Source organism: Mytilus californianus, unplaced genomic scaffold, assembly GCF_021869535.1.
Source record: "Mytilus californianus isolate M0D057914Y unplaced genomic scaffold, xbMytCali1.0.p SCAF_3, whole genome shotgun sequence".
NCBI lineage: Eukaryota > Metazoa > Mollusca > Bivalvia > Mytilida > Mytilidae > Mytilus > Mytilus californianus.
In genome coordinates this window covers 71,578,161-72,123,348 of record NW_026262679.1, presented here as the reverse complement: position 1 = coordinate 72,123,348, position 545,188 = coordinate 71,578,161, and the positions used below count along the sequence as shown (strand labels likewise).

At 33.6% G+C, this 545,188-nt stretch overlaps 9 protein-coding genes and 3 long non-coding RNA genes across 15 annotated transcripts; 3 read left to right on the top strand and 9 right to left on the bottom strand.

The window, feature by feature from the left end:
* Positions 1 to 9,028: 9,028 nt before the first annotated feature.
* Positions 9,029 to 11,829, bottom strand: LOC127733579 (uncharacterized). Its single transcript, XR_007997124.1, has 3 exons — positions 11,754 to 11,829; positions 10,014 to 10,103; positions 9,029 to 9,174 (listed from the first exon to the last, which is right to left on the bottom strand). It is a non-coding gene; the product is annotated as an uncharacterized LOC127733579 (long non-coding RNA).
* A 31,624-nt stretch (positions 11,830 to 43,453) lies between these two features.
* On the bottom strand, positions 43,454 to 49,053 carry LOC127735022 (tyrosinase-like protein). 2 transcript variants are annotated; one of them, XM_052245087.1, is made up of 3 exons: positions 48,610 to 49,053; positions 45,902 to 46,014; positions 43,454 to 44,688 (listed from the first exon to the last, which is right to left on the bottom strand). In XM_052245087.1, exons 1-3 carry the CDS (start codon positions 48,925 to 48,927, stop codon positions 43,764 to 43,766), a joined length of 1,356 nt encoding a protein of 451 aa, XP_052101047.1. In that variant the 5' UTR covers positions 48,928 to 49,053; the 3' UTR covers positions 43,454 to 43,763. The 2 variants fall into 2 exon arrangements, with proteins under 2 accessions (XP_052101047.1, XP_052101048.1); XM_052245088.1 differs by lacking the exon at positions 48,610 to 49,053 and having other exon boundaries at positions 45,902 to 48,304.
* Positions 49,054 to 97,031: 47,978 nt separating this feature from the next.
* On the top strand, positions 97,032 to 98,820 carry LOC127733578 (neuropeptide Y receptor type 2-like). The gene has a single exon (XM_052242917.1). The coding sequence runs from the start codon at positions 97,051 to 97,053 to the stop codon at positions 98,020 to 98,022; it is 972 nt and encodes a 323-aa protein (XP_052098877.1). The 5' UTR covers positions 97,032 to 97,050; the 3' UTR covers positions 98,023 to 98,820.
* A 6,887-nt stretch (positions 98,821 to 105,707) lies between these two features.
* LOC127735021 (E3 ubiquitin-protein ligase RNF4-like) lies at positions 105,708 to 123,102 on the bottom strand. Its single transcript, XM_052245086.1, has 7 exons — positions 123,070 to 123,102; positions 117,651 to 117,807; positions 115,160 to 115,272; positions 114,379 to 114,400; positions 113,474 to 113,558; positions 111,014 to 111,122; positions 105,708 to 108,550 (listed from the first exon to the last, which is right to left on the bottom strand). The coding sequence occupies exons 1-7, from the start codon at positions 123,073 to 123,075 to the stop codon at positions 108,401 to 108,403; spliced, it is 642 nt and encodes a 213-aa protein (XP_052101046.1). The 5' UTR covers positions 123,076 to 123,102; the 3' UTR covers positions 105,708 to 108,400.
* A 48-nt stretch (positions 123,103 to 123,150) lies between these two features.
* LOC127735017 (phosphatidylinositide phosphatase SAC2-like) lies at positions 123,151 to 372,791 on the top strand. The gene is made up of 20 exons (XM_052245083.1): positions 123,151 to 123,358; positions 131,201 to 131,281; positions 134,522 to 134,655; positions 135,614 to 135,745; positions 136,347 to 136,391; positions 137,810 to 138,001; positions 138,622 to 138,817; positions 141,835 to 141,902; positions 152,537 to 152,648; positions 356,298 to 356,490; positions 358,089 to 358,166; positions 359,300 to 359,420; positions 359,887 to 360,015; positions 360,612 to 360,682; positions 362,315 to 362,545; positions 363,962 to 364,033; positions 365,070 to 365,143; positions 365,532 to 365,687; positions 366,554 to 366,647; positions 367,276 to 372,791. The coding sequence occupies exons 1-20, from the start codon at positions 123,259 to 123,261 to the stop codon at positions 368,075 to 368,077; spliced, it is 3,081 nt and encodes a 1,026-aa protein (XP_052101043.1). The 5' UTR covers positions 123,151 to 123,258; the 3' UTR covers positions 368,078 to 372,791.
* On the bottom strand, positions 123,927 to 126,347 carry LOC127735020 (uncharacterized). Its single transcript, XR_007997924.1, has 3 exons — positions 126,016 to 126,347; positions 125,557 to 125,634; positions 123,927 to 124,028 (listed from the first exon to the last, which is right to left on the bottom strand). It is a non-coding gene; the product is annotated as an uncharacterized LOC127735020 (long non-coding RNA).
* On the bottom strand, positions 205,966 to 209,680 carry LOC127735018 (octopamine receptor 2-like). The gene has a single exon (XM_052245084.1). The coding sequence runs from the start codon at positions 208,333 to 208,335 to the stop codon at positions 206,644 to 206,646; it is 1,692 nt and encodes a 563-aa protein (XP_052101044.1). The 5' UTR covers positions 208,336 to 209,680; the 3' UTR covers positions 205,966 to 206,643.
* On the bottom strand, positions 337,879 to 352,555 carry LOC127735019 (carbonic anhydrase 14-like). Its single transcript, XM_052245085.1, has 8 exons — positions 352,445 to 352,555; positions 347,953 to 347,985; positions 344,220 to 344,393; positions 342,642 to 342,787; positions 342,000 to 342,095; positions 340,084 to 340,150; positions 339,233 to 339,396; positions 337,879 to 338,969 (listed from the first exon to the last, which is right to left on the bottom strand). The coding sequence occupies exons 1-8, from the start codon at positions 352,497 to 352,499 to the stop codon at positions 338,385 to 338,387; spliced, it is 1,320 nt and encodes a 439-aa protein (XP_052101045.1). The 5' UTR covers positions 352,500 to 352,555; the 3' UTR covers positions 337,879 to 338,384.
* A 3,338-nt stretch (positions 372,792 to 376,129) lies between the features above and the next one.
* Positions 376,130 to 390,322, bottom strand: LOC127735016 (uncharacterized). The gene is made up of 5 exons (XM_052245081.1): positions 390,129 to 390,322; positions 388,961 to 389,085; positions 387,790 to 387,967; positions 384,249 to 384,434; positions 376,130 to 381,353 (listed from the first exon to the last, which is right to left on the bottom strand). Exons 2-5 carry the CDS (start codon positions 389,078 to 389,080, stop codon positions 380,497 to 380,499), a joined length of 1,341 nt encoding a protein of 446 aa, XP_052101041.1. The 5' UTR covers positions 389,081 to 389,085; positions 390,129 to 390,322; the 3' UTR covers positions 376,130 to 380,496.
* A 48-nt stretch (positions 390,323 to 390,370) lies between these two features.
* Positions 390,371 to 401,008, top strand: LOC127735015 (uncharacterized). The gene is made up of 4 exons (XR_007997923.1): positions 390,371 to 390,492; positions 395,270 to 395,347; positions 396,490 to 396,591; positions 397,116 to 401,008. It is a non-coding gene; the product is annotated as an uncharacterized LOC127735015 (long non-coding RNA).
* Positions 401,009 to 442,450: 41,442 nt separating this feature from the next.
* On the bottom strand, positions 442,451 to 460,505 carry LOC127735008 (forkhead box protein P1-like). 3 transcript variants are annotated; one of them, XM_052245077.1, is made up of 8 exons: positions 460,190 to 460,505; positions 459,318 to 459,401; positions 457,211 to 457,281; positions 448,863 to 448,967; positions 447,393 to 447,523; positions 446,737 to 446,776; positions 445,437 to 445,687; positions 442,451 to 442,544 (listed from the first exon to the last, which is right to left on the bottom strand). In XM_052245077.1, the coding sequence occupies exons 3-8, from the start codon at positions 457,277 to 457,279 to the stop codon at positions 442,532 to 442,534; spliced, it is 609 nt and encodes a 202-aa protein (XP_052101037.1). In that variant the 5' UTR covers positions 457,280 to 457,281; positions 459,318 to 459,401; positions 460,190 to 460,505; the 3' UTR covers positions 442,451 to 442,531. The 3 variants fall into 3 exon arrangements, with proteins under 3 accessions (XP_052101037.1, XP_052101039.1, XP_052101038.1); XM_052245079.1 differs by having other exon boundaries at positions 446,737 to 446,773; XM_052245078.1 differs by lacking the exon at positions 460,190 to 460,505 and adding an exon at positions 460,072 to 460,108.
* A 470-nt stretch (positions 460,506 to 460,975) lies between these two features.
* Positions 460,976 to 475,411, bottom strand: LOC127735009 (putative methyltransferase C9orf114 homolog). Its single transcript, XM_052245080.1, has 6 exons — positions 475,283 to 475,411; positions 474,265 to 474,337; positions 473,752 to 473,846; positions 471,588 to 471,735; positions 468,857 to 469,120; positions 460,976 to 461,093 (listed from the first exon to the last, which is right to left on the bottom strand). Exons 1-4 carry the CDS (start codon positions 475,379 to 475,381, stop codon positions 471,706 to 471,708), a joined length of 297 nt encoding a protein of 98 aa, XP_052101040.1. The 5' UTR covers positions 475,382 to 475,411; the 3' UTR covers positions 460,976 to 461,093; positions 468,857 to 469,120; positions 471,588 to 471,705.
* Between the last annotated feature and the right edge of the window lie 69,777 nt (positions 475,412 to 545,188).

Sequence of the window (545,188 nt, the reverse complement as noted above, 5' to 3'; positions counted from 1 at the left end):
AATTATTATATGGAAAATTGCATTGTAAGTGCTCGCATGCCTACATTTCTCTAAGAAATTTATATTTAATCTTTTATAGAACTTTGGACAAATAAAATATGTGCAATGCGGAGGGAATCTCAGTCCAATTGGGGGAATCTGAACTTTAATCTTTTATTATAACTTATTATTACTATATTTACAGGCACGTTTTTTGTTTTTTGTTGTGAAATTGTATAATCAAAAACAGATATTCCTTACGCAGAATGCTTCAAACTTTACAGAGTTCTATTTGGAAGGCAGATAATTTTTTACCAATTTTCCCACTGTCTATAAAAGAGTCCAAGGAATTAACTCAAATAAATCACTCTCTTCAAGTTCAAACATTGGTGCTTAAAGACATACCAAAATAACGTTCTTCTCAAAACAATGACATTAATGTTTCATTTTAGCTGTCAAAAAGTCTATTAGAATAAAAAAAAAATGGGTGCTTCATGTGTTCAAGTTAACCATTATTACCATGTAACTAGAAACATGTGTCCATCCTGTACAATGAAGCCAGCATCACACACACAGTCATGTAAGCAGTAAAGCCTCACTAGAGCCTTGCCTTTCTTAATTCTCTGTTTCGGGAGAGATACACATGTAAGTAATTCGACAAAACTTAGTTTGACAAAATGTTCACTATAGTTAAGAAATTGATATTGCTTTTTTAGTTACGCAAAACATGAGGTACTCGTCTCTATCATTCGATATTTTATTTGGGTGAATATATGGTACTATTTTAACTAATACATGTCAACCTGAACCATCCTACCTCGATAACTTGCAGTTACTGTTCTTGATCAGTCGATGGACAAGGCCTTCTGTTCTAAACGCAGTGTTAGTATTAAATGATACTAACTTTTGTTCAATTATTCAATGTCGGACTATTGGGGCGTCGGATCAATAAGGTGTCGGGCTGATGGGACACCGGACAATTGGGGTGTCGGACAAATGAGGTATCGGACTAATGGGGTGTCGGAATATCGGGCTGCCCCCTTCTGGTTTGCAGATTGTGTCATTACTGCTAATGTTAAAAAAAAGAGATAAGATAACAACGGGGATAATCAAGAACCCAAAGTTCAAAAAAGGCAGACACCACCATGACCATAAGAAAGAAGACGAACAGACACACAACACATAAACTAAAGATTGGGCAACACCAACCCCGACAAAAACCAAGGATGACCTCAGTTGGTCCAAAATGGTCAGCAGTTCTAGCTCCACTAGGGACGATGAAAAATATAATCCCTAGTGCAGACAGTGTCCTATATGCAAATATTTTTTCATACACATTCCTAATTTATTTCTTCATGTTTTATGACTCAAATAGCAAGAAGCGGGTGAAAAGAGAAGGTTCAGTATTGGGTTATTTTGGCCTAAAATTTGAAGTACATCTGATGAAAGATTTTTAACATTTTTTAAACACTTGAGTGTCTTTTTCAGTCGATTCAATTAGTTTATGTAAAAGATTTGAATTAATTTGGTCATTAGAGACGCCTTAATTCAAGCTTAAATATGAAATTCTATCAAATTTGCCAAAAAACGTCACTTTTCAGATGGTTTTTGTCTAGAATGGAAGTTGCCGCATTCGTGTTTAATCTCAACCTTTATATATGTTATGTATCACCATCAAATATAACATATTTAAATATTAAGACTGAACACAAGTGCGGCCACTTCCATTTTAGACAAAAAAACGTACGTCATGCATGTGCAGTGTAAAGTCAAAACAAGCCCATATTTACTTACTATGTAATGTTATAAGAATGAGCCGCGAGCCGCTGGAATATGTCGCCTTTTCCAGATATCTGAACCTAATCAGATGTTATGAAAACTACAATCATAATTTCTTTAATCCGAAGTCAAGAAAATAGAATTTTCCAGTGAAATTATTAGTCCAGATACTAGTTATAAAATATTGACTGCTGATAGAATTCTTCTAATTTGATTTTTATAAATCCTTTATTGACACATTAGTGAAGTATAGATTTTATACACTCGGTCTTAGTTGATCATTTTTTTCCCACTTCCTACTTTTTTCCTTCTTTTTCCCAGATCCCACTTTTTTGCCCCCTTAATTCCCACATCTCAAAACCGTGTCATCGTAGTAAGTTTACGCTTTCGCAACATTTAGTACGGCAATAACACACTAATACTTACTTTAAAGGCAATGTTTCTGTGCAATGCCTTTCAAATCAAACCCGTGTTTTATGCCTATTCATTAAGAATTCAATAGTGCACAGATAAGTCAGAAAAAAAATATTTGTAGCGCAAAATGGTCTAAGGCATGTTCACCTAACTATGATGAAATAAACTAAACCAGCTGTCACAGTTTGTAATTCTAGGTTACTGTTGTTGAAATAACAAAAATATACTATTTCATTTACAAAACATCGATAGCTTCTGTGTAGTCCAGACCCCTGCCTCGGTAAAAAAACCAATTCAAGCTACTCCTATGTTCGCTATGAACTTCTGTTTAATAGTTAGCCATGCAGTGTTGAGAATACTTGAGCAAAAATGTTCATTTCATTTAAACATACTTTATTTGCTATTAATATTAAAATCATAATAACAAAATTTGAAAAAGGATCATAAATAAGTTATGACATCTTATTCAGTACTCTAATAAATATAATAAGTTATAATTTATAAAGATAAAGACATGTACATGCAACAACAACATTAAATAATTATACATGGATTATCGACGCCTGCTTAATCCGGAATTTTGTCATCCTCTTCCAACCTAAAGCATGGAAATTATCAACGGCTGTACACGGCATGGGGTTGGGTACCATGTCTATGATAAGCATCTATAGTGAACATAAACGTGGACAGAATAGTTGTGTCAACGAGGAAAAGCAAAATAGTCATCAACATTCACAGAATTTGTACTTATTTACAAGTCATGAGCAAAAAGGTATCCACCCCAAGGGCTGCCACTAATGGGAGAGATGCTGCTTGTTTATTACTTCTGCGGGTCTTATTACCTTTTTACCACCCAAGAGCACTTGGGTTCACTTCCAGTCTTCACTAAAGTTGTTGCTGTTCATTATTAAGCGTTCTATGTCATGTTTTATGGACCATTGTTTGTCTGTTTCTATGTCATGTTTTATGGACCATTGTTTGTCTGTTTCTATGTCATGTTTTATGGACCATTGTTTGTCTGTTTTTATGTCATGTTTTATGGACCATTGTTTGTCTGTTTATATGTCATGTTTTATGGACCATTGTTTGTCTGTTTCTATGTAATGTTTTATGGACCATTGTTTGTCTGTTTCTATGTCATGTTTTATGGACCATTGTTTGTCTGTTTTCTATGTCATGTTTTATGGGCAATTGTTTGTCTGTTTCTATGTCATGTTTTATGGACCATTGTTTGTCTGTTTCTATGTAATGTTTTATGGACCATTGTTTGTCTGTTTCTATGTCATGTTTTTTAATGGACCATTGTTTGTCTGTTTCTATGTCATGTTTTATGGACCATTGTTTGTTTGTTTCTATGTAATGTTTTATGGACCATTGTTTGTCGGTTTCTATGTTATGTTTTATGGACCATTGTTTGTCTGTTTCTATGTCATGTTTTATGGACCATTGTTTGTCTGTTTCTATGTAGTGTTTTATAGACCATTGTTTGTCTGTTTCTATGTTATGTTTTATGGACCATTGTTTTTCTGTTTCTATGTAATGTTTTATGGACCATTGTTTGTCTGTTTCTATGTAATTTTTTATGGACCATTGTTTGTCTGTTTCTATGTAATGTTTTATGGACCATTGTTTGTCTGTTTCTATGTCATGTTTTATGGACCATTGTTTGTCTGTTTCTATGTAATGTTTTATGAACCATTGTTTGTCTGTTTCTATGTTATGTTTTATGAACCATTGTTTGTCTGTTTCTACGTAATGTTTTATGGACCATTGTTTGTCTGTTTCTATGTAATGTTTTATGAACCATTGTTTGGCTATTTGCCGTTTTGTTTTTGATCATAGCGTTGTATGCCCTTTTTGATTATAAACTACTCTTTATTACCACGTTGGTATCTTCATACTTTGTTAAGTTTCTTATACAATGTATGTATAAGTTTACTTATCTCAATTTTATACTAGAAGTTTTTGTTTTTATATATAAAGCCAACCTGTCGAAAACGAACATATTTTGGACTTCCGTTTAACAGTCCCGATTCCAAAATTGTAAAATTGAACAATATGAAAAACACTATCACTTTATATAAATAATCAAAACATAAATAAGAGGAGAAAAAATCTATTTAAAAATAATTTAATTTTGGATGTAACACGTCTTCTGATTGGCTGAAAGTGTTTTGTCTATCAGCTCATAGACATAATTTTGTCATGTGACCGTGACGTCACCAACGTTTTTTTCAAAATTTATTCCTTAAAAATGGAATTTAGAATTAAATTATAAGGAATGACTGTAATATTTTTTCTGTCTATTCGAAATAACCTAAAAAATGTGGTGCACCCTTTTAAATAACCCGCTACGCGGGTTATTCAGTGTGCACCACATTTTTGATGTTATTTCTTCATAGACAGAAAAAATGTTACAGTCATTCCTTAAATAAAATGACAAAACTGAACTTAATGGTGTTATTGGTAAACTCATGCTTTATGAAAATGTTCCACTATAAAGTTAAATTCTCTGTGGTATCTTATGTATAGGTTATGTTTTCATTCTGGCATGATGTAAAGTATATAAAATATAATCAAAACCTGATAAAAAATTCACTGAAATAATTTGCTGAAAAATGTGTGGTTGGTTGTGCGATAGATACTAGCAGAAGTCCATTACTAGGACTTCTAATACTAGTAACAGTTTGACATGCCTTCAAAAAATGATGAATTATCATGCAGCGGCATGTCGACGTACTCTAAATATGCTTATTCTGGTACTATCATACTAATATATTATGCCCCAGCCTTATTGTAATATATTGTAATATAAGTCTTTCTTCGAAAAAAACAAAATTTCAAATGATTTCGTAAAAATATTATAAAGGATCAGTGCACTGTGTGTGAAAATGAAGTGAGATATTGGACTACGTATTTTCACGTCAGATAAACTTCTTTGTGCATGTACTTCATATTCGATTAAGTATTTTCAAAAGAGAGTGGAATGTCCATCGATAAATAAAGGGGGACAGGAATAAAATGGTAAAATAAGTCCATTACATAATGCGATCTCGGATGCAATTATTTGTCTCTATATATGATCACGATATTTAAGATATATGTAAATGAGGCAGTAGAACATCAATACAAATAAAAAAAAGACTAGTTAATGAATTATAACACAATTTTCATTTAAAATGTAATCAAAGTTTCCAGAAAATACATGATAAATGAAGAAAAGAAAAATTGAAAGTTTCAATCTTAAATTCTCTATGACTTCAATGTGAAAATAAAACAACGATTAGAAAAATTACCGCTTGTACAAAATAGCTTGCGCTGAAGAAAAAAAAAAGGTCAAAGTGGGTTTTTTTTTCAGTTTCTTGGAAATCTGTTTTTTTTTCTTTCTTTCGACTTGAAAGTTAAAAGATTATGTTATGCCCGGGGTTATGAAAATTTTCAAATCTTGAAATTTGATTAATTTAAAAAAAAGATGTTCTATGGACGACAGAAAGAAGTACGATCAAGCGAATCCTTGGTTTTTCTTTCTGAAGACAATTTCGATAAGAACGAATTACTTTATTTAGCAGTAAAAAAACCTAATCAAAGTACAGACCCTCATCTTCATTCTTCTTGGAATCGAAAGAAAATAGGCATGTCTAACTGGCTAAATTAATAAATAATATATGGCCAAATCTGCTCCCACGGCACATGAATTATTCGATATAAAACAAAACGAAAAAACTTACATTTACATGTATCTTATTCCTCAAATCTGAATAATTATCGACTGGAAAAGAAGGAGCATGGGTATAAATAATTTATCTACAACACAAAATCCCTACATGCAATAGGCCACACCAAAGGCAAAGGAACAATGATTTTTATTGCTGTTCTTTATCTGAAAAACACACTTTGAGGCCTTGCATAATTTGTATTTCCAACTTTTTTCAATTTTTACGCAAAAAATGAGCCTCAAAGTCAATAGCTAAAATTATATATGAAGTTTTGGTTCTTGAAAAGTCTGTAGTTTTTGACATTCGGAAATTGAAATTTTACTTTGCTTTTCGAATTACAAGTATTAATTCAATTATACTCTGAATAGAATTATTCTAAGTCTTAAGTTAACCACAACTTTTAGATATAAATCAGAATTAGATAAAATTAAGCCTTATAAAAAACAAAATGTTAACATTTTGAAATTCTTTTTTGTTTTCTTCCATTTTCGACCATTCTAAAGCTCATGTATAAACGTATATGTTAAATGAATATTGTGCAGTGTTTTAAGGGAATGACACTTGTTGAAAGTCACAAATGATGGCCAAAATAAATCATGAAAAAATTACCATATTTCACTTTACTTCTCTGATCGGTGTGTCATTAAATAATGTATTATAATTTTTAACAAAGACGTAAATCGGGGAAAAAATGTCTAAATGACAAGTGTTACATTGCATTTAAAAAATCCATTGCAAGAGTATTATATGATTAGAAAGCATCGCTCGATGTTGGAAGTTCAGTTTCGACACTTTTCGTTTACCTCATAAAATCAAATGACGGACATATTTAGTTAGTTGATGAATAGGCAAAATCATTGCTATTTGTCATGTCAATGATTAGCTTTTTGTATGCTTTACTGTGACGTATTTACAGAGGCGGATCCGAGGGGGGATTAGGATTGCACATTATATTTGCAGGAAAATATAAAGATAATTTGTAATTATTATGTCGATAGTTAATAATTTTGAACATATTTATCATTTTGAAATATATATTTTTCATGATGAATTCTAAAAGAAATATTAAGTGATTATGAGAAATCCGATAATCGCTCTATCAGACATACATGTAACTTAATTGCCAATATTGCAGAGTGAATAGCATTTTGTTTCCAAACTAAGAAGGCTTGATACACCAGCAGTTGCACGTGGAAGTAAAAAAAGAGAAAACAGAGTGTGTGATTAAACTATTCCGAGAATATCAGAATGGAGAAAATGACCAAATTTAATCTCTTTAAGCAATGGGCTTCAAATATTCAGCTAGTACCGACATGTAAAATCGGTACTTTTACTCTTCAGATTTGTTTTGTCTTTTCATCTTTATCTTTATTTCCAGGGCTTAGTGCTTGTGTATAGTAGACAGCAATTATCCTGGTCGAAACCCACTTCCACCTCATCATAGGTGAGCAGTGAACTCAGACTAACGGAAGGGTTACTTGTAAATTGTTCCAAAAAATAATTTAATAAGGGAAATATACCATTGTTAACCTAAATTTACCTGTTAAAAGAATGCGCGCAAATGTAATCAAAAGCTGCGCGCAAACGTAATGATTTTACGCGGAAATGTAATGGTAATGCGCCCTGATGTAATGCGCCGATCCAGGGGATGTCACCGGGTGATCATTATAAAAAATACAAATTATAGTTTTGATTAATTAACGAATTAGTCTATCGCTGGTTATACAGTAGTCATTGTTTTCCAATACAATAGATTTGACATGTATGTAATCATCGATAGTTAATTACTACTTCGATTCTTTTGATGGGGAGGTGTGAAAAAGAAGAAACAATTATCAATTTTAGACTAAGAATCGGTAATTGATATTTCTTTTTTTTTTGGATTAAGTTTAGTTATATTTTAAAGTTTACACTTCATTGCTAACCGCTTTCACCGACAATTAAAACATGTGAAATTTGCTACCAATAGATTGTGCATTCGTTCTGATTATTATAACATTTTAAAAGTCTATAACCACCCCATATTAACTTCTTTTATGTTGAAATTTTTACCCCCGTTTCTTCAGGAAACACCACAAATCAACCCCATCTGAAGAAGTACCAACAACCCTAAATATATCACGGCTCTTGGTTTGACTCCGGATGTGCTCAGTCATGGTTGAATTTCTGTTAAAATAAAAATGAAACACTGCCAAAGTCACCAAAAAGGTTGGCTGGGGTATAGAAATATGATCATCCCTGGGACTTTTCCTGTTCCAGCAGTAAAATCCTTGCTAAAGTTGTGCGTCCGTTTGGCTGTGAGGTATGTAAAATATGTACACAACAGCCACGTCCGGTCGGAGTCAGGACTTTAAATCCAACGTATCGTGAAGAGAGAGTGTCACGTTCTCTGCACGTAAGAGAACCTTTATAACAAGTCTCTAAGGGGTCGCTAAATGGCTTGTTGCCATCCAACATACCTACATTTTCCAGTTGCAGTCCTAATTTCCCGTTTTTTTCCCCATCCCAGTCGACATTCATTGCATGACCTATCTATTGTATCAATTGTTACTTTGTTATCGTCCTGAACATGCATGAAATATTTGCCACTGGACATAAAGCAAAAAATAAACAAAACAAAACAATCAACCAATCACTGCCAAAGTCAGCAGTTATAAGTACAAAATAATACAACAGACTTGACCACCTAAAAATCTTTGTCATTCTCCAATTAGCCTTCACAATCCGTATAAACTGCAGCGAATGTAAACGTTCAAACAGCATGAACAGAGATAATGATACAATATATTACTTCAAATCTCTGATTCAAATAATGAGCACACATTTGTGAAATGTTTTACGTGCAGCAAAGGGTCAGAAAAGACTCAATAGATAAGCACGTGCATTATGGTTTATACTTAAATCATATTGACAATTTCGCTCGAAGACATTCAAGAAAAATGAAATCGGCATTTTGAAAATATGTGTAACTATATGTTTTGTAGCTACCTTTTTATAAAGATAAGGAGATGTGGTATGATTGCCAATGAGACAACTATCCACCTCAAATAAAATGAAGTGGATGTAAGCATCTTGACCTTATTATAAAAAAAAATGAACGTTTTGAAATGACACCCCATTTTTTTTTTATCCGCACCTGATTTAAGTCTTCATGGTTGAAAGTAATCACAATTGAGACCTCAAATACATTGATTACCTTTCTCTGCTATACGTTCATCAGAAACTCGTCTTATTTCAGCAGTTATACTGGCGTTCATATTCTTTACAACATTATCAATGTTTTGCACTGGAAAATATAAGAAATTCAGTTATTATAAATCAAACCCATTATTATGAAATATGGTCACATGTTAAGTTAGTGATCCTGCATGTTAAATCAACTTTTTAGCGGAGAACTTCAATTTGAATCAAATAACAGCCCTCTAATTGTAAAAGTATTGTATTTCAACCTTTGTTTGTAATACAAACAGGTAAATCTTTTCTTGAAGTTTCAATATTTATATTATTTTGAATTGAAATAAATGAAAGTTGTATATTGATAATTTAGCTTTTGGTCAAATTATTTTGTGATTTGTCACGTTTTATTAGTTTCTAATTGTAGTATTTTATGATTTTGGTAATTGGAAAAAAATTGTATCAAACTGTAAAGGACTCAATAAAAAGTCACTGATGCATCATGGTTTATATTTAGATCGTGTTGATAATGTTGGCGTATCGAGAATGGCCGAGTAGTTACGATTGGTTCAGAAAGATTTTGAAAGCAAAGAAAAATGTATACCTTATAATCAGCATGACTTTATCAGATGACAATACGAATACTAAAAATCCTGGCTAAAAATAAGGCGTAGGTACTTAGTTCAGTCACGGACCCGCGATGTCGCTAGTTTATATACGTATAAGGAGATGTGGTATAAACGGATTGCCAATGAGACAACTATCCACCTAAAATAAAATGAAGTGGATGTAAGCAAGCTACATGTACCCTCTTGACCTAAATATTAAAAAAAAAATAAATGTTTTGAAATTTTGAACGCCCCTCCCCCTGAAAAATTTCTAGATCCGCCCCTGATTTAAGTCTTCATAGTTGAAAGTAATCACAATTGAGACCTCAAATACATTGATTACCTTTCTCTGCTATACTTTCATCAGAAACTCGTCTTATTTCATCAGTTATACCGACGGCTAGTTTCTTTACTACATTATCAATGTATTGCCCTGAAAACATGAGAAATTTAATTATCAGAAGTAATGCCTTTCATTATCATTATGAATATAAGTCACAGGGGCTATTGGAAATCATTGATGTTAAATCATTTTTTAGCTGGAAAATTCCATTAGCGTCAAATTACAACCCTCCAATGGTAAACATATGTTAACTAAGAAATAATAAACGTATTTACACTTTTGGTATTTAGCTACATTTTGCCTCCGAATGACCTTAGATCTACTCCGAATCACCTTTTGACGTCAGGCAATACTCACTTTTTAATTGTGACGTCAAATGTTTTGAATTATGATGTCAAAGTTTACGGGAACCTGTGTGATTTAAGGTAATGGCGAACAAATTTGCATACAAGTGTAAATACGTCTTATTTCGATTCTAATAGGACAAATATGGTAATTAAAAAACTGAAGCGAAGGTAAGATTGCCGTATGTATGGCTGTTCTATTTTACCCCCGGTAAGATAAGAGCTACAGATTTCAAATAAATATAAGTCTTACATGGATTATTTCTTAAATAACTACTAGAAAAAAATGTGTCCAATTCTCACAATTCTTAACCCAAGCATTTTTTGTTTCGTTGGCTACTATACACCTTATCGCTATTTGTCCGCCGACCGTTACTGGACATCACGCAAGTTCCCGTAAAATTTTGACGTCATAATAGAAAATATCTGACGCCACAATGGAAGAGTGATTGTTGTGTGACGTCAAAAGTTCGAGCGGGACAGATTCTCGGGTCAAGCGGGAATAGCGATAAGGTGTATTTACTTCAAATCCAGAGTTGACATGTCGTATCTAAGGAGTGAGCCGCCATGTTGACTTGCTGAAATCCACAAATGTGCGAAAAATGCAATAGAACAGAAAATGAAACACCACCTACCTCAAAACTCCATTTTAATGCAATATTATCCGAACTTAGGGCGTATACGTAACGGAAAACCTTCAGCTTTGAGAGTTTTCATTCGTATGACGTCATGTTATGACATCGGACGTTAATGCGCCAAGATCATTCACGAAATTTCGCGGAATTTTATTTTATTTTGATTTTATACAATTTTGAAGCTCTTGTGCATTAATTCTTTTTGTTATGCATTAGAATAGGAATAACGGTTCTGTAGTTTCTTTATCAATTTCAATTTGAACATAACGAAATCGGCATAGTTTTTGCACATAGGTTACGATACATGAGGATTTACGTGGGAGGTAAATAATAACAACCACCAATATGCACATCTCTGAGTCTGCTCTAAGTATAGATATATCGAGAATTTTATCACGGTGTTGTTTACAAAGCGAAAGAAGCACGTCATATTAGAATTCAGCCTTTTTTTATTGTCATAAATTATTCATACAATTTCAACCATTTGAGCAATTTGCAAGATATAGGAATTTATCCATGCGATAACTGAGAAGTAAAGTTTATTCCCCAATTTCCCCTTTTCAAACTAAAAAAAGGGGGAATATATTTTCTATTTGGACCACTGTATCAAATGAATATTTTATGATTACAAAGTTGATAAATAGGTAAGATCATTGTTATTTTTTATGTCAAGGATTAGATTTTTGATGGTTTTTAACTTATTTTAGACTTTATAATCATTAGCAATCACAATTGATATCTCAAATACAATGGACGGTTACCTTCCTTTAGTTCATCAGAAATTCGTCTTATTTCAGCAGCCAGATTCTCTTTTCTTTAACATCAATGTTTTTCTCTAGAAAACATGAGAAATTCAAATATTAGAAGTTACACCTATTATTATGAAAGTTGGTCACATATTATGTTAGTGATCATGCATGATAAATCAATTTTTTTCTGAAAAATTCCATTTGTGTCAAATATTAGATCTCCAATTGTAACAATATGGCATTTCAGTCTTTGATTCTCATGCATCATGCAGAATCAAAGACTGAAATGCCATATTGTTACAACTTTTCGAAAAGAATATTTCGATCTTAATGTTCTTCTGCATTTGATTTGGCCTTCCCTCTATTTTGATTCCAGCGCCTCAAATTACAAGCCTGGTATCTTATGTGAGGTTTTACAACCCCCCATCTTCGCTAGCCAAGGGTTACGATCCAGTCCTTTCCTCTCGACTGGATCGTAAACCTTGGCACGCGAAGATGTACAACCCCTGGGTCGATGCCATTGATGATGGATGTTTCGTCGCCGAGGCCGATATCACCAGCCCAGTAGTCAGCACTTTTTGTGTTGACATATAATTAATTTGTCCATTTTTTGTAAATTCACGGTTTATACAATGTTTAATTATTCGAAACACTAAGTTTTTTTTCTACTTATGCATAGATTGTATTACCTGTATTTTACGCAACTTTTCGGAATTACCCCTTTATAAATATCTTGCGCTGGAAGCGCTTTTCTGGATGAAAGAGATTCAAAAAGAATAGCTCAATTCATCAAAGGTCAATTTTGCCTGAGGGAATCAGAGCCTTTGTTATAAATCATTTCATGAGCTGATGACATCATTGGAAACTAACAGTCCACCAACAGTGGTGTGAGATATATTAATTTATCCGTGTGATACCACAGAAGAATAGTTTATTCCTAAAATTCCTTTTTCAACTAGCAGAAAGAGGGGATGGGGCAATAGTTTTAGCATATAGTCTGTTTGTACTACTATTCGATGAACACTTTCTAATAAAAAGTTGATAAATAGGTAAGATCATTGATATATATAATGAGTAGAAACTAACAAATTAGATGCGGTATTTTCTGAAAATTTCATATTTCTTACTAGTTATGTCGATGCACAGTTTTCTTTGTATTACCCATATGTTACTTCCAGCACAGTTTCATTTCAGTAAATTTGTATTTCGACTAAAGCTTTGTTTGTTTGTTTATTCTTTGCTAGAACTAGATCATAAAATGAAATCAGGAAAAGAAGTCAATACATTAAGTTTGATTGTGTTATAGGTACAGAACCACTACCTTATTCGGGCCCGGACAGGAAGAACACACCGAAGCACTAATTCTGGCTTGGTATGGAAGAACACATATAAGTTCTTCCTGACCGGCCCCGAATTAGTGATTCTATACCCTTAAACCTTCCTCTAAATGCAATGATGAAAGACCCTACTCTAACTGCATTTTAACCAGATTCACATTTGTGTCGCCGTTGTCTCGCTATCATATTCTTTAACACGCTTATTGATATTTGACATTTTGAAAACGGTTGTAAAGATGACCCAATCGGTGACGGCTAAACAACGTGCGGGAAACCGAGATCAATGGACTATTGAATTTACTTTACCTAATCAGTTTCGGTTTCGATTATATTTGATTTTGTGTACTATATCTCCTGTACCGCAAAAATACATGCGACTGAGTTATGAATAGAGTTCTAAAGTTCTTCAGACACATAAAAGGTGGCCATCAGTTGCAGATTTTGACCAAGTAATGGCACGGTCGCCTATACAAACACTAGCATTTAATGTAGGACTAAGATTAAGATCTTTCAGATGATATTTGATGTAAGAGAATGATATATAGTTAATATCAATACACTTTTTTAAAGTAGACGGATAGATTGCAAAGTATTATTTTAAACTAATAACACCAAACCATTGTGTGGTATAGAATAAAAGAGGATGAATTTCAAAGACAGTGATTCAATTAGTTCAAATTTCAGACGATTATTTGATTATATTAAATTTGTTTAATTAATTTTACTGTGAACTGGAATATACTTTTAAAGTAAAAGTGTTTGCAAATTCAGAATGGACTAAAAAGATTCATGTTTGTTAGTCATTGGAATAAGTTTAACATAATACATTGTTTGGTCTCGAACTATTTTACTTCTTGTTACCTGTTCGATCATGATTTTCCTGAAATCTTCTTTCATTTACGATTACGTATACAGCCATCAGTGCAACAACAATAGAATTGATGAATACAAAAAGTTTGCTCATGTCGTATAAGTGTTTTCTTCTATAAAGTGATAATGTTCTTGAAATATAAACCATGCAGCACAGCTATTGAAATTGTCGTGAATAACACAGAGCAAAGGGGAATAAGTCATATTTGATAAATAAGTAGTCGTGTATGACGGTTAACATTCATGCTATAATTATTTAAATAAGCGTGTACATACGACAGATTAAGGACATTTAACATTATTGTCGGAAAACAGAAAATTTGTTTGTACGAGGTTTAGAAACAGGACGAACAGCAAGGCTTGTCGAGCTTTTCTCCTGATTCGTAGCAAGTAAATCAAAAAAATATATAAAATTATATATTAATTGTATTATTTTATATTAATATAATTATAAATTCTATATTTTTCTCTTGCAATTTACCCTTGGAACTTTGACGTTTAGCTTTTTAATTCCAAATCGTTGTATCATCATTTTATAATAATATTACTACCTATCACCTTTAACATGAAAATTACAATTATGCAATTATTATTCAGAGAACAATTGAAGGTCTTTCCACTTCTAAACATTTATTTTGATATGAAAATATTAAAATTCGGTTTAAAATGTCATTACCAGTGTCAAATGATAGCTTATTGTTTGCTTGACCTTGACCTTTGGCCTTGACCTCAAATTTAATTTTATGGACCCAGGACCTCAAATACACGTACCTTGGGTCTGTATTACTTACCATTCGTGTGATACATTGCCATATCACTTATGTCAAATTCAAAAGGGGAAATAACTGTCATATAGAGTCTACGAATTGATTCGGTTAAATTTGACAAATCATCTTTAGGATATAACGAGCAATTTAGTTCAATAAATTTGTCGCTTTCTTTTACGGTTACGGAGGAGATATCGGAACAATGAAAAGTCAAAATTTAGAACACGACCTTGACCTTTGACCTTGACCTCCAATTTATTTTAATGAACCCAAGACCTCAAATACACGTATCTTAGGTCTGTATTACTTACCATTCATGTGATACATTGACATATCACTTATGTCAAATTCAAAATGGGAAATAACTGTCATAGTCTACGAATTGATTCGGTTAAAATTTGACAAATCATTCTGAGGATATAACGAGCAATTTAGTAAAATAAATTTGTCGCTTTCTTTTACGGTTACGGAGGAGATCTCACCACAAAGAAAACAGTGTTACTCTTACAATTAAAAGTCTTCGACTAAACAGGGTCAGTCTGAAAAGCACAATAACTTTCAAATGTAAAAAATCTAAGCGACATCTTGCGAAACCACAAAACAAGTTTTGAAATTTGGCGGAAGAAGAAAAAAATCATCAGAACAAATACAATAGGTCTTTCCACAAAATAGTGGAAAGACCTAATTAAATTTGCATAGAAATTGTTAGGCTGATTTTTCTTAAAATCAATGAAGTGGATTTGATGTCTTTTAGGATTGTACGTATGCTTTATTTTATCACCTTGCACATTCGCCACTTGACTGTGTTTTTCTACAGCAATTTGTTAAAATTTCTGACCAGTTTAACAGTTTGGTTTGATAACACAAATTGTAATTTGGTCAGATTTTTACATAAACTGAAATAGGTGAGAGCAACACTAACATTCAAGTCACAGTAAATAAATTTGTATCTATGTTGTAGATTGTAAACTAAACATACATAATACTTCCACAACCTTATTTTGACAATGAACAAACATTTAGGAACTCGTTTTTATCGTATAAAGTCTCATAAAACGCTCCGAATGTTAAATGCACCTTAAGTTTTCTTATCTTCTTAAATCTTAATGGGTAAATAATCAAGTCAGTGATTTCGTTACCACACATTACTTGAAACCTTTACTAAAGTTTTTAGTAGATACCTAAATTAAGTTTGGAATGTACCTGTTGATACCTTATTACAAACGGAAAATCACATCTTGATTTTTACGTTGATGTTATTTATAGACCCCGCAAATTTGGATACGATCAATTCAAACTTACTGATCCTTTGAATAAACGTTTTCTTCAAAGTAATCCGTTAAACATTGCAGTAAGATCTTTGATTGTTGTCTTAGTTAGAACTCGCATTGATTTGTTTTTGATAGATTAGAGCATAATATATTGTTAAACGGCTATGAACACTAATAGTCCTACATCCTGTCGATACTTCTATTTTGGCATTGCACAAGGTTATGAAAATGTCAAAATGTACTGATTAATATTTAAGCCTTGGAAAACATCGTTTATTTACTAGTTGAAAGTGCATGTAAACTAGTTTTCGTTTTCAATTTTTGGGGCTTGAGCATTCCTGGTGAAGGTAAAATTCTGAAAAGCGCATCGGACGCATGGCATTTATAAAGTGTTATGTAAACAATGTATTTTCAACAACCGCGAGTAATCTTTAATCGGAATTTGTGATTTTGTCTTGTTAGGGTTTTTATTGTGCTTCGTTCAAATCTGACGAGTCAAGTCCTTTCCAACTACTTTTTACAGATTGTTCTCATGTTGTAGTGTTATATCACTATCTCAGTTTAGGGGTAGTTTGATCGCTAACCATCATGTTTAACCCAGCTACATTATTTGCGTTCCTGTCAGGAATCTGTTGTTCAATGTCTGTCGTTGGTTGTTGTCTGCCAGATTTGTTTCTCTTTCTATGTTTTTATGTCAAGAACGACACTGTTTAAACAACAAATACACTGACAAATTTTGAGCTTTTTGAGCGACAAAATGTTTGTGGATTTTGATGAACTGATATTTCAACATACCTTTGTTATTCTAATGTGTACAAATTGTGCAACCCCGATCGACTTGCTTTTTGTATTCATTTGAAGCAGATAACAAAAAAGCAGATAAATTCGTATATTCATCTTGTATTGCTGATTATTTTTCTGTCTACTATTTCTTTCTATCTTCTTTAGTTTTTTGTCCAAAGCACAAAAAAGGGTACACAAATTAAGGGCAATAACTCCTATAAAGAGTATACTAACGATTACGAACAAAATGACATGTTTATAGATCATGTCTTTTTTTTCTCCCCTATTTAAAGTGTCTATCCGTCTATTATAATTCTCAACATAATAGGTAAAACACTAACAATTGGTAAACATCGTCATTACAGACGATAACTACAATAAGGATTCGACTGACGATTTCAGCCATTAGTCTTATTTGTAGATTTTGTCTGATCATTTTTGTATTTTAAGTTTCTATCCATCTATTACAGTTTTTAAGATATAAGCCACAAAAATGCCCACGATTGATAAAAATCGTCATTTAAGGACAATAACTCCAATAAGGAGCCGTCCTGTGATTTCGGCTATGCTTACTTATTTGTACATTCTCTTTATCTTTTATAGTTTTCAAGATAATGCGCAAAATAAAAAAAAACGGTCATCAAAGAACAATAACTCCAATAAAGAGTCGACTTATTTGTAGATCTGGTCTTGCTGATCTTTTTTTGCTATTTAAAGTGTATATATATCTTTTAATGTTTCAAGATAATAGGCAAAAATGAAAAAAATGGTAAAATTCGTCATTTAAGGACAATAACTCAATTGGAAGTCGTCTGACAGTTTTGATATAGATGTACAGTAGGTAGCCCTCAATATTTAAAACATTTCTTGTCCAGTCAGATTTTCTCTATTTATAGTAGTTTTCAAGATAATAGACAAAACTTGCATTTTACCCTCATATTTTCTATTTTTAGCCATGTCGGCCATGTTGGTTGGTTGGCAGGCGGGGTCATCCGACACATTTAAAAAAAAATAGATATTCAAAATGATGATTGTGTGGCTAATTTAAAGTTTTGTTAGTTTGGCCCAGTAGTTTCAGAGAAGATTTTTATAAAAGAAAACGGACGAGACGACGAGGACGACGGAATATTAATGCCAAATGATGAGAAAAGACGTATTCGGCATTCATATTTAAACTCGCTGTGCTCCTTTCACCGACTTGTTCCTTTATTAATATAAGGCAAGAGCATATCAGGGAAAATAAAAACAAACTATTTAACTACACATTCCGTTAGATAGTTGATATCTGCTCACTAAATGATTAAAAAAATTGGTGGCTAAGCTATCAGTAAAGGATACCACAGATGCAGATTAATATGTCTCATATCTTTACTTTGATCTATAGAAACTGACAATGAGGACAACATTTTACGACAAACGAGATGAATTGAACATTCGATTTCTTTGTAGACTGTTGTTTGTTTTTTCGTCGTATTTCGTTTTTTGCTATGATGTTGTCGGTCTCTCTTCGACTAATGAGATTATTCCTTTAGTATCCGCTTTTTGTTGTATTCACAAGAGGTTTTACAAAAACCAGCGCACATAACCACGAATAAACTGCTGACTATAATGATGTTACCTGTTTTCCGTTTTTCTTCCGTTTTACTTCTAGTTTATATTTTTTATATTATTATTAATTTTCTCTTTCTTCCGATAGTTTGACGATTTACATACTGGCCTCTCATAAATGGGTCATTATAAAAAAACATGCAAATTTCGATGAGGGAATATTTGGAAAAATGATGTCATTGTTTAAAACATTTAAATGTGTCCCTCTATTCTATAGTATGGTAGCAACTATATTCAGAAATATGCAATGGGAAAAATGAAGAGTTCCTTCAATTTTAACAATTTTAGGTCATCCTTTGATAGAATAGTGTCAATGGTGTTACCAATTTAAAACATGCATTTAGGTACTAAACATTATTGTTAAATATCAAACAACTGTTCCAATTTGTTGTTAAGGTTTAAATAACTACTTATTGACATTATTCCTATAGCTATGCATTCTATTTACACATAAATTTCAGAATAAATTGTTGTATAAAAGTTAGCTGTCCTAATTATTGCCGTTTTTTATATTAAAAATACCCTAAAAACTGAATATATGTAAAATGGTGAAGGGTGAATGATTAGATAATGCCTATCCTCCGTATACAACCTGAAAACACTTTTATTTGTAAATAAAAAATAAAAAATATTGCATTTTTATATAGTAACACCACTGACCCTAGTAACTCCAATGACACAAAAGTATCATAACTGACAACAAATTTCAAATTTTGCTTTTATTAAGTACTGAACACAAAACAAAGAACACCGAGCAAAAGAAAAAGAAAAAAAAATAATTCTTAGGCTAGAAAATCTCAAATTATATAACATAACATCAATAACTAAAAATGTCAATAGTGTTACCATGGAAGTAATATTGAATTAAATATTACTTCCATGGTGTTACTAAATAGTTTCATTGGTGTTACCAGCATACACCAGTTTGTGAAAACTTTGTATATGTAATACATGATAGTATTAAAACATTGTTAAATAAGTATTGTTTTTCATAAATAATATGATGTTTCGCTTGTTAAACATGAAAGAAACACAAAAAAATGCTGATTGTCATAAAATATTCAGGGGTGTTACTAAACTGGTCATTGGTGTTATTTTATCAAAGTGATCTCGCCATTGATAGTAACACCAATGATTTACAGATGTGTTTTTAGATTTAGTTACAAAATAAGTGCTCCATTCCCCTATTTTATATGTTGTTCCTGCTGCATGTTTCTACAATCAATATCTTTTCATAATTCAAAGTTCAGGAAATTTTTCATAAAATGATTTTTATAAGGGTACACCATGGGCACTATTTTCATTTACGTTATAGCTTTTACTTACTTTTAAGATTTTTACTAAATTTTCAACATAGATTTTTGTTTTCTTTTGCATAACATGCTTACAGGTCACATTGCTAAGGGAGAAACTATTGTAAATGTTGAAATCTTGAGAAAGATAACTCTTACCCTACCAATTTGTCTTTTGGTTACACCATTGACTTAAAAAATGAGACTTTTCCTTTTGGTGAAAATTTTTATCATAAAACCAACATACACCTCCCAAATCATTAAAAAATGTTTGTATGTATCAAAATGCAATAAATAGTGATAAATTCTCATAACAAATGATATGAATAATAGTCCTATTTCAGGTCTGAAAGGATTTATAGTAAAAAATAACAGTTAATTCAGGCTATATCCAAGGGTTTAAGAAAACATTAAGGATGTTTTATAACATTTCATACTGTAAACTGTATATACAAAACATTCATATCTAACATATGCAAGTATTATTTTGATATGTTTTCATGTATGTGACTTAAAAAGACCAAATAACATAGTTTTGCATGTTTTTTTGATAATGACCCATATACGTGTCTGCTGATCTCAAGTAAATTTTATAATAAGACTCCATTACACTTGTATTGTGCAGGTTTGTTATTGTGTGTTTCAGTTTTTCGAAATATTGTCATCTAGCTAGGCAAACGGTTTGTGCGCACGTAGAACTGGTTTAATCTCAGCCGTTTTAAGATTGTACCAAGTCGAGCTATCTGGACTATGTGTTGTTCGCCTTCTTGATATATTGCTTGCCTCAACAATATGATAGGACAAACCAAAGACGTAAAACTGTTATATGTGCTGCTTCGCCGCAAAGCAAATCGCATTTAGAAGTAGATGGTACGACAGATGGGTAAGAATGTAGATGATTTATTTTTATTAAGGGGAAAACTGTTACATTTACTACAGATCAGTTTCAAATTGTTTAACATGTTATAGTTCTAATTATGCAATTATTACCTATATAAATCATAACATGTACATGTATCAGGTTATGAAAAAGTTAAACAGTTTTAAGCCCTTAAAATGAATAATTTTAAAAAAACGTTCAAGCATTATCTTATTTTGGGCCCCTCAGAGAGTTGTTGCATGACTTCCTTAACGAGCATAGAGCGTGGTTGTCTTACAACACTCCAGCATTTGTTCAACGTCCCCGTTAAAATTTTGTGTTGGTTTCAGATATTAAACCATGTCTTTTGATATTAGCGAATCTTTTGTAGACTTGGAACGACTTTCAGCTTAGGCAGTCAAATGATTCATATATAGCTATGTATGTTCTTGAATTAAGAAAGTGCATTAATTTTATTATGCACAGACAAGTTTGCTTATTATAGATTTATAAAATTATTGCATATATAAAAGTCAAAGTCGTGTTGGTCTTGAATTGCACATTCTGGATCATACATTTCAAGGGTCATCTCTGCATGGAGAAATAATACATTAAATACGAAAAAAAAAGAACTATGGAAAACAAAATTATGTTAAGTTCGTGGGAAACTCAAAATAAAAAGTTGAAATGCGGTGGTATTACTATCCTTTTATACTTGATGTGAAATGTATGACATTCTTTTCATTGGTTATATACCAAGAATATCATGAACTTTCTAATGTTCTTACCAGCATTCTTTCTACAATAGAAGATAGCATTTAAAAATATTGTAATGAGATATATTCAAGCAGCGGTGTCAATCTGATGTGGATTCTTAACAGTTCTAAAGATCAAGTCCGAAGTCTTCAATCGCATTCTTTAAAAGGGCCTATGGATAGCAACACTTCAGGGATCTTCAAGATATTCATTGTTTACAATAATTCAGCTGACAGCGGTAAATAACACTTTTTAAACCCATGTATACAAATAAGTAATAATGCAAACACTCAAAATGAGTAGTTAATGTTAAACAATTCAAATGGGGAAACTAACAGCCTAATTTATGTACAAAACAATAAAGGAAAAACAAATAATATGATATACAGCAACAAATGACAATCACTGAATTATAGGCTCCTGGCTTGGGATGTTGCAGGGGTAAACAGGTTTCCCATCAGATCGATACAAAGCACACAGGTTTAGTCATGTATTTTTCATTTGGTGGAACAGGAACTAATCATACATCTCACATAATTTTGATTGGGTTTGTGTTTACTCCTATTAGGAATTATAACAGTTTTTACTAATTTAGGCGTTTTCGTTATTATCTGAAGAATTATAATAGATAGAGAAATATTTGCAAGATAAGATAAGATATGAAAATAAATCAACTTAACACAAATTGTCGTTTGGCTTCTTATAGGAGTTTTTGTCCCTTAAATGACGATTTTTTACCATAAAGAAACTATATTAGAAGTTAAAAAAAAATGTAAGAAGCAAAATGTTATTTGACCCTTATAACATTGAAGAGCATTAATTTCATACTGAGACACTATAAAAGCCAAAATTGACCAGAAAGACCATACCGACAAGGAAATCAAGAGATGGGATTTTTAGTTGACTCTATCTAGATTTTATTGTCCTTAAATAAGAACAATTTACAAAATATTCCCCGTATGATCTAGATGAATTATGGTCACAATCTTACTTAGTGTGTGAAAGATGTCCGTCACTGTTGCTTAGGATTAACATATTCCATATTTTTGCAAGCTGAGCGATTTCGACTCATGTGAGCGCCCCCCTTTTTTTTTTAAATCATCGAGTTTTTTGTCTTTCTACGTTTTTTTATTGTCGTCTTTGGATCGGTATCTTTTTAGTTCCATCCTGCATGTATACAATGTAGTACGTCATTCTTAAAAACTAACAATGCACCATCAAGAAACCAGCCACTGCATGCAGCATGAAACATTTTAATAATCAACAACCACATAATTTGTTGACATCATTTATTAGTATAATAAACAGGTTCAGTAGGATTACAAATCATCTATATAAAAGTTTAAAGAAGTAAGGATGCACTGAAAATGATACGTTGGTAGAGAGCTCGGTTAACGATGTTATCTTGTTTAATACCAAACATTTGTGTGGTAATAAAAACCCGACATTTCTAAGGGACAACATATGGTATGGTGAAACGGATACCTTAGATCCAGTAATTCGACTAAAACAACTATACAAAGTGCTATTCATTTCAAATTTTATTGAATTACTACAACATACTAATTTTAGTCTCAAATAGCGTATAGTCTTTTAAAAATAAATAACACTAAACCATCAGTTCATTTTCTTTTTTTTTTTTTTTTAACAATAATTTGATACTAGTGGTAAAATTAACAACAGAATGAGTAATTTGCCCTCAACATTCTTTTATAACATCCGGTGTTTGAGGGTTGAAAGGAATGTTTAACACAATCTTACGTCTTAAAAGCATGAATCGGGAAGTTCTCGCTTTTATCAATTTAAATCTTCGCCTAAAATAAATTTGTATCCATATGGTACGACGAAAGCAAATCTTATATATATACTTCTACAACCTTATTTTGACAACGAAGAACAATTAAGTAAACTGTTATCGTGCGAATTATCATAAAAAGCGGCCCAAATGCACCACTCTAGCAGGTCTCGAAGGGGGAAATATTCCAGAAATCTGCCAAAACAAACCACGGCAGTTAGTATATTTACTTATGGTATACCACTGAGCGAACCACTAGACTAAGTGGACTGTTAGCCCAAGATGGTATCATTTGACAACTAATCAATGTTTCATATTGGTCCAAATTTATAACACACATACTGATAGATAAACAACAATATTCAACCCTTATAGTTTTACAAGTACAACCTGTCTAAAAGGGTATGAATGCTTCACAGTAGCATTATTTTTTGTCAGTTTTTTTTTTTTATTAGCAATCAATCACTCTATAAACGCAGATGAATAATTTCGAAATGGATGTTTAATTAGAAGCAGCTCATCGGGAATTTATTCATGATGATTGTTTTTAGCCATTCTGTGGAATTGATAACTTCATGTTGCTTAAATTGCGACTGCCGTCCAATTTTTTACAGCTTGGAGAAACACTGTATCATAAATTAAAACAACACGTTTAAAGTCATATCAACAAAGAAGAATACAAAACATATCAAGGTTTAGAGGAAATGTAGAACTTTATTGAACGAAAGAAAAAGACATTTGAATTAAAATGTTCACAGGCTTCTCCATTTCGTTTGTTACTTCTCAAGTCCAAAATCTACGTATTGATACGCTTGTAATCCTCGATGTTGCATAGGACCAAGGTATCAGGGGAACTAGCTGTCTGATGACGTATACTTTTCTATTTTACATTTCTCTCTTACATTGTTGGGTTGTTGACGACGATGTTTGCCAAGATTTTATATCACATCTTATGTGTCCCAAGAATAACTGAGTCTATTGTAAAGTTACATTTTTAATTCCATTTCAATATAGTAAAATATCTTTATAATCTATTAATACGTGTGTACAGTTTCAGCTCAGATTATCAACTGACCTAGCATAAATATATCTTTCTGAATTCCCACGATCGCAACTTTAAACCTTTCAACTTTAACATGTGTTTTTAATCATTTCTCACTCCTATTTAGATCTTACCAACTTTACTCTAAAGTGCACTCGCCACATCACTCCCCTCTATACAAAATTCGTTTCCACTCGAATTATCTATTTATGTAACGAAATTAATTATAGAACGAAAAATACAAAAATAGAAATTACAAATCAAGGAAGGAATGCACTTGAACTACATGTACTATATATAATGAAATTTCAAAATTAACCTTAATTAATTATTTTTATAACTAAATCCTAATGCTATATAATCTACGTGCGCAAAAAATAAAATAAACAGTACTTATCAAATTAATCAAAGAACATACATAAACCACAGTACACCTATGTTTAAACACAATAAACGTATAACATGTGGGCAAAAGAAATATGTCTAGATTAATAATTTTGATGTTGTTGTACAAAAAATTATTTAAAATAAACGAAATGCGCAAAATATTATTTACACAAAAATAAGACAAAATTATGAAAAATACACATTTTCTTTAAGATTTGTTAACAGGCTCTCAATCTGGGAAGGTAATTATCCTTAATCTTATCTTTAACCGCAATGCCCAGAGTCAATAAACAGGTTAGCAAATTATTAAGCGTCCCTAATATCATTACAATAAATTTCCCATCAGCCGATTTACTTGACTAATTAATTCTCAATAAAATTCCTTCACAACTTCTATACAGTATAACATTTTATTATCAACACGTGCGCACTACTAAAAATAGTTCAATCATTGAACTCTCGTTTTGACCTCTGTAAACATGTTCTCTATAGGAAAAACAGTAAATTGATATAGGAGCTTTTTTATCAGAAATATGTGTTAAAAATATAATTATGATCAAAATAAAACTAAAAAAAATACAAGCCATATAAAATGAAACAAACAAGAAAAAAATATATACATTTTACGGAATTTAGCGTCTGACAGATGGAATCTTATTGTGCATGTCTGTAACGTAATTTTGACATTCTAAATTCAAATCTTCAAAGTCTACCCACGAATTGTCCTTTGAATCGAAACCAACCCATTTCACACGGTATTTCCATTTTCCCTTGATCCTCTTCTTTCGTAATATTTTTTCGACGGAAAATACAGTATTGTCGCTATTGTTATTTTGTGTAGCATTGTCTTGTGATTGGTAAAGATTCGGCTGGACTTCCTCAGAAATAGAGTCTGCTGGTGTTTCGTCAACAGAAATTATGGCAGGTTCCACGGCATCTTCGTTCAATGGTGGTGTAATATCGTAAGGTTCATTCGTCCATACGTAACCACGTTTAAGTCTATTTATATGAACTCTATTCTTCAGTAGTTTCCCGTCAGATTTTCGTCTCAACTTAACGTGTATTTCGGAAAGTTTTTGCGAAATATAATACGGACCAATCCAAGGTCTATTCAATTTTCGTCCAATACCTGCAACAAGAACAGGTTTGTATAAATATACAATGTCACCTACATTGAAATTAGGGTTATCTCTGTTTTTATTTGCCTTTTTTAACATCTCAGCTTTACGGATTTCAATTAATTCTTTCGCAATTTTCCTAGCTATTTCAAGTTCTTCAAGTAAGGTGGTAACGTATTCCTGAGCCGTTTTGTTGACATCTAAGTTTGGTAAGTTAGAATCGATCGGATTTTTCGGATGTCGGCCGTACACCAAGAAGAATGGCGAATAGTCTGTTGTATCCACAGACGGCGCTGTGTTATATGCGAATTGAATAAAAGGCAGAAAGTTATGCCAGTTCTTATTATCATCTAAATATTTTGATAACATGTCTTTTACGGATCGCATCATTCTTTCACTTTGACCATTGCACTGTGGGTGGTAACTCGTCGTATGAGTTTTTGTAATTTCAAATAGTTTGCAAGTTTCTTTAACAATGTTCGATAAATAATTGGATCCTCTGTCGGAGTGTAAAAACCTTGGTGAACCATGACGACACAGTACATTCTCTATAAACGCTTTAGCTACTGTTGATGCTCTTATATCTGATAAAGGTATAAATTCAACGTACTTTGTAAAATAGCAAATAAATACAAGCACATATTGATATTTGGACGGTCCACTAACGGGTAACGGTCCCATAATGTCTGTACTGACTCTTTCAAAAGGCATTGATGCTATAGGCATGCTAGATAGCTGAGCTCGGACAGGATTTGGAGGTTGTTTACGTTCCGAACAAAGTTCACACGACTTTATCCAGTTTTCAATGTCGCTATTCATTAATGGCCAAAAATAAAGACGTTGAGTCCTACGGATAGTTCTACTTATTCCTAAGTGACCAGAAAATAAACTATTGTGGGTTTCTGCTAAAATTGTTGGAACCATTTTTCGTGGAATTGCTAACTGAATATTTGCATTTAAGTCTCTTTGTCCACGTTTTGATCGTTTATCAACGTGATATAAAATGTCATCATGTAAGAAATAAAATGGCTGCAGCACTAATACTTTTCTGTGCTTGTCCTTATCTTTAGGTAATCTACCGGTCTCTAAGTAGTCTATGATATATTTATAGTTGGTATCTGCACGTTGTTCAGATTTTATTTCAGTCGTTGAGAATAAATTATCAGCATTAGCATGAATGGCTCTGCACTGTTTCGCTGATTGACAGGCAATTTTACGAACAGGTGGTGAAAATATCGGATTTGATGATTCTTTTGTATTTAATTGTTGAGTCTCGTGTATTTGATATGATGGTAATATATTCAAAAGACTTTCGTTGTCGACGAGGTCATCATCCGGTGAATCAACATATGTACGCCTGCTTACTCCATCAGCGTTGCCATGTGAAGATCCAGGTCTATACACGATTTCAAAGTTATATGATTGTATGAGTGCTACCCATCGAGCAAATTTGCCTGTTGGTTCTTTAAGCGAAAGTAGCCATTTCAGAGCGGCATGATCCACGTAAGCCGTAAAACTTGTAAATCGGAGATAACAGTCAAATTTCTTTATAGCAAAAACTAGAGCTAGACATTCCAGTTCGGTAATTCCATAGTTTTGTTCCTGTTTACTCAATGCACGACCAGCATAGCAAATTACTCTCTCTTGACCACTTTGTTCTTGACAGAGAACGGCACCTAACGCAAAAGAGCTAGCATCAGTGTAAACACGAAAAGGTCTATCATAGTCTGGATACGCCAAAATCGGTGGTGACGTCAATGCGGATTTTAAGTGTTCAAATGCACTGTCACATTCTTTTGACCATACAAAATCACAGTTTTTCTTAGTCAGTGCATAAAGCGGAGCTGCAATCTTTGCATAATTTTGAACAAATTTCCTATAATATCCTGATAAACCTAAAAAGGCACGTAGATCTTTAAGTTTACGTGGAACGGGATACTTAGTGATTGCGTCGATTTTTGACTTATCTGGCGCAATACCCTCGTTGCTAACTTTGTGTCCTAAATAATTTATCTCCCTTTGTGCAAATGAACATTTTTGGGGATGCAGTTTAAGTCCAGCATCTCGTAGTTTAACAAAAACGTCTCTCAAGTGTTCTATATGTTCATTAAAAGTTTTTGAAAACACTATTATGTCATCTAAATAGATCAAACAAAATTTGAATGTCATTCCTCGTAATACGGTTTCCATTAATCTTTGAAACATTTGAGGGCTATTTTTTAGTCCCATGGGAAGACGTTTAAATTGAAAAAGTCCTAAATGGCATCTCCACGCTGTATATGGGCGAGATTTAGGACTGATCTGAGTCTGATAAAATCCACTACGAAGGTCCAAACAACTAAAGTATGAGGGTTGGGTGGCCCCCAAGCTTTCTAATGCATCGTCAGTAGTTAAAAGAGGATGGGCATCCTGTTCTGTTATAGAATTAATTTTTCTATAATCAACCACGAATCTATACTCGGTATTGTTTTTCTTAGCAACAAGTAAACATGGCGCTGCCCAAGGACTAGTACTTGGTTCTATAATATCTTGTTTTAACATATCCTCTATCATGTTTTCTAATATTTGTTTTTGTTTATTACCAATCTTATACGGTCGTTGTCTAATCGGTTTTTGATCGCATGGCATGCTAATTTCATGTTGTAAAATATCGCAATTTCCTAACTTTCCACCGTTTACAAAAACATTAGAGTAATTTTCTAGTAAATTGACCAGCTGATCTCTCTCTTTATCGTTTAGGTCACGACCTATGTGTGAAAGTATTTCATTCATTACAGCGCCATCATCTTCGATGGGCGTATTTTGCACAGACGCAGACGTCTTTGATTCATTAACAATAAACACCTTATCTTTGTCCGATAAGCACACAAATTTCCCTACATTAGAATTCTTCTTAATTGTAATAGGCTTATCTGTTAAATTGCATAAACCATGTGCTACTGTCCCGTTTCTAACCTCAGAAAGTGATTTCGCAGCTAATAAGCTATGAGAAGCCAAAACAGGGGACTCTGTAGAAATACCTAAAATGAAATCAGGCAGAGGTGTGCCTTTAATTTTTGCAACAATTAACTTCTCTGACCTGGGAGGTACAGTAACATCAGTTTGTGCAACTAACTGACGCCTAGGATCAAAAGTAACCTTTCTATTTACAAAATCAATCACTGCTCCTTTACTCTTAAGAAAATCAATACCTAAAATAATGTTAGGTTCTAGACCAGGTACTAAATAAAATCTAACATGTGCATTCTCCTTCCCAACTATAATATTTACACTAATTACACCAATAATTTTAACCTTTTCATTATTGGCTATCAAAATAGACTCTTTATCAGATCTATCAATCTTTACTCTTACACCAATATTTCTCAATTTGCTAATTAAAGAAGGATTTGCAACAGAAATATCTGCACCTGTATCTATCAAAGCAAATGTCTCATATCTATCAATAGAAATCTTAATATAATTGTTTATCAAAGAAGCAGCGTTTACTGTACACAAACTGTCACTTACTGTTGGGCTTGGCGGGTCAATAAGTCCTTCCGGCCTAACAAGTCGCCCCGAACTGTTAGGCTTTTTTAGTTTCCCATAAAATATTCTCGACACTCTCTTGCGTAATGTCCACGCTTGTGACAATTATAGCACTCGATGTCCCTCTTTTTATTAAAACCAGATTTTTCTTGTATACTGTAACTTCGACAGTCTTTGGCAGAATGTCCGGTTTTCGTACAGAGTTGACACTCTACTTTGTACTCACTTTTGTTTATTCTAGGGGGAGAAATCTGCATAGCGGATATAGTGTCTTTCAAATCTTTGATTGCCTTCTCCTGGTCAGAAAGTTTATTCAACACTGAGTTTGAAGCTCCATATTCGAAGGTGCTTGTGAGTCCGGCCATCGATTCTTGTGCCAATCTTGCAGACTGTACGGCATCTTTGAAGTATTTTGGGTCCCTTTGAATCACAAACACACGTAACGATCCAGGTAGTCCTCTGATGAATGCGGTTGTAGTCTCCCTGTCTGTTTTGCACAAACGGCTACACCGTTTCTCAATGTCACTAATGTAGACTTCGAGTGATTCCGATGGAAGCATACATCGTTCATATAAATGTTGTTCAAGCATCCATGTCGGGTGAAGTCCACTAAAATGTTCTTTGAATTTTGTAAATAATATATCACTGTTTCGTTTTACACTATTGGACAGACCATTAAACCACGATAGCGCACCTCCTTCCAGTTTGAGACGCATAGCACTTGCAATTTTTTCATTTTCCTTGTTCCATCCATGGAACGCAATCCATGCATCGAATTTATCGAGCCATAGGTTGGCATCTTCGGTTGGTAACCCGGCAAAACTATCTATAGAAAATCCCGGTGTAGATGATTTTGATCCATGTTGGAATGTTTTAGCCATTTGACTGATGTTGCTCATTAATGCTTCGAAATGTTCACTGTTCACTGTGGCTTGTGTTGGTGTTGGCGGACTAGATTTTTCGGCTGAACTTTCTTCCGGTTCAGGCTGATTTTGAATAGTCACTTCACTTTCGGAATCGCTCATTTTTGAATGATCAATGGTTCTGTTTCTCAACTGGTATGACATAACAAGTCCATTTTAAACAACAACCGGGACCTCCACCATATGATACGCTTGTAATCCTCGATGTTGCATAGGACCAAGGTATCAGGGGAACTAGCTGTCTGATGACGTATACTTTTCTATTTTACATTTCTCTCTTACATTGTTGGGTTGTTGACGACGATGTTTGCCAAGATTTTATATCACATCTTATGTGTCCCAAGAATAACTGAGTCTATTGTAAAGTTACATTTTTAATTCCATTTCAATATAGTAAAATATCTTTATAATCTATTAATACGTGTGTACAGTTTCAGCTCAGATTATCAACTGACCTAGCATAAATATATCTTTCTGAATTCCCACGATCGCAACTTTAAACCTTTCAACTTTAACATGTGTTTTTAATCATTTCTCACTCCTATTTAGATCTTACCAACTTTACTCTAAAGTGCACTCGCCACATCATTTCACTTCACCCGCCGGTCGTGTAAGTGGTCACAGCTTTTTTAGATATTTAAAAAAAAATTCAAACGAAATTTCCATCACATATTTAAATTGTCGTTAAGATCAATTATGTTTTGAACATAAATATTATTTTTTCAAATAGTTAATACTAATCAATGTACACAGAATTATTATATCTAAAATTGTCAAAATTCTGATGTATGAAAAATAAACCAAAGATTGTTTTTTTTTTTAAATGAAACACAATTTTGAAATGAAGTCATTTTGTGTCATGTATGGAAACCCCGTGTCCTTTCTTTTCGATTATATCCTAAAATATTCAACATATTGAATATCAGGGTTGGCCATTAGATACACCATATTTGGTAATATCTCAAAACACAGAATTTGTTAAGGCGTTTTTCAAGGAATAGTACCTGGGCATTATGGGAAAATTATATACGAGTGAATCTTTGAAGATATACAATTGGTTAACGTCCAATTTAAAAATGTTATAAATTGTACCACCAGTATAAAAAGACATACAAGCAATAGTTTTAATCGGTTTTATTTTATCCTGTCAGAATGATATTAGTATTGTCTTCTGTGGTTCTTTTCTTACTTAATGTATTAATTAGTCCGATCAGAAATTACTCCTGATGGATTTGATCCAGAATGTACAATTCAAGACGAACCTGAATTTAATTTCAGTAATTGCCATGAAACTCTTGCAAACGAGTATTTTTGCACATTATCTCAAGAACAAAAAGACTGGCTGACATCTCTTTGGCAAGAGGCATTACAGTATCGTTCCAATCCTCCCAGAAAACGGCGAGAAATTCGGGTATTAAGCGAGACGGAAAAGTCAAATTATTTCCAAGCAATCAATGATTTAAAAGACGACAAGGTATGTACGCTAGTACTATAAAATATCACTTTTATTCAATTCTACTATATCTTTAAATAACTGACTGGTCTTGTTTTTCGTAAATGGTTTCATTCAATTAATATTTATTTTGAACAAGATTATCCGTTCATATAATTGTGATAATTTAAACACGCCCATTATATATATGAATCGCTTAATGGTCTAAGCTGTAGTCTGTTACTAAACGCCAATTTCAAAACAGAAAAAAATATGTTGACACGGCAAGATACGGCGCTTTAACCATTTGATGAATAATCGCAGCTCAACCAATCTCAGTCAATCGACGAACTAAATATTCCGTTAAGTTAAAAAGACGCAACATATATTAACCCGAAAAAGCGCTTAGTTCAGTTATATATAGGTACCAATAACAATATATAAAAATAAAGAGTCCAAAGTGTATGACTCATTAAAATGATATTGTGTTACACATCTGTTTCGCAACAAAATAATTTCAAATTTTCGGATCCAAAACTTTTTCTCAGAAAATGGGAGGGCCTGGGCCCCCTGGAAAACCCTCTTAATCCGCTTCTGAGTTTGTAGGTAAAAGTGGTATATTTGGTTTCTTTGCTTGCTATCTTAACCTGCAAATCATTATATAATAACCATGCAAGTGAGAAAGAGCAAATTACCATTTAATCTCCAATAACACATTCATAGTACTGTAATAGTATGTTTATTATTTATATGCATAGTACATTCAAAGCTTTACTAAGCATTACTTCCAACTATGTGAATGAACAACTTTACTTTCAAAAAGAATGTCCTCAAATAAAAAAAAAATCTTTTGATTACAATGGGGGGGGAAGAGGACAGGGACAATACATAAAGTATCTTTATGTATTACCAATCAAACTAACATTCAGACCTCTGAATTCGTTATGCTCATAGAGCTTCGACGAGTACACGACTGAGTTTCGATGAATCTGAATTTTAATCGGATTGATGTATTCTCCACACATAAAAAATGATTCGTTTTGTATGTCTGTCCATCATATTTGTGGAATGTTGTTAAAATAAAATCTTTTACATTCTGTCACACGAAACAAAAAATATTTTATGAGCATATTTTTCAGTAATTTTTTTATTATTTATCAAAACTATTTATAGATTTAGCATAGGTCACTGACGCTTATAATAAATCGGAAGATATAGGAAAAGACATAGGAAAAATGCAGTAAGCTAACATATTTATCCCCGCCACATTCTGTATGTATGTGCCTGTCCCAAGTCAGGAGCATGTAATTCAGTGGTTGTTGTTTGTTGCTGTGTTATATATTTGTTTTTCGTTCATTTTTGTACATTAATTAGGCTGTTAGTTTTCTCGTTTGAATTTTTTTACATTTGTGATTTCGGGGCCTTTTATAGCTGACTTTGCGGTATGGGCTTTGCTCATTGTTGAAAGCCGTACGGTGACCTATAGCTGTTAATTTCTGTGTCATTTGGTCTCTTGTGAAGAGTTGTCTCATTGGCAATCATACCACATCTTCTTTTTTATATTGAAGCAGATATAGAAATCTTTTAACGGTTTCATATAAATTTACCAAGTTGGTAAAAATATGAAAGTTGCATTCATTTTGTTTTAGAAAAACTTTTTTCCAAGATTTTGAAGTGCAAATTTTCCTGCGCCGCAGAAGATCGTAAAATAAAAATTTGAATTTTGTTTGATACTGTTCACTAAAATACACTGCTTAAATCACCTATGTTCGTGCAGTTATGTAGTGTCGTACAAATCAGAATCAAAACAATACAATACTATTGTAACATAGCATGACGAGAGGAACATCTCAAAGATTTTACTCGGCAACTAAAGTTTGGTTTGGGGGAAAATAGATTAAATCATTGTAAACTACAGCTTACACTACAGCAATGCACAGGTAAATAATATATGTATAAATTACCACAAGTAAATGACAGTGAAGAAATGGAAAAATGAAGCACATCTACAGTATTTTTTTAATAGGCATATAATTGACGCTAGATTTTAAATTTAGATTTAAAATTTATCTTTAAACTGACTTGTAAAATGGCTTATGAGTTTAGATTGTCTCTTCTTTGTGATTGGTTCTCTACCTAACTATTGCTCCGCCCAAAGGAAGCAGGTAGTACCTTAGCTTATAATGATTTCATGGTTCAGTCAATAAGCAAGGTAACGAAACGTATGTCAACACTTTAGTCTGAGCAGTGTAAAAATCATTCAGTTAAAGGGCTTTCAATTAAATAAAATTGTTAAACATTGACATGATATTTCTTTAAGATTTGTATGTGAATAATAAAAAAAACAGGGATTATTATTATCATTAGGAGGAAATAGCTAATCCACAAAACGTTGTCCATGTTGTACATAAATTTTGTCCTTATAATAGTAAGGACAGTATATAGGTGCCTTAAGTTGGCCTTTGGATAGTACTAAAACTTAGGATGTCATTATCCGAAATAACAATTACAAATCTTAGTAAAATTCCTTTATGTAGACTTCAGCAAGCAGAGTTTGAATTTGTGTTACTCGTTGAATGATACTTCCCTGATACATGTATACAGTAAATTTATGATAAATTTACCTTATATATTCATTTATTAGCATAAAATGGTCTTCGGATGGTCTTGAACTATCCAGGATAGGACTTAAGAATGTCTGAGCAAGGTAATCAGACAATTATAAACAAATTCCAAAGACGCTCAATATTTACTTTGTTTCAGTTTACTTTTTTGTTTGTTTACCTAAATGTTGACATTAGCACAGAGGAAACGTTTATTAACTGACATTTTGACATATTAGTTATTTAATACTATTCCTTTTTCATGTTAGTTAAACTTAACCAACCGATACAAAAATATATAAATATGTAAAAATTATGTTTTTAAACAAATAATATAAAAAATTGAGCATATCATATTGGAATCAATAATAAATGGGTTGATATTTTCAAACTCAAAATTTCTCCCTTCGTATATGATTACATTTAATGCTTTTGATCAATGTCATTTAATATTTCTTTACAGACGATAGCACCAAATAAATACGATACGTTGACATTGATTCACATAAATCGTACCCTGTGTTCTGCACATCGGGGATCAAATTTCCTTGGATGGCATAGGGTCTATCTTCTTTTGTAAGTATTAATATGCACACAATGAATAATAAGAGGTGAAGAGAATTATTCAAAGAAAAGAAAAAAATATGTCTAAAGGTCGTCTACAACTGAAAAAAGTCTGGGTTTTGTCTCAAAAAGTTCTTCGGAAAGACCTCAAAGATAAATATTCAGTGTATGCATCACAGTTATAGATTCAAGATGCTGAAATTGTGTATCTTTTTATTTACTTTACAGTCCTTTTATTTGTTTTCGTTCTACAATATTTTTTTTAGGTCGTATGACTTTTAACGTGACTCGGTATTTATGTCTCCCGCTATCGGGGTTTTGACTTTGGGCGACCCTGGTGCAGATGGGATTCGGATGCAAGAGGTTTTTACCGTGTTGTTTCCATTTGTTTACCCTTGTATTTATATTTTACTTAATTTATACCTTATCGAGAAAGCTAAGTGTATACTATATACGGCATCTTCTATCTACTACAAATTTTTTTATTATTTGTGTCTCTGCCAATTTACTATCAACTACAACAACTTTTTTGTTGGCGTCTTTGTTCAATTTATTATAGGCACGTTTGTTTGAATTATTTGGTCAGTTGTGTTGTATGTTTGTAATGTATGTTTATACAGTTTTGTCCGCAGAATCCCAATTATTGTCAAATTAACCTTTTATGTCTGTTTGGATTGCTCACCCGATTTTATCAATATAACGGAACTGTACACAACTGTCATACAAGTTTTGTTTTGTTTTGTTTTGTTTTGTTTTTTTTTTTTGGGAGGGGGGGGGGGGGGTTAGCTAGCTATAAAACCAGGCTTAACTCACAAGTTCCTTCATAAAATCCCTGAACCAAGTCACGAGTAGGACAGTTGTTTTCATCTCGTTCTGTTGGTTGATAACGTTTGATTTGGTCCGCTTTAATGGACTTCCCATTTTTGAATTTACCTTGGAGTTCGGTATTTTTGTTACACTTTTTTATAACAGGTTAAGAATCCAGAAATTTGCATTGCTCCAAGCAATTACAAGTAACAAGAAACAATTTTTTTTACGGCACTCTACGTATTATTTGCTATAAAAAAAATAATAATATAGCTTTTTTTATTTTTTATTTGATTTACACACTTTCCACAAAGAAGTCATGGATGGCATTATTGTGTTGATGGGAAGCTGTCTCTTTGACGAATACACAACATCTCCTTTTATTCATATGAGTAAACATTTACTGACCCAGGTATAAAAAGTTAAATCGGTATAAAGAACATAATTTATGAACTGCAGAAGATTAAAAAAATGTATAAAGGGGTGGAAACTCACTGTGGAGGTCAATCAAAGGAACAATCACAAAAGCTAAAGCAATAAATTGTTTATAGCAAATAATACGTAGGGTGCTGTAAAAAATGTTTCAAAGGGTTAAACATTTCTATAAGACTTACCCCAGCATTTATGCCTGTACCAAGTCAGGAATATGATAGTTGTTTTCCATTCGTTTGATGTGTTAGAGGTTTTACTTTTTCTATTTGATAAGGGACTTTCCGTTTTTAATTTTCCTTGGAGTTCAGTCTCTTTGTTATTTTACCTTTTATTGTTTCCCTAATGAAATGTTCTTTTCATACAGATATGAAACTAGACAGATATTGTTGCACCATGCAATATTGTTTTCTTACAGGTTTGAGACTGCTCTGAGACAGAAAGATAAATCTATCGTTTTACCTTACTGGAACTCTGTGCTAGACAATCATAACATAACTGACCCAAAACAAACGGTCTTGTTTACGAAAGTTTTCCTTGGTAATGGAAACGGAGATGTCATTGACGGCCCTTTCAAACACTGGCGCGATATGTACAATTGTCGAATAAACAGAAACATTAGCCAAGCCGATTTGAAGCTTCTGTCACCAGAAATAGTTGAAATGATTGAAAACGATAATACAGTTTTTCTTGTTGAAGATGTAATAGATCATTTGGGAGATACCGAGCGTGATAAAACCATAGAGGTTCAGCATAATCTTGGTCATGAATGGATTGGTGGGATGATGGATATACTAAGTTCCTCGCCAAAAGACCCTGCTTTCTTTTTACATCATACATACATTGACTATATATGGGAAAAGTTTAGACAAAAACAAATCAGACTTGGAGAAGACCCTGAATATTGTCCAGGTTTAGGAAAAATAAAATGGAATGATGATAACACCGAGGTAAAGTACAACTTGACACTTTTCAACAATCCGCATCGTCAGATGGACTGTTTCCATTGGATGAATAGCACTGATGGATATTCGAAAAACTATACACAATACTTGTATACCTATGAAGATTCTCCGACAAGCCCTAACTGTAGTAATTCTAAATATCTCACATGGAGCACTGTGCTAAACAGATGCATAGGAATAAATCCCGTCACTGAATTAAACACTGGGTCATCAACAGCTCCACAGAGTGTCAAGCGTTTGATTATGCTTCTTATTTTTGTTTACTTTTGTAAATTCTTTTAAAGTATAATTTGATATTGTTTTTGGACTCTCCTGAACAAAAATATTTCTTATAATTTCTTACGATAGACAGAAATAGTTATTGAAATGGTTAAAATCAAATATCTAATACTTGTAAATTAATAAAGAAGGATGTGCATCGATCTTAATAATGAAATGTTTATTGACACTTTTATATAACTTTTCATTACCCTTTATTTCTTTTTCGCATTAACGGTTTACATTTTTTCCAAATACAACATCTTCTTTATTCACATTTAGAAAGTAGCACAATTCCGTTTATTTGTACCAGTTCGATACAGGGGATGGGAGAGGGTCTTTGAAGCGGACAGACATCTTGTTATCGTTATGCAACAAGTAAATGCAAAGTATGTTTACTAGTGCTAGTCTTAACATACTTTTCAGTTAAATGAAGATCATAATTACAAAAGTTTTCGTTGAATAGATACACCAAACTAGCAATTAATATTTCGTTTGTGTACATTTTAGATCATTTCAGGGTATACAAATGCCAGTGACGTAACCCATTAATATGCTTGAAGCGCGGAAACGTCGCTTCCATCATTTTTCTGCATATGTGGCACGTGACTGGCTTTCTTGTCAAGTAATTTTTCAGTTTGCATGCAGGGTAGAAGCAATTCTAGCTTAAAAGGTGATCATCATTTCAATTTTGCTTTTATTTTGTTTAAATTTTCAAAATTCACAGCATTCATTACTTATATTAACAGATCTTCGAAATAAGAAATATGTATGTTATCAACATTTTGAATCTGTGACACAATTTAAAACATCGACAGAAATTGTTAAAGTGAAATAAAAGCAGTATTATTCCAAGTGAAATCAACTATACGCCTGGAATTTTTATAATGAAATTGTCGATTTCAAATTAGATAGTTCGTAAAATATTTATATAATTTCAATTTCTTTCATACATGTAAATCACAGGAAAATAATTTGTTGTAACATATTTATCAATTATAAAAAAATTACACTATATACTGAACTAACCACAACAAATAACAAACTGTTTACAATGTGTGCTTTGAAGTTATGCATGTTTTCATACGATATGAAGTTTGTAACAGCTCGACGTGGGAAATGTACATACTGTAAATATTTATAAGCGATTCAAAACCTGAATTGAAATTATAAGGTGTAACTTTACATACTTTTCTAAATGAGTTATTTTCCATCCTTTCAAGGTAGTGGAGTTGTTCCTATACCGTTATCGTGTAAAACTTTAAGACATATTTTATTGTATATTGTTTTAACTCTATGACTAAATAAAAATTATGGAATGATTTTTTTTTCATGTTGACATAATAATAAAATTATAATAATACATTGTAGTTAAATAAACAACCAAGAAATGTTTCTAGTCGTCGACATTTGTCAACAAAGAATTTTCACTCAATGAGTAATTTTGTTTCGTTTGAATCGTCTAAACTAATGAAAAGACTCTCTGTCAATGAAGTAAGAGGTAATTCGTCATAAAGTCGTTTGTAACCAGCCAGTATTCCGAGAAAAGTGTCTTTACCAAGTCTGGTTGAATACGTTTTTTTCAAATTGTTCTATGATCTTTTTATTTTTTTATATGTTTTTTGAAAGGAAACATATTCGTTTAAATTATAATAGAATTGTATGCCACTGTCATACAAGTTAGAGGTTTAGCTAGCTATAAAACCAGGTTTAATCAGCCATTTTCTACATAAGAAAATACCTACTAGGACACCAAGTCAGTTGTTATCCATTCGTTTGATGTGTTTGAGCTTTTGATTTAGCCATTTGCTTTGGGACTTTCCGTTTAGAATTTTTTCTCGGAGTTCGGTATGTTTGTTATTTTACTTTTTGTTGTATTAGAAAAGCATTTAGGAAAATTTTTCCGAATATCAACAAGTTGATATATAACCTTGAAAATTTAGGACAGAAAGGTCACTTTTAGGGGTACTATGGCGTCATAAACAGCTCGAAATTGACTAATTTGACCTTAAAAGAGAGACTGAAGATACCAAAGGGATATTTAAAATCATGAGTCGAAAAATGGAAAATGCTATTGCCAAAAGACATAAATGGCATTTTATACATAGTTTTTTGACAAATTAAATACTTGCCAATGCTGTTCACAGAAGTTAAGAGATTTGAATAAAATATTTCTTGTAGAAAATCATTTTGGCGAACATCTTGATTCCTATCTATATATGTGTCTCAAGATCTCAAAATGATACTCTTTTAGCAATATTTGCAGTTTGCCAACAAAGGCGTGACATTTGATGCTCTAATCCTGCTGCTTAATGGAGAAAAAAAACCCGAACACTTGATACAATTTATATTAATGCGCCCGAATCGATTTTTAAATACCATTAGCGTCCGTTCAAAATTTTATGAGCCCTTCAAGCAAATCTTTAACATTTTGATATGCTGTTACCGATGACAAAATGGAGGTCAATTTCGATATTGATTATCTCAAATTTTACCATTCAGGAGAAATTGCCCTTGATATATTGGAAAATAACCCTTTCTATCGTTTCATGTGTTATAACTTATGAACCGTTCAAACATGCTGTTCAAATTTTGATATGTTGTTGCTTATGAAAAAAAACGGAGGTCTAGTTTGATATTGACGATTTTCACTTTTTACCGTTCAGGAGTTATGTATGATCCTTGATACATAGGGGAAAAAAGGGACATACCTTGGCAGGTGAAACACGCCCATTTTGCTGTCAATAAGACATCTCTTTTGTTGTCAGGATTTACCTTCACCAGGAACGCTCAAACCTAAACACATGGAAACCAGGAAAGTATAAATACGTAGCAAAGTAAGAAGTTACAAACGATTTTAATTTTCTGACACAATTAAAGTAGCGAGAACTCCAGAGCGTAAACCCTCTGAATATTTGCTGTTGCGTACGCATGATTGACATGTTAATCTATACAAATAAGAATAAAATAAATGAAGTGATTGTATATATAGATTGTGATTAAAACCTGATAACTTTTATGTACATATTTGGTTTGAATGTGGTTACTTGAAACTTGAGAAAACAGTTTTAGCTAGCTGATCTCCAAAAACAATATAAAACAGCCTTTTATAAATTTCCTGCGTCCGAATCGCTTTTCTGGATTTACTTTCAACAGAACCGCTCAAAGCCGAATATTTGAAAGCCAAGGATATATAACAACCGGATCCACTTTTTTGACGATCAATGCTTTTGAATGGGGACATATGGTTTGAACCCCCCCTCTTTAACCTGGGTTGGAAAATGGCAAGATCCGCCCCTGCTAAGTGAACTTTGACGGAGAGAGTTGAAAGCTTATTATTCCTCAATAATTCTTAAATTTATAAACGGACAATTAAAAGCTGTAAACAGAAGTGGTTCCAATAATGGTCTTAGAGTGAAAATGCCAGTGTATGATTGTGCAAGGGAAGTAAGACCATTTGGAAGTGTCCTTGGAAGTTTACATAAGTCTGTATGTTTGTAAATGGATTTATCTTTTTCTATTGTCGGTTTGCTCAAGAACATACGTTGGAAGGGCTATAAGCAGTGGATCTCTTTATAAAATAATGTCTAGTGTTTAGTCGTCCCTCATTTGGTGATTGCCATTTTAGCTTGTTTATCGTGTTAATGACACTGTTCGTGTAATCGTAGTTGTTGTGTGGGTAGTAAGTTGCAGGAATCTACCTTTTCAAATTTTAGTTGTTGGTCTTCCTTATGCAGGATATATCATAAATATGCAGCCACGTTGGTTGGAATAGAGACTTTAAATCTGGTGCCCAGTAAAGAGAGAATACCACGTTCTCTGCAAGATAAAAACCACTTGCAACTACTATACTTGTTACAAGGAAAAATTTCTGCAAGTATTCAAACTATCATATATTTCTAGTGGCAGTCAATATTCTGAGCTGAATATTCTCGCCATTTATTATAGTTGATTGATATTGAGGAACCTACCTATTGTGTGTATTGTATAGATTATCAATAATTTGCATGACACATTTGTCACTGAACGTTAAGTAAACAACAATCTATCAATCAAATCATTCATCAAGTTTCGTGTTTTCCCGCACAATGAATTTGTTTGCCTAATGTACGTGATGTAGACAAGATTATAGTCACCATCTTTCACTTCCAACAGAGCAACTTTTTTTTTCTTTTTTGGACGGTAAATACGAACGAGTAGCAGTAATAGTTGTGTAGTATTTGTAGGGTTATTTAAAGTCCTACACGCTCTTCGACTAATGGTTTTTGATTGCCACTATGGTATTTTCTGCATCTTTTAAGTATGTAAAAATTCTCAAAATGTATTTAAACATAATTAGCCAATTTAGATAAAGCTTCATTCAGTTTATTACGGAAGTCTTCAATCAATTCAACACAAGAAGTCAAAAAGCACGCGTGTTGGGCAAGGCAACAAATATGTGTGCCAGGAAACCCCGGTGTTAGCCAAAGCGGTTTTTTCGTATGTTTGTGACTTCTAAGACATAACGTGAAAACCACTGTGTTAAGAATGATTTTGCCTCAAAATTGAAAAAGGTTCAATAAATGAAACAATAAAATGAAAATTTCGAAATAATGAATTTATACATTATATCAAAATTATTATAAATATTTATTAAGCACAAATTACACCCATAAGAGGATCAAAGGCATAATAACAATTACACGTATAAACAACAATTATAGTCACTTATTGCTATATTGATTTAGTTTTTGTCTCGCCTGCGACGAAGGTCGCAGAATGCCAGACATAGGTATTACAATCCGGCAAAGGCGGCGGCGACGGCGTAAACTATTTGTATAAAGCTATATATTTCAGAAGCTAGAAGACACGGATGCTTCAAACCTTTAATTTTATGCAGATATCTTATGTTACGAAGTTTCCGTCTGTCATATGTCCATTGTCTTTGGCCTAATTTTTATGGTTCGGTGACTTAAAAGAATGCTGTTTTTTTTAAGTGAAATACTGTCTTATTATGAGTAATAGGATATATATTGGTACATGGGTTCCTTGCAAGGTCTACACGTCTATCAGGTAGGACTCACCTGACCTCGACCTCATTTCTTGGATCAGTGATCAAGCTTAACGTTACGTGATCAAGTCCGTATCTCAGATACTATAAGCAGTGGGTCATTTATATTTAGTGTATGGAATGATTGTAAGGTGTACATGTCCGACTGGCAAGTTTTATCTGGCCTTGACCTAAATTTCATGGTTCATTGGACAATAGTTAGTTTTTGTGGTTTGGTCTATTTCTCAGATATTATAAGCAATAGGATCTTTATATTTTGTATATGGGATGGTTATAAGGTATACATGTCTGACTGGCAGGTTTCATCTGACCTTGACCTCATTTCCATGGTTCATTGGACAATGTTTAGTTTTAGTGGTATGGGTCTATTTCTCAGATACTATAAGCAATAGGTTAAGTATATTTGATGTACGGAATATGTAAGGTGTACATGTCTGCCTGGTAGGTTTCATATAACCTTGACCAGATTTTCATGGTTCATTGGTCTGATAGGTTTGTGTGGATCATCAGTTAATAAGTTACTATAAATAATAGGTCATTTATATTTGGTGTATGGAATGATTGTAAGGTGTACATGTCCGACTTGCAAGTTTTATCTGGCCTTGACCTCAATTTCATAGTTCATTGGACAATATTTAGTTTTTGTGGTTTGGTCTATTTCTTAGATATCATAAGCAATATGATCTTTATATTTTGTGTATGGGATGTTTATAATGGGTACATGTCTGACTGGCAGGTTTCATCTGACCTTGACCTCATTTTCATGGTTCATTGGACAATGTTTAGTTTTCTAGTAGTGGTATTGTCTAGTTCTCAGATACTATAAACAATAGGTTAAGTATATTTGGTGTACGGAATATGTAAGGTGTACATGTCTGTCTGGTATGACCTTGACCTCATTTTCATGGTGCATTGGTCAATGATAGGTTTTTGTGGATCATCATTTTATCAGTTACTATAAATAATCGGTCAACTATATTTGGTGTATAGAATGATTGTAAAGGGTTCATACTAAGATTCATTGGTAAATGTTAGGAATTTTGTGGTTTGATCTGTTTCTCAGGTACTATATATTAGCGACAGAACCACAATACTTGGTGTAGGAAATGATTGTAAGGTGCACATATCTGTCTATCATGATTCATTTGACCGTGACTTCATTTTTATGGATCATTGAATGTTAAGTTTATGTTATACTTGTAGTAAAACCGTCATATTACAAACTTTCAAAATAAATTCAATCATTAGTAAAACAGCCGACACATTTCAGCATGTGAACTCTTGTTTACTGTTAATATAAGAAACGAAAAGCAGCTCTATAAACTATATTAACATATAATGTTTTTTACCAACGCTAAATAATATTCAGTTGTCTGTGCCTTTATTTGTTTAAATTAGAAAGCTGCCAATAAATAAATAAAATTGTTGGCAATTTTTAGAAAGTGAAATAAGAAGAATTGAAGATTTAAAAAAAAATAATTGCTACAAGTTTGAAGGTAATGAAAAGGTATGTCAGAGTATTGATTATCTTTTCATTATATTGATCGATGTGATACTTTGTTTTATAATTTGAAAGTATCAGATATTTGAAATTGACCTTCTATATAACGGTTTTAGTTCCTCGTTAGAGACCGTAAAAATTGTTACTCTCTTGATTTTTCTAAGAGTCAGAAAAACCGAGAAAGAAATTATGAATAACAAAATGAAGGAAACAGATATAATTATAATCAAGTGGACGTAGTAAGGTTTTATGCTCTGTGGAACTGCTGATGACACGGGGTTTATTCCAATGCATCTATTTAGCAGAGTGTTCCAATTGAGATATTTAGTGTTACCACAGTCAGGATATGTAGGAGAATCTTCATACACATATAAGTTCTCTGTAAAGTTATTTGAATATCCGTCAATGTTTTTCATCCATTGGAAACAGTCCATGTTACGATGAGGGTTGTGGAAAAGTGTCAAGTTATAGTTTTGGGACTCACTTATCCATTCTGATACACCTAAACCGGTATAATATTCAGGGTCTTTTCCAAGTCTTAGTTGTTTTTGTCTAAACTTCTCCCATATATAGTCTATGTAAGCATGGTGTAAAAAGAAAGCAGGATCTTTCGGTGAGGAACTTAGTATACCCATCATCCCTCCTACCCAACCATGAGGAAGATTGTGCTGACCCTCTATTGTTTTAATTCTCTCTGCACTCCCCAAATGATCTATAATATCTTCAACAAGAAAAACTGAATTATCATTTTCAATCCATTCTACTATTTCTGGTGACAGAAGCTCCGATCCAGGTCGACTTATGTTCCTGTTTAATGGGCAATTGTAAATATCTCGCCAGTACTTGAATGGGCCGTCAGTGACATTTCCGTTTCCATTGCCGAGAAAATCTTTCGTAAACAAGACTGTTTGTTTTGGGTCAGTTATGTTTTGATTGTCAAGCACAGAGTTCCAGTAAGGTAAAACAACGGATTTATCTTTCTGTCTGAGAGCAGTTTCATACCTGTAAAAAAACAACATTTAATGGTAGTAAGTACGATTGATTATTCTTACATGTTTAAACTTGTTGAAACAAAATATTGTAACATCAACCTTAGTATTGTTTGGTATAGAGAATTTTACACTTTTTTTCTTCTAATCCAGATCTAGAGTTGCTAAATCTACGTCAGCTGTCTCATTGGAAATTATCATATCCCTTTTCCTTATTTCATAACCATGACTGTTCTGTAGAAAGGATATTTGTTTACCAAATGACAGTAAACGCATTTGTTTTTGTTTTGTACGACAGAATTAAGCTTCATCTGGTGCCTTCTGTGCCGAAAGTTTTTGCAAAAACGTCAAATCAGACAGCAGCCGTACGACACAATACACCATAAGCCATCTAGTGATCAACATACTGTCTCAAAATATATCTATGCTGAGTCAATACCGCTGCTGGTGAAATGTTATTCCTTGAGGTATCATCAGCTCAATACAATTGTTACCGTTTAGTATGATTAAAAAACTAACTAAGGTTCCAACTCCCTCAAGCAAAGTTGACCTAAGATGAATTTGGCTATTCTTTGTTGGCTTATTTTGATCATAATGCTATTCAGGTATCTATAAATCCTCGGTTTTCAAATTTTTGGATTTGAGTGTTCCTGATGTAGGTAAAATCTAGACAAGCTCTTCGGACAAAAAAAAATTTAAAGTGATATTTTCATTTTCTATGCACAGTGTTAATCTTCCGGCCCAGTCTAGAAACGTGACGAATATTAACCAAATACTCAAATATCTGCAATCAGCCAAAAAATCAATAGGGGACAAACTACTTTAAGATATATCAAAAGAAAAGAGGTCGACAGGTACATGAATATGTTTGCAGTTTAGCTAGGTTTGTTTCAGATCTTAATAAACTTTAATGTCGATCAAACGCATTGCACATTTACAATTCGCAAACGCTAACAATACTAATCAACTTAGTCACCATAGGGACTGTCGAAAAAATAACATGCAAATATTTGTTCAAAATGAAACATGGTTTTAAAAATATACGTAGTGATTCCATTTTCTAAAAGCGATACAATTTTGAGCATTGTATACAGTCCAGACACTTGATTTGATAGTATGTCGACCCTGTGATATCTTTTACAGCGTTTTGTTTTGTTTTTTCTAGCTTTGTCATTGGCATATACTCCAGATCGCTTTTTATTAACAATATGCTTATATGTACTTACAATAGAAGATAGACTCTATGCCATCCAAGAAAATTTGATCCCTGATGTGCAGAACACATAGTGCGACTTGTGTGAACCATTGCTAAAGTATCGTATTTATTTGGTGCTATCGTCTGTAGAGACATTAATGACATGAATAAAAATTAATGTAATGTGCATTTTTTATAACTGTAAATACTGCAAAAGTTACTTGATTACACTCAAGAATATAAACTTTTCTTAGAAAATCTTATATATGATATGAGCTAAGACGAGTTTCGATTAACAGATTTACTGGAAAAAACTAATTGGGGTTTTGCGCAGAAAAATGAGAAGTGGACATAATGTTTTTCTATTCAGTTAAGACTGATGGTGTGTTGGCAAAAATTGTCTCAAAGTCTCACATAGTGAAAATGAATTAACACTGAAAACAAAGACAAAACACTCTCCCGCTTACATTTGTGTAACCAATGAAATATCAAGTGCCACAGAAGAATAAGAATTATATTCCCTAATCGTCAAAGTCAGTGTTGAGTAAAATATAGTACATCTCCTTTTACGGCTTACTGTTTATTAGCTCACTATAACCACTTCAAATAGATAAATATAGAATCTTTATTGAGAATTATAGTATTCAGAAATGTCACAAGTCAATAAACGTTAGTGACCAGAATAATGTCTATTTTAAATTATCCAAGTATGCATTTATGTAAACAAATACAAAGGAAACTGAAACACAGAACACATTATTCGTCGGACATATGACATATCATATTAAACAGGGTTTGTTCTGTATGTTCCTGGGTAATTTATAATTATATGGATGTTTATCACCTAGAGTTATATTCTTACAAAAATCCTTCAATTATTCCTTCCTTTTTAATGAAGTATTTGTCAAAAAATATTCAAACTTACTAGGTTTTCCCGCCTGATTTCTGCTATACATAATAACAGTGGATCCCCGATGACCGACTGGTCTAAGTAATCCATCTTCTGTAATCCTTAGCCTGTCAACACTGACGTTGTGAGTTCTTACCCCGCTTGTGACAAGGTGCCTTCGACTTCGATCTTAATTGCCTAGGCTTGTTAGTTTTGACGTGACGGTCGATGGTTCTCTCCGGGTACTCCGGCTTCCTCCACCAATAAAAACCAGCCCCCATAACGTAGCCAATTGTGCTGAATGTGGCATTAAACGCCAACAATCAAACTATTCTTTAAAAATGCCAAGTTACATGTACCAAAACAGTATGACGCGTCTTTGAGAAATAAACTGTTTGAAAATAACAAATTCAATAACTTTTCTATTTTGTGTTATATTGACATAGCGCGGATTTTGGTGACATATCTTCTTTATAAATATCCGGCTTAGCGCATCGAATTGCTACAGATCAGAAAAAAACATGGTGTCTTGAATATATATGCATGCTATATTTGCTGCTGTACGTTAAGCAGCCACCAATAAGTTAAAAAATATGAACTTATGCTGGAGATAAAATGTAAAATTGAATATTGCACAACGAAACTATTTTGTGGAATACCTATTTCCGCATACTGGCAAATCATAGAAGTATCTGGTGATGTCAAACGTTTAACAATTAAAAACTTCTTAGAATGAATGATTTTTAAGAAACGTTGACGCATTAACATTTTAAAGGTTTATTGAGGTTTCGTTTCGTCCTTCCGTGTGACTTTTTTTTTTATGAATTTGAAACATACGATGTCAAAATAAAAATCAAAGATTATTACTGTTCTCAAAATTTGATATACCATCCGCTTATCTAATCCGGGTGACAAACGCTCTTTAGATTACATCAATAGAAATTGTATTTTTAGTACACGTCAAGTGGAAAGTATCACATGAATATCGGGACGAGAAACTGATCAATATGAATAGTCCGTAGAAAAAAATGCCATCCTGCCTGAACACATTAGTTTGACTCCGAGCTGACCAGTATTCGCTCTTACTCCTTTTTAATCCTAAATAAGCAGCGGAGAAACAGCAAATATCAATTAGTTTTGACCCGGATGAGAATCGAACCGACTACTCTCACACACAAGGCAAGCACGCCACCACGAGACCACCGAGGCAGTTTCTAAAAATTGATAATTGATTTGTCCTTATAAAATATTTTATTCGTTCATCTTCTTTGGATCATTTACTTAGAAAACCTAATGGTGTGGAACTGTATGCTACGCATATGATTTATTGTCGTTTTGAAATTTTATTTTGAATACCCATATAACGTTATTATTTTTTTTCTGATTTATCTTCATTGCACGTTTATTTTTCATTCACTGACCGAGATGAGACGGTGAGCTTTCAGCATCTATGTCCAACACTCAGTGCGTTGATGTAATGATTCTTTAACGTGCAGAGAGCGTGTTTTATTTCCGCTCTCCATACACACAGGGGACGTCGGAGTCACGCTCTCATTCCTGAAGACGTTAGAATTCGGTATTGATTTCATATATTTAGCCTTGTCTATTGATATTAGTGACAACTTTTCTAGAATAGGGCCGATTTTTTCCTAAGACAGTTAAATGATTCATATATAACTATATGTGTGATTGAATTTAAAAAGTGTATTGATTTGATCGTATGAATGAATATACTTGCTCATAATACATTAATGAAATCTTCTAATGTGAATAACCAAGCACTGTCTATAGAGTCAGTGATCATACGAAAAAGTACGAATTAAAATAAAGCAAGACAAAACTATACATACCGTATCGGTTTTCAACCGATTTATAGCTCTGAAGTAAGTTAACCTTTCCGTCTCGCTTAATACACGAATTTCTCGCCGCTTTCGAGGTTTATTGGAACGGTCCTTTATTGCCTCTTGCCAGAGCGATTTTAGCCAATTGTGTTGCTCCAATGATAATGAACAATAGTACTTGCTGGAAAAAGTTGCATTGCATTCATAGAAGTCAAACTCGTCTTCATCTTGAATTGTACATTCTGGATCATATCCCTCAAGGGTAATTTCTGAATGGACTAATACATTGTGTAAGGAAAGAACTACGGAAGACAAAAGTAATATCATTTTGACTCTAACGGCATAAAATGAAGCCGTGGCTACCCCAAAATACACAGTCAAAATGCGGTTTAACTTCTATCTCTTTAAACTAGCTCTGTCATTCATGACTATTTTCCTTTGTCATCCTTTTTTAGATGCTGTCGATAGAGTAACCAGGATATAATTTCTGGGAAATGCCTATTGACAAATTTGTTTGTTACCTTATATAAAACAACAATGAAATGACATAGGAGGAGGATCTATATGTTTCAGTTCATTAGAACTACTCAATTTAAGAAAAATGTTTCGACGTAAGGAAATACATTCATATGTTGTTACGATCAGACATTCGTAGTAAAATACGAAATGAGGAAAAAAAGGGCTTATTAAAATTTGAACTAAATTTGATTTCTGTTTTAACTTCCCTTCCATATATATTTTCCTTGAAAATTTTACTGTCTTTATTATGTTTAGAATATTTTAAACCTTATACCTTGAATGATGTAAGACTTCCGTGTGATTTAATTTATGATATGGGTATGTTTATGCCCCCGTCGTCCGTCCCATTTTCGTTTCCGCACTCTAACTTCCGTTTTCCTCATGCAAATTTTATGAAACTCATACACAATGATTAAAAACTAGAACGCGCAGACAGAGTTTGAATTTGGGCAGTGAGTCACTTACCGTTCTAGAGTTGTGCCCCTTTATAACTTGGAAATTTGCAATATATTCGTTTATGCACTCTTACTTAAGTTTTCCTCATCTTACTGTATGAAACTCATACACAATGCTAAGAACCAAAACCTACAGACAAGAGATCGAATTTTAGCAGTGAGTAACTTACCGTTCTAGAGTTATGTCCCTTTATAAATTGGAAAATTGCCAATTTTTCAGCTTCCGCACTCCAACTTAAGTGTGTCTCATTCAAATTTTATGAAGCCTATACACACTGCTAATAACTACAACACAAAGACAGAGTTCGAATTGGGGCACCGTTCTAGAGTTATGGCCCTTTATAACTTGAAAAATTGCAAAGCTTAAGCGGGGGGCATTCGTGTCCTCAGACACATTCTTCTTTTATTAAAGAAATTATGGTCAAGAGGCAACACAACACTCTAATGAAAATAACACGTTAAAAAATTCTTAACATATAAAAAAAATCCTTTTGTGTAGTGTATTGTGAACCTTTGTCTTTTCGTCGTTTTTGCATTTAAACCATAGGTCTGTTTTCTCTTCAATATGAGCTTTGATTGTCCCATTGGTTCCACTCAATTAAACATTATCTCCCAAACAGTAAATATGCATCAAGCACAAGGTAACTAAATAAGTAAATACCCCCAAGGGTGACTTGGGAATAGAAATATGGTCACTATTTGTCTTCTTCCTCCGACCGGCAGTAAAACCCTCGCCAATTAAAGTGGGAAGTCCGTTTGGCTGTGCATTTAGATTCCCTTAATACAAATTAAAGTTTTCATAACGAGTGAAGATTGGATATACAATAATTAATATTTTTTTTACTATAAGAATTGAACATTTCACTGCTATGAATAAATTATGGATTAATTAATGTTTTTTGTTCTTTATGTCTTTTGCTTTTATGTTAGTTTTTTTTTTGTGCTTTGAACCGATGTATTGAGTGAAGCCATTTGCAACTGTTCTTATGTTGTGCTGTTACACCACTATCGCAGGTTAGGGGAGGGATGAGCGCTCACAACTTTGTTTAACCCCGCCACATGAAGAAGAAATAAGCAATTAGTATAGGTCACCGTACGGCCGTCAATAAGAGAAAGACTATAAAAGGCAATGACATAAAAGATGTGTAACAATTCAAACGAAAAAACTAACGACATAACTTATAACAATATTGCTTTCGAAAAAAAATATGGCAGACATGAACCAACGACAAGCACTGAATGACAGGTTCCTGACTTGGGGTGTCACATAAATACCATAATCATGTGTAATAAAAATATATACTTTATTGTACAAAAAAAATGATGTGTAGGTTTCAAAGTAAATTAAAAAATAAAATGTTATCGTACTATGAATTGTATACTACACTAGGACCACGATCCCGCTACGACCTCAGAAATTATGAAAAATTTTGGAAGTCGTAGTAAGATCGATCGTGGTGGTCGTGGTAAGGTCGTAGTAGGAAGTGCCAAGGTCTTCGTGGTCGTGGAGGTCCACGACCAACTTTGAACATCCTCAAAACATTCGTAGTGCAGTCGTGGCCAAAAACTGGTCTTAGTAGACGTGTAGGTAGGACGTAGTAAAGACGTAGTAAGATCGGGATTGGCGTTGGAAGCATTGTATTGGAGATTGTGGTGAAATCGGGAAGACAAAAGAAAAGATTTCGCTGCGACCTTACTACGATTTCACTGTAACTATCCCGATTTCACTACGTCTTTATTACGCTTCTGTTACGATATTGATACGATTATACTACGACGAGGAAGACAATAGTACGCTGCTTCTACGCGCTTGCCGTCCTTAGTACGACCTAACTACGGTACTACTACGTCCTAGACACGATAATAACATGACCTCATTCTGTTGATATAAAAAACGGATGCAATAGCTTCTACCTGTAGTTCAACCATGGACACACATGAGCAAAACTTACTTCTGCAATCTTTAATTCAGCTGCCCTGTATCGATTTGACTGATCAGGCTACTCTTTAGTTATATGAAGGAGAAGACATACTAGACAGCGTTGGTTCTGTTGGGTACACCCTTGACTTTCTGTTGAAATAAGACTCCAGTTTGGGCATTACGACCGACTTATGAAAGAATTAAGGATTGAGGATCAACAGTCATTCTTAAGTCTTTTAAGGATGTCTCCAGAAATATTTGATGTTTGCCAGGCAATTGTACAGGAATATAAAAATGAAGTCATATCCTGTCCAACAGAACCAAATGAATGGCGAGCTATTGCCAAAGAATTTCAGAGAAGATGAAACGTGCCACACGCTTGTGGCGCACTAGATGGAAAGCATGTAGATGTTAGAAGCCGCCGTGTCTAAAAGTGGATATTTTTTTCATAACTATAAAGGTTTTTTATCATTAGATAAGACTTTTGCATTTCCAGTCAGATCCCTTACCTAATGACGACCTGAACATGCCATACTTCATCTTGGGTGACGACGCATTTTGGGTTGAGAACTTATTTGATGAAGCCATATTCTAGAGCGCAGTGACAACGCAGTGGAAACGTAGTGAAGTCATGGTTCGATCGTAGTAAATTCATATTGAGATTGTAATGCGATCGGGAAGGTCGTGGTAAGGTCTTATTAGACGTAGTAAGAGGGTGACGACAAGATCGTAACTACAATGTGTTACTATCGTAGCGCAATCGTAGCAGGATCTTATCAGGATCATAGCAAGGTCGTTGTATGAACTTGAAAACTATGAAATAATGAATATTCAAGTCGACCATACCACGGTCTCACCGCGATCTTATTTTTTTATAGATCGTCGTGATCTTCTTGGTCTTAGTCAGTGTGACGGGGGCTTACGTACAAATTTTAAAAAAAAAGAACTATAGGAACGAATCATCATCACACTCGTCAGTCATTTTTATTAAACACAAAATCCAAGCAACGATTTTCATATATGTGTTTTATCGACAAAGAAGGTTTTTCCCTTAAATACCCTAAAGAAATACACTCAAAGCATATTGATAATGTTTATCGCATTTCAACTTTACAATTGATTTGACATTTCAAATGATTCGAGCGCTATTGATTAAACTTATGTTGACGAAATGGCTTTTAGCTGTACTTAATTACAAGCCTGGTATCTTTGATGAATTTTACGTTCATATTGATAATCAAACAAAACAAATATTTCATAACAACAAATGATCAATCTACCATGTTACCACATATAGAATAATAGCAAAGAGCATGGATCTACATGTTTATATCATATGACATCCAAACACCAATTACTTACATGTACATAATAACCACTTGAAAAGATTTTCTACAAAGGATCCATTATATGTGGCCATATATGTTTTTTATATATATCTTGACGTTCAGTATACTAGTCATTCCATAGTTTTATCCCCCCTTTTTTCTTACCTTATACTGACTTGTCCATGGTAAGAATGGTCTTCATTCTATATTTCCACGAGATTGGTTTTTGTGTGAAAACTCATTGAACTGTCATAAAATGATATTTCCCAGGGCATAAAAATAAGGAATTAGAGTTAGGTTAATAGAATAAAAAAGATGAGAATGCAATTTAAAAAACACAATCACTTATCTCGAACTTTTTATTTTTCCAAACCATATCAAAAGCTACTACGTATTTATAAGTAACTGTTTGAAATATATGATATGCTGTGATAAAATAATTTAAAGATCACTTACGTCTCAAATGATGATTTTATAACACTTTTATTAGCCAGCGAATAAAGAGATGCTACTCGTGTCGACTCAAAAGAATAAAGTAAAATAACAAAAATACCGAACTCCAAGGTAAATTCAAAATGGAAAGTACCTTAATCTATCGATGTAATATTTTGATCACATCTGAAGAAATTTGTGTCCAATTTTTTTTTACATAATTTTCAATTTTAGAGTTTTTCAAAATCGTAATTTTTCAATAAAAATCATTTTATTTACTTTTTTGTCCCATTTTCCAATCCATGTACCGAACATTACCAAATTTAGTGGAAGAGATTGTGATCCTTTCTTCAGGATACCCAGTTTTGGTTTGGGGAACTATTCAACGTAATTCAATGGGAATGACTCAAAAAGGGTTAAAAAAGAAAAAAAGAATCGCATAAAATCAAGCTCTTAAAAATTACAACTGGAAATATCACATATATACAAAATATTGCAATTTATTGCTTTACTTAAACTATATATCTATAATGATACTCACGTCAAGTGAAGTATCTTTTAATCGAATAAGAAACCAATATTTTCTTTTTGATAAGGACATCTTTCGCCTTTCTTTTAAAGTAAACCATTAAAAAATTAAGAAAGAGGTGAAACAGATGAAACAAATGCAGAAAGACTGTCAAATTCCTGACATAATATAAATACAGGCACATTCACCAAACAAATGATGGCTCATTTCAGGTTATATGGTGCACCAAGTCATTCTTCGATCCAAATCATCAACGATATCGAAGCAGAAGTTCAAAACACGCCCTGGAGGGCGAAATGTACATTTTTTACGTATCCTTACAAATACAATAGAGAATGGACACAAGAAATTTGTCGAAGAGACAACAACCCGACCAAAGAGCAGAAAACAGCAAAAGGCCACTAATGAGTCTTCAACGCAGCGAGATAATCCCGGAGGCGGGCGAAATGAAACTCAAAAACCTACAACAGAACCAAAACATGTTTTGTGAGATCTTTTAATGATTATAGTTCTTTTCTGTTGAATGATTATTATTTAAAAAAAACAACCGTTATTAGACAAATAAGGCATACTCCGTATAGATATCTCACTAAAATTCTTCGACTGAATATATTTTAAACTACACTTTGGTTTTTCGTTATCAATGAATAATATTTATTAAAATCGATTTCAAAGTGCAAACTGCAAAAATATCAGTCTAGAGGTAAAATACAGACATTCGGGTGGATATTTGAAAGAGAAGTTAATCAGAATAAAACAAAATGGTTTCCATAAAATAAACTTATGCTATTAAAATTCCTTTTGTCAGAGAAAACAATATCAAGGAATACGGTTAATGTTGAAAGAAATTTATTAATTTTTTAGTATGAATACAACACGGATAGTATTATCCTATTATCCACTTCAGGCCATATCATTTAGCATTATTGCACTCCGCTTACTTTAATGGCCTATCACCATTACCCCCTTTATTCCTCCTTCTTGGCTTCTCTTTCCGCTTTTTTAGCTGCTTTCTTTTCTTCTCTTTCTCTCTTTTTTGCTTTTTTTTTTGCTATTCTCTCGGCTTTTTTTGCTTCTCTTTCCTCCTTTTTGTTCGATGATTTTTTATTTCCTTTACCTGCTTCTTTTTTTTTCCCTTTCTCTCTCTTTTGCTTCTTTTTTTGCTTTTCTCTCTGCCTTTTTTGCTTCTCTTTCCTCCTTTTTGTCCGATGATTTTTTATTTCCTTTACCTGATTTCTTTTCTTCTCTTTCTCTCTTTTTGGCTTCTTGTTTTGCTTTTCTCTCGGCCTTTTTTGCTTCTCTTTCCTCCTTCTGGTCCGATGATTTTTTATTTCCTTTACCTGGTCTGCAATTTTCTAAAAATAAGCGAGGAAATAAATGCGAATAACACTTTATACAAAATAACAGTTTTAACTACGAACTACAAGATATCAATTTATACATAATTTGGAAATTTAAATCTCGTCAGCGATAGAAATCTGAAAGTATCAAGTGTAAAAACATAATCAATCTTAAATCCACTCAATGGGATGCACCTGTGAAAAGACAGAAATCCAAACAAATTTTTTGTCTTTAAATCAAATGAAATATCGGAAGTAGTAAATATTAGATTAATATCATGCAGGTTTAAGTCTGTCAGCAAATTTGTTTAACTTTTGTATTTATCTATCTGTCGATCTATTTTTTGCTACCTGGATCAAAGTACTCACTACCCATCCCCCGCCCGTCAGAATGTTCAGCCCTTACGGTTTTTTTTCTTTAATTTGTCGGATAAACTTTAGGAATTTGTGTCCATGAAACAAAAAGTATATTTTCCATTATATCGTTGATCACATTATATATTGGTTTCAACTGAGAGGTAGGTTCTTTAAAAAGTCGTACATATGTTATTACGTTAATAAACTACTAGTAATAGAATATGCAAATAGCAGTTTACTTGCAGGTTTTGATACAGAGGTCTTGCTTACCGAAAAACAATTCTTCGGAATTAGAATTTTCGGTGAAAATTCAATATATCCAATTTCTAGGATTTTGCACAAACTTGTTGTCGGGTTGTTGTCTCTTTGACACATTCCCCGTTTCTATTCTCAATTTTATTGTTGTTGGAATAAACAAACGAGTTGACATATATTTTAACTTTAGGGAATCTTTGATAGAGTTTATGAATTGAAATAACTTCACTTTAAATTGATTTTAAGGTTTTGTTAATGCAACATTGTTGTTGTTTTCGTGATGCATTTTTTTTATATAGTATTGAACAGTTAGATGTACGTGAATGGAAATAATGAATTTTTATACATTAATGCAAACTTACTTTTACAATGTACATTACATTCTTTCCTGGATTCAAAATTATTATTATTTCCACCACAGCCTTCAAATCCGAACTTCTTACATCTTCCTTTCTCCGAATCGTAGTAATATCTTTTAACTTTCGAGCATTTATCTGAGGGATCATTTTCACAACAATACCCCTGGTCTTTACCCATTTCACACTCTTCAAAAATTCAGAGATAAGATTTTGTATATAAACTATTTCATAATTATATTTGGCATTAGGTTTAAGCGCCAAAGGAGTAATTTCATGATTATATTGAGTTTTCAAAAGGGACAAAAAAGAAGAACATAAAATCTAGTTTTGAAACACGTACAAAAAAAATTGAACAGAAGAGGAAAAGCAGAAAAATATAAAAGAATATTTGGTAACATTTATAATTGTGTAGACTCAGGGTCCTTTGAAAACCTTTAAAACCCCACAAAACTCTTTAAAAATGGTAAAAACAAAGTTCTTTATCAAAGACGTGACCTTAATCTTTTTCCTTATGACCTGTATCAAGGTCAGTGGCCACTAAAGACATTGCAAAAGACTCCTTGAGTATAAGACATTTTGTTTGAGAGTTATAGCTAATAACGAATGTTGTCGATTAAGGCACCATCACATCTGTCCGGTTAAATATTACAAAGTTTCTCCTTAATGACCCAAACAGTTTTCACTATTCATGACTTCAGTAACTATCATGGTTTCTGAGATTATCCATTAACAAGGTCTAAAGCCAAAGGTCAATGTCAACCTTAAAATTTGACTATGAGGCATTTACAATGTCAATTGAATTGATGATCATTGGTTGAAATCCCAGGTGTGTACGACTTACGGTTTCTGGGTTTTAGTGTCCAACCGACATCAGTCACTTTTCAGAGCATAACCTTACCAAGGAGTTTTGAATCTTTTTGGTTTAAATGTAACGAAGTACCAGGGTCAGTGTCTGATCATCTCCACTCTTCGGTTTTTGTCTACCTATAACTGTTACGGTGTTTGGCGCCTGTAGTTCAGTGGTTGTCGTTGGTTCATGTCTGTCATATTTGTTTTTCGTAAATTGTTTTGTTACACATTAGGCCGATAGTTTTCGCAATTGGATTGTTTCATGTTGTGCCATTTATAGTCGACTATACAGTATGTGTTTTTCCTCATTGTTGAAAGCCGTACTATGGCCTATGATTTCTTACATCCTCTTCATTTGAACTTTGGTGGATAGTTGTAACATTGGTAATCGTACCACATTTCCTTATTTCTATATTTATTCACTAACAAGTTTTTTTTTCTGTTTTGGGCAGACTTCTTCGTACCGATAAAGATTTACGACTCAAAGTGTGAGTAGATAGATATTTATGACATGGATACAAAGTGACAACCTGAGTGCGACATTTTAAAGGGATACGGAGGCAAATTTTGTCAACGTTTGGCGGAAAAAGTATAATAACAATTAAATGAAATACAGAAAGGTCTTTCCCTTTGGAAAAAAAAATACCTTAATTCCAAAACAATAAGTACACGATCTTCAAAAAAAATGCACTTTCCCGGAAAAATACGACGCCACAAAGCTAATATCTTCACGTCACAATGTCCGATCACGCGTTTTCCGCTAATGCCCCAGCCTACCGGGGAAGTCCATTTATATTGGGATTTTTTTCTTTCAGTCTTTACTTTTGAGATTTTCTGTTTGCAGTGTTTATTTTCATACATCTATACGTATTGTGCAAATTGTGAATAAAAAAAAAAACTTCTGATCTCACGTTTCGTCTCGATCTATCAATACCATTTTCCGTTTATGTAGGTTTGAAATTTGTATCATATGATTGGAAAATCGTCTATAACTAAATTTATCAACATCAGTGATTCTGCTTATCATACATCCACACAAAATAATCATATCGTCATATCATAAAACATATTTACATTACGTTATCATGAGGATAACAAATATAAGACACTATAAGAAAAATCTTTATAGAAGAAAATGGTGTTACTTACAAATTCTCTTATTGCATACACAACATGGACGGGGGACGATAACAATGGCTTTTAAATAAAACTGATATCAACATATGATACAAATTTATAACCTACATAAACGGAAAATGGTATTGATAGTTCGAGACGAAACGTGAGATCAGAAGTATTATTTTTTTTTAGATTCACACTTTGCACAATACATATCGATGTATGAAAGTAAACACTGCAAACAGAAAATCCCAAAAGTAAAGACCGAAAGAAAAAAAATCCCAATATCGTTAAAATAGCCATCATAAAATAAAGAGAGGCTGGATTATCGTTTACCGTAATTGAAGGTTGAACCCATTTTTACCTTCATTATTCCTCTTTTTTAGGACAGCTTTGGATTGAATATGAAACTGGATATAATGTAGGTCAATAGATACTAGTTCATTCCCAGAATCCGAAGATTTGGTAAATAAATTTTCCTTATTACTTCCTAATGTTTACTCCTAATTGCCTCGATTATTATCACTTGACATGACTGTAAAAACAAGCAGTTTAGTGCGCCGTTAAAGCTTATTTACCTCCATTCAAAAGTTCGTATACCAAGCTAAGGGTATGACAAACAGTCACCAATTATACTAATGAGAATCGTTAGAAGATTGATTGTAAAGATGTAGAAATTAAAAAGCAATGAAAAATTAATCTTATTAGCTTTAACAAGTACATTTTTGGCAAAGGAATGAATATTAGAACACGTAGAAAAAACGGATATAGACATGTCACAGATAATATAAAAGCTATAATAACATCTTGTAAATGATTATAGAAAGACCAAAAACAAGAACATAAGGCAAGAAACAACATTTAAAACTTATAAATTGGATAAAAAAATTAGTGTAAGACAAATAAATCAGGTCTAAACATATCAAGGAACCAAACAATAGATTACTATTTCAGCTAAATATAAAAATTAAAGCCATCTGCAAAAGTGTTTAAAACTGAAAGACTTACCATTTGGACATTGAGATGGTTCATCATCAAGGCTCCAGCACAACGGCAGTAATAAGAGACATAAAGAAACCGTTAACTTCATGTTGAAATATAAGACGAATATGATGTATAAGAATGTTTCTTTTTCTTTTTATATAACTTTTAAACTGACCAAAAAGCAAAAATGAAATTGTCGCAGATGTTGAAAAATGAAAAAAAAAAAAAATAAAAAGGTTAAAAGTTAAAAGTCAAACAAGAATAAATATATTCTAATAAGGTCGCCACCTTTTTTTTTTTTTTTTTTTTTTTTAATTTAGATATGTTTTATTAACAAAGACTGGAAGCATCAGTTACATATATAATATTATAGATGTACTTCTAAAATTGTACATTAGTTAATATGTATTTTTTATGTAAATCGTTTATCATAACCACACAAAAAAGAGAGACGGAAGATACCAAAGACATATGAATTCTCATAAGTCAATAACAAACTGAGAAAGCCATAAAAAAAACGAAAAACGACCAAAAGACAAATAGCAGTATACAAAACACCACATAGAAAACTAAATACAGCGCAAAACAAACCACACCTAACACTGGGGTGATCTGAGGTATTCCGGATGGCTAAGCAGATCTTGTATCACATGTGGCTCCGTTGTGTTGCTCATGTTAGAACAATCTAAGTCGGTGATGTCAAATTCGAGGAAAGAGGACGGGGTTGTGGTTATACAAATGGAACATATCTGTCTTCCACTGTGAAACAGATATTGCACAAGGGTAAGCCAAATCGTGATGGCGTCAGTGAAATTTCTGAAGGGATGACTCCAACTTCACCTCTTGGAAAACTTGGTTTAACAGCTTCCTTGTTAGCAGCAATCTAAGAAATCGTGACAAAAATGCAGGCTCTAGAATATCTTATCAACTGGTTGGTATATACACAATATTTAGGGATTACATTCATCGTAAACTGTTTTGTAGACGTTCTATTTAGATATATTTACACCTCTAAATATTAACTCTAAGTATGGCAATAAATACAGTTATCATAATTATTACAATTGCTTATTTTTTATAATGTATATTGATAATTCTAAATTTTATCAAATCTTCATTCGGTGCAAACAACTAAATGAATACAAAACAACTAAACTGTTTCGACAGTTGAGAAGAGCAATAAGCCATTTGACGGCCAAACAACACAACAGTTGTCAGTTTATTAAGTGCTTCTATTTTTTTTCTGCATAAATATAATTGAAAGTTGTTTAGCTTTTAATTAACTTCTGCTCGTAAAAAAAAATAAAATCGATTAAAAATTAAACACATAACGAAACGAAAAAAGCAAAAGTTTGCTTTTGGACAACAAAAAAATAAGTTTAGAGGCAAAAATTTGATCAAATGTCAAGGTAAAAAGACGCATCGTTGTTCTGCAAATTATTTTTTAGCAGTCAAATAGGACCACACGTTAAAGCCTGTCTTTAAAAAAATCACAGTATTTTATTATTTGAATAGTTTCACGACATTTATCAAGATCTTGTATATTTTTAAGCCCTTAACTACGTCAACTTAGATTTCCCGGCAGAACAATAGACCCACAACAACTGTTAGCAAGGTCGATCAGAAGTCAACTAAAAACACTGCCGAAACGTTGTTCCGTTCCAAACCTACTACGCATTCAAATAAAATTCATATCAAATGTAACAGTGCATCTTTTAATCACTCTTATGAGTTTTCAGAATTAAAATTGTTGACTCTGTTACATTTGATCGACCTTGCTAACGGTTGTTGTGGGTCTATTGTTCTGCCGGGAAATCTAAGTTGACGTAGAGTGATTTCCTTATAATGACGATTTTTTTGCGTTTTTTGCCTTATTTCTTAAAAACTATATTAGATAGGTAGGAACTTTAAATAGCAAAAATGATAAGCACGACAAGATCTGCAACTAAATTAAATGACCGAAATTGTTAATCGAATCCTTATTGAAATTATTGCCCTTTAATGACGATTTTCCCCATTGTTGCCTATTATCTTGAAAACTGTAATAGATAGATAGAAACTTTGAATAGCACAAATGATCAGCAAGACAAGATCCACAAATAAGCCACAACGGCCGAAATCTTCAGTAGACTCATTATAGGAGTTTTTGCCCTTTAATGATAATTTAAACGTGTTTTGCCTATTATCTTGAAAACTATAAAGATATAAAATAGGAAAAATTATCAGCAGGATAAGATCTACAAATATGCAAACATGACTGAAATTGTCAGTTAACTCTTAATAGAGTTGTTCCCCTTTAATGATGCTTTTTACAAAAAAAGTGGTCATTGTTGAAGATGCAGGTGAGCGACACAGGCTCTTTAGAATCTGTAGTTTAAGGATTCGCTAATTCAGTGACCAAGACAAAGCATTTTTCGAAGTAGTGCAGGCAGCCATGTAAGATTTCAACAATCTAAACCTCAGTTTAGACCACCATTTCAAAGACTTATTAATAACAGCTCAATGCCAGTCTTCGCTCAATCAGAACAAAGAAGTGATTATTTAGCAGAACATTTTGTGTCGTCACGAGGATCCATGCTAAATTTTAACAATTTAGTTTTGTATGCACTGTTCCTATTTTAATTTTGGTATATGATGTGTCTATACTACTTTCCGAAGTGCTGCTTTACCAAATGGATAAAAGGTGACTTCCAATAAACACAATTTGAATTACAAAAAGTATTTTAGGGATTATGCAAATAAGGGCAAACAGGAAAACAAAAAACGGTTGCTGCTTTATTTCCTGTTATCAAAAATCGCGATTTTAATAGTAAGAATATCTATCTTTATTCATTGTGCTGCCATCAACAATTCATTTGGTTCTGCTGAAGCGGTGTTACCATTTCTAAACAAAATTTCTTTTGTACAGGGAACTGAACAGTGGACCGTATGGAGTTTGTCACTTGTGTCAGTTTCTGATGTTGTTTTAGATACAACAGAGCTAAGCATTGAATATTATGCTTTTAAAGGGTTAAACATCGTTGCTCAAAGCCCACAATGAAAAAAACAGAGATTTGGATTTGTTTGTCTCGAAGATTTTTTTTTATCCTTTTGTGCACGCTAGTATAATGATACCAAATATTCGGCTAAATCCTTTTTTTTCCGTTTGTTTATCTGTGTTTTACTTCTGTATATACATATACTCATCTGTTTTTGATCATGACAAAATATGATGACCAGAAATTATATCATATATTTAGTTAACAAGCTCATTTTTGTAAGAAAAAAATCATACTGTTAAGTTATTGTTTTGAAAAAAAGACTTTAATTTCGCAACCGGAAAGTTTCAAGGCTGATTGCGATAGTTAATGTGTTGACAGGTAAGGCCTTTCAATACTTTTTTTTTTGGGGGGGGGGGGGGGGGGCAGTTAGCTTCATTTTTGGAGAGAGGGGATAGTAAGACCTTGTTAAGGGGGTAGCTAAGCTTTTGGATCGAGATGGAATGAAGGCCATTACTCATTAATTTTTCTTCTGGTGCAATCAGTTCTACTGATGACAGCTTTACAACAAAGTTACTACCATTGTGTTTTTCTGTTTTTAAAACAACTTTTCTCGGTGATAAATATATATAATATAAAAAGCTCTCGTGAACAGAATAAGAAATTCACGAAAAATATTAGGAAAAAAATGAACGATTTTTTCTTTAGCACTTTCATTCTTCTGTAGGGATTTTTTTTGAGATTATGTTTTATGGTTTACAGATACGTAGCCATAGAGTGGTTTAAGGCATAACGTTAAATACATATAAATTATAAAAAAACAATATAAATCTATAAGTGGTCTAATACATCAGATCTGCGTGGTACTATATATCATGTCACACAACATTATGCACTGTGTTGCAACCTTAGTTAAAACCGACGAAGAAAAACATTACTGGAACCTCGTAAAATGTATCTTCATATAATTCAGTTGGCCGATTTGTCTGAAAGAGAGGCGAAAGATACCAAGGGAGTAATCACAATCATAAATCGAAAACCAAAGATGGAGCAACACGAACCCCACCAAAAACCGGGGATGATCTCAGGTGCTTCGGAAGTGTAAGCTGATAATGCTCTACGCGTGACACCTGTCTAAGAATATATATATATATCGTGTTAGTGCTTTTTTCTTAACTGATTTTTATTTTCCATTTTTGCATATTTTCCTATTTCATTTGTTATTGCTACCTGAAAAAAATCATGAACTGATACAAATATAAGACGATGTGGTGTAAATACCAATGAGACAACTTTCAACCAGAGGCCAAATGATGTTAAAGTAAGTAACTTATAGGTCGCCGTTCTACCTTTAACAACGAGCTTATCCCACACCGCATAGACAGTGATAAAAGGCCACGGCATGATTAATGTAAAACAATTCAAACGAGAAAACTAAAAGCCTAATTTATTTACAAAACAATAAACATAAAACAAATATGTATACAGTCACAACGACAACCACTGAATTAGGGGCTCCTGACTTTGGAAAAAGCGCATACTGAATGTGGCGGGGTTGAAGCAACATCCGGAAAAGTGATCATTAAAGGATGGTTATAACTATTTTAGTGAGAGGTTTAGCTAGCTATAAAACCAGGTTTAATCCACCATTTTCTACATAAGGAAATGCATGTACCAAGTCCGGAATATGACAGTTGTTTTCCATTCGTTTGATGTGTTTGAGCTTTTGATTTTGCCATTTGATAATGGACTTTCCGTTTTGAATTTTCCTTGGAGTTCGGTATTTTTGTTATTTTACTTTTCATTCAATCACATATTGTTAAAAACATTACTCACGACATCTATTATCGCGGATTTGGCAAAAAACCAACAATACGTACCTTGACTGCAAATTTAGGGTTATGACTATTAATTTAGCTTTCTCAATGAGCATGTTATAACATTAGACAGAATGTCGTCAATAACAAAAAGATATTTTAATACTTGATATGGATTGTAAATGATTCGGTCAGTTTGAGACTTTAAAACATAACTTTTTGTATATTTCCTTTGCGAAGATTGGTAATCAATGTTTTCATGAATAACAAATTATCGAGACTGCATTAATAAGATGAACTAATAAAAAGGTCAATATGATTGAATATATATATTACAGTGAATTTAAAAAATCATGGAGAATGTAGAATCACTGGCTTTTTTTTGCATAATCACTAAAGTCATTAATGTTTATATATAATCCTTGAAAATGACCAGTGAATTTACATAAAATTATTTTACAAATTCCCTGATATTAATTCAGGAATTATCAATAATACAATCCTTTGTTTGATAAAAATTAATCAAATATCGACAATTTCTTATAAAAAAGGCGATGGTGGTATGATTGCCAATGAGACAACTATCCACCAAATTTCAAATGATGTGGATGTTAACAATTATAGGCAACCGTTCGGCCTTCAACAAGGAGAAAACCCATACCGTATAGTCGGCTATAAAAGGCCCCCAAAATGAAAAATATGAATCAATTTAATTTAAAAAAAAACTAATGGTCTATTTTAAAAGAAAACAACTTCGGCAAATTTTACTGAATTATTTCATATAGTTTAATCATTTTCCATGTTTAGTTTAAATATCTTAAATTGCCATTATTTGATGATCTCTCCGGTAGCAGTGGGGATAAGGTTCTCGCTCACAATGCAAGATAGCAATGCGGTGAAAGGGGGTAACGGTTCGAATCCCGTGCATGCGGACGGTTGATTTCAAAAACACAAGATGACATAATTTTTGCATTTTTCCTTACGTTTAAATGTTGTCTTCCTATCTTTAAACATAGGTAGAGATGATGAAAATTGTTGACCTTTTGTCTCTATAGTGTCGTAAATGGTTCTGTTCAGTATAGCATTGTTCCGAGAAACAAATGATTTTACGCTTGCTTAAGTACAAACATTCAGATATTTCTACGTCTTTCTCGGTGTTAATTGACAATTTTATGAATGTTTACATTAATATATTTTTTTTCTGATAAAAATCGTTTTTCAAAAATATTTTAACGAACGTGTCCTGTACAGTTTATAAAAAGAACTTTTTGTACCTTTTCGCATGGGCTTGCTCATATCATTTTCAACTCAAGTTGAGTGACAAAAAAAAAAAAAAAAAAAAAATTGCCGAAAAGATAGGAAATAGAAAATACTCATAATACCTCATATCGACCGTTATGATTTTATGCGAATTTTGAAAAAAAAAGCAATTATCCATAGCAACTAAAATACTACCCTTAACAACCACACACCAATCAGCAAAAAGTCCCTATTTCCAATGATCTAGCAATAATTTGAAGCTGTTTCCAATGGATTTGGCATCTATCAAAACATATAGTTTGCAAAAAACACATCTAAGATATATTGAGTTCAATTAAAAGTTATGGCAAAATCACTTATTTAACTTAATTGGTACTGACTTTCGACGATATCACCTATATGAGCCAGTCCATGCAAAAAGGTACAACAACGAAAAAATTACCAAATTCTAAAGTGTGCATAATTATTGGTAGCAGACTTGTGATCTATAAAACTCAGTTACTTTTCCCAATTCCCTTAAGCTGTAAGTTATACACATCTGCATGTGCTGACCCCCCTTATTTTATTCAAATTTTACTGAATTATTTCATATAGTTTAATCATTTTCCATGTTTAGTTTAAATATCTTAAATTGCCATTATTTGATGATCTCTCCGGTAGCAGTGGGGATAAGGTTCTCGCTCACAATGCAGATAGCAATGCGGTGAAAGGGGGTAACGGTTCGAATCCCGTGCAAGCGGACGGTTGATTTCAAAAACACAAGAAGACATAATTTTTGCATTTTTCCTTACGTTTTAATGTTGTCTTCCTATCTTTAAACATAGGTAGAGATGATGAAAATTGTTGACCTTTTGTCTCTATAGTGTCGTAAATGGTTCTGTTCAGTATAGCATTGTTCCGAGAAACAAATGATTTTACGCTTGCTTAAGTACAAACATTCAGATATTTCTACGTCTTTCTCGGTGTTAATTGACAATTTTATGAATGTTTACATTAATATATTTTTTTTCTGATAAAAATCGTTTTTCAAAAATATTTTAACGAACGTGTCCTGTAAAGTTTATAAAAAGAACTTTTTGTACCTTTTCGCATGGGCTTGCTCATATCATTTTCAACTCAAGTTGAGTGACAAAAAAAAAAAAAAAAAAAAAAATTGCCGAAAAGATAGGAAATAGAAAATACTCATAATACCTCATATCGACCGTTATGATTTTATGCGAATTTTGAAAAAAAAAAGCAATTATCCATAGCAACTAAAATACTACCCTTAACAACCACACACCAATCAGCAAAAAGTCCCTATTTCCAATGATCTAGCAATAATTTGAAGCTGTTTCCAATGGATTTGGCATCTATCAAAACATATAGTTTGCAAAAAACACATCTAAGATATATTGAGTTCAATTAAAAGTTATGGCAAAATCACTTATTTAACTTAATTGGTACCTGACTTTCGACGATATCACCTATATGAGCCAGTCCATGCAAAAAGGTACAACAACGAAAAAATTACCAAATTCTAAAGTGTGCATAATTATTGGTAGCAGACTTGTGATCTATAAAACTCAGTTACTTTTCCCAATTCCCTTAAGCTGTAAGTTATACACATCTGCATGTACTGACCCCCCTTATTTTATTCAAATTTTACTGAATTATTTCATATAGTTTAATCATTTTCCATGTTTAGTTTAAATATCTTAAATTGCCATTATTTGATGATCTCTCCGGTAGCAGTGGGGATAAGGTTCTCGCTCACAATGCAGATAGCAATGCGGTGAAAGGGGGTAACGGTTCGAATCCCGTGCAAGCGGACGGTTGATTTCAAAAACACAAGAAGACATAATTTTTGCATTTTTCCTTACGTTTTAATGTTGTCTTCCTATCTTTAAACATAGGTAGAGATGATGAAAATTGTTGACCTTTTGTCTCCATAGTGTCGTAAATGGTTCTGTTCAGTATAGCATTGTTCCGAGAAACAAATGATTTTACGCTTGCTTAAGTACAAACATTCAGATATTTCTACGTCTTTCTCGGTGTTAATTGACAATTTTATGAATGTTTACATTAATATATTTTTTTTCTGATAAAAATCGTTTTTCAAAAATATTTTAACGAACGTGTCCTGTAAAGTTTATAAAAAAAACTTTTTGTACCTTTTCGCATGGGCTTGCTCATATCATTTTCAACTCAAGTTGAGTGACAAAAAAAAAAAAAAAAAAAAAAATTGCCGAAAAGATAGGAAATAGAAAATACTCATAATACCTCATATCGACCGTTATGATTTTATGCGAATTTTGAAAAAAAAAGCAATTATCCATAGCAACTAAAATACTACCCTTAACAACCACACACCAATCAGCAAAAAGTCCCTATTTCCAATGATCTAGCAATAATTTGAAGCTGTTTCCAATGGATTTGGCATCTATCAAAACATATAGTTTGCAAAAAACACATCTAAGATATATTGAGTTCAATTAAAAGTTATGGCAAAATCACTTATTTAACTTAATTGGTACTGACTTTCGACGATATCACCTATATGAGCCAGTCCATGCAAAAAGGTACAACAACGAAAAAATTACCAAATTCTAAAGTGTGCATAATTATTGGTAGCAGACTTGTGATCTATAAAACTCAGTTACTTTTCCCAATTCCCTTAAGCTGTAAGTTATACACATCTGCATGTGCTGACCCCCCTTATTTTATTCAAATTTTACTGAATTATTTCATATAGTTTAATCATTTTCCATGTTTAGTTTAAATATCTTAAATTGCCATTATTTGATGATCTCTCCGGTAGCAGTGGGGATAAGGTTCTCGCTCACAATGCAGATAGCAATGCGGTGAAAGGGGGTAACGGTTCGAATCCCGTGCAAGCGGACGGTTGATTTCAAAAAACACAAGAAGACATAATTTTTGCATTTTTCCTTACGTTTTAATGTTGTCTTCCTATCTTTAAACATAGGTAGAGATGATGAAAATTGTTGACCTTTTGTCTCTATAGTGTCGTAAATGGTTCTGTTCAGTATAGCATTGTTCCGAGAAACAAATGATTTTACGCTTGCTTAAGTACAAACATTCAGATATTTCTACGTCTTTCTCGGTGTTAATTGACAATTTTATGAATGTTTACATTAATATATTTTTTTTCTGATAAAAATCGTTTTTCAAAAATATTTTAACGAACGTGTCCTGTAAAGTTTATAAAAAGAACTTTTTGTACCTTTTCGCATGGGCTTGCTCATATCATTTTCAACTCAAGTTGAGTGACAAAAAAAAAAAAAAAAAAAAAAATTGCCGAAAAGATAGGAAATAGAAAATACTCATAATACCTCATATCGACCGTTATGATTTTATGCGAATTTTGAAAAAAAAAAGCAATTATCCATAGCAACTAAAATACTACCCTTAACAACCACACACCAATCAGCAAAAAGTCCCTATTTCCAATGATCTAGCAATAATTTGAAGCTGTTTCCAATGGATTTGGCATCTATCAAAACATATAGTTTGCAAAAAACACATCTAAGATATATTGAGTTCAATTAAAAGTTATGGCAAAATCACTTATTTAACTTAATTGGTACCTGACTTTCGACGATATCACCTATATGAGCCAGTCCATGCAAAAAGGTACAACAACGAAAAAATTACCAAATTCTAAAGTGTGCATAATTATTGGTAGCAGACTTGTGATCTATAAAACTCAGTTACTTTTCCCAATTCCCTTAAGCTGTAAGTTATACACATCTGCATGTACTGACCCCCCTTATTTTATTCAAATTTTACTGAATTATTTCATATAGTTTAATCATTTTCCATGTTTAGTTTAAATATCTTAAATTGCCATTATTTGATGATCTCTCCGGTAGCAGTGGGGATAAGGTTCTCGCTCACAATGCAGATAGCAATGCGGTGAAAGGGGGTAACGGTTCGAATCCCGTGCAAGCGGACGGTTGATTTCAAAAACACAAGAAGACATAATTTTTGCATTTTTCCTTACGTTTTAATGTTGTCTTCCTATCTTTAAACATAGGTAGAGATGATGAAAATTGTTGACCTTTTGTCTCCATAGTGTCGTAAATGGTTCTGTTCAGTATAGCATTGTTCCGAGAAACAAATGATTTTACGCTTGCTTAAGTACAAACATTCAGATATTTCTACGTCTTTCTCGGTGTTAATTGACAATTTTATGAATGTTTACATTAATATATTTTTTTTCTGATAAAAATCGTTTTTCAAAAATATTTTAACGAACGTGTCCTGTAAAGTTTATAAAAAGAACTTTTTGTACCTTTTCGCATGGGCTTGCTCATATCATTTTCAACTCAAGTTGAGTGACAAAAAAAAAAAAAAAAAAAAAAAATTGCCGAAAAGATAGGAAATAGAAAATACTCATAATACCTCATATCGACCGTTATGATTTTATGCGAATTTTGAAAAAAAAAGCAATTATCCATAGCAACTAAAATACTACCCTTAACAACCACACACCAATCAGCAAAAAGTCCCTATTTCCAATGATCTAGCAATAATTTGAAGCTGTTTCCAATGGATTTGGCATCTATCAAAACATATAGTTTGCAAAAAACACATCTAAGATATATTGAGTTCAATTAAAAGTTATGGCAAAATCACTTATTTAACTTAATTGGTACTGACTTTCGACGATATCACCTATATGAGCCAGTCCATGCAAAAAGGTACAACAACGAAAAAATTACCAAATTCTAAAGTGTGCATAATTATTGGTAGCAGACTTGTGATCTATAAAACTCAGTTACTTTTCCCAATTCCCTTAAGCTGTAAGTTATACACATCTGCATGTGCTGACCCCCCTTATTTTATTCAAATTTTACTGAATTATTTCATATAGTTTAATCATTTTCCATGTTTAGTTTAAATATCTTAAATTGCCATTATTTGATGATCTCTCCGGTAGCAGTGGGGATAAGGTTCTCGCTCACAATGCAGATAGCAATGCGGTGAAAGGGGGTAACGGTTCGAATCCCGTGCAAGCGGACGGTTGATTTCAAAAACACAAGAAGACATAATTTTTGCATTTTTCCTTACGTTTTAATGTTGTCTTCCTATCTTTAAACATAGGTAGAGATGATGAAAATTGTTGACCTTTTGTCTCCATAGTGTCGTAAATGGTTCTGTTCAGTATAGCATTGTTCCGAGAAACAAATGATTTTACGCTTGCTTAAGTACAAACATTCAGATATTTCTACGTCTTTCTCGGTGTTAATTGACAATTTTATGAATGTTTACATTAATATATTTTTTTTCTGATAAAAATCGTTTTTCAAAAATATTTTAACGAACGTGTCCTGTAAAGTTTATAAAAAAAACTTTTTGTACCTTTTCGCATGGGCTTGCTCATATCATTTTCAACTCAAGTTGAGTGACAAAAAAAAAAAAAAAAAAAAAAAATTGCCGAAAAGATAGGAAATAGAAAATACTCATAATACCTCATATCGACCGTTATGATTTTATGCGAATTTTGAAAAAAAAAGCAATTATCCATAGCAACTAAAATACTACCCTTAACAACCACACACCAATCAGCAAAAAGTCCCTATTTCCAATGATCTAGCAATAATTTGAAGCTGTTTCCAATGGATTTGGCATCTATCAAAACATATAGTTTGCAAAAAACACATCTAAGATATATTGAGTTCAATTAAAAGTTATGGCAAAATCACTTATTTAACTTAATTGGTACTGACTTTCGACGATATCACCTATATGAGCCAGTCCATGCAAAAAGGTACAACAACGAAAAAATTACCAAATTCTAAAGTGTGCATAATTATTGGTAGCAGACTTGTGATCTATAAAACTCAGTTACTTTTCCCAATTCCCTTAAGCTGTAAGTTATACACATCTGCATGTGCTGACCCCCCTTATTTTATTCAAATTTTACTGAATTATTTCATATAGTTTAATCATTTTCCATGTTTAGTTTAAATATCTTAAATTGCCATTATTTGATGATCTCTCCGGTAGCAGTGGGGATAAGGTTCTCGCTCACAATGCAGATAGCAATGCGGTGAAAGGGGGTAACGGTTCGAATCCCGTGCAAGCGGACGGTTGATTTCAAAAACACAAGAAGACATAATTTTTGCATTTTTCCTTACGTTTTAATGTTGTCTTCCTATCTTTAAACATAGGTAGAGATGATGAAAATTGTTGACCTTTTGTCTCCATAGTGTCGTAAATGGTTCTGTTCAGTATAGCATTGTTCCGAGAAACAAATGATTTTACGCTTGCTTAAGTACAAACATTCAGATATTTCTACGTCTTTCTCGGTGTTAATTGACAATTTTATGAATGTTTACATTAATATATTTTTTTTCTGATAAAAATCGTTTTTCAAAAATATTTTAACGAACGTGTCCTGTAAAGTTTATAAAAAAAACTTTTTGTACCTTTTCGCATGGGCTTGCTCATATCATTTTCAACTCAAGTTGAGTGACAAAAAAAAAAAAAAAAAAAAAAAATTGCCGAAAAGATAGGAAATAGAAAATACTCATAATACCTCATATCGACCGTTATGATTTTATGCGAATTTTGAAAAAAAAAGCAATTATCCATAGCAACTAAAATACTACCCTTAACAACCACACACCAATCAGCAAAAAGTCCCTATTTCCAATGATCTAGCAATAATTTGAAGCTGTTTCCAATGGATTTGGCATCTATCAAAACATATAGTTTGCAAAAAACACATCTAAGATATATTGAGTTCAATTAAAAGTTATGGCAAAATCACTTATTTAACTTAATTGGTACTGACTTTCGACGATATCACCTATATGAGCCAGTCCATGCAAAAAGGTACAACAACGAAAAAATTACCAAATTCTAAAGTGTGCATAATTATTGGTAGCAGACTTGTGATCTATAAAACTCAGTTACTTTTCCCAATTCCCTTAAACTGTAAGTTATACACATCTGCATGTGCTGACCCCCCTTATTTTATTCAAATTTTACTGAATTATTTCATATAGTTTAATCATTTTCCATGTTTAGTTTAAATATCTTAAATTGCCATTATTTGATGATCTCTCCGGTAGCAGTGGGGATAAGGTTCTCGCTCACAATGCAGATAGCAATGCGGTGAAAGGGGGTAACGGTTCGAATCCCGTGCAAGCGGACGGTTGATTTCAAAAACACAAGAAGACATAATTTTTGCATTTTTCCTTACGTTTTAATGTTGTCTTCCTATCTTTAAACATAGGTAGAGATGATGAAAATTGTTGACCTTTTGTCTCTATAGTGTCGTAAATGGTTCTGTTCAGTATAGCATTGTTCCGAGAAACAAATGATTTTACGCTTGCTTAAGTACAAACATTCAGATATTTCTACGTCTTTCTCGGTGTTAATTGACAATTTTATGAATGTTTACATTAATATATTTTTTTTCTGATAAAAATCGTTTTTCAAAAATATTTTAACGAACGTGTCCTGTAAAGTTTATAAAAAGAACTTTTTGTACCTTTTCGCATGGGCTTGCTCATATCATTTTCAACTCAAGTTGAGTGACAAAAAAAAAAAAAAAAAAAAAAAATTGCCGAAAAGATAGGAAATAGAAAATACTCATAATACCTCATATCGACCGTTATGATTTTATGCGAATTTTGAAAAAAAAAAGCAATTATCCATAGCAACTAAAATACTACCCTTAACAACCACACACCAATCAGCAAAAAGTCCCTATTTCCAATGATCTAGCAATAATTTGAAGCTGTTTCCAATGGATTTGGCATCTATCAAAACATATAGTTTGCAAAAAACACATCTAAGATATATTGAGTTCAATTAAAAGTTATGGCAAAATCACTTATTTAACTTAATTGGTACCTGACTTTCGACGATATCACCTATATGAGCCAGTCCATGCAAAAAGGTACAACAACGAAAAAATTACCAAATTCTAAAGTGTGCATAATTATTGGTAGCAGACTTGTGATCTATAAAACTCAGTTACTTTTCCCAATTCCCTTAAGCTGTAAGTTATACACATCTGCATGTACTGACCCCCCTTATTTTATTCAAATTTTACTGAATTATTTCATATAGTTTAATCATTTTCCATGTTTAGTTTAAATATCTTAAATTGCCATTATTTGATGATCTCTCCGGTAGCAGTGGGGATAAGGTTCTCGCTCACAATGCAGATAGCAATGCGGTGAAAGGGGGTAACGGTTCGAATCCCGTGCAAGCGGACGGTTGATTTCAAAAACACAAGAAGACATAATTTTTGCATTTTTCCTTACGTTTTAATGTTGTCTTCCTATCTTTAAACATAGGTAGAGATGATGAAAACTGTTGACCTTTTGTCTCCATAGTGTCGTAAATGGTTCTGTTCAGTATAGCATTGTTCCGAGAAACAAATGATTTTACGCTTGCTTAAGTACAAACATTCAGATATTTCTACGTCTTTCTCGGTGTTAATTGACAATTTTATGAATGTTTACATTAATATATTTTTTTTCTGATAAAAATCGTTTTTCAAAAATATTTTAACGAACGTGTCCTGTAAAGTTTATAAAAAAAACTTTTTGTACCTTTTCGCATGGGCTTGCTCATATCATTTTCAACTCAAGTTGAGTGACAAAAAAAAAAAAAAAAAAAAAAATTGCCGAAAAGATAGGAAATAGAAAATACTCATAATACCTCATATCGACCGTTATGATTTTATGCGAATTTTGAAAAAAAAAGCAATTATCCATAGCAACTAAAATACTACCCTTAACAACCACACACCAATCAGCAAAAAGTCCCTATTTCCAATGATCTAGCAATAATTTGAAGCTGTTTCCAATGGATTTGGCATCTATCAAAACATATAGTTTGCAAAAAACACATCTAAGATATATTGAGTTCAATTAAAAGTTATGGCAAAATCACTTATTTAACTTAATTGGTACTGACTTTCGACGATATCACCTATATGAGCCAGTCCATGCAAAAAGGTACAACAACGAAAAAATTACCAAATTCTAAAGTGTGCATAATTATTGGTAGCAGACTTGTGATCTATAAAACTCAGTTACTTTTCCCAATTCCCTTAAGCTGTAAGTTATACACATCTGCATGTGCTGACCACCCTTATTTTATTCAAATTTTACTGAATTATTTCATATAGTTTAATCATTTTCCATGTTTAGTTTAAATATCTTAAATTGCCATTATTTGATGATCTCTCCGGTAGCAGTGGGGATAAGGTTCTCGCTCACAATGCAGATAGCAATGCGGTGAAAGGGGGTAACGGTTCGAATCCCGTGCAAGCGGACGGTTGATTTCAAAAACACAAGAAGACATAATTTTTGCATTTTTCCTTACGTTTTAATGTTGTCTTCCTATCTTTAAACATAGGTAGAGATGATGAAAATTGTTGACCTTTTGTCTCCATAGTGTCGTAAATGGTTCTGTTCAGTATAGCATTGTTCCGAGAAACAAATGATTTTACGCTTGCTTAAGTACAAACATTCAGATATTTCTACGTCTTTCTCGGTGTTAATTGACAATTTTATGAATGTTTACATTAATATATTTTTTTTCTGATAAAAATCGTTTTTCAAAAATATTTTAACGAACGTGTCCTGTAAAGTTTATAAAAAAAACTTTTTGTACCTTTTCGCATGGGCTTGCTCATATCATTTTCAACTCAAGTTGAGTGACAAAAAAAAAAAAAAAAAAAAAAATTGCCGAAAAGATAGGAAATAGAAAATACTCATAATACCTCATATCGACCGTTATGATTTTATGCGAATTTTGAAAAAAAAAAGCAATTATCCATAGCAACTAAAATACTACCCTTAACAACCACACACCAATCAGCAAAAAGTCCCTATTTCCAATGATCTAGCAATAATTTGAAGCTGTTTCCAATGGATTTGGCATCTATCAAAACATATAGTTTGCAAAAAACACATCTAAGATATATTGAGTTCAATTAAAAGTTATGGCAAAATCACTTATTTAACTTAATTGGTACTGACTTTCGACGATATCACCTATATGAGCCAGTCCATGCAAAAAGGTACAACAACGAAAAAATTACCAAATTCTAAAGTGTGCATAATTATTGGTAGCAGACTTGTGATCTATAAAACTCAGTTACTTTTCCCAATTCCCTTAAGCTGTAAGTTATACACATCTGCATGTGCTGACCACCCTTATTTTATTCAAATTTTACTGAATTATTTCATATAGTTTAATCATTTTCCATGTTTAGTTTAAATATCTTAAATTGCCATTATTTGATGATCTCTCCGGTAGCAGTGGGGATAAGGTTCTCGCTCACAATGCAGATAGCAATGCGGTGAAAGGGGGTAACGGTTCGAATCCCGTGCAAGCGGACGGTTGATTTCAAAAACACAAGAAGACATAATTTTTGCATTTTTCCTTACGTTTTAATGTTGTCTTCCTATCTTTAAACATAGGTAGAGATGATGAAAATTGTTGACCTTTTGTCTCCATAGTGTCGTAAATGGTTCTGTTCAGTATAGCATTGTTCCGAGAAACAAATGATTTTACGCTTGCTTAAGTACAAACATTCAGATATTTCTACGTCTTTCTCGGTGTTAATTGACAATTTTATGAATGTTTACATTAATATATTTTTTTTCTGATAAAAATCGTTTTTCAAAAATATTTTAACGAACGTGTCCTGTAAAGTTTATAAAAAAAACTTTTTGTACCTTTTCGCATGGGCTTGCTCATATCATTTTCAACTCAAGTTGAGTGACAAAAAAAAAAAAAAAAAAAAAAATTGCCGAAAAGATAGGAAATAGAAAATACTCATAATACCTCATATCGACCGTTATGATTTTATGCGAATTTTGAAAAAAAAAGCAATTATCCATAGCAACTAAAATACTACCCTTAACAACCACACACCAATCAGCAAAAAGTCCCTATTTCCAATGATCTAGCAATAATTTGAAGCTGTTTCCAATGGATTTGGCATCTATCAAAACATATAGTTTGCAAAAAACACATCTAAGATATATTGAGTTCAATTAAAAGTTATGGCAAAATCACTTATTTAACTTAATTGGTACTGACTTTCGACGATATCACCTATATGAGCCAGTCCATGCAAAAAGGTACAACAACGAAAAAATTACCAAATTCTAAAGTGTGCATAATTATTGGTAGCAGACTTGTGATCTATAAAACTCAGTTACTTTTCCCAATTCCCTTAAGCTGTAAGTTATACACATCTGCATGTGCTGACCCCCCTTATTTTATTCAAATTTTACTGAATTATTTCATATAGTTTAATCATTTTCCATGTTTAGTTTAAATATCTTAAATTGCCATTATTTGATGATCTCTCCGGTAGCAGTGGGGATAAGGTTCTCGCTCACAATGCAGATAGCAATGCGGTGAAAGGGGGTAACGGTTCGAATCCCGTGCAAGCGGACGGTTGATTTCAAAAACACAAGAAGACATAATTTTTGCATTTTTCCTTACGTTTTAATGTTGTCTTCCTATCTTTAAACATAGGTAGAGATGATGAAAATTGTTGACCTTTTGTCTCCATAGTGTCGTAAATGGTTCTGTTCAGTATAGCATTGTTCCGAGAAACAAATGATTTTACGCTTGCTTAAGTACAAACATTCAGATATTTCTACGTCTTTCTCGGTGTTAATTGACAATTTTATGAATGTTTACATTAATATATTTTTTTTCTGATAAAAATCGTTTTTCAAAAATATTTTAACGAACGTGTCCTGTAAAGTTTATAAAAAAAACTTTTTGTACCTTTTCGCATGGGCTTGCTCATATCATTTTCAACTCAAGTTGAGTGACAAAAAAAAAAAAAAAAAAAAAATTGCCGAAAAGATAGGAAATAGAAAATACTCATAATACCTCATATCGACCGTTATGATTTTATGCGAATTTTGAAAAAAAAAGCAATTATCCATAGCAACTAAAATACTACCCTTAACAACCACACACCAATCAGCAAAAAGTCCCTATTTCCAATGATCTAGCAATAATTTGAAGCTGTTTCCAATGGATTTGGCATCTATCAAAACATATAGTTTGCAAAAAACACATCTAAGATATATTGAGTTCAATTAAAAGTTATGGCAAAATCACTTATTTAACTTAATTGGTACTGACTTTCGACGATATCACCTATATGAGCCAGTCCATGCAAAAAGGTACAACAACGAAAAAATTACCAAATTCTAAAGTGTGCATAATTATTGGTAGCAGACTTGTGATCTATAAAACTCAGTTACTTTTCCCAATTCCCTTAAACTGTAAGTTATACACATCTGCATGTGCTGACCCCCCTTATTTTATTCAAATTTTACTGAATTATTTCATATAGTTTAATCATTTTCCATGTTTAGTTTAAATATCTTAAATTGCCATTATTTGATGATCTCTCCGGTAGCAGTGGGGATAAGGTTCTCGCTCACAATGCAGATAGCAATGCGGTGAAAGGGGGTAACGGTTCGAATCCCGTGCAAGCGGACGGTTGATTTCAAAAACACAAGAAGACATAATTTTTGCATTTTTCCTTACGTTTTAATGTTGTCTTCCTATCTTTAAACATAGGTAGAGATGATGAAAATTGTTGACCTTTTGTCTCTATAGTGTCGTAAATGGTTCTGTTCAGTATAGCATTGTTCCGAGAAACAAATGATTTTACGCTTGCTTAAGTACAAACATTCAGATATTTCTACGTCTTTCTCGGTGTTAATTGACAATTTTATGAATGTTTACATTAATATATTTTTTTTCTGATAAAAATCGTTTTTCAAAAATATTTTAACGAACGTGTCCTGTAAAGTTTATAAAAAGAACTTTTTGTACCTTTTCGCATGGGCTTGCTCATATCATTTTCAACTCAAGTTGAGTGACAAAAAAAAAAAAAAAAAAAAAAATTGCCGAAAAGATAGGAAATAGAAAATACTCATAATACCTCATATCGACCGTTATGATTTTATGCGAATTTTGAAAAAAAAAAGCAATTATCCATAGCAACTAAAATACTACCCTTAACAACCACACACCAATCAGCAAAAAGTCCCTATTTCCAATGATCTAGCAATAATTTGAAGCTGTTTCCAATGGATTTGGCATCTATCAAAACATATAGTTTGCAAAAAACACATCTAAGATATATTGAGTTCAATTAAAAGTTATGGCAAAATCACTTATTTAACTTAATTGGTACCTGACTTTCGACGATATCACCTATATGAGCCAGTCCATGCAAAAAGGTACAACAACGAAAAAATTACCAAATTCTAAAGTGTGCATAATTATTGGTAGCAGACTTGTGATCTATAAAACTCAGTTACTTTTCCCAATTCCCTTAAGCTGTAAGTTATACACATCTGCATGTACTGACCCCCCTTATTTTATTCAAATTTTACTGAATTATTTCATATAGTTTAATCATTTTCCATGTTTAGTTTAAATATCTTAAATTGCCATTATTTGATGATCTCTCCGGTAGCAGTGGGGATAAGGTTCTCGCTCACAATGCAGATAGCAATGCGGTGAAAGGGGGTAACGGTTCGAATCCCGTGCAAGCGGACGGTTGATTTCAAAAACACAAGAAGACATAATTTTTGCATTTTTCCTTACGTTTTAATGTTGTCTTCCTATCTTTAAACATAGGTAGAGATGATGAAAATTGTTGACCTTTTGTCTCCATAGTGTCGTAAATGGTTCTGTTCAGTATAGCATTGTTCCGAGAAACAAATGATTTTACGCTTGCTTAAGTACAAACATTCAGATATTTCTACGTCTTTCTCGGTGTTAATTGACAATTTTATGAATGTTTACATTAATATATTTTTTTTCTGATAAAAATCGTTTTTCAAAAATATTTTAACGAACGTGTCCTGTAAAGTTTATAAAAAAAACTTTTTGTACCTTTTCGCATGGGCTTGCTCATATCATTTTCAACTCAAGTTGAGTGACAAAAAAAAAAAAAAAAAAAAAAATTGCCGAAAAGATAGGAAATAGAAAATACTCATAATACCTCATATCGACCGTTATGATTTTATGCGAATTTTGAAAAAAAAAGCAATTATCCATAGCAACTAAAATACTACCCTTAACAACCACACACCAATCAGCAAAAAGTCCCTATTTCCAATGATCTAGCAATAATTTGAAGCTGTTTCCAATGGATTTGGCATCTATCAAAACATATAGTTTGCAAAAAACACATCTAAGATATATTGAGTTCAATTAAAAGTTATGGCAAAATCACTTATTTAACTTAATTGGTACTGACTTTCGACGATATCACCTATATGAGCCAGTCCATGCAAAAAGGTACAACAACGAAAAAATTACCAAATTCTAAAGTGTGCATAATTATTGGTAGCAGACTTGTGATCTATAAAACTCAGTTACTTTTCCCAATTCCCTTAAGCTGTAAGTTATACACATCTGCATGTGCTGACCCCCCTTATTTTATTCAAATTTTACTGAATTATTTCATATAGTTTAATCATTTTCCATGTTTAGTTTAAATATCTTAAATTGCCATTATTTGATGATATCTCCGGTAGCAGTGGGGATAAGGTTCTCGCTCACAATGCAGATAGCAATGCGGTGAAAGGGGGTAACGGTTCGAATCCCGTGCAAGCGGACGGTTGATTTCAAAAACACAAGAAGACATAATTTTTGCATTTTTCCTTACGTTTTAATGTTGTCTTCCTATCTTTAAACATAGGTAGAGATGATGAAAATTGTTGACCTTTTGTCTCCATAGTGTCGTAAATGGTTCTGTTCAGTATAGCATTGTTCCGAGAAACAAATGATTTTACGCTTGCTTAAGTACAAACATTCAGATATTTCTACGTCTTTCTCGGTGTTAATTGACAATTTTATGAATGTTTACATTAATATATTTTTTTTCTGATAAAAATCGTTTTTCAAAAATATTTTAACGAACGTGTCCTGTAAAGTTTATAAAAAAAACTTTTTGTACCTTTTCGCATGGGCTTGCTCATATCATTTTCAACTCAAGTTGAGTGACAAAAAAAAAAAAAAAAAAAAAATTGCCGAAAAGATAGGAAATAGAAAATACTCATAATACCTCATATCGACCGTTATGATTTTATGCGAATTTTGAAAAAAAAAGCAATTATCCATAGCAACTAAAATACTACCCTTAACAACCACACACCAATCAGCAAAAAGTCCCTATTTCCAATGATCTAGCAATAATTTGAAGCTGTTTCCAATGGATTTGGCATCTATCAAAACATATAGTTTGCAAAAAACACATCTAAGATATATTGAGTTCAATTAAAAGTTATGGCAAAATCACTTATTTAACTTAATTGGTACTGACTTTCGACGATATCACCTATATGAGCCAGTCCATGCAAAAAGGTACAACAACGAAAAAATTACCAAATTCTAAAGTGTGCATAATTATTGGTAGCAGACTTGTGATCTATAAAACTCAGTTACTTTTCCCAATTCCCTTAAACTGTAAGTTATACACATCTGCATGTGCTGACCCCCCTTATTTTATTCAAATTTTACTGAATTATTTCATATAGTTTAATCATTTTCCATGTTTAGTTTAAATATCTTAAATTGCCATTATTTGATGATCTCTCCGGTAGCAGTGGGGATAAGGTTCTCGCTCACAATGCAGATAGCAATGCGGTGAAAGGGGGTAACGGTTCGAATCCCGTGCAAGCGGACGGTTGATTTCAAAAACACAAGAAGACATAATTTTTGCATTTTTCCTTACGTTTTAATGTTGTCTTCCTATCTTTAAACATAGGTAGAGATGATGAAAATTGTTGACCTTTTGTCTCCATAGTGTCGTAAATGGTTCTGTTCAGTATAGCATTGTTCCGAGAAACAAATGATTTTACGCTTGCTTAAGTACAAACATTCAGATATTTCTACGTCTTTCTCGGTGTTAATTGACAATTTTATGAATGTTTACATTAATATATTTTTTTTCTGATAAAAATCGTTTTTCAAAAATATTTTAACGAACGTGTCCTGTAAAGTTTATAAAAAAAACTTTTTGTACCTTTTCGCATGGGCTTGCTCATATCATTTTCAACTCAAGTTGAGTGACAAAAAAAAAAAAAAAAAAAAAAATTGCCGAAAAGATAGGAAATAGAAAATACTCATAATACCTCATATCGACCGTTATGATTTTATGCGAATTTTGAAAAAAAAAGCAATTATCCATAGCAACTAAAATACTACCCTTAACAACCACACACCAATCAGCAAAAAGTCCCTATTTCCAATGATCTAGCAATAATTTGAAGCTGTTTCCAATGGATTTGGCATCTATCAAAACATATAGTTTGCAAAAAACACATCTAAGATATATTGAGTTCAATTAAAAGTTATGGCAAAATCACTTATTTAACTTAATTGGTACTGACTTTCGACGATATCACCTATATGAGCCAGTCCATGCAAAAAGGTACAACAACGAAAAAATTACCAAATTCTAAAGTGTGCATAATTATTGGTAGCAGACTTGTGATCTATAAAACTCAGTTACTTTTCCCAATTCCCTTAAGCTGTAAGTTATACACATCTGCATGTGCTGACCCCCCTTATTTTATTCAAATTTTACTGAATTATTTCATATAGTTTAATCATTTTCCATGTTTAGTTTAAATATCTTAAATTGCCATTATTTGATGATATCTCCGGTAGCAGTGGGGATAAGGTTCTCGCTCACAATGCAGATAGCAATGCGGTGAAAGGGGGTAACGGTTCGAATCCCGTGCAAGCGGACGGTTGATTTCAAAAACACAAGAAGACATAATTTTTGCATTTTTCCTTACGTTTTAATGTTGTCTTCCTATCTTTAAACATAGGTAGAGATGATGAAAATTGTTGACCTTTTGTCTCCATAGTGTCGTAAATGGTTCTGTTCAGTATAGCATTGTTCCGAGAAACAAATGATTTTACGCTTGCTTAAGTACAAACATTCAGATATTTCTACGTCTTTCTCGGTGTTAATTGACAATTTTATGAATGTTTACATTAATATATTTTTTTTCTGATAAAAATCGTTTTTCAAAAATATTTTAACGAACGTGTCCTGTAAAGTTTATAAAAAAAACTTTTTGTACCTTTTCGCATGGGCTTGCTCATATCATTTTCAACTCAAGTTGAGTGACAAAAAAAAAAAAAAAAAAAAAATTGCCGAAAAGATAGGAAATAGAAAATACTCATAATACCTCATATCGACCGTTATGATTTTATGCGAATTTTGAAAAAAAAAGCAATTATCCATAGCAACTAAAATACTACCCTTAACAACCACACACCAATCAGCAAAAAGTCCCTATTTCCAATGATCTAGCAATAATTTGAAGCTGTTTCCAATGGATTTGGCATCTATCAAAACATATAGTTTGCAAAAAACACATCTAAGATATATTGAGTTCAATTAAAAGTTATGGCAAAATCACTTATTTAACTTAATTGGTACTGACTTTCGACGATATCACCTATATGAGCCAGTCCATGCAAAAAGGTACAACAACGAAAAAATTACCAAATTCTAAAGTGTGCATAATTATTGGTAGCAGACTTGTGATCTATAAAACTCAGTTACTTTTCCCAATTCCCTTAAACTGTAAGTTATACACATCTGCATGTGCTGACCCCCCTTATTTTATTCAAATTTTACTGAATTATTTCATATAGTTTAATCATTTTCCATGTTTAGTTTAAATATCTTAAATTGCCATTATTTGATGATCTCTCCGGTAGCAGTGGGGATAAGGTTCTCGCTCACAATGCAGATAGCAATGCGGTGAAAGGGGGTAACGGTTCGAATCCCGTGCAAGCGGACGGTTGATTTCAAAAACACAAGAAGACATAATTTTTGCATTTTTCCTTACGTTTTAATGTTGTCTTCCTATCTTTAAACATAGGTAGAGATGATGAAAATTGTTGACCTTTTGTCTCTATAGTGTCGTAAATGGTTCTGTTCAGTATAGCATTGTTCCGAGAAACAAATGATTTTACGCTTGCTTAAGTACAAACATTCAGATATTTCTACGTCTTTCTCGGTGTTAATTGACAATTTTATGAATGTTTACATTAATATATTTTTTTTCTGATAAAAATCGTTTTTCAAAAATATTTTAACGAACGTGTCCTGTAAAGTTTATAAAAAGAACTTTTTGTACCTTTTCGCATGGGCTTGCTCATATCATTTTCAACTCAAGTTGAGTGACAAAAAAAAAAAAAAAAAAAAAAAATTGCCGAAAAGATAGGAAATAGAAAATACTCATAATACCTCATATCGACCGTTATGATTTTATGCGAATTTTGAAAAAAAAAAGCAATTATCCATAGCAACTAAAATACTACCCTTAACAACCACACACCAATCAGCAAAAAGTCCCTATTTCCAATGATCTAGCAATAATTTGAAGCTGTTTCCAATGGATTTAGTATCTATCAAAACATATAGTTTGCAAAAAACACATCTAAGATATATTGAGTTCAATTAAAAGTTATGGCAAAATCACTTATTTAACTTAATTGGTACCTGACTTTCGACGATATCACCTATATGAGCCAGTCCATGCAAAAAGGTACAACAACGAAAAAATTACCAAATTCTAAAGTGTGCATAATTATTGGTAGCAGACTTGTGATCTATAAAACTCAGTTACTTTTCCCAATTCCCTTAAGCTGTAAGTTATACACATCTGCATGTACTGACCCCCCTTATTTTATTCAAATTTTACTGAATTATTTCATATAGTTTAATCATTTTCCATGTTTAGTTTAAATATCTTAAATTGCCATTATTTGATGATCTCTCCGGTAGCAGTGGGGATAAGGTTCTCGCTCACAATGCAGATAGCAATGCGGTGAAAGGGGGTAACGGTTCGAATCCCGTGCAAGCGGACGGTTGATTTCAAAAACACAAGAAGACATAATTTTTGCATTTTTCCTTACGTTTTAATGTTGTCTTCCTATCTTTAAACATAGGTAGAGATGATGAAAATTGTTGACCTTTTGTCTCCATAGTGTCGTAAATGGTTCTGTTCAGTATAGCATTGTTCCGAGAAACAAATGATTTTACGCTTGCTTAAGTACAAACATTCAGATATTTCTACGTCTTTCTCGGTGTTAATTGACAATTTTATGAATGTTTACATTAATATATTTTTTTTCTGATAAAAATCGTTTTTCAAAAATATTTTAACGAACGTGTCCTGTAAAGTTTATAAAAAAAACTTTTTGTACCTTTTCGCATGGGCTTGCTCATATCATTTTCAACTCAAGTTGAGTGACAAAAAAAAAAAAAAAAAAAAAAATTGCCGAAAAGATAGGAAATAGAAAATACTCATAATACCTCATATCGACCGTTATGATTTTATGCGAATTTTGAAAAAAAAAGCAATTATCCATAGCAACTAAAATACTACCCTTAACAACCACACACCAATCAGCAAAAAGTCCCTATTTCCAATGATCTAGCAATAATTTGAAGCTGTTTCCAATGGATTTGGCATCTATCAAAACATATAGTTTGCAAAAAACACATCTAAGATATATTGAGTTCAATTAAAAGTTATGGCAAAATCACTTATTTAACTTAATTGGTACTGACTTTCGACGATATCACCTATATGAGCCAGTCCATGCAAAAAGGTACAACAACGAAAAAATTACCAAATTCTAAAGTGTGCATAATTATTGGTAGCAGACTTGTGATCTATAAAACTCAGTTACTTTTCCCAATTCCCTTAAGCTGTAAGTTATACACATCTGCATGTGCTGACCCCCCTTATTTTATTCAAATTTTACTGAATTATTTCATATAGTTTAATCATTTTCCATGTTTAGTTTAAATATCTTAAATTGCCATTATTTGATGATCTCTCCGGTAGCAGTGGGGATAAGGTTCTCGCTCACAATGCAGATAGCAATGCGGTGAAAGGGGGTAACGGTTCGAATCCCGTGCAAGCGGACGGTTGATTTCAAAAACACAAGAAGACATAATTTTTGCATTTTTCCTTACGTTTTAATGTTGTCTTCCTATCTTTAAACATAGGTAGAGATGATGAAAATTGTTGACCTTTTGTCTCCATAGTGTCGTAAATGGTTCTGTTCAGTATAGCATTGTTCCGAGAAACAAATGATTTTACGCTTGCTTAAGTACAAACATTCAGATATTTCTACGTCTTTCTCGGTGTTAATTGACAATTTTATGAATGTTTACATTAATATATTTTTTTTCTGATAAAAATCGTTTTTCAAAAATATTTTAACGAACGTGTCCTGTAAAGTTTATAAAAAAAACTTTTTGTACCTTTTCGCATGGGCTTGCTCATATCATTTTCAACTCAAGTTGAGTGACAAAAAAAAAAAAAAAAAAAAAAAAATTGCCGAAAAGATAGGAAATAGAAAATACTCATAATACCTCATATCGACCGTTATGATTTTATGCGAATTTTGAAAAAAAAAGCAATTATCCATAGCAACTAAAATACTACCCTTAACAACCACACACCAATCAGCAAAAAGTCCCTATTTCCAATGATCTAGCAATAATTTGAAGCTGTTTCCAATGGATTTGGCATCTATCAAAACATATAGTTTGCAAAAAACACATCTAAGATATATTGAGTTCAATTAAAAGTTATGGCAAAATCACTTATTTAACTTAATTGGTACTGACTTTCGACGATATCACCTATATGAGCCAGTCCATGCAAAAAGGTACAACAACGAAAAAATTACCAAATTCTAAAGTGTGCATAATTATTGGTAGCAGACTTGTGATCTATAAAACTCAGTTACTTTTCCCAATTCCCTTAAACTGTAAGTTATACACATCTGCATGTGCTGACCCCCCTTATTTTATTCAAATTTTACTGAATTATTTCATATAGTTTAATCATTTTCCATGTTTAGTTTAAATATCTTAAATTGCCATTATTTGATGATCTCTCCGGTAGCAGTGGGGATAAGGTTCTCGCTCACAATGCAGATAGCAATGCGGTGAAAGGGGGTAACGGTTCGAATCCCGTGCAAGCGGACGGTTGATTTCAAAAACACAAGAAGACATAATTTTTGCATTTTTCCTTACGTTTTAATGTTGTCTTCCTATCTTTAAACATAGGTAGAGATGATGAAAATTGTTGACCTTTTGTCTCTATAGTGTCGTAAATGGTTCTGTTCAGTATAGCATTGTTCCGAGAAACAAATGATTTTACGCTTGCTTAAGTACAAACATTCAGATATTTCTACGTCTTTCTCGGTGTTAATTGACAATTTTATGAATGTTTACATTAATATATTTTTTTTCTGATAAAAATCGTTTTTCAAAAATATTTTAACGAACGTGTCCTGTAAAGTTTATAAAAAAAACTTTTTGTACCTTTTCGCATGGGCTTGCTCATATCATTTTCAACTCAAGTTGAGTGACAAAAAAAAAAAAAAAAAAAAAAAAATTGCCGAAAAGATAGGAAATAGAAAATACTCATAATACCTCATATCGACCGTTATGATTTTATGCGAATTTTGAAAAAAAAAGCAATTATCCATAGCAACTAAAATACTACCCTTAACAACCACACACCAATCAGCAAAAAGTCCCTATTTCCAATGATCTAGCAATAATTTGAAGCTGTTTCCAATGGATTTGGCATCTATCAAAACATATAGTTTGCAAAAAACACATCTAAGATATATTGAGTTCAATTAAAAGTTATGGCAAAATCACTTATTTAACTTAATTGGTACTGACTTTCGACGATATCACCTATATGAGCCAGTCCATGCAAAAAGGTACAACAACGAAAAAATTACCAAATTCTAAAGTGTGCATAATTATTGGTAGCAGACTTGTGATCTATAAAACTCAGTTACTTTTCCCAATTCCCTTAAGCTGTAAGTTATACACATCTGCATGTGCTGACCCCCCTTATTTTATTCAAATTTTACTGAATTATTTCATATAGTTTAATCATTTTCCATGTTTAGTTTAAATATCTTAAATTGCCATTATTGGATGATCTCTCCGGTAGCAGTGGGGATAAGGTTCTCGCTCACAATGCAGATAGCAATGCGGTGAAAGGGGGTAACGGTTCGAATCCCGTGCAAGCGGACGGTTGATTTCAAAAACACAAGATGACATAATTTTTGCATTTTTCCTTACGTTTAAATGTTGTCTTCCTATCTTTAAACATAGGTAGAGATGATGAAAATTGTTGACCTTTTGTCTCTATAGTGTCGTAAATGGTTCTGTTCAGTATAGCATTGTTCCGAGAAACAAATGATTTTACGCTTGCTTAAGTACAAACATTCAGATATTTCTACGTCTTTCTCGGTGTTAATTGACAATTTTATGAATGTTTACATTAATATATTTTTTTTCTGATAAAAATCGTTTTTTTCAAAAATATTTTAACGAACGTGTCCTGTAAAGTTTATAAAAAGAACTTTTTGTACCTTTTCGCATGGGCTTGCTCATATCATTTTCAACTCAAGTTGAGTGACAAAAAAAAAAAAAAAAAAAAAAAATTGCCGAAAAGATAGGAAATAGAATATACTCATAATACCTCATATCGACCGTTATGATTTTATGCGAATTTTGAAAAAAAAAGCAATTATCCATAGCAACTAAAATTCTACCCTTAACAACCACACACCAATCAGCACTGCAGTTTATAAAAAAAAATATGACAGACCTGAACCAACGACAACCATTGAACTACTGTAACAGGCTCCTGACTTGGGACAGGCACATAAAGAATATGACGGGATTAGACATGTTTGAAGGCGCCAACCTTCCCTCTAACCTAGTTCTAATGAACGCTTTTTTCTCTTCAATGTGCGGTAAAATCAGTTTTAGTATGTGACGGACAAGTTTGTTTTCTCAAGTGGATGTTGTTAAAAATTGAAAAGCTGAGCACGAAAATGATTGATTGGTAAAAGTGCAATGAAAGATGTTATACAAATTTACAATGCAATTTGTAAAAATAAATAATTTTTATTAAAGTATTGTGCTTAACATTTTAATATTTATGTTTCTAAAGATGTTTGAATATGATCTTGTATAATAAATTATTCAAATTTTATGCATTGTCTCTTCATTCCAGTTATTATGTACAATTCCTGACATTTTTTCTAGTGATTCCTGCATAATTCCTGAAAATTTCAGTGATTATATATAATACCTAAAATTTTCAGGGATTATACATAATCCCTAATTATACACATTTACTGTAACATATACAAATATCCCCAAAGTTATTTCAACACTACAAACATACCACATAATTTCATTATGAGCAAACAGATAAAGTTTGATGTTAATAGACAGAACGTAAATCTAATCATTCTGAACATTTTTGTCCCGTCAGAATTCGTTAATCTTTTGAGCATGGATTTCAGCGATATTTTGATATCAATGATGAATTTTCTTCTTTGAAAATCGTTAGACGACGGGTGCCACATGTGAACCAAGAACTGCATACCCTTCCACTGGAACACTTGAGTTCAGACCTGGAAGATGGTTTTTTTTACTCCATCTTAAGTAGTCTGTATGATTGGTTTTTATTATTGTTTGTCTTTTCGTCGTTTTTCTGTTTGATCAAAGTGCTGAACGTCCTAGTTGGAGTTATAAATTTTGATTTCTCTACTTGTATATTCTCGCTTTTTGTATAGAGTCAGGCATACACTTAATAGGAATGCAGCATTATTTATGTTTACCTCTTCTCCAAGACAAAAGAGATACTCGTTTACTATTAATGCTTCTGGTGAAAAGAGTAAAACAACAAAAATACCGAACTCCAAGGAAAATCCAAAACGGAAAGTCCCTCAACAACTGACAAAATCAAAAGCTCAAACACACAAAACGAATGGAAAACAACTGTCACATTCCTGACTTGGTACAGTGGATTTTCCCATGTACATGGCATTTCGCACAGTGTCTCATCAAATCATTTTTGATTAGATCAGTAAGTCTGCTAGTGGAATCACCTCATCAAAGATACAAGGCTGATAATAATGTTTCGTCTACAAGGTTTTGCCAAATACAGCTACGGTAATCTTTTCCTGGGGTAGACAATCCTTAGTTTTTATAAAAGGTTAGTTTATAAATATGACCATATCAATGATATTTCATGTCAACGCAACAGTGCTGTCCCTTGGGCTGGTGTTACTTTCGGAAAGAGGGATGGGGTCTCCAACAGCAGAGACATCGAAATAAGGCCACTAAGAAATAACGGAGTTTGGCATTACTTTGTCTAACAGAGAGGCGAAGGATACCAAAAGGACATAAGTCGAAAAATAAACTGACAACGCAATGGCTAAAAAAAAGACAGAGACAAACAACAGTACACAAAACAACATAGAAAACCAAAGACTGAGCAACACGAACCCCACCAAAAATGGGGGGGGGGGGGGGGGGGGGGGGGGGGGGGTTCTCAGGTGCTCTGAAAGGGTAAGCATAACCTGCTCCTCATGTGGCACCCATCGTGTTGCTCATGTAAGTAAAAACCCGGTGATATGTCGTCATCATTCTGTGAAAGAGATATTCCATAACGATCAATCAACGTGATGGCGTCCGTAAAATTTACGAAGGGATGATTTCAACTTCACAACTTGGAACTCTTGGTTTAATGGCTTTCTTGTGAGCAGCAATCCTCTATCAAGGAAATCATGATAGGAAACACAAGCCCTGGAATATCGTATCAACTGGGAGATATATACTCCGTTTGCATGCGCTGCTGGAATTTTGCCACATAAAAATGGAAAGTTCACAATTGGGAAGCTGAAATCATCTCTTTTTTCGTTAAGTTTTGTTTTCAATCGACTCTCATTGTCAATTTCTAGATTTGAGGCAAACTTAACTGTATCTGTTGTATCCTTTATCTCAAGTTCGATGGGATTAGATGCGTTCAACATAGTCACCAAATTTTGAATTATTTAGTGAGAGAACATTTAAGGACAGTTTAAAAACTACAGACTTTAGACTTTAATACTACGGTAGGAAGGTTGGTCCCTGACTCTTTTCTTTTGTGGTTTAAGCTAATTACTGAACATTCTTAATACAAACAAATTCAAATGCAATGCTTTAATACCGTTCATGTATTTCAATTTCCGTGTCCTCACTCTAAACTGACGTTACACAATGAAACATGTTATGAATCTTCTATCGCCTAAAGTTCAACAAAAGTACATCATCTACCTTTATTCTAGGTTTAATTGCATATCTGAGGGATAATGGTTTCAGGGGTCTGACATGAACACATCATCTTTCTACAGATGAAGACAGTTCTTGTGCAGAATCGCCCCAAACTTCTCTGATTGATACTCCTGTAGTTCTGGCAATTGACAACAGCACAGTTGAGACTTATCTGAAGAATCAGGGAGGAACTCATTGTTAACTTCATCATCTCATAGCGCGAGAGATGTTTTTCTTTTAGTTTCAAATTCGACTTTATCTGGTGGTGAGAAACATTTAAGGCGATCACAAAGTGTTAAAATCAGTATATTTTCGTTGCGGTTATCGTAAAATTGTATTTTTTTAGACCAACTGCCAACTCTCTTGTCTCCTACTTTGGATCTAAAGGTCATTCATTGTAGGAGCAACTATAAGCATATATATTGAAGTGGATATGCATACTTATACATTCCTTCCTTTTAAGTTTCACGCTTTTGGTCTTCAGACAGAAGCTGGAAAGAACTGGAAGATCACATTTACATTTCGATCAGATGTCGAAAATAATGTTGAAATTTAATTACCGATTAATTTTTCTTGTCTGAATAACCCTAATCTAGACCAGTGTTGTAAATACGGTAATCACTAAGTCAAAATGTCATAATCTGGAATCAGTCAAAGTCGGTAACTTAACAGGTCAGACGGCTATTCTTGTATCTAAGACCTTGAAACAATGTCTCTAGTGAGTATCGACGCTTACAAGTGTCGATTTAAGTCATTCTTTTTAACTATTTTGGAGTAGTTTTTGTGTGTCAGGCGAACGCCCTAGCGAATGAAATTCGTTTATTGTAATATTCATGAGCGTAACGTATTAATTGAGATATGTACACGCCATGCGATAGTGCAGGGGTATTTAACTGGTATGAAATTAGAGTTGACAATTAGAAAGTTGAAATCATTACATTCGTCAAATATTTTAGTTAGAAGTCGTCCATATGTGTCAGTATTAATGAAACGATCAAGATATAAAGCAGAAATGCAGGTTTCAGTGTTTTCTTAATTTCAAATTAACAGGTACATATTCAATCCCTAAATGACATGTGGTTGATTGAATAACAGGACACCATGATTGCATAAATATATTAAAGTAAAATTTAAGATTTCTGCCGGGTGCTTTTTTATTTTGTCTTTCAGATTGTTTTGTGTGAATTCTGCTTCATTATATTACACAACCAAGTTGGCAAGTCGTGGTACACAATTAGTACACATTGATATGCTGAATGTCGGTTCAAGTATGAATGCACTCAATTCAACAAATATGTTGAAGATAATAAGTCCAGCAATCGAATGATATCATCGTCAATGTATTGTTGGAATCATTGTGGTTCTTCGCAAAGTTCGATATGTTTTCCCTTAATTAAGGCATCAGTAGTTTAACGATATTTAACTGCATAAATCGATTCAGAATAAAAATCGTGATAACAAACAAAAACTGAGGGAATTGTATGAGCGCCTAAACGTTCGAGACCGGTTGCGTTCACAGCGTAGGAGACGCTATGCATGCCTTAGCCGTTGTGCGAATCCACGTTCAGTCATAATATCACATTCGGGATGATAGGACATGATCAGTAAAATAACTGCGAAAGATCAGATGGCTTTTCTGTTATCAAAAAGATCTTAGACTGCGAGAACGTGTCGCATTTTATTTGTGTAGAAAGCAAACCCCTGCGAATGAAGTTCATTTGGTGCGAAAATGCACGAGCGTTACGTATCAATTGCTTAACGTTTTCTGTGCCACGGGCCGATTTTAGGCCGATTTGTAAATACTACGTTGACTGCCACGGGCCGATTTTCGGCCGATGTTTTTTTTCCTTACGTCGGACAATAGGCTTCAGTGACGTTGCCTCTTTTGTGTACTATGGGAGTGGCTACACAGACGAAGAACTGTGCCGTAACAAAACGTGTTATGCATGCAAAGTGCTTTCAAATTTTCATTTTAGTTGCGTCGGCCATACTTTTATAGAGTATATATATAAATTATTTCAATTTGTTTTCATTTTGTGGACTTTCTGCTGATTTTTCTGTTTTGTTTTATATAAAAAAAATCATATTAAAGAAATGGAGAAGTTTCACTCATTAATGATAGCAGTAGAAATGTTTAATTACTGAAACCAATTTTGTTGCACTGTATGTGCACGTTTCATCAAATAATGAATCTTCAGTAGTGGTCCAGATCCGAATTATGGAATTATCAAACAAACAAGAAGCCTAGAACGTGCGAAGAGCGATTTCAAATACCAGAATGACCGAAAAATCAATTAAAAATACCATCTAGGGAAAAGTAAAGTTGGGTAATTAAAGTGCTTGTCGTGATCCTACAGAGCCATCTTTATGTGAAGGGATGGGGATTTGGTGCATTATCAATCATTTATTCATGTAGGTGTGGTGGGTTGTCTTATGTTATCACTTCTCCATTTTAGAACAATACCTGGTATTACAATAAAAACGTTTTTTTATCAGAAACAAATAATATCTTTTAAATAAAAGATTCAACACACTAATGATTATCTTTACAATCCCGGTGCACCCCCTTACTGCATACTCGACACACTGTCCTACTCCTCCTTCGACCCCCGTAACCATTCCTGTCTGAAAATACATCATAGTCTTTCTCTCGATGACCGGGCAACTCCTTATTCCATTTTTATTCATATATTGCCTAAATTGTCTTGATTTTCGTTTCTTTGCATCATGTGGTCTTTGGCGAGATCCTCAATAAGCTGTTGCGTGAAAGCTAGTCTAGACAGTTTAAGGTTATCCGATGTATTTTATTGGTATAATGTGTATGCATTGATAGCCATACGGTGCATAAGATTAAAAAACTACATTTTTCCATACTTTTAAAGTTTTTCGTCCATCACTATAACTCTCTGTCATCATATCCATAGGTAATTTTTTTTTGGCCCTCTCCCTTTTTTCCAAAATCCAGTATTTTATCGTTTTCTATTAATTTCAATTATTTTCGCAATAGGATAGAGGGCATGTTACTGCTGATAAATAGCATTTTTTCTCGACATACCGAATAACAGCCGTGTTCCATAATTCCTCTACGAAATTAGTTTTAAAATATTCATGTATCATTCATTCCAAGCCATTAAGGAATTGGAATGTATCGTTTTTATCACAGCTCCTCGTAGATTTTTTTATTTTGAAAGAAAATTAAAACGCATATTTTTAACAACAAGCGTAGCATGAACATCATCTTGGTGAAAAGAAAAATTACGAAAAAAAAACAATGTAAACAATGACTAAAATCCGGTGATTAATCATTGCCAAAAATCTTAAACGGGTCTCAGAGGCAGGGATTGTAAACCCTATTAACAGATCGGATTTCAACACTAGAAATCATTGCTTTGGTACTTAGAACTCTGTATCAATACCATCACGATAGTTAAAAGGCTCTGAGATATAGTATAAAATGGGAGTGGTATATTTCATATACAGGTGTTGCAATATATAAAGAAAATGTTGAATAGTGTTCTAAAATCCAACTCTCATTAACTATTTCAAGCCGTGATAACACTGATAAAGGATTTTAAAATGAATTCTGCACAGTAAAGATGTTGTAAATCGTAAATGGAAGACATCTTCTTTTCGTAAAAAGCTCTTAAAGATCCTCAATATAGGGGCAGAGGTCAAAGTTTTGGAGAAATCAAAGCTAACTGATCTTTAATTCCAGGTAAAACGGGATCAGTATGATTTAGATAGTCACCAAATTTGTTAATAATTTAGTAAAAGTCGCAGAATGTGTCTCAAGGCACAATTATCTGGTAAAAAGGGAAAGCTATTGGTCAAATTGAGAGTACTTTCCTTTGACTATATCCCAAAACGTTGCTTGTCATTTTGCACTGGTAATGTTAGATGTTTAATAGATTGTTGATCGACAAGTAGTTTAATATAAATTAACAGAAATATGAAAATAAGGAGATGAGGTATGATTGCCAATGAGACAACTATCCACCAAAGTTCAAATAAAGTGGATGTAAGCAATTATAGATAACCGTACGGCCGTCATCTCTTATAACAGTTACATTGTAATTATGTTTGATCGTAACATGTGTCGATAGTAAGTTATATGTTTATGTCATTTGGCATTGCATATATTACTATTATATGTATTTATTCCTGGTATTTAATACACGTGCCTATATCACCTTATCCACGTGTACTTGTTTATTTATTTTAATAAACATTGATCATTGGTCCGAATGGGCCCTTAACTTATGTTATATTTTGAGTTTAAAGTTGCAACTTATGTTGCACGAATTTCAAAAGCGGGAATTGTTTTCTCTGTTTATTAAACTACAGTTTATAATCATTTGAAGCTCAGTTTTCAGTGTAGCTAACACACCCTCCCACCCACAACTATTTATATGGAGAATGCATATCTTTTTTCGTTTATTTGTATACTGACTGTTTTGTTTTATTGTCTTTGTAGATATTTCAACATGGCAGCAGTCAGTGCAGATATCATATGTTACAGACTTTTTTTTTTACATATTTACTTGTTTGATAATAAACTTATCTACAAAACTGGCGAGCTGATCCGATAATAATATGATGTTTTTATTTTATGTACTAGCTTTAGTGTTGTGGTTTTACGATTAAATACTTTATGTTCGGTTGAGGAATGAATGAGAACATAATTGCTTGAAATGGTGGTGAACAGAAATCGCAGTTTACTTGCACATCATAATGTAGCTATGAGCAATATGGGTAAGACATTATTTTTCTCCAGTTGAAATGCAAAGAATATTGTGCAATGTGATAAACTCTTGTAAAATCAAAAAGTCACCATTATCGTCTGCCAGACGCACGCCTCATAGACTCATTAGAAGCTAGGTGTAGTTTAAACTTTGGTACGTCAAGGTGTGGACACAAGATTTAATAATATGGAACTGGGCTCAGCATTCATAACTTCACAATTAAAGACAGCAGACAATGCAAACAGACCTCGCAGTGAACATGCATTATAGATCCCTTTACGTGGTAAGTCATTGATAGCGACATCAAATTAAACATATTTCTACTGAATAATAAATTATTTAATCTTTAACTTGCCATATAAATCCATTGAGATTCGAGTTTCCCGGAATTGATTTCAATAATGACTGTCAACATGATTAAAATCAAGGTGATAAAACCAAAATAATAGAATACTCAACTATTTCTATATTATTATCTGGATTCACTACGAGAAAACAGATAAAACAATTGTTGTTTTAATTAATGTAGAGTTTTAGATACTGATACCTTTGTACACTATATGTTCCATCTGTAGATGTCAACCAAAAGAACAGAAGAAGACGTGGTGTACTCGATAACCTCCGACTTGTTACTTTCTGCTGATAGTATCATAAAAGTATCCGCCTACATGTAATACCTACTAATTGAAATTGGTACAGCTACCTCATGTTACAAGCGCGAATAAAGACTCAAGATCGTCAAGCATTTAACTGTAAGTTTTTGCTTATTTCAATGACAGGAAACAGAAAATTTAAATATTTCAACTGTAATATTATATAGATGTTTACTGATATACAATAGAATATATCGGGTTTGATCGGAATATGTAGAGAGGTTTAAGCAATTCCATTTTGTTAAAGTTGTGTGGTTTGTTTTTATGTGAATTGCGACATAGGTTTCTGAAATGTGTCAACCTGATACATAAGCAACAAGAAACCTCTTATTTGATTAAATACCTTGTTTCTAGTTGCATCTGTTTATAATAAGTAATGTTAGTACCGTACTATCGATAACTAGTTACCGACAGTGTTTAATAATGGATGGATTACGTAAATACAGCATTCTGCTAGTGTCACATAGGTTTTTTCCGTTTTAAGTAAAAAACTCAGTATTTCTGTTTTCTATAAAAACGTAAAGAAATGACGAGTATTCTGGTTTTGATCGTGTCAAAGGACAAAACGTAATCGTTGTACTTTCTGACAAAGCAATGAATTAGTTTGTTTTTATAATTCTTATTTCCTATTCAAGAATGAAAATAGATTATTTCCCTTAAAAATACCCTAAATACTGTTGATGTTACAAGACATACAATCCGCATAGAATTGAAATTCAGATAAGCTCGGTAACATAATTTTTTGAAATCACAGATAGAAAAACAATGCCTTGCAATCATTATGCACAAACATAGTACAATGCGCCGTTAAAGTTTCGTATTTAATGAATTTACTTTTAAAATTTGCAGAGTAGTAACTTTTGTTTGTTGAAAAATTAAAGATATTTAAACCGAATCAGATGGTTTCAAAATGGGATTTCGATTGTTATATTACTAAAAGCGACTTATCACCGGAATTATTTTTTGTTGTTGTTTTTTTTGTTTTTTTGCTTGGTGTCGTCTGTTTATATTGCCCTCTTGCTAGATACCTATATAAATTAGTACTTTAAAACAAACATTCTGTTGAAAATTAGTAGAATAAATATCAAGTAATGGATTTATCTGTTTTTGTTAGTAAAACGTGTATGACAATTTACGAAGTAAAGTACTTTTGCATCGATTATGATGCTGTTAGATAGTTTGAAAATTGACCAATGATATTTCATACTATGAAACAATAATTCTTTGTAATTATTTCGTTTCAGCTGTTGAAGTGTGTGGGGAACTACATTTTATTTAATATATAATCTTAATTAATTCTGAAGATAGCAATACGCTCTTATACTTTACCGATGGAAAATATTACAAATATCACCACTAACAACGTCATAAAACGATATGTCAATGATTCCAGTTCAGAGCAAGTAATGGAGAACACCGTTTTAATGGCAACATATATAGTACTTTACTGTGTTATATTTATATTAGGTGTGAGTGGAAACTGCCTGGTTGTATTTGTTGTTGTGCGTAAAAAGGAAATGAGGACCGTTATCAACATCTTTATTACAAATCTGGCTGTTTCAGATATTCTTTTGTGTTTACTAGCTGTACCGTTTACTCCAATATCATATTACTTGCAATCCTGGGTATTTGGAGAGTTCTTTTGTCATTTAGTATCAATGACCTTGGCAATTTGTGTGTACGTATCAACTCTAACATCTACCACTATTGCAGTTATTCGGTATAGGGCAATTGTATATCCTTTAACACCGCCGATACAGATTTCCAATTGTTATCGGATTATTGTAATCATTTGGCTTATATCTATTTCGATATCAGTTCCTCTTGGAGTTTACACGAGAATTACTCAAAGTAGAGACGGATCTATCGATTGTGTGGAAAGATGGCCAACCGATCAATCGTCACAAATATTCAGCATAACTAGTCTTCTGCTTCAATATATTGTGCCTTGCTTTATAATTATGTATTGTTATACAAGCGTTTTTTTAGTTTTGAAAAGGCGTATACAGTCTGGTTCTTTAAATCAATCAAAGACTAAAAAGCAAGAAGAGATAGATATGAAAAGAAAACAGCATACGAACAAGATGTTGGTCACTATGGTTACTATTTTTGTTTGTTGTTGGCTGCCTCTAAATATAACAATATCCTTAGCTGAATATATATCGACTTTCTCAAACTGGCACTACTTCACATTATGTTTCTTTAGTGCTCACATAGTAGCTATGAGTTCTGTGATTTACAATCCATTTCTTTACGGCTGTATGAGTGACAATTTCAAAAATGAATTTAAGTCACTATTTTAAAGACACAGGGATGGTAAATGAGTGAATCTTTAAAATCATTAATATGTCATGTAACAATATCTGAACATGATTGTTAAAGACACTAATCATCAGAGTACATGCATAAGATAAACGTTACCAGACTAAATGCATGATAAGTTGTTCGCTGTCAGTTAGGTTATTGTCGATAGCATTTACTTCAAAATAAGATAGAAAAATACTAGAAACAAAAATATCGTTGATCCCTGTTACATTCATCTGGTATGTCTAGTGTCATAGATTGAAGGCCTAGTATATTTGTGGATTTTGCAGATCCCCCTTTTTAGGCATTTTGATTAAAAATTAAAAATCAGACATCTGTGGTAATTTTATGACAGAAGGCAAGTTTTGTAAACATCCTCTTTCTCTGTCGCCATAACGGTCATAGTTCAAATCAATTATCGTGTTCCCTCGAGCTTTTTTGTATGTGATGTGTAACATATCGTGTAGATTCACTTGGCGATTATTAAAAAATCCATAAATCATAAATGGTTTAAAAGCTTTAGCTTGAAATTTTCGTATGTTATTCCCTGTTGTGAAAAATTACCAACAGCACAGAAGTTTGATAGTGTTGTCGTTCACCATAGTGGGTATCGAAAGGCTCTTACTGAGTGTTGTGCAATAATGATTGTAATATCTTTTCAGTATTTAGGGTTTGAACTATGCTTTCAATCTGTGACGTAAAAACTGAAAATCCATGTACGTACTGTTTATTGGATAATCCCGAGTTTATTATATTAGATATGCTAATCCAAAAGAACTTCTGATCAATAAAGCTAATAATAACAGTCAATATTGTTCATTTTTAGATAGGTAAAATAAAGACAAAAGAGACGTAGCTATAGAAAATGATCAAAACCAACAAAAAAAATTAAGTATTCAGTCATGTATAAGACAAATTGAAGGATAAAATCTGGCTCTCAAGTATCAGGAACAGCACATTGAAAACTTACAATAAAAAAAATCGTATATGCCGAATTCGAATTACTTGTCAACATTAATTATCTATGATACCTTCTCTCCTATAACAACATTTTAGCAGTTAAACAACGGGTGTCACTACTTCCCTTCCAGACCACAGGAGTTTACTCCCATTTTTTTTTACTGAAGAGTTACAGCAAGCAAGTTGAATAGTTCTTCAAAAAGAGTTTTTCCCTGATTATCAGGATTGTTGACTGATCAACAGTAGATGAAATCAAATTTATTACTGAATCGAAAGAATCTATTTAAATTGCTGAACTTTAGATAGTTTTACAACACATGATATAAACATCATCCAGTTAAACATTGTTCAGCTCGCAAAGTGTCAACAAAATTTTGATACATGAATATCGCTGAAATGAAAAAGAACCTGAGATAGACAATGGACATGTGACAGTCGGAAACTTTATAACATAAGATATCTGCATACAAGGTATAAAGCATCAACGTCTTATGCCCTTTACATTACTTAACACCGTCGCCGCTACACATTGTAATCCCTACTAAAAAATAATGAAACAAAGAAAGATATTTTGGGCAATTTTCCTTTCATAAAACTTTTCAGTAAAAGTAAGATCACAATATATACACCGACTTGCTTTCCCAATTAAAAATGCAGTTGCAATGAAATACAAAACGCCGAAAGGATCACAATCCCAAAGGGTTGACTAGAGGTATAAAAATATTGTCATCCCTGGAATACTACCGTTTGGCTTCTAGTAAAACCCTTGGTTAAGGGAGGCGTACGTTTGGCTGTGCGGAATGCATAAATACTCAGCCATGTCCGATCCAACACTAAAATAGATGCTTAATGTAGGGAGAATACCACGATCTCTAAAAGTTAAAGAAATCAACCTTGTAACAACTCTATTAGGGGGTATTAGTTCTGCCCCTATCCAATATAGTCTCATTTTCTAGTGTCAAGACAGATTTCAAGACCCCGGTCGTCTTACCTTACAGAACTTCTTGTATATATTATAAAAAAGAAGATGTGGTATGATTGCCAATGAGACAACTCTTCAAAAGAGACCAAATGACACAGAAATTAACAACTATAGGTCACCGTACGGCCTTCAATAATGAGCAAAGCCCATACCGCATAGCCTTCTATAAACAGCCCCGAGATGACAAATGTAAAAAACAATTCAAACGAGAAAACTAACGGCCTAATTAATGTACAAAAAAATGAACGAAAAACAAATATGTAACACAGCAACAAAGGACAACCACTGAATTACAGGCTCCTGACTTGGGACAGGTACATACATACAGAATGTGGCGGGGTTAAACTTGTTAGCGGGATCCCTCCCCCCTAACCTGGGACAGTGGTGTAACAGTACCACATAAGGACGAACTATAAAAATCAGTTGAAAAAGGCTTAACTCATCAGATAGATACAAATAGAAATACATCTAACAAAAACAAAGAGTGGACGTTGCCGGGTACTTGTACATCCCAACAACAAAACGACACTAAGTGCAGATCTGAGGGTACTTGTTTATTTGGTTCTTGACAAAAAATATAATTGAAATTCTTGCCACTGGAATTAAACATGGTACATACAATCAATCAACCAAAAAGATCACGGATAAAGAAGCGAGTAGATAGAAAAATAGATTATTTTTCGATCATTTACAAGTCACATCTCTATCCTTGCTGCATTACTGTTTTGTTATTAGCAGTTTAAAAACATATTGATTTAAACTATGATTTTTTATATATTTATTTATGAATATAGTTTATGTCTCAATAAAACTATGATTTTTTATATATTTATTTATGAATATAGTTTATGTCTCAATAAAAACTCCTTTTTAATGCACCAGACAACATACCTGTTTTCAGTTTTATTTGTTATTGGATAACTATCAAGCTACGCAACTCAAAACAATAAAAGATAGATTGAATCTGTTAACAACAACATTGATAAAAAAGCATATTCGAATTTGGAATGGGGCGGCAATGTCTTGGTGATTTTACAGATGACAACAAATATGTTTCAATTGTCGTAACTACAAACCCGTCCTCTTTTTCCCGAATGTGACCTACCGAATTAGACTTATCACCGGTTTGTACTAACACGAGCAACACAACGGGTACCTTTCAGGAGGACCTGAGATCACCCCCAGTTTTGGTGGGGTTCGTGTTGCTCAGTCTTTAGTTTTCTATGTTGTGTATTGTGTACTGTTGTTTGTCTGTTTTTTCAGCCATGGCGTTGTCAGTTTATTTTCGACTTATGAGGGTGTGGATGGGGATTTGAAGAATAGGGAATAATGGGCAAAACATATAAAGAATAGAGAAAAATGGACAAAAAAATAAAGAATAGAGAATAATGAGGTGCTAAAATATAAAGAATAGAGAATGACGGGCAAAAAATATAAAGAATAGTGAAAAATGGCCTTAAAAATTAAAGAATACAGAAATGAAAGACCCCCCATCCAGACTCTCACTTATGAGTTTGAATGTCCCTTTGGTATCCTTCGCCTCTCTTTTTAAGTTATATTAATATGGCATTTTTTTCTGATGATCAATTCATGCTCCTGAATGCCACCAGTTGAACTTAAAAGCACACTTTCTTACCATTAAAGGACGTTTGGATAGAAAGCCTGTTGGGTATGAAAACTTAAATCATTAAGGGATTTTAATTTTCCTGACATGAACAGCTCTTGTATATAAAGTAGCTTGTGCATCTCAATATATCGGTAGTCATGTTATTCGCAAAGATTCTCTAAAACTATTTTTTCAAGATTACTTTTTTCAACATTTTAAGTTGAAACCAGACATTTAAGTGATTGAAGAGTGGTATATTTTAAAAATCTATACAACTGTTGAATGATCCAGTAGTGCTGTGATAGTGCTGTACATTACAGATCCTTATCCGCAATTTGTATATTTTCCCTTTCATCTTACTGCCATATATTTTTCTATATCATGGACATGAAGACCTAATACTCGAAAAATATTAGGCAATGACGTCACGTAACAGTGCAGCAACGTCACACGTTCATGTCCATAAGCACCAATTTATTGATAGAATGCACACGACTTCATACATACAACCAAATAACTATCACAACATTTTCTACGCGTAAAACTTATTTTACTTACTATTCATTTTATTTCATATTCTCAAACAACAAGCATATTAAGACAAAATTGCTAAAAAAAAGAATAATGGCATTTTATTTTTAGATACTGACTTTATCAGCAAGAATATCAAATGAGCCCCCAATAACAAAAATGCCATTATTCTATGTACAACAGCCCAGGGAGAACACAAAATTTACCAAATATCAGTCTAAGGGCAAATACTAGATCACCAAAACACTAAATTAAAAAAAAAATTATTTCGAGCTCACAAACTAATAACTTTGCTCCCTGATAATTAATATTATGACAAAGTCCATTATGGTTTGCTGTGTGAAAAAAATATAAACTAACAATAAGGGTTGAAAAACAGATTATATTAAAGAAGAATTCTACGATAGTTTTGTTCTGAAATAAGTTGTCTACCCTTTTTGTAGTTATAGCAAATTTAATTTTGCTGTGGGAAACACCAATAAAATGCTTCGCTGGGCGCAGCTTGATACGACCGCAGAGGTCGAACCCTGAACAGTTGGGGCAAGTATGGACACAACATTCAAGCTTGATACAGCTCTGAATTTGGATTGTGATTAAATATTTGACACAGCATAGGTTTCTGACACAGAAAGAATGTGGTCTAAGAACTTGATTTTTTTTAATTTACCTATTATGGTCCAATGTCCAAAATCAAAATACATGGTTAGATTCAGCATATCAAAGAACCCCATTTTTCAATTTTTGTTGAAATCAAACAAAGTTTAATTTTGGACCCCAATTTGGACCAACTTGAAAACTGGGCCAAAAATCTAAAATCTAAATACATGTTTAGATTCAGCATATCAAAGAACCCCAAGAATTCAATTTTTGTTAAAATCAAACTAAGTTTAATTTTGGACCCTTTGGACCTTAATGTAGACCAATTTAAAAAACAGGACCCAAAATTAAAAATCTAAATTCACGGTTAGATTTGGCATATCAAAGAACCCCAATAATTCAATTTTTGATGAAATCAAACGAAGTTTAATTTTGGACCCTTTTGACCTCAATATGAACCAATTTGATAGCGGGGTCCACAAATAAAAAATCTAAATACATGGTTAGATTCAGCATATCAAAGAACCCCATATATTCAATTTTTGTTGAAATCAAACAAAGTTAAATTTTGGACCCCAATTTGGACCAACTTGAAAACTGGGCCAAAAATCTAAAATCTAAATACATGTTTAGATTCAGCATATCAAAGAACCCCATATATTCAATTTTTGTTGAAATAAAAAAAAGTTTAATTTTAGACCCCAACTTGGACCAACTTGAAAACTGGGCCCATAATCAAAAATCTAAACACATGTTTAGATTCAGCATATCAAAGAACCCCAAGAATTCAATTTTTGTTAAAATCAAACTAAGTTTAATTTTGGACCCTTTGGACCTTAATGTAGACCAATTTAAAAAACAGGACCCAAAATTAAAAATCTAAATACACGGTTAGATTTGGCATATCAAAGAACCCCAATAATTCAATTTTTGATGAAATCAAACGAAGTTTAATTTTGGACCCTTTTAACCTCAATATGAACCAATTTGATAGCGGGGTCCACAAATAAAAAATCTAAATACATGGTTAGATTCATTATATCAAAGAACCCCATATATTCAATTTTTGTTGAAATCAAACAAAGTTGAAAACTGGGCCAAAAATCAAAAATCTAAATACATGTTTAGTTTCAGCATATCAAAGAACCCCATATATTAAATTTTTGTTAAAATCATACAAAATTAATTTTGGACCCTTTGGACCTTAATGTAGACCAATTTGAAAACTGGACCCAAAATTAAAAATCTAAATACACGGTAAGATTCGGCATAACAAATAAATAAATGTGGTCAAAGATTTTACAAATCTAATGCGCCATACTGTGCAATTAAAGATTACTTCTTGAAATTTTTCAATATTTGAAATTTGAAAAAAAAAAAATATTTGAAGAATAATTCTTTTTAATTTCTGAAATCTGAAATGAGAAAAAATTGACCCCCCACAATTTCTTTTTACCCCCCCCCCCCCCCTTTTTTCCCCCAAAAAATTCTTTCCCTCAAGATATGGTCATAATCTCAATTCAAATTTCCAATGGAGTTTGCAACCATAATTACCCATTTAAATTTACCATAGTGCTATTTTATAATAGAATTTAAAATATAGTGTCAAATCTTTCATATGGATTTTTTTGTAAAAAAAAAAGATGCAACATTTGCAGATATTTTTTCTGGTCTTCCTTTATAAATATGCATTTCTTTAAACATAATTTAAAAGCAGTGTAAGGGAAGTAACCAAAACGTTGTATTTGGATTACCTCCCTTACACTGTTTTAAATTATCTTAATTGTTCATTAATCATTACTTTATACATAATTTAAAAGCAGTGTAAGGGAGATAATTTCAATGATGTATTTGATTTATCTCCCTTACACTGCTTTAAATTATGTTTTGTACTAAAGTATTTGTCCATTAACCAGGACAACCTTGTTTTTCCCCCTTTTTTGCCCCTAATTCCTAAACAGTTTGAGCCATAACCCCCAAAAGCAAATCCTAACCATCCCTTTGTGGTATGGAAACTTGTAGTATAATTTCAGAGAGATCCATACACCGTTTCACAGTTATTGTCTGGAAACTAGAAAATGCTTATTTTTTGCCCCTTTTTGGCCCCTAATTCCTTAACTGTTGGTACCATAACCCCCAAAATCAATCCCCACCTTCCTTTTGTGGTATTGAACCTTATGGTAAAATTTCAAAGAGATCCATTCACTTAAACTAAAGTTAGAGTGCGAAAACCAATGTGTCTTCGGACGACGATGACGCCAACGTCATACCAATATACGACCGCAAACATTTTTTGCGGTCGTATAAAAATCATCTTGATGAAATCATAATAACAAGTAGATGTGCACAATACCATTAAATATGATTGTTGCTGTTCATCATATCTATATTTCGTTCATTGGTTTTTACATAAATCAGGCCATTAGTTTTCTTGTTTGAATTGTTTTACATTTGTCATTTCAGGGCCTCTTATAGCCGACTATGCTGTATGGGTTTTGCTTATTGCTGAAGACCGTACCGTGACCTATTGTTGTTAACTTCAGTTGTTAACTTCAATTTCATCTGGTCTCTGGTGGAGAGTTGTCTCATTGGCAATTATACCACATCTTCTTATTTTTATAAGTAGTGTGAATTTTTCATTGAAATAAAGTTTGTTTTAGGAAGAGAAGTGGATACAAAGTTCACACAAACAAATGACTGAATTTGTTAACGGAAACAAGACCAATGTGTTTGGACCCGTGTTGGTGCATGCAATTGATTGAGGTGACATGTAAACTGAAGCATAACTAATCATTACCAAAAGTTATTGAATCCAAGTTTGATGAAAATTTTCAAGTACAATGAGTTTTTTAAAATTTCAAACTATCAGCAAACAGAAAGTGACTGCACTGTAGATGTAAAAATTGTTTACACACTATAACTCAACATCTTCAGAACTACATGAAATGCGGCAACAATGATATAAAGGGGACAAACAAAATCAGTTGAAAAATCAAGAAAAAGATATATTCACAATCAAACATAATTTTATTATCTGCATTGCATTCCAGTTTATATTAACAATAAAGAGACACACTTTCTCATAATTCCAATAAACATACATTGCATTCAAGTTTATATCAACAATAAAGAGACATACTTTCTCATAATTCCAATAAACAAATATTAATCAAATTGCAAATTTTGCATAACAAAAAAATCCTTCATTCATCTTATTTATGCTAAACATGGCTCCTAACATAACATACAAAGTAGGAGAAAGAGGGATTGAATCTCTCTAAGCAAAGAATAACGTAGAAAAATCTCTGGTTATTTGAAGCACGTTTATTAGGGCTATTGAACAAAACAAATTTGGATACCCATTGAAATATTTTATATTATTTAATTGAAAATTTGACTGACTTTGAGAAAACAAATATGATTATCTTATTTGATTATGTGCATTGTAAACAAACTAATTATTTTAAATCTTCTCCCAATTACTTTAAATAATGTATAATTTTGTGTTACTTTAAGTCAAAGTTTAACATGCCAAAGTTGTAAAACTATTATAAAAATATGTGACATTACCATCCACTATTTAGAAAAAAAAATTAATATTATTTTTTGTCTCAAAAGTCCTATTTTTAAGAGTATTATCTCTCTGAAAGTATAAAATATGGTTAGCACTGCAATATATACATCATAAAGATCTAAAACCACAAACACATACAAATTTACAATCACTTATAAATCCATGTTCCTACATGTAGTTGTAAGTCTTATCTCAACTATAGTGAAAATACTATTCACTTTGCTGAGAACTGATTCTATAACATCACAAACCTGTGTTATGGATGACTTTTTTGTTTAATGCACAATTATAATTAGTAGCACTATAAAATGGTAAATATCCCATACTTTTTTATATGCATGGTCATGTTTATTAGCAAAATATAAAATGTTGCAAAATAAAGAATTTTTCACTTTTTCATCAATGTAATATATATACTGTGAAATCTAAGTTTCTATAATTCCAGAAAATAAAATGTAGTATCAATAAACTGTTGACACAGATTTGTCTAGCTTGTCGACAGAAAATTCAGAAAAAGACAATCTGATAGACAGCGATATTGCTAATTAATTAATTCAAATTCACTGCACCAAGACAAGGGGGAAGGGCCTCGAAATGGTCAACAAACTTAGATGTACTGATAGTAAAGCAACTTTATAGAAAATATCATTGATCTATTACAAGCAGTTCCTATCAAACTAACTTAAGCCGAATTGAAAATTGCTTATTAATTGAAAGTCGCTGGACCATGACCAAGGGGGGCAGGGCCTTCAAATAGTTGTCAAACTGACATGTTCTGAAGTAATGCAACTTTATAGAAAATATAATTGATCTATCACAAGCAGTTTTTATCAAAAACTGACTGAAGCAGAAAACTTAACTACTGTAAATTCAGATATTATTGCATGCATTTATTATTGCGATTTTGTCATTTTAGACTAAAATGCGATTTTAATTTTTGAGATATTGATAAATATCCTGTTTAATTCATATGAAAAATTTCAAAATGCGAGTTTAAATTATTGCGATCATTACCCTGTCGCATTTTTCGCAATAATAAAAACATCGCAATAATTTCTGAATTTACAGTATTGTTGATGACGCTGGAAAAGCGCCACTTACTTTTCGTCTTCTGTGACTTTCATCACGGGCCAGATAAAAATTCCAATTGTACACACACTGTGTAATTCAGTGAAAAGGCACTCTAGCCAGTGATGAGGGAATCACTATGAATCAGGAATATTCCTGGTGATAGAAGGTAGTAGTATTTAGAATAAGCCCCTAACATATTGTAAAGTCGAAATTTTCCGCATGGAGGTTATTTCGCAAGATAAAATCATTAAAATATTACATGGTGTAAATTAAAAAAAATAACAAAAAAATTGATCATTGCAAACAGGTTAAGCTTTAGATATTGCAAAATTAAATCTCTTTTCAGCACTTAAGATAGAATCTATTTCAATGTCAATCACTCTTGGCTATAAAATACCCTCACCAAGAGTGATTTTTCACAGATAAAAGTAGCATGCACTGTACTATATCTCACCACATCAATGTAATACATATTACACATAGTATTGAGGCATTGGCTTAGGTCCCTTAAGAAAAATTATCTTTGGTAATCTAAGGCGATCACACACCGACTTCTATAAATGGTGGGTCTAGAACATATTTTAACACTATGGTAAAAAAATTTCATGAATCATGAGGGACTGAAGAAAAAAGCCTTTATAGTCACCAGTGTAATTTGATTTAATTGCTCAGGTTGAATGGTCTGTATTTTTGCTAACAAATTAACACACATCTAGAAGTGATAAATCAGTTATTGAACACGAACACTTCAAGTTCTTCACAATTTTGTACAAACACATAATAAAATACTAAACATTTTAAAGAACCTGTATTGATCACCTCACAGCTATCCATCATGCTAACCGAGTCAGTTAAAAAAACAAAAACAGGACTTCTGCAGAACTGCCACACATATACTTTGGTACATTAGGTTAAGTAATGAAATGGAGGACATGTTAGTTTATCAGTGAAAAAAATAATAGGTACCAAAAAATACTTTAAAAGTTTACGGATGATGACAGATAACAGACTTCAAGTGAAGCTGATATTATACCTTCAGGTCATACAAGTTAAATATTACAAGAAAATTGGATGAATTTGTTTTTCTGTCAATCTTCTTCGACAAGTTGGACACTGACGATGCGTTCTCACTGATATCTGTATACATGGTTTACAAAATAAATGTCCGCACACTGTTGACATCAACTGTACTTTATTTTGTTGCAGCTGAAAAGGACAAGAAGATAAATTCTGATAATTTTTCTGAAATGATGTATACATATTAACAAGAGTGCACATGCTGAAAAATCTCACCTGCTTTACCGATGAAATTTTATGTTGAAAGCTAGTCTTTAAAATATAGATTTTTCTACAGGTATCACAAAACTGAAAGAATCCTGAAAATGGGGTCAAGATCAGATGAATCCTGAAGACAGACATGTACATCTTGCAATCATTCAATGCACCAAATAGTTGACCTATTGGTCATAGTATCTGAGAACCTAACCACCAAAACTTAATGTTGACCACCAAACCATGAATATGAGGTCAAACCTTGATCTCATTTTCATGGATCATTGGCGGTGGTCAAATGAATCTTACCAAATTGACATGTACACCTTAAGATCATTTAATACACCAAATATACTTGACCTAGCACACATTAAAATCCACAAAATATACTTATACTATGGAGAAATAAACTAAACATAAAAAAAAATTAACCCTTGATCACTCATCAATGAAATGAAGGCTGTCATGGTGAGGTAAACCCTGTCTGACAAATATGATGACCTTGCAATTATTCTACACACCATATATATATATAGTTATCCCTTTACTCATAAGTGAGAAAATCACATGATGAACAAAACTATTTTATTTTTATTATCTATTTTTTTTAAGTAGCCACTTAATAATGAAAATGAGATCAAGAACAATGGACATGTGCCAGACAAAACATTCTGAACATAAGACACCTGATTCAAGTAAAGAAGCACCCAAGTCATTTATCATCTGAAATATAAAGCTTTTAAATTATACATACATGTATACAATATTAGGTCAATGTCAGGAAAATATAAACTTTTTTGTATGAGGCTGAGAAACTGGGGACAGGAGAGGTTTTACTGAGCCCTTCCACAGTTTTGTGCCGAATACAAAAAAGTTTATATTTTTCTGACATTGACCTAATATTGTTTTTATACTGCAACTTAAATTAATACATTGATAGCTATTAAAATAGTAACACAAGTTTCAAACTTATTTTCCCCCCTCAATGAACCCCTGATTGTTGAAGAAGCGATCCATGATAAAATTGACATTGCACAAAATATAGCTTTGTTACTATATTTAGGAAATCAACACAACTAGTTGCAGTATAAAAACATTTATTGGCACCCCTATGTCTTGCGTTCTGCTACTTTTCAAAAGGTTACTGATGAAATAAGTATGGTAAACGGATAATTACATATTATATCTGTGTTAATTTTAAAGTCATCTCTTGACCTAATGTTAGGACCTTAGTTTATGGATTAAATAAGTCTTAATTCTTTAAAACTTTTTATACAAACTGCAGATGTGCAATATAGTGAAAAAATATATGTATGCAAAGCCACAGAACATTGAACCAGAGATTCCTAGTTATTTGGAACTGATTTGGTTGTCATACAGGTGGGAGGTATTGAAGGTGCATGTTCTGAGTCCAAAGATTGAAAGATATATATAAAAATAAATGTGGATAGTGTCCATATGTGGACACAGATGATGCCCCCGCTTGCATATCATATAGTTATAAAGGGACATAACTGAAGAACGGTTAAAGTGACACTACCCAAATTCAACTTGATCTGTGTTTTATCAGTGGAAGTCAAAATTAAACATTGCATTGTATAAAGCATTGATTGTAGTTGATTCAGCTATAATCATGGACAAAGGAAGTTAACTCCAACTTTAAAAATTACTTTATATTTAGAAGAAAATAAAAATTTTGCAATTTTTCCATTTCTAAAGGGGCATAACTCTAGAGGAACAGTTAAAGTGACGCCACCAAAATTCAACCTTGATCTGCGTTTTGTGGTATTAACCATTGTATATAAGTTTCATAACATTTGGTTGAGGCAAACTAAAGTTAGAGAACGGAAACGAAAAATTCAGCAATTTTTCCATTTGTAAAGGAGCATAACTCTAGAACCGTTAAAGTGACGCCACCAAAATTCAAACTTGATCTGTGTTTTGTGGTAATAGGCATTGTGTATAAGTTTCATAACATTTGGATGAGGCAAACTAAAGTTAGAGAACGGAAACGAAAAATTCAGCAATTTTTCCATTTGTAAAGGGGCATAACTCTAGAAAGGTAAAAGTGACGCCACCAAAATTCAAACTTGATCTGTGGTAATAAGTATTGTGTATAAGTTTCATAACATTTGGTTGAGGCAAAAGTTAGAGAACAGAAACCAATTTTGGGACGTACGTACGTACGTTCGTTTGTACGTACGTACGTATGTACGGACGTATGTTCGTTTGTACGTTCGTATGTACGTACGGACAAGGGTAAAACTTAATGCCCCCTCCGCTACGGCGGGTGCATAAAAAGAAGACTAGACTCAATATTGTACTCGATAAGATGAAAACAGCAAAAACTAGGAAAATTTCTATTCTTGTTATGAATCTTGCTTGATCTTGACCTACCTCTTTGTAATCGTCCATGCAAATGGGACAGGTGATTCTTCTTATACCAGGAGAGTTTACTGTTCCTCGATTTGGTGAACCTAGCCCTGAAGTACTTGGTCTTTCAGAACTGCAATAAATGAAGATGCAAATTGATAAAGTTGAGAAAAAAATTTTCCATAACAATTCCAATAAAATGTCTGAAGATAGGGCAATCAAAAAATTTAATGATGGATATCAAATCGTATTGAATTTGACCTACATACAAATAATTTTTGTCATATGTGACCAGCCATGAGATTTTCAGGCTAATGCAGGTACCAGGGTCAAAATGAGTTTTTTGCATTTTTATGAAGTACACATAGATTCAAAACACCCTGACAAGTTATTTTGTTAGATTCTTTAAGTTAACAGAATTATGGTAATTTTTGTTAGTTTCGATTTTATTAAAAATTTCATTTTTCTTTTTCAATTTTTTAACATGTATGTTCATCTATAATAGTTTTTTTTGTTTGTTTTTTTTTTTTGGGGGGGGGGGGGGGGGGGGAGGTGGCAAGTCTTTTTTAGTTAATCAAAATGTAACTGTAGCTTTAATAACTAAATAACTGAAGAATTTCAAATTTGTTGCCATAGCAACAATGTACCGGAATCTGCAATCAAAATAATAATGACTTAAACTTTTTCTTTCTTTCGTGAGGAAAACTACACCAACGCCAAGAAAGTGTATTATTTAATATGCTCTCTTATGTTCGTCTTTTATCTTATTGGTGAATACATTTTGTACATGTATCCTGACAAAGTGATTAAATCAAAGATCTGTCAATGCAGAGTAAGATAAAAAATCAAACAGCATAATCAATAAATTAGGGCATGTAGGTGAAAGGGTTGTAAGAAAACTTTCAACAACACATACATCTTGTTTATGTAGTTCTAAGGCAGTCATAGATAAAAACAAACAAACTAGCTATGAATTAGAATGGGATGAGACTTTATATAGACCTTTTCCCATAATGACATATAAAGCCATAAGCCTGGAAATTTCATGGCTGGTCACATATAGGGAACCTGGTGTTGATGGGAGATCTAGACATTTAATCAAGAGCCTGACATATTTTATCAACACTTGTCTATTGTTGAAGACCCTTTGTTAACTTTTATTAATATTTGCCTTAAAATTATTAGTAGATTCTGTAGTTTGTTCAACATGTCAACAATTGCATAAATTGAAAGGTGACAGCACCTTGTTACTGACAATACATGTAACTGGTTCTTTACCTGTAAGGAATAGCCCCATGCTCTCATCAGCAACACATAACAATGCTGTGGTCAATTCACTAAAGTTATCTCATTTTATTATAATTCTTATTCATTAAATAGAATAAAACTCAACAGATTTTAATATATCACCTACTGTGTGGTGTAAACAATGTAAAAACACAGAAGTTTTTTGCCAATAAAAATGTCAATATACTGTGAATTCATTATTATTCGTTGGTTACCAATTTTCATGTATAAAGATAAACCACAAATTAAAATGTTCAAGGAATTAAAATTTTCTATATGCTTGAATGAAAACTTTGGCAAAATCACAAAATCAAATATCTACGAAAACACACTTTTTCCTCAATACAAGAAAATTGATATCCATAAAAATAAATGAATCTACAGTAAATATCATTTCATTCAAATGTTGTCTATAAGAGAAATCATATATAAGTGAAGAAAAGACCAATCATTAGAAGTTAATTAATACAAACAAATTGTTTGTGTAATACAATCAATGGCAATCATTCTGAATCAGCCATCTGTGATGATATCAATATCAGTCACAGTTGCAACGGCAATATCAAACTCTGTTTTTCGTCAGTCGTAAAACATTTATTTCAGGTATGTAACAAGAATGAAATGTGTTGTTTTGCTAAGCATACCCCCACTCTTAATTTAAAGTATCAAGAAACATGCATGGAGCAGGTGTCCTACAGATCCAAAAGGCTGATGGGCTGCTGATCAATTTTTAAATCATTTTGTCCAGCAGTTATTGAGAAAAGTGTGACTAAAAAGTTCATGTTCATTCAACATACTGAAAAATTCAAAGTATAGGCAAACAAGAATGTGGATTCCAACAGATCCGAAATGTGCGCACACGTTACAACTCATTACTTTCAAGGTGCTAATCAAAAATAGAGGCATTCTGTAATATAGTACTGGACAAAAGTGTTACAGGAGTATTTGTTGGACAAACACACGGAAAGACATCAGACTGACAGACAAGGTGAATGCAATGTTATCCCATCTTTTAGAGTGTGGTATAAATAAGTGCATATAATATGGATTTTTTTCAATATCACACACCACATCAACCCTCAACCAAAATGATCCATCCAGCAGATCTAAGTGCTCTAAGGATTATGTTGGTGTCTCAGGTTGATATTGGTGTTATATTAAATAAGCCATACAATTTTCTCTATATATCTAACTTACATTTCTATATCTAAATCTAAACATTCTATCTCGTTTTCTATATCAGGTGATCTTAGGGGTCTCCTTCTTCCTCTTGGTGGAGTGACTGGAAAAAATGTAAATCAGAAAAACCTAGCAGTGTGCTTAATCAATTTTCACCCAAAGTAACTTTTCACTGAATACTTTTTTCAGGTGCTATTAGTGTAGCAGGAAATGCTGACCTTTCTGGATCACCTTTTCCATGTCATTTGTGTTGCTGAATGTTAAGTTTTCTGTGTATTAATTGGTAGGTCTGGCAGTCATCCAGAACCATTTAGAGATAATGTAAAATAAAAATAACTATCAATAAAATGTTTTGAAGTAAGAATTCTTTTGATTTTCTTAAAAAGAACTGTTTTTTATATAACTTCTGAGCTTCTATCAAACTAATATAGCTGATTTTAAGGACCATACACATTTTATTGCAATCCTTGAACTGTGGTTCTTTCAGTCATCAACATGTGTTATTAGAGTGCATCCATTTTACTAAAATCTTCTTCAATTCATATATGTGAAAGATTTGTTTTCAATAGTGAAATATTAAATGTGTCCATATATTCAATTATATTATGTGAGCTGCCTCTTATAGAAATTGACCTTATGTCTAATACTTCGATTGATTTTGGAACTTTCAAATACGAAATAAAAGATGAATGTTGGTCTGTTTTGTAGGGTTCTTATTACAACTCAATTTTCAAACAGCTACAGACTTTGCATAGAGATTTTTTTTAAAACCTGAAATAGGTTAACAGATGTATTGATATTCATTTGCATAAGGTATATTTCTATCCAATGCAGCTCATATATAATATCTTGTTGTGTGATCAAATATAACCTTACCAAATTTCTGAAAAATATATCGAGCTACATGTAAGTGTTTAACTCACCTATATCTCTGCCTGTTACAATCTGAAATATACAATTTAATAAATTAATGAATAATTAAAAATACCTACATTTTTTTTTTGCAGTCCTAAGAGCTTTAGTATAGACCACCATTAGCTCCCAAAGGCTGGAAATTTGTTTAATTATCTTAAAATATAAATATAAATATCTAGCATATTTATTTTAATGAGTGTAAAAATGAAGTAAAAACCTGTTTTTGAATATAAATAATTACATTACATGCACATGTATGTTTTATAAGAATCTGTAATTTTTAATTGGCAGACAACAATCATGAGGCATTCCAAAATTAGTTACCCAATAAAATTCAACATTCATGACAGCTCATGTTCTCATGACAACTTCACACCCATCAATAGGATAACAAATGAAAAGCTTGATGTAAATCATAATATCAAGGTCATAGCCTTGATATGTAATTCTAAGAATTGAATTCTTCTCTTTGTAATTTTCTAGGGTTGTAAAACAGTAAAAGCTTTGAAGGTGCACATATTTTTAGTATGAAGCACTTCCGTTTTTAATTTTTTTAAAGTTTAATCATAAATCAGGCAGTTGATTTTCTTTTGAATAGTTTTACATTTTGTTATTTTAAGGCCTTTTATAGTTTACTATCGGTTTTAGCTTTGTTTAAGGCCTTGCATTGCCCTTTAGTTGTTAACATCCCTACCTCTGCTGTCTTTGGTCTCTGGTGATTATTTGTCTCATTGGCAATTATACCATCAAATACAAAAACATATATATATATATGTCAGAACCACTTACAATAACAGGCGAGTCATTCACTGCTACTTGAGCTCGTGTCTGTGTAGGACTTGTCAAATCTATAAAATCATCATTGCCATGTTCACTGGTCAGATCTATACATTCAGAATGTGCTACAATATACAGAATTTATGATGTTTGTGTACAATAACATTTACTATGCTCAGAACTAAAACCAGATCAATAATTGCAAAAATAACCATTGAGTAACAGAGAAAATATGCTATTATTCTAAGTAAGAAGTTATAGGGAAATTATCAGGAGAGATATCTTAAATAGGCAATTTTTCTTTCTTTCAATCAATCATTTAAGTTATGCTTTGATCAGAATAATTGAAATTCTAAATTATCTCCACTTTAAATAGCAACGAGTAGTAAAATTAAGGAAAATAATTTCATTTTGTTTTATTAATTCAATATTATCTACAAGCTTTATCTTAATGTTGTAAACTGGTATAAACAAAATGAAGTATACTTTAAACTCTTTATAATAGAAAAAAAGGATATGGTGTATCAATTCATGACATAAAATCACTTTGCATGTGCATGATCAAAGGCACAGTGCATTTATTGCTGTTCTTCACCTGACTCCTTTGGATTCATTTATTTTCGTGGGTACCAACTTTCGTGGATTAAGGAAAACTTACATATTCGTGGATATTTGATTTCATGGTTTTGCCGAAGTTTGCATACAAGTCTATAGAAAAATTTGTCAATCGTTAGACATTTAATTTCGTGGTTCACCTGTACCACGAAATCCACGAAAATTGGTATCCAATGAATAATAATGAATCCACAGTATATGTGTAGTCAAGAACAATCAAGGTAGTCTCTTTAAACAGTCAGAGCTCAGACTTAAATAAGCATATTCCTGTTTTGACTTGTGTAAGTCAAAAAATGTGTTAATGTGATGAAATCAATAGTCTTTTTGCCAATTCTTGTAACTGACCCTGTAATTAGAGATCCATTTTTTAGTTTTCTCCCTTAGGAGGGACATAAAGTTTCATTGACAATGTAGAGCTAGCGGAGAGAGCAAATTTATCTGTGCGTAATGTGTGTAACCTTTAAGTTTTTCAAATTTTTTAATTACATTTAATATTTTGTTAAGCTAAAAACTTTTATAGCAGTAGTTATTTTTCACTAAAAATCTGATCTCTAATTGCAGGGTAACAATTTTTGTTAAAAGTATATATTAACAGAATCAAATCGGTAATTGACAAATGGACTATTCCTGATATGTTTAGGATGATTTCTGCTTTCATCTAGTTTATAATCATAGAGAGTTTTTTTTTCAATTTGCTGTAATAAATTTTTAAGGGTAACATCAGTGTTTTTTTTTTATGCACAACATATACTTCATTCAACAATTGCAGATTTATTATCAGTTTTTTTAAGGTTGATATTTTTATTTTTTACAGATGAAGATGTTCTTTTTGCATTCTCATCTGCGTGCTTTACATATATTTTTTGGTATGTGTCGCCTGTGAAATGACCCACTTGACAATTTTCAATTTGTATAGCTCAATAAATGTTATTTATTAGTTTATGCATGTTTTTAGATGTTCCATGATTCTTTTAAATTTTTTGTTCTTGATGTTGATACATTTTACTGATTAAGGAGTTTTTAGTGCACATTATTTTTTCAGTCTTTTTTGGTTGCTTGACTTAAAAATTGTGTTCATGGTATTTGAAACAACCCCCTTTTTGACAATTTTTTACTTGTATAGGTCAGTAAATGTTACCACAATTATGAATGGGGTTTGACTGCTCGTTTTGAGTCAAATTGATGCTAATGAAAAGAAAGATAACTCTTGTGTTAAACAAATTCAGACTTCTGAAAACTTAAACAAGTTTTGAATTTTTGTGTCTGGGCTCTGGCTGATCAAATTTAATCAAAACTGGTTCGACTCCAAACTAGCTAGGACCTATCTGGAGTTTAATATACAGTAAATTCAGAAATTATTGTGAGGTTTTTATAATTGCGAATAATGCGACTGGGTGAGAATCGCAATAATAACAACTTGCATTCTTATATCTGACAGATATATCTGTATGCAGCTTTTCCACAAATCGCAATAATTAATCTTGCATTTTTGTCCATTCTGCAAAATTCGCAATAATAAATGCATGCAATCATTTCTGAATTTACAGTATGTGCTGCTGACATTTGTTAATGGTCTCAAAACGGTATTGAATGTTCACTGAGATGTTTTTCGTGGTTAACTGTATAGATAAGTTAAGCATATTTACACATATACTCCACATGTTCTTTTATTCATGTATTTAAACTGAGATCATATCATTATTGGGTATATTTCAATGCAACAGCAACAAAAAGCTTGTTGATACTTGCTAACTACTGTAGTCCCTACTCCCTTCAAACATTTGTCAAATAAAAAAATTAAAATAAAAGCTCAATTGTATATTTCTTCACTTGACTTTCACGAAGTTTCAGTCATGTCTGTATTTTATTTAAGGGGGACAAATTATACCTTCAACATCAACTACTTCATGATTTCTTTCCCTTAAAGGATTACTTCTTCGTCTTGCTCTATGTGTTGGTACAACTAATGGTATCCTTTGACCTGATGAACTTCTAGATGTCAACCTTCTGTTTCTCCTTTGAACATGTCTCTGCATTCTAGGAAGCTGCAAATTTTAATAATATACATTACATATTATTAAGAAAAGATGCTTAAAGACACTTCAAGAATCAGATTCTAATATCATACAAACAGTACCACAAAACTGGAAATGTGCCATTTACAATTTGTCAATACCAAAATGACAAGATTTAACACTTTTTTTGATAAATTCTGTTGAATATTTAAATGAAATGAGTTAGCTGTTAAAACAACCAACATCTTGGTGAAAAGTTTTTGAAGAAATTCTCATAAACATGATAAATACTTTTGAGTTGGTGCTCAAAATTAGGGTCTATTTGGGTCTTTACAACATGTACAATATGCAGCTATATGCCATGTATGCTATGGCCCAGAAAAATCTTATGAAAAACATCATTATATGGCTACTATAACACTTTTTTCTGATTTAGTTCTTTTCAGGATATTTGTATAAAATTATAAAAGAGTATAAAACTTGCTAGTGCAGATAATCTGATGTCTGCTGAGATTTTTTTGGAATTTGATTTTTACAGATCCCTCAAATGACACATGAAGACATCAAGGCAAAAATTCAAATAACCTTCCAAAACGTCAAGATTTATTATTTGAAAAAATCAATTTCCTGCAAATTTTTATCTGAGGATCAGGAGCATCCAATTTCCTGCAAAATTACTGTCATGACTGTATTTACATCCAATTTTCTGATCCTTACAGTCATGACAGTAATTTTGCAGGAAATTGGATGCTCCTGATCCTCAGATAAAAATTTGCAGGATTTGATTTTTTAAAGAATGATGTTAAAACCAAATCACCTTGGTGAGTTCATCAGGCATGTCAGGTAGAACATGCCTCCAATCCTTTTTGTGATTCTGAGTCTGGAGGGAATTTCGTACTAGGCGGCCAAATAAGTAAATTCCATTCCGACTCAGAATATTACAAAACACCGGATACATTTTAGTAATTCAGTTACCGGTAATTCAGCATTTATTCAAGATTCAACTAGTACTCCTACCATCATGACCATTGGCATGTTTTCAGGGCTCTCAAAAGAGAAAGCAGGAATTGATGGATTGTGCTGGGATAATCATATTTTATTTCATGTTTGAACTGGTGCAAATCTTTTAATTCAATTTGAATTTTACAAAGAAATGTGTACACCTTAATGCTATTTGTCCTCCATTTATACTGGCACCAAAACATTTCAACACCTTGTTCCAAAGACAATTTGGCACCGTTTTGGAAGTTTCATACCAAGACAAATCAGCACCTTGTTGTTTATCTTTATATTTTCCTGGTACAACAATGTATCATTCAAAGTTAAGAAAAAAATTAAAAATTAAGAGCGCTTTAGCAATACTGTACAACAAAAATTTTGAAAGTGATATTAAAATCCTTACATAAAATATGCAATACAAAATTTGATTGTGTTTGAATAAACATAATCATTTAATCAAATCATAATTGATTGTACATTGTAGTTATGCTTTATTCAATATTTTATGTAAGTTCATAATGAGCATTAATAAGTTTTTATAATTTCTCAATGAAGATCAAAAGCATACAGCTTTGGTTATCCTTGATTCCCACAATTCTAAAGACATACATGATAAAATACCTGAAAACTATACTATATTCTATCGCTTTAACATTACAAGCCATCACTTACAAAATGTAAAGCGCTTGAAACTAAAGCCATATTGAGTAAAAGCCCAGAACATCATAAAATTGTCAACACTTTTGCTTCTACTGACCCTAGGAATAGTATACTGTCAATATATTATGTCCCAGACTAACCCAAATAATTAAACAAAATTTCCAAACAGAAGAAATTTAAATCTAAGAAAAGCTTAATCATTTTCAGGCCACTGTGGTCAAGTATAAGTTGTAAATAGTAATGTCTGAAAGCTTGACAGTGGAATATAAACTTAGAAGCTTTATGAGGTGATGATTTGTCTAGGTACCACTGTCTTTCATTGATGCCAATTATCCTGGTGCCATTTGCCTCGGTGCCGTAGTGACTAGAATTCACTGGACATCACAAAGGTCCCCTAAAATTTTGACATCACAATAGAAAATGCCTGATGCCACAAAGGAAAAGTGATTGTTGTATGACCTCAATAGTGCAAGTGGCACAGATTCCAATGTCAAGTGTCGCTGATCTCAAAATAGTGATAAGTTCTATTGCAACCAAATTTAAAAATAATTGTGGTCAGAGGCCATTAGTGATGATCTTTTTGATAATTTAAAACTGAGACTACTATAACACAGAGATTGGTCACTTCTTGTACTGACAAGTCAAATGTAAATAAAACTGTGCCTATGATCATGATGATCGTGTGACTCGGCACGTGACGCGAAAAGATTGGCAAGAAGGCATTGATCGGCCATTGTTGATTACTGAAGAGAAAATAATAACTAATTTTATAACCAATGTGGCTGATTGAAGAGTGCTACATGTTATGATGTACATTTCAGAAAATGTGGAAATAGGATTTGAAATGTTAATAAATGTTTGTTTTTAAACACTTTAAATAAAACTAGTGTATTTATAGGCTTTAAATTTACTCATCATTGCTCATCAAACCTGAAAATAACATTGAGTTAGTACTAGTAGTCTGTTAGACTTGGTCAATTTGTATTGCTAATGGGTTAAATTCAGATGAACAATTTGTTTTCCGGATACTATTACTGCATTCTTTAGTATTAATACTACATGTATGCAGTGATGTAACATTTGTAATTATATGAAACACCATTTTGTCTACATTTAGAGTTCCCCTGAAATAGACGTACATGTACACCGGTCAAGGTGCATATTACAGAACATGAGGTCTTACAGGTCAATTTGTATTGTTAATGGGAAAAATTAAGACTAATATTTGGTTTTTCCTGGATAATATCTATGCAGTCTATAATGATAATCTTGCGGTGATGTAAAATTTGTAACCATGTGAAATACCAATTTGTCGTTTAAAAGGGAATTTTGTTTTAATTCACGTTTCATTTGTGACTCATTTCTGGCTTGAAATTGAAAATTTGATATTTCTTTACCAACAAACTTTTTAATTGAATAAATTGAAACAGTGGTTCACAAAATAGATTTCCTCATTTGATTATTTCTTTAGAAAAGAATTTGATTAGGGAAAAACCCTCCCCTTTTAATTAATGGAATTTGCATTGACTGAAATAAAAGAGGAAAAAAGGGGGTCAAAGTCAAACGGAAGCTCAGAAAGAATTGGTTAACAAATAAAAATCATATTGGGAAAACTTTGGATTTAATTTTTGTCACATTTCTATAACTTTGAGATACCAAATTTTATACATTACAAATATTTCTTTTTGGGATAGGTAATAAACATTAAAAAATAAAACGAAATCAGCAATTACTGCATGATCAAACCTTTTTTTCATTTTTGTGAAAAGATCTGTTTAAATTGAAACAATCATTGATTAAATGTAAAAAAAAAACCAGAAAATTTTCAGATGATGACAATAATCAGCAAGTGTGTGTATCTTAATCATATTCACAGCAGTTCCACAAGTGCACCGACAATATTTGACAAGATTTTTTACAATAAACAGAGCCTTCGTATATCCTGGGCACCCAGCTGTGAAATCAAAATCCATCTTGCATGCTTTTGAAACTAACTGTTTTACAGGTATGAAATAAAGGAGGGTCTGGACGGGGTCCTTCATTTCTTTATTCTTTAATTTTTAGGCCATTTTTCTCTATTCTTTATCATGTTTATACTTTTAGTCCATTATTCTCTATTCTTTATATTTAAGTACCTCATTATTCTCTATTCTTTATTTTTTTGGTCTTATTTTCTGTATTCTTTATATTTTTTGCCAATTATTCTCTATTTTGTAAAACCCCATCCACATCCTGATAAGGTTTACTACAATAAACAGAGCCTTCATGTATCTTGGGCACCTAGCTGTGGAATCTAAATTCATCTCCCATGGTTTTGAAATTACCTGTCTTCACAGGTTAAATATTTGTATATTAGATACAATTAACGGACCAGTTTCACCCAATTGTAAAATTTCAATTGTCAGTGAAACATAATTATCCAAGATTAATGAGATTAATCTATACACATTCAGATTCATTCACATTTTCGAGAGTTGCATAACGGAAAAACTAATAATGATTTAAAAAAAAACATTTTGAAATGAATAGTGATAACTGCAATTGATAGATAAAAATTATTTTGCTTTGTTTTATTTCATTTTTTAAACATGTTTAAAAAGAGAATAATATCCGATACTGATTATGTGAAAGCGGGAACAGTGGTTATGTGTTGTCTGCTACGGTTAGATACGAAACTGAAGTATCTAGCTGTTCATACGAAACTTTTGTTAACTTTACCAGAAGTCACGGTTTTATTGCGAAATCGTGAGTGACCAATCTCTGTGACAGTCTGTTATAGTAATCTCAGTTTAAATTATTAATTAAAATTTGATTGTACATAACTGGTTATTGTTGAACTCACATCTAACATGTTCAACATGGTCAAATAGGTGCCACAATATTAACAAAATTAATTTATACACAATGGGAAAAAGAAAATATTTTTAAATTAAAGAAAATTATGACTGTACAGTTTTTAATTCTAAAAACGCACAATTATATGCGAAATTCGTTTCTTTCAACATTTCGTAATTCTGTAATAACAATAGTACAACAAAATGTATCTGTTCAGTGAGTACTTTTAAGGTATTTTGTATTCATTATTAGATATATTTTCGATAAGTTAAGTTGGAAAATAGTTAGAAAGATTTTTAGTTGGAAAATAGTTAGAGAATGGCAGAAAGTTTACGCGAACTGCAATCCTGTAAAGGCATTAACTACAAGTCGTTAAATGAATATGGACTGCCAGCGTTGAATATAACAGATCCTTTGAAGATATCTACACCAAGGAAAAAGTTAGAACTCACCACAGCAAGGATCTTAGACAATTTTGTATACCCTATTTCTTGTATATGTATAAATTATTTGTTAAATGAACTTGTACAATAATTTTCAGGCAAAAATAAAAGTATTATTTATCTTGTTTTCTATTCTGAGCCAGAGCAGGAACATATATATTGACATTAGATATACTGTTCCCAGGCCAGAGATAATTGTATTTTCAGTTTCTTTTGACACACACCATTTTTGTTTTTAAACTTCTAGAAAAAGTCTAGTCACACAATAAGAATCAAAAAGTGAATATTTTGTAAAATAATCGTGTAAAAGTAAGCAAAATGGTAATGTAATCGTCCAACGTCCAAACAGACTTACACTCATATTTCTGGGATTTCTGATTTTTACCGGAAGTTTTGCTCTCAAAATTGAAGGTAAATAAAGTGTTCATTTCCTGCAACTGACATTTAGCTCGATTTTTCATCTCGTAAAGTATTTTTTGCCCAAAATGTGGAAAATGAAATGAAACTTGTGGAGATAAGGTTCTTGGAATAAAGAATTGATAAAATGATACAAGTTTTTCATACCGAAGACCATTATATATTACAGGATGGCGATTTTACGCTGTGGTGTAGTAGAACGACAGGAGCTCTTGAACCAAAAAAAGGTGATTGTTAATGATTATCTGTATATGTATTGGGTAAAAACATCCAAACACATGATGATAGAATACGTCAGACATGCCCGATTTTTTTTTGCCACTAGACTTGCGTATAAAAAAGAAATTAAGCTTCTAAGAACATACCAAAGGGCAATAAAAAATCATAGGTCCTGAATAGACCAATTTTGAGTCCTTTTTTATGAATAAGAACATGTAACACTAGTTGACCCAAGATCAATCTGTATACATGACATCATTGACGCAGAACGAGAACGTTTTACATTTTAAGAGAGCGTACTGGTTCAACTTGACAGGATTAAACAGACTTCTTCTCTTCTATTGTGATGTAATAATTAAGGAATAACAGTACTGTAGTTGAAGAGATGCTGCCATCAATTGGCAATTTGATAGTCGCAATATCAGTTTTACAGGTGACACTTAACTGAATATTTGTGACCGTCAAATCCACATTTATTAATATTATGATCAATGTTATATTCTAATTCGTTACCTCAAATGAATATAAAGTATTTATAAAATAAAAACAAACACTTGTTTCATAGGAATAGCTTGCCAGCATGTGCAGCTTACTGTGATAATTTTATTAAAACAAAATTAAATTTGAGTCCCGATGTCATCATGATAACGGCAACACCGCTGCGTAGTACACGACAGCCTACAAAATAGAAAATAAAAATGAGAAATCATATATACATATATAGGTCTTAATGATCAACCAAACAATGTCATACTGGTAGTATAAATATCTACTATGCGTAAAAACATTTAAAAAATACAAGCATTCAATCGGGGGGAGAAGGGGGGGGGGGGGGGGGGGGTCTTTACCTAAACTAAACTGCACTGTACTGTACGGTATAAGAGCTTCAAATGACAATATATCTTAACTTACTTTAACAAGAAAACTATTTGCGCTTTAAAAATCCTGTGCTATTTACATATCAAATATCATACTCAATATATTTACGCAATGCAACAAATATTGACCAATCCGAAATACACATATGTATCATATATTTAAAAACACAAACCTGTTTATTTAATATAAACACCAATAGATGACCACTATGCGGACACACACTCACGTGTATGCTCAACTTTAATCAATACATTTATTCTTGAAATATCATCAGTTGTTTAAATTTCACTCCCCAAAAAAAAGGGGAAAAAAAAGTAAAATTTTATTTTGAATTTACAGTACATATGTAGTTATTTCTGGTAGCTATAGTTATTAATTAATGGTATCAATTTTATTGCACCAGATGCACATTTTGACAGTTAATAATTAACAATGAATAATATCTCTTCAATGATGCACATACATGTATGTGCAAAGCTTATTCTTTTAAAATACAAAACCTAATACAAATTATTAAAGATTATTACAAGTTGAGATGACCAATGATAATCTGTTTATCGCTATTTTACCTATGACGACGTTGTCAATTTCATGTCAATTTCATTAGCAACGGCACGTGCCCCCTTAGTTTCTAGTGATAATTTTCATATCACTCGACTCTGCTGAGAAAGGAAATTATCAGTCAGTAAGATCAAAGGAAATTTTCGTAAAATAGCGATAATATAAATTATAAAGAAACTAACATTTTTTTTAAACATGATCATTACAATTATAATAGTCTTGTTTTACGGGGGTTCCATAAACGACAAGTCTAGGGTTCTTTGACATCACTTTATTTTACAAGTAAACGTAGGGAAAATAACCCTGCAATAACAATAGCATATAATTATCACATTTATCAATATCACAGTCTTATTAAAGTCTTATACTAGAATCATACAAATATTATACTGGTGTAAATAACAATGTTACAAGATCGTATGAAATATTCTATTCCATATACAATAAACTATACTGAGTATCAAGAATGCAGCGACATTCATAATATGCGACAAACTTGCAATTATATTTCTAAATACAAATACATGTATCTGATAAGTCGTATCAAATAGCATATCATTATAATCAACCAAGCGTATTATAAACAAGTTGAATGTATCATACTTCATAAACGAGTGTCATTCATAAAACCTTTACCATACAAAGGTTATTAACTGTTCACTATAGTATTCTAGCTATTAACTTCGTATGCACTACTGTAATGTTTAATATCTATTATTGAACTCAAGTTAACTGACATATAGGTACAATATAGTATGACCCTTACCAATCTGTGGAACTAGGTTATATATCTAACATCTACAGTACAACCAGTATGTTACAGGAACATCATAATCTATGTGTCCTGAAAATAATACACAATAATAAATAATAGGATCTAGGAAAATAATGATCCCTTATACAAAATACAAAATATTAAAGACTGATATAATAAAATCTAGCTATTACACAAAATAACCATATATGGCAATATTAAAGCAAATGTCAATGTGACGTCATAGATCCATAACTGAAAGGTCAAGGTCACTTTCAAAAATCATTCGTAAATCTCCCTGTCTACAACCAAACTACAGATTCAAATCATATATTCTCAGATTAATACATAAACTATCTTACTCCTATCATATCTAAGTCTATGGGCATACTTACCAATAAACGGGCAGAATTGTATAGCATGCACTGCATACGCCTTTCATACACCACAAAGAACATAAAATCTACTTACCAGATATAAAGAATGTAATTTCCAATACTACAGTGATTCCAAAGTATGGAAATTCAGTGAGTAATAACGAGCACCAAATAGAATGTCTCTATATAAGTTTCATCACTATATACGGTTTAAATAAGAAGTAAATATTAAATATGTATGTCTCCAATTTTCAAGAATTAACCACCATTACTTCTTTTCCAAAATCTGAGGTGTGTCCAGAATGACCAATAAGAACTGACCATAAAGGTGAACAAGGTGTGACAATTAATTTACTAATGAGTTGGACAGGTAGATACAATTACAACTTTACTCAATGAAGTATGACTGATTAGAACTTTCATACAATTTAAAGTGTGAAGAGATAATAAACTATAAATCAAAAGATCAAATAATCAAAATGAATGAATAAAGTCTAATATCTGGCATGTAATGAAATGTAAAATACTAATAAATGAAATATTTAAAAATATACTCTGTCACACAATAGTTCAAAAAAATTTGCAAAATCCATTGGTAAAGACAATCTCATTTGTCTAATATTATAAATAAACATGCAAGTTTTTTTGCTCAGTGTTGAAGGCCTCATTGTGACTTTGAGATGAAGAACAACAATAAAAGCACTGTTCCTTTGCTTTTTGTGTTTCTTTGCTGTGCACATAATTGATTTTGTGTCATGGATAGATACTCCCATATCCTTGTCAACGTATATTTGTTCCGCCTAACAGAAGTTCCACTGGAAACTTTGTTATAAACAATGTCATAATATCTATTCCTGTTGGAACAAATATTCTATACCATTTATTCCGTTAGGAACATATACTGTAATATTCATTCCTGTGGAAATAATATTCCAGAACATTTTTTCCTTTTGGAACTTATATTATAAAGGAACTTCTATTCCGTGACAACCTTTCTTTTCTATTATGAATAGGATTTAAAAATGAATTGGTTTGTGATGCAAGCACTTATTTATTTATCTCGTACAGTATATGACATATGTTTTACATTATTTGTTTTATCCAAATGAAAATGTTGAACCAACATTTGAGAAGACAGTATTCATTTGATTTAAAAGTTTTTAAGATTGAAAAACAATTACTCAAATTGAAATGGCAGAGATATCTATCTTGAATAAATAACCATAAAAGCCTTTTCTAGTTAATTTACTTTTTAAGGTGTTCTTTTGTACTTTAACAGTGTTCATAACAATGTATGGATACAATTTCTATTGATATAAAAATTAGGAGATGTAGTATGATTGCCAATAAGACAACTACAATATGTAACCACTGGAGTCCAAATGACGTGGATGTAAGCAACAGTAGGTCAGTCTGTACAGTCTTCAACTATGTACAAAACCCAAGCTGTATAGTCAGCTATAAAAGGTCCCAACATGACAAAATGTGAAACAATTCAAACAAGAAAAAACCAATGCTCTGATTTTACCTAAAATTTAATGTATAGACGACATTCACATTCATGCACTTTTCCGTAAATTTACTACATATTTATGTCACAATGCTTATGTTATTACATCACAGTGAGACTGATTGTTTGATTACTTCAACCTGGTGTCAACCAGTGTAACTCATTCATAAAAAACAACTCCAGATTGATGTATACTATCCACTAAAAAGTTGCTTAAAAAAATTTAATTAAAAAAATGTTGTAAAGATTATCTGCCTTGATTGATTATCTATCTTTCAAGCTAGACTATGCTAATAGTTGATAATGTTTGGAATGACCAGGACATGCAGGATGTCGATTATCAAAAATTTATTAGATAAAGCTTAAAGGAAGGTCATAAGAGTACACTTTGTATTAAAGGTAAGATGGTTTTTGGTTTAAGAGTTTGACTACTTTGAAGGTATGATAGACTCAATATATACTGGTATGTCATATAAAAACAAAGCAGATGTGATATGATTGTCAGTGAGACAATTATCCACCAGAGAGCAAATGACTTGGATGTATAATATTCAAATAATTGCACTTCTTGTATAATTTACCTTTGCAACCCTGGCCAGGCTGCTAATTTTGTGGCTCCTTTTCAACAGTTAAGTCAGAGGTCTCTACCCAGATCTGTCTTGATCTGAGGAAACCATAAGTGCTTCCATACATAACGCAATATGAGTAATGCGTTCTCTCCATTTGGTGCATCCTCTTTTGTTACATAAAGCACAATTTTTGTCTCATTTCTCTAACCATCTAACTTTTGATCATGATATTTACTGGAGATAGTTCTTAGTATGGTAATCCCCCTATAAGTATTGACTATAAAGGGTTTTTTGTTTGTTAAATGAACAGCATTAAAAGAAATATAGAAATATGCATAAACAGTTGACACTCAAACATTTGGTTTTATACATAAATTATATATACATGTAAATAATGTAAAACAATAAGCTGTCACAAATATTAATAAGAAGAACAAATATTTACATCAATTATGTAATCTTATAGCCAGAGTTTTATCATCAACTAAAATATGTATGAGACATCACTTATTTAACCAGATCAATGATTTATTGTAAAAAACACTCATCATGATTAGCCTCAAATGATGTAGCATCAAGCTCTACTGTCATATTACTGCAATGAATATTTGTATGTCTTTAGTTATTCTACTTAACAGAAATTATTGTGTGAATTTATTATTGCGATTAATTTGAAGCATGGACAAAAATGTGAGATCAATTATTGGGATTTCAGGAAAATAATTTTAATTTAAACCTCTGACTGGGTTTCATATTGGTACATGTATATATAATATATGTCTTTGATATATACCATTATGAAAACAGTGAGAAAAACCCATACTGTAAAATTGGCTATAAAAGGCCTCAACATAAAAATATTAAACAATTCATTTGAGAAAACTAACTGCCTGATTATAACAAAACAATTTACAAAAAACCAACATGACAGACATAAACCAATGACAACAACTGAACTACAGGCTGCTGACTTAGGAAAGGCAGATATAGAATGTGGTGGGGTTAAACATCTTTGAATGTGCCAACCGTCCTCTAACCTGGGACAGTGGCCATGGTGTAACATTAGAACATAAGAACAATAATTTTAACAATACTGTATTGGTTTCTACATGTATATATACATGTATATTTGTCCATCTGTTTGTCCCTTAAAATGTTGGTTGCATCTGAATATATTTTTCCTCCGGAACTATAAATCAGTGCTTCCTGAAATTTGGTATCATTGATACTATCAAGCTAATCTTTTGAGCATGCTTTACCTTGTGATTCATTTTCATTATATTCTTACACAAAATGGCCATGTAAGAAAAATTTGTTTGCATTTCTTAGGAACCAAATATCAAGGTTTTCTGAAATTTTTGAGTCAAGCTTCATGTGTTCATGCTATACTGTGTGATATGTTTTCACATTCATTACCCATCAACTACATGTACCTGTTAACCAAATACTTACAGAGGGCCTGGGTGACATTACTAAACTTTAGCTCTGTAGCTGAACTTGTTTAAAAAAAAGTGATCATAACCATCTTAAAAGACAAATGGGAGGTTAATATATTGTGCTTACTAATAGAATGATAAATCATTAATATATTTTTACATAACAATTGTTAACAACAGGGTCATTTCACTATAATACTATAGTTATAATGAAACATTGATGGTAGAATATAGTGTTTGTATAATGATCTTTTCTTATATTCCATATAAGAAATTCCATATTTGTAAAGATCATTGCTTGTATTCCATCGATATAAGAAATTCCAGATGTGCAATGGTGCTACTAGTTAGTTCTCATTTGTTAATGGACTTCTATCACATTTGATTTAACCTACAATCTTATTTTAATCTATGTATATAAATCAGAAAAAAAAAGCATTTCCAAAGAATCAATGTTTAAGATAGTATTTTGTCATTATGGTCTGGCTTTTAAACAATTTAATAATAGCTTTTCTGTCTTAATTATGATGTACCAAAGAGCAGTCAGACTAATACACTGGTTCATCACTGACAGTTGGGGCCATTAGTGTTTAAATATATATATTTATTATAATAAGAAGTGAACCAGTTTCCAAGAAAGTATTTATTATCTAACCTGATCAAATAATATTGATTCCTCAATCATCAGTCATTAAAGATTATCGTAATTTTCAAAAAAGTATTTATTCCATGTTTTTGATTTTGAAAAAAAAACTTTCTTTATACTTGTTAAATGACAATTTCAGTTTAAACGAAAACTCTCTCTACATGCTCTAGTTTTTCTGTAAATTATGTATTTATAAGAATTTATCTATGGAATAATAGGACTATGACATTAACAGAATTATAAAGAATGTAATTAAAAACTAATGTGTAATTTTGTTTTAATTTTTTTATACTTCTTTTATTATTTTAATATGTAGCTCTTATCCAGCAGATGAATTTTGAAAAATATAACAGTTTTGACACATTATGTGAACCCTATTGATCTAACAGTTTGCATATAAATCAAAAACTGTTTTTTACCCTGACAATGCCTGAAGTTCCTCACTTTATTTGTACGGGAAATTACTGCAAGTCAAGTTATTAACTTAAATATGTGATTAAGATAGGCTCTATTAAGCTGCATCATACTATAAATTCAAAATTTAAAGTCAGTGTTGTGAAAAAAATAAGTTGCAATATGTAGGTAATAATTGAAAATATAATAGGTTATCTAACATATCTGTAAGAAATCAATGTAGTTAAATCTAAATTAGCTCAAAGCATACTGAACCTTCTAGCAGTGTCATACCTTCATGAGCTTTTCATGTGGATGCATCTGTCATAGATATAAGAAGATGTGGTATGAGTGCCAATGAGACAACTCTCCATCCAAGTCAAAATTTATAAAAGTAAACCATTATAGGTCAAAGTACGGTCTTCAACACGGAGCCTTGGCTCACACCGAACAGGCATGTTTCCTGTTTTGATCTGTATGACGTTGACCTTTCACATCAAGTTCAGTTTTTACAACAACAACAAAATTACATTCCACTTTCCAATGTCAGAACTATTATGATTTACTTTTAATGCAGGATGTAGTGAAGGAACTTGCTGGACAAACATGAGGACATAACATTGTGTCTTGCAGACGTATCATCTTACACATGTCATTTGAGACAGCAATCCAACAATAGTCTTTTCCATCATGTATGATATTTGTTTGATATTTTATTCTTATAGGTATAGACTTATGTTCAGCATGGAATCCTGTTTGTATTGGAATGGTCTATGGGGTTATTGGAAAGGTCAAAGTTCACCCAGGTAAGATTGATAACTTAATTTACCCTTCATGGAAATACAGTGCTAAAGGGATAAAGGATTTATGTAGATCTGTACTATGGCAAACTTACAAACTACTGGGTAGGATCTTCTGCTGAAATCACATGATCACTACAGAATATACATTTATGATAAAAAGGTTATCTAGAAGGGAGTTTGTTGACGTTTAAACTCAGCCGACTTACTCACAAACTGAATAATTCATGCAGGAAAAAGAGAAGCGAAAGATACCAAAGAAACTTTCAAAATTCATTTTTAGATTGTGAGTGAAAGGTCAACCTTACACTCATCAATAAACTCTGTAAAGATAACCTATATAGTTTCAATAAAATGCACAGCAAATTATGTAAAAATAAAAAAGTTCATCAACACTTGCAGAACTACTTGGTCTGTATTTGTATTTATACTCATGGCATGAAGAAGGTTTATACATATGTAAGCTGAATGTTGCAATGACCCTCACCAATGAAATAAGACTTAGCATACAACTTTGTAATTTTTAAAGCTGTGAACTATCGAAAATAAAGGATCAAATGACCTAGGATTCATTGATAAAAGATGATGAAGTGATTTGTAAAAGTTCGTGCTGAAATAGATTGTTAACAGATAAGACATTTTGATGTGCCTGTCCCAAGCGAGTAGCTTTGTAATTAGTTGTTCTGTGTTATACTGTAATGCTTTTCTTTATTTTGGAAAACTAGGTGTAATTGACAGATATTTGATAATTTCTATTAAATGTATTCACAATTAGTTAGAGTTACAGTACTACTTGTGACTTACTCTGAAAAATTATGGCCATAAAATGTATGATAATTTATAGCTTGACATATTGTGTAGACACCTGTCTTGTTGAAGATTGTATGTTGCTCTAAGGGTGTCTTTTGGTATTTTTCTTTTGTTGGTTTGCTGTCTCATTGGTGTATGTGTCACATGTCCTTTTATTCATATGATATTTCAGAGTAAATAACCACATAACACATTCAGATCTGATATATACAAAATATAGATAAAGTAGTGAATCATTTCATTATTTTTTTTTTTTATTAAGTTTTAAGTTTAAAATTACTTAAATGTGAAGCAGACACAATATCCTATGCAATTTCACTTATTGAAAGTTGTTTTTTAAGTCAGATTATTTATTCTTTATAAAATCTCCCAAAAGCCCAAGATTGCGACCTTTTGGTTAACCAGGTTTGGAAAATATACGACAATTATTTGCAGATTTATAAGTGCAATAATATCAAATCAATAATGACATACACTATAATACTGGATGATTATGCAATTCTCTAAAGATTATAAGAATGGACTTTACTAATGTGTCTGGCTCCTTTTAACCATTTTCATATATCATGACCTATAGGTCCAAATTTATATCATTTATAAGCCAGATTTATGTCCCTTTGACATGCCACAAATTAGACACTATGTCATTTAGTCACCAACAGTGAACAGAAACCATCCATAATCTCAGAATTATTTCTCCTTAAATATTTGTCAAATAAGCTGGTGTCATTTAATTCTGGTTTTGACAAATAGTTTGTGAATTTGTTTTGACTTTTATAAAGCGTTATAAGACATTCCTATAACATCTTTCATGTATTTTGAATATTCAGAATTCAGAGATTGATATTTTGATAAATAAATGAAGCAATGTTGAAAAATCAAATGGCTTTTAATAAGTGAACTAATTTGTCTGAAATTTTCACAAATTTCACTTTTAAAACCAAGGCTTCAAATGCTATTATATAAGTAGAGGAATTTCTGATATTATATAAAATATTATAAATTATACAAATTTTACCTTCTGTTATTTTCAAAAAAGGGAGAGAAGAAATCATTTCTTTAATTTCATGTAGATTCATATTTCTACAGATAGAATTTCACTGAAAAGAAATCCAGAAAATTAAGATTGATTTACAGGAATTCGAAAATGCTGAATATTTTTCATTAAGATGAAAACTTAGTCAAAATCATGCAATTGAAAGAAAAATGTTTCTCACTGTATTTTTTGTTTCCTTCAATAGCATATTGATTTAAACATTTTGAATTTCAACTTTTTATTGGTAGTTTTATTGGTAGTGGAACTAGAAACTGAGTTTTCACTGAACAAGTGTCTTTGGTACTAGAGGCTGAGTTTTCACTGAACAAGTGTCGTTGATACTAGAGACTGAGTTTTCACTGAACAAGTGTCTTTGATACTAGAGACTGAGTTTTCACTAAACAAGTGTCTTTAGGTTACAGTCTCTCGTCGATGTATATGTTTAACCCAACAACTTCTTTTGTTCATAACTTCTTTATTTGAAATCAAAAGTGACATTTTTCATTTTGATTAGTCTTATTATGCTAATGCACTTGGATAATAGTAACAAGGGACAATATTTGATGTTCCTGAAAAAGGAGTAGGCTCGGTAAGACCCCTTTTTTGCCCCAAAATATTGTATTTTTACAAATTTGTTAAGAATGTAAACTTTTAGCTATTTATTGGAAAGTAGAATACTTTTGTTACATAAATATGGGCAGGTTTTTGACAATACAATGCAACATGCATTAGGTACTAGCATCATTAATTCATGCAAAATTACTGAAATCTTCACAATTTTAGCATTTGAGCTAACATTTAGACTGTTTTTGTCTAAAATGGAAGTGGCACACTTGTGTTCAGTCTTAATATTAAAATATATGTTGTATTTGATGATAATACATAATGTATATAAAGGCTGAGACTGAACATGTATGCAGCCACTTAAATTTTAAACAAAAACCATCTGAAAAGTGACATTTTATGGCATATTTGATAGATTTTTCATATTAAAGCTTGAATCGAGTATCTTTAATGACCATATCAGTTCAAATCTTTTACATAAACTAATTGAAACGACTGAAGTAGACACTTAAGTGTTTAAATAATGTCAAAAATCTTTCATCAGATGTACTTCAAATTTTAGACCAAAATTAGCCCTTACCAGACCTTCTGCTTTAAGTATGTAATATGGACAAATGAGAATAAATGCATGTACAGGGAAACCTTTTTTTAGAGACCACTTAAGGGAGAGCAAAAAATGGTCTCATAAGAGGAACCTAAAGTTAATGGTCTTATAACACAGGTTTTTGCTTAATACATGGGGACTCGTAAGCAAGCTTAAATATTTCTAAGTGACATTTTCAGTCACAAGGATTTCTCTCTAGATTAAGTATGCTATAATTGAGTTATATTTCCAGAATCAGAATGGAGTTTGTTATTAATTAAACAGCGAGCTCATGTTGGAAGAATAGACAGACATGATATTTATAAGATCCACAAGATTGCTGTGATACCACTTTCTGGTAATGAACCAGGGGAATTGGACTTAGAGGTACAGATATATGAATCTCATTAAGATTACTGTTCTTATATAGCACTGGGAATAGTATGGTTGATTAAAAATTGTCAAGCCATTAGCTGTAGGTTTAAGTTATTATCAAAAAGAGGATAAGTTTTTGGAAATGGTTGACAAGTGCTAGATATGCTTTACAGTTCCTTTTGTACTTATCATATAGTATTAAAGAGCAGCCTCATTATTTAATGTAAAAACACTGTTATTACAGACACTACAGAAGCTTAGTTGAATGACTTCTGTACATGTTCATGTAGCAGATAAAAATAGTTCATTCCAAATACATAGTCTAATATTTATTTTCTTTCATACACGTAACTTATGTATAATTATTCCATGTTTTCAAATAAAACCATGGTAAAGTAAAGTAATTATAATACTCACTGTATCAGAGCTTTTGTCAGGACAAATAAGATTACTTCAAAAAAACTACACCAAGAAGTTGTCAGAGTTCCAAGTATGATTAACTTAACAATATCCTTACGGTTTTCTTCTTTAAATTCATCATAAATAAAGTTAGTTTGGTTAAACCTGAGTAACAATTTTCCCTTTGTAGAACTTTCACATAAAGATTCTGAATTCTTTTTAAACTTTATAAACCATGAGAACTTCTACAAGAGATCCTCTGCAAAGATGACCTATTTAGGTCTGTTATTCTGGAAATAGAAATGGCAGCAGTGATTCCACATAGATTCCCATTGGATCTTAAAGAAGATCAAGTTTCATCCTTTTTCTTAAAGTATAGTTATTCGTTAACATATGACCACCTCACAAGGAAAATCTAAAAATCTGAAAATTCTCTTCAGGGCAAATTTATTCTTTTTATGGAGGCTAGATAGATTTGGTTTGAGAGCCATTCATGCCGTTGCACATAGATGAATCATGTGAAGAATGCTAGTATATTGTTTTTTTTTCAATTTTTATTTTGTACATATAGTTGTGTAGAATGCATCATTTTGGGATAAAGAAAGCATCATTGGCTGGACATGATGGTAGCACAGGGAAACAGATACAGAAAAAACTCAAGTCAATCAAAATTGCTGCTTCAGAAAATATTAAACCAAAGAACGTAAGATTTATGTCAAACTAAAAGCTAATAACGGAACAAAAACCTTTTTGAAAAGGGTTCTATCTGTAAGTGTCTACACTGAAGGTTCATTGTACTCTTCTCCTTGAAATAAGCTTTGAAAACTGTTCAAACTCTGATATCACAAGTTCATTTGAAAGAAAACTATAAATGTATTTGATAAAGCAATGTATGTGAAACATAAGATTGATTTATTGATTGATTTATTTATTGATTGATTGTATTTTAATTTGCAATCAATCTGCAGCATATAGAAACTTTATTGTTGTGTTATACAGGTCTAGGAAAAATTGTCAGGTAAACACTTATTCTCAAAAGAGAAGAAATTTAATTATGAGAAGGTGTTCTCCTACATTGTATTTTACAGAAGAATTTCATGTACACTCAAAGCTGTATTGATATGCAAACTTTCATAAGATTGGATACTTTTTTACACCAAAATCATTTTTTTTTGGGGTGATGTTATGTTCTACAGGCTAGAATTTCTCAATAAATCAGACAATATTTTTTTACCTATTGAGAAGGTGTATTCATACCCTTTCAAAGTGCATACTTTTATGATTTAATTATTTGTCTTTTACAGAAAGAATCCAAAGATAAGGACAAGTTTATCAAAAGAATAATGGAGGTATGCTTGTATCATTAGAGAAAATTAATCCTATTTTCTATTTTTACCATTGGCCCTGTTCTTGATCATTTCTCTCTATAAAACTTATTGCAAATTAAATGCTCAATTTGCTCCCTGTTAAAAATAAAAGGTTATTCAACCCGATGTGAAATCAGACATATGGTCCCTAAAATACTTAAATCAGATAAACAACCACCAGTATCTGAAATTTATTTTTCAATGAACAGACATGCAGTTGAAAGTTAGCATTAGATTAATGAAATTAACATTTTCCAACAAATGCATCTTCCTAACACTTCACAGCAACCTTATGTAATTTGAAATAGTACCTTTGTTTGGAGCCAAGCCAGTAAAATTGTACAGAATAGTAAGTCCATCAAGTGTAATATAAATTTGGATAAAAGATAAATTCAATGCAAACTGTACACAGCCTTACAATGACTGATTATATATTTAGTTATATTATGCATGGGGACAAATGTTCATTCTTCCTATAAATATTGTTTACTAAATAAAAGATTATGATAGAATAATTTCATCTAACATTTGGATTTTTATGATAAACACATTTTTATATAAAGATTGTTTTTTAAGTTAACTTTCATACAAATTTTGACTTTCTATTTGTAATTACTCACCGACTAGTAACATCATGATGTGTAAATGTCACTTAAGCATGATTTTTTTTGTATTGTTTTCATCCTGATGACTGTGCCCCTAGGCAACCAAACTTGAAAATCTAATTGAATTATTGTAGCAATCCCTTAAGTATTGATGTTAAAAGAGTTTTTATGTGTCTTTATCATAACAAATTAACCCTGCATACCCAAGGTATCTACTTTAGGGATTCTATTATATTGAATATTTACTAGGGGTTGGTTCACTCTTGTCTATAAATTATGAAAAAGTTTAGGTCTTAATTAAAAGTTTCCATTCATTTAAATCAAACTACTTTCAAGATTTCTAAGGAAAATTATATTTTAGTAGTCCCAAAAGACCAATATTTGACTCAAAATGGTCACTATTAATGGACAGCTTTGTAAATGATATTTACAAAATGAAAAACTTACATAAGCAGTGGCATTTCAGAAAAAGGGGGTGTAGAGGGCTTATGGCACCTCTTTGATATATTTTTTTCGCCAGTATATTTCCCATTTTCTCAAATGACCCTCCCCCACCTTTCAAAAATCCTGGATCCGCTCCTGATGTGTAATTTTCAAAAGTGCCTCATTTTCAACACAAAATTGAGAATGGAAACGGGGAATGTGTCAAAGAGACAACAACTTTACCAAAGAGCAGAAAACAGCTCAAGGCCACCAATGAGTCTTCAACACAGCAAGGAAATAAATGTAAAAGTAATTTTGAAACGGTTTGTTTAAGTAATGCTCCTTACTGATGAGCCTTGTTTTGTTTTTCAGGAATTAGTGAAGATGTTCAATGAATCAGACTCATTCTACTTCAGTGAAACGTTTGATTTGACAAACAGTATACATAAACAATACTCATCAAGTTATAGTCAAAAGAAATTCCTGTGGGAAAGGGTTGACAAAAGGTTCTTTTGGAATTATCATATGACAAAAGAAATTAGAGAAATGTATTTAGAAAACGAGGTAATAGTCTAATAATCAGTTATTTGAATTCAAAGGATTAATGTAAAAAAGACAGCAACCTAACACAATGAAACACACAAAACACACAGTACTCTGTGGTAGAGTATACAGTTGTCAAGCTTCAAGGCATCCTAGTCCTGACAGAATTAAACATAAACAACTAAAGACCTGTAATTAGTCACATAAAGAAAGAGAGAGAAGATACAAAGGGAACACATTTCTAATGGACAAAAACATTAAGAGAAAGTAATGAGCAATTTGAAACAGAAACATTTACATATGCATTATTTAGATTCTAAAACCACTATTTCAATAAAGACAAATCAATGTTTTTCATGTTCATTAAATGCTAAAATTGGAATGCTCAATTCTTGCACCTCTTGAAGTTGGTAGGGGTTAAAGCTGCTGTTGAAACACAATATTTCCCCTTTTAAATGAATCTTTCAAGTTAAGTGAATGTATCTGAATTTTTAATGTTCTATTTAAAATGTAGGCATATGCTTGAAAGGCACACAACATAAAATATACATTGACACAGTCATTTAAGGTTTTTTTTTTTTTATCAAAATGAAGTTCTTAGAGCTACTAATCTTGATGTAAATTAATTGTCTTTCCTATAGGACCCAGAGTTATGGTCCCATTGGATATTGCCTGTAATTCAGGGGTATGTCCAAATAGAACATTGCATTATGGACTTTAAGGGAGACAAAGGTTTGAGTGATTCTACCTATACACCAGAGTTTGGTAACACTAAATATACAGCACCATTAGAGTATGATATTGGTATTATTTCAAGGAGGAATAGGAATAGAGCAGGTTAGTATACCAGATAAATATGAACAAATCAGCCCTAATATGGTTGAATCAGCATGTGCAATGATAATAGCATGTTCCAGCTGACAAAGTGGTTCTTGTGGCCATTTTGAGCATGAGGTTAGAATTTTTGTTCCAAGCTGAAGACAGCGATGTGACTTTCAGACAAGATCAGCAATAAAAGGACTGTGTCTTTGCTTTTAGTGCTTTGTCTAGTGCATGTAATGATTTTGTGTCTCTATTATCTTTTCTTTTCCTTTTTCATGATATTAAGACAGCTTTTCAGCCCATGGGATAATTCAAAAAGCTGTATTGAATTGGTCTGTCAAAGGATGAATCGTTACAATTTGAACCATAAATTTTCCACAGCCTTTTGCTCTGACATTTTAATGTCATTTCTGTCCTCCAACAAACTGCAAAACACAGACATTAAGAAAAAGAATGGTTAAATATCTGATTTATTCTTCTTAGGTACTTTTTTATCTGCTAGATAAAATAAATTCAATTAGCATATATTAAGTACTTGGACAGGAAATCAGAAATCTCTTCAACTGACAAAAAATGCATTGCGAGAAAAGATAAGTTCATATCTGTGTAATGGTAAGTTTCTTACTTTTTCTTGCAGACCTAGAACCATTTAACTTGGGTGTTATGAACTGGCTGCTTCTGTATCAGCCCTTGTATAGATTCTAGATCAGCTGTTTTTGCTTTGGAGTCTTTGGATCTTGGGGACAACTTGTAATTTATAGAAAACATCCAGCTAATAACACTTTAATAAAATATGTCATATTTATTGAATGAATTATCATTGTGTTTATGTAAAGTAAATTATGCCAATTATTCAGCAATCAGTATCCTATGCATTTCCCTTTGTGCTAGCTAATTCATATCCTTCCATGATATTTTTTATTGTAAAATAGTTAAGCCCGTTATCCAAATTTTTTGACATTAGAAAAAAATTCAGGATCATTAAACACATAAAAATGAGATATGGGGTATATGTCAAAGAGGCAGCAAGTCAAATACACAAAAAACATATAGGCATTCAGATGTGAACAAATGGGCTTCAACAGTGGGCATCTATGCAAGTTTTGGCTAAATTCACAGAGAATGACTGCCAAATACCTACCTAAAAAATGCTAGACAGCTAATTCTGAAATCATGTTAAAAATAGTAAACATGTTAAAACATTTCTATAATATATATGATTGCCATTTTATTAGATTTCAGTTAACATTAACTTTGGCAACACATTAATCATGCCCATGATCAGGGGCATATCCAGGGTTCAAGGAAAGGGCAATGTAATATGTTTGGTTCATATCATTTCCGTTCAAAGAAAAACTCGCTGATTTCTGACGTCATTAATATATTTAATTCGCAAATTGGATACCTGCATCCTTGAACTTACAAAGTCAATATTTATGCTTTATGTTTTCCAAGCACCCTTGTGTACATTATGAAACCATTCCTACAGAAAAATATTAATTCTATCATTTATCACATTTATCAAAGCTGCGATATGGAAATTATCCCAATTAAGATATTCATCTCTTTGCTCATTTATATACTGACATATATTTTATGCCAACAAACGCACTATAATGTCTTCTGAAATCAAATACTTTGACAAAAAGATAATGATTAGAATCAAGTGTATTGTCCATAATGGTAAAAAAAAAGAGGGAGATTAACCAGGCAAATTTTTTGAATGATTTTCCAAAACAGATTTTTTTTCAATCAAAAGGCAGGGGAGAATGCTCTATCCATCACAATGTAAATATCCAACTGCTATTTTTTTTTTTTTATTGTGTTGCAGACAGAATAATGTTTGACGGTTATAAGAATGATGATTAAAAACAAATTTATTTTGTAATTCAGTTATACAGTGGTGTATAAATTTCTTTATTATATCTACGCTCCAAAGGAGAGGGTATACTGATTCACCTCTTTCACCATCGGTTTATGTATTTGTACATCTGTCTTTCTGTCAACTGTCTGTCTGTAATACATGTATGTCAGATTTTTCTAAATAACTACAAGTCATAGGTTCTGGATTTATAACGTTATTCTAAGCTTCATATTGTAATGCCATACCATGTGACATGGTTGATTTCTTGTTTGTCCAAACCTATATCTGTAAAAGTCATGTACAAAATGTTCTTCACATTGCTTTATGTGCAGGGGTATAATTAGTGACCAACAGCTTACATTACATCTTGCTATTCCTTTCACATTTACTTCTGTTGTTGATTTTAACAAATTGTCAACAGGTTAAACCACTACGATTTGACTTATGCCTACCTGTTACCACTCATAGGTTTACCATCAAACTTACAATTGCTTATGAAAAGGTCAAAAACTTTTAAAGATTTGATGTACGACCAACATGAGATCTAAGATAGTTGTACGATTTTTTGTGAAACGATAGCCTGATCTTCAAATTTTCTTAGCCAAAGTGGCCAATTTCAAATAAATAAAGAATTTGCTTATTTATTTTTCAAGTACATTAAAATTTATGAGTGTTATTATTTATGCCATGTTACTATGTCTCACTGTATAGACGTAATGTACAGTTAGGAACTTTTTGTTTTAAAATTACTTAAATGTACTTGTGCACATCCAAATGTGACAGAATAGTCAACCTGATGCATTGTATATAAGCACAAATGCAATATTAATTATTCAAAAAAGCTAAAGCTGACTTTTCTTGACAGCGATTTTTGATATCAAATTTACAAAACTGTATGCTCCCTTCTGAAAAAAAAGTATTAAGATTAATAGTTAAATTTAATTTTTCATGGTAAATGTATTGGTTTATAGAAAATTGAATATGATTTAAAGCAGTTCAATAATAACATTCAAAAGATACTAAGTTGTTTATGGTCTTGTCTTTTGATCTTTGTTGGATAGTTGTCTTGTTGGCAATTTTACCACATTTCCTGATTTTTTTATAATAAAATATTTTTTTCTGCTTTATTTTGAAGAGGAATAATCTCTATCATAATGTATCATTATAGGTACAAGATCAAAGAAACGAGGTTTAGAAGAAACTGGAGCTTGTGCTAATTATGTAGAAACAGAACAGGTCAGTTTGTATAATTTGTATTACTCCCCTTCTTACACAGAAGACACATTTATCAGGAAAAATTGCTCATGATTCAGTTTAAAAGAATGGATGATGGGATAGATTTTCAATACAGAATATAATAATAAGGTATCATTTGTGATTAGGAATAAAATCCCTAAATCATAGCCCAATTGCTTTCTATGTTAAATTCTGCATTTTCAATAATTCATAGCTTTTTTGTCTTAACTAGAAATAAAGTGTCAGTCATTTCATGTCAAAACTATACCTTATCCTGACTTGTGCTCAAAATTTCAAAATACCTTTAATTGCAAATTAGAGTGCACTGGTTCCCAGAAGTTTGGTAGTACAAAACAGGTGCTTCTGATCTAAGCAACAGGGCAAATATGCCCTCCTATTCAAATTTCATATTTTTCTTTATTAATCAAAAGAATTTGATACCAAAATTGCCCAAATATTTTACTTATATATTGACAAAGTAACAGCTGTGCGTAGGAACTATTTTGTTTAAAATATGCACTACTTTCTTGTATGTTCTCTCTGACCGGGCCAAATAAGTTTATTCTATACCATTACAATAAAATTTGTTTAATAAATAGTTTCTAGTGTTATTCATAATACTACTTGATTTATTCCAATGATTCTGTTAACAATGTAAACAAGCAAACCCTTTTTCAAGTTTTATGCAAAGTTTTCCTCATACTCAACTATGGTTTTATCCAAATTTAATACTTGATAAATTTGTACAGTTCTATGCTTGTTTTATCTGAAGAAATCTTCACAGACCGGAAACAAGGAATTAATAAAAACTGGAATAATTTTGAATTCGAGAAAATTGATACGAAATGTATGATGAAAACTAACAGAATTTAGGAGTTTGTTAATTTGTTAATGCATTTTTCCTAGAAATAGTTATGGAAAAAAGATATAACATCTTATTAATTACCTGTACATCATTTTTTGTATTATTTTCAAAATATCATATTTTCTAATGTAATAACTGCACTTTATCCTATTTAAATTTCAATGATTATTGTTAACCTTGTCAATTTGTTTTAGCATATCATGGTGTTTTTTGTCAATCCTTTTGAATAATTTGGTGTTTATTGCAGAACTTTGCTAGTCTCTTAAATTTGTTCACTACTTTTAAACTTCATAGTTAGTTTAGTTTCCTGTCTGTTATGATTCCATCACAACTGGTTAGTTGTGCAGACAAACCACCCATCTAATGATTAAATTATCAAACTTATATCTGATAAACATTTTTTTTAGACATAACATATCATTATGATGCAGACATAAATGTATTGTTAAAGACCTTATAAATGTTGACTTTTAGATGTGTTTTGTTGTGTTTTTATGCTTCTACAATAGTAAAGACATAATGTTTCCAGTCTGTGCATCCTTTAGTCTGTCTTTCTTTAATTCAGTTTGTCTTTCCATACAGTAATATGATGTTGAATTTTTAAGATATATGCCAAATTTGGGTTAGAATCAGATTTCATATTTAATTGAACATGGTCGTTGTTGTTGGTTCATGTCTGTCATATTTGTTTTTCGTAAATTGTTTTGTTATAAATTAGGCCATTAGTTTTCTCAATTGAATTGTTTCATACTTTTCATGTCGGGCCTTTTATAGCCCACTATACGGTATGGGTTTTCTCATTGTTTAAGGCCGTACAGTTGCCTATAATTGCTTACATCCACTTCATTTGAACTTTGATGAATAGTTGTCTCATTAGCAATCATACCACATCTCCTTATTTTTATATGGTAATGTGATAGTGCGAGCTATGTCTCATGTTGTATGGATACATATTTTTGTTTTTTTTGTGTGCTATTCAGTTACCGTGTACATCCAAATCTCTTTTTGTTGGCCTGCAACAAAAGTCGTTGAATTTACACAAGTGACCCTCCGTTCTGATGGCAATAAGTTCAGTCTGTGTTTAAAGTTTTTTTTTAGATATTAGTAACTTTGTCAAATCTTCATGGATTCCTATGTAATAGATTTGACTGAAGCTTTTTCATGATCAAAAAGATATTATGCCGATCAAATGAGAATTTTTGTTTGTTTTTATTATTTTTTATTTTAAAGATAGATGTACTTTTTTCTTGCAGTTAACATACAGTCTGGGGTTAAAATTCTTTAAGACATCTATAACTTTGTCAAGCCATCAAAAACTTATATTTAACTTTGACAGTAGCTTTTTTATGATGAAGAAATAACACCAGAAGCTAAATTTTGAAAATATTTTTTTTTCCCATTTGATTATTTTACTTTAAATTAATTGCAGTTAACATTTAGATTTTGGTGTTGAATTTTTAGACATCAATAACTTAGTTAAACCTTGTGGAATGTTACAAAAGTTGGATAGAAGCTACTTCATGATTGAAAAAATAGCATCTGAAGACAATTTTTGAATTTGTTTTTCATATTTTACTAATAAATGGACTTTATGTTCTTGGCAGTAAACATTACACTTGTATACTGACAGCAGCAATTGCATGTTTCAACTTTTTTCCCCATATGATTGAGTTCTTTATGTTTTGGCAGTATTGGCATATTGCTATAAACCTTTGATAGTTTTTACCTTCATTATATAGAGAGAGTTCCCAAGGTTTTATCAGTGTTACTTTTAAGATTTAACTATGACAGGTAATATTACCTGTTTTGATATGATACAAGTTTATATGGCTTCCATATTGTAATGATTTTTAAAATTTAGAAAAACTTTAAGAATAATGTTATTATTAGGATAAGGGTATATATATATAACTCTATGAAATAGTTTGAAGGAGGAAATGGATGATTGTACAGTATCTTTTAATGGAGTCTTTTCTATTTTTTCTGTACATAATTTTTGTGATATAGTTCATCTAACATACTTTTCCCATTTTTTCCAATGATAGTAATAAATATTCTTATATCAAATAATTTTTGCTTTTTCAAGAAGGAATCATGTAGTACATACTTATTTCAAAATGGTATGGAAAGCTTAAAAACAGGAGTAAATTTTCCTTGGAGTTCAGAATTTTTGTTATTTTACTTTTTTCAAGATGGAACAGCAATGCCGCTATCATGTCTACAAAAACAAACAAAACACTGTAAAGATTTTGGCAAATTGCATAACTACCTAAACCTGAGTCTTACAAGATGCTTTTGAAAGTAAAGCGTATTGTGCTCTGCGTGAGACATTAATCCTGATTGTTTGAATGGTTCATAAAATGTAATTCCATGTGACACAAGACAAATACAAATGATCAATAAATAAATCCTGCTTTATGAAATATTCATGTTTTTTGTCGCAGATGGCGGTTATGATTAAAATATTAGCAAAAATTGACGTAGTAATTAGTAATTGCATAGTTGCCCTGTATCTTCCTTGTCAAATTACGATGGATGAAAACAGAAAAAAAAATGGGACTGTCTGTACTATTGTTAGATATATTCTTGATGTTTGATTTAAACTGTCATGTTTGTTTCAAGACAAATTTATTAAGAAGTGTTGAAGGAGTAGGTTTGATAAGGCCCTAAAATGGCCCCTATATCTAGCTACATTTTCAAATAAGGATTTATTGACTAATATTACAATGAAGCATAACTTATACAATAACTAGATAGTAAATATGTGCTTTTGTTAAAAATTTATGCACTTTCGTTCTACTGATGACGTCTCAAATAGCACTCATTTTGATTATCCACAAAATTCAAAGAAAACGGGTAAATTTCCATTGATTCTTTTTACAAGAAACATAGAGCACATGTGTCGGTAAAAAAGATCTTTTAACATAATGTTTGTTATAACATTTTACATATTTGACTTGAATATTTAGTTTGTCGACGCCTGCGCTCTTTGTTTCAGAGGCCTTAAACTGGTTGAAATCTAGACGATTTCCTCAAATTTCCCCAAAATCTCTATTTTAGGCCTATTTGGGATGTAAAAATGAACCCTTTTAAATAAACTTCGCCAGAAACAGGTCTACCTTACTATCTCACATGTATTTTCATCAATTTAAAACATTTTTTATCTTGAAACATAGATCTTAATAATCACGGCCATATATGGCCCTTACTGAACTTACTCCTGTCAAAAAGTGCCCATCGAAAAGAAATTTTAATACAAAAAGTTGCTTAAGTATAGAAATAGGTCTACCTAGTACCTAGATAATGACCATCTAGTACTTGGACACATGTTCAGCTGGTATTTTTCTGGTTGTATCAATTTCTTATAAAATTTTATAGAGATTTATTATTGGTTTGGAGAGTTTGTACAATCATGTCTGTACAATAATGAATTAGTTTACAGTATTTTTTTTATTGTCCTTATTGTTAATATTCTTGGGTCAAAACGGTTTAGGCTATGCAAAATGTCCTTTAGTTGACTTTGCAATAAAACATTTTCGATTTTGTTTTCTTCCAATTAACCAAATTTCTAGGCTGTACCAATTGATTTATTGGTTGCCTGCAAGAATGTCAATAAAGGTGATACAAATGTATATTAGTTCAGGTAGAAGCATGGAAACAGTGTAAATAGTTTGTTTGAAGGAAGGTAGAAGAGCTTGATGATTCATATATTTTTGTTAAAGTATTTTATGGTCTTTTGTTTCTGTTTGGCATTTGTCTGATGTATGTAACCTCATTTTCATAGTTCAATGACTGAATAAAGTTACTGTGCAGTTTTCATTGTTCTTTGGTTATAGGTTATAACTGAACTATGATTAAGGTGGCTGGGGTGTCTTCCTCCATCTTGGATTTTGAATAGCAGATAACAATCGGTTTAGATCTTTAATGAAATGTGCAAATTTCGAGAGTAGTATGTAATTCATGTGTAAGACTTTTCATGTTAATATAGAAAGTTATGTGTTTTATCATATTTTACAGCTATATTTTACAAAAAACAGAATATTTTTGTTTGATTCAATTTTTTTCAACTGTGCCACTTAAGGGGAGATAACTCAGATAAAGTAACTTCTATAAAAGAATGTGTTATGAATTTAACTATTCTATGATGTAACAAGAAAATGAGTTCGGTGACCCCATTTTTTCTTTTTCTTATCTGAAAGCATATTATTAGAGCTATCTTCTCATATTTTATCTTAAAATTCTATGGTTTAATTTTCTTTTTATCTAAAAAAATTGGGTTTCCATGCATAATCTATGCAAAATCTGACAATTTTGCACAACCTGTATAGTTCGAAAAAAAAGCTGGCCCATACTTTTATTATATTTTTGAAAAAAGCATGAAATAAACTAATATTTGACAAATTATTAAAAAATTCTATGGATTTTAATTTAGACACTCCACCTCACTGTTAGTAATAAATAAACTATATTTGATCTTTAGAATCACTGAAATATATGTACATGTGTGTCCTACTGGCTTCTCCTGATATTGACCTCATGTTCAGTTCCTTGATCAGTGTTCAGTTTTATGTTAGTCCTCAGTAATGTGATGATACATGTATTTTATTGTTTTAAGTCTGACAGATTTTGTTTCTCTGCCTTGATCTTGATTTCTTGGTTCATTGAAAAAAGTATTCATGATAAGATTCAGAGGATCTTTTTAGTTTCTAAAAGTTTGATAACTTTTTTCACCATGATTAAATTTTGAGTGTTTAGGATCATAGTTCTTGTTACATATTGTAAAGGTCAACTTAATTTGATTTATAGTATCATTGTTAGGTGTAAATATCCATCTGACCTTTTCATTGTTTTAATAATTCTTCAAGTTCAATTTATATTAAGTTTAGTGACTAGGTCAGATTAGAAAAAGCTGTCCATAGAATTGCCCCTTGTAAACTATATATCTATAATTAAACCTTGTTCCTATATTTCAACATATTATTTATTATTTAGTCATAAATAAATAAGTAAGTAAGACACATTGCCATTGATTTGCATTTTCACGAAGTACATAAAGCTCTGTGAATTGCATTTAATGTAGAAATGTCCTGATAGTATAACGATTTTTAAAGTATAAAAAAATGTTATTTTTCTTTAAATATTCCATCTGTTTGATGTCCTGATTCATTCATGTGTTTCAAGATTGAGATAACAAGAATATTGGACATTTCACACAGATAATCAATGAGACATTTTGATAAATGTCAAAGGCCAATGACCAGTGCCTTTAAAATTTATTATTTTCAAGGTGTCTCCTCACAAACTAAGAGGATCAGTATGATTTCATCTATTTAAAATTATTATTTTTACATATTTAATTTATAATCTTTCACATCAAAACTTTCTAACTCTCCAAGTTTAAGCTTTGGGCTTTAGCAGTACTAGTATACTTTAAAAAAAAAGGCAAAAAATGTTTTCCTGCAAATAAAAGTTTCTTTATGTTTGTTACTGATGAGCTTAAAGTTTCAAAATATATCTGTCATGCTGTATTTGTATATAGATGATAACAAAAGTAATGATGACCTTAATGTTGGGTCTGAATATGACATTTGAAGGGATAACAATCTTGGGCCTGACTATGACATTGGAAGGGATAACAATCTTGGGTCTGACTATGACATTGGAAGGGATAACAATCTTAAGTCTGAATATGACATTGGAAGGGATAACAATCTTGGGTCTGACTATGACATTGGAAGGGATAACAATCTTGGGTCTGACTATGACATTGGAAGGGATAACAATCTTGGGTCTGACTATGACATTGGAAGGGATAACAGGAATTGCAAAAAATATCACACAGACCAACATTTCTTTTCAACCTTTCTACAGCGGACTTCTTCAGAAAAAAAAACAGATTGAAGCAAAGACTAACAACAACAAACAACACATGTTTAGATGAGGCTACACTGCACTGTCAGCAAACTTTTTTCTACTTTTTTTTTGTTAAAATGAAAATGTATATGGTATATGTAATTAGCAAATATAACTTCTTGACGTTTAGTGTGCATAATTATCTGCCTTTCAAGATTCAATAAAAATTTTAATTATAAAATGCATTTTACTTGATGTTTTTTAACATGTTTGAAACTTGTTAATTGGCTATAGTATTTTCATGCTTTTGGAAAATCATCCATTAATTGACAGGTTTATTATTATGTGCAACATTAGGTAAACTAATGTTTCCAACTTAACAACAAACTGCAATTAGCTCTCATTTTATTTATTGAAATTAGGTTCTATTATACATATATTTACTCATTTTGAATATTATACTGGCATTTCAAGTGTCAGATGTCCATTGAAGACAAAATATTCTTCCTGTTCTGATTTTTACAGAACATAACACTTCTGTTCTAGAGAGGTGTAATGTAATATGGAAGTACATTCAGTACAGTTGTACAAAAATTTCAATTTCTCAATTTGATAACAATATTGGAGTAGGATTATGAGATTATTTTCAGGTTTCAGGAGATAAATAATGATGTTAACACAATGCCAGGCATCATTATAATGTTTTGGTTGATCTATCATTTTAGTGCTAAACAGGCATTTTATCCCATGCTCATTGAAGGGGTTCTAGTATAGTGATTATTGTGTCAGTTTGTTGATCAATTTCTTTCCATCTTCTGTTTGTTTGCTTTTCCATTACAAATTTCAAACTTTAAAACTAGTGAATTGATTTCAGTAAAACTGTAGATGATATTAAGTATGAAAATTGCTTTTGCTATTCCTGTTTTAATTATTTTATCTAAAAAAAAATTGACCATTTTGTATTTCTTCATAAGGTTAAAAGTATCTTGCAACTCCTTCATGAACTCTTACTGTATATCAATATGTAATATGTTCGGAATGAATGTCCTTACTATTTTTAGATGGCTTTTACACTGGGGTGTTAAGTATGTATAACACAACCCTTTGAAATCAATTAAGCACTTTTAAAGTAATTATATAAATTTTTTTGGGAAACTAAGGTCCTGACTTCCTCAGGCAAAGTTGACCTTAGGTGTATTTTGGCTATTTGTTTTAGGTTGCTTTTGGTCATGAAGCTTTTTATATATTCAATTATTGGTACATCCTTGGTATTCAAATATTTTTGTTTGAGTCTTCATCTAAAAATTGCATAGGATGCACCAAATTTATAAAGTGTTTATTTTATATAGATATAAGAAGATGTGGTATGAGTGCCAATGAGACAACTCTCCATCCAAGTCACAATTTCCAAAAGCAAACCATTATAGGTCAAAGTACAGCCTTCAACACGGAGCCTTGGCTCACACTGAACAGCAAGCTATAAAGGGCCCCAAAAATGACTAGTGTAAAACCATTCAAACAGGAAAACCAACGGTCTAATCTATATAAAAAACAAGAAACAAGAAACACTTATGAACGACATCAACAAACGACAACCACTGAACATCAGGTTCCTGACTTAGGACAAGTGCAAACAAATGCAGCGGGTTTAAACATTTTAATAGGTGCCAACCTTCACCCTACCTGAAACAACTATTAAAGTTTTTTGTTAAAATATGCTCCAAATAGAACTGGATACACTACTGTTTTAATTTGATCAATAGATTTACATGGCATGCAGAAAAATAAGTACAATATAATCAGTACTGGAAAAACACCTTAACTCTTATATAACGGCATACATAATAAAAACAAAAAATAATCAGTTTTTCCAATAAAACTCAGAGCAGCTAAGTATAATTTTGTATAACTCTGATAAAGCATTTTAAAAGTACAAGGAAATGAAAATTGTACTTTTCCTCTATTATTCCAGTTTATTTTCTTATAATGCACTCTGCTCTATAATTTCCAGTAAAACCAAATTTATATTTAAACACTTCCTTGGGTTTTATACTATCCAGAAAAATGACACAAATTGCAATAAACTTGTGTAACTTTTTATTACAAAATCATGGATGAAAAGTATGGAAGTAGCAGTCTATAGCTGTCACATTGGATGCTGAGTTTTCTGAAAGTAATTTCTGATTTCCAATTTATCACAAAATTTTAATTATTTTAAGACGCAGTTTGTTGTCAAATCTAGTAATTTATCAAAGATGTTCAATTTTTCATTTTAAAAGAAATGGTAAAAGTTTTTTTCAAGTATAGATTTTTTTGTGTTCAATGATTTTTTTTCCTGAATATGTCTACATTATACATATAACCAAATACTGCAACTTCATTGATGATTTTTCTTAAAGATTGACTTCTACTGTAAGTGAATTTTCTTAGCTCTGTTCTTGATTTCCCACAGTCTGGGCTCTGTTTTACAGACATTTTAGGTCTTTATATTTGTAAAATATACCCTGATCATGTAAAGTTTAGAGGAAGCAAAGCTTTACATTATCTATGCCACTGTTAATGATTTATTTCCAAAAGGACACACTCCTATTCATGATCATTGTATGTCAGCTTAGAGTAAGTCTTTGATAAAAAAAGAATGTGGCTCATAATTATGAATTAACTGTTTACAAAAAATTGAAAGTTTCGAAACACTAAGGATTTTCTACCCCAGGAATAGATTACGGTAGCTGTCTTGGCAAAACCTTTCAGAATTTTGGGTACTCAATGCTCTTCAACTTCGTACTTTATTTTGCCTTTCAGATTTTTTTACTCAAGCAAATCTGATGAGTCTTTTGTATAGGTGTAATACCGCCATTGATTTTCTCATATTAGTCTTTGTTAAATTTGCACTTTTAAAAAAATTGTGCAGAATTTATCTTTGCTTCAAATAAAGAAATACTTGGCATGAGTAAAGTTTTATCCTGTCCAGTACTGTAGACAAAATTTCACATAACATTTCATTGCATATAAGAAAATAACCACCACTGGAAGTTAACCAATCAAGTTTTCACCCCTTTTCTTCCTGTGTACAAGCTTTAGTAACCATGTAACCTCAAGTTTCCAAAATATTTTATAGAAACACCAAATAAAAAAATAATGGTTTTTTGAAACACCCAAGATATATGTTTATGACTCAGAATTTTTTTTACTGCAATGAAATGTAGGATTAATTTCCTACAACTGTCAAATTCAAGGGAACATTTTTTTCAACCGTTTTTTGTATGCAACCGGATGTGACGTACTATGATTTGGTGGTATTACACCTGAACGAAACAAGATGCTGGCAGACAATATTTTAAGCCTGGTATCTATAGTGAGATTATTGGACGATATTACAAGATATTTTAGATATACGTACATGTGTATCAGGAAACAATGACTATCATTTATAAGGATGTTCTGGATGAAAACAAACCTTGTAATGATTATACGAAAAGCCAATTTAAAAAAAAACAACTTTTTATGGATATGATATTTGGTATAAGGAGAAAAATAAAAATATAATTTAAACCATTCAGGTGTCCTTATTTCCAGTTTTTTTAGGACTAGGACAATAGCACTAAATGTTAAGTTGAAGTATATAAATTTGAATTTATGACATTAAGCTGATAAATTATAGAAGATAAACTTTTATCACCTGGTGCAAAAAGGTGTGTGTCAAAAAATTTATAAGTTGTACAAAATCACTGTACAAATTATAACTTGTACAAACTTGCATCTTGTACACAACATATATAAACCCATGCAGTCCAAGCTGTCTATAAAGTTCATTCAAATGAACTATGATTTAGTTCTCTTAATAGACATGTTCCTATTTTTCTGAAGTTTATATGGAAATTAAACATATCTTTGTGATCTTGTTCTTTCATTACAGTTTTTGGAATTCAAGCCGCATATTGTGTCATTTGTACAAGTACGAGGGTCTATTCCAGTTTACTGGAGTCAATCTGGATACAAGTACAGACCCCCTCCACGACTAGACAAAGGTAGGAATTGATGTACTTTTAGATGATACTGTAGAGATAAATCATAAATCAGTCTGAAAGATCCTTTGCAGGTGTATAGTTGATTATCTAATTTTTGACATACAACAAGCTAAGATTAGAAATATGCAGATAATATTTAATGAATTTATAGAATATAAATAATATAAACAATATGACAGAAATTTACAAAAATATTAGACTTCAAAGAAAACTGTACAAATAAACAAGTTACCTAGTCAGTTGAAAATGCAAGTGGAGGAAGCATTTTAGTGATTTATATCTTTTTATAACATGAAACAGTGTAAATAATGCTTTGTAATTCTATTAACACTACAGTATCATTTACTTCTAGCAAGTTTGAAGAATTTCTTTGTTGTAAAGTAATGTAACACAAGAAAATATATTGTATTTGTTCAATCATAAAAGAAGCAAATTTGATATATAATGATTACTCATATTTGATATAATGATACCCTCTGAAAAGATTTGATTTTATTCAAAGAAATACACTTTGACAACTTCTGCATATAATGTTCACAAAGAAATTCTTCACTTTTATATAACTTTATATGTTTTATTTGTATGAATTTCTTGCACTCCCTTTTAATAACAATTGATACATTGCAGCATAAGAGTTATGTTATAAACGTTTTTCTTTGATGTGGTGACTTCAGTTGAGATTCCACCAAAAATGATAACTATTGAAATCAAATTGCTCAAGAAAATGTGTGTTTTCTTATCAAGGTTTTAAGTGAACTTAAGCTATATTCAGGCTATTTTGTCTTAGACTTACCTGAACAATTCTGATTTCAACAGTTAACATTCAAAAGGTTTTGTTACATTTAAGAAGAATGTAGTTTCACATAGAAAAATGAAAGATGGTGATCAGAAATACAAAAGCTATTACCAAAATTTGGAGTATTATGTATTTAGAGTATGTTATTAAATTGATATGACAAGATGTTTTTAATGTAATTTTTACATATGCACGGTGTGTTGCTTTATTGAATTTAACTCGTATTTGAGTGTCAGAATTTCCTTATTCATTTGATATAGGAAGTTCAGTTTTAAAGGAAATTGGATTTAATGATATATTAAACTAAATATTGACAAGATTGTGTCTACAGTAGGCTGTAATGTAAGCATCATTACCATTTCCATTATATTTTCAAAATGCCATGTAGAGCTGACAAAACTCAAATTTTATTATAATGCACTTCATAGTTATGTTTCCTTTGTTACTTTTGTGCACTAGATTATGTCCTTTGTTAAATTTGTGCACCAGATTATGTAACCACGTTACACAATATATGTTTTGAACTTCCTATAGCTACTAGTACTACACCTGCAACTGGCATTTTGATCTTTCATTCCTTGGGACAACATTGCCTAACATTTTGCAGCTGCCATATCTCCTGATGAAACAATCTATATTTGTTTATGAATGTATTAAAGATATAAGTGTAGGTTGAGTTGTTAGAGACTTACAAAAAACAAACAAAAAATCTGGAGGTGAGGAATTATACCTAAATTGTTTTGTAAATTTATAATGCTCATATTAATTTTGTACGAGTAGGTGTGTGTCTTGTACTCCAGCAGTTGTTATGTTTTAACTGTTCTATTTTTATATTTACATTGTGATTTAACTTTCAATTGAAAGTAAATGCCACAAAGGAATTCAAGAAGCTAGACTGGAAGAGAATGAAGCTTTGGCTAAAAGCTACCACTATACAGAATATGTGTTTTGTACATTGCTATAGTCATTCGATTGTTTGATGCTTTTTGTGAATTCTTTTAAAATTCTATTCATTATGCAATCTTTTTTAGCCAAGTTACTGTGCAGACTGTTTAATTGTCATTATGAACATACTTCAGTATTTTGTTTAAAACTTTTTAAATGTGCAAATGCACCCCTACATAAAATGTTTTTTTCAAACTAATGTATATTTTCATGAAATTGCATATATCAATTAACATTTCAACTTCTTATTTATCCGTTATAATGGAAAGAGTTGGTAAAATGGGGAATGATTTCAAAAGATGTCAGAAGGTCTTACACATCCACACTTAATTCCATTATGCATTCAAAAATTGAGACAGTGACTATGTCTCTGATGGGATTTCTACTTTTTTTTATAACTAAATCATCCCACTGAATACAAAGTTATGCAAAATTTAGACATCGAGAGTTTTCCATGTTCGTTTTTTTAATTTTGTCCAACATTCGAGATTTCTAAAATTACAAGCTGTATAATTCAACATTCTTTGAAACTGAAACATAATTTGACTTATCAAAGTCTTGAGAAAGTCAAACTGTCTGCATTTATAAATCGTTCTGTTTATTCTAATTTTCATTAGAAAAAAAACAATTAAGCTAAAGTAGTACATGTGTAACTATAACCTCTGTAGAGTTTGCTTTTTTTTTAATTAAAAAAGAGAAAAAAATGCATATGGGATGGTAGTCTAATAAAATGCTAAATAGCAGAATGGTAATATTTATTATTGTTGCCTTGAGGCAAATTTAATTATAATTTTGAAAACAATAAAGCCAAAATATTTTGGTCACATTTTTAGATGTTATACAGCATCTTACCATGATTAGTTTGAAGGTTGAAGTCAGAAATTGAAAAATTGCTTTCATATTTTTAATTTCCAAAACTTCCTTAAAATATTGCCGGAAAAGAAATTTTTCATTAGCAGTCTTAATTGCCTAATATTTTTCTTGCTAAATACAAATGAATTTATGTTCATGACGTTCAAAAATGTCAGTGCAGTGAAACAAAATGCCACTTTTGTAAATGAAGTGATTTAATGTAAAAATTCAATCATTTATGATTGATGACTGGAGGAGATTTATCATGCAATGCATGAGTTCTTTATACTGAAAATAATTACTAATTGCTTTTTAATGAGTGCAGATCTAACCCTGTGTTGAGAAAAATGATCTTATTCACTGTGCACTTCTTATTCATCTCCAAGAACTTGACAAGCTTGAAAAGTTGAAGTTTGCAAGCTAGATTAGTAAGATACAATACAATGCTATACTACCTGAGCCTTGCATTGATTTTGCCCTGTGTTGAAGAAGATTTGTGTCCAAATTTTTCCAAAACTTGTATACCACTATGAAAAAAGTAGGGATGACTATCTTTTTAATTTCTCAGTTTATACTGTATAACAAAAAATGTTGGAATCAAAAACTAATATATTTTCAAATGTGTTTTCACAGATTATTTTTTTTCAGAAAAAATTAGATAAAAAAAAATTAATGTAAGATTTAGGAATGGTCATGAAAATTATACAAATAAAAAAACTAAAAGAAAATAAATAACAGTTCCAATTATTATTTTCAAATTTCCTGGTATCTTGAGCTCTCTTAAGTTGATGTTAAAAGTGTCAGTATAAAACAGAAACTTCTGTAAATAATTAACTTGCTTTCTCAATCCTGTTGCTTCTCCAGATTGAAGAAAAATGAAGATGGGTTTTGTTCATGTCAGATGTGATTTTAATTTTATAGTTTATTATTAATGATGACTCCTCTTCCTGGGTTTTGTCATTGAAAAATTATTGTGAAGTTGAACATGCAACAAGTGTACTTTACAGTAAAAAATAATGAATGGAAAAATTTGTTGTTCAATGCAAGTGGATCAATAAATAATATAACCCACAACATACAAGTCCAGGGGGATGTAAGTTTATGCAATAAATATGCAATAGTAGTTACATTTTCTTTATGATATCAGCCTGTATAATTTTTAGCACATACGAATATACATGTATAATAGCCTAATCTGCACAGTTTCACATATTCTAAACAATCTGGTACATATTAAATATGCTGGTTGGTCTTTTTTTCAATTTTATATGAGTACATATATATATATGTAAGTGTATCAATCTTTGTACTGATAAATCCACACTTAATTAGAATAAAATCGTGTTGACAAATATTTCGTCTGAAAAAATAGCCTTTGTTGGCATCAATAATTTCTACCAGATGTAAAACAATACTAATTGTTTTGTTTCAAAAAACATTTTAGTAACCCATGTAAATCTTGAATCTCATAAAGCATATCTATACATCTAAAACAGATACACAGCCACGTTCATACAGTATTGAGTTTTGAGTTGCTGCTGATAATCCTGAAAACTATATAATACATTAGATAAAGGGAAACTTAATTACCTGATAGAGTTATTGTCCTGAAATGAAAAAACATAAATACCAAGAGGGCAACCATAAACTATATTTAGCCATTATTTTTGTTAGGTTTCACAGATCTTTTCCTCTGAAACTGCAAAATCAATATAATATAGAATAATTGGAATACAATTTTTAACAATTCTGAATTGCTGGTGACATTATCATTTCTATTAGTAAATATAAATATCTGTACACTAGAGATAGCTTAATTGAACAAATTATGCTTTACTTCAAATTATAAAAAACATAATAACAATGTCAGATCTGTGAATGGCACTGCACTATTATTCACTACAGTCAATTTGAAAGTCACCATTTCACATTTAATGGTTACCAAAGATGGTTCAGTTGTATATTTTTATGCAGTTTCTCAACTTATTGTAGTTATTAATGACTTTACTGAATGGCAATCCAACTCTAATTATCCATTGCTATTGGAATCAGCATGGAACTGAGATTAATTTGTAATCTTACTCTTTGATCTGTAATTGACACTTAAATTTTATTAGAGATACCATAATTATAAGCTGTGTTTTGGACTTTGACTTGCCATAGCACTTTTGCCTATACCCGAAGCAGTTAATGACAAACTTAATAGCTCATCTTCCTGACTTGTAATTACATGCTCATAGATTTTTGCTTTATAAGTTTTATTTGTAGAACATTCATATCATAAAAACACCTTAGGTAGAAGGTAAAAAATGAAAAAAATACTTGAATTTATTTATTTGGTCTTTGATATAATGTTTTGTTTGAAATTTTAAGGGACAAAAATTATAAAATCAATTACTTGTGCAGTTTAATACCTTGAAGAGACAATTAATGATTAAAAATAAAGGTTAGAAGATATTTTAGATCTTAAAGAACATTAGCTAAATGTTTTCTAAGTAGACTGCAGCTTGTTATATATAAGGAACTATTTAGATGTATTTTAAAGGATAACATGATCTTCAGTTTAAAAATAATAGCGCTGAATAAGCTGTTGGTAATTGATTTATAGACGATAACATTTATTTATGTAATTTGTATTATCAGAGGTAAAATATATATTTAAATTCGAATTAAAAAAGATATTGATTCCTGGAAGATATAGGTTCTAAATTATATTTGTTCATTCCAAGATTTCAGTTTTAGGAATTCATTCCATGTGTGAAAAGGCAAAAATAATTGAAAGTTATTTATACACATCTTGTAGAAAATCCTGTTGATTAAACACTTACACGAAAGTAGAAACAGAAGGTACAATTCTTGTGTTCTTGATATTGCACAAAATGGTACCAACTCTATTGAAATGGGTAGTTCAAATAATATCAGTTGATTGGTTATTTTGTTGACGTTATAAGTAGACCTTTAATACAGAATTATTTAAATTTTGAGTTTATTGAAAGTTATAGAACAAGTTAAAAGATTATTATGAAATCATAACATCACATACTATGGATGTTTTAACCAATTTACAAAGTGAAGATTTCTACTGGAGATTGATACAAAAGAGATATACAAAATTGTAAACTGTAGATTTGTCTTTTCCTAATTGATTTACAAGATTTGAACATCAGTAAACTGTTGTCGCCTTAATTAATCAAAATCATACAAAGGAACTAAGTAATTCTAAGATGAAGATACCTGAATTGAACTCTTTATTTTGAACACTTATGATTTCATATTTTACAATTTCTACAGCTTTATCTTCTTAATAGGTTTATTGCACTTAAAGCAATATCATCAGAAATCTATATGGCACTGGCCTGTTGTAAGCAATTTTAATAATTTTAAAAGCACTGACCACCTAAGCATGGTAACATATGTTTGGTTTATGAGTATGATGTGATCATTCACCTCCTTTATGGATCATACATATAATTATTACATAAGTCTAGAAAAAGTCTTCAAGTTTAGTCTAATAAAACAAGATAAAATTTCTGTATTTTCTTATAAAGATGAATAAAATTATGTCATTTTAATATTTTTTTATCAACATGTTCCTTTTTGAAGATATGCAGCTTTTGGATCTGAAAAAAATGTCCAAACATATTTTAATTGTTTACTCTTTCAGTGATTTCATATACTTTAGATTGCAAATGGCTCAAAATCAACAAGTGTTTAGTTTAGATAATGCTGCATTTAAATCAAGCTATTAATTGAAAATCAAAATGAGATACTAGTAGTGATTAATTTTCTCAATTTAATTGTTTCATATTTTTCATGTAGGGGCCTTTTATAGCCGACTATATGGTAAGGGTTTTTCTCAAAGTCAAAGGCTGTAGGGTTGCCTATAATTGCTTACATCCACTTCATTTGAATTTTGGTGAATAGTTGTCTCATTGGCAATTATACCACATCTCCTTATTTTTTTAAGTAAAATAAAGTATTTTTGATAATATGGTGTATGTCATTGTCATTCATAATGCTCTTTAGCAATAGCATTTTACAGTACATTTTTATTCAAAGGACAATTTGATATTTATTTGACCTTTTTTTAATGCTTCAAATTGATAATATATGGAGACTCTATTTACATTGGCATTTTGTTTTGAATATTTTTATGAAAACTGCAAATTTGTTGACCAATTCCATTATAATGATATACATAATTTCTGACATTCATTGAGTACCAGGACATTTTGAAAATATTGATGGACGCAGTTCTCTTGTTTTATAGCTTGGTTTATTGGTTTTACCCTGCAAAATAACATAGGTTCCGAAGAATGCACCATTATTGAATTATCATCTGTCTAGATAAGGCCTCGTCACAGTAGTTTTCTTAACAAAAATGGTCAGTACATCTAAACATAGTTTTACATAGTGCATCTTGTAAATAGAACAGATAGATAAAACATCTTTATTGTTTTTTCTGCAATTTCAGGACTTAGTTGGAACAAATGATAGTGTATTGGTTCTGTGATGACTCCCTTTCAAATTACATCAGATGCCCTCTACCATACAACCTTGATTGGATTGTTACTTTACACGAAAAGAGCACTACAAGAACGTATTTTAAACATTATGATGTGTGAAATATTTAGACCAATATAGGCAGGATTGCTTCTGATATAATGAACCTTAAAAATGAAAAATTAATATTGTCTTCTCACCTGAAGTGAGCTGCTAATTAGGAACATGTTGAAATAAGACCATTAAAATAAATATATCAAAATGCCCCCTCCCTCGATAACAATGGGAAAGTTTCAATATGGTGACTAATAGATGCTTACTTCTACGTCATTTAGTCTCTTGTGGTGAGATAATTATTTGCAATCATACCACATCTTATTATTTTAGTGGAGAAATCACAAATGAGACGCAATTGCCAACTTGACAATTACCGAGTAAAGACCATAAAATCCTAGAAAAATTACTATTTTTACATCTAACGTCACGATATGGGTTCCAACAATAGACAGAGGCCCAAAGTATAATGTAATGTTTTAAGGCACAGGATAACTTAATAAGGAAAATTCAAGAGACAACTGACATTTTAATTTAAACCAATAACATAAAGAAAGCTTCATTTGAAAAAAGTTAAATAACCAAGGAAAATTCAAAACGGAAAGTCCTTGATCAAATGGCAAAATCAAAAGCTCAAACACATCAAACGAATGGAAAACAACGGTCATAATCCTATCTGAGTACAGGCATTTCCTTATGTAGAAAATGGTGGATTAAACCTGAAAGCAGCTTCTTTTTGACTTTGTGTGATATCGCATGACGGGTGATGCATGTATAGCAGGAGACGCTTACGTTGTCGAGGTACCCGTTCGCGATTAGTACAAAACAAGGTTCACACTCTTATATCATTAACATGGTTTCCTGATATTTATGTAATCTTTGCAGCTGGCAATTAATCACTTATCCATTATCATCATCATTTTGTTTTTCTTAAAGGCGCACATTTTTTTTTTTATCAATTTCAGTCATTTCATGACATGATTTAGTTCAGTGACATCATTTTATAGTACGACATTTCGACGTGACCATGTTATTCCGCATTATGGATTTATGTCAATGGTCAATATTCCTCGCTATACTTATCTCTGTCATGTTAAAGCACATCATGTAATCAAGCAGAAAAATACGCTAAACACCTCACAAATTGAAAGAAATCCTAACACAGACAGACAATATCATTCACTCGAGGTGAAGTACCCTGTATTGCATATTCAATTATTACTTGGTTGGTATTTGGTTTATGTGTGACGGAAGTCTCTTGTGTCTTACTAAATAATGAAATAGATAAAGTATAAAGTATTATATCTGGATACATGTCCTTGATTAATAAATTCGAAAATATACTGTGACCTATAATGGTTTACTTTTATAAATTTTGACTTGGATGGAGAGTTGTCTCATTGGCACTCATACCACATCTTCTTATATCTAAGTACGAATAAATTGGGATGCAGGGCACACATCAATGAGACCAACGTACAATTTCAACTAAAATACGGAATTTGATAAGACTGTCGTACAAGTGAGAGGTTTGGCGCTATAAAACCAGGTTCAATCCACCATTTTCTACATTTGAAAATGCCTGTACCAAGTCAGGAATATGACAGTTGTTGTCCATTCGTTTGATGTGTTTTGTCATTTGATTTTGCCATGTGATTAGGGACTTTCCGATTGAATTTTCCTCGGAGTTCAGTATTTTTGTGATTTTACTTTATACTGACTCAATATGAGGTCTAGTCTTCTCGACTTTCCTCAGAGGCGAAAGAAAAAGGAGATATGAGATATAATGTAATTGTGAAAAAAAGTTTCTATACAATATATAGATATAAGAAGATGTGGTATGAGTGCCAATGAGACAACTCTCCATCCAAGTCACAATTTGTAAATGCACATCTTCTTATATCCATTATAGGTCAAAGTACGGCCTTCAACACGAAACCTTGCCTCAGACCGAACAGCAAGCTATAAAGGGCCCCAAAAATGACTAGTGTAAAACCATTCAAACAGGAAAACCAACGGTCTAATCTATATAAAAAAACGAGAAACGAGAAACACTTACACTTATGAACCACATCAACAAACGACAACCACTGAACATCAGGTTCCTGACTTAGGACAGGTGCAAACAAATGCAGCGGGTTTAAACGTTTTAATAGGCGCCAACCTTCAACCTACCTGAAACAATAGTGTAACATCATTACATAGAAAGACACACTATAAAATATCAATTGAAATGGCTTAACTCAATCAAAAGACATATTAACAAAAACAAGTGAACATACACTGAACGAATAAATTTGATCTGTGACACAATGTAAATACAAAATTAATAAAACAAGGTGGTTAGATGTAAAACACTATCAGAAAGACAACCATAACAATGGACAATGGTATCCATTGAGTACGGAAATAATTTTTACAAAATAAATAATTTTGTTATTCCTAGTATGAGAACAAAAGTGAAAATTTATCGTCATACTAAACACTTATCAAAGGTGGTATATATTAAAAATAGTGAAACTAGATATAACACTGAATAAGTCAAAAAAACATTACAAATTGTATCAACAGGTCAAATTAACACGAAAGTACGATTTGAGAGTACTCGCAGTTACTGAAAGCTAGTTGAAAGCCAAAAAGAATTAATAATAAAAAATCATGCATCAGAGACTAAAATCAACTAAAACACATCCCAGGGATTTAGTGATTTAACGCCATGGACAGTCAAAGAATACTTGACTTGTGCAATGACAAAATAAAAGTATGGACAGGCAGTAGGATAGTTAGGAGTTAACATGTTAATAAATATGTATAATATGTCCATCTCAAAATCGCCTAAGTATAAAAAAATTCTGTATTAAATAAAATATTAAAGATCTGTCATCAGCATCACCAAATTATTATTTTTCGATGAACTGGCATTGTCATGTTTATATATTAACTGGAAAAGAATGTCACATTGCAGTTTTTAAAGAACCCTTCGTGACCGCAGAAAATTTGGTTTATGTTTGACTTTGATTACATGGATGTCTCAAATTGCGTATTAGAAGAGGAAGCAAATGTAACTGATGCTATTTGTGATTGACAATACCAAGTTTCGTTTAAACATCACCGACTTTTTTTGCTCAGCTTTATTCAATCATCTAAACGTTTTATTGTGTTGTTTATTTGATCTTTCAAACTTGCAGAAGCTGAAAATTTCAACATTGACAGCAGTACATACAAACAAACCTGCTTGCAATAATGAAAAGCTTATTTGTGTATTCAAATGGTTGATCTTTATTTGTTAAAACTATAATTAATCTGCCATCACAAAAATCAGTGGAAAATCAAATAAATATCGTAGGTCTCTATTCTCTTTAATTTTGAAATTAATCACACCTACAAACTGATTTAAACTTTGATATTATATTTTTGGAGCAGATGTTTGTATAGATACCTGGATACAGTACGATTCAATTATATTAAGATTTGTTGCATACAGCAAATGTTAACAGGTTGAATAATGCAACGTGCACAATCTCGATAGTTATCTTTTGTCGCGTTTCTGATGTATAGGAAGGACAACATTCGGACTTGATTGCTGCAACTGATCACGAGTGACAATCAGTCAAATTTGAGCCTTAATAAAATTCAATAATACTTTTTTCTCGATATAATGTGGGTCATTGAATAAAATGATAATAGCTTTACCAGTTTAACTTATATACCAATCAAAATTCCTTCAACAAGATATTAAGTTTTAGTCGTTTGTGACTGTCTCTCGTTTTTCGTTTATTGCTTAAGCATAAATCTGCCCGTTGGTTTTCTCTTTTCAATTGTTTATGTTATGTTGGGGCCTTTATGAGCTTGTTATGCGGCATGGGTTTCACTCATCGTTGAACCCCGTACGGGCGACCTATAGTGGTTATCATCTACGTCCTTTGGTCTCTGGTGGTTAGATGTATCATTTGCAAATATATCAAATCTTCTTTTCAAGTCTCCCAATTGATGTTTTTATTTTATTCTTATGTTTAAACAATAATAACTTGAGACCAGTAAGTGATGGACACACGAGACATTTATGACCTTGATCTTTGCCCTTGGGCAAATTTTTCAATTTACACAAAAACCGGAAAAAGTTATGGAGAATCTAAAGGATGGAAAATGTTCTACATGACAAATGAAAAGAAATGAAACATAAGGTTATTACTCCGGGGTCATCTTCACATCTGCCATTTTAAAATGTTCCAATATCTTATAAATGGTTTAAGCGTTTAGGTCATCACCTCTTAACAATATATTTTCTTGTTTGAATTGTCAAGATGCATTGAATGATATATCGAATCATATAAGAGCAAGTCTTTAAGGATTATCCCTACCTCCTGTTCAAATAGCTTGTCAAGTGACCAGATCACCACCCTTAAACCATGTATTTTCTTGTTTGTCATGTCAACATAATTTGAATGATATATAATGTGAGTCTCCAGGAGTCATCCCCCCTTTGCAACTTCAGGATGTTCAGATATTTAAAAAACGGTCGAGATTCCTACTCCTTTACCATATATATATATTTTCTTGTATGTCATGTCATGATGAATCGAATTATATATACGGCAAGTTCCTATTGGCCATCCACGCTCTTACTATTTGTGAATGTTTAAATATCTTGTTTATGGTTGAGATTCCCAAAACTAAATCAATCAATAAAAAGTAAAATAGCAAAAAATTCTAAACGGAAAGCCCCTTAGCCAATGGCAAAATCAAAAGCTCAAACACATCAAACGAATGAATAACAACTGTAATACATATATATAAAGATATAAGCAAATCAAAATTATGCACAGGAAGCTATCTCTTGATTAAACACGTACATTTTAATTCGAAAGTGCCTGTACGAAGTCTGGACTAGGAACGTCAATCGCTATATTGTTCTTCACACAGTTTCGATAATATTACTTAAAGTAACTCTTCGTTTTGATTTTTATAAATGAATTGCCATGGTTTCTGATTCGAGCGTCGCTGACGAGTATTTTTAGACTAAACGCGCGTCTGGTTCTTAAAGTATGACCCTGTTTTTTATGATGAGTTTATTAATGCCTCCGCCGTAGGCAACGGGGCATTAAGTGTTACTCTTGACCGTCCGTCCGTCCGACCCATTTTCGTTTCCGCACTCTAACTTAATTTGGCCTAATGCAAATTTTATGAAACTCATGCACAATGTTAAGAACCACGACACGCAGAGTTCGAATTTAGGTTGTGAGTCATTTACCTTTCTAGAGTTATGCCCCTTTTAACCATTGAAAATTGAAAAGCTTGAGTGGGGGCATTCGTGTCCTCAGACACATTCTTGTATTGATATTAATATAATCTACTCTGCAGTGTCTGTAATTAGTGTCTATTTTTGTTTTTGTACCCCACAATGCTGCCCATCGAATACTATTTCTTCATTCGCCGCATTTACCAAGAAATATACTTTAAATGTTCTTAAGTTTAAGTATGTTTTCTTCGATGTTATGAAAAGTTGAAATAAAAAGATTAATCTAATCCATTATGTGAATTTATCACAGCATATAACTGTAGATGTTATTTAAGTCATAATTCCAATGTGCTATATGACGCGTTATATCCGTTAATAACGCGTTCTTATGTTTACCTCTTCCAAATGAAACTCAATCAATGGTGACAAGAGATGTCAGACACATGTCTAGAAGTATAGCGAGGAAGTAAAAACAATAGTCCCAGTGGGACATTGACAGTTCTGTTAAAGACGCTTTATTGATGGAATGTCACATTTGGAAGCTAGTTTTCTTTCATTATTATTTCTTAAAGCCACATATTCCTAGTTCAATGCCCAAGACTACAGGGGCCATGTTTTTCATTTGTATTGTTGCTAAATATAGTAGCTTTTAAGTAAAAAAGGAAATTTGCTATATCAGTAACGTATAGCTCACTATCTTTGAATGAATGGAAAATGCACACTTGCACTGCACAAACAAGTGCATTTTGCAAGTATAGAACGAATAATAAGAAATTTGCTGATAAATCTCATTATGTTTATCATAAGCGTTTGGATTAGTGTTTGATGTTCATTTGTATTATTGGATTGCATTATGTGCTTGAGCTTTTGAATTTGCCATTTGATAAGGGACTTTCCGTTTTGAATTTACCTTGGAGTTCGGTATTTTTGTTATTTACTTTTTTTATAGCCAAACATTTGAAAGCCACTGATGTGTAACTACCGAAACACGTAAATAGCTGAATGTCCTACAAATTATAGCATAATCCATTTAAGGTCAACTTTGCCTGAGGGAATTGGAATCTTAGTTTCTTAATAGTTTCGAAATTAATAAAGGGACAATTTTAGATAGGAATGTTTTAAATCATTTCAGTACCGAACCTCTGACTACTGGCTGATGAAACCTTCTTAAAAGCGCTTTACGCTTAACGCTTAACGTTATCAAGCCAAATATGTATTAATACACCGAATCTTTATAACAAGGACATCCCCCAAATAAAAAATGAAAAAGAGTTGATTATAATTAAGTAAACCAGACACACATTTCGTTTACGTAAATCTCATCAGTGGCTCTGGTTTTTTTTTAAAACAGTGTGAAAACCAAATAAGTTGCTAAGTTGAAAAGCATTATCATATATTTTGGCATTTTTATACGACCGCAAAAAAATTTTTGTGGTCGTATATTGGTATGACGTTGGCGTCGTCGTCGTCGTCGTCGTCGTCGTCCGGCGTCGTCCTGCGTCGTCCGAAGACACATTGGTTTTCGCACTCTAACTTTAGTTTAAGTGAATGGATCTTTATGAAATTTTACCACAAGGTTCAATACCACAAAAGGAAGGTTGGGATTGATTTTGGGGGTTATGGTAATAACAGTAAAGCAATTAGGGGCCAAAAAGGGGCCAAAAATAAGCATTTTTGTAACTTCCAGATCTCTCTGACATTGTACCACAAGGTTCCATATCACTAAAGGAATGCTGGGATTGATTTTGGGGGTAATTGCCTCCAAATTTTAGGAATTAGGGGCCAAAAAAGGGGCAAAAAACAAGCATTTTTCTAGTTTCATGACAATAACTTGTGTGTAAGTGTATGGATCTTTCTGAAATTGTACTACAAGGTTCCATATCACAAAGGGAAAGCTGGGTTTGAGTTTGGGGGTAATTGCCCTAAACGTTTAGGAATTTGGGGCCAAAATGGGTCAAAAAACACATTTTTTTCTAGTTTTAAGACAATAACTTGTGTTCAAGTGTATGGATCTCTCTGAAATTGTACTGCAAGGTACCATACCACAAAGGGAAGGCTGGGATTGAGTTTGGGGGTGATGAATCATAATGGGGGTTCAAAAAATTTTGGGGGGGGATTTATTTTTTTTTCATTTTTTTTCTTTTTTTCCTTTTTTGTTTCTTTTAAAATTTTCCATTTTAAGTTGGTTATTTCTGATTTATATTTAAAATCAAATAATAATGATATGGTAGGAGATACACACCAAACAGGATGTGTAAATTATTATATAATAAGTATTGTGCAATAGCAAGAAATTTTCAATTGCACAGTATTGCACAATAGCAAGAAATCTTCAATTGCACAGTATTGCGCAATAGCAAGAAATCTTCAATTGCACAGTATTGCGCAATAGCAAGAAATATCCAATAGCACAATATTGCGCAAAAGCAAGAAATTGTCAATTGTACAGTATTGCGCAATAGCAAGAAATATTTAATAGCACAGGATTGTGCAAAAGAAGATACTTCCTATAAATTGCTTATTTCTTGACCAATTTCAATGGGGTTTTATTCTTGATTTCATGGGGTTCTTTAATATGCTGAATCTAACCGTGTATTTAGTTTTTGGATTTTGGGCCCCGTTTTTGAATTGGTCCACATTGAGGTCCAAAGGGTCCAAAATTAAACTTTGTTTGATTTCATCAAAAATTGAATTATTGGGGTTCTTTGATATGCCGAATCTAACTGTGTATTTAGATTCTTAAATTTTGGTTCCGTTTTCAAATTGGTCTACATTAAGGTCCAAAGGGTCCAAAATTAAACTTAGTTTGATTTTAACAAAAATTGAATTCTTAGGGTTCTTTGATATGCTGAATCTAAACATGTATCTAGATTTTTGATTATGGGCCCAGTTTTCAAGTTGGTCCAAATCGGGGTCCAAAATTAAACTTTGTTTGATTTCAACAAAAATTGAATATATGGGGTTCTTTGATATGCTGAATCTAACCATGTATTTAGATTTTTGATTTTTGGGCCCCGTTATCAACTTTGTCCACATTGAGGTCAAAAGGGTCCAAAATTAAACTTTGTTTGATTTCATCAAAAAATGAATTATTGGGGTTCTTTGATATGCCGAATCTAACCGTGTATTTAGATTTTTAATTTTTGGTTCCGTTTTCAAATTGGTCTACATTAAGGTCCAAAGGGTCCAAAATAAAACTTAGTTTGATTTTAACAAAAATTGAATTCTTAGGGTTCTTTGATATGCTGAATCTAAACATGTATTTAGATTTTTGATTATGGGCCCAGTTTTCAAGTTGGTCCAAATCGGGGTCCAAAATTAAACTTTGTTTGATTTCAACAAAAATTGAATATATGGGGTTCTTTGATATGCTGAATCTAACCATGTATTTAGATTTTTGATTTTTGGGCCCCGTTATCAACTTTGTCCACATTGAGGTCAAAAGGGTCCAAAATTAAACTTTGTTTGATTTCATCAAAAATTGAATTATTGGGGTTCTTTGATATGCCGAATCTAACCGTGTATTTAGATTCTTAATTTTTGGTTCCGTTTTCAAATTGGTCTACATTAAGGTCCAAAGGGTCCAAAATAAAACTTAGTTTGATTTTAACAAAAATTGAATTCTTAGGGTTCTTTGATATGCTGAATCTAAACATGTATTTAGATTTTTGATTATGGACCCAGTTTTCAAGTTGGTCCAAATCGGGGTCCAAAATTAAACTTTGTTTGATTTCAACAAAAATTGAATATATGGGGTTCTTTGATATGCTGAATCTAACCATGTATTTAGATTTTTGATTTTTGGGCCCCGTTATCAACTTTGTCCACATTGAGGTCAAAAGGGTCCAAAATTAAACTTTGTTTGATTTCATCAAAAATTGAATTCTTGGGGTTCTTTGATATGCTGAATCTAACCATGTATTTAGATTTTGGATATTGGACCATAATAGGTGAATGTCCAATTTAAAATTTTTAAGTTCTTAGACCACATTCAATCTGTGTTAGAAACCTATGCTGTGTCAAATATTTAATCACAATCCAAATCCAAAGCTGTATCAAGCTTGAATGTTGTGTCCATACTTCCCCCAACTGTTCAGGGTTCGACCTCTGCGGTCGTATCAAGCTGCGCCCTGCGGAGCATTTTATTTCGTCTTCAGGCACTTTTGTTAAGATTTTTACGGCTCTTGTATCCATTCAGTCTTTTCTTGGTATGTCATCTAGTTTTTATTTTTGAGGGAATTTGTTTTTCCTAAAAGTACAAAGATATAATTATTTCAATATCTCATGCTGTTTTATGATTAAATTTACTAAGCAATTTAATTGAAACCAACCCATAGATCAGAGGGGAATGTTCTATAAAAGTTAATAGATGTAAAAAAGAATATTGAACAACAAGGTAAATATCACTATGATGAAGGCAGATTGACATATAATAAAATTAACATCGAATGAAGTCTTTGATATCTGATGCTGTGGATGTTATTATCAGGTGAATATAGAATTATAGGTCGATTTATTGCGGAAATAGAATGACTATCGTGTCAGACGACATACGAAATGCTTTCTTGGGTGGGGTACATTGGTTAAGTAACATTATTTTTTTTTATCTTAATACGTGTTTAAAATATTCAGTATTATTAGCTTGATCAATTAATTTTACTTCATTGATCATCATTATGCATCGATATAGGTCTTAACTTTTAACATTAAATTGGAAAATAATTGGTATTCCTTTATTGGGTGACTTTTATTGGTGCATGTATTATATGTTAATTGCATACTATTGCATCTAGTCTTTATTGATATCCCAAGAAGAGAATATTAGAAAACGAAAGTTTAAAAAGAAAATTCAATAAGACTGTTCTTCGATATATCTCTGGGCTAGTTATTAAGGACAAGTGCGGAAATTGATTATATATACGATGAGCAGGATCTGCTTACACTTTCTGGAGTACATGAGATCACCTCTAGTTTGTTTTTAAGTGGTTCGTGTTAACTTTGCTTTAGTTTGGAGTATTTCATTTTGTCGTATTTTAAAATTTCTGTGTTATTTCTATCGGTAAAAGTCTAGTTTGCATTTCAAAATTTAACATTTGGCCAAGTTTAAAATTTTCGTATGCTGATGGTTTATGAATTGGTGATATTTTAGAGTAAGACAAGGTACATTTACCAAAGTGATATCATATGATTCATAATCACCTGATATGACTTCTAAACGTTTTTTTCACAGAGGATTTCTCTGGCCGAGCAGCGTCTGATAAGATCACCCCGGTAATTGGCGGGTCCCTGTTTACTTAGTCTTTCGTTTTCTGTGTAGTGTTTTGTAAACTATTGTTTGGCATTTTGTCGGTTTTTGTTTTGGTCAAGGTATTGTCTGTTTTTCTTCGAATTATGATTTTTGATTGCTCCCATGGTGTCATTTGCGACGCTTTATTTAATTTTTATATATCTATGTTTTTTACACATCATTGAAAAACAAATCATCAAGAAACAAAACATTAAATGCATGCAATTGTTTCACAACATAATGCCACGTTAGTGGTAATTCTTGGCAAAGGAGTAGGACACAATGATACAAATTTGGAACAAAAATTAAAACGTATGTCATTACCAATTTTAAAATTAATAAGAACTTTCTGTCAATACAGTTAAGATGACCTTTAGATGCTTACGTCATTTGTACACTGGTAGATAGCTGTTTAACTGTCTCAATTGTGACTTATGCATTCAAATGACGCTTACTCTGTCAGACGCTTACTCAGAAGACCTTACACAATTTGTTTCATTTGCATTTCACTCGATTCCCTCAGGAATTTTGTCTCATAGCTTGTATATTTAAATTGGATTTACGAATTTTGAACAGGGTAAACGTCTATTAACTCTTATCTATGTAACACCTTTCAGAGAACATAATCACTCAAGTAGCATATTTTTCTTATAAGTTCATCGGGTTTCTAATTAGTTCAGACAATCAAATTCCTAGGTTGGATTAGAAAATTATACAAGGCAGGTGAATATATAATTAGTAGCAATGTATTTAGTGCATTCATATTGATATTATTATATTAAACAAGAATGTACTGATGTAAACGTTATTAACGTTTTATAGCCATGTTAAATATATATCATGTTTCTAGCATAAATGGCGGTCGAACAACGTGCCACGTTTACATGTCTGTTCACCGGGTTGGAAAACAAAGGTTAATCTCTTGGAAATTTTTGATGTTTTTCCAAATTAATTATGCAAAATTTTTCTACCTTGTTTCTGTGAGAAAAGAACATATGAAATTTAATATTCTATGGTGATATTGACATTTAGAATATTTTAGAAATTATAGTTAAGACTGTTTATATGTATCTAAACTGCTAGATCGACTGACTGTAATGGTTTCTTATTAAAAGTATGCTCAAGTGTTCATTTCTTTTTCTCATCATTTAAGAACAAGTTAATAAAACAGTCAGTCTCGTAGAAGTGATGTAGAATTGGAATATATCACTGTTTGTACATACTGAAAGGTTAAAATAAGTTCAAATATGGTTGCTAGAAGCAAAACAGAATGGTTTGGGCCATTACGTATCGGAAATTAACAGATTAAACTTTCAGATCAAGTTTACTGCACTAATAACCCAGTTGTCATGACTCTTTAAATGAACCTTTGATAGAATCATATCTTCACTTTCTGTCAGAGTGAGCAATCTTTGACAAACCGTGTTTTCTTGAGGACTGAAAAGGTTAACGACTTAATCTATTAATTACAGAAAACATGTTGAGCATCCTTAGACTTACAGATCTTGTACTTCAGCTTTCCTTATATCAATTTTTTTTCCATTAAAATTTATTTTTTCATCCTATTTTGTTTTACATAAACAAATATTCAGAAATAGAGGAAAACTAAAGTTCTGAACACTATCTGTCTCACCAGTTAAGATTGAAGTTGTTCCTTGAATGATAAGTTACTCATATGCGATTTATTGTTTGCTATATAAAATTGAGAATGGAAATGGGGAATGTGTCAAAGAGACAACAACCCGACCATAGAGCAGACAACAGCTGAAGGCCACCAATGGGTCTTCAATGCAGCGAGAAACTCCCGCACCCGGAGGCGTCCTTCAGCTGGCCCCTAAACAAATATGTATACTAGTGCTATATGCTGGCATACTGTGTTCTTGTAAAAAACGAATTGAATTATGAAATAATAAGACAATACAAACTACACTTAGGTTGTTAGAAACAACGGCTATTCTCGCACACTACACATTTGTTACCTTGTATCTTTAACTTTTCATTTCTGAATCTTAAGTTTTGGAAGTTACAATTATATTTGAAAAACTACAATTTTATAGATTGTTATACATCATTGGCTTTAAAATTTTCGCCTTTGAGTGTTCCTATGAGTTAAATCTAGAAGAGCGCTTCTGACGCAAGAAATTTATAAAGTGTTATTTTCATTTTTTAAAGATATCTGAACATTTTTAAATTATTAACACTAGAGATAAATGATATCAACATTAACGGTAGCAATAATATTGCACCAGCTGCGCATTTCGACATTTAATGTCTACGAATAACAGAATATTCTTATTTGTTATATTGTATTATATTAATTGTCATTATGAGCATCTTATTTAATTAGACTCCTCTTCGAACAAAAAAAAAAAACAAAAACAAAAAAAATAAGCGGCATGGGAATCAAAGAAAAAGGACAATTTCTCAGTAGAATCAGGAAAACTAAGAAACATCTGTGAATCCTGAATAGTATTTTCAAATAACAAGAATTGCACTGAAAAAGTACAGTCATCGCTTCAAATTGTATTGGTCACCTACTACATAATTGTTGTTGCCGCCAACTTCTCTACTTCTGAGCCAACAATTTGAAAAGTAAAGTGCATGCACTTTTTATAACTATCATTTTTAAGTGAACTATAAAAGAGCAAAAAAAAAAAAAAAAACACTAAAAAATCAATGTTCCTTGAAATCCAAGTGTTTATTTGTTTACATCAGTATCCTATCTTTAATTTAGGAGGCAGTGCAAATTTATTTTATATAAGGAGATAATTCTTAATTTCCTCGTGGTTAGGCTTGTTTATATCAAGATTACATTCAAATTGAATTGTGACTGATATGTTTCCCGAGAAACATCACTGAGGCCTTGAGTAAACCAGATATCGTTTGTCTCTTTGCATATTGATTTTCGTATATAAGAAGGCTCACTGTGGTCATTGTTGACGTAATCAACACTGCTTCAAAATCGATTTTTTTTTACTGCTCTCATTTTTAATTCCTTGTAATTATTTATTTGCAATTTTGTCTTTCCATTTATGCAATCTATTTTTTTGCATTTTTACTCACTGAGCACCATACTTTGCTCAAAGCATGGATTTTCATAGTAGTATACAACTAAATTGCCCAACATTATAGCATAGTAATATTTTCAAAGTTAAATATGAAATCTGTCTACGAATGCCTGTGGAAAATCGTAATTTTGAAGTTATTACGGGTATGAGGAACGTATTTAGTCTCTCTGCAAAAAATATTGTTAACATTTCCATCACAACCTAATCATTAAGATTACATAATTAACTTTACTATACGGAAACAAATAAATATAATATCTGAATAATTTACTTTATGTAGTTGATATGTATGTTGCTGCTTTTGAGAATATAAATAGCCAAAACACATGTTTGCAAGATTCATATTTTAAATGACAGTGTTATAGCTTATCTATTAAGATTTGAATGAGAGTCGTATTTTGCATTACTTAGTTATCTATATGAAAGAATACACAGCAAAAGAGCCTTGTCGTCTTATTGATATAATGGAATCTAAGCTAATGGTTTTGGAGTGTGAATATTCCTTTGGTATCTTGCGCCTTGTTTTTTTTTTTACCAAAGACCTAGGGTACTTCTGGTCTTATGCAAGTTATTAGATGGGGATATATAAGAGTCTGGTAGAATTTTCTTAAATACCAATCGGTCTTCCTTACTTTTTTTCTCCTTTCAGGGAAGGCTTCAACATATCTTTAGTCACTAGTCTTCCCTGTCAAAAACTGTGAATCCTTTGTTTCAAAAGTATATTTTAGTAATACCGGTTGAATAATTCTGAAAAAGTGCGGCACTATCTAATGTACTAGAGTAGCGCAACCAACCAGTAGGCTATAAATACAATAAAATAAATATATTAAGAGTATTTATTTAGTAGTACTAAATGTCGTATATACTACCTCACTCAAATAACTAAATAATAACTGAACAACATATTACTAAGACAATTATATAAGACAAGTTTTGTTTATATAGAGTAAAGTACAGAAAACTGATAAGTATGAATCAAGACTTTGTTTAGTGAAAAAGAAAAGGTAGTAGAAGAGAGGTGGAAGATCTCAAAGAGATATTTAAACTCAAAAGTTGGAAACGAACTGACAATGCCATGACAAAATACGAAAAGGACCAAAATACAAACATTAGTCTACAAAAACACAGCATAGAAACCAAAGACTGAGCAACACGAACCCCGCCAAAAACCGGGGGTGATTTAGCAGATGCTGTGAATATCGATAAATTCGAAAGTCAGAAAATATGAATAGTGTTTTATTAAATGATATTAAGAAAAAAAAAGTGTGCATTATAAAGTTATTTGTTTCGAAACGAAGTTTTTGTGCATTATGAAATCATATATGTTTAATCTACTGCTGACTTATTCATTCTGTATTTTGGCAAAACTTTGATGTTTAGATAAAACAAAACTTAGATCTTGAAAATTTTGATTTATAACAATCATTTGTGGTAATTGTTTTCAGTAAATACTATTTATACACAAATATTATTTTTTGTGGATGTGGTAGAAAAAAATCAAACTTTATGGTAATGGTATTATTGACGTGGGAAGTAGTTTGCATGTGTTTTATATATTTTGTCATGGAATGCTTTTGTGATAAATAAGATCAATTTTCAACAAAAATAAAATCGATGATTTAAAATGAAGAGAGAATAAAATCTTAACTTGTATGCAAATATCATTTATCAGAATAAGATAAACGGTACAAATATTACTGTACCAGATGTGTATTTCAGTTGTTATCGAGGACGAAATATTTGAAAATCCAAAACCTAATACAAACGTTGAGGAGCTGATAAACCTTAAGGGGACCAAAAATGATGTCAAACCTGGACAAGGAAACCCAGTTATGCAAGACGGTTATACAATCCTTGATATAAATTGATTTCCATAATTTATAACAACAGAATTAATAATTTATTGATTCCTTTGAAAAATATTGAATATAAGGATATTTTTTGCAAGTTGTTTGAGTATTAAAGTATAAATTGAAACTAAAAAGGGGATGGGTTCACACTCCCCAGGTTGATGTCATCCATAAATGCACAGTCTGATTATGCAAATTAAAATGAAAAGGTTTCAAACATGCTGTGCAAAAAAACTTAAAATCGAACAAAAATGTTTCTTAAAATATTTATGTGTTAAATTATTTTCCTCCCTAAAGTCTGTTTGCCCAGAAAGGTCTAATTTTTAACTTGCTTAGTAATTCATCAACTTTTCATATGAATAATTGAAATATGAAGTAAGTCTGGAAAAATATCGTTTTCAATCAAACGATTTTTGATAAAAGCATATTTAATTTGATAGTTACTACAACGAACAAATAACCAGTTTTAATACATGACTAGAGATACATGAATTGTTTGAAGCATTGAAATTATTCGTGGAATGCTGAATCTGTCTATGTATCAATGCGAGTACTATCAAATAGTTATAACACGTACATATCACGGAATTTTAAGTCGCAACGATAAATTTAACTTAACTTCATATTTAATTTTTTTTTATCAAAGTCGTATGCAACTTCAAATTTAAAAAAAAAGTTGAATATATTTTATATACTTGAATGGCTAAGTTTTACTATAAAACAAGTTTACGTGAACTTTCTTGTAAAAGGAAATCCTTTAAAAAACCAGGTTTATTCCACCATTTTCAACATAAGGAAATGCCTGTGCCAAGTCAGGAATATGAAAGTTGTTTTCCATTCGTTTGATGTGTTTGAGCTTTTGATTTTGCCATTTGATAAGGGACTTTCCGATTTGAATTTTTCACGGAGCTCGGTATTTTAGTTATTTTACTTTTTATATTATCAAAATCTTCATAAATGTACTGCTATTGAATTATTGTCTTCCCGTACACTAATTCGCCGATATTATCCTATATGCAGTGATCTTAACTACGAGACTTCTCGTTAGAACTTTGGCCACCGCACAGCACAAGTGTGAGGGGGGAAACCTTGATAAAAGAATGTAAACAAACGTGCACTTGAAGGCAAATATTAATTACTGATTCTAAAAAAAAAACAAATCTAATACAAAAAATCATTTAAAAATGTTAAGGATCAGTTTAATTAACAATTGGGTACGCATGAAAAATATGAAAAAAAATATCATGGCTCTCAATTCACTTATTTGTCACGTGCTCCGTGTTGATTTTTTATCAATTTCACGATCCAGTAAACTTCGGCAACATTCTCGAAAGTTGATTAGCTTGCGATCAACAATCACTGAATGAAGTATTATTCGTCTTAATTGCTCTATAGATTTGTCAAATATATTTAAAAAATCGTGCATACAGGTTGTATTTTAGTATATATGTATGCATTAGTTCAATAATTTCGATAATTTTAATATAACAAGAAACTCTTTTCATATGGATTAAGGAATATGTATCACAATTGATTAAATTATCTCTAAAAAGACAAGGATGTAAGTACAAAGGTTCTAGCAAGACTTTGATATATTCCGGATGTCCTCGACAAACTTCAGTACATAGTGATTAAATAAGATATTATTATTACCTCTGTTTAAAACTTCCAAAAAAATAGTGTGGTAAATTTTTTCTTTTTTTCACTCTTCTGAGAGTCAATTAGTAAAAGTCTGTCTCTGTGATATCATACTGTTTAATGACAAAGAAAGTCACGATGTATTTATTACGGAATCGATCTTACAACCTTTTAATTGTTAAAGAAAAAGGAAATTTAAAAATGTGAATGTGAATGTAAAAAGAGGTTCTCCTTCAGACAATAATGTTTATGTTTGATTTTACCTTAAAGTTTAAAAAAAAAGTGTTACATAGTTGTATGTCAAAAAGAAAGTAAATTGTCATTATATTTTATTATGTATTGTTTAAACCTACAAACCTGACATAATTTTTTGTCTTAAATGTTTTCCTCTTATAGTTGATGTGTTTCCCTCGGTTTCGGTTTGTGACCGGATTTGTTTTCGCTTAATCGATTTATGACTATTGAACAGCGGTATACTACTGTTGCCTTTATTTTGGCTATATTTTTTATGTCCCGCCTACGATAGTAGTAGGGGCATTATGTTTTCTGGTCTGTGCGTCCGTTCGTTCGTTCGTTTGCTCGTCCGTTCGTTCGTCCGTCCATTCGTCCGTCTGTCCCGTGTTTTTTGGTCAAGGTAGTTTATGATGAAGTTATAGTTGCATCCACTTGTAACTTTGCATACATAGTCATTATGATTGGGACTTTCTAAAAAGTATGGCAAATTTTGGTTTTGGTCCAAATTTTACGGTTCATTGAATATGAAAATGGGATTGTGTGAAACAGCTTTCTTTGTTGAAGTTGAAGTCCAATCAACTTGAAACTTAGTACACATGTTCCCTATGATATGATCTTTCTAATTTTAATGCCAAATTAGAGTTTTGACCCCAATGTCACGGTCCACTGAACATAGAAAATGATAGTGCGAGTGGGGCATCCGTGTACTATGGACACATTCTTGTTTTACCTAATTTTGTTTTGGTGATCCTCAAATTTAATGAAAAAAAAATGTGCCTTGGGCTAAGCTGATGAAGGCCATTACCGATACGTTGATAGTACATTACGTTTCGATAATAATAAGAAGTGGTCGTTTTCCAAAAGCAGCGTAGACGGAAATGTTTATACTCTCAATTGGAATATCATTTTTTTCTTAACAAAATATAAGTACACTCAATGGGTCTGTCTTGAATTAATATTGAAGACTCACAAATTGATTTCACAAGTACGGTGTGATTTCATCTTATTGTATTGACGGTTGTAGTTTTTCGCTCATTTTCAGTCGCATTAGTAAGTTATTTTAGAAGAGTAACTGATCGTGTAAGTAGACTGTTTGTCCAAACATTGTAATTTCTTCGACACTTTACAGAATAAGAACCTGTTATTGTTAAGTGACAAATATGTACTTGACACTCTTATAGTAGGTGGGCATTTAGTATTGTGATATTAGATGATGCTTGAGTTAAGGCATTTGACTTATTTTACTATTATAAATGAGTTGTTGTGTCGTTTTAAAAATCACGAGTGCAGTTATTAAAAACCTTTAAGATGTATTGGATTAATACAGTAATTGTTGACATGAAATATCATTGATTTGTTCGTTTTTCTGTAAATTTACTGTAAATTTACTGTATATGAAATGTTAAATTATTGAAAACACTAAAACTTTTCTACCCTTATCAATGATTGCTTTAGCCGTGTTTAGTACACTTTTTCGATTTGTTTTTTAACTTCGAGTTTGATTTTTTTCGCCTTCCAACTGTATTGTTTTGAGAGCCACTGGCGAGTCTGGTATTGACGAAACATGCGTCTAGAATACCGAATTATAAGCCTTGTATCTAAGTTTTTATAACAACTTGGTCGATGTAACTGCTGGTGACCTAGTAGTCAGCACTTTTGGGTTGACGTGAAATATCATTGATTTGTTCATTTTATGTATATTTACTTGTTATGACACGTCAAAGTATTCGAAACGCGCGTCTGGGGTACCAAATTTTAAGCATGGTAACTTTGTTGAGTTTTTAAAGTGCAAATATGCAGAAAAATTAAGAAAGATAGAATAATGAACAAACAAAAAAAACAAGAAGAAAGATTTCGTTTGATGGGCTTAAAGTGTTGAGTTTTCGACTAATTTAGAATCAAAAGTGAGATACTTGTAAATGTATAAGTTCAGCTCAGAAAAATGTTTTTTTCAATATTAAATATTTTCATTGCATTGTTTTCTATACATTGTAATTACCGGTATATTTTATTACAAGGAACTTTTACTTAAATTTGCATCCGTTTTGTTTTTGTTGTTCACTTTGTGATACTCTTTTTTTGTACCCTAATCTAATTACTGCTTGTTCCCTCTCTGATACCCATAAATACACTACAAGGAATACCTTATGATAGATGGTTAACAAAGACAGAAAAGATAATATGTTTTTGTAGTCACTGGTATTGTAATATCAATCTAAGGCTAATTGTCTTGTCTTTGACTTATTTATGGTTTCCTTGGGCGACTTTTGTCTCTAGATTGGTGACACACTTTTGTATTATCGTTCTTTGCTGTTATATTTGCAATTCGTGATTAGAACATATGTTGCTGTGATTGGTTCATTTCTGTTCCAAAGTATCCATCATTTGCACTGAAAGCTCGTTTTGGGCCGCTGGACGTTATGCAGCCATCCATCATCATCATCGGTTTTGGAAATATGAAAAGATACATTCATGATTGTGTTTGATGGCGTTGCAGATGGAGTGAAGTCGATAAAATTTTATTTATTTCATTGTACTATTTACATATAATTGAAGCAATATCAATAATGCATCAAATCAGAACTTCAAATGCTGAACTCGAAAAATACGTTGCACAGTACTAGTCTTAGCGTCCTCGTAAATAATGTCTGAACAAATCAGAACGTCGAAATGTTTAAAGATCCTTAATATAACATCAAGCTGAAATAGGCCTTTCAATTAGTTTATTTTAAGAAGAATGTCTATATATTGGCATCTGTTTCATCATGCTATATGCTCCATTGTACATCTTATAAATCTAAAATTAACACAATTTTCAATAAAGTACAAATACCTTAAGCAAAATCATTTCAAAACAACATGCCTTATTGTATATATTTATGCAAGTCCAAGATCAACACATGTTTATATATGTAAATACTAGTACCTGCAGAATTTTTCAAATGGATTACGAAAGCTCTATTAATTTTCCCTTAAGGTTTTGTTATTTGTCATGTTAACTGAATGTCACGTTGCCAAGGTAAAATTACCTCAACCATGCATAATTGGTCTATTACTGTATTTTACGTTCATGTATTACTAAATTTTGAATTCTTAGAACCGTAAATACATTATAGTTAAAGTTTTTCTAACTGAAGCAGAAAACCCCTCTGACAATGAGATTATAAGAGGAAGTCACGCTTCGACATGTAAATATCGAAATGATTTAGGGAGAAGACTTACTTAAAGGTATATAGCGATTATGGGGATATTTGTTACATGTCATAAATAGGAAGGATTAAGATCTAATAAAAAAAAATAGTTGCTCCGTTGGACACAAATTTAGTGCAAATTTCAAATTTTGTCATATGTGTAGCAGGATCTGCTAAAAGATTGTCGAAAGATACCAAAGGGACATTGAAACTAAGCCTTCCGGAGCACCTGAGATCACCCCCGGTTTTTGGTGGGGTTCGTGTTTTCCAGTATTTAGTTTTCTATGTTGTGTTTTGTGTACTGGTTTTTGTCTTTTGTATTTTGTCATTTTCGTCATTTTACCAATGAGACAGCATGACACAGAAATTGACAACTTTAGGTCACCGTACGGCCTTTAACAATGAGCAAATCCCATACCGCATAATCAGCTATAAAAGGCCCCGAAATGACAAATGTAAAACAATTCAAACGAGAAAACTATGAGTTTGAATATCCCTTTGGTATCTTTCGCTTCTCATTTACCACTCATGATCTGAAATTTGTCTTTATAAAACTTAGGCAAAATTTTAACCTTTCCAATATATAAAAATGATTTCACATTTGATGTTACCATAGCACCAAAGTATGACGAAAAAAGTATATTTTGTAGAATTTCTTTATTTTGCTTGATTTGTATTAACTGTTGGTATATTTTGAATGGGAAAAAAATTTGATGGCATCTGGTTAATGGACATCTGTTTCATTGTTTTGGAACTTTTCTTGTGTTTTGTCACAAAACGTTCCGGCCAGGATCCCATTTCTAGAATTAATGTCTCTTCAGTGATGCTAGAGGCCAAAATATATGAAAATCTGAAACTTAATACAAAGTTTGAAGACCTGATAAACCCTAAAGGACCAAAAAATTTAACCAACTGCTGATTGGATTATTCAAGAGAACTTTCACGGTAATTTCAATTCATTATTTGAGAACAAATTCGGTTTATACGGTCCATTTTCACAGATTCTGAAGGAGAATTTTTTTTGGTCTAAAATCATGTTTTTGTTAAGAGATATGATTGACTATATTGAATTGTTAAGTGCATTATATTAAGGCATTATATCACCATACAACTGGCTACATTACCGTCATTATAGTGAACACGAACAGATATTACTAAGAAAATTAGATAATTAGTATATTTTTCAAAAAGGACCTGTCAGAGATTATGATTTCCTTTTTTTTCATTACAATGATATAATGATAGATAAAAACTACATACGAATAAGTTAAGCACAACACAAGCAGGCAAGGAAACAATACTGCCTACGAAACTTTCTGATACGAGCTTGTATAAAGCCTTTTGAAATAAGAAATTTCGTTTGGCAGTAGTAATTAAAAGATACACTAAGAATATGCCAAATGAAATGTTTGCAATCATGAATTTTCAGGAATTGTACTTTTAAATTTAAGTTCCGTCGTTAAAACAATTATGCAAGGAGGGAGGAGAATTTCTGGTATGATGATAAATGATACCATTCTGTACTTTTAAATCATTCATTGGAAATTTGTATTCATTACTCCTTGTTTTAATGCAGATTCTTTTGATTACATGGATTGCAGGCTCAAGATTATGCAAGAGAACTGTTAATTTGGTTTACACAGACACCATTTTCACAGATTTTGAAGGACATTCTGTTTTTTCTTGTCAAAAATCTTATTTGTGTTGAGAGATGTGATTGACTATATTGAATTGACAACTTAGCCGGTTGTTGAATGTAACTTGTGGCTTGAAGATGTTTTACGTTATTTTGCAAATTACGCCATGGAATAATAACAGCAGATTGACAGACAATCTGTCTTAATCTATTTTACCATTTTTATTTCATTGCAGATATTCCGTATCAAAACATAAAACATTGCATTATTTCAATCTTTAACTACAAAACAAATTACTGATTTTCAATTTATTATTGGATAGGTGAACAAAGCGAAAACAAATGAATAACGGTATGAATAAGTATTTTACCGATATTTAGATTCATAAATCCGGGTGATTGAATGGCTTAAACGGAAATAACCTGTAAATTTCACATTCAAATATTTTCATCCGTTGACCATAGAAAATTTTAACATGGAGAAAGTTATCGACAATTGAAATGAATAATCCAGTAGTATTTATCACATGTTTTCAATTTCCGTATGCATGAAATGCCTTCATATATTAACCGTTGTCAGATAGTTCCAGACAATTTTTTTTTGGAAAGCCGTAAACATTTGAGAGTAAAGAAACTACAACAGGACCTAAAAAGAACAGCCAAACTCGTCAAAGGTCTTAGGGAGTTATCTTTTTGACATGTGAATAAAGTACAAAAGCCTCTTTTTTTTTATACAGCTTTTATAAAGACTTTTTACTTTATATTGAAATAAATGTTATGGTACCATGGGATCATCTTTTCGTGCTTCCTGTAACGTTGAATTTCCTACTTGGTAAAGGTAACAAATGCATGTCAACCAGTAGTATAAAGTATGGAAATCAGCATTATCGAAATTTTACCAAGTTTTATGACTAACAGTTCAAATACATGGTTAAGAAATGTAAAGTCATTTTAAAGGAAAGATTATTGTTAGTTGTATCATGAGAGAGAATGAAAACTGAAAAAATCTTGGCCATCAAAACACATACAAACATTAATCGATCAAATTAGAGCCCCGGAAACCGTATATTTGGTAGCACGAAAACCACTAACAATTATATACTTAAGAAGGGTAAGCAGATACACACTGTTGCCCTTAATTGAGGAATTTTAACATTTTTTTTTTCATTATTGCGTATTATCTTGAAAAATATAATAAATAGAGAGAAACTTTTATTGCAAAAAATGATCTGCAAGACAAAATCTACAAATTACGAAGCATTGCCAAAATCGTCCGAAAACTTTTTGGAGTTATAGCCCTTTAATGACGATTTTTACCAATTGCCCATTATCTTGAAAACTAGAATAGATAGAGGCACTTTAAATAACAAAAATGATTAGCAAGATAAGTTAATGACCGAAATCGTCAAATGATTCCTTATTTCAGTTCTTGCTCTCTAAGGACAATTGTTTACCCTTTTTGGCAAAAACTAGAGAAGATAGAGAGAAACTGTTACAATAAACATGAAAAATTATCAGCAATACAAGGTCAATAGAAATAGATTTTCGCCTTGAATCCCATTTTAGTCCAAAATCTTGGAGCATGTCCATTGTTAAAAATGCAAGGAGAGACCCTAGGTTAGAGACACAGGTTCTTTAGAGCTTCTAGTTTCTTTTGAAAAGAATACTTTTCACCCTTAAATGTAGTGAGTTCAAGATGTTAATGTTAATGTAGATATTAACATAAGAAAATAAACTATAAAACATCTTAAATGGTATATATCCATTGAAGCTAAACCATTACGTGGTTACCCATTAAATGGATCACATGATTTGTTGATTGTAAACTATAAACCAGACATACCGGTTAACATCCGGAACTTTGAATTTGAGCTTAAAATAATCAAGTATGATAAAAAGAAGTAAAAGGTATTTAGGCAAATAAACTAAGATATAGATTAAGAAGTCGGACGTTTCCAGTTTGACGTAATCGCGGACCAAAGAATCAATTCCGTGTTTTTTTTTACATACACACATATATATATATATATGTCATTGCTTTTAGCAGCATGCGAAGTCTAGTTACTATTTTTTTTCAATTCTCTCTTTTTCTGTAAAGTCTTTGAAAATATAGAAATTCAGAAATTTGGTCAACACCTATCTTTTTTTTTAGATCGCTAGAATTGAGCCGCTACGTTTGTCCTTTTGTCTAGTATTTCAGTAATACATCCGATTAGTTAATAATAGATTTGATACATTTATTTTCCTGCTTTGCTTCACGGAATTGTAACATTAGCATTTTCTGTTCCCTGCTGAACAACTCCGTAGACATTGATATGGCAGACACATCGTATGTGATTAGATGTTTTATGAATAAAAAAAACTGTTATTTTTGTAACCTAGATGGGTAATTGACCTCATATTAAAAGCCAATTGTAGTTCTTTTTCTGCCAATTGACATGTTGAATTAGAAAACTACATGGTTAAAACCTATCCTTTCATCAAGAGTTTTTTTAAAGGAAGATGTAACTGATAAAAATTCAATTCAATTTTGAATGACACACTGTAATAAAAAAAAATCCTCTTGGGAAACATGGCAATAATCAGCTAAATCGTAGCAGTTTGTTACGATGAAGTGTTCATTATTTTGGCTGACTTCAGTAGACATATTGTCCATGTGCTAAGACATGGCTTGTTCACTGGGGGAAACAGCGTCATCTTGAATCATACAATCAGTTTTTATTTGTTTCACTTAGATTGACGTCTTTACATTGCATTAAAAACTACGTATAAAAAGATTATGTTGTAAGTTTTGGAATACAGCAATTTATGTTTCGATAATACATGTTTCAAAAATACATGCAATCTAAAGGCAATATCTCGATGTATGTTAAAAGATAACATCTTCAGGAACTCTTATATACTGCGAAGGAAAAAAATGGCTAGAACTCGAAACGGAATGTGACCATGTTGTAGGTTTAGTGTCTTTATCATTTGACTGGTATTAGCCAGTCTTAAACTACTTCAGAACAAGTTCGTCATAAATATGTAAACTTGATTGGCCGAATAACTCGAATAATGCGATTAGATTAGCAGGAAAAATTCTTTTGTTTGTTTGTTTGTTTTTAATACCTGTTAAGTTTATCACTTTAAAGGTTTATTTGATTTTTAAGTGACATAAATGCATCATGCAGAAGTGGATTAGGAGTTCAAACGGGGAGAGGGGGTTGTGACGTCACTCGCTTCATAAAAGTTTTCCCGGTTTTTGCCTGAAATGGTCAACCCCAACATTTACCCCAGATCACACTAAGTTCTATATTTATACTCCGCTCCGACAGAGGGGTAATTGCTTTACCTCTGTCTGTCCATGTGTCCTTCCGTCCCATGAAATTCTGTCGCATTTTTCTAAGGAGCTACAAATCAGAGCTTCATGAAATTTGTTATTCGTCTTCATGTGATCATGCTATATCGTGTGATGTGGTTTTAGATTCTACAAGAAGCACAAAAGACTAGCAAGATAAGATTAACAAATCAATCAAAATGACCCAAATCGTCAATTTACTTTCGTGTAGGAGGTTTTACTTATACATAACAATCAATTAACCTATTTTTGCATTTTTTTAAAAATATTTTCTTGAAAACTATGATAGAGAAAACAGCAAATATCAAATGATAAGATCTACAGATCAGCAAACATAACTGATTGCAATATAAATGAAACTGAATATCAAAATAACGTATGTTTTGCCATGCAGATTCAGGCTCTTAGGAACCACTTGTTATTGTAGTTATCAATAATGATTCTTACAGTTGCATTTTTTTATTGTTATTATTAATATTCAATCATACGCAACAGAAGGATACTTTTAGCTATCTTGGTATAAACATTGGAATACGGATTTGTCAACACCGATGTAAAATTCCGCACAGTCTGGATTAAACCAAGATAATTAATTTATTTCCTTTGTAGCGTTCCTTTTCTCTTTTTTGTGTCGTCATCTTAGCAAATAGTTTAGCTGGGGTGAGATAAATTACACCCGGGTAAATAGCAAACCAGATTTCAAGATTCTTGCATCATCAGACACAGTACATAATAAATTCGGATATTTGAAACTACATGCATTATGACGTTTCTACAATTGTGGATATAAGATAGCAGTATGCAACTGAATTAATTTATTTGTACGTCTTTTACTTGTTTACCATAATAAATTCAAAAACAAGTGATCCTTCTTGTAACGTTAAGCTGTTATTTTCGTTTATTCTTATATATATCAAAGTGTTTTGATACTCAGCTTAATTAAACGTGGTATATTAGCACGCTTTAACATTGTTTTTGCTATAGCATCTACCAAAGCTACACAAATGTAATTATAATTAAATCAGTTGACATTTGCAAAATTTGCGATTACAGATAAACTGATATCTAGCATGCAATTTAAAAATGCATTTGGACCATTTAGGCGTTAGCTTCAAAGTGAAATTGGTATATTATAAAGATGCTCATTATTTAAAATACACATTACGCAAATCCATGATAAATCTGCTTCTAATGGTCTGCTATTTTTGCATTGTTTAATACAGAAGCTTTATAATTGAATGCTGTTTTATATTCCTAACCTGCAAATTACTCAGTATTTTATGGGCTATTAATTTACACGATATTTAAATTTTGATCACACGGAATTTTACAATGATGTATGTTCCAGACTATAACTTTAGGTTTCATATTATTTCATATCGATATATTTTGAATATTTGCAGCTTTTCAATAATAAACTCATCCTAGATACATATAAACTCATCATAGATATCAGGATTGAAATTTTGTATTTGCGCCAGACGCGCGTTTCGTCTACAAAAGACCCATTAGTGACGCTCGAATCAAAAAAAATTAAAAAGGCCAAATAAAGTACGAAGTTGAAGAGCATTGAGGACCAAAACTTCCTAAATGTTTTATTATTCTTTAATTATTTATCTATTCATGCTTCTTTCCCTATTTTTAATCATCTTTCGTCAATGGTAATGCTCCTATGCGATGGCTCATTCTCAGTTAGTTAGATTTGCATGTGTTTACAGTACCGTTTTCAAATGTAATTAGATAATACAATATGGAAACATATATCGTTAATTGGTAAATCTTTTTTAAAGAACTTCTTATATTGTGAAGAACCACACTGATTCCAAAAACAAATACACCAAAGATGAAGTATTCAATATACTGGACTTTTTGATCTACAACATATTTTTTGAGTTTGGTTGATTAATATTTAAACAGACAGTCGGTATTCCAAGAGGTACTAATTGTACACCCCTACTGGCAGACTTGTACCCACTTTTAAGCTGAATTTATAAAAAGAAAAGGACAAAAGATCTTGCAAAGTTCTTTAATTTCACTTTTAAATAATTATATTGATGGTGTCCTGTCACCCAATAACTTACGTCTCATTTAGTGCTTGCATCTGATATATCCCAGTAAACCTGAGATTGTGGATACTACCGAAAGTAGAAGGTCTGCTTCTTATCTCGATATTTCCCACAATATTGACACAGATGGACGACTTCAGCTTACATGTATAATATATGACAAACGTGATTATCTAAATTTTCAAATCGTCAAAACTTCCCATTCCTAATCAGTAACATTTACCCTTCGTATGTTCACACTTTACGGACTTCACTGGCAATGGTATGCGTCTTACTCTAAAACTGTTCCAAGAGAGTTATAAGGAAGAACGACCGAAATCGACACTGCATAAGTTTTACAGTCACCATCCCGAATTGGTTAATCGATACTTAATGTCTGTGTCACAACTCACTCGCGACATGTTTTCAAAGTCTTCAATCTTTAGATACCAGAATAGCCCAATCTGTAATTTAACCGATTGTGACATGTTGACTAAATGTGGATTGCATGGCTGATAATCCATGCATGGCATGAGACGTTACCGCTACCGACGAACACGGTTTCGATTCTTTTGGAATTCATTCGATTCTCTCGGGAGTGTGTTTAACTTTGATTTATCTTCTTAATTTATTTATGAGATTTGAACTGTCACTGAATAGAAGTTCCTTCATAATATAAGTTCCAAATGGAAACAATATTCTGGAATATTATTTCCACTGGAATAAATATTACAGTAAATGTTCCTAACGGAATAAATGGTATAGAATATTTGTTCCAACAGGAACAAATATTATGACATTGTTTATAACAAAGTTTCCAGTGGAACTTCTGTTAGGCGGAACAAATATACGTTGACAGAACATCAGTTTATTATTGTTGCCTTTATTTACAAATACAAATATAAATATATATTGATGAGAAATAGTATTAATTTATAGTGTTTAATGGTTATATTTTTTAAAGCAAACGAGTAGAAGCTCCCTGATGACTAAATCATGTAAATTGACTGCTGTAAAATCTCTCGTGTTTTTTTTTTTCGTGTGGGATATTCGTTTATTTATAGTTTGAAGCACGACTAACTGGTTTGTTTAGCATAAATATCTGCTTTATTTTGACTCATTTTTAATTCGGTTCGCTTTCTCCCAATGCACATATCAATGCTGTTAAAATCATATTGAAAAAAAGAAGACAATCAAGATGTAAGAAAGCATGATTTTTATTGTTGTAGTTATAGGGCAAAATGCTTTTAATGAACAAATTTTGATTGCATGTTCACCTATGTTTATTTTGCTATTCAACAGATATAGGATCTAAAAAGTAGGACTTAGCGTAAAATAAAAGAAGGTTAACCCTTAAACCTCTCTCCAAAATTTTCTTGGTTCTTTTATAGTCTGTGTGAAATTTATTACATAATATTAAGACGCATTTCTGTTGCAATTAATCAGTTTTTTACAGCTTTTCTGTGTGATTTTGGATTTTGCATGGCTGATTGTCGTAATCCCAACTGAACATGAGAAGTTCGTTTGGTTTTTTTTTCCGTTTTCGTTATTTGGCGTGTGAAATGGATGTGGTTTTTTTCTTCTTTTTTTAGACACATGATTTTTTATTTTGATTTTCTTCCTTTTACGCCAATCTAGATAAAAATGTTATGATCTTACTAATAAAATTGAGAATGGAAATGGGGAATGTGTCAAAGAGACAACAACCCGACCAAAGAGCAGAAAACAGCTGACCGCATTTGAAATGAACTATGTCTCAATTGTAAATAAAAATAAAAAAAAAAACGTTATAAAGATGATATCGACGCATGGGATCACCTTCCACGATACTAGATTTAACGACAATTGATAATTTTACGACTTACAATAAATTCTTTCGCACTTTAGGAGTTCGATATTTTCTCTTGTGATGTTGAAACGTCTATACGCTAGTTATGACAAACAAATAGCGATAATATGCATCGTATATACTACCCGTGTAAAATTGTATCCATCCGATTTCAAATATTTGAAAAATTATGTTCGGGATAAACGTCAATGAGAAAGCAAACCCAACACCACAAAAACTTCAAAATCATGGAGAGGTCAAAATACGATATGAATGAGGCTGAATATCTACATTATACTTTGATTATGAATTGTACGACTTCTATGTACCTTATTTTCCTTTTCAACTATACTATATCATTCCAATTTAATTTTTATATTTCATTGATTTAATAATATGAACCAATTTGTCGTTTTAAAAATTGCGTTATTGTGTTGATCATTGTCTGGGTATTGTATTGATCATCGTCTGGGTATTGTATTGATCATCGTCTGGGTATTGTATTGCATTTTCTCGTAGTATATTTTCGTCATCTTCCTTTTCAAGAGTGAAAGATATGGCAGTCAGTTTCCTTACTAACAGTGTGAAACATTTAATACGAAGTCATTATCTTAAAAAAATTTGCAAAATTTGTAACAAACTTTTATAAATTTGTGAATGGATTTGACTCTACTGACAGGTTAAAACAGCAGTTAATTTTTCACATCACGTTCACTATCCTACTCTTCACTTAAAGGCAAATAGAAACTGTTGCCGTAACGTGGGATGGACATTTTCATATAATTGTTAGATAAGAAAACATTAAAAGGTTTGTTATACTCAAGATGTTAAAGACAGTTGAAAAAGCAGTATTTTAACTAGAATATGGGGTTTGAGTTGAGGTCCAAAAAAGGGAAGGGAGTTTTTTGCGCCGTTTTCATTTTCTCATGATGTAAGATATCTGTGATTTTCATAGCAGAACCGTGTTTCACAACCCTAGGCTGGTACACATATCCCTTTCCAATTTTAATACACTAGTTAATTTAGGAAAGATCAAGTGTGATAGTTGTCAGTCTTTCATCTGATATCTCTATATATCACAACTGTTGTTTATGGAAGTGCGCATAGCTCTAGCGTTTTCCGAATTGCAAACATAAGCCGATAAAAAATCCCCTGTCAACAATGGACTAAATGATCATTACGTACCAATCAGTTCAAGAGAAAGAGAAGAAGAAGAGAGCCGAAGGATACCAAAGGGACATTCAAACTCATAAGTCGAAACAAAAACTGACAATGCAATGGCTAAAATAGAAAAGACAAACAACAGTACACAAAACAACATAGAAAACCAAAGACATGTTGAAATATCTCTTTTAATGCCACTCTTTCTCCTTCCTTTTTCAAGTTTCTTCCGTCTTTCCAAAATCTCAATAAAGGTTGTTGCTGTATTGTATTGTTTTTCTTTTAAATCAGTTTCAGTATATTAGGATGGTTTAAGCAACGATAAACGTAAAAATAAAAGTGCTATCTTAGACATTTTTTATTTCATAAAAACATCTTTCTTTGTAAAAATATTGTTGACAACTTTTTAAAACCGTCATAAAAGCATGAATCCCTATATTTTGTTTTCAATATTGTCTGCTGTTCAGGCATGTTAATTATGATTAATTGTGCTGTTGTTTTATGTTTCAGTCTTGTATTGTCATTTGTCTAATCGAAATTTTATTTTACTCGTAAAGCTACTTGAATTATTCATTTCAGTTGCAGTGAAACTCTAAATACACAACTATTATCGTGCTGAATTGTAAACTCAACTGCATCTCATCTTACAGGGTAATTTTTTTTGAAAAACGGGATCGTAGATACAAATTGCTTGTGTCAGTGACGAAAGTCTTGCAACAAGTCAAAATGTAAACTTTTCTTACTCGGTGTACTTTATCAAAAAGTGTATAAGATATACTGTTGATATAAAATTATAACAGTTACTTCAGAAACTGTACATTTCAATTTCTGGGATAATTTCAGTAACTTTTCTTTTGAATTTTTCTTTCAAATTTCGTTAGGAAATCATTGCTTTATGAAATTTTTTTTTTTATTATTGATACATCTAAAAAAAATGTGTTGCATATGCTCAGTTTAAAGAAGAATATGAACCTCCGATCCAATTGTCAACATTAATATGACATTATAGAAGTACTTTGAATAGATCATTGATGTTCGGTTTACCATGCTTTTTTGTCCATCAACTTGCAACTTATTACACTTGTCATTATGTTGCAAACAACATTTTTACAGGTATATGCCAAATTCGAATTTTCATCAACATTTCGTGGTTCACTGAACATTGAAATGTAACATTGCGATTTGGGCATTGTGTACTATGGACACGAATTATTGTTTTGCCATGTTTTACTGAAATATTCGTGTAAAGTGTGCTGATCAAGTAAAGCGTGAAATGACTTACAAGGATTTTCATTCAATGTTCATGCGATTATATTGTAGTTTATCAAATTATTGCATGAATTTGCTGCAAAAACAGGCAAGAAACGTTTCTGTGTGAACATTTTCATTAATTTAGATCGTATCCTTTTGACTGATCCTTAGTATCCGTACATTACTTTGTGAAATTTATATTTTTATGCAATATGAAACCTGTCAGAGTTAACAAGCTTACGATATAGCATTTAACAAAGAAAAGTCATAGACAGTTCAGAGATGACTGAGATCAAAATCCTGTTTCAGTTGCAAAATCGGTTATATGTGAAAATATTTCTTTCAATGACATTCTTTCTCCTTCATTTTTAAGTTTCTTCCGTCTCTCCAAAATCTCAATAATGGTTTTTGCTGTATTGTATTGTTTTTCATTTAAAAAATCAGTTTCAATATATTAGAACGCTTTAAGTAACGATAGACGTAAAAATAAAAGTGATATCTTAGACATTTTGTACTTCATAAATACATCTTTATTTGTAAAAATCTTGTTGTTGACAATTTTGCAACTTAAAATAAATACGCATTGCTTTAATTGTTCGATACCATTTTTTACAGGATTCTTGAAATTGAATTCATTTATATTGTAATTGAAAAGCTTATCGAGAATTGACTCTTTTAATGTATAATGATCTCTATTACCACAATTGAACTTCCAAATTTTTATAGAAATTTAAGAGGTTTAACAAGTGTACTGTTAGAGCAACTCCCGGAAATTCTGTTGTTGTCTAGAGCTTTCTGATTTTTAGTAATTTGCTCTTATTATCCTTTGATGGATTCTGTTGAAGAGGTAAACAAAAATCGAACGTCAATTAAACTTTGAGCGCAAACAAAATTCGAAAGGGCAAAGTCAAACGACAAACTTATCTAGGATAACATGCGAATTTGAAAATAAGATAAACCAAACTCACATACGATGTGGACAGGGAAAATTGAACCCTGAATTCAAATTATGTATTTTAATTTTTGCAATTTACAAAACAAAACATAGTATGGCTTATGCATTTTCGTATAACACATTTTTGTTTGAGTTTTACATCCTTGATAAGACTGTAAACAGTAAAATGACAAAACGAGACAAAATATTCCACAGCCAAGACATAAGTGACCTTTTTTTGCACGAATACATAATCAAGCCCAATTTTGCACTGACTTCAAGTTACATAATAGAAACTGAAATAACTGTCACAGAACACTTTCTTTTGTAAATCAAATCTTATAAAATCTATAAAAAAAATATTTTATAAAGGTTTAAAGTTATTATTTAGTATCCAAATTTAAATTAATGATTAAAATACTGTACCAGTAATGAATAGATAATCTTCATTGGAGTATAAAACACTATATACACGGGCATAAAAACGCTTTGGGAAAAAATACACACTGGAAAAAAATAAACACCACAAATGCAAATTAACAATAGGGAACGAAAAATCGGCTTTTTTGTTGTAAATATTAATAAATAAAGTTTTCTGTTTGAAAACTAAAATATCCAAAATGAAGAAAAGGACAAGTATTGCTGTGTGTATTAGATAAACTAAATAGTCTGTTCCATTGGGTACATTTCCGCAGTATAGTTTGATACTTTTTGATTGTCTAAAGTAAAAATATCTTCAAAGTTACGTTAAGTGTCATTACATTTTTCTATGAAAATGAACTTAAGAGGGAAGACCTGGAATATATGAGACAACTCTTACAAATGTATTGGTAGTCAATTGTGCGTTTTAATCTAACATTGACCAAGCGTGTATGTTGTTTACATCTATCTTTAAGAATGATGCAGCACCATCTATCAAAAAAGTGGCACAACTTTGACTCTACCAAGCATTAAATAAAGAAATTATTTCGTTTTTGAATATTCAAAAATCAAAAGCTGAAAAGGTAGAAAATTAACTTTCATTACATGAGAGGCTTCAAAAATAAAAAACTATATACTGAGGAGTTTTGGGTAAATCACACTTGACATTGTTTAGATAAAATCCTGGAAGGTTTGGGAAAATTTAACTGAAACAAAATGGATTGAATGATGAAGAATAATGCAAAGTGTTCATCGGTAGGCTGTACTTTACTACTTAACTGTATTTCTTTGGTTTTTAAAAACAAACGGCAATATTCTAGAAGGTATGATCGGAACAACCATCCTAGTACAAGCTTTTGCCATAATTTAACCTACATTAGTACAAAGATAGAACTTAGATGATGACAGACTGTCTGCATTGAATTTAGCGTCTGTTGCTAGAGGGATTTTGTAGTCTTTGGGAAGGAAACCAGCATTACGTAATATAATGTTGAAATATCAATTCGTCCCAAGGTTAATCGTCCCATATTGTATAAAGCTAATTTTCCTTATAAACTTAACAGCTATTATTGAAACAATTTTCACATAAGCACACAAAAAAGGTGCAACGAGAGACTGAAAAAAGGTTTTTTTAGGTAAAAACATGAATTTTGTCCAAAATGTTTTTTTCTTATGACTGTAGACAAAATTGATTGAAGATTGTGTAAATTTCAGAGGGTCAAATTCCATAAAAAATTATGATTTTCAAGGTTTATTAACAGTATTTGTTTCAGCAACTTTTCGCAGGAATTAAAGGATAACTTTTTTCTGGCAAAGTTCGAAAAATTAAATGTGTTATCTGAGAGTGTCAGAAATTTCAACCATTTTATAGGGTACCTCAAAAACTAGTCATACTAAATATACTCTAAACATAAAATGCAACGGTGAATTTAAAAAAAAATTGGCAGATGATGCATAGAACCATAACCTTTCAATTGTATAAATATTAAGAAAATTAAGCGAGAGAATTTTTTTGGAGTTAACAAGGCCCATCCCTTAAGACGGTTCTTTACTGAGTTTGGCCATAAATTGTGCTTCATAACCAAACTAGAACAAGTCTTTTATTAAAGGGGAGCAATTGGTGCTCATATGAATACCTACGTACATAGATATTGTCAAGGAAAAAATTGATGGTCTATCATTTCTTCACAGATCTAGTAAGTGTATTAAGCATATTAACCTTTTTCATTACAGACTAAGGTTTTATATGAGCTGAAGCACGTGGCTGTTGCACCGTTCGAATCCAATCTTAAATGGCTAGGATAGTCAGTTTTCCTCCCGAAGGTAGTTAGTTCTCTCGGGCAATCCGACTTCTTCCACCAATAAAACTTCCCGCCACGATAGAGCCAATGATGCTGAAAGTGGCATTTAACACCAAGAATTAATCAATCAGTCATGAACTGAACTGAAGGAAGTAGATTTGCAATCATATTTTTCAAAGGACCATTTGATTTGGTAGGAAAAGTTCTGTTTGCGAAGATTGTGTGGGCGTGTAGTGTGGAGAAAAACTTGTTTTTTAACGTTGTATACCAATAGCAGATGTATGATACGGTAGTAAACAACATTCAAATTTATTGATCACAAGTTTTGCGTCTAATTGATATTCCCATCTGCATAATGACTCTCTGATTTGTATTCTGGTGATAGCCCTTGAATTAAAATTTTCCATGTTCAAAAGAAAAAAAATATTTCATTGCAGATTTTGAACAGAAATTCATCAATTGATACACAGAAAAAAAGTTATTAAACTGTTCGGTTCATTTATACGATAAAGATTAATGTGGACATTATGTAACGTGATGAATAGATTCTAATGAGGTGCATTAAACAGCGTTGAAGTCGATACAGGGTCCTAGAGGAATGAATAGTTTATGAAATTATGTTACGTGATCAATTTATTGTAATCACATCATATAGCTTCATTTGCTTAAGATTTTGAAATTTAAGATATTTACTTCCTAGAAGCTTTTTTCCTTGAATCTAGGAATTATGTACATGCTGCATATGGTAAAAGTTGGGAATCTTTAAAAAGAAAAATAAACCTCATAAAACTTCAAACTCAAGATATGTCTTGAGAGTATGGTTATTGACGCAGTAAATTTGTGTTATGGATGCTAGATAGAAAATAATCAACGATATAAGATTTTTTAAATACAGTGTTCATATTGCTTTCGGCAAAATTATAACAAAACTATAACAAAATTATTAAATCATCTACAAGCTGTCATTCAAAATATTGCAATTGTCCTTTTATTTATTTTTACAGCTTCAATTTTTGTTAAATTTCTTTACATTATTTTGTACTTTACCAAGTCACTACTTTATTTAAAAACGTTTGAATTTCTAATGTGCACTTTCATCTCGTCTAACTATTTTATATATAAAACACGAAAAATAAGAAGATGTATGTTATTAAAATATAGAAAGTCATACACTTTTCAAAGTAGAGCTAAGCTTACATCTGTTGACATAAAATATCAAAAATCAATAATGGTTTTTCGGACAACTTGGATATTTATTACGTATCATTAGCATTGAGCTGACTGCAACAATTCATGTTAATTTGTTCAATACGTGATTGTAAGTAATTTTTTTGTTATAGTAACATGTGTAAATATGTTCAAATTATAAAGATATAATATTTGAGAAATTTAAATAAACCCGGCCTAATGGACCTATAAATCACCTTAAATAATATAAAGCATGATTTGTTTCGTAATCGCGTTTTGTTTGTAAATATGGTAAGTTGTAGTTTTGTGCGAACAATCATCTCTACATTCTGTGTCTGAACTAAATCAGGTTTTCTTGACTATGTGTTGTTCGTTGGTGTTTGTGTTTGTTTGTGTTTCCATTTTATTTTTCCGGATGAGTCGTGGATCGGTGGTTGGTGTGATTTGTTGTACTGTTACATATGTCCTTATTTCTGTTATCCTGATTATATTTTATGCCTCTCAGTAATCATCGCCATTGAAGACCATTCCATTTTTCCAAACTTTCTATAAGTCTCATTAGGCATTTTTCATGAAAATTAACGTTGAAACGTGTTTCTTTTGTGCAATTTTCAATAGCGCTCATGAAAATGCTATTCATAAAATATTATGTATTATTATTATTATTATTTTATATTTATTCATACGAATGATAAAAAAAATTAAGCAGTTAAATTTGATATTACATAGTGAATTAAGTTAAACGTTTATCATAAAAAATATATACTTACGGTTAAATATTCTATTTGGTATTTATGATTCCAGCGCTGATTTCTTATATATGAACTTCCTTTTTTATACCCCCGCTTTAAAAAAAGTGGGAGTATACTGTTTTACCTCTGTCCGTCCGTCCGTCCGTCCCATGAATATTTTTCGTCGCATTTTTCTCAGGAACTACATAAGGATTTCTGAAATTTGGTTTCAGGGTTTATATAAGTCAGCTATACCGTGTGATGCGTTTTCAGATTCATCACTCAACAACTTCCTGTTTACCGTTAAGTATTTGGGCGGAGGTATCATCAGTGAGCAGTAGCTCGCAGTTTCACTTGTTTTTCCTTTGTATCTCACCTTTCACATTCGCACGAAGCTTTATTCACTACCCCTTTCAAAACTGCATTATCTGTACAACTTATGTTTGGAAACAACTGTTACAAACCCCAATTCAAACCAAAACAAACTTACAGCTATCATCATGGATATTGCCAGTCACAGACTTTTCAAACCAGTTTGCACTGGAAAAGATGAAATGAATAAAAGTTCCTTTTAAAAATTTTCCTTTGCCAACAAAGGTCTCGATGCCATCAACGTAGGCAATATCCTTCATCATTAATTAGTTCAACCGAAAAAAGACTCCCTATTTTGAGGATCAGTCTGTAACTAGCATTTCTCATACATATGCAACTAAAATTTTCAATTACAAAAACGTAATGAAGGATCTCAATATAGACGACTACAAGTCTAAACCTCCTGATTGCACATGTGCTAGTTCCCTATTCATATATAATACGAAAGGCCGTAAATATCGTGAATCTTAATCCATTATTAGAAACACAACTTCAAAATTCTGATGGATTGAGTCGGGGATTATGCCAGGAAATGGGTTTAACGCGAGAAAGAAGACGTATATACTCTTTCCGAACGAATTAAGGGTGTGAGGTCGTTCATACAATTCAGAATTGAAAAACTATGAAAACACATGCTACATCAGTCTTTAAAGACCCACATGTTGCAAAAGCACCTGTCTTACCTGTCACCTCACCTCAATGACAAATATGTTGTTGTCCCCGCAGAGAAAGCCCCAAACAACATATTTTTGTGTGTAAATCACATTACATAAACTGCTTGATAAATGAATAAGGTATTGAAAATTCACTTTAATAACACCCAAGGAAGAAATCCTGGATAAATTAATCATAGTTCTGTTCTGTGTTCCTTTGAAATTTTCATGCAAAAATGAAGAATTTGGTCTTCCTTTACTGTACTGGAAACCTATATTACATAAGTTTCCTTACAAACAACGTTATATTGCTGGGTCTTCCAATTGCTCCACGAAACCTCTTTCCAAATAAGTTACATCAATTTTATCAGCTATCAAAGCGGGGCTTCAAAGTTATTGTGAAACTACTTATTCTAAAGGCCAGTGGCGTGAATCAGATGTGGATACTAAAAAAATCCAAAGATCTGTTAGAGTACATACTTTCTAAGACTCTTTTATCTTGCAATAGTATTAAAACATTTGACTTTTCTACAATTTACACAAGTATTCTTAATTCCAAAACAAAGACAATTTGAAAGAGTTGGTCCTGCTTTGTGACATAAAATAGAATGGCCAACGTTGAAACAAGTTACTTATCTTAGGTAGGGTTAAATCGTAATTTGTATAAAATCACTCTGATTCCAAAAAAATTCTCTGAAACTGACATTATCAAGATGCTTGATATCTCGATTGATAACATATTTGTTACGTTTGGAGGACGTGTTGTTCAACAAACTATCGACATTCCCATGGGAAGCAACTGTTTTTTGGTGACTTGTTCCTTTTTTCATATGAGGCTGACTTCACACAGGAGCTTCTTAAGTAGAATGAGAAGAAGCTAGCATTATCCTTCAACTTAACTTTCCGCTATCTATATAAATGATGTCTTATTACTGAATAATACAAAGTTTGGTGACTATGTTGAACGCATCTATCCCAACTAATTTGAAATAAAGGATACAACAGGTACAATTGAGTCTGCCTCATATCTTAACGTTCATATAGAAATTGACAATGAGGGTCGGTTGAGAACGAAACTTTACGAAAAAAAGAAGATTTTAGCTTCTTAATGCGCCTACATATGGAGTATATATCTCCCAGTTGATACGATGTTCAGGGCTTGCGTTTCCGATCCTTGATAGAGGTTTGCTGCTCACAGGGAAGCTTTTAAACCAAGATTTCCAAGTGGTGACAACACGATGGTTGCCACATGTGGAGCAGGATCTTCTGAGGGTAAACAGTTGTCTTCCTTTCTTGAGCTTATGATGTTTTAATGCCCCTTGTTATTTATATTTTGCCGAAAGAATTATATTCACAGACTAGCCGCACAATTTTAGATAATATTGTTTTTAAGGTGGGATAGGATTTCGTTATGTGTTCATTTTATTTGAAAAAAAAATCATACTGTCGCAAATGATATGTAATTTTATTTTTAAAATTGTTTTATTGGGTAACATCTGCCTTTTCATTCTCGAAGAGTAACAACAATAATAGGGGGAAAGGGAACGTGTTTCGATCTCTATCAACATTAACTTTTAAAATTGTTTAGGTACAGCTGCAGTACAAATTTGCGTTTTGTAGATCTCATTTGCATCCTAATATGACTTTAGTATTCATCAAATTAAGACCACGTGTTTGTTGACATCAATTTATTAATACATATTTGTTACTTTTTATCATTTTTTTTTTTTTATATAAAACTCAGTTCCTTAAGATTTTAATCATCATGATTTACATTTAATATAAAGAAATAAGGGATGTGGTGTGGTTATACATGTATCACTGCACATAAAGCATTCAACCACAATTTCGGCTTACCTTTTTAATTTAATTAAAATTTAAGTGGTAGCTTTATCATATTATTTTATTAGTTGTAATTTCTACTTACAATGCTCTTCCCTTTTAGTAATATAAAGATAGAGTCGAATGTTTCCCCCGTATTCACCAAGCGAAACTGGCACATTAGCATGAAGTAATAATGATATCATTCATTGTGGTGGGATACTCGTTCACTGACTTTAAGTCTTTATTTTTTGCTTTTAGTATTTCAATATTAATCCAATTGCTAAATTAATTAATCATTTTTTAATTTAACATTAAAGACATAAATGTTATCAACCAATCATCTTTATTATAGATATTTGGTAATAACATTTCAGTGTCAAGTCAAGTTCATATTGACATACGGCAGTTACTGCCAAATAACAAATGAATATGCATCTCACCTTCTCTAAATAGTGTTTAATTTTATATAATTAAAGGCCATTTATATTTCAAATTACAAAGTTTTGAAATAAAAAAGGACTGCCAAAATTGTATTGACTTCATGGAAATATGCTTTTATCATATATTTTTATTTATTTATTGACAGTGATACAACGAAATTTTGTAGTTAAACATAATTATTTGAAGTGATTGCCGTGATAAGAATCTATGGTATAAGTCTCCATGGAGTTATAGTTTGATACCTTAACTGTTGATTGTATTAGTGATACTCTGTTCTCAAACGTCCACAATACTGCTAACAATTCTATTTTATTTACAACGATAGTTTAGTTTATTGCTGGATTGACCTACAGTTCGCATTTCTTTATAAGATTAGATACGTTTACCATTTTCGTAAATCTATGTTCTAGTGTAAGCTATAGAACTACATAGATATAGATAAAAGTAATAAATAAGATACTATGGACGAAATTATAACCCAATTTCTATTATAATGGTTCACAAGAGACTTTTATACCTATATATCATGCTTATTGTTTTGTTTTATCTGTTGGAGGAAAAACTCGTGAGTATAGAAAATATACAGAATGAATGAAATGCGAGCTGCTTTAACTAATGATAGAGTAATTGTAGAACATCTCCTCTGATAATGTCATAATCACCAACTGTGTGCATGTAAGCATTAAACAACGCGATTAACATGAGAGATATTTTAAAGATATAGAGCTTAAATGACGTTGAAGCATGATTTATATTGTAGTGAACGTTGTAACCTTCGAAAATCCAATCTATAACTTCCTTCGAAAACACTTTTGTGCCTTGCATTGTCAGTCACAACCAAGGTTCAGTAAAAATATATTAGATTTACCATTATCATGATTATGTGATACTATTTATTGCTAGTTGTTTTTTCTTTCGAGACGCCGTCACTCAAATCATAGTTGTTTTATTTTTATGAATGACTTAAAGAATTAGGGTGTATAAGTTCATAAAACAACTTTTCAACACCATTAAACCAAAATAAATACATCTACTGTTTTCGAGAGTCATTCTATTAAATGACCTGTTTTCAAGTGCTAGACCATGCATTACTTAAAATTCTTAAACTTAGGTTTTACAATTTAGTTTTTGATTTCTTTCCTATTTTATGGATATCAGAAAGTTTGTCAATATTATTTTATATACTAAAGGGAGATAACTCGTAAAGTTTTATTCTCTGAAATTGCGTAAAAAAACCTTATGTTAAATGATTGCTTGAAGCTTAAACCTGAAGCAAACTCTCTTACAACACACTTTTGAAGATTTAGACGTGGCGAAAGCAGTTATCATTATTTTTGTAAGTTTTGAGAAGGTTTTTATCGTTCTATTCGGAAGTGTTTATTTAAAGTAATGTTTGGAGTCTTGAAATAAAACGTGAAGAAGGATTGTAAAATTGTAATTATCATTAGTCGACTTGAATAATTGACAATTTGAAATTCCGACATATCGGATGTCAAAACTTTTCTATGGTTGCTTAAACAGATTTTTTTATGCCCCCGCCGTAGGGATTGGGGCATTAAGTGTTACCATTGACCGTCCTTCCGTCCGTCTTTCTGTCCCATCTTCGTTTCCACGCTCTAACTTAAGTTTTCTTATCCGAATTTTATGAAACTCATACACAATGTTTACTTATTTTGTGTTATATCTCGTCTCACAATTTTTATTATGTACCACCTTTGATAAGTATTTTGCGATAAATTTTCACTTTGGACGTTGTTTTTTAACGCCATTTTGTCCCAGGTAAGAGTTGTCTTATTTACACTCTGCCTACATCATTTTTATTACTACCTGTAACGTCTATGTTATATAGGCACCTCCGTTTTAATATTGTATTTATATTGTGTCATAGATTAAACTTATTCGTTCAGTGTATGCTTACTTGTTTTTGTTTAAATGTCTTTTTGATCGAGTTAAAGCCATTTCAATTGATATTTTATAGTGTGTCTTTTTATGTTGTAATGTTACGCTACTGTCTCAGGTTCAGGTGAAGGTTGGCGCCCGTTAAAACGTTTAAACCCGCTGCATTTTTATGCACCTGTCCTAAGTCAGGAGCCTGTTGTTCAGTGGTTGTCATTTGATGGTGTGGTTCATAGGTGTTTCTCGTTTTTTATATAGATTAGACCGTTGGTTTTCCTGTTTGAATTGTTTTACACTAGTAATTTTGGGGCCCTTAATAGCTTGCTGTTCGGTGTGAGCCAAGGTTCCGTGTTGAAGGCCGTTCTTTGACCTATAATTGTTAACTTTTCATACATTGTGACTTGGATGGAGAGTTGTCTCATTGGCACTCATACCACATCTTATTTATATAGTTCGAATTTTGGTAGTGAGTCACTGACCGTTCCAGAGTTATGATCTTTATAACTTGGAAAATTGCAAATTGTTTCAATTCCGCACTTTAAAATTAGTTTTCCTCATCCAAATTTTATGAAACTTATTCTCAATGCTAAGAACCAAAACTTGCAGACAGAGTTGGGTAGTAAGTCATTTGCCGTTCGATAGTTATGCCCCTTTTGAACTTGCAAAATTTCGAACCTTGAAAGGGGGTATTCGTGTCCTTTAGACACATTCTTCTTATATTATATTGATTTTTGTCAATTTTGGCTTCGGTAGTATCCGATTTTGATTTTTTTTATTTCCCTCTTAGTATCTTCTCAAATTTTTTTAACAAAATGTAACAAGTCAAAAATGTGTTTTTCCCATATTTAAATTGCTTTCATTCTTAACATGTTAAAATCAATGACGGTTTTTCTTGTTAGCTTTCTATCCAATAGATTTATGAAACGCACACAAGTCTTACATTCTGTTTTGTAGTTAACTTTGCGTCATTTAGGTAATTGGAAATCAATTGAACTGGTCGTACCAAAATTAAACAATATTAGCACGAGCAACGTTATTTTTGAAATCTGCTTACTTTTGATTATAAGTATTACAGCTATTAATGTAAAGGTTTCTTAATTTGACATTGGATCATGTACTTCGTGTTTACTCATTAATCTCAGATGTCGTTCATTAGTATTTGTATTTAACACTGATCGTAAAGCAAACAACAATCTATCAGTTAGAAATGTTGGTATATTGAATTTCATTTTTTAGTATTTTGGAAGATTTATCTTTTTTTTAAATTGGGATGAATATACCAAGGGATAGTCGTCGTTGAATAAGAGGTAAACCATGACCAAAAGAAAAATGACGAGAAAACAAAACAACAGTCCACAAGCACTATAAAACTAAAGTTTGGAGGACAAAGTTAAACTCACACAAAATATATTTTAAAAGAGTAATGCTACACGATATTAACATTTGTATTGATGTTGTTTCATTGGATATATATATATGAAATGTCGCACGGAAGGTGATTTTACCCGACACTGACGCAAAACTTCCCATCAGAATTGGAACAGTAAACAACTCCTCTGATTGTTTCCTATATATTGTGTTAATTTTAGTACATAGCAAATGTCTTCTACGCGATGGTCGATTGCTGCATCAGAAAAAAAAACAAATTATAGTGTCGTTTTAAAGTACTTTCATCAAAACTGACAAGCAATAGATAAGTTCAAAGTAACAAGAAACAAGTCTGTCCATGAAGGCGGTTATGCATGTTAAAAACGGGAATATTATCGAGTAATTATCTTTCAAAGAAACATTATTTTTTCAGCAAGTATACTTTCTCCTATGAAATAAAGATTGAAATATAAAGATAAACTTAACGATAAATTTAACGATATTCTTTAAAGCAATTTGAAAGAAACCAAAACAACTGTTAAATGATATTCCTCAAGTTAAAGTGCTGAATGTTTTTGACCTATGGCACTGACAGTATACTGTTACAGTACTCAAAAAGAATACAACACAATTTTTTTAGTCTGTTGGAAACATTTACCTTTATTTATGTTTGTGAACCATTATTTTTATTTATGTTTGAGTTACTATAGAGCCATAGCACAAATCTTTAACATTTGGATCATCATTGTCAATTTAATACTCTTGGTTAGTTCATCTTCAGATTTGAAAGTGTTTTACATAGTCTTTAAGGCAGACCACCCAGGTCTTACAGACACTTTTGTCTTATTCCATTTACCATTGCTTTAGTAATATTCCAACGATACAAGTCTACTGCATTCATTCTTTAGCTGATCGTATGAGAGTTTTAAATCTGGATAATGTGATATTTTTGCATATTTTATACATGTATAGACGTTTTAGTACATGCTTTGCAGGCTTTTAATGCTTTCATTTTGACATTTTGATTAACTTTTGCATCAGTAAAATTGCCATGTATGATTAAATACTACCGAGTAGTAAAGCATTGGTTAAGCATTGAAATGTAAATTTGTTTTGTCATAATGTTGAGCACTAAAACCACAGGTTCAAACGTAACAGAAAATGAAAAGTTATCTTTCTATATTGGCGCTATGACTTTTGTATGTAATATACATTTGTTTGTTGTTTATGTTAATCTTTAACGTTTACGCAAGGGTAATTTTCATTCTGACGAATCTTTATGAGATGAGAAATAGAGAAAATGCACTGCACTGGGGTGTTTTTTTTTTTTTGTGAAAGCTTTTGTTGGCAGTGTTTATTTCATTTTGATGTTTATATTTCGACATACATTTCCCAACGCATTCGGTATTCATGAGCTTGCAGATGCTACTCAGACTTTGTAAAACGTCACCACTGACTGAGCAGAAAGTTGATGAACGAGGGTTATGTCAAAGAACGTCTCGTCCTTTTTCTAAAAAAAAAAAAAATCTTGGAAGATACCAAGACTTTGTTGATAAATATTCCGTTTCAACTTCACAAATAATACATGATGGTCTTGAAGTATAGATTCTAGGTACTGGCGTCATTTGTCATCTAAATTACGTGGTATAGTGTTCTTTTTGTTGGCTTTGTATATTTTAACCTTTACTGTTTAGTCAATTTTTGGTAATATCCTTTTGACGTGTCTCGGTATTTATACATCCCGCAATTGTGTTATTGTGCTATAATCGTTTTTGTATTCTTGTCTTTCATTTTTTCTTATGTGTTTTGTCTATAGAGTGCCTATATGCCATTTTGTTTTCTTTGTTGACATAGTTGTTTGTTTTTATACCGATTAAGGTTATAACACAATGTTGACTACTGTACCCCTATCGTGTCTGTTTGGTTTGCTCACACATTGTTGTCAATATAATGGAATTTTATGCGACTGTCGTACAAGTGAGAGGTTTATTTAGCTATAAAACCAGGTATAATCCACTGTTTTGTATAAAATGCCTGTATCAAGTCAGGAATATGATAGTTTTTTCCATTCGTTTGATGTGTTTGAGCTTTTGATTTTGCCATTTGTTAAGGGACTTTCCGTTTTGAATTTTTCTTGGAGTTCGGTATTTTTGTTATTTTACTTTTCAATGAATAAATGTATCTTACTGTCTTCATTCTTACACTATAATTTGTATGTCATTGCAATGCTAAGTTGCTGTAAAGTCGTTTTTTATTAACTTCACATTTTTGTGTGTGTCAGTATGAAGATTAGTTGGTGGTTATTTGTTAAGTGGCAAATATTTGTGAATATACCCGACAAGGACAAATTAAACCAGGAAGCAAATCTGGTAGGTTCTTGATAGAAGGTAGATTATGAAAAACTTGGTGTGCCACTAGAATTTTCAGGGTATGATTATTAGGGGCAGTAATCAAGCCTTGTAGTTTGTTAATTCTGTTGAAATCCTCCCCAAAGGAGCTAGGGATGTCAATCTTTAAGAAAATAGCACATGATTATCATTCTTTTGAGACAATACTAATTTCCGTTCAACATAATTAACTGCGATACTTTAATCAGAAAATAATTTACAAATTATGAAGAATAGTGAATGATACAAAATCAGAGAGACGGTACTATATTTATATTTGGAGAAATGATACATCTGTGATCCTACAGTTTACGCCCTAGTTTGACGTCCAAAATGGCCGTTAATGTTACTAAAATGAATAATTACCAACAGTTTCAGAATGTCTTTTTAACAACAAATTGTTACAATATCTGAGAATAGATAATAGACCGTCCTGTTGAGAAGGGATGGAGTACGGGAGCAACTTAAAACCACAGGTCAAATTAGAAAAAAGAAAATACCATGGCCAAAAAGAAAAATGACGAAAAGACAATCAGGTCCAAAAAACAAGTACACAGAAAATTTAAGATTGACGAGCTCTGCATAAACCCGGGGATGAAATTAGTTCCTGCTCCACTATTATCATCTGCCGTGTTACCCCTGTTTAAATAAGTCTTATCCGATAATTAATAGTTGATTTGTAAAGGTCTCCTGGTTTTACAATGAGACATCACCAAATTCATAACCATCGTTAAAGTAAATTCTCTTACACCAAAATTTGACCAATGTGAAAGTTTGAAAAATGAAAACAAGTCATTCAAGGACAAAACAAATAAATGTTACAATTAAATATGAATGCTGTCGTTAATAACCGGAACTACTATAAACAAAATTGGCTGCTGCTGAGGGTAGAAAGTTCACAAAAATAAAAACCAGGCTCAGATTCCATAGTTTTAGTAGTTAATGTACGCATTTTTTGCATGTCATATTGGTTGTGTTATCAAATGAAAAATATAAAACATTTCATTTCCTTACCTATATATTTAAACAAAAGAATATTTTACTATAACCATACTTATTTTCTAATGTCTCCGTTTCTTATGTTTTGATCGTCTAATTCCAAGAATTATCTCAAAGGCTCTGCGGAAGTCATCATTGAATAGAGTATATAAAATAGGATTTATACCGGAGTTGGCATATCCTAGCCAGATAATGGCAGCCTGTATATGAATGTCAAGTTCACAATTATCACAGAAGCTTCGAATTAAATACATAAATAGGAAAGGGATCCAACAAAAACAGAAACATGCCATTACTATTGCCATTCTTTTAGTTGCTCTCTGTTCTCTTAGTTCATATTTACTCTTTATACCAGTCATACTTTTATTTCGTAGTTGTATTGCACGTTTCTTCAAGGAACTGCCTTTTTTAATTTTTAAAGATTTATGACCTTCGCTGTCACGTCTCTGATTATTGTTGTTTTTATTAGAACGTTTGATAATCAAACAATTGAACATAGGAGAACATGACTTGCATGCACATCCACTGCAGCATATATTTTCTTCCTTATAACTGACAGTGTCACCGGAACTGTCGTCCATTACTATCCCGTTCTCATCGTTATCGTCAGTTGAACGACTAGGTTCAATGTGCTTTTTCTTCCCGTTCATTGCAGACACGGGTTGTTTTGTTTTAGGACCAGCTTGTGTTTGCTGTTCAGCTGACCCTTTCACATCGTTGCTTACTGTAAGCAACATTGTTGAACTGTTAGTTTTAAGATCTTTTTCGTTATTAAGATTATTTCCTTTTAACTTGGGGTCTTCTGTAGATTTCCGTAAAGGCCTTTTAGGAAGCGGACTAATTTGTGTGGATTTGTCTTTCATGATAATAGGAGGTTGTAAGTCTATTTGAGTTGTGCATGTTGCAGCTGGATGCGGATTAATACAACTTGTTTCATTGTCATTATCAATGTTACAATGTTTCTTTTTATGGCGAGGTTTCAAAATTCTTGTTCTTTTCTTTAATACTATGAATATTCTTACATATAAAAATGTCATTAGAAAAATTGGTATGACAAATGAGCCCATAGCAGAATAAACTACATACCCTCCTGTCTGAAAAAGTACGCATTCATACCGGTTTATACTTGGATTATACCGATACAAGTTCTGAATCATATCTCGCCATCCTATGAATGGTGCAAATGATACTATTAAAGAAAATAACCACACAAAGATAATATAAATTAAGGCTCTGACGGGAGAACGTCGTTCAAAATACCACACCGGGTATATAGTAGCAGTGTAGCGGTCCACAGCTATTGTACATAATCCCCAAATTGATGCTGTACAGTTTAAAACGTCGATGCATAACCATAATGTACACATTGTCTCGCCGAAAACCCAAAAACCTAGTAAATCGTGAACTGTGGAAAGCGGAAGAACAGTAATGGCTAAGAGTAAATCGCTGACAGCTAGGTTTCCGATCAGACAGTTTGAAATTGCACGAAGATTTGGAAATTTGTAGAGTGCACATAACACAAGTATGTTTCCAAAAATTGTCCAAAGGGTTATCACAGCTAGGAGCAAGGCAACGATGACCAGTAACGGAAAGGATGAATGATTAATAGAACAGACAGGGTCTGCCAGTTTCCATCTGGTGCTGTTGGAATCGCATACGTTTTTAAACGTCTCGTTTATAGTTTCTAAACTGTTATTCATATTATAAAATCCTGAAGTATTAAATTGTATGTTATTATAGACGTGTCCTTCCATTTTTGGTACTTTACCTAAAGAACGTTTGAAATACTTTCAACATCCATTGAAAAAACTTCTATCTAAGTATAAAATTCTCACCACAATGCATTTTGACTTTCGTGTTGTACATTGTCGTTAAGTAAGTCTATGCATCACTGTATATCGTATGTGTCTGATTGAAACCACGCATGGAAAATTAACCGCTAAGTTGTAAATCCATTTTTATCCTTTGAACATATTTATCCGATATGGCACTTCTTTATTATGTGTAGTACTACCGACTTGTCAATATCCTTCTCAGAATTCTATCACGTTGTTCATTGGCGATAAAATACAATATTGTAAACAAATCTTATTCGCATAATAAAGAAATCAAAATTGATCAAAAGACAAGATTTTTATTCTTATGAAGGGCTATTTTATCAGATAAAATTCACCTCTCAAGAAATATCCTCAGTTGTTTTTGGAATCCTTTTTGGATTTGACGATGAGAAATATTCATACGATTCTTTTCAATTTCATGTGTCACCAATTCGGTCGGAACAAAAGTATTTCACAATTTAATTTGTTTTTCCGCTAAGCATTCCAACATTTTTCAATACACTAATAAGAAATCCTTTGAGCAGATAAATTAAATCAGAGAAGGTGCTTGTCTTCTAAATGTGCTATATAACATAGTCCAGCCGCTGATTTGCCAGGAAGTTTATGGTAGCAGTGAATTGTATATGCTGATGAAATTGACAATGTCGATTCGTAGTAGACACCAATCTAATTTGATTTTTTATCAAAGTTCGTACTGTTTTCCTTTCAAAAGACTGAGACAGTCTAGATACCTTGCACAAGAAAAAAATGTGAAATGTGAATCTCGTCACATTTGGATTTGTGTGGTTTGATTACATTCATTCCTTATATTTTGACGACTTTATTTTGATTGTCGGCTATATATACACAAGTACTAAAGATGATGATATCAAGCATGTATCCAATCAGATTGTTGATTTATTTTTTTTATCAAGATTTGTTTTCGTACATAGAATAATTCTTTCAGTTCCCAACAGACAGACGAACAGATTTCTTCATAAGCTATTTAGTTAATTTCTTTCCGAACACGGACAGTTTAACATTTATATCCATAAGCTGTATAGAGTATTCTTGATTATTCCAGTTTGTTTCAAATAATCTTCTACACAAACATTTTAAATAAGTTTTTTTTTTTACTTTATTATTGCCTTCTTTGTTATATTTGAGGAATCCCGAAAGTTTCAGTATTTGTTTTACACATATGACAGTTTAATGACCCGGTTGATTCGTGTAAGTATAGTAAATCGGCATACATTGTTTCCATAGGTGATTTATCTTCATTGATCTCTGCAAATAGAAACAAAAATCATGACAACGGTACATCAATCATTTAACATTTCCCATGGATAAGGTTTCTTAGAAATGTGTAAGTTGTCTTAATGGACGGGTTGTGTCAGACACTTTTTACTACTTTGGGTTGTGTCAAATGTTGCGTTGATTAATTTATGGTCGACATGTACTAATGGCGCCTTTTGGTAAAATTTTTATTTTTATGCTTGTCGGAAATTGCACAATTATTCAAAATAATGACCCAAATGGTTTGTTTGGTGGAAGTCTAAATGGTGCTTTCTAGTCTCTCATTTCAGAATAATTGCAATTTTTGATAAATACATTTATGGCTTTTCATATATGTAAACATTTGTGTCAAGGGTTTCTCATAAACGAAGTAAGTTTTGTTTTGTTTTTTTTTTTATCTCAAAGGACATAAAAACCATACAATGCAATCGACGAGTCTGTAATTCAGTATATTTCGTTACTCCCTCCGAAATCCTATCTTAAAAGAGAGGCGAAAGATACCAAAGGGACATTCAAACTCATAAGTCGAAAATAAACTGACAACACCATGGCTAAAAAAGAAAAAGAAAAACAGACAAACAGACAAACAACAATACACAAAACACAACATAGAAAACTTAAGACTGAGCAACACGAACCCCACCAAAACTTAATAGTGAAAAAGATGATGATTTCGGAAATACTAGGTTAGCCAAACCACGAGACGTTATGTGGAATATAAGAACTATTTGACAACTTTCATAACTTTCATATTACATCTGTTCAAAGAAATGGGCTGATTTTATTAATCTTATATAATCGGAATTGACAGTACTCAGTTTGGCATCATTGTGTTTAAGAATTGAAAACAAATATACGCTTTCATTTGCTCTCCACTCACTACGTGATCAGAATTATAAAGGTTACATAAAAGAGAATTAGTTGGTGCCTTTAATGGAATTAGTTATTAAAAATCATCTCGAGTTTGCATATTGCATTTCAAGATAACTCTATTCTCAATCAAAACTATCAGTTTTAATTTGATTTTAATTTATCAACTCAAATCAAATACAATTAAATATTGATATTGCAATATCTATTTTTTTTACATAATGATAGTCAAGAGATACATCTCAATGTAAAAAGCGGGGGAAAGGAGGGGGAGCGCAATATCCAAACTGAAACCAATTTTGCTGTATTCTAATGCAAACTCTTTCATGAGGCTTCCAGATGATTTGTTGTAACTAACAATATACTCTGAAATTTTATGGAATGTGTAATGAATATCCATTCGTACATGGACAGGCAATTTGCTGCCGATTGTCTAAGAGTTAAACGGTATTAAAGAGAAAGAAACTGTTTTGTAGCATTCCTGTAAACGAAATGTTCACCTTTGTCCCAGATATTGTACTTTCCTTCGTTTTGAAAAGCATTGACATTGATACAACAAAGTAATGCTGTAATTCACTTATCTTATACCCAGTAAATGTTTTAATTGAAAACAAGCAGATATGATTAATATCCTTGGACTGATCATGTTCTGTTCATGTGTATTGGTTGCTTACGATTATTAGGCGTTAATTGACGTTTCTGCTCTTTTTCTCTCTTGTTTAATGTATTGTATGATAGTCTGAGCAGCATTACTAGATTTAGGGCTAGGTTTTATTTACAAGTTGATAGAAATCTTCTATTAAGCGATATTGGTCTGACGAAATCAGACAGAAAATGTGTTGTTAATTGCAGTTTTACACCATTTTGTAGGGAAAAAATGGTTGGTTATTGTTCCGTTAAATATAGATAATGGGCTTGTAGTTTTTATTACAATGGTGGTCTATAAATGACTTTGAAATAAATTTTAGAGACATAGGTTTTTGAAAAAAAAGTTGTATAAGTAAGCGACTTGTTAAAGTGCATTGGTATTGTCATCAGTCACCATAAGAGGTGGTATGGATCGATTTGATCGAAATTATTTTCCTTGCACGAGATACAAATACTTTTTCCGATGATACACAAATTAACATTTTATTTGAATTTAAGAGGTCACAATTCTTCAATTAAGAAATCAATTGCTGGATGAAATTGCTCTGAAAATGTGTCACTATTGTGATTAGTAGTAATTCAAACAACCTCATAACGGCATGTCACGAAAAATTTGCCGGTATATGTATCATATTTGGCGATAGCTCAGGAAAACATAACAATAAAAGATCTATTGCCATTTCATGCTCGAACATCAAAAAGTCAAATTCCCGTTTTATGATTGCTGAGTCTAACCTTTAAGTACTATTTTGTTGTCCTTCGTGATATGTTGCCCTTTCATGATATGATACATTTGTTTCGAGAATTGAGCAAACAATGCTGGTGTACTGTTTTTATTCTTTATTAAATAGATACAATTGCACATGTGAAACTTATTCAATGTTTTACTTTATTGAAAGTAATTATAACGTGAAAATCATTAGAAATTCTGTAAATCAAGATTCAGTTCGCAATTATTTTTCAGCTGAAAAAAAAAGCTTTGCAACTGCCACAAAGTCTGCATTGAAAAATTATTGTCAAATAAAACTGAGAAAAAAACGGTTCGAAGAACTTTCCTAAGTGTATTTCATCTGATGCAAAATTCAAAAAAAATGTGAGTTTGGGTGAAAGATTGGTTAAATAAGATTCAAAATATTTGTATAATAATAAATGAATGAGATTACTAGTGTGATTTACGCGTTCACAAGAATATGATCATTGTTTTACAATCTATTACTTAAAATAGTTTCTAGTTAACTACTTTCAGTTTATCTTTTACGTAAGCCATGTTGAAACATTCCATGACATTTTCACACTTAATGCAAGATCAGATAATTCATATCTATATCGATCAGGAATCAAACGTTGAAACATGAATTTATTTGTTTTCAATCTAACATTGAAAGAAAAGGATGAATTAATTTTAAAAAAATGACAGATTGGTTTGTAATTTTTCATTATTCTATTGCGGAAAGTGATTCAATTAGTTACAAACAAGACAAGGGTTGCTAGATCATGGAGATAGTGTGCTACTTTGTGATTTTTGATAAATGATTTTCTAATTGATGAAGGAATTTTGTTTCACTCTGTGTATTTCCTTAATGACTTTTGAATGGAGCTTTGTAATCTATACTTAAGACTTTTTAAAGTTATTTATAAGTCGTTGCTTTTATTCCTAAAATCAAATGATCGCAGATTGGAAAACATTTAATAATAACGAACTGTACGAAAAGTACTAATTGTTGCAGGTTTTATATCTTTACTGTTTTATAAGAAACTTTTGCTCTAAATGTGTGGTGAAAACAAAACGTCATTTTTTTATGGCGCAATAATGATCAATGTGTTAAACTCAAGATTCGTTTAATTTACACATATGTACATCTCATCAGCAGTTGCTATAAACGTTTTGCAGTACTTGCATGAATAATTTGAAATTGTAATTACAAGGTTATACAATAAGCAAAAGGCGTTACAAATTTACATCCTTAAAAAACTGAAAACAACATGTTATAAATTTCATGCGTCTGATTATTCGAGAACACTTATAGTCGCTTTAATATTTTGGTCATCGGATGATATCACATTGGTTTTGAGATCCTAAAGAATCAAAGGTAAATCGTTATCAACATAATGTTTGATACATCCTGCAATTATATTGACATAAGTCATTTATTTGAATCTATCAAAAAGTAAAATAACAAATATACCGAACTCCTAGAAACATTCAAAACGGAAAGTCCCTTATCAAATGGCAAAATCAAAAGCTCAAACACATCAGACGAATGGAAAACAACTGTCATATTCCTGACTTGGCACAGACATTTCCGTATGTATAAAATGGTGGATTAAACCTGGTTTTATAGCTAGCTAAACCTCTCACTTGTATGACAGTAATATAGAATTCCATTATATTGACAACAATGTGTGAACAAAACAAACAGACATAATAAGTAAAAATGTCAAAAATTGGGGTACAGCAGTCAACATTGTGTTATAATCTTAATCACTAAAAAACAACATGGAATATAGACAAAGCACATAAGCAAAAAATGAAAGACAAGAATACAAAAAATGACCATAGCACAATAACACAATGTTGGGATGTATAAATACCGAGCCACGCCAAGAGAATATTACCAAAAATGGACTAAACTGTAAAAGTTAATATTATACAAAGACAGGTAAAAGAACACTACATGTATAACACGTAATTAAGATGATAAACAACGTCAGTGCCTAGAATCTATACTTCAAGACCATCATGTATTATTTGTGAAGTTGATACGGAATATTTATCAACAAGTTCTTGATATCTTCCGATGAACTTTTTTAGAAAAAGGACGAGACGTTCTTTGACATAACCCTGGTTCACCATCTTTCTGCTCAGACACTGGTGACGTTTTACCTGATCATAGACTGTCTTAAAATGATTATGAAACATTACCACGGATCGAAGATAACCAGTATTGTGACTTTTCTAACACTTCATATATTGTTACGTTTATGTTTTCATTGTTTAAAACAAAACCATGAAAGATACCAGGCTTATAACTTGGTTCGTCAGACGCAAAGGCAAATCAAATATTGCGAAGTCAAAAGAGCAGTGATAACCGAACATTCCAAAAAATATTGTCCCAAATACGGCTAAGGCAATCTATACATTGGGATAGAAAAGCCTTATCATTTTGAGTATTTCGACATGTTATAAAAACTTGTACAAGTAGATGAGATTGGTCTCCCGTAACATCATACACATATTTATATTTGTTCTTGATGAATTTTTAATGACTGACTAAAAGTGCGCAGATTTCAAAACTCAATGCGAAAAGAAAACAATTGGCAAACAAAATCATCAAAGATACCCAGCGATACAGTTAAGTACGCAAGACACGCGGTTTTTGTCTTTTCAAAACTTAATCAGTGGAGATTTAAAATACTTGAAAAGTAAAATAAATTAAGAAGTAAAATTGTATTTTAACCAAAAGAGTTATGAAAAATCTGGATAAAGCCATGTATGCCTAGGGTTTCGAAAAGATAACATAAAACGATGGGAAAAAAATAGACAGAAATAAAAAAGTTTCAAAACGATCTTGCTCTGAATTGTTTACTTTTCGCTAATGAAACAGTTTAGTGCTTTACTATGAACAAACCAAGCACATCAGTTTAATCTAACAACAAGTTGATTATATTTGTCTATAATAAAAATGACTTACGGAGAAAATATCTTTCTACTGTACGTAATGCAATACTTTCACTTGCAAATTAGAGGCATATAAGCATATCTTGCTGTTGAATAGTTAGTAACATTAATCATGACATAAAAATAAAATTTTTACTTATATACAGTAAAACAGCGAAACGAAAATATTTTTGATTCCCCTTTGATATGTTTAACGTAGTAAGAAAAATGAATTATTTTATCTTATAGATTTTATAGTTTCAAGTTCATTCAACTTTTATATCTTAGGATGATTTCATGTATTTAAAAAAATCTGTGTCACTGTTCAAGGATGTTAAAATAATCTAAATTTGACGTAAATGTGAAGCATGTTCTTCCCTAAATACTATGTTTGCAACATTTTGTCTCTTTCATATCCTTTTGTCTGAAAATTCATTATTTGCTCTTCCGTATTACTTACACTATTGTTCAGCACGGCATGAGATAATTCATTTGACTTTTTTTATTAAATAGAAAGAGGTTTTCTTGTGGTATTGTCATGTTTATTTTTCGTGAAACTAAAATGGATAAAATAAAACAAATGAACAACGTTAAGTTTCAAGAGGTCTTTTAAGTTCGTTACATGGTTACGGTTGCTGTCCAAATTGCATATGTACAGTAGTTCTAAAAATTTCCTGTTATAAGTACAAAACAAGGCGGAAGATATTAAAAGGAAGGATCAACTAATAAACAAAAATATAAATAAGATACCAGGGCGGAAACAACAAAATCAGAGGTCAAGGAAAGTCGAAGTAGTATCATAGCCAAAAGGCGAATAGACAAACCACTAGCATGGCAAAAAGTAAAAGAACAAAAATACCGAACTCCAAGTAAAGTTCAAAACGGAAAGTCCCTTATCAAATGGCAGAATCAGAAGCTCAAACACATCAAACGAATGGAAAACAACTGTCATATTCCTGACTTGATACAGGCATTTCTTATGTAGAAAATGGTGGATTAAACCTGGTTTTATAGCTAACTAAACCTCTCATTTGTATGACAGTCGCACAGAATTAAAACAGCATTAAACATTATTAAATAACACGAAAGCCACTAAAACCGTAGATGAACTTTGCAATTCATTTCTTATCGTATCTTATGCTAATTTTGAGAATCACACAAAGAAAGAATGTTGCTGTTCAAGACTCATTTCCTAGAAAACGATAAACATTTTATTTGAAGGTGTCTGACAGATACATTACTTATTTGGGCAAGTTTAAATTCACCGTAACTAAGTTGTCTGATGAAATCTTTTCCTTGAGATCTCATGATAATTGCTTTTGCTAGAAATGAGACAATATGACAAAAATAGCATTATCATTTTGTAATAAATTAATTAAGTTCTATTAATAAATATCATCATCTGTACTTTAACATCCCTTTTTGAAACGCGACGTGATCAGCGTGTTATTATGTCATCGTATTAGAACTATCAGTTGCTTGTATAAGGTCACCAGTAAACAGATTTTATGATTACATAACATAAATGAATAAGCATATATTGTCAATCACGTTCATTCATGCTACTATAACAAGACAGGTCAATTAGGTTTAAATGTTCAGAGTTTTAGAACTGGGTTCAAATTCCCGAAATGATTGGACAAGTTCGTATAAAGATTGTAATATTAATAAAGAGACAATTTTTCAGCAGTAACATACCCTCTGCTCCGTCGTATGGTGTTTACATATCTCAGTTGATACGTTATGTTCGTGCATGTTCACACTATACTAGACTTCATATACAGGAGTGTGCTCCTTACACAGAAACTGCTCCAACAGAGTTATGAGGAGGAAAGATTAAAAATGACACTCCGTAAATGTTATGGACACCATCACGAATTGGTTGATCTATACGATGTGTCTATGTCTAAACTAACTAATGACATTTTTATCACGTCTTAGATTGTGGTTTAAAATCTATGTCGTCTGTCTTCTAAGTACCGAACGTGACCTATTCCCGAATATAACTGTTTTGCCGAGTATGAATTTACATTGCTATACGACGTGTCTCGGTATTTATACATTCAACATTCGTGTATTTATTTATGATGTTTCTGTTGTGGTTTCGGTTTGATATTGTGTTATGTCTTATCGTTTGTGGTATGAATTTTGTATTTTCGGTACATTTCACATATGTCTTATTTGTCAGTATAGTCAAGTTAATTTCCATTTTCCATGGATAAAGTATTGTGTTAGTCCAAAAAAATATTACGTCGTCACAGCATTTATTTAATAGCTTTTCAATACCTTCATAATCATGATAATTGTTTGGACTAGTATTGTGAAAATAATTGTATGAATTTCATGATTATATATTCGTTACAAAAATACGTCACTCTTTGTGATGTCCTGTACTGTCGTTAATGGAAGATTTCGTTGTTATTCTGCGGTTTACATGTTGTAACGACTATTATATTATTTATTTGTGCGTTTATCTGTGTAGAGTGTTCTTGCGTTTGTTTGTGCTGCATGTCTGTCAGGTAGTGTTTGTCATTTTAGCGATATTTTGTAACATTGCCATATAAGCGGGAGTTTTAGCTAGCCATAAAACCAGGTTCAACCCACCATTTCAAGTCAGGAATATGGCAGTTGTTATCATATAATTCGTTTCTATGTATGTTGGCGTTTGTTTTTGTTGCACTTCAGTGTTTCAGTTGTTCCGTTGTTTTCCTCTTATAGTTGATGTGTTTCCCTCGGTTTTAGTTTGTGACCCGGATTAGTTTTCTCTCAATCGATTTACGACTTTTGAACAGCAGTAAACTACTGTTGCCTTTATTGAAGAAGAAAAAAAATAAACACTATATATACTAGATTGTTATCGTCTTTGTCAAATTAACTATCAACTGAAACAGTTGTTTTCCATTCGTCTGATGTGTTTGAGCTTTTGATTTTTCCATTTGATAAGGGACGATCCGTTTTGAATTTTGCGTGTATGTGATGTATGTTTACACAATTTTGGCTGATGGATCCCAATTGTTGTCACATTAACCTGTTATGCCGGTCTTAGGTTGATCGCCCAATTTTGTCAATGTAATGGAACTATAAAAAAAAACATAACTTTCATACAAGTGGGGGTGAAGCTGGCTATAACACCAGGTTTAACCCACCATTTTCTTCGGAAAATGCATGTACTAAGTCAGGTATGACAGTTGTTCGATTTTGTCGGTTTTCCCTTTTTTGAATTAACTTTGGAGTTCGGTATTTTTGTTATACTTTTGTACTGTTATGGCTCAGGATAGTATTGGTACGAGAACAAACTACATTTATTGGAAAACAAATGATATAATATGCCTGTATCCAGTCAGGAATATGATAGTTGTTGTCCATTCGTTTGATGTGTTTGAGCTTTTGATTTTGCCATTTGATAAGGGACTTTCCGTTTTGAGTTTTCCTCGGAGTTCAGTATTTTTGTGTTTTTACTTTTTGTGTGGCAAGAAAAGATCAATCACTTTAACCAACTTAACATGTTGTTAGTCTATCTGTAAATTTTAAAGGTTTTAAGAGGAAGTGCAATAAGATTTATTTCGTTTGAAATCAACTTTTTGCACTGTACAATTGAGGAGCGCCAAATTGATATTAATACTGATAAATATTTAAATTATTCTTTGGAAAGAAATTATTATTCTACGACTGGCTTAGAAACTGCGTTTTTTATACGACCGCAAACAATTTTGCGGTCGTATATTGGTATCACGTCGTCGTAGTCGTCGTCCGAAGACATTTTGTTTCCGGACAATAACTTTAGTATAAGTAAATAGAAATCTATGAAATTTAAACATAATGAAGGTTGGGATTGATTTTGGGGGTTATGGTCCTAACAGTTTAGGAATTAGGGGCCAAAAAGGGGCCCAAATAAGCATTTTTCTAGTTTCATGACAATAACTTGTGGAACAGTGTATGGATCTCTTTGAAATTATACCACAAGTTTCCATACCACAAAGGGATGGTTAGGATTGGCTTTGGGGGGTTATGGCTCAAACCGTTTAGGAATTAGGGGAAAAAAAATGAGAAAAAACAAGGGTGTCCTGGTTAATGGACAATAACTTAAGTACAAATTACAGTGTAAGGGAGGTAATTCAAACACAACTTTGAATTACCTCCCTTACACTGCTTTTAAATTATGTATAAAGAATTTTTGTATTGTCTTGAGGTGATTAGCTGTCAATTCATTTTTAGAAGTTACTATTTTAATAATTTTAAAAATGCTGATTAAGGTAAATTAATTTTAGCTATGATAATGTATTTTCATTTTCTATTTTAAGACTTTTATGATGTATTTAAATGGGTTATTATGGTTGCAAACTCCATTGGAAATTTGAATTGAAATTATGACCATGACTGATGAAAAACTATTTTTTTTGGAAAAAGGGCGGGGGGTCAAAAAAATTGGGGGGGGGGGGGGGTAAAAAAAAATTGATGGTGGGGGGTGGGAGGGGGACAATTTTTAATCCTCAAGATTTCAGAAATCAAAAAGAAAATCCTTCAATTTTTTTTATTTTGAAAAAAAGGGGGGGAGGTCAATTCGCAACAGCATAGTGTATTGCACAAAAGCAAAAAAATTGAATATAAATTCAAATCATATAACCAATTCTAAGTTCTTTGACTACAGTTATTCTGTGTCAGAAACCTATTATGTGTCAAATATTGAAATACAATCCAAATTCAGACCTGTATCAAGCGCGAATATTGTGTCCATTTTTGCCCCAACTGTTCAGGGTTGGACCTCTGCGGTCGTATCCAGCTGCGCTCGGCGAAGCAATTTATTCAAAATGTTTCAAACAAAAATGTGTGAACCAAGTGTGTCAGACAGCGATGACGTCATATCCCAACACATGCCACGACGCGTTTAAAAAACCAAAAACTCCATATTTATCCGTCCAAATCGTCCTAAGTAAATGGGGTTTTACGTAAATAAGATTATCATGATATCGACGTTATGTCATATTTTGCTACTCTAGTGTTAATGCTAAAAATGCTAGTTGATGATAACGATTCCCTCACGGTAATGTGATCCTTGGACAGTAGCACTTATATTGTAATAATAGTAGACACCAAACGGACTATTTTAACCTAAAATAAACAACTTTACCAATAGGAGTTTCAAATAATTAAAAACGTCAGAATTGATTTCACTCGAAGTATTTTAAAAATACGAAATTTAAAGTCGATTCACAAGCAGAAACGATTTAATTTTTTTTTTCATTTCCGTTATATAACAACTCCCTAAAGTTGCGCTTATTATTTTTAAAGTTAACACAAGCTTGAAATGCAGCACTTCAAATAATTAATTTCACTTTTACTTCAGTTTGGCAGTTGACAGACAGCCATGTACAAAATAAACCAATTTAAAATAAAATTTATTTCTGAGAGAATTGAAATCAGATGTTCAATCTATTTCTTTTTGCAGCAGTTAATGCAGCTGTACTTAAAAAGGATACACGTTGAATTTGATCTTTTTGTTTAATTGGACTATAAGGAATCTGATTTGATCTTTTATTGTTTTTCAATTAAATGTCATCATTCCGTTCTTTCCAATGAATATTATTTGTATGAACTGACTATCGGTAACGAGAAATTATTGTTACATTTCAAAATATATGTTTTAGTAGCTTAAAATGTATTTATTTACAAGTTCTGTTTTAAAGGTTTTTAGCCTTTTAATCGATGACACTGCTGTTGGACATGAAAGGGTATCACCAGCTATTAAGTTAAACTGGTCCGTCATTTCATCTATAAGCAACGATCCGAAGTTAGTGTAGCGAAAAGCGAACACAACAGGTCGCCAGTTTACCCAGTAGTCGGTGCTCTTTTCCAGGCAAAAAATATTATTGATTGATATACAAATCAGAAGATGTGGTATGATTACCGATTAGACAACTCTCCACCTGTAACCAAATGACGTCGAAAGTCGGGTTTTTGTCAATCTACTTTTCATAAATATTTCAAATAATTTAAAACAGTAAGGTTTCTCTACCTCTAGTCATATATTACCTTGACCAGAATTGGCACAACTTGTTTGGGCTATTTCTTTGGAATGATTTACACTTCCAACTTTTAATTCCAGTGCCATACTTGGATCATATGTAGACAAAATTCGCTGATTGCGTACTGAATTATAATAAGTCTGTTACTTTGATGAGGTTTTTTTTACCAATTTGATTTTTTTTTGTCAATTTGATATAATTTTACGATTACGTACTTAAAGTCTATTTTACAAATCATGTTTTTTTTGCTAATAGCTTTTTGAGTTTTGAAAGCTGCTTTATCCGAGAGATAAACTAGAATCTGCTATGTACACACGAGTTCAAAACACATCAATTTTGTTAATTTACTTTTTATCTAATCGTTTTACTTTTTTTTCGTAACCTCCTCTGTAGTGCATGATTTCCATATCCTTGCTTACTTGATATTTGCCACAATAATGCAGATGTTTTATGTTCAAAACGGACTAAACCGCCGTTATGTTTCAAGCTTTTAATCAGACAACAGTAGATTAGAATGATCTGTCTAATATGAATTATTGTGTTAGACCTCTTTTCGCCACCAGACATTTCTTAATTGTACATTGCTGGTATTATAATGCAATGTTTTAGGTTTAATGCCTCTTTTAATTAATGACATTGTCCTTAGGAATACATTTTTCATGTACATTAATATCAAATGACTTGGGGTGTTTTTTCTTGATTAAAATGCTGTTAAATTTATTATGAGAAGGTGTTGAAATAGCATTTAAATCTCCTCAGAGAATTTTGTTGTTTTTGTCTTAGTTATGCTCGTTGCTACATTTTGCTACTAACGTTGCTTTCGTTCAATTAAACAGGAGTGAACAAAATCTAATTATATTAGTAAGCTAATTCTATGAAAAAAGTAAATTATCAAAAATACCGAACTCCAAGGTAAATCCAAAAAGGAAAGTCCCTTATCAAATGACAAAATTAAAAGCTGAAACACATCAAACCAATGGAAAGCAACTATCATATTCCTGACTTGGTACAGGTATTTCCTTATGTAAAGCATGGTGGATTAAACCTGGTTCTGTAGCTAGCTAAACCCCTCACTTGTATCACAGTAATATAGAATTCCATTATATTGACAACAATGTTTGAGCAAAACAAACAGACATGATAGGTAAAAATGTCAAAATTTGGGGCACAGCAGTCAATATTGTGTATACTCTTTAGTTTTAGAAATCACCCAGACTTGAATAAAATGGTCAAGATCCTTTTTCTTAAGTTAATTTACTTGTTTGATTAGCGATATAATACATTAATGTGCTAACGATGATAATTTAAATGACAACATCACTTCATGTGTCTTTGAAGATATTTTTTTCGCGAAGTCCTTCATGCCCCAATTTGCATTATAATTTCGCCTTTATTTAGAAACTATTCGGGCAATGAATAATAGTTTTCAAAAAGTATTCAGACTATAATAGAAATAATGAAAGATTTGATATATAATTCTTATTTGATGGATTTTGGATTTTGCATTAAAAATATCGGTTTGCAAAATGTTTTGTAACAATCTTCGCTTTTAACACATTAATGAATCATAAATGTCCTGAAATATTTTTTTTCCTTTGAGATTTTTTTTTTTGTGATATAAAAGTCGCTTCAGTACTCTTGTCTTTACGTTACAAGGAAACGCAAATTGCTAAAAATATACAAAACAATATAAGACCTATACACTTCCGAACATACAACGAAAAGCACATACTTCGTCATAAAGATGTACACATACTTAAAAAAAGAAAAACAAAGATAAAATAAGAACAGATATATATAAATGTTGTCCTCAAAACAATTCTTGTTATATAACAAAACACTCCCACCAACAATGTCCTTACATAATGAACAATAATATGTATGTCTTAGTATCGACCGTTAGATCTCTTCATATAGTCTAACATTGCGTTGATAATTAGTAAGATGTTTCTATCATCGGAAACTCAGCATGTCCATCCCGATTTAAGTCAGTATATTATTGTCAATATTTGTAATCTGAATTAAAGACGATTAAGAGGATGAGTAGTAAAGATCGATTTTTTTGTCGATATTCCATGTGATTTTCAACAGACATAGATATAAAGTCTTCAAATTAAATCAAATTTACTTTCAAGTTAAGGTTTAAATTATAGTTTGCAATTTTTTTATGTTAGATCGTGTAATTCAATTTCTATTGAGCTTGTGGTTAATTTTATTCTGGTAGATAACACGTAAAATTTACTTCGAAACCAGCCAGCTTTTTGTGAAAATTGAGGAATAAAAGTATCGTTTGTTTACCTTGCAAAAGATGTAGCCTTACGAAAACTGTTGTCATTCGGGAAATCTAAAGGTGGAATTACGTTGTATCAGATTAACAAAATAAAACACGCAAAATAATAAATTCTTTGTTTGATATGGTAATTAAGGAACAGTGGTGTCCGTTACCTTATGAAATAAGACCTTTGTTTAAAAAAATCAAGATTTTAATCATGAAGATATGCACTTCAATTTCAAAAATAAAAAATGGCATGCAAGTCATATTTAAGACCTCGGGTATAAACATTTTGTTTCGGAATTCTTTTATTTGATTTATGGAAAGTTGGAAGAAGTCAAGTATGTTTCGAATGAGTTGGAAGCCGATATGTATGCGACATTTTACAAACATGTCACAAACAGGAACTACAAACATAAATGTTAACCCTGCTTTTTAAAAGGAATCTTTATTTGGTATTTTATTTTTATTGTTTGAAAAAAATGTTAACTGAACACTTTTAACTGAGAAAGTGATTTGATAATATATAGAATTGAAAGAACAAAGAAATATATATGTCCATTTAGTGACCTACTGATATTGGCACATATGTAGCCTATTTCATTTACTGAAAAAATGCATATCTTTCTAAATATAAATCCTATATAAGACATGTTAATGAATGTAGACATTATTTGTTTTTAATTCTATTTGCCACTTTCTAAAAGTTTGACCACACAGATGAATATATCAGTAGCCAAATTGTTCTTTGAATTTTTCGAAATACTAAGGATTTTCTGCCCCCTCAAGGAATAGATATTCTAAGCTTTGTTTGGCATAAACTTTTGGAATTTCTTGTCCTCAATGCTCTTCAACTTTGTACTTTATTTGGCTTTTTCACTTTTTTATTCGAGCGTCACTGGTGAGTCTTCTTTAGACGAAACGCGCGTATGGCGTACAAAATATTAAGTCTGGTATACATGATGAGTTTATTGTTGTATAATAATCTGATTTATTATACACAGACATGTAAGGCAGTTAAATGATTAATGACATTTTTTTTATTGTTTATCTTAAATTTACAACTTTATAGACTCGAGACGACTGAGAACTTGATATATCATATGGACACCTGTCTTAAGTGGAGATTGGTTCTTGCCTTTAAATGCCTTGGTCATTTTTGCCGTTGAGGTGCTTTCTCGTTGACGTATATCCCATCTCTCATTTTCTGTCTATAAACCTTTACAGGTTCTTGATAGTTCTATGATAAATTTTCTATAGAATAATACTTGCCTTCAGCAGGCTTAAAATCCAGCGAATCATTTCACACAAAATCTTCAAAAAGTCAAAAGTGAATTGAACATTTCAGTATAACTAAAATTTGTGTGACAAGAGCTCCAGAGTCTTAGCATGCTGTCCATGTAAAGATAGAAAAAAAAAGTGTTTGTGTTCTAAAGTTTTGTCTTAACACTACCATCCAAGAATAACATGATGGATTATAAAGCATAGTTATTCAAAGTTACTGTAGTGGATTTATCTCATCACTAAAAATGAGAGATAGGATGTCAAGTTTTGTATTTTCTTAATGCATTTGCTATCGTCTAATATAAGATAGCAAAAAAAGGAATTAACATGAACTATTTTTTTCTTACAAACACTAGGGGAAGGGGGGAAAAATTTAAACATGTCCATACATATTTTTTAATGAAAGATAACATAAAGAAATTTTAAAATGAAGGATAGATTTAGAAAATATATTCCTTTTTATGTACAAGAACTTTCCAAGGTAACAATTTTGTAGAACCAAATTTTATGAAGTCAAACTTAATCATTTCATGACAGTCAATTCACACGTTTGAAACACAATAGCACACACACACATACATAAAAAGGAATAGAGCTCACAACGTAGATGTGTAATCCGATATCAAATAAGCATTTATGTAAATGTATACATGGGATATTATATATTCTAACCATTATTTCTGTTCACTTAAAATAGACATGATAGAAAAAGTATTACCTACGAAAGTTAGTTAACTGTTACCGAAGAATCTTGATAAAACTGATAATTGAATAGTGTGTTGTGATGGTATGTTATAATGTCTAATTGTGTAGAGGCGGAAATTATAAAAAAAACAAACATTTTTGTTTTGAATAAAATTGCAAATATATCGCACTAAGCACTTAGCGAGGGAGGAAAATTAGAAGCGGAAATGCATTTTTCATGATTACAATGAGAGGGTGCCAAATTAGAGTAGAATAACAGCAGGTTTTTATAATCATTGTGCAAGGGATAGGGTGAAATTAAGAGAGAACGGCAGTTTTATGTAGGTCTCATTCAACGTACTTTGCTTTAGTTATATTCATGCCCTATGATAGCTATTTATGGATTGAGATACTACCATAAATTGCTACTGCATATTGTTCTTAATATAAAATTTTCTTTCCGTATTTGAGTATTAAAAGTTGCCTTTTTGGAGATAATGACTTTAAATTAATCATCACGTCGGAAAGTAATCGTCGTGTACGTGGTTCTCTTTTTAGTCACATTTTAATACAGATCTATTTCCATGTTTTTAGTTTTTCAATATTATAAACTGAGAGCATCGGGTTAAGTTTTTGCTTCATCACTAGGGATGATATTTTGGATAAAAGACAGTATCAAAACTTTGTACAGTTGAATTCGAAATGTAAGATATGAAAGCAATGTTATAGTTTGTTGTTTTTAATTCAACACAACAAGTGTTCAAAATCAGTGTAAGTTGGGATCTGGTTTCATAAAAGTGTTTAAAGGAATGATTAATAAATTTCTGTTTCAACAAAAACATATGAGAAAATCCATCATCATTTTGATGACACAAATTTTTTAATTAACAGTAAAAGATTATGGAAGAATGCAGTAGAATTCTCCAAGGAAATTTAGCTGACAATTTAATTTCTTTTAAAATTTGTCAACCATTTAAACTACAAATCAAAATGTAGTCAACGTAATACCGTAATAATTCTTAGAAGACTTTAATCAATTTAGAAAACAATTGTTCTGTTTTCTTTTTATGGTTTTATATTGTAATAATGCTTTAGAAATAAAACCAAAAGACTGCACTTAAGTAATAGGTTCGTGACAATCATTGATTTCTTAATTTACTACATGGAATAAATTTCTCATAAACAAATAAATAGTGCTATAGAAATAATACAAAAAAAAACAAAATTAGCAAATTCAAGACAAAATACCGGTAAAAGATGACGAATGAAATATGTTGAAGGGATAAAAAGTCTAATTTTGGAAGACTACACGAATGAGACAAATCAAATGCAGCGAAAGAGACGTATTGACCCATCAAAAGTATTGAGAGAGACGTACTAACCCGTCAAAGCAGATTGTTACTCCGAGAAAAAAATATCAACCGAGACGAAGAAGGTTGACAATGTTTTCTGAGGGGTAGCAATCTACTCTATCACCCACTCAGCTATGTGTTATTTATATTTTTTACACAACAATTATACGTGGTGTTTCCTATGTTTCAAAAAGCAAACTCAAAGCAAAAATGAACAGTTTAATCCCAGCATGTAAATAAATTGGCCATTTCTATAGATTGACATTGAATGATGAGGAAATCATACTTACTTCTTATGAAAATATCTATTAAACAGTGGAAATCTTTTATCTCAAAATACGATTTCAACCCATCCTTTTTTATCCTTTTCTGTAATTCACAGTGGTACCACAAATCTCGTCTTATAGTAGATGGTATCTGGACAGTATTAATAAATCAAGGATTGTATACGTAAAATCATTACATAAAGGGAACTGACCTAGTAATCAAATTTCTGTTTTACTGTGAAGAATTTCAACGAAATGGCAAGCATTGAACACGTTACATGAAATGAAGTGCATAAAAGTGGAAACTTTCCTTTGTGAGAAGGTTGTGTGGTGTATGTTCTATAGAACAGTGAACCTGTTACTCATGGTTTGGTTGGATCGATGGTACTTTTTTATGGAATGTTTGTTTTCAAGTTATCACAATCTCAGTTGTTGAGAGCTTGCAGAGAGATTTAGTTGTACTTGGTTCGAATCTTTAGGTTATTAAGGATAATCTTTATATATAATGTTTTACAATATGTGTTTGGAAAGTATGGTTCTTTTCGAGTAGCTGATAAAAAAAATCCGGAAGTCCAAATTAAACGAATGTAATACTAATTTATTATAAATCAGGGTCCGGGTCTAATAAGGCTTCATATCTAAATCACGTAAATAGGGGTATCAAAAGTTATTCGGAGTCTTTTTTCTTCTTTTATATCATCAAATTCCTGTTTTCAAACTTTAGAAAAGTGGTAAATTGATAGTATTAAAAATAATAAGACAATGCCTTTGAAATAAGAAATTTCAACTTTACTTCATTTAGAAATGCTGCTATTCGATATGTATTTAGATGGGAAATCTCACATGTTGAGTTCTTTTATCTCAGAACATAATTATTTCTTGTAAATAAAGAGCGTATTGTAGTATTCTACAATTTCTTTCTTTAAATGGAAATTCAGAATCTTATTAAATCCGTCTAGGGTGGAAGTTGAATATACTTAATCATAAGTTCCTAATGCGAAAACATTTATGTTTCATCCAATAGTTTATTATTTAAAAAAAAAAACACGCTGCTGTAGATTTTCCTTCTAGATGAAGAATTAGTCTTGGTGTGAATGTTCTATCGGCTCAGAACTCTGGAGTATTCGATTCAGTCTGTAATAGGATTATTTCAAAGAATGCAGTTAAGTTAGTTAGTATTTAAACAAATGTGTAGTAACAACCAGGTCTATATCACTGTTTGCATATATTTCATGAGCATATAGTACATTTATAAAGATAATGTAAAAAGAAATGTTTCATCTTTAAACAAGTAAAGGGTTGTGTGGTAGTTAAAAGTCAATGAGACAGCCATAGAACAATCAGATAAGCCTGATCCGACTGTAGACATACGACAAATAAGTTTATATAGACTACAGACGATCTGCCACAAACACCAAATTCCTTAAAAGGCAAAATCATTAAATACATAAAACCAAAGATAACATTGAATGAGGTTGCTAACTTTTCACGGGTTCATTTTAATTCTTATTCATGACAATAAAACCCCTTTTCGTGCAATTGATAATCAAATGCAAAAAACATGGTTGTTTTGTCTGTTCATTTATTGTCTGTTTCTCAAAATCTCAGCAAGGTCTTCAGTACAGAAGAAAAATCACATGTCGGCTACTAGTGACGTTTAAAGTGGAATTCATTGCTGCATGCGAGGAACTATACATCTAAATTAATCCTCACATAACCTGGACTAAAATATCGTTGGCATAACTTGCCTAACACATCGCATTACAAAATTCAGATACAATGCAAACATTAAAAGGGGGGGGGGGTGGAGCGAAAAACTACCAAGAGGTACCCTCTTCTTTCTTTCTTTTTTTTTTTTTTTTTGCATTCAGCCGTTTTTTGAAAGAGGAGAAAAAAAGAATAGCACATGGATGGTTTTGCAATTTAAACATTGAGGCAGTCAGCGCTTTGTTTATAATATTATTTATAATAATGTACATTAGAATTGTTTACTGTTTAATTTTAAATACTGTGAAATTGTTATTAACCTTTGCCTCAATAAAACTTTCTCATTTTTTTGTTGTTTTTTAGCAAAATTTACCAATGTGAAATTTTGCAAATTGAAACCAAGGAGTTGAAATTTATATGGATGATATCTAACACTAGTAAACCCAATTTTGAACTGAGACGGTCATTTGAACTGAACAAGTGTAAAAAGTCTGAATAATAAATTATTAAGTCATATCAGTCTTTCGGTAAATTTTCAGATATATCCATAGTGGTAAATTCAGTTAAGACAATTCCCTTGCAGTCAATTAAAATGTGTTAATCTATGTTCAAACTGTTCAGTAATTATTATTTACCTGTACAAAACAATCACATACTGAATTGTCTTAAAATCTACTGAACAGTACGGGATTGACTACAAGCCAGCTATCTGAACGCTACGAAAAATATCTGAAAAATAGCTTAACTCTTCATAAGACTTATTTGATTAAAGTTAAAAAATTTCAGATGTTGTAGATATAGATATCAAAATGACAATTTGAGACTACAATTCATATACAAGTGTAATTTGGAGGTACGCAGATAAATTTATGTAAAGCCTGAACCGGTTGCCTTTTTTCGTGTCCCTATATATTTGATTTCATATCATTATTTGAAAATCATTCTAGGTTGAACTTTGTATATACAGCTGTTTCACAAACCACGCTTCTTTTGGGGAGATATATAGTATTCATAGTTATTTTGTTTTCTTTACGTACTGCTTCCCGGATATAATCTCTATGTTTCATCTTATAGAGACCTAACTTGGAAATGTTACCAGTATAAATACACATGGATAGCGGACTCATTGAATTCTGAGGACGACCCAAAGTGAAGGGAGAGGTAGTACAGAATTTTAGTAAAAGTAAACTCTTAGAAGTTCGGGGCATATAAATGTTGAAAATATGACACACAGCCCTATGTTTTTACCTTTGAAAAAAATAGAAGTGCATATGAACTTTCCATTCTAGGATATAATTTTTTACGGAACTTCTTAGTAAAAGTAACACAGTTTTAGTCGCAAAAGGAGTTCCTGTGGGAAATTGCATTGTCTATATTTACAGAACTGTAACCTCTAAGAAAAAACATGATAAAACTATTTCAGTTGCTATGTATTTTGCGTGAGTTCTCAGACCAAGATGTAATTAAAAATCAATTGGCTTGTGATGTTGCTTAACGAAGCACAATGTCTACAGCTTTCTGTAACATTGACCAAGGTTGTTATAATCAGCTGATGATTAACGTGTTGGTTTTATTTATTTGACTGATATAAAGAATGTCAATGGTATTAGACATACTTCATTTAACATAAATCATTTCTCCATTAAGATGAATGTCATTCCGGATAGTTAAAATAAACAAACATTGTCTCCCTTGTTATATTTCCGGAATATAAAAGGGGATATTAATGAAAAGCTTAAGGTTTTTAGATTTACCAAATTCAAATAAAATAAACAGATTTCGAAAACATTTGCTTCAGATATTTGTTTTTCGTATGATATTACATCTCCCTTACGACAAATGGAGGAACAATAAATCTTTTTAAAAATATGAGTGGATATTATTGTTCGCTGAAATACTTATTAGTTTGACTATAGCTATATAAGAAAAAATCGGGGGGAAATCCAGTATATTTTCGGCATTTAGGCTTCATTCATAGTGAAAATCGTACAAAGGAAGTCGTTTATGCACACTTTCGAAAACAGAGAGATGTTCACATGTATGGTGTGCCAATGGGAACGTAGGTTATTAAACTGATATTTGTCATTTTTTATTATACTTCACGTTAAAGTGCGAGATTTGAATTGGTTAATACGAGGAAGACATTATACTCTATCCCATGGCTTAAAGTCTGTTGCCCTTCATGGAGGCGCTTGGTCATTTGTACGGTTTACTGAATACAGATGGTTGTTATGTACATGACGCCATAGCGTATTTAATTCAATTCGAAATTTCAAAGACAAAATAATGACAGAAAATTCAGTATAATAAATTAAGTAACACTAGCTTAGAGGATGATAGAGCAGATTGTGTGTTACCCCTCGAAAAAAACTTAATCAACCTTGGCTTCGCCTCGGTTAACAATTTTGTCTCGTGTGATCATCTGTTCTATCAACTTCTTAGCTATGTGCTTTTTACATGTTAAACATTGAACGCTTTTTGTTATTGATTCATTGTAGTGATTATCAATCTCTAAATCGGCCCTAGTCTGAAAATCTGTAAATAGCAGACTATTTTTCTCATCCTCCAATCGCTGATATGGCTATGATTTATTTTTTATCATATCCATTTGACACAAATTATCGGTTTACTCCAAGAAGTGTATTCTGAGTGCAGACATACCTGCTCAACTAGGAAAAAAAACTTTAAGATCTTGCGTCATGCATGACGTCATATATAAAAATTAAGGATTTTAAGCTTCATTTTTTTTATAACCGAGATGATAATCGAATACCTGAATTTTGTTTGAAACTGTCCACTCTGTTAAACTATTTGAATCCCCTATTGCTGTGTAGCTGATTATTTTTAATATCATTCAAAACAATACAATTTTCACCTGGAGGATATCTCAAAGAATTCACCGAACTTGGTATGTATTTGAAGTTTTGTGACGAACTAATAAAACATACGAGGATTCATTTCACTTGGACAGTCCATAAAGCTATTTGTTTAATGATAAAAAAATTCTTAAAAGCAGGATGTTTCTCGTTGGTATTAAATTGATTTGACGACACATATTCAAAATAGTTTTTCTGCATTTAGTTACTATGTCTTAGATAATCATAATATTGTTAAAGTTCTCAAACCTAAGTATTTTACGGGCAAAATTTATCCAACATTGCATAATGTAAAGTAAATTCTAACAACCACCATTCCGACATATCTTGCATTAAACAATACAAATGCAATAACTTTATAAGCATTATTGTTATATAATTATATCAGCGTATGTCAGTTTGTTTTCGATCTATGAGTTTGATTGTCCCTCTGGTATCTTTCGTCCCTCTTTTGTAGAAAAGGAGTTATTTAAAGATATTATTTTTATTAAACCATTTTTTTTTACCGAAATCAGTTATGCACAGTATATGCATATGGTTTTGCTTATTAAAAAATACCTGTTGTTTACTGAGAATATGTGCCATTATAGCATACGATGCAATTTGCATAGATAAACATTGGTTTGTTTAGGAAACAACAAAAGAATTCTGAAATCTTTGACTTTCTATAAGGTCGATATTTTTTATTACAATAAGGTTAATCTTGGTAACATTGCTGTTCTTTTCTATTACAAATTTGTCTGTTCGCTTTTGGTGATAATTTTGATCACACTAAAAGTTGTCGAACTTTGTTGTTTTAAATGTATTGCAGTTAGGGGATCTACAATGAATCTATATGTTCAGATAGATGTGTAATGAAATATGCACACCAGAAACGTTATATATATAAAAATGATAATTCGAAAAGGAAAATATAAAAAATCTGTCACGAATCACTAATGATTATTTTGTCCTTCTTAAACAATGATTTTTTTTTTTGTTTTTTTTTTTTTTTTGTCACTTGCCAATTTTAATTAAGGTCATGAAACGTATTTTTCTGAGAATTAGCCCTTTGCATCTTCAAATACTAAAAATGGATCTTAGCATTAATTCAGCTATGCAATTTTAGGTAATGATTGTTATGACATTTTTGTGCGAGAAACTGCACTTCAAACAAGACAATAAATGGAAAATTATACCAGCACTATTATTCCAATCTGCGATTTTCATTAGTACATAACAATCAGACTCTTCCCACTTTCATTATTATGTCTCAGTGTTTATTTAGAAACATACAAGCACTGCATAGACTTATATAATGATATACAATTGAGTTTTTGTACTTTCAATCTAATTCATTTGTTAGAAATGACTTATGAACATAATGGGTCAATTTTTTCGAAACACATAACATTTAGAACAAAGCTATAAACAACTCACTATGCAATAACTTTAACACCCAGTATGTATTTTTCCCCATTTTTATTTTGCATGTTTGACACAACATAATTAATAAAATTAATGTGATTCTATAGTTCATGACTTAATCATTATGCCACCTAGGGTTGCTTCAAAAATAGATGTGTATGGAATCTCTCTCCCAGCAATAAATCCAATGCTAAAGATTTGCGTCCAGTTGTCGATGTTTGATGAACTAACTAAGTAATTCTGGTGCATATTTAATGGCTAGGTGTGAAATAAAGGCAACAGTAGTATACCCTGTTCAATAGTCATAAATCAATTAAGCGAAAACAAATCCGGGTCACTAACCAAAACCGAGGGAAACACATCAACTATTAGAGGAAAACAATTGGAACAACAGAAACACTGAACTGCTACAAAAACAAACGCCAACATACATAGAAACGGACTATTTGATAACAACTGCTAAGCGAAAACAAATCGTCTTTAAATTATTTATAACACTTTACACTGGAAATAGTTCTTTAAATTTTTGCTCTCTTTTTAATAAACTTTTAACCATCTTGATATTCTATTCAAACAATACCTAGCGATATGTTTGGGAAGATGCCTGTTTTTATTTCTTTTCCATAGTTATGAAACATTTGATAGAAGAATATGAATAGAAAGTATTCTTTACCTTTACTTTTCTATTTATTTTGATTTGGATATGGAATTGCATGAAGGGTGGTGCATGATGCATAACATGAGGCTCATCCTGTCAATGCACCCGGTTTTACCACGATTTGATCGTTCCATTGGATTCCCTCAGTTTTGTTTTTGTTTTATTGATTTGTATATCGAAAATGGATTTTAAATCAACATCGGTTCTCATGTCAAACTATGTATTAAACACTAAAAAAACGAGTAAAACAACACAGTATTTCCAAACTTTTAACGATCATATTGTTATCTTTCCTTTGAAATGAATAGAATGTTATTTATTATTTCCATTCCAAAGAGATTTTTGCGAACGAGATATAATAAAGGAAAACTGAAATTTGAAAAAAAACAAGTAATAGATATCAAAGTTGCTGGCTCCTATTATGCATATACCAATAGAAAATGAGTAATTTAAACTACATTCTTTTGCTGTTTGTTGTGGAAAACTTAACTTAATTGAACACTTAACATAGAACTTATAACAAGAAAGGTTTAATAATAGAATTCGATCTAAGTGTTTTAGCAATATATAATGAATGATGACACACTTTACTTTTGTACATCAATTTGCAATAGAAAAGAAGTTCCATATTGCAAAACACAAAACTGTGTCATGTGATCAAAGAATGTGAAGTATTTTAGCACTATTTTGTAATGCTTTAACTGTGCAAAATAATCTGCGTCTTCGTCCTTTGGGCTCTGGTATATAGTTGTTTCATTGGCAATCATACTACATCTCCTTATTTTTTTTCATTCTTAAAATTGTAGACAATTTTTTATATTGTTTTTTCATGTTAACTTTATGTAAAAGTATTAAGAATACAAATAGAGAAGATTAAATTGGTGAATTTAGAAACGTATTGTACCAAGTCAGGAATATGACAGTTGTTTTCGAGTTGGTTGATAAAGTCGAGCTTTTTGGTTTTGTCAGATTTGATGGACTTCCCCTTTTTGAATATATCTTGGAGTTCGGTATGTTGCGTACTACATGTTTGTCGAACAAATGAATGCACTTATTGTACAAATGGATGTACTTAGCATTGGGTTTTTGTTGTGTTTCACGAATCATGTTCTCAAATAGACAAGAAGATGGTATCTTTAGTGGCAATCGTCAAACTCGTTCTTCATAATTAAGTAGATGATTTGTTAATGAAGTAATGTTTCATCGAGCACCGTTAAATTAGTTTCTAAATCAGAACTGTGATAACATACATAAACAGTTTGATTTAATCATTTATCTCTTCTAATGTAAGCGGTTGTTCTTTCATCCAATTACTATTCGAGCTTATTTGATATTGCGAAAGAATTAAAATATAACAGGGGGCAATCAGAATCATATTCAAAGAACGACAGAAACTTGCATTGCAAATATATTTAAAATATAGCAACAGTCCATTGAACACTACACTGGAGACAGAAAATTTTGCAAAACCAAGAACAATAAAAACGTGTTTTTTTCTGTATAACATGTTGTGTTTGTCCTTCGATTTATCAGTTTAATTTAACCCCATACCCTCTATAATTTTTTCTTTATTAATTCCTCTCAAGAGTCAACAATTTCAATCCTGTGAAAATTTCATCGTCGGCCACTGCAAAATAAATGTACTCAGTTTAACTAGATGCTTATAGCTTTGTGCTGACAGAGAATGTTGAATTCCAAGCTATAAATAATCCTTTATCTCATTTACAATTATAATATTTCTATCCTTTAGGATTTACAGTAGGTGCACAAGATAATATTTCTCTTTGTTATTATATTTTATAAACGAAATTTGATGTATTATGTGACTTTTACGTTACTTTTTCAGATGAATTAATCTCTTATCTTGCACAGTGTCGCCAAGTCTGACGCCTTGTTACAACATTTTTGATTAATATGCCTGTATATGGACAAAATAAGCACATAAATAATGAAGATTTGATACAAATATTGTTCTTTTTGTTTTTTGTGTCGTAATTTGTGTTGTAAATTTGAAGATAATTTCGAAATATCTTGTACAATTTAGTTGGAGGTTAACAAAACTATACATTTCCACATTCAAAACGCTGAATCCAAATAAAGGCAATGGAAAAAAACGTCATAATAACATTTTACAAAGCACATTTTTTACAGAATTTTCCTAACTGCAAATTACATAAGACAAATTACACAGCTAAGGAGAAATGATGATTAGATTATATATTTGATTTTGATTTACATAGTTTTTTTTTTTGGTAAGGTTATTGAAGTAAATAGTTGTGATCGGAAGGAGATTTTCCTATTCTAGAAAGATCAGTTACTATATTTAACTGTGTCCAGAATATTGTGTTTACAATATTTCTGTGACTGCATCTTACGATCCTCTACGATAGATAATATAGCTAATCTGCAATCAATTCCATCTTCATGCCTAATATATCATGTACTGTGTTACAGCTCTAGATTCTACTGACGAGGAAAGGTAACACTAGGCCACCGAAAGCTGAGTTCAGTCTAGGTGGCCGAGTGGTCTAGAGCGCTGGACACAGTGCAGGCGATGTTGTCTCGATATCTCAATAGCATGAGTTCGAATCCTGGCGAGGGAAGAACAAAAATTTGCTTCCGCAAATTAGCAGATTTAACATTGTTGTGCTGATATTTAGAGTAATTGTGAATATAATATGCGTTTTCAACCGTGTATCACCTTCACTGGTGATCCAATGCATAGCTCTGTCTTAGAGTTGTCACTTGTTTAGACGTACTTATATATATATATATATATATATATATATATATAATATATAGATTTTTTTTGTGATTACAATCTTTCAGTTATATTATATGATAAATTAATATTACTGTGAATTTTTTTATATTTTATTATACGATAAAATATTCAGCCACTGTAAATTTTACGTGCATCATTAAGATTCGTGAAAACCATTAAATGGAGAACACCCTCGATTTTTTTTTAACTTTATAATTCAATAATTCAAGAAAAAATTAATTAAAAATCATTTCAAAAATAACTTCTTTCAAAGTCGAAACATATTTAGTATATATAACGTATAGATATACATCTCAAATACTTGTGTAAAACCGGTTAATTGATATACAAATTTATAAATAGGTATCGTCCGCATTGCTTTTCTGGATTCATCTTCAGAAACGCTCAAACCAAAAATTTGAAAGCCAAGAATGTTTGAGTACTTTTACACGTGAGGAGCTATACGACAAATAAGGACAAAAAACAAATAGCCAAGTCCATCGATCATCTTTGTCTGGTGGATTTAAACCTTAGTTTTTTACTATAATCTTAACTTATGAACGGATAATTGAAAAAAGGTATGGTATAAATTATGTCAATACCGAAACACTGGCTACTGAGCTGATAATACCCTCGGGTCTGAAAACTACAAAATTCATGCTTGTCTTCTAATCACAGAGTATAACATAAGTAATTTACAGTTTCATCAGATATTGTACGCTTTGGCATAAGTTCAAAAAATCATTATAAAAAGATATCAGTGTCTGTCTTCCTCATCACCACTCTTTATAATTGACCCAACCTTTGAAACGCTTTTGTTTTGTTCTTATTTTATGACATTTGTACTTTTCATTATGTGTTGCGTCCAGTTTCTGTGTTCACGTTATTTAAATGATTGCACATTACAACATTTCACAAACATTGGAAAGAAAAGGAAAAAAACACATATACCACCACAAAAAACTGCTGGTATGTGCAAGGTAACAAGACATTTCGGCACACAGACAAATCGGCACCCAAGTCTGAAGACATTTCGGCATCCATTTTGGACATTTCGGGATCCGGACATTTTGGGACCAAGACAATTCAGCACCTCATTTTTTAAATGCTACATGTGTTTTATTGATTTAGAATACTATCGGAATAGAACTATGCATTACATTAAAACTAGTACATGAATGGTGAAATATATAAAATAAATGTTCATGTATCAGGAAAAAGAATACACACAAATAAGACAGCTATCCAAATGACTATTAGTAAGCTGCAATACAGTCTTCACAAATAAGCAACAAAAAGAATAAACAACTTCATAAGATACTTCTTCGAAGATATCATATACAATATTGACAATAATGTCATAAATAGTGCAGGAATTAAATTGGTAATTTGTAAAAACAGTCGAACATAATCGCTATATTAACACTAAACTTGTAAATTGAGTTCATACCCACATACATATATCAGTGCCAGGTAACTTTAATGTTTGGTTCACTATATTTTGATCAAGGATAAAATAATTGATTTTTTGTCCGGATGCCGATTTGTCTGGGTACCGAACTGTCTAGAATTCGCCATGGAAGGGGTAGGCAGTTTCTGTTCCACTAAAAGCCAATATTCTTCATGTGTTCATATTCATTCAGTGCTGTCAAAATAATTACATTTGAAAGGTAAAGAGAACGGGATTGTGGCTTAGAAATTTGGTGCATTTCGTTTCATTTGTGGCACAGGTCTTCAACAACAGTCGACCAAATCATGATTGACTGAGTTCTCATAATCTTTGAAAAGATTCCTTCAACTTTACTTTTAGGAACCATAGGTTATGTCTTTGTGAAAGTGGGAATCATCTCATGTTGCAAAAATTAGTTCTGTATTGCCTCTCAATGTCATTTTCGAGATTAAAGTAAAAATATGACGCAAACCTAACTGTAGTATCATTTACTTCAAGTTCAATAAAAATTCATTAAAGATACTGGGATAGATGCGATCAACATGGGCACTCATCTTCGAATTATTCAGTAAGAAAAAAAAGCATCTTGATAGCAGACCTTAAAGGAAAATTTTGCTGAATTACATTTTAATACTTTGCTTGAAATTTTGCGTAAGGCATATGTGCATATAGTGATTAAGCTTTCAATGTTGACTGCTGTACCCCATTTTTTTACATTTAAACCTAGTATGTCTGTTTGTTTTGCTCGCACAGTGTTGTCAATATAATGGAATGTATGCGACTGTAATACAAGTGAGAGGTTTTGCTAGCTAAACCAGGTTTAATCCACCATCTTCTACACAAGGAAATGCCTGTACCAAGTCAGGAATATGACAGTTGTTTTCCATTCGTTTGATGTGTTTGAGCTTTTGATTTTGCCATTTAATAATAGACTTTCAGTTTTGAATTTTCCTTGGAGTTCGGTATTTTTGTTATTTTACTTTTTACCAACGATTCCGTAACATCTACTGTATAATAATAATATCCTTTAAATTTTGGGTTTTAATTTCCCTAGCGCTTCATTCTATTATTTTATTTTATAAGTTTAATTTGAAGTCTCATTTTTATGAAACATGCAACCGTATAAGACTTTCAGCTCCATTGTCGTATTTCACGAATTTTCGATTTTCTACGCGCTACTTCATTTTTTCAACTGTTTTACCGTATTAATGTATGAAAGTTTATTTGATTTTATTTGCACTATTTACGATCAATACCTTTCCTATGATATTTTCTAACACTCAACAATTTCTGATTTTGATTAATGTGCATGTTTTGTAGGAGAAAAGTCTGAGAATTCATCAACAATAAATCCGGTTTAAATGTTGAAGACAGATTAATACGTCTTCGAGCATCGCCGACAAATTTAAAAGTGAAAACTGTAAAATTGCATTTGAAATTCTTCAAATTAAACAAGAAATTGTAAGCAACATAACAAAATACTTGATTTTATTTCGCTTGAGTTTATCTGTAATTCCAACAAATTATATCGCTTGAGTAAGAAAACAGTGGATAATATAACCTTCATACACCAATACATCGCGAGTGCAGGTTTTTAAGTTTAGATTTGCTACCTGTTGTAGGTTGTACATTGTTCTAAAGTCGAAGGGCATTATCAAGTGATAGAAAGGTCATTAGGGTTGAATTGAATATCATTTGTATCTTAGTTGCGGTCATAAAACATAATGGTCTTGAATCAAAGGACATAAATACTCATGTTATGATGTTAGATATAAAACAACTTTTTAAAAGCAATTATCATAGCCAAAATTTATGTACACTAATGTTTGCTAATGTTCGTTTGCTTTATACTAAGAACAGCTGACTCCATCTAATACATATACAAAATATGGTTTTGACTTATTATTTTACAGTAGTAAATTTATCACTAGAAATAATGTTGGCATATATCTTTTGAAACAAATTGGACGTGTTAGATCAAAGTAAAAACATATCCACTTTTCTGCATTGGATTTGCATTTTTCAAATTGTTTCATTAAGAATATTTTAAAAGTTAACGATGTATACGTTATAACCAAAAGGGCTTTAAAGAACAGCATAACCCATGTAGAGTCAACTAAGCATAAACCCGTTGTAACCTTAACTTTTTAAAAATAGCAATATTTATAAGCTGATAATGGAGGTCTTTCCCATTTAAAACAAATGACAAGGTAATAACAGGTTATGAATTTAATAAATACAACATCACTAGTGATAACCAGCAGCTATTTCCTATTGATCTCAACGATTTCTTTTAATTTGGATGATTAAAATGTTTTAGATTGGAAAAGATGACTGAAGCATTTGTTTTTAATTTGAATAGTTGAATTTTGTGAATATTTTTTTTTCTTTTTTAATGACACTCAATAATTCTGATTGCCATCATCTTCATTTTTTAAACAGAATTTTCATGATTACATCTCGAAAACGATGTAATACGGATTTGTATCACAGTAAAGGACATTTTTACTCTGAAACTGACATATTTTAGATGATTGCTTTTTTTTTTATTGACAATGCATGTGTTTTGTTCGGAGGACGTGTTCTTCAACATACAATCGGCATTCTTACGAGAACAAAATCTGCTTCTCTTCTTGTTCACTTGTTTCTTCATTCCTAATATGCAGACTTCTTAACTGAGCTTACTTCGAAGAAGCTGACATTAACCTTTAACTTTACGTTCCGCCATATATGCGTGTGTCCTTTTACTGAATAATTCAAAGTTTGATGACTATGTTCACCGCATCTATCCCAACGAACGTGAAATAAAGGTTACCACAGATACAGTAATGCTGCTTCATATCTTGACCTACATTTTGAAATTGACATAGAGTGTTGGTTGATAACAGTATCGCACGACAAAGCAAATTATTGCAATTTTCCCATAATAAACTTATCATTAATTTTCCTAACATGCTTTATTTGATAGAGGGTTGCTGCTTACATGAAAGCAGTTGAACAATGGTGGTACCAGTGTTAAAGTTGTAGACATCTTGATACGGTTGACCGTTATTGAATATCTGATCGATAGATACGTTCAATTCCCGGTCAAGATCCTGTTTTTTTCCGATTTTGATATCACTGAATGCGATTTATCATTGTTTTTTACATGCAATGAGGAATTCCAGCCCAACTTTTTGTTTCTAATGTCCTTTTGTATTTTCCCTATTTGGTACTTAATAAAAATGTATATTGGCTACTCTAACTTTAGTAGGGAAAATACTTACTGAAGTACACAGGAAAAATAAGGAATTGAATAATAGGTCATATTCGTAGAATGTGCCAATAATTGGACTCCGTGTTTTAACGCACTTATCGTCCTTTTTTTTATTGGATCGTAAATTCAGACAATTTGATAGTTTCATTCATTTATCAATATTTAGTAAGAAATAATTGTAATAGAAATGTTTTATTTTCTTATTTAAATATTTCGTTCTTTTCTTTTCATATTTTTTTTCAGCCACATGAATAGAATTTTAAATATCATAGTCGTTTACTAGAATCATAAAATATTGAATTGACAACAGAACAAAATGATTCAGGAGGCTGTTTTTGGAATATTTTCCCATTATAAACTTATCATTCATTTTCCTAACATACTTAATTTGATAGAGAGTTGCTGCTTACATGGAAGCAGTTGAACAATGGTGATTCCAGTGTTTAAGTTGTAGACATCTTGATTCGGTTGACCGTTATTGAATATCTGGTCGATAGATATGTTCAATTTCCGGTCACGATCATGTTTTTTCTATTGTGTATCACTGAATGCGACTTATCATTGTATATTTACGTGCAACGAGTAACACGACGGCTGCAAATAGTGGGACAGGAACTCCAGCTCAACTTTTTGTTTCTAGTGTCCTTTTGTATTTTCCCTTTTTGGTAGTAAATAAAAATGTATATTGGCTACTCTAACCTTAGTAGGAAAAATACTTACTGAAGCACACAGGAAAAATGAGGAATTGAATAATAGGTCATAGGCGTAGAATGTGCGAATAATTGGGACTTCGTACTTTATTTATTGGATCTTAAATTCAGACAATTTGATAGTTTCCTTCATTTATTAATATTTAGTGAGAAATAATCGTAATGGGATTGTTATTTTTCTTATTTAAATATTTCGTTATTTTCTTTTCATCTTTTTCAGTCACATACATATCATTTTAAATATCATATTCGTTTGCTCGAATCATAAAATATTGAGTTGACAACAGAACAAAATGATTAAGGAGACTATTTTTGGAATATGTATCAATCCCATTATGTGACTATACCGGTAGTTACAGACTAAAGTCTGTATAGGTTGTCTTAATGATGTAGTTATCAGCTTTTCTAGCGACAATGTTATATTATACAAAGTCATCTGCCTCATTTAAAGTCATGCAAAGAATCTAAAATGACACTGATTTTGTTTACGTAAATTTCATGACGATTCTACTATATGCAATTCTGTTCAGAGGTTGATACGGTACAAAGAAATGGTTTTCAGTTGAAACTACCTTTAGAAATATTATAACCATGTAAAGTTTTAAAAGCCAACAAGTGGAATAAATGTTTAAACGTTATTTAAAGTTTCTATATTTCAATGTCTTGGTATTATATAATATATTCGCGTTAAATTTAACTACAAGTGGGGGACTTGAAATCTATATATTTCTTTATATTAAGAATTTTTAATAGTAACTCCTGCACACACCTATATGTTAAGGATATTGAGATGTTCAATGAAACTCGCGTCACGAGAGGCATATTTTCCTGATTTGTGTAATCTTCGGATATTAAGTTACCGATTTCGAACACGGAACAATGCGATCGGATTCGCATGCACATTATAATATATTAAGTATTCAGTGTTTTTACATGCTTTTTGTCGAGCCTGCGACATTTATGTCGCGAAAGCGAGACATCGCGATCCTAGATCCAGTCGGCGGCTTCGGCAGCGTCAACATTTAGGCTCAGTCTGTGGTTAAAGTTTTTTTAGACATCAGTAAGTTTGTCAAACCTTCATGGAATCTTATGAAATTAGGACAGAATCTTGTTTATGACTAAAATACAGTATCCAGAGCAAACTTTTGAAAATATTTATTTTCATTTTTCCGTATTTTACTGATAAATGGACTTAGTTTTTTACAGTTAATAAGTAGATACAGTCTAGGGTTAAAGTTTGTAACGCATCAATTACTTTTTCAAACCTTCATAGAATTTTATGAAACTTTTGCAGAAGCAGATAATGTCTAAAGCAAATATTTGGAAATATTTTTTCATTTTCAGTATTTTTCTGATAGAAGGACTTAGTTTTTTACAGTTAACATTTACAGACAGTCTTGGATTAATTTTTTTACATGATAAATTTGTAAACCTTCATGGATTGTTATGAAACTTGGACAGAAGCTTATCTTCAAGACTAAGAAAAAGCATCTAAAGGAAAAGTTTAAATTTTATTCAATTCTGTATTTTATATAGTAATAAATGAACTCAATTTTTAAGTCAACATTACACTTTTACACTGACAGCAGCAATCGTAGGCGAGACACAATGTTCCGTGGAACCCCTCACGAATTTGTATGTGTTAGTCTTTGTCGTCTCGTCTCGGCATTAATTGTCTTTCATATTTTGAACAATTCTATTTTATTTTTCTTTCGATACACTCGCTCTGGTCCTTTTGTTGTCAATTTTTTCCATGCTACCATTAGTAATAGCATTAGTGTGCGTGGATATTTCGTGATTATTTTATGAATAACCCGTTCTTCAATTTGAAAAAATGCTTTTAGAATCTGATCACAACACCAAAATATAAGACTCTACAACGTTTGTTTGATGTTTTAAAGTTGAAACCATTTTATGACAGAAACATCTGTCCGTTTGTCATGTAACGGCTTTTTACTAATTACTGCTGAACGTGCACCGGAATGTTCTCTGTGATTTAATCTAAATAGTACTAAAACGAAAAAATCGAATTAAACCAGATGAAAAACATCGGTTTTTGTTTTAAGCTAGTTGATTTATAGAAATCGAATTTGTATCAAAATATTTAAGTGCTTTTATCTAATTTCATTTGCCTTTGAATTCAATTTTACTGTGTAATAATTCATTGTTAGAATTTCCTCAAACTTTGAATCATGTCATAGTTAAACGACTACCAGGGATTAATCTTCTGATGTGCACATAAGCACATGAGTGATATATTTTCTTCAAATTTTCGAGAGAAATTCATATTTTGCTACAAAACTTCCTGTCCGTATAGAAAGCTTGCTATGACGATGTTAATTTGATGTGATTTCATGTTTATTCGGTCACGGCACCAAAAAGTACAAATACCCAATATCTATTTCTTTATTCGCATAAAGCTATAATGCATAACATCGGTACAGAGATAACAACAACAGCAATTTACAATATATAAAAAAAATCAAGCCTGAGAGGTTGTAAAGTCACTAGCCAGCAGGACATAATCAAGTATTGACTATTAGCCATTGCACGTGAATAGATCTGGAATAATAGTTATAATTCATTTGTACAAAGGGGAATACAAAGGTGAATACATTAACACATTTACATCAGATGGAATTGATAATTCACCATGCTGTATATTTTCCTTTCATGGTTTTCGTCTTGTAGACCGACATTCTAACACTTTTCTAGTCCTTCAGTACTAACATGATTTAACGATATATGTTGTAGATTAATTTCTTATGCATGAACTCAAACTAAGGTTACAACCCAGCCTTCAGACAAAGTGGACCTTACTGGATGGTTTGACTGTTCAATGTAGATTATTTTGGGTTTTTTAATGGTCTCAAACATTCAAGTTTTTGGCTTTCAAATCTTTTGGACTTTTCCGTGCCTGATGACAGTTATTCTTGAAACACGTGTTATCCGCACAGATGTAAATGTTCTGTGTTTTCTTTGTTTTTGTTATTTGCTATAACTGATTAGTACCGCTGCTGGTCAGTTTTGGAGGGTTACATCTGCCCAGTAGCCAGTCTCCGTCCTGGCTTGGTTTAAATGATACATTTTTGTACTAATTCCATGCAGTACATAAATTATTGTATTAAACCCTTGGTAGCATCTGTCTCATGAAAAAGTTGATCTTAGACGGTTTTTTGCTGTTCTGTTTATGTTCTTTTGGGACTTTATGCTGTAAAGCCTTAAGTATTTTTGGCTATCTAATACTTTTAGTCTCGTGACTTCTCGCTCCCATTCCCTCAGCCCTGTTTTTTATAGTAAGGCAGTGATTTATATATAGCATGATCCTATACAGATGAATTATCTATACAATTTTTCAGATATTCAACGACAGCAACTGAAATTTAATTCTGTTTTATTGTACCTAGTGAGAGGAAATGTCACACTTTCACTAATGATATTTATTTAGACGTATTAAGCTGCACCGCACGAAAATCGAATCTCTTTACAGCATATGAATTGTATTTTATCGGAATGCAATCTAATTGTGGGCAAAAGTAGTATGGAATCATCATCAAGTGCAACTGATAGTAAAATTGCTGACAACATCATCATGAATTCCATTGTACAAACAAGGTTTCATTAAGGGGTCTTCCAGCAATTGATCTCATAAAAAGTTAAATGTTTTATTTGCGAATAATTCCCGTTGTCATTTAATGCAAATTCTATATAAATGAAATATTTCTAAAAATGTTCATTTTATTGTATTTTGTATAAGGGACATTTCCGTTGGTGGACCTCTTCAAAGTCATTTCTTCGAAATGTAGTAATTCCCTCAATCCATAAATGACGTTAGATGGTATTATCCTTTGTTTGAATGACAATGACATTCTTTTATCTACATTTATTACAAAGTTGATTACTTTTAGTTCTTATAATGTAATGACTCTATTTTAGTGCTATTTTCTGTGTATTGGCTTAGCATGACAGAAAGAGCGAATCATTTGAACCATTACATAGGATTAATCTCGTTAGCGTTAATTTCTATGGAAGGTACCAATTTAGCACTGGGTTAGTGGTTCGAGTTAAAAGGATTAAAACTTGACAAGTGAAAGTGTATTGTTTTTGGAAATATTTTCCATCTAACGCAATTTAATTGTTAAAATTTATTCCTACACTCTAAAGATTATACTTTTTAGATTTTGACATCCGATTTCATTATAATGCAAATTTAAAGCATCACCGTGCTGACATTGTTTGTAATACAGATCAGCGGTAATAAAGTTCTGATATTCTCTCAGTGTTCTTAAGAAAACAGTATGTATTCCAGCTGAAGAAATTTCAAGTACAGAGCAATGTTCCGCACGCAATTTTATATTTGTTTTAGTAGCACAGTTGCAACCTATCCCAACTCAGCTTATCCTGATTATTATGAACAACGCGCGATCGTTCCGATGCCAACCGTTTGGTTTCATGACATGTTTAAATCTTAAACCAAAACTAACCTTTAGGTATTTGTTTACGATGCATCTTTGAGAATGGAAGATTTAGAAGATTTTGATGTCACTACGTTACAGCAATTATAAATTTTGAAATGTTAAGACAATTTTTGGTATTTTTATATCTTTTCAATCATATTTCTTTTTTTTAAAGCAAACATGGATTGACAATATCCGTTTTATGGTTATATTGTCAACTGTCAACTGTGATGCAGCTATGAGTGGAGTAGATTCAAATTATTTTATGTACCAACCCTTGACGGGTAAATCATCTTGATAGAAAGTATCCTATTGTTGTCGTGTCAAATGTCAAGGTCTCAGTATAGATATGTTTTAAAACTTTGTTCATTTTACATTCTTTTAAAAGATGTAATTATAGGCAATACACAATTTGCAGTCTATCATCATTCCAGAAATGTATCACTTTCATACCTCATCTTTTTTTTCACAAAGGTTCATTGCGGGAACATAAAAACTTTTTCAAGTTCAAAAAACGGGCGAGGATATTGCATCCACCCCATAATAATCACTATTTGTACATCTGTGTACATTTTTATCGGTGTTTACTCAAAGTAATCGGTATAATGAGGAGCGTATTACATGTTTACATTAGAAAAATGTTTTGAAGATAAGTAATTAGTCACAATTCATTACAATTTACAATCATTTCCAGAAGAAAAAAACATCGAATTATTGCCAATCATAATGTATTCTCTGAGACTGACAATGGCATCTTTGAGATGTAGATAGGTTGTAAGTGTTACATTAAGATGGCAATCGTCAATAGTCAAAATTAATTATAAATTGTTTACACGGAAAGATACAATATAACGCTTTAACTTATTAAAAAGAACATGATATAAAGCATTTGAACTTTTCGATGTAAAAACCTTTTGGATAGTGACTGCACTGTGTTTCATGTCTAAACTGAAGATTTTTGTATTGCTTATTTTATTCTTCTGCCATACTAGGTCTTATACGGGAAGTATTATATTACTTCCAAAGAGTTAAGGAATATAAACTCCCTTGGAGACTTAACTTAATATGAACAAGATATTCTGAGTGACAATACCATATGTGCAACTCTAATCAAGTCTAAACAAACTGAATTTTAACGAGTAATGTCAGATTTCTACCTTTAATTCGGATAGGCATATTCAAATATAGCAGGGTTGTTTTCTTTCTTTTTTTTCCTAAATGAAATGACAAAAGCTACAGATAAGAAAGTAGAAAAAAATATAGACTCTTCAGCAACAACGCCCCAAACCCTATAATGTCGGTATTACAGACGACAAGGACACTGGTAAATGATGTTAAAGGAAGAAAATGATGCGTTATAAAAAAATGCTCGTAGTTCCTGAAAGAAAGCTCAACGTACTTAATATGCTCCCAAATATATAACAGTTCATTCAAACTCTCTCTTCTTTTTCGGATGCCTTTTTAGAAGAACACTCTACATAACATGTATGCCTGCGATACTAAATATTCTTTTGTTAACAGTTTTCATCCGTTTCTTTTTTTCTCTCTTTTTTTAAATGCATTATTGTTGATTCTAAATTGATATCACTAACAGTTCTGGACTTAAATTTCTTCTTGTTGGAAAAGGAGTGCATATCTTGATGTAGGATTTGATATTTAAACTCAAAATTACTTTTTTTTACCTTTTTGTATCAGAATATTTAGTTATTAATACAGAATTTTACATATTTCCTACTGGTGAAAATAAACTACCACATAAAAAATCCTTTTAACGCATAATGTTACGCATAATTATATTAATTTTAGTTGCAGCTAAAAAGTCTTTGGGAAATATTTCATATTGGGTTTCTTATACAACAACCCAAATCAACCCTTAACCAATATCACTAATGCAAATATCTCGTTTTTTTTATATTTACAACACAAAAAAAAACAACCTATATAAAATATATTTCATTAAATATCTAATGAATTGAGGCATTTTCTTTCAAATTCGCTGTACTTTATTTCATTTAAATCGTATAAAACGTAACTTTTCGGACCGATGTTGAACCAGCATATACCGATGTGTTTTACAATTTTCATAATACTTCAATTTAACCCATTCCATCTATAGTTATTTTTTTTTTATATTGTGTACTACCAAGAAATAGTGACTCTTACAATGCATTACCTACCACATTATTTGTATCAAATGTTTAAAAGTGCTTTCCAGTTTACCATATGTTGCAGGGTCATCCGTTATAATAGTTTTACCGTATGCGATGTCATAGTACTTGTCAATCAATAGCTGTTAATTCAACTAGTGTGCAACAAATCCTATCCGGATTCATATGTAATACCAATGGTCGAAGTCGATTATGAATTCAATGCAGTGAGATTCAAAATCGTTTAAATAAATACAATGTGGGTGATATAAGTGAGTTTAGCTTACTGAAAAGAGGACAATTTCAACAGATGTTGCTAAAAATTCTCGAAATACAGTCAAAGCTGCAACTTGTGCTGCTTCTTTCTAGTAATGAACAATATACTGTTTCTAAGTGGAAGTTAAAATCTATGTGCTAATCTTTTTTAATATTAACCCGTTTCCTTGAAAAAGTGACATTTTAGAAGTTTGAATGTATTTGTCATACAGATAGGTAATGAATGACCTTGGTCACTATTTAAATCGATAAGAATATGTTGCATGCAGTTCACGATAAGGTCTTGTGGGCAAAATACTGTTTGCATGAAACATGCAAGGAATTCTTTTGAAGGCTGTAATAACACAACATTATATTGGATAAGCAGTCGTTACGGATAAATAAAAACAATATTAATTGGTTGTTAACTTGTCTTACTATCAATGAAATTGTATTTTTCGTGCATTAAGACATTAGGATGGTAAATTTTATTGCTGATTCGAGATGATACGATTTATATATGCACAACTCGACATTAATATATTCCATATTTAGTAAAATGTAGTGATGTTTATGGTGCTTAAGATTTTTACATAATCCACGTTTTCCATTAAATAAAACATAAACATTTCGTAATCACACTATGAAGGAGTAGAAGATAAGGCGGGGAAAATAGTTTTACAGTTTATAGCTCATAAAGGGCTGTTTGGGATGAAAGTCAATCATTGATATTTTTTTCAATTCTCAAAATTGGCGAAAATAATGTACCTGGAACAAAAATTGTTAATAAATTAAAAATCTTTGCACCAAATATTGAGAATATAGTTATGTTACTTTTTATAACAAAACCGTTCTTGGTCTGCTTGTACATTTACTGGATCACTAGCTAATTTGCTCTTCATCCATAATCGCATATAAGTGTTCAACAATTTTCTTGAAAGTGGTCAATGTTAATTTTATTTTGTGAAGAGCTGTTTAAACAAATATCAGCTGTTGAATCTACAATAGCCGATGTGAAACTAAGGTAGGGTTACCTGAAGCAAGCTGTTTCTTCTTAGCAATTTCAATAGCTGACAAATGCTTAAATAGCTCTAGATAAGATACAAATTGAACTATTATAACCAGTTGCAAGGCAATTTTTAATTGTTGTAGGAGTTTAGGCTTAAATATTTTATTTTTCCATTTCTATTTTATACTTTTAATAGTACTGGTAAATACTTTTATATCAAATACTTGTTATGTAATTTAAAACTGTCAAACGTGTTTGATACCGAATCCACACCGCGTCACACGTCTTTATGCAATATTTATGTATATAAAATGTTTTTAGGCATCAAGAACAGCCTACTTCAAGGGGTTACAACCTTCGATTAAATACAATGACATTATTTATTTTGAATTATAAATTAAGTCAAACTATATCTTTTAAATCTTGTCAACACCACCAGAAACTGGCTATTGGTACCCAAAGGAGTAACATTCAGCTAGCAGCGATACCGATCTAGTGCTAGAAATACTAAATTTATTTAAAAGTATAGCGTTTCTGGAATAACTTCTTTAAGTATGCTCACGATTGTGATATTTTGTAGTTCTTATCTAAAAAAAAAATACTACATACAATAGAAAAACAGGAATTACCAAAAACATCGGATAGTAAAACAGACAACACTAAAATAGGATGTACTAATATTTATAAGTTTCTTTGACATTTTAATCATTATCATGATTATAGATTGCAAACACACAAGTAGCTTAACACCACAAAGCGTAAGCCTTATTCAAGCAAACGAATTGTCTACTATATATGTTACATAGATTCACATTCGCTTATACACGATGGCTGATTAGAAATGGTGTCATGTCAAATTGTTTTGTGTTCAATTTATTCAATTACGTAAAATAAAGGACAGTTTAATACAATTTGTATAAAAAATAAAACCAATCGATTTAAAATGCAAGTTTAGCATTATTGTATTTGCTGAATCTGCCATCCTAAGCGAGCTTTACAAATTTCCTTCAATCAGTTCTGGAATTCTGTCATGTCCGTTTATCATTTGGGTTAGCTATGACGTCAGATTTCCGGGACTCACAGACAGAACAGATTTTGCAAGAGAATTTATGAGAAGGAAGTTTCAATGTCCATCTCTATCTGTTGAAAGAGTTACAAAATAGTTGCCATTTATGAGTAGTAGCTTTTATCGGTTTACAACGGTCTAATGATAAAACTTGATGACATTTAGGTAGTAAATCATTCATATTAAAGACTTTTGACTTTTTTCAACGGAAGAAAAAGATCAGTTCTTGTAGATAGTTGTACAATATTGAAAAATCAATATAGATGAAATAGACTTTACAGATTAATGGGGTTATACACCGTGGTTAGTGTGAACAAATCGCGAAATTTTATGGAGCCGAAATTTGCTAATGCATTATTAAGAGTACATTTCAACTTAAATCATCGTAAGTGTTTTTAAAGATATACGAGTACATCTGATTTCAAATGAAGTTAAACAAATGGAGACAGCTTAAACAAACGAACACACAAAAAAATCATAAAACCCTAAGGAAGAATTATCTGCTCTCGTGACGATCGTCCCTTTTTTTTCTATTACCCCCAAAAATGTGTCAAAATTAAAAATCATTGGCTAAATCTTCAATAACAGAACTAAATAAAGGCAACAGTAGTATACCGCTGTTCGAAATTCATAAATCGATTGAGAAAAAAACAAATCCGGGTTACAAACTAAAACTGAGGGAAACAAGTCAAATATAAGAGGAGAACTACGACACAACAGAAACACAACATTAAAATGTAACACACACAGAAACGAACTATAATATAACAATGGCCATTTTCCTGACTTGGTACAGGACATTTTAAGAAAAAATGGTGGGTTGAACCTGGTTTTGTGGCTAACCAATTTAATGAAACATTGGTTTAACAAAATTATTTGATAAAATTAAACGCTTTGAACTTCATCAAATTACCGATACAGATAAGATGAAACAACAGCTTTCAAAAAATATACAAATAGAACATTCAACATCATGCGCATATTGTATATTTTATTACCGACCGTGCGAGACCCTCACGGGTAGTAAAAGGTCGTTAAACACCCCCGTAGTAGTAGTTGAATATTTTCAATCGGTATGTCTTTTTCAGGACAATTAACATAATGAAAAGCACTTTTATTATTCAATTGTGAAATAAAAAGAAAATTGATTGAACTGTATGATACATCTTTGAACATATCGGGGATAATTGAAAATATTCTTAATAAAGACTTGAGAAATATATATTTTGATGAAGAACAACAAAAAAAGTGCTATAATATTGGATAATTTTTTGTATGTCATAGGATTGTTGTCTCGCATGCATGCGCCCCCACATCGTGTTCTTCTGTGGTTCTTTGAGAAAAAAAACAATTGAAAGGAAAGCATGAATAAGTATAAATATAAAAGTATAAATTTAAGTGCATTTTGAAAATAAAAACCTTTATTAACAAACGCTTGGATTTATTAGAGTCTTTACTAATGATTTCGGGAAATTCAGGAAACAGAGAACAATTTATTGTCAATTTCAGTTTTAATAAGCTTGATATGCTGGCCTCAGTGAATATCAGTTTTTCAAGTCAATAAAACCACATATTTACCGAAACAAAAGACAGTAATTGTTTTATTCCATATTCCGAGAGAGTACCAAGAGAAATGTATATAATGACAATTATTTACCAAAACCAATTGTACATCAAACGATTTTAACATAACGTAAAAACACGCGACGTTTTGCGCGGTGAATATACTTTTTCCGCTGGTGAATATGCTTATTTATTCAAAATCCAATTCATATAGAAAAACCTACTAAGGTTCTATCAATATGGAATAAATAACGTTATTTCCTTCTGTAAAAACCAGTTACAAATTATTAATAATTTATTTGTACTTACTTTTGTAAAATACTAGATTCTAATTATGATTTTCTTCCTCTGGCAAATTTGCCCTATTCCTCTTCAAATCTTACGATAATTATAGTAGTAAGAGATATGTATAATTGTCCTCAGATAAGTGCTGCAGTGATTGTAGTGCTGAAATGAACAAGATTATCATCAAGATCAATACAACTATCCATAATTATGAAATCTACACCCATTTACTATGAAATTGATTCTCCACCAATCAGGTGTTTTAACATGGTCATTTTAGTAAACATCTGGTTAATTGATACTTTATTTTTCAAATGTATATTGATAAACTTACACTTTAATTATCTTTTACGCCTTGATTTATTTTACAGAAAACGAAATTTTTATAACAACAGCTTGATAGTTGTTTGTCATTTTTTGTTCGAATCAAACAACATGTTTGATAATATAATCGGTTTTATATTGATCAAAGTATAGTATGATTGAACATAAAATACACGTTTTATAACTGTCAAAACAGTATATTATATATTTCAGTTTTCATTTATTTGTTTGTTTGAAATGGAATCCGTTTTACTTTCCGGGAATCATGACGAATTAATGAATTATCCTACAGATGACAAATAAAATATTTGTTATATGAGATTTTTAACTTCGAAATCATTTGAAATAAATGTAATTTCACTTGACAGAACAACATTAATTTTTAACCGGGTTCTCCGATGGTAAATAAGTTATTGGTTTAGGGCTGTACGGCGAGTGGGCAGTGTCTAGTTCGATGTTGAAGATTTTCACTTTTGTCGTTTAGGAGTTATGGTCCTTGCTTTATTCGAAAATGGCACTTGATGTCGTCTCCGAGCCATAACTTTAGAAATGTTCAACGATGCGTTTCAAATTTATTCAAATGCTATTGAAGTAACCACACATTTTTGTGTTTATTTATCATGATAATGGTACTAGTATATAAGCTTCCATAAAATGAATTCTTGTAGTTTTTCAGCCATTAGCATACACCAATTTCATTTCACACTATCTGCCCTCTTATTGAATTCTTTCAGATTTTTGACAGTCTGATAAATTTATTCACAACTTTCCAAAACTCTGGACTATTTAAGGCCTGATATATCGTATAAACACTTTACTTTTTGTTAAAGGCTGCATATTGACCTTCAATTTTTTTTTTTTTTTTTTTTTTGTTGCTTTTTTGTGTCGTTTGCATTTGTCTCATTGACGCATGCCTTAAATATGTTTTTATTTTGCATTTGATAATGCCATGATGGTGAAGATTTGCTTCTTCCGATACTGTTTTGCATGGAATAGAAAAACGTATGCATAAGTCTATGAAATTTGTTTCTATAGAGAATTCGAGACATGTTTTTTATGATCGTGTTATTGTCTTCTTTCTTCGACTTATGATTTCATGATTTATTCTTTTGGTATCATCTAACATTTTTAAACGAACGTGTTATTCTTTAAATAGATTCAATTTTTCACGTTTTGACAATAGTACATCAAATAGATAACATGAATTACCAAAAATATTACACAGCAAAACAGACTACACCAGTCAACAACACCAGTCAACAACACCAGTCAACAACACCCGACTTTTCCGAAAATTATACGCACAAACAAAAATAAACAACAACGACAACTCATGATCCAGATAATCTGACTTGGTAACCGCAAGCACATAGAGTATACTTCCGTTCATTTCCTGCAAACATCGTATTTAAAAAAAAAATCCGGAAACATCTTTATCATCTTTCACTGGGTAAATATCAGATTGTTCTTCCAAGATCTCAGGGCTTCGGCAAGATAAGGTTACGTACGGTTTGTATACAGTTTATTAAGCCTTGGCTAAGCTCCCTCAATATAAATTGATACTAGTAGTACACAAATTAGGTTGCTGTTGTGATACCTTTTTCTCTGAAAATGGTTAAGTTGTACTCGCACCTTTTTAAAAAAATAGATCTCGAATGAGCTTGGAGACAACAACAAAAAACGACAAAATGACAAACGCCAATCCATAAAGTAGTCCACAGAAAATACGGACCATCTGGTGATTAGCCGCATTGTGTGATGTCAAATCATAGAAAAGAGGATAGGATTGTGACTACGATAAATGGAACATATCTGTGGTCTGTAAAAATTTTGAAGGGACCATTTCAATTATACCATTAAAATCCTTTGATCTAATGGGACAACACCTGTATAGCGGAAACGCAAGGTTAAAAGTTGAGCATTCTTTTTATAAAAGCTAGCCTAACTCTTTCAATATGCCTTTAAGTTTAAATTGATGATCCTTGTGTAAAGGGTAAATATTATTTGTTTGATATTATTGCACAATGAGAAGTTATTTTGATGATTTGAAAATTTACGGTTTATATACTTAGTTTTTGTCTCGCCTTGACGGAGTCAAAAAGCGAGACATAAGTATGCTGTTTCCGGCGTCGACGGCGGCGTCAATAATGTATTAGTTTGTGATTAGGTCTAGTTTATGGTGAACCACTAGTGTTAGGTCAATGATATTTGGTATGCAGTTGTATTAGCATTGATACATCTCATTACTATGCAGATTATTTGGCCCTGCCCCCTCAGTCATGGTCTATTGACTTCTAAACTTTGCTTAGTTTACATGTACTAGTTTGTGATTAGGTCAGTTTATGGGGAACCTCTAGTGGTATGTCAGTGATATTTTGTATGCAGTTGTATAAGCATTGGCATATCTCATTTCCATGGAGATTATTTGGCCCCGCCCCTCAGTCATGGTTTATTGACTTTGAAACTTTTGCTTAGTTTTAATGTATTAGTTTGTGATTAGGTCAGTTTAAGGGGGACCGTTAGTGGTAGGCCAATGTTAATTGGTATGCAGTTGTATTAGCATTAGCACATCTTATTTCCATGGAGAATATTTGTCCCCGCCCCCCTCAGTCATGTACTATTGACTTTGAAACTTTTGCTTAGTTTATATATGTATTAGTTTGTGATTAGGTCCGTTTAAGATGAACCACTAATGTTAAGTTAATGATGTTCTGTATGCAAATGTATTGGCATTTGCAATTTTCATTTCCATGGAGATTATATAACCCCACCCCCTCATAATGTTTCATTGACTTTGAAACTTTTACATAGTTTACAAGTTAATGTTTGTGTTTAGGTTTGTTTAAAGGGAACGACTTATGAAAAGTCAATGGTATTTAGTATGCAGTTGTATCAGCATTGGCACATCTCATTTCCATGGAGATTGTTTAGCCCTGTACCGTCAGTCATGGTTCATTGACTTTGAATATTTGCATAACTTACATGTTAAAGTATTGCTATTTTAATTTCAACATTTGCATTATCAAAATAACAAATAGGCGAGACATATCTCTGTGATAACAGTTTATTTTTTAAACATATGCTAAGCTCCTTCAATTAAAATTGACAGAACTCAGATTAGGTTTTTGGTTCTGAAATTGCGATTTAATGGTCCACTTATTTTTTATATTAGTTCGATGTAAACAGTAAAATCGTTGAAAACATGCTTACTTGAGTAAAAAAAAACCGAATCCCTACTAATAGGTCTAGCTTTTTGAAAATTGAAAAATTGGATTGTTGATATGTTTTTGTGTTTCTTACGAATTTCCCTGTTATTGAACACTATTATGGGTTATTTAGCTTTATGATTGTTTAAATGTTCTGAATTAGTACATTGTAAACATGTCTGTCTGAAATGGATTTCCTAATTTTGCATTAGATGATTAATTAAAATTGATCTTGAAAAATGCTTTTAGCTGCTCAGCTGTTTTAGTAAACAAGTTGGTTTGGATAGAAGTTCTTTTTACAAACTTTGCCATTGAAACTATAAATCAAGAAAATACATTGATTTAAAAGACTCATCTTCATGTCATTAAAGACCTGTATCAAACTGGATTATATGAATCAGGGAGTTAACTCTAAAGGTTATTCAAAATTAAAATTACCTTGCAACGATTCTGAATCACTATAAAAGCATTATTTTGCTCATGATTTCACGGGCTGCGATATCTACGAATATCGGAAGTTGGTTTTTATTGCTTGATTTGTTATATCAGAACTGTAATTTGATTTCTATGGCAAAATCTTTACAACCTGTCTTTAATGAATTTTACATGTAAACGGTTTTAACTTAAATATTCTTAAATTAATTCCGAAAGTGTTCTTATAAAGCTTTTGTACTTGGTTTTCTGATCAAAGAGATATATTAATGTGCATCGATGATTTACAAAATGTTATAACTTAGACAAAATCATTTCTTGTTTAAATGTCTGTCATACTTTACAAGAAAATAAAAAATCAAATAGTAGTCTTCATAATATTTTTAAAAGAAATTTGTGTTCTGTTTAACATCTGAAAGCAAATGTTCGGTGTACACTCTCATGGGAGTTTTTCCATGTGCTCGACCTATAAGCGATAATTTTGGTTAATCTTCTGCTAATCATAATCCGTTGGAATAAGAGTAAAGTTATATATACAAGCCCTCTGAAAAATTCAATGCTCATCTAAACAGTTTACTTTTTCAGCAACATGGCGAAACGTCTGTCTCAATATGAAACGTAATTCATTGTTAAAATCATTCATTTATGAGATACGTTGAAAATGTATTGGTTACTATGTAAAAAAAAAAGGCGTTACACTTTGTGTCAATCAAATTCTTGTCTCATTAAAATTTCTGCTGGCACTTGCATTGCATAAAAAAGTATTAATAGCTCCTTTATCCTAAATATGCAAGTTAATTGCAAACAGATATAACCTATGAACATTCATGAATTAAAATGCTTCGAAATAAGATATTTGTGAATGTTGAGGAGTATATTAACAAAAAAGTTTAAATCTCTATTTAAATGTATTGCTCATAATCATAATATATCTTTGAAAAAACAAAAACAAATGTTCTTTTTTTCCAAAATTTATAAAGTTCTTCCACATGCCTTGGTACAGTCACCCTGCTTATTCAGTTGGTTTTTGTTTCTTTGTTTTTGGTTGTTTTTTTTTGTATTCTTTGCTTGGCTGTAATTTTTTGTTTAGGGGTATGTATGTCATGCGTTACTGTATTTGGAAATATACATTATATTTATTGTTTTATTTATATTTTGTTAGTTACAGATAGATGGTGAAAAAACAAAAAAACAAGAGTGTCGACATGCTGTATTGATTAAAAACCTGTCCGAACGGAATAACTCGTTAAGTTACTTAGTTTGAATTAACATTAAGATAAATGGTTGCAGTAAATACAATGTATACATATTGATGTACAATTTGTCTAGGATAGAACTTGACATATGATCAAAACCGGTGCTTTGCTTGTGCGTCAATTGGCATTTGATTTGCGCCAAAAATATTCTTTCATGTGTGCCAAAATAAAGCATTTCATGTGCGCCATTAATACAGGTAACTAATATAAACAATCGATCTAAATTGAAAAGAGAATTATAATAATAATGCCACAACAAAGTTTTGATAGCATAATATATCATACATCACATTCATTAATAATCCAAAATGCAAATCATTAAACACTGATTAGTTTTTTTAAATACGGAGATTGTACTTTTTGCTGGTCTAACCCGTTGTTGACTGTGTTATTTCAATATATGTTATAATCGTTTTTGCTGTTCACATATGTTGTGAATTATGGCTTTGCAACATTTTGGGAACATCTATGCGAATGGTCTCCTAAATGTGAGGTCTTAAAGAAATACCGACATATTTCCTCCTCTATTCGTCTCCGAATGAATTATGTCCATCTTGTCATCTCGAACAAGTGAACACTGCACCATGTATACAATTTTATACTGTTAAGTGACTCAGTTTTTTAATGAAAAATGAGTATAAACTCACTTACTTACCCAGGGGGATACTCTACAAAATTTCTTAAACGAGACTCCTATTCAGGATGCAACTTATATTAAAACGTTTCCGTCATATGCTACCTGTAAATTGATGCAAAAGTTATTTTTTATTTTTGACGCAAATGAAATACTGCATTTTTCAAAAAAAAACTAGCGTTAATACAATGCGCCCATTAAAACATTTTTGTATTATTGACGGCCGAGGTTGTGCTTGTGTATGTTTCATTAACGTATACCTTACATCAGCTTTTATTTTCATACATGTAGATTTGCACTGACTAGCATAAAGCCTTGCCTCTTAGCGGTGTTCTACTTATATTGTCATACCGCTAACACATGTAAAATCCTCCAATTAAACCGTTCCACAAACCCCATCGGCATGTTAAAGACGCCAATTACATCATTAACGTGCAGTTCTGACGGCGACAGATTAGATTTAATAATGTCCATACAATGACATCGCAGTAATGGCTTTGTAACCAGACTGCTAAAAGACTATGTTTCACGTAATTATGAAGAATTAACAGAGGCGCCCTCGGGACCTTCATGTCCTGTTTGTTTTCGATTGTAAGTGTTTCATTCTTTTTTTCTGGAAGTACTTCCGTCGATTTCCTGATAAATGCATTTAAGACTATTGCATCTAGTTAGTTTTTCCTTTTTTATCTGGAAGTATTTCTTTCGATTTCTTGAAGATTGCGTTAAAAGACTATTGCACCTAAACATATTATTTAAGTCTCGAACTGCATGTTAATGATTAATTATCATATTATGCATGGGACAGTATGAATAAGATTGTAACCATGCTATGTGGTTGTCTTTATAAAATGTTATAGAGCTGCTTAACCTTCTGGAGCACCTGCGTTTACCCCCACCGACGTTTTTTTCATTGGCTTTGGGTTGCTGTGTATTGAATTTGGACTGGTTTATTTGTCTTTTCGTCAGGTTTTTTTGTCATGGTATTTTCTGTTTTTCTTCGAAGTGTTGTTTTGATTGTCTTCTTGGTATATTCGCCTTGTAAGGTTTTTTTCTGCTGAATACCGGTATGACATCTCTGGTGAAACACTGTTTCATGTTGCCGAAAGCACAGAAAAGTGTAATTGCTTTCATAAGAGAGCACACCGTTTTATAAGAATGACATAAAGTACAAATTAACAGAAAATCAATTCACATGATAAAAAGAGACATCATATACGTAACAGGCTTAAAATTAAATATGCCAATTGCGCACGTTCCGTCTACACAAAAACTCTTAGTGACGCTCGAATCATAACAGTTGGAACAAAATTTAATTGCGAAATGAAAGACCATTGAAAACCAGAAATTTAAAAAAAGACCGTTTTTAATCTTAGGCTATCTATGGCTACCTTAGTGTAACGAATGAGTTAACTATTTATGAACAGTAAATTTACAGAAAATGACAACATCAATGATATTTCATGCTGTGGCATCAACCCAGTGGTTATACAATAAAGCATATATGTGAGTAGTGTTGTTTAGATTCTCTTTTTTGTAACAATGATTACGCATATGATTAGCTTTGTTTCAATGTATTTGGAAATTGTGTGTAGGAAGCCATGATGAAAAACGTTTTTAGTTCTCGGATCGTCTTTCAATGTTTATGCCTGATTAATTAGAGATTAGTAGATATATACAATGATTGGAAACGTGCCTTACATACCAAGTGGAAAAGTTTGTAACAAATTCCAAGGAATTGGCTTTGTTATTGGCAGCTTCTAAGGACGTATCTAGGTTTATAATTAAGAAGGTTGCGATTACTTTTAGAGAGGGAAAATATATCTTTGCCTGAACATGTACTTTTATTAGATACACCGTATTGGCATGCAATGTTATACATTAAATGCATTAATCGAGTTTTGTTTACTAGTATCATTCATTATTTTTCTAATTTTAGGCAAGGCATAGATGTTCTCAAAGAGTTAAGTCTATATAACGTACGAAATTGATAGTGACTGATAAAATATTAAATGTCAATGTGTAAAAATTGTACATTTACATCTGAATTTACGTACCTTATTTGACATATGTTGCATCCTTGCATGTTCAGAACAAAACACTTGCACATTTTTATACATGTGCCACAGCTGGGTAAAGTGGGGTACTTAAGTATCTTACGAGTCGGTTCTCTGTCAACTTTTATTTTTTAATCGAATGTCGTGTATAATCAAATACAAGATACAAGCTAATTTTGAGTTTTGGTCGATTAGACAGTTCAGGAGTATTTCTCTTCATTAAATAAAACTGGTTTTTTTTATGTTTCCTCTTGATAACAGTTGCGTTCTTGACCAAGTCTTTGTAAAGTTGACACAATGTGAAGGGGTATAGAATATAAATGGGATAAGATTTGTAGAATGTGACATCTATTGTTAAGCGTTGTGATTTTTTTATTTCATGTGGTGGGGGATGATAAGTTTCGCGTTGAAAGCTATAGTAAGTAACCGCTTTACTAGACCAAACAGTTTCATGCTAGATTCGGAGTAAAATCTCGAATGGCATTCGAAAAATTAAAATGTTTGGATTTTGTTTCAATAATGTTTTTAAAAAATGACAAGCATTTGTTTTCAAAAATTTCCATTTTAAATCTGTGACATTTTATCGTTTGATATTCAGAGATCGCCTTGCTTATTTCCTCATCAAATTTTAAATGTAAAATAATAATATAGAAAGTAATAAAGTTGCATAACTTGAGTAAGTGAGGAAATTAGTTCGCATGAGGAAAATATTACAATATAATCAAAATGCAACAACTGAAATCCCTTTGGAAGTTAAACATTAATCGCGTTAGATTAAAGAGATTGTTGAGTCAGAATGTATTATCATGCCATACTGAGTGCAGTAAATGCATTGGTGTCATCGTCTTTCAAATATTCACAGTTATAGCATGTAATGCAATGAAGGGAATTATTTGACCGACTTATGTTTTGAGGGTTCAGTTTAGTTAAATGGGATGAATAAACTCTTTAATGAATCAGAAAGGCAGAAAGAACGTTCAGAATGAAAAAGGAAACAATAATTTTCTGAAAGCAGATAATTGGGTAACGCAATCCGCATTGAAAACGTAGATAATGTCACGTGGTCCGAAAATAGAAGTGTTCTTGTTTTACACATATTCCATGTAATTATACCCCCGCTTTAAAAAGGTGGGGATATACTGTTTTACCTCTGTCTGTCCATCCGTCCGTCAGTCCATCCGTCAGTCCATCCGTCCGTCAGTCCATCCGTCAGTCCATCCATCCGTCAGTCCGTCCTTCCGTCCCATAAATATTTTTCGTCGCATCTTTCTCCGGAACTACAATACAAGGATTTCTGAAATTTGGTTTCAGGGTTTATATAAGTCAGCTATACCGTTTGATGCGTTTTCAGATTCATCACTCAACAACGTCCTGTTTACCGAACACTTGTATCATTTTACACATGATAGCCAAGTTGAAAATTTTCGTCACATTTTTCTCAGGAACTACAATATAAGGATTTCTGAAATTTGGTTTCAGGGTTTATATAAGTCAGCTAAACCGTGTGATGCGTTTTCAGATTCATCACTCAACAACTTCCTGTTTACCGAACACTTGTATCATTTTACACATGATAGCCAAGTTGAAAATTTTCGTCACATTTTTCTCAGGAACTACAATACAAGGATTCTGAAATTTGGTATCAGGGTTTATATAAGTCAGCTATACCGTGTGATGAGTTTTCAGATTCATCACTCAACAACTTCCTGTTTACCGAAACATTTGGGCGGGGGTATCATCAGTGAGCAGAAGCTCGCAGTTTCACTTGTTGTTTTTGCAAAATTTGTAAATTAGAAGTTAATAGTAAATTATTGATTTGTTGATGATTTTACATATCTAAGAATATGTTTTGCTTCAAATGGTATATTCTGTAAAAATAAAGAAAGATTAGTTTGTCAAGGTAAAAAGGCTTAGTATTATGAAAAAGTCGAAACTTTGATTTGCCTTTTCATATGCAGCTTGAGCTGTTTGTGCAATGGTTTTACCTATTTTAATGTTTGGTTTTGAAGGAATGAATGACTTTATTTTTTATAAAACTACAATTACATAGTTAAAGAGAACAAATATAAATATATAACTATAAGGTACAATTATCACATGCATGTGTGAACATTTTGAGATTTGGGGTTTTATCTATAACAGTATAGTCGAATCATTAAGTCTGTAAATAAATATACATTTCAAGGTACTGGCTGTCACATAGTATACCGAATCATGTTAATGTATCATATCTAGTCAAACAATGTCATTGTAGTCAGTTTAGGCAAACATGAGTTACTACTGTTTATGAGTTAACTTTAATAGTGTTTAAGCTATAGAATTTTTAAAACAGTTCATAAAAAGTTGTAAAAGTTATATTGTTAATCTACCATGTGATCTCCGAAGGTCATATTGTAATTTTAGGTGAATGAATCATAAACTGCCAATAGAACAAGGTGGTTTTGGGGTGTCGAACTTGGTGATCGCATCTGTTATTTATGCAATTTATATGAAATTGGTGATGAATTTCACTTTCTGTTTAAATGTACTTATTTCTCAAATGATAGGAAAAGGCCTTTGCCCTGTAATATGTATAAAAACCTAATACTATTAGGTATTGTAAACTATTTTGTTACTTGACCAACTTGCTAAGTTTTGTAAAATTGTTTTTGTGCTTAAGATTAGATTTGCCCTCCACTGTAAATTCCATAGTACATGTATGTACTTTATACCATTGCATATGTAACCATTTCATTCCATTGTTTTGTTTCTGTGTTATTAGGTCTTTCCACTATTTTGTGGAAAGACCTATTGTATTTGTTCTGATTATTTTTTTTCTTCTTCTGCCAAATTTCAAAACTTGTTTTGTGGTTTCGCAAGATGTCGCTTAGATTTTTTGCATATGATATCGAAGTTATTGCGCTTATGAGACTGACCCTGTTTAGTCGAAGACTTTTTATTGTAAGAGTTATCTCCCCAAACACTGTTTTCTTTGTGGTGAGATCTCCTTCGTTACCGTAAAAGAAAGCGAAAGATTTATTTTACTAAATTGCTCGTTATATCCTCAGGGTGATTTGTCAAATTTGAACCGAATCAACTCGTAGACTCCATATGACAGTTATTTCCCCTTTCGAATTTGACATAAGTGATATGTCAATGTATCACATGAATGGTAAGTAATAATAAGGTACGTGTATTTGAGGTCCTGGGTTCATAAAAATAAATTTGAGGTCTAGATCAAAGGTCAAGGTCATGTTAAAAATTTTGACTTTTCATTGTTCCGATATCTCCTCCGTAACCGTAAAAGAAACGACAAATTTATTTTACTAATTTGCTCTTTATATCCTGAAGATGATTTGTCAAATTTAACCGAATCAATTTGTAGACTCTATATGACAGTTATTTCCCCTTTTGAATTTGACATACGTGATATGTCAATGTATCACATGAATGGTAAGTAATACAGACCTAAGGTACGTGTATTTGAGGTCCTGGGTTCATAAAAATAAATTTTGAGGTCTAGGTCAAGGGTCAAGGTAATGATCTAAATTTTGACTTTTCATTGTTCCAAGATCTCCTACGTAACCATAAAAGAAAGCGACAAATTTATTTTACCAAATTGCTCGTTACATCGTCAGGATAAGAATGACCATTTGGTCCGAAGCTATCCGGAGACTACATATGAGAGTTATTTCCCCTTATGCATTTGATATAAATGATATGCATTTCTAACTGGTAAACCATAAGTGATAGTGGTCCAAAAAAAATAGGTCAAGGTCAAAGGTCAAGGTCATATTCTAAATTTTGATTTTGGCTTATTTTCACTTCTTTTCAAAAACCATGTAAGATATCGACAACATATTTTTACTTAATTGTTAGTTGCGACATGTCGTAACATACATTTTGGTTGAAAGGGTACGCTGACATTAAATGAGAGTTTTCTCCCCTATTATATTTAAAATTGACGTTCTAGGTTTTGACCTTTGCTTTAAATTCATATTTATACATCATAAAGTCATAGGACTTTGTGCATTAGGTTACAAGCCATATGACTTTCAAAAGCAAACATAAGTGACCTTGTGTAAACCGGAAGTGGCTATTTTTTGTACTTATTTCATGTAAAAGTATATAGAACAATATATTTTTGAAATCAGTTTCAAATAAACTATCAAATAATACCGGAAATGACATTTTTCAGACCGGAAGTATCAAATTACCTCCGTTAATTCAAACAAAATTGTATAGAACCCATATATTTTTGGAATCAGCAAACAATAAGCTATCATTTGACACTGGTAATGACATTTAAAACATAATTTTAATATTTTCATATCAAAATAAATCTTTAGAAGTGGAAAGAACTTATTACTGTTAATATTCAGATACCCCTGATAAAGGCTTGAGCAATAAAAGTTTCAAGTTTCTATGTTCCATTTTATTTATATATAATCGTGTCATATAGAATGTTGAAAAGAATATATATATATACATTTGCATATGAAAAATTAAATCATCTGAAGACAAAAGTCTGATTCTGTTTAATATTCATCTAAGCTTTCACAGTTTATTTTGATGCAGTTTTTGTAAGTTATGCATCTGTATAAAATGACTAGATGTATATTGTAAATGGCATGCTTTAATCTGATTTTCGAATTTAATCGGTTTTATAATCTTCCCGTTGCATGCTTTGAAAACCAAGAAAGGAGAAAAGGCCTTCGTTGATGTATTTGGGTTAAGTATTTATGAACTTCTCATTAAGGTCAGGGTCCTTCGTTACGAAATAAAATTGAGAATGGAAATGGGGAATGTGTCAAAGAGTTATATGTTGATAAGCAAAGCGGAAGGTGGTAAAAGGTTGTTACCAAATAGATTGTAAAACACGTTACAGACAAGGAAAATAACAAATCTACTGGTAGATTTGATAAAATACTTAAAAGAAAAAATATTTCATCGCGTATGGAATCTGAATACCAACTAGAACAAATTGAACTCATTATAAACAAAAGGGTCTTTACCAAACCTTAATGTTACTGTTTACGTAATATTAGACACATCATTTTGTTCAAATATTTTAAGCTATATGCAAAGAGAAAGAATTATATTTAGCTGACTTTGTAGCTAGTTCCATAATCATCTTTCATAATATTGGTTTTGACATAGTTAGGTATGATCCTTGAAATTTTCAAACATACAATTTTTGCATTAGAAATACTAGTTTAACACTTTTATTGTCCCCCGCGCAACGCGTTGCGGGGGAAATAGAAATACCCGTGCGTCCATCCGTCCGTGCGTCTGTCCGTCAAATCTTGTTAGCGCTCTTCCGTTTTCAGTTCTTGTCAGATTTTTATAACACTTATAGCATAGATTTAAATAAGCATTATCTCGGACAAGTTCAAAAAGCAGTGCCGATCATCAATTTTTAAAAGAGTTATGCCCCTTGGAAATATTAATGATATGGAAATTTCATTGTTAGCGCTCTCGTGTGTACAATTCTTGCCAGATGTTTATCAAATTTTTATCAAAGTTTTATATCAGCAATGTCTTGGACAATTTCGAAAATCAGTTACGAGTCTTCATTTCTCACAGATATTTATAAAAAATCTAAAGAACAAAAAAAAATTGTTTTTTATATATTTCCCTTGGACAGATAAAATATGTGCAACGCGGGGGACATTGGAACTCTGTCCTTTTTTCTTTTTCTACTTCAAAGTTATTTCATGCCAGTAAAGCACGCCAATGATAAACTAAACACTATTGAATAAAAGAATGATCAAAGAACTTGACCTGCTGATAAAAAAACATGCCGCCCAACACTCTAAAATCTTCTGTGACTATATTTCGGAGTCGATTCCATACAGCAACGTCATAAAAGTACGTAAAGACACGATCATGTGCACTGCTCAGAGTAAATCTACAATGAATTTAAATACAGACATTTGATTGTTTTTTTCAAACTAAAAAATAGTAAACTGCTGCCTATCCTCAGAAATACCAGACGCAATGATTGAAAATAAACATTATAATTATATTTTTTGTCAATAAGTATATTAAGCTAAAACAAAAGAATTTGAAGTTAATGGAAATTTGTTTTATAATAATGATTAGATAAAACGATGGAGTACATGGTATGATAATTTGTCAAATTCATTTTTTTACAGCATACAAAAAGCAATTTGCTGACATGAAATAATAAGTGGTGTGAACAAGGTCATGGCTTTTGAATTTTTTACTAAATTGAGATCAAAATAGCATTTTAACCTTAAAACACTGACGTTAATCAATCAGTCAACAAAGGTTAAATAAATGCATAAAAGTCTCAGATGAAAAGAAATAAATGCATTAAAGTCTCAGTTGAAAAGTAATTTAATGTGGTAATTACTGAGTCTTTATTTCTATTTCAGAATTGAACATAGAAATTATGAAAAGTCTGTCATGTGATATTTCAAGATACAGTTAAATTCAGAATAATAATTTGAAATTTTATTAACTTGACTGTTATTATTGCAAAACGTCTGTTATGCCAAAAAAAAAAGTATCTTTAACTTGCTTAGATCTATTGTAACAGAAAAAATGAACATTGAAATTTTATTTGTTGGTTAAGACATAACAGGTCATACACGAATAACAAACTGTCGCGATTGTTCTTAAATATATATCAGGATGTTGGTCCGGTAGATTTCTTACAAATCATCCGATAGTTAAAGCAAAAGATGTCGTCACCTTTCTAAAATTAAGTAAGTGTTATTCCAATACTGTTTCATTGTTGTATTTGTATACCCCTGTCGAAGATCATGGTATACCAATTTCCATCCGTCCATCCGCCAACACTTCGTACGATAACTCAAATTCGCTTTCACCAATTCTCATGTAATTTTAACAAAACAGTAGGATTGACAAATGAAAGCTTCCTTTCAATTGAAAAAAAAATGTCGTTCCAGAGTTACGGGACTTTAACCATTTGACTCAAGACAATTGTTCACATATCGCGCACTAACTAATTAATTTTCTCAAAACTTTAAGGGACTTCAATCGTCATATTTAAGTTAATATTTCACGTGTTCTACTATAATAACTTGAGTTTGCTTAGATTGATTTATTGGAAACTTATTATAATTGTTGGAATTGGGAATATACCAAATAGTTTGATTTTTCTTTTAAATCTAATATGTCATACCAGAGTTATGGGACTTTGACAGTCAGATAGTGTCATGCACTAGCTGTACAGTCCTACATTTATCCCCAAGAAATCGCATCAAAGTAATATTAGATTGAAAATCAGTTTATCAGCCACACCATTAAGAAAAAAAAATCAAATAGATTTGACATTTCAATTTTAAGTTTGTTAGTTGATGAATACCACATGTTTTGTTTTCTTGATAATAAGTGGTAATTGTTGCATGAATGAATTAAAAGTAAATACACAACACTTATCCATATTTATAAATGTGAAAATTTAGTTAATTACAAATGCAAATATGCAATACAAATTGTCTGTAGTTTTAATAGGAAAAAAATAAAATAAATCTATTTTTTTAATGTGTAGGAAAATAATACATCACTAACTTTCCTTCGTTCATTTTAATATTTAATTTCCATGATTACATGTAGCTATGAAAATGTTAAAATAAACAAACTTTCAATTAACTTTATTGTTCCTGTCCTGGAATGGTAATATCAGAAACTGAAAACAATCATCTCTACTTGTTAACAAACTCAGTTTTTTTGTTTGTTCTAAACATCTGTTTGTTAAGTAATATTACAGTGTATCTGTCCTTTTATCTGCATGAGATGACAGATTTACAGCTCTACTTAGCCATTCTATAAATGAGAGAAGATATGAAATTTTCACTCTGAAGGGTTTTAGATGTAAGACAGTGTAGTATGCTTGGATCAAATTTTGACAAACTCAACAATGTTGTTTGGATTGGTTAATATAGACTCGCTTTTGATTTTGAAAATTTTCTGGTGTGTCATTCCATGGTTATAACTTTTAACAGCTATGTTTGACACAATATTTATACGTCTAAGAGTATCATCATGCATTTTTGTCTTCAGAGCCAGCCATTTTATTTTTTGCAACAATTTCAATATGCACATTAAGGGCGTATCATGCCCTGTTGGCGCAGCTGTTTATTTACTAAATTAAGCCCTGTGCTACGTCGTTAATGAAGCATGTTTTATGGGGACAATAAACACTGTGGCCAAAAAAAAACCAATGACGAACAGAAACAAACAACAGTTTGCAAAACAACTGAAGACTGATAACACAACACTGAACAAAAAACGTGAATGGACACCAGGTGCTCTGATACAGCAAGGTAGTCATGTTCAAATAGGGACATACGAGTAGGTTGGTTGGTTCTTCACCCTGAATGTACTTGATATACATATATCATGAACCTGACCTTATGTAAACTGCATAGTCTTACATCCTGCACGGCAAAATGGGTAACATTTGTGTAAGAGTTTATAACACTTCAGAAAGTCAATCGGTAAAACATAAATACGCATTACTGGCGATCCAGACCTCCAGACAAGTGCATTAACCCAAAACTTCAGCTGTCATTAGAGACTGAATTCTTGGAGTCGCATTAGGTGCATGTATAATGTAGTTAAATTACTGTAAAATCTTGATGTGAATGTTTGGTAGTGAATTTGTCATTACACATTGCATTCAAACAGCGAATATATTTTTATTGTATTTAAAATAGTAAGAACTGTTGTGATTATGCATTAATTTACCAGACTAATCAATCCTAGAAACAGTTTTATAGTTGATTGATATTCTTGAATTATGTCTTATATGGTTGTTAAAATATATGTAGACTTTGAAAATGTCAGACGAAAATTGAATTATCTGTACAATTCTTACATTTGTTTCAATTTTGATATGTCTGTGCAGAAAAGTTAATTATTTTACACTTACACTGTGTTACTGAGTTCTAAAATATATTTTTGTTCGTGCTTGTGAATAGTTCACTGTCTGGATATTGTTATATATAGATCCCAAAATCTCAAGACAGGTAATAGTTAACCCCATATCGAGTTAAATCCAGTTTTGGAAGAAAAATACATGTATGACACAATCATGTTGTATTTTAAATTCGATGACATAATGTAGATTTGAGAATTTAAACGGGGAATGTGTCAAAGAGACAACAACTCGACCAAAAAGCAGAAAACAGCTCAAGGCCACCAATGGGTCTTCAATATATGTATCTTGGATAGATTGGATATAAAACTCTATAGTTTTATATTATACTCCCTCTACACAACATACTTTATATAATACTCCCTCTATAGGTTTTGTATCCAATCTATACAACATACTTTATATGATACTCCCTCTATAGGTTGTGTACCCAATCTATACAACTTTCTTTATAGGATACTCCCTTTATAGCTTTGACAAACTGACGTTTGCTCGTGATTGAACATATGGGTATGCATAAATGAACACATATTGACCAACTTTGTCACTACTTTTTTGTACCCAATCTATACAACATACATAAAAATGGATAATTAACAATACGTTTTGTACCCAATCTATACAGCATACATAAAAATGGATAATTAACAATAGGTTATTTGAAACGTCATTTCCGGAAATACTTTGCACAGCACATAATTATACAGTCGACGTGACGAAGTTGGTCAATATGTGTTCATTTATACATACCCATATGTTCAATCACGGGCAAACGTCAGTTTGTCAAAACTATAGAGGGAGTTTTGTACCCAATCTATACAACATACATAAATCAACTTATTAGCTCATCTGTAGTATAAAATACAATGTTAGTCTAAACTTGCTGATAGAAGCATCCTTCCAATTCATTTACAATCTAATTAAGATTTAGATCTCTGATTTCGTTATCCTCATATATTATAATACGAGCATGCGAGCTATGATAGATCTGAATTTTAATCAGATTGATTCATTTAAACCCATACCTGTCATATGTTAACTACTTATTTGTTAATGGTAACAGCATTGCTGATGTATTTGGTGATTATTCGATAATACATTACCAGATCAGACTAATAGTTCGGAAAGCCAAAATAACATGAGGGAGATGAAAGCTTAATGCAAGCACAATACATAAATATATGAAAGACTAATTTACGAACAATATGTATATTTGAAATCATGTTAGTTCGGAACTGAAGCACTGGCCACCGGACAGATAGTATCCTTGGTGGCTGATAGTCAAAACCCTAAACAAACATGTGCAGAATTTCAAAGTAGAAACTCAACAACAGTGAAGCGTCTTTATAACGTCAAACTGTAAACATACACATCAAATATTTCTTGCACGTAAATCAACCATAACCAAAAAAAATGAAGATATATATAACAAAGGTAAACCACAACGACTTGGACTTGGAACAGGCACATAATCATTGGCAGAGTTAATCAATTTATTTTATCTCAACATTCCCGCTTTTAATCTCGACAAGGGACCATTTATCATTAAAGAACGTACAATGAAATTAAGTATACAGGAAAAAGCACTTAACTATAAAACAAAACCACAAGTACAATGAAACCAATTATATAATGTTTTAACAATGAATAAAAACAATCATACTAAATTTCTTGTTGTGGCCTCTTTCCTCGGTCTCTTCATATATGACATATTTATAGACATCCCCATGTGGTTAAAAATGGAACTAAAGTTGCCCTTTACTTTGACGAAAAGGCCGACTATAGCATAATTTGAACTGAATGACATTGTGATATAATTCTGAATTACCATAATAAGACATTCAAGTAATACTTTCTACACTCAAGAGAACAATTCCTATTCATTGAAATTTAGAGTGCAATCTCAGATTACAGCATATATTATTGAATTCAATGACAATGTTTTTAAAATTTAATCCATGATATTATTTAATTTGCACTAATGTAATTTGTATCCTGGATTGAAAATTGATGTTATTGGAGTATTTTCAAATCTTCTCTGTTAAAAATGCATATCATTTATAATGTGATGAAACGGTAGGCAATAACATATCTGAATTATAAATGGACAGAAAAATCCAGGGCAATTTATGCAAGAGAGCAACAGTATCCCTACAAAGAAACTTTTAATGAACTTTGATGAGTCAAGCCTATTCAAAATGATGTTCAAAGTTTAACTTATGTTGTGCTGTTAAATCACTTTACCAGTTTTGGTAAGCTTTGAACATTCACAATTATGCTTACCCACCTCTTTCTTTATGTACCTGTCCCAAGTAATAAACCTATTGTTCAGTGGTTGTTGTTGGTTGCTAACTGTCTTATTTGATTCTCGTTGTTGTTCATAGCATAACGTATCGTAGCTGTTGGTTTTTGCTTTTGAATTTAGTAATGCTGGTGTCTTTTGTATCTTGCGATACGGTATGGGTTTTGCTCACTGTTGAAGGCCGTACAGTGCACTATATAGTTGTTTACATCCTCTTTATTTTGTTTCTGATGGATAGTTATTTGTCTCATAGACAATTATACCACATTTCCTTATTTTATTATACTTTTGTTATCTGGAAGATGCAGATTTTTAAGGTATGTTTTACTCTCGGTACATATGATCTAGATAGGCGCATAAGATTTGGATGTATGTGGCCAGGTAAAAGTGGTTTTACCCAACCACCTGTAGCACGAAGTCAAGTTATCTGGGCCATGTGTTGTTCGTTGCTGTCTTTGTTTGTATTTTGTCGGAGGAGTCAGGTGTTGGTGGTTTGTTTGGACTGCCCAACGTTTTGTTATTCCCGTTACTCTATTATGTATTATAATTGTGAGCAGGATATGTTAATCTTCTAGAATACCTATTTTTCAGGAAGATTTTTTTTTTTTGGGGGGGGGGGAGGGGGGTCGTCCTTTTCGGTGATTTTGGCTGAATAAGATTTGTTTGTTTTCCGTTCGTATTGTTCTAGACATTATTATACCTTCAGAATTTTGGGGAAGTGTTACCTGTTTGTTAAAGATGTGAATCAGACAGCGAATATGTGCTTTATACAACGGGGAACATACCAACACGACAATCAAAACCCATAATAACAATTAAAGATTAGACAAAACAAACCCCACTAAAAACTCTTGTACTCATGTTGCTCGTTCTAAGTAAATGTCCAGTGATATATGTCAAAGGGACAACAACCCGACCAAAGAGCAGAAAACAGCCGAAGGCCACCGATGGGTCTTCAACACAGCGAGAAAATTCCGCACCTGGAGGCGGGCTTCAGCTGGCCCCTAAATAAAAATGTTTACTAGTTCATTGAAAATGGATGTCATACTAAACTCCAAAACATATAAATGTAATAAAATTAAAAAAACATACAAGACAAACAAAGGCCAGAGGCTCCTGACTTGGGACAGGCGCAAAAATGCGGCGGGGTTAAACATGTTTAGTGAGATCTCAACCCTCTCCTATACCTCTACCCAATGTAGAATAAACAAACACACAGCAATACGCACAGTAAAACTCAGTTTATATAAAAGAAGTCCGAGTCCGATGTCAGAATAGGTAACAAAAGAAACTAAGCAAAATGACAATGATACATAAATTAACAAAGGACTACTAGCAGTTACTGACATGCCAGCTCCAGACTTCAATTAAACTGATTGAAAGATTATGTCTTCATCATATGAAAATCAAGCACAATCCCTCCCGTAAGGGGTTTAGTATCATACCATCATAAAATATATGAGAACATAACCCGTATCATGCCAACAACTGGTTTTAGAAGAAATGTGTTTATTTCAGATGCAATGACGAGTGAATCAATATTAATACCAAAATAATTTAATAATGCTACAAAAGTGTGAATATAAATATTTTATGGTTGTGATTTTTCTGTCATGAACGTGTTTTCAAAAATGTTATTTATTTTTCATCAGAATTTTATGGTGGTAACATGAAAGGATATTTTATCTGTCACATTATGACACAATAGCATTTTTAGCAACAATGAATAAACATGCTTTATTATATGTTCATGTGAGAACTTTTATTTTCTTATCATCTCTCAATAAACTATTCTTACGAATGAAAACGTTATATTTGAATTTGAAAGTTATAGCTAGCTATCATGCTATTTCATGTATGCTATAGACAATCATTGCATATTTAATTGCATCCTTGATAAGCTGTCTGGGCTCGAAATGTTGCAATCATTTAAAGATACATGTAGTGAAGCGATTTTATTTAGGAAAACAATGAATTGTTCCAATTCGTCATGTTATACAGTTTGTACTTTCTATCGTCAAATCTAAAGAAATGCATGAATGTTCTTTTAATGGTAAGGTATATTTCAAGCAAATTAAAATCACCACAGATTGCAACATTCTACAATCTTCCATTTATAGAATAACAAAATAAAACGAAACCAAAAACAAACGAAAAGTAATATAAAATCTTACATTTTGTCTTTCTCTAATGTTGAATTTCGTTTTGATGTAACTAATAAATAATTAAGCCAAGGTTTAAAGAAAACTGCAATGTTTAATCTAAACCACCTTCATATTACTTAAAATGATCGTAACCGTTAATACTATACATTTTCGACCGCGACATAGAGTATATTGAAACTTAAATGCTTTTGACTGTGACTTGATAGTTACAAACAATTAGCTTGTGATAATTTTTATATTGTATCCCAGAAAATATACTATTGAGAAAGTAACAGTCCTGGATTTGTAATCCCACAAACCAGTTTAAGACTGTAACAATCACTTTGACCTGATTACTGTAACATACTGAAACTTCTTAATAAAGTGTCAGAATGGGACAAAAAAAGCATTTGTCGAAAAGAAAAACAGACAATACCCTGGGCAAAAATTCAAATTATGAAGAGACAAACACAATTCTCAGAAAAGAGTGAGCAAAATGGCCACGACAATTGGAACATACCCTTTTTCATCTGTGACATATATCTTTCATAACGATGAACCAACTAACAATGGCGTCCGTAAAACTTTTGAAGGGATGACTTAAACTTTATATCAACAGGAATCCATGTTTTAATCACTCCCTTGTAAGAAGTTACCCTCTATGAAGTAAATCATGATCTAGTGCCCAAGCTCTGCTATTTTGTTTTTTATTGGAGGTATATATGCTCCATATGCAGGCGCTGTTGGAGTTTTGCTACATAGAAATAGAAACTTCACGTGTGAAAGTATGACTATACGGGATTTCTAAGTATAGTGTACTGTGTTATCCGTAGTATGATAAAACTTAACAGTTCTAAATTCTCACTTAAATTTTAACATGCTAACAATAAGCAAAGTTAACCTTATATATTTATACAGCTATGTTTTTATATGTTTTCGGCTTCGATATTTTTTACACTGGCATTCCTGTTGACGATTATTAAAACAAATGCGTCGAAAGCAGTATATGTGTGCAATGTGATTTTTCATTTTAAACGTTTCATATACTGAAATTTATTTACTTGATTTTACTTAATTGGACATTTTACTTCCAAATTGTAAAGTTAGAACATTGTATTTATGCTAGTTATTGTGGGTGTACAATTAAAATGTAATGAAAGGTTGTACTTATTCTTCAATTGCCGGTTGCTTTTTCAATTTTAGGTTTTGGATGCAGTTCCTATAACGAGGATTCAGTATTATATAATTTGATAGTAAATTACACGAAATTACAAGTGATAGATTGCTATGGTATTATACATCATATTTATCATTTGTCAATTAAAATTGTAAATTGAGGGTTAATTTAGTGATATAACATTGTGAAGAGAGTTAATTATTTATAAGCGATGATAGCACACAATAATAAGGCATTTTGACTACATCTGATGGTGAGCAAAATTTATTAATCCTATTATATTTTTCGACCAACTGGGAGTGGAAACATGTTATCGGATAAAGAAAATATCTGTTCTTGTTAAACCATTATTTTGTTTCTAGTATGATGGATATTGTTTATGATCATCATGCTTTTTGTAAAGATGTTATGTAATGTTACTGCAGAATTCATTTTGGTATAATTACATTTCATGTATGGTTCGTTAGAATCTCTATTTTTGATTGGCTGAAAGCAATCGCGAGGCATTCCAATATCAAATTGTATTTCTCAATTAAGTTCAACTTTCATGACCGCACGTACTTCCCAGATAATGTCACTACAATACACAGGAAAACTAACTAAAACTTGATATAACTCGTATTTTCATTACTATCCTCAATCCGGAATTTAAATAAATGATACATTTAGAAAAAAATATGCATGAAAGTATTATTTTTTCCCAATTATATCAAAAAAAGAGTTTTCTCATTTTTCAGAAAATTACTAAGTTGTAAGCTAATAACCAGATACAGATACCGAGGACAGACATTTACAATATTTACATACATTTATTAACGTCTGCTTATGTTTTTGATTTGCTTCCAAAACCTTTTAAAGATTGTTATTTTTCGAATTTAGGTAGGATAAGTAAATTTGCCTCGTGTTATATCAACTTCACTCTTTCATATTGCTCTTCTGAAAGTCATGGTTTAAAACGTTTGCGTGATTCCGCATTGATTATTATTTCAACAACGTAATGCTTAGACTTTTAATCTGTCATTTCAATCTGAAAGAATTGTAAAATCTCAGAGAAAGACAAGTTAGGGGTTAATTTTCCCACTGGACCAAAGACAGTTCTATTCAAAGCAATTATTGCTGTCATTGTGAATGTTTAGCAGGAAACGTTTATTTCCTTGAAATTGTCGGTACAGCAAGTTCTTATGTAACTTTGAAGGGTCAAAGTGACAGATAAAAACTGAAATTGCTTCTTTGATTTATTTTTCAAAAATAATTACACATTTAAGCTGTTAAATTAACATGGAGTATAGTGTATCTGAAGGTTTTAAGGGTGAAAATGAAACAGGTTTCTTATGCGCTTTTATTATGAAAAGTCAACCTGTTCTAGCTGTATCATAAAGTTTGAAAGCAGAAATCTTGACGGATCGATAGTGAACCGTATCAATTTTGATCATATTTAAATGTTACTGAAAACAATGTCATAATATTCCTTCTGTAAGCTTTTTTGTAATAGTTTATACTTTTGAAATATCATTTAAAATTCCCCTTTCTATATTTCCGAAGAAACAGTCAAAGTCAAAACATGCAAAATCCGAACAATATAAAAAATGTTTGAAGCAAGAAATACCTAAAACTTTACTTCAATAGAATGTGCCGAAGAAAGAAAAATCTTCGTTTTACTTTAATTTCATTTATATGCGAACATATAAGTTGTATCAAAATTCATCATGATAAAATATGTACCCTAAAGTAAACTAAAAAAATAAACGTTTTTTTAATCAATTAATGTACTGACTTTTCAATTATACAGCGACGGTCTATATCAATAATGCCACTATATAGTTAAATGAGATGTCTACTTGTAACAGTATTGCTTTTACTGTTTAATCTGGATAATTTTATGAAACCTTTTGTAACAACTTGTTGACTAAGTAACACTTTTCAGAATTCCTATGAATGGTCACTTGAGACGCACTGTTTTCACTGTTATGGCAGATGTAAAGTGTCTGAAGTTTATAAAACCAAATCATTGCTAATAGACTTGTTTGAGTTAATGGTTTAAGTTGTCTCAAGCCAATGCCATAAAAGAGATCTGGGAAATGTGAATACAAATAAATCATTTGATTTTTGCGCCTTTCAAGGTTAAGCGGCAAACAGAATATTATTAGCTATCAAATAAATCTGTACGAAAATAAATAACTTAATAAATCTTGTCTTAGTAAATGAATAATAGATGTGGTATGATTGCCAATGAGACAACTATCTATTCAAGACAAAAGGAAATTTGGTGGTGTTAAAATGATTGTGAGCGTTCAACCCTCCCCTAACTATGGACAGTGGTGTAAAATCACAACATAAGAACAAACTGTAAACATTAGTTGGAAAGGGTTTGATTCATCGACACGGCGCGCAACACAAAAACAGTAAAATAGGAATAAAAGTACCGATCGGAAAGTTTCTCAGTATCTGAAAACTATTTCAATGCCAATTTCAGTCAACAAATATAAAAAAAAAACATATTTTCCCATACTGAAATATCCATCAATAAACATCCACCGGAATTAGGGAAATTCCTAACCTTGTGTAATTCCAAAATATCAGTATCTACATGATGTAGACACGTTTAAATTTTGATCAAACTCAATCCACCATTTCAAATAGTAGTATGAACAATATCCGCGAGGCCGTAATCCCTCAAATGGCATTTGTAATTTTATTTTTCAAATTGTACATATCCTGCCAACCAAGGGTAGACAGGTTGATCAAGGAACGACGTGATTTTGGCTGTAGATATACAGGTTTTCTCTTTTTAAATGTCTGAAGTGAAGTGAAACTTTAATTCTGAAATGAGTTTAAAACTGTGTAGATTTTTGGATAAGTACCAATATTTGTCGACTGGTTTCATAAATAAAAACTATATAACAATTGCATAATCCGGTTTTATTTTCATGTAGTATTCCTTTGATTTTACACAACCAAACAAAAGATTTCATAGCATACAATATCAGAAATGCTGTTGAAGGGCGTACTATTTGTCGTGCTTTTGACGTTCGTGGTAGTGTAAAGAAAAATAGATTAGATTTTGGAAACAGAACGTGTATCAGGTATTATCGTATACAGCGATGACAATGAACAAGAAAATCAAATGACAGTATTGGACACTTTTCTTTTATCATTACCGGACGTTCTAGATAGATATTTCCTTCCTATAATTCGTTGCTTTACAAACATAATTCAATCTTACTACTTTGATGTGTTTTGTTATTGACACCTTGACGCCTACATTTCCTTTGAATCATATTGGCTACTTTGATGTCATCTGTATCTTACTTTGTTGCCTTGTCCTTGAAAAGACGTTTTGAATATAATCCATTCTGTACCCGTGACTATAAGGAATACTTTTTACATCGCGATGACCGTGAGGGCATTCCGATGTATTGTTGCCACAGAGATTTCTACTTACGTAACTTTCGTTTTTGACTGGTAACCGATCTATAAATACGCGGACATTATCGAATGCAAAATAACATTCCTTATCGCTTGTTATAAATTCATTTCTTCAATGAATACTCATAAATATATATTTTTTAGAACATAAATTAATAATATGAAAATGTATTGTCGTTAGAAATATATAGGTAAAAAATCATTAATATCTATGCACACGTACAGAAAAATTGTGTTAACGCATGCGGAAGAATATCACACGAACGTTTTGCGGGAAAATATGAATGCCTACTCCAATCCAATCTATTTGAAAAATCGAATTATTACAGAAGAGTGTCCACCATGCACTTGCACTGCACTATTATTAGAATAGTAGAATATAATTATATACAAATGGATGAAAATTATATATACATGTAACTGTTATATACAAATATAAATATAATATATAACAACAAACCAAAGTATACTGATTTGTATCACTAAAATATAATAGTTATTACGGTGAGGTTGAATTCCCTGTCATTTATTCATCATCCACGCACGAACTTGTCTCAGAAAAAAATATATCTCTGTACATTAACTTCACTTTCAGGTATAGAGATGTGATTTCTTTTTCTGAGAAAAGTGCTTGTGACCATCCACAAGAACTTGCGGTCATCCGATGTTCAGTACTTCAGTAATTTGATTATACTTTCGAAGTCACCATTTTTTATCGAATTGGATAGGATAAAAATGCTCTAGTAATTTTGAAAAACGATTTTTAGTTCTCAACATATTACATTTGTTGATTGTCGAAGGTATCCCCATACATAAGCTTCGGCTGCTAAGGCTAAGGCTTGTGTTTGTTTTGAATCTTATAACAATTTCTCATCGGGAATGCAGTCATATATTAAATGGGTTTCTCTTGTACATGCAACTTGGACAGTAACAATAAAATCATGATCAACACAAAATATTGCATTAGTTGACAATGAAAAATATTGCATTAGTTGACAATGAAAAATATTGCATTAGTTGACAATGAAAAATATTGCATTCGTTGACAATGAAACGCATGATATAACATACAGAACTGATAGCCATAGCAAGTGAGTGCTTAATGTCGGTGGAAAAAATATTCTTTTTAAAGATTTTTCGATTTATTTAAATTTTTCATAGTATGTATTATTTTTACTTCTCTGCATAATATGCAACTGGGGGTCATAGTCCAGATCAGACCATCCTACAAAAGTTCAGAAACTGTAAATAAATGTATATTCACGTGTAAAGCATACTTTATTGTGTGTGTGATTGCACCGTAGTTGTGAGTTGGAACCCCGCTTGTTGCAAGATGCGATGGACTCCGATATTAAACCCTAGGATTGCCAATTTTCCTGCCAAAGATGGTGGTTCTCTTCGGGTACTCTGGCTATCTCCACCAATCAAAATGACCACCATGACATAGCCAAGAGTGTTAAAAGTGGGGTTTAGCACCATCAATCAATAGAAGCATGTGTTATATCATCTAACATACAACCTTCACTAGTAGTTCACCATTCTATGATATAGTAAGCTTATCATAAATTGCCCTTTTTCTTTGAAAAAAAAGAAGGTTCCTTTAATCATTGCGAACATGTATCGGAACTTTATAACGGAATTTCAATATACCGGAAAAAATTAAAATGTATTGAAAACTTAATTGAATTTGAAAATTGATTTAATTATAGTCTTATTGGTTAAGATTTCATTTTAATTCACGATTTCTCTGCAGCAGTTTACGAACAAATTTATTTTTTAAACTTTCAAGTACCACTTGATTTGCTTAATTGTCTCATTCCTCGAGCCCCTGGCAATAAATTGAATTCAAAATTCGGTCAATGGTACTTGAGGCAGATACTAGAATAATAGAGAAACAAATCAACTTCGATCAAATACAAGGCGAAATGCGTTAATTGTGTTAGCACTTTATAGAGAGAAAATATGTCAGTTACTTTATCATTCCAAGGAAACAAAACCACTTTATATTTTTAATGAAAAGACAGCTTTTTCTTTACTTTACTTTCGAGAGATCTAGCAAATAGTCATTTTACGAAGGAAATAAGACTGTTAACTTTGATAAAGCAGGTAGACAATAAATATCACAGTCAAAGAAAACAGACTATGCTAGAAAATATTTGAGATGTGCAGCAATACAAGTGCCCTTAATACCAAAGTTAATGGCTAATACCATTGTTTTCTGTAATTTCTTAATTGTAAAATTAGTAAAGGTTGAAGTGGAAATCAAATGAGATAAACTGTTTGAATGGTATTTTGTTTTAAGGTCGATATTTTATATTGATTAGTTGATCGATTGACTGTTTGTTACTGAACAATCAGTGACAGATATGTCATACTTATCGACCACAAAGTTTTGTAATTTTATTTTATATTTTTAAGCGGTCATTTAAAGATTCAGTAAGCGTATGAATACATATGTGTTTCATCCAAAGTTTGTATATGATGTTGGTCTATTCTATGAGAATTTGATTTTCATGAACTAATGTTTTGATTGGAATTTGATTTTCATGAATGCTGTTTTGATTGGAATTTGATTTTCATGAAATATTGTTTTGATTGGTGATTTCAAATTGTATCAAAGACATATATAAGATATTGAAGATACATACCAAAAGGACCAATCCAAATGACATATATCATCTTTTGCACTTTTAAATTATAGCTATTTATTTAATCATAGTACGTCTTGTTTGTTATAAATCTGTTTTATGACTAATCTTTATTAATAAAGGTCCAATGTTGGACAGTTTAAAGATGCCAAATTGTTTCAAATTGTGTTACAGGGAGTAAACAATTAGAAGAATAAATCTGCATTGCTTCTGTGTGTTTCCATGCAGGATGAGCTGTTATTATTATTTTGTTATTTTGTCTCTGGTCTTTCTCTTTGTGACAATATTTCGTTATATTAGACATAATCATCTAAAAATAAATCGAGATTACATGCTTCAAGCCAAAACACAAAGTTTGTTATTTAAACATTGCAGTTCTGGTCTTCAAAATTTATATGATCATCAGATCATGAATAGCAATTTTATAATTGTTGCCATAATAACGTTCTTTGGATTGTTAGGCAAGGCTGACGTTAGGTTGGTTTGGCCATGTTTTGTAGGTCGCTTTTGATCGTATAGCTTCTCAAGTGTTAAAGCATGTTTGAATTTCAGTTTTTTTTTTATGGAGCCTTCCTGATAAAGATAAATCCAGAAAAGCGCTTCGGACACATCAATATTATAAACGGAACTGCTGACCACAAAATATTAGTATTTAGACAAGAACGTATATTTTGTTGATATACGTCCTTGTATTTCGATAAGAACTAAAATGTCAAAGAGAAACGATGATCGAATTTCAGTCCTGTGTTCCTAAAGTTCAAATATATTAAACCATCGTCCGATAAAATTCGGTGTAAGCGGTGGCAACTAAAAATAATACCATTGGTACATTAAAGTCAATAGACACATTTAAAGACGAATTTCTCTAGATTTAATAACGCCTCTCAAACAGGAATATGTGAAAAGTATTGTCAAGTTCTTTTTAGATCGATGTGTCTATATTTTGGGGTTTATCGGACAATGAGTCTAGCAAGATTCTCCTTAATGCAAATGACCATTGAATTATATTGATACAGAATTGACCTACACTGTACGTCCACTCGGTAAGATAACTGTTCAATATCTGATCTTGACGCAAATCTACGCTAGGAAATTGCATACGAAAATTCTTTAAATACCGTAGATCTATACTCAACAATAACCTTTGTATAGCTTCTCATTTATTATCATAGGAATGGCATTTCCAGATTCCGGAATTACCATTATCAACGTCATTTGTTTTATCTATTATAATCGGCTTGATACGAACACTGCAGTTCAAAGTTTTAGATTCAAGAGTATATATTACTTCCATATGTCAAATCTATATAGGAAATTTGTAAATTAAAAAGAATAAAGAATATTCCTGTAGATATTTTGTTCTTTTCATATCAAATCTAGAAAATACACATCTGATTGAATTTACATAAAGTTCTAATGATCTTCTTGCAGTGATAAACATATGGTACTTTTGAAACTTAAAAAAGGGAGAGAAGATATCAAGAGGATAAAAAAAATATATATAATGGGCTTTGCTCATTGTTGAAGGCCGTACGGTGACCTATAGTTGTCAATTTCTGTGTCATTTGGTCTCTTGTGGAGAGTTGTCTCATTGTCAGTCATACCACATCTTCTTTTTATATATAAGTCAAAGTCAAACAGACAATACCATTACAAAAAAAAATAAGACTATCAAATATATAACAGTCAACAAAACACTCATAGTATAGAAAATTAATGATTGAGCATCACAAATCCCATTAAAAAACGGAAGGAACTTAAGTTATCCATAAGGATGAGCAATGTCTGCTCGATGTTGCTGACGCAAGTAAAGCATCTGTGATAAGTCGCTTAAGAGAGAACCAAAAGATACCAAGGGCACATTCAAACTCATAAGTCGAAAAAAAAAACGCCATGGCAAAAAAAGAAAAAGATCAAAAGACAAACAACAATATACAAAACACAACATAGGAAACTAAAGACTGAGCAACACGAACCCCACCAAAAACTGGGAGTGATCTCAGGTGTTCTGGAAGGGTAAGCAGATGTCGCAATCTAGGAAGAGAGGACGAAATTGTGGAAACAGCAAGTTGAGTGAACATATTGATTGTAATTTGTGACTTACATTATTAATGAAGGTAAAAACTTTCGAAGGTTCCTTCCGTTTTTAATGGGAGATGTATTCAACTTTACCATTAAGATTTCTTGTTTCATTTATTCTTTTGTACGCAGATGCCGTCTATTAAAGAAAGTATTATAAGAAATGATCAAATTCAGCCTTTTTATTAAATTTCGTTTCGTTGGAAACGTTTACTGCTTCTTACTTTTTATTTTATTTTAAATGTTTTTCATTCACTTTTCAAATGGACGATAGATACCAACTAAATTAAACAAATCATTTGCATAAGTAATATATACATTGCAGAACCGGTTGTTGATTTAAAGGCAGCAAGGGCTGCGTGAATCCCAGATGCGGCAAAACAATATATGCAAAATAACATTGCATTGATATCTTCAAAATATGTCAAATTTGCCTAATACATATACTTTCAAAATGATAATACACATTTTTCTGAACATATTATATTTCATTCAAATACTAATAGTTTCACCGCGGTCCGGAAATCAATGTACTCTTACTTCTATCATTTCCCTGTTTCTCCGTTCCAAAGTCCTCTTTGATTATTCTAATGTCTTGTCTGTCATATATGGTTTCATAACAATATCTTCAAACAAAAAAATCTATTTTAATTGAATATGGTAATTAATTCAGTTACGACGCACATTTCCCTGATCTATCACTCTCTGCATTCATCTTCTAAGGTTTCTCTTATTATGCTTTGTGTTTTAATTAGATTATGCAGAGCTCAGTCTAATTGGTATGATCAAACAAGATGAAAATATTTAGTGCAACAGTGAACAAAATCAGAAATAATGTTTCATTATGAAAACATCACATTTGTTTGGCCCAATGGACGTAATAAACAAGGACGGAAGTTGAACCACTTAGTCAAATACATATGTAATTGTATGCTAGTTTTTATTTTCTGAGAGACATTGGAATACTTATCCGATTGCATCGGCGTTAGCTCTTTGCATAAAGTTTTATATCTTAGAATGTAGAAGACCTGGATATTTAATATGATTTCAATTTTACGTTTTAGTGGTTAGGTTCGTGTCTCAGATGCTATAAGCAATATGCCAACTATAGTTGGTGTATGGAATGATTGTAAAATGTACATGTCCGTCTGGCAGGGTTCATCTGACCACGACCTCATTTACATGGATCATTGAAAATGCAATGTTTATGAAAGCTTGTAGTATAACCTCTATTTCACAGAATTTCTATATGCAGTCAATCATAATCAGTTAAACAGTCGGGACATTTCAGTGTGTGCACTAATACAGTTGTTGATAGCAGATCTTCAATAGTCTTGTTAATAAACATAGCTTTTGTAAACTGGGGTTGGTTCATTTGATATATTGTATATACGCTAGAAATGTTGCTGAAGACCTTACGTTGAACTCTAGATGTTCTTTCAGGGTTTGGTGAAGTTGAGTGTGTCTTAGGCGTATACTAAACTTTTCCTTTTATATATGTGTATAAATATCTTACTGCATTGATTTAATGTAAAAGATAGGATCCATGACACAAAATCAGTACACACACAGGACATTCTGCACTGATTTATATTTATATATTAATGCATTGATATTAACATTAGTTTATTAATCATCTATATTCTTAAAATCGTATCAAACTGGTCATTTTTCTTAAATAAAACGTATATACGTTAATGTGTTTAATATCTTTTCCGTAAAAATCTTTTGACAACTTTGTTTTGATTACCAAGACAGAAGACTTGAATTAATGTTTATTTCGTACGAATGGCAATCGACGAATATAAAAAAAAATCGTTTGTCTGGCACATTGTTTATGTTCCATCAGATACCAGAACGACGTCGTTTAATCTGTACAACTATTATTTTTAAAACATGACACTTTTCAAAGGGAACCTTGTTATCTAGAAATGGAATTGTCTATTTGATCGTTGTAATATTGGCTATTTGTCTGGGAAATAAATCTAAAAGATCACAATCTTTTAAATGTCCTAATTTTTCAAAACAAAATATTGTATCGAAAGGTTTTGATTTGTTGTTTATTTTAGAATAAATAGTCAATTTCGGATAAATGATGAACGAAAAATCAAGTTCTTTTTTAGTACAGACTTGAAATTAACACAACAAAAACCGACAAGAAGACGGTTATCGTTGCTTAGAAATAAATTCTAAAAAGCGCAACATTTATAGGTTATGTACAATGATTTGTTGATACAGGTAAAATTCAAGTGTATACCAGTTCTTAGACCACCTACATGTATTGAGTCGAAATATCTTATTCCCTTTTTAATATTGGTAGTCTTGTTTTTTTTTGTTTTTTTTTTTTACTTTAACGCTATCTTTTTTGTGGAATAATTTGACGAGTTATAATGTTGAAAAACATTTTTTTTATATATGACATACTTGAGCAAATGAGGTCTAAATCGTTTCAGAAAGCTGCATTGAGATGTAACGTGTCTAAACTTTTGTCATTACTCTATAAAACAAGCAAAGCAATCTTTGGCCTAAGACAAATAATAATAACAGGGGCTTATACAGGTTTATACTTTATATGAACCACAACTTCCAGCACTTGAGTCAAGGTTATTTTGAATATTTTGAGTTATTTTTGGAACACCAATGACTGAGATCGAAACGAACAATAACACATATCTGAGAGGGTGACAGAGCAGATTGTTACCCCGAGAAAACATTGTCAACTGAGGCGAAGCCAAGGTTGACAATGTTCTTTCGAGGGGTACCAATCTGCTCTATCACCCTCTCAGCTATGTGTTATTTAATTTATTATACTGAATGTCCTATCATTATTGTCTTTTTCCGTTGAATATTAAATTTAAAGTACTTTACTATGACGTCACATACATAACAACGGTACAGGTATTAGAATTTTTTTATTTTTTTTTATTTTGACGGTCTATGAAAAAGTTCTGAGCCAAAACGTAGAAATTGAGTATTGTCTTTAATTGTTTGATATAAATTCAATTCATTGTCCTTTAAATAATCGATTTTTGATTGGTCTGCATGAGAGGGTGACATTAAAAAAATTTGTCTCCCGCTCAGCCATGGGATAGAGTAAATTATGTCCCTCGTATCAGCCAATCAAAATCTGGCATTTTAACGTGAAGTATAATAAACTTATATATAATAGTCGTTTGACATCAACATGTTCTCTTGAAGATAAGCTTTCATACTAGTATACCATCAATATGCATAAAATACTTGTCTTTGGATGTTGAGCAACCAACAAGTAATCGATCAATATATCAATCCATCCAGAAATCCGTAGGTGTGAATCTACATGCAGTACTGATTGTATATTCAAATGAGAGTAACATTTGCAAACAAACTTATTCGTTATTGGTTTTGCTAATTGACAAACTTACTCGTTATGGGTTTTGCTTATTGTTGAAAGCCAATGTGTACACTATAATTGCTTCAATCAACCGGTCAGTTGGGCTCTGTTGGATAGTTGTCTCACTGGCAATCATACCACATCTCCTTATTTTATATAAGGAATGAATTTACTTCAGTTTATTCATAATGTAAACAGGCGGATTTAGAAGGAATACCTAATAGTACTCATAGAATCTTGTTTTCTTCTTTTTCTTGTCAACTGATAATTAAATTTCATGCATTTCAAATGGCGAAACCTTGTTAAAAAACCTGATCTCTCACTAACTCTCATTATGTGACAGTCATAAGTCATTTTGAAAAATAAAATGAAATGGGATTATCCATAAAATCAAACAAATCTACTCATGTCTAATGAATGTACTTTTGTTTAGTGCGTTTCGTGCATTTCCTATTGAATTTGTTTTTTGACAAGAAAAGGCAAATTTTATTAACAACTACTGTAAACACATCGGTACAAAGAATTTAATACATATATAAGTCATCATAATAAATAACAAAAGTGCGACAAACAAGAAGAATTATGTTTAACCAACCAGGAGGACCAATCTATGCATTTACATACACCTGATATTGTTCAGTTGAGCTTTTAAAAAACATGATACTTCTGTGTCAACAAATAAATTCTTAGTTTTTGAAAAACTTTGTATTGAAAAATATAGTGAAATGCATCGTAAAGCTCTTGGCAGAAGTTAACACAAAAGCTCTGGGCAGAAGTTAATAGAAAAGCTCTCGGCAGATGTTAACAGAAAAGCTCTTGGCAGAAGTAAACAGAAAAGCTCTTACCAACAGAGGTCAATCCACCTTTCAATATCAATGAATAGCTTTTGATTATTTGTTACAAAATAGAACTTTTGTAACCTTTATGTAATTTTACGAAACTAAGACAGAAGCTATTTCATGATTTCAAGACAGAATTCAGTGTTGAATTTTGAAAATTTTTAGTCGTTTTATTATATGTATTTCTGATAGATAGACTTAGTTTTTTGCCGTTAACAATTAGATACAGTTTAGGGTTACACTTACTAATACGGGACAATACGAATACTTTATTAAATCCAATTAAAGGGCACGTTTCCGAGCATATACATATATAGTATCAATTATATAGTAATTTTTAAGATATATTACATTGAAAATAAATAAATGAATAAATAACTATCCTCCATACAAGATAGTATTTAATAATAAATAGTAGAATATAGAATATTAACCTTTGTAATACCTAAACCATAAACTACATCACTACTACATGTATATTTAGACGCTGGAATGCCAATTTTCTCTTATTTCAAAACAAACATTTTAAAATAAATATTGACACTGTTATATGAACATTTTCAGTCTCACTGGATATCAACAAAATAAACTGTTCGTACTTTTAAATATAAGGGAAGTTTTTACATTAAATACATGCTTCCTGAAGAATGAAATTACTTTCCTTTTCATATGCAGTGAATAACTGTTTCAAACTTTTATGTAATTATAAAAACTTGGACAGAAGCATCTTCATAATCAAGAAATCGCTTCTGAAGAAAAATTTTGATTTGAAATCTTTTCGTATTTGACTGATTAATTGACTCAGTTTTTTGGCAGAAAACATTACACTTTTACACTGACATCAGCAATCGCAGGTGAGACACGTGATTCCATGGAACCCGTAAGAATTATTTTAAATTCAATGAAACTATAATTTACAAAATTTCAGATGTACATTTTTAATCATATCGATATTACCAAAATCTCCATATTTCGGAGCCTTGAAAACAGTATGTGTTTTACATCCATATTGACATTTTATAGTAAGATTTTGCGCTCTCTTGGTTTTTTTTTAATACTTTTTAATTGCTTTGTGGGCTACTATATTTTTGTGTTTGATAAATTAATAATGAGATCTTAAAAATTGATGTTAAAATGAATACCTAATTAGTTAAAATGATTTACATTTTTTATTGTTTTACCATTCAAAAAGAATTTCAAATTGTGTGATAGAAGTCCATGGCCGAAAGCCTCACTTTTAAATGTATGTCAATGTCAGATTTTACATTGAAGATCTTCGGTTTGATTCTTGCGCGTTTATGTTATAAACCCAGCCGTACTTTAGCCAGTTCTCGTTCTAATAACTTGATTGAATTACTAGGTTGTTCCTTGTCCGCCGGCTGATTCCAAATTCAGTGTTTTAGTTTTGAAACAATACGTTGGTTTTCATTCATATATTCATTTGTTCTTTAATTGGTTTAACCCACTGAATATATAGATTGCACGTTTTATAAATAATTTCGTTCACTAAGATAATTCAATTACGAGAAACTCTGTGTGATTCTGAATTGTTCGTGCTGTCAAGTCGATTTTGCATTTTTGCTTTTTGTTTTGTAATCATGTTGTACTTTAATCTGCTTTATCAAGTGTTATCTTAAAAATCACTATATCAATCTTCATTTTTTAATCTCTTTGCAATTTGTACAGGAGCATGCTGGTTATAAAGTAAGAGTGCAAATCAGTAAATTATAAATGTTACACCCACCTTCATCACAATTATTTTGTTTTTCAAATTTGAATTGGCTTTTTAATGATTTTATCATAGTAAAAATACTGAAATTTACAGTATAACAGCATTGGGTGTGTATTCTGAGATTTAACACGGCGTATTTCTAAACAGGTTACCACATTATTAATGCATTAAGTTGTTTCAAAACTGCAATTTGAATTAATTATAAAGCATTATTCACAAAATTGACAAAAACGTACACTGTAAACATTAGCAAATGGATATCTGAGATAAAACTGTGTATTATCTTTCAGAAACGAATCAAATCATTTTGATTAATTGTTTATTAATTTGGGTTCAAATTTTTACTAATGCATGTATTCAATTAAAGTTGTCTTTAATAGCAATGTCTGACGCTGAAAAAAAAAAATACACAAACTTTTTTTTATTTTATGGATAAATAAAAAAAGTAACGATAAGAAAAATCGTAAGTATATTCTTTAGACTCTTAAATATTTAAAATTTGTCATCATTTTTTTTTAATCGTGAGAATGAAACTACAGGAGAAAAAGCTATGCCTCTTTTTTCTATTCTATTCACCACGTCCGTGGTCACGTAGCAGCGTGAGCGTGCTCGCCTCGAGTGTAGGAGGTCGTGGATTCAATCCTTTACCAAGTCAAACCAAAGACTTGAAAATTGATATTTGCTGCTTCTTCGCTAAGCACATGGCATTTCGGAGTGAGACTAAGACTGGTCGGCTCAAAGTCAGTATAGTGGGTCCTGGTATGGTGACATGTCTTCCTGTGGTCGGTTACCCTGTGAACTAGCATGTTAAAAATCAGTCTCAGCGCGTCGGTCTAGTAAAAAGCATGGTACAGATACATATCACATTAATATTTTCCTATCCTGAATATGTATTTAATTTGCAACTGAGCGTTTAACAGCCATCCATTATTGTTTTTTCTTCTTTTCCATCTACATGTCTTGCCCTTCTTCTCTACTCAAATTATGTTGCATCGTGTATGGATGTGTTTTGTTCTGTACAGGCAATTTCAAACAACATTTTCAACTTTGCTTTCCTACAAAAAAAAAACACACCGAACTGGTCGTTTTAATCTGCAACTATTATTTCAGTTTGATTAACTGAAATTTCAAGGCTAATATTAAAGTAAAACACATGCTTGTAGTTTTTTCTTACAGAAATCACGACTTCTTTAAAAAAAAACCATTCTAAATGAAACCGATAATCCAATGAAGCACAGTTGCTCAATGAGTATAAAACTATAGCGATTATTTTCAAGAATTTGTTTTTCTGTGGATATATATATATACCAGATGAGAACAATGGTTGTGTTTTGTTCATTTGTAAACCTTATACGATAATGATGATTTTACCATATTTAAAAGGTTGTGGAAATGAAACTAAAACAAGATCGTCATATAATAGAAAAAATTGTATTCTCATCCGACTGTAGTTAATTGTTTTTCCAAAGTTTTTTTTTTTATAATATATAGTTTATTTTATTTTGTTTTATTTCATTTGGTGTTGGAGGAAGATTTTTTTTTTTGTATTTTCATGAAAAAAAACCACATCTTATCTAGACTAGACTAAAGGCGATAGACAGCTTGACATAGTGTATTATGAACACCGTCCTGTTTAATTATTTTAAATTTGTATTTTTACCTTATTGGATCTTTAGATAATATTTTGATGTCGTTGGGTTGTTAAATCTATGACGTACTAGTTAGTATACCCCAAAATCCTTTCTATTCGTATTATTTTAAATTTTTAGCTGACAAATTTTGGTGATATTGGATATAAGCCAGTGATTCGACAACCAAACAACACTAAATATCAAAAAAAAAATCTAGAGTTAACATAAGACTCAATGGTCATATTCTAAAAAGGGATATCGGTCAATAATAATAATGGATTTAGTAAGTTGATAAATTTCATCTGTATATATTTAGATCGGGATGTGACATTTCTCATTTTAAACAGAAAGATTACCAGACGGAAAATGAAAATGAAAAATGTTTTGTCTACATGCAAAGTAAAATATTACTCAAGTTATAAATGGTTGAAACTGCAAGGCAGCGGCCAGCAAGAAAATTTTGATTTTTTTTCATCTGGCATACAAGTGCATTCATTGATTCAAGATTAGTTATGCGTTGTCAGCGTATGGCTACAACAGTCATTTAATCATAATAGCACGAAATGTGATGACAGTATCATCCAGACGACTTTTTATATCGTCTGCTGCGAAATTAATAACCCTCAGAATTAATTTTCGTGTGTTGCAATAGTGAATAAAAACAATTTCTTAATCGAATGATCAGAACAATGATGAAATATGTCGAACCTAATGTTTACAAGAAAGTAAAACAAACGAGTATGCATTATTTTTAATGGAGTTGTCGTTTCCAACAACAAAAAAGACTTTACGATAGAAAATCACTTGTTACTCATAAATTTGTTTTGGTCCTAAGATCTGTCTTGTAATAAAAGTTATAGTAGATTCCAAACCCCCAAAAAACGTTATAAATGGTAAGATTTTGTAAATAGCTACGATAAAGCTTCTCTATTTTTTTTATTTTTTTTTGCTGCGCACAATGTTTCCAGAAAAAAAATATGGATGGACAACTGCATGCATCCAGCATTTGCTTTTCTTCTTTTTTCTGAAAAGGCACATATCAAGACGTGATTTTGATGTCTTGATATTATTTCCATACATTATATGCAAATTTATAATAGTTCTCAAAAACTTCATTTTTGGGGAGGAAAAAAACGGGCCTTTATGCTCCTACTCCATTGTTTGAAATAAAAACACGACTTTCCCCTTAAAGACCTTATGCAATAAAGCGATTTTTTCATTGAAACCTGCAAAATACGATACTGTTTGTATTTATCCAAAACGATTCCACTGTCGCGTAAAAGTAACAATATCGTAGAAAATAAGATCAACAAATGAAAGACTGTATTTGCATTTAAACTGTTTTCAAGATCCTACATGTAAACTTGAGTATAGTTCCGTAGAACTAAACTGACGTCTGACCAGTACAAACTACATAAAAAGCAGCACAGTCAAAAATATAAACAAACAAATTGATTCCACAGCAGAAGATTTCAATTACATATATGCGTTTTGCATATAATTTCGTGTAACCCTGAGTATAGAAATGACTTTTTTCACATAAAAAAACTTTGCTGATACAAAATGTTTAATATCATACTTGAAAATATTATCAGCAGCACAACGGTACACTTTCAAAATCTATTCTGAAGGAGCTGTAATGTTTATTTTATAAAGTTGAACCTATAAAATGAAATGATTGTTACTGACAATAAAAAAAGCGGAGCCATACCAAGGGGACATTCAAAACTCTTAAGTCGAAGAGAAACTTACAAGGCCATGGCAAAAATAAAAAAAAAAACGGCGAAAAGTCAAACAAATATACAAACTACTTCATAGAATACTAGACACTGAGCAACACGAGCCCCACCAAAAATCCAGAGTGGATCTAAGGTGCTCCGAACGGATAAGCAGATCCTGCTCCATATGTGTCATTCGTCAAGTAACTATCTATATGACATCATCTGCATTAAGGATGGTAGTTAGGTGAAATTAAAAAAATCTAGAATTTAGAATTAATACTATAAGCCAGAACAGCATTCATTAGTTAAGGGAAAAAATAAACAAAAAATATTGATAGGTTATGGAACTCCTTTAGGCTTGCACAGCATAGGCCATATGACAATTAAGTTAAGGCTAGAACAAATATTCTTTTTTTCTATATTTGATTTTTTTTTTAAATGGCGGGAAAAGGCTGACTCGGACTTTTATCTTATATTTAGCATTGACATTATTTGGGTCTCAAATCGTAAGAAAAAATCTAGAACCTGCTTAGATTTTGGTAATGACCTTTTTATGAGCCATTGAAGCCTTCTATGAAAAGAAAATTGGGTGATATGGGGCCAAATATTTTACCTTGTATCGTTGGAAAAAACCCAAGTAGTCCGAACGTCTGTCAAAAATTTCTAAATCTGACATGACTACATCCTTAAGTAATATTTATTCTAGCCTTAACTTAATTGTCATATGGCCTATGCTATGCAAGCCTAAAATCTTGGGTTACTGCTGCTTGTCGATGTGAATAAAAATTCGACAGGTACTCTCTACAACGCTCTACAAAATGTATCAAACAACATGATGGTAACTTCTTTAACGCAACAAATAGCTTTCAAAGACATGTATTTTCAATGTCAAATCAAAAACAACTTCAGCGGAAAAATAATTTGTGCGTCCTTCAAAAAGTGCTTCTTTAAATCTATTCAATTAAGTTTTAGATATCCCCAATAACAATATGAAATTAATTTCAGTGTTTGAAATGGATTTTGTACTGTTGAGTAAAAGTACTATCCTATTACTTATTATTAAAGCAGAACTGATTCAGATTGGATTATTTTAAACTGATTTTTATGAAACTGTTTTCTCTTAATAAAGAAACTAAATCTTAATTAACTATAATTTCATTATTTTGATGCAGCAGTCGATCATTGTTGATTTGTTAGTAGAAAGAAAACGCAATATTTAATATCGTTTTAATATAGATACAATAAAAAAGAAGATTAATAATAGTTTCAAGTTAATAAATGAAAGTATGTTTAGGCGTTATATTGATTGCAGTCATCAAAATAGGGTCTCCAGTGTGCCATATGTTAGCTGACCAGTAAAAGTACATTTTAAAACGTTTCCCAGACATTTACAGTGAACTCGTTCTCAAAGGAGATTGATTGGATTAACTGTTACCTTTGATATTTCTCAACATAAGGTACAAGTCGCGTCAGTACTTTACAATACACTTGATTATTTTCCTTAATAGATTCAAGATTTTCTCCATTGTGAATATATTTTGGTCTTTGAAAAAGTATATATAAGTTTAAAGTTATTGTCGTTATATCATAATGTATTCTTCAAATTATTATGTGTTATTTTATGTTGACTGAAACGCACTGTCTTATATGATTTTGAACATTTATTCATAAATAGTTTAGATCTCACTTGTGAAGGTCACTGTTTGGTATTTAAGTAACTATTGACACTGTGTTATAGTTGCAGATCACGAATTTCAAACCCTTAGGCTCGCAAGCTGTCAATAATAAATATGAAATAAGGAGCTGTGGTATGATTGCCAATGAGAAAACTATCCATTATAGAAAAAATGACGTAGATTTGTTATAAGCCTATTTTTAATCAAGACGAGATATATTCCATCAGCCCCCACTTAATTAGAAACTCCTATTTATAAGTTACTGTAATTCTTGAGAAGTGAAAATAAAAATAAGTTTTAGAAAAAGGATTTTTTTAATTAAATGTTAAAACGTGTAATGAGCGTACCTTTTATTTTAAAAATCTAATCACAATTTCCACATGAAAATGACATGATATATGTTTATGAAGACGTGTGTATTATTCGGGGAAAATTGAACCATTTTCGACTCTGAAAAAGTTAAATCAAAGTACTGAAGTACTGAACATCGGATGACCGCAAGTTCTTGTGGATGGTCAAAAGCACTTGTCTCAGAAAAAAATCACATCTCTAAACCTGAAACTGAGGTTAATGTACAGAGATATATTTTTTTCTGAGACAAGTTCGTGCGTGGATGAAGGATAAATGACAGGAAATTCAACCTCACCGTAATAACTATTATATTGTAGTGATACAAATCAGTATACACTGGTTTGTTGTTATATACTAGTATTATATTAATATAACAGTTACATGTAGATATAATTTTCATCCATTTGTATATCATTCTATTCTACTGTTCTAATAATAGTGCAGTACAAGTGCATGGTGGACACTCTTCTGTAAAAACTCGATTTTTCTGAAAGATTGGATATGAGAAGGCATTCATATTTTCCCGCAAAAACAATCTCTCATGTAGAGTTACCGGTCCTTGCGGGGATTGCCGAGAAATTCTTCCGCATGCGTTAACACAATTTTTCGGTACGTGTGCATAGATATTATCAATGATCTTTTACTTATATATATATATATCTAACGACAAAACACTTTCATATTATTAATTGATGTTCTAAACAAAAATATTTTATCAGTATTCATTGAAGAGACGTATTCAGTTTATTACAAACAATTGCACTCGTTAATGTGCGCGTATTTATCATGTTTATAGATCGGTTACAAACCCAAAACGAAAGTTACGTAATGGAAATCTAGGCGATAGCAATACATCGGAATGCCCTCACGGTCATCGCGATGTAAAAAGGTCGGTGAAAGTAGTCATCCAATTATATATAGCGCGAGATTTTCTTTTTAGATCAATTACTTATTTCCACTCTCTTCAAACTCTTGAGACAAATAAATTTCATTAGCTTAGAGTAGTACCATGAAGCATCCGTGCCAATCAAGGTTTTAAACGTTATTTGAAATTTAAAACATTCCCTCAACAGCTTTTTGATAATACTTCTTAGATATTAAATTGTTGAAATGCAATATGTTTTCTAATTATAGAAAAATACGATGATATATTTGAATGTTTATGTCCTTACAAGTTGTTCAAATAAGAAATTGACCCTAACGACAGACAAGCATTTCTATTTATTGACCATAGAAATGAACTTTGTCCATCAGTAGATTACATCACTGATGGACAAATATATGATTTTCGCCCTTGTGAATAGATTTTGGTCTTTGATCAAGTATACATAAGTAAGATTATTGTTTCAAATTATCATGTGTTATTTTATATGAAAATAAGAAGATGTGGCATGATTGCCAATGTGACACCTCTCCACCAGAGACTAAATGATGTAGAAGTTGACAACTTATGTTGACTAAAATGCACTGTCGTGTATGATTTTGACCATTTATTCATAAATGATTTAGATCTCACGTCTGAAGGTTACTGTTTGGTAATTTAGTAATTATTGACATTGTATTACAGTTCCAAACCCTTAGGCTCGCACACCGTCTAAAATAAATATGAAATAATGAAATGTGGTATGATTGCCAATGAGACAACTATCCACCAGAGAACAAATGACGTATAATTGTTATAAGCCTATTTCTAATCAAGTTGAGATATATTCTATCAGTCCCCTCTTAATCAGAATCCCTTATCTATAAGTTATTATAATTCGTGAAAGAGAAAATTAAAAAGTTAAAAAGAGAGATTTTTTATCAATTATTAAGTGTTAAAACCTGTAATGGGCGTTCTTTCGACTTAAAAGTGACATAATGTATGTTTTTATTATACTTTATGTCAAAATGCCAGATTTTGATTGGTTAATACGAGGGAGAAAATTTACTCTATCCTATGGTAAATACTCTATTACCCTTCACGGAGACGCTTGATCAAGTGTGCGCTTTATTAAATACGGATGGTTGTTATGTACAAGACGTCATAGCTTATTACTTTGAATTTGAAATTTGATAGACAGTAATAACAGAACATTCAGTATAATAAATTAAATAACACATATCTGAGAGGGTGATAGAGCAGATTGTTACCCCTCGAAAAGACACTGTCAACCTTAGCTTCGCCTCAGTTGACAATGTTTTCTCGGGGTAACAATCTGCTCTATCACCCTCTCAGCTATGTGTTATTTATATAATGAAGACATATGTATTATTTAGGAAAAATTGACCTACGACTTACAGAGTATTTTAATCATTTTCGCCTCTGAAGAAGTAAAAAAAGTCAGTGAAAATTAGTCATCCAATAATAGGGCGAGATTTTTTTCAAAGCAATTACTTATTTCCACTCTCTTCAGACTCTTGAGACAAATAAATTTCATTAGCCTAGAGTAGCACCATGAAGCATCCGTGCCAATCAAGATTTTAAAGGTTATTTGAAATTTGAAACATTTCCCTCAACAGCTTTTTGATAATACTTCATTGATATTAAATTATTGAAATGCAATATGTTTTTCTATTTATAGAAAAATACGATGATATATTTGAATGTTTATGTCATTATGACTTGTTAAAAAACGAAATTGACTCTAACGACAGACAAACATATCGTTTTATTGGTCATAGAAATGAACTTTGTCCATCAGTAGATTACATCACGTGACAAACGCATATAATTTTCTAATACCAATACGAGATTAAATGAAAAGATTGACTAAGGGTTCCAAGCTTCAGACAAAATTAAATTAGTGTCTACATATCGTTACGTTTCAACGAGCTCCTTCGAAACCAGGCACCATTTTCATTAACCCAAGTAAACTGACAGAATGAGTTTCAAAACAGGAAGTTATGCACTTTTAGAAGACTCGAAGACATCCATAGATTATTATCCCCATGTGCAGGCTTTTCTTATCTTGTTTTAGTGTCCGATTTATGTACTATTTGTTTATTTCTCTTTACAGTTAGTTACTTTTGGATTTTAAATATTCGAACACTTTGAAGAGAAAATTTGGAATCCATACATGGTACAAATCAGAGAATTTATATCATACTGCGGTCATTTTCAAAAAGTCCGTCAATCTTTATTTATTTGTTTTCATAATACCACTGCTTTAAAATATGTACTTGGAGATTGTAACAACATTCTGTCGTATGAACATGTAGCGAAATTGCAAATACTTAGAAATGACTCAAAACTTTGAAAGATTTGGACCAGTTTTGAGTACAAAAATGAATACACAAAACCAAAACTATATAGGGAGTAAAGCTATGTATTTTCGTTAAGATAAACACTCATTAATTTTGGGTATGTATGTCCTTCGATGCACAATTTTACAAAAACATGAAGTGATATTTAAAATCCAAAAAAACACGTTGAAAAGCTGACAAACCTAAAGAGGCCCGAAAGTATAGCCACACCCATATAGGGAATAAGAGCTGTGCATGAGGGGGATACAATCCTTAATTTGAAATGAGTCGCAATTTCAATAGCTTCAAATTCTATAAAACAGTATCCGTATTTCAAAGAAGTATTGGCTAGTTGGCTGGTAATATCCTCGGAGAGGAGCAATCCATCAACAGATGTATTGATCATGTGGTAGTAATAAAATAGACGGTACCTATACAAATTTATCCTCAACGGCTATACTGACACAATTTCAACAATCTGTACTTTGTTGCCAACTTTTCTATTTTTCCCTGGTGCTTGTTCCTAATATTTCATAAACATCCCTTTGGTATGAACTGAAGAATATAATTCTGTTTTGTTCAGTGAATGACCTATACTTTTGCCCTTCCAACCAGTAAATTATTTTCCGTCCGATATATTATCACTTTGTTATTTTTGTCTCTGGTCTTTAGTGTATTATCATATTATATGTATCACTGATCTTGTTAATAAAAATATGACCGTCATATTATGGCACTTCTAATTAGATTTATGGTAATAGGATTTTGCTTTCAGACTCATGTACTATATTTGCCACTGACGGTCACGGAATCAATATTAATTTCTTTTGTGCAACTTTTCATGTGGTCAAAGCTCAGTCGTAACGTAATGAGGCTACATACTAAAGTAATTTTACGTTTACCGTCAATTAACTTTCAATTGCAAATACGAGAGAGGAAACACAAAAGTAAACATTTCAAACAAATATAGCTTTAAGTCACAGTTCTTTTTTATTGAGATTGCTGAATTGTCAAATAATGACTTTAAAATATGTTTATCTGGTCTATTCTGTGATTGAAATACAATTTTTTATGAAAACAATCATTATTTTTAAATTACATTAGATTGTATACAGATATCTTTCTATAGTATGTTACGAAGTTTCCGTCTGCCATATGCCCATTGTCCTTAACCTCATATCCATGGTTCAGTGACTGCAGGTTTTATCTGTTCTTGACCTCAATTTCATGGTTCATTGGAAAATATTCAGTTTTTGTGGCTTGGTCTATTTCTCGGATATTATTAGCAATAGGTCAATTATATTTGGTGTATGGAATGATTGTAAGGTGTACATATCTGTCTGGCAGAGTTCATATGACATTGACCTCATTTTCATGGTTCATTGGTAAATGCTAAACTTTTGTGGATTGATCTGTTCCTCAGGTAATATTAGCGATATGACCTCTTTATTAGGTGTATGAATTGATTGTAAGGTGTACTTGTGTGTCTGGCATGATTCATCTGACCATGATCTCATTTTCATAGAACATTGATAATGTTAAGTTTATGTGATACTTGTAGTAAAATCTTCAGATTACAGACTTTCAACATGAATTCAATGATAAGTTAAACAGGCGAGACATTTCAGCGTGTGCACTCTTGCTTTTCATTAGATATCACGGGAGAACAAGAGCTTTCAGTCATAGGGAACATAGTTTGACATAGCCCTGATAGTTTCCTAACTTTGTTTAAATTTCCTGTGTTGACATTTGTGGGCTGAGGGTAGTACTTTATTTAATAGTAATTTGTTTTTAGGTTTTTGCATTTTAATGTTTAACAATGTTATATTTTGAATTTTTGAGAACAAAACAAAAACTAATTGTGTTTGGATCTTTTTTTTACATTTTTCCAAAACGTATAAAGAACTTCAAGGCTGACTTTTAATGATAGAGCTTATAAAGGATTTCGTGTAAGTCATGATGACCATAACTTTATGACATTGACGTTTATTTCTTTTTGGTGTCTCGGGACATTTCTTCTTACACAAAAAAGTTAAGATGTATGAATAATTCATGATTTTTGTCATCTGGGAAAATGTCACGATCTTTAGATTAAGAATGAATGTGTATTTTCATTCGTTTGGATTTTGAAGTATATATTGTTTCGAACCTGTCCAAGTGGGTGGTGTTTGTACGGTAAAAAATTGATATACTACGTCATGTTTCTTTAAAAATGACTATGCTATGTAAGAAATGTGTCAATCATTTTATTTTTAGTTTTACCGCCTGTGAAATTCTTTATTATAGTTAACAAATGCTGTATTGATTTCCCTTTTAAATTGACACAACAACCAAACAACTCAGCGAATTGAACATATATTTTGTTTGTTTTGCTCACAAAATTTTTTACGGGAACTTTGTATTGGTGGTAAATTCGTTACTTGCTCTAAATTTTTCATATCAAACAAGGTAAAAAGGTAGAAAATTCTCTTCAATACTTAAAAACCAAACAAAAGAGCTTTGCAAGACTATGTTTTTCCTTGTTCTCCCTCATATTTTTCATTATGATTCGACACTTTTACTTATAGCAAAATTCTTCCTGGTCTTTCTAAAGTCAAACGAGATTAGGATTTGGCAGATCACAAGGATATTGCAATGAAAAAGAATTGCAATGGAATATCCTGTCTGGAGGTAATTATTTTCGCCGAGACACATTTTGATAATGTATCTGAAGTACAGTCTGAACCTTTTGATAAACATGAGACCATATATGGTGTTTTGTTTTGTTTTTTATGTCGGCTAGGGGTTGAGGGGCAGGATCAGCATGAAATTTGGGTCGAGGTACCGTTGAATCATCTTCAGATGTCAATTTTGGTAGACTGCTCTTTTATATTGGGACATGGTATTTTTTTCTTTATAAAATTTTTCCTTTGCAATGAACTTGAAGTTTTATTCTTTAAGCGATTGATCTGTCGAGTATGTATTTATGTTGATTCTTCCGTTTTATTTTGCGTTGAAATCAAATTACAGCTATCATTCATATCTCATGATTCTGGTATGTCCAAAACTCCTACATCTCATTGCTGAAAAGTTTATAATAACTCGAGTCTGTACCAGATGACATTTGAGATAATCCTAGAGACATATAAATCCATTTTTTTGTACTGTTCCAATATGATAAAAGTACTTGTTGAATTTCCTTTGCTTATCAAGACATCAAAATAATTACTTTCTTATACAGACGATGCATGGTTGTTATTAATTTATTAATTTTTTATTATAAATCTTTTTATTTTTGAATGTTTTGAGGGATGATAATAAGATGTGTCATTATATAAAGCTCGTGTGCAATATATACATGTAGTAAACACATATGTTTGAAACCCGCGAGAGTTAATCATTTTTTTATTTTTTTTATAACCTTGATAAAACTGTAGGCTATTTGGATATGTGTGAGCAATTAGTATTATTTCCGGTTTTTTAAACAATGCCGATGAAACCATGGCAACATGCATGTAGTTGAATGTTCTTGCTGAAAGTCCGGGTTTTGATTTAGTAAGACACATTTGACTTAAAGTTGAAATTATTTCAATCATATGTAAAGAACACGAAACGGTATATGATCTTATGTGATATTATGAAAATCCCACTACACTTAGTCGGAATTTTGCATGCTAGCTCGCACCTAGATACATCATTCTGAACATGCTGAATGAGATCCGACCAGTCTTTTAAAATTGCTCGTTTTCCAAAATATCTCAGGTTTATCAGACAAGGCAGCAAATGTAAATTCTTTTCGTTTGACCTGACCGAAGATAGAACATACGAGAACCTAGGCACTTTTACCTTAATATTCATTCTGTCAAACAAGTGCAAGATCATGGTACAGAATAATTTTTTTTTTTATGTTTATCGGAATTTCATATTTTATATCGTTTATCTGAATTGAGTTATATAAATCGAGCAATCATTAACATTTAGCACATCTAAAAGCTCTAAAGTACAACACTGATTATTTTATGATTAATGACTTATCTCCCTTTGAAATATACATTTATATTTCACGGATGCATTGTTATGAATGGTAGTCTATTTCACAGCTTCTGACATCAAGGATTAATTTGCAGATAAATAACAATTGTTGCATTTCTCTTAACATTTTCAATAAAATTTATAGTTTGATGACCGAATGAATTAGTTGTAATTTATTTACTCTGTACTTAATTTGTCATTATTTTCATATTATAATTTCACATATCCATTTATTAAACATTATGGTCTGTTTGAAAAATGATATTAAAGTCAACCCATGAAAAATTGTTTTATCTGGATAGATAATATCGGGAAACTTGGGTTTTTAATACCGTCTAGGCAAATATTTGATTAATGACATGGTTATCAAAGAAAGTTGACACCGTTTTCTCTTCGAAGTTCCATGATACAATCAAACCCATAAAATACTAATAGCCAGTGTCTTTCTGAACAAAAAAACTGAAGTTCTGTTTATTTTCTTAATTTTTACTTTTTACTGTAACGTTTGTTTTTTTGTTTTTGTTTTTTTGTTTTTTTTTTAGTGGGCTTGTGTCTTAATTTATTTATTGTTGTTTTTGTTTTGTTAGTATATTTATTTTATCAAGTATTGCAACGACTACGATTCTCCTCTCTCTAATACCTTTTTGATACTGGACTCCAATGGCATGCTTACTTTGATAGAACTGCCTTACTTTTACGTTGATATGGAAATGTAAAATTGAGAATGGAAATGGGGAATGTGTCAAAGAGACAACAACCCGACCATAGAACAGACAACAGCAGAAGGTCACCAACAGGTCTTCAATGCAGCGAGAAATTCCCGCACCCGGAGGCGTCCTTCAGCTGGCCCCTAAACAAATATATATACTAGTTCAGTGATAATGAACGCCATACTAAACTCCAAATTGAACACAAGAAACTAAAATTAAAAATAATACAAGACTAACAAAGGCTAGAGGCTCCTGACTTGTGACTATTTTCTCTCTCATGAATTCAAAAAACAAATATACATATAAATGTTAGTCAATGCAATTTTTTCTGATGTGTTCTAAATCTCTTGAAGTTTAATCCACATCTAAGTGTCAAGTTTTAACCCAGGAGGGTTTTATCTGATGAATTAAAAGAACAAACTTATGTAATTTATTCCATTTCATTTCATTCTTTTTATTTTTTCCTACTTGAAATAAAGTCAGTTTGTTGGCAAGAAGTAAAACTATGGTTTCAATTTATTCAGTGTTTTTAATATCATGTGTTTAATAGTCTGAAGTTCATTATGGCGTTTCAAAAACGTTCTTCCTTCCGTGGTGACATTTTAATTTAAGGTTTTATTGAGACTTTCATTTATGTGAAGATGAACTGTTTTAAAGTATAAAACAGACATTGGTACGTAGTTATCTTCATTTTTAACCGACTTTCAATCTCATTAACCTACTTAGTTTTGAAAAATTGGTTACATAGAAAAAGAAACTTTGGAGGATGATGTATCTGCAATATGCTCGAAATATTTGCAACTGGACCCTTAAAAAATATTTTATCATATATCTATAGAAAATAATGGTATAATTGTACCCTATGATAAAACTTATTTGTACATATATTTATTCATAAAATTTATGAATTGCCTTAGCCGTGTGATATGACTTTTGTTATCAACTGCTTCCGGTTTATATCAACTGCTTCCGGTTATTATCGCATGCTTTTCTGTAACGTTATCGCATGACAGTTCGACGTCATTCGGCAAATTCCGGAAAATGTATCTCAATGGTACGTTTTTCTTTTAGTAAAACATAACAAAGTTGGAGAAAAAGAAAATATTAATAATCAGGAAAATATATTATTAAAAAATACAAAACAAATATTACAACAAATGCATTGGTTCAAAGTTTTAAAAATAGTTTTGTCTGGAAGTCTTCTGCTGAAGTATATGATAAAAAGAACATAACATGTCGTTTTTCATATCAGACCCCTTATCAGCCCTAGGTCATGTTATCTGCCCGAGAGCCGATAATTTTTCCTTGTTGGAAACTATTTTTGTGCTTTCTTTTAGAACATAATATGATGATTTTCTCGACTGTAGCATGGCATATTATACATAAACATTCTCCCCCTATTTTTTTAAAAGCAAGACATAACAATATTTTTTTCACTTTACATTTTATACTGTGACTAGACAATTCAAGACAGTTTACTGGAACAAGAAGTGATCAACGTATTACGAGAACATGAGAACTTATCGTGATAAGAAGATAAAAGATCAGAAAAGCATTGAAATAGACTCTAATGCAAGACACTTTTTAATATATAATTAACTTTACTAATTTGACGTCTTGTATAAAATCGTCTATTACAGGATTTCCCCGACTCTTTTTTTCAAATGTGTCGTATAATGATGTCTGCAAATGGTCCGAGTACACAGTTATTTCGTAGTGCATTTCTTTTAGACAATAAATGGAAATTAAAAAAATCCCACCTGCGCTTTCTCAATAATATCTTTACAGTGTGTTGTACTACTTTTGGGACAAATTATATCAAAATTATAGAAAACTTCATCGGCTCTAACTCAAAATATGGACAATTTCATGCTAAGGGGGTCTTCAAATCTTTTGACAGCTTCCGATGTGCTAATTTTTAACATTTTTCAGCTGGACCAAATCACTACTTCACTTTAAAATTCATGACCCAAATTTTTTTACAGTGTCATTTCACCCCCCTACTTACTATTTGAGTCATAAAACATGGAGAAATAAATTCGGAAGGGGTATAAAAAAAATCGACAAGTAACACACTGTCCACACTAGGGACTATATTCGTGGACAACGAAAATCAAAGGACGATAACTGTGTACCCGGACCTAATAGGGTAGAAAAAGTTGACCAATCTTAATGAAACTTGGTATGACTAAAGCTTATTAAATTATAAGACTGCTTACAAAGTTTCATGGCAATAGGATATATATTATAGACAATATGACTAATTCTATATTGAACTTTGAGTGTTAAATTTAGACGTTAAAATTGAAAATTTTCAACTATCAACAATTGAGGCTTAAAAAATTAAAATATTGCAAAAAAATACTTTTGAAATGCCTTAATATATAATATATTATGTATTAAAAGCAATAGAGTACTCATTTGATTCATCAGACTTATCATAATTATTAAAAAGTCAAATTTATATGAGCCTGTGGCTAAAAATGCAGGTTTTCCAATGAAGGGGGGCCTTACATGAAGATGTAATATTTTCCAGCAATTTTAAATTTGTAAAGCTTTTTGGTTATAAATAATCCTTACATATGTATTTAATGTACTTTAAATGGAAAGAAAACTTACAAATAACATATCACATTAGCTTAAAAGGGTCTTAGGCCAAGTAAGACTGAAAATAATTTCGGGTCAATTTAGGCCGTATCACATATTTACATTTAAAAATGCATATTGAAGCTATATGAAATAAAATTTTGTGTCTTTTCTATCATTTCTATACTCAGGTGACATGATACAATAAATCTGAGCACAAAAAGACTCTTGCATTCAACTTTTTTTGCAGACAGTATGGTCTGATACAAAGATTTTTCACTTTTTAGTGAAAAACATGCATGCAATTTTAGTCTCAACAGGCTTATATTTGAACCACTTGCTATCCTACAGAAGAAAAGAAAGGTATTATGTGACATAAAACAGGTACAAAAGACATTGTCAAGTGCTTTTTATACAAATTTAGTGAGGTCTCTATAATGGACTTCAACTTTTATGTTCCAAGCTCCTCACATTGAACTTGATCCAAACAGGGCGTTAGACGAGGATCATATATACAACACATTTTGCGCATATTGTCTGAGATAATCTTCTTTTCTGTAGATTCAGAGTTCACAAATGAGTAATACAACTGGATTGAAACATAGAAACACAAATATTGACACATAAAAACCTGTCAGATAGAAAGTCAGAATGCCACTTATGCATCAAAATTGAAAAAGCTATGAAATGCTTATTTTGACCATAAAATGCCAAAATTGGTCATTTTTGCAGAAATTCTATCAAATAAAAGTTTAAATCCTTTAGTTTTATGCTATTTGATAAATTGACACCATCAAATCATTCAGGGAAGTTGCCAAAGTACAGATTCTATATTTCCTGATTTCACCTCTTAGGTCCGAGTACACAGTTATTTCGTAGTGCATTTCTTTTAGACAATAAATGGAAATTAAAAAAATCCCACCTGCGCTTTCTCAATAATATCTTTACAGTGTGTTGTACTACTTTTGGGACAAATTATATCAAAATTATAGAAAACTTCATCGGCTCTAACTCAAAATATGGACAATTTCATGCTAAGGGGGTCTTCAAATCTTTTGACAGCTTCCGATGTGCTAATTTTTAACATTTTTCAGCTGGACCAAATCACTACTTCACTTTAAAATTCATGACCCAAATTTTTTTACAGTGTCATTTCACCCCCCTACTTACTATTTGAGTCATAAAACATGGAGAAATAAATTCGGAAGGGGTATAAAAAAAATCGACAAGTAACACACTGTCCACACTAGGGACTATAACTGTGTACCCGGACCAAATCATTATTTGAACTAATGAAACAATATGACCTTGAAATTACAAAAATCGCCTTTTTATCCCGAACTAATGCATTTTGACATAGATCTTTTGTTTATTATTTTGTTACCTTTGAACATAAAGCTAAAACTATAACCGCACAGATTTCTATATCAAACGAAGCACTTGATTACTTAACACTGAATGTTAATCTCCTAATTGATGGTTGCAATTGTGATTTATTGGAAGTTTTTGGAAGTGAAAATAGTATGTTTCAGTTGAAGCAAAGCAGTAAATTGTCAACTTTTGGTTTTTATAAGCAGATAAATACACCTGTATTACAGTTTTTCAATAGTTTTTTTGTGTCAATATGGTACCAAAGTAATTGTCCTTTTTATATAAATCAAAAGAGATGTGATTTTTGGGTCTTATAGACAGCAACACAACAACTCAATAAGCGTAAATACAAACATGATATGTAACCTACCATTGATCTGTCAGTCAAAATGTTTCAGAATTGTAAAATGTTATGCCAAATGAATTTACATATATGATTATATTTTAAAATAGTAACTGACAATGTATAAATTTACATTGATATATTTTTGTTTTAAGTTTTATTTTATGAAACTAATGTATATGATGGTCATACAAGTCAGGGCTCTATTCACAAAAAAAAATCTTCGATAAAAATTGATCGTTAGTTATACTGAAATGTTCATGACTTACAAGTATTTCTCTTTAGATTTTTTGTGAAATTGACAGTTATTTAAGAGTGTCATAATCATGATAAATTTCAACTGAAATTAAATCCGCCAGTTAAGCTTTAATTTGTCACGAGGATTATGCATTAGCTGCTGTGTGTTACTGAAGTCGGTTCTATGTTTGTAGGTCAAGTCTATGTCATAGATATAGTTCAGTGTTTTATGTCTGGTCAATTTGACTTTGACATTTCAGTATGATTGATCGATGCTAATTTCGCTTTCATGTTTCCTTAGCACATGACCCGTGCTCTTTCTTTTATCGTAAGAGATGCATCATCACTGAAAATCCAGAATGTATTCCAATGCCTTTATCATCCCTTCGTTAATTCAAACTATTAAATTGTATGTTTTGTGTTCGATGTTTAGAATTATTCAAGATCTAGTAACATACGAGTAGTCAGAACACTCAGATTTTAGAATTTCAGACACAAAATCATGGATCATGTTCTCATGCAATCTAAATAAAAATTCTAGTTACTGCTTGTTAAGTTTTTTTATTTATTTATTAGTAAAGTTAAATATGATTTTTTTTGTGGAATTTTGCCTCAATTTTAATTTTAACAAGAAATTTGCTTTCCAGTCAACAAATAGGTTCAAAGTTAAAACTATTTTAAACTATGAACACTGAACAATAATAACATTTGGAGCAACGAAGTTAAAATATGTTGTTAAATCTATCCATGGTCAAGTTTTCTAGGAGTGCTAAAGCCGCCTTGAACTTGTGGTGAGATGAGAGTGTTTGCCCAATTTTCACGGCCTCACTGCATGTGATTTTGGGATAAAAAGGATGAAAAACAAAACGGCAATAAAGGCACGGTTCCCTTTTGCTCAATGTTCATGGCCTCACTGTATGTGATTTTGAAATAATAAAAAAAAACGGTAATAAACGCACGGTTCCCTTTTGCTTTTTTCACGTGTGCTTGATAATTTTGTGTCATGAATTAATACACTGTATCATTTCATTTCCATTAAAAAATGTAAATTGCAATATCCGAATTTTAGCTATGATAAAAAGCTGTTTATAGAGATAAAGTTTCTATTTTCAAATCAATGTCATTCAACTTTGAAAATTAATAAGTTTGTAAATGGTTCTGTTAAAATGGCTTCAATACGTTGTCGCGTTCTGCTAATCTACGGTTTTAAGTTGCAATGTACTTTCTTTAAAGAAGATTCATTTAATAGTCTTATTGATATTCATAACAAAACTTTGTTTTGTCTTCATATTGAGCAAAACAAATATAATGGAAATATTGCATAACTGTAAAATTCAATACACACAAGGACATAAACAATGTTATACTTTAGAGTAAATTTAGTGTCCCAGATTTGTCCTACTTTAATGACTCATAAATGGTTTTGTCATCAAATTTTTATGGTGAAATATCCTCAAGTTCTAGCTGAGTAAAAAACTTTAAATATTGCATATAATAATTTAAGATACACTGTTGTTAGAACTAAATATTGCTACAGCCGGTTAGAGCACTCGAATGCACGTGAGAGCTCGAAACTATTTTATTGAATTGATTTGAACCATAGCACGCCAGAGCGCAGTCTAAAAATGTTCACTTCAATTTTATGTTTCAATGAATACATAAAATCTCCATTATCAAGTTATCGTGGAATGTACTAGACCCAGACTTTTTAGTTTTAAGAATTTTTCTCTTGACAATGAATTTTTGTATGCTAGTCCTGGTGGTTAAGCTAGTAACTGTAAGTGTTAAGTCAGATGTAATTTTTTTTTTTACATTTTTTATAAAGTAACCTTAACTCATTTATATTGTTACTTTTGTCAAACAGTTACCAACTGACAAAAGGACATGAATATCTTAAAGTATTTATGTTTGTTATTTTCTGTGTCTGGCCAGAGTCACATGACATTGACGGTCCAGTCTACGTTTCTCTATTCCACAATAAGCAGTTAGAAAGTCAATTATTGATATTTTCCCTGTATAAAAAATAATATTGTATTTTTTTTTTGATAAAAAAAGTTTACTAAAAAATGTTTACTAGTGCTTCTGTAAAAGGAGCGTTCAAAAACCCTGAAAACATTGCAACATGGACTATGCATATCAACAACAAAACAATTAAGATACTGAACACTCTTAAGTATGGAATCAAAGTAAAGTTAGATGTTCCGGAAGTAGCCTCGGTAAATTCATCCGTACACAATTTTAATTACTTCACATTTTTCCATTCAAAATTGCTCATGGAAAATTGATATGCAGATAGCAGTATTGAAGAATATGTAAATCTAACAAATAAATAACCTTGACTTCAATCTTAACTGGAATATTTCTTTAGATCATTAATTACAAAAGCTCTTTAATTGAAAGATATCATGAATTTTTCATGAAAGCTTTGGGATATTAGCATACAGTTACTTTCATGTTGCATATTAATTAAAATCATGTTGACTAGCACAGAAAATATGAATTACATTTAATCCTGTCTGTTTGAACTCTGACTTTTGTTGATGCTAAAAAAATATGTTTTCCGTTTTGTATTCGCCATTTTAAAGATGTTGACATGTTTCATTGATGGACATTTTATTATTCGTTTAAGTTATTCGGTCCAACGTACAGACAAGGAAGTTACTTGCTTACAAGGAAGCTACTATTATTAAACCAAGAGGTCCAAGTGTTGAAATTGAAATCATCCCTCCGAAATTTTACGGACGCCATCACGAGTTGGTTGACCTTTATGGAATGTCTGTTTCACAGATAACGACGGGTATGTTCCAATTGCAGTAATCACAATTCCGTCCTCTTTTCCCCAAATATGACCTACCCAGTTATACTTATTGCCGGATTTGTTCTTACACGTGCAACACGATGGGTGCCACATGTGGAGCAGGATCTGCTTACTCTTCCGGAGTACCTGAGATCCGCCCCCGGTTTTTTATGGGTTTCGTGTATACTCAGTCGTTAATTTTCTATGTTGTGTTTTGTATACTGTTGTTTGTCTTTTGGTCCTTTTCTTTTTTTGACATGGCGTTGTCACTTTATTTTTGACTTATAATCTAAAATGTTCCTTTGGTATTTTTGCTTCTCTTTGACGTTGATACGATTTCATAGTTTTGCTTCTTTTACATTTCTTTTTTGAATAAGAACGTAGATGTGCAATTCCCCGGATTTTTGTCTCTCTTCAACGAAATCGGGAAAGCGAGGTTTAGGCGTGCTGTTTCCGATGGCGGCGTCAACAATATAATATTGTGTTATAAGGTCAGTTTAACGGGAGCCACTAGTGGTAAATCAATAGTATTTTGAATGCAGTTGTATTACCTTTGGCGCGTCTCATTTCCATGGAGATTATTTGACCCTGCCTCCTTAGTCATTGTGTATTGATTTTTTTTTTAATTTGAATCTTTTGCATACTAGTAGTTTACATGGAGAACTATCTCTGTATCAACAATTTATTATGAAATTTTGCATGTCACTAGAGTATTTGTATTAAAACATAATAAAGGAGATTCACACAGTTTTTCATGTCAATACAATGTACACAGAATTGATGGATTAATTATTTTTTGATAGTAAATGTTTCTTTATTTGCCTTAACTTGGTTGTACCCCTACTTTACCACAGAGTCATTGCAATGGGTTTTTAAATTGCAAAAAAGTGTGGAATTCTTCCAACATGAGACATAGCATGATCACAAAATAGTACGAGACCGAATGTTCGACTGGGGCTAGAACTATGATTTCCTTGACTTCTTCCGACCGACAATAAGATGATTTTTTAGGCTGTGTGGGATGCATAAATACAAAGCCGTGTTCAGTCGGAGATGGGAAGTTCAATCAGATGTATAGCTATAGTTAATTCGAGTAAATATGATTAAATAATCTTGGATTGTCAAATTTATTCATCTAAAACGATAAATATATCTGTCCATATCATTCTTGGCTGGACTGTAATTATTTGTAATCATTAATTAATCAATTTCAGGCGAATGTGTTCTTTTGAAGCCGTAATTTGATCATATTGTTATCAAAAGCGTCATTAAGGCAGTTTTTTTTTGTCACTGTTTGCATTGATATTGAGGAAACTTTTCATATTTGTCAGTAGTTCTCCTTTGTTATGAATAAAATATAACTCTTTTTCTGTATTTAAAGTGTAAGGTAAAATAAAATATGTAATACTATTAGTTTTATTTTTCATTTCTTCCCATGTGCTATAAATAAGTAATCAAATTGAGCATCCACGTCCATTTGCTTTCTTTTAGAACTGCCAAAAGCAGAATGAAATCAAAGATTTCAAACAGAGTTTATTAAAATAATATTCCGTTGCTGAAATAGAAATTTATACTTTTACGGTGCTAACTTCTTGTAATCAAATAATTGTATGTTTCTATTGTTCATAAATCTTGTTAGTTCTATGGAATTAAGAAACTGTCAACACCAAATGAAAAATTAAGACTTTTATATTTGATATTTCTGTTTATATGATGCATTCCCTGAATGGTAATACTGCTAACAAAATTATATCATCTATATTGATCAGTTAAAAAGATACATTGAGCCATTCCTTATTTACGAGTAGATCATTTGGAGCTTCTATTATCCAAACAAGACTGGAATAGAATTGCTTATTTTTTTCAGTTATTCTGTTGTCTTTCTGTTCTGAAATGTCTTGCGTTGTTTGGTCTATTCTAAAATGATTGAAATGCATACTCAAAGTTTTGAACAAAATCCCTAGATTTTCATTTTAAGGGGTAAACAGTTTACACGTAATAACATAAACGGTACCGATTTTACTGCACCAGATATGTATTTCGACAATATTGACAATAACCAAACAGTAAAAAAGTAAAAAAGTATTACAAAAATACCGAACTACAAGGTAATTCAAAAATTGGTAGTCCATCCATAAAAACTGACAAAAAATCAAACGTTATCAACCAACGGACCGAGTATAAAAACAACTGTCATATTTCTGACATATTACAAGCATTTCCCGTAAAATGGAGATTTGGTCAACTTCTGTTTCGTGTCGATGGAAGTCAAACCAAGTTCGTTCACAATGCTGAGCTGAAAGTAAGATCATTTTCGATTTGAAATGAGTAATGATTTTGTTTGCGTGTAAATTCGTTTTTTTGTTTGTTAAGACTGTTAGTTGTGAGTATACAGTAAAACCTGTCTAACGCGAACCTTGCGTCAAACGGAAACCGTAAAACATATTTTTTGTATGAGGATTCACACTAAATAGTCTTATGATAATTAACTTGTGTAAACCAGACACTTGTCTAATCCAAACAAAATCTGTAGTCCCGGAAGGGTTAGAATTAAACAAGTAAATGATACAATCTGTACCTATTTTATTGCACTAGATGCGCATTTCGACAATTAATGTCTATGTGATGATACTCGAGGCCAAAAATCAAAACCTTATATAAACGCAATCTCCGGGGCAGAGTTCATATCCGTTCCATACATGCTCCGCAATACTGCACTTAATATGAGTGTAGTGTTACGAAGTATTGAACGGAACGGATATGATCTCTGCGCCGGAGATTGATATAAACGTTTAAGAGCTAATCGAAACAAAGAGGACATAACGTATCACCAAATACGATCCAGGAATCAGAGATTTGCATGAGAGAGATATATTCCTTAATTTACAATAATTTCCAAAATTTCACAACAGCAAATTTCATGTCTGTATTTTCATATCAGTACCGAAGTACTGGCTACTGCGCTGGTGAAACCTTCGGGGACTAACAGTCCACCAGCAGAGGTATCAATCTAGCGGTAGTGATAACATTAACTTAAACGATTGTTTAAATATCGGTGTTTACAATTTTGTCTTCCGTATTTATCGTTTGAACCGAAAACACATTTTGTCGACTATTCTGTGACGTTATTGTCAAAGGTTGTATAATTTTAGCACTTGTCCGAATTTACTCCCTCGTGTATAGCAGAGAGCTTCATATTGTCAGCTATCAAATGTAAATCACAATATGACATACCAAATTGCTGTGTTCTAATAGACTTCCTGTATTGGTATCCATCGGGAAAGCACAGAGATAACTATTTGAAAACTAGTAAATTAATGGGTCCCTTGACCAAAACGGGCTCCGATCCGTTTTAGATTTCTTTTGCCTGAAGAAGATATCACTTTATCTGTATCAAAAAACCAAGTTATTTCAAATTTCAGTCTGCAATATAGGCTAAATGAAATAATTTTGATCTTTGCTTTGTAATTTTCAAACATTAATCAGCAATGAAATAATTATTTGATAATTTGAAGTATGAACAATCCATAGTGATGTCGCCTATGATGCTTGTGATTAATTCTGGACGTTGTTGATATATTTTCAACTAAATATTGGACTATAATTGTATCGTGACTTTGTTTGGTATGTTAACTCTAAGAATAAATTAATTTTTAAATCTATATGTATTGAAAGACTTCTGTTCTCTCGGCTAATAGACTTTTATACAATAATCCGACACCTAATCATTTAATACAGAAATCGTGGCAATCCTGAAAGGCTGCAATTCTTGCTTATTGGAACCATACTTAAATGATGCTATGTGGATTAATTTTCTAGTACACAGGAAATGATTATTTATTTTTGTGAAAATAAGACATGAAACGTTTTCTCTGTACCTCATTTTCAGTTTCTGTGACCAGTTAATGATGAAATTTGATTATATCTTTTAAAAGCGAAGACTACGATTTTCTATCTCGATACTTTGAAAGTGATAACGGGTTTCTTTGGTGTCCATAAAGTTCGAAATGACAACTAGAAAGTGTTGTCATCTTGTAGTGTTTAACTAAGGCTGGATTTCCTATCGCTAATAGAGCAAGTTGGAGATTTTTTTATTTACTTCTCTGAATGTATGTTTGGTCTAAATTTCGAAATATGAAATTATGATAATTAAAAAATAAAAAAAATACTGGATTTATTGCGCATTTCTGTTCTTTAAAATCACGTGTAACTATTTCCGTGCGGAAGATACGTGAATATGGGGAAAAAAACCTTTTCGGCTTTGCTAGGAGCTAAAAGTTTTGAAAGCCTAAAAATTAAGCGATTAAGAGCCTGAAACCAAAATGACCTAAAATGACCCGCCAAAGACGTCTGAGGTCAACCTTTTTCTTAGGTTACTTTCGTTCTGAACGTTTGATTTATATTTACTGTTTCGTAGGCATTTATACTTTGTTTAGATCTCCTTGCTCTTCTGAGAACAATTACATGATTTTTTTGTTTATTTATTATATTATTGTATTTGTTGTAAACACACTGAGGTTCACCCCTGAGATAACATTCCAACGACAAAAAGTGTTAAGTACTGAAGTGGTCAGCATACTTGTATTTAACAATAGGAACGTATCTTTACAATATGTTAAGCTCTGAATAGAATTGCACGCCTTGAAAAGTTGTGACAGACTGTCAAAATTTGCAATTAGTGCCATATTTCCTGTATAAGAAAAAAAGCATTTCGCAATAGTTGTTTAATTTCATTTTAGTGACACGACAGTGTCAAAATGTTACATTAGCGAAATTGTTACACAAGATGACTACTTGTCAAAATCTTAGTATGCGTTTCATTGATGCTGATGCAAGATATATTTGATTGTTGGCAATTTAATGCTATTGACAGAGTAATGTAAATATTGTATACACATTGGTCATCAAACAATTAAGCGGTTAACTTGTAACAATACTTCTTGTGAATCCTAGGAATTCGCATTAGGATGCAATACTGTAATAGACGAAAAAGGTTTGTTTTGATTGTAGGTTTCTCAGTGAATACACATAACAATTAGCAAAATTTAATTATTAATCTTAATAGGTAATGACAAAACCCTCGGAAGAGATAGCATGAATCCGTAAAGAAGTAAGACCAGTGGTGTCTACTTTTATTCTAGCATCAATTGCTATGAGATTTAGTTAAACTAGGGTTTAAAAACAATGTAGCTTGGAGTTTAACCAGGTTTACTCAGGTGGGAGAGAACATTTTTAAACTGGTTTATAGATGAGGAATGAAAAATATATAATAAGAAAAACATGTTTCGGATATATACAAAGACTCCTTTATTCAGTTCCAAGACTTACTAATTTTTTTTTATAAATATAGAGAATTTATGGTCATTGTGTGTCGCTAGATACTTGGCTTTCTTGATCAGTGATTTGTATTTGCTTTGAATATTCAAACAAGAAAGAACCTCATGTGATTATACGACGATTTTATCTAGTTGTTACGGTTTCCAAACTGCAAAGGACCAAAGAAACATTTTTCATTTTAACATTGTCATTTCATATTGTGCTTAAATATATAAAATAATAGGAATAAATTAAACCAATGTAAAATGTCTTACATATTTGCAGTCGGATCTTAATGAAGATTCGTTTTATTGACACAAAACATTTAAAGGACCATTAAAGTATTATTTACCTCAAATACCATTTTCGTGCTTGGTTATAAATAATGCATTGCTCTAAAATAGCAAATTGACTTCTATATCAGCAACGTTTTGTTTGTTCAACTAATAATACGCCGAGTAGAAAACAAACAAATGATGATGAGAGGTTGGAAATTGATACTGTGTACATAATTGCGTGTGAGGATGTCATTGTTTAAATTTTGTGCTGTGATAAACGGACTATTAAGACGACGTGATAGTAAATGAAATTGACAAATTTTCCTATTTACTGCTGTCAATTTTCGTAGACGTTTGACGTATATTGGAAAATAACAAGTAAAAGTAAATTTTAAAGTATGTTTATGCCCTCGCCACCAGTAAAAGGCTCGATTACGAATAAAGTGAAAAATGATATGATTAGATATAAAATAAATCTGTGCATGTTCGGCGGCAAAAACACACGTATTCAAAACAATGGATAGGAAAAGAGGAAAATGGTTGAGTCTATCCATTTATTTAAACTATATTTCCCAAACTCTAAGCCCTGATGAGATGATATCGAAAAATTTCTATGGACAATTCAATGAATTCCTATGTAAATTGTACGAAGGATGTAACACAGTCAACCAAAAGCTATTTGATCTCTCTCTCTCTCTCTCTCTCTCTCTCTCTCTCTCTCTCATTGGAAATCATTTAGGTAAAAAAAAAAATTTTCAGTTGTGCAAAAGAATTTTCTTCTAACAATTATTATCTCATCTTATCTGCAAATCTGTTGACTTTTCATTTCCTTATATTTAATGTTTGTCCCTCAAGCTAAGAGTACATAACGGCGTAAAAAGTATACTGAAATATGTCTTACCTCACGTAAGATTGATTTATTTATTCCTTATTTAAGGAAGCGAGTTCTACCTGTTGTGTGTTGTGGGCTTAGTCTATTTCTGTGATAACAATTTACTCATATTGGTTATGGGCACAATCAAGAATGTTGTTTTCAGTCGTTTTGGTTTACGTACTTGTTTTCACAGTTGTGCTACAAGCTTAGTTGTGGGAAAATTAAGTTTTTTTCACAATGGTTGCTTTTTCCCTTTTATCTATTTGCAATTTTAAAAGTAATTTTGCCTGGAACGTATGTACTTTGCTGTATTTTAATTTTGTCAATATCCATTTAATTAACCTACAATGTTATTGAACGATCAATGTTGTTTCAAATTTCATAAGAGTCTAGTGTTTATTTTTAAATACATGTAAACAAAAATATCTGCATTCTGTTACATGATACTAAATATGGAAAATTGGTTTCTAATTTTGTATTTCCTTTGTGTGTTTTGAGTCTATACAAACAAGCCAAACATAAACAACTCTCCGCTGGAGAGCAGAAAATTACAGTCTTAATCAATGAAAGGATACAACAATTTCAACTCTGTTATTTTATGAGAAATTCAGTAGTGTTCTAATATGACTTTAAACTAAGTAAACATGAAGAAAAATGCTCATTTATGATTTCAATTTTCCCACTTCTTTGACGTAAATTGGAAAATAAGTGACTAAATTGAAACTTTATGACAATGCCATACTATTATACCATTATTAATCGAAAGAACTCTTCAATTAAGCTTGAATTCGCAATTATAATGTAATACGCATACATAGAATTGTTTCTTTGATTTTTTTTATTTGTCTGTATAATTTTGAATTTTATTTAACATAGAGTTATACATGATAATATTCTTATGAGTGATAAATGATTCGTTTGTCCCTCATTTTGCTTAAGATGCATCCGTCATTCATATCATATTTCCCACTGGCATTATTTTAGTTAAAAATAATATATGTAATATGCAACTGGTATTTTTTTTGCTGAAATATTACAGTGGAACCTCGATATGTCGAAGTTGGATGGACCTGACATAACTATTTGACTCGTCCGAGGTTCGAGTCATCAGAGTTAGAAATGTCTTGAAAAAACGGGAATTCTGCCGGGACTGACAAAACACCTCGACTTAATTATGATTTCTAGTCTATGCCTTCTTCGTTTAAAGGTAGACTTTTACAATACGAGGTACTCCGAATCATAAATTCTAATCTGAATTCCAGCACAACTTATTGTATCTTTGACCGGAGTGCGATGTTTGACTCGATCGCTTCAGATTTGCCCTTTAACCTTGTTTGCTCGTTTGGGTGAGAAGGTTAACGTGAAATGAGAATAAAAACAATTATTTATGGAAACGTTTTACATTTTTCTTAATCTTAAATTAAAATGCATAGTGAAAACGCTAATGAAATCTGTAGATATACAATAAGTTTTCTGGAATTGGTATTGGGAATGTACAATAACGACGTTTGAATGACTTTGATAATGAAGTCGGCCGACTATTTCTAGTTAAATGTCCATTTGCATTAGAACTTCTGACATTTATTTTTTAACGGAATGTGAAGAGAATCAATTTTTATGTTCCAGAAATCATTTACCAGTAATGCGAACACAATAGTTTGAAGTTTCTGGCTTATGTTTGATTTCGTCTGCCATATTTATTATTGTGCGGGAAATATCAGACATCTTGTTTTGTTCATTATTTAAGAAATTGATTGATTGGAATTTTAGTAGTGATAATTGATTCTTCTGGCATGTAAATTTTAGGTTTGTACACAACAATGAACATATTATTGATAAAATGGTAATAAGAGCGACATGTCTTATATGGTATTAGATCAGAGATACCTATTGAAGCATTTATTTTTTCCGTCTTCATGAGATTTTTATGCATGTTTTCATACTTATGTAGACTGATTTTTACATATTTGCGAACTGTTAATAGAAAATAGATCGTAGTAAGTATATAGGAAGCTATAAACAAAATTAAACGGGTTTGTAGAGCTTCATCTGCGAGATAATTTCTTACGTTAAATATTATGTCCAAGTTACAAATATGTATTGAACACTAGTTACGGTCTCGTATCAACTCAATTATTACTATGTTATTATGATATCAGCGGTAATAGTATTGTGCAATGTCTGAGCTCGTTTCCTTTTCTTCAAGTCGGCAATTAACTATTCATCAAAATGGCCTCAGTCAGTTAAGGCAAATCTCTGGATGATTGGGGGTCATCGTTATATATGCTACTAACGTCTATAATAACACGTGTTAGTATCATGCCTCTACGGTTGATTATCAACCAACTAGACACTGTAGATTGTCACAAACATGCCAGAATATTTATCTCGAAAGTTGTGTTATAGTACCTGTAATACGATCAGACCAGACGTTGTGTTACAGTGCCTGTAATACGATCAGACTAGACGTTGTGTTACAGTGCCTGTAATACGATCAGACTAGACGTTGTGTTACAGTGCCTGTAATACGATCAGACTAGACGTTGTGTTACAGTGCCTGTAATACGATCAGACTAGACGTTGTGTTACAGTGCCTGTAATACGATCAGACCAGACGTTGTGTTATAGTACCTGTAATACGATCAGACCAGACGTTGTGTTACAGTACCCGTAATACGGTCAGGCAAGACGTTGCGTTATAGTACCTGTAATACGATCAGACCAGACGTTGTGTTCTAGTATCTATAAAACGACCAGACCAGACAGTTCGTTTAGTACCTGTAATACGATCAGGCCAGATGGTGTGTTATAGTATCTGGAAAACGACCAAACAAGACGTTGTGTTCTAGTATCTGAAAAACGACCAGACAAGATGTTGTGTTATAGCATTTGTTAATATGCCTGACAAAAATTATTGAAGCATGAACTAGATGGCTTATTCGGTTTTAGAGAACTCTGACAGTTATATATGCTTTCTAGATTAGAAGAAGATATGATTATTTCAACCTACATTGTATTTTGAAATGACGGTATCAAGTATATTGATTTAAAGACGCCAGTCAGACATTTTGTTTCCTGTGAATCTGGATTTCTGTTATGTTTTCTTTAGTATTTGATTGAACAGAAATATGACTTTATTTGTTTGCATTGACTGGTCACCATGACAATCTTTATATTCCAATGTCGTCTTGCATCTACGTACGTTATATTTCTATTCAATCATTGTCCTGGGAAGTCGTCTTATAATTGGAAATCCTGACAGTTCCAAATTGCTAAAACATCCATTACAAAAACAATACGATTAATCATACATAACTAAATTATATCAGTCTTTTTAGTCCTTTAACTGACCGTCCTTGGATTTCTATTCCGTCTTTACACGACAAGCCTTTGAAGATTACTAACTAAACAAATCAAATTTCAATTACTTGTTAAATTGATTCCTGGTTAACTGGGTTTTCAATATCCACAAAGTACCACCACTTCCATTTTAGCAGTTATCCAGATAGCGATGACTTCATACGACAGACTCGGAATGTTTTCATAAATATACTGTTTTCATTGGTATATGACTTATTGGCGATGTAGAACGTGCTCTTGTTACATGTCAATTGCAAAGTCTAAATACTATAGTAATGAGTACATTAAAGAAACGCGCGTTTGGCGTCAAATATTATAAACCTGGTGTCTTTGATGACAGTTATATATGAGGAAACCTGTTTTTGTACGTCGACTCTACAACTAACAGATTAAGTTAATCAGTATGAGACTCTGTATTCAGAAACTTACATGCTTAATTTAGTTTGTTAACCCTACTATTAAGTTTGGATTATTGGGTAGAAATTTTGGTATTAAAAAATCAATTCCAAATGTTTTCGCCGTCATCCGATTCGGATTTATGTCAATAATTATATTTAATGAAAACAAATAGTTAACCAATGATCCTTGTTCGCTGTTCGACATTGGTGCAGAAATTGGACCAGAATATCAGGCTAGTACATGGTCAGTAAATATATGACTAAAACCAACAACATATCCAAACATCAGTGTGACAAAACGTACATAAATGAAATATGATTGGACCAAAAACCACCTAATAATTTCAAACAACGCAGAATTAGATTAGTCTTAAACTAGCGAAATTGAGTCCAATATAAATAAAATGAATTAATTGAACCAAAAATTTCACTTACTTCATTAGCAATTACTTCATGTTCTTGAACTATGTTAGTTGACAAATTGAAGGGTCACATCAAATACGATAATCTCATTACCAGGACCGCAATTTTGCATCTAGTTCTTCAGTATATGAAAAAACTCGATTTTCGCATTGCCTTAATACACCTTAACATTAACTCTAACGTTCATCCCCGCTACAGGTTTTTCTTCCTTGACTATTGAAATAGGGAAGCTAGAGCCACAAGTGTATCTAGATATTAAGCATTTTGCAGCGCAGTGTAGCCTATTTTGTCTGAATTCAAGTCATGCAGGCTAATACTTGCAATATATTTATATGCCTTTGTCAATTAATTTCATTATAACAACACACGAAACTTGTTATGTAATATCTTCAGAACAATGCAATATGTTTTAAAACTCATTAAAACACTATATAATATATGTTCAGATAAGAAGATCATAAGACAACATGATTAAGTATTATGCAATATTTGATATAAAATATTATCTTTTATTCAGAAATGTCGTTTTGTCATGTTATTGGATAAAGATATAAGACACTTATTTCTAACTGCAGGTTGATATCCTTTTTGTTCGTTGATTTACTTGCTGGATCAAATTCTTTAATCTTGTCTCATTTTTTATAAATAAAAGAGATCATTGTTTGATAAGTTTCAAAAAGGTCATAGTCTGTAATGTATCTTATCACTTGATTTGCATTTAAAGCAATGACATGTAAACACATTTTAAGCATTAGGTACATGTCCGTCTGGCAGGGTTTATCTGACCTTGACCTCATATTTATGGTTCATTGATCAACGTTAAGAGTTTTCGTGGTTATGTCCTTAAATCAGATACTATAAGCAATAGGTCATCTATAAAATTGAGAATGGAAATGAGGAATATCTCAAAGAGACAACAACCGGACCAAAGAACAGACAACAGCCGAATGCCACCAATGGGTCTTCAACACAGCGAGAAAATCCCGCACCCGGAGGTGGTCCTCAGCTGGCCCCTAAATAAAATTGTGTACTAGTTCAGTGAAAATGGACGTCACACTAGACTCCAAAACATATAAATGAACTAAAATTAATCAAAGTGCTGAAGTACTGAACATCGGATGACCACAAGTTCTTGAGGATGGTCAAAAACACTTGTCTTAGAAAAAAACAACTCATCTCTTTACCTGAAACTGAGGTTAATGTACAGAGATATATTTTTTTCTGAGACAAGTTCGTGCGTGGATGATGAATAAATGACAGGAAATTCAACTTCACCGTAATAACTATTATATTGTAGTGATACAAATCAGTATACACTGATTTGTTGTTATATTAAATTAAAATAACAGTTACATATATATATGATTTGCATCCATTTGTATATTATTCTATTCTACTATTCTAATGATAGTGTAATGCAAGTGCATGGTGGACACTTTTCTGTAAAAATTCGATTTTTCTAAGATTGGATACGAGTAGGCATTCATATTTCCCCGCAAAAACAATTACAGAGTTACTGGTCCTTGCCGGTATTGTCGCAAAACGTTCTTTGAGATATTCTTCCGCATGCTTTAACACAATTTTTCGATACGTGTGCATTGATATTATCAATGATTTTTTACATATATATATATATATCTAACTACAAAACATTTTCATATTATTAATTTATGTTGTAAACAAAAATATTTTTATCAGTATTCATTGAAGAGATGTATTTATATCAAACGATAAGGAATGTTATTTTGCACTCGTTTATGTGCGCATATTTATCATGTTTATAGATCGGTTGCAAACCCAAAACTAATTTACATAATGGAAATCTAGGCGATAGCAATACATCGGAATGACCTCAAGGTCATCGCGATGTAAAAATCATACAAGACTAACAAAGGCCAGAGGCTCCTGACTCGGGACAGGCGCAAAAATGCGGCGGGGTTAAACATGTTTTGTGAGATCTCAACCCTCCCCCTATACCTCTAGCCAATGTTTAATAAAGAAAAACATAGTAATACGCACAGTAAAACTCAGTTCAAAAGAAGTCCGAGTCCGATGTCATAATAGGTAACAAAAGAAACCAAGCAAAATGACAATGATACATAAATGAACAAAGGACTACTAGCAGTTACTGACATGCCAGCTCCAGACCTCAATTAAACTGATTGAAAGATTATGTCTTCAATATATGAAAATCAAGTACAATCCCTCCCGTTAGGGGTTTAGTATCATACCATCATAACATATATGAGAAGAACATAACCCGTATCATGCCAACAACTGGTTTTAAAATAAATGTGTTTATTTCCGATGCAAAGACCCTATGAGTGAATAGATTTTAATACCAAAATATGCAATCCTTAATGACTTGACAACAGTATTGTAACTATATCCTTTCCGAATAGGTCTGTTTAAAGGTTTGGTTAGCTTTTGAGGTGAATGCCGACATTTTTGTGCTTTGTAAAGAATATTACCATAAAATATTGGATGTGAAATACCTGAACGTATAAGATGTCTGCATGTTGATTTATATTTACGAATGATGTCCTTGTACCGATGATAAAATTAAGTAAATGTTTTGACTAGTTTGTGATATCGAAAAACCCTGGTGTAATAATTTTTCAGTAATACAGAGATTTCTTTTGTTGAAATCAAATTCGTTGTTACATACACGAGCGAATCGAACAAGCTGAGATATATAAACACCATAAGATTGTGACAAGGGAACGTCACCATTTAAAAATGGATAATATGTTTGGTTTATGAAATGATTGTAAGGTGTACATGTCCGTCTGGTAGGCTTCATTTGACCTTGACTTCATTTTCATGGTTGGTTGGTCCATATTTAGTTTACGGGGCTAAGCCCGTTTATCTGATACCATAATCAAAAGGTCAAGCATATTTAGTATATGGAATGATAACAAGAATTCCATGTCAATCTAGCAGGATTTACCTGACCATGACCTTGTTTTTAAGGTTCATTGATCAACGTTAAGTTTCGTGGTTAGGTCGGTTTCTTATATACTGTAAGAATATTTCGTGTATAGATTGATTTAAAGTGTAGATACCCGTCTGTCGGGGTTCAACTAACCTTGATCTCATTTATATTGAACATCGATAATGTTATGTTTATGTGATACTTGTACTAAAACTGTTATCTGTAAAGCAGGCGGGACATTTCAGGCTCGTTTTAAATAACTATTGCGTTTAACTGTAAGATTCTCTGGAACTGGACTGTACATGCAACATAATTTAATCTAAATTTCCCTTAGACGGGCTACATATCAGTGTGACAAAAGAAAAGTTATCAATCGTATCTTTTTCAACGTGTGTATGTTCTCTCTGAAAGGAATGCCCCGACATTTAACCGCATTGGCATGGCTCAACGATTCGTGCTAAGTTTCCGTTATTAGGTCATTTGCAAGTAATAGATCAATTATGTGTTGTCAACAAATTTGTCGTAAGGTGTCCATCTGACTAGGCACATTTGACAGTTGCCTCGTTTTACATTAAATATAATGGAATGAGTTGCGTCACCTTTTCATGATTTAGAATCTCATAATATTTTATTTGGGTTTCAAAAAGGTGGATCTTTTTAAATGAATTAACTTACTTTTCACAGTAATGACACAATTGCTTTGGAATTCATGGCTCAAATTGTTGCAAATGACACAATTTTCCCATAATAATTTTTGTTCATGAGTTTCCAGTTGGATCACGCTTAATGTTGGATCACAGTCCCTTTGTAAATTTTGATTGTTTTTTTTTTTTTTTTTTAATTTTCTTTATTCAGATTTAGGACCTTCCGATTGCTAATCATCATGCTCTTTTTGAGAAACATTAGAAACAAATATGCACATGTATATATTCAAGGTTTGCGATATTCTAGTTTAAATCTTTATTTCAAAAAGTAAAATAACAAAAATACCGAACTCCAAGGAAAATTCAAAACGGAAAGTTCCTTATCAAATGGCAAAATCAAAAGCTCAAACATATCAAACGAATGGAAAACAACTGTCATATTCCTGACTTGGTAAAAGCATTTCCTTATGTAGAAAATGGTGGATTAATCCTGGTTTTATGGCTAGCGAAACCTCTCACTTGTTTGCCAGTCGTATAAAATTCCACTATATTGACAACAATAAAATTTCACACTTCAATAGCAAATCAAAACTGTCGGTTTTTACCCTCCAGTAAAATATTAATGAACATGGACCAATCCCATTGAATATTTCTTGTCTTTTTCACTGGTTCCAAATTTACTTAATTGATATTGTCACGAACGCTACAGCATTATCTTAATAAGATCTTTACGGATAACTGCTGCTGAACAAAAATGTAATTAAAGATTTTAAAAGTCTGTTGCTTTGGGCAGTTATATTCTTTAGCACTGTTTCTTGATTTAAGTAAACTGCTGAAAGAAGATTAAAGGATAGAAATATGGTAGAGATCTACAGGCGAACGGAGTAGTATGCATAACTATACAAGTCGTTTGGTACAATGTTCTATGTTAAAAGAGACGAACACGGTTAAGAAAAGATGCGGACTTCCGGTAGGATGATTATGGCAACGTCATGTCGATTTTATTAGTCTATAATTGAAAATTGCCAACTTTCAATAGAGTTAGTTGACCTCAAATTTAGCGCTTTAATCGCCGATAAATGGACAAGTGGCAGATCTGATAGTCTAATTCATGTTTTGCAGGGGCGGATCCAGCCATTTTTAAAAGGGGGTTCCCAACCCAGGATAAAGGGGGGGGGGGGGGGTGGGTTCCAATTATAGGTCCCCATTCAAATGCATTGATTGTAAAAAAGGGGGTTTAACCCCCGGACCCTCACCCCCCCCCCCCCCCCCCCACCCCTGGATCTGCCACTGGTTGTGTGTCTATACGTGTATCTATCGTTTGGTACACTAACAGATACTACAAAAGTAAATAAATGCTTTCATCTTTCATCTGAAGTTTCATATGAGTGAATGATTATACTTCCTTAATTGAATTTCCTATTATGTTGGGGAACATAAAATATACATCTAGATCACACGCATTAAGTTTTGTTTTCTGTAGGAAGCAGTCAAATCTTGAAAAAAATTGAAATATCAAAGTGTAAAATCTTTCAAAGTAAAATTTCGCGTGAAACTTTTCTTGTTTGAATATCCTTGAAAACTGATGTTGGCCTCTATCCGTCTTTACTGTTTGACTTTTTATTTTTTTATACGGTTCTTATAAGCAATTTATGCTTTTGTTTATCTATGTAGTCTGCATTGAACATACATAATTACAGATCATGATCCGTGGCTTTTTGCTGACCTGACTTACTGTGGTTGATACACTTGAAAAAAATACTACCAGAAGTGGTTCCAATATTATTGATATGCAGATATAAAACACCGTAATTTTGTGTTACACTATTCCTATTCTAAAAGCATGTATTATTCCAAGTAAAAGAGTATAATTTTATCTAAAAACTCATATCTTGCAATAATGAACCAGGATTTCTTTATGGAAATGTTAATTGGTCTTGCAATAAGAATTCAGGAAGAACTATAGAGGTAAATGTCAATCGAAATTGTATTTACGTGCATTTGTATGAAAGGTTGTGAACTTGTTTTTAGATTACGAAAAATAGTGGGACACGTGAATTTCTAATAATGACATACAAAAGTGACATTTTGAAAAGAAAAAGTGTTCAATGAAGCATTGAAAGTACTATGTCAGCTTAGTGTATACACTCTTTCGGATTATTACATAGGATGTCAAATGTCAGGTGAAAAATTGATATTGTGTTGTTGTTTTTTTTATCGGAAAATAATCATATACGAACCGAAAGGATTAATTACAATGAGTTCTTGCTGTGTAATTTTATGTAGAATTGAAATCATATGAAATACTGAGTGCAATTAAACCCCGTTCGAGGCTTTTAACATTGTTATATAAGAACCAGAACCAAATATTTCAAAGTTATGTTTAATGCATATAGGACGTGATTTTATTTTCACATCATTAGGGTCCTTACTTACTATAAGTTCTGAAACGCTGACATGTAAAAAAAAAAGCCACTGCAAACTAGAACAGAGGAGGGTACAGTTTAAATATGCATATAGATCTAAAGCATTTAATAGTATACTTGCGTGTATTTCAGATATTTAGTTAGGATATATTCTAATATAAACTTTAATGTCGACACTGAGTAAAGACTAATTGAAATGTCTGAATTCATGTATCTGAACATTCAGCGGCAATCACAACATGCATATTCAGGATAACTTGAGAACGTGTTAATAAAATATGAATAGACCCTACTAAGTACTAGTCCAACACTTACCAATATTTATTTCCGCATTGGTGAACATGGTATCAGTCCACAGGAAGACATATCAACCTACCAGGCCATAGTATTATAGGACTCAATACTTACCAGCCAATGCTTTGCTCTTGCTCCTACATGCCACGTTTTTGGCGGAGAAGCAAAACATACAAATTTTTAAAGTCTCTGATTTGACTATCAACCTCCCGCACTGGAGGCGAGCATCTTTTTTTGTTACTACATACAAACCATGTCCAAACGTTTAATTTTTAAAATTTACTATTTAATATAAAACGTAAGTCTAAACTTCAGTTGTATCAATGACTGAGGAAAAGCATAGAGCAAACGTTATACTAGATAACTTATAATTCTAAAATATAGACCAAATGTTAAATGTTAGCAGTAACTGTACAACATAAACACTGAAATATAGATCAGTTATTATATTAAAAGTTAGTCCCGTGGATTTATGTCTGGGAAGGGAGGAAAATTACAAATATCTCATTGGATATGTATTCATGACGAAGATTAAATGTTTTATCTATAACGAGGAAGAAATCTTCATGCAGACTATGTACTTTTAATTAATTTTCGCAGAAATATGTTACACTTTCGTCAGTCTGGAAGGAAATGGCTTAGGCAATGCAAGTATAATTGAACATTAATTACAGATAGCATCTAAAGTACCAACCCATGTGGTTCGAACAAGGAAGTCATGAATGCTTAGATTGGAACTGTATAGAAGCATTTTAATTTCAGAATGACAATACCAAATTGACAAGGGTTCGTTTAGAACAATTGAATCTCCTGTCAATTTTAAAAATAGATAAAGTCCGTGATCTTCTGTGTTCTTAGCATTTTCTATCAGTATCTTTTTAACAGCACGTGATCGAACATTAACATCGTTGAAAGGTTGTACTCTAAAAACCGTTACATGTAGCTCCAGGTCGATCAATTACGAAGTAGTAGTATTCGGCATGCTTCAGGTCATTTGGTACCAATATTTTTATATAATTGCAAAGACCAAAATGAATAGATGTGGTAGGATTGCAATGAGACAACCATCCAACAGTCCCAATTTAATGGATTTAAGCAATTATAGGTCGTCGTACGACCTTGAACTATGGAAAAAAAAAAACATGCCATACAGTCGGACATAATAGGTCCCGACATGACAAACTGTGAAACAATTCAAACGAAAAACCTATCGGTTTTTATAGATATAAGAAGATGTGGTATGAGTGCCAATGAGACTGACAAAACAATAAACGAAAATCAAATATGATATACAGCAACCAACGACATAAACAAACTATGGAGAGGGTCGGGCGCCCGCAAACATATTTTATCCCGCCACATGACATGTGTGCCTGTCCCAAGTCAGGAGCCTGGAAGTCAGTGGTTTTCCTTTGTTGCTACATATCACATTTGGATTTTTTCGTTAATTGTTACAGTTTGGTTTTGTCTTGTACTGTTGCATGCTGTCCCAGGTTGTGGAAGTTCAGGCGCTCGATTACTTGTTTAACCCCGCCACATTTTGTTTGCGCCTGTCTGTCCGAAGTCAGGAGCCTGTAATGCAGTTGTCGTTTGTTGCTGAATATCATACTTTTTTCTTTTATTGTTTTGGACATAAATCAGGCCATTAAAGCTTCTACTCTGAATTGTTTTACATTCGTCATGTCCTGGCCTTTTATAGCTTGCTATGCGGTTTTGTTCATTGTTGAAGGCCGTATGGTGACTTATAGTTGCTAACTTCTACGTCATTTGGTCTCTGGTGGTGAGTTGTCTCATTGGCAATCTTATTTTTATATCATTTCGGTAAGCATGCCTGCTACAAAGATGACGGTAGCCTACATACAGTCATCTGGACAGAACAAAGTATGCATGCAGATTTGCTATGACCTTGTCAGCTAGTTCTTTAATACCATTTGCAATTTAAGTATCAAAGGTCAACATCATCTGGCCTATGAATTCAGGAGTACATTTGCATCTGATACGTTTTATTCGACCTTGACTTAAGTTTCGAGTTCATTGGCCTATATTTTAAAACTAATTCAAACACTGTAGCAGGCGGATATTTTAACTACATGTCGAATTCTTGTTATCATATGAGAATGATTGGCAAGTAATATTTCCCTTTGGGTTATTTAGCGTATGCATTTTTGCTTTCGTGTTTTAAATGAATCGGAACACATGTATAAACTATATTAAATCTCTAGATGTAATTTCCATTTGTTTTACTGAAATAGAACTTATCTTGAAATGTTCATTTAAAATGATCACAAACTTTGTCAGATTATATAATATCCGTTTTCTTTTTCTACTTACAAATCATTATTTCCGTTCAGTGTCTTTGCGTGCGTCTTTTTCTGTGTTGTTCTGATTGTGATTTTGTTGTGGACAGACTGAAGTTTCCTGTTTGACAGTGAATTTGCGTTAATGTCCTCCCCGGCATTACCACAGTGACAAGTTGAAGTTATATATAGGTTACCAAGTTTTGAAAGGTTTTTAGTCCATAGAATAGTTGATGCAGTGTATAGGGGGCACCGGAAGTAACTCTTTGACATTTGAACATTAAATGGATTAATATTTATTTCTTCTTTTGATGAAGTATTTATTTTAAAGATGTCACTAAGTTAAAATTATATTTAAAGCTTTGCATCACCTTGTAATTTTTCGTTTAAATATATCCAATTCTTTATTCAACAGTGAAGTTTAGAGTATTCCGTCGGGTGTCCACGTTTTGGTTTCAGTTCAAATTCAATAGAATAAAATGAAAATAACACTTTGTAAGTTTGGTGCGAGCGTAGCGCTTTTCTTGATTAACCTTCATTCTGAGTGCTAAAATCAAAATATTAAAGTCAAGGATAAATACGGGATATATGAACGAAACCATGAAATTAAAAGTGTATTTTATATGAGGGATTTGCAACCTTAATTTCTTAAAAATTTCCAAATGTATCATCGGAAAGTTTAAGAAATGTATGCTAATGATCATGTCAATGACGAAACATTGCATGAATACTGGGCTAATGATGCCGCCAGGAATCAATCCACCACCAGTGGCATCAACCCATTGCTAGTAAATAAACATAAGTTTAGTGCGTCCGAAGCACTTTTACCACGGATGCATAAATACTTGAAGAGTCCTATGATAAATAAGAACCTTAAACAAAATCAACCCTTTTTCGATTGATTATTGGAAACGCCTTCATTTATACTTCAGTGATTGGAATTTTAACAATGTTTTTTTTTCTCTAATGTTTTTATGCAGAAGTATTCATACAAAACCATATATGTATATATATGGAATGTTGCTGCATTATATCTCATGCCACGGTGATTGTGATTCTCGACTCTGTGTCTGGCACTGTATTCAAAGTTATATTTTCTAATCAAGTATGATATGATATCCACTTCCATAAATATGCAAATAAGATAAGCAGCCTATCTAATTCATGTTTATATCATATTATTTTTCGAACATGAAAGTTTTTACAATCTAATTAAAATATACATCTCTGATTTCGTTATACTGAAATACTTATATATACGAGCTTTCGAGTTAATACAGATATAAATTTTTAATTAGATTGAAGTTTTTATAGTAAAGTGCATGAGCCAATGTTGTCAAGAGATAATGTTTTTTTTTTTTTATTTCTTTGGATCTCTGGCCAATTGATGTTCATAGTTCAATTATTTTTTATTGTGCGAGTGACCAGGGCTACGGGAGAGTTCAGAATAAAATGACTGTTTTAATGAAACAAAAATATCAACACATCAATATCCAAGCCTTAGTAGTTTGCGTCAGAGGATGCTATGAAATTTAAGTATGTGCACAAGACTAATGGCATTGTTTTTGCCCCCAGTTACTTGCGTGTTTCCTTCTACTCTTTCTCAATTGATTTTACTGTACCAAATTGATCTGTTGTTTTGGTCTCAGTTTTCCGGCAGTGCGTGCCGCCGTTTGCAATGACCTATAATTATTATCTCTATAAGAACTAACAGAAAAATACATAGTGCGTATATGGTATAGTCGGTCGCCTTCTATCATTTTATTTGATCTGCCTTTTTATAACCTCTTTGATTGATTGATTGTTGCCTGTTAAATGTTCAGTGGCAACTATTTCATGCATATCTAAGACAAGAACAAATTAACAATCAATACAATAGGTAGATCATGGGTCGACCTGGATGAATGGCGGAATACTTGGATGGCCACTTGAAAATAAAGGGAAAGAAATTTTACCTTTGCAATGTCACATACTTTTTACCTTTACTGTGCATCGGATTTAACGTCTCGACCGGGATTTTGCTGTATATTTATTCACCCTCAAACAGCGAAAAGCACCCTTCTTTAATATAGGTTTTAATGGCTAACGGGAGACCTTCAGATGACCATATTGCTAATACCTCAGTCAACCTTTTTTTAAAATTGAGAATGGAAATGGGGAATGTGTTAAAGAGACAACAACCCGACCAAAGAGCAGAAAACAGAGTACTTCACTTTGCTTAAAGGAAAGAATCGAAGACCTTCGAAGAGAATATAGGAAAGGAATATGACAAATCAGACTTCCAAAGAACAAGACGGAGAATTTTCAAAATTGAGGAAGAACGGTAATCAAACAAACAATAGATAATTTCTGGCAAAACGGAATCTGATAAAATCCGAGAGTGACAAAGTTCAGCTTGGAGTCCTCTTATGGCATCAACTATAGCTGAAGAAAAAAACATTCCGTTGTGTTTCTAACCGCTTACTCATCGGTCATCGTTATTTCTCTTCTTATTGGAAATACTTACAGTCGTAAAACATCATGTTCTGTACGCCAAACATTCCGATAAACAATAGAAGTATTGTTTCAAGACGTATGGTAATTGGCTATCTCTGTTTCTTATTAGTGTAATGATCACTGATCGTTTATATTTTATTTGTATTTTGACACTTCTAATTAAGAAACCAGTTACCCACAACAATTTATTGGCGAAAAGAGAAATGATCTATTTTTCTTCCTTATTGAAAATGAAATTAGGAGTCGGTGTTTTCTTGTTCTTTCTCTGTTTATTGTAACAATAAATGTGTTTTATTCGAATGATATTCAAGAAAATTAATGGTAGTTGTAAATTTGGATTGTTTATTGTTTTATCTTTTAGAATAATGACGTTTGGCGGCTACAGGCTTGAAAATTAGTGACCATGGTTGAATTCATCTTTGTTATACTTTTGGTCTATCATTTTTTAATATCATTTATATATTCTTTGCATCATGCTTTACTTTTCTTTCTTGTCTGTAGAATTTGATAAGCAACAATTAAAAACAGTAGAAGTATATTTATGATATTTCTTTGTATATGTTCGAATGTTGTGGAATAAACTAGATTATGATTAATATATATTATGTAGTTGAATTTTTCTTCTTCAAATTAATACATAGTTTTGACGGCCACATTTGGTAGGTAGGGTATGGTAGACAATGGGGAATAACTCAAAATCTTTCAAAAGTCAAATAGACGTTTTTATTATTTGCTCAAATCAGCTTCTTCATTTGCACAAAATAAATGCTTCGTATGTGCAAATTCAAAATATTACGGTACCAATTTGTAAATTGAAGATACAAGTGAAACAAAGAAATGAATGTTAAGCCAAATGCAGCATTGAAATAATTGATTAGTTTTTTTTGTTTCATTGAGCTAAGGGGTTTATATTTTCTTAGACCCACTCTTAGACCCACATTTTTTTGTCAAGCAACTTTATTTTTGGAAAAATATTTAACCCAAAGCTTTCATAATCATATACTAGTAGACCAATTGGTTTTTAAACAATTGGAGTCGAACTACTAGGTAAATTTCCTGGAAGTCTATTAGAAAAACGGCTAGCAAACAAAAGTTTTTGGAAACATTATGGGGAAAAGTTATATATTAAAGAATTTAATTTTAAAAGGGTGTAATTCCAATTCCAATAATAATGATTTTTAAATGCACCTACCAATCATATATTTTTGGAAATGCTATAACCTAAATTTTTCATGGAACAATTAAAGGAGTAGGTCCGGTAAGGGCCGATTTTGGCCTCAAAATTCAGGTTCATTTGATGAAAGATTTTGGACACTTTTTAAACATTTAAGTGTCTACTTCAGTCGATTTAATTAGTTTATGTGAAAGATTTGAACTGATTTAGTCATTAAAGACGCTCAAATTCAAGCTTAAATATGAAAAATCTATCAAATATGCCATAATATGTCACTTTTCAGATGGTTTTTGTCAAAAACGAAAGTGGCCGCATCCGTGTTCATTCTCAACCTTTATATATGTTATGTATTATCATCAAATACAACTTGCATTTAAATATTAGGAATGAACACAAATGCGGCCACTTCCATTTTAGACGAAAACCGTCTAAAAATTAACCAAAATGCTAAAATTTGGAAGATTTCAGTAATGTGACATGACTTAATGATGCTATTACCAGATACATGTGCATTGTATTGTCAAAAACAGCCCATGTTTATGTAACAGAAGTATTCTACTTTCTATTAAATAGCTAAAAGTTTACATTTTAACAATTTTGTAAAACTGCTATATTTTGGGGCCAAAAAGGGGTCTTACTGGACCTACTCCTTTCAAAAGGACATGTTCCAAATTTGATAAATTTCCTGACAGACTCTCATACCCATTACTTTTTAAGAAAGGTAGCTAGCAACATAAATGTATTGACCCAAGCTTTTATATGGAATAATTGGATTTCAAAGGATTCTATCTTTGAGAAACCATATATTTTGGGAATCATCATATTTACAAGCTGTGAATATTCCCATTTTGGTTAATTTCCTGGAACTCTCAAATCAATAATGACTTTGAAAAGTACATAGCAACCATATGACTTGGGAATTTTATTTTTGGTCTTTTTTAAATAAATGAAGGGATTATTGGAGTCCTAGGTGACTTTGTATGCAAGATTTCGTAACCATATCATGTTAAAATCATTTATTTTATTATGATGACTGTTAAGTGGCAGGAGGAAATTTGACTATGGGAGAGCTTTAAAGACTTTGTAAATAACTTCCATACTTATTTTTGTTCTGAATTTTGTGCAAGTAAATATCTGAATCCTGTTACTGAAGAAAAAACAATTATTTTATACCAGTACCTTGATTTTATATGAATGCATATAAACTTGAAAGCTAAAAAAAATTAATTTGATTCCAGAAAAAGAATAGATTGTTTACAAAGGTGAAAATGAATATCAAAATTGCATATTTTTGCCATTTTAGCAACTTAGGCTCTTAGTGAGTCTTTTGTGACAATTTCAAGAACAAGGAAATGGCTCATATCATAACTCCTCTTTTATTCTTTATAACGAAATCTAAACAACTGGATAGTGAAAACATCTGTTACCAGAAAATGATATATACCCTCTCTCTGGATAGTGAATACATCTGTTACCAGAAAATGAAATATACCCTCTCTCTGGATAGTGAATACATCTGTTACCAGAAAATGATATATACCCTCTCTCTGGATAGTGAATACATCTGTTACCAGAAAATGATATATACCCTCTCTCTGGATAGTGAATACATCTGTTACCAGAAAATGATATATACCCTCTCTCTGGATAGTGAATACATCTGTTACCAGAAAATGATATATACCCTCTCTCTGGATAGTGAATACATCTGTTACCAGAAAATGATATATACCCTCTCTCTGGATAGTGAATACATCTCTTACCAGAAAATGATATATACCCTCTCTCAGCTTTTGTGGGTTATTTTAACAAAATTACACATCTTGTTTTGATTTTACAAAAGCAAAAGAAAAAACAGCACTTTAAAAATAACAATATTTTAGGAATTTTCTAATGATAATGCCATATGTCATTTTAGAATGTTGCATTTCTATTATTTGGGACTGGTTTTAGAAATAATTGCACCTATTTGCACAGAATAATCTCAAGTGCTTAAATGATAATTTTATTGTTTTAGAATATCTCTTGATTCAATATGAAATGAATAATTAAGCATTATTGCTTTTTAGCTCAGACATTTATAAATGTTTCTACTTTAAGCTAGCTTTAATTTGTGAAAATAACTACTAGTATTCCAAGTTATGCAAATTTCGTTTTCAACAGGATTTGTCTAATTAAGATTAATTACGAAAATTATCTAGAGAATTGTAATGAATTTAACACTGATTTCCTTTCAAATTTTCTTCCAGCTCATTGTTAATGGGTGTTATTGAGAAAGAGAAATAGATTTTACTGTTTATTTCTGGTGGCAGTTTTGTAAAGTGTAAAAGAGTACATGTAATTAAGCAGTTGTATATGTATGTATGCTACAAGCGACATTTGTAATTAAAATTACAAAATTTTCAGAATTTCTATATTGATAAGAATGAGTTCTAAAACCAATTATTTTCTGATAATTGGATTTGTAATATTGTAACCTCACCTCTTTTAAAACTGTGTGCAATGCTGCTGTGAAAAGAAATAATTTTAGTTTCATATTATATGATTCAGAGAAAATGGGATATGTTGAAATTCTCTAAAAAGTTATAGTTTATGTCCTACAGGATGCCATTTAGTCTCTGGATGTGAAATCCATCCTATATAACCAGTTGTTCTTTCTCTATCACAAAACAGGATAATAATTCTTCATTTATGTATTAGATGTTTCTTCATGTGTTTCTTTAACTATGTACTCTGCTCTTTGGTTGGGTTGTTGTCTCTTTGACACATTCCCCATTTCCATTCTCAAGTTTACTCATGTTCTTGATCATTTAAGATATCAAACAAGTTATATTTGTACTCACTATACAATAGTTTCTATGAGGAATTCATGAAGTCATATTTTTATGTAAGGCAGAATTTTGATGTGTTTGTTCCAAAAAATTCCGTGGAGAAAAAATGTATATGCCTTCATCCTTTACAAATAAATTGGTTCTAAGAAATAAGTGGGTTAAAAGGGCAAATCAAAAATATTACCAGTAATTCAAATTCATAGTCCAGGTTGGATGGTTATTTTCGCTATCTTACTTTTCAAGCAGAATCTGCCATTGCAGGAAAAATGATGCATGATTAAGCTCCTATTTGCCTACAGATGTTGCATTAAGCTGCATTCTGCATTAACATTTATTAACCACTCATCCATCAGTTTTTTTGTCCCTTCATACATGAAGATTGGCAAGGTTGGGCAAATTTTTTGGATGAAGTAAAGAACACAAAAACGTATCAAGTTTTGCCTTCATTAGTTAATGAAAGACAGCATGCACATCTGGAATAATGTTCATCATTTTGTTTACACTTGATTTATGTTGGAGTCTCTGTTTGTAGCAGTTTGTTTATTACCCTTTAATATTATGAATAATAGAAGTATTGAGCATACATCAGTGAGACAGCAACCTAACAACAATGCAAAAATAAAAGGACCACACCCAGAGGTCAACATTCGGCCTCCAATGAATGATGAAAGTTTATGACTTGTTTCATATTTTGTTATGTCAGAACCTTTTATAGTTGAATATAGGATATGGTTTTACCCATTGTTGCAGGTGATGCAGTTATCTATAGTTGCTAACATCCATGTTATTTGGATTTTTATGGGTTACAGTTGTCTCATTGGCAATAGTACCACATTTTTCTTTATTTTGAAGGCTACTTGTGAACCTGGAATCACAGGTACAAGCAGTGTACACAAACTACTCCTATATTGAAAACAAAACTGCTGCAAACAAAGATTTAACTTCAACACAATTTAAGGAGGTAGACAAAGGGTTAAAGTTCATAACTCTTAAAAGTTACGAGTTTATACACAACTACAAGGAACTTTTCCACAGATTTTTATGAGGGTCTGAATGGGGGGGGGGGGGGGGTCCTTCATTTTTGTATTCTTTAGTTTTTTATGACATTTTTCTCTATTCTTTATACTTTTTGCCCATTATTCTCTATTCTTTATATTTTAGAACCTCAATACTCTTTATCCTTAATTTTTTTGGTCCATTTTTCTCCATTCTTTTAATTTTTTGCTCATTATTCTCTTTTCTGTAAACCCCATCCACAACCTCTTTTATAACCTGTGATTCATCAACAGATTTTTTTTATAAAGCCACAAGAATCATTGTTAGGACATCTCATTCATTATTATATTGAAAATAGTTACATACAATGCAATGATGTTCATGAAGTTTCAGTGGCATATTTGTACTGGTTGAAGCAAAAATGATAATGTATTAAGCTGCATCCTTCATCATCATTTATTAAACACTCATCCATCAGTTTGTTTGTCCCTTCATACATGCAGATTGGCTGGGTTGGACAAATTCTTTGGATGAAGTAATGAACATGCCAAAAAACGTATCAAGCTTTGGCCTTCATTTATTGATGATATTGTTTATTTTGTTTATTTAACTAATCTCTATGTGCTTTTTTTATGTTGCCAGCCCTTTTTTGTATTCTTTAGTTTTTTATGCCATTTTTCTCTATTCTTTATACTTTTTGCCCATTATTCTCTATTCTTTATATTTTAGAACCTCAATACTCTCTATCCTTTATTTTTTTGGTCCATTTTTCTCCATTCTTTAAATTTTTTTGCCCATTATTCTCTATTCTGTAAACCACAACCACAACAGATTTTTTTTTATCAAGCCACAAGAATCATTGTTAGGACATCTCCTTCATTATTATATTGAAAATAGTTACATACAATGCAATGATGTTCATGAAGTTTCAGTGGCATATTTGTACTGGTTGAAGCAAAAATGATAATGTATTAAGCTGCATCCTTCATCATCATTTATTAAACACTCATCCATCAGTTTGTTTGTCCCTTCATACATGCAGATTGGCTGGGTTGGACAAATTCTTTGGATGAAGTAATGAACATGCCAAAAAACGTATCAAGCTTTGCCTTTCATTTATTGATGATATTGTTTATTTTGTTTATTTAACTAATCTCTATGTGCTTTTTTTATGTTGCCAGCCCTTTTACCTTTGCATTTTGATTTACCCCATATGTGTGTTTAAGCTGCTTAATAGAAATTTTATGTTATATGCAGGATTAATTTTATATGAACTCTTGCTGTCTATGTTTAATTGTATTTGTGCATGTCTTGTTATGTATGTATGGTTGGATGTGCTTTTGTTTTGTCGATTTTAAAAGCTCTTCAACGCTAATGTTTGTAATTGTATTGCATACACATACTCTAAAGAAAGCTTAATGTCTTATGACTTAACAAATTTGTTGCATACAAATCACTGCTTTACTGGATTTTCAAAAAGTGATCAAAAGTATGGGAAGCCAGATAAGTACAAACTCATGACACTAGACAGCAAATGTTGTCATTGACCTTCAGATCTAATTAAAAAGAAACAAGCACGTTTATTTTTTTCAACCTTTTTAATCAAGTAAATCTCCATAAAATAAAATCTGTATAAGGTAAAAAGTTTGACACACACTGATATCACATAAAAATATTTACAAAAACAACAGTTCATGAATACAAGATTTTTGTACATTTATACATTATACTTTTCCTCAATTAAAAAGCATAAATAGCCATTGGATATACCCCTTGTTCTAAGGAGCTATAATCTGAGATGCTTTTCCAAGTATATGTAGTAAAATATACATAAAATTTCATAATGGTATAAAAAAAATGCCTTAATTCCTGTTATATGACACTAGATTTTCATATATGTGTTAATGTACATAGAGAATGAGTTAAAACTTGATTATTAAAACATATTCAATATCCTAAAATAAATTTTGTAATGATATCATATGATAATGGATTTTCCTGTGCTATTGTATTTCTTCCTATATTTTTTCCTTCTTGTTGGACAATATCTTTGATTTTTTCAAAATATTAATGAAATTATTCATCTCATCTTAAAAATGATAAGAAAATTGTTACCAGTAATACAGTCCATGATGATAGAATTTTTATAGATGAGTTACATGGTTCTGTGCTATCTTTAATCTCCTGTGAGGCCGGTTTTCTTACAAAACTATCAAAACTTCTATATATTTTTCTTCCATTTAAGGGTTGAACTGGCCTAAAATTGTCGACTAGTTTAAGTCTCTCAATCTCTTCAATCAGTTGTTCATTTTCATGTTCTAGCTTCACAACAATCTTTTCTAGACGTTTTTCACTTTCAGATTCTGTATGATAAGACTGTTCCTGGCCACTTTGACTCACATTCTGCATCTTATCTGTGTTTGGATTTTCCCCATGGTGTAGGTAAAACTTCTTTGGTGGTTCTCCTAATATAGGAGTTTCTGTTGGTACATTATCTTTAGCCTTGTCCTCCTCAAGTGTCATCTCTAGCTCCATTTGTTGAAGCTTGTCTCCTGCCATACCAGACTCTTCCAATACTTCCTCTACCAGTTTTTCATCTTTTGTTTCACGTTTATGATGTTTTTTACCTTTATGTCTTTTGTTTTGTAGAATTTTTCTAAATGCCATCATCTGCAAAAAAACAATGCTTTACTTTAAATGGAAATATGGTAGGCAAAGTTTACACTTGACAAAAGCTTAATTTTTTATTTTCCATTCATATGTCAGAACCTGTTGTCAGAAGACTAATATATAACAGAAACGTAACTTTAAACGAATTTCTATGGTTCTTTGTGAAGATATTAGAAAATCAAAGCAGGGAGATTAGAAGATTAACTCTTGGACATAGGAAAATGTTAATTTGTCTTTTTGCTGATGCTTTTTATTAAACGAACCTGTCTGAGTGAAATGTACATTGGGTCATGAAAAACTGTCCAGATAACACTCTCGAAACATCCAGGTGTTGTCAGAGAGCCATTGTATCGGTAGTACTTAGATGTGTCTTCAGGAAGGAAGTTTCTGATTCGCTGGGCTGGAATTTCATGATCATGCCCATCCTCTGCAAAATAGAAATATAAAATTATGTTTGGAAGTTCATTATTTATAAATATATTATTAGTATCAACACTGAGTAAGGCAATTTGTTTGCTCCAAAACATTTGTCTTTATATTGTGTTCTACATAATAATTTTATTATTCTTTTTCATCTTTATCTTGTATCATATCTTTTTTTTTGTCCTGTTAATGAATCCTAGTCATTTTAAGGCCATCTATTACCTTTTAATTAAGTTTGCTGGTTTGTTGATTTCCTTTACTTTATGTTCCATTCTGAGGGTCGATGGCTATTATAAGTTATACTTTTAATTTTAGATATTACATGCACTTTCAGTACAAAGAACGAAAATATCAAAAACAAGTACATACATATACTTAGGTCAAGCTAATGACATTGAGTACTAGCTGGATTTAATATTAGATGAAGATAAATTCTGGAATGAAGTCACAGTGTCACTCACACATATATTGCCAGTAGAGGCTGACAGTATAAGATAAGATGGGTTTTACAGAATAGAGAATAGTGTGGAAAAAGTGCAGAATAAAGGGCAATAAAAATAAAGAATAGAAAACAATGATAAAATAGAGAATTTTGGGTAGCTAAAGTATGAAAAATAGAGAAAAATGGTCTAAAATATTAAAGAATAAAGAAATGAGACCCTGAAGAATTAAAAATGATATCATATCTTACCTGGATCTTCAACATGTTTCATCGCCTGTATGATTGGTTCTAAGGCTGCATTATCTTCTTCACCAATCTGAAATTAAAAAAAAATTTATACTGAAATTAATTCTTATAATTGAGAATGGAAACAGGGAATGTCCAGTTTTCAAACATTTGTCCAAATTAATAAACTGGAATTAAATGTGGATAAAATAAGTAACTAATTGGAAATGCTAACAACAGCTATGCTGATGGCCATGTTGATAAATGGCCAAATATTTTGACTCTTGTTACTCAAAAGGGCAAAACAATTCCCCTCAACAAGGCTTGTGTTATAGGACAAACCCGTCTGGTCCCTGTGTTTAGTCCATTAAAATAAACATTTAACAAATAGTACACTACCAAGGTTCTCAATATGTGCCAGCTACCAGTGATTTAGCCATCTCCTAATTTCCTAAACCTTACCTCTAGCAAAAAATTGTTTAGAAGTTCACAGATAATTTGCTTTCTTTGAGCCTTTTAGTACACTTATCTTTTTTGTGAAAAAAAGCCTTCAAAGTGGTACAGAAAGTCAACAATTAAAATTGATCAGGACAAACCTCGCAATTGTGGTAAGGTATAGGTGCCAATGAAAAAATTGGGCACTTTTTTGTTTAGTATTTCTTTGCAATCCAACATATTGAACTTTGTTGAACTTCCTTAAGAATCATGCAAAAGTAATTTTTTTGGGACTTTTAAAATTGTTTTTGATGGCATTAGTTTTGCTGTTTTTTTTTTGTTGTTTTTTTTTTTCTTTTGGCCTTGTCTTTCTCAGACTTCTGATTTTGACCCCCTCCCCCTATCATGTTTAGACTATTTTGAGGAAACTCTGCTTATCTGTATTAAACATAGCTTTTGCAAATAGATATTAGGGTTGGAAAATCATAGATTGCAGACAAATGAAAGCACTTTAATTTCATACAAATACATAAAAGATATTGTAATACATGTCGATACTACAGTACTGCACCAAATGAACTTTTCACAGGTATATTTTTTCAAGATTACTTGATACAAATTTTAGAGGACAATTTAGATATAAATTATTTATACTTATCTAATTTATTTACACTTTTAAAATATATAAAAAAGGAAACAAACATACATGTCATGATTTATGAGAAAACAAAAATCTTATGGTGGTTCAGACATGGTTTTTATTTTCACCAAATAAATCTGACAAATTTATTACATGTTTAATGGTTTCAAGTCCTATCCAGATACCATGATAAAAAAAGTAGTTTTGTTTACTCAAAACAATGTGATTTAAAACTACTTCTCCCCACTGAAATAACAATTTAGAAATAAAATTTGTTGGTTTCTAGAAATTTCAGGAATATTGAAATTGTATATTTAAGTTGATAATAGAGATAATCTGTTATAGTTTATTTGAATGTAAACAATAAGAGCAGTTGGATATTTGTCAATAAGATGCCCACCTCTGGGAAAAGAAAAAAAAACCCCACAAAAATCATCATAAATAAATGATAGTAAATTATTTTAATTGTTTATAGTGAGACTAACAGCATGTTTATGTTTTTTAATGAATTAATTCAATATTGAATTTTGTAAGTTGCTCAATTAATAAACTGTTTGAACTAGCCTTTCCAATCAATAAAAAAAACCTTGAGAAATGGATAACTAACTTAAAGACTGAAAGGGCTTATATTGACATAGGTCACAATTAGGTTCATATATTTGCTGCTTAGCCTGACCTGTCAAATATTTGTCCATATATATCCATATGATCTTTTATAGACTGCATTTGATAATATTCACCCTCCATCAACCCTCTAATTTTATCTTTCCCTTTCCAAATTTATGCTCTGAGCATTTCTGTTAAATGTTATTCTAGAAAACACCTTTAAAATAAGGTATATATGGCTATGATTTATTAAGCATACCTCATACATAACCCCTAATACTGCCAATCCTTGAGGTTTTACCATGGCCATTGGTAGACTTTGGTAGTTGTCGCTGTCATAGTTAACAACATGTAACTGAAATAAAGATGTAAAAATTAAAAATACAACTAAGGATGTACTGCTATTTAAATTAAAATCCTTTCAATCATTTCTAAGCATTTCAATGAAACTTCTTGACTCGCTGAAACACTTAAGATATTTCTCTCTCTCCCTCTTTCTGTCTTTCTCTCTCAGGTGCAGAGCTGTAGCTGTTATGGTCCTTTTGATATATTTTAATAATCCATTAATTGAAGAAAAAAAATATCACAAGGACCATATGAGCTTTTGTTCAACAGCTATCTCTGTGTATGCTTGCAATAATATTTTCTAAATGCTTTCTTTTTCTTCATTTTGAATTTCAGTGCTATGATTCAAAAGATGCTTCTTTATGTAATATAAACATTTTTCATCGTTTTGTTAATGTTGCATCCTATTTTAAGGGAATTTGTGTTTGGCAATTTAAGGTACAACTATGACTTTTTTAATCATTTTTATTGTGTAAATGGTGTGCCATATACATTGACATGATTAGAACACTATCAGAATTCTTAGGGTTTTTGGTTGATTTCTATATCAAATTACCTCAAGGGGGCTTGCTCTGCTGTCAATGAGATGCTCTGAGCCTTGATGATTAGCATGGCCCCAGTGAAAGTGAAACTGGGCTGTTGAATAAACTGCTGGTAGACCACCATTTGTCACATGAAATGGTCCTAAAGTCTCAATAGTTACTGAAATATGAGAAACAATATTTTCATTAATAAAGCAAACAAAATGTAGGGATTTCAGGTGTGATAATTTTGTAGCATACAATATGACTAAAAAGTTATAATTACTCAAATATGGTAATGAAGATAATAAATTCTGTATGTAATTAGTTTACTAATCTTCTATCGGATGCCCTCTTATGACTTTTGTAAATGAAGAACTTGTTTAAATTTAGGGCCTTTTTTATAAAAGCTCTCAAAGCATATGCACATAGCTTTACACAGAGTGTTCCTGTATTCTTGATGAAGGTTTTCAAACACAGCAAATATTATATCAATACACTCTGTTGGATGAATGCTCAAATTTTCCAAAAAACTGTTAAAAGTGTTGTTTTGAGCCTTCTTAGTGCATTTGAAATTGCTTACAAATAGGGAACTATATTTTAGAACTCCAAAGTATACTATTGAGTTTGTGATACTTTGAATTGTAGTTATATTTGAAAGACATTATGAAAAAATACCTTGTGTGATATTTTTCAGGTAAAACATTGGCCCTACCGCTTTTCTTATTTTTTGGAGAAAAGATCATTATTCTTTCCTGTTTGTTTATGTTTTGACAAGTGGTATGCATAAATAGGTTAAAATTCATTTTTTTTAAAGCAGTTCAAATCTTTGGCACACAAAAAATCTATAAATATTTTCTCCATGTCCTTCTTCTCAATGTAATACACTCACTTTCCATTTTGAATTTTAAAGAATTAAAATATGCAAATTAATGTATGGTTATGCAAATTTTGTCTACAAATAATTAAATACCAGTTATAAAAAAATTTTAAGAGCAATTAATTAATGTGTTACTACTACAGTTTACAATAAATTATTTCTGTTGTTGCTATTTCTGTATGGAAATGTAACACCAAGAAGAGAACTCAGTAACATTTTTCAAGTTGTAGGTCTTACATAAACTTCATAATAGATTTATTCCAAATGTTTCAATTTATTACCAAAACTTACATGGTTTCACCAATTTCACAGAAGCAAATTGGTGACATATTTTCTTGAAAATCCATTGCTTTTTACATTGGAGAGGGATCAATAGAGACACATGGCACATCATAGTTTTGATAATGTATATTGTTACTATGCATTTAAAAATGCCATTGATTGTTCATCATCTGAATACAAGTCAATGCATATGATTGTACTTTTCACCAACCATTCAAATGTTAAAATTGAATGTTTTTTCTCTTGTCAGTGTTTGGTTAACAGCTGATCTATTGAACTTGTGTGTATATTATATTTCTGTCAATCAATTATGAACAATAGAAATGTTTTCAATTTCACAGTGTATAATCTAATAATTTTATCTGTAATCAGATTATCATCATTCAATGGTATTTTTATATGCAGTGTATGTACTTTGAAAACATTCATTGTGACACTAAACACAACTTACTTGAATGTCCATTGTTTTTCACTTTAAATAGTGATCCAGGTTTTGGAGGGTCATGCCAAATAGCAAAATCTTTCAATTTAGGATCATGTTCTGAACTTCTAGTTGTTATATCAATTGGTGACTGTTGTTTGCCAGAACATCCATCTGGGAAAAGCTTATGCCAGTGTTTTGGACCTGCAAGAAAAACTTGATAAATAGATATTTTGTTTAATTTCTAAATAGGAATTCTTAAAAAACAGCTTCTGGTATGTAATGTACAAAATAGAAGTCCAATTTCAGAAGACTTAGCTAGGTTGTTTACATTTACTCCAAATTTCCTGTTGTCTGATGGAATTTCTTTATGCTCAAATTTAAAACTTAAAAAACATGCAAAATCAATCTGGGTTCACTTGGTAAGAAATGCTAGAGTTCAATAAACTATTTTGGGCACTATTTTTTTATTAGGAACATTATACCATCAGTTTGAAATGAAATACCCAATCTAATAAATTAGTAAGTTAACCATATATTGTCCTTCAACTACAAAATTGCCTATTCAAGAAATGAACTTTTTCCATTTATATATGAATTTTACTGCTCTATTTGAAATTATTTAATGGTGTTGAGTTTAATGATAATTATAATCTAGCGTTTGATTTTGTCATGTTTTATGTATTTCCCCCTTTTTGAATCACCTTGGAGTTTGGTATTTTTTTTTAATACATTTTATACTACAGTATGTAGAATTAAAAAAGACCTTCTAAATAACAAAAATTATAAGATGAAAATTAAAGGATGAATATGAGGACAGACCCATGTACAAAATTTATCCATGCACTAAACTTTATTTTATTCATATAAATAGGGGAGATAAGTCAGGATGGGAGACAAAATTAAAAAGACTTTTGACTGCCACTAAATATTAAAGGGAAGTTGGTAAGGTCAAAGACTTTAACCTTTCAGTTTTACAGCAACCACAATATGACTTATCTGTTTAACATGCAGGAAGTGTAGTATTTCATGAATAGATGGATAGGTTGCACTTGTCAGCAATTTTTGCACATCTTTGTATTTATGATAATGAGAAGTAATATGATGTTGTATTGTAATCACACTTTACAATAACTTTTGTAAATATGGTTTACATTTATTTGATGTAAATATATTGATAAGTCATGCAGTAATTTTCAATTTTAAGAGCTCTTTAATGTATAGTTGAAAATATTGACTTTTGTGCTTCATTTCAATTGCTCATGTCAAAGATGCTTTATTGTTATATTGCTACATTGTTTAGTTAACATGGTATATAATTTTGGGAGGAACACACACAAGTAGAAACATTTATTATTGTGTTTAAAAAATAATCATTATGATGTCTCAGCTGAATATATTACCAGGATTTGAAGGTGACAGAGGTCACCTTTAACATGACTATTTTTGTTTACAACTAAATAAACCTTTAATACAGAAAATAAGAAAAGAGGGCACATATTCAGTAGATAAAAATGGATTTTTTTTTGTTTGACATAAATTTTGATTTGATAAGATTTATTTCCAATTTGGCCTTCATTCAGTATAGTGGACCTTACATTTTTTTTTGTTATGGTTCAGTTTAGGGCCAGGGTATGATAAAGGTTATTAGTTGGTTAGGTTTAAGGTAAGTCAGGAGTTTGAGTTAAGATAGGTGCAAGTAGCAAGATGAAATAGTAAGGCTTTTCATTTAAGAATACCCAGTATTCAAATAATAACTCAATTTTTCTGTGATAATTATGATATAAAAAATGTGATTCTACTGTCATATCATTTTGATAATCAAAATCTATACAAATATAAAGGAGGATGTGAAAGGGGGTCCTTCATTTCTGTATTCTTAAATTTTAGGCCATTTATATATTCTCTTTCCTTTATATGTTTTACCCATTATTCGCTATTCGTTATATTTTAGCACCCCATTATTCTCTATTCTTTACATTTTTGGTCCATTTTTCTCTATTCTTTATATTTTTCGTCCATTATCCCGCATCCAGACCCTCATAAAGAGGTGTGGTATATGATTCCCAATGAAAAAGATATTTATGCTTTGTAATCATTTGGAGGGTGATATCAGGTTTGCTTATTTTGAAAGGCCTGGTAATTAGGTAATCAAACATCTCTGACATCTTTTATATATTTTTACTGACTCTCATTATGATTTGAATACATAAGAATGACAGAAATATTTAAATAATGTATTAAGTTATTTTTCAAAATGATAATTCATTGTCATAACTTTCTCATATGTATATATATATGGAAAATGATATGAGTACCGGTAAATGGAGAAGTGGGTTACAGGTCAAATGAGACACCAATACGACGACATAAAAAACATGAGACGGCTACTGGTAATAGAATCAATTTTTTTTTTAAGGTACTTAGTATTCACATACTATGCGATCACACTTTTTAGCCATGGTATAAAAACATCAATTTTACTTACTTAAATTGTGATAAATCTTAATGTAATCATAAGTAACTAAATTGGTGTTTTATAATCCCTTAATCATTTTATATTTTTGCTGAAATCTCACTACTGTAAATTTAGAAATTATTGCGAGGTTTTTATTAATGCGAATAATGCTACTGGTTGAGTATCGCAATAATAAGAACCCGCATCTGATATTTGATACAGATATCTGTATTCAGATTTTTCTTAAATCGCAATAATAAATCTCGCATTTTTGTCCATTCTTCAAAAATTGCAATAATAAGTGCACGCAATAATTTGTGAATTCACAGTATTAAGAATTGATATGTCTGTTCATGGAAGTAAAATGAATCTGTTTAAGTCGGTCAATAAAAACCCTGCACAGGCCTTAATATCCAATATGTTATATCATGATGAAAAATTACGGTGTTGTGAAATTTGTATCAAAAGAATTACATAATCCTGCAAAATGTTTTAGCGTTTTTACAAAATAACTATTTCATAATGTATTACGAAATGCAGTTATATTTTGATGTATCATTTTAAAGATTAACAGAAAAAAATGACTTACTACTTTGTATTTGGATCAAAGTTATATGTCGACATTTAACTTTAAAATCATTTCCTTGTTATGTAAAAGTAAATATGTCTCTTAGGAGTTTTTTTACTGTTGCTTGACAAAATAAATATATGTTTCATACTGGCCAGTAACAGATTACTCTTGTCACCAGGATTTTAACATGACAAAGTTTTATATGAAAATTGGATTCATCTATTTATAATGAAATGTATGACTTGTATTTTACAGAATGTTTTGTATTTATACCCAGCAACACTAAAAATACACCACCTCTTTGCAGACCCAGTTTTCTTAGTTTTGGTGTTTATGGGTTACATATAACTTTTGTTTCAAATGGAAAAACTTGGAAGTATTGACTGAAATTTTTTTTTAAAGTTGAGTAGAGAAACTTCATTTCTATAGTTGCAATAGAGCTTTTCACTTTGTGTTGGGTAAATAATCAATTAGAAAACAGACAAAATTTAATTAAGATTTTTTTTTACTACGTACGGCATCTATTTGCCCTATTTTTTTCATTTTTGAAAATTAAAAAAAAAAAAGGTTACAAACCACTTCTCTTAATTTTTGTTTATCTATATAGTTGCAGTAACCACATCAACTTATAAATTTGAACCAGAATAGTCAAAATAAATTTTTAATATGTTACAGATACACTTGCACTGTGTCTTACATTGCATGCATCATTTTGTTTGTTTTATCAAACTTACCTAAATCACCATCATATGTCCATTTAGCTGCATCTGAAATTAGAAATGAAACCTAGCATTAGTAGCCTTCCCTCTCTACTAGTTAAATTGTGAATTTGATGACTTACAATAAAGCCATAATATTGACATCAAAATCTTCATAAATCAGGTATATATATTCCCAAATTCTTTCTGCATATACTCAAATGCTTGATTTTGAAGAACTCAGTTTAAAGAAGATGCTTTGCATTCATTTTTGGATTCCTAGCTTTCTAATATAGTTCAAAGTATATGTTATTACAATGATATGTACACTTTTCACATTTTATAGTTTTAAGATTTCGTTTAAAATTAAATCTGTGTGTTTATTTTAACTTTTTAACCTATCTTTGTTGCTAGAATATTGAAGTATACTACTGGTATAAGTACTCATTTACCAAGGTTGCTGAATTCATATCCTCTTATATTGACTTGTATGTCACTTTTATAAATTTGTGCCACTTAAAAAAGTGAAATGATCAGATAGCTTTGAAGAAGGTTTAAGCATAAATTGTAGTGTTAGGCATTGCTTGAACAGCAATAAGTTTAAGAAGTGGTTGTTTAGTATAATGATACATATTTTACATTTTTTTGTATAAAGATATTTTTTGTTGTTTCTATTCCAGTACTTTTTTTAAGTTTTTGTTTTATTACTTTATAATGCAGGTCCAGCCACTGTTAATCTATAGATATAAACAAGAAAGTTCTCTGGCATTAGTCAAGATGTGAAATAGTATTATGTATATGTTATCAATATGTATATGTATATACTATAAAAGTGTTAAAATCAGGTGACTGTATAATCAACAAACATGCTTTATTGAAATATGCAGAATTTGTTTTATTACTCTATAATGCAGGTCCACCCACTGTTGATCTACTAGATATAAATTTAAATGAACAAGTCCTCTTGCATGAGTCAAGATGTCAAATAGTATTATGTACATGTTATCAATATTTATATGTATATACTATAAAAGTGTTAAAATCAGGTGACTGTATAATCAACGAACATGCTTTATTGAAATATGCAGAATTTAATTAACTTAGATAAAAAGCGATATGTAAAGAGCAATGAACTATTAAATTTGGTACTTGCTTCATTGGAGACTGAAGGAAGTTTTCATGGTGCATAAATGAGCCTACAAAGATTATAGCATTGTATTTAAAGATTTACTTTGTCTTTTTAAATGTCAAACTGCATTTGCTTGTGACATAATTTGTATTGATCACATACATAATGTTAAATGTTTATACCAAGCTTTTAAGGATTGTCACAGTTCATTTAAAGTACTTGTAGTGTTGATCTATATTTGGATTCCACGAAATTTTTCACATATGCTCAAGCCCCTTAATCTGATAAAATTTGATGTCTAATTAAAGAATGGTTAGATTAACAATACCATAGAAAAAGATGAAAATAAAATTTGATTGAAAGCAATAAAAAAAGACCCAGATATAAATTACGAATATTTAACATCTTGATCTTGATATAATACAATGACACGTCCGATGGAAATTATTACACCGTGCGTCCTTCACATTGCAATTAGTCCAAAGTAACCCCCCTCCCTAATAATATCTGCAAATGATCTGACTTAGTCCGTTGATGAATCTATCTTGTCGAAAATGTCCAGTGGTAACAGGATTATTTTCAGGGTTTTTTTTGGCAAAATGAGATTGTAGAAAGGTTTTTTGTTTTTTAAAGGTTAAACATTTCTTTTCTTGTTACATTTCACTTTTTAGAGCAATATTTACAGGGGAAAGCCCTTTCATCATGCCTATGCAATTTCACATTTTCAGTTTCAGTCTGCTAGCTTAGAAAGAATCATATTGAAATTGTACTTAAATTGGGGACTCCATCCTTTTGCAGAAATGATTGATTAAACTATACATATATAATCTTCCTTATGGTCAAAGGTCTTTTTTCTTTATTTCCTAACAAGGATATCAAAAAAATATGATACAATCTTATGTAAGTTTTACAAGTGCTTTGAATACAAAGTAATTAGAGAGAAGTAGACATTTAGGCTATTGAATTACTTACACCATTATTTAAGTCACAATAGTATGCAAATTAAAAAAAATATGTATAGAATGACATTTTATTCATGTCATTACAATGGTAGTAATGTTATATAATTTATGCTGAATTAACATAGTCAAGCTGAATACCACAAAAGATTATCAAAATGGCAGAACAATGGATTGAAATTGATACAGAAATGCTAAAAAAATAACTTTTGTGTAGTCTGTATAACTGTTAATAGTTTTTAACACGTTCTCTTGTCTTCTATCAATTATCATGTTTTTTCTTTGAAATAAATAAGAATTAACTGATTAGCCTGGGGCAGAGATTTTAGATTCTTTTGTTAAGTATAAAAAACTGATTTTTTTGTAGATTAGATTAAGTTTTGGCTTTTTACCTGAATACCAGTACTTCACATTCTCAAATTAATTAGAAATATAAGTTGCTGATTCAAGCTTTATATCATTTAATCACTTATTTAAAACAAAAGGGTATTGAACCTCAGCAACATTCCAGATGTTATAAATACATTGTGTACTGATCCTTTAATGTTCAAGAATAAGAGTTCTCCACAAGTTGGACGATTTCAACTTACTTAATGTTTGGTTTGGATTGTGTCATTGAAAAATTTTGTCATTGGATTTTTTTTCAATTATTGTATTGTTTTTTATTTTCATGAATTCATATCCTGTCTTTCCATGATCTTGAATCACAAGTAGCCATATTGGCAGTAAGTTGCTGGTTGTATAAAGTCAAATAGTGATAAAATGTTATTTCCATGTTTTGATTAAGGTTTTGGGACCATATGTGTGAACATTTAAAGGAGTTACCCCCCTTTTTCCATTATAATAGACCCTTGTTAACTTTACATTTAAGGCTTTTCCATTAAGAAAGTTTAGTATAAATAAAGTAAATATTTGATTTTTTAAGTAGTAACCCTCTCCTTTAAAACAAAACTGTAATTGTATCTAAAGATTTCGACCTGTCAATGACACCAGAATGGCTTGTCTAACACCTATACAGTATATGATTTATAAATGTCTTGTCAATTAATGAACATAAATTGTATTTATTGTTTTCTTCACAGTATACTACATAAGTAAAATTGGGACATCATAATTAATGCTAATTGTCTGTCAAGTATGAAAATTAGGAATAAAAGGGACTTCCCAAAAGAAATTTTATCAGTCATAAATTGCAATCTTTTTTAAATGCATATATACCTTTTTGGGGCTGCTGCTATTTCCGATTGAAATTTGTTAATTTTTATGTTATGGATAGAGAAAAATTTTATTATTTGTCACCAAAGACGGTTTTATTCAAAACATCTTCGGCCAACCTGAGTTGAGCTTCTTTTGTATTATTCTAGCTTTTTATCTAGTGTAAATATAATGTGCAGATAGGTATTGACAGAATATCCCTTGACACAGGAACGACTCAGGTGCAGATCCAGATTTTGAAAAAGAAGGGGTGCTCCTATCAAGCCAGCGTTTGGAGTGACATTTGTAAAAAGTCTATGTATTTATCATATAAGATCATGGACCTTCAAAACTAAAGGGACTTTTAAAATTTCACCAATAAACTGATTCATTACAAATTTTGCACATTAAAAGATATCGTGATATGATATAACATCTTGACCTTGGAAAATGTGATGACAAAGGTTATCAGATGTGCATATTGTCCTATCTTTCTTGGTCATTAAGTTCAAATAAAGGTGATTTATCAATATCACAAGTGTTATAAGTGATTTAAATTTTATTTAAAATCAACTCAATAAAAAGAAAATTCATATCCTGTTGTTTTCAAAGAAAATTAGTCATTTAGGATTACAACATGGAAGTCCAATTAGTTTTTTTTTTTCAATTATGAATCAGAATTTCTTTTTCTTAAAATAGTAAAATACATTTGTGCTGTTCGTTTGTTGTGATAATTTTAAGTTTCATTGCTTTTCCTGCAGTTTGAATAGTGGGATTAACTATTAAAATCCTTATTTTTTTCTTATTAAAAACAATCATGTAATTCTGCTGTATAATAAAAAAGAATTTCAGTGGGTTACCTCCCACTTCATCAACTTCAAGCATTTTTTTTCAGCAATTCTTCCCCAAGATATCTATTTATTTATTTATTTTCATTTTTGTACTAATAACCTTTTATAGATCATCAGTTAAATTGTAAGATATATGGGACAATTCAGACCATGTACAAAGTTTTGAAGGTAGTGTTTTAGTTATGTTATTAAAAAAGTGCAATATTCAAAAAATCTTTTTCATGGTCGTTTTTTTAAATCTTATTTATAAGATTACAAGTGTAATGGCCTTATCTGCTTTGTGAAATAGAATATTAAATTTAAATTTGAAAAAAAAAGAAAAAATTAATATTGATCAAAATATTCGGCATTTCAAATTTAATTTTTCTGGTAAAAACAAATAATATAAAACTTACCATTTTGAAGCAAAAATGTAAAAATCACAGAGAGTGAAAATATATGATGTTCCATGACTAATTTAACAGGTAAAAAACCTGGTTATAATAAGATTCCAATTTATAATCTACCTGGACAAAAGGTACATCTAATTTACCTAGAGGCCCTCAGCAGGGGTTTTCATGCATTATAACAAGATATAGTTAATTTGTTATCAATAGAACCTAATTAATGTGACATTCTTACATCTTAATTGACAGGAGTTATGTAAACAGATTTTACTGAGTACCACTCATTTCATTTATTGTCAGGCTTTTAGAACAAATCAATGTAATTTTCTCTCCTCTACTGGATTAAGAAAAATGCCAAATGGTCTCTTTTTTGTTTAACAAAAAAACCAACACATTTTTAAATTAACTCTTCTGATTAGAAAAGTAATTAAAGGCCATTGAAATGTTTTCTCTAATTTAATTTTACGATCTTATGATGAGAATTTATAGTAAAAAAACTTGTTCCTGTATACTCTTCATTTTTAAACTTTTTATTCATGCATCTGTGCTCTTTTTTTTTTTTTTTTAGATTTCCATGAAACACTCATGCTAGCAAAACAATTTAAAAAAAATCAAATCATAAGTGAAGAACCTGAGAGATCTGAATGATATATATATAAATGGATGAAAATACTGAATAAATTTAGTTTATTTACCATTTAATAAAAGTATTAAATTTTTGAGGTGGTAAAAATTTACAGGGGTGGATCCAGAACATCGATATCTAGGGAGGGGGGGGGGGGCACCATGAAACCAAAATTAGATATTTGTATATGGATGTATATATGCAAGTGTGGGTGGTAATGGTTGTGGTGTGTGTGTGTGGGGGGGGGGGGGGGTCAGATCATTGTTTCTATATTTCTATATCTTTTAAGTTTTACCATTTTACTCTATTCTTTATTCTTTGATCTCTATTATATTCGTCCTAAACATGCATGAAATATTTGCCACTGGACATTAAGCAACCACCAATCAATTAATCTATTCTTTATATTTCATCATCTCTTTATTCTGTTATCTATAGTTTTAGGTCCTGCTCCTAATCTAACTTTTTGCCCATTATTCTCTTATCTGTAAACCCCATTCATATCCTCAGTAATGGTGACCTATTCATAGCCTCATACATGGTAATTGAAACAAGACAAATATTCATATATTAATTTACTGTATGCTTGGACTAATAGATAAATGTATTAGTCCCAGATTATGTTATAAAGTAGGTCTTATAAAATACAATAGCATTTTATTGATGATTATATATATTTAACAACGGCAATTCATTTTTTGTGGAAAGGGGGTGGGCAAGGCGTTTTTAACACAAATTGTTGGTTTCCCTTGAAAATAAAAATTTTGTTGTTTAAGACAGTCACATAAAGGACAGTTTGGAGAAAAAATGCATTTCATTCACAAGAAATGGTAGTGTGAGTATTTTATTGTGAAGACATATCCCATATTGATACCAACATTCCTGACACTAAACATCTTCTTTAAAACACAGATTTTAGTTGTTACTTACTTTCCTGATGATCAATCTTAATCTGTAATATTGTATTAAAACCAATAAAAATATTCCTACTATTCCAATCAAGATGTGCATGTAGTTTTCATAAAAGCTTTTTCAAAGAGACATTACACACAGGTGTCAATATTTACACACCCACTGATAAGTTGTTGAAGATACGGTTAATTAACGCCAGTTTAAGAAGTCAAATCAAGCTGTGATTAATTTCCGCTCTAGATAAGCAGATTCAGTAGCAATAAAATTATGTTAGAAATTTTTTTGGTGACCTGGACTACTAGGGGGCACGTGCCCCCTGTGCCCCCTCCAATCCCCCCCCCCCCCCCCCCCTCGTAACTCCGCCAATATTTTAGAGAAACTGTTTTATTTGTTTCACTTTGGTCAATTCCTTTTACTGCAAATCTGAGAGGGGATCTGTGGGGAATTATCTGGCTTTAGCATAGATGATGTGTTTAAAATATGATTAAAAAACTATGATATTAGTTTCAGATAATGTTAAACCTGAATATAGGATCTTAGGTGATCATGATAAGATCTTATAATTTTTTTACAGTTCATGGAATTTATCAGAGAATACACGACTTCCCTTACTTTCAATTTGTTAAAAAAAGAAAAGAGAAATATGTCGTCAAGAAATCGATTCATGTATAACACTATTTAAAAAAATTATATGGCTTGAAAGATAAAAGATCTGAAGTTTTTGTTAGAAAAAAAAACACAGAAAAAAATGGCGTTTGAAGATTATAACTTTGTATGGCTTAATTGTTTAGTTTAAATCTTGTAATCTTATTACATGTGTATTATACATGTTTTATGCAGTTTTTGAATGTAATTGAACTGTGCAGATTTTGGCTTTAAACTTTTCAACTATAGAATGTGTAAACATGTATTGTTTTACTCAATACATGAACTTGTTTGTTTTGCTTAACACAAAGGTATCCAACTTTAAAATGATGTTTATATTAAATGTACCCTTAGAATATTTTTTTTTAATATGTGTACAAATATTACCCTCCAAATCTAAATGGCTATTATCAGTGATTATGTAATTGTAATTGGCCGAAAATGAAGAGAATCATTGCTCAAATACATGTACAAGTTATTGATTGATTGCTGAAAAATAACCATATTGTTTTTGTTTTGGTGTAGTCCGTGTACTAGGATGGGAGATAACTCTTGCAAATAAGGACCAAGGAAGTGTATGAAAGAAAGAATAAATGAAACAAGACGGCTGATTCTGAATAAGAAGCGTCAATGGACTCAAGCTATTATTTATCTTATTTGAAACTATTATTGAGTTAGGCATAATATATAGCAGCCTTATGAGGTATCAAAAATTTATCACTGGCTGTTTCAAAAATTTCACTCATCCGCCAAGAATTTCTGGGGATAAACTGTCAAATTTTATACAAAGTCATTCCAACACCAATTCAACATTAACACTACTTGGCTTCCTCTTAGCCTCATTATAGGCTTCCTCAGACATAGCCTCATAGGCTTCCTGATAGCCTCACACATTTATTTGGAACCATCGTTCCAATTGGATTGATGTGATGTCAAGCCAGGGGTCTATATTTTGTTACTTTACAGTACGCACATAGGCTCTTGGTTTAGGCATGGAGCAAAATTTTTAATTTTAGCTGAGTAGATTCCCCAAGGGCCATGATTGTGTTTTGTTATAAATGCTTAATTTATTTGTGCAACTGTATAACAAATTACTATGGAGTATGGATTCATTTATTTTTCTTGGTATCAATTTTTCTGGATTGAGTGAAAAATTGTATTTTTCTTTGATATTGAATTTCATGGATTTGCCAAAGTCTGCAGCAAGTCTAAAGAAAATTTATTCTTTATTGAACATTTTAATTTTTGGTTAGCCTAATACCCATGAAATCTATGAACATTGGTACCCCATGAATAGTAAATCCACAGTATATATACTCATAGAGTTTCTAACCTGCTTTTAAAAGTCAAATATGTGTATTTTATTGGAAAGTGCAAGAAGTTCATTAATAAAAGTGCTACTGTAAATTCAGGAATTTTTGTGATGTTTTTATTATTACAAAAATGCGACAGGAAAGGTTGCCCAAAAAAAATAAAAATTCACATTTAAAGTTTCACAGCATTATTACAATGCTGCTTTTCCTGAAATCGCAATAATTAATCTCACATTTGAATCAATTGTTCAACAAAAATAAATGCAGGCATCAATTTCTGAATTTACAGTATTCTGAAATGGTATAGTTTACTGATATATAATTGAATAATACCTCATGTTATAAATAATCTTCTCTATACTTTCAGGATCCAAGGAAAACTATGAAGCTTTTACAAACCATATTGAAGAACAACTTTATTTATACAATTCTTTTGTTGCCATCAACTTAGCTGAATTGTCAGGAAAGGAGAAAGCGATCAGTGATGCTTATTTGTCTAATGTTCTTGAGTACAATTCACCAGATATTACGTACATCTCATTTGATTTTCATGAGTATTGGTATGTAGATAATTCATTTTTTCTAATTGATATTCTGGTAGAAAGAAAGAGGACTAAGAATTTTAAAAGTGACAATTTGACTTTTAAAATAATAAACAATTTGTTAAGAAACAACTTAAATTGATAAAACAAAACATCGAGACCTCAAAGAATTGCAAGTATGGTGCATGAAATCTGAAAATGAAATAACAGCTGCATTGCAATGGCTACAAATAAATACTCATGCTGGACAAAAGTATGATTTTCCTGGTCATGCACATTCCCTTATTTGATGTAATTGATGAACAAGGAGGAAATAATGTAGAGCCATCCTTGTTTTCCCTTCTAAAATTCTGAAAATAAAACTGAAATCAATTGATCCATTATTTGTGGAACGATGTTGGACTATAGGAGCAAGGCAAAATGTGCTCTGATTTCTTTAAATTGCTTAGCTTCTAAATGTTAAACAGATTGCTCAAATAATTAAGAGATAAAAATGTAAAAAAAAATTACAAAGTTAATACAAGGTCTTAAGTCACAAAACAGTGGCAAAATTAACTCCAATAAAAATCAAAAGCATTATCAAATTCTAAACAATTACACAAAAAATGTTTTTCATTGATACCAGTAGATTAAAACATATTTGAGTCAATGTCAAATAGTAAAGTTGATAAGAAACAAATATAGTAAAGTACGTAATAGCTAGTCCATACAAGAATTGTAACATAATTACACAACATGAAATTCAGTGTAGTAGTATAAATGTATATAAATATATGTCACCGAAAGACATATTTTAAGGTCACCTTGAAAGTGAAATGATAAATACTATGCAATAAAATATTGTATAGACACCTGTTTTACATGATAAATTAAGGATAGTTTACTTGTCAGACAATTGAATACCTTAAGACTTCCTTTGGTCAAATAAGCTTTGATTTGTGGTCCTAAAATTAATGACCTTAGGAAAAAGATTTAATGGCCAGAAATCGTGAAAAATGTATTTATTTATTTGATAAATGATCTCTGAATTTATTTCCCACTTTTTATAATTTAGATATATATATCCCCTTGTGCATGTACTTTCATAAACTTTACAAAATGTATTTCATAAGTGAGGGGTGGGGGGAACAGTTTCTGATCCCAGATTTGAAAAAAAGTCACTAATGTCTAAACCTTTGCTATTTTATCACCTTGTTTAAAGTAAAATATTATAGAATAAAAATATTTAAAATTAAACTGTGCTGAAAATGTAATTGTTTTTGAACTTGCATTAACAGATGATGAGTGACTGATTTTAAAATGTATGAGTTAGCAGTATTTTTTTTTCAGCTGCATTAGAATGGAGATAACAATAATGTATTTGAAGATTTGCAGGCATCAATTTTTTATTTGATGGTCACAAATATTGTAACTTGGCAACGTGTTAGCAGAGCCAATAAACTCAATTTCGCAACCATTAAAGCTAATTGATGTCCGTAAATCTTCAAATTCAGAACTGTTATCTTGTAAGCCTATACAATTTTAAGTTTGTCCAACTACACATTTGTATGTTATTATCAAATATAGTGCAGCATGCCCAAGTGTAATGACAACCAATTTCTTATACTCCATTACAGCCGTGGTATGAAGTTTGAAAATGTTGCTATCCTGACTGATGGAATAAAAGACATTATCAAAAACATGAAATATACATGGTAAGAAACAATTTTATATAATCATTATCTCCCTTTTAAAAGAATTTATTTGTATCTATACTGGAAAACAAAATAATAATAGAAAGAACTGTATATTCATAGTAAGCAAAGAAGGCAGTAAATTTAGCAAGCTCCAATTCATTGAATGTGTCAATATAAGAATAAGGATGTGTATGATTGCCAATGAGACAACTCTCCAACAGAGATCTGACAGTCTGTAAAGGACAAAAATAAATGAATTTTATTTAAGAAAATAAGAATCAGAAGTGTAAAGAACTATCAATACCTGGCACAATTAATTGTAGTTTATACAGTAACAGCTGCACAGTTTTCATAATATTCCTGTCTTGCTATGGGCATTCTTAAAGAAAAAGGAAAAATAAGTTCATTATTTTTACCTCTTGCATTTGACATCTGTAAATACTTCAGGGTTATTTAGATTATTAAAGAAATTGCTTGTACTCAGTTTTGATGACCATCATACAAATATGTTAACTTGGTGACATAGAAATACATCTAAAGATCTAAAAACTCCATAAGGAAATATGCAATATCAGCAAATTTGATATAGAGTGTAGCCAAGCTATGCATACAATATGAGGACGTACAATAATGTTTGTAAATAATGATTGATTGTTGTTCAGTGGCAAATATTTTATACATATTAAGGACAATAACAAACTTTCAATATATCTAATTGGTTGTTTTTAAAAAATGGGTTGATTCTTATGAAAAGGAGGAAAACGTATGTAAAGAAATAATGTATAAACGGTTATCCCAAACTTTGCATATTTCTTTTCAAAAGTTATGTTGTCATATATGCCACCATATACGTTTTTCCAATTTTTTTTCTCAAACCATAAAAGAATTGAAATGTTTGTCCAATGAATTTTTGACAGTATTGGGTGCAGTTTCAATCTTGATATCTTGACTAAAAAATACTTGGTAATCCATACAACTTTTAGCATGTCTTTTTTTTTCTGTTTTACCCTTACAATTTTATGTATTCATAGTAATTTAATATTGAATATTAAACAATATACAGAAGAATGTATTCGTTATTTGCAGTGAATTTCAAAATTAAAGGGTAGACAGAAGAGGGGTTTAATTTGTGAAAAATTTCAATATTACAGGGTAGACAGGAAGGGTGTGATATGTGAACAGAATGGTGTATTCAGAATCAACTGTGTGGACTGTTTAGATAGAACAAATGTAGTACAGACTGCCATAGCTCGGATCGTCATGGAAACACAGGTTTTAAAAATTATTTGTGATAAAACTTCTACCTAAAACTGTCTGATTATTGTTGTTATTATGTTTTTTTTTAAGTAGATTATTGTAGGCCCATCATAGGATCTTTTTCTAAATTATTCAAATTTCTTCAATTATTGGACAATAAAAACTGTCCAACTTGCATAGAAAATATAATGTAGAGATAAGAAAAGATTTTGAAAACCCAAATACTGACAGATTTGAATGTTTTAAAACAACTTTATTTGAAGCTAGCTCAGCAGCAAAAAGTTGCTTTATCAAATTCTTAGACAGATTCATTTTCTTATGAATGTAATGTTGAAACATATTCCAGTTACAAGTTTTATGCCAAAAATGTAGTTCAAATAAGATATGAATATATGAGTCTGCTACATGGTTTTTGGTATTATTAGTACTCAGAAGCGTGATTTCTGAAAAAAATGACAGTCTTATTTTTTTTAATTTTTAGTGTCGGAAACTTGGCTTGTTACCTCCAGAAGAAAATCTGCCACACAGTTGTAAGAGGACATTTCAACAGCTATGGGCCAACAATGGAGATACTATCAGTAGGCAATATGCTGGCACTGCTGCTTTAAAGGTAACACAAACTTCTACACCCAAAAAACTCATTTTTCTTGACGAGGGACCATTTAGAAATTTAGACCATGTCATATTGTATAGGCACTGGTCTATTATTGTAGATTGTTTGTTGCCCTCTAGAACTCTTTTGGTTATTAATATTATTTAGCTGCTGTCTCATTGGATTCTCCACCAAGCTTGCAGAATTTAGGAGTAAAAGCAAAGACTGGAACTTGGCTTGGAGTCAAAATAATGTTATAACCTTGTGAACTAGAACATTGAAAATCTAGATCATTTGTCAGTCTGATACAAATAAGGGTATATTCATTATCTCATTAACATGATAACAGGTAATATTTACTACTGGACACTAAGGATTAACCCATCCATCCATCAAGTTGCCTGTAACAATATTAAAAAAAATATTGTCTGTATAAATGTTCATATTTATATACCTGCATTCACAGAGGTGAGAGCATTTTTGTTTTTCGTTTTTAAGTTTATCAAGAAATTACATTTTCCATCCACATAAGATATTTTCACAAGTCATTTTTACCATGGATTATCTCTGTTTTAAATTCAAAATAATAACTAGAAAAGATAAATTTATTACAGGGTGACTATACCAGAACTGGAGAGAGGAAGTTGTCAGGAATGATGAAGGATGGTGTTAACTCAGCAAACAGGTATACAGTCATGAACTCTAACGGCTTATCAAATGGGTTACATAAGACTGTGGTAAAGAATCCAAATCAATTAAAATCAAATCAAAACATAAAATTTTATGTATTGTAAACATGCAGAAAAATAACAATGCATCTATGAAATAAAAGGCTAACAAACATGAAATTTAAAACGATTCTTAGGGCTTTGTTTCTTTGAAAAAAAAGTACTACTTAAAATACTGAATAACAAATGATAGAAAATATGGTGTTTTGGACAATTGTAGAAAGCTTTATATTTCAGAAGGGGGAAGATGTATTCAATATGGATGCCTCTGTGAAGTTCTATCTACTTTCTCATACATTTGAATAATTAGACACACAATTTTTGGTTAGAATAGTTCATTTGGGCCCATGTCAGTCTTACACTGACACTTTTAAATGCTGGACTCATTTTAATTGTTTAGTTGCTTTAGTGACTTCATCTTTGTTGTTCTATTATACATATCAGAGACATATAACACCAGAGATTGAAATTCAACAAAGTCACAGAGCTTGTTCTTGGTAGGGTTTTCTAACCTTGACCAAGTAATCTTATTCAATTAATTTTACTTATTTGAATAAAAGGAAATGTGGTGTAGATATCATATAGATTTCAGCCTTACAATACAAGTTCACCAAAAAAGACATTTTGAGGTGTCATGAGTCATGATAAACATGTAGCATTTTAAAGAGTAAAAGCAAGAGTCACCCCAGAGTCAGAATAGTTAAAAATCTTGCTCAGTGTGTTTGTCTAATACAAAGCATGTTTCCTGTTCATATTATAACGTTTGTGGGTCACTTTATTTGGTTCATTTATTTATTTTTTTTTCATTAAATTTTAGTGACGTAACGAACCTCACATTAGCGTTCAAAATATTTTTCCTTTCTCAACCAATCAGAGAGCTCAACTGAGTTCCCGGGGAAAATTAGCTCGTGCAGTGATTGTCTTCTGGAAATCATTCCCAGCTCAGATTCTCAGGTGTGTAGACGTAAGGTAAAGAGGGAATTTTCAACCACGTGCGCGAGTTTTTTGGAAGTGGTCTCGGTGAGGAATCTTGTGCTATTTTATATGCTATAACTAGTGAATTGAAGAAAATGTGTATTACAGTATTTTTAGGTAAGAAGTCTCCCCTCCTATTTATGTATATATTTTGATTGACTAAAACTGGCTAGTTTTTGATCAGGGTTTGCATTGGATATTTAGCGGAAACTTAGAATATTTACGTATTGAGGCGTAGTTTATTTTGAAAGCGGTTCGCTGGTTTAATGAGTTAACTTATGAGTTGAGTTTTTGTATAGTTCTTTGAACTGAATAAAAGTTGTCATTTTGTGAATAAAGAGAACGAGATGGCATTAACAAGAGATCTTGTCCTGAATATGCATTTAACTTGCCACTGGACATTAAACAGCCATCCATCATCATCATCATCATCATCATGTCATGATAAGTTAATGTCTCAGTAACCAAACAAAAAGTCGTGGCATGCATGCTTGACTCTTATATCTTGACTTCACAGATTGCCAGGATATTGTTAAGAAACATTATGCATATGGGTCATTTTAGTCATTTCTTGTTACTAGTATTGATGTATAACAAATATTTTCATAATCTAGGTATTATCTGAGATTTAAGGACAACTACAGACAGGCTGCCATTGACCTAACTTTAGGACAGCCAGTGGCTGAGGATCTCTTGACTGGTACAACCAAAATAGAGGAGGACACCACAGACCTTGTGGAAAGAGAGGAGAACTTGAAGTTATTGGTAGAAGATTGTAAGAAAATGTTAATCGTAGAACCTGAGGAATGTCTCGGTGGATGGAGCTTGATAGATGCTGACCCTGTGTAAGATATTAAGGTTCATTAGTCATGTACCAGTAATTCTAGAGGGACATTTTAGTTGCTATGTCAATAGATAATGAAGCATAACATTTCATCACAAGTATTGGTCAGTTTGTTTTTCGTTTTCATGCTTTATAGACACAAGGTAAAGGTTTTATATTAAGTACTAAACAAGGGGAATGAACAAGTGTTCAAAGTAAGATACTGAGTAATGTGTAGTACCTGGCCCTGGGACTATTTTACTAATATATTATGTCCCAGGTAGTGCTAAGACAAAAATAAATCTTGAATAATTGATACCTTGATCATACTTTTTATTTTCACAAATGATATCATTTTTTTAGTTTGTCTGATGCATTTTACACATATATACAGTTAAACGTCAACCTTTAAAAGGATTTTCTCTCTGTGTTGAAGTCCCATTGGTGGCCTTTGGCTGTTTTCTGCTCTTTGGTCGGGTCCCTTCGGACGCATGAAATTATTAAACGTGTTGTTTTCGATTTTTCACATCTCTGGGTCGATTCCTCTGCTGGTGGACTATCAGTCCCCGAGGGTATCATCAGCTCAGTAGTCAGTACTTCGGTACTGACATGATTTATAACAAACTTTTCTAAAATTGTCCGTTTATAAATTTTGAAATTATACAGAAACTATGGTTTCAACTCCCTCAGGCAAAGTTGACCTTAGATGAATTTGGCTATTTGTTTTAGGTATTTTTGTCATATAGCTCTTCAACTGTTTTGGTACTTATACATCCCTCGGATTTCAAATGTTTGGCATTGAGCGTTCCTGATGAAGGTAAATCCAGAAAAGCACTTTGGATGCATGAAATTATTAAACGTGTTGTTTTCAATTTTTTACATCACTGGGTCGATACCTCTGCTGGTGGACTATCAGTCCCCGAGGGTATCATCAGCTCAGTAGTCAGTACTTCGGTACTGACATGATTTATAACAAACTTTTCTAAAATTGTCCATTTATAAATTTTGAAATTATAAAGAAACTATGGTTTCAACTCCCTCAGGCAAAGTTGACCTTAGATGAATTTGGCTATTTGTTTTAGGTATTTTTGTCATATAGCTCTTCAGCTGTTTCGGTACTTATACATCCCTCGGATTTCAAATGTTTGGCATTGAGCGTTCCTGATGAAGGTAAATCCAGAAAAGGGCTTCGGACGCATAAAATTATTAAACGTGTTGTTTTCAATTTTTTGTTGTCTCTTTGACATATTCCCCATTTCCATTCTCAATTTTACTTTAGACTTGATCATGTGCAAAATGAGTTTAAAAAAAAAGGTTCCTTTAAATTGTAATAAACCTTTATATTGATAATTATGGCTGGGTTTTTCTCTTTCATAATTGTCATGTATGGTTATTTTATGAAATTAAAAATAAGTACTAATCAAGCAATCTATTTTAGGACTGGAGACCCAGACAGACAGGAAATGGACATAATCTTGTTACTAAGTCAGAGAGCAGTATATGTTGCATGGTAGAGTATTATTATTTTATGAAAAGACTATCAATATTGATATTTATTAATTTGGAAATAAAGATTATTGCGGGACTGTTAATTCTGTGAATAAGACACATTTTAAAGTATTCAAAGGAGATCGAAGGACCTTTATTTTTTTTTACATTGGGATTGTGCAGTATTTGTCATTGCATTTAAAAGCTTCCTTTTCAGCTTATAGGAGTAATAGCAAAGATTGAGGTGTTTTGTTATGAGGTCATAGTTTCCTTTAAAATGTTACATTGTTAAATAGCACATAAGAATTTATGTGGCTTATTGTTTATGTTTAGTATGATGTAGAGTAATTCATGTAATAGTTGTAGTTGGACATTAATCACACATCAATCATTCAATTTATCAGTTAACTAGTTTCACAATTCAGAAAACATTGGCCAGCTGCAAAAACAGCCAATAAATAAAGATTATACCACTGCATCAAGTGGGATACGATATTTATCCACTTGAGACAGTTAAATTTTTAAATTTAAAATGTGAGGCTCGCAGAGCGTTTTGAATATTGATTTTAACTGTCTAGAGTGGATAAATATCGTACAGCACGAGATTTGGTGGTGATATCTGTTTTTATGATGATTTTTAGAAGATATGCCTCTACAAAAAGATGTGTTCTTTCAATGTAACGTCATCAGGCATGGTCGTCTTTTTTCATGACGTCAGAATAGGAATTTCAGAGAAAAGCCAGAAAATTTGACGTCATAATCAAGTTTTGACCAATGAAGAACTGAGATCAAACAAACCACACGCTGATTAAATAAAAATAATCAACAGGTCAGGAAAAGGATTAATCTGGTAGGAGTAAGAGAAATAATTATATATAATATAGTTAGGAATGAATGGGTTTTGGGGAGGTTAACTTCTATTGGACAGCAACTAAACAATACAAGCTTATAAAATCTATCGCTTTTTACAGGAAAGACTGAGCATTTTTTTTTTGTATCCCAAATTAGTGCATTATATGATAAATAATGTTTTTCATTAAACATTATTTTCACTAAAGGTATGATGATGAAGAAGAGGGTATAACTTGTTATCAGCGAATTTTTCTGGAGGACATCGAACAAATAGAAATTGGTAAGTTACTGTAATAATACAAAGATAGAAATACACCTAATAACATTTTAAAGTAATTTGAACTCAAATAATAATTTGTAGTAATATCAGATGATCCATATTATTAGAGTGTGAAACTTTGGTCAAATAATATAAACATATGATACCCTTTTCAGTATGCATGACTTATTACTTTACAAATAGCTTATGTCACATAGCTCCTCAGGTATTCAGGCATTTATACATCTTTGCCCTTTCAAATTTTGGGGTTTGAGGCTTTGAGCGCTTCTGATGAAGGTAAATCCAGAAAGGCACTTTTAAGGCACCAGATTTATAAAATGTTATTTTCATTTTACTAACCATATTGACTAGGTAAAGAGTTTTATGTGATATTACTTGATTTCTTTAGGTGCTGAGCCAGCCATCTTCAAATCAAAGTTTGTATGTTTACGACTATATTACCACCATTATACAGATGAAGGATTTTTTCATACCTTTCGAACTCCTAGTACAAGATTGTTTAACAACATTATTATTGCTGTTAAGAATAAAGAGGAAGCTAAAGGTAAAATTAATTCTGTAAAAATATTAGAAATGACAAATTAAAGATTGCCTAATTTAAAATTTCGGCCAGATAAAATCATTGTTTCATGATGATTAATTATGGTTTAAGTCTCTTTTTTATCAATTTTAAGGAAAAAAACTCATGAAAGATACCAGACTTAGAGCAGTCTCAGAACTTGAAACATGTATCTCTTTAATAGAATTTTTGATAAAACAGTAATACCTTAGATTATTGCTTAGGCATTTCCCCTTATAATATCATAAAAGGGACAGAAGACACTTCAAGTAAACTTTGATAGATTATAAATAAGAAGATGTGGTATGAGTGCCAATGAGACAACTCTCCATCCAAGTCACAATGTATAAAAAGTTAACAATTATAGGTCAAAGAACAGCCTTCAACACGGAGTCTTGGCTCCCACTGAACAGCAAACTTTAAAGGGCCCCAAAATGACTAGTGTAAAACAATTCAAACAGGAAAACCAACTGTTTAATCTATATAAAAAACGAGAAACGAGAATGAACCACACCATCAAACGACAACCACTGAACAACAGGCTCCTGATCTATGATTGTTTGTCAGAATTAATAAATGATTCCTCTAATCACACAATTTATTTCTGGAATAGCCTTGTTTAATAACTACTAGTTTTGTTTGAGAAATTTACAAGCATGACACTATCAATTCAGTTATAGCATATAGTATAATTTGAATGCTGCTGTATCAATTAGAGTTGTCTCCCATTCATTGCTGAAAATTCTATTATTTCAAAGCATAATCAACCACATGACTTTTACAGTATGTGTATTAATAAAATGAATTGGAAATAAAATATATGTTCTATATGTAATACAAATATATTTTAGAATCACTTGGTGCCATATATCAAGGCTTTGCAGCTGCAACAGAAGAAATACTGTCGCTTAAACTACCACTTGTAGATGTTCCCAAATTAGATAGGTATAAGTTTTGATCATTTTTGTGGCAAATCTGAAAAAAGTAATTACGAACATTTGTACTTACATGAGCAACATGACGGGTGCCACATACAAAAATTTGACATTAGTGTTTCAAAAGTATTGATTCCCATTGGATGTTTTTCTCAGCACTTTGATTGGTTTGATGTCCTGCTTGGACTTAGATGTTATTGGATTATCTGTTCCTATTCTAATTCAGCGTTTACAACATTTCAAAATTACAAATTTATGGTACATATCTCTGTTGTCATAGTGTCAGCATAAACAAATGATAAATTGAAAACATTTTGATTTGAACAAGATTATACATTTCAGTAACTTTTTTTACATTAAATCATTAGAATTCTTTTTTTAATCAAATTATGGTTCATGTTTTAATGTTTTCATAAAACACCATTTAGGAATAGTAAATCCAATGCATAAAACGTGCCATCTCTGATTTCACAATGACATCATAAACATGTGATAAATGGTGTATTTTGAATGCAAAGTATTTTTAGAAAGTTTTTTATTGCAATAATAAAAAGAAACAAAGAAAAACTTCCTTGATAACCATTTCACAATTTCAACATATATGATTTAGTCAATTTTATTTCCTGTTTAAATTTTAGAAAGAAAACAAAACCCCATATAGATGTTCAGTATATACACCAGCAACAACAGGAAAATTCATTGTCAGGGATACATATACCAAGAGACGTATCAGCACCTGATTTGGCACAGATGAAGCAATCGTCAAGAAAGTCACCTCAATCAAGTCTTACTCCAAGTCCTGTAGAGCCCAGCTCACCATCAGAAAGTCCTTCAAGAACAAGGAGAAATATCATGTCTGATTTGAAGAAAAATATCAACACTGGCTTAAAGAATATTACCAAATTAAATATACCAGGAATAAGGCTTGGACGGAATGTTCCTGACGAAAAATCCACTAGTGATACTTCTAGTGTATTTTACAAACAAGAAAAACAAGCAGGTGGAGATCAGTTAAACAGAACTGATTCAACTGAAAATGTAACTCTTAGATTTAAAGTTTCAGAAAATGTTATACCAAGTGAGAGTGAATTGAAGGAAGATAATATCAATGAAAATGCAGAATCAAAGCTGCAACACTTTATTTCAGATGTACCTGATGACTCAGAGTTCTCTGAAAATTTTGATGATGAAGATGGAGGAAATATGTCTCATGTTATGGGGAAATCTCAGGAAGATGAATCTAAGGATTTGTCGAATACAAACAGTCCGATAGATGTGTCTAGTCAAGAAAATGAACATACTCGTATGTCTAAAATCCCAAAAATTATATTTCCCGCTACTAATAGTACTAAAACACAACGAATTGCTGAATCTTTGGAACAGGAAATGAGACAGAAGCTTGGAGAGAGGAAATGTTACACTCAAATCATATTTTTATAAAGGCAATTTTTGTAATTTTTAACCTATATATGCTCAGAGTTAAACATTCATGTAGTTGATGAAGATGCTCTTCCCATGCAATTTTTTAGAGAGATTATTATGTTTCGATGTTATTTGTGATATATATATTTGTGGTTTCCTATTTTATTTTTTCCAGAAAAGTGGTTTAATTCATGGTTTTATACATGGTGAAAGTATTATAAAATTAAGAATGGAAATGGGGAATATGTATGTCAGTGGATATAAAAGATATAAAAGATCATTTGTTTAACAAGCCATGAAATGAAGACAGAATCATAGTCAATAATATTGTGATAGTTAATGTCTAGTTCTGTCTTGTGTACCATGGTTATTGAAAAATATGTTAAATTTTAAGCTACTACCGGTAAACCTGAATTGCCTTTATCATGTGTGACCTGAATTACAAACAGTAGGATTTATCTAGCTATCAGTATATAAATTATCATTTGCAACATAAATATTTTTAGTTGGGATTTTATTTTAAAATAATTTGAGTACAGTAGAACATACTTTTTATGTACTTATTCAAAATACAAAATAAAAGTCAATTTATATGATACTGTTAGAAAAATTGCAATATAAGAATACTGCAAAACTGCTTCTAAAGGTAGAAAAAAATTCTTAGCACGCATATTAGATATTTCAATAGAGTGATAAAGTGAGGTAATATTACTAGCATTGTATGTACATTTACAAGAGCTTAAGAATAAGTTTAATGTATCAATATTTTAGTGCAAAAAGACACAAGTTTAAAAAATTCAAAGTTATTGTAAAATTTCAACAAAATTACAAAATCATCTGTTTTAGCCTTTTTTTTTCTCTCTATCTCTCTCAAAAGTTTACAGTCACTTAGTTTTATTCTGTAAATTTTCAAAAAGATCATCTCTCACTACAACTTATCTTTAAATAATTTTAGAAATGGACTATACAATGTTAAACATTTTCTGCACCACTTTATAATTGTTAGCATAAATGTTTTTTTTTCATGATTATGATAAACATGACATTTTAATATAGTCTTAATATAGTGTCAGATTTTACCCCCAAAAAAACTATGTCACAAATGGAATGTTTTATGAAGAAATGTACAACATTATTACTGAACAAGTGTATTTTCTATTTTTGTTGATGTTATGTTTTTTTATACAATTTTATTTATTGAAGGCGCTGAACAAAATTAAGCCACTGTCAGTTAACAACTTTGTATGTCTTAACCAGTTTTCTTGCAAATGGTTAAATTTATTTCAAATGTAATGAAAGTTAGGTCGTGAGACTAAGGGAGCTTAGTAACCATTTGATTTTTATTGGGGGCTAGGATGAAAAATTTTGTCCTGCATTTTTTTTTTAGTTGTAACCTCTTGCCTGCCTTTTTATTTTTCATTCTATTCGGTCCTGCCTTTTTTTTTCATTAGTTTATCCTGACATTTTTTACATAAATTGTCATCCTGCCTTTTTTTTTTTTGCCAAAGTTGCTCATCCTGCCTTTTTTTTTTACCCCCCCCCATAAAGATCAAATGGTAGCTCCCTAAAATATAAGCTACCAATAACAATTTCAAGACTTTATGACTTTGTTTTTGCTGTCATAAAATTAAAATTGACCTGATATAAGTTGTAGGAAAATTGGATAATTCAAGTATTTGGTCTTACATAACCTGTGTTTTAAACAGTTTAAGGTAGAAAGATCTTCCATAAATAGGGAAAATCACAAACAGAGTGCAATAATAAGTACATGTAGCCAAGAATTTGTATAGTGATAAGGATTGGAACTTCGTGGACAGTTTGCATAGCCTGTATTGAAATAAGATGCATATGCTTAGATTTTCCGAGATTTACAGAATCTCACTATACAAATCCTTGATGTAGCCAAAAGCTGATACATAAGTGTCAACTTTTTTATCCTTCAAAGTTAAAGATCTGGCTGGAAGAAATTTTTATTGGGAGACTGCAATAAAATAGATTCTAGATATTTTATGTTATTTTTAGCAGTAACATTATTAATGTTCAAAGATTCTAACAATTAACATTTAAATGAATCATTTGATGATGGATTTATTATTATCTATATATAGATATATTAATTTTATTAATTAATATTATGAATGAATAATTTTTATCAGCATGTTAGCTAGTTTTAGCATTCCTTATTGTGTAAACAAACATAAAAATTACCATTATTTTGTCAATTAAATAGTAATAAAACAATTACTTATAGTTAAATAACAATGAACAATGAAAAGAATGAAACTTTAAATACCTACTGAGCATGCACATTTTTTGTCACATACTTATCAGCATTTTCATTATGAATGGAGTTAAAATCTGGTATGGAACTTCTTTATGATGAGTTGTATCATGGAAGGGATTTTCAGATCTCATAGCTGATAGGCAATATGTTGTTAAGGAATGATTTTACTCTGTGTTGTGCTTTAATAATTATTTCAATTGGAATATAAAAAACTTTCAATATATAAAAATGTAGACAATATCTCTTAAATTTTTTTTAAAGTGACCTTATGAAAATTCTTTTGTAGTTAGATGTAGAATAAATTCAAGCAGATCAGGGTAAAAATCTTAAAGTACTTATTATTTTTGAGTTTTGTTTGTTAGAAGGGTTGTGTTTTCAATCACTATTGGTTTTGCTTATTGATTGAAATAAGATTTTTCTTATTCATATGAAGCTTGACATTCTTATGTTTTTAATTCTATATTTATCTTCTGCTGAGCTTTTTTGGCACCTCAATGGCAATATTTTTCATTTAAAAAAATTCCTGTACAAGAATATTTATGCATATGTTTTTGTTTTAAAACTTTCCAATATTAAGTATAGTGGTATATTGCACTTTTCAGGAAAATATTGCAATAACTTTCCTGTGAGGGGTAGTATACAAAGCACCTATTAAAACTGACACAACTTTAAATTTTATGTATTAACAGGTCTATTTTTTTAAGTTTACATTACAACAATATTTAGGTGTTCACTTGATTAGAACTAATTAGTCCAAAAACAAATGAATTTGTATTTTCATTTTATTTTTATAACATTTTGTTTTATTTTGCTGGGTTTTTTTTAGGTTAGTGATCCAATGGCATTTATATATCTTACATGTATATTTTTTCTGTTTTTAAACTTTATTGTTTGAGAAGAACCAGTTTTTTGAGAACCACTGTTTTATTTCCTTTTTTCATCAAGTGAGTTGTCTCCTATATTTGAGTAATCATTATTCATCTCATGTGAATTCTTTATATAATTTCTATGTGGGAAATCATGTATTTTTGTATTTGAAATAAAAAGAAATATTCAGGCAATGGAAATAAATTGTTTCTAAAATTTATCATCAAATAATTCAGAATTTTCATTTTCATTTTTATTATTAAAGATGGCAAAAATGCATTGCAGAGTATAAGTATACCAAATTTGGGGATAGCTATTAAAAGACCAACTACTAAGAGGAATTAAGGATGTTCGCTCTTCTTGTTTTTGAATTTTTGCCAGATATTCAGAATCCTCTGGTTTTATCCATGTAGTGCCATTAAAAATTTTGCCTGCAAACCCCTACTTTTCATTTCATAATTTTATTACATATAGTTTTAAAAGCCATATTTGAAAATCTTCTAAAATCCTTGTTATTCTTTCATAGTTTTTGAAAGAAAAAAGGTGCCTATGTTAAATGTATAAAAAATCTAGAGAGAATCACTTCCCGCCAAATTTTAAATGGCTTATATCTTGAAAACATTGCACACGTACCCTTCAGTTTTTTCTGCTTTTTTAGTTCCTTTATTCTTGTACTTTCAATTTATAACAGTCTTTTAAAAAGCTTGTTATTTTGAAACAGAGGAGTGAACATCCTTAAGTGTTTGATCTGTTTACCAATTGTCGAAGAATCTAATCCCAATGCCCAGTCTTATCCCACACCAAACACATTTACTTAATCACATTGAAGTACATAGCTTATCTTATGGTACAGGCCTTTTTTCATTGTTATATGCTACACAGTAGACCCAATGAATGTTTATGTATTAAAAAACATTTTTCAAATCATACTAGCCAAGACCTCTTATGAAGATCTCATAGGTTCAATTTGTTACAAATTTGTACTAAAATTCGGGTCTTTTTAATGCCAAAATGGCCAATTATGGTTCTATTTCCTTAATAGTAGTCTTAAATTACAAGTTGAAAAGATATATCAGTAATACACATATTATATTCTGAATTTACAGTTAATATAAATGATATTTGGTTTTTGGTTTTGATGTTTTTTTTTGCAGAAAATAAATTAAGATTTTTGTAATATACTGAAAGTGTAAATAAGAAATTAAGTCATCAGGAATTTTATAGGAACATGACTTTTTTGTATGTTCACAATATGGAACTGACTAGTCCAAATTTTATTTTATGTCCTGATAGATTTCAGAGAATTCTCAGACTAGGAGAAGACTACAAAAGACTGAGATATTGTATAAAAGTGAACATATGAAGTGCAATATTGAAATACATGTACAGAGTTGTGTATTTTATCAAAAAATATTGTCAGCAGTGATATTTTATTTTATTTTTAACAATTCATATTTGTGTCTTTTATTTTGAATTCTTATTTTTAGCTTTACATTCCTTAAATGTTTCTTTAAAATGAGATTTGTAAATTGCACTGAATAAGCTGATGTCAGCTGATTAGAATAAAGTACTCTTGATTCATTTAATTTATTTCAGTCATAGCAAAAAGAAGCTAGCATTCCACTGAATTTGAATATCAGAATTTACTCAAGGTTTAAAAAACAAACCAAGTGCACTATAAAATAAGGAGATGTGTTGTATATGTTAATATCAAAGACAACTATATCCACCAAGGACAAGGATGAAAACAACCGCAGGTCATCATACAGCATTCAACAATGAGCAAAATCTATGTCATGGAGTAAGCTATAAATGGCCCTGGGATAACAAAATGTGAAACAATTCAGAAGAGAAAACCAACAGCCTGATTTAAGCTAAAAAATTAACAAACAAATAATTATGGCTGACAGCAACCAATAACAACCACAGGTCTACAGGTTCCTGGCTTGGGAAAGGCACATTCAGAATGAGGAAGGTTTCATCATGTTTAAGCATTCAGCCCTCCTCCTATCATGATGGTGTTTTAAAAAAGAGGAGGTAGAATTAAAGAAACTAAGGGGGCCACAAAAAAGCGAAGAGAAACTGACAAAGCCATGGGAAAAAATGAAAGACAAAGAAAAGACAAATGTACACATAAACTTAAGATTATCAATGACCCTTGAAATTGATTTCAAGGTCAAATGAACCTGCCAGACAGATAGCATATGTAAACCTACTAATCATTCAATACACATAATAGTATCTGAGAATCATTGATCAAATTTAGACTTAATCACTAAAGCTCTGTGTTGACCAATGAAACATCAATATGGTCATATAAATCTTGCCAGGAGGACATGTACACCCAACAATCATTCCATGCACCATATATAGTTGACCTTTTGTTTATAGAATCTAATGTAATCACAAAAATCTAATGTTTACCAATGAGAATGAGGTCAAGGTCAGATGCACCCTGTCAGAAAGAAATGTACAGCTTACAATAATTATCTTATTGCATTTAGTATCTGAGAAATTGACTTAACCAAGACAATTTAAAAGTTGATCACTGATCCATGAAATGAGGTCAAGCTTAGGTGAACCCTGTCTTATAGATGCGTATTGAAGTATCCAGGTTTTTCTACCTTCTGAAATATAAAAGTATTTTTACAAATGATTTTATGCAGTAGCCATCACCATGTCTGGCATTCTGAATCATTCATTTCAGTGCAAGAATAAACCCATGTATTCCAAAGCCAAAAAAATTAATCATTATATCTCCAACCAAATATTGTTAATATAATACTTGAATGTTCCTTATTGTGACTTGAGGGGCCTAGGTGGCTGAGTGGTCTAAGTAATTCATCAACAGAATTACTAGCCTGTAAACACTGGTTAGGTTGTTAGTTCAAATCCCACACATGGCAGGTGTGTCCAACTCCAATCTTAATGGACCCAGATTACCACTTTTCCTGCAGTAGGTTGGTGGTTCTCTGAAGGCATCCCGATTTACTCTACCAATAAAAATTACCACCACAATATTGCCAATAGTGTTGAAAATGGCATTAAACCAACAACCAATCTTGTGATTTAGTATGAACAAATTTTCCAGCTTATGATATTTTCATCAATATTGATTACTCAACCTTTTTAATAAAAGCTTTAAAATTTATGTAAAAGAAACATTCTTCATTTTCATCTGGAAATAGTTGGTTAGCATTTCAGAGACAGTAAAGAAAAATAAAAGGCAATTTTTACAAACGAAAACCATTAAGGATCAGAAACAAAAACAAATGAGCACAACACAAAAACTGAAGGAGTAAAATAAAGTACAGTTATAAGGTAGCTTTACTCCAATTTGCAGGAGTTCATGTGATTCTGTGTGTTCTCATTTCAATGTTTGGCTTTATGTACCAGGAATGGTCAAACTGTATCATAAACTTTTTTAAATTCTTAACCTCTGAGCCAATAGTCAAAGAGAGGTGAAGGATACCAAAGGGACATTCAAACTCATAAGTCTAAAATAAAACTTACAAAGCCATGGCTAAAAAAGAAAAAGACACAAACAGACAAACAGACAAACAACAGTACACAAAACACAACATAGAAAACCAAAGACTAAGCAACAATGACCCCACCAAAAACTGGGGGTGATCTCAGGTGCTCTGGAAGGGTAAGCAGATCCTGCTCCACATGTGGAACCTGTCACGTTGCTCATGCAAGTACAAACCCAGTGATATGTGTAATTCGTTAGGTCACAATCGAGGGAAAGGGGATGAGATAGTAGTTACGACAATTGGAACATATCCGTCGTCATCTGTGAAACAAATATTCCATAACGGTCAACCAACTTTCCAATAGGACAAATTGTATACCTGCCTATACAAAGCAAGTGGAATAAAAAAGGTGTATTGTGTGGGATATGACAATGATTTTGACCAATATTAGTTTTTTTTTACAAAGACCAACAACTCCTAAGTAGGACAAATTGTATACCTGCCAAAACAGTGCAATTGGTATGAGCAAGTTGTAGTGTGTGGGATCCAACTACGTTTTTGACTTTGTTAGTGCATAACACATTTATGGTAAAACTGGAATTTATACAAAATACATGCAGTTAAATATCCAATGAAAATTCATAACAGTTTATGTACAGCAAAACAAAGCTTTTTCCTTAAGGTCTGTATAGGCAGGGATAAAAACAATACAGAAAGGGCCAACAAATCAATCTCACAGCAATAATAATTGAAAGTGTTAAGGACTGTGAATGCAAGTGATCATGTAGAACATTTTACCTAAATTCTGACTTTAAAAATTTGCTACCTCACTTGCCAACTGAATTACATGCAACTTAATGGTTCAATAACAGATAAAATTTAAACTACTCAAGAAGCATTAATATAATTTTTGGTTCCTTCTCATATTTAGTTAGGACTGTCATTTGTCTTGTATTCTATTGGTCACTGAGTTGTCTGTCCTTCTTCACTAATGATTTTTGATTGCTTCCTTTTGTATTGTCTTACCTTTTTTCAAGTCAATAAAAAATTCTGATTCATCATTATTTGTATTGTTCATTTTGATTGGATAAAGCCATAAATTAAATTTAATGGCATTTAAATTCCATGATTGATAGTCTGAATTGTGTATAAGTCCAGACATTGTGTACCAATTTTAAAATTATGATTTAGCGGCTCTATTGGTTGATAACAATATTATATTTGAATATTTAGGGTATTTATTTTCTTACTTTGATTGTTGCGAATATCCTTTTAATGGTTCCTCTAACATGTCAGCAGTAAACACAACTAATGCTACCATCAAATTGTCAATTGATGCCCACAAATCTTCAAATACAATACTGTTATCTGCTAAATTTAAATTTTGTACTATTATGTTAGTGAACTAGAATGAAGTTACCCCTTTATAAACAGAGATGAAAACAACAGTAATGAAGTTTATTTGAAATGCAAATTTATACTCTAAAGAGTTGACAACACAGAAAAACATACATAAATAACATTGATGAAATAACATTTTATTGAATGAAAGACATGGTCAAATATAACAATGGATGAAATTGACTTCATGAGGTATGTGATAAATTGATTTTTTTCCAGGTAATTACAACAATAATAAATACCTGATATTAAATGGTTACTAGAGTTACATAAAATGAAATGGCTATACCAAACCCTGCTTCATCCAGAAACCTGTGTAAATTTAAACTCTTGTACTGGGAACACAGTAATATTTCTAAGTAGTTTATCCTGTATGACAGGAAAATCTGTATAATCTGAAATTCTGAACAAAATATTCAGTCTAAAGTATTTGGTTTTGATGAGTTTCATTGTTTTATGTTATATATAAAAATGTTGATACAACCTATATTATGTCTATATCAAAAGAAACAAATATCTCAATGCCAAAGGATTTGCAAGCATCACAAAATATTTTGTCTTCAAATTTTTCAACGGTTATAAAATAAAATAATATAAGGAGCAACCAATCAATATCCTTTCTCAGAAACCATATGTGTGTTTGCAAACACATAATCTGGTTCATTCATTTGTTCCCAGTACAAGAGTTTAAATTTACACTAACCTGAATAATTCAGTCCCTCCCCGTGATCGACTCTCCCACTCACGAGGGCCTGAATTCTTTATATAATAAAAACGCTTCACGAATCCAGGATTTTGATTGGTGCTCTCTGTGAGAGAGAGCCAATCAGCTAATAGCTCAATGTTATCAAGATAGGTAAATCCCGAGCTAATTCCGAATGATTATTTGACGATTTTTTATTGACAAGGCCTACAGGCGTTAATGTAGCCATCGTAGAGCAGTGGAATATAACGACTGAATTATTCAGGTTAAATTTACACAGGTTTCTGGATGAAGTAGGGTTTGGTATAGCCATTGTATTTTATGTAACTCTAGTAAACATTTAATATTACGTACTTATTATTGCTTTAATTCCCTGGAAAAAATTCATTAATACAGTTATTTTACAACAAATAAATTTCATATTTTTATATTGTTGGTGTTTAGTATGATCAGGATTTTTGACAGTAATTTCATTCCCATTTTGAAAATTTTTTGGCCTTCTAATGTTTTGATATGCGGACATACCATTAGATGAAGTTAAATGCCAAAATGAACATCATATATACCCTACAGGGAATAAAAACTTTCACAAAATGACAAAATAAAATTTACAACTGTTATCCTTCAAATTTTTTAAAGATAAAATTCTAGAGATAGTTCAAATTTTGTAAATCATATTTTTCTAAAACTTTGTGTGTTAAAGGGAAATTTGTTTACACCATAAATAAAGCAACAATTCTGGTCTAAACAGTAATTTAATGGTATATAATGTCTTCTTTCTGTAAGGAATATCAATATGACAAATTAAACAAGCTTCACTTATTAATTCAAGAGAATATCGGCAAAATAAGCAATATGAAAACAAGCCAGATATTGAAATCAATACCTGCATTTATCATATACTTGTATAAAATATTACTTAAATTTTACAGTTCAATAACATTTAGAAATAATTAAAAGGCTATGAAAGGGTTATTATGTTTATTAACCAGATTCCTAAGAATTTCCTCGGTGGGGTGATAAACGAACCTTTATTGACTACTTCCAGAATGTTATCAAATGCCTTTCCGTTATTGTCCGTGGGGTTTATCACATGCAACATCGTGCATTTCCGGAAATTTGTTTGTAAACATGGCAGACGTGACAATAAATTTTTCAAACTAAGAACATAATAATTGTTGTGAAATGTCACATGATAAATGAAATGCTTGTTATATCAATAAAAACAATTAAAGTTAATAAACTTGTATTTGGTTGTCTGTAAATTATTATCTAGAAGTTCAAAGAAAGACAAAATTTTAATAGTTCTTGTCTGTATTTCTTCTACTGAAGTATATGCTAAAAAGATCATTACATGTCATTTTTCATATCAGACCCTTTATTGGCCCTCGTTCATGATATCATCCCTCGAGCCTCCTGCTCTTGGGCTGATATGACCTAGAGCCAATAAAAGGTCTGATATGAAAAATGCCATGTAATAATCTATACGTCTCTACACATGAAAATAAATAATCTTACTCATAATGGAAAATAAATATAAAACATCACAGAAAATTCGCAAAAATAAAGCATAATTACACCAATATGATATAACAAATAAAGAAATGAATTTGGAAGATGTATGAAAAATTTGCAAGTTATACACAGTTCACACTAGGGACTATATTTGTAGACAATGAAAACCAAAGGACGCTAACTGTGTCCCCTGACCATTAGTGCAATAACATCTTTATTATACATATATCTTCATAATACATTGGTGTTCTTCCCCTGTAAAAGGTCATTTAATGAATCAATGAAAGTGTTTATTTTTGTGTATTGCTGGAAGTATTTTTGCTCTTCAGAAAAGCCAACACAGGAAAAAAAAAATTGTATCAAATAATTATATAATAAACATGACTGAATTGCAAGCAATGGTATAGGTACTGGTTCAATCATTCCTCATACAAAACAGAGAAGACTGATTTGCAAAGAATAATCAAGAAAAATAGCCAATATAGTATTAATATACTTTGTTTGTACACCACAAACAAAGGGAATTAATTGTGGTCAGAGGCCAGGTTAAAAGTCATAAACAGCACTTTGAAAGCTTTCTTTATATCACAAACCATCAGCACTTATTGTGTAAAATAAACAAAAATCATACAATAAAATCAAACAGTTTTTCTTCTGGTATATCATTCTTTATGGCAAGTAACAATTTGAAATTCTGATTAATTTTTTGGTCCTTTAACTACATTTCCACTTTTGACTTAAGACTGTATAATATTTTCCTGATGCAATTGCGAATTCATTTTTTTGTTGTTGTTTACATAACTTTTGACTTCTATTGTCGCTTTATTTGGAAGAATTCCATTGGAATTAATCATTCTGCACATACAAAATGAAATTAATTATAAAGGAGTATTCAAACTTAAAAAAATTGAGGAGAATCTCTAATCTAATACAAAAACTCTTGACTATAATGTTTGACTTATGCATGTTATTCCTAAATGAAAACCCCCAGAAAAGGGCAAGTTACTCTAGATATTATAATATACAAATGATAATTATGTCAGAAGGGATCACCTTATTCAAAATTTATCACATAAATCTTTCTTAAATATTCATTATTTACAATTAATAAATCAAAGATAGCACTTAGAAATTTGAACACATGTTTTGTAAAATAAACTGATAAATCATTTGGAAAAAAAATAAGAAAAACAACATTAAGTAGTACTTAATAAGTACAGGACTACATAATAATATTTAAGATGGCAGAATATACTGGAATATATACAATGGAATATTTTCATGACATTATGAGTCATGTTGCACAACGATAAGCCTTAGTTTATTTACATTTTATTTTATTTTTGAACAGTCCAACAACTGTCAATTCTGTCAAAGAAATAGATGCATAACATCATCCTCATTCAAAAAATAAGAAAACTTGATATGTCAATGTGTGAATAAAATGTAACAATGCTGAATTAATAAAATGTAACAATGCTAAATTATTATAAATACAATGAACATATTTGTTTGAAGTTATGCCATATATACACAAAATGTTTCTTATGCTAAAAATATGCTTGATAACAGTAATTGGTATGTAAACTGTAAATTGTAGAAATTGAAATGGTTTTATTTTTCTCTTTTGGGACTAATAATTCGTATATATGGCACCTTACATTTCAACATATGTAACTGACAAATTGAAAATGACAATGATAGGGCTTTTTTATGTTGTTTTTGGTGTTCCAAAGTAAAACCTACTATCTACTGTAATCATCACAAAAATCAACCAACAGCTATTCAAATCAACAAATACAACCCCAAAAAAATACAACCTAACCATAATAAAAATTAAAAAAATAAAAATTGTTTGAATTTACTTCTTAATCTGACATCAACTTCTAATTAAATAATTTTACTGTTAAATACAGTTTCTTATCTGAATCAAGCATTTTCACTCTATTTTAATAATTTCTATTAACACTTCTAATCATTATATTCATTATAATTATTATAGTTGATATTACTATAACTCAGTTTTTTCCATACTATGATTATCAAATACTGGGTTAAGTAAATTCTGTAAATATAAAACCAAACGAAATTTTTCAAAAACGTAAACTATTAAAACAAACAGTAGAGCTATGGAAGGTATATCCTGAATAAAGGCATTAAACTTCTGCTTGGTTCTTATAAGAAACTGTATTTAACTATTTCTACTGTAAGCAATCAACCCCAATGATAAAGCACCAATTACAGAACCAACAACTAATGGCTTGCTCTTGACAATGTCAATAACCTTATCTGTCATATTTTTGTGGACACATTTGGTGTTGTTATTTCCAACATCTATGATAGGATCAGTATTTTCTACTTTCTGTTGTTGTGCAGAAGAACTTGTCTCTGTGGTATTTATTTTAGAAATTTCTTCACTTTTTTGCTCATTAATTGATTGAAGAGCATTGTTTTCTATTGAAAATGGCTCCTTGTTGTGGTAAGTGTTAGGTAAAGATTTGTCTGGGAAGATCTGTTTTTCCAATTTTTTGTCTTTATCGTTTTCTCCATTCTGAATTAGAACATTTGGCTTTTCTGTCTCCTGTCGGGGATTGTTTTCAGGAATATGAGATGATGCATAATTTGCTGATCTTAACAGTTTTAATTCCCTATCATCTTGAGCACTGAATCTTGTTTCAAGAGACATTCCATCCATTTCAATACTTTGACAAATATCACCTACTTCAGTTGGTGTTTTGCTCATATTTGTTCTATCATACAAGCTTGTTTCTTTGTTGTCATGTGATTTTCTTTCCTGAATGTCAATGACTGGCTCCATTGCAACAAAACTTAATCCAGGTTTCTCTGACTCTTGCTTTTTGAATTTATAATTCAATATTTGTTCAAGATCACGCATGATATCTTTCCTTTCCATGAAATCTAAAGCATTGAAAAGGTTTTCTACAGTAGCTTGAACTGGCTTATCCCCACTAGACCAGTTGGCTATTAACTTTTCTGTACAACTTTTCGGTGTAGTCTGTAGATGCTGGACTTCCTCAACAGTGTATCCTGTAAAATATAATATTTTTACCTTTATTATTAAATTTATAACAAACTCATTTTTAGTCCTCCTGATTTTTTAGCATTAATACATGACAGAAAAGTTGTAGAAGTATGCAATCTCTTCTACAGATTTAAGAGAACACAGTGAAATTCCAACTATGACAGAGCTTAGATAGTATCTCAGCTGGATCCCCATAACGTAAGAAAATTAGATATTGAATTATGTCTAGAAATTAGGGATGTCAACTCGGTGATTAATAACTAATCGAGTACTCGTTGGGTTTGTCAATCGATACTCGAGTACTCGCTCAGGAATATATCTACAACATGGAAACACAAAAATACGTATTTTACATTCAGTGGTTTGTTGATCAACAGATGAAAAACCATCTGCCGGGGACATAAGTATCTGGGACAAGGAATTACACACCATAATTAATAGCTCCCTACCTACAAGTACTAATTAAGTAAACTGGAGGCTCTAAAGAGCCTGTGTCGCTCACCTTGGTCTATGTGCATATTAAACAAAGGACACAGATGGATTCATGACAAAATTGTGTTTTGGTGATGGTGATATGTTTGTAGATCTTACTTTACTGAACATTCTTGCTGCTTACAATTATCTCTATCTATAATGAACTTGGCCCAGTAGTAACAGTGGAAAATATTTTGTAAAAATTTACAAAAATTTACAAAATTTATGAAAATTGTAAAAAATTGACTATAAAGGGCAATAACTCCTTAAGGGGTCAATTGACAGTTTTGGTCATGTTGACTTATTTGTAGATCTTACTTTGCTGTACATTATTGCTGTTTACAGTTAACTCTATCTATAATAATATTCAAGATAATAACCAAAACCTGCAAAATTTTCTTAAAATTACCAATTCAGTGGCAGCAACCCAACAAAGTGTTGCCTGATCGGTCTGAAAATTTCAGGGCAGATAGATCTTGACCTAATGAACAATTTTATCTTGTCAGATTTGCTCTAACTGCTTTGGTTTCAGAGATATGAGCCAAAAACTGCATTTTATCCTATGTACTATTTTTTAGCCATGTCGGCCATCTTGGTTCGCGGGCGGGGTCATCGGACACATTTTTTAAACTAGATACCCTAATGATAATTGTGGACAAGTTTGGTTAAATTTGTTTTAGTAGTTTCAGAGGAGAAGATTTTTGTAAAAGATTACAAAAATTTACGAAAAATGGTTAAAAATTTACTATAAAAGGCAATAACTCCTTAAGGGGTCAACTAACCATTTTGGTCAAGTTGACTTATTTGTAGATCTTACTTTGCTGAACATTATTGCTGTTTACAGTTTATCTCTATCTATAATAATATTCAAGATAATAACCAAAAACGGCAAAATTTCCTTAAAATTACCAATTCAGGGGCAGCAACCCAACAACGGGTTGTCAGATTCATCTGAATATTTCATGGGCAGATAGATCTTGACCTGATAAACAACTTTACCCCATGTCAGATTTGCTATAAATGCTTTGGTTTCAGAGATATAAGCCAAAATCTACATTTTACCCCTATGTTCTATTTTTAGCCATGGCGGCCATCTTGGTTGGTTGGCCAGGTCACCTGACACATTTTTTAAACTAGATACCCCAATGATGATTGTGGACAAGTTTGGTCAAATTTGGCCCAGTAGTTTCAGAGGAGAAGATTTTTGTAAAAGTTAACGACGACGGACGACGACGACGGACGACGACAACGATGACGACGGACGACAAGTGAGCTAAAAACAATAATCTAATCAATGTAATTTAATGAACACCTATTTAAAAATTATAACAAGGAAAAACCATATCAAACAATAGTATTTGGTAATTGTTAAGAAAACAAATTTAATGTTTACATAGGTGTAAGGATTAGAAGTTTAACTTTTCACTGAGGGTCACCGGAGGATGCAACAAATTTTTTTTATTTGGAAACATTTTCTTGTTAACTATTTTTGGGTTTTGCAACTTTGTAAATTTAGCAGACGAAAATATTTGCTCTGACGTTACAGATGTGACAGAATGGCTAAGACATGTTTAGTTGAAAGTGTTAGCCTAGGTATAGCCCACGTATTTCCGGAAGCATCTTAAATGACAAATTGGCACAAGCATTCCAAACAAAATGTTTTTTATTTACTAGTATGATTAATCAGTAATGCCTATTTAATTTTTCGAAAGAGGTTCTCAAGAAGATCAATTTTATATATGAAGAAAACAGCAATATTCTAACAGGAAACTGATTAGTCGAGTATCGTTTTGATATTCGATACACAGTACTACAGAGCGATACTCGAATACTGAGGTACTCGTTAACATCCCTTCTAGAAATATTATTTTTTCAACATATAAATGAAAAATTTCCAATCTATTTTATTGAAGGTGTTCAGAAAGGGAAAAGTATAAGATTGATTGATTGTTGTTTGCTTCACGTACAGTGGGGAAAATATAAGACAAGACAAATTAAAGTTATACATGTACTTGGTCTCAAAGAAAGGAGATCAGACAAGATAAGGCAAAAATGTTATACTTATCTAGTATAGATCAGACACTATCATACTGAAGATGTATTCTTAAAATTAATTTATGAGAAATTTAATGATAGCACATGCGATTTCTAAATTGTGAAAATTTTTGACAAAAAATGCTATCAGTCTTTTTCCAAATTTGGGCTAGCTCCATGAGAAACTTATTTATAATGAAATAGCATAAAATTAATATAGAACATTGCTTGTATCCAAAAAAAATCCAGGAAAATTTAGTATTCCTAGAGTAAGAATCAATTCATATTACATTACTACATCCTAGAGTAAGAATCAATTCATATTACATTACTACATCCTAGAGTAAGAATCAATTCATATTACATTACTACAACTCTATAAATAATGTTACCAAGATATTCTGCAAGGTCCTTCCACTTTTCATTATAATCTAAAATTTGCAAAATTTTCATTACAGAAAACGGTAAATGTCTGAGCTGTGTTACTCCATTGTATATTGGTGGTGTAATCGCCTCTGTATCTCTAACAGCTTTTGTTTCTGATGGTACAGATGGAGCTGGCTGATCCCATTTCTTTCCTGATAAAAAAAAAGTGTACTTTAGATGGCTTTTGTGACAATCTGTTGACTCAATTACCTGTATTGCACAAGGTTTTTTACTTTTATTTTTCCTGTAGTAGTTCATTGAAGTCTATAAGTTTAAAAATAGGTGGAAGATACCAAGGGGATATTCAAATCTCTTTAAATTGAAGAGAAACAGACCCCCCATGACAAAATTTAAAAGAAGAAGAAGATAAAAGAACAGAGTTCCAATGTCCCCTGTGTTGCACATATTTTATCTGTCCATTGGCAAAAACTAAAAATTTCTTATAAATTTTAAAAAATATCTTAGAGAAATGAAGGCTTCAGAGCAAATGCAATGCAATTTCAGATATAATTAATATTTCCAAGGGGCATAACTCTTTCATAAAATATTTGATCAGCACTGATTTTCAAAACTGTCCAAGACATTGCTGACATAAACCTTTGATATAAATTTGATAAAAATCTGGCAAAATTGTACATGTGAGAGCGCTTACAATGCAATTTTTCATATAATTGATATTTCCAAGGGACATAACTCTTTTAAAAATTATTGATCGGTACTGATTTTTGAACTTGTCCAAGATATTGCTGATATAAACCTATGATTTAAGTTTTATAAAAATCTGGCAAGAATTGTACACGTTAGATTGCTAACAATGCAATTTTCCATATAACTAATGTTTCCAAGGGAAAAATTATTTATTGGCACTGATTTACGAACTTGTCCGAGAAATGGCTGATATATACCTATAATATAAGTTTTATACCAATCTGGCAAGAATTGTACACATGAGAGCACTAACAATGCAATTTTCCAATTAACTAAATATTTCCAAGGGGCATAACTCTTTCAAAAATTGCACTAATTTTGGAACTTGTCTGATACAATGCTGATATAATCCTATGATATAAGTTTGATTAAAATCTGTCAAGAATTGAACATGTGAGAGTGCTAATAAGATGGACGGACAGATGCATGGACAGAAGGACGAAATTTGTGTCATTGAGTTGTTGTCTTTTAAACAAAAAAATTTGGTTTTGATTATAAGTCCTAATCTAGGCACCAATAAACACATAAATTCCAAAATTGTTGAAACTTCCACAATAACTTTTGGGATAAGAAAGAGATATGATTAATTATTAAATTTCATTGCATTCAAAAGCCACAGAAGTCTTAATTTGCACTCTCCAAAAATAATTTTCAATTTTTTTTATCTTAAGTATAAACAAGAGTGTACACACTGAAATGTCTCACTTGTTTTACTTGTCATTGAATTTATGTTGAATGTCTGTAATATGGTTTAACAACAAGTATCACATAAACTTAACATTATCAATGATCTATGAAAATGAGGTCATGGTCAGAAAGACAGACATGTACACCTTACTATCATTCCATACACCAAATATAGTGGTCCAATGGCTAATAGAACCTGAGAAACAGATCAAACCACAAAATCTTTACCTTGACCAATAAACCATGAAAATGGGGTCAAAGTCATATGAACCCTGATGACCACCTTTGCCATCATTCCATACACCAAATATAGTTGACCTATTGCTTATAATATCTGAGAAATAGACCAAATCACAAAAACTTAACTTTGTCACATAAATCATGAAATTGAGGTCAAGGTCAGATAAAATCTGCCAGTTGGAAATGTAAACCTTACAATCATTCCATACATCATACATCAAATATAGCTGACCTAATGCTTACAGTATCTGAGATACTAATTTGACCACGTAACTTTTAACCTTGTCACTGATCCATGATATGAGGTTGAGGTCAGGTGAACCCTACCTGACAGAAATGTTTACAAAAGAACTGTAAATTTTTTTCAAGCAGTCACTGAACCATGAAAAAGAGGTCAAGGACAATGGACATATAACAGACAGAAACTTTGTATATAAGGTATCTGTATATAAGGTATAAGGCATCCAGGTCTTCTACCATCTGAAATATAAAGCTTTATACAAATAGTTTACCCATTCACCTGAATGTAATCCCTATGTCTTGCATTCTGCTACTGTCACAGGCAAAACAAAAATGTATCTTTGTACTAACAATTAACTTTAAGATTTACATAAAACCAAAAGACATTGACTGTGTGAAATTTCTAAATTCAATAGTGGCCATCAATCAAAACCATGTTAAACCATCTAAATAATTGGTTATTCTTGAGAGTATACAATATGAATAAGAGATGTATGTGTCACTGAGACAGCAATTGCACAAACATGTCTACCAAGAGGTGGTGACAAAAGGGATGAGAGTAGTGCTCACTTAAAAATAACTACACAAATTTGAGTTTAAAAAAAAAATAGGTTTCTTATATTTTGAAAATCCATTCACATTTTTTTGTATTTCTAAATTATCAAATACATTTTTAATTCATATGAAACAAGATTATGTATCCATAGGACAACATGCCCCACTTGCAATATCGCATTTCTATGTTCAGTTAAGTGTAAAATTCTGGTCAAAACATGTTTCATATATTAATAAGTTCAATTGATAATGAACATGTGTACAAAGTGTCAGGTTGATGTGACCACAAACTACCTTTAACCAAAACTGTAATCTTTTTTATACCAAAACATCAACCTATCTTAAACCAAAAATTTTACCTAATTTCCATATACAGTTAACTATGAATCTGGGTCAAAATCCTTGTTTGGCATAAACATTACAGTTCACCTCATTATGAATATACATGTACAAAGTTTCAGGTTGAAGTGACCACCAACTACTGTAAACCAAAAATTCAACCTAAACTTATGGTGATGTTGTTTATAAAGTTCATAAATTTAGACATGATCCATGTAAATTAATCAATACATTGAATAAAATATAGGAAAATATATGCTGTTGCAAGGTACTAACAGCATCTGATGATATTAAAGAGCCTGACTGGTTTTGGTCCTTAACGGACAACTGGCAAACACTTCAATGTCTTTTGAAATCATCAAAGTTTTCTTGACTGATCCAAATGACCCTGGGTCAGACATCATTAGAAGTAAAAGAGAGGATTTTTGGATCCTCCAACTGACAGAGTGCTTAAACCCACTGGAATCAATAGTTTAGAGACTTCCAAATTTCAGTACACCTCTCACTGTAATCCTTTGAATAAACTTGTCATCAAAAGTTATTAATTTAACACAGAAGTAAAATCTTCAAATTTTTATTTCATATGTATTATTTATATGTACTAATATTGATTTTGTTTCTCTAATGTTGTGCTGTTACACCACTGGTTAAGGGGAGGATTGAGTACACAAACATGTTTAATCCCGCCACAAAATCTCCCATAAAAATAAGGAGACTGTGTGACTTAATTCAATTTACCTGTATCCAGTAAATGATTGGGGTCTAACATATCAGCCAAATCTGTTTGACAAATTTCAGGATCTCTCAAAGCCCTAATGAACTCTATCAAACATTTATCTTGTTGTCGAATCCTTTTCAGTAAATGTTGCGTAGCTATTTTTTCTCCCTTATTGTTCTGTTCACATTTAATTTCTTGCTGCAAAAGATAAAATTTGATTTTTGTTTACTTTGCTTCCCCTGATTAAATACCTGACATGTTCAGGAAGACAATATTGTTCTGTTAACATTTTACATCTTGCTGCAAAAGATTATGATGATTGTGTTTGCTTGACATGCAGTGGCAAATATTTCAGTCATATTCAGAAAGAATAAAAAATAGTAAAAGAAAGAATAAATTAGATTAAAGGAATATATAAACTAGGTGTGTAGGAACAACATGAATGGCCCCGCTAGCAAAATTAGCTTGAAGCCATTTTTAGGAGTGGAAATTTAAGAATGAAAGTCTGTAGAACTGTTATTTTCACGAAATTTACAAAGTCCAAAGCCTGTAATTTCGGCACAAATCAGTGGAGCGGAACACACAAAACTGGTTGTAGAAAATGCAAAGCACATCTTCCTTTCTCAATACCTGACAAGGTGATTATTTTGTTTGGATCTTGTTTGGACTTTCAAAAACTATTTGCTGTGTTCTTTTTCTTCCCTTGCTTATTTTGACATGATATTTACAATGGATACATTCCAAATTGATTTCATATGTAATTAAATACACAGACACTTGTCTCTAAAAAAAATTACCTATATACTTTAATATAACATTATAGTATATAGGTTTTTTTTTTCAGAGACAAGTGCCTGTGATTAAATAGTATCTGTTGTGTTTTTTCTCTTACCTCGCCCCTTGTGCACCCCTTATCTTGCTTATTTTTTTATATGCTGGTTTGATGAAACATTTCAGATCTACATATTATAATGTGGTTCATTTTTATACACAGAGTTTAAATTTCACAATAACTAGCATCAAACCTGTTTCCTATCTGATTCTTATCTTCCTGAAAGATAAGATTTACACAATGTAATTCTTCACGAAGTAAGCAAAAAAGTAAACCCCTCCGGAAAATTCCCCACTTTACAGTAGCTTAATAAATACTAGATAGTATGATTATTATATATCTTGAGTCCTTCATTTTACCTTGCTCATCTCTGACATGCTAGTAAGATGAGGTAATATTTCCACTGGATTTAGTTTGGAACTAAATAACACCTCCTCTTTCTGAAGCACTTTAAGGGCAAGATACTTATCGAACATCATGGTGGCTATAATAAAAGTGGAAAAATGTTGAAGTTTAATATATATTGCAATCAAAGATGATATTTTGCATATAAAATATATGACAAGGCTTTGACCTAGCTTTTAGTAACTGTGAATACTCTTAGATCAGTATTTTTTGTGTCTTTTGTGTTCTTGTTAGTTGTTTTTTGTTTTGTGCCCATCTGATGAGTCAAACTCTTTCCAACTGATTTTTACAGGTTGTTCTTATGTTTTTCTGTAACATCATTGACACTCTCCCTGAGAAGGGAGTGTTGAAAGCTTACAAACAAGTTCAACTCAGCCACATTCGTAATGAGCCTGTCAAAAATAAGGAGCTTATAATTCAGTGGTTGTTGTTGTTGTCCGTCATATAATTTGTTTTTCTGTCCTACATCCTGTCCATATTCATATTTTGGCATTGCACAACGTTATGTTTTTTTCAGACTATTTACTTCATCTTTATACTAAATTTGTTGGATGTGTATGGATTGATAATTACATCAAGCCCTTACCAACTGAATTTTACAGTTTGTTCTTAAGTTGTGATGTAAAACCACTGTTCCAGCTCAGGGAGGGTGGACAGCTTGCAAGCATTAAGAGTTACCCAGTCATATTTTTTGTGTGTCTGTCCCAAGTCAGTAGATTGTACAAGTTTTTATAATTGTTTGTTGCTGATGCCATATTTGTTTATTTGGTCTATAGCATACATCAGCTAGAATGTTGGTCAGTGTTGAATGCTGTATGATGACCTAACTTTTGTACTCTATTGTCTATTTTTGTTACTGTGGAAAGATGTTTCATAGTTATTGACAATCATACCACATCTCCTTAATTTTATAAAGTTGGACAACCTTTAATTTTTAGGAAAATCAGAATGCTATAATATAAAAACACATAAAATTGTAACTTCCATTTTTGTACAAATAGTATCACCATGGTTACTTTTATCATTAATTGTAAAGTATGAGTAACACATTCTGACCTCTGTCCTCAGCATTCAGAGGCGTTTGTTCTATGATGAATCAGTTTTGAATCAAGTTAAAATTACCTGTCTCGGTTTCTGAAGTTTCAATTTTGTTTCTCTTTTCCTCTGATTTTCATCCAAAGGCTGTGTTTTCCATCCAGATAAATTATAGGAATCCCCGACTATATATTGGGACAGCTAATCCACTGAAAATAAATGCACTTTGACTCTAAATACCTACTTTCGTTTTTACCTTTAACTTCTACTTTCAAATTCTGTCCGCATTCGTTCCAGGTTTTATTTTCTTATTTACTTCCGGTTGAATTTAAAAATAAGCGTGGGTTGGCTAGCTCTGTCGACAATGTTTTGTCCAAGGAAAAGACCATATTCTGTCATTGTGTCTGAAAATGAAAGCATAAACGAAAAAGTGAAATGCTTTTGTCCTATGGTAAGAATGTTATATTGAAAATAGATACGACCTTCATACTGAAGTTCAAGTGAAGGTTCATCATAACCAAATTCTTATTGTCTTTATTAATATTATATACATGTACACCTTGAAAATTACCTGAGTACAGACATACCAATGCAGTTTGAAAAGTTTTAAGGTCCAGCATCAACTAGATTTTTAAAAGTGAAATACATTTTGTGGTTCTTCTCTCTGTATGAGCTTCCTTAAAACAATGTAAAAAGGAACACCAATGATAAATCCAAGTAGAAATTGTATCTACAATGTACATGTATGTACACGTTAAAAGGTAAAATCAAGTTGATAATATGAGGCAGGCATTACCTGTGAAAGGGGACGAAGTCTATATAAATTATTTTTATTAATTCAAACATATTTTATAAGTTCTAAATCGTTTAAAAAAGAAACGGAAATACCGTATCGTTTCCGATTTTGGTTCTGTTGTTAGGGATTTTAGTTGTGACGTTATTTTAGTTATGACATCATATTCAATGTAAACAAAGAAACGCTATCATCAGGTAACGTTTTTTCATATCAAAGAATAATTAGAAATGAAATTGTTATTGTGTTCCTTTTATTTTACTGGACTGATAAATATATATTTCACTCAAAGTCTCATGACAAACGAGACCGGAAGAAGGAAGTAGGTTTCTGCGCAAATGCGGGAATTAAAAAAAGTTACAAAAAAAAAGTTAACGATTTTGAGTTCATTAGTACAATGAAAATTTCGGGAAATTTTCCCGATTTTTTTTTTTTTTTTTTTTTTTTATTGATTTTTCTACTGTAATAGGGGACTTCGTCCCCCTATAAACACTTTCTTATATACACACACAAAATATGATATGTATATATTCACACAGAATGATGATGGTTAAACATTGAATGTGTTTTGCTTTTATCTGTTGGTCTAACAATGTTTGCTTTAGACCATCAACCAACCATTTGCCTCAAGCATTTTCAAGCGTTAGATGTGAAGCCTGTAGCAGAGTTCCCTAGTAGATACTTCGATTGTATCCATCAGGTTGGTATCAGAGAAAAGATGAGTAAAGTGTCTACAGTCTATAATAAGCCTAATTAAATTGTGTCCAGTTTCTTGTTAAATAATCAGGCTTTGGCAACAGTATTTTGTAGGGTAACAAATTATCTGAATAACACTTGAAATTTTAATATTAAGAATTTTCACATAATATTATTTAATTTGAATTTAATAAAAAAATTGATTATATACTTTCTGTAAATCATTTCTACATGTAAGTTACCACTATGTGCTAATATTAAAATTTCAAGTGTTATTTGGTCATTACAAGTGTTATTTGGTCATTACAAGTGTTATTTGGATAATAACAGTGTTATTTGGTCATTCTTTATTTTTTTTTTTTTATTTTTATTTGATTTTTTGACTACATGTGCATCTTGAACAGCCTTATATCTTATCGTGTTAGTAATATTACATTGAACTAATTGACTGTAAATTAACTATGTGTAAATATCTGTTTTTGATTGTATTGTAATTTGTATGTGAGGGCCTCAGGGAAGATTAGTTTATTGTAACTAACTGAGTCTACCCTCTTTAAATAAAGAATTTATTATTATTATTATTATATTATTATTCGAGGTACCAGTATTTTGTATTATTCCCTCTTTCATTAGTTCAAAATAAGTTGTATGAGTTTTCACTAGAAGTGGACAGTCTAGAAGAAAATGAGTAATATTTTCATTGGATAAACAACATAGCTGGCAGACTGATTTAATTTAGCTCTATCAAAGTTAACTAAAGGATGAATGTTCCTGATAAGATTCTGGCTTTTATAATGGCTTTTCCTATTTTTACATTCTTTACTGTTAGCCACTAGTTAGATGCCCAAGACTAGTAAAATATTATTTGGATTAGTAAGTATTTGCTCGATTTTGTTTAGGCACTTAGGAAAATGTCTGAATATTGGTCTTTGGACTAGTTGTTCACTGTTGGAAAAGATTTTGGTGCAGACTATGTCTACTTTTGTTTTGTAGTGGATATTTGAAATGGGATGTTTTATTCCAATAACCATGATAACGAAGTCAAAGTGATAAAAATCTTTTTTTTTTATTTTGATGGGCATTAATGATTTTTTTTCATCACTGCAAATGGTGATAAAATCAGTACTGGTTCAGTTCCAGTTATCATCAGAAATTATATAATGACGAAGTTCGGTTGTGATTATGACCCATGTATATAGCAAATCCAAAATACACTGTCTGGTGGTGCGCCTGACAGAGGCGGAATGTACAGATTAGGTAACAGGTACTATTGGTATCGGATTCGACTCAGAACTTGTTAGTTATCATGGTTATTGGTAATATTAGATATGTGGAAAATAAAAGGACCTGAATGGTGTAGTGTTTAATCAACACCATTGTCCTATATTAGTTATATATAAAGTTGAATTCTTTGATTCATTGTTTTAACGTCATGCCGGCTTACAAATTGGACCTCATTATTTTAGTACTATAGATCTTTTGGAAATTAAGATCGTTTTTTATGCCCCCGCCGTAGCGGAGGGGGCATTAAGTTTTACCCCTGTACGTACGTGTACGTACGTCCCAAAATTGGTTTCCGTTCTCTAACTTTAGTTTGCCTCAACCAAATGTTATGAAACTTATACACAATGCTTATTACCACAAAACACAGATCAAGTTTAAATTTTGGTGGCGTCACTTTTACCGTTCTAGAGTTATGCCCCTTTACAAATGGAAAATTGCTGAATTTATCGTTTCCGTTCTCTAAACTTTAGTTTGCCTCAACCAAATGTTATGAATCTTATACACAATGCTTATTACCACAAAACACAGATCAAGTTTGAATTTTGGTGGCGTCACTTTTACCGTTCTAGAGTTATGTTCCTTTACAAATGGAAAAATTGCTGAATTTTTTGTTTCCGTTCTCTAACTTTAGTTTGCCTCAACCAAATGTTATGAAACTTATACACAATGCTTATTACCACAAAACACAGATCAAGTTTGAATTTTGATGGCGTCACTTTTACTGTTCTAGAGTAATGCCCCTTTACAAATGGAAAAATTGCTGAATTTTTCGTTTCCGTTCTCTAATTTTAGTTTGCCTCAACCAAATGTTATGAAACTTATACACAATGCTTATTACCACAAAACACAGATCTAGTTTGAATTTTGGTGGCGTCACTTTAACCATTCTAGAGTTATGCCCCTTTAGAAATGGAAAAATTGCAAAAAAAAATTTTCTTCTAAATATCAAGTAATTTTTAAATTGGAGTTATCTTCCTTTGTCCATGATTATAGTTGGATCAACTACAATCAATGCTTTATACAATGCAATGTTAAATTTTGACTTCCACTGATAAAACACAGATCAAGTTGAATTTGGGTAGTGTCACTTTAATCATTATTGAGTTATGCCCCTTTATGAATTGAAAGATTGCAAAATTTTTAGTTTCCATTCTGTAACTTAAGTTTGCCCCAACCAAACATTATGAAACCTATACACAATATTCATTACCACAAAACTAAGATCAAGAACAATTTTTTTGTTTCCGTTTTCTAACTTTAGCTTGCCTCTACCAAATGTTATGAAACTTATACACAATGCTTATTACTACATAATACAGATAATGTACGAAATTTGGTGGCAACACTTTTACCATTCTAGAGTTATGTCCCTTTATAAACATAAAAATTGCTGAATTTTTCGTTTCCGTTCTCTAACTTTAGTTTGTCTCAACCAAATGTTATAAAACTTATACACAAGCTTTCTAGAGTTATGCGTGTTTACAAATAGAAAAATTGCTGAATTTTTAGTTTCTGTTCTCTACTTAAGTAAGCCTCAACCAAATGTCATGAGACTTACACACAATGCTTAAAACCACAAAACTCAGATCAAGTTCAAATTTGGGTAGCATCACTTTTACCGTTCTTCAGTTATGTCCCTTTATAACTATATGATATGCAAGCGGGGGCATCATCTGTGTACACTATCAACATTTTTTTTTTTTTTTTAAGTTCAGAAATTTAAACAAATAAGCTTTATTCAACAATATTTTTTTACGGTAATTTTGAGTGTATACATACATTGTATCTACAGTAGAATAAGAAATGTTTTTCTTCTGAAAAATTAGAAATAAACTTTGTACATGTACCATTGTAAAAAAAATTATTATTGCTATTTCTACATAAGGACTAATGAACACTATTTGGGTATTTAAAAGCTAAGTTTGGTGTTAAATATTGTAGAAAAAAGTGCACATGTGACAATTATTTCTCTTATTTTCATGCTTTTTCCGCATTTCTTGGTCGGTGTGAGAAAAATATTTCTCAACTCTAGAGAAAACTTTGTTCTTGGCAAATGATTGGTTGAAATTTAATTATGAGGTCAAATTTTCTTGCTTTCTTCTAAATTTGCTATTGTGATGTCATGAAAAAAAGGCAACCATGCCTGAAGATGTCACATATAAAGAACACAACTTTCTGCAAATCTTTGAAAAGGAAGGATAAAGTTTGTTTAGATATCGTCTGAAAATCATTAGAGAAACAGATTCCACCACTTTAACTTGTGTATAACGATATTTCTCCACTCCCAACAGTTAAATTTTAATTATTTAAAAAAACTCAGCAAACCTTACACTTTAAATATTATATTTAACTGTCTGGAGTGGAGAAATATTGTAACACACTAGAAGCAGTGTATATTTCTGTCAGATACTCAGGATACTTAGTTTATTAATACTTGTCCATATACTTTTTTTAGAGAGAGTTAACACACCTACCAGTTAATAAAAGTCATGAAATTTTTGATAGAGCAACCAACCATGAAGCAATGGAAACTGTAAGTACAATGCAAATTCATTGTCAAAAGAAAATGTTCATGCTTTTTAAGACACACACACACTGATACATGTACTATAAACTTACTTATACATATATACAAATATTTTTATTGACATATACAGTATTTGCCAATGGGCCATATTTCAATACATTATTACAATGTATATATCATAATGAAATGATATGTTATAATTAGGAAGATAAAATCTCATTTCTATAGATTAGACATTTACATATATAAGAACTAGTCATTTTCCTGACTTTTAAAGAATAATTTGCTATTAATGGAACATTTCGTATTTACCTTTTTCTAAATATGACTTGTAGTCAGTATATTTAATAATACTATTAAAGCTTATATTCTATAGTTGGAATATTTTTCACACTTCAATAAAAAGCGATTTACATTTTTACATTTATAACAGGCCAGAGTTCAAGCTTGATTTTCTATATGACATAAAACAAGATTGACAAAAAAGTTCATTAATTCAAAAGAGCATGATTTGCTACAATATATGTATATGATATATATAAAAAGAAGATTTCTTTTTTAGTCATGGCTTTGTCAGTTTATTTTAGACTTATGAGTTTGAATGTCCTTTTGGTATCTTTCGCTTCTCTTTGGCATTTATTCAAAATCATAAAATACAAAACTACATTTTGAAAGTAAGCACACACATTGAACATACACTTGAACTTGTGCTGACTTTAAAAAGGTTATTGGCCCATGAGAATAATGTAATCCAATTGTGCTCTGGTTATGAGTGAAATTTCTCTACAAGTGTAAATACATTATCTAATTTCAACCTGGAGCTATCCAAACTCTTGAGTGTTTATTTATAAGCTGGAAGTTCAAAGGAACTGGTTCTGTTGGAGTGTCTTCTTTTTAAAGTTCTTTTTCCTTCTTTAAAAGCATTTGGTCAACATGTCCAGTCATTATGATTCATGGAAGCATAACAATTTATATCAAACTCATTACATATCATTCAACAGTCATTCAAGTAGTCTATACCAACAATTAGATGACAAGACTACACAAACTACATCTTTTATATATGCAAGCATGTTTTTTTTTTCTTAATACATGTTGTAAATAAATGTGTTTTTCCCTCAAAGTAACACATTGGCTTTCTATTTCAGAATATTTGCAGTAATAATAATACAGAAACGGAATGTGACAGAAATCCTCAGACCTTACCAGTCAAACAACATAATTGTCGACAGTGTTTAGCTGGACAAGGGGTAAGATATATCTAAATGAAAAGTATTATTTGTTGTGGCAGTATTTTAACTAAGGGCACAGTTTAAATTTTGTATCCATTCAAAGTTTAAAAATATTTAAAAAAAAAGTTAAAAACTGTGAAACATTTAACAGTGAACTGTCGAGTTTTCATACCTACATGCATTTCATTTTAGGTTTAAAAGAAAGGTTATTCTTTGATTAAACTAATTCTTTTACCATTAAATAGTTTGACTCTTACAGATTTAAGGATCAGATATTCACCAGCCATTTTGTAACTCAATAATCAACATGGAAAGTTTAATATTTTCATGTAGATTTGATAAAATAATTTGTTGTTTTCATATATTTTTGTTATATGACGTGAGTAGCAAACAGAATTTTAAGAGAATAGTGTGTATCAGAATTCTAACACAAAACATGGCTGCTGAAAACTTAACTGTGTCATTGTGGGTAATAAAGTTACCTTAATTACAAGGGAGATAATCTTTTCTATAACTAATATAAGTTTTTGCTTTGTTTACAGGGTCATTTCATGCATTTATCATCAGATGGTAACAATAACAGGTGACACGAAGATAATACAGTCAAGTTTCAAGGATCTCTTAGAACAGATGTCTCAAATATTGTGTTCTTTTATCCTGTATAGTGTGATCAGAGGCACATGTCTCAGGAATGAGTTCTGTACATTTGTATTTAGTTACACTGTGTTGTCAGTAAAGACTACTTAAGATTTGTCCCACGTAGTATGTAATGTACTTGTCAGCAGTTCAGTATTTAAAATGGTCAGCTGCACTGGTCAATAGATAAAAATCTGTTTGCTACTAATATCTAGTTTCCAGAACAAAAAAATACTTTCTTGCAGTCAAACAAGGTTTGTTCATCAAGACATTCATTTCTTTTGTCCTGTCTTGACAAAGTCATGAAAGCGAGACAAAGGTTTGTTGTTTCCCAGGACAGTAGTGTCAACAGTGTATGCGATTAGGTCAGTTTTAGGGAAACCACAAGTTTCAGGTCAATGATAATTGGTATGCAGTTGTGTTAGCATTGGCACATCTCATTTTCATGGAGATGATATGACCCCGCCCCCCTCAAGAATAGTCTATTGACTTTGAAAATTTTGCTTAGTTTACATGTTTAAAGTTTGTGATTAGGTCAGTTTATGGGAACCACTATTGGTCAATGGCATTTGGTATGCAGTTGTATTAACATTTGCACATATCATATCCAGGGCCTGCTCCCTCTGTCATGGTCTGTTGAATTTGAATGTTTTGCATAGATTAGTTTACATGTTAAAGTGAGTGATAATATATAGGTCAGTTTAAAATGAAACTTTATTAGTAAGTCCATGGTATTTGCAAATGATCACAGACACGTCTCAGGAGCTTGTTTTGTTAACACTGCCCATTTCCATTGAGACTAAATGGCCAGCCCAATCAGTCATGGTTCATGGACATTGAAACATTTGCATACTTTCAATGTTAAAGTTAATGTGGTCATATGGTTTCTGGTGGAGAGTTGTCTCATTGGCAGTCATACCACATCTTTTTATTTTGATATAAGGAAATGTTTAGTGACTGCAAGCAAAGTGTCTAAAAACTAAAAGTATTTAATTTACTACAATGGAAATTAATCAAAATTGACTGAAAGACTGGAAAGACCAAATTTGTCATTTCAGTTCTAATTATTTGGGCTTGTTCTATATTTACCGTACTCTCAAAAAGATTTTAATTTTTGCCATTTTCCTACTGTGTAGAATGGGGCGCATATATTTGCCGTTTTATGATTTTGAGGTGTAGAAACTTCAAAGGATTGCTGAAATGGAAGAAATATGCTGGTAAATTATATTTTTATAACATAAAGGATAATTTTTTAAACTTAGAAAAAATTTCGGCACTTACCGCAAAGGACCGAAAAACGGACAACGATTTTCGGCCAATTTCCTAAATGAAAAAAAAGATTTCAAAGAAGTATTTCTTAGTAATTCTTTGACTGATTGCCCTAAATTTCAGTTCTTTACATCTTTGAAATGTCTGCTATTCATCTATAAGGAAATTGATTTGATAAATATTGTTTAATGCTGCAGTTATTTGGTTTTAAATAGATGTGTAAAAACGGCGTATATCTGTCCCCCTATGACAATCATCAGGAAATTTCAAATAGCCTTTAATCTAATTTTTCAGATGAATTTTTTCAGAGAAACACGTTTTCAAGCGAAGAATAGTTTGCTTTTGATGTTATCTTCATATAGAAATATCAGTATACTTCAAAACTTAAAGATCTGAACATAAACTGCAGAAAACATGGAAAATTATGGCAAAATGAGCACCCCACTCTATGAAGTTTTTGACAGAATTTTTTTACCATATGAAAATTCATTATTTGGAGAACTGCTATATATATATACATTCAAACTAGCAGTCATATAAGGTAAAAATAAAAAAAGCAAATCTCATGTCGTCATAAAATTTGATTTTTGTAGTTTATAATGTTTATTTGTCACTAAATTCCAATGGTTCAGCATATTAAGATTGAAATATAATTTTTGACAAGTACCGTTTGATTTTTTAATTTACAGTCAGAAACAAGCAATGCCTATTTGTGTCTTGGTTGGAGTTGGTTCACATGTAATAACCCTCCATTTTGCTAAATATAAGTAATAGATATGAAAGAAGATGTCAAGTAAAGGTCAAGGATGTAAAAAATTATATATTTAATTTACATCATGTTTAATAACACTGCTGACTTCAAATAATTCAAAATAAGATACATGTAGAATGAACTTAATTGTTTGAATGATTGTAATTGACCATGGAATTATCTCCCCTTAGCAAAAAATTATATATGTAGTACTACAATTATAGCCTATGCTGTAAAACAGTGAATAACTTAAAACAAGAATTTTATTCTATACAAATCGTTGCTAAAACCAACTTAGGAATTGGCTTGTTATGTTAACAGAAGTTGTTTTGTCTTTATATATTTTTTTAAAAGAATATTTTTGTGAACAGGTACAATTATCGGTACGGTCGAAACATGCAAATCTGATGTATCCTGAGTTAGGGAGATTTAATTCAAATGAAGGAGTCATTCTCAAAATAAAAGCATGGTAGTGTGGGAAACAGGTTACATATACATTTTGAGCAGACTTTTTATTGTTACTTTTCATAGATAGTGATGTTGTAAAGATTTTTATATGCAAATTGATTTTGAATTCATTAATAGCAAATACTGAAAAATAGTATTCAGCAATTCAGAAGTTTTATATGTTTATTTTGTAATTTTTTTAAATTGCTTGAATAAGTCAGATTTTTTACATGTACTGATGTATTGATTTTACATACATGACATTTGTTTTATCCAATTGATAAATTTGGCAGATAAAAATGCAAGATTTTTTTAGCAGAAATGAATTGTTTAATGCCTTTTTAGCTCACCGTTCCAAAGGAATAGTGAGCTTTTGCCATCACTTGGCGTCCGTCATCGTCTGTCGTCGTCCGTCTGGGGTAAACTATTTCAAACATCATCTCCTCTGAAACAACTAAACCAATTCCAAACAAACTTTAGCTGAATGATGCTTAGGGTATCTAGAATAAAGTTTGTGTTTTATTTACTGTTTCGTCAAATAACATGGCTGCCATGGCTAAAAATAGAATGTAGGGGTAAAATGCAATTTTTGGCTTATATCTCAAAAACCAAAGCATTTAGATCTAATCTGATGAGAGGTAAAAATGTTTATTAGGCCAAGCTCTGTCAGCCCTGAAATTTTCAGATGAATCTTATAACACATTGTTGGATTGCTGCCACTTAATTGGTAATTTTAAGGAAATTTTGCAGATTTTGGTTATTATCTTGAATATTATTAATGATTAAGATAAACTGTAAACAGCAAAAATGTTCAGCAAAGTAAGATCTACAAATAAGTTTGATGACCAAAATTGTTAATTGTCCCCTTAAGGAGTTATTGCCCTTTAAAATCAATTTTTCACAATTTGTTCGTTTAGTTTGCTTACTTTAAAAAAATCTTCTCCTTTGAAACTGCTGAATCAATTTCAGCCAAACTTGGGCTGAATGAGTTTCAGAGTATCTAGTATAAATTTTGTATTTTATTTTCTTGTACGTCAAGAAACATAGCCACGATGGCTGAAATGAAACATAGGGGTAAAATGCATTTCTTTGATTTTGAAGAAAATATGACAGATACAAAGAACATTTCAATGGAAGTTTTAAGCCATTCATTAATATATATTGAAAAGCAAAAATAATCATTGATGAAAGATTTAAGCAAAAAATTACATGTGAGTGATTCAGGCTCTTGAGAGCCTCTTGTTTTAATTGCATTTGCAAAAATAATTTAATGCAACAGTTTGTGTAGTATATGTGCATAATTTTAAAATAGAATATATTACAAAACTGGTACATGTTTTCTTCTTTTTTCTTTTGTATGTAGGTGAGATTTTATATCAGGTATAGGTACAGATTTTGCTTGCAACTAGGCCATATTAAACTGAAAATAGAAAACTATTACATATTTAACTATGATAGGTTTAAATAATAGTTTGTAGTTTGATGGACATTTGAATAGATTGCACACAAATAAGTATACCCCGCCTACGATAGTTGATGGGCATTATGTTTTCTGGTCCCTGCATTCATCCTATATTCTGTTGTTTTTATGCTCCACCTAGGGGCATTATGTTTTTTTTCGGTCTGTGCGTCCGTCTGTTCGTTCGTCCGTCTGTCTGTCCCGCTTCAGTTTAAAGTTTTGGTCAAGGTAGTTTTTGATGAAGTTGAAGTCCAATCAACTTGAAACTTAGTCCACATGTTCCCTATGATATGATCATTCTAATTTGATGCTAAATTAGAGTTTTGACCCCTATTTCACGGTCCACTGAACATAGAAAATGATAGTGCCCGCTTCAGGTAAAAGTTTTTGGTCAAGGTAGTTTTTGATGATGTTGAAGTCCAATCAACTTGAAACTTAGTACACATGTTCCCTATGATTTGATCTTTCTAATTTTAATGCCAAATTAGAGTTTTGACCCCAATTTCACAGTCCACTGAACATAGAAAATGATAGTGCGAGTGGGGCATCTGTGTACTATGGAAACATTTTTGTCTTTAGTTAAAGGAGAATGTCCGGTAAGGGCTAATTCTGGCCTAAAATTCGAAGTACATTTGATGAAAGATTTTTAACATTTTTTAAACACTTGCGTGTCTACTTCAGTCCATTCAATTAGTAAATGTAAAAGATTTGAACTGATTTGGTCATTAAAGACGCTCAAATTTAAGCTTAAATATGAAAAACTACCAAATATGCCACAAAATGTCACTTTTCAGATGGTATTCGTCAAAAATGGAAGTGGTCGCATTCATGTTCAGCCTCAACCTTTACATATGTTATGTATTATCATCAAATACAACATACATATAAATATAAAGACTGAACACAAGTGCAGCCACTTCCATTTTAGACAAAAATCGTCTAAAAATTAGCGCAAATGGTAAAATTATGAAGACTTCAGTAATTTTGCATGAATTTATATTGCTAGTACCTGATACATGTGCATTTTATTGCCAAAAACAACCCATATTTGTGTAACAGAAGTATTTTACCTTCCAATTAAAAGCTAAAAGTTTATATTTTTAAGAAAATTTTAAAATGCTATATTTTGGGGCCAAAAAGGAGTCTTACCAGCCTACTCCTTTATTCAGATTGGTCCACTTCATCTTTAGTGAAAATATGAAAAAAAGTTTAATTGTGAAATTGTGATGTGCACCACTATATGATTTTCAGTTACATTCTTACAGTCATATAAACACAAAAATCAGGTTACGAAAAAAAGTTTAATTCTAGAAATTTTTGGCTTCTCAGAGGTGTACTTCCTTAAGATAAAACATTGCGAAAGCTGTGAAAATTGAAAAATTGGGTTTATTACCGGTATATAGGGGTTTTGATTTAGTCATCTGACAACTTTAAAGCTAAAAGCAGAGAAACATTTTTTTGGCAGATTAGAGCCTTAAACCTGAATTTGTGCTATTTTTAAATTTTTCTACCCTTGCACTATGAAAATAAGAAGTGGTATAATTGTCAATGAGACAACTCTCCACCCAAGACCAAATGACATAGAAGTTAACAACTATAGGTCACTGTATGGCCTTCAACAATGAGCAAACCCCATACCGCATAGTCAGCTTTAAAAGGCCCTAAAATGACAAATGTAAAACAATTCAAATGAGAAAACTAACGGCCTGATTGTTCAAAATAATGAACTAAAAACAAATATGATATACAGCAACAAATAACTACCACTGAATTACAGGCTCCTAACTTGGGACAGACACATACAGAATGTGGCGGGGTTAAACTAGTAAGATGGCGCCAAAGCCTCCCCCTAACCTTGGACAGTGGTGCAACAGCACAACACAAGAACACACTATACAAAACATTATAAATGAAAAACAAATATGATAAACTGCAACAAACAACAACCTCCACTCAATTACAAGCTCCTGGCATGGGACTGGAACATATAGAATGTGGCGGGGTTAAACTAGTCTGAAGGTACCAACCCTCCCCTAACCTGAAACAGTGGTGTAGTGACAGTACAACATAAGGACAAACTATAAAAATTCATTGAAAAGGGATTAACTCATCAGATCGATACAAAGCCAGAATACATCTAACAAAAATACAGACCGGACGTAGCAGGGTACTTATATATCCCCACAACAAAAAAGACACTTAGTACAGATCTGAGAGTACTCACAGTAATAGACAGCTAGTTCAAAGCAAATAACAACTAATAAAAAAATCATGCATCTAAATATAATGTCTGGATTTGTTATCAATGCACTGTAAGTAAGTTGTTTCTGTGATATTAAACAGTAAATATAGGTTGTTTGCTGTCAAAAAAAAATTGTTGACATGAAGATTTTATGAAATTATTTACCCGTTATATTATTGCATCATTCCATGTATTTGGCAGATAGCATAGCCTTATGTAAAAACTGCATAAATACGCCCCAATTCCATAAATTGTCTCAAATAAAAGTTTTCTACCTTAAATATATTGACTAAGTCACTTATTTATAGTAAATGAAAAATGTCTCATGACCATAAATGTATTATCGATAAATTAATAAAATTGAGAATGGAAACAGAGAATGTGTCAAAGGACAACAACCCGACCAAAGAGCAGAAAACAGCCCAAGGTCACCAATGGGTCTTCAATACAGCGAGAAAATCGCGCACCCGGAGGCGGGCCTCAGCCGGCCCCTAAATAAAAAAGTGTACTAGTTCAGTGAAAATGGACGTCACACTAAACTCCACAACATATAAATGAACTAAAATTAAAAAACATACAAGACTAACATAGGCCAGAGGCTCCTGACTTGGGACAGGCGCAAAAATGCGGCAGGGTTAAACATGTTTTATAGTCATTATAGTTTTCCTGTCATTTTTATTTAGCTTCAAAGGATGAGGGGGTATGTTGTTTTTTTTTTCTGAGTAAGAAAATGATTTAGTTTTTCAACGCTATCACCCAAATATTTTGTTTTGGAAAATCAGGAATCAGAACATTAATTTGTCATCTGATTGACCATAATATATTTTTTTCTCATAAAATTGGGGATCAGAATATTTTTTTAGGAAAAAAACATAACTCCCCTTTTGAAGTTATATGGTCAATCCCTTAATGTACTGATATAAAATTGAGAATGGAAATGGGGAATATGTCAAAGAGCAGACAACAGCCGAAGGCCACCAATGGGTCTTCAAAGCAGCGAGAAAATCCCGCACCCGGAGGTGGTCCTCAGCAGGCCCCTAACTAAAATTGTGTGCTAGTTCAGTGAAAATGGACGTCACACTAAACTCCAAAAACATATAATAGATAAAGGGTTACCACGATTTTTGTTATTAAAAATGTTAGCGATTGTAGTATTTTTAGATAATCGATTTTGAAGATTGAGACGTGTAGATACCCTTTGAACGAGTTTAGTATTAAGTGTTTTTCCATTTCGAAGTTTCATGATTTGTTTTTGTTATCTGTTTTACCAATTGAAAGGAGCAAAGAATGGCGTCCAGAATATGAACCAGCAAACAGGAATATAAAAAAGTAAACATGAATGATAAAACTGTTCGGCTAAAGACATCAAACGCTATCCGTCATTAAGTACCCGACAAAATACGTTAACAACAAAACTTGAGGACAAAAAACAAAAGACAGTGTATATCAGGGTAGCGTCTGATGTCTGACTTAACAGTAGAATGGGGCTGAATAGTGAAAACTGTGTTTTGAATAAATATTCCTAAAGTAATGAACATAGAGATGTTCTCGCTCGGACAAACACTCCATTAACTAGTATAATATAAGAGCATAAACCTGAAGCACGGGGAGGCACTCTACTTGTCTCCACACGGCACTAAAGACAAACTCTGTTAAAAATAAAATTCAGAATGGAAATGGGGAATATGTCAAAGAGACAACAACCCAACCAAAGAGCATACAACAACCGAAGGCCATCAATGGGTCTTCAATGCAGCGAGAAAATCCCGCACCCGGAGGTGGTCCTCAGCAGGCCCCTAACTAAAATTGTGTGCTAGTTCAGTGAAAATGGACGTCACACTAAACTCCAAAACATATAATAGATAGAAGGGTAACCACGATTTTTGTTATTAAAAATAATAGCGATTGTAGTATTTTTAGAATAGTAATATACTGGAATTGTTTGAAAAAAATATAGTTATTGATGCCAACGTAAATATTTTAATAAAAAAGACAAGAAATATGTCGGTGAAACAAAAAGTTCAAATCTAATTGAAATTTAAAGTGCCCATGAACTCACTGATCATGCACGAGTGATTCTATTCATAAAAGTGTCCGTGTAACAACTAAAAAGTGTACGTGTATCTTCAAAAAAAGTGTCCGTGTAACACCCGTTAATGTACTGTTTTTCTATAGCTCTGCTGGGGGCAAAGTCGTACAAATATGGATTTTGAATTGGTGGTCTGACACCTCTATAGGCATATGTGTTTAGATATGTTTTAAAATGTATTGTTTCTTGCGATATTATACATTTTTTGAGGGAGATATGAAGATTTGTTCACAAAAGAAAATCATCTTTTCCGAGGTCATCACCATTTAGCCTTTTTTGTATGATTGTGCAATGATTTAATTCAAGTTCACAGTTATACAATTATTTGATGAAATAGGCTCGTTCATTTAGAGCTATTTTCCTAAAGCTTGTAGTTTCAAGGTTTGGTTGGCTTGCTTGCTTTGTTTGTATAAATGTTTGCTCAAGCATTATAATTATGATTGACATCTGCAATCAATAAATAGGCGTGGCTTCAGCTTGTATACATTATACTTAAAAATGTGATTGGGTGTTATGTGTAATGAATACAAGCTAAAGCCCCGCCTATCTATTGCAGGGGCGGATCCAGGATTTTTGGTTAGGGGGGCGCTAACTTAAATATTTTTTTGAGGTAAAATTTTCGAAATATTCTTTATTAAGCTGAGGACAACCCATGCTTTGCAAATTTTAGGGGGGCGCACGCCCGCCACGCCCCCACCTGAATCCGCCCCTGTATTGATTGCAGATGTCAACCTTAATTACAATGCTTGAGCAAAAGTTTACAAATTTCGTGGTAGAGAGGTCTAAATACAGCACAAACAACATTTTCCAAAAGACCAATAAAGTGAAAAAGTATATTTACACAAAACGCATTTGACTAACAGGTCGAACAACGGATGTTCTTAAACCCTACTGACTGCCATTGGCGATTGCTAAATAAACGGATCACAAGGTGTAACAAAATGGATCTTTATTATTAATTTAATGCCAAACAGAAAACAATAAATTTGCGGAAAAGATAGTATACCGCAAACATGAGGTGCAAAAATTTGTACACCATATCCGGATTTCGACAATTAATGTCTCTTCAGTGATGTTAGGAATCGAAACGATATTTGAAAGGCCATATTATTTACCTAAATTGAGGATAGACTCTTGAATTTTGAAGAGTCGAAATAGGATAAACGGATCATATAAACCCGAAGGTAAATTTAATACAAGCCCAAACGAAAAAAATATAAGTCTAAATTGAAAACAACGTTCAAACCTATGATTGCGCTGGATAAAAACCGCAATTTTTATACGTGTGCATGCAAAACAAATTTCGTGGTAGAGAGGTCTAAATACAGCACAAACAACATTTTCCAAAAGACCAAATTAGTGAAAAAGTAGTTTCGAGCAACAACCTTCTCTCATAAAACGAATTATATATTTTCAAAATATAAGAAAATTACCGCAATAAAAATATACAAATGATGAAGGACAGAAGGAAAAAAAACAAGGTAGAGACGGGAGAAAAGAAACCCCGCGTTTCTTTGTGTATCGTTTTACTTGAAATAATTTATGATTATTTTTTATTAATTTTTCAAATGAAATTAATTTTTGATTAAAATGAAATAAATTTTTGATTAAAATGAAATTTTGCAGTAAACAAACTGCATTTAGTAAATTGTAAGATGATTTAATCAATTTCTTGATTGGATTACAATAAATCATGATTAATAAACAAAGAAGTTTGACAATATACACAAGCCCACGACACGAGACTGTTTTGACAATGGACTCGTGCCTAACCTAGAAACTAAAATTAATTACTCTGCCTCATTACCCTGCCGTTTCTCAATTTCATGTGTCACTTAAAAGAGCTATATAATCAATCCTTTCCAAACAATCACTAGAACTTGTTTTCAACTCGCATAGTGCTAACAACTACATATTCTTTATCAATCATGAAAGCTCAAGTACAAATGAGAAACCTCAACAAGAGGTCTAAACTGTTTGAGAGTGATTGTCGATTCAAGAGAGCCTGTGAACAGATTGTCCAATTGAATTACTCTTTAGACGCACTTCAAAAGAGATACAACAGAGCCAAGACTGACAACAACAAGTCGTTCATATACTCGCTACGTCTATATATATATACACATAGCAGTTGTTGATGGAATGCGGAACATGTACTATGACTAAGCTCACCAGAAAGCAGAATCCGTAGCCGAAATGAGGCAAGAACTGTGGGGAAGTTGTCGACATTATTTCAGAAGATTCTTCAGCAGACATTGAGATGTATGACTAGAGGAAAAGCACCAGACTACTTAAAAAACGGTTCTTTTCAGAGTCACACACATTTTTCAAAAAGAGTCTGAAATTGTTGTCATCAGTTTATCTATAGTTCTGTACCCAAATATTATAACTGCAGCTCTTTACTCCACAACTAGTAAAAAAAAACGATGAAAATTGCAGTTTATGTCCATAACTTTTTTTTTAATTAGAAACTACGTACACATTATTCTGAAGTGTAGTATTTTCAAAATATAAGAAAATTTACGCAATAAAAATATACAAATGAAGAAGAACAGAAGGACAAAACAAGGTAGAGACGGGAGAAAAGAAAACCCGCGTTTCTTTGTGTATCTTTTTAATTGAAATAATTTATAATTATTTTTTATTAATTTTTCAAATGAAATTTATTTTCGATTTAGTTAAAATTTTGCAATACACAAACGAAGTTTAGTAAATTGAAAGATGATTTAATCAATTTCATGATTGGCAGATATAAATGAGTACTAATAATTGCCGAACTTGGCATGCCCAAAAAGACATATATCAGACTAATCGGGCATGCATAATTCTGCAAGTTTTATTCGTACTGAACACAAGTAACAAAATGCTGCATAATTCCTATTTCATGATGAATATAAATTTAATAATTTAAATTCAAGTGCACAGATTTGCAATTTTTTGCATGATTATGCAATGATTTCATTCAAGTGCACCGTTTTACAACTATTTTCACAATTCTGCAATGATTTCATCCAAATGTACCGTTTTACAACTATTTTCAAAATTCTGCAATGATTTCTTTCAAGTGCAGAGTTTTACAATTATTTGATAATTCTGCAAAGATTTCATTCGAGTGTACAGTTTTACAATTACTAGTTTCCTAAATTCTGCAATGATTTAATTCAAGTGCACAGTTTTACAATTATTTACACATATCTGCAATGATTTAATCCAGTGCACAGTTTTACAATTATTTACACATGTATGCAATAATTCAATTCAAGTGTATGATTTAACAATTATTTTCTTTATTCTTCAAATGATTTAATTCAAGTGCACGGTTTTACAATTATTTGCACAATTCTGCAATGATGTATTTTTACGATTTGTTGTTTTGTTGTTTTGCCACACCTCTGTCCCACTGGGAGGAGGTTTGTTGTTTTGCCACACCTCTGTCCCACTGGGAGGAGAAGGTTTGTTGTTTTGCCACACCTCTGTCCGACTGGGAGGAGGTTTGATGTTTTGCCACACCTCTGTCCCACTGGGAGGAGAAGTTTTGTTGTTTTGCCACACCTCTGTCCCACTGGGAGGAGGTTTGTTGTTTTGCCACACCTCTGTCCCACTGGGAGGAGGTTTTTTGTTTTGCCACACCTATGTCCCACTGGGAGGAGGTTTGTTGTTTTGCCTCACCTCTGTCCCACTGGGAGGAGAAGGTTTGTTGTTATGCCACACCTCTGTCCCACTGGGAGGAGGTTTGTTGTTTTGCCACACCTATGTCCCACTGGGAGGAGGTTTGTTGTTTTGCCACACCTATGTCCCACTGGGAGGAGGTTTGTTGTTTTGCCACATCTCTGTCCCACTGGGAGGAGAAGGTTTGTTGTTTTGCCACACCTCTGTCCCACTGGGAGGAGGTTTGTTGTTTTGCCACACCTCTGTCCCACTGGGAGGAGATTTGTGTGCGCCAACAAATTTATCCACGAATGTTCTCTTTTGTATTATTTAACATGGTGTCTTATCGGGGCCTTTAATGGAAAAATGAAAATAACACTTTTTAAATGTGTTGCGTCCGAATTGCTTTTCTGGATTTACATTTATCAGGAACGCTAATACATAAAAATGTGTTACCCAAGGATTTTTTTAAGTACTTACACATAGTTTACTATATATGGGTAAGGTTTTGCTCGTTGTTGAAGGACGCATAGTGTTCGATAACTGTTCGCTTCTTTCTACTTAGAATTTAGCCTTTACAAATAATATATCATTGGCAATCATACCATATCTCATTTTTTATGAGTAAGTATTTCCAACATAGATTTTTTGTTCTTTAAAATCTGCGCAAATATTCAGCGGAAACATCATTATGCACAATGAGAATAACCAAATTGTGAGTAGATTTTTATTTATATATCTACATGAAAATTTTTTAGAAAACAAATGAATCTTTATTTGGTATTTGTTTTCCTGATTTAACCAAAGTTGATCTCCGGTAGGTTATTTAATCAAGAGGCAAGATGCATCGAAAAATAAAGTGATACATTGTACAAACATACACTCAAACTTCTTTTAAACTGAATTTTACTGTGCGTATTGCACATGTGTTTTGTTGGCTAGAGGTATAGGGTAAGGGTTGAGATCTCACAAAACATATTCAATCCCGCCGCATTTTTGCGCCTGTCCCAAGTCGGGAATCTCTGCCATTGTAGTGTTGTATGTTTTTTTTTTATTTCGGTTCCAGGTGGCAGCTGAGGCCCGCCTCTGGGTGCGGAATTTTCTCGCTGTGTTTAAGACCCATTGGTGGCCTTGGGCTGTTTTCTGCTCTTTGGTCGGGCTGTTTTCTCTTTGACACATTCCCCGTTTCCATTCTCATTTTTATTTTTAGTACTATTATAGACAATTTTTAGGCATTTAAGATAGACAACGTTCAGTAATCAGTAGGACTACATATGTAGAATTGGCCGTTGATTTGGAATTGTATTTCTTTATGAGGTCAAATTTGGATGTCCATTTGAGTTTTACATATCATGATATGGATAGTTGTCTTATGCGACCATATTATATCTACTCATTTGTATTCTTCTTTTCTGGTAGTGTCCCAAGTCGAAGTGAAAATGTGCAGAGAGCAAAACGGAGCAAAATTTGAAAAGGCTTGAATTAATATCTGTGCAAATTTGTTTCTTATTGATATCCGTAATTTTCGGCCTATTTTGACCTTGTTTTCATTCTGTTTTCATTTAATCAGTCAAAATTGGCATTATATATATAGAATCGAAACGGTATTTGGAAAGCCATACAATTTTTGGATAAAAACTGCAATTTTTATACGTGTGCATGCAAAACAGATTTCTTGACAGAAGGGTCTAAATACAGCACAAACAACATGTTCCAAAATACCAAAAAAGTGAAAAAGTATATTTAATATATATATAAATAAGTCTCAAATTTAGCCCAACAATGTTAGATCTGTGAATTTGGGCTAGATTTGAGACGAATTCTATATAATCATTTTCAAAGTGACCAAAAAAACTAAAACAAAAAAAACTGCCGAAAAGATAGGAAATATGAAATCAATTTTCAACAATATTTTTACGAACTTTAACAACGTGTCATGTAAAGTTTATAAAAAGGACTTTTTGTACCTTTTCTACATAAGAAAATGCCTGTACCAAGTCAGGAATATGACAGTTGTTCTCCATTCGTTTGATGTGTTTGTGCATTTGATTTTGCCATTTGATTAGGGACTTTCCGTTTTGAATATTCCTCGTAGTTAAGTATTTTTGTGATTTAACTTTTTTTCGCATGCATGGACTGGCTCATATCATTTTCAAAGTGACAAAAAAAAAATTGCCAAAAAGAGAGGAAATAGAAAATACACTTACTACTTTATATCGAACGTTATAATTTTGAAAAAAAAACAATTATCCATAGCAACTAAAATTCTACCTTTAACAACCACACACTAATCAGCAAAAAGTCGTCCCTATTTCCAATGATCTAGCAATAATTTGAAGCCGTTTCCAATGGATTTGGCATCTATCAAAACATATAGTTTGCAAAAAACACATCTAAAATATATTGAGTTCAATAAAAAGTTATGGCAAAATCACTTATTTAACTTACTTAATGGTACTGACTTTCGACGATATCACCTATATGAGCCAGTCCATGCAAAAAGGTACAACAACGAAAACATTACCAAATTCTAAAGTGTGCATAATTATAGGTAGCAGACTTGTGATCTATAAAACTCAGTTACTTTTCCCAATACCCTTAAGCTGTAAGTTATACACATCTGCATGTGCTGACCCCCCTTATTTTATTCAAATTTTACTGAATTATTTCATATAGTTTAATCATTTTCCATGTTTAGTTTAAATATCTTAAATTGCCTTTATTCGATGATCTCTCCGGTAGCAGTGGGGATAAGGTTCTCGCTCACAATGCAGATAGCAATGCGGTGAAAGGGGGTAACGGTTCGAATCCCGTGCAAGCGGACGGTTGATTTCAAAAACACAAGATGACATAATTTTTGCATTTTTCCTTACGTTTAAATGTTGTCTTCCTATCTTTAAAGATGAAAATTGTTGACCTTTTGTCTCTATAGTGTCGTAAATGGTTCTGTTCAGTATAGCATTGTTCCGAGAAACGAAATGATTTTACGCTTGCTTAAGTACAAACATTCAGATATTTCTACGTCTTTCTCGGTGTTAATTGACAATTTTATGAATGTTTACATTAATATATTTTTTTTCTGATAAAAATCGTTTTTCAAAAATATTTTAACGAACGTGTCCAGTAAAGTTTATAAAAAGGACTTTTTGTACCTTTTCGCATGGGCTTGCTCGTATCATTTTCAACTCAAGTTGAGTGACAAAATAAAAAAAAAAAAAAAAAATTGCCGAAAAGATAGGAAATAGAAAATACTCATAATACCTCATATCGACCGTTATAATTTTATGCGAATTTTGAAAAAAAAAGAAGCAATTATCCATAGCAACTAAAATTCTACCCTTAACAACCACACACTAATCAGCAAAAAGTCGTCCCTATTTCCAATGATCTAGCAATAATTTGAAGCCGTTTCCAATGGATTTGGCATCTATCAAAACATATAGTTTGCAAAAAACACATCTAAAATATATTGAGTTCAATAAAAAGTTATGGCAAAATCACTTATTTAACTTACTTAATGGTACTGACTTTCGACGATATCACCTATATGAGCCAGTCCATGCAAAAAGGTACAACAACGAAAACATTACCAAATTCTAAAGTGTGCATAATTATTGGTAGCAGACTTGTGATCTATAAACCTCAGTTACTTTTCCCAATACCCTTAAGCTGTAAGTTATACACATCTGCATGTGCTGACCCCCCTTATTTTATTCAAATTTTACTGAATTATTTCATATAGTTTAATCATTTTCCATGTTTAGTTTAAATATCTTAAATTGCCATTATTCGATGATCTCTCCGGTAGCAGTGGGGATAAGGTTCTCGCTCACAATGCAGATAGCAATGCGGTGAAAGGGGGTAACGGTTCGAATCCCGTGCAAGCGGACGGTTGATTTCAAAAACACAAGATGACATAATTTTTGCATTTTTCCTTACGTTTAAATGTTGTCTTCCTATCTTTAAAGATGAAAATTGTTGACCTTTTGTCTCTATAGTGTCGTAAATGGTTCTGTTCAGTATAGCATTGTTCCGAGAAACGAAATGATTTTACGCTTGCTTAAGTACAAACATTCAGATATTTCTACGTCTTTCTCGGTGTTAATTGACAATTTTATGAATGTTTACATTAATATATTTTTTTTCTGATAAAAATCGTTTTTCAAAAATATTTTAACGAACGTGTCCTGTAAAGTTTATAAAAAGGACTTTTTGTACCTTTTCGCATGGGCTTGCTCGTATCATTTTCAACTCAAGTTGAGTGACAAAATAAAAAAAAAAAAAAAAAATTGCCGAAAAGATAGGAAATAGAAAATACTCATAATACCTCATATCGACCGTTATAATTTTATGCGAATTTTGAAAAAAAAAAGAAGCAATTATCCATAGCAACTAAAATTCTACCCTTAACAACCACACACTAATCAGCAAAAAGTCGTCCCTATTTCCAATGATCTAGCAATAATTTGAAGCCGTTTCCAATGGATTTGGCATCTATCAAAACATATAGTTTGCAAAAAACACATCTAAAATATATTGAGTTCAATAAAAAGTTATGGCAAAATCACTTATTTAACTTACTTAATGGTACTGACTTTCGACGATATCACCTATATGAGCCAGTCCATGCAAAAAGGTACAACAACGAAAACATTACCAAATTCTAAAGTGTGCATAATTATAGGTAGCAGACTTGTGATCTATAAAACTCAGTTACTTTTCCCAATACCCTTAAGCTGTAAGTTATACACATCTGCATGTGCTGACCCCCCTTATTTTATTCAAATTTTACTGAATTATTTCATATAGTTTAATCATTTTCCATGTTTAGTTTAAATATCTTAAATTGCCATTATTCGATGATCTCTCCGGTAGCAGTGGGGATAAGGTTCTCGCTCACAATGCAGATAGCAATGCGGTGAAAGGGGGTAACGGTTCGAATCCCGTGCAAGCGGACGGTTGATTTCAAAAACACAAGATGACATAATTTTTGCATTTTTCCTTACGTTTAAATGTTGTCTTCCTATCTTTAAAGATGAAAATTGTTGACCTTTTGTCTCTATAGTGTCGTAAATGGTTCTGTTCAGTATAGCATTGTTCCGAGAAACGAAATGATTTTACGCTTGCTTAAGTACAAACATTCAGATATTTCTACGTCTTTCTCGGTGTTAATTGACAATTTTATGAATGTTTACATTAATATATTTTTTTTCTGATAAAAATCGTTTTTCAAAAATATTTTAACGAACGTGTCCAGTAAAGTTTATAAAAAGGACTTTTTGTACCTTTTCGCATGGGCTTGCTCGTATCATTTTCAACTCAAGTTGAGTGACAAAATAAAAAAAAAAAAAAAAAATTGCCGAAAAGATAGGAAATAGAAAATACTCATAATACCTCATATCGACCGTTATAATTTTATGCGAATTTTGAAAAAAAAAGAAGCAATTATCCATAGCAACTAAAATTCTACCCTTAACAACCACACACTAATCAGCAAAAAGTCGTCCCTATTTCCAATGATCTAGCAATAATTTGAAGCCGTTTCCAATGGATTTGGCATCTATCAAAACATATAGTTTGCAAAAAACACATCTAAAATATATTGAGTTCAATAAAAAGTTATGGCAAAATCACTTATTTAACTTACTTAATGGTACTGACTTTCGACGATATCACCTATATGAGCCAGTCCATGCAAAAAGGTACAACAACGAAAACATTACCAAATTCTAAAGTGTGCATAATTATAGGTAGCAGACTTGTGATCTATAAAACTCAGTTACTTTTCCCAATACCCTTAAGCTGTAAGTTATACACATCTGCATGTGCTGACCCCCCTTATTTTATTCAAATTTTACTGAATTATTTCATATAGTTTAATCATTTTCCATGTTTAGTTTAAATATCTTAAATTGCCATTATTCGATGATCTCTCCGGTAGCAGTGGGGATAAGGTTCTCGCTCACAATGCAGATAGCAATGCGGTGAAAGGGGGGTAACGGTTCGAATCCCGTGCAAGCGGACGGTTGATTTCAAAAACACAAGATGACATAATTTTTGCATTTTTCCTTACGTTTAAATGTTGTCTTCCTATCTTTAAAGATGAAAATTGTTGACCTTTTGTCTCTATAGTGTCGTAAATGGTTCTGTTCAGTATAGCATTGTTCCGAGAAACGAAATGATTTTACGCTTGCTTAAGTACAAACATTCAGATATTTCTACGTCTTTCTCGGTGTTAATTGACAATTTTATGAATGTTTACATTAATATATTTTTTTTCTGATAAAAATCGTTTTTCAAAAATATTTTAACGAACGTGTCCTGTAAAGTTTATAAAAAGGACTTTTTGTACCTTTTCGCATGGGCTTGCTCGTATCATTTTCAACTCAAGTTGAGTGACAAAATAAAAAAAAAAAAAAAAAATTGCCGAAAAGATAGGAAATAGAAAATACTCATAATACCTCATATCGACCGTTATAATTTTATGCGAATTTTGAAAAAAAAAGAAGCAATTATCCATAGCAACTAAAATTCTACCCTTAACAACCACACACTAATCAGCAAAAAGTCGTCCCTATTTCCAATGATCTAGCAATAATTTGAAGCCGTTTCCAATGGATTTGGCATCTATCAAAACATATAGTTTGCAAAAAACACATCTAAAATATATTGAGTTCAATAAAAAGTTATGGCAAAATCACTTATTTAACTTACTTAATGGTACTGACTTTCGACGATATCACCTATATGAGCCAGTCCATGCAAAAAGGTACAACAACGAAAACATTACCAAATTCTAAAGTGTGCATAATTATTGGTAGCAGACTTGTGATCTATAAACCTCAGTTACTTTTCCCAATACCCTTAAGCTGTAAGTTATACACATCTGCATGTGCTGACCCCCCTTATTTTATTCAAATTTTACTGAATTATTTCATATAGTTTAATCATTTTCCATGTTTAGTTTAAATATCTTAAATTGCCATTATTCGATGATCTCTCCGGTAGCAGTGGGGATAAGGTTCTCGCTCACAATGCAGATAGCAATGCGGTGAAAGGGGGGTAACGGTTCGAATCCCGTGCAAGCGGACGGTTGATTTCAAAAACACAAGATGACATAATTTTTGCATTTTTCCTTACGTTTAAATGTTGTCTTCCTATCTTTAAAGATGAAAATTGTTGACCTTTTGTCTCTATAGTGTCGTAAATGGTTCTGTTCAGTATAGCATTGTTCCGAGAAACGAAATGATTTTACGCTTGCTTAAGTACAAACATTCAGATATTTCTACGTCTTTCTCGGTGTTAATTGACAATTTTATGAATGTTTACATTAATATATTTTTTTTCTGATAAAAATCGTTTTTCAAAAATATTTTAACGAACGTGTCCTGTAAAGTTTATAAAAAGGACTTTTTGTACCTTTTCGCATGGGCTTGCTCGTATCATTTTCAACTCAAGTTGAGTGACAAAATAAAAAAAAAAAAAAAAAATTGCCGAAAAGATAGGAAATAGAAAATACTCATAATACCTCATATCGACCGTTATAATTTTATGCGAATTTTGAAAAAAAAAGAAGCAATTATCCATAGCAACTAAAATTCTACCCTTAACAACCACACACTAATCAGCAAAAAGTCGTCCCTATTTCCAATGATCTAGCAATAATTTGAAGCCGTTTCCAATGGATTTGGCATCTATCAAAACATATAGTTTGCAAAAAACACATCTAAAATATATTGAGTTCAATAAAAAGTTATGGCAAAATCACTTATTTAACTTACTTAATGGTACTGACTTTCGACGATATCACCTATATGAGCCAGTCCATGCAAAAAGGTACAACAACGAAAACATTACCAAATTCTAAAGTGTGCATAATTATTGGTAGCAGACTTGTGATCTATAAACCTCAGTTACTTTTCCCAATACCCTTAAGCTGTAAGTTATACACATCTGCATGTGCTGACCCCCCTTATTTTATTCAAATTTTACTGAATTATTTCATATAGTTTAATCATTTTCCATGTTTAGTTTAAATATCTTAAATTGCCATTATTCGATGATCTCTCCGGTAGCAGTGGGGATAAGGTTCTCGCTCACAATGCAGATAGCAATGCGGTGAAAGGGGGTAACGGTTCGAATCCCGTGCAAGCGGACGGTTGATTTCAAAAACACAAGATGACATAATTTTTGCATTTTTCCTTACGTTTAAATGTTGTCTTCCTATCTTTAAAGATGAAAATTGTTGACCTTTTGTCTCTATAGTGTCGTAAATGGTTCTGTTCAGTATAGCATTGTTCCGAGAAACGAAATGATTTTACGCTTGCTTAAGTACAAACATTCAGATATTTCTACGTCTTTCTCGGTGTTAATTGACAATTTTATGAATGTTTACATTAATATATATTTTTTCTGATAAAAATCGTTTTCAAAAATATTTTAACGAACGTGTCCTGTAAAGTTTATAAAAAGGACTTTTTGTACCTTTTCGCATGGGCTTGCTCGTATCATTTTCAACTCAAGTTGAGTGACAAAATAAAAAAAAAAAAAAAAAATTGCCGAAAAGATAGGAAATAGAAAATACTCATAATACCTCATATCGACCGTTATAATTTTATGCGAATTTTGAAAAAAAAAAGAAGCAATTATCCATAGCAACTAAAATTCTACCCTTAACAACCACACACTAATCAGCAAAAAGTCGTCCCTATTTCCAATGATCTAGCAATAATTTGAAGCCGTTTCCAATGGATTTGGCATCTATCAAAACATATAGTTTGCAAAAAACACATCTAAAATATATTGAGTTCAATAAAAAGTTATGGCAAAATCACTTATTTAACTTACTTAATGGTACTGACTTTCGACGATATCACCTATATGAGCCAGTCCATGCAAAAAGGTACAACAACGAAAACATTACCAAATTCTAAAGTGTGCATAATTATAGGTAGCAGACTTGTGATCTATAAAACTCAGTTACTTTTCCCAATACCCTTAAGCTGTAAGTTATACACATCTGCATGTGCTGACCCCCCTTATTTTATTCAAATTTTACTGAATTATTTCATATAGTTTAATCATTTTCCATGTTTAGTTTAAATATCTTAAATTGCCATTATTCGATGATCTCTCCGGTAGCAGTGGGGATAAGGTTCTCGCTCACAATGCAGATAGCAATGCGGTGAAAGGGGGTAACGGTTCGAATCCCGTGCAAGCGGACGGTTGATTTCAAAAACACAAGATGACATAATTTTTGCATTTTTCCTTACGTTTAAATGTTGTCTTCCTATCTTTAAAGATGAAAATTGTTGACCTTTTGTCTCTATAGTGTCGTAAATGGTTCTGTTCAGTATAGCATTGTTCCGAGAAACGAAATGATTTTACGCTTGCTTAAGTACAAACATTCAGATATTTCTACGTCTTTCTCGGTGTTAATTGACAATTTTATGAATGTTTACATTAATATATTTTTTTTCTGATAAAAATCGTTTTTCAAAAATATTTTAACGAACGTGTCCTGTAAAGTTTATAAAAAGGACTTTTTGTACCTTTTCGCATGGGCTTGCTCGTATCATTTTCAACTCAAGTTGAGTGACAAAATAAAAAAAAAAAAAAAAAATTGCCGAAAAGATAGGAAATAGAAAATACTCATAATACCTCATATCGACCGTTATAATTTTATGCGAATTTTGAAAAAAAAAGAAGCAATTATCCATAGCAACTAAAATTCTACCCTTAACAACCACACACTAATCAGCAAAAAGTCGTCCCTATTTCCAATGATCTAGCAATAATTTGAAGCCGTTTCCAATGGATTTGGCATCTATCAAAACATATAGTTTGCAAAAAACACATCTAAAATATATTGAGTTCAATAAAAAGTTATGGCAAAATCACTTATTTAACTTACTTAATGGTACTGACTTTCGACGATATCACCTATATGAGCCAGTCCATGCAAAAAGGTACAACAACGAAAACATTACCAAATTCTAAAGTGTGCATAATTATTGGTAGCAGACTTGTGATCTATAAAACTCAGTTACTTTTCCCAATACCCTTAAGCTGTAAGTTATACACATCTGCATGTGCTGACCCCCCTTATTTTATTCAAATTTTACTGAATTATTTCATATAGTTTAATCATTTTCCATGTTTAGTTTAAATATCTTAAATTGCCATTATTCGATGATCTCTCCGGTAGCAGTGGGGATAAGGTTCTCGCTCACAATGCAGATAGCAATGCGGTGAAAGGGGGGTAACGGTTCGAATCCCGTGCAAGCGGACGGTTGATTTCAAAAACACAAGATGACATAATTTTTGCATTTTTCCTTACGTTTAAATGTTGTCTTCCTATCTTTAAAGATGAAAATTGTTGACCTTTTGTCTCTATAGTGTCGTAAATGGTTCTGTTCAGTATAGCATTGTTCCGAGAAACGAAATGATTTTACGCTTGCTTAAGTACAAACATTCAGATATTTCTACGTCTTTCTCGGTGTTAATTGACAATTTTATGAATGTTTACATTAATATATTTTTTTTCTGATAAAAATCGTTTTTCAAAAATATTTTAACGAACGTGTCCTGTAAAGTTTATAAAAAGGACTTTTTGTACCTTTTCGCATGGGCTTGCTCGTATCATTTTCAACTCAAGTTGAGTGACAAAATAAAAAAAAAAAAAAAAAATTGCCGAAAAGATAGGAAATAGAAAATACTCATAATACCTCATATCGACCGTTATAATTTTATGCGAATTTTGAAAAAAAAAAGAAGCAATTATCCATAGCAACTAAAATTCTACCCTTAACAACCACACACTAATCAGCAAAAAGTCGTCCCTATTTCCAATGATCTAGCAATAATTTGAAGCCGTTTCCAATGGATTTGGCATCTATCAAAACATATAGTTTGCAAAAAACACATCTAAAATATATTGAGTTCAATAAAAAGTTATGGCAAAATCACTTATTTAACTTACTTAATGGTACTGACTTTCGACGATATCACCTATATGAGCCAGTCCATGCAAAAAGGTACAACAACGAAAACATTACCAAATTCTAAAGTGTGCATAATTATAGGTAGCAGACTTGTGATCTATAAAACTCAGTTACTTTTCCCAATACCCTTAAGCTGTAAGTTATACACATCTGCATGTGCTGACCCCCCTTATTTTATTCAAATTTTACTGAATTATTTCATATAGTTTAATCATTTTCCATGTTTAGTTTAAATATCTTAAATTGCCATTATTCGATGATCTCTCCGGTAGCAGTGGGGATAAGGTTCTCGCTCACAATGCAGATAGCAATGCGGTGAAAGGGGGTAACGGTTCGAATCCCGTGCAAGCGGACGGTTGATTTCAAAAACACAAGATGACATAATTTTTGCATTTTTCCTTACGTTTAAATGTTGTCTTCCTATCTTTAAAGATGAAAATTGTTGACCTTTTGTCTCTATAGTGTCGTAAATGGTTCTGTTCAGTATAGCATTGTTCCGAGAAACGAAATGATTTTACGCTTGCTTAAGTACAAACATTCAGATATTTCTACGTCTTTCTCGGTGTTAATTGACAATTTTATGAATGTTTACATTAATATATTTTTTTTCTGATAAAAATCGTTTTTCAAAAATATTTTAACGAACGTGTCCTGTAAAGTTTATAAAAAGGACTTTTTGTACCTTTTCGCATGGGCTTGCTCGTATCATTTTCAACTCAAGTTGAGTGACAAAATAAAAAAAAAAAAAAAAATTGCCGAAAAGATAGGAAATAGAAAATACTCATAATACCTCATATCGACCGTTATAATTTTATGCGAATTTTGAAAAAAAAAAGAAGCAATTATCCATAGCAACTAAAATTCTACCCTTAACAACCACACACTAATCAGCAAAAAGTCGTCCCTATTTCCAATGATCTAGCAATAATTTGAAGCCGTTTCCAATGGATTTGGCATCTATCAAAACATATAGTTTGCAAAAAACACATCTAAAATATATTGAGTTCAATAAAAAGTTATGGCAAAATCACTTATTTAACTTACTTAATGGTACTGACTTTCGACGATATCACCTATATGAGCCAGTCCATGCAAAAAGGTACAACAACGAAAACATTACCAAATTCTAAAGTGTGCATAATTATAGGTAGCAGACTTGTGATCTATAAAACTCAGTTACTTTTCCCAATACCCTTAAGCTGTAAGTTATACACATCTGCATGTGCTGACCCCCCTTATTTTATTCAAATTTTACTGAATTATTTCATATAGTTTAATCATTTTCCATGTTTAGTTTAAATATCTTAAATTGCCATTATTCGATGATCTCTCCGGTAGCAGTGGGGATAAGGTTCTCGCTCACAATGCAGATAGCAATGCGGTGAAAGGGGGTAACGGTTCGAATCCCGTGCAAGCGGACGGTTGATTTCAAAAACACAAGATGACATAATTTTTGCATTTTTCCTTACGTTTAAATGTTGTCTTCCTATCTTTAAAGATGAAAATTGTTGACCTTTTGTCTCTATAGTGTCGTAAATGGTTCTGTTCAGTATAGCATTGTTCCGAGAAACGAAATGATTTTACGCTTGCTTAAGTACAAACATTCAGATATTTCTACGTCTTTCTCGGTGTTAATTGACAATTTTATGAATGTTTACATTAATATATTTTTTTTCTGATAAAAATCGTTTTTCAAAAATATTTTAACGAACGTGTCCTGTAAAGTTTATAAAAAGGACTTTTTGTACCTTTTCGCATGGGCTTGCTCGTATCATTTTCAACTCAAGTTGAGTGACAAAATAAAAAAAAAAAAAAAAAATTGCCGAAAAGATAGGAAATAGAAAATACTCATAATACCTCATATCGACCGTTATAATTTTATGCGAATTTTGAAAAAAAAAAGAAGCAATTATCCATAGCAACTAAAATTCTACCCTTAACAACCACACACTAATCAGCAAAAAGTCGTCCCTATTTCCAATGATCTAGCAATAATTTGAAGCCGTTTCCAATGGATTTGGCATCTATCAAAACATATAGTTTGCAAAAAACACATCTAAAATATATTGAGTTCAATAAAAAGTTATGGCAAAATCACTTATTTAACTTACTTAATGGTACTGACTTTCGACGATATCACCTATATGAGCCAGTCCATGCAAAAAGGTACAACAACGAAAACATTACCAAATTCTAAAGTGTGCATAATTATAGGTAGCAGACTTGTGATCTATAAAACTCAGTTACTTTTCCCAATACCCTTAAGCTGTAAGTTATACACATCTGCATGTGCTGACCCCCCTTATTTTATTCAAATTTTACTGAATTATTTCATATAGTTTAATCATTTTCCATGTTTAGTTTAAATATCTTAAATTGCCATTATTCGATGATCTCTCCGGTAGCAGTGGGGATAAGGTTCTCGCTCACAATGCAGATAGCAATGCGGTGAAAGGGGGGTAACGGTTCGAATCCCGTGCAAGCGGACGGTTGATTTCAAAAACACAAGATGACATAATTTTTGCATTTTTCCTTACGTTTAAATGTTGTCTTCCTATCTTTAAAGATGAAAATTGTTGACCTTTTGTCTCTATAGTGTCGTAAATGGTTCTGTTCAGTATAGCATTGTTCCGAGAAACGAAATGATTTTACGCTTGCTTAAGTACAAACATTCAGATATTTCTACGTCTTTCTCGGTGTTAATTGACAATTTTATGAATGTTTACATTAATATATTTTTTTTCTGATAAAAATCGTTTTTCAAAAATATTTTAACGAACGTGTCCTGTAAAGTTTATAAAAAGGACTTTTTGTACCTTTTCGCATGGGCTTGCTCGTATCATTTTCAACTCAAGTTGAGTGACAAAATAAAAAAAAAAAAAAAAAATTGCCGAAAAGATAGGAAATAGAAAATACTCATAATACCTCATATCGACCGTTATAATTTTATGCGAATTTTGAAAAAAAAAAGAAGCAATTATCCATAGCAACTAAAATTCTACCCTTAACAACCACACACTAATCAGCAAAAAGTCGTCCCTATTTCCAATGATCTAGCAATAATTTGAAGCCGTTTCCAATGGATTTGGCATCTATCAAAACATATAGTTTGCAAAAAACACATCTAAAATATATTGAGTTCAATAAAAAGTTATGGCAAAATCACTTATTTAACTTACTTAATGGTACTGACTTTCGACGATATCACCTATATGAGCCAGTCCATGCAAAAAGGTACAACAACGAAAACATTACCAAATTCTAAAGTGTGCATAATTATAGGTAGCAGACTTGTGATCTATAAAACTCAGTTACTTTTCCCAATACCCTTAAGCTGTAAGTTATACACATCTGCATGTGCTGACCCCCCTTATTTTATTCAAATTTTACTGAATTATTTCATATAGTTTAATCATTTTCCATGTTTAGTTTAAATATCTTAAATTGCCATTATTCGATGATCTCTCCGGTAGCAGTGGGGATAAGGTTCTCGCTCACAATGCAGATAGCAATGCGGTGAAAGGGGGGTAACGGTTCGAATCCCGTGCAAGCGGACGGTTGATTTCAAAAACACAAGATGACATAATTTTTGCATTTTTCCTTACGTTTAAATGTTGTCTTCCTATCTTTAAAGATGAAAATTGTTGACCTTTTGTCTCTATAGTGTCGTAAATGGTTCTGTTCAGTATAGCATTGTTCCGAGAAACGAAATGATTTTACGCTTGCTTAAGTACAAACATTCAGATATTTCTACGTCTTTCTCGGTGTTAATTGACAATTTTATGAATGTTTACATTAATATATTTTTTTTCTGATAAAAATCGTTTTTCAAAAATATTTTAACGAACGTGTCCTGTAAAGTTTATAAAAAGGACTTTTTGTACCTTTTCGCATGGGCTTGCTCGTATCATTTTCAACTCAAGTTGAGTGACAAAATAAAAAAAAAAAAAAAAAATTGCCGAAAAGATAGGAAATAGAAAATACTCATAATACCTCATATCGACCGTTATAATTTTATGCGAATTTTGAAAAAAAAAAGAAGCAATTATCCATAGCAACTAAAATTCTACCCTTAACAACCACACACTAATCAGCAAAAAGTCGTCCCTATTTCCAATGATCTAGCAATAATTTGAAGCCGTTTCCAATGGATTTGGCATCTATCAAAACATATAGTTTGCAAAAAACACATCTAAAATATATTGAGTTCAATAAAAAGTTATGGCAAAATCACTTATTTAACTTACTTAATGGTACTGACTTTCGACGATATCACCTATATGAGCCAGTCCATGCAAAAAGGTACAACAACGAAAACATTACCAAATTCTAAAGTGTGCATAATTATAGGTAGCAGACTTGTGATCTATAAAACTCAGTTACTTTTCCCAATACCCTTAAGCTGTAAGTTATACACATCTGCATGTGCTGACCCCCCTTATTTTATTCAAATTTTACTGAATTATTTCATATAGTTTAATCATTTTCCATGTTTAGTTTAAATATCTTAAATTGCCATTATTCGATGATCTCTCCGGTAGCAGTGGGGATAAGGTTCTCGCTCACAATGCAGATAGCAATGCGGTGAAAGGGAGTAACGGTTCGAATCCCGTGCAAGCGGACGGTTGATTTCAAAAACACAAGATGACATAATTTTTGCATTTTTCCTTACGTTTAAATGTTGTCTTCCTATCTTTAAAGATGAAAATTGTTGACCTTTTGTCTCTATAGTGTCGTAAATGGTTCTGTTCAGTATAGCATTGTTCCGAGAAACGAAATGATTTTACGCTTGCTTAAGTACAAACATTCAGATATTTCTACGTCTTTCTCGGTGTTAATTGACAATTTTATGAATGTTTACATTAATATATTTTTTTTCTGATAAAAATCGTTTTTCAAAAATATTTTAACGAACGTGTCCTGTAAAGTTTATAAAAAGGACTTTTTGTACCTTTTCGCATGGGCTTGCTCGTATCATTTTCAACTCAAGTTGAGTGACAAAATAAAAAAAAAAAAAAAAAATTGCCGAAAAGATAGGAAATAGAAAATACTCATAATACCTCATATCGACCGTTATAATTTTATGCGAATTTTGAAAAAAAAAAGAAGCAATTATCCATAGCAACTAAAATTCTACCCTTAACAACCACACACTAATCAGCAAAAAGTCGTCCCTATTTCCAATGATCTAGCAATAATTTGAAGCCGTTTCCAATGGATTTGGCATCTATCAAAACATATAGTTTGCAAAAAACACATCTAAAATATATTGAGTTCAATAAAAAGTTATGGCAAAATCACTTATTTAACTTACTTAATGGTACTGACTTTCGACGATATCACCTATATGAGCCAGTCCATGCAAAAAGGTACAACAACGAAAACATTACCAAATTCTAAAGTGTGCATAATTATAGGTAGCAGACTTGTGATCTATAAAACTCAGTTACTTTTCCCAATACCCTTAAGCTGTAAGTTATACACATCTGCATGTGCTGACCCCCCTTATTTTATTCAAATTTTACTGAATTATTTCATATAGTTTAATCATTTTCCATGTTTAGTTTAAATATCTTAAATTGCCATTATTCGATGATCTCTCCGGTAGCAGTGGGGATAAGGTTCTCGCTCACAATGCAGATAGCAATGCGGTGAAAGGGAGTAACGGTTCGAATCCCGTGCAAGCGGACGGTTGATTTCAAAAACACAAGATGACATAATTTTTGCATTTTTCCTTACGTTTAAATGTTGTCTTCCTATCTTTAAAGATGAAAATTGTTGACCTTTTGTCTCTATAGTGTCGTAAATGGTTCTGTTCAGTATAGCATTGTTCCGAGAAACGAAATGATTTTACGCTTGCTTAAGTACAAACATTCAGATATTTCTACGTCTTTCTCGGTGTTAATTGACAATTTTATGAATGTTTACATTAATATATTTTTTTTCTGATAAAAATCGTTTTTCAAAAATATTTTAACGAACGTGTCCTGTAAAGTTTATAAAAAGGACTTTTTGTACCTTTTCGCATGGGCTTGCTCGTATCATTTTCAACTCAAGTTGAGTGACAAAATAAAAAAAAAAAAAAAAAAATTGCCGAAAATATAGGAAATAGAAAATACTCATAATACCTCATATCGACCGTTATAATTTTATGCGAATTTTGAAAAAAAAAGAAGCAATTATCCATAGCAACTAAAATTCTACCCTTAACAACCACACACTAATCAGCAAAAAGTCGTCCCTATTTCCAATGATCTAGCAATAATTTGAAGCCGTTTCCAATGGATTTGGCATCTATCAAAACATATAGTTTGCAAAAAACACATCTAAAATATATTGAGTTCAATAAAAAGTTATGGCAAAATCACTTATTTAACTTACTTAATGGTACTGACTTTCGACGATATCACCTATATGAGCCAGTCCATGCAAAAAGGTACAACAACGAAAAAATTACCAAATTCTAAAGTGTGCATAATTATTGGTAGCAGACTTGTGATCTATAAAACTAAGTTACTTTTCCCAATACCCTTAAGCTGTAAGTTATACACATCTGCATGTGCTGACCCCCCTTATTTTATTCAAATTTTACTGAATTATTTCATATAGTTTAATCATTTTCCATGTTTAGTTTAAATATCTTAAATTGCCATTATTTGATGATCTCTCCGGTAGCAGTGGGGATAAGGTTCTCGCTCACTGAGTACGCATACACGTATTATAAAATGACACAACAAAGACAATTATTCTATAAATATTTTTTACACAATAACACTTTATTGGATATTGAAAATGACAATATAGTTTTGTTTGTCTTGACAGTTACTTCAATTTGATTGGTTGTTAGAACAAAAGATCACATTCCAATGTAAAATTATCGATCGCATTTAGGTGTGTTCGACTTTTGAAAATATTATAGAGTTGTCTCGCTTTCAATCTATAACTTATATTGAATTTGTCCTGTTCAATTCATATACACTTTTGATAAATGAATCACTATAAAATAAATCGGGACCAATATGCTATACATTTTTAAAGTTTTTAACGTGTATCATCTAGATGTACTAATGTAGGAGGATAACTACTAACAACTCTGTAAATAGAAAACTTCTTACCAATGAGGAATGTCTCATGGTGACAGTATGTAAATATGTAATAAAAATTTTATTAATGATAAAAAAAGGCTCTCGCTCACAATGCAGATAGCAATGCAGTGAAATTGGGGTAACGGTTCGAATTCCGTGCAAGGACGGTTGATTTCAAAAACACAAGATGACATAATTTTTGCTTTTTCCCTTACGTTTAAATGTTGTCTTCCTATCTTTAAACATAGGTAGAGATGATGAAAATTGTTGACCTTTTGTCTCTATAGTGTCGTAAATGGTTCTGCTCAGTATAGCATTGTTCCGAGAAACAAATGATTTTATGCTTGCTTAAGTACAAACATTCAGATATTTCTACGTCTTTCTCCGTGTTAATTGACAAATTTGTTGGGACATAATTGACAATTTTATGAATGTTTACATCAAGGATTTGTATAGTTACTATACAAATCATTGTATACATAAATATATTTTTTTTTCGGATAAATATATTTTTACCAACTTTTTTTGGCTGTGACTGCTTTGAATGAGCTTCTTCTGGTTACAGATGAAACGAGGATACAAAATATGAACACCATAATTGGTAACCTCTCAAATTCGATATACAATGAAGCCCCTTTGGGTCCAATTCTCTTGACAATAAAGTATAAATAGTCGGTGCGCGAAATTTGCTTAGAAAAGCTGTTTTTGTGATTAGTGTTCGAGGGGACAGAGAAAATGTGTTTGACTATGATAAAAATGTTAAACCTTTATTACGTACCCCAAGAGGAAAAATACCACCACAATGCATTAAACCTTCTTCGTTCTGTAAATACCTTTATGTTCTATCCTTTTTGGGCAAAGGTTGGTTCTCACTGTTTTAATGGTTTCAAAGAAGAACATGTGCGCCAGGCAAGCTAATAAGCTACCCAAAGATTAATAATATACAGAAAATGTGAATGTTAATAGCTATCTTGAAGTCAGTCCCAAAAAACCACCAGACGTCAGAGCACTCTTCGACTATACTAAGATTGCCCCAAGTTATGAATTTAATAGTCATTCCCTCAAACTTGAAAACCACTAATGGAATGAATAATTATACCTTTCATGGTTTTTATAACTGGAAAGGGATATTTTTTTACAAGATTATTTCCTTAGCATGTACTGCAATGTTTTAAACTGTTATGAAAAACCTTTAAAATTAGTTTAAAAACATCAAATGGAAAATCTGAAATTCTATGAACTTTTTCTCTAAGACAATTTTAGAGGTGAATTCTGTTAAAACATAACAAACAAAGCTTTATACAACGATTAACTGGATGGTCAAATAAGCTTGAATGGCTCACCTGAAAAGAAATATAACAACAGTTACAAGTGACTTGTAGAGTGTCATAAAAGAGAGGCGAAATATACCAAAGGGACATTCAAACTCATAAGTAGAAAATAAACTGACAAGGTGATGGCTAAAAATGAAAAAGACCAACAGACTAACAATAGTACACAAAACACAACATAGAAAACTAAAGACTGAGCAACACGAACCCCACCAAAAACTGGAGGTGATCTCAGGTGCTTCAAAGGGTAAGCAAATCCTGCTCCACATGTGCACCCGTCATGTTGCTCATGTTAGTACATACTCAGAAATAAGTCTAATTCGGTAAGTCATATTCATCAATCCTTTAAAGCTCCAAAGCATTACACCTTGTAGTTTCAGAGGAGATTTTTGAAAATTGGCAAATCATAATGAATGAGAGTAAGTTTGTAAAAGTCTTCAATATGTCATTCCTGTCAACTTTTTTTCACATTGTCCTAGTGGTTTCAGGGAAGAAGATGAAAATTTTAATTGGAAATACATATTCCACCTGTAGTTTCAAAGAAAATTTATAAATATTGGCTAATCAGAATAAATGATTGCCTGTGGAAGCCATGCTTTAAAGTCTAAATCAAATCCTAATGAGGATCATTTGTAAAAGGCCATCATACATAATACCAGTCAAGCTTGTTTAAAATTTGGAAATATGATTTCACAGCTTTATGGGTGACATATAATGTTGTGAAGTGATAGCAATAGATCACATGACCTTTCAGGACTGGTGCGCTAGTTAAGAGAGATGTGGGGTATGTCAATGAAAAAAGCAACCCAAATACACGAAAAATAAAAAAAAATTGTGACATCTGTGTATTACAAACCAACACAGTTAAGACTGCACACATACCATGGTTGTGGTACAATTGCTTCTATTATTAAGACGTTTTCAGTCATTATGTGTTTATTTGTTTGTTTGAGGTGTCATGCCATTTCTATAAATTGCAGCTTTAAAATTCACAGCTGTCAGTTGTTTTGGTGCAGTTATTTAAAAAAAATTTACTAGCAAACTCGATCATCTAATGATGAAGTGCATATTGCCTTTTAGAAAATAAAATGCTTCGCTGAGCGCAGCCCGATACGACCGCAGAGGTCAAACCCTGAACAGTTGGGGCAAATTTGGACACAATATTCAAGCTTGATACTGTCTGAATTTGGATTGTGATCAACTTTTTGACACAATATAGGTTTCTGACACAAAATAAATGTGGTCAAAGATCTTACAAATCTATTGCGCAATACTGTGCAATTCAAGGTTTCTTATTTCTTCTTGAAACTTTCAAAAATTTGAAATTTGTAAAAATTTTGAAAACAAAATATGAAGCCCTTAAAAAAATTGGAACCCCCACCATTTTTGAATCCCTCCTTGGAGCAATTACCTCCAAACTCAATCCCAGCCTTTCTTTTGTAGTATGGAACCTTGTAGTACAATTTCAGAGAGATCCGTTCACTTAAACACAAGTTATTGTCTGGAAACTAGAAAAATGCTTGTTTTTGGCCCTTTTTTGGCCCCTCATTCCTGCATGAATGGGACAATTATCCCCAAACTCAATCCCAGACTTCCCTTTGTGATATGGAACCTTATGGTTCAATGTCAGAGAGATGCATACACTCACACACAAGTTATTGTCTTGAAACTACAAAAATGCTTGTTCTAGGCCCCTTTTTGGCCCTAAATTCCTAAACTGTTGGCACCACAACCCCCAAAATGAATCCCAACCTTCTACTTGTGGTATTAAACATTGTGGTACAATTTCAGAGCAATCAAAATACTTAAACACAACTTATTATCCTGAAAATAGAAAAATGCTTGTTTTGGGCCCCTTTTGGGTCCCTAATTCCTTAACGGTTGGGACCTGGCATCATCCCCAAAATCAATCCCAACCTCCCTATTATGGTATCAAACCTTCTTAAAAAATTTCAAAGAGATTCATTCACTTAAACTAAAATTATTGTCCGAAAACCAAATGAGTCTTCGGACGACGACGCAGACGACGACGACATCATACCATTATACGGTCCCAAACAATTTTTTGCGGTCGTATAATGACTGGAAGAGGTCTTGAAAAAATATGGTTTTGGTATAATGCTGTATTGATTTTGGAAAGCTACTGCAGTATAGTTGGAAATTTGGGCTAATTTTTATTTTTACAGTTCTTATTCTTTAGAAAAATGAAAACTGTACAAATAATTTATGGCAAATTGCGAGGGGAAACCATGATAAAAGAATGAAAACAAACATGCACTGGAAGGTCAATAGTAATTACTAAGGGAGCTGCCATTTGATTTAGGGGAGGGGGGCTAGGATGAAATTTGGAAAAAATGGCAGGACAGGAGATTTGAGTAAAAAAAAAGGCATGATGACAATTTATGTAAAAAAAAGTCAGGATAAACTAGAGATTACAAATAAAAAAAAATGCAGGACAATATTTTTCATCCTAGCCCCCCCCCCCCCTAAAAATCAAATGGTAGCTCCCTTATTCTTAAAAAAATTAACTAAATACACCAAATCATTTGACAACTGTTCAGGAAAAGTTTAATGTACAAAGGGGAACGCTTGAAAAGAAAAGAAAAAACAATATTATGGCTCCACATGCTCTGTGTTGATTGTTTATCAATGTAACGATGCGGTAAATTTCGGCAACAAACTTGAAAGTTAATTAGCTTGCATCCTTCATTGCTGATTTTTTTTGCTGTTTATAGTCTCTATTTATACGGTTTCAAAATAATTGATAAAAACGTTAAATTTGGAAAACAAAATATGGTCATGTAAGGACAGCAACTCAAATAAGAAGCTAATAATGGTTTCATTAAAATTGGCAATTATGTATATATTTTATCTATTATGGCTTCCATGTTATGGTTATGATTGGTGGCTGTTCAACGTCAAGTGGCAAACTAGTTGCATATTCAGGATAAGAACATTTTAATGTGAAATGAAGATGAACCCTACTTTGTACAAGACCAGCATGCTGAGCCAGATTTTAACATGCTATTTCACAAGTCCACAGGAAGATTATTCTGTCTCCAGGCCAACCAGTGTTTGCTCTTACTCCTAAATCCTGTGTGCTTAGCGTATAAGTAGCAAATATCAATTTTTAAGTCTTTTGTTTTGACGCAGCTGGGGATCAAACCAAAAATCTTCTTCACTGGAGGCCATCACTCTACCAAATGACCACTGAGGCAGTTTACAAGATAACAGACAAAAAACTAAAACTGCTAGATTTTATCAAGGTAGCCATGATGGTTAATTGGCAGAAACAACAAACCAAAAGTTTAAACTAGATGCACTAATAGTTAATTCAGGCCGTTTTGATTGAAATTGGTCCAGTAGTTTCATATGATACCAGTGATACGGTGCTTTTTGTCCGCAATTTGCTTTTTGTCATCTTTTGCTTTTTGTCCGATAATTTTGCTTTTTGTCCGACACTTTTGCTGTTTGTCCGTTGCTTTTTGTCCTTTTTGCTTTTTGTCCGATAATTTTGCTTTTTGTCCGACACTTTTGCTTTTTGTCCGTTGCTTTTTGTCCGTTTTGCTTTTTGTCCGATAATTTTGCTTTTTGTCCGACACTTTTGCTTTTTGTCCGTTGCTTTTGGTCTGTTTTCCTTTTTGTCCGCTGATTTTGCTTTATGTCCGATATAAAAATGTGTATACTTTTTGCAGGTTTCACTTTGAACTTCGAAACACCATGCCCTTTTTGGAGTTAGATACAGACCTAATCACTTTATAAATGATTTGTACATAAGATATTCGTTTCTTTCACTAGATATAAGAAGATGTGGTATGAGTGCCAATGAAACAACTCTCCATCTAGTATGATCAATATGTTCTGAATTTACCGCTCACTTACGTTTAAAATTATTCATTGGAAAAGTTTTAGAAGATCGATATTATGAGCATTTATAATTTTGACATACAATTAGTTTCACCTGAGAAGAGCGCAACATAATGCAAAATATAGGTATGCAAGTCCGACGTCATTTCGGTATATATTTCTTTTATTTCAGATGTGAAGAAGATCCGAATGCTTCCAATTTTGCATACCAAAGCTTTATGTTTCAATGACATAATTTTCAATTGTCCTTGATTTTCGTTGTTTCGTTTGTGTATAGGCTGATTGTAGGGTGTACATGTCCGACCGGTAGGTTTCAACTAACTTTTTGTCAATGTTCTATTCTATGGTTCGGTTTTTTTTCTGATGCTTTTTAAGCAATGGGTCAATTAAAATTTAATTTAGCGTATGCAGGCCTTGTTATTTTTACTAGAATATTGAACGGGGTTCATCTAACATTGACCTTATTTTCATGTGCTATTGGTCGATGCTTATTTTTCATGGGATTTTGGTGGGTTTTTTTAATAATCTCATAGTAGACCAAGTATATTTTCTGAAATGATTGTAATGTGAACATACTATTCGCAAATAGTATGTCTGAAATTTAATACATTTTTATGGTTTATTTGCTTGTCTTAATGAGTGTGGTATCTTAGATAATAAATTCAATAGGTGGACAATATTGGTTGTATTGGATGATGTCTAATTGCATGTAAACTGACACTGCCCTTACTTTCGTCATTCATCGATCAATCATGAGTTCTCAACATTTAATTTATGTATGATTTACATACCCGACAAGAAGTGACAATCTGACCTTGACCTCAGTTTCATAGTTCATTGCCGGTCAATTTTAAGTATTGGTGGTTATAGGTCTGTATCTCGGATAATAATTAAAACATTCATGAAAGATACCATGCAGATGTATAACTGTATTCTCCAAACTCGCGTTTCCCTACAAAGGATTCATCAGTGACGGTCGATTAAAAAATAATATGGAACTTAGAATAATTAATTGGTAAGATTGCCAATGAAACCACTCTCTCCAAGAGACCAAATGTCTTTGGTGATAGAGACTACATGACACCGTATGACACTCAACGCGGAGCAGAAATCTTCACCTCATAGACAATAAAAAACGTGAAAATCATCGGCATCATTTATAATGCATAAACCTAAAAACCGAAAAGATAGCATTAGAATAGATATAAGAAGATGTGGTATGAGTGCTAATGAGACGACTCTCTCATCCAAGTCACAGTTTGTAAAAGTAAACCATTATAGGTCAAAGTACAGTCTTCAACACGGAGCCTTGGCTCACACTGAACAGCAAGCTATAAAGGGCCCCTAAAATGACATGTTTAAAACCATTCAAAGGGGAAAACGAACGGTCTAATCTATATAAAAACCAGAAACGAGAAACACATATGAACCACATCAACAAACGATTGAACACCAGACGTCTGTTTGACCTTGATCAATATTGTGATAGTCAAGTTTTTCAAATACTTTTACTAATCGGTCAACTTGACTTATTTTGTTGACCCATTTTCTTCAAGACTATTTTGCCGACCATAATACCAATTTTCCAATCATGATTTCTTTGATAGAGGGTTGCTGCTCACAAAGAAGCTATTAAACCAAGAGTTCCAACAGGTGAAGTTGAAATCCCCCCTCGTAAGTTTTACGGACGCCATCAAGAGTTGGTTGACCGTTATGGAATATCTGTTTCACAGATGATAGCGGATAGGTTTCAAATGTCTTAACTACAATCCCGTCCCCTTTTCCTTGAATGTGGCCTACCGCGTTAGACTTGTTACCGGGTTTGTACTAACATGAGCAACACGATGAGTGCCACCTTTGTAGCAGGAACTGCTTTTAAAAAAGAAAATGTGGTAGGATTGCCAATGAGACAACTCTCCACAAGAGACCAAATGACACAGAAATTAACAGCTATAGGTCACCGTACAGCCTCCAACAATGAACAAAGCCCATACAGTCAGCTATAAAAGACCCCGAAATCACAAATGTAAAACAATTCAAACGAAAAACTAACGGCCTAATTATTGTACAAAAAAATTAACGAAAAACAACAGCAACAAACACCAACCACTGAATTACAGGCTCCAGACTTGGGACAGAAAACATACATACAGAATGTGGGGGTGGGGGGGTTATACATGTTACCCTTCCTGAGCACCTGAGATCACCCCTAGTTTTGCTCAGTATGTTATGTTTTTGTACTTTAATTGTTTGTGTGTTTGTGTGTTTGTGTGTTTCTTTTTTAGCCATGGCGTTGTCAGTTCATTTTCGACTTCTGAGTTTCAATGCCCCCTTGGTATCCTTCGCCTCCCTCTTTAGATGGAACATTTCTGCTTGAAACCTTAGATTTTCCATTTTCCTTATCTATCTGTAAGCTTGAAACATTATGTATGGTTTTATCCTGAGAAAATGCATAGCATCCTTCAATTCCGTTCAGATTAAGAAATTTTTGCCAAAGTTGAAGGAAGGATTTGAAATAAATAATTGCTTTGAAATGTCAATTTGACATCTTTTTTTGTATCGAGGCATAATTATTATTAATTAATTTGAGTTGTTTAATTTATTTCTGAATTCGTTTCAGACTAGTGATTTGTTGCCTTAGTTATGACCTTGAAAAAAGAAACTTTGAAAATATGTAGATACCGCAAAGTATTGTTACGATTTGCATTCATAAACTAACGAACTCGTGGTTGCAAATTCAGAAATGCCATTAGCATTAAATATATCGATCATTCCAGGGCTTGAGCGAGCTTTTTTCTGTGGTATGGGGTTTACTCACTGTTAAAAGCCGAGCGAAAACTGGTTTATAATGATCACACTTTTGATTATTGGCTTTACTGGAGAGTCATCTAACGTACAAATATACCACACAAGTTTTACATGAAACCATTGGATTGGCATGAAATTTCTGATGTCTTCTGATTTTTTAGTCACTAAGAAGTCAAACTTTCCGCTATACGGTATTTGCATGACTGTAGATTAAAATACAAAACATAAGAAATAAAAAATTCTGATAAAAAAGTTTTAATGAAAGAAAAATACATCTTCCTGATGTGTAAAAACACGGTAAATACATATAGAAAAGTGTCTTTTGTACCACTTTCAGAGGTATCTTTCCTTAAAAGTCAAAACATATAGTCAAATTGGTAAGAAAAGAATTGTGAAAATTATATGACATTTATATGTGTTCTTAAACATACAAATCCCTCTTATCGTTTTAAATGTTATAAACGTTTGAATGAATTGTACAAGTAATTCATACTTTCACGACTACCCTCTGTCATTTAGGGACATACAATACAATTACAGGGGAGGTAATGGCGTTGCTAACGTAAAATGTAATTTTCGCGAGGTCAAACTGTGACATATCGGGAAATGACTGTTTTTTTTCTGTGATTTGAACTGATTTAACTTGAAAACGAGTACATGGACCCCTCTTTTTAAAATTGCATTATGTTTGATTACATATGAAGTTTATTGGTACCAATTTTAATGAAAAAGTCAACATTGATTTGTTTTTAAATTTGATGAATATACCGCAAAAATGCCGTTTTTCCTAAGATTCCGAAAATTTGTTAAACATTAACTATTTTCAAAGAATTGTTGAACATACTAAGAGATGAGTAAAGAAGTTTTCATAATTTTTGTACAAAAATCCGCTTGTGTTTATCTGTTGAAATAAAAAAGTTAGGTGTGTCTATCAAAAGGATAGAAATGTCAAACAAAAACGAAATGTTGACCCCTTTTATCTCTTAAAGTAGCACATGAAGGTATATTTTAATTACATAATTGAATTGCGCAAAAGGGATTTTTAATGATAGGCCATGTCCAGGGAGACATAAAGCAACAAACGCCCAGCAGGACCGATGCATTTGTCTAAAACATCTCCGATATTGATTCCGCGTGGCTTTCTAATTGACACGAGTATCCATTGGTGTTCATGGTAAAACCTTTGGAGCTATATCAGTTTGCGTGGAATTAATAAAGAGCACGGCGACCTTTCCTTGGTGATATTTTAATGGCCGTCCGGCTTAAAAAAATATCTTTTAACCAACAACCATCTTATGTGTACCATAAGCCGTCAGCGATGGTCACACAGACAATTTGCTACCTTCGTGGACCAAAGTCTGGCTTTTCGCGGGATCCTATTAAACATTCAGTGTTGTCACTACCATGTGCTGTAGAGATTTCGTTGCACAACATGACAGAAACATTCTTTATTAGGACTCTGTTGATAATTCGACATTGGATGTTCCATATACCAATTGTAGCCGAAAAATGATAATGAAACATTTTTGTTTGATATCGATCTATTGTTTGAATTGTAAATTTTCATATTCAATTTTTTTTTTAAAGGTTATCATTTTGAATATAGAATTTATTTTTGAAAAAGCAAGTGTTGGACTTTTATTGGCACTTAGTTCATGTAAGCTGTCATTTTTTAAATGTGCTTATCCGAGTCCTGGACTGCATTCCAGCGGCTTTCATTCGTTTACTTTTGTGTACATTTTATACAGACCAGTATTTTTTTCAATTGTTTTTACCAATATTTTAGCTGCATGTAACATCTTGAACACTCAGAACAGTGAAACAAAATTTAGATTTCAGAAATAAATAGCCTTTAGCCATCAACGAATAGCCGATGACTTTTCAAGAGTTGTTTTCGTTAAAGAATGATTCCTTTATTTTTGTGCAATTTTTTCTCTTTAATAACGACAAAAAAAAAGATAAAAAGAACATTACGTAAAGAATTAAGTATCACCTATAGTATTTTACAACCTTCATTGGTGGTAGTTCATATATATTTCTGCTGTGTTTTTTTGTATATAAGTTATTGTCCTGAATAAACATCTTTATGCGTTTGTGCGTTATTGCGTTTCAGTTTTTATTGTGAAATTACTCCTATCAGCAAAGTCAAACTTTAAATTCGGCCGTTATAAATGTTTTCGCCAGAAATCCATGTATAATTATTTAATAGCTACAAATTTAATCATTATCTAGTGCCCTTAGATGAGATTTTCCGAGACGCTGGGTTTGAAATGGGGTATCCCGTTCAATTTATACAATATTCGGAATTTTTAAAAGATGCAGATGGGAATTTTCGGTCCTTATGAATGTGTTCGCAAGGAATTAAATTATAACTCCTTGTAGGGTCATCAAAAAGCAACTATTTAGGACCCTCTTGGATTAAAGATCTTCCAAGACAACTGGTTCGAAAGTTCAGTTAAACATATGTCTTTTTTAAACATAATATTAATGGACCTGGCACACTGAAGTCTTGTCCAAAATATGATTATAATACGACACAAACGGAGCAGGATTTGCTTACCCTTCCTGAAAACCATAAATCATCACGGATTTTTACAGGGTTCTTGTAAAATAGACATAATAATTAGATGAGTGGAAAAAAAATGAAGAAATAGAAAAAAGGGGACATAAACAGGAGAAGTAGAAGGCAAGATATAAGGATATTTGTACGTGTGAGGAGTTGGCATTCTTAGTGTTTTACACAACAAGGAATATTTTAGATCGTGTTATAAAGACAAACGCTTATTCATTCTGGTCGTAAGTTAGTCTGTCATCCTCAAACGTGTTAGCAATGGTGTACCTTCTCGAATTTGTAGAATACATGGGATTTTCAAAGATTTAGACGAACATGTTCGAAACTTTATAATAGTTTTTTTTGCCCCAAATTCCTAAACGTTTAGGGCAATTACCCCCAAACTCAAACCCAGCTTTCCCTTTGTGATATGGAACCTTGTAGTACAATTTCATAAAGATCCATACACTAACACACAAGTTATTGTCATGAAACTAGAAAAATGCTTGTTTTTTTCCCCTTTTTGGCCCCTAATTCCTAAAATTTGGAGGTAATTACCCCCAAAATCAATCCCAGCATTCCCTTTGTGATATGAAACCTTGTGGTACAATGTCAGAGAGATCCATACACTTACACACAAGTTATTGTCATGAAACTAGAAAAATGCTTGTTTTTTGCCCCTTTTTGGCCCCTAATTCCTAAAATTTGGAGGCAATTACCCCCAAAATCAATCCCAGCATTCCCTTTGTAATATGGAACCTTGTGGTACAATGTCAGAGAGATTCATACACTAACACACAAGTTATGTCTGGAAGTTACAAAAATGCTTATTTTTGGCCCCTTTTTGGCCCCTAATTCCTTAACTGTTGGTACCATAACCCCCAAAATCAATCCCCACCTTCCTTTTGTGGTATTGAATCTTATGCTAAAATTTCATAGAGATCCATTCACTTAAACTAAAGTTAGAATGCGAAAACCAATGTGTCTTCGGACGACGACGACGCCAACGTCATACCAATATACGACCACAAAATTTTTTTGCGGTCGGTCGTATAAAAATTACTTGAATAATGACATTGATATTTTTAGAAATTACATTTAGTTAAGACAAACTCAAGTTAGAGAACGGAAATGAAAAATTCAGCAAATTTTTCATTTGTAAAGGGGCATAACCCTAGAACGGTAATCAAAGTGCTTGTAAGCACTGAATGGTAAAGATTGCTTTAATTTATCAGTAGGAAGTAAAATTGAATATTGCATTGTATAAAGCATTGGTGTAGTTGATTCAACTGCCATTATGCACAAAGAAAGATAACTCCAATTTTCAAAGAAGACTTTAAAATATTTTTAGAAATGAAAGGTAAAAATTGCTTTACTTTATCAGTGGAAGGCAAAATTAAACATTGCATTGTATAAAGCATTGATTGTAGTTGATTCAACTATAATAATGGAGAAAGGGAGATAACTTCAATTTTAACTAGAGGCTCTCAAGAGCCTGTGTCGCTCACCTGTATTTACTGATGCTTTGGAAATCATGTAAAATAGGGTTAAAATCATAATTAATAGTATTAGATATTAGATATTATAATTATATCTAAGATAATAACAAAAAACTGCAAAATTTTTGTAAAATTACTAACTCAGGGGCAGCAACCCAACAACCTGGTTGTCGGATTCGTCTGAAAATTTCAGGGCAGATAAATCTAAATCTGATGAACATTTTTGCCACATGTCAGATTTGCTCTAAATGCTTTAGTTTCAGAGATATAATAAACCAAAAACTGCATTTTACCCCTATGTTCTATTTTTAACCAAGTCGGCCATGATGGTTGGAATGCGAGGTCATCGGTCAAATTTTTTAAACTAGATACCCTAATAATGATTATGGCCAAGTATGGTTAAATTTGTCTCGGTAGTTTCAGAGAAGAAGATTTTTGTAAAAGATTACAAAAATTTACGAAAAATTGTTAAAAATTGACTATTAAGGGCAATAACTCCTAAAGGGGTTGACTGACAATTTTGGTCATGCAACTTATTTGTAGATCTTACTTTGCTGAACCTTATTGCTGTTTACAGTTTATCTCTATCTATAATAATATTCAAGATAATAACCAAAAACTGCAAAATTTCCTTAAAATTACCAATTCAGGGGCAGCAACCCAACAACAGGTTGTCAGATTTGTCTGACAATTTCAGGGCAGATAGATCTTGACCTGATAATCAGTTTTACCCGGTCATATTTACTCTAAATGTTTTGGTTTCAGAGATATAAGCCAAAATCTACATTTTACCCCTATGTTCTATTTTTAGCCATGGCGGCCATCTTGGTTGGTTGGCGGGATCATCTGACACTTTTTTTAAACTAGATACCATAATGATGATTGTGGCCAAGTTTGGTTAAATTTGGCCCAGTGGTTTCAGAGGAGAAGATTTTTGTAAAAAGCTAACCACGACGGACGACGACGACGACGGACGACGGACGACGGACGCCAAGTGATGAGAAAAGCTCACTTGGCCCTTCAGACCAGGTGAGCTAAAAATGACTTGATATTCAGAAAAAAAAAGAGAAAAATTTAACAATTTTTCCATTTGTAAAGGGAATAACTCTAGAACAGTAAAAGTGACAGCACCAAAATTCAAACTTGATCTGTATATTGTGGTAATAAGCATTGTGTATAAGTTTCATAACATATGGTTGAGGCAAACTTAAGTTAGAGAACAAAAATGAAAAATTTAGCAATTTTTCCATTTGTAAAGGAGCACAACTCTAGAACGGTAAAAGTGACGCCACCAAAATTCAAACTTGATCTGTATTTAGTGGTAATAAGCATTATGTATAAGTTTCATAACATTTGGTTGAGGCAAACTAAAGTTAGAGAAAGGAAACCAACTTTGGGACGTACAGACGGACGGACAGACGGATGGACAGACGGACGGACAGACGGACAAGGGTAAAACTTAATGCCCCCTCCGCTACAGCGGGGGCATAAAAATATTATAATCAAACATAACTCTGTGTATTTACAATAAGTAGTTTTTAAGTAAACAAGTTAGTTAAGTTGTTTAAACGAGTAAGTTAAGTCGTTAAAACAAGTTAGCTAAGTTGTTAGCTAACTTGTTATTACAAGTAAGCTAAGTCGTTAGCTAACTCGTTATTACAAGTAAGCTAAGTCGTTAGAACAAGTAAGCTTAGTCGTTATAACGACTTAAAAATAAAACTCCAATCAATTAAAAACCAAAAACTGCAAATTTTCCTTAAAATTAGCAATTCAGGGGCAGCAACCCAAAAACGCGTTGTCTGATGTTTCTGAAAAATTTCGGGCAGATAGAACTTGAACTGATGAACATTTTTACCCCTGTCAGATTGGCTCTAAATGCTTTAGTTTTAGAGATATAAGCCAAAATCTACATTTTACCCCAATGTTCTATTTTTAGACATGGCGGCCATCTTGATTATTGGGGAGGGGGGGTGTCATCGGATATTTTTTTGAAACAAGATACCCTAAGGATGATTATTATTACATGGTAAGCGATTAGGTCAAATTTATCACTCAATACTTCAAATGCAATGAAGTTCTCTAAATCAACATCTTTTTGTTAAAAATATAGTGGCCTCACCACTTTGTTTATGTGGTGCTATAGAAACAACAGCGCATGACTTGTTGCACTGTCCCCGATTTCACATCATGCATGAACAGCATTTTTAAAACATCAGAATCATACACTTCTTGTCAGAAGAAATTTTGCTATACGGTTCAACGGAACTCAGCTACGAACAAAACATTGAAATATTCTTGGCAGTTCAAACATTCATACTCAGTAGCAAAAGATTTGTCATATAATTTCAAACATCTTGTTCAACAAGTCTACAGTGCATATTTATATCTTAAATAATTGTGTCCGTTCAGAAACATGCACTTTATCATTGTACTTCCGATGTATCTGATTTTTTTTTTCTCTCTTCTTGTGTTCACAACCTTATTATATGTCTTGTTTGTTTTCCATCTAGTGCAACATAGTTTAATTTTATACATTCTACTCCTTGAGTATTACAATATGAAATGTTCTTATTTGAATCAGGAAACGGATTAATACAAGTTAACAGCTTGTTTCCGGATCCTATTAATTATTCAATTGTATTAATATGTAAATGCCAAATTGTGTACATTATTTATCTTGAATTTAATTAATAAAATATGTTTACACTAAGGATGATTTTGGCCATATTTGCTTATATTTTGCCAGTAGTTTCAGAGGAGAAGATTTTTGTAAAAATCAAAGACGACGACGGATGCCAAGTGATGAGAAAAGCTCACTTAGCCCTCTGGCCCAGGTGAGCTAAAAAAGCAACGGACAAAAAGTAAAAGTGTCGGACAAAAAGCAAAATTATCGGACAAAAAGCAAAATGGACAAAAAGCAAAAGTGTCGGACAAAAAGCAAAATTATCGGACAAAAAGCAACAGACAAAAAGCAAAAGTGTTGGACAAAAAGCAAAATTATCGGATAAAAAGCAAAATCGGACAAAAAGCACCGTATCATACCAGTAAACATTTTTTAACAACTGACACTGAATGATTACAACAGCTAACATGGCCCATAAGATAAGGTGTCAAGTGAGTTAACAAAAGTAGAATATCATCCAGCACAACAATGGAATCATATCTAAAAGGAAGATCAAATAAAATGAAGAATGATAAAACAAACAATTTATTTTTGTCATGAATCTGCAGATCTGTTCCTGTGAAGTTGTGGTCGTAGTGATGATAATGTGATCAAAATAGCTTCCTAAAAAGAGAGAAATATCTTTCAGTATAAAGCATAATAATTGTTTCCATATGTTCACCTAGAAATGCATGAATTATTTTTGCGAAAACACCCCCTTTTTTTTTTACAAAAAAAACAATATCTCTAAAATAAAATTTTGAATCAAAAGCAAAAAGTATACAGATCTTTAGATTAATATAACTAAGAAGTGTGTAAAATTTTAAGCAATAATCATAAATCGTTTTTGAGATACGGCGCGACATGTGAAAAAAACCCTCCCCCTTTTTTTACAAAATACTCAATAACTCAAATATAAAATTTTGAATCATCAACCAAAAAGTATACAGATCTTAAGATTAATATAACTAAGAAGTGTGTAAAGTTTTAAGCAATAATCATAAATTGTTTTTGAGATACGGCGCGACATGTGAAAAAAAACACACACCTGTTTTAGTTACTAAGTCCCGTAACTCAAAAAGTTTTAATCTTATTTTCACCAAAAAGTATACAGATCGTTTGACCTTCATAAGATACAACTATTTTAAGTTTCATGAAATTTGGATAAGTCGTTCTCAAGTTACGGTGCGACATGTTTACGCCCGACAGACAGATGGACAGAAGGACAGACGACATTTGTATACCATAATACGTCCCGTCAAAATTTTGACGGGCGTATAAAAACTATGAAAGAAGGAGTGTTTTGGGCCTGTAAATATAAAAAAAAAATTAAAAAGGTTCTCCTGAACACTTTGTCTCGTCTGGACTGCTGTTGGCAGTATAAATTGAATGTTGACTGACAAAAAATAAGTCCTTTTATTAGTAAAAATACTGAGAACAGAAAAGAAGAAAACTTTGCTTAGAATGCTATGTCTTGATTATAAAGAAGCCTCTGTCCAACTTTTGTAACATTCCATGAAGAATTGACAAAGATATTTAAGTTTTAAAATCTTTTACCACAGACTGTACCTAAATATTTAAGGTGAACAATAAGTCCATTATTTAGTTAAGTACAGCGAAACGATGAACAAAATGTAAATTTTACTCTTGATAGTAACTTTTGATTTTGAGATGCTTCTGTAAAAATTTCAAGAAATTCTATGAAGGTTTGAAAAAGGTTATTAAAGTTTTAAAAACTTAAAAAAAAAAAGCATCTGAATATTAACTGCAAAAACTTTTATCAGTAAAACACAGAAAAGTAAAAAAAAAATGTTTAAACTTCAGTTCTGTCCAAGTTATTTGATGTCTAAAAAACTTTAACTCCAGAATGTATCCAAATGGTAATTAAAAAATACTATTCCCATCTATCAGTAAAATACAGAAAAATAAAAAATATGTTTTCAAAATCTTGTATCAGATGCTATCTCTTATTAATACAGAAGCTTCTGTTCCAATTTCATAAAATTCATGAAGGTTTGACAAAGTTATTGATTTCTACCGTAATTGGCCCTGTATAGTTCGCACTGTTACATTAGGTAAATTATTAGTTTGGAAAATCATAAGATCACCCTCTACAATTTCAATAACAAACCTGGTGGAACTTAAAACAAACCTTGCGAAATCAAATTTTTCTCTTATTTCTTGCTTATCATACTCTATAATCTGCACCCCTTGTGGCAGATTCAATTTTGGAGAATAAAACCGTGGACTATACAAGCCTGAATTGGGTAATAAAACTTTAACCCCAGACTATATCTATACAATGTGCATATTCAAAAGGCTTTGTCCTTTCACAATACTAATTTTCTAAAATGTTTTTCCTTATTGAATAAAATTGAGAATGGAAATGGGGATTATGTCAAAGAGACAACAACCCGACCAAAGAGCAGACAACAGCTGAAGGCCACCAATGGGTCTTCAATGCAGCGAGAAAATCCCGCACCCGGAGGTGGTCCTCAGCTGGCCCCTAACTAAAATTGTATGCTAGTTCAGTGAAAATGGACGTCACACTAAACTCCAAAACATATAAATGAACTAAAATTAAAAAACATACTAGACTAACAAAGTTTGGAAGTTTGGATTCATCTTTTCAAATTGATCAACTGATAAAATATTTTAGCTAATTGATAGTAAAAGGTTACTTTTGGGTAGCAATAATTGTGCTTTATTCTATTTCTCTGTATGTGTATGTATAAAGTCAAGGTTTAGTATAATTTTGTCACTTTGCCACATTTATTGTTATATCATGTCCATGTAAATCATGAAAAGAAAATAATTAAAAAAAAATACACAAAGTTGAGCAATGGAAGCACATAGGTCTATGGTTCACTGTAGGAGGAGTTATCCAGAAACGCTATGCATCTCTTATGCAAGTATACACTCCAAAAATGACAAAGTTCAATTATCTCCCAAAAGAGCAAATATTAATAAAAATCAAAACCCTGACCACATGCACACCTTCAATATATGTACAAACAGCCAGCAAAGTGAAAACTTCCTAGCATTCAAACTGTAGGAGGAGTTATCCGGAAACGCTATGCACCTCTTATGCAAGTACATACTCTAAAAAATGACAAAGTTCAACTATTTCCCAAAAGAGCAAATATCTTGAATAACTATATACCGCTGATGGGACGGACGGACGGACAGGGGTAAAACAATATGCCCCCACTTTTAGTTGCGAGGGCATAAAAAGCCTGCCTATTGTTGCCTCCGAAGACCTAAGAAGCATTCATGGTATAGCATGAAAACACAAACTTAGATACCTAATTTCAAGAATGTCTCATTTGTATTTTCATGACAAATAAAATAAAAATTTCATAGGACAGACAAAAGGTTACACACAGACAGATGGAGTGAATACACATAGACAGATGGACTGAATACACATAGACAGATGGACTGGAGTAAAGCAGAATAGCCTCTCCTTTGGAACATGGGTTACAATAACAATGCCATGACTTATGGATAACTTACTTGTTCACAAGATTCTGTAGTTTTTGTACAGGCTCTGGTTCACCAGCTTTTCTAGGTAATACTTCCTTGCAGCCATCAACATTAATGTTAAGAGCAGTATCCTGTGATACTTGGTAATGATGTTCATTGTCCTCTGGTTGGCCAGCTTTTCTTGATAATTCTTCATTACAGTCATCAACTTCAAAATTTACAGCAGCTTCTTGTGATATTTGGTAAAGATGGTCATTCTGCTCTGGTTGCTGTTTGGTGTTCTGGAAAAAAAACCAATGCTTATGCTACAACATCACAGTAAGAAATGATTGTTCAATGACATCATTTACACTGATTGACCTTGGGTCAACTAGAGAAACCCATTCATAAAAAACAACTTAAGATTAATCTATATATCTTATTACTATTAGGATTTTTTGACACTTGATTTGAGATTTTGTGATATTTGACTTTTTGACTTCATATAACAATCCCTTTTACACTGTGGTGTCATACTTTTTCTCTTGTGATGTCAAAATTTACACCAATGTCTGTGATATTCAGTAAAGGCTGTAATAAACTAGATGCTCTAAAGAGCCTGTGTTGCTTACCTGGATCTATGCACATTTCCAACATTGGAGACTTAGATATAATTAAAAAATCTCATTTCGTTGATCTTGTATTGCTGACCATGGTTTCAGTTTCTCTATATCTAGTTTTCGCCCAGAATACAAACAAATGGTTAAAATTGTCATTCAAGGACAATAAATTCCATAAGAAGTGCATTGACAATTTCTGCTTTGTTGTTTGTCTTGTCTATCTGATCCTTTTTGGCTGTTTACAGTTTCTCTTTATCTTCTACATATTGGTTTTGAAAAAAAAAAGATTGCCCCCTCTTGCATTATCAAAAGTACCAGGAGTAAAACCAAGCTTTTGCACTACTCTAGCCAACATTTTTAAAGTAACTGGTAACAAAAACATATTGTATATAGATCTATCTATTGTTATAGATTGTATCATGTGTATATATGTTACCCTCTAGATGTTTTTTTGGTTATTTTTGTTGTTTAGTTTTTGTTTTGTGGGTGTATACCACAAATTTCCTTTATTCATAGTGATATTACATCGTGATTGAGGCTAAATGATTAGGAAAATTTTTTTACATTAATTATGCTTCTATCGCTTATGATTCAGTTTGCTAATACTGAATTTTTGCAAAAAAAAAGTAAATTCAACGAACACCCTGAACTTTGAGCAAAACATGTATGTGTCTGGTAGAGATCCCTCTCATTGGCAATCTTCTTGTTTTTATATGTGTATGTTTACTTACCTTAATCACTGAATTGGAATTCTTTACAGATTCACTGCTTCTTTTGGTTAAACAGCAACAATGAAAATAAAAAGGTAGAAAAGATCACTGCAACTAGCATACAAATATAGATAGTTAAGTGGCTGCTTAATAGCCAGTAGCAAATATTACATGCATATTGAGTACGATAACATATTTTGTAAATAAGATTTGAATTATACCCAGATACTGTTAATTAAGAAATAACTTATAGGGGCTTGAATTTATATTGATTTTACCATGGGTTGGCCTTTTATTTCAAATATTTTACGATGAGTGATAGTGATCAGATCAAAGCTCTCTGGACCAAGACAAATATTTGCGGTTCCCATAATTGAACACACTACAAATATTGTTTGTAAAAAGCATAGAAAACTGAATAAGTGACATACTTAAATGATTTTCAATTACAGGAACTAAACATATTTAATCAAACAGATTTTTACTTAAGAAATCATGCTTTCAACAAATTTGTATCATAAAGTCTGTTTATATGTTTCCATGTTTAGTTATAAATGCCTATAACATCGCAGTAAATTGAAACAGACAAAAGAACACATGATGTGCTGATCAGCTGACATACAATATATACTAATTTTATGGACCCAAACCGTTTGAAGGACTTCATATTATGTTACCCATCTAATCTTCTATGTGGTGCAATAAGTTTGTCGAATTCCTTCTCATTAACTGTCCATACTCCTTCATTCTTTTCATTTGTTACTCGGACAAAACATTTATTAAAACTCAGAACTTGTCTGGCATTGTTCTACAAGCAAAAATAACAAAAAATGTAATATCTTTTAGGAAAACCAGCTTTTAATTAATTGATTAGTGTTTAAACACCACTTTCAGCACTATTGGCTATTTTGTGGTGGTCAATTTTTATTGGTGGAGGAAGCTGGAGTGCCAAGAGAGAACTACAGACCTTCGTCAGAAACACTGAAAACCCTAGTCAATTAAGGTTGGAGTCAAATGCACCTGCCAGGTGCAGTGTTCGAACTCACAACCTCACTTTTTCATTAAGAGTTAAATAATAAATACACTAGTTGCCATTAGACACTTGTATCAGATACTTCGGGTGCCACATGTGGAGCATGATCTGCTTACCCTTCCGGAGCACCTGAGATCATCTCCAGTTTTTGGTGGGGTTCGTGTTGCTGTTGTACCCCTGTTTGTGCCATTTTTACCTATTATGTCTGTTTGTTTTGTTCACACATCGTTGTCAATATAATGGAATTTGATGCAACTGTCATACAAGTGAGAGGTTTAGCTAGCTTTAAAACCAGGTTTAATCCACCATTTTCTACATAAGAAAATGCCTGTACCAAGTCAGGAATATGACAGTTGTTATCCATTCGTTTGATGTGTTTGAACTTTTGATTTTGCCATTTGATTGGGGACTTTCATTTTTGAATTTTCCTCGGAGTTCAGTATTTTTGTGATTTTACTTTTTGTATTCTAACATGGCATTCAGTTTTGATGTCAAAAGTAAGAAAAATAAACTGAGAGTGATCACAACATTCTTATTAAACCTCTTTAAAAAGATGAGACACAAAAAGTGATGTGTGAGTGTGTGTGAATGTGACTTTCCTAATATTCTTTAAATGTTGATCAAACACGTTAAACTATAAACATATTTATTTTATTCTTTTAATAAATCAGTTATGAAAAACCTTACTGAATATTTGTTGATTTATTCATATGTTGCTAACCTTTATGTCATTTGGTCTCAGGAGAAAATTGTCTCATTGGCAATAATACCACATCTTCTTATCTTTATATAAAACAATTTGAACTAAAAAAAATCTCTATTTTCAAATCTAAAAAATATCATCATTTGAATTTCAAATTTAATAGAGAATGACTATTTATATTTAGATTTATAGAATCTCAATTTCCATATTTAATAGTCTAAAACAACGGCCAATTATTAAACTAAAACAACTGCTAATTATTAAACTGATAGGATCCTGATTTCAAAATTTAAATGAGAATCAATATCTATACTAAATATAATTAAATTGATAGAATCTTGATTTCCAATCTAACAGAGAACTGGTATTGATAATAAGACAGATAGAAAGAGAGCCTTATGACATACTAACCTTCATTGTGGTTATATCATCAATCTGTTTATATGAATATGCATTGTGTAACCATCGATAGATTTCACTTAATGTTAAGTTACGGTTAGGAGATTCTACAATAGCCTGAAACAGAAAAATTGTTTGTTACCTCCCTTTAATAAATTTCAATATTTTTAAGCTTTAGACACACGTAATTGATTTTGGATAATATTTGTCAAATATTCCAATCTCAAGTTGTTTTTTATGAATGAGCAACACCAGTTGACCCCAGGTCAATCGGCTTAAACAACATCATTGCACATTCAGTTCATTTTTTTTTTAACAACATAATTAAATATTTATTTCAATTATTGGCTTGTTACAATATCCTTCAGGAGTCCAAGCTCCTCCTGATGTTCCCTGTTACATTTCACTAATCACTCAGGGCAGAAATTAGTTGTAAAATTTATATTACATCAAATATATATTAAATAATATCACTCATAATGATTATTCATATGTTTTCTAATGGTTGCTAAAACATTACTTTTAATTGTCATTGTCAAACATACTCTTCTTTTGAACTCATTACGAAAAATTGAGAAAACATTGACATATTTTGTCTTTTGATCAGATATGTAATAGGCTTTGTAAATTGAAAAACCAACAATTGTTAAAAAATAGTTAAAGTCAAAATATTCTTCGTCTGAAGTTTTATATCCAAATACCATACGTCTTAATTTTATCTTACAAGTTATTTTACTCTTCTTTAAAACTTCATTTATTTTATTCCAAAAATGTTCTAAATACGGACATAGTATAAAGAAGTGATCATAATCTTCTTCTTGTGTACAAAAGTTACAAAAACTATTGTTTACAATTTTCCACCTGAATAATTTTCTTTGTAGGTAGAATATGTTGTAGTAATTTCCATCTAAAAATTTTAAGTTTATTTTCTTTTAAATATCTGAATAAAAATTTATATAAATTGTTTCGATATAACACATCATCTATATCAAGTATACACAGCCATTTTTGGGGTCCAATAGCTGGTTCAAATTTTTTATTTATCAGAGATTTATATAAAAGTTTGTTTGATAATGATTCTAATTTTATAGGTAAACCTCTCCATATAAATTGGTTTCTTTTTACAGCGGATGACTGTGAGGTCATTCCGGTGTATTGCTATCGCCTAAATTTCCATTATGTAAATTAGTTTTGGGTTTTTAACCGATCTATAAACATGATAATAGGCCGACATCATCGAGTGCAAAATTACATTCCTTATCGCTTGCTATATATTCATTTCTTCAATGAATACTCATCAAATATTTTTTTTTGAACATAATTTAATAATATTAAAATGTTTTATATGTATGTAAGTAAAAATTATTAATATCTATGCAGACGTACAGAAAAATTGTGTTAACGCATGCGGAAGAATATCTCAAGAACGATTGCAATCTCCTATAAAGGAGGTGAAGATTATATACAGATACATGCAGAGTTATTGGTCCTTGCTCTCTCGTTTTGCGGGAAAATATGAATGCCTACTCAAATCCAATCTATAAGAAAAATCGAATTATTATAGAAGAGTATCCAACATGCACTTGCACTGCACTATTAATAATTAGTAGAATAGAATGATATACAAATGGATGAAAATTATATATACATGTAACTGTAATATACAAATATTAATATTAATATAAACCAGAGTATATTGATTTTTATCATATACTTGTATAAAATATTACTAAAATTTTACTGTTCAATAACATTTAAAAATATTAAAAGGCTATGAAAGGATTACTAGGTTTATTGACCAGATTCCTAAGAATTTCCTCAGCGGGCTGATAAAGGAACCTTTATTGACTGCTTCCGGAATGTTATCACATGCCTTTCCATTAATTTCCGTGACGTTTATCACATGCAACTTCGTGCATTTCCGGAAATTTGTTCGAAAACGACAACACAGTGCGGAAAACCGCAAGTGATTTAAGACTTTTCACAAAATGGTTGAGGAGCAAATTTCAAACTAAGAACATGTTAATTGTTGTGACAAGATAAATAAAATGCTTGTAATATCAATAAAAACAATAAAAGTTAAGACATTTGTATTTGGTTGTCTGTAAATTATTATCTAAAAATTCATGGAAAGACAAAATTTTAATTAATAGTTCTTGTCTGTATTTCTTCTGTTGAAGTATATGATAAAAAGATAATTACATGTCATTTATCATATCAGACCCTTTATCGGCCCTCGTTCATGATATCAGCCCTCGAGCCTGCGGCTCTTGGGCTGATATCATGACCTAGGGCCGATAAAGGGTCTGATATGAAAAATGCCATGTAATAATCTATACGTATCACCAGAGACATATAATACAATTGTATTATATGTCTCTGGTACCACTACAATACATATATATATATATATATATATATATATATATAATAGTTATTACGGTGATGTTGAATTCCCTTTAATTTATTTATCTTCCACACAAGAACTTGTCTCAGAAAAAAAATACATATGTACATTAACCTCACTTTCAGGTATAAATATGTGATTTTTTTTCTGAGACAAGCGCTTGTGACATCCACAATAACTTGCGGTCATCCGATGTTCAGTACTTCAGTACTTTGACTATATTTACAGTACTTTTTACAGAATTTTCCGACATTAAAATTGCTACCCAGTCTTTTGGTATTGATTTCTTTACCAAATTAATTTCAGCTAGCCAGTTTGATTTATTTTTTAGTTTATTAAAAATGATGTCTTGAGAAATGCAGCCTTTTTCATCTATGATATCATTTACATAAATAAGATCGCTTTTAATCCAATTTTTTAAAACTATAGCTTTATTTTCAAATTTAATAAATTTATTGTTCCATAATATTTGTTTTCTTATATCTGTAAATGTTTCAGGTTTTTTCATTAGACCTCCTCCAGTTAATTTCCAACATTTAAGGATATTTTTATAAAAATCTGGGATATTTTCAAGGCTTTCGTCTGGCTTATCCCCACTGTTTGTTTGAAACACTAACCAGTTTGACCAAAAATTAAAAAATATGGCTGAGGTATAATTTTCCAACCTCCTTCACAATCAGTTACTAGTCTTTTAACCCACATAGCTTTTAAAGCAGTGAAATAACTTCTTATATCTATCATATCTAATCCCCCCTTTTCATATGGACTATTGATTGAATTTCTTTTTACTTTATCTGTTTTATTATCCCAAACAAATTTAAAACAACTTTTTTCTATTTCTTTCAAATATTTCTCTGGAACTATACAGGCAGTTCCCACAAAAGTGAAAATAGGCACAATTAGTGTTTTAATAATCAAAATTTTTCCAAAAATAGTAAGATTTCTTTTCTGCCTACAACAAAATAATTTATTAATCTTTTCGATTTTATTTTCCAGTTGATTCCCTCAATTTTGTCTTTACATGATTTAAGCTTTCCTACCCATAACCCCTCTGTTTTATTTCTGTTTAATTTCAATCCTGAATAAGAACCAAATATTTCAATTTCGTTCATAGCTAACTGAACGTCATATTTAGAACAACAAAATAAAGTAGTATCGTCTGCTAGTTGCGAAATTTTTATGCTATGATTTTTGCAATCCAATTTGATTTTGATACCTTTAAAATCGGTATTGCTTCTTAATCTTGACTCCATGATTTCCACCGATAAAACAAATAATAATGCCAATAAAGGACATCCTTGGCGTATACCCCTGGTGTTTTTAAAGACTTCAGATATCCAACCATTATTCATAACACATGTTTGAATATCGCTATATAAAGTCTTAACCCATCTTATAAAAGAATCATTAAATCCAAAATGTTTTAAAACTGATAACATAAAATTCCATTCTAAAGAGACAAACACTTTAGAAAAATCAACAAAGACTATAGCCCCTTCAATTTTGTATAAATCAGTGAAATCAATTCTTTACATATCCAGTCTGGTCTTCTTTAATAATTTTTGGTAGGATCTTTTTCAATCGTTGTGCTAGAGCGTACGATAGAAGCTTCATGTTAATATTTAAAAGGGAAATAGGACGGTAATTATTTAGTGACAATGGATCACCTTTTTTAAATAATAGCGTTAATACACTTGTATGCTGTGAATATGTAAGTGTTTGATCTTTATATCCAATATTAAGAATGTTTACTACTATGTACTTAAATTTATCCCAAAATTTTCTATAAAATTCAACTGTTAATCCGTCTAATCCAGGAGATTTATTAAGTTTCATTTTATAAATAGCATCTGAGCTTTCTTCTACTGTAATATCCCCATCGCAGACTGATTTATCATTTTCATCCATTTCTTTCTCTAGTTTTGTCTCAAATATATATTTATCACTTGATGTTTTATCAGGGCTTTGCGTCGAGTATAACTTTTTATAGTACTCTTTAATACTACATAGTATATCACTTTGATCCGTTAAAATCTCATCATTTTCTCCTTTTAATTTATTGATTGACTTTTTTACCTGCCTCTGTTTTTCTAAACCTAAAAAGTATGAGTTATTTTTTCCCCAAATTCAACCCATTTCTCTCGTGATCTAATTTGAGCCCTTTTAGCCTTTTGTTCGTAAATTTTGGTATTTTTATTTTCAAGTTCTTCAATATCTTTATCTAAAATGTTATTCTCAGATTCTTGCTCATCTCTAATTTTCAATTTTATTTCTAATTTTTTTTCAAGAGTTCGTAAGTTTTCTCTTGTAAATTTTGCTTTAGTTTTACAATAAGCTATAGTTGCCTCCCTTACCTTTATTTTAAATATATCCCATGCTAAACCAAGGTTTTTTAAATTACGATTATTCATAAAGCAGCTATCCATTTCTTTATTAACTAATTGTATGTAGTCATTATCTTCTAATATAGAATTATTTATTTTCCAGTACCCCCTTCCCCTTTCTGATGCACCAGTTCTAAATTTCATAAAAACACTTTGATGATCCATAGAACCAATAACTGCAGGTTTAATTTTGCAACATTCTACTTGTGGTATGAAGTCTGAGCCTATCAGAATCATATCAATCCTACTTGCCTGTGATTTATCTTTTCTTCGCCAAATATATTGTTGTTTATTTTTATTTGAATATCTCCAAATGTCTGTTAAGTTATTTATTTTTATTAAAGATTTTAAACTATTTACTGATTGGATATTTTTTACCTCTGAACGAGTAGTTTTTCTGTCTATTGCTTTCATAGTATCATTGAAATCTCCACCCATTATTGTTATTCCTATCCCTTGTTCTTTTAATATATTATTTACTTTTTTGAAAAATATATTTCTATTACTTTTGCAATTAGGTGCATATATACACATTAGTGTAAAAACGCTTTCATCAATTTCTACATTAAGAAGAACTAATCGTCCATCTACATCGTTATGTTTATTTATCAACTTATAATTCAGTGACTTTTTAATGAGAATAGCCACACCCCTACTAGAGGCCGTTCCGTGACTGCAAAATATATCATACTCTGAATTATTTCTTATTTCTGTTTCTATGTTTTCATCAAAATGAGTTTCTTGTAAAAAAACAAACAGAACAGTTTTGAGATTTAATCCATTCAATTACTCTGTCTCTTTTAGCTTTATTTTTAGTACCATTCACATTTAAACTACTTAAGTTTATCAAAAATTTAGATGCCATTTCAAAGTATGATTTCATATTTTTGTAATAGCTCCTCACATAACTGTACATGCCTACAAACAGTACAGTTAAAACACATTTTTATAACAATCATACAGAAATCGACAATATACATCACTCTATTTCTACTAACATAAAAAGTACAATTCATCAGGTTACATATAATTACAGGTAACAAATAAAACACACTACCTGTGAATACGGCATTTAATTTACTGGCCTGATTTGACCTTGTTATGTTAAAATCGATAGACAATAAAATTGACACTGAAATATTCAACAGCCACCACGTGTGATTCGTTACAGTCTTACAATGTGTATTCGGATGGATATATGTTTCTGATATACGTGTCTTATTAACATAATTTTATCTAAATAAGTGAAATGGATAATGTAAACACATTTAAAATAATAATAAATGTAAACTTCACCGTTTTTCAAGGCTTCTATAGCTGTTTTGTTGGCTATGTTTACTAAAGAAGTAACTTCTTTGGAAGAATTAGATATTTGAGATGTATTTAGTAGGAAGTGTAGAGGAATTCAGTTCTTACTGTAACGTAATAACATAAGCATTGAGACAAATTTACATGAAAGTGCACGTGAACTTTACAAAAAAGAAATTGGTATTTTTCATTTTTTTAAATAAATTTGAAAATTTAGATGTTATTTGAATTACTTTATTTTAAAAATTAACGTGAATTTCATGTGAAAAAAATTCATGTGATTTTCACGTGTGTTTCACATGAGATTCACTTGAAAGTTGAAACTTGCTTGAATTGATTTAACACGAGTTTCAAGTATAAGCTCGTTTGAGGTGAAATTCACGTGAATTTCACGTGAGATTCACATGAATTTAAATTCAAGTGAAATTGATGTGAGTGAAATTTGCCTGTGTATAAATTTCTAGTCTGTGACATTGAATATTTTAATTTACATCAACAGTAAACAGTGGAGCTCACAAACACAGCATTCATTTATTGAGGCAAAATTCTATCCCAAGAAATTAAATGTGTCTAAAGAATCTCAAAATTGTGAAAAAGTCATTGTACAGATTTTGTTATAAGTTTCTCTTCATTAATATAGTGTTATCAGATGAACCAGACTTCAGTAATGGGTAACTTATCCAGAAAATTAAGACACCAAATTATCATTTACCCTTTCGGCAAAATCATACTTAGGGCTATTCCATTAAAATGTATGTGGGAGGGTAGGAAGGGAAGTTTAATTATTGAATGTGGTCATGGGTCTTTTTTCAGTATGCGTCTATAACCATTATGCAAAATTATCTAAAAAATGGTTCTTGGTTGTAGGGATATTTTGAAAGTCCCTTCCTACCCTCCCACATACATTTTAATGGAATAGCCCTTAGAAGGCTGAAAGTGATAATTGCGGTTTAGCAATTCAGTTTAAATTAACTGTCAAAAAGTAGCTTCAATTCTGAAACAGATTTTTAAGATGTTAAATATTATCATTATTTTTTAGGTTTTTTTTTTCAAGACTTTTTGATTGGTGGCAGATCTTGATAGTTTCTGCTTAATCTATATACAACTTTTATAGATTACAGACGATTTGGAGCATGACATTTTATATGAACAATTGTGAATTGTTGAACACAGTATGTTGAAGTTTTTATGTTATTTTTGTCGCTGGGTTGATGTCTCACTGACATATACTTCACACACCTTATATTCACTTTATTCAAACAGAAATCCAAAATTAAAATTTTTACAGAAAGGAGTTTAATGCTAACTTCTCATCTAAAAAAAAAGATTCTGCAAATTATAATAAATCTCTTAATACACAACAGAAGGAGATGATTTCTTGCTTATCTGTATCTTGATGTAAAATTGAGAAATGTTATTTTGCAGTTATCAGATTTTTTGTGACAGGTGATTTGCACTTTTATTTCAAAGTAAACCTTCTGTTGTAAAATTTCTAACAGCTATAACAGTAATCTGTAGATTTTGTTTGCTGTAACTAGTGGGGCAGAAACAAATGACCTTTCTAAAACACCTAGACTTGCTACAATTCCCTTTCTTTAATTTCTTTCTTACTAATTTATATGTTTACTGAAAACTGACAGAGAACTCCTCTGCAGATGTCAGTATAATGGAAATCTCTTAGTTATAGCAGTAAAATTGTTACAGGGGCAAAATTGAAAAAAATAAATTAGGAAGGGACATGAACAAGTCTATAGAACATCTGGAATCACTTCTGTTTTTTTCCAGGGTTGTATTGCTTAATCTTTAGTTTTCAATGATGTGTTGAGTGGATTGATGTTTGTCTTTTTATCATTTTTCTTTCAGCAATAATATTGTCTGTTTTTGTTCATTTTTAATTGCCCTTTTCATATTTACTGCCCCAATTTGTAAATAGTACCTTGAAAAACCATCAATATTATTGTAAACAATGATTGTAATTTTATTTTTATTTGTGTTCAGTGTTCATCGGTAATATTACCTGTGGTATCTATTAATTGATTGTTGGTGCTTAACCTCACTTTCAGCACTATTGGCTATTTCATGGTGGTCAGTTTTTATTGGTGGAGGAAGCGGGAGTGCCCAGAGAGAACCAGTGACCTTTTGCAAATAAACTGACAATCCTAGTCAATTAAGATTAGAGTCAAATGCACCTGCCATGTGAGGGGTTCCAACTCACAACCTCAGTCTTGACAGGCTAGTGATACAGTAGTTGGACTACTTACCTGTCGTATCAAAGAGGCATATGTAAATGGCCGAGGGGGTCTCCTTATGTAAACTTTTCTTGGTTTCATTACTGAAAAAAGAAAAAAATTGTTGATATCAAAACTTACAGGTGTTTATGTATAATGTAATGCTTTTCAAATTTATGTTGTATAAAAATTCATTTAGTTTGGGTAATTTCTTTTCTTATCATTGCCTCTTATAAACTCTTATAAAATTGAGAATGGAAATTGGGAATGTGTCAAAGAGACAACAACCCGACCAAAGAGCAGAAAACAGCCCAAGGCCACCAATCGGTCTTCAACAAAGCGAGAAAATACCGCACACAGAGGCGGGCTTCAGCTGGCCCCTAAACAAAAATGTATTCCTATCAAGTCATTAAAACTTGATGTCTTTCATCCTGCAGATTCTTATATTTTGGCATTGCATTGCATAAGATCATGTTTTTCTCAGACTGCTTATGACATCTTTTAACTGAATTTGTGAGGAGGATTCCACACTTGCAAACATGTTTACCCAAGCAACATTCTGTATGTGCCTGTCCCAATCCAGGAGCCTGTTGTCATAAGTTGCCATCTGTCATAATTGTTTCATTCAGGCTGTTAGATTATTTCTCATTTCTTATTGACTTCATAATGGTTTATCAGAAGATTTTTTTAATTTTGATTAAGATCTATATTTTCACTATTTTTCTAGTCTTGAAATTAAGGGATGACCATATTTCAATACCATATTTACCCCAGTCAATACTTGGGATTAAGTAACATAGGTAATAAAAGGACTCCAAAATATAAATGGGTAATTATAGTATATACCATGATACTACTGTTATGTGTTACAGTACCTTGTGTTTATTTACCAGATGCATACCTGCCAACTTTCATTATTTTGGCATGAACTACACAACTTTGACCCCTTGTCAGGATTGCACGATCGTGATTGTGAAAAAAGTCCTTTAACAAAATTTTGTAAAAACCTACAGGAAAAATTTGTTCATTCCCGGTTTTTAACTTTTCCCAAGGGAGACAATTAAGATCAGCAACAAATAGCAAATCACATTTGGATTTTTTCTGTGATTACGTTTTCATCTCCTGATTAATTGGTGCATTTTAAAAAACCACAGAATGAAACTCGTTTGGAAGTTTTGAGTTGTATTCCTTTGTCTGTTTTCAAAATTGTCAAAATTGTCAAAATTATGATAATGGTTGTTGAATTATAATTTGCAAGAAAGTTCTTAAGTCACCTACATAGTAAAGCGTTGATCAATTGAGAGGCTGGTTGACAAATTTTACAATAGGGATAACACATGCCTTGTAAAGCAGGCAAGGACTGTTCAACTTCATCAGAAGTTCTTCACAGCTCAGAACACTACCAAGTCTGTCGGTAACTTCTTTGTACAACCAGATAATGAGCAACTCAAGACGGTCAAGCAAGCATATTCAGTAACACAAAAGAACTATTCATAAGACGTTTTCATATCTTTGAGTTAATTAAATCAGACTATTGAAATATGAACCAAGTTTAATACAAGTCAATGAAGTGTGTTTTCTTTGATAAAATTTGAGCTGAAGAGAGCAGTGCTACCATAAACATAATAAATAGTAGCTTATTTGGACATTACACTTATTGTAACTGGTCCATACATAGTCATAATTATTGTTATCAAATTTTCAAATTATTAAAAATCTTGTCCTTTATTTTTCACGAGGAAATTCAGATAAATGTTCTTTGTCCGTATTTATATATGGAAAAGTCAGTTATAACTACACAAGAAAAGATTTTGCTGGTAATTAATCTAACTTAATGTACTATCTTTTCTACACATTAGGATGAGTACAAGAATCATCATCAGTATACCATATGAAAAAAGAAGAAAAGGGCTTATTAGCTCATCATCAGTATACCATATGAAAAAAGAAGAAAAGGGCTTATTAGCTCATCATCAGTATACCATATGAAAAAAGAAGAAAAATTACACATTTCTAGAGTAAAACACAGACATACAAAAACGACACAAAAATTGTAACCCTTAAAAATGTTGTTGCACACAAAAACCCCCATGGCGATTTTCAAAAGTTGGCTGGTATGCAGATGACATTGCCACTGTACCTGCAATATATGTTCCTCATCGACTGAAGAGTAGAGTTCTGGCGTCTGTTGTACTTCTTCTTCCTTTCCAGGCGATTCCATTAACTTACAAAAAGAAAAATACAACAAATATAAATATTGAGCTCACAATGCTGGAAATACAGAGTGTAATAGCTTTATATGTAACATAGCTGTTCCATAGGATGCTTATGATAGCTAACTTGAAATTAATGTCAAAACATCTTTTGTATGACCTAATGATAATTTGTGCATATCTGCAGAGTCTCCAAAAATCATCTTAAATCCTGATTTAAATTATAGTTTTCATTTTTGGTATGTTATGAATCAAATTATTTTACTTTCAGAAAACACATTATATTTCCATTTTAAGATATTTAGTATGTCCTCGATGATAAAAATTATATGATTTGAGAAACACAAGTCAAGCATGAATGACCTTCAAAGTGTAACATGATTACCCCTAATTCCTTGTTTTTGTGATCTAGATACTGAAAAAGTCATGTGCGAATCAATTCTAAGCACATTCCCTGCAAGTTTCTTATCATATTATCTAGGTGATGATGAGTTATCCAGGTCATGTGACCTGTCATGCGATATAGATGATGAGTTATTCAGGTCATGTGATCTAGATGATGAGTGATCCAGGTCATGAGATCTGTCATGTGATCTAGACGATAAGTCTTCCATAACATGAGAACTGTCATGTGATTGAGCTGATGAGTCATTAATGTGAATGCTGTCTAAACACACTTACCACTGATTTCTTGTCATTTAATCTTGACGATGATGAGTCATCCAGTTCATGTGATCTGTCATGTGATCGAGCTGATGACTTATTCATGTGATCATCAAGTCTAAACATTGTAACTTACCTCTGATGTATTGTCATTTGATCTAGATGACTCCAAGTTATCCAAGTCAAGTGATCTGGATGGTGATGAGTTTTCCAAATCATGTGATCTGTCATGTGATCTAGACAATAAGTTGTCCATGTGAGTATCCAGTCTTGAAACGTTCCCTTCTGGTTTCTTGTCATATAATCTGGACGATGCTGAGTTGTCAAGGTCACATGATCGAGATATTGAGTTGTCCACATTTACCATTAGTTTTTTGTCATGTGATCTAGAGGATATACTATTCTTTTGAGTATCAATGCTGTTGTCATCACAGTTTGAATTTGAACTTACAAATTGAACTGAAACAGAATTCTGTAGAAATACAAAATTGTCATAAAAATATGCCAACATTTGCCATAAATTGTAATTGTAGAAAATATGCCTGCTAAAGTCCTGACTTGGTACAGGCATCTTACATTAAAAAAAACATGTGTGTTGAACTGTGTTTTATGATCAGCAAAAACTTCAATTTGTAAGACCAATCTGTTTTGTCCCAATCTACCGATGCATCTTAGGCGAAAGCAAAAACATAAAAACATATGCCATGTTGATACAATTTTACAACTGAACACAAGGATTATTGTTGCCAAGAGAAGTTTAAATTGGTTTCAGCCATTTTTTAAAGGCTAAACACACCATAAGATCCAGAGGGATAGACCTCAATAGATCAAATTTGAGATTCTTAATGATACATCAAACTCATGATCTCAAACCTGTTGTACCTTGTTCGTCATCACTGTCTACTGAAAACACTTTCTCACATTCCAAGTGAAGTGGAACACTTTCATCTTGAGTCTCTTGACCCGCTGTTATAAATTCTTCTGACATAGATTTATTTTCACTTTGCTGACTGTCACAGGACAGTTCTGGTGGTTCATTGCTGCAAGATACAAGTAATGAAAAAATTATTTTTAATAATATAATGTAAAAAAAAAAGGATTACAATGTAAAAAAAAACCTATTTAACTCAAAAAAAATTATTACAATGTAAAACTATTATTGTAACAATGTAAACAAAAAATAAAACTTTTTACAATGTAAAACTATTACAAAGTAAAACTATTGCAACTAAAACTATTACAATGTAAAACTTATAATTACAATGTAAAACTATTACAAAGTAAAACTATTGCATGTAAAACTATAACAATGTAAAACTATACAAAGTAAAACTATTACAATGTAAAAAATAACTATTGAAATGTAAAAAAACTAAAACAATGTAATAAAAACAACTAATGAAACAAAACCTTATGAACTTCGCTCATCAAATCATTTGAAATTATATAAATGAGTGAAAAGTTGTACATCATTGATCATTAATAAAAGGAGAATGCATCTACCTCAATGAGACAACTATCCAATGACATAAAAAATATGCATCAAAAACAAAAATGGCCAGTTTGCAAATAATATTTTTTAAACAATGGATAATTTTTTGATAAAAAGTTGTGTACATCCTTGTCCTTATGTGATATATTGTTGCCTCATAGGCAATTATACCACATCTCCACATTTTCATATTTAATTAATAAACGGAAATATAAAAATTATATAATAAACTGTTAACACAGATATATGTCTCGCCTATTTGTTATTTTGAAAATGCAAATGTTGAAATTAAAATAGCAATACATTTTTTTTTTTAAACAACATAATAATTTTATTCATCAAATATTGCTTGTTACATAAATCATCAAGATTCCAAGCTTCTCTTGACGTACCCTGTTATGATCCACTGACTACCCAGGGAATAGTCAGCTGATTAGATTAATTGACATACATTTTCTTTACAAAACATTATAATAACAATACTAGAAATATTATTCATTGAATATGTTCCTTTTAATTGTTAGTAACATTGGACTTATTGTCTTGTGTCCATTAATATTGGTGTCTACTCTCTTAGTGTATTCATTGACAAAAATTCTGTAGACGTCTATGTTTTTTTGTTTTCTGCTCAGATACATAGTATGACTTATATATTGAAAAACTAAGTATTGTAATTAAAAAAATTTATTGAGTAATATTTGTTGTCTGTGATTTTGTATCCAAATATCAGGTGTTCTAGTTTTATTAAAAAATCTATATCACTCCTTTTTAAGAGGTCGTAAGTTTGCTGCCAAAATCTTGTCAAATAAGAACAATTGAAAAAACAGTGATCATAGTCTTCTTCTATGTTACAAAAATTACACATATTATTATTAGTTATTTTCCATTGTAATAAAAGCTTTTTTGTTGGTACAATAAACTGTAGTAATTTCCATCTGAATATTTTTAATTTATTTTCAGTTAAATATTTAAAAATAAAGTTATATAGTGAATTCATATTTGGAGCTTCTTGCATTGGTAGAATTTTAGGCCACCTGTTTATCCCTACTGACGGTTCTTTTTTACTATTCACTAGCGAATCATATAACATTTTATTTGAAAAACATGTAGTCTCAAAATAACGATATTTCCATGTGATCTTATTTCTCTTGACATTTACTGTACTTTGAACAGAATTTTCTTGTTTAACTATGTGAATCCAATTTTGTGGAAAAGCTTGTTTCAATATATGAAATTCTGCAATCCAGTTTACCTTACACTTTATTGTTTAAAATATATTTTTCTGATAATGACATAGTGTCATCTAGAATATCATTTAAGTATATTATACCACTCTTAATCCAGTTTTCAAAGATAATTGGTTTATTATGAAATGTAAAATAGCAATACTTTAACATGTAAGTTATGCAAATATTCAAAGTCAATGAACCATGACTGAAGGTACAGGGCTAAACAATCTCCATGGAAATGAGATGTGCCAATGCTAATACAACTGCAAACCAAATACCATTGACTTTTCATAAGTCGTTCCCTTTAAACAAACCTAAACACAAACATTAACTTGTAAACTATGTAAAAGTTTCAAAGTCAATGAACCATAATTAGGGGGTGGGGTTATATAATCTCCATGGAAATGAAACTTGCAAATGCCAATACATTTGCATACCGAATATCATTCACTTAGCATTAGTGGTTCATCTTGAACTGACCTAATCACAAACCAATACATGTAAACTAAGCAAAAGTTTCAAAGTCAATAGACCATGACTGAGGGGTAAGGATAAAATATTCTCCATGGAAATGAGATGTGCTAATGCTTATACAACTGCATACCAATTATCATTGACCTACCACTAACAGTTACCCTTAAACTGACCTAATCACAAACTAATACATGAAAACTAAGCAAAAGTTTCAAAGTCAATAGACCATGAATGAGGGGGCAGGGCCAAATAATCTCCATGGAAATGAGATATGCCAATACTTATACAACTGCATACCAAATATCATTGACCTACCACTAGTGGTTCCCCATAAACTGTCCTAATCACAAACTAATACATGTAAACTAAGCAAAGTTTCAAAGTCAATAGACCTTGACTGAGGGAGCAGGGCTAAATAATCTCCATGGTACTGAGATGTGGTGCCAATGTTAATACAACTGCATACCAAATATCATTGACCTACCACTAGTGGTTCCCCATAAACTGTCCTAATCACAAACTAATACATGTAAACTAAGCAAAGTTTAAAAGTCAATAGACCTTGACTGAGGGGGCGGGGCCAAATAATCTCCATGGTAATGAGATGTGCCAATGCTAATACAACTGCATACCAAATATCATTGACCTACCACTAGTGGTTCACCATGAACTAGACCTCATCACAAAAAATACATTGTTGACGCTGCCGACGTGGGAAACAGCATACCTATGTCTCGCTTTTTGACTCCGTCAAGGCGAGACAAAAATGAAACACTATATGTTGATATAAAAAACACTACTGTAAATTCAGAAATTATTGCAATGTTTATATCAATGCAAAAAATGCAACAATTTCTGGTTCGCAATAATAAAAACTAGCATTCATAATTTCAGTAATGATGTTCCATCATTAAATTTTGGCAATCACATTAATTGGATATCATATCTTATCCAGAGGTCAAGGATTTTTTTTTATAATTCTTTATTTTGTATTTCTTCATCTCATACAATAATTATATGCATTTTTTCTATCAAAGAAGAATACAATACATGTTTATTTGTTTTGACCTGCCAGTGTCAGCGCTTATATTATCCCCCTCCCCATACAAAAAAAAAAACAAAAAAATCATTAACTTATATTCATATATGATTAAATTGATATTAAAAGATTATTATTATTATTGATGCAACATAGTTATTCTATTCGTACATGTACTCATAAAGAAAATTATATATATAATGACATACATTTGTATTTTGCTGTTATTTTCTCTTCCCGACAATATCTGGAAATCATATAAAAAACTGTATGTTAACTCTTATTATCATAACATAGTAACACACATTTAATTCTTACATACATATATATAATATCTATAGGATGCACACTAACCACTGTCCAATTGTGATGTGCATCCAGTTGTGTTACACATTTATTTTCAGTTAAGTATGAGTTATCTTTCTTGTATCATAAAATTAATTGTTGAAATGGTTCCCATTTTTTTTCTATTTTTTCACCTATTGCAGGAGAACTGTGAAAGGTGGAAGAAAGTTTTTCAATAATATAATAATTTTTCAATTTCTTTAGTGCAAGCTTTACACAAGGTAACAGTGAGCTCAATCTACAAGAATAAATATAGTACTTCATGAGAACAGTGAAAAAATTTCCAGAGATATCTATAATATCTGATCCCAAGAGGATGTTTTGTTTTGATATTAGAAGCTCATAATTGCTATCTGAATGTAATGTATCAACTAGTTGAAGCCAAAAATTTTTGACAATGTAACATTCCCAAAAAATATGTTCTATTGTCTCTTTTGTTTCATTGCAAAAACTGCATAGGTGCGTTTCTTTAAGTTTACACTTGTATAGCAGATCATTTGTGCATAAAATTCTGTGCAGAATTTTGTATTGAAAAATGATCAGTTTATTACTCAAAGAACACTTGAAAGGATGCATATAGAAAAGATCCCAGTGACCTATTTCCTTTGCAAAATTACTTTCCATTTATTTTGTGATTTTATGGGGTTTTCATGATAAGTAGACACAAATAATTTATAAAAATATGGGCATGATTTCTGATTTGTTTTTAAATAGTCTAAATTATCGCAAGTAATGTTGATTTTCTTTTCACAGTTTTTGATGTGGTCCTTCCAACTACTTGGGATCATATGATATATACCATAGAATTGAAGAAAATTTGTATCAATGTCGTATGTTTCTTTAAATTGATTAAAAGAGAGAAATTCATTGTTCTCATTCAGTAAATCATTGACAAAAAATATTCCTGCCTCACACCATTTTTCATAGAAAATAGTTTTATTATCTATTTTTAAAAGTGCATTAAACCAAATAGGTTGGCCTATAAAGTCATTTTGGTCATGGGCAGCATTCCTCAGTTTGGCCCATTTAAGAAGGATGTACTTCCAAAATCTATTAAAATATATTGAAATTTGTTTAATACTATACTTATTCATCATCCATATTTTATCTGCACCATATTTTCTATATTTATCATTGAAAAGAATTTTCCAAGGAGAAAGATTGAAAGGGTCCAATAATTTATAGATCCATGTCATTTTCAGTGCATAACAGAAGGATTCAATATGAGGCATCTTTAGCACACCAGTATCATATAATCCAATTAGAACATTTCTTTTGATTTTATCTGGTTTACCATTCCATAGAAACTTAAAAAAAATATTTTCAATTTTCTTAAAATTTTCAAAAGAGGGATTTGGCAATATTGTTAATGACTGAATGAGAATTGGCAATGCTAAAGACTTTATGACTGTAATTTTTCCTAGGTATGAAAGATCTTGGTAAATCCAAGTATTTAATAATGCATTTATCTTTTCAATTTTCTCTTCAAAATTATAGGCAGTCTTGTCGACAGCAAAAAGATCATAGTTTATACCTAAGAGTTTAAATTTCCCTGTCTGATTCCAGTTTAATCTTTCTCCTTGGTGAAATATTTCTTTTGAATGTGCTTTTGACCCAATCCAAATGGCTTCTGTTTTTTCTAAGTTTGCTTGTAAACCAGAACACTCAGAGAACTTTTCTAAAATTTATAGAGATTGTTCTAACGACTTTTCATCATCATCTAAAGTTAAGGTTGAGTCATCTGCATATTGACTAAGCAAATATTCAGAGTTGTCTATCTTAATACCATTAATATCTGGGTTATTTTTCATTGCTGCACTCATCAGTTCCAAAGCCAGTATAAAAAGGTTAGGGGATAAAGGATCCCCTTGACGAACCCCTCTTTCTACATTAAAGAAGCTAGAGCAATGACCATTATTTATGATACAACTTTCGATATTGAAATATAAAGATTTTACCCAATACAGAAATCAGGACCAAAACCTAAGAATTCAAGTGCTTTATTTATGAATGACCATTCAAGCGTATCAAATGCTTTTTCAAAATCTAAAAGCAGTAAAAGTCCAGGTATATTTTCTTCTTCAGTTCTTTCTATTAAGTCAAAAATAAGTCTTGTACATTCCCCAATGTATCTACCTTTAATAAATCCTAACTGTGTTTCACTAATAATATGTTTGAGCAAGGGTTTAATTCTATTTGCAATAGATGTGGAACATATTTTCATATCAACATTTAAAAGGGTGATAGGACGCCAGTTTTTTAAATAAAACTTAGATTTCCCTTCTTTTGGGATGCATGTAACAATGCCTTGTCTTTGCGAAATTGATAAAGAGCCTTCTTCAAAGCTATAATTAAAGGAATTAAGTAAATAGAACTTAAGGTCATTCCAGAAAAATTTATTAAACTCTGCTGTGTACCCATCTACCCCTGGTGATTTATTATTTTTCATGTTTTTTAAAGCATTCAGACATTCTTGAGTTGATAATTTTCCCTCAGCTTCTAACATTTGTTCTTCCGATAGACAATTGATAAAAGAGTTATTTTTGTTGAAAAACATATTTTCATGTTCCATTTTACAAAATGCATTTTTAGATGAGTACAAATTTTTATAGAATTTTCTCTGTTCTTCCAATATTTTGAATTGATCAAAGATTTCATCTCCATTTTCGTTGATAACTTTAGGAATAATTTTTTCATTGTAATGTCTTTTTTCTAAATTACAAAAGTAGTTTGTACATTTTTCTCCTTCTGCTTCCCATTTTGCTTTTGCCCTTGCAATTATACCATTTATTTTTTTTTCTCTTAATGTTTTTAAACTCTCCTCTATGTTTTGAATTTCAGTTTTTAGTTCCTGATCTGGGTGTAGGTCATATCTATTTTGCAAAATGTTTAATTGTTGTTCAAGTTCAGATTCTTCCCTTTGACTTTTATTTTTTAAATATGAAGTATAAGAGATAGTTTTCCCTCTTATTGTACATTTTAATAACTCCCAAAATATATGGGGGTCTACAGATAATTCTGTTTCTTCCCCCGTATCTGTATTTGATAGGTTATATTGATTAACAGTGTCTGATATACACTTTTTAATCTCAGCCACATAATAAGTATCATGTAGTAAGCTATTATTGAATTTCCAAGTATCCCTCCCCCTTTCTTGGTTATAAAATTTTAAACTGAGAGAAACAGGAGAATGGCCAGAACGATAGCTAATATCTATATCAGATTTATTTACTAAGGATTCAAAATCAGTGGATATCAAAAAATAGTCTAAACGACTTTGTTTATGTTCCGGGCCTCTCCATGTATATCTTTTCTTGTCTGGGTTATTTGCTCTCCAAACATCCACCAAGTCTAAGGAGTTCTTTATTTCTATAAGTTTAGAGTGCACTTTGACATTATTTTTTGTTTTATAATTAATTGTATCAATTTCATAATCTTGAACTACATTCCAGTCTCCCGCTATAATGATTGAAGAATTTTGAATATTTGAGATTACCTCCTGTACTTCTGAGAAAAAACCTGGATTATCATCATTTGGGCCATATATACCAGCTAAAGTTATTCGATACTCATGAATGGTCATATCCAAAATTAGATAGTTTCCCTCTTTATGTTTGTAATCTTTATGAACAATAACTTTGAATTTATTATTTAGAAGTATAGCAACTCCCCTGCTGTGTCCGGTAAACGAGCTAAAATAGGCTTGGTATCCCCATTCATTTCTCCATTTATTTTCTCTTTCTTTTGTGCAATGTGTATCGCATAAAATAGTTATATCATATTTTTTATTACATCAATCAAAAATATCTCTGCGTTTTACTTCTTCTGACAGTCCCCTGCAATTAAGAGCTCCTATAGTAACTGCCATAGTACAAAATTTTTTAAACTAAGTTGCATATATGCATGTATACATGTATATGTAATCAAATAAATCAATTGCTTAAATAAATAATAATTGTCAATTAAAGATACAAAGGCAAGTTTAATCACTATATCAAATTCATAGACATAATCAAGATGTGAAACATGAAAAAAAATAGTTTTCTTATCCCTATTCCCTGACACTGACAAGTTCAACCCAAACACAACAAATCTAAGGCATACAAAGATGTAATAAGTGAAGAAAAATATTAAGGTCAAGGATTTGCAATAATAAATGCACACATTAATTTCTGAATTTACAGTATATATTCAAAATTAAGTAACAAAACATTGCATAGTTACATTTTGAACCACCCTGTCTGGTAGGCTGGATGGTTATATGGTGTGCCAACTTTGACCAAATGACCCTCATGTGTGTTAACTGTTGCTTTACAGGATGCAATTGTACAACGCCAGTAAATTCTGTTGTTTCGTTTGGTCTTAGCACTGTAACGGTAACCTCCAAGGACCAAACTTGCTCTGCCAAACTTATTCTTTACATACTTAAGTTGTTGTGTTTTTCCCTTACTTGGTATTGAATCATTCCAGGACATTAAGTCAACCAACCTAAAATATAAACATAGAGTGCTTAGTATGTATCATTTGTTTATAAATAGAATACAGTAAACCAACTAATTTTCGCAAGCAATTTATTTTCATGAAAAGATAAAAAATAGTGAATATAAATCGTTAGAAAAAATGTGACACTTGGGTCTCCCCCAATATAAATTCATCAAGAAAATAAAAAAAACTTGAAAAAATAAATTGCGGCAAAGTCTGTTGAAAAGGGCTAAACGTGAAATAAATTATCCACGAAAATAATTTATTTTTGTGAGCAATTAATTGTTACTTCTTTCTCAGGTAGAAAAAAAAAAACGCAAATATAAATTGTAACCAATTTGTAAAACTTAGGTCTTCTTTTTTATAAAGACTTCAAGAAAATTACAAAATAGGGAACATAAATCACCGTGAAGATGGCTCGAAAGAAAGTATCCACAAAATCAAGTTGGTTTACAGTATACAAACAGTCTACAACATCAATGTTTTCACATCATTTCTCAAGAAATAAATAGTCTTTGCCTTTTAATTTGTTACTGAAGTTACAAATATTGATTTACAAATCAAACCATAAAATACATATGACCAGTGAGACTGTTGAACACCAAATATGACTGTTAAAAAAGCTTTACGATGAGTTCTTTGTATATTTGAAAAAAGTGTGGGAAATCACTGATGTTTTATACAGTGCTTAGATTTTTATAATTTATTTTTTGGCAATAACTTGAAAAATCCTTCATTAACTCATTGCTTAATGAATAACAAATTAGGATTAATGATGTCTTCCTTAAAGGGTACTGCTACTGTGCCAGATTATGATGATACAAATTTTTCTTTTCATTTTAACTTTTAAGATGTTAATCAAATAGTGTTGAGTGTCTGATATGTGAATTTTAAGACTAGCTGTATATATATCTTTTGATAAACAAGTCTAAATTGAAAACAACATTCAAACCTATGATTGCATTGGATAAAAACCGCATTTTTTATACGTGTGAATGTAAAACAAATTTCTTGGTAGAGGGGTCTAAATACAGCACAAACAACATTTTCCAAAAGACCAAAAAGTGAAAAGTATATTTAAACATACATGTGGATAGTGTCCACATGTGGACACAGATGATGCCCCCGCTTGCATATCATATAGTTATAAAGGGACATAACTCAAGAATGGTAAAAGTGACGCTACCCAAATTTGAACTTGATCTGAGTTTTGTGGTGATAAGCATTGTGTGTAAGTCTCATAACATTTGGTTGAGGCTAACTTAAGTAGAGAACAGAAACTAAAAATTCAGCAATTTTTCTATTTGTAAACACGCATAACTCTAGAATGGTTGTGTATAAGTTTTATAACATTTGGTTGAGACAAACTAAAGTTAGAGAACGGAAACGAAAAATTCAGCAATTTTTGTGTTTATAAAGGGAGGTACCTCAAGAATGGTAAAAGTATTGCCACCAAATTTCGTACTCAATCTGTATTATGTAGTAATAAGCATTGTGTATAAGTCTCATAACATTTGGTTGAGGCAAACTAAAGTTAGAAAACAGAAACAAAAAATTTGTACTTGATCTTAGTTTTGTGGTAATGAATATTGTGTATAGGTTTCATAATGTTTGGTTGGGGCAAACTTAAGTAACAGAATGGAAACTAAAAATTTTGCAATCTTTCGATTTATAAAGGGGCATAACTCAATAATGGTTAAAGTGACACTACCCAAATTCAACTTGATCTGTGTTTTATCAGTGGAAGTCAAAATTAAACATTGCATTGTATAAAGCATTGATTGTAGTTGATTCAACTATAATCATGGACAAAGGAAGATAACTCCTATTTAAAAATTACTTAATATTTAGAAGAAAATAAAAATTTTGCAATTTTTCAATTTATAAAGTGGCATAACTCTAGAACGGTTAAAGTGACGCCACCAATTCAAATTTGATCTGTGTTTTGTGGTAATAAGCACTGTGTATAAGTTTCATAACATTTGGTTGAGGCAAACTAAAGTTAGAGAACGGAAACGATAAATTCAGCAATTTTTCCATTTGTAAAGGGGCATAACTCTAGAACGGTAAAAGTGACGCCACCAAAATTCAAACATGATCTGTGTTTTGTGGTAATAAACATTGTGTATAAGTTTCATAATATTGGGTTGAGGCAAACTAAAGTTAGAGAACGGAAACCAATTTTGGGACATACGTACATACAGACGGACAAGGGTAAAACTTAATGCCCCCTCCGCTACGGCGGTGGCATAAAAAACAATTTTTTATTGTAAAACTCTACCCTAAAGCAAGAACCTACTTTACTATTAGTATACTCTCTTTAACATAATAATAATTGAATATTTTAAATCTTTTACGTTTGAATGATAACTTTAAAGCCTTCTATTTTTCAATTAAAAAAAAAATTTTAAACTTAAACTGCATTCTGTAAACAAAAATATCTGTTTACAATTTTTCTTTCTCTATAACTCACTTCAATTCTGATGGTGCGACTTCCTTGACACGGGCAGGTGTTGTGGTAATGTTGGAACAACAAGCTGGGATAATCTACATTCAGGGCTTCATCTGCATCTAAACTTGCCTCTAAACCTTTAACACCACCAAATACTACTAGTGCATGTCTGAAAACAGATGTTACAAATTGTCAAAAAGTAAGTTTAAAAAACCTATATAACTGAACAATCTGCTCCATGTTCCTCTTAGATTGATAAAAACTGAACAATCTGCTCCATGTTCCTCTTAGATTGATAAAAACTGAACAATCTGCTCCATATCTTAGATTGATAAAAACTGAACAATCTGCTCCATATCTTAGATTGATAAAAATGAAAAAAAAACAAAAATAAACAAATGTAATTTGATATGATGAGCTGCAATTATAATGACAAAATTTTGAAAGGAAACATGAGAGCTATCCAACCAAAAGACCTAAACGACAGAAACTCTTGCTAAAATACAATATATCTAAATGGCAATATGGTGATCAAACTCTTAACATAACCAAACATCTTAGAAATAAGACATCTTCTTTACAAAAGTCCTTGGAGAGATTGTTTAGTTGTCATGTGACCAGTTTAATACACATAAAATTGATGTGGTTAAATATCTATAATCTAAACAGAAGACATGTGTAACCGGAGAGCATGATTCTACTTGCAAAATCGCATGTCTCAACCGGGACTCGAATCCGGGATCTTGTATCTTTTATTTTGACAGTCTATGAAAAAGCTCGGAGGCCAAAATATAGCAATTGAGCATTTTCTTTAAAATTATTGATGTAAATTCTATTCATTGTCCTTTATATTATCAATTTTGATTTGTCTGAATGGGAGGATTATTTTCAAAAATTGAAATAGAGTAAACAAGTTAAACTGCGAGCTACTGCTCACTGATGATACCCCTGCCCAAATATTTCAGTAAACAGGAAGTTGTTGAGTGATGAATCTGAAAACACATCACACTGTATAGCCGACTTGTATAAACCTGAAACCAAATTTCAGAAATCCTTGTATTGTAGTTCCTGAGAAAAATGTGCCGAAAATTTTCAACTTCGCTATCATGTGTAAAATGATACAAGTGTTTAGTAAACAGGAAGTTGTTGAGTGATGAATCTGAAAACACATCACACGGTATAGCTGACTTATATAAAACCTGAAACCAAATTTCAGAAATCCTTGTATTGTAGTTCCTGAAAAATGTGCGACGAAAAATTTTCATGGGACGGATGGACAGACTGACGGACTGACGATGGATGGACGGACAGATGAATGGACAGACAGACAGAGGCAAAACAGTATACTCCCACTTTTTTTAAAGCGTGGGTATAACCCCACTTTTTTAAAGCCAGGGTATAATAATCTCCCTCATATTAGCCAATCAAAATCTGGCATTTTAACGTAAAGTATAACAAATTTCGTTAACATATATTTTAGCATTCAATGTTATAACCAGTAGCACATCTACATTGGATCTTTGCTTTTTTGTCTAGGTCATTGAATAGAATGACTTTCTATATATAGAATAATGGCATTTTTGTTTTTAATAATGACTTCATCAGCAAGAATATCAAGCGAGCTCGTTAGGACAAGTTGATGAAGTCGGTAGCAAAAAATAAAATGCCATTATTCTTTTTATCAGCAATTTCTCTTAAACGTATTTTTTTTTGCTTGAGAATATGAAGTAAAATGAAATAATAAGTAAAACTACTTTTTCGCATACAAAATGTTTGGATAGCTGTTGGGTTGTATGAATGAAGTCGTGTGCATTTCATTGATAAATTGAAGCGGATGGACACGAACATGTGACGTTGCTGTACTTATACATTTTGGCATTGCCTAATATTTTCGAGTATCAAGTCCTGTCCATGATCTTGAAAATATATGGCAGTAAGATCAAAGGGAAATGTAAAAATTGCTGATAATTAGACAGCACAGTGAGGATGAAAATAGCTGATACCAAATTACCATAGTTTGTACTGAAGAATTAGAAATTATACTTCTACTTAAAGACACATCTTAAATATAGTTAAATAGATTTTCCCATGTTGTAAATGTATCTATATGTGATCCCTTTTCTGAAGTACCAATGGTCAGATCATAACCAGATTTATATGGACACTCAGTAAACACGACACCTACACTACTGGCTAATCTGACATTGTATCCCCAGTACAAATCAGCTTCTTTCTGTGGTGTAGATGGTGATACAACTATGCCTTTCCATTTCTTTTTCTCTATAAATAAAACAATACTTTGTTATCATTGACTGCATTAGTTCAAGGGAATAATTATTCATTTTAACAAGTTATTAAAGAAATGTTGACCTGAAATGTCAAATCTGCAAATTGTAATAGAAAAACTGTATGGTGCAAATGTAAAACTCATGAATCACTTTTTAAAATAAAATGATTATTACACGTATGTTGCTATGTGCAAACTGTCTGGAAATTACATTTTATGTAATAGTTAACATTTCTTATCCTCAATTTAAAAGAAGATGTTCTGTTTCATGGACTTACCGGTAATTGTGATGAACTTTGCAAATTATAATAAAAACTCAAAGTAGGTCGTGATGATGGTTGTACATGATAGCAGTTGATATTTTGGAATTAATAAGGAAATTGAACAACTAGAATATGGAATAAATTTTACCTGGATCTTGGTCAGATAATTTGACTGTAACTCTTATTCCTGGTTGTATATGTTTATCTATCTGTACTTCTTTCTGTAAACATATAAACACAGTTTGTATGATCAACATTACTTGTCTGTTGTGTGATTCATACAATTCTAGGCTTTTTGGTGAAGCTCAACATTTAAGTGTTATCTTGGAACCAAATTATTTAAACCTAATCTTGCTGTAGTTGTTGCAACTATACAACAAATATGGCAATTTTGACAATTATGTAATTTAATATTGATAACGCTGAAAACTTAAAACTTGAAAATGATAGTTGAGACTTTTGGATTCATATTATCATCAGTTTCATTTATAATATAAGGAAAGTTTCAGAATTTGTGCATTGTATCCAAGCATTTTTTATGACATGTAGATTTACAAAAAAGTGAAATAAACATATGAAATTCTCAAATACAGTTGACTGGAGTTATCTTGAAACCGCAAGAGTTATAATATTTCAACTCAACTGAAGTTCGACTCGAGAGGAGCTTATGTAAAAACAATCAAGGGGAGACAACTCAAATTTTGCACTAGATAAAACCAGAATTGTGTATCTGATTGATCTAGTCATGTTTTGTACTGGTGAACATCAATTAGATATATGTTTTTCATTTGAGGCAGTGTTTTAGTTTTCTGAAGTTTTTAAATACTGTATTGTTCTAATTATGCAGCTGCTGCTTTGAAACAAAAAGTACAATATATCATGTTTGTGAAACAAAAAGTACAATATATCATGTTTGTTTGAATATTACTAGTTTCAAACAACAAATATGGCAATTTTGGCAATTATGTAATTTAATATTGATAACACTGAAAACTTAAAACTTGAAAATGATAGTTGAGACTTCTGGATTCATATTATCCTCAGTTTCATAGATAATATAAGGAAGGTTTCAGAATTTGTATCCAAGCATTTTTTATGACATGTAGTTTCATTCTGACCCATTCTTTACATACTGTTTAAATATATAATATATGTAATAGATTTACCTTTAGAAGACCAACATTAGCAAAAGATCCCTTGCCAGTCTTCACAGGTTTATCTAACACTACACCCTCTCCGAACTGGCAATTGTCGTCTGCTCTCATGTGGTGGGGACTATCAAGTGGATTCAAAATGCCTGAAAAAAAATAAAATTGGTCTTGACCAACTGAACATTGATTGCTATGGTTCTGATAGCATAAACAAGGAGATTTTTAAATCTACAACAAATCTAAATTAAATAATACTTTGTAAGTACATATGTATATAAAATTGGTTGATGCTGCTTCTTTGCCAACTTGCAGCATTGAGCAGTAAGAACAAAGAATGGTGTTAGCATCTGAATTAGCATGTAATACCCTAGTATTTGCTGCTGGAAGTTAAGCAGCCATCAATTCACACCTTGACCTACATTTCTTAGGGTAAATGACTCTTTTAAAAAGTAATTATCTGTTGTCATGTGCACTTATATTCATAATGATTTCACCATGCTACATCTTGTACATGTGGAAATACATAAAAATAAATGGAGAATGTGTCCCCATGGACACAGATGATGCCCCCGCTTGCATACAACATTATAAAGGGACATAACTCAAGAACAATAAAAGTGACACTACCCAAATTTGTACTTGATATTAGTTTTGTGGTAATAAGTCTTGTGTATAGGTTTCATGTTTGGTTGGGGCAAACTTAAGTTACAGAATGGAAACTAAAAATTTTGCAATTTTTTGATTTATAAAGGGGCATAACTCAATAATTGTTAAAGTAACACTACCCAAATTCAACTTGATCTGTGTTTTATCAGTGGAAGGCAAAATTAAACATTGCATTGTATAAGGCATTGATTGTAGTTGATTCAACTATAATCATGGACAAAGGAAGATAACTCCAATTTTAAAAATTACTTGAACAATGACATCATTGATATTTTTAGAAAAAAAATGAAAAATTTAGCAATTTTTCCATTTGTAAAGGGGCATAACTCTAGAACAGTAAAAGTGACGCCACCAAAATTCAAACTTGATCTGTGGATTGTGGTAATAAGCATTGTGTATAAGTATCATAATATTTGGTTGAGGCAAACTTAAGGTAGAGAACAGAATGAAAAATTTTGCAATTTAACTATTTATAAAGGGGCATAACTCTACAACGTTAAAGTGACGCTACCAAAATTCAAACTTGATCTGTGTTTTGTGGTAATAAGCATTGTGTAAAGTTTGATAACATTTGGATGAGGCAAACTTAAGTTAGAGAACGGAAACCAATTTTGGGACGTACAGACGTACGGACGTACAGACGGACAAGGATTAAACTTACTGCCCCCTCCGCTATGGCAGGGGCATAAAAAGTTTGTACGCGTTATGACCTGAGATTTTCTTCTTCAATGCAGGTCATGACCTGCATTTTCATTTTCATAGGTTGACAGGTATGCCAATAAGTAAGAATAAAATTATAACAAGAATTAAAATCAAGGGGCTTCTAAGAGACTAAATCACTCATCTGTCAAAATATATCTTGCATTGCAGATTTTTTTTACTGTTTAAAGTTTCTACCCGTCTAATATTGTTTTTGAGATAATAGGTAAAAACTAGAAAAATTAATAAAAGAATCTTGTGATATATCCAATTTTTACTGATAAATATCAAAATCAAATGAATAATTACAAATTTCTTTTCATAGCATTGCATAGCGATGTATAAACAACAAAACATTAACAGTCATTTGTTCTGATTTGGTGTTTCATACAACTGCATGTGTTTTGTTTTAGCTAAAGGTTCTTCACATATAAATGTGATGAAAAAATTGAATGTATCTTACTAAAACTGCACTGTTTTACTTTCAAAGTCGTATTTCTTGTAATTAGATATAAGAAGATGTGGTATAAGTGCCAATGAGACAACTCTCCATCCAAGTCACAATTTGTAAAAGTAAACCATTATAGGTCAAAGTACGGTCTTCAACACAGAGCCTTGGCTCACACCGAACAGCAAGCTATAAAGGGCCCCAAAAATGACTACTGTAAAACCATTTAAACGGAAAAACCAACGGTCTAATCTATATAAAAAACGAGAAACAAGAAACACTTAAGAACCACAACAACAAACGACAACTACTGAACATCAGATTCCTGACTTAGGACAGGCGCAAACAAATGCAGCGGGTTTAAATGTTTTAATAGGTACCAACCTTCACCCTTATCTGAAACAATAGTGTAACATCACAACATAGAAAGACACACTATAAAATATCAATTGAAATGGCTTAACTGAATCAAAAGACATATTAACACAATTGAACATACACTGAACGAATAAATTTGATCTATGATACAATGTAAATACAAAATCAATAAAATAAGGGGTGAATAAATAAAGGCAACAGTAGTATACCGCTGTGAGATGTTAAACAATTTAAAAAAAAAACAACAACAACCTTGAACAAAAAGCCGCCAAATACAATTATATACAAAGGGAAATGAAAATAATTTTGTTGTACAGTTTGAATGCAGAACGGAAATATTTTTTACAAAATAAATAATTTTGTTGTTCAAAGTACGAAGGAGTGAAAATTTATAGTCATACCAAACACTTATCAAAGCTGGTATATAGACGAGATATAACCCTGAATAAGTAAAAATTAAATAACAAAAAAGCATTACAAATAGTATCAACAGGTCAAATTAATATCTATTAAGTATGGAATTTCATCACACTCTCAACTTATTTGTTTGTGATTTACAAATTCTTTTCCTATCTCCGTTAATGACAAAGACAACTTTTCTAGTTGTTCTTTTTTTTTACAATTTTGGCTTATTTTAACACTTATGTTCTAGAATCATTTACAGCTATTTTCAACTTCTACTTGATCATGAAAAACAGGAACAAATGTAACTACTGCAAACAATCACACATGACTTGAAAATACAGAGTTTTACTACATGTTTTCAACAAGTGACAAAAAGTTTTTTCCTGAATTCCTGTGGCAAACAAAGGTGTGCAGATTATGTACCAAAAGGGATTATACATGGCCGATTACAATATAAATTAATAAAACTGTTTTCAAGATATAGGACAATTAATGCAATTTATCATCATTTTCTTTTTGTAGCCATATCACCAATGTTTGTTGAATGACGCCAGAATACAAAACACAAACTTTACATAAGTTAGTCCTTAATGATTATTCATCCCAATCTTGTTTGAAATTGGTTCAGTCGTTTCAAAGGAGAAGATCTTTCAAAACTTTAAAACAGAAGAAGACTGATAACAAAAGTAATATTTATAACTCACTTGGCCCATAGGCTCAGTGAAAATGATAAAAATAGTGAATAGAAAGTACTTATTGCTCCATTGTTAAGAACAAATCTAAATTATCAAATTTTAGTGATCTAAACTATTGTAGATATCTCATGTACTGCAGTTTAATTGATATTTGTGGGTACTATTTTGTCTAGATTTAAGAAATATTATAATTTTGAGGATTTTTCAAGAAAGGAGAAGGTTCGGTAAGGGCTAATTTTTGCCTAAAATTTGAAGTACATTTGATGAAAGATGTTTGACATTTTTTAAACACATGAGTGTCTACTTCAGTCGTTTCAGTTAGTTTAAGTAAACGATTTAAACTGATTTGGTCATTAAAGACACTCAAATTCAAGCTTAGATATGAAAAATCTGTCAGATATGCCATAAAACGTCACTTTTCAGACAGTTTTTGTCTAAAATGTAAGTGGCCGCATTCGTGTTCAGTCTCCACCTTTATATATGTTTAATATGTTTAATCATCAAATACAACATTTAAATATTAAGACTGAACACAAGTGCAGCCACTTCCATTTTAGACAAAAACCGTCTGAAAATTAGCACAAATGCTAAAATTGTGAAAAATTTGATAACTTTGCATGAATTAATTATGCTAGTAGTACACAGAACACCACCAATTGCAAGCCTGTCACTAACTTCTTCGTTCGACCAAATGATGAAGGTAAAATTTTGAATATATCATTAACTATTTTTATAGAACTATGGCACAACTGTTTTAGTCTTTTTTCTCTTTTAATAAATTAAATATAAATAGTTAATTTGTCGAGGAATAGAAGTTCCTTCATAATATAAGTTCCAAATGGAAACAATATTCTGGAATATTATTTCCACTGGAATAAATATTACAGTAAATGTTCCTAACGGAATAAATGGTATAGAACATTTGTTCCAATAGGAACAGATATTATGACATTGTTTATAACAAAGTTTCCAGTGGAACTTCTGTTAAGCGGAACAAATATACGTTGACAAATTGTCTTTTGGTCTTGATTCTAATGATATGATTTTATTTGTTATAATGTAAACATTTACAAGTTTTCATCAGTTTAATTTGTGAAATGTCAATTATTAACTGTTGATAAATAATATCTTTAGTCATATTTAAAGTGATAATATATGTACAATATTTTGATTATGATCATTTAATAATCATCTAAAATTGAGTAAATACTGTAAATTCAGAAATTATTGCAATGTTTTTATTATTGCGAAAAATGCGACAGGGTTATAATCGCAATAGTTTAAACTCGCATTTTGAAATTTTTATATGAATTAAACAGGATTTTTCTCAATATTGCAAAAAATAAAATCGCATTTTAGTCCAAAATGACAAAATCGCAATAATAAATGCACGCAATAATTTTTGAATTTACAGTATTTTAATTATTTAATCTGTTAGTAAACCACTATTGAATTCTTAATTGCATGATAATTAAATTATACGTGTTGATACAACTTATTGCATTGTTTTCTTAGTTAATCTGATTAAGTCATAAAGGTAAAATTCCTAACACAGCCTTCATTAATGACTTGATTGTTAACCAATGGTTGTTTATTAGAAGGCTAAAATGTATTCATAAAATGCTGTAGATTTATTTTTTTTTTTTTTTTTAATTTTTCAGGTATTATCAAAGCTGAGGTCATGTGGTCCAACTTCATAGCACAGCACAACATCTCCTTTCTACTTGCAGACTGCTTCACAAAGCTGTGTAAAGCCTTGTTTACAGACAGCAAGATAGCTACAAAGTTTGCATGCAGCCGTACAAAGACTACACAAATCATCAAGAAGTCACTTGCACCTACTCTTCATCAAGAGGTTGTCCGAGACCTGCAGTCTAAACTGTTTTCCATAGCCATTGATGAGAGCAACAACCACAACTGTGACAAGTCTCATGCCATTCTGTTTCGCTACTTCACTGACCAAGTAACAACCACATTCCTAGCCATGCCAATATGTAATATAGGAAAAGCATCTAACATCTTTGACCATTCTCAGGAAGTGTTTGTACAAGTTATTTTCTAATAAACTTTAATTTCTAATTTTAACACCATCTATTAACTGATTGTCATTGATTGATTGAGTATATGCTTTATGTCCAGTGGACAATATTTCATACATATACAGGTATATGACAATAAGAAGCAACAGCTTCAAATTCATGTTAGTAATACTTATAAAAATAAGATGTGGTATAATTGCCAATGAGACAACTCCCTACCAGAGACCAAATGACATAGAAGTCTAAAACTTTATTTTGTTTATACAAGTTCATGTTAATTGTGATTTAAAAGTATATATTGCATGTGTGCATGTACTTTTAATAATCATTAAATAGTACCTTTTGTATTTGACATTTCAACTGTTGATATTGATCTATATTATATATTGTTGCCTTTTTGTTATCAAATTATTAAAATGATTATTTTTTTTTATTTCTTTACAATGTATCAGATAAACAACAAGAAATCTTACTGGTGTTTATCACAATAAAGAGAGTACAACAATCATAAAATTAAAAAAGAAGGGTTATAACCTCATCTTCCATCATCACCCAAAAAAAAAAGAAGTATGCCACTATTTCTTGATCCAAATCATTACATATTTTTTCGTATGTGGTGATTAATGGCTCGGTTCTATAATCTTTTGTTAGTTTTTTTTTTTTTTTTGTTGTTGTTAAAATGTGTCGATCTGTTGAGTCAATCCTTTTTCAACTGATTTATATATTTTGTTCATATGTTGTGCTGTTACACCACTGCTCCATGTTAGGGGAGGGTTGAGCATTCACAAGCATGTTTATAACCCTGTCACTTTATGTACATGATGCCTATCCCAAGCTTACTCAATTACAGAATGGGCTTATGATGACATTTGTGTTGTCTCATTTGGTTATCATACTGCATATTCTTATTTTTTTTATTATTCTTTTATTTAAATAATTAATGTAATTTAATAAGTTTATTGATAATGTTGTTTGGAATGCTTTTAATATTTCCATGAGGAGGGAAACTCTAACTTATTTTCTTTTCAATGGGAGTTTTGTGTCACTGTATTATTTTGATCTATTTTCAAACTTAGTCCATAATCATTATTAATTATTAATGTCAATTTTTCCCATTCATTATTATGACCATATAGAGTTAAGGAATAATTGAAATTCGCTCACTGTGACCATGATCAGGTAAATTCCAGTTCCACTCAGTTATGCCTCAATGAACAGATTTCTATTGTTAGATTTAAAATAAAACTAAAAGGTCAACTGTCCCTATTGTTGTTGATCAGGTGTTCAGATGGTACACAATAGATTGCAAGTTCTGTCACTTCAGAAAACTCATGGGCGTCACAATTTTTAGTAAAGTGCAATAATTGATACCTTAGACTTTACCCAATAATACTAGAAAATAAAATCTTCCTGCTTTTAATCCATTCTAAACAAATATGTTCCTCTATATAAGGATAATCACTCTATACAGGTATTATCACCATATATAGGGGGTTTGTTCCCAACCTAGGCATGTATAAGCTTTTAATCTTCTTCTATTGGATATTAACCCTATTTGCAGGGTCACCACATCAAAAATATATATGCGTTTATTTTAGAAATAATTTACCTTGTTAATATATTTATAAATGTTTATTAAATAAAATAATGGTAGAATGGTAAAAGGAGAGATTGATTGATTGATTGATTGTTGGTTGCTTAACGTCCAGTGGTAAAAGAAAGAGAGAGCAAGAAAAGGTATATGTGATTTTTAACACCCTTAGCTACTACCGAAAGAGAGTACACGTATTTACTGTATAATACACTGAACACATCCGTGTGACAAGAAATTATAAAACTTATATTATTTTAAAATGGATAAAACTCAGTTGATATGACTTTGGTTAGATTATCTATAGTTAAAAATTTCCACTTGTTATAATTAAAGTTTTCATGGTTTTTGTCTGGGACATAGCTAGGGTAATCATAAGGGTGCGACTTTTTTTTTAAACTTCCAAATTATGTTTAAACTGTTTTTTTTTTAGGTATATTGGGGTATGTTGGGGTATATTGGGGTAAAAAGTCACGCCGAAATCACACTTCCGGTACATGTAAGAGTTAACTTTTCTTTTCCCGCAATCGTCAAGTAGAAACTTTGCAGGTTTTTTGGGGGGGGTTTTGAAAGTTACTTATGTAAGGTAGGTTTTATTCTTTCTTTATCAATAACATATGGTCTAGTAATGTTATGTATAAATATCAAGTTTTAAGTGTTACACAGTATGAAAGTCAAGATTAGTGTGGTGACTCGAAAACGAGTGGAGCCAATTTGACAGCTTGTTTTGTTTGCAATTATTTAAGCATAATAATTTTTTACAAAAAAATTTTGTTTTTAATGTGTGATATTTTGAAAAATATAACCTTAATTCACATTTTTTTTTGTCACTTACTATTATGTGACTAGCTGCATTTCTTGTCAAAATCTTCTTCCCTTGAGGGACTGTAGAAACTCTCAGTACTTTCACCCTCCAAATTTGTTATTTTTAGCTATGGTAGTATAAGACAATTCTATGGACCTTATACAAAACTTCTTATGAAAAACACCTCAAGGAATATGCAAACAAAAATGAGAGTTATTAATTGGATAAGCAAAATTGGCACCTTTTGAACTAAATAAACAAATTGATTTCATAAACATTTAGCTATAAATGAAGACTTTACTTTCAAATAAGCTTGTATTTATAATTTATTCTATCATTGAGATAACCATTGGCATTCTGTTAAAAAATGTCTTTGGGTGACTTTTAAAGACAGAGGCGTCACAAGTTCAATACACATAGATTCAAAATAATTTGTTGTTATATTTTGTCTATTATTTTAGGTTCCATTTCAAACAGGCAAAGTTGAACTAAGATAGTTTCTGAAAAAATGTAAGCACCTTACTCATATAAATCAAGTATTTATACATGGCCATTTTTCAAATAATTGAATTTGAGCGTTCCTGATGAGATACATAAAAAGTGCTTTGGATGCACCAAATTATTAAAATGCTATTTTTGTGAGACATAGGTATTAAACATCCAGTGGTGGCGGCAATGGTGTAAACTATTTGTTTAAAGCTTTATATTTCAGAAGGTAGAAGACCTGGATGCTTCAGACTTTGTGTGCAGATACTTTATGTTACAAAGTTTCCTTCTGTCATATGTCCATTGTCCTTGACCTCATTTTCATGGTTCAGTGACTGCTTGAAAGAAAATTAGTTTTTTTGTTAAGTGAAATACTCGCTTATTATGAGTAATTGGATAACTTATTTGGTATATGGGTTCCTCGCAAAGTCTACATGTCTGTCGGGTAAGGTTTCCCTGACCTCGACCTTATTCCGTGATCAAGGTTAAAGTTATGTGGTCAAGTCCATATCTCAGATACTATAAGCAAAAGGTCAACTATATTTGGTATTTGAAATGATTGTAAGGCATACATGTATGACTGACAGGTTTCATCTGACCTTGACTTCAATTTCATTGGACAGTATTTAGTTTTTATGGGTTGGTCTATTTCTAAGATACTACCCATATAAGCAATAGGGCCACTATATTTGGTGTATGGAATGATTGTCAGGTGTACATGTCTGTCTGGCAGGTTTCGTCTGACCTTGTCAAATATGGTTCGAGATTGATATTTGTACTTATAGGATGCACATTTACAATTTTCATTCAGCTGTTAAATAACAGTGACCTTGACCAAATTCAGAATTTTTACATAAGATTCGATACAAGTAATCTCTAGAGATGTTTTATAGATATTAACATTTATAAGTTGCCGCGGAACCCAAGGCAAAGGCACAGACGCAGGAAACAGCAACGAGATAAGTATTTTTTCTGACTTGCAGTGCCCCCCTCCATCGGTGTGGTCGATATGAAACTAATATGCACTTTTTGTTTTTCTTTCAGAGTACCTGACCCGGAGGTGGAGGCCGCATCACCCAAGGCAAAGGCACAGAGGCCGGAAACAGCAAGAGATAAGTATTTTTTCTGACTTGCAGTGACCCCCTCCATCGGTGTGGTCTATATGAAACTAATATGCACTTTTTGTTTTTCTTTCAGAGTACCTGACCCGGAGGTGGAGGCCGCATCACCCAAGGCAAAGGCACAGAGGCCGGAAACAGCAAGAGATAAGTATTTTTTCTGACTTGCAGTGCCCCCCTCCATCGGTGTGGTCGATATGAAACTAATATGCACTTTTTGTTTTTCTTTCAGAGTACCTGACCTGGAGGTGGAGGCCGCATCACCCAAGGCAAAGGCACAGAGGCCGGAAACAGCAAGAGATAAGTATTTTTTCTGACTTGCAGTGCCCCCCTCCATCGGTGTGGTCGATATGAAACTAATATGCACTTTTTGTTTTTCTTTCAGAGTACCTGACCCGGAGGTGGAGGCCGCGGAACCCAAGGCAAAGGCACAGAGGCCGGAAACAGCAAGAGATAAGTATTTTTTCTGACTTGCAGTGCCCCCCTCCATCGGTGTGGTCGATATGAAACTAATATGCACTTTTTGTTTTTCTTTCAGAGTACCTGACCCGGAGGTGGAGGCCGCATCACCCAAGGCAAAGGCACAGAGGCCGGAAACAGCAAGAGATAAGTATTTTTTCTGACTTGCAGTGCCCCCCTCCATCGGTGTGGTCGATATGAAACTAATATGCACTTTTTGTTTTTCTTTCAGAGTACCTGACCCGGAGGTGGAGGCCGCGGAACCCAAGGCAAAGGCACAGAGGCCGGAAACAGCAAGAGATAAGTATTTTTTCTGACTTGCAGTGCCCCCCTCCATCGGTGTGGTCGATATGGAACTAATATGCACTTTTTGTTTTTCTTTCAGGGTACCTGACCCGGAGGTGGAGGCCGCATCACCCAAGGCAAAGGCACAGAGGCCGGAAACAGCAAGAGATAAGTATTTTTTCTGACTTGCAGTGCCCCCCTCCATCGGTGTGGTCGATATGAAACTAATATGCACTTTTTGTTTTTCTTTCAGAGTACCTGACCCGGAGGTGGAGGCCGCGGAACCCAAGGCAAAGGCACAGAGGCCGGAAACAGCAAGAGATAAGTATTTTTTCTGACTTGCAGTGCCCCCCTCCATCGGTGTGGTCGATATGAAACTAATATGCACTTTTTGTTTTTCTTTCAGAGTACCTGACCCGGAGGTGGAGGCCGCATCACCCAAGGCAAAGGCACAGAGGCCGGAAACAGCAAGAGATAAGTATTTTTTCTGACTTGCAGTGCCCCCCTCCATCGGTGTGGTCGATATGAAACTAATATGCACTTTTTGTTTTTCTTTCAGAGTACCTGACCCGGAGGTGGAGGCCGCGGAACCCAAGGCAAAGGCACAGAGGCCGGAAACAGCAAGAGATAAGTATTTTTTCTGACTTGCAGTGCCCCCCTCCATCGGTGTGGTCGATATGAAACTAATATGCACTTTTTGTTTTTCTTTCAGGGTACCTGACCCGGAGGTGGAGGCAGCGGAACCCAAGGCAAAGGCACAGAGGCCGGAAACAGCAAGAGATAAGTATTTTTTCTGACTTGCAGTGCCCCCCTCCATCGGTGTGGTCGATATGAAACTAATATGCACTTTTTGTTTTTCTTTCAGAGTACCTGACCCGGAGGTGGAGGCCGCATCACCCAAGGCAAAGGCACAGAGGCCGGAAACAGCAAGAGATAAGTATTTTTTCTGACTTGCAGTGCCCCCCTCCATCGGTGTGGTCGATATGAAACTAATATGCACTTTTTGTTTTTCTTTCAGAGTACCTGACCCGGAGGTGGAGGCCGCGGAACCCAAGGCAAAGGCACAGAGGCCGGAAACAGCAAGAGATAAGTATTTTTTCTGACTTGCAGTGCCCCCCTCCATCGGTGTGGTCGATATGAAACTAATATGCACTTTTTGTTTTTCTTTCAGAGTACCTGACCCGGAGGTGGAGGCCGCATCACCCAAGGCAAAGGCACAGAGGCCGGAAACAGCAAGAGATAAGTATTTTTTCTGACTTGCAGTGCCCCCCTCCATCGGTGTGGTCGATATGAAACTAATATGCACTTTTTGTTTTTCTTTCAGAGTACCTGACCCGGAGGTGGAGGCCGCGGAACCCAAGGCAAAGGCACAGAGGCCGGAAACAGCAAGAGATAAGTATTTTTTCTGACTTGCAGTGCCCCCCTCCATCGGTGTGGTCGATATGAAACTAATATGCACTTTTTGTTTTTCTTTCAGAGTACCTGACCCGGAGGTGGAGGCCGCATCACCCAAGGCAAAGGCACAGAGGCCGGAAACAGCAAGAGATAAGTATTTTTTCTGACTTGCAGTGCCCCCCTCCATCGGTGTGGTCGATATGAAACTAATATGCACTTTTTGTTTTTCTTTCAGAGTACCTGACCCGGAGGTGGAGGCCGCGGAACCCAAGGCAAAGGCACAGAGGCCGGAAACAGCAAGAGATAAGTATTTTTTCTGACTTGCAGTGCCCCCCTCCATCGGTGTGGTCGATATGAAACTAATATGCACTTTTTGTTTTTCTTTCAGGGTACCTGACCCGGAGGTGGAGGCCGCATCACCCAAGGCAAAGGCACAGAGGCCGGAAACAGCAAGAGATAAGTATTTTTTCTGACTTGCAGTGCCCCCCTCCATCGGTGTGGTCGATATGAAACTAATATGCACTTTTTGTTTTTCTTTCAGAGTACCTGACCCGGAGGTGGAGGCCGCGGAACCCAAGGCAAAGGCACAGAGGCCGGAAACAGCAAGAGATAAGTATTTTTTCTGACTTGCAGTGCCCCCCTCCATCGGTGTGGTCGATATGAAACTAATATGCACTTTTTGTTTTTCTTTCAGAGTACCTGACCCGGAGGTGGAGGCCGCATCACCCAAGGCAAAGGCACAGAGGCCGGAAACAGCAAGAGATAAGTATTTTTTCTGACTTGCAGTGCCCCCCTCCATCGGTGTGGTCGATATGAATCTAATATGCACTTTTTGTTTTTCTTTCAGAGTACCTGACCCGGAGGTGGAGGCCGCGGAACCCAAGGCAAAGGCACAGAGGCCGGAAACAGCAAGAGATAAGTATTTTTTCTGACTTGCAGTGCCCCCCTCCATCGGTGTGGTCGATATGAAACTAATATGCACTTTTTGTTTTTCTTTCAGGGTACCTGACCCGGAGGTGGAGGCAGCGGAACCCAAGGCAAAGGCACAGAGGCCGGAAACAGCAAGAGATAAGTATTTTTTCTGACTTGCAGTGCCCCCCTCCATCGGTGTGGTCGATATGAAACTAATATGCACTTTTTGTTTTTCTTTCAGAGTACCTGACCCGGAGGTGGAGGCCGCATCACCCAAGGCAAAGGCACAGAGGCCGGAAACAGCAAGAGATAAGTATTTTTTCTGACTTGCAGTGCCCCCCTCCATCGGTGTGGTCGATATGAAACTAATATGCACTTTTTGTTTTTCTTTCAGAGTACCTGACCCGGAGGTGGAGACCGCATCACCCAAGGCAAAGGCACAGAGGCCGGAAACAGCAAGAGATAAGTATTTTTTCTGACTTGCAGTGCCCCCCTCCATCGGTGTGGTCGATATGAAACTAATATGCACTTTTTGTTTTTCTTTCAGGGTACCTGACCCGGAGGTGGAGGCCGCATCACCCAAGGCAAAGGCACAGAGGCCGGAAACAGCAAGAGATAAGTATTTTTTCTGACTTGCAGTGCCCCCCTCCATCGGTGTGGTCGATATGAAACTAATATGCACTTTTTGTTTTTCTTTCAGAGTACCTGACCCGGAGGTGGAGGCCGCATCACCCAAGGCAAAGGCACAGAGGCCGGAAACAGCAAGAGATAAGTATTTTTTCTGACTTGCAGTGCCCCCCTCCATCGGTGTGGTCGATATGAAACTAATATGCACTTTTTGTTTTTCTTTCAGAGTACCTGACCCGGAGGTGGAGGCCGCGGAACCCAAGGCAAAGGCACAGAGGCCGGAAACAGCAAGAGATAAGTATTTTTTCTGACTTGCAGTGCCCCCCTCCATCGGTGTGGTCGATATGAAACTAATATGCACTTTTTGTTTTTCTTTCAGGGTACCTGACCCGGAGGTGGAGGCAGCGGAACCCAAGGCAAAGGCACAGAGGCCGGAAACAGCAAGAGATAAGTATTTTTTCTGACTTGCAGTGCCCCCCTCCATCGGTGTGGTCGATATGAAACTAATATGCACTTTTTGTTTTTCTTTCAGAGTACCTGACCCGGAGGTGGAGGCTGCGGAACCCAAGGCAAAGGCACAGAGGCCGGAAACAGCAAGAGATAAGTATTTTTTCTGACTTGCAGTGCCCCCCTCCATCGGTGTGGTCGATATGAAACTAATATGCACTTTTTGTTTTTCTTTCAGGGTACCTGACCCGGAGGTGGAGGCAGCGGAACCCAAGGCAAAGGCACAGAGGCCGGAAACAGCAAGAGATAAGTATTTTTTCTGACTTGCAGTGCCCCCCTCCATCGGTGTGGTCGATATGAAACTAATATGCACTTTTTGTTTTTCTTTCAGAGTACCTGACCCGGAGGTGGAGGCCGCGGAACCCAAGGCAAAGGCACAGAGGCCGGAAACAGCAAGAGATAAGTATTTTTTCTGACTTGCAGTGCCCCCCTCCATCGGTGTGGTCGATATGAAACTAATATGCACTTTTTGTTTTTCTTTCAGGGTACCTGACCCGGAGGTGGAGGCAGCGGAACCCAAGGCAAAGGCACAGAGGCCGGAAACAGCAAGAGATAAGTATTTTTTCTGACTTGCAGTGCCCCCCTCCATCGGTGTGGTCGATATGAAACTAATATGCACTTTTTGTTTTTCTTTCAGAGTACCTGACCCGGAGGTGGAGGCCGCATCACCCAAGGCAAAGGCACAGAGGCCGGAAACAGCAAGAGATAAGTATTTTTTCTGACTTGCAGTGCCCCCCTCCATCGGTGTGGTCGATATGAAACTAATATGCACTTTTTGTTTTTCTTTCAGAGTACCTGACCCGGAGGTGGAGGCCGCGGAACCCAAGGCAAAGGCACAGAGGCCGGAAACAGCAAGAGATAAGTATTTTTTCTGACTTGCAGTGCCCCCCTCCATCGGTGTGGTCGATATGAAACTAATATGCACTTTTTGTTTTTCTTTCAGAGTACCTGACCCGGAGGTGGAGGCCGCATCACCCAAGGCAAAGGCACAGAGGCCGGAAACAGCAAGAGATAAGTATTTTTTCTGACTTGCAGTGCCCCCCTCCATCGGTGTGGTCGATATGAAACTAATATGCACTTTTTGTTTTTCTTTCAGAGTACCTGACCCGGAGGTGGAGGCCGCGGAACCCAAGGCAAAGGCACAGAGGCCGGAAACAGCAAGAGATAAGTATTTTTTCTGACTTGCAGTGCCCCCCTCCATCGGTGTGGTCGATATGAAACTAATATGCACTTTTTGTTTTTCTTTCAGAGTACCTGACCCGGAGGTGGAGGCCGCATCACCCAAGGCAAAGGCACAGAGGCCGGAAACAGCAAGAGATAAGTATTTTTTCTGACTTGCAGTGCCCCCCTCCATCGGTGTGGTCGATATGAAACTAATATGCACTTTTTGTTTTTCTTTCAGAGTACCTGACCCGGAGGTGGAGGCCGCATCACCCAAGGCAAAGGCACAGAGGCCGGAAACAGCAAGAGATAAGTATTTTTTCTGACTTGCAGTGCCCCCCTCCATCGGTGTGGTCGATATGAAACTAATATGCACTTTTTGTTTTTCTTTCAGGGTACCTGACCCGGAGGTGGAGGCCGCATCACCCAAGGCAAAGGCACAGAGGCCGGAAACAGCAAGAGATAAGTATTTTTTCTGACTTGCAGTGCCCCCCTCCATCAGTGTGGTCGATATGAAACTAATATGCACTTTTTGTTTTTCTTTCAGAGTACCTGACCCGGAGGTGGAGGCCGCGGAACCCAAGGCAAAGGCACAGAGGCCGGAAACAGCAAGAGATAAGTATTTTTTCTGACTTGCAGTGCCCCCCTCCATCGGTGTGGTCGATATGAAACTAATATGCACTTTTTGTTTTTCTTTCAGAGTACCTGACCCGGAGGTGGAGGCCGCGGAACCCAAGGCAAAGGCACAGAGGCCGGAAACAGCAAGAGATAAGTATTTTTTCTGACTTGCAGTGCCCCCCTCCATCGGTGTGGTCGATATGAAACTAATATGCACTTTTTGTTTTTCTTTCAGGGTACCTGACCCGGAGGTGGAGGCAGCGGAACCCAAGGCAAAGGCACAGAGGCCGGAAACAGCAAGAGATAAGTATTTTTTCTGACTTGCAGTGCCCCCCTCCATCGGTGTGGTCGATATGAAACTAATATGCACTTTTTGTTTTTCTTTCAGAGTACCTGACCCGGAGGTGGAGGCCGCGGAACCCAAAGCAAAGGCACAGAGGCCGGAAACAGCAAGAGATAAGTATTTTTTCTGACTTGCAGTGCCCCCCTCCATCGGTGTGGTCGATATGAAACTAATATGCACTTTTTGTTTTTCTTTCAGGGTACCTGACCCGGAGGTGGAGGCAGCGGAACCCAAGGCAAAGGCACAGAGGCCGGAAACAGCAAGAGATAAGTATTTTTTCTGACTTGCAGTGCCCCCCTCCATCGGTGTGGTCGATATGAAACTAATATGCACTTTTTGTTTTTCTTTCAGAGTACCTGACCCGGAGGTGGAGGCCGCATCACCCAAGGCAAAGGCACAGAGGCCGGAAACAGCAAGAGATAAGTATTTTTTCTGACTTGCAGTGCCCCCCTCCATCGGTGTGGTCGATATGAAACTAATATGCACTTTTTGTTTTTCTTTCAGAGTACCTGACCCGGAGGTGGAGGCCGCATCACCCAAGGCAAAGGCACAGAGGCCGGAAACAGCAAGAGATAAGTATTTTTTCTGACTTGCAGTGCCCCCCTCCATCGGTGTGGTCGATATGAAACTAATATGCACTTTTTGTTTTTCTTTCAGAGTACCTGACCCGGAGGTGGAGGCCGCATCACCCAAGGCAAAGGCACAGAGGCCGGAAACAGCAAGAGATAAGTATTTTTTCTGACTTGCAGTGCCCCCCTCCATCGGTGTGGTCGATATGAAACTAATATGCACTTTTTGTTTTTCTTTCAGGGTACCTGACCCGGAGGTGGAGGCCGCATCACCCAAGGCAAAGGCACAGAGGCCGGAAACAGCAAGAGATAAGTATTTTTTCTGACTTGCAGTGCCCCCCTCCATCAGTGTGGTCGATATGAAACTAATATGCACTTTTTGTTTTTCTTTCAGAGTACCTGACCCGGAGGTGGAGGCCGCGGAACCCAAGGCAAAGGCACAGAGGCCGGAAACAGCAAGAGATAAGTATTTTTTCTGACTTGCAGTGCCCCCCTCCATCGGTGTGGTCGATATGAAACTAATATGCACTTTTTGTTTTTCTTTCAGAGTACCTGACCCGGAGGTGGAGGCCGCATCACCCAAGGCAAAGGCACAGAGGCCGGAAACAGCAAGAGATAAGTATTTTTTCTGACTTGCAGTGCCCCCCTCCATCGGTGTGGTCGATATGAAACTAATATGCACTTTTTGTTTTTCTTTCAGAGTACCTGACCCGGAGGTGGAGGCCGCGGAACCCAAGGCAAAGGCACAGAGGCCGGAAACAGCAAGAGATAAGTATTTTTTCTGACTTGCAGTGCCCCCCTCCATCGGTGTGGTCGATATGAAACTAATATGCACTTTTTGTTTTTCTTTCAGGGTACCTGACCCGGAGGTGGAGGCAGCGGAACCCAAGGCAAAGGCACAGAGGCCGGAAACAGCAAGAGATAAGTATTTTTTCTGACTTGCAGTGCCCCCCTCCATCGGTGTGGTCGATATGAAACTAATATGCACTTTTTGTTTTTCTTTCAGAGTACCTGACCCGGAGGTGGAGGCCGCATCACCCAAGGCAAAGGCACAGAGGCCGGAAACAGCAAGAGATAAGTATTTTTTCTGACTTGCAGTGCCCCCCTCCATCGGTGTGGTCGATATGAAACTAATATGCACTTTTTGTTTTTCTTTCAGAGTACCTGACCCGGAGGTGGAGGCCGCGGAACCCAAGGCAAAGGCACAGAGGCCAGAAACAGCAAGAGATAAGTATTTTTTCTGACTTGCAGTGCCCCCCTCCATCGGTGTGGTCGATATGAAACTAATATGCACTTTTTGTTTTTCTTTCAGAGTACCTGACCCGGAGGTGGAGGCCGCATCACCCAAGGCAAAGGCACAGAGGCCGGAAACAGCAAGAGATAAGTATTTTTTCTGACTTGCAGTGCCCCCCTCCATCGGTGTGGTCGATATGAAACTAATATGCACTTTTTGTTTTTCTTTCAGAGTACCTGACCCGGAGGTGGAGGCCGCATCACCCAAGGCAAAGGCACAGAAGCCGGAAACAACAAGAGATAAGTATTTTTTCTGACTTGCAGTGCCCCCCCTCCATCGGTGTGGTCGATATGAAACTAATATGCACTTTTTGTTTTTCTTTCAGGGTACCTGACCCGGAGGTGGAGGCCGCATCACCCAAGGCAAAGGCACAGAGGCCGGAAACAGCAAGAGATAAGTATTTTTTCTGACTTGCAGTGCCCCCCTCCATCGGTGTGGTCGATATGAAACTAATATGCACTTTTTGTTTTTCTTTCAGAGTACCTGACCCGGAGGTGGAGGCCGCATCACCCAAGGCAAAGGCACAGAGGCCGGAAACAGCAAGAGATAAGTATTTTTTCTGACTTGCAGTGCCCCCCTCCATCGGTGTGGTCGATATGAATCTAATATGCACTTTTTGTTTTTCTTTCAGAGTACCTGACCCGGAGGTGGAGGCCGCGGAACCCAAGGCAAAGGCACAGAGGCCGGAAACAGCAAGAGATAAGTATTTTTTCTGACTTGCAGTGCCCCCCTCCATCGGTGTGGTCGATATGAAACTAATATGCACTTTTTGTTTTTCTTTCAGGGTACCTGACCCGGAGGTGGAGGCAGCGGAACCCAAGGCAAAGGCACAGAGGCCGGAAACAGCAAGAGATAAGTATTTTTTCTGACTTGCAGTGCCCCCCTCCATCGGTGTGGTCGATATGAAACTAATATGCACTTTTTGTTTTTCTTTCAGAGTACCTGACCCGGAGGTGGAGGCCGCATCACCCAAGGCAAAGGCACAGAGGCCGGAAACAGCAAGAGATAAGTATTTTTTCTGACTTGCAGTGCCCCCCTCCATCGGTGTGGTCGATATGAAACTAATATGCACTTTTTGTTTTTCTTTCAGAGTACCTGACCCGGAGGTGGAGACCGCGGAACCCAAGGCAAAGGCACAGAGGCCGGAAACAGCAAGAGATAAGTATTTTTTCTGACTTGCAGTGCCCCCCTCCATCGGTGTGGTCGATATGAAACTAATATGCACTTTTTGTTTTTCTTTCAGGGTACCTGACCCGGAGGTGGAGGCCGCATCACCCAAGGCAAAGGCACAGAGGCCGGAAACAGCAAGAGATAAGTATTTTTTCTGACTTGCAGTGCCCCCCTCCATCGGTGTGGTCGATATGAAACTAATATGCACTTTTTGTTTTTCTTTCAGAGTACCTGACCCGGAGGTGGAGGCCGCATCACCCAAGGCAAAGGCACAGAGGCCGGAAACAGCAAGAGATAAGTATTTTTTCTGACTTGCAGTGCCCCCCTCCATCGGTGTGGTCGATATGAAACTAATATGCACTTTTTGTTTTTCTTTCAGAGTACCTGACCCGGAGGTGGAGGCCGCGGAACCCAAGGCAAAGGCACAGAGGCCGGAAACAGCAAGAGATAAGTATTTTTTCTGACTTGCAGTGCCCCCCTCCATCGGTGTGGTCGATATGAAACTAATATGCACTTTTTGTTTTTCTTTCAGGGTACCTGACCCGGAGGTGGAGGCAGCGGAACCCAAGGCAAAGGCACAGAGGCCGGAAACAGCAAGAGATAAGTATTTTTTCTGACTTGCAGTGCCCCCCTCCATCGGTGTGGTCGATATGAAACTAATATGCACTTTTTGTTTTTCTTTCAGAGTACCTGACCCGGAGGTGGAGGCCGCATCACCCAAGGCAAAGGCACAGAGGCCGGAAACAGCAAGAGATAAGTATTTTTTCTGACTTGCAGTGCCCCCCTCCATCGGTGTGGTCGATATGAAACTAATATGCACTTTTTGTTTTTCTTTCAGAGTACCTGACCCGGAGGTGGAGGCCGCATCACCCAAGGCAAAGGCACAGAGGCCGGAAACAGCAAGAGATAAGTATTTTTTCTGACTTGCAGTGGCCCCCTCCATCGGTGTGGTCGATATGAAACTAATATGCACTTTTTGTTTTTCTTTCAGAGTACCTGACCCGGAGGTGGAGACCGCGGAACCCAAGGCAAAGGCACAGAGGCCGGAAACAGCAAGAGATAAGTATTTTTTCTGACTTGCAGTGCCCCCCTCCATCGGTGTGGTCGATATGAAACTAATATGCACTTTTTGTTTTTCTTTCAGGGTACCTGACCCGGAGGTGGAGGCCGCATCACCCAAGGCAAAGGCACAGAGGCCGGAAACAGCAAGAGATAAGTATTTTTTCTGACTTGCAGTGCCCCCCTCCATCGGTGTGGTCGATATGAAACTAATATGCACTTTTTGTTTTTCTTTCAGAGTACCTGACCCGGAGGTGGAGGCCGCATCACCCAAGGCAAAGGCACAGAGGCCGGAAACAGCAAGAGATAAGTATTTTTTCTGACTTGCAGTGCCCCCCTCCATCGGTGTGGTCGATATGAAACTAATATGCACTTTTTGTTTTTCTTTCAGAGTACCTGACCCGGAGGTGGAGGCCGCGGAACCCAAGGCAAAGGCACAGAGGCCGGAAACAGCAAGAGATAAGTATTTTTTCTGACTTGCAGTGCCCCCCTCCATCGGTGTGGTCGATATGAAACTAATATGCACTTTTTGTTTTTCTTTCAGGGTACCTGACCCGGAGGTGGAGGCAGCGGAACCCAAGGCAAAGGCACAGAGGCCGGAAACAGCAAGAGATAAGTATTTTTTCTGACTTGCAGTGCCCCCCTCCATCGGTGTGGTCGATATGAAACTAATATGCACTTTTTGTTTTTCTTTCAGAGTACCTGACCCGGAGGTGGAGGCCGCATCACCCAAGGCAAAGGCACAGAGGCCGGAAACAGCAAGAGATAAGTATTTTTTCTGACTTGCAGTGCCCCCCTCCATCGGTGTGGTCGATATGAAACTAATATGCACTTTTTGTTTTTCTTTCAGAGTACCTGACCCGGAGGTGGAGGCCGCGGAACCCAAGGCAAAGGCACAGAGGCCAGAAACAGCAAGAGATAAGTATTTTTTCTGACTTGCAGTGCCCCCCTCCATCGGTGTGGTCGATATGAAACTAATATGCACTTTTTGTTTTTCTTTCAGAGTACCTGACCCGGAGGTGGAGGCCGCATCACCCAAGGCAAAGGCACAGAGGCCGGAAACAGCAAGAGATAAGTATTTTTTCTGACTTGCAGTGCCCCCCTCCATCGGTGTGGTCGATATGAAACTAATATGCACTTTTTGTTTTTCTTTCAGAGTACCTGACCCGGAGGTGGAGGCCGCATCACCCAAGGCAAAGGCACAGAAGCCGGAAACAGCAAGAGATAAGTATTTTTTCTGACTTGCAGTGCCCCCCTCCATCGCTGTGGTCGATATGAAACTAATATGCACTTTTTGTTTTTCTTTCAGAGTACCTGACCCGGAGGTGGAGGCCGCATCACCCAAGGCAAAGGCACAGAGGCCGGAAACAGCAAGAGATAAGTATTTTTTCTGACTTGCAGTGCCCCCCTCCATCGGTGTGGTCGATATGAATCTAATATGCACTTTTTGTTTTTCTTTCAGAGTACCTGACCCGGAGGTGGAGGCCGCGGAACCCAAGGCAAAGGCACAGAGGCCGGAAACAGCAAGAGATAAGTATTTTTTCTGACTTGCAGTGCCCCCCTCCATCGGTGTTGTCGATATGAAACTAATATGCACTTTTTGTTTTTCTTTCAGGGTACCTGACCCGGAGGTGGAGGCAGCGGAACCCAAGGCAAAGGCACAGAGGCCGGAAACAGCAAGAGATAAGTATTTTTTCTGACTTGCAGTGCCCCCCTCCATCGGTGTGGTCGATATGAAACTAATATGCACTTTTTGTTTTTCTTTCAGAGTACCTGACCCGGAGGTGGAGGCCGCATCACCCAAGGCAAAGGCACAGAGGCTGGAAACAGCAAGAGATAAGTATTTTTTCTGACTTGCAGTGCCCCCCTCCATCGGTGTGGTCGATATGAAACTAATATGCACTTTTTGTTTTTCTTTCAGAGTACCTGACCCGGAGGTGGAGGCCGCATCACCCAAGGCAAAGACACAGAGGCCGGAAACAGCAAGAGATAAGTATTTTTTCTGACTTGCAGTGCCCCCCTCCATCGGTGTGGTCGATATGAAACTAATATGCACTTTTTGTTTTTCTTTCAGAGTACCTGACCCGGAGGTGGAGGCCGCGGAACCCAAGGCAAAGGCACAGAGGCCGGAAACAGCAAGAGATAAGTATTTTTTCTGACTTGCAGTGCCCCCCTCCATCGGTGTGGTCGATATGAAACTAATATGCACTTTTTCTTTTTCTTTCAGGGTACCTGACCCGGAGGTGGAGGCAGCGGAACCCAAGGCAAAGGCACAGAGGCCGGAAACAGCAAGAGATAAGTATTTTTTCTGACTTGCAGTGCCCCCCTCCATCGGTGTGGTCGATATGAAACTAATATGCACTTTTTGTTTTTCTTTCAGAGTACCTGACCCGGAGGTGGAGGCCGCATCACCCAAGGCAAAGGCACAGAGGCCGGAAACAGCAAGAGATAAGTATTTTTTCTGACTTGCAGTGCCCCCCTCCATCGGTGTGGTCGATATGAAACTAATATGCACTTTTTGTTTTTCTTTCAGAGTACCTGACCCGGAGGTGGAGGCCGCGGAACCCAAGGCAAAGGCACAGAGGCCAGAAACAGCAAGAGATAAGTATTTTTTCTGACTTGCAGTGCCCCCCTCCATCGGTGTGGTCGATATGAAACTAATATGCACTTTTTGTTTTTCTTTCAGAGTACCTGACCCGGAGGTGGAGGCCGCATCACCCAAGGCAAAGGCACAGAGGCCGGAAACAGCAAGAGATAAGTATTTTTTCTGACTTGCAGTGCCCCCCTCCATCGGTGTGGTCGATATGAAACTAATATGCACTTTTTGTTTTTCTTTCAGGGTACCTGACCCGGAGGTGGAGGCCGCATCACCCAAGGCAAAGGCACAGAGGCCGGAAACAGCAAGAGATAAGTATTTTTTCTGACTTGCAGTGCCCCCCTCCATCGGTGTGGTCGATATGAAACTAATATGCACTTTTTGTTTTTCTTTCAGAGTACCTGACCCGGAGGTGGAGGCCGCATCACCCAAGGCAAAGGCACAGAGGCCGGAAACAGCAAGAGATAAGTATTTTTTCTGACTTGCAGTGCCCCCCTCCATCGGTGTGGTCGATATGAAACTAATATGCACTTTTTGTTTTTCTTTCAGAGTACCTGACCCGGAGGTGGAGGCCGCATCACCCAAGGCAAAGGCACAGAGGCCGGAAACAGCAAGAGATAAGTATTTTTTCTGACTTGCAGTGCCCCCCTCCATCGGTGTGGTCGATATGAAACTAATATGCACTTTTTGTTTTTCTTTCAGAGTACCTGACCCGGAGGTGGAGGCCGCATCACCCAAGGCAAAGGCACAGAGGCCGGAAACAGCAAGAGATAAGTATTTTTTCTGACTTGCAGTGCCCCCCTCCATCGGTGTGGTCGATATGAAACTAATATGCACTTTTTGTTTTTCTTTCAGAGTACCTGACCCGGAGGTGGAGGCCGCATCACCCAAGGCAAAGGCACAGAGGCCGGAAACAGCAAGAGATAAGTATTTTTTCTGACTTGCAGTGCCCCCCTCCATCGGTGTGGTCGATATGAAACTAATATGCACTTTTTGTTTTTCTTTCAGAGTACCTGACCCGGAGGTGGAGGCCGCATCACCCAAGGCAAAGGCACAGAGGCCGGAAACAGCAAGAGATAAGTATTTTTTCTGACTTGCAGTGCCCCCCTCCATCGGTGTGGTCGATATGAAACTAATATGCACTTTTTGTTTTTCTTTCAGAGTACCTGACCCGGAGGTGGAGGCCGCGGAACCCAAGGCAAAGGCACAGAGGCCAGAAACAGCAAGAGATAAGTATTTTTTCTGACTTGCAGTGCCCCCCTCCATCGGTGTGGTCGATATGAAACTAATATGCACTTTTTGTTTTTCTTTCAGAGTACCTGACCCGGAGGTGGAGGCCTCATCACCAAAGGCAAAGGCACAGAGGCCGGAAACAGCAAGAGATAAGTATTTTTTCTGACTTGCAGTGCCCCCCTCCATCGGTGTGGTCGATATGAAACTAATATGCACTTTTTGTTTTTCTTTCAGAGTACCTGACCCGGAGGTGGAGGCCGCGGAACCCAAGGCAAAGGCACAGAGGCCAGAAACAGCAAGAGATAAGTATTTTTTCTGACTTGCAGTGCCCCCCTCCATCGGTGTGGTCGATATGAAACTAATATGCACTTTTTGTTTTTCTTTCAGAGTACCTGACCCGGAGGTGGAGGCCGCATCACCCAAGGCAAAGGCACAGAGGCCGGAAACAGCAAGAGATAAGTATTTTTTCTGACTTGCAGTGCCCCCCTCCATCGGTGTGGTCGATATGAAACTAATATGCACTTTTTGTTTTTCTTTCAGGGTACCTGACCCGGAGGTGGAGGCCGCATCACCCAAGGCAAAGGCACAGAGGCCGGAAACAGCAAGAGATAAGTATTTTTTCTGACTTGCAGTGCCCCCCTCCATCGGTGTGGTCGATATGAAACTAATATGCACTTTTTGTTTTTCTTTCAGAGTACCTGACCCGGAGGTGGAGGCCGCATCACCCAAGGCAAAGGCACAGAGGCCGGAAACAGCAAGAGATAAGTATTTTTTCTGACTTGCAGTGCCCCCCTCCATCGGTGTGGTCGATATGAAACTAATATGCACTTTTTGTTTTTCTTTCAGAGTACCTGACCCGGAGGTGGAGGCCGCATCACCCAAGGCAAAGGCACAGAGGCCGGAAACAGCAAGAAATAAGTATTTTTTCTGACTTGCAGTGCCCCCCTCCATCGGTGTGGTCGATATGAAACTAATATGCACTTTTTGTTTTTCTTTCAGAGTACCTGACCCGGAGGTGGAGGCCGCGGAACCCAAGGCAAAGGCACAGAGGCCGGAAACAGCAAGAGATAAGTATTTTTTCTGACTTGCAGTGCCCCCCTCCATCGGTGTGGTCGATATGAAACTAATATGCACTTTTTGTTTTTCTTTCAGGGTACCTGACCCGGAGGTGGAGGCCGCATCACCCAAGGCAAAGGCACAGAGGCCGGAAACAGCAAGAGATAAGTATTTTTTCTGACTTGCAGTGCCCCCCTCCATCAGTGTGGTCGATATGAAACTAATATGCACTTTTTGTTTTTCTTTCAGAGTACCTGACCCGGAGGTGGAGGCCGCATCACCCAAGGCAAAGGCACAGAGGCCGGAAACAGCAAGAGATAAGTATTTTTTCTGACTTGCAGTGCCCCCCTCCATCGGTGTGGTCGATATGAAACTAATATGCACTTTTTGTTTTTCTTTCAGAGTACCTGACCCGGAGGTGGAGGCCGCGGAACCCAAGGCAAAGGCACAGAGGCCGGAAACAGCAAGAGATAAGTATTTTTTCTGACTTGCAGTGCCCCCCTCCATCGGTGTGGTCGATATGAAACTAATATGCACTTTTTGTTTTTCTTTCAGGGTACCTGACCCGGAGGTGGAGGCAGCGGAACCCAAGGCAAAGGCACAGAGGCCGGAAACAGCAAGAGATAAGTATTTTTTCTGACTTGCAGTGCCCCCCTCCATCGGTGTGGTCGATATGAAACTAATATGCACTTTTTGTTTTTCTTTCAGAGTACCTGACCCGGAGGTGGAGGCCGCATCACCCAAGGCAAAGGCACAGAGGCCGGAAACAGCAAGAGATAAGTATTTTTTCTGACTTGCAGTGCCCCCCTCCATCGGTGTGGTCGATATGAAACTAATATGCACTTTTTGTTTTTCTTTCAGAGTACCTGACCCGGAGGTGGAGGCCGCGGAACCCAAGGCAAAGGCACAGAGGCCAGAAACAGCAAGAGATAAGTATTTTTTCTGACTTGCAGTGCCCCCCTCCATCGGTGTGGTCGATATGAAACTAATATGCACTTTTTGTTTTTCTTTCAGAGTACCTGACCCGGAGGTGGAGGCCGCATCACCCAAGGCAAAGGCACAGAGGCCGGAAACAGCAAGAGATAAGTATTTTTTCTGACTTGCAGTGCCCCCCTCCATCGGTGTGGTCGATATGAAACTAATATGCACTTTTTGTTTTTCTTTCAGAGTACCTGACCCGGAGGTGGAGGCCGCATCACCCAAGGCAAAGGCACAGAAGCCGGAAACAGCAAGAGATAAGTATTTTTTCTGACTTGCAGTGCCTCCCTCCATCGGTGTGGTCGATATGAAACTAATATGCACTTTTTGTTTTTCTTTCAGGGTACCTGACCCGGAGGTGGAGGCCGCATCACCCAAGGCAAAGGCACAGAGGCCGGAAACAGCAAGAGATAAGTATTTTTTCTGACTTGCAGTGCCCCCCTCCATCGGTGTGGTCGATATGAAACTAATATGCACTTTTTGTTTTTCTTTCAGAGTACCTGACCCGGAGGTGGAGGCCGCATCACCCAAGGCAAAGGCACAGAGGCCGGAAACAGCAAGAGATAAGTATTTTTTCTGACTTGCAGTGCCCCCCTCCATCGGTGTGGTCGATATGAAACTAATATGCACTTTTTTTTTTTTTTCAGAGTACCTGACCCGGAGGTGGAGGCCGCATCACCCAAGGCAAAGGCACAGAGGCCGGAAACAGCAAGAGATAAGTATTTTTTCTGACTTGCAGTGCCCCCCTCCATCGGTGTGGTCGATATGAAACTAATATGCACTTTTTGTTTTTCTTTCAGGGTACCTGACCCGGAGGTGGAGGCAGCGGAACCCAAGGCAAAGGCACAGAGGCCGGAAACAGCAAGAGATAAGTATTTTTTCTGACTTGCAGTGCCCCCCTCCATCGGTGTTGTCGATATGAAACTAATATGCACTTTTTGTTTTTCTTTCAGAGTACCTGACCCGGAGGTGGAGGCCGCATCACCCAAGGCAAAGGCACAGAGGCCGGAAACAGCAAGAGATAAGTATTTTTTCTGACTTGCAGTGCCCCCCTCCATCGGTGTGGTCGATATGAAACTAATATGCACTTTTTGTTTTTCTTTCAGAGTACCTGACCCGGAGGTGGAGGCCGCGGAACCCAAGGCAAAGGCACAGAGGCCGGAAACAGCAAGAGATAAGTATTTTTTCTGACTTGCAGTGCCCCACTCCATCGGTGTGGTCGATATGAAACTAATATGCACTTTTTGTTTTTCTTTCAGAGTACCTGACCCGGAGGTGGAGGCCGCATCACCCAAGGCAAAGGCACAGAGGCCGGAAACAGCAAGAGATAAGTATTTTTTCTGACTTGCAGTGCCCCCCTCCATCGGTGTGGTCGATATGAAACTAATATGCACTTTTTGTTTTTCTTTCAGAGTACCTGACCCGGAGGTGGAGGCCGCGGAACCCAAGGCAAAGGCACAGAGGCCGGAAACAGCAAGAGATAAGTATTTTTTCTGACTTGCAGTGCCCCCCTCCATTGGTGTGGTCGATGTGAAACTAATATGCACTTTTTGTTTTTCTTTCAGAGTACCTGACCCGGAGGTGGAGGCCGCATCACCCAAGGCAAAGGCACAGAGGCCGGAAACAGCAAGAGATAAGTATTTTTTCTGACTTGCAGTGCCCCCCTCCATCGGTGTGGTCGATATGAAACTAATATGCACTTTTTGTTTTTCTTTCAGGGTACCTGACCCGGAGGTGGAGGCCGCATCACCCAAGGCAAAGGCACAGAGGCCGGAAACAGCAAGAGATAAGTATTTTTTCTGACTTGCAGTGCCCCCCTCCATCGGTGTGGTCGATATGAAACTAATATGCACTTTTTGTTTTTCTTTCAGAGTACCTGACCCGGAGGTGGAGGCCGCATCACCCAAGGCAAAGGCACAGAGGCCGGAAACAGCAAGAGATAAGTATTTTTTCTGACTTGCAGTGCCCCCCTCCATCGGTGTGGTCGATATGAAACTAATATGCACTTTTTGTTTTTCTTTCAGAGTACCTGACCCGGAGGTGGAGACCGCGGAACCCAAGGCAAAGGCACAGAGGCCGGAAACAGCAAGAGATAAGTATTTTTTCTGACTTGCAGTGCCCCCCTCCATCGGTGTGGTCGATATGAAACTAATATGCACTTTTTGTTTTTCTTTCAGGGTACCTGACCCGGAGGTGGAGGCAGCGGAACCCAAGGCAAAGGCACAGAGGCCGGAAACAGCAAGAGATAAGTATTTTTTCTGACTTGCAGTGCCCCCCTCCATCGGTGTGGTCGATATGAAACTAATATGCACTTTTTGTTTTTCTTTCAGAGTACCTGACCCGGAGGTGGAGGCCGCATCACCCAAGGCAAAGGCACAGAGGCCGGAAACAGCAAGAGATAAGTATTTTTTCTGACTTGCAGTGCCCCCCTCCATCGGTGTGGTCGATATGAAACTAATATGCACTTTTTGTTTTTCTTTCAGAGTACCTGACCCGGAGGTGGAGGCCGCGGAACCCAAGGCAAAGGCACAGAGGCCGGAAACAGCAAGAGATAAGTATTTTTTCTGACTTGCAGTGCCCCCCTCCATCGGTGTGGTCGATATGAAACTAATATGCACTTTTTGTTTTTCTTTCAGGGTACCTGACCCGGAGGTGGAGGCCGCATCACCCAAGGCAAAGGCACAGAGGCCGGAAACAGCAAGAGATAAGTATTTTTTCTGACTTGCAGTGCCCCCCTCCATCGGTGTGGTCGATATGAAACTAATATGCACTTTTTGTTTTTCTTTCAGAGTACCTGACCCGGAGGTGGAGGCCGCATCACCCAAGGCAAAGGCACAGAGGCCGGAAACAGCAAGAGATAAGTATTTTTTCTGACTTGCAGTGCCCCCCTCCATCGGTGTGGTCGATATGAAACTAATATGCACTTTTTGTTTTTCTTTCAGAGTACCTGACCCGGAGGTGGAGGCCGCATCACCCAAGGCAAAGGCACAGAGGCCGGAAACAGCAAGAGATAAGTATTTTTTCTGACTTGCAGTGCCCCCCTCCATCGGTGTGGTCGATATGAAACTAATATGCACTTTTTGTTTTTCTTTCAGGGTACCTGACCCGGAGGTGGAGGCAGCGGAACCCAAGGCAAAGGCACAGAGGCCGAAAACAGCAAGAGATAAGTATTTTTTCTGACTTGCAGTGCCCCCCTCCATCGGTGTGGTCGATATGAAACTAATATGCACTTTTTGTTTTTCTTTCAGAGTACCTGACCCGGAGGTGGAGGCCGCATCACCCAAGGCAAAGGCACAGAGGCCGGAAACAGCAAGAGATAAGTATTTTTTCTGACTTGCAGTGCCCCCCTCCATCGGTGTGGTCGATATGAAACTAATATGCACTTTTTGTTTTTCTTTCAGAGTACCTGACCCGGAGGTGGAGGCCGCGGAACCCAAGGCAAAGGCACAGAGGCCGGAAACAGCAAGAGATAAGTATTTTTTCTGACTTGCAGTGCCCCACTCCATCGGTGTGGTCGATATGAAACTAATATGCACTTTTTGTTTTTCTTTCAGAGTACCTGACCCGGAGGTGGAGGCCGCATCACCCAAGGCAAAGGCACAGAGGCCAGAAACAGCAAGAGATAAGTATTTTTTCTGACTTGCAGTGCCCCCCTCCATCGGTGTGGTCGATATGAAACTAATATGCACTTTTTGTTTTTCTTTCAGAGTACCTGACCCGGAGGTGGAGGCCGCGGAACCCAAGGCAAAGGCACAGAGGCCGGAAACAGCAAGAGATAAGTATTTTTTCTGACTTGCAGTGCCCCCCTCCATTGGTGTGGTCGATGTGAAACTAATATGCACTTTTTGTTTTTCTTTCAGAGTACCTGACCCGGAGGTGGAGGCCGCATCACCCAAGGCAAAGGCACAGAGGCCGGAAACAGCAAGAGATAAGTATTTTTTCTGACTTGCAGTGCCCCCCTCCATCGGTGTGGTCGATATGAAACTAATATGCACTTTTTGTTTTTCTTTCAGGGTACCTGACCCGGAGGTGGAGGCCGCATCACCCAAGGCAAAGGCACAGAGGCCGGAAACAGCAAGAGATAAGTATTTTTTCTGACTTGCAGTGCCCCCCTCCATCGGTGTGGTCGATATGAAACTAATATGCACTTTTTGTTTTTCTTTCAGAGTACCTGACCCGGAGGTGGAGGCCGCATCACCCAAGGCAAAGGCACAGAGGCCGGAAACAGCAAGAGATAAGTATTTTTTCTGACTTGCAGTGCCCCCCTCCATTGGTGTGGTCGATATGAAACTAATATGCACTTTTTGTTTTTCTTTCAGAGTACCTGACCCGGAGGTGGAGGCCGCGGAACCCAAGGCAAAGGCACAGAGGCCGGAAACAGCAAGAGATAAGTATTTTTTCTGACTTGCAGTGCCCCCCTCCATCGGTGTGGTCGATATGAAACTAATATGCACTTTTTGTTTTTCTTTCAGGGTACCTGACCCGGAGGTGGAGGCAGCGGAACCCAAGGCAAAAGCACAGAGGCCGGAAACAGCAAGAGATAAGTATTTTTTCTGACTTGCAGTGCCCCCCTCCATCGGTGTGGTCGATATGAAACTAATATGCACTTTTTGTTTTTCTTTCAGAGTACCTGACCCGGAGGTGGAGGCCGCATCACCCAAGGCAAAGGCACAGAGGCCGGAAACAGCAAGAGATAAGTATTTTTTCTGACTTGCAGTGCCCCCCTCCATCGGTGTGGTCGATATGAAACTAATATGCACTTTTTGTTTTTCTTTCAGAGTACCTGACCCGGAGGTGGAGGCCGCGGAACCCAAGGCAAAGGCACAGAGGCCGGAAACAGCAAGAGATAAGTATTTTTTCTGACTTGCAGTGCCCCACTCCATCGGTGTGGTCGATATGAAACTAATATGCACTTTTTGTTTTTCTTTCAGGGTACCTGACCCGGAGGTGGAGGCAGCGGAACCCAAGGCAAAGGCACAGAGGCCGGAAACAGCAAGAGATAAGTATTTTTTCTGACTTGCAGTGCCCCCCTCCATCGGTGTGGTCGATATGAAACTAATATGCACTTTTTGTTTTTCTTTCAGAGTACCTGACCCGGAGGTGGAGGCCGCATCACCCAAGGCAAAGGCACAGAGGCCGGAAACAGCAAGAGATAAGTATTTTTTCTGACTTGCAGTGCCCCCCTCCATCGGTGTGGTCGATATGAAACTAATATGCACTTTTTGTTTTTCTTTCAGAGTACCTGACCCGGAGGTGGAGGCCGCGGAACCCAAGGCAAAGGCACAGAGGCCAGAAACAGCAAGAGATAAGTATTTTTTCTGACTTGCAGTGCCCCCCTCCATCGGTGTGGTCGATATGAAACTAATATGCACTTTTTGTTTTTCTTTCAGAGTACCTGACCCGGAGGTGGAGGCCGCATCACCCAAGGCAAAGGCACAGAGGCCGGAAACAGCAAGAGATAAGTATTTTTTCTGACTTGCAGTGCCCCCCTCCATCGGTGTGGTCGATATGAAACTAATATGCACTTTTTGTTTTTCTTTCAGAGTACCTGACCCGGAGGTGGAGGCCGCATCACCCAAGGCAAAGGCACAGAAGCCGGAAACAGCAAGAGATAAGTATTTTTTCTGACTTGCAGTGCCTCCCTCCATCGGTGTGGTCGATATGAAACTAATATGCACTTTTTGTTTTTCTTTCAGGGTACCTGACCCGGAGGTGGAGGCCGCATCACCCAAGGCAAAGGCACAGAGGCCGGAAACAGCAAGAGATAAGTATTTTTTCTGACTTGCAGTGCCCCCCTCCATCGGTGTGGTCGATATGAAACTAATATGCACTTTTTGTTTTTCTTTCAGGGTACCTGACCCGGAGGTGGAGGCCGCATCACCCAAGGCAAAGGCACAGAGGCCGGAAACAGCAAGAGATAAGTATTTTTTCTGACTTGCAGTGCCCCCCTCCATCGGTGTGGTCGATATGAAACTAATATGCACTTTTTGTTTTTCTTTCAGAGTACCTGACCCGGAGGTGGAGGCCGCGGAACCCAAGGCAAAGGCACAGAGGCCGGAAACAGCAAGAGATAAGTATTTTTTCTGACTTGCAGTGCCCCACTCCATCGGTGTGGTCGATATGAAACTAATATGCACTTTTTATTTTTCTTTCAGAGTACCTGACCCGGAGGTGGAGGCCGCATCACCCAAGGCAAAGGCACAGAGGCCGGAAACAGCAAGAGATAAGTATTTTTTCTGACTTGCAGTGCCCCCCTCCATCGGTGTGGTCGATATGAAACTAATATGCACTTTTTGTTTTTCTTTCAGAGTACCTGACCCGGAGGTGGAGGCCGCGGAACCCAAGGCAAAGGCACAGAGGCCGGAAACAGCAAGAGATAAGTATTTTTTCTGACTTGCAGTGCCCCCCTCCATTGGTGTGGTCGATGTGAAACTAATATGCACTTTTTGTTTTTCTTTCAGAGTACCTGACCCGGAGGTGGAGGCCGCATCACCCAAGGCAAAGGCACAGAGGCCGGAAACAGCAAGAGATAAGTATTTTTTCTGACTTGCAGTGCCCCCCTCCATCGGTGTGGTCGATATGAAACTAATATGCACTTTTTGTTTTTCTTTCAGGGTACCTGACCCGGAGGTGGAGGCCGCATCACCCAAGGCAAAGGCACAGAGGCCGGAAACAGCAAGAGATAAGTATTTTTTCTGACTTGCAGTGCCCCCCTCCATCGGTGTGGTCGATATGAAACTAATATGCACTTTTTGTTTTTCTTTCAGAGTACCTGACCCGGAGGTGGAGGCCGCATCACCCAAGGCAAAGGCACAGAGGCCGGAAACAGCAAGAGATAAGTATTTTTTCTGACTTGCAGTGCCCCCCTCCATTGGTGTGGTCGATATGAAACTAATATGCACTTTTTGTTTTTCTTTCAGAGTACCTGACCCGGAGGTGGAGGCCGCGGAACCCAAGGCAAAGGCACAGAGGCCGGAAACAGCAAGAGATAAGTATTTTTTCTGACTTGCAGTGCCCCCCTCCATCGGTGTGGTCGATATGAAACTAATATGCACTTTTTGTTTTTCTTTCAGGGTACCTGACCCGGAGGTGGAGGCAGCGAAACCCAAGGCAAAGGCACAGAGGCCGGAAACAGCAAGAGATAAGTATTTTTTCTGACTTGCAGTGCCCCCCTCCATCGGTGTGGTCGATATGAAACTAATATGCACTTTTTGTTTTTCTTTCAGAGTACCTGACCCGGAGGTGGAGGCCGCATCACCCAAGGCAAAGGCACAGAGGCCGGAAACAGCAAGAGATAAGTATTTTTTCTGACTTGCAGTGCCCCCCTCCATCGGTGTGGTCGATATGAAACTAATATGCACTTTTTGTTTTTCTTTCAGAGTACCTGACCCGGAGGTGGAGGCCGCGGAACCCAAGGCAAAGGCACAGAGGCCAGAAACAGCAAGAGATAAGTATTTTTTCTGACTTGCAGTGCCCCCCTCCATCGGTGTGGTCGATATGAAACTAATATGCACTTTTTGTTTTTCTTTCAGAGTACCTGACCCGGAGGTGGAGGCCGCATCACCCAAGGCAAAGGCACAGAGGCCGGAAACAGCAAGAGATAAGTATTTTTTCTGACTTGCAGTGCCCCCCTCCATCGGTGTGGTCGATATGAAACTAATATGCACTTTTTGTTTTTCTTTCAGAGTACCTGACCCGGAGGTGGAGGCCGCATCACCCAAGGCAAAGGCACAGAAGCCGGAAACAGCAAGAGATAAGTATTTTTTCTGACTTGCAGTGCCCCCCTCCATCGGTGTGGTCGATATGAAACTAATATGCACTTTTTGTTTTTCTTTCAGGGTACCTGACCCGGAGGTGGAGGCCGCATCACCCAAGGCAAAGGCACAGAGGCCGGAAACAGCAAGAGATAAGTATTTTTTCTGACTTGCAGTGCCCCCCTCCATCGGTGTGGTCGATATGAAACTAATATGCACTTTTTGTTTTTCTTTCAGGGTACCTGACCCGGAGGTGGAGGCCGCATCACCCAAGGCAAAGGCACAGAGGCCGGAAACAGCAAGAGATAAGTATTTTTTCTGACTTGCAGTGCCCCCCTCCATCGGTGTGGTCGATATGAAACTAATATGCACTTTTTGTTTTTCTTTCAGAGTACCTGACCCGGAGGTGGAGGCCGCATCACCCAAGGCAAAGGCACAGAGGCCGGAAACAGCAAGAGATAAGTATTTTTTCTGACTTGCAGTGCCCCCCTCCATCGGTGTGGTCGATATGAAACTAATATGCACTTTTTGTTTTTCTTTCAGAGTACCTGACCCGGAGGTGGAGGCCGCATCACCCAAGGCAAAGGCACAGAGGCCGGAAACAGCAAGAGATAAGTATTTTTTCTGACTTGCAGTGCCCCCCTCCATCGGTGTGGTCGATATGAAACTAATATGCACTTTTTGTTTTTCTTTCAGAGTACCTGACCCGGAGGTGGAGGTCGCGGAACCCAAGGCAAAGGCACAGAGGCCGGAAACAGCAAGAGATAAGTATTTTTTCTGACTTGCAGTGCCCCACTCCATCGGTGTGGTCGATATGAAACTAATATGCACTTTTTGTTTTTCTTTCAGAGTACCTGACCCGGAGGTGGAGGCCGCATCACCCAAGGCAAAGGCACAGAGGCCGGAAACAGCAAGAGATAAGTATTTTTTCTGACTTGCAGTGCCCCCCTCCATCGGTGTGGTCGATATGAAACTAATATGCACTTTTTGTTTTTCTTTCAGAGTACCTGACCCGGAGGTGGAGGCCGCGGAACCCAAGGCAAAGGCACAGAGGCCGGAAACAGCAAGAGATAAGTATTTTTTCTGACTTGCAGTGCCCCCCTCCATCAGTGTGGTCGATGTGAAACTAATATGCACTTATTGTTTTTCTTTCAGAGTACCTGACCCGGAGGTGGAGGCCGCATCACCCAAGGCAAAGGCACAGAGGCCGGAAACAGCAAGAGATAAGTATTTTTTCTGACTTGCAGTGCCCCCCTCCATCGGTGTGGTCGATATGAAACTAATATGCACTTTTTGTTTTTCTTTCAGAGTACCTGACCCGGAGGTGGAGGCCGCGGAACCCAAGGCAAAGGCACAGAGGCCGGAAACAGCAAGAGATAAGTATTTTTTCTGACTTGCAGTGCCCCCCTCCATCGGTGTGGTCGATATGAAACTAATATGCACTTTTTGTTTTTCTTTCAGAGTACCTGACCCGGAGGTGGAGGCCGCATCACCCAAGGCAAAGGCACAGAGGCCGGAAACAGCAAGAGATAAGTATTTTTTCTGACTTGCAGTGCCCCCCTCCATCGGTGTGGTCAATATGAAACTAATTTGCACTTTTTGTTTTTCTTTCAGGGTACCTGACCCGGAGGTGGAGGCAGCGGAACCCAAGGCAAAGGCACAGAGGCCGGAAACAGCAAGAGATAAGTATTTTTTCTGACTTGCAGTGCCCCCCTCCATCGGTGTGGTCGATATGAAACTAATATGCACTTTTTGTTTTTCTTTCAGAGTACCTGACCCGGAGGTGGAGGCCGCATCACCCAAGGCAAAGGCACAGAGGCCGGAAACAGCAAGAGATAAGTATTTTTTCTGACTTGCAGTGCCCCCCTCCATCGGTGTGGTCGATATGAAACTAATATGCACTTTTTGTTTTTCTTTCAGGGTACCTGACCCGGAGGTGGAGGCCGCATCACCCAAGGCAAAGGCACAGAGGCCGGAAACAGCAAGAGATAAGTATTTTTTCTGACTTGCAGTGCCCCCCTCCATCGGTGTGGTCGATATGAAACTAATATGCACTTTTTGTTTTTCTTTCAGAGTACCTGACCCGGAGGTGGAGGCCGCATCACCCAAGGCAAAGGCACAGAGGCCGGAAACAGCAAGAGATAAGTATTTTTTCTGACTTGCAGTGCCCCCCTCCATCGGTGTGGTCGATATGAAACTAATATGCACTTTTTGTTTTTCTTTCAGAGTACCTGACCCGGAGGTGGAGGCCGCGGAACCCAAGGCAAAGGCACAGAGGCCGGAAACAGCAAGAGATAAGTATTTTTTCTGACTTGCAGTGCCCCCCTCCATCGGTGTGGTCGATATGAAACTAATATGCACTTTTTGTTTTTCTTTCAGAGTACCTGACCCGGAGGTGGAGGCCGCATCACCCAAGGCAAAGGCACAGAGGCTGGAAACAGCAAGAGATAAGTATTTTTTCTGACTTGCAGTGCCCCCCTCCATCGGTGTGGTCGATATGAAACTAATATGCACTTTTTGTTTTTCTTTCAGGGTACCTGACCTGGAGGTGGAGGCCGCGGAACCCAAGGCAAAGGCACAGAGGCCAGAAACAGCAAGAGATAAGTATTTTTTCTGACTTGCAGTGCCCCCCTCCATTGGTATGGTCGATATGAAACTAATATGCACTTTTTGTTTTTCTTTCAGAGTACCTGACCCGGAGGTGGAGGCCGCATCACCCAAGGCAAAGGCACAGAGGCCGGAAACAGCAAGAGATAAGTATTTTTTCTGACTTGCAGTGCCCCCCTCCATCGGTGTGGTCGATATGAAACTAATATGCACTTTTTGTTTTTCTTTCAGAGTACCTGACCCGGAGGTGGAGGCCGCGGAACCCAAGGCAAAGGCACAGAGGCCGGAAACAGCAAGAGATAAGTATTTTTTCTGACTTGCAGTGCCCCCCTCCATCGGTGTGGTCGATATGAAACTAATATGCACTTTTTGTTTTTCTTTCAGAGTACCTGACCCGGAGGTGGAGGCCGCGGCACCCAAGGCAGAGGCACAGAGGCCGGAAACAGCAAGAGATAAGTATTTTTTCTGACTTGCAGTGCCCCCCTCCATCGGTGTGGTCGATATGAAACTAATATGCACTTTTTGTTTTTCTTTCAGAGTACCTGACCCGGACGTGGAGGCCGCATCACCCAAGGCAAAGGCACAGAGGCCGGAAACAGCAAGAGATAAGTATTTTTTCTGACTTGCAGTGCCCCCCTCCATCGGTGTGGTCGATATGAAACTAATATGCACTTTTTGTTTTTCTTTCAGAGTACCTGACCCGGAGGTGGAGGCCGCATCACCCAAGGCAAAGGCACAGAGGCCGGAAACAGCAAGAGATAAGTATTTTTTCTGACTTGCAGTGCCCCCCTCCATCGGTGTGGTCGATATGAAACTAATATGCACTTTTTGTTTTTCTTTCAGGGTACCTGACCCGGAGGTGGAGGCCGCATCACCCAAGGCAAAGGCACAGAGGCCGGAAACAGCAAGAGATAAGTATTTTTTCTGACTTGCAGTGCCCCCCTCCATCGGTGTGGTCGATATGAAACTAATATGCACTTTTTGTTTTTCTTTCAGAGTACCTGACCCGGAGGTGGAGGCCGCATCACCCAAGGCAAAGGCACAGAGGCCGGAAACAGCAAGAGATAAGTATTTTTTCTGACTTGCAGTGCCCCCCTCCATCGGTGTGGTCGATATGAAACTAATATGCACTTTTTGTTTTTCTTTCAGAGTACCTGACCCGGAGGTGGAGGCCGCGGAACCCAAGGCAAAGGCACAGAGGCCGGAACAGCAAGAGATAAGTATTTTTTCTGACTTGCAGTGCCCCCCTCCATCGGTGTGGTCGATGTGAAACTAATATGCACTTTTTGTTTTTCTTTCAGAGTACCTGACCCGGAGGTGGAGGCCGCATCACCCAAGGCAAAGGCACAGAGGCCGGAAACAGCAAGAGATAAGTATTTTTTCTGACTTGCAGTGCCCCCCTCCATCGGTGTGGTCGATATGAAACTAATATGCACTTTTTGTTTTTCTTTCAGAGTACCTGACCCGGAGGTGGAGGCCGCATCACCCAAGGCAAAGGCACAGAGACCTGACCCGGAGGTGGAGGCCGCATCACCCAAGGCAAAGGCACAGAGGCCGGAAACAGCAAGAGATAAGTATTTTTTCTGACTTGCAGTGCCCCCCTCCATCGGTTTGGTCGATATGAAACTAATATGCACTTTTTGTTTTTCTTTCAGAGTACCTGACCCGGAGGTGGAGGCCGCATCACCCAAGGCAAAGGCACAGAGGCCGGAAACAGCAAGAGATAAGTATTTTTTCTGACTTGCAGTGCCCCCCTCCATCGGTGTGGTCGATATGAAACTAATATGCACTTTTTGTTTTTCTTTCAGAGTACCTGACCCGGAGGTGGAGGCCGCGGAACCCAAGGCAAAGGCACAGAGGCCGGAAACAGCAAGAGATAAGTATTTTTTCTGACTTGCAGTGCCCCCCTCCATCGATGTGGTCGATATGAAACTAATATGCACTTTTTGTTTTTCTTTCAGAGTACCTGACCCGGAGGTGGAGGCCGCATCACCCAAGGCAAAGGCACAGAGGCCGGAAACAGCAAGAGATAAGTATTTTTTCTGACTTGCAGTGCCCCCCTCCATCGGTGTGGTCGATATGAAACTAATATGCACTTTTTGTTTTTCTTTCAGAGTACCTGACCCGGAGGTGGAGGCCGCATCACCCAAGGCAAAGGCACAGAGGCCGGAAACAGCAAGAGATAAGTATTTTTTCTGACTTGCAGTGCCCCCCTCCATCGGTGTGGTCGATATGAAACTAATATGCACTTTTTGTTTTTCTTTCAGGGTACCTGACCCGGAGGTGGAGGCCGCATCACCCAAGGCAAAGGCACAGAGGCCGGAAACAGCAAGAGATAAGTATTTTTTCTGACTTGCAGTGCCCCCCTCCATCGGTGTGGTCGATATGAAACTAATATGCACTTTTTGTTTTTCTTTCAGAGTACCTGACCTGGAGGTGGAGGCCGCGGAACTCAAGGCAAAGGCACAGAGGCCGGAAACAGCAAGAGATAAGTATTTTTTCTGACTTGCAGTGCCCCCCTCCATCGGTGTGGTCGATATGAAACTAATATGCACTTTTTGTTTTTCTTTCAGAGTACCTGACCCGGAGGTGGAGGCCGCATCACCCAAGGCAAAGGCACAGAGGCCGGAAACAGCAAGAGATAAGTATTTTTTCTGACTTGCAGTGCCCCCCTCCATCGGTGTGGTCGATATGAAACTAATATGCACTTTTTGTTTTTCTTTCAGAGTACCTGACCCGGAGGTGGAGGCCGCGGAACCCAAGGCAAAGGCACAGAGGCCGGAAACAGCAAGAGATAAGTATTTTTTCTGACTTGCAGTGCCCCCCTCCATCGGTGTGGTCGATATGAAACTAATATGCACTTTTTGTTTTTCTTTCAGGGTACCTGACCCGGAGGTGGAGGCAGCGGAACCCAAGGCAAAGGCACAGAGGCCGGAAACAGCAAGAGATAAGTATTTTTTCTGACTTGCAGTGCCCCCCTCCATCGGTGTGGTCGATATGAAACTAATATGCACTTTTTGTTTTTCTTTCAGAGTACCTGACCCGGAGGTGGAGGCCGCATCACCCAAGGCAAAGGCACAGAAGCCGGAAACAGCAAGAGATAAGTATTTTTTCTGACTTGCAGTGCCCCCCTCCATCGGTGTGGTCGATATGAAACTAATATGCACTTTTTGTTTTTCTTTCAGAGTACCTGACCCGGAGGTGGAGGCCGCATCACCCAAGGCAAAGGCACAGAGGCCGGAAACAGCAAGAGATAAGTATTTTTTCTGACTTGCAGTGCCCCCCTCCATCGGTGTGGTCGATATGAAACTAATATGCACTTTTTGTTTTTCTTTCAGAGTACCTGACTCGGAGGTGGAGGCCGCATCACCCAAGGCAAAGGCACAGAAGCCGGAAACAGCAAGAGATAAGTATTTTTTCTGACTTGCAGTGCCCCCCTCCATCGGTGTGGTCGATATGAAACTAATATGCACTTTTTGTTTTTCTTTCAGGGTACCTGACCCGGAGGTGGAGGCCGCATCACCCAAGGCAAAGGCACAGAGGCCGGAAACAGCAAGAGATAAGTATTTTTTCTGACTTGCAGTGCCCCCCTCCATCGGTGTGGTCGATATGAAACTAATATGCCCTTTTTGTTTTTCTTTCAGGGTACCTGACCCGGAGGTGGAGGCCGCATCACCCAAGGCAAAGGCACAGAGGCCGGAAACAGCAAGAGATAAGTATTTTTTCTGACTTGCAGTGCCCCCCTCCATCGGTGTGGTCGATATGAAACTAATATGCACTTTTTGTTTTTCTTTCAGAGTACCTGACCCGGAGGTGGAGGCCGCATCACCCAAGGCAAAGGCACAGAGGCCGGAAACAGCAAGAGATAAGTATTTTTTCTGACTTGCAGTGCCCCCCTCCATCGGTGTGGTCGATATGAAACTAATATGCACTTTTTGTTTTTCTTTCAGAGTACCTGACCCGGAGGTGGAGGCCGCGGAACCCAAGGCAAAGGCACAGAGGCCGGAAACAGCAAGAGATAAGTATTTTTTCTGACTTGCAGTGCCCCCCTCCATCGGTGTGGTCGATATGAAACTAATATGCACTTTTTGTTTTTCTTTCAGAGTACCTGACCCGGAGGTGGAGGTCGCATCACCCAAGGCAAAGGCACAGAGGCCGGAAACAGCAAGAGATAAGTATTTTTTCTGACTTGCAGTGCCCCCCTCCATCGGTGTGGTCGATATGAAACTAATATGCACTTTTTGTTTTTCTTTCAGAGTACCTGACCCGGAGGTGGAGGCCGCGGAACCCAAGGCAAAGGCACAGAGGCCGGAAACAGCAAGAGATAAGTATTTTTTCTGACTTGCAGTGCCCCCCTCCATCGGTGTGGTCGATATGAAACTAATATGCACTTTTTGTTTTTCTTTCAGAGTACCTGACCCGGAGGTGGAGGCCGCGGAACCCAAGGCAAAGGCACAGAGGCCGGAACAGCAAGAGATAAGTATTTTTTCTGACTTGCAGTGCCCCCCTCCATCGGTGTGGTCGATGTGAAACTAATATGCACTTTTTGTTTTTCTTTCAGAGTACCTGACCCGGAGGTGGAGGCCGCATCACCCAAGGCAAAGGCACAGAGGCCGGAAACAGCAAGAGATAAGTATTTTTTCTGACTTGCAGTGCCCCCCTCCATCGGTGTGGTCGATATGAAACTAATATGCACTTTTTGTTTTTCTTTCAGAGTACCTGACCCGGAGGTGGAGGCCGCATCACCCAAGGCAAAGGCACAGAGACCTGACCCGGAGGTGGAGGCCGCATCACCCAAGGCAAAGGCACAGAGGCCGGAAACAGCAAGAGATAAGTATTTTTTCTGACTTGCAGTGCCCCCCTCCATCGGTTTGGTCGATATGAAACTAATATGCACTTTTTGTTTTTCTTTCAGAGTACCTGACCCGGAGGTGGAGGCCGCATCACCCAAGGCAAAGGCACAGAGGCCGGAAACAGCAAGAGATAAGTATTTTTTCTGACTTGCAGTGCCCCCCTCCATCGGTGTGGTCGATATGAAACTAATATGCACTTTTTGTTTTTCTTTCAGAGTACCTGACCCGGAGGTGGAGGCCGCGGAACCCAAGGCAAAGGCACAGAGGCCGGAAACAGCAAGAGATAAGTATTTTTTCTGACTTGCAGTGCCCCCCTCCATCGATGTGGTCGATATGAAACTAATATGCACTTTTTGTTTTTCTTTCAGAGTACCTGACCCGGAGGTGGAGGCCGCATCACCCAAGGCAAAGGCACAGAGGCCGGAAACAGCAAGAGATAAGTATTTTTTCTGACTTGCAGTGCCCCCCTCCATCGGTGTGGTCGATATGAAACTAATATGCACTTTTTGTTTTTCTTTCAGAGTACCTGACCCGGAGGTGGAGGCCGCATCACCCAAGGCAAAGGCACAGAGGCCGGAAACAGCAAGAGATAAGTATTTTTTCTGACTTGCAGTGCCCCCCTCCATCGGTGTGGTCGATATGAAACTAATATGCACTTTTTGTTTTTCTTTCAGGGTACCTGACCCGGAGGTGGAGGCCGCATCACCCAAGGCAAAGGCACAGAGGCCGGAAACAGCAAGAGATAAGTATTTTTTCTGACTTGCAGTGCCCCCCTCCATCGGTGTGGTCGATATGAAACTAATATGCACTTTTTGTTTTTCTTTCAGAGTACCTGACCTGGAGGTGGAGGCCGCGGAACTCAAGGCAAAGGCACAGAGGCCGGAAACAGCAAGAGATAAGTATTTTTTCTGACTTGCAGTGCCCCCCTCCATCGGTGTGGTCGATATGAAACTAATATGCACTTTTTGTTTTTCTTTCAGAGTACCTGACCCGGAGGTGGAGGCCGCATCACCCAAGGCAAAGGCACAGAGGCCGGAAACAGCAAGAGATAAGTATTTTTTCTGACTTGCAGTGCCCCCCTCCATCGGTGTGGTCGATATGAAACTAATATGCACTTTTTGTTTTTCTTTCAGAGTACCTGACCCGGAGGTGGAGGCCGCGGAACCCAAGGCAAAGGCACAGAGGCCGGAAACAGCAAGAGATAAGTATTTTTTCTGACTTGCAGTGCCCCCCTCCATCGGTGTGGTCGATATGAAACTAATATGCACTTTTTGTTTTTCTTTCAGGGTACCTGACCCGGAGGTGGAGGCAGCGGAACCCAAGGCAAAGGCACAGAGGCCGGAAACAGCAAGAGATAAGTATTTTTTCTGACTTGCAGTGCCCCCCTCCATCGGTGTGGTCGATATGAAACTAATATGCACTTTTTGTTTTTCTTTCAGAGTACCTGACCCGGAGGTGGAGGCCGCATCACCCAAGGCAAAGGCACAGAAGCCGGAAACAGCAAGAGATAAGTATTTTTTCTGACTTGCAGTGCCCCCCTCCATCGGTGTGGTCGATATGAAACTAATATGCACTTTTTGTTTTTCTTTCAGAGTACCTGACCCGGAGGTGGAGGCCGCATCACCCAAGGCAAAGGCACAGAGGCCGGAAACAGCAAGAGATAAGTATTTTTTCTGACTTGCAGTGCCCCCCTCCATCGGTGTGGTCGATATGAAACTAATATGCACTTTTTGTTTTTCTTTCAGAGTACCTGACTCGGAGGTGGAGGCCGCATCACCCAAGGCAAAGGCACAGAAGCCGGAAACAGCAAGAGATAAGTATTTTTTCTGACTTGCAGTGCCCCCCTCCATCGGTGTGGTCGATATGAAACTAATATGCACTTTTTGTTTTTCTTTCAGGGTACCTGACCCGGAGGTGGAGGCCGCATCACCCAAGGCAAAGGCACAGAGGCCGGAAACAGCAAGAGATAAGTATTTTTTCTGACTTGCAGTGCCCCCCTCCATCGGTGTGGTCGATATGAAACTAATATGCCCTTTTTGTTTTTCTTTCAGGGTACCTGACCCGGAGGTGGAGGCCGCATCACCCAAGGCAAAGGCACAGAGGCCGGAAACAGCAAGAGATAAGTATTTTTTCTGACTTGCAGTGCCCCCCTCCATCGGTGTGGTCGATATGAAACTAATATGCACTTTTTGTTTTTCTTTCAGAGTACCTGACCCGGAGGTGGAGGCCGCATCACCCAAGGCAAAGGCACAGAGGCCGGAAACAGCAAGAGATAAGTATTTTTTCTGACTTGCAGTGCCCCCCTCCATCGGTGTGGTCGATATGAAACTAATATGCACTTTTTGTTTTTCTTTCAGAGTACCTGACCCGGAGGTGGAGGCCGCGGAACCCAAGGCAAAGGCACAGAGGCCGGAAACAGCAAGAGATAAGTATTTTTTCTGACTTGCAGTGCCCCCCTCCATCGGTGTGGTCGATATGAAACTAATATGCACTTTTTGTTTTTCTTTCAGAGTACCTGACCCGGAGGTGGAGGTCGCATCACCCAAGGCAAAGGCACAGAGGCCGGAAACAGCAAGAGATAAGTATTTTTTCTGACTTGCAGTGCCCCCCTCCATCGGTGTGGTCGATATGAAACTAATATGCACTTTTTGTTTTTCTTTCAGAGTACCTGACCCGGAGGTGGAGGCCGCGGAACCCAAGGCAAAGGCACAGAGGCCGGAAACAGCAAGAGATAAGTATTTTTTCTGACTTGCAGTGCCCCCCTCCATCGGTGTGGTCGATATGAAACTAATATGCACTTTTTGTTTTTCTTTCAGGGTACCTGACCCGGAGGTGGAGGCCGCATCACCCAAGGCAAAGGCACAGAGGCCGGAAACAGCAAGAGATAAGTATTTTTTCTGACTTGCAGTGCCCCCCTCCATCGGTGTGGTCGATATGAAACTAATATGCACTTTTTGTTTTTCTTTCAGAGTACCTGACCCGGAGGTGGAGGCCGCATCACCCAAGGCAAAGGCACAGAGGCCGGAAACAGCAAGAGATAAGTATTTTTTCTGACTTGCAGTGCCCCCCTCCATCGGTGTGGTCGATATGAAACTAATATGCACTTTTTGTTTTTCTTTCAGAGTACCTGACCCGGAGGTGGAGGCCGCGGAACCCAAGGCAAAGGCACAGAGGCCGGAAACAGCAAGAGATAAGTATTTTTTCTGACTTGCAGTGCCCCCCTCCATCGGTGTGGTCGATATGAAACTAATATGCACTTTTTGTTTTTCTTTCAGAGTACCTGACCCGGAGGTGGAGGCCGCATCACCCAAGGCAAAGGCACAGAGGCCGGAAACAGCAAGAGATAAGTATTTTTTCTGACTTGCAGTGCCCCCCTCCATCGGTGTGGTCGATATGAAACTAATATGCACTTTTTGTTTTTCTTTCAGGGTACCTGACCCGGAGGTGGAGGCCGCATCACCCAAGGCAAAGGCACAGAGGCCGGAAACAGCAAGAGATAAGTATTTTTTCTGACTTGCAGTGCCCCCCTCCATCGGTGTGGTCGATATGAAACTAATATGCCCTTTTTGTTTTTCTTTCAGGGTACCTGACCCGGAGGTGGAGGCCGCATCACCCAAGGCAAAGGCACAGAGGCCGGAAACAGCAAGAGATAAGTATTTTTTCTGACTTGCAGTGCCCCCCTCCATCGGTGTGGTCGATATGAAACTAATATGCACTTTTTGTTTTTCTTTCAGAGTACCTGACCCGGAGGTGGAGGCCGCATCACCCAAGGCAAAGGCACAGAGGCCGGAAACAGCAAGAGATAAGTATTTTTTCTGACTTGCAGTGCCCCCCTCCATCGGTGTGGTCGATATGAAACTAATATGCACTTTTTGTTTTTCTTTCAGAGTACCTGACCCGGAGGTGGAGGCCGCGGAACCCAAGGCAAAGGCACAGAGGCCGGAAACAGCAAGAGATAAGTATTTTTTCTGACTTGCAGTGCCCCCCTCCATCGGTGTGGTCGATATGAAACTAATATGCACTTTTTGTTTTTCTTTCAGAGTACCTGACCCGGAGGTGGAGGTCGCATCACCCAAGGCAAAGGCACAGAGGCCGGAAACAGCAAGAGATAAGTATTTTTTCTGACTTGCAGTGCCCCCCTCCATCGGTGTGGTCGATATGAAACTAATATGCACTTTTTGTTTTTCTTTCAGAGTACCTGACCCGGAGGTGGAGGCCGCGGAACCCAAGGCAAAGGCACAGAGGCCGGAAACAGCAAGAGATAAGTATTTTTTCTGACTTGCAGTGCCCCCCTCCATCGGTGTGGTCGATATGAAACTAATATGCACTTTTTGTTTTTCTTTCAGGGTACCTGACCCGGAGGTGGAGGCCGCATCACCCAAGGCAAAGGCACAGAGGCCGGAAACAGCAAGAGATAAGTATTTTTTCTGACTTGCAGTGCCCCCCTCCATCGGTGTGGTCGATATGAAACTAATATGCACTTTTTGTTTTTCTTTCAGAGTACCTGACCCGGAGGTGGAGGCCGCATCACCCAAGGCAAAGGCACAGAGGCCGGAAACAGCAAGAGATAAGTATTTTTTCTGACTTGCAGTGCCCCCCTCCATCGGTGTGGTCGATATGAAACTAATATGCACTTTTTGTTTTTCTTTCAGAGTACCTGACCCGGAGGTGGAGGCCGCGGAACCCAAGGCAAAGGCACAGAGGCCGGAAACAGCAAGAGATAAGTATTTTTTCTGACTTGCAGTGCCCCCCTCCATCGGTGTGGTCGATATGAAACTAATATGCACTTTTTGTTTTTCTTTCAGAGTACCTGACCCGGAGGTGGAGGCCGCATCACCCAAGGCAAAGGCACAGAGGCCGGAAACAGCAAGAGATAAGTATTTTTTCTGACTTGCAGTGCCCCCCTCCATCGGTGTGGTCGATATGAAACTAATATGCACTTTTTGTTTTTCTTTCAGGGTACCTGACCCGGAGGTGGAGGCCGCATCACCCAAGGCAAAGGCACAGAAGCCGGAAACAGCAAGAGATAAGTATTTTTTCTGACTTGCAGTGCCCCCCTCCATCGGTGTGGTCGATATGAAACTAATATGCACTTTTTGTTTTTCTTTCAGAGTACCTGACCCGGAGGTGGAGGCCGCATCACCCAAGGCAAAGGCACAGAGGCCAGAAACAGCAAGAGATAAGTATTTTTTCTGACTTGCAGTGCCCCCCTCCATCGGTGTGGTCGATATGAAACTAATATGCACTTTTTGTTTTTCTTTCAGAGTACCTGACCCGGAGGTGGAGGCCGCGGCACCCAAGGCAAAGGCACAGAGGCCGGAAACAGCAAGAGATAAGTATTTTTTCTGACTTGCAGTGCCCCCCTCCATCGGTGTGGTCGATATGAAACTAATATGCACTTTTTGTTTTTCTTTCAGAGTACCTGACCCGGAGGTGGAGGCCGCGGAACCCAAGACAAAGGCACAGAGGCCGGAAACAGCAAGAGATAAGTATTTTTTCTGACTTGCAGTGCCCCCCTCCATCGGTGTGGTCGATATGAAACTAATATGCACTTTTTGTTTTTCTTTCAGGGTACCTGACCCGGAGGTGGAGGCCGCGGAACCCAAGGTAAAGGCACAGAGGCCGGAAACAGCAAGAGATAAGTATTTTTTCTGACTTGCAGTGACCCCCTCCATCGGTGTGGTCGATATGAAACTAATATGCACTTTTTGTTTTTCTTTCAGAGTACCTGACCCGGAGGTGGAGGCCGCATCACCCAAGGCAAAGGCACAGAGGCCGGAAACAGCAAGAGATAAGTATTTTTTCTGACTTGCAGTGCCCCCCTCCATCGGTGTGGTCGATATGAAACTAATATGCACTTTTTGTTTTTCTTTCAGAGTACCTGACCCGGAGGTGGAGGCCGCATCACCCAAGGCAAAGGCACAGAGGCCGGAAACAGCAAGAGATAAGTATTTTTTCTGACTTGCAGTGCCCCCCTCCATCGGTGTGGTCGATATGAAACTAATATGCACTTTTTGTTTTTCTTTCAGAGTACCTGACCCGGAGGTGGAGGCCGCGGAACCCAAGGCAAAGGCACAGAGGCCGGAAACAGCAAGAGATAAGTATTTTTTCTGACTTGCAGTGCCCCCCTCCATCGGTGTGGTCGATATGAAACTAATATGCACTTTTTGTTTTTCTTTCAGAGTACCTGACCCGGAGGTGGAGGCCGCATCACCCAAGGCAAAGGCACAGAGGCCGGAAACAGCAAGAGATAAGTATTTTTTCTGACTTGCAGTGCCCCCCTCCATCGGTGTGGTCGATATGAAACTAATATGCACTTTTTGTTTTTCTTTCAGAGTACCTGACCCGGAGGTGGAGGCCGCGGAACCCAAGGCAAAGGCACAGAGGCCGGAAACAGCAAGAGATAAGTATTTTTTCTGACTTGCAGTGCCCCCCTCCATCGGTGTGGTCGATATGAAACTAATATGCACTTTTTGTTTTTCTTTCAGGGTACCTGACCCGGAGGTGGAGGCCGCATCACCCAAGGCAAAGGCACAGATGCCGGAAACAGCAAGAGATAAGTATTTTTTCTGACTTGCAGTGCCCCCCTCCATCGGTGTGGTCGATCTGAAACTAATATGCACTTTTTGTTTTTCTTTCAGAGTACCTGACCCCGAGGTGGAGGCCGCGGAACCCAAGGCAAAGGCACAGAGGCCGGAAACAGCAAGAGATAAGTATTTTTTCTGACTTGCAGTGCCCCCCTCCATCGGTGTGGTCGATATGAAACTAATATGCACTTTTTGTTTTTCTTTCAGAGTACCTGACCCGGAGGTGGAGGCCGCATCACCCAAGGCAAAGGCACAGAGGCCGGAAACAGCAAGAGATAAGTATTTTTTCTGACTTGCAGTGCCCCCCTCCATCGGTGTGGTCGATATGAAACTAATATGCACTTTTTGTTTTTCTTTCAGAGTACCTGACCCGGAGGTGGAGGCCGCGGAACCCAAGGCAAAGGCACAGAGGCCGGAAACAGCAAGAGATAAGTATTTTTTCTGACTTGCAGTGCCCCCCTCCATCGATGTGGTCGATATGAAACTAATATGCACTTTTTGTTTTTCTTTCAGAGTACCTGACCCGGAGGTGGAGGCCGCATCACCCAAGGCAAAGGCACAGAGGCCGGAAACAGCAAGAGATAAGTATTTTTTCTGACTTGCAGTGCCCCCCTCCATCGGTGTGGTCGATATGAAACTAATATGCACTTTTTGTTTTTCTTTCAGAGTACCTGACCCGGAGGTGGAGGCCGCGGAACCCAAGGCAAAGGCACAGAGGCCGGAAACAGCAAGAGATAAGTATTTTTTCTGACTTGCAGTGCCCCCCTCCATCGGTGTGGTCGATATGAAACTAATATGCACTTTTTGTTTTTCTTTCAGGGTACCTGACCCGGAGGTGGAGGCCGCATCACCCAAGGCAAAGGCACAGAGGCCGGAAACAGCAAGAGATAAGTATTTTTTCTGACTTGCAGTGCCCCCCTCCATCGGTGTGGTCGATATGAAACTAATATGCACTTTTTGTTTTTCTTTCAGAGTACCTGACCCGGAGGTGGAGGCCGCATCACCCAAGGCAAAGGCACAGAGGCCGGAAACAGCAAGAGATAAGTATTTTTTCTGACTTGCAGTGCCCCCCTCCATCGGTGTGGTCGATATGAAACTAATATGCACTTTTTGTTTTTCTTTCAGAGTACCTGACCCGGAGGTGGAGGCCGCGGAACCCAAGGCAAAGGCACAGAGGCCGGAAACAGCAAGAGATAAGTATTTTTTCTGACTTGCAGTGCCCCCCTCCATCGGTGTGGTCGATATGAAACTAATATGCACTTTTTGTTTTTCTTTCAGAGTACCTGACCCGGAGGTGGAGGCCGCATCACCCAAGGCAAAGGCACAGAGGCCGGAAACAGCAAGAGATAAGTATTTTTTCTGACTTGCAGTGACCCCCTCCATCGGTGTGGTCGATATGAAACTAATATGCACTTTTTGTTTTTCTTTCAGGGTACCTGACCCGGAGGTGGAGGCCGCATCACCCAAGGCAAAGGCACAGAGGCCGGAAACAGCAAGAGATAAGTATTTTTTCTGACTTGCAGTGCCCCCCTCCATCGGTGTGGTCGATATGAAACTAATATGCACTTTTTGTTTTTCTTTCAGAGTACCTGACCCGGAGGTGGAGGCCGCATCACCCAAGGCAAAGGCACAGAGGCCGGAAACAGCAAGAGATAAGTATTTTTTCTGACTTGCAGTGCCCCCCTCTATCGGTGTGGTCGATATGAAACTAATATGCACTTTTTGTTTTTCTTTCAGAGTACCTGACCCAGAGGTGGAGGCCGCGGAACCCAAGGCAAAGGCACAGAGGCCGGAAACAGCAAGAGATAAGTATTTTTTCTGACTTGCAGTGCCCCCCTCCATCGGTGTGGTCGATATGAAACTAATATGCACTTTTTGTTTTTCTTTCAGAGTACCTGACCCGGAGGTGGAGGCCGCGGCACCCAAGGCAAAGGCACAGAGGCCGGAAACAGCAAGAGATAAGTATTTTTTCTGACTTGCAGTGCCCCCCTCCATCGGTGTGGTCGATATGAAACTAATATGCACTTTTTGTTTTTCTTTCAGGGTACCTGACCCGGAGGTGGAGGCCGCATCACCCAAGGCAAAGGCACAGAGGCCGGAAACAGCAAGAGATAAGTATTTTTTCTGACTTGCAGTGCCCCCCTCCATCGGTGTGGTCGATATGAAACTAATATGCACTTTTTGTTTTTCTTTCAGAGTACCTGACCCGGAGGTGGAGGCCGCGGAACCCAAGGCAAAGGCACAGAGGCCGGAAACAGCAAGAGATAAGTATTTTTTCTGACTTGCAGTGCCCCCCTCCATCGATGTGGTCGATATGAAACTAATATGCACTTTTTGTTTTTCTTTCAGAGTACCTGACCCGGAGGTGGAGGCCGCATCACCCAAGGCAAAGGCACAGAGGCCGGAAACAGCAAGAGATAAGTATTTTTTCTGACTTGCAGTGCCCCCCTCCATCGGTGTGGTCGATATGAAACTAATATGCACTTTTTGTTTTTCTTTCAGAGTACCTGACCCGGAGGTGGAGGCCGCGGAACCCAAGGCAAAGGCACAGAGGCCGGAAACAGCAAGAGATAAGTATTTTTTCTGACTTGCAGTGCCCCCCTCCATCGGTGTGGTCGATATGAAACTAATATGCACTTTTTGTTTTTCTTTCAGGGTACCTGACCCGGAGGTGGAGGCCGCATCACCCAAGGCAAAGGCACAGAGGCCGGAAACAGCAAGAGATAAGTATTTTTTCTGACTTGCAGTGCCCCCCTCCATCGGTGTGGTCGATATGAAACTAATATGCACTTTTTGTTTTTCTTTCAGAGTACCTGACCCGGAGGTGGAGGCCGCATCACCCAAGGCAAAGGCACAGAGGCCGGAAACAGCAAGAGATAAGTATTTTTTCTGACTTGCAGTGCCCCCCTCCATCGGTGTGGTCGATATGAAACTAATATGCACTTTTTGTTTTTCTTTCAGAGTACCTGACCCGGAGGTGGAGGCCGCGGAACCCAAGGCAAAGGCACAGAGGCCGGAAACAGCAAGAGATAAGTATTTTTTCTGACTTGCAGTGCCCCCCTCCATCGGTGTGGTCGATATGAAACTAATATGCACTTTTTGTTTTTCTTTCAGAGTACCTGACCCGGAGGTGGAGGCCGCATCACCCAAGGCAAAGGCACAGAGGCCGGAAACAGCAAGAGATAAGTATTTTTTCTGACTTGCAGTGACCCCCTCCATCGGTGTGGTCGATATGAAACTAATATGCACTTTTTGTTTTTCTTTCAGGGTACCTGACCCGGAGGTGGAGGCCGCATCACCCAAGGCAAAGGCACAGAGGCCGGAAACAGCAAGAGATAAGTATTTTTTCTGACTTGCAGTGCCCCCCTCCATCGGTGTGGTCGATATGAAACTAATATGCACTTTTTGTTTTTCTTTCAGAGTACCTGACCCGGAGGTGGAGGCCGCATCACCCAAGGCAAAGGCACAGAGGCCGGAAACAGCAAGAGATAAGTATTTTTTCTGACTTGCAGTGCCCCCCTCTATCGGTGTGGTCGATATGAAACTAATATGCACTTTTTGTTTTTCTTTCAGAGTACCTGACCCAGAGGTGGAGGCCGCGGAACCCAAGGCAAAGGCACAGAGGCCGGAAACAGCAAGAGATAAGTATTTTTTTCTGACTTGCAGTGCCCCCCTCCATCGGTGTGGTCGATATGAAACTAATATGCACTTTTTGTTTTTCTTTCAGAGTACCTGACCCGGAGGTGGAGGCCGCGGCACCCAAGGCAAAGGCACAGAGGCCGGAAACAGCAAGAGATAAGTATTTTTTCTGACTTGCAGTGCCCCCCTCCATCGGTGTGGTCGATATGAAACTAATATGCACTTTTTGTTTTTCTTTCAGGGTACCTGACCCGGAGGTGGAGGCCGCATCACCCAAGGCAAAGGCACAGAGGCCGGAAACAGCAAGAGATAAGTATTTTTTCTGACTTGCAGTGCCCCCCTCCATCGGTGTGGTCGATATGAAACTAATATGCACTTTTTGTTTTTCTTTCAGAGTACCTGACCCGGAGGTGGAGGCCGCATCACCCAAGGCAAAGGCACAGAGGCCGGAAACAGCAAGAGATAAGTATTTTTTCTGACTTGCAGTGCCCCCCTCCATCGGTGTGGTCGATATGAAACTAATATGCACTTTTTGTTTTTCTTTCAGGGTACCTGACCCGGAGGTGGAGGCCGCATCACCCAAGGCAAAGGCACAGAGGCCGGAAACAGCAAGAGATAAGTATTTTTTCTGACTTGCAGTGCCCCCCTCCATCGGTGTGGTCGATATGAAACTAATATGCACTTTTTGTTTTTCTTTCAGAGTACCTGACCCGGAGGTGGAGGCCGCATCACCCAAGGCAAAGGCACAGAGGCCGGAAACAGCAAGAGATAAGTATTTTTTCTGACTTGCAGTGCCCCCCTCCATCGGTGTGGTCGATATGAAACTAATATGCACTTTTTGTTTTTCTTTCAGAGTACCTGACCCGGAGGTGGAGGCCGCGGAACCCAAGGCAAAGGCACAGAGGCCGGAAACAGCAAGAGATAAGTATTTTTTCTGACTTGCAGTGCCCCCCTCCATCGGTGTGGTCGATATGAAACTAATATGCACTTTTTGTTTTTCTTTCAGAGTACCTGACCCGGAGGTGGAGGCCGCATCACCCAAGGCAAAGGCACAGAGGCCGGAAACAGCAAGAGATAAGTATTTTTTCTGACTTGCAGTGACCCCCTCCATCGGTGTGGTCGATATGAAACTAATATGCACTTTTTGTTTTTCTTTCAGGGTACCTGACCCGGAGGTGGAGGCCGCATCACCCAAGGCAAAGGCACAGAGGCCGGAAACAGCAAGAGATAAGTATTTTTTCTGACTTGCAGTGCCCCCCTCCATCGGTGTGGTCGATATGAAACTAATATGCACTTTTTGTTTTTCTTTCAGAGTACCTGACCCGGAGGTGGAGGCCGCATCACCCAAGGCAAAGGCACAGAGGCCGGAAACAGCAAGAGATAAGTATTTTTTCTGACTTGCAGTGCCCCCCTCCATCGGTGTGGTCGATATGAAACTAATATGCACTTTTTGTTTTTCTTTCAGAGTACCTGACCCGGAGGTGGAGGCCGCATCACCCAAGGCAAAGGCACAGAGGCCGGAAACAGCAAGAGATAAGTATTTTTTCTGACTTGCAGTGCCCCCCTCCATCGGTGTGGTCGATATGAAACTAATATGCACTTTTTGTTTTTCTTTCAGAGTACCTGACCCGGAGGTGGAGGCCGCGGCACCCAAGGCAAAGGCACAGAGGCCGGAAACAGCAAGAGATAAGTATTTTTTCTGACTTGCAGTGCCCCCCTCCATCGGTGTGGTCGATATGAAACTAATATGCACTTTTTGTTTTTCTTTCAGGGTACCTGACCCGGAGGTGGAGGCCGCATCACCCAAGGCAAAGGCACAGAGGCCGGAAACAGCAAGAGATAAGTATTTTTTCTGACTTGCAGTGCCCCCCTCCATCGGTGTGGTCGATATGAAACTAATATGCACTTTTTGTTTTTCTTTCAGAGTACCTGACCCGGAGGTGGAGGCCGCATCACCCAAGGCAAAGGCACAGAGGCCGGAAACAGCAAGAGATAAGTATTTTTTCTGACTTGCAGTGCCCCCCTCCATCGGTGTTGTCGATATGAAACTAATATGCACTTTTTGTTTTTCTTTCAGAGTACCTGACTCGGAGGTGGAGGCCGCATCACCCAAGGCAAAGGCACAGAGGCCGGAAACAGCAAGAGATAAGTATTTTTTCTGACTTGCAGTGCCCCCCTCCATCGGTGTGGTCGATATGAAACTAATATGCACTTTTTGTTTTTCTTTCAGAGTACCTGACCCGGAGGTGGAGGCCGCGGAACCCAAGGCAAAGGCACAGAGGCCGGAAACAGCAAGAGATAAGTATTTTTTCTGACTTGCAGTGCCCCCCTCCGTCGATGTGGTCGATATGAAACTAATATGCACTTTTTGTTTTTCTTTCAGAGTACCTGACCCGGAGGTGGAGGCCGCATCACCCAAGGGAAAGGCACAGAGGCCGGAAACAGCAAGAGATAAGTATTTTTTCTGACTTGCAGTGCCCCCCTCCATCGGTGTGGTCGATATGAAACTAATATGCACTTTTTGTTTTTCTTTCAGAGTACCTGACCCGAAGGTGGAGGCCGCGGAACCCAAGGCAAAGGCACAGAGGCCGGAAACAGCAAGAGATAAGTATTTTTTCTGACTTGCAGTGCCCCCCTCCATCGGTGTGGTCGATATGAAACTAATATGCACTTTTTGTTTTTCTTTCAGGGTACCTGACCCGGAGGTGGAGGCCGCATCACCCAAGGCAAAGGCACAGAGGCCGGAAACAGCAAGAGATAAGTATTTTTTCTGACTTGCAGTGCCCCCCTCCATCGGTGTGGTCGATATGAAACTAATATGCACTTTTTTTTTTTCTTTCAGAGTACCTGACCCGGAGGTGGAGGCCGCGGAACCCAAGGCAAAGGCACAGAGGCCGGAAACAGCAAGAGATAAGTATTTTTTCTGACTTGCAGTGCCCCCCTCCATCGGTGTGGTCGATATGAAACTAATATGCACTTTTTGTTTTTCTTTCAGAGTACCTGACCCGGAGGTGGAGGCCGCGGCACCCAAGGCAAAGGCACAGAGGCCGGAAACAGCAAGAGATAAGTATTTTTTCTGACTTGCAGTGCCCCCCTCCATCGGTGTGGTCGATATGAAACTAATATGCACTTTTTGTTTTTCTTTCAGGGTACCTGACCCGGAGGTGGAGGCCGCATCACCCAAGGCAAAGGCACAGAGGCCGGAAACAGCAAGAGATAAGTATTTTTTCTGACTTGCAGTGCCCCCCTCCATCGGTGTGGTCGATATGAAACTAATATGCACTTTTTGTTTTTCTTTCAGAGTACCTGACCCGGAGGTGGAGGCCGCATCACCCAAGGCAAAGGCACAGAGGCCGGAAACAGCAAGAGATAAGTATTTTTTCTGACTTGCAGTGACCCCCTCCATCGGTGTGGTCTATATGAAACTAATATGCACTTTTTGTTTTTCTTTCAGAGTACCTGACCCGGAGGTGGAGGCCGCATCACCCAAGGCAAAGGCACAGAGGCCGGAAACAGCAAGAGATAAGTATTTTTTCTGACTTGCAGTGCCCCCCTCCATCGGTGTGGTCGATATGAAACTAATATGCACTTTTTGTTTTTCTTTCAGAGTACCTGACCCGGAGGTGGAGGCCGCATCACCCAAGGCAAAGGCACAGAGGCCGGAAACAGCAAGAGATAAGTATTTTTTCTGACTTGCAGTGCCCCCCTCCATCGGTGTGGTCGATATGAAACTAATATGCACTTTTTGTTTTTCTTTCAGAGTACCTGACCCGGAGGTGGAGGCCGCATCACCCAAGGCAAAGGCACAGAGGCCGGAAACAGCAAGAGATAAGTATTTTTTCTGACTTGCAGTGCCCCCCTCCATCGGTGTGGTCGATATGAAACTAATATGCACTTTTTGTTTTTCTTTCAGAGTACCTGAACCGGAGGTGGAGGCCGCGGAACCCAAGGCAAAGGCACAGAGGCCGGAAACAGCAAGAGATAAGTATTTTTTCTGACTTGCAGTGCCCCCCTCCATCGGTGTGGTCGATATGAAACTAATATGCACTTTTTGTTTTTCTTTCAGGGTACCTGACCCGGAGGTGGAGGCCGCATCACCCAAGGCAAAGGCACAGAGGCCGGAAACAGCAAGAGATAAGTATTTTTTCTGACTTGCAGTGCCCCCCTCCATCGGTGTGGTCGATATGAAACTAATATGCACTTTTTGTTTTTCTTTCAGAGTACCTGACCCGGAGGTGGAGGCCGCATCACCCAAGGCAAAGGCACAGAGGCCGGAAACAGCAAGAGATAAGTATTTTTTCTGACTTGCAGTGCCCCCCTCCATCGGTGTGGTCGATATGAAACTAATATGCACTTTTTGTTTTTCTTTCAGAGTACCTGACCCGGAGGTGGAGGCCGCATCACCCAAGGCAAAGGCACAGAGGCCGGAAACAGCAAGAGATAAGTATTTTTTCTGACTTGCAGTGCCCCCCTCCCTCGGTGTGGTCGATATGAAACTAATATGCACTTTTTGTTTTTCTTTCAGAGTACCTGACCCGGAGGTGGAGGCCGCATCACCCAAGGCAAAGGCACAGAGGCCGGAAACAGCAAGAGATAAGTATTTTTTCTGACTTGCAGTGCCCCCCTCCATCGGTGTGGTCGATATGAAACTAATATGCACTTTTTGTTTTTCTTTCAGAGTACCTGACCCGGAGGTGGAGGCTGCGGAACCCAAGGCAAAGGCACAGAGGCCGGAAACAGCAAGAGATAAGTATTTTTTCTGACTTGCAGTGCCCCCCTCCATCGGTGTGGTCGATATGAAACTAATATGCACTTTTTGTTTTTCTTTCAGGGTACCTGACCCGGAGGTGGAGGCCGCATCACCCAAGGCAAAGGCACAGAGGCCGGAAACAGCAAGAGATAAGTATTTTTTCTGACTTGCAGTGCCCCCCTCCATCGGTGTGGTCGATATGAAACTAATATGCACTTTTTGTTTTTCTTTCAGAGTACCTGACCCGGAGGTGGAGGCCGCATCACCCAAGGCAAAGGCACAGAGGCCGGAAACAGCAAGAGATAAGTATTTTTTCTGACTTGCAGTGCCCCCCTCCATCGGTGTGGTCGATATGAAACTAATATGCACTTTTTGTTTTTCTTTCAGAGTACCTGACCCGGAGGTGGAGGCCGCATCACCCAAGGCAAAGGCACAGAGGCCGGAAACAGCAAGAGATAAGTATTTTTTCTGACTTGCAGTGCCCCCCTCCATCGGTGTGGTCGATATGAAACTAATATGCACTTTTTGTTTTTCTTTCAGAGTACCTGACCCGGAGGTGGAGGCCGCATCACCCAAGGCAAAGGCACAGAGGCCGGAAACAGCAAGAGATAAGTATTTTTTCTGACTTGCAGTGCCCCCCTCCATCGGTGTGGTCGATATGAAACTAATATGCACTTTTTGTTTTTCTTTCAGAGTACCTGACCCGGAGGTGGAGGCCGCATCACCCAAGGCAAAGGCACAGAGGCCGGAAACAGCAAGAGATAAGTATTTTTTCTGACTTGCAGTGCCCCCCTCCATCGGTGTGGTCAATATGAAACTAATATGCACTTTTTGTTTTTCTTTCAGAGTACCTGACCCGGAGGTGGAGGCCGCGGAACCCAAGGCAAAGGCACAGAGGCCGGAAACAGCAAGAGATAAGTATTTTTTCTGACTTGCAGTGCCCCCCTCCATCGGTGTGGTCGATATGAAACTAATATGCACTTTTTGTTTTTCTTTCAGAGTACCTGACCCGGAGGTGGAGGCCACATCACCCAAGGCAAAGGCACAGAGGCCGGAAACAGCAAGAGATAAGTATTTTTTCTGACTTGCAGTGCCCCCCTCCATCGGTGTGGTCGATATGAAACTAATATGCACTTTTTGTTTTTCTTTCAGAGTACCTGACCCGGAGGTGGAGGCCGCATCACCCAAGGCAAAGGCACAGAGGCCAGAAACAGCAAGATATAAGTATTTTTTCTGACTTGCAGTGCCCCCCTCCATCGGTGTGGTCGATATGAAACTAATATGCACTTTTTGTTTTTCTTTCAGAGTACCTGACCCGGAGGTGGAGGCCGCGGAACCCAAGGCAAAGGCACAGAGGCCGGAAACAGCAAGAGATAAGTATTTTTTCTGACTTGCAGTGCCCCCCTCCCTCGGTGTGGTCGATATGAAACTAATATGCACTTTTTGTTTTTCTTTCAGAGTACCTGACCCGGAGGTGGAGGCCGCATCACCCAAGGCAAAGGCACAGAGGCCGGAAACAGCAAGAGATAAGTATTTTTTCTGACTTGCAGTGCCCCCCTCCATCGGTGTGGTCGATATGAAACTAATATGCACTTTTTGTTTTTCTTTCAGAGTACCTGACCCGGAGGTGGAGGCCGCGGAACCCAAGGCAAAGGCACAGAGGCCGGAAACAGCAAGAGATAAGTATTTTTTCTGACTTGCAGTGCCCCCCTCCATCGGTGTGGTCGATATGAAACTAATATGCACTTTTTGTTTTTCTTTCAGAGTACCTGACCCGGAGGTGGAGGCCGCATCACCCAAGGCAAAGGCACAGAGGCCGGAAACAGCAAGAGATAAGTATTTTTTCTGACTTGCAGTGCCCCCCTCCATCGGTGTGGTCGATATGAAACTAATATGCACTTTTTGTTTTTCTTTCAGAGTACCTGACCCGGAGGTGGAGGCCGCGGAACCCAAGGCAAAGGCACAGAGGCCGGAAACAGCAAGAGATAAGTATTTTTTCTGACTTGCAGTGCCCCCCTCCCTCGGTGTGGTCGATATGAAACTAATATGCACTTTTTGTTTTTCTTTCAGAGTACCTGACCCGGAGGTGGAGGCCGCATCACCCAAGGCAAAGGCACAGAGGCCGGAAACAGCAAGAGATAAGTATTTTTTCTGACTTGCAGTGCCCCCCTCCATCGGTGTGGTCGATATGAAACTAATATGCACTTTTTGTTTTTCTTTCAGAGTACCTGACCCGGAGGTGGAGGCCGCGGAACCCAAGGCAAAGGCACAGAGGCCGGAAACAGCAAGAGATAAGTATTTTTTCTGACTTGCAGTGCCCCCCTCCATCGGTGTGGTCGATATGAAACTAATATGCACTTTTTGTTTTTCTTTCAGGGTACCTGACCCGGAGGTGGAGGCCGCATCACCCAAGGCAAAGGCACAGAGGCCGGAAACAGCAAGAGATAAGTATTTTTTCTGACTTGCAGTGCCCCCCTCCATCGGTGTGGTCGATATGAAACTAATATGCACTTTTTGTTTTTCTTTCAGAGTACCTGACCCGGAGGTGGAGGCCGCATCACCCAAGGCAAAGGCACAGAGGCCGGAAACAGCAAGAGATAAGTATTTTTTCTGACTTGCAGTGCCCCCCTCCATCGGTGTGGTCGATATGAAACTAATATGCACTTTTTGTTTTTCTTTCAGAGTACCTGACCCGGAGGTGGAGGCCGCATCACCCAAGGCAAAGGCACAGAGGCCGGAAACAGCAAGAGATAAGTATTTTTTCTGACTTGCAGTGCCCCCCTCCATCGGTGTGGTCGATATGAAACTAATATGCACTTTTTGTTTTTCTTTCAGAGTACCTGACCCGGAGGTGGAGGCCGCGGAACCCAAGGCAAAGGCACAGAGGCCGGAAACAGCAAGAGATAAGTATTTTTTCTGACTTGCAGTGCCCCCCTCCATCGGTGTGGTCGATATGAAACTAATATGCACTTTTTGTTTTTCTTTCAGAGTACCTGACCCGGAGGTGGAGGCCGCATCACCCAAGGCAAAGGCACAGAGGCCGGAAACAGCAAGAGATAAGTATTTTTTCTGACTTGCAGTGCCCCCCTCCATCGGTGTGGTCGATATGAAACTAATATGCACTTTTTGTTTTTCTTTCAGAGTACCTGACCCGGAGGTGGAGGCCGCGGAACCCAAGGCAAAGGCACAGAGGCCGGAAACAGCAAGAGATAAGTATTTTTTCTGACTTGCAGTGCCCCCCTCCATCGGTGTGGTCGATATGAAACTAATATGCACTTTTTGTTTTTCTTTCAGAGTACCTGACCCGGAGGTGGAGGCCGCATCACCCAAGGCAAAGGCACAGAGGCCGGAAACAGCAAGAGATAAGTATTTTTTCTGACTTGCAGTGCCCCCCTCCATCGGTGTGGTCGATATGAAACTAATATGCACTTTTTGTTTTTCTTTCAGAGTACCTGACCCGGAGGTGGAGGCCGCATCACCCAAGGCAAAGGCACAGAGGCCGGAAACAGCAAGAGATAAGTATTTTTTCTGACTTGCAGTGCCCCCCTCCATCGGTGTGGTCGATATGAAACTAATATGCACTTTTTGTTTTTCTTTCAGAGTACCTGACCCGGAGGTGGAGGCCGCATCACCCAAGGCAAAGGCACAGAGGCCGGAAACAGCAAGAGATAAGTATTTTTTCTGACTTGCAGTGCCCCCCTCCATCGGTGTGGTCGATATGAAACTAATATGCACTTTTTGTTTTTCTTTCAGAGTACCTGACCCGGAGGTGGAGGCCGCGGAACCCAAGGCAAAGGCACAGAGGCCGGAAACAGCAAGAGATAAGTATTTTTTCTGACTTGCAGTGCCCCCCTCCATCGGTGTGGTCGATATGAAACTAATATGCACTTTTTGTTTTTCTTTCAGAGTACCTGACCCGGAGGTGGAGGCCGCATCACCCAAGGCAAAGGCACAGAGGCCGGAAACAGCAAGAGATAAGTATTTTTTCTGACTTGCAGTGCCCCCCTCCATCGGTGTGGTCGATATGAAACTAATATGCACTTTTTGTTTTTCTTTCAGAGTACCTGACCCGGAGGTGGAGGCCGCGGAACCCAAGGCAAAGGCACAGAGGCCGGAAACAGCAAGAGATAAGTATTTTTTCTGACTTGCAGTGCCCCCCTCCATCGGTGTGGTCGATATGAAACTAATATGCACTTTTTGTTTTTCTTTCAGAGTACCTGACCCGGAGGTGGAGGCCGCATCACCCAAGGCAAAGGCACAGAGGCCGGAAACAGCAAGAGATAAGTATTTTTTCTGACTTGCAGTGCCCCCCTCCATCGGTGTGGTCGATATGAAACTAATATGCACTTTTTGTTTTTCTTTCAGAGTACCTGACCCGGAGGTGGAGGCCGCATCACCCAAGGCAAAGGCACAGAGGCAGGAAACAGCAAGAGATAAGTATTTTTTCTGACTTGCAGTGCCCCCCTCCATCGGTGTGGTCGATATGAAACTAATATGCACTTTTTGTTTTTCTTTCAGAGTACCTGACCCGGAGGTGGAGGCCGCGGAACCCAAGGCAAAGGCACAGATGCCGGAAACAGCAAGAGATAAGTATTTTTTCTGACTTGCAGTGCCCTCCTCCATCGGTGTGGTCGATATGAAACTAATATGCACTTTTTGTTTTTCTTTCAGAGTACCTGACCCGGAGGTGGAGGCCGCATCACCCAAGGAAAAGGCACAGAGGCCGGAAACAGCAAGAGATAAGTATTTTTTCTGACTTGCAGTGCCCCCCTCCATCGGTGTGGTCGATATGAAACTAATATGCACTTTTTGTTTTTCTTTCAGAGTACCTGACCCGGAGGTGGAGGCCGCGGAACCCAAGGCAAAGGCACAGAGGCCGGAAACAGCAAGAGATAAGTATTTTTTCTGACTTGCAGTGCCCCCCTCCATCGGTGTGGTGGATATGAAACTAATATGCACTTTTTGTTTTTCTTTCAGGGTACCTGACCCGGAGGTGGAGGCCGCATCACCCAAGGCAAAGGCACAGAGGCCGGAAACAGCAAGAGATAAGTATTTTTTCTGACTTGCAGTGCCCCCCTCCATCGGTGTGGTCGATATGAAACTAATATGCACTTTTTGTTTTTCTTTCAGGGTACCTGACCCGGAGGTGGAGGCCGCATCACCCAAGGCAAAGGCACAGAGGCCGGAAACAGCAAGAGATAAGTATTTTTTCTGACTTGCAGTGCCCCCCTCCCTCGGTGTGGTCGATATGAAACTAATATGCACTTTTTGTTTTTCTTTCAGAGTACCTGACCCGGAGGTGGAGGCCGCGGAACCCAAGGCAAAGGCACAGAGGCCGGAAACAGCAAGAGATAAGTATTTTTTCTGACTTGCAGTGCCCCCCTCCATCGGTGTGGTCGATATGAAACTAATATGCACTTTTTGTTTTTCTTTCAGAGTACCTGACCCGGAGGTGGAGGCCGCATCACCCAAGGGAAAGGCACAGAGGCCGGAAACAGCAAGAGATAAGTATTTTTTCTGACTTGCAGTGCCCCCCTCCATCGGTGTGGTCGATATGAAACTAATATGCACTTTTTGTTTTTCTTTCAGAGTACCTGACCCGGAGGTGGAGGCCGCATCACCCAAGGCAAAGGCACAGAGGACGGAAACAGCAAGAGATAAGTATTTTTTCTGACTTGCAGTGCCCCCCTCCATCGGTGTGGTCGATATGAAACTAATATGCACTTTTTGTTTTTCTTTCAGAGTACCTGACCCGGAGGTGGAGGCCGCGGAACCCAAGGCAAAGGCACAGAGGCCGGAAACAGCAAGAGATAAGTATTTTTTCTGACTTGCAGTGCCCCCCTCCATCGGTGTGGTCGATATGAAACTAATATGCACTTTTTGTTTTTCTTTCAGAGTACCTGACCCGGAGGTGGAGGCCGCATCACCCAAGGCAAAGGCACAGAGGCCGGAAACAGCAAGAGATAAGTATTTTTTCTGACTTGCAGTGCCCCCCTCCATCGGTGTGGTCGATATGAAACTAATATGCACTTTTTGTTTTTCTTTCAGGGTACCTGACCCGGAGGTGGAGGCCGCATCACCCAAGGCAAAGGCACAGAGGCCGGAAACAGCAAGAGATAAGTATTTTTTCTGACTTGCAGTGCCCCCTCCATCGGTGTGGTCGATATGAAACTAATATGCACTTTTTGTTTTTCTTTCAGAGTACCTGACCCGGAGGTGGAGGCCGCATCACCCAAGGCAAAGGCACAGAGGCCGGAAACAGCAAGAGATAAGTATTTTTTCTGACTTGCAGTGCCCCCCTCCATCGGTGTGGTCGATATGAAACTAATATGCACTTTTTGTTTTTCTTTCAGAGTACCTGACCCGGAGGTGGAGGCCGCGGAACCCAAGGCAAAGGCACAGAGGCCGGAAACAGCAAGAGATAAGTATTTTTTCTGACTTGCAGTGCCCCCCTCCATCGGTGTGGTCGATATGAAACTAATATGCACTTTTTGTTTTTCTTTCAGGGTACCTGACCCGGAGGTGGAGGCCGCGGAACCCAAGGCAAAGGCACAGAGGCCGGAAACAGCAAGAGATAAGTATTTTTTCTGACTTGCAGTGCCCCCCTCCATCGGTGTGGTCGATATGAAACTAATATGCACTTTTTGTTTTTCTTTCAGAGTACCTGACCCGGAGGTGGAGGCCGGATCACCCAAGGCAAAGGCACAGAGGCCGAAAACAGCAAGAGATAAGTATTTTTTCTGACTTGCAGTGCCCCCCTCCATCGGTGTGGTCGATATGAAACTAATATGCACTTTTTGTTTTTCTTTCAGAGTACCTGACCCGGAGGTGGAGGCCGCGGAACCCAAGGCAAAGGCACAGAGGCCGGAAACAGCAAGAGATAAGTATTTTTTCTGACTTGCAGTGCCCCCCTCCATCGGTGTGGTCGATATGAAACTAATATGCACTTTTTGTTTTTCTTTCAGGGTACCTGACCTGGAGGTGGAGGCAGCGGAACCCAAGGCAAAGGCACAGAGGCCGGAAACAGCAAGAGATAAGTATTTTTTCTGACTTGCAGTGCCCCCCTCCATCGGTGTGGTCGATATGAAACTAATATGCACTTTTTGTTTTTCTTTCAGAGTACCTGACCCGGAGGTGGAGGCCGCATCACCCAAGGCAAAGGCACAGAGGCCGGAAACAGCAAGAGATAAGTATTTTTTCTGACTTGCAGTGCCCCCCTCCATCGGTGTGGTCGATATGAAACTAATATGCACTTTTTGTTTTTCTTTCAGAGTACCTGACCCGGAGGTGGAGGCCGCGGAACCCAAGGCAAAGGCACAGAGGCCGGAAACAGCAAGAGATAAGTATTTTTTCTGACTTGCAGTGCCCCCCTCCATCGGTGTGGTCGATATGAAACTAATATGCACTTTTTGTTTTTCTTTCAGAGTACCTGACCCGGAGGTGGAGGCCGCATCACCCAAGGCAAAGGCACAGAGGCCGGAAACAGCAAGAGATAAGTATTTTTTCTGACTTGCAGTGCCCCCCTCCATCGGTGTGGTCGATATGAAACTAATATGCACTTTTTGTTTTTCTTTCAGAGTACCTGACCCGGAGGTGGAGGCCGCGGAACCCAAGGCAAATTAAAGGCACAGAGGCCGGAAACAGCAAGAGATAAGTATTTTTTCTGACTTGCAGTGCCCCCCTCCATCGGTGTGGTCGATATGAAACTAATATGCACTTTTTGTTTTTCTTTCAGGGTACCTGACCCGGAGGTGGAGGCAGCGGAACCCAAGGCAAAGGCACAGAGGCCAGAAACAGCAAGAGATAAGTATTTTTTCTGACTTGCAGTGCCCCCCTCTATCGGTGTGGTCGATATGAAACTAATATGCACTTTTTGTTTTTCTTTCAGAGTACCTGACCCGGAGGTGGAGGCCGCATCACCCAAGGCAAAGGCACAGAGGCCGGAAACAGCAAGAGATAAGTATTTTTTCTGACTTGCAGTGCCCCCCTCCATCGGTGTGGTCGATATGAAACTAATATGCACTTTTTGTTTTTCTTTCAGAGTACCTGACCCGGAGGTGGAGGCCGCGGAACCCAAGGCAAAGGCACAGAGGCCAGAAACAGCAAGAGATAAGTATTTTTTCTGACTTGCAGTGCCCCCCTCCATCGGTGTGGTCGATATGAAACTAATATGCACTTTTTGTTTTTCTTTCAGAGTACCTGACCCGGAGGTGGAGGCCGCGGAACCCAAGGCAAAGGCACAGAGGCCGGAAACAGCAAGAGATAAGTATTTTTTCTGACTTGCAGTGCCCCCCTCCATCGGTGTGGTCGATATGAAACTAATATGCACTTTTTGTTTTTCTTTCAGAGTACCTGACCCGGAGGTGGAGGCCGCGGAACCCAAGGCAAAGGCACAGAGGCCGGAAACAGCAAGAGATAAGTATTTTTTCTGACTTGCAGTGCCCCCCTCCATCGGTGTGGTCGATATGAAACTAATATGCACTTTTTGTTTTTCTTTCAGAGTACCTGACCCGGAGGTGGAGGCCGCATCACCCAAGGCAAAGGCACAGAGGCCGGAAACAGCAAGAGATAAGTATTTTTTCTGACTTGCAGTGCCCCCCTCCATCGGTGTGGTCGATATGAAACTAATATGCACTTTTTGTTTTTCTTTCAGAGTACCTGACCCGGAGGTGGAGGCCGCATCACCCAAGGCAAAGGCACAGAGGCCGGAAACAGCAAGAGATAAGTATTTTTTCTGACTTGCAGTGCCCCCCTCCATCGGTGTGGTCGATATGAAACTAATATGCACTTTTTGTTTTTCTTTCAGGGTACCTGACCCGGAGGTGGAGGCAGCGGAACCCAAGGCAAAGGCACAGAGGCCGGAAACAGCAAGAGATAAGTATTTTTTCTGACTTGCAGTGCCCCCCTCTATCGGTGTGGTCGATATGAAACTAATATGCACTTTTTGTTTTTCTTTCAGAGTACCTGACCTGGAGGTGGAGGCCGCATCACCCAAGGCAAAGGCACAGAGGCCGGAAACAGCAAGAGATAAGTATTTTTTCTGACTTGCAGTGCCCCCCTCCATCGGTGTGGTCGATATGAAACTAATATGCACTTTTTGTTTTTCTTTCAGAGTACCTGACCCGGAGGTGGAGGCCGCGGAACCCAAGGCAAAGGCACAGAGGCCAGAAACAGCAAGAGATAAGTATTTTTTCTGACTTGCAGTGCCCCCCTCCATCGGTGTGGTCGATATGAAACTAATATGCACTTTTTGTTTTTCTTTCAGAGTACCTGACCCAGAGGTGGAGGCCACATCACCCAAGGCAAAGGCACAGAGGCCGGAAACAGCAAGAGATAAGTATTTTTTCTGACTTGCAGTGCCCCCCTCCATCGGTGTGGTCGATATGAAACTAATATGCACTTTTTGTTTTTCTTTCAGAGTACCTGACCCGGAGGTGGAGGCCGCATCACCCAAGGCAAAGGCACAGAAGCCGGAAACAGCAAGAGATAAGTATTTTTTCTGACTTGCAGTGCCCCCCTCCATCGGTGTGGTCGATATGAAACTAATATGCACTTTTTGTTTTTCTTTCAGGGTACCTGACCCGGAGGTGGAGGCCGCATCACCCAAGGCAAAGGCACAGAGGCCGGAAACAGCAAGAGATAAGTATTTTTTCTGACTTGCAGTGCCCCCCTCCATCGGTGTGGTCGATATGAAACTAATATGCACTTTTTGTTTTTCTTTCAGAGTACCTGACCCGGAGGTGGAGGCCGCATCACCCAAGGCAAAGGCACAGAGGCCGGAAACAGCAAGAGATAAGTATTTTTTCTGACTTGCAGTGCCCCCCTCCATCGGTGTGGTCGATATGAAACTAATATGCACTTTTTGTTTTTCTTTCAGAGTACCTGACCCGGAGGTGGAGGCCGCATCACCCAAGGCAAAGGCACAGAGGCCGGAAACAGCAAGAGATAAGTACTTTTTCTGACTTGCAGTGCCCCCCTCCATCGGTGTGGTCGATATGAAACTAATATGCACTTTTTGTTTTTCTTTCAGGGTACCTGACCCGGAGGTGGAGGCCGCATCACCCAAGGCAAAGGCACAGAGGCCGGAAACAGCAAGAGATAAGTATTTTTTCTGACTTGCAGTGCCCCCCTCCATCGGTGTGGTCGATATGAAACTAATATGCACTTTTTGTTTTTCTTTCAGAGTACCTGACCCGGAGGTGGAGGCCGCATCACCCAAGGCAAAGGCACAGAGGCCGGAAACAGCAAGAGATAAGTATTTTTTCTGACTTGCAGTGCCCCCCTCCATCGGTGTGGTCGATATGAAACTAATATGCACTTTTTGTTTTTCTTTCAGGGTACCTGACCCGGAGGTGGAGGCCGCATCACCCAAGGCAAAGGCACAGAGGCCGGAAACAGCAAGAGATAAGTATTTTTTCTGACTTGCAGTGCCCCCCTCCATCGGTGTGGTCGATATGAAACTAATATGCACTTTTTGTTTTTCTTTCAGAGTACCTGACCCGGAGGTGGAGGCCGCGGAACCCAAGGCAAAGGCACAGAGGCCGGAAACAGCAAGAGATAAGTATTTTTTCTGACTTGCAGTGCCCCCCTCCATCGGTGTGGTCGATATGAAACTAATATGCACTTTTTGTTTTTCTTTCAGAGTACCTGACCCGGAGGTGGAGGCCGCATCACCCAAGGCAAAGGCACAGAGGCCGGAAACAGCAAGAGATAAGTATTTTTTCTGACTTGCAGTGCCCCCCTCCATCGGTGTGGTCGATATGAAACTAATATGCACTTTTTGTTTTTCTTTCAGAGTACCTGACCCGGAGGTGGAGGCCGCGGAACCCAAGGCAAAGGCACAGAGGCCGGAAACAGCAAGAGATAAGTATTTTTTCTGACTTGCAGTGCCCCCCTCCATCGGTGTGGTCGATATGAAACTAATATGCACTTTTTGTTTTTCTTTCAGGGTACCTGACCCGGAGGTGGAGGCCGCATCACCCAAGGCAAAGGCACAGAGGCCGGAAACAGCAAGAGATAAGTATTTTTTCTGACTTGCAGTGCCCCCCTCCATCGGTGTGGTCGATATGAAACTAATATGCACTTTTTGTTTTTCTTTCAGAGTACCTGACCCGGAGGTGGAGGCCGCGGAACCCAAGGCAAAGGCACAGAGGCCGGAAACAGCAAGAGATAAGTATTTTTTCTGACTTGCAGTGCCCCCCTCCATCGGTGTGGTCGATATGAAACTAATATGCACTTTTTGTTTTTCTTTCAGAGTACCTGACCCGGAGGTGGAGGCCGCATCACCCAAGGCAAAGGCACAGAGGCCGGAAACAGCAAGAGATAAGTATTTTTTCTGACTTGCAGTGCCCCCCTCCATCGGTGTGGTCGATATGAAACTAATATGCACTTTTTGTTTTTCTTTCAGAGTACCTGACCCGGAGGTGGAGGCCGCGGAACCCAAGGCAAAGGCACAGAGGCCGGAAACAGCAAGAGATAAGTATTTTTTCTGACTTGCAGTGCCCCCCTCCATCGGTGTGGTCGATATGAAACTAATATGCACTTTTTGTTTTTCTTTCAGAGTACCTGACCCGGAGGTGGAGGCCGCATCACCCAAGGCAAAGGCACAGAGGCCGGAAACAGCAAGAGATAAGTATTTTTTCTGACTTGCAGTGCCCCCCTCCATCGGTGTGGTCGATATGAAACTAATATGCACTTTTTGTTTTTCTTTCAGAGTACCTGACCCAGAGGTGGAGGCCGCGGAACCCAAGGCAAAGGCACAGAGGCCGGAAACAGCAAGAGATAAGTATTTTTTCTGACTTGCAGTGCCCCCCTCCATCGGTGTGGTCGATATGAAACTAATATGCACTTTTTGTTTTTCTTTCAGGGTACCTGACCCGGAGGTGGAGGCAGCGGAACCCAAGGCAAAGGCACAGAGGCCGGAAACAGCAAGAGATAAGTATTTTTTCTGACTTGCAGTGCCCCCCTCCATCGGTGTGGTCGATATGAAACTAATATGCACTTTTTGTTTTTCTTTCAGAGTACCTGACCCGGAGGTGGAGGCCACATCACCCAAGGCAAAGGCACAGAGGCCGGAAACAGCAAGAGATAAGTATTTTTTCTGACTTGCAGTGCCCCCCTCCATCGGTGTGGTCGATATGAAACTAATATGCACTTTTTGTTTTTCTTTCAGAGTACCTGACCCGGAGGTGGAGGCCGCATCACCCAAGGCAAAGGCACAGAGGCCGGAAACAGCAAGAGATAAGTATTTTTTCTGACTTGCAGTGCCCCCCTCCATCGGTGTGGTCGATATGAAACTAATATGCACTTTTTGTTTTTCTTTCAGAGTACCTGACCCGGAGGTGGAGGCCGCGGAACCCAAGGCAAAGGCACAGAGGCCGGAAACAGCAAGAGATAAGTATTTTTTCTGACTTGCAGTGCCCCCCTCCATCGGTGTGGTCGATATGAAACTAATATGCACTTTTTGTTTTTCTTTCAGGGTACCTGACCCGGAGGTGGAGGCCGCATCACCCAAGGCAAAGGCACAGAGGCCGGAAACAGCAAGAGATAAGTATTTTTTCTGACTTGCAGTGCCCCCCTCCATCGGTGTGGTCGATATGAAACTAATATGCACTTTTTGTTTTTCTTTCAGAGTACCTGACCCGGAGGTGGAGGCCGCATCACCCAAGGCAAAGGCACAGAGGCCGGAAACAGCAAGAGATAAGTATTTTTTCTGACTTGCAGTGCCCCCCTCCATCGGTGTGGTCGATATGAAACTAATATGCACTTTTTGTTTTTCTTTCAGAGTACCTGACCCAGAGGTGGAGGCCGCGGAACCCAAGGCAAAGGCACAGAGGCCGGAAACAGCAAGAGATAAGTATTTTTTCTGACTTGCAGTGCCCCCCTCCATCGGTGTGGTCGATATGAAACTAATATGCACTTTTTGTTTTTCTTTCAGAGTACCTGACCCGGAGGTGGAGGCCGCATCACCCAAGGCAAAGGCACAGAGGCCGGAAACAGCAAGAGATAAGTATTTTTTCTGACTTGCAGTGCCCCCCTCCATCGGTGTGGTCGATATGAAACTAATATGCACTTTTTGTTTTTCTTTCAGAGTACCTGACCCGGAGGTGGAGGCCGCGGAACCCAAGGCAAAGGCACAGAGGCCGGAAACAGCAAGAGATAAGTATTTTTTCTGACTTGCAGTGCCCCCCTCCATCGGTGTGGTCGATATGAAACTAATATGCACTTTTTGTTTTTCTTTCAGAGTACCTGACCCGGAGGTGGAGGCCGCATCACCCAAGGCAAAGGCACAGAGGCCGGAAACAGCAAGAGATAAGTATTTTTTCTGACTTGCAGTGCCCCCCTCCATCGGTGTGGTCGATATGAAACTAATATGCACTTTTTGTTTTTCTTTCAGAGTACCTGACCCAGAGGTGGAGGCCGCGGAACCCAAGGCAAAGGCACAGAGGCCGGAAACAGCAAGAGATAAGTATTTTTTCTGACTTGCAGTGCCCCCCTCCATCGGTGTGGTCGATATGAAACTAATATGCACTTTTTGTTTTTCTTTCAGGGTACCTGACCCGGAGGTGGAGGCCGCGGAACCCAAGGCAAAGGCACAGAGGCCAGAAACAGCAAGAGATAAGTATTTTTTCTGACTTGCAGTGCCCCCCTCCATCGGTGTGGTCGATATGAAACTAATATGCACTTTTTGTTTTTCTTTCAGAGTACCTGACCCAGAGGTGGAGGCCACATCACCCAAGGCAAAGGCACAGAGGCCGGAAACAGCAAGAGATAAGTATTTTTTCTGACTTGCAGTGCCCCCCTCCATCGGTGTGGTCGATATGAAACTAATATGCACTTTTTGTTTTTCTTTCAGAGTACCTGACCCGGAGGTGGAGGCCGCATCACCCAAGGCAAAGGCACAGAAGCCGGAAACAGCAAGAGATAAGTATTTTTTCTGACTTGCAGTGCCCCCCTCCATCGGTGTGGTCGATATGAAACTAATATGCACTTTTTGTTTTTCTTTCAGGGTACCTGACCCGGAGGTGGAGGCCGCATCACCCAAGGCAAAGGCACAGAGGCCGGAAACAGCAAGAGATAAGTATTTTTTCTGACTTGCAGTGCCCCCCTCCATCGGTGTGGTCGATATGAAACTAATAT

Coding starts and splice junctions, on each gene's coding strand:
- LOC127735022 (XM_052245087.1), bottom strand. CDS start 48,927: ATGATATTACTTTTGTCTTCCGTAGTTCTTTCCTTACACAATGTATTA. Junction 46,015..48,609: donor ATCGGTTGAAAACCGATACG/GTATGTATAGTT, acceptor ATGTCTCTACAG/ACGATAGCACCAAATAAATA. Junction 44,689..45,901: donor CATAGAGTCTATCTTCTATT/GTAAGTACATAT, acceptor GTTTTTTTACAG/GTATGAAACTGCTCTCAGAC.
- LOC127733578 (XM_052242917.1), top strand. CDS start 97,051: ATGGAAAATATTACAAATATCACCACTAACAACGTCATAAAACGATAT.
- LOC127735021 (XM_052245086.1), bottom strand. Junction 114,401..115,159: donor TGAATGACTCGCCTGTTATT/GTAAGTGGTTCT, acceptor TGTATATTTCAG/ATTGTAACAGGCAGAGATAT. Junction 113,559..114,378: donor TGTAACAGGCAGAGATATAG/GTGAGTTAAACA, acceptor CATTTTTTCCAG/TCACTCCACCAAGAGGAAGA.
- LOC127735017 (XM_052245083.1), top strand. CDS start 123,259: ATGATACAAGTTTTTCATACCGAAGACCATTATATATTACAGGATGGC. Junction 152,649..356,297: donor CCCTCCACGACTAGACAAAG/GTAGGAATTGAT, acceptor CTATACTTTCAG/GATCCAAGGAAAACTATGAA. Junction 365,144..365,531: donor CATCGAACAAATAGAAATTG/GTAAGTTACTGT, acceptor TGATTTCTTTAG/GTGCTGAGCCAGCCATCTTC.
- LOC127735018 (XM_052245084.1), bottom strand. CDS start 208,335: ATGGAAGGACACGTCTATAATAACATACAATTTAATACTTCAGGATTT.
- LOC127735019 (XM_052245085.1), bottom strand. CDS start 352,499: ATGGAACATCATATATTTTCACTCTCTGTGATTTTTACATTTTTGCTT. Junction 344,394..347,952: donor GACATATGATGGTGATTTAG/GTAAGTTTGATA, acceptor TTTTTCTTGCAG/GTCCAAAACACTGGCATAAG. Junction 339,397..340,083: donor GAAACATGTTGAAGATCCAG/GTAAGATATGAT, acceptor TCTATTTTGCAG/AGGATGGGCATGATCATGAA.
- LOC127735016 (XM_052245081.1), bottom strand. CDS start 389,080: ATGATGTTCGATAAGTATCTTGCCCTTAAAGTGCTTCAGAAAGAGGAG. Junction 384,435..387,789: donor CAATCATTTACTGGATACAG/GTAAATTGAATT, acceptor TTTTTTTATCAG/GAAAGAAATGGGATCAGCCA. Junction 381,354..384,248: donor GGACCTTGCAGAATATCTTG/GTAACATTATTT, acceptor TATATTTTACAG/GATACACTGTTGAGGAAGTC.
- LOC127735008 (XM_052245077.1), bottom strand. CDS start 457,279: ATGAAACCAAGAAAAGTTTACATAAGGAGACCCCCTCGGCCATTTACA. Junction 448,968..457,210: donor ATGCCTCTTTGATACGACAG/GTAAGTAGTCCA, acceptor TTTCTGTTTCAG/GCTATTGTAGAATCTCCTAA. Junction 445,688..446,736: donor ATTCCAATTCAGTGATTAAG/GTAAGTAAACAT, acceptor TTTTTTTTCCAG/AACACCAAACAGCAACCAGA.
- LOC127735009 (XM_052245080.1), bottom strand. CDS start 475,381: ATGAGAGCAGACGACAATTGCCAGTTCGGAGAGGGTGTAGTGTTAGAT. Junction 474,338..475,282: donor CTAATGTTGGTCTTCTAAAG/GTAAATCTATTA, acceptor ATATGTTTACAG/AAAGAAGTACAGATAGATAA. Junction 473,847..474,264: donor ATTATCTGACCAAGATCCAG/GTAAAATTTATT, acceptor TTTTATTTATAG/AGAAAAAGAAATGGAAAGGC.